Source organism: Castor canadensis, chromosome 3 (assembly GCF_047511655.1).
Source record: "Castor canadensis chromosome 3, mCasCan1.hap1v2, whole genome shotgun sequence".
Classification (NCBI taxonomy): domain Eukaryota; kingdom Metazoa; phylum Chordata; class Mammalia; order Rodentia; family Castoridae; genus Castor; species Castor canadensis.
In genome coordinates this window covers 32,510,757-33,045,663 of record NC_133388.1, presented here as the reverse complement: position 1 = coordinate 33,045,663, position 534,907 = coordinate 32,510,757, and the positions used below count along the sequence as shown (strand labels likewise).

The 534,907-nt window shown below is 42.2% G+C and overlaps 15 protein-coding genes, 3 long non-coding RNA genes, 5 other non-coding genes and 2 pseudogenes across 60 annotated transcripts; 11 read left to right on the top strand and 14 right to left on the bottom strand.

Annotated features, from left to right (window-relative positions):
* The first annotated feature begins 11,473 nt into the window (after positions 1–11,473).
* Positions 11,474–11,600, top strand: LOC141422275 (small nucleolar RNA SNORA51). The gene has a single exon (XR_012446869.1). It is a non-coding gene; the product is annotated as a small nucleolar RNA SNORA51 (small nucleolar RNA).
* A 36,060-nt stretch (positions 11,601–47,660) lies between these two features.
* On the bottom strand, positions 47,661–47,873 carry LOC109688409 (large ribosomal subunit protein eL38 pseudogene; annotated as a pseudogene).
* Positions 47,874–57,271: 9,398 nt separating this feature from the next.
* Ptgr2 (prostaglandin reductase 2) lies at positions 57,272–80,150 on the top strand. Of its 7 annotated transcripts, XM_074067573.1 has the most exons (11): positions 57,354–57,412; positions 65,357–65,435; positions 66,177–66,255; positions 67,145–67,263; positions 68,571–68,762; positions 72,080–72,250; positions 73,473–73,682; positions 74,452–74,573; positions 75,137–75,224; positions 76,186–76,225; positions 76,324–76,787. In XM_074067573.1, the coding sequence occupies exons 4-11, from the start codon at positions 67,180–67,182 to the stop codon at positions 76,566–76,568; spliced, it is 1,152 nt and encodes a 383-aa protein (XP_073923674.1). In that variant the 5' UTR covers positions 57,354–57,412; positions 65,357–65,435; positions 66,177–66,255; positions 67,145–67,179; the 3' UTR covers positions 76,569–76,787. The 7 variants fall into 7 exon arrangements, with proteins under 7 accessions (XP_073923676.1, XP_073923677.1, XP_073923673.1 ...); XM_074067575.1 differs by lacking the exons at positions 66,177–66,255; positions 76,324–76,787 and adding an exon at positions 79,979–80,150 and having other exon boundaries at positions 57,272–57,412; XM_074067576.1 differs by lacking the exons at positions 66,177–66,255; positions 76,324–76,787 and adding an exon at positions 77,689–79,260 and having other exon boundaries at positions 57,272–57,412.
* Positions 78,770–81,036, bottom strand: LOC141421530 (uncharacterized). The gene is made up of 2 exons (XR_012446103.1): positions 80,899–81,036; positions 78,770–80,169 (listed from the first exon to the last, which is right to left on the bottom strand). It is a non-coding gene; the product is annotated as an uncharacterized lncRNA (long non-coding RNA).
* Positions 80,263–107,100, top strand: Znf410 (zinc finger protein 410). Of its 6 annotated transcripts, XM_074067566.1 has the most exons (13): positions 80,263–80,439; positions 83,356–83,527; positions 84,223–84,292; positions 84,547–84,682; positions 87,135–87,353; positions 88,787–88,978; positions 93,682–93,832; positions 94,658–94,839; positions 97,623–97,712; positions 101,555–101,680; positions 103,156–103,296; positions 104,853–104,980; positions 106,349–107,100. In XM_074067566.1, the coding sequence occupies exons 4-13, from the start codon at positions 84,673–84,675 to the stop codon at positions 106,385–106,387; spliced, it is 1,278 nt and encodes a 425-aa protein (XP_073923667.1). In that variant the 5' UTR covers positions 80,263–80,439; positions 83,356–83,527; positions 84,223–84,292; positions 84,547–84,672; the 3' UTR covers positions 106,388–107,100. The 6 variants fall into 6 exon arrangements, with proteins under 6 accessions (XP_073923667.1, XP_020022334.1, XP_020022335.1 ...); XM_020166745.2 differs by lacking the exon at positions 84,223–84,292; XM_074067563.1 differs by lacking the exons at positions 80,263–80,439; positions 84,223–84,292 and adding an exon at positions 81,054–81,715.
* Positions 104,894–119,467, bottom strand: Fam161b (FAM161 centrosomal protein B). 2 transcript variants are annotated; one of them, XM_074067562.1, is made up of 10 exons: positions 119,331–119,467; positions 116,021–116,337; positions 114,775–115,325; positions 112,899–113,245; positions 112,088–112,215; positions 111,054–111,218; positions 110,723–110,822; positions 109,478–109,611; positions 108,497–108,674; positions 104,894–105,019 (listed from the first exon to the last, which is right to left on the bottom strand). In XM_074067562.1, exons 1-9 carry the CDS (start codon positions 119,382–119,384, stop codon positions 108,536–108,538), a joined length of 1,935 nt encoding a protein of 644 aa, XP_073923663.1. In that variant the 5' UTR covers positions 119,385–119,467; the 3' UTR covers positions 104,894–105,019; positions 108,497–108,535. The 2 variants fall into 2 exon arrangements, with proteins under 2 accessions (XP_073923663.1, XP_020022311.2); XM_020166722.2 differs by lacking the exon at positions 104,894–105,019 and having other exon boundaries at positions 106,915–108,674.
* A 148-nt stretch (positions 119,468–119,615) lies between these two features.
* On the top strand, positions 119,616–132,424 carry Coq6 (coenzyme Q6, monooxygenase). 2 transcript variants are annotated; one of them, XM_020166740.2, is made up of 12 exons: positions 119,616–119,844; positions 123,970–124,104; positions 125,087–125,145; positions 125,842–125,965; positions 126,544–126,674; positions 127,348–127,455; positions 127,537–127,599; positions 128,027–128,134; positions 129,794–129,996; positions 130,076–130,191; positions 130,321–130,487; positions 130,942–132,424. In XM_020166740.2, the coding sequence occupies exons 1-12, from the start codon at positions 119,679–119,681 to the stop codon at positions 130,969–130,971; spliced, it is 1,410 nt and encodes a 469-aa protein (XP_020022329.1). In that variant the 5' UTR covers positions 119,616–119,678; the 3' UTR covers positions 130,972–132,424. The 2 variants fall into 2 exon arrangements, with proteins under 2 accessions (XP_020022329.1, XP_073923668.1); XM_074067567.1 differs by having other exon boundaries at positions 119,805–119,943.
* On the bottom strand, positions 131,411–157,379 carry Entpd5 (ectonucleoside triphosphate diphosphohydrolase 5 (inactive)). Of its 2 annotated transcripts, XM_074067568.1 has the most exons (15): positions 157,182–157,374; positions 155,647–155,721; positions 152,723–153,007; positions 151,616–151,695; positions 149,774–149,917; positions 146,408–146,483; positions 146,102–146,137; positions 145,666–145,754; positions 145,294–145,373; positions 144,412–144,473; positions 142,816–142,917; positions 141,788–141,928; positions 139,808–139,864; positions 138,914–139,029; positions 131,411–135,810 (listed from the first exon to the last, which is right to left on the bottom strand). In XM_074067568.1, exons 3-15 carry the CDS (start codon positions 152,937–152,939, stop codon positions 135,724–135,726), a joined length of 1,287 nt encoding a protein of 428 aa, XP_073923669.1. In that variant the 5' UTR covers positions 152,940–153,007; positions 155,647–155,721; positions 157,182–157,374; the 3' UTR covers positions 131,411–135,723. The 2 variants fall into 2 exon arrangements, with proteins under 2 accessions (XP_073923669.1, XP_073923670.1); XM_074067569.1 differs by lacking the exon at positions 139,808–139,864 and having other exon boundaries at positions 157,182–157,379.
* On the bottom strand, positions 138,539–138,642 carry LOC141421986 (U6 spliceosomal RNA). The gene has a single exon (XR_012446655.1). It is a non-coding gene; the product is annotated as a U6 spliceosomal RNA (small nuclear RNA).
* A 1,931-nt stretch (positions 157,380–159,310) lies between the features above and the next one.
* On the bottom strand, positions 159,311–173,330 carry LOC141421529 (uncharacterized). The gene is made up of 4 exons (XR_012446102.1): positions 173,265–173,330; positions 171,328–171,434; positions 165,960–166,019; positions 159,311–162,992 (listed from the first exon to the last, which is right to left on the bottom strand). It is a non-coding gene; the product is annotated as an uncharacterized lncRNA (long non-coding RNA).
* Positions 173,331–173,352: 22 nt separating this feature from the next.
* Bbof1 (basal body orientation factor 1) lies at positions 173,353–210,153 on the top strand. 7 transcript variants are annotated; one of them, XM_020166738.2, is made up of 11 exons: positions 173,353–173,540; positions 176,272–176,500; positions 182,109–182,174; positions 185,102–185,245; positions 191,553–191,633; positions 195,546–195,616; positions 196,687–196,831; positions 197,887–198,380; positions 200,755–200,856; positions 205,070–205,144; positions 205,302–206,776. In XM_020166738.2, the coding sequence occupies exons 1-11, from the start codon at positions 173,485–173,487 to the stop codon at positions 205,423–205,425; spliced, it is 1,587 nt and encodes a 528-aa protein (XP_020022327.1). In that variant the 5' UTR covers positions 173,353–173,484; the 3' UTR covers positions 205,426–206,776. The 7 variants fall into 7 exon arrangements, 6 of the variants coding, with proteins under 6 accessions (XP_020022327.1, XP_073923658.1, XP_073923656.1 ...); XR_012446097.1 differs by lacking the exon at positions 205,070–205,144 and adding an exon at positions 209,984–210,011 and having other exon boundaries at positions 173,354–173,540; positions 197,887–197,967; positions 205,302–205,410; XM_074067555.1 differs by lacking the exon at positions 205,070–205,144 and adding an exon at positions 209,984–210,153 and having other exon boundaries at positions 173,354–173,540; positions 205,302–205,410.
* On the bottom strand, positions 177,689–178,124 carry LOC109688399 (large ribosomal subunit protein eL27-like; annotated as a pseudogene).
* Positions 179,416–179,523, top strand: LOC141422008 (U6 spliceosomal RNA). The gene has a single exon (XR_012446677.1). It is a non-coding gene; the product is annotated as a U6 spliceosomal RNA (small nuclear RNA).
* Positions 180,548–180,683, top strand: LOC141421794 (small nucleolar RNA SNORA51). Its single transcript, XR_012446495.1, has one exon. It is a non-coding gene; the product is annotated as a small nucleolar RNA SNORA51 (small nucleolar RNA).
* Positions 187,686–205,320, top strand: LOC109688402 (E3 ubiquitin-protein ligase RNF113A-like). Of its 4 annotated transcripts, none has more exons than XR_012446100.1 (3): positions 187,686–189,077; positions 191,553–191,633; positions 205,302–205,320. XR_012446100.1 is itself a non-coding variant. In XM_020166739.2 (1 exon), exon 1 carries the CDS (start codon positions 187,786–187,788, stop codon positions 188,800–188,802), a length of 1,017 nt encoding a protein of 338 aa, XP_020022328.2. In that variant the 5' UTR covers positions 187,686–187,785; the 3' UTR covers positions 188,803–189,081. The 4 variants fall into 4 exon arrangements, 1 of the variants encoding a protein (XP_020022328.2); XR_012446098.1 differs by lacking the exon at positions 205,302–205,320 and adding an exon at positions 200,755–200,789; XR_012446099.1 differs by lacking the exon at positions 205,302–205,320 and adding an exon at positions 196,687–196,718.
* Positions 194,433–194,565, bottom strand: LOC141422252 (small nucleolar RNA SNORA1). Its single transcript, XR_012446850.1, has one exon. It is a non-coding gene; the product is annotated as a small nucleolar RNA SNORA1 (small nucleolar RNA).
* Aldh6a1 (aldehyde dehydrogenase 6 family member A1) lies at positions 206,337–224,347 on the bottom strand. Of its 4 annotated transcripts, XM_074067551.1 has the most exons (13): positions 224,193–224,347; positions 218,665–218,724; positions 216,831–216,905; positions 216,494–216,655; positions 216,072–216,150; positions 215,242–215,544; positions 214,314–214,435; positions 212,392–212,581; positions 212,004–212,185; positions 210,547–210,726; positions 210,125–210,223; positions 208,641–208,703; positions 206,337–207,874 (listed from the first exon to the last, which is right to left on the bottom strand). In XM_074067551.1, exons 1-12 carry the CDS (start codon positions 224,238–224,240, stop codon positions 208,689–208,691), a joined length of 1,515 nt encoding a protein of 504 aa, XP_073923652.1. In that variant the 5' UTR covers positions 224,241–224,347; the 3' UTR covers positions 206,337–207,874; positions 208,641–208,688. The 4 variants fall into 4 exon arrangements, with proteins under 4 accessions (XP_073923652.1, XP_073923651.1, XP_073923654.1 ...); XM_074067550.1 differs by lacking the exon at positions 208,641–208,703; XM_074067553.1 differs by lacking the exon at positions 210,547–210,726.
* A 378-nt stretch (positions 224,348–224,725) lies between these two features.
* On the top strand, positions 224,726–320,339 carry Lin52 (lin-52 DREAM MuvB core complex component). Of its 4 annotated transcripts, XR_012446101.1 has the most exons (7): positions 224,732–224,845; positions 230,319–230,393; positions 231,989–232,026; positions 235,122–235,188; positions 237,631–237,714; positions 293,221–293,309; positions 318,489–320,339. XR_012446101.1 is itself a non-coding variant. In XM_020166721.2 (6 exons), exons 1-6 carry the CDS (start codon positions 224,815–224,817, stop codon positions 238,360–238,362), a joined length of 483 nt encoding a protein of 160 aa, XP_020022310.1. In that variant the 5' UTR covers positions 224,726–224,814; the 3' UTR covers positions 238,363–240,497. The 4 variants fall into 4 exon arrangements, 3 of the variants coding, with proteins under 3 accessions (XP_020022310.1, XP_073923661.1, XP_073923660.1); XM_020166721.2 differs by lacking the exons at positions 293,221–293,309; positions 318,489–320,339 and adding an exon at positions 238,175–240,497 and having other exon boundaries at positions 224,726–224,845; XM_074067560.1 differs by lacking the exon at positions 293,221–293,309 and having other exon boundaries at positions 224,731–224,845; positions 318,456–320,339.
* LOC109688397 (translation machinery-associated protein 7-like) lies at positions 304,690–305,065 on the bottom strand. The gene has a single exon (XM_074067561.1). The coding sequence runs from the start codon at positions 305,050–305,052 to the stop codon at positions 304,858–304,860; it is 195 nt and encodes a 64-aa protein (XP_073923662.1). The 5' UTR covers positions 305,053–305,065; the 3' UTR covers positions 304,690–304,857.
* A 37,919-nt stretch (positions 320,340–358,258) lies between the features above and the next one.
* On the top strand, positions 358,259–377,033 carry Vsx2 (visual system homeobox 2). 2 transcript variants are annotated; one of them, XM_020166732.2, is made up of 5 exons: positions 358,259–358,628; positions 359,884–359,968; positions 363,404–363,527; positions 374,240–374,420; positions 375,237–377,033. In XM_020166732.2, exons 1-5 carry the CDS (start codon positions 358,259–358,261, stop codon positions 375,560–375,562), a joined length of 1,086 nt encoding a protein of 361 aa, XP_020022321.1. In that variant the 3' UTR covers positions 375,563–377,033. The 2 variants fall into 2 exon arrangements, with proteins under 2 accessions (XP_020022321.1, XP_020022320.1); XM_020166731.2 differs by having other exon boundaries at positions 375,180–377,033.
* Positions 377,034–378,678: 1,645 nt separating this feature from the next.
* LOC141421274 (uncharacterized) lies at positions 378,679–389,612 on the bottom strand. Its single transcript, XR_012445883.1, has 3 exons — positions 389,329–389,612; positions 383,201–383,361; positions 378,679–378,881 (listed from the first exon to the last, which is right to left on the bottom strand). It is a non-coding gene; the product is annotated as an uncharacterized lncRNA (long non-coding RNA).
* An 11,502-nt stretch (positions 389,613–401,114) lies between these two features.
* On the bottom strand, positions 401,115–403,034 carry LOC141421528 (transmembrane protein 254-like). The gene has a single exon (XM_074067548.1). It carries the CDS (start codon positions 402,977–402,979, stop codon positions 402,605–402,607), a length of 375 nt encoding a protein of 124 aa, XP_073923649.1. The 5' UTR covers positions 402,980–403,034; the 3' UTR covers positions 401,115–402,604.
* A 2,545-nt stretch (positions 403,035–405,579) lies between these two features.
* Abcd4 (ATP binding cassette subfamily D member 4) lies at positions 405,580–419,513 on the bottom strand. 5 transcript variants are annotated; one of them, XM_020166751.2, is made up of 19 exons: positions 419,385–419,513; positions 417,800–417,918; positions 417,519–417,646; positions 416,262–416,401; positions 414,293–414,409; positions 413,854–413,979; positions 413,164–413,214; positions 411,429–411,523; positions 411,059–411,180; positions 410,887–410,978; positions 410,624–410,713; positions 408,824–409,032; positions 408,604–408,695; positions 408,087–408,123; positions 407,678–407,727; positions 407,290–407,342; positions 406,913–406,989; positions 406,236–406,351; positions 405,580–406,098 (listed from the first exon to the last, which is right to left on the bottom strand). In XM_020166751.2, exons 1-19 carry the CDS (start codon positions 419,420–419,422, stop codon positions 406,030–406,032), a joined length of 1,821 nt encoding a protein of 606 aa, XP_020022340.2. In that variant the 5' UTR covers positions 419,423–419,513; the 3' UTR covers positions 405,580–406,029. The 5 variants fall into 5 exon arrangements, 4 of the variants coding, with proteins under 4 accessions (XP_020022340.2, XP_073923646.1, XP_073923647.1 ...); XM_074067545.1 differs by lacking the exon at positions 414,293–414,409; XR_012446096.1 differs by lacking the exon at positions 405,580–406,098 and having other exon boundaries at positions 406,289–406,351; positions 407,641–407,727.
* Positions 419,514–459,180: 39,667 nt separating this feature from the next.
* Vrtn (vertebrae development associated) lies at positions 459,181–461,325 on the top strand. Its single transcript, XM_074066923.1, has one exon. The coding sequence runs from the start codon at positions 459,181–459,183 to the stop codon at positions 461,323–461,325; it is 2,145 nt and encodes a 714-aa protein (XP_073923024.1).
* A 22,322-nt stretch (positions 461,326–483,647) lies between these two features.
* Positions 483,648–505,648, bottom strand: Syndig1l (synapse differentiation inducing 1 like). Of its 4 annotated transcripts, none has more exons than XM_074067544.1 (4): positions 505,547–505,648; positions 487,909–488,385; positions 486,450–486,590; positions 483,648–483,715 (listed from the first exon to the last, which is right to left on the bottom strand). In XM_074067544.1, exons 2-4 carry the CDS (start codon positions 488,323–488,325, stop codon positions 483,671–483,673), a joined length of 603 nt encoding a protein of 200 aa, XP_073923645.1. In that variant the 5' UTR covers positions 488,326–488,385; positions 505,547–505,648; the 3' UTR covers positions 483,648–483,670. The 4 variants fall into 4 exon arrangements, with proteins under 4 accessions (XP_073923645.1, XP_073923642.1, XP_073923643.1 ...); XM_074067541.1 differs by lacking the exon at positions 483,648–483,715 and adding an exon at positions 484,810–486,337; XM_074067542.1 differs by lacking the exon at positions 483,648–483,715 and adding an exon at positions 484,810–485,779.
* Positions 505,649–534,907: the final 29,259 nt, after the last annotated feature.

Here is a 534,907-nt window from a genome sequence, read left to right as displayed (position 1 = left end):
CACCAGAGTCTTGGTGCTGCTGCATCTTTAGCAACTCTTTGATACTTGCTAACCTCCCTTTTTGGCAAAAAGAGAGTAGTCTCAAGATCAGATGCTGCAAGGCAGGCAGTGCTTAATAACATTGCCCAGCTCTTGCTGCTTTATTTTTATTTTGCCTTCCATTTATGGCAAATAATACAAGTTTTCCATTTATGGAAATAATACAAAATTTCCCTTAAAAGTAACTTGATTTTGAAAAAAAATTTTAATTGATTGTTCTAATGTTTGTACAACTCTGCAGATACTAAAAAATTGAATTGTATACTTTGTGTGGCTATATTGGATAGCATGTGAATTATATCTCAATTAAGGTGTTTTTTAAAAAGTGAATTAGGAGCTTGGGATGAGCTCAGTGATAGAGCACTTGCCTAGCATTCATGAGAACCTGGGTTCAAATCCCAGCATTGCCAAGTAAAAGTTAATTGACTTCTAGGCTTTCTTCTACCATCTAGTTGTCTGTTTAGATTTTGGCCTGTTGCCCAGCATTGGACAAGCATTGACCCTTGGCCCTCTGAGGCTTGGCAGAGTGTCTTGGTCCCCACCAATCTTCTGGTTTGATGGTGAGCCCCATCCTACAACAAAGTAATCACTCCTAGGCTGCTTGTCTTTCAGGCTCGTGCTAATCCCCACCTCATGCCACCACCTTCTATTGACTAGATGACTGTAATGGCCTCCAGTCTTGCTTGACTCCATTCCTTCTCCAAGTCTAGATAAAAGTATTTTCTGAAGTAAAACCTGATTGCAAAACTTTCCTGCTTATCTTTCAGGGCCTCCCCACTACTAGTGGATAAAGTTTGACCCCAGCCTGGATTTGAAATTCCTATGTGAGTGGTATCTTGTGAGCCCTACAGCCTCTTCTCTGTGCAATCTGATCTTTGTCCCCTCTGAGCCAGTCATGCAACACAATTTGCATTTTCTGAAAGCTTCTAGATGTCCTTGACACACAGTCAGTGCTCATAAAATAGTAGTTGATGCTCCTGCCATCATCATTGTTCTCTGTCTGAGATGTGCTTTCCTTCCTCTTTTTCGCCCAACAATTTCTGACTGGTCCTTTTAGACTCTGCTTACAAGTGACCTCCTCAAGGAAGACTTCCTTGCCCTTCCACGTTAGGTGCACCTTGATGTGCTCACATGGTATAGTGAACTTTCTTCTGTCATCATGAGGCAGAACTATAGCAGAAACGTAGAGCTTTGAGTCAAACTATCTGGATTTGCTATCTAGGTATGCTACTTGCCCTGCACAAGTTACTTAACCTCCTTGTGTCTCCATTTGTTATCTGTAAGATGCAGATAGGAAGAATACAGTGACATGGCATGAAACAATATATGGTCAATGTCTTGGTGCCAAGTCTGGCATATCATGAGCACTCAATAAATGTTAGCTATTGTTATTTTGGCACACATCATAATCTATTGTAAATACCAGTTCCCTGCTTTGTCTTCCTTGAGGGCAAGGAGTATGTCACATTTCCCCTTGAATCTCAGGAAACCTGACACATATGGTGCTGGATATAGATCTTTGAATGGATGAAAGAATGAATGAAGAATGTTTTGTTCCCTAATTTAGCTCAGCAGACTTGGCCCAGTCATGAAGTTCTTTCTGGATTCCTAACACTAATCTTCCTTGCTCTGGCCTGGACAGGTCACAATTCAAAAAAAAATTTTGGGGGGCAGTACTGGGACTCAGAGCCTACACCTCAAGCCACCCCACCAGCCCTTTTTTGAAATGGGTTTTTTCGAGATAGGGTCTTCTGAACTATTTGCCTGGGCTGGCTTCGAACAGTGATCCTCCTGATCTCTGCCTCCTGAGTAGTTAGGATTACAGGCGTGAGCCACTGGCGCCTGGCTTACAACTCAAATATTGTTGGTGGAATTCTGATTTCAGATCTAAATATTTGGTCTCAATATAAGACAGGAAATCCCCCAGGTAGTATGAAAGGAAAATATTTCACGCTATTTATTAGAAATGTCCTCTCAGCATCTCCTCCTCCCTTTGCTCTAATTAGTCATGATGAGGTGTGGGCAACACCCAAACACAGCAGGTCATTCACCCTTCAGCAAGGGGTTGTTGAGACGCTGAGGTGCTGGTGGGATACCAGAAAAGAGAGGGCATGAGTCCTGCTGCCAGGGAACTTCCTGCAGAATGGCTGGGTCAGTCTACATCTGGCTGGCCAGGTAAGGAGAAAGGCAGTTCCAGGGCTGGACGCATACAGCAGCTGTCAGAATCTGACCTGGAGCCAGGGCGGGCAGGCAGAACCAGGAGCAAGTCAAAGGTGAAGGCAGGAGGTGAGCAATATGCCAGGAGGCAGAGTGTGGCCTGCAAAGGTCAGAGTCCAGCAGGTGACATCGTCCAGCCCCAGCAGAGACAGCTTCTAAAAGAGTAGGCCCCGCATGGAGGATCTTGTCTGCCTTGCTCTTTTTTTTTTTTTTTTTTTTTTTCTAAACTCCTCTCTTTGGGTTAAAAGCTGAGAGGCAGAGAGAAAGCCACTCTGGACTCCTCAGCCCAGAAGACGAGAGTGAATAAAGAAGCAGCAGCCACAGGCCAGTAATGCAAAGCAGCCACGGTTCAGCCTCCTGTCAAGACCTGCCTCAGAAGGTGCGGCTGGTGGCTGGAGGCCAGGCCAGGTCTGTTCCTGGGCCAGCTGCTGACAACATGACAATGGCAAACACTGAGGACCAGGGCACAAAGCCCAGAATCTGTTACTGAACCAGCTGAGTGGCCTTGTACAAGTCACTTCACTTCTTGAGCCTCCATTTCTCCATCTAGAAAAGGGGTGTTGAGACAAATGCCATGTGTTTGCAACCATCTAATATGAAGACCTCTTTTTAAGAACAAAACATTTCAATGTGGGGTAAAGATCATTGATGGAGCACTTATCTAGCGTGTATGAGGCCCTGGGTTTGATCCTCCACACGGCAAAACAAAACAAAACCCAGCATTTCAAAGACTCCATATGATAATACTGGGAATTTAAGTATCTGTTGGTTTTTAAAATCCAAAAATAACAAAAGACGGTAACGTGTGTCTCTTAAAGGAATTTTCATTTTATTAAGCCATAAGCACATCTACTGTCATTTATACACGTATCCTTTAAAGCTCAGAGTCATGCAAAGCTCCTACCCACATCCAATGAGTAGATCTGTCTTCCTTAGAACTTATAGAAATCAGTTACCTATGCCTCTGATTTGAAAAAAACGAGGGACACTAGAGGACTGGGCCAGCATTTTTCAAACATGTACTTACTGTTACCTATAGATCAATAATGCTAATCTGCTGGAACAAAACTTGGAAGCAGGGATGATGGGTGATATTTGTCACTTTTTGGCTACCCAGACTTGGAATCCCTTCCCAGGTACATGGAAGAGTCCATTTTATGAGTCTTAGTGAAGTTAGAGCCCCCAGTTCAGCTCTCACCATAAAGGTTGAAAATGCCAGACACTCAGTTTGCCAGATCCTTTTGACATGTGATATGGGCCCAGCCAATCAGATGCACTGCCTGGACTCTGAATCAGTACCCCACAGCAACCACAGATCCCAGCAAAGAACCTTTTCTGGTGAGAGCAGCCAGAGCTGTAACAGCCTTGTCCAGATTCCAAGTGGACAGCAACAAGGCCCTAGCCATGGTTGTGGCACAAGTTGTCCAAGGTCTGAGAGTAAAGCAACTATCTCCGGAGAGCTCGTATGCTGCCATTTTAGCTTTGCTCCTGCCTGAAGCCCAGCATCCTTTGTTCTCATACATGCCCCAAGCCTGGCTCTTCAGAGTTCCTAGAGATTCTGTGATCTACCCAACAACCTTTCCATAAATTTTTCTTTGGCTTAAATCATCCAGTGCCAGTTATTGCTGCATTTTTAATTCAGAGCTCTGACCAATCCATCTTATGTCAACCTCAACATTAAACTTATTTTTGTATTTTACTCGGGTACACACAGTTCTGAGAAAATTCTGATCATACAGATGGATAGTTATAAATAATAATGGTAGAAACAATTACACAGCACTCACTATATGCAAGGCCCTGTTCTCATCACTTTGCACATACATATGAATGTATGAAGTCATTTAAGCGTTTTGAGGTGGGTCTGTCATTAACATTCCCTCCTCACTTTTTTTTTTTTGGCAGTACTGGGGTTTGAACTCAGGCCTCACACTTGCTAAGCAGGCGCTCTACCACTTGAGCCACTCCACCAGCCCTTTTTATGTGTTGGATATTTTCAAGTGAGGGTCTCTCAAACTATTTGCCCAGGGTTGGCTTCCAACTTCGATCATCTTGATCTCTGCCTCCCAACTCGCTAGGATTACAGGTGTGAGTCACTAGTGCCTGGTGAACATTCCTTTTTATAAATGAGAAAACAGAGGTACAAAGGAGTAATTTGCCCAAGGTCAAGGTTTTAAATCAAGGCAGTCCCATACCAAGGTTTGTGCTCTTAATTCCTGCTGATAGTTTTGTTTTTCCAGTCTCTCTTTCTGTCTTTCTCTCTCTTTCTCTCTCTCTCTCTTCCTTTTGTGATGCTAGGGATGGAATCCCCCCTCTTCTTTTTGTGATGCTAGGTTGGAACTCAGGCCCTCACACATGTTAAGCAAGCTCTCTACCACTGAGCTATATCCCCAGCCTCACAGTATCTCTTTTGAAGTTAAAATAGCAATCTAGAAGCTAGAAAGAAAAAGTAGTGGAAATTTTTGTTTCAAAGTTGAATGAATAACTATTAAAATAGCCAAAAACTTCTCCCACCCTCATCATAAGCATTAAAATTGGGCAATGAACAACTAATACAACAAGTGCCAAAGGAAGAAGAGGAATAAGACAATCGATCAGTTTATCTGCTGTTATCAGTCTCTGTTTTATGGAGCCTGAAAGCCCGACTGCAGGGAGAGCTCAGCTCCTCACTTCTCAGCCCTTCAGAAGCAGACATGCCCAGGCTGGTGCAGCATGGCAACATCCACACGACACACCCGCTCTCAGGGCCAGCCTGGGCTCATGAGTGCCAGGAGGAGCTTGTGTCAAGGTCTGTACAAAACATAGTTTACCAAAACAAAGTTTGGTATGTCAAAGGGGCACAGAAGACAAGTGGGAATCCTTTGAGCAAGAAAATTAATAGTATTATATTACAACCCAAGCTATTAAATAAACGCCTATAAATCCATACTTATATAAAATTTTTAAAAGAATGAAAACATCTGGGTGTGGTGGTACACACCTGTAATCTCAGAATTTGTGAGACTGAGGTAGAAATATTGTAGTTTTGAGGCTAACCTGGGCTACATAGCAAGTTCCAGGTTTACATAGTGAGATTCTGTCTCAAAAGAAGCAAACAAAAACCAACACCACAAAAATAAATAAATAAATAGAAAACAAATACTTCTTTAGCTAGGAGATGATCAAGACCAACACAACACTCATAAATCATGTTGATAGTATGTACCTTTGATATGATGCTGTGAAGATGACATTTTATTTCTGTGTTTTCCTTCCCAAATCCCACAAACCCAGCCTACTCATGAGAAGAATATCAGCTAAATCCCAGTAGAGAGCCATCCTGCAGAAAACTCCACTAGTACTCCTCAAAGTCACAAGGTTAACAGAACCAAGGAGACGTCTGGGAAACTGTTACCACCAAGAAGAACCTAAGGAGATATGATACCTAAATGGTGTCCACGGTGGAATTCTAAGACCAAAGAAAGGCCAGTGGGGGAAAACAAAGGAAAATGGAATAAATATGGGTCCATCAATTCTGACAAATGTGCCATATAAGGGGAAAGTGGGTGCCAGGGAAGGGAAAAGTAATAAGGGAACGCTGTATAAGCTGCTAATTTCTTTGAAAATTTTCTCAAAAAATAAAGCCTATTAATAAAAGTAATAATAAAATTGACAGCTCTTAGCTAAGTATGGTGGTATATGCCTATAATCCCAGCACTTAGGGGTCTGGGGCAGGAGGATCTTGAATTCAAAGCCAGCCTGGGCTATGTAGTGAGTTTCAGGCTAGCATGGGTTGACTGCTCTTCTAAAAAAAAATTTTTTTTCCTGGTGATGCAACAGAAGCCACTAAGATCTTGACACATTAAAATAAATAACTAATGAATTTATATTGTTGTGGACCAAATATGTTGCAGGAGAGTAGAGGAAATGGGGTCTTACTATATTGCCAAGGCTGGTCTCAGACTCCTGGGTTCAAAAGATCCTCCTCCCTCAGCCTCCCCAGTAGTTGGGAATGTAGGTATATACCACCTCCCCCAGCTTAGACGAAACACTTTTCAATAGCAGTTTTTGAAATAAATATATTTTCAATAAGATTGAACTCAGGGCCTCACACTTGGTAGACAGTTGCTGTACCACTTGAGCCACTCCACCAGCTTAATAAGATTCTAAACTTCCCATTGGCACTTCTGAATCACCAGTCACTGAGCATAGTTTGAAATCCACTGAGCAGTTCTGAAAAGAGAAATTAAAGACAATATTCTTATTTTCTGTCCCTAAAATGCTCTGAACCTCTAAACGGAGAGAAAACTCCATACCTCAAAGCAAAGCACTTAAAATCAACTCAGTAATCCCCCTCCCTGCCTCATTCCCCCACCCCTTGCCCCCACCCAAGACACTGTGGGAGCAACTGTTTGAAGCCAAGGCTGCAGTTGTCTTTGTCTTGCATTTGCCTGTCAAGCCCAGTGCTTCCCAGCAGTGGGAAGGGCAGAAGGCTGGAATTAAGTGGAGCAACAGATGGCTGGGACCTGTCCTCTTGATGCTCAGCTGCACCGTTCAGCCTGCCAAACTATGTACATTACAAACATTTGAGGTTCAACCAAAAGAGACAAGTAATGATTTAAGATCACTTGCTGAAACACATGGCTAATCCTTGGGTAGCCAGAGAAGGAAGAATGCTCTAAAATCCCCACTTAAATCCAGTGGGGGAAACAAAGAAACCCTGTGTGCCTTCTTGGCTTTGAACTCACATCAGGCCACCCTGGAGTAGTTGAGAATTTGTCCAGGATCCCAATGTCTGTCCTTCTTTCTATGCTTTTGGAAAGGGCCAGGTGTTCTGGTCTATGTGTTTATTTGGGGCGAGGATGAAGAGGGGAAAAGACTGTTTGACAGGTAGGTTTGGATCCTGTAAAATATGCATGCTAGCATTTGCCTCTTGGCTTGAAATTGGAAGAACCCTTGGTTGACATGCTTCACAAGTTCAATCATCTCTTTTTCTCTGTCTCAGGTCCTTCTTGGTTCTTACATGGGTCTGCCAGCCAACAGTTTTCTACAGTTGCTTCTTAATCCTCTGTCATTGGCCTCTCCTGCCTCACAAAGGCATATCCCATCTTGAAGATTCCCTATATCACTCCTACCCTCCTGGTTCCATTTCTCACTTTCACCACAAAACCTCCTGAAATAATACTCTGCTCTCCCTGGTTACATTCTTCACTTCCTATTCTCTCATCTGCCCCTACTGTTCCCCTGAAACATCTTGTATTAAGGTTACCAGTAACTTCCATGCTATAAAACCTAGTGGGTCTATCTTTTTGCTCAACAAGCTTGACCCCTCAGTAATATCTGACACAGTTTAGTACTTTTTCCTTCTTGATATACCCTTCTTTCTTGGTTTTAACGATCCTCTCTCCTACTTTTCTTTCCACCTCCTTAGCTTCCTCTTCTCAGCATCCTTTGTAGGTTCCTCCTTCTTCACCTGACCTGCACTTGTTGGGGTACCTCAGGGCTTGGTCCTGAAATAGCAGCTAGTCTCTGTTTAATGCTTCCAAGATGATCTCAGCCTTCCCAAATGAACACCTAAATAATGATGACTCCTATTTCACATCTCCATCCCTGAGCCACATTTTATCATCAAACTGCCTGCCTGCCTTACATCTTAGCTAACAGGCACCACAAATGTACATCCAAAATAGAGCCCTCTATTCTCTTTATCCTCCAAAATCTCCTCCACTTATCTCCCCATCCTCTCACCCCTTCAGCATCTTTATCCATTGTGAGGTATTAAATGGGTGGAGACTTAATCTGACTGTAGTGTTTACAGATGAGGCCTTCAGGGAGTGATTAGGATAGACAAAGTCATCAGGGTGGCACCTCCATGGTTGAATATTGGTGGCTTTCTAAGAAGAAAGAGAAAGACTAGGATACATGGACACATCACTCACATACATACAAATACATGCACACACACACGTGCACGCACACACATGCACTCTTAGTACCTCACAATAGAGATTAAATTTCAGCACAAAATTTTGTAGGACACACTGAAGCCACATCCAAACCTAGTGGGAGAGAGCAAAGCAGCGAGACAGAGAATGAATTTTGTTTGAACTCAAACTCTGTATAGCACCTACCAAAAAAAAAAAAATAGCCTGGCTTATGACGTCAGCAGTACTCTTGATCCTGGCTTCCTCTTGGTCTCTCTGCCTCCCGCCTTACACTCTACAGTGTAGCAACACCAAGTTGCATTGAACAGAGGCTCCCTGGAGGAAATCTTGAGAAACATCTGAGGTCTAGTCTTTTTTACTAAGCCTGATTGCAAGTAGAGGCACAATGCCATAGGAGAGGAAAGCTGAGATCCTGCTTTTGGATGGGATGAGAGGAGAGCAGAGCTGCAGCAACTTCGAAGTGAAAGGCACTTTAGGGAAGGAGCAGAGATGGTTTGAAAAGGGGGCGATTAGGGAATTCTGGTGATGATGTGCAGTACATACCCATCCCCCTACCTCTCCACCCCCAGTTGCCTGCTCAGGGTGACTTCAATGCTGGGATAATGTTCTAAGATAATAGTGTGGCTGAAGAAGTCATGGTTACCTTCAGGCTACATCCTACCAGATTTTGTGTATGTCTGTCACCCCACCATAAGCTCCTCAAGGAGAGAGATTGTGTTTCTAGCTTTAGGTTTCCCACTGTCTGTTAAACTGTCTGTCACTTAATACATATCTGGTGAGTGAATGAATGAATGGAGCCCCCTTCAACCTTTGCAGAGATGGTGGTCTTCTTGCGATAGATTAGAGGGACCCATCTCTCCCGGGGCACTGAAACAGGGTTAAGCATTGTTAGAGCACTGTTAAATGTTACTAAATAACTGTCAATGTTAATGATAAACCTTTTTTATAAGTACCTGTTTTAATGTGTATTTTTCCTTTAAATAAGCTAAGGTATTGGAGACCAGGAAGATTTGACTCCCTAACTGATAGCTGTTAGACCCTTCCCTGGTGACCCAGTTGCATTGAGGGAACACAGCCAAACAGCCAGACTGCCCTCACACCAGCCCTGCTGCTGTGAACATTCCACAGATGCCATGAGGAAGCTACACTGCAACCATAGCTGGTTGCTGCCAAAGCACAACTATGGCTCCAGAAGGCACTGTCCCAACCAGGACTTTTTCAAACAGATTATGCCAGACTTTTTGCCATCACAAGCCTCAATGAACTCTAGATTACCCTGTAGACTTTTTCATCCAAGCCAGAGAGGAAGGGCTTCTCCAGGTGGCCCAACAAAAGACCTGTGATTGGTGCAAATATTGTCCTTCATTTGCATGAGGGACTATGCTATGATTGGTACAAAAATAGGTCTTCATTTCCATGAAGGTCTGCTGTAATTGATGCTAACACCCTTGCCACACCCTCTTTCTGGCTATAATAAGCAGACTGTTCAGCTCACTTTTTGAGTCAGCTGGGAGACAACTTTCAGTGCTGCCTCCTAGTTGTGAGACACTAGGCCCAATAAAAGACTTCTCTCAAATAGTCTTCTCTTACCTACTTTTGATCTTTATCATTAGTTGAGTGGACTGTCTGGTAACATTAAGAGAAGAGAGCAAAAGTGGCAGAGGCAGCAATAGTGGCAGTAGTGAAGAGAGAGCAGCAGAAGAGTTTCAGAGAGTAGCCAGAGTAGAAAGGATGGAGGACGATGGTGACAAAGGAGACAACAAGGGCTGGAAAGAACTGAAGATGAGAAACTGCAGGCCCTGGTCTGTGGACAAGTCCTAGGGAGCTGCAACCCTTAAGCACAAAGGGTCTTAGACACCCTAGGCTCAAGAATTACCACGCTAGCTGCTGTCAAGGCCTGAGGATTCCAACACCCTAGGCTGAGAGCTGCAAAATTTGCTATAGGGCTGAGGGTTCTTTTTCAAGAGCTGTAACCATAGCAGGCACTGCCTGCTGCTGTTAGAAGCTGGGAATTACAATAACTGCCTAGTGCTGGTACAGCTGGTGGTTAAAGCCCAGAACCATAAGCCTCCAATCTGAGTACCTAGAGCTAGAAGTTTCTGGTTTCTAAAGCCTGGAGGAATAGGCCCCTAGCTCTCAGGGATTGGAGCTGTAAGCCCCTAGCTGTGTCAGTTCAGCCCCTAGACTTTGGGCACCCAAGGGCAGGGAATTGCCAGCACTGGAAGAGCTCTTCCTCACTTATTCATAATCTCTGTTGAGTTAGAGAAAAAGGATTCCAGCCAACTAACTGGTAACAACCCCATAAAGCAATAGTAAATATGTGATTGCCTTTTTAACTGTTGCCATTTTCACACACCGTGCAGGAATGCTTTAGTCTTAGAAACAAGCTCAGGTGGCAGAAGCACAGGAATCACTTTCTCAGGCATCTTGAGACACTCACTTCCCTCTGTGGAAGGAAAGCCCAAGCTGCTTCCTGTTTTCACTTGCAGCTCAGCTCTGCTAGCGTCTGCGGTATATGTGTCTTGTGATGTGTTACGGAAGTTGTGATGAGGCTCACATCCCAATTAGATGACAACCTTGGAAAGAGAACCCTGGACAAATCAGGAAAGAGAATGAGGACAATCAAGAGTCACTCTGGGGAGAACTGGCTGTTTGGAAAGGTCTGGACCTGTTTCACTCACCATCTATTCACTCAGACAAGAAAGGGGAGATGAGCAACACTGCTGCCTTCACCTTGCTCCTCTATTGAGAAGGCAGGAAACGCAAAGAGAGAAAGGCTACTGCATGAGAACCCTGAGCTTGAGCTAAAAGGCTCTCCTTATATGACCATGATATAATAAGTCATTTTTTATATCTGAATAACATTGTTCTTTCACATCATCATCTTATGAGCTATGAATATGTCCCACTGGAATTGTTATTAAAATATTTTAGGGTTTTTTTTTCTCTGAGGTTTTTAAGGGTAAAAGAAAGACTTAATCTTTTTTTCTTCCCCCTGGCCAACCATACATCGTATTCCCCAGTCATGGCTCTGAAAGACACTGAATGATCCAAAAACTCATCTCCTTCAAAGGTGGAGGCTTTCCCCAGTGGGGATGTTTTGTGAGACAGGGAGGCCTGTAAGGGCATAGAGAGACTATCAGCAAAGGTGGACAATTGTGGGGCTGTCTCAGACTGACCGCATCCAGCATTGACACACAGTGGATGGGCTGTACGGGTTGTTGAGAGAACGAGAAAGACTGTTACACATACACAGGTATAAGTTTTGCGATGTCTGTTGAAATATAGAAATGGGACTCCTGGTGCTTATACAGGCAGTGTTCTTACACTGTATAAAAAAAGGAGGGAAAGTAAACCTATCCCATATGCACCTCAGCCCAGACCCTGTGCCTGGTCTGTATTGTGAATGGGGAGACACATGTGGGAGAGAAAAAACTAGAAACAATCATTCCATTATATCAGTCTCACATAGGACCTGAAAATGGTGCTTCCAGGTCTTGCTCAAGGAAACTGAATCCATTTCACCAGGCTAAGAGCTCATACTCCACCAGGAAACTTCAGCACTCACAGGAACAGCATCAGAAACCCAGGGGATTTGGAGGTAGTTTTTATGGTGGAAACAAATGGGGAAATCCCACCCTTCAAATCAGAATACCAACTGTGTTTAGTGCAAGCTGGTTAAGCCTCGGCTTGGGAGACTGTATTGGTTTCCTTGGGCTGCTGCAACAAAGTCCCGCATACTGGATGGCTTAACAGAAACTTAGTGTTTCACAGTTCTAGAGGCTGGACATGCAAAGTCAAGGTGGGCAGGGCCATGCTTCCTTGCTAGATCCAGAGGAAACCCTTGCCTCTTCTGGGTTCTGGTGGTTTGCCTGGGCTTAAGGTTGCAATCTCTGCCCCTGCTGTCATCTGGTATTCTCCCTGTGTGTCTGTTTTCACAGGACCATCTTCTTGTGACCCCAGTTATGTTGGTGTAGGGGATCTGTCCTATTCCAATATGATCTCATCTTAATTACATTTGCAATGACCTATTTGTAAACAAGGTCAGGGTCTAAGATCATTGGGGTTAAGACTTCAAAATATCTTTTTTGTGGGAAGAGGTCAAAATTCAATTCATAACTAGGAGCATTTTGGGAACATGCTAAAGCATGACTGAGTGTCCCAAAAGATTCAGAGAACCAAATCATTACTGCTGTGTCACTACACTCTGCACGAATCTGATGGATCCTTCTCTGTTCTCTGATACCTTCCTTCATCCACGCACCTACCCTACTACAGTGCTGCTTCCTGCTTATCTTTCCCACCTGGCTCTGACGCTCCTTTTTAATACCTAGCACCAGCACAGAATAGCACACAAGCTAACTGAATAAACTGAACATCACAAACCACTTTGGAGACAGTAGATGACTACTTGCAGTCAGCTTTCTTGAAAACCACACAATTTTTCTCTCTTAACATCTCTCCCTCACTCCTGGTTTCAGACAGCCTAGAAAACTGGCATGTCCTTTAACACAGAGAATACCTTGGCTCCCACACCTTTCGCTTAATTCCGGTCACCTCAGTTGCCTTGGGTTGCCACCTCCAAGGATTTTCCCAGTAAGCAGTGATGTCTTGATGGCATTGGTTACACCTCAGCCTGTGGGTGCCTCCTCCTGATGGTTCCTCATTCCTCCCCTGGCAGCTGGTGGGTGGGCCAGGCCTGGTCACACTACCCAGGTCAACACTCAGCACTTTGCACTCCTGCTTATCTAAGAAAGAGAATCAGGCATTCTGTGAGCTCCCCTTATTTATTTATTTTGTTCCCTCCTGATTTATTTATTTAACAGCTTTATGGAGATATAGTCTACATCCCATAAAACACACCATTCTAAAATGAGCAATGTGGTGATTTTTGTGTATGTACAGAGTTGTATAACCATCATCATTAGCTAATTCTAGAACATTTTCATCACTCCCAGAAAGAAATCTCAGACCCAAAACAGCCAGTCTGCATTCCCACTTCCCCTCAGCCCCTGCCTGCCACAAATCTATATTTGGTTTCTGTAAATTTGTCTGTTCTAGAGATTTCATATAAATGGGATGATAGAGCTGAGTGTGATGTCACATGCCTTAACTCCAGCCCTCGGGAGGATGAGGCAGGAGAATAGCAAGTCTGAGGCCAGCCTGGACTGCATAACAAGATTCTGTCTCAAAATGAATGAAAAAGAGCCGGTGGAGTGATGAAAATGTTCAAACCCCAGTCCCATCAAAAAAAAGGAATGAATACTTCAATAAGTAAGTGGAATCATACAATATACATAGCTTTTTTGTGGTTCTGGAATTAAACCCAGGGTTGCACGCATGCTGGGCAAACCCTCTACAACTGAGGTACACATACTGCCCAAAACAGCATGATATTTTCAAGGCTTATCTGTATTGTATCCTGTTACCACTACTTTGTTCATTTTATAGCTGAATAATATTCCATTATAAGAACATACCACATTTTTAAAATTTATTTCATCAGCTGATAGACATTTGGGTTGTTTCCACTTTTTAGCCATAATGGACGATGTTCCTGTAAATGTTCATGCAAGAGTTTTTGTGGGAAGATGTATTTTCAGTTCTCTTTGGTATATCCCTAGGAGATGAATTGCTTAACTCATTGACCAGTACCCTCAGAAATGTTGCTTTTAAAAACAGTCCTAAGCTGGGTGCCGGTGGCTCACACCTGTAATCCTAGCTACTTAGGAGTCTCAGATCAGGAGGATCACAGTTCACAGCCAGCCCGGACAAGTAGTTCATGATACCCTATCTCAAAAATATCCAACACAAATCAGGGCTGGTGGAGTGGCTTAAGCAGTAGAGTACCTGCCTAGTAATTGTGAGACCCTGAGTTCAAACCCCAGTACCAAGAAAAGAAAAAAAAAAACCAAAAAACCCATTGCATTATTTAGTAACTATTGTACTTTTTGGCTTTTTTTGGGAGGAGTGGGGTACTGGGGTTTGAACTCAGGACTTCATGCTTGCTAAGCAGGCGCTCTATCACTTGAGCCATTCCACCAATCCTTTTTTGCAATAGGGTCTCCTGAACTATTTGCTCAGGCTGGCTTTGAACGTCGATCCTCCTGATCTCTGCCTCCTGCATAGTTAGGTATTTAGTAACTATTTTATGGGGATGTTAGTGAGGCAATACGCTAGAGAATGGGGTGGTGCCACCATGTGGAACCTCATTTGCTTTCTTTAACTTGCCGTGTGATTGTACACAACCCATTTAGACAATGTGATTGGATTTTGCTATCTTCAGAAAATAATCTATCTGATGCTTGGATCATCGAAGACTCAGTTTGGTGGTTTACAGCAGGACAACATCCCGTGACCTCAGTCCTGAGGAAGGTGTACGACTGAATGGCTCTCTGGAGGGGCCTGGTTGCTGGGCAAGCTGTCATCTCCCAGTAAGCCTGACCACCCAGGGCTCTTTTCCATCTGTGGCTCATTGTTCTGTGGTTTTGGTTATTCAGCTCAGCCATTGTTTGAGCCACTGTCTGCCAAGATATTTGGGTTTGGAAACTCTTCTTTATGCCTTTGAGCAAATGATGTCACCTTTTCTTTCTGAATCCTGCATTTATTGATCTTTGTGAGTTGGTGGCAAAATTTGTTTGAGTTTTCTTGGACATCAGTTCTCTATGGTTGTTGATATATTTGTTCTCATTATTTGTCAGCAAATCCTTCAACTTTCTATTTATTTTAATCCCTTCCAAAACAATAAACAAATTCACTTAAAAGAAAAAAAAAACCCTTAAAACTTTAGCCCTCCCCTCCTCACTCCTCATTTAGATTTAGCACACCTGGGAGAACAGGGCCTTGAAAGAAAGATAATTTAAATCTGACATCTTTTTGCATATGAAGCCCATTACTTTATTTTTTTCTTTTTAACCAAATCTAGGAAACAATGTAGTCAGGAAGGGCTACATTTGTAAATTTCTGCAATGAGACAATTATCTTCTCTAAGAAAGAAACACCTAAAATCTAGCACTCAAGCTCACACAATATGCATTTAATTTTTCTTCTTCTTTTTGATTTAAACTCAGGGCTCACAGTTGCTAAGCAGGCACCTCCAGTCCAGTCATTCTTCTAAGAGAGAATTTTTTGTAAAGCCAATCTGACAATTTTCTGTTATCCAATAAATGGAAATAATATCCATAATTCAGTTGTGAGGACACCTACAAAAGACCACAGAGCACATAAACTCTTGGCACTGAAAACTCCTGGGGGGGCTGGGGGAGGAGGGCAGAAATAGTGATACATACCTGCAATCCCAGCTATTCTGGAGGCAGAGGTAGGAGGATCATGGTTTGAGGTCAGCCTGGGCAAAGTTAGTGTGACACTCTATCTGCAAAACAAACTAAAAGCAAAAGGATGAGGGCATGACTCAAGTCACAGAGCACTTGCCTTGCAGTTTGAAGGCCCTGAGTTCAGTACTGCAAGAAAAAAATCCTCACAGGCGTTTAGAGGTGTGGATCCAGGGAAGGACGTGTTCTCTTCCACTGTTAACTTACTCGTGGCAATGCCAGGCCCTCCTCGTCAACTTGGTGAAACCCACTTGGTGGCCTCGAGCCTTATCCCATCTCACTGAATGTCTGGATGCTTTAATGGGAACATCAACATGTACATATATTAAATTTCATTTAATACTGAGCCCCTAAAAAAATAACCATGAGATTTTATTGACCTGAAATGAAGCAACTATAAGATAGTTTGTATGATGACCCTTTTGATAAAGCATTTGTGTATGAAAAGCAACACATTATTTTTTTGTTTGTTTGTTTGGGAGTTTTGGGTTTTTTTTTTGGTGGAGGGGTTTGAGACAGGGTCTCACTATGTAACCCAGATTGGCCTGGAACCTTCATCCTACTTCCTCAGTCTCCCGAGTGCTAGGATTACAGATGTGTGCCACCACACTTGACACATTAATATTTTCTGCACGTAATAAAATTATAATCTTTTCATTTTATACTTTTAAAAATTTTTTGTACTGAGTGCATTTTACTTTAATAATAATACTAATAGCAATAATAATAGAAATGCAGGCTAAGACTTTACCTTAAGTCTTTACTCCGAATTCAAAGGTATGTTCAGAATTTTAAAAACATGCAACCAAAAGCACATATTTGAATCTGTTGTTCTGCAGGGAAACTGAAAAAATAAGCAGCCTTTAACCGTGGAGAAGCAGGTCAAAAGTCTGCTGCTGTAGCAGGCAGGGCCCAGTGGTAAATTCCAGGTCACAGGGCAGTTTGCCAGATCAGCCCCCTCATGGTTCTTCTGCCCCCTGCTGGACAGAGTGAGAAAGTGCAGGCTCTGGGTCAAGGCGTTTCTCCAGATAGGACCCTAGAGAGATGATATTTAAGAACCCAACGACATTTGGAAAAATTGGCCTCATTGCTCAAAACTGTTCTGGAAGTGCTTTCCATGGAACAGCTAATCATAGATCAACTTTTTCATGCTCCCTACCCATTTTTTAGCACATATTTTTTTTTAATTTATCAGAATTTATTCTAAGTCTTTACATATGTGTAGAACAGAAAAAGCACAAATTTATTTTTGTGCCCTTCCTCTATTATAGTGTGTAAGTTGTATTGTATCATACTTACTGTCATTTGACCAGCTTCTTTCACCCAGCAATGTGTCCTGGCAGAGTGACCTATTGATATGGCAGGGCTAGGGCGAGGCGAGCAAGACCATGCTCAACTGAGAATGGCTTCCTTGCACTATAGCCTTTTGTCCATATATATAGGTCTGCCTTTTTCTTTTTCTTTTTTTCACGTATGTATAAATAAGTCACCATTAACCATTTTTCCCTCAATGAACTTTTAGTTTGTTTCCACTTTTTAGCTAGTACTAAAATGCTGTGTTGTTTTGTTCGTTTCTTTTTTTGTTTTTGTAGTACTGGGGTTTAAACTCAGGACTTCATCAGGCACTCTACCACTTGAGCCACTCCACCAGCCCTAAAATGCTGTGTTGACATTTTTATACATTTCTCTCTCTTTTCCCCCCTCATTTTTCTCATTTGCACTCTGAGCCTGCCAGGACCACCAACAGCATCAATGAGCCCTACTCAGATCACTGGCTTACCTGGTAGATTAGTCAGCTTGCCATCGTTATGACAAAATACCTGACATAATTAACTTACAAAGAGAAAGGTTTGTTTTGGTTTATGGTTTTGGATGCTTCAGTCCATGATTGGCTGGGCCTATTGCTCTTAGGCCTCTGGTAAGCTGGATGGCAATGGTGGGAGTGTGTGTCACAACAAACTGCTCAGCCCATGGCCAGGATCAAAAGAGGAGGAAGATGAAAGGACTGAGGTCCCACACAATCCCTTTCAAGGCCACACCCCCAATGACCTAAAAACTTCCCACTAAGTCCCACCTCTTAAAGCCTCTACCACCTCCCAACAGCACCATCCTAAGGTCCAAGCTTTTAACATTCAGCCTTTAGGGGACATTCAGCATTCAACCCAGAGCATTGGACTCACAGCTAAAACTAATAAAAATAAGCACTTACTGAATGGCAAGTGTGGCGTGGAATGTTATTCAATCATTACCTTATTTTATTTTCCCAACAACCTGATGAGGCAACTACTCTCATCATGTTGACTTTACACAAGAGCAGCTGAGGTTGACAGAAGGGGACTTATGTGGCTGATGCAGCTGGGACACAAGTGTAGATGCCTGGCCATAAGGGTCTCTTTTTTACTACTCCAGCACCAGGTGGGTTAGGCGTAGACTGATGGACTGCTGCTGCTGACAGTTCCTTTTTTTTTTTTCTTTTTAAGTGATACTGGGGCTTGAACTCAAGACCTCACACTTGCTAGGTGGCACTGTACCACTTGAGCCTCTCCACCAGCCCTTTTTTCATGTTGGGTATTTTGGAGATAGGGTCTCACAAACTATTTGCCTGGGCTGGCTTCAAACTGTGATCCTCCTGATCTTTGCCTCCTGAGAAGCTATGAGTACAGGCTTGAGTCACCGGCACCCAGCCTGACTGACTCTTGGAGGAGAGATTTCACTTCTTATGCCTGGCTTTTGACCTTTCAAATAAAATATAACACCTTGGCTGGTTTGTGGTTGTCTATTTGTTTTTCTTGGTTCATGGTATTATCAGTATATGATGCTTTTTTGTCTCAGGGCCATATTTAAAGGATTTGATCCCTACCAGCCTCCTGATACTTAAAATTCTACAATTAGAAATTAACTCATCTGATCTCTCCTCATAGTTATGTGGAAAGGGCACATATTAATCCTTCTTGACCATTTATGCCTTAGCATGAGTGAATTTATGATCCTTTCCTGAGAGCTAGTTTTGAAACAGGAGACAGGAAAAAGGCATGAGTGCGCTAAGCCTGGATTAAAGAGAAGCCACACTAAGTCATCACCTTCGAAAAGAGCAAGAGCACATGTACAAGGATTTATATGCAAGAATGTTCCTGGCAGAATGGTTTATAATGGACTCGAACTAGAAACAACACTAGGCATCAGTAATAAAATAGAAAAACTGCATTGTAGTGTGTTTATACAATGGAATACAATATAGCAATGAAAATGACCTATAGCTACACCCAGCAAGTTGTTTGAATCTCACAAACAACATTAAGGGTAAGAGTCATGATACAGAATAATTAGTGGGAATATATGTATATGGACATAAATACACATATACATATATATAATTCAAATATTGGTGGTAATTTATAAAGAATAAGAAGGAGATAATATCACCAAAATTAGGATAATATCAATTAATTCTGACAAGGGGGAGGAGGCTGTGATTACTGAGGGGATGTTCAGGAAACTCCTTAATGTTGATAATTACCAATTCTTGATCTGAGTGTTGTTGACAGAATGCTACTTTGTAATTATTTGCTAAAATGTCCAAATATGTTCTTTGCAGTTTTGATATGCATATTTTATCTTGAAAAACAAAAAAAAAGTAAGGAGAAGGAAGGGAAAGAAAGAAGGAAGAAAGAAAGGAAGGGAAGGAGGAAGGGAGAGAGGGAGAGACAGGAAAGCCAATTCCTCAAACTAGACCTCACTTCTCTGTGTAGATAATCAACGTTAGGTTCTAGGAGACCTGGAGAAGTGGTCAGGTTTGGGACGAGTGCCATGTAGCATTTATAAATGGTCAGCTGGGCCAGATTCTGCCAAAGCATTTTCTAAAGTGACAGAACTGATTTGTTCTCATCAGCCATGCATGAGTTCCTATCATTACACATCCTATGATCTCATATTATCATTTTAAAAATTTTGCTTCTTTTTTGTATGTGAGATCTTTTGTGCTGTGACAGTATTTGACATAACAACTTAAGGGAAAGAATTACTTACTTTGCACATGGTTTCGGAGGTTTTAGTCGATCATTGGAGGGCATGGCAGAGCACAGCTGCTCCACTCACTGCTGACAGCAGAGATAGGAAGGGCCAGGGCAAGATTTGCCCTTCAAAGACACTCCCAGTGGTTCTATCACCTCCCAATAGTCTATTCAAATTCTAAGTCCATCAATGGAGGTCAGAGCCCTCACGATCTAATGGTCCCTGGAAACGCCCTCACAGACACACAGAGGTGCTTTACTAATCTCCTAGGTTTCTCTCAATCCAGAATCCAGTCAAGTTGACAATCAAGTTTTTGTGGGACTTTTTTTTTTTTTTTCATTATGGGGTTTGAACTCAGAGCCTCACACTTGCTACGTGGGCACTCTACCACTTAAGTTGTACTCCAGCCCTGACAATGAAGTTTAACCCTCAGGGGCTGGTGGAGTGGTTCAAGTGGTAGACCACCTGCCTAGCAAGTGTGAGGCCCTGAGTTCAAGCCACAGTACCGCCCAGAAAAATAAAAAAAAGAGATTAACCATCACATTTTGTAAAGTTATCTTATTGTTGATTTAAGTTGCATTATCTTGGTAATTAATGAAGCCAAGCTTCATTTTTTATTTATTTTTTACCTTTTGTGAAGTACCTATTCAAGTCTTGCTTTTAAAAATTTTTTTGGTGGCACTGAGGTTTGAACTCAAGGCTTTACACTTGCTAGATAGGCCTCTTACCACTGGAGCCACTCCACCAGTCCTTTTTTTGTGATGGATTTTTCACTGTTTGCCTGGGGCTGGCTTCCAACACTCCTCCTGCTCTGTCTCCTGAGTAACTAGGATTATAAGTGTGGCCCAATAGTGTCTGACTTGTTTTGTTTTATTATTAGGTTGTTCATCTTTTTTTAATTATTATTGATTTATTAGAGCATTCCAGATTTGGGGTGCCAGGGCTTTGTTGGCTGAAAATATCTTTTTGATAGCTTGTTTCCTGTATTTTTCTAGGTGGAAGGAGTGAGGCAGCAGGGCCCTTGGACCTCTAAATTCCCTTGCTCCCATGTAGGGGACCTCTGAGAATTTGCACAGCTGTCATTAGCAACATCTGTCCTTTCTAACACAATTAGGTTCTCTGCCCTTCTCAAGAGACAAACTGCCCAGGAATCAAGTGCAGGGGTGAGAAGAACTTCCCCTCTGCCCTTTGAAGGTTTGATAATTGAGTCTGATGAAATAAACTGACAATAGATTATCAAGAGGAAAGGCATACATATTTACTACGTGCACAGGGTCATCACAAGAATGAAAAGTGAGTACCCAACAACCCACTGAAATTTAGAAGCTAATATATCCTCTTCACAGGGGAAAGGGAAGCCAGGAATGTGGGCGATTTTAGAAGAGTAAATGACTTGTATGGGAAATAAATGGGCCCAAAGTCAGACAATAGACTAAGAGAAAATTTCTCTGGGCTGGGTTCTCCCAGACAATTTTAGGCATCTTTGCTGAGAGTTAATCTTCCCTGTTTGATGAGATTAATAGGGAGGGGGCTCAGGACAATTACATTCCTCTGGAGGAAAGTCCCTTAGCCAGATGGAAGAATGAAGAGAAAGCCCTTCCCAGTGCTGCAGGAGAAAGAGGGGTAAGAGACAGGGGGCCAGAGAAAATCAGAGAGACCTAGGTTTTGAGATCACATTTTTAGTTCAAAGCACTCAGAATGTCCAAGCATCTCACTTTGGAATATCATTTTCTGAACCCCAACACAAGCAACCGTACTATGAGAATGACAATGTGTGTGCTCTACCTACGGAACCAGATTTTTCTTCCTTTCTCCTCTCCTCCATTAGCAGAAAAAATGGAGTTTTGGCACCTTATCTACCACATGAACTTTTCCTCTGTATACATCAGTGCCAGAAAGAATAAAATGAAAAAGAAGTTAGAGGTCAGCCAACTTCTAAGCCCTTTTTACAACCTAGATTTTAAGTCTAGACACCAATAATAGACGCTACCTAAGAACTTGAGCATGACCATGCCAGGGCAGATAGAGAAGTCCACATTTTGCCAGAGGGCCAGTCACATTGCCTGTCTGCATGGGAAGCCCATATAAAGAATATTACTAGTGCTTGAGGAGTGGCTCAAGCAGTAGAGGGCCTGCCTAGCAAGCTCCAGATTGAGTTCAAACCCCAGTACTGCCCCTCCGTCCCAAAAAAAGAATATTACTAATGGGTCAGGTATGGTGGTACAAACCTGTAATAATACCAGTTACTTGAGAGGCAGAGACAGGAGGACTGACGTTGAAGGCTAGCCTGGGAAAACGTTAGCAAGGCTCTATCTCAAAAACAAACTGGGTATGGTGTCCACCATGGTGGTGCATGCCTGTGGTCCCAGCAACTTGAGAGGCAGAGGTAGGAGGATAGTTGTCCTAGGCCAGCCTGGGCAAAAGCAAAGACCCTATCTAAAAACAAAGTAAAAGCAAAAGAGAAATAAAAAGACTGGAGGCATGGTTCAAGTGGTAGAGACTAAATTCAATCCCCAGTGCTGAAAAAAATAATTTTACTGTGGCTCAAGTGGTAGAGTGCCCACCTAGCAAGCGTGAGACCCTGAGTTCAAATTTCAATACTGATGGGCAGCAACTAAACAAAAGCAGTTGCCATAAGAGGTTACAGGGAAATTATATTTTTTTAAATAAATATTTAAAGGGCCAGACTCTGACATTGGAACAAAAGAGTAGTTAGCTCCCTCCATCTTTTAGATGCTAAAGTTACCTCTTTGGCAGGTATTTTTTTTTTGTGGGACTAGGGTTTGAACTCAGGGCTCTGAGCTTGCAAAGCGGGTACTCTACTGCTTGAGCCACACCTCCAGCCTGCTTTCCTCTTTGAGTTGTTAACAAACTACCAGGATCCTTGGATGGGCAGAGGGTAATGCAAGGGAAGTTTTAAGCACACCTGTTGTCTCTGTGATTTGGGTGGGATGTGGGTGTGATTGGGTATGATTTGGGAGGGTGACCCCTCCCTCTTTTGTCAGACATCTCAGCCATTCATATCCATTATCTTTGACCATGTGTATTTTCCTCAGCTCTCCAGTATAAAACTAAGAATTGAGGACCACATTTTGAGTCTTTGCTGCCATTTCCTACATGGGGAACAGGAAACACTTCTCTTTTTTTCTGCCCCCTAACCCCCTCATTCCTCCCCTAATAAACTTTACTGTTACTTTATTAAATCTTTGTGTCTTACTTGAACTCTTCTTGTAAGAGGCACTCAAGTTGCATTTGCTGAAAAGCACTGACTCCTTACTTGAGCCCACAAATTAGCTAAAAACAGGAAAAGCTTGGCATCTTTGTCTTCATTTTGTATCTGTCTTTGCTCTAAGCCATTCTCTTTACAGTCACTTTACAATCACCTTGGATTGCAAAAAGGGCAATAATATAATATATTATAATGATAATATCTTTACGACAATGAACTGGAGCCACCTGGAGCTGCTGTCCTCCCAGTGAGGACAATTATCCCAAGAATCCTCTTAAACAGGGACCAGATTACCCCCTCCAGGTAATAACTTCCCAGAACTGAACCAGACCACCTGCCTGACCAAGATTACTGGCCCCACCAGTCATGAGACCAACCAGACCACACCTGTGACTGAACTGCTTAGCTATGCATACCTTTTGTCCCCTGCCCCCAGTTTTGTCTACTTAAACCTGTAACTCATGTCTGTGCTCTGAAGATGGCTGAGGATGAGCTGAGTGCTTACTCTGCCTCTTTCCATGGCATGTCCCAACCGTGTAATAAGCCTCCTTTCTCTGCCTTCCCCATGCCTCTTTATTTGGCACCCAGGGGCGGGTGGCCAGACCTGGCATATGGAATCTCGGGAGTTTGGGCCTTGGATCCAAAACTGTGGTTTCATTCTCTTGCTGAACATAAGAACTGAAATAATTTTCAGGATCATTTTTTTCCGGTAACATAACATACTTGGTGCCGAGACTCAGACACCAGATCTCACGTCTGTTTCGTTGAGAGGTAAAAACCGTCCTCCCCGCCTCTCTCCAGGTTGAGGGCATGGCTGTTCTCACCCTGCTGCCTCTGCCTTCCTTCCTGGTCACTAAGTTCCAGCTGCTTCCTTTTCCTGCTGGGTGATCACTCAGAGCTTCAGGCCTTATTTTCCCTTCTCCTCTCTGGGACTGGGCTTCGTCCTTTTAGACCACCGCCTGAGAGAGAAGCTTATTCCAAATATGGTTTTCTACCATTATGAAGGCATTTCCTTGTTGTTAGGCTACTCCCCAATCCTTCGTGCTATCCAGAATGGCACAGGCCATAAGAAATAGGTAAAGCAGGACAGTTCCTTGGGACAGATCAAGAGCCCAGTGGAGCTGAGAAAACTACAGGCCACACGCAGGTGCCTTCACCTGCAGGACACAGCCAGATTTGAGCATATTCCCAGAATCTACGTATTTGGAGGCCAGGTGGCAGGAAAATGGCACTTAATCTTTTCCTTGTCTTTGCTCCCATTTCCTGCGTGGGGAACAGGAAATGTTTCTCTTTTTTCTCCCCTGTTCCTCTCCTAATAAACTTTATAGTCACTTTATAGTCACTTTTACTAAATCTTTGCATCTTACTTGAATTCTTCTCCTGCTGGACACGAGAACCAAAGTAATTTTCAGGATCTTTTTTTTTTTTTTTTCCGGTAACAGTACCAACAAAAAGCAGATCACTAATGATGGGCTGGTCACTAGTGGCACTTCCTAAAATACCTATCTGAACGTGGGACTGGTTGCTGGCAGAAGTGAAGGGTAACTGAGATGGAGAGTTACAATTATTCTATGCTGCTCCTCTCTAAGAGAAGGCCTGACTCTAGTGTGGTCTATTTACAGAGTATTTTTTCACATGTGACAGGGACAATTTTGAAGTACAGTTAGTCTCTCTGTTCCTCAGTCCTATTCATCTCTTCCTCAACTCTCACCTCTTGAGGAAACTCTTGTTTTGTGAGACATGGAGACTCCACTGTGTGGGGCTAGGGGGGTCTGGGGGATAGTAATGGAAAGAGAGCCCCCTGGAGCCTGGTACCTTTGGAGAACTGAAGAAAGCTTTAAGCAATTGCCAGGCACTGGTGGCTCACGCCTGTAATCCTAGCTACTCAGGAGGTAAAGATTAGGAAGACTGCGGTTTGAAGCCAGCCCTGGGCAAGTAGTTCTCCAGACTCAAGACCACAAAAAAAAAAAAAAAAAAATCACACAAAAAAAGGGCTGGTAGAGTAGCTCAAGGTGCTCAGTACAGCACCTGCCTAGCAAACATGAGGCCCTGAGTTCAAACCCTGGTACCACAAAAAAAAAAATGATTTAAACAATTGCCTTGCAGATGGAACTTTGGGGCTAGAGAACTTGCTGTCTGTGGGATAACGCAACTCCTTTCCCAGTTGACTTTGAGATATACTTAAGGAAGGCTGTTACTTGCAAGACTGTGTGGAGTGACATTCGTGTTTCTTTTGACTGTGGTGCATGCTGTAGCTCTTAAGGAAACGGGAGCTCAGATGTATTTGGGTCATCCTCGTGTGTTTGTATCTTCATCAGCAGCATCTTAAAAACAAACCTTCTACTGGGGATGACTGGAAGGGATGAAATGTTACTGAATAGCTGTGGGGGGTGTCACTCAGTAGTAGTGTGCTTGCCTGGCATATGTGAGGCCATGTGCAATCTGCAACAAAACAAAAAACCCAAAATGGGTATCCTTGGAATCTCTCCTGGACTCTCCAACAGACAGATACCTGCTCCAGCTCTAAAATCTGCTCTTGTGGGAGAATCTCCCCCGTATAGGAGAAGATGTTTTATGTTAAGTTTTCTCAGACCCCAACGCTGAGATAAGCATTTGCGCGCAGGAGTCCACTTGAGAAGCACCCTAGGAAGTCTGAGGGAAACAGAGGAAGAGAGGGTTGTGGGCCCAGCTGTTGCCCACACCAACAAGCAAACCAGTAGGGCAGTGACTGTGTCTTCCAAATATCACGCAATGTTTCTACTGTTACCAAGCCTAAATCACATGCTCTAGGAGAGGGAATTCTGGGAAATATAGTTCCAGTGGAGCAAGATGGACACCCTTACTCTCCTGATAAATTACAGGGAATGAGATTCTCAGTCCTCATAGCCAGATCTGCAAAGCAGCATAGTCATTGTTTTCCATGTCGACTGAGAGGGCCGCCTCAGAGTCCCACTCTGACAGGCTGGCAAAACACTTAACTTCTGTCATCCCTTGCCACTTTGGAATCAGGCAGAGTTTCCACAATCTTATCCAATTCCAAGTTGGAGGTCCCCCTCTGTCACTGAATGTTACCACTGAGACACTGTCCCTTTCCCAGTAGCCCTTCAGATCTGGTGACACCACTGTTTCTATGTCCTGCTTGGTTGCCACATCCCTGGGGCCCTGCCAGGAAACCAAGACTGAAGGGAATTTATTCTCAACTATCTTAAAAGATAGTTCACTGTAAACCTCTTGAGCCTTTTCCCTTTCTCTTCTTTCTGCTTCTACCACAATTTTTCTACATTGTCCTCAGGACTTGTTAAACAAGAATCAAAATGACTCGCTGCCTCTGCCCTTTCTTATGCTTTCTCTGGGGCAAGAAAAGCATAAACCTCCCAATTCAATGGGAAAGAGAAAATACAGAGGACAAAGCATAAATTAATCTTTAAAATTCTATCCAGGTCCTTTCCTATGGTGTCTAGACAAGGACCCCAAGTCATAATGGCAGCTGGAGCTAGAAGCTAGCATCCACCTTGGTTGCCACCACTCTCTCCGCTTGGGATGCTTCTCCCAGCTGTGCTGAGGCAATGGGCTGGTGAGGGCTGGCAGCAGTAAGAGGCCCCTGGTTGCTAGGAGACCCTTTGAGGAAACAATGTCTCTTGTTGCAGCAGCAGTATTCCAGGTATCTGTGGCCTGACGAGCTTTCCTATCTCTGCAACCACACCAACAAAGAAAATGCAGTCCCTGGTCAGCCACAAACTCAGGATTGACAGAGACAAGCCCTGCTCAATGAATCATCAAGGCCTATTACAAGAGATGGAAATGATGGGGTGCAAGACACACTGCCCTGAAATATGGCACCTCAGAAACTGAGAAAACAGCAGAAGCAGAAAGGCCACTACTACTTTTCCTCACCCTTCATCTCTGGAGCAGGCCATAAGACCTAAGACGGGCACACTCAAGTCATCTTCCTCCCTCTCTCCTAAGACTTTCATGTGACAAGTGCCCATTCTATACCTGCAGGAACGATGTCCTTATCTCCGAAGACACAGAAACACCAGGAAGAATCTGAACAAACAGTGCTTGCTAAATCGCTCCCCCCCTTTCATTACTGTAGAAAATTCCCCAGTTTTTCCTCTAATCACTCTTCTGCACAACTACTGATGAAAATAGTTTTTTCTGTTTCTTTTTGTCTTAATTTCTGAAGGTTCCAAGGTTTGGGGGGGGTTGTTTGGTTTTTGGTGGTATTGGGACATGAGCTCAGAGCCTTACACTTGTTAGGCAAGTACTCTACCTTTGAGCTATATCCCCAGTCACTTTTACTTTAGGATGTCTTTCAGATAGGGTCTCTTGTTTTTGCCAGGCCATTCTGGACTGCCACCCATCCACCTACAGCTTCCCATGTGTCTGGTACCATAGACATGCACCACCATGCCTGGTTTGTTGGTTAAGATGGAGTCTCACCAACTTTTTTCCTGAACTGGTGTTGGGCCACAATCCTCCTGCTATCCACCTCTCAAGTGACTGGGATTATAGGCATGAGCCACTTTGACCCACAAAGAGCTTTTATTAAATAAATCAATATGTTTTTCTCTTAATCTATCTTTTGTTATGGGGTCCTTGTCCATGAACCTAGTAGTGGATAAGGAAAGATAATTACTTTTCTCCCCCTATAGAAGTATAGAGAAAGCTGGACACAGGTGGCTCATGCCTGTAATCCTAGCTACTCTAGAGGCAGAGATCAGGATGCTGAAGGTTCAAGGCCAACCTGAGCAAATAGTTCATGAGACCCTATCTCAAAAATACACAACACAAAAAGGGCTGATGGAGTGGCTTAAGTGGTAGAGCAACTGTCTAGCAAGCATGAAGCATAAAGAAAAAGAATGAATTAAAAAACAATCTTCACAGATCTTACAGGCATGACCATCTGGATACCTGACCCACACAGATCAACCCCTGTGAACCAGCAAAGCAGCTGGATCTACAACAAATCTAGGCCAATGTGAGGGCCTAAACTAAAGCTGCAGAACTAAAATTAGCCCAGAGAGACTGATTTCAGGGAAAACCAGCAAGCTTTCAGGTGTTCTCATGCAGCGAGTTGGACTCCCTGCTGTTTGCTCACAGTAAGAAGTGAGGCACTGTCTGTTCATGCATACATACCTACATATGGGAGCATGATCATGTAAGACAGGGACCTCAGCAACTGAAGCATCACAGGCAACATAGAAGATAGACAATAATATTGGATGACTCCATTAAAACCTGTCACCTTAAGTAGCTACTTACAAAGCTACTTAAAAGGGTTCCTTCTTTTAAGTATTTTTATTTATTTTGTGGTACCGAAGTTTGAACTCAGGGCCTTCACCTGAAGCCACTTCACTAGCCCTATTTTGTGATGGGTTTTTTCTAAATAGGGTCTCACGAACTATTTGCCCAAGCTGGCTTTGAACCATGATCCTCTTGATCTCTGCCTCCTAAGTAGCTAGGATTACAGGCGTGAGCCACTGGTGCCCAGCCTTGCTAAGCTTTAAAACAAAAATATTTTTTCTTGAGAGAGAGTCTTACTGTGTGGCTCAGGACAGCCTGGAGCATGCAATCCTCCTGCCTTAGCCTCCCAAGTGCTGGGATTGCAGGTGCACACCACTGCATCCATCTAAAAGAGCCTTTTATTTATTTATTTTTTTCAGTACTAGGGTTTGCCTGCTTGCTAGGCAGGTACTCTATCACTTAAGCCACACCACCAGCCCCAGGTAAAAAATTCTTGTGTTTTTTTTTTTTTTTTTGGCAGTACTGGGGTTTGAACTCAGGGCCTCACACTTACTAGGCAGGCGCTCTACCACTTGAGCCACTCCACCACCCCTAAAAAATTCTTAATAATCTACTCAGAACAATGTAACTCCCAGTTCCATCCTTATTCATGAGTTTATGTACTCTCTTTACTACATATCTGTCATTTGGGCATTCCTTAAGATGACGCCCAACTAATTTCCAACTAGTTTCTGAAAATAGGGGCTTGACTGAATGTTCTCCCTGAGAGTGATTTCATACCACCGTCAAGGATGTGTTTTAGGCTAATTGCACTTGACGCCACTTTCAGTTTTTTTTTCCCTTCTTGACTTTATTCTATAGACCCCTTTACCTGTGCTTCCCTAGGTACATCCTCCACCTCCCACACACCTTGGCACATCTAGTCAGTGGCACTGCGCTATCCATCAGAAGATACTATTATATTGCTGGTTTACCGGATTTTGAGTTCACATTGATGGAATAGTGAAATCAAGTAAAAGATGTATGTTCACTTTTTGTGAATGATAGAAAAATGGAGAGTGGCTGGGGTTATGGATGAGTAGTGGGTGAAAATCTGAGTTTGTTGTCATGTGACTCATGTGTGTTCCTGGGCACACTAGTGGCTATGGGATTAGAAATTCTTCCCTCTTCTCTTCTAGGTTCTTTGGCTGGTCTATGGATTAAATTGACAGACGACAGAACAGTGGGAGAAAAACAAGTTTATATAAGTAAGCCCAGGAGTCTCGAAAATGTGACTCGAGGAAGAGGTCAGACATTTGAGACTTATGCAGTCATCCTCGCTACTGAGAGGACCAGGGGTTTGGAGGTTCTGGGGAAAATGGTAATAAAGGTCACCTTTCCATGCCAGAAAAAGTCTCTCGGGTGATCAATTTTGTCTCAAAGTAGCTCTCTTCTAAGTAACAGATACCTTCACTAATGAGAATTCCCTTCATAAATTTCAATTTCCTTTACAAAAAGGGAATTTTATACTTTGTTTTAGGCAGTTGAGTGGGAGATAAAAAGCTTTTCCAGAATTGGCTGGTTCTCATTTTCTTTCAACTCAAAGTAATCAATATTCCAAGGAGGTATGCATGAACCCCTCTGATCATTTCCTGATTTCATTTAGTTTTCTCCTTGGGAACAACTGTGCACCATCCTAAAGAGAAAACACCTAACCCAGCACTGATGGCTCATGCCTGTCATCCTAGCTACTCAGGAGGCACATATCAGGAGGATCACAGTTTGAAGACAGCCAGGGCAAATGGTTCACGAGACCCTATCTCAAAAAAAGGGCTGTGGAGTGCCTCAAGTGGTAGAGTGCCTGTCTAGCAAGCATGTAGGTCTTGAGTTCAAGCTCCAGCACCATCAAGAAGAAAAGAGAGAAAACACCAAAGTGATAATTTGAATACAATCTTCAACTGATTTAAAATCTATATAATTTCTACATTTTAATGAAATTTCTTGTCATGATAAGCACTGAAACTGTAGGAAACTATATGAAACAATTGTTCATATATATGTAAAATAATATTTGGAGAAAACTGGCCCTTTTCCCAAGTGTATGATTGTTCTTTGAAAGGTAAGTTGTAAATTTTGCGCTCTAATTCTGTTCCTCATAAAACATATGCCATTACACATTATTTGTTATAGTCAAGTATCTATTAATTATTATACATTCTGTATCATATGGTTAGTCAGAAAGTAACCTGCTAATTAAGTTTATTTTGCTTTTCCTTTTTTTTTTTGTTGTGGTGCTGGGGTTTGAACCCAGGCCCTTATACTTACTCAGCAGGTGCTCTACCGCTTGAGCCACTCCACCAGCCCTTTTTTATTTTGATATTTTTGAGATAGGGTCTCAGGAACTATTTGCCTGGGCTGGCTTCAAACCACGATCCTCTTGATTTCTGCTCCCTGAGTAGCTAGGGTTACAGCTGTGAGCCTCTGGCATTTGGCTCTTTTACTTTTTCTTCAAAAAATAATTGTTTTGTGTTGTGCTGGGGATTGAATCTAAGGGCTTGCTCGTGCTGGGCAAGTGCTGTACCTCTGAGCTGCATCCCAGACCTCTGAACATATTTCTTAAGGGATTTTTACCATGTTAACAACTACAGAGCTAAAGTACCTAACTTTTTCATTTTCTGAAAGATATTGTTATCTTTGTAGTTTTCCACTGAATATTCTATTTTTGTTTTTATTTTGAAATGGTGTCTTGCTATATTACCCAGGCTAATCTTGAACTCCTGGGCTCAAGTGATCCTCCTGCCTCAGCCTTCCAAGTATCTGGGACTACAAGTGTTTGCTACTGTACCTGGCTTTACAGGATATTTAGGAAAAAAAATACTGGCCCAAAGTATTAGAAGGAAAATCAGTGGTAATTGGTTAGCTTTTAATATTTAAGAATATTTTTATATCAATATTTTGCTTTAACTAAATTAAAACACTTTATATTTTAGTTCTACTTGAACTAAAGAACTAATTGTATAAATTAATATGCACAGTTGCCGTAAAACAGGTATAGAAGAGTTCAGAAGAAAAATACAGCCTAGGTAAAGAAGATCCATCACTATGAGAATAATATGATACAAAGAAGGGAAAAGGAAACCTTTCTTTATCCTGTTTCAGTGCAAACTTTAGTGTTGAAATTCACTTCTGGTGATGGCCACCCAGCGTAAACACCCAAGTTAAGGACTCAGTCCTCCTCAAGACTGCTCTCATTTTAAGTGGCAGTCACATCTTCAAGGGGTCTCCAGGCCACTTGTATTTCTGGCTAAAGATTGGGGGGTTCTCAGATCGCCTTAGGTTTGCTGATTTATCAGAACAACACAGAACTCAGGAAAGTACTTTACAATTTCAGTTTTATAAAGTGTACAAAGCAGAAACAGCCAAATGAAGACACATTAGGCAAGGGCTAGAAGGATCCAAATATGGAGCTTCAGGGCTCTCTCCCTGTTAGGGTTTGACTATGTATGAAATGTGCCCACTGGCTCATGGCTGAAGTCTTGGTGGCCAGCTGGTGGTGCTGTTTTGGAAGGTTCTGGAAACCTTAAGCCCCTGGAGCCTAGTTGTAGGAAGTAGGTCACTGGGAACATGTCCTTGGAGGTTGTATTTTGTCCTGGCCCTTTCCTTTCTTCCCTCTTGGCTTCCTGGCTGCCACAAGTTAACAGCTTGTCATGCCTTTCCTTTGGATGTTTCTGCCTTGCCATGGGCCTAAAAGAGATAGAGCCAGCCCATCATAGACTGAAATGGCGAGCGAAAGTAAATCTTTCCTCCTTTAAATTGTTTCTCTCAGGTATTTGTCATAGTGATAGAAAGTACGACTAACGTACTTCCTTTTGATTCAGGACGTGTGAACCTCCTGGCATATCGGTGAAGGGAGAGCTTCACTGTCCAGAGTTTTATTGGGTTTCATTAGCTAGGCATGATTAGTAAGTCAGTCTCCAACCCCCTCCCATTCCTGGAAATCCTGCTGGTTCAAAGCTCCAACCTTCTAGTCACATGGTTGGTTATTCTGATGATCAGTCCCACCATTCTGAGTCTTCTCATCTCCTTTGCAAAAACTCAGGTGTGAGCCACGGGATTCATGAGAACAATACCTAGACTCTCAGCACTTGGGAGGCTGGGAAAGGAAGATTGAGAGTTTAAGGCCAGCTTGGGCTACATAGCAAGACCCTGCTCAAAAACAAAGCTGTTTTCATTCTTGGACATAACAAGTTTAGACTCTGCTGTATTATCTTGCTTTATTGTAGCTAAACTATTTGCTTGTATGCAGTATTCAAATCTTCCATGTGCTTTTCCCATATCTTTCAAAGTAGATAAACCTGTGCTTTCACATATAATGTATTTAATTTGAGGAAAATATAATATTCTAGTAAATCAATCTGTAAATTATTACTATAGACTGTGCATGGTGGCTTGTGCCTGTGATCTCAGCACTCAGGAGGCTGAGGCAGGAGTATTGCTAGTTTGATGCCAGCCTGTGCTACATAGCAAGTTTCAATCCAGCCTGGGCTACGTAGGGAGACTTTGTCTCAAAAAAAATTATTGTTATAAATCACACTAATTTGATTCTTTAAATTTTCATAATTTCTTTTTCCAACAGGTAGTCATGGGTATACTAATTACCAATGAACTGATGTCAGCATGCTTTTTTTTCTGCTGTGAAAAGTCTGAATGGAACTTGAACAGTTCCTAGACACATCATGGACAGTCATGTGTAGGGATCAAGTTCCTGAATTCTGGCCACAGTAGGAGGAATATGGTAGAGTTCCAATGGGAGATGGACTCTGAGAAGCTTTTGCACACCCTAAGAATCATTACAATTGAGTGTTGTATTAGTCAGTTTGTTATTACTGTGACAGATACCTGACAGAAACAATTTAGAAGGAGGAAGATTTATTTTGGCTCCTAGGTTCAGAGATTTCAATCAATGGTCGCTTGGCTCCATTGCTTCTGGACCTGTGCGTCATGAAGCTCTGGAGGCTGAGCATCAATGCCAGGGAACAAAGTAGCTCCCCTAATGACAGACAGAGAGGGGGGTCGGAGAGAAAGACGGAGAGAAAGAAAAAGACCCAGAAAGTGTGGAAGTGTCCAGGGACAAGATATCTTTCAAAGGCACAACCCAGTGACCTACTTTTTCCAAGGAGGCCCTACCTCCCAAAGTTTACAGAACCTTCCAAAATAGTGCCACTAGCTGAGAACCAAGCCTTCAACACATAAGCTTATGAGGGATATTTCATATTGAAACTGTAACAGCTATGGACTGGCAACTCACTGAAACCACAAGCTCTTGCCTACTGCTTCTTCAGTGGCCAAAAAAGTAGAACTGGCCAGAGCCAGTTGGAAGTCCTTTCTGGAGTATCAAAGGGACCATGAGAGGTGCCTCATAGGTCTGGCAGGGCAGCAAGGGGAGAAAAAAACTATTTAAAAGAAGTGTCTGTGTCCATATGAAGCTGGGCCTCATCTCCTGGATGCTCACAAATTGAGTGTGAAGGAGGGAGAGAGGAGAAAGAAGAAAGGTGGAGGGGATGAATTCAACTATGATACATTTGATATAGTGTAAGAACTTTTGTAAATGCCACAATGTATCCCCACCCAGCACAACAATAAAAAAAATAGATTATAAATTGAACGTGGAAATAGAAAAGGAAAATGTAAATACAGCACATGTCTTCTCCAAAGATCTCTGCTATAAGCAATAATTCAGCCCAATTCCTGTTTTAAGATTCTTGTGTAATGACAAGATCACAAGTGAGGGAGGGTGTTATTACTGCAATAATGTATGCTTCATTTTTTCCGTTACTGAAGGAGAAAACGCTTTGGGGAGTGAAATTTAACACTCAATTTAACAATAGTGCTGCATACTAATTCACAATGAAATATAAAACCAATCCAGTTAAGAAAACATACAGATAAAACGAAATGGACCATGATAATGGTATGGTCTTTCAATTATGGATCTCATGTTACAAGGATTACAAATTCTTTTCTAAATGTTAGTTAAGATTCTCGATACTTCTGGTGGTTCTGGATGTAGAGGTACACACCCATAATCCCAGTATTCAGGAAGTTGAGGCAGGAGGTTTGTGAGTTTGAGGCCAGCCTGGATTACATAGCAAGATTCTGCCAAAAAAAAACAAGCCAGGCTGAGATTGGGAGGATTGTGGTTGGAGGCTAGTCCAGGCAAATAGTTTGTGAGACCCCAATCTATAAAAATAACCAGAGAAAATTGGACTAGAGGTGTGTCTCAAGAACACCTGCTTTGCAAGCACAAAGCCCTGAGTTCAAACCCTAGTCCCATTTAAAGAAAGAAAGAAAGAAAGAAAATCACCTCTGGTGGTAAATAATAAAGAAAGTCACTTCAAAGATGAGAAAATCAAGCCAGGAGAGTCTCTGGGACTGGCCCAGAGATGAACGAGAAGTTGCAGAGAGGATACAGAAACAAAATTCCTGGTTTCAGCTCCTATTCTCAACTGTGTATGTAATGCTTTTTAAATTCTGACCATGGAGCTTACAGATCTGTGTGAAATGCTGCAGAGAACTTGATATTTCTCTTAGACATTCTATCCAAAAGGGGGTAACAAATGCCCCTTTTTTTTTTGATAACCCACCAAGTAATGTGAAAAAATAGCATCATTTTATGTCACTATTGCATTCAACATTTACCCTGTCACATGTTCTCACCAAGGCCTCCAGCAATTTCCTTGTGGCTCATTTCTCATCTTCCTTGGTCTTTCTGCAGTCTTGGACACTTTACTCTCTGCTTTGGTGGTTGTTTTGTGGTGCTGAGGATCCAACCCAGCCAGGGTGTTGGGCCCACCACTGAGCTATACACTTAACCCCTGCCCTCTTTGTTTTGTTTTTTATTATTCCCTGCCCTTTCTGAATCAATCTTTTCCCTTGATCTTCCTGATCAAGATCCTCCTATCTTGGTTTTCTTTCTGATCATTCTCTCTCTGTTTCTTTTTCTTTTTTTTTTTTTTTTGGTGGTTCTAGAGTTTGAATTCAGGATCTTGCACTTGCCAGGCAGGTGCTCTCTACAACTTGCTGTCTCTGCTTTTGTACTGACTTTTCTCTACCATTTGTCCAATTGTTGAGCTCTTCGGGGGTTCTTTCTGAGGCTCTCTTCCTGCATTTCTCTCTCTTCTTTTTGCCTGAGTGAGTTCATCTTGTTCCATGGATCCTGACCTGTGCATCTGTATCTCTAGTCCAGTTGTATTAGATGCCATATAACCATTCATGCTCTGTGGTGCTCTCCACTTCAGTCTATCTATTACCAAGTCTTATTGGTTCTAACTTATAAATATCCCGTGATCTGTGCTTTTCATTCCCTCTATCATTGGGTTTATTCGGGTCCCTATTATATTTTGCTTAGATTTCCTACCTTCAGCCAAGCCCATTTAAAATCAGGTCTTCTTATTCCAGCCAGAGTGACCCCTTTAAAAGGAAAATATTATCAGGTCCAATTCTCTTAAAAAGAAAGGAAAACAACAAACTTTTAACAGTTCCTCCATTGTCCTTAGAATACAATTGAAAACAATCTTTTGTGTGTGGTGCTGAGGATTAAGTACAGTCTCTTGTGTGCTGGTAAGCACTCCTACCCCTCAAATTGAAATCTCTTAGCATAGCTAACAAGATTTCATATGCTCTGTTGTTGTTTTTTTTTTTCTCCTTTTTGGGTGGTACAGGGACTTGAATTCAGGGTCTTGCACTTGCTAGGCAGGCGCTCCATCACTTGAGCCACTCTGCTAGCCCTTTTTTGTGTTGGGTATTTTCGAGATAGGAGCTCTTGAACTATTTCCCATGCTGGCTTTGAACCATGAGCCTCCTGATCTCTGCCTCCTGAGTAGGAAGGATTATAGGTGTGAGCCACCTGTTCCCAGTCTTTTTTCCTTTCTCTTATTTTAACCCTTTCCATTCTTTCCTCTCAAACTCCTTGTTTCAGCCATGCCAAACTTCTTTGAGTTAACCAAACATATTTAGTTTTCTCTTATCATCAATATGTAATGTTCCAGCTGGGTGCTGGTAGCCTGTAATCCTAGCTACTTAGGAGGCAGAGATCAGGAGGATCGCAGTTCAAAGCCAGCGTGGGGAAATAGTTCAAGAGAAACTACCTTGAAAATACCCAACACAAAACGAACTGGTGGAGTGACTCAAGTGGTAGACTATCAAGAGTAAGGCCCTGAGTTCAAACCCTGGTACCACCAAATTTTTAAAAAATGTAATATTCTTACAATCTAGTCAATTCCCATCTATACCTCATTCTGTCCTCCATCCACACTGCTGGCCTAACTTGGCCTAATGTCTTTCAAATTTCATCTCAGTCATCATTTCTTCCAAGAAGTCTTCCCCTAACCCCAGTCAGAGTCAATTTTACTTCCTCTGAGTTCCCATAACATTCTGTACTTCCAACTAGTGTAGCCCCAGAAACACCGTATTGTGACTGCCTGATAACTTGTCCATGGTTCCTGCTAGACTAGACTTCAGAAATAGTGGCCTTGTCCTTGTAAACCTCAGTACTTGCATATAACAGACAATAATTATTTGCTAGATGAATTAATGATTTATTGCTAATCTTGCTTATTTTGGTACTTATCAAACTGTATATACTATCTTCCCAAATGGATTGTAAACACTCAAATTTCAAGGGTTTTAAGTTAACGTTTCTGTAATATACCACTTAGCACCTCTATGGTGGTGGTAAGAACACAATAGATATTGATTTATTTATTAATTTGTTAAATGTATATCATGCATTCACCATGTTAAAAACAAATGTGGAATTCAGGATGAAAGAAGCAGAGAAATGGGTCCAACTTAAACTCCCAGGTGCTTCAGTTTGCTATCATGTAGCAATTGTACATGTGTACATATTACCTTAATCACAGAGAAAATCTTATTATTATTATTATTTTTTTTTGCAGTACTGGGGTTTGAACTCAAGGCCTCATGCTAGGGCAGCCACTCTGCCAACTCAATATTACTTTCTTAGTAAAGTATAGTTGTTATATTTCCAGTTGCTAAAGATGGGAGGAACCAAGTTTAAAAACAGGATTTTTAAAAGTCTCCAACATGAAGGAGCAAAAGGACAGGAGAGGAGAAAAAATAGGATTAAGTAATCCCTATGGGCCACTGTATAAAGATAGGAAACAGCTGTCTCAATATTGTGCAATACATTTGCTTTGGCAGTGCAGGGATGGGAAGGAGGTAACCCCTTCCCTCCCCATCATAAGGGTCAGCTGACCCTTCTACAACAAAAGACAGGTCAACAAGGGAAAAGCATAACACACTTATTTAGTCATAGTTTTACATGACATGAAGCTTTCAAAAGGAAGACACAAAGATACAGGGGAAGATGGCTATTCCATGCTTATGTTGATGAGTAGGGACAGCTGTGTAGGAATATGATTGGACTAAAAGGGTATGATCTAACTGTAAAGGACTGAGTGGGGAAACCCAGCAAGCCCTGTATATTCAGATCCGGCTTGGCCTCTCAGTTGTAGCATTTCTTCCTTCAGGTAGGGGACAGGATTACTCTGGAATAAGGAGGGTCTTATGAGCTACTATTAGACAAGGAAGGTCAGAGAATTTCTTTATGGCCAGTGCCTAGGCAGAAAGGTGGAGGAAAGTTGTAATAGCCCTAGGTTTTATGACTTGCGTTGGGGAAAGGGAGTTTTAGTTTCTATGGCTTGCCTCAGGAAAAAGGAATTCTGGTTTCTATGACTTGTTTTGGGGAAAACGAGGGGCAAGAGACAGGAGTGCAGGAGAGTGCCAGAGGGACTTTGACTCTGAGGCTGCTTCTGAGGCATTCTCATGTCCTTTGTTTCAAAGTACTCAGCATGCCAAAGTACCACACTATTGGGTATTGTTTTGTGAGCCTCAGTGGCAAAGACAAGATGAAAGAGCACACTTTCCTCCTTTATAAGATAATTATTTAAAAAAAATAAAGTCAAGCCGTGCGCTGGTGGCTCATGCCTGTAATCCTTGTCTGGGCAAATAGTTCCACAAGACCCTATCTCGAAAAACCCTTCACAAAATTAGGGCTGGTGGAGAGGCTCAGGTGAAGGCCCCGAGTTCAAGCCCCAGCACCGCAAAAAAAAAAGTCAAGTCAGGGGTGGTGTAACCCCAGCACTGGGGAAGCTGAGGCAGGAGGATCGCAAGTTCAAGGTCAGCCTAGGCTACATAGAATGTTTTAGGCCAGTCTAGGCTACATAGTGAGGCTCTGTCTCAAGAAAACAAACCAAGGAGCTGGGAGCCAGTGGCTCCTGCCTGTCATCCTAGCTACTTGGGAGGCTGAGATCAGGAGGATCGAGGTTTGAAGCCAGCCTGGTTCAATGGTTTGTGAGAATCAATCTCCAAAATAATCAGAATAAAATAGATTGAAAGTGTGGGTCAAGCGCTGAATTAAAAAAAAAAAAAGGCTCTGAATTCAAACCCCAGGTCCCACCAAAAAAAGGAAAAAAATTTTGACTCTCTCATACAAATATGAATTTAATGATGGAGTTTATTTTGAGAAAATTTCAAAGGAAACAAAGCAGTTGGTGTGGATAAGAAACATTCAGCTTGGTAAGTTTTAAGTGCTTCCTAATATTGTTTTAAAAAATGATTGTATTAGCGAGGCATGGTGGTACACATCTGTAATCCCAGCACTAGGAAGACTCAGGAGTTTGTGGCTGTCCTGGGCTACACATGGAGACCCTGTTTCAAAAAAAAAAAAAAAAAGATTGTATTCTTATGTGTATAGATTTCTGTATACCTTTAAATAAATAAATCTTGCATAAAATCTGAAAAAAATATATAAATTTAACATGCAAAAGATTTTATTTAGCTAATTGATGAGGGAACCAGTAAGATATTACAATTGGTTATAGGATAATCCAAAAGGCAGGTACTTATATAGATAATTGGCAATGCTGAGCTGGTAGAATGGCTCAAGCAGTAGATAATTGGTAATGCTGAAATGAATTTGCTTAATGGATGCCACACTGGCTTCTTGCTTGAAGTAGAGAGAGATCGGTAGTACTCCAGGAACAATTACCATTTGCACTTCTTTTTTTGGGGGGGGGGGCAGCACTGGGGTTTAAACTCAGGTCCTTATGCTTGCTAGGCAGGTGAGCCACACACCTCCAGCTCTTGTCATTTTCATTTCTATGGACAAGAATATTTCAGTGCTGGCACCAATGGCTCATGCCTGTAATTCTAGCTACTTAGGAGGCAGATATCAGAAGTATTACAGGTTGAAGCCAGCCTGGGCAAATAGTTTGAAAGACCCTATCTAAAAAAATAACCAACATAACACAAGACTCGTGGAGTGGCTCAAATGGTAGGCTTGAGTGTAAAGCCCTGAATTTAAGCCCCAGTATCACATACAAAAAAGTTTCAATGTTTTGCAACTGTAAGAACTATAAAATTGCTAAAAGGCAATGAAAGATGGAAACAATCTACATGACATGGCACCTTTTATCATTTCAATCTTTTGCCCATATCCATCTTCTTTTGCCCAAAGTATCTACAAAGCCCATTTTAAAGACTTTCACAATTTTTCCTAACATTAACAGATCCTCAACCTGTTCTCTAACACAGAGCTTCCATGTGTGAGGTCTTAGTGCTTCCCTGAAAAGGTTTAGGAAATATGAAGGGAATATCACATTAGCCACACAAATGTAAGCCCTCTGGGCTCCTCAAATAATACCACTGAGTGAAATAAAATCTATTCAGGTAGCCTGTGTATTCTAAAAGTCAAACTGATCGTTATCATTCTCTTCATAATGTAACTCTTATGTCCTATTTACTCATTGGTATTGTGAGATAGAGACTTGGACAGGCATTTATGTGTTTTGTTTTGTTTTTTTCTTGGCAGTAATAGGTTTGAACTTACAGTTTCATGCTTGCAGGGCAAGCACTCTACTTTGAGTGACACCTCCAGTTCTTTTTGTTACTAGTTACTTTGGAGATAGGGTCTGGCTTTTTGCTTTGTTTTGTTTTGCCCAGGCCAGCCTAGACTGTGATCCTCCTATCTTAGGCTTCCCAACAGAGCTGGGGTGACAGGCAAGTGACACTATACTCAGGTACTCCCCTCCCCACACACAAACCTCAAACCACAATTCTCCTATTCTCAGCCTCCCAATACCTAGGATTACAGGTGAGCCACTGGTGCCTGGCTGGTTTTATAACCAGGAAGTTGGTATCTTGACCTCAGTGCCAATTCACAAATACTGACAGCAGGGTTTTGGGGAAAAGGAAATAAGGTTTATTATAGGTCAGATGGAGTTCAGGGAGAGTTAACCTCTCAAAGTTCTGTTGTCCTACTGCTGAAAGAAAATGTGTGCTTTTTAAAAAGGGGAGTTCAGAGGCTCAGCTTGAATACATGACAAAAAACATGTCCAGCAGGGCACCTGTGGTTCACACCTGCAATCATAGCTACTCAGGAGGCAGAAATCAGGAGGATTGCAGTTCAAAGCCAGCCTGAGCAAATAGTTTGAGAGACCCTATCTTGAAAATACTCAACACAAAACAGGGCTAGCAGAGTGGCTCATGTGGTAGAATGTCCTGCCTAGGAAGCGTAAGGCGCTGAGGCCAAACCCCATTACTGCAAAAAACAAAAAAAACCAAAAACCCCAAAACACATGTACAAAACCTTTGGCTCTCATATCCTGGTTTACTGGTGCCACGTCTTCAAAGCTGTATGTCTTGGCTGACAGATTTACTCCTTGGTGGTCATAGAGCGGTATGGAGGGGAAGATTGCCTGGTCTAGTTGGCGAGCAAAGAGTGTTAATCTTGGTTTCCCCAGCACAGGGGGGAAAAAGGGGAGAGAGAAAGAGAGAGAGAGAGAGAGAGAGAGAGAAACCAAGGGAAACCAAAGAATGTGAGTTTGAATAATCAGCAGAATAAACTGACCAGCACACAAGCTGGCTACACCAAAAGTTTTTCCCTTTTGTAGTCCCAGTTATTGAAATAATGTATGTGGTATTTAATTTTTTTGTTTTTGTGGTGCTAGGGAGCCTTGCACATGATAGGGAACCCTCTACCCTGAATTACAACCTCTGTCTTTTAAATTTTGTTGCTATCATATTTTATGAATACAAAAATTTATCCAAGAGCTCACCATTTGACTTAATAAATACAATATTACAGGCTGGAGGTTTGACTCAAGAGGTAGAGTACCTGCCTAGCAAACACGTTAAGTCTTGAGTTCAAGCCCGAGTACTGCCAAACAATAATAATCATAATTAGAAATACAATATTACAAATATAATTGTGTTTGTACCTCTTCTCTGACCTGATCTTATTTCCCTCTAAGAGGTAACCATTCTTCATATGGATGGGGGAGTTCACTATTCCTTTGCATGGTTTTATGCTTTTACAACATAAGTTGTATCCATAAGCAATATAGACTATTGTCTTGCATGTTTTTAAACTTTATATACTGTTACTTCTTTCTGTAATTTGCTTCCCCTCCCTCGTTCTGGGGATTAACCTGGAACTTCACACATGCTAAGCATGTACTTTTGTCACTGAGCTTTGTCCCCCAGCCCCAGTAATTTGCTTTTCTATTCAACATTATGTTTTTGAGATTTGGGGGTCTGGTATTTTTGTTAGAAAATAATGACAGTATGGGGGAAGGCTGGAGAGTATGCATAAGGACTGGGTTCATCTTCTGCACCACAGGGGGAAGAAAAAGATACTCAGAAATAAATGAATAAGCTCTTTCTTCCATCTTTCTCTGCTGCCATAAGGTGTGCATGAATGTCTGACTGATGCTCTCAAGAGGATGAACAATGCTGAAAGGAAAGGCAAATGCTTGGTCCTTGTTGGGCTGTGCTTCAAAACCATCATCAGATTTCTAACTGTGATGATGAAGCATGGTTACCCTGGTGAATTTGAAATCACTGGTGATCACAGAGCTGGGAAAATTGTTGTGACCCACATAGGCAGGTTAAACAAGTGTGGAGTGAGTAGCCTCAAATTTGATGTGCAGCTCAACGACCTAGAAAAATGGCAGTATATCTGCTTCCATCCATCAGTTTGGTTTCATTGTACTGACAATCTCAACTGGCATCATGGGTCACAAAGAAGCAAGATGAAAATACACAAAATAGAAAAATCTAGGAGTCATTTTCTAGTGATGTAAAATATACAAGCAAATAAAATGACTCAAAGGGGGAAGGAAGGGAGGAAGCAAGGAAGGAAGGAAGGAAGGAAGGACTGAACAAGTGCTTGGTTGACAACAAGAATAGGGACCAAGGTTGGTGGGGGGCGGTCACACCAAGGCTGTAATCCCAGCTAATTGGGAGGCAGAGACTGGAAGGATCATGGTTTGCTTCAAATTCAAGATCTTCCTGCCTCAGCCTCTGGGCTGAGATTGTAGATGTGTACTATCATACCTGGCCCTATCTCTTTTTATTTCCTTCTGCATAATGATGGACCTGAATTAGATCAGAGTTTCTTTTAAAATATATTTTTTAGCCATGCCTTCTTTAGTGTGGGGGAGGGCAGGTGGGGTGATGAAGGGGTACTGGGGTTTGAACTCAGGTCCTCATGATTGCTAGGTAGCCACACCCCAGTCCTAGCCCATGCCTCTTTTTTATGTACATGGAAATCTTGAATTCTTTGAAATTATTTGAGATTTAAAAAACTAAACTAACCAGACTTCCAGTTATGGCCAAATGAAGAGATTGGCAAATCCAACTCCTCAAAAAACCTAAACCATAAAACTAAACAAAGTGAACATAAACAATCATCTGTGCTTTGGAAATTGACCAAAGGCACTCAGCAATCTGAGAAGCATTTATGTTTGAAGAACTACTAAACTTCAGATAAGAATCTGAGGAATCTGAGGTGTTCTGGCCTGGAGCCACTTTCATTCCCCACAGAGATGCAATGGGTGGAGGCTCTGCCAGGGTTGGGCAGGCCAGAAGGACTGGCAGCTTCTCTGATGTGGATGAAGGGAGACACACTTTAGAAGTACAGGCAATGCCTGTTGCAGAGGCATGGTCAATGGAAGTGCCCACCTGCCTCCTCTTGGATTTACTTGCCCTAGGAGGCAGTTGTGGGGCAAGCATACTCCCAACTAAGGCTGAATACATATATAGCACATCAAAGAAGGCACAAGCCTGGCTGAACCTTGGGGCCACACATACATACACAGGAGACTCAAAAAGGCACTGTATATGATGGAGGGGGTGAATTCAAGTATGATATATTTGATATATTATAAGAACTTTTGTAAATGCTATGATGTACCCCCAGCATAACAATAATTTTTTAAAAATAATTAAATAAACAAAATCATCTGGTGTAGGGGCCAGGCACCAGTGGCTCAAACCAGTAATCCTGGCTACTTGGGAGGCTAAGATCAGGAGGATTTCAGTTCAAGACCAGCTCAGGCAAATAATTTGCAATTCTCCATCTCCAAAATAACCAGAGCAAAATGGGCTGGAGGTGTGGCTCAAGTAGTAGAATGCCTGCTTTGCAAACTCAAAGTCCTGAGTTCAAACCCCAGTACCACCTCCACCACCCCTATCCCCGCCAAAAAAAGGCACTGTAATTGGTGGGGATGTAAGTTAGTGGTGGGGCACTAGCATGTATAACACCCAGCACAACAACACAACACCAAAAGGCCCTGTGGAAAGTAAAACCTGGAGCACACCTGAAGTCAGTTTGAACCTCATTTGTTCTACCCTAAACTTTCACAGATCCATCAGCAAAGAAGGAAAGACTTATGGTTCGAGGTGTTTGGACATCCTTCTATTCAATCACTGAGTAACACAGCCAGGCTTAAAAAGCAAAACAAACTGGGTGCCGGTGGCTCACACCTAGAATTCTACCTACTCAGGAGGCAGAGATCAATAGGATCATGGTTCAAAGCTAGCCCAGGTTCACAGCCCCTATCTCAAAAAACCCTTCCCAAAAAAAGGTTGGTGGAGTGGCTCAAGGTGAAGGCCCTGAGTTCAAACCCAGTAGTGCAAAAAAGAAAACAAAGTCAAAACAAGACTATTAAGTAAACAGAACACTAACAACAACAAATGAGCAACGATATCAGTGGCCTCAGACTGATTTTACAAATTTAGCTTAGGCAAAAGCAAGAAAGAAGAGAGAAAGAAAGAAAGAAGAGACAGAAAAGGAAGGAATGAAGAAAAGAAGGAGGAAGCTAGGCACCTGTGGTTCACGCCTGTAATTCTAGCTACTCAGGAGGCAGAGACCAGGAGGATGGTGGTTCAAAGCCAGCCAGAGCAAATAGTTCATGAAACCCTATCTCGAAAAAACTCATCACAAAAAAAGAGCAGATGGAGTGTAGGCCCTAAGTTCAAACCCCAGGGGACAAAATTTCAGAATTCATGCTTATTACATGTTTTTTACATAAATTACATATTTGTGTTTATTGCAATGTAAAGTTTTCAACAAAAAAATCATGAGGCAAGAAAAGAAACACAAAAATATAACTTATGCTCAGGGAAGAAAGAAAAAAAAAAAGCAGTCAATAGAAATAGCCTCTGTCCCAGAGGTTCAATTTAGCAAAGACTTTAAAGCAGCAATTACAAAAATATTCAAAAGCCGGGCACTGGTGGCTCACACCTGTAACCCTAGCTACAGGAGGCAGAGATCGGGAGGATCGTGATTCAAAGTGAGCCTGGCCAAATAGTTCTTGAGACCCTATCTCAAAAAAAAAAAAATCACAAAAAAAGGCTGGTGGAGTGGCTCAAGTGGTAGAGCACCTGCATAGCAAGCAATGAGGCCCCGAGTTCAAACCCCAATACTACAAAAAAAGTACGTAAATAAACAAATAAATAAAAATATTCAAAGAAAAATCCAGATGTGGTGCGGGCGTGCCTATAATCCCTGCACTTGAGAGGTGGAGTCAGGAGGATCACCAGTTCAAGGTCAGCCTGGCCTACATAGCAAGACTTTTTCTCAAAAAAAACCCCAAACCAAACCAAACATAAAACACACACACACACACACACACACACACACACGCAAACTTTTTAAACAATTAAAAGACGGTATAACAACAATGTATGCTCTACAAATACAGGTTCTCAATAAAATATATTTTAGGAATAAGGCCAAGTGTGAAATGAATGGAATAATGAAAAAATACATTAGCAGGGCTTACAGCAGATTTGAAGTGATAGTAGAATCTAAACGGAAGATAAATAGCTAGAAATACTGCCATCTGCACTCAGAAAGCTAAAGACATTGAAGAAAAATGAACAAAGGTTCAGAGACCTATGGAACATTAAGTATATTAAATACATGTAATTAGAGGTCCCAGAAGAGGAAGAAAGAGAAAAATATTTAAAGAAATAATGGGGCTGACAAAATGACTCAAGTGATAGAGCACCTGCCTAGCAAGCATGAGACCGAATTTGAACACTAGTACCACAAAAAAAAAAAAAATCAGCGAAAACTTCTTAATTTTTGATAAGACACATTAATTTACATATCCAGGAAGTACACTAGAAGAATGTTATGAACAATTTTTTGACAACATTGTCTTTCCGACATATGATAGCAGCAGGTACTGACAGAAAGATGGTTCTTTATCAAATAAAAGCCCTTTGTACTATTATTTGAATTCAGTTGAAGAAATTCAAACATTTCTTCTTAAACAGAGAAGATGTTAGGTTATACACTGACAGCATGGAACATAAATGGAATACACTGATTTCTTTTTTTGGGGGGGGTGTTGGAGACTGGTACTCTCCTTTATAGATGCTAGACAAATGCTCTAACACTAAGCTACATTTCCAACCCCCTCACTTGTCATCTTTCTGTAATTATTTATGTTGATGTTTTCTTTTTTTTTTTTGCTTCCTCTGAAAGAGCTTTCTTTTTTTTTTAATTTTTATTTTTTTATTATTCATATGTGCATACAATGCTTGGGTCATTTCGCCCCCCAGCCCCCACCCCCTCCCTAACCCCCCACCCCACCCTCTCCCTCTCTCCCCCCACCCCCTTGATACCCAGCAGAAACTATTTTGCCCTTATCTCTAATTTTGTTGTAGAGAGAGTATAAGCAATAATAGGAAGGAACATGGGTTTTTGCTGGTTGAGATAAGGATAGCTATACAGGGAGTTGACTCACATTAATTTCCTGTGCATGTGTGTTACCTTCTAGGTTAATTCTTTTTGATCTAACCTTTTCTCTAGTTCCTGGTCCCCTTCTCCTATTGGCCTCAGTTGTTTTTAAGGTATCTGCTTTAGTTTCTCTGTGTTGAGGGCAACAAATGCTAGCTAATTTTTTAGGTGTCTTACCTATCCTCACCCCTCCCTTGTGTGCTCTCGCTTTTATCATGTGCTCATAGTCCAATCCCCTTGTTGTGTTTGCCCTTGATCTAATGTCCACATATGAGGGAGAACATACGATTTTTGGTCTTTTGGGCCAGGCTAACCTCACTCAGAATGATGTTCTCCAATTCCATCCATTTACCAGCAAATGATAACATTTCGTTCTTCTTCATGGCTGCATAGAATTCCATTGTGTATAGATACCACATTTTCTTAATCCATTCGTCAGTAGTGGGGCATCTTGGCTGTTTCCATAACTTGGCTATTGTGAATATTGCCACAATAAATATGGGTGTGCAGGCGCCTCTGGAGTCACCTGCGTCCCAGTCTTTTGGGTGTATTCTTTAAAAAGAGGACTTTGGACTAGGATTGTAGCTCAGAGGTAGAGTGCTTGCCTAGCACTCATGAGGCCCAGGCTTCTATCTCCAGCATTGAAAAAAATTTTTTTGACAGTACTGGGGTTTGAACTCAGGGCCTTGAACTTGCTAGGAAGGCATTCTAGCACTCCATCCATACTGCCAGCCTTAAAATAAGTAAAGTTTTAAAAGAGGATTTAGGCTGGGTGTGGTGGCTCACACCTGTAATACCAGCTACTTGGGAGGCGGAGAGCAGGAGAATCATGGTTTGAGGTCAGCCTGGGCAAAGTTGGCTGGACACCCCACCTGAAAAACAAACTTAGAGCAAAAGATCTGGGGATGTGGCTCAAGTGATAGAGCACAAGCCCTGAGTTCAATCTCCAGTACTAAAAACAAAACAAAACAAAAACAAAAAACAAAAAGCTCCCAAACATAGCATACTATATATGATCTTTTGTACCTTTTTTTAAACTTAGTAATGCTTCCTGGAAATCATGAATATTACTTCATACTGATATTCCTTGTTCTTTATTACAGCCACAAAATACTCCACTGTATTTATTACCATAATTTATTCAATCAATCTCAGAGGCTTTGACATTTATGTAGTTTCCAAAATTTTGCTCTTATAAATAATGCTGTAATGAACATATTAAGATCAATTTATCTACCTAGCTATCTATCTACATAAGTTCAAGGTAAATTTCTAAAAGTAGAATTGCTGAGTTGAAGGATATATAGATGAAATTGCCAATTTCCCCTCATAGAGATTACTCTGTTTTTCTTTCCAAAGCAATAATAAATGCGAGTGCTGTTTTGCCCATAAGGTTGCCACAAATACATACTGTATTGTTAAGTATTTGAATTCTAGCTAGTCTTGTGGATAAGAAAGGGTAAGTTTTAATTTGATGTCTCTCGTTAATGAAGTCGAATATTTTCACATATTTCAGGATGATTTTTCTTGACATTTCAAGATTTTATTAACAGTTCTGTGCATCTGGTTCATGTCAGCTCCCTCACTGCCAAACCTGGGCAGGGAATGCATCAGTTTCTCTGCCTTCTCCTTGCACGTGATGACCAAGGTGTAAAGGTATCTACTGCAGCAGAACTTTAAACTTCACTTTTTCATTGTTTTTCTTGATCTTGACAGACTTTGGCATCCTTTCTCCTGGTGGTGAGCAGAAAATCCTTGATTTCTTCAATCTTTCGAGGCATGGCAATGCAGCACAGAGAGGGGCAGACTTGCATAGCAAGCAAGGAGAACCGGAGAGAATGGAAAAAGCAGGACAATTTTTATATCCCTTTTTGTGAGCTGTCTTTTGTTCATTTTTCTTTTAGATTTTTTGGTCCCTCTGTTCAATTGTAAAATGCTCTTTTATACCTTAAGAGTATTAGCCATCTCTGAATGACATAAATTGCAAACGTTGTAGGGTTTCATGGTCTCTCTTTTTAGCTTTTATTTTTGGCAGCATGGGATTGGAAATCAGGGCCTCATGCTTGCTTGCTAGGCAGGCGCTCTACCCCTTGAGCAACTCCACTAGCCCTTGCGTGGTCCCTGATCAGAAGATTTCCAAATCCTTGTGTCCTGCATGGAGGAATCCAGGAAGAACATATGGATGTATTAAAGGAGGAAGTGGAATTTATTAACGGTTAAGGAAAGGCATTACAAAAGGCTATGTATGGTGAGCCAGGTGGAAGGTAGACAGCTCCCAATCGTAAGACGTTTAAAAATTGCACTAACCTGTGGAAGGGGGAAAACCTGGGCAGTTTCTGAGCACCAATAATCAGGAGTGGGGAGGAATTTGGGCAATCACCACGAGTGGGATTAGGGTGATTGACAGTTACTAAGCTAGCTCTTAGGTATTTTAATCACTACATGGGGTGTGATCAATATTTATATTTTTATCAGAGAGATAATGAAGGGGGGAATTATCCCAAGGCTTCTTATCTTACAATTTACAACAGCAAAGGATAGCATTGGGTTTAGATAAGGAGTTAGCATGAGATGTGCTGAGAATAAATTACACATGGTTTGAGGAGTCCCATGGCACTTTTTTTTTTTTTTCTATTTTCTAGCTTACCTCACAAGTTAATCATTTGCCTTTCACTTAGTTTATGGTGTTCTTCCATATAAAAGTTGGTTATTTTTACATGGAAATGGAACTTTTTTTTTTTTTTCAGTACTGGGGTTTGAACTTAGGGCCTCATGCTTGCTAGGCAGACAGTCTACTCTGCCAGTCCTTTTTTGTGATGAGTGTTCTCATCAGGTCTTGAAAACCATTTGCCCAGGTTGGCTTTGAACCTTGATCTTCCTGATCTCTGCCTCCTGAGTAGCTTCAGATTACAGGTGTGAGCCACCAGAGCCTGGCAAAATTGAACAATTTTTATTGTGATATTTTAACTTAGCAAAGGGAATTCTTTATTTGTTCAGGAAAAATGTCGAATAATGAAAGAAATCAAAAGGTAACATCAGCACTTTAATTGAACCATCTTCCTAATTAAGAACATTACATAGCTCCCCAGGATCTGTAAGGAAAAGTAAAAACTCTAAATCAATTGTGTGTGTGTGTGTGCGTGTGTGTGTGTACTGGGATCAAAACCCAAAATGCTAGTCAAGCACTCTTACCACTTGAGCCACAGCCCTGTTTTTTGTTTGTTTGTTTTGTATTTTGTTTTTGAGATCCAGTCTCAAAAACTTTGCCCCAGCTGGACTACAACTCAAGATTCTCTTGCCTCTGCTTCCCAAATATCGGGGCTCATAGATGTAAACCACCATATCTGGCTAAAAGTGTAGCCCAACGCCTCCCACTCTCAATGCCTCTGCCTCATCCTCTTCAGGTGTGCATCACCACAGTGGCTCCCAATCAACTCTTCAAGAAGCCCCACAAGTAGATCCTATACTAGATTTCCCCAGTGAGAACTGACACTTTGTGATTTTACACTCGATTCTTGACCATACTCATTTTCTAGACCCTTCTTCCCATGTAGAAGAAATGCTTATCAAGGGTCAGAATGAGTGCAATCCATTCATGCAGTCCTGAGTTGAATTAGAGAGGTCTACATAACTGATTGTAGCCCTTAGAACTCTCATTTGTGCCTAGAGTTTGATTTATCAGCTCTTTCTTACTCTGAAGTATCCTTTGAAATTTGAAAAAATTTTTGTAAAAAGACAAAACAAAACTCATGCTAGGTGCTCAAAATCAAAAGAATCATGAGGCAGGCCAGCAAACAGGGAAAATAACTTACCAAGGACTCTTGTCACAACTTTTGTTTGTTTTTGGCAGTTCTGATGTTTGAACTCAGGGCCTACATGCTTACTAGGCAGGTGCTCTACCACATGGGCCACTCCACCAGGCCAAACTCTCTTCTCTTAAACACAGACATCCTATTCCCCCAGCACAGCCCTAAGCCAATAAGTCCCCTCTAAATTGTAAATACCCTGGCAGTCCTAATATCTTTACAAGATAGTGTCCAAAGAGGCAGCTATGGGTTTAACTTGCTTGGTAAAGGAGACCTGTCCCCAGTTTGACCTCCCAAGCAAAGTCCTCTAGTTAGGACCTTATGAATATTGGTCACATCTCATACGTACAATTAAAGACTTAAAATTAGCATAAACACATGCGCAGAATACTCCAGGGTATATGATAAAGATGTGTTAAGTAAACCTGCCAGTCACCCTAGCCCCTATTTTTCTGGCTTTACAACTTATAAATGGACTTAAAGAAGTCAATACTTCCATGCCATCTGGCTGGGGCGCATGCTTCTTTGGTGGTGTTTTTTGTTGTTGTTGTTCAGGTTTTTTTTTTTTCGGTACTGGGGTTTGATTTTTTTTTTTTTTAATTGACAGTACTGGGGTTTGAACTAAGGGCCACATGCTTGGTAGGCAGATGCTCTACCACTTGAGCCACTCTACCAGCCCAGTACTGACTGGGCTTTGAACTCAGGGCTTCACTGTTGCTAGACTGGCACTCTATCACTTGAGCCACTCCTCCAGCCCTTTTTTGTGTTGGGTATTTTCCAGATAGGGTCTGGTGAACTGTTTGCCCATGCTGGCTTTGAAACTAGGTCCTCCTGATCTCTGCCTCCTGGATAGCAAGGATTACCTGTGTGAGCCACTGGCACCCATATCAAAGTCTTTTAGTTGGGGTCCAGTTTAAGAAAGTAAGTGGGAAAAATAGAAAAGCAAAAATCATAAAATTCCTTTAATATTAGGAAGAAAGCCTGGGGGTGTAGTCCGGTGGTAGAGTGCATGGATGTGTTCTCTCTCCAGCTCTCTTTTGGACTTTTTTTTGGCGGCACTGGGGTTTGGATGCATGGCCCAGCGCTTGCTAAGCAGGCGCCTTATCACTTGAGCCAGCCCTTGGACTTCTTGCTTTGGGGAAGCAACAGCCATTTAGCACATGCATGTTCATCTTTATTTGCTGAGAGAGGCCTCCAGCCAAGAACCAAGTAGGAACTAAGGCCCTCAATTAATCCAGCAGCTCATGAGGAATAGAGAGTCATGTAAGACTCCTGGAAGTAAATCCTTCCACGGCTGAGGCTTCTTGCAAGACTACAGCCCAGCTTGGCACTCAGCTGCAGAGACCTTTAGTGGCAGTAACCAGCTAAACTGTGCTAAGATTCCTGACCCATACAAACAAACTCTGAAGTACTATATGTTTCTGTTTTAAGTCACTAAGTTTGGAGTGATTTGTATGCAGTGATAAGTAATAATACAACAATGTTTGAAGGCTTCTTTCTCTTTTGCTTTTTGTGGTGCTGGGGATCAAACCCAGTACCTCACAAAGGCTAGGCAAGTGCTGTATCACTCAGCTGCATTTCCAGCCCCTAAAGATTTCTCTACTTTGATGCTGGGCACCCATAGCTCACACTTGTAATTCTGGCTACTCTGGAGGCAGAGATCAGGAAGATCATGGTTTGAAGCCAGCCAGGGTAAATAGTTTGCGTGACTCTATCTCAAAAATACTCAACACACACAAAAAAAGGCTGGTAGAGTGGCTCAAGTGATAGAGCACCTGCCTAGCAAGTGTGAGGTCCTGAACTCAAATTCCAGTGCCCAAAACAAAACAAAACAAAAAACAACATTGAGATTCCATCTCCTGTGAGAATGGCAGTCATCAAGAAAATGAAAAACCAACAAATGTTGGCAAGGATGTAGGGGAAACACAACCTTTACACAGTATTGGTGGGAATGTAAACTAGTGCAGCTGCCACTATGGAAATCAGTATGGAGATTCCTCAAAACCAAAAATAGAATATGATCCTGCTATACTTCTTAAAGGCATATATCTAAGGAATGTAAATCTGCATACAACAGAGATCCCTGCAGCACAATTCACAACAGCCAAACTATGGAATCAGCCTAGGTGTCTACCACCTGATGAATGGATAAAGAAAATGTGAAGGCTGAGAGCTGGTGGCTCACGTCTGCAATACTAGGTACTCAGGAGGCGGAGATCAGGAGGATTGTGGTTTGAAGCCAGCCTGGACAAATAGTTCATGAGACCCTATCTCAAAAAACCTACCACAAAAAAGGGCTAGGGGAGTGGCTCAAGGTGAAAGCTCTGAGTTCAAACCCCATTACCACAAAAGAAAAAAAAGAAAATGTGATATATATATAAATATATATATATACACACATACATATATATACATATATTCACACACAAACATACACACAATGGAGCATTATTCAGCCTTGAAGAATGAAATTATGTCATTTGCAGGAAATGGATGGAACTGGGAATCATCATGTTAAGTGAAAGAAGCCAGACTGAGAAAGACAAATATTGTATGTTCTCTCTCATATATAGAATCTAGACCTTAAAAAAAAAAAAGATAAATGAAATGAATGCAAGGTAGGAGGATGTTCAGGATGGAAATCAATAGGAAGGTAAAAGGAAAGGGTGAAGAGGAGGTGAATATGATTGAAATCCTTCCTGTGCATTTATGAAAATAGAATAATGAAAACTATTAGAAATTGTTTTAGAAAGGGGGGAAGGCTTACTCATAAGGATGAGTAACAGAGGGGGTAAATTTGATCAAAATATATTTTATGCATATATGAAAATAGCACAATGAAACCACTTTGTAAAATTAATATTTGCTAAGAAGAAAGAAAAAAATTAAAAAGGATTTGTCTTTGAAGGCTATTTCCATATGACCTAGAATTTCTGAACTTCTAAAAGTTTTGAAGGTTTTTTCATATTGTACTTCCAAGGGTGGATTTATGTTAATGAAGAGTAGAGGAAGTTGATCACATTTATAAATATCTACACAAATTGGTAATTTTATGAATGTTCTTAATACCGAATACATCTTTTTTAATTTATTTTATTCATATGTGCATATAATGTCCATATACATCTTAAAGACTGATTGTCTGAAGTGGCTTTATAGCACAGAAAAATATTATTAGCTTCAGAGGAAAGGAGAAATCTGATTTATGTCTGAGAGTTGTTTTGCTCATTTTGAAAACTATTTAGACAAGGTATGTATGTAGACAAACTACGTAGCCCAGGATGGCCTCAAATTGGCCATCCTTCTATCTTCCCCTCTGGAGTGCTGGGATTACAGGCATGTACCACCATGCCTGGCTCAAGACATTGAATTTTTAAGGTCAGATTCTGGATTTCATTAGTCAGTATCATAAGCAAAAAAAGTAGGTTAGTGGAACTAAATTTTACTGGTAGAAATGGAAGAAGAAATTAATAAAGGAGCTTATAGCATTAACATATCTAAAAAGATTGGTCATGCCAACAGGAGGTATAGGAAAGAAAATTATGCTATGCAATTATGAGATGGATTACTAGAGTAACTTTAAACGCAGTAGGAGAAACTTCAGATCCAAAACAGGACAAGTATGGCCATTTTAGTTCCAAGCTTCCTATGGAGTTGGCTTCCTGTGGCATTTAACTGCTTCCTTTGCCCAACCCTGCTTTCTTCTCCTTTCTTCCTTGGTGTGGATCCCAAAGACATTCCCTAATAAGTACCCTGCAGGCTAAACCTCTCCTCAGAGTTTACTTCAGAAAACTCTGAAAAGATACTTTGTAACAGGCAGAAGTATTATCTTTCCTAAATGTTCAATTCCCCCACCCCCCAAAAATGCATTTAAGCCTGAATTCAGGGTTCTGTTACAGTGTTCTTCAACAGGGGAACTAAATTCATAAGATAACAAAAATTGGCTCTAACATATTACATGGTTCCATTTATATAAAATGTTCAGAAAAGGCAAATTCATGAAGATGGGTGTAGAATAGAGATCACAGGGGCTGGAGGAGGATGGGTAAGGATGACTGCTATGGGTGTGGGGTGATAAAGATAGTATACAACTAGATAATGTTGCTGGCAAGCCATCCTTGTGAATATACTAAAAATTACTGAATTTTACAAGTATACAATTTTGATATGTGAATATAAGTATACAATTTTGATATGTGAATTATATTTCCATAAAAAACTCAAAGCACTAGTTCTAGCATTTATTTTATTTTATTAAGATAGGTTCTTACTATGTAGCCCAGCATGGCCTCAAACCCTATGTAATCCAGGCTGGCCAAGACCTTGTGATCCTCCTGCCTCAGCCTGTGTCTCTAGCGTGTTTTTTGACAGTTTCTGTAAAATTTAGACAAATCTATAGCATGAAAGTTCTTTTCATCCATTCACCATTTATTTATGAAGCACCTTCTTCTAGGCCAGATATAATAAAAGGTGCTGGGAGGTTGAGAAAAACAGTCAGTAGATACATGGACCTTGAGAATCTTACAGACTAATGGGGAGACAGGTGTTTTTTTCTTCTACCCTGTGCTGTTTCTCTAGAATGTATGTTTAGGTTTGCATTGTGTCATTACGAACAATGATCACTTCCATGGAAAGATATTTTTTTAGCATCAAATTCTCTCTGATGGTGTACTGAATGCTATACACTATGCAGGTTGGCATCCTTGAATTCTTTCTCCTGTGTAATTTGCAACCTGAGAGAGAGGACTACACAGGAAGTCATATGAGGTCATTTTAATTTAAAACTCATTTAGTAAATGAATATACAAACCTATCAGATTAAATGCTTATATTTATTATGCTTGAGTGAAACAATATATATTATAGCATTTTTGGGTAGGTAGAGATGAAAAAAATTGACACCTCCCTCTAGTTAAGTCTGGAAAAGTATTATTTCAGGAATTTGCTTGAATGATGAAAGAGAGGTAGCAAAAAGGTCTGGAGAGGGGAAAATGAAGGGAATTCTATATTTATGATAAATATAGCAAACAGGTTAGATACTTGGACTCAGGTAGAACTTGGTCTTTACTTAGTAGTTAGCTAACCTAACTTAGTACTTAACTGACTTAACAGTTTCCTCATTTGTAAAATGAAAATGATAATAATAGGGTTGTTTTGAAAATTAAATCATGTAGAGAAAAATGATATTTAGCATTATCTAACTTAAACTGAGCATTACACAAATGATAATTGTCTTTAGTGTTAGAGAAAACTTAGAAGAGAAACGAGATGAAAATACACCTGTAAATCCTCCTCATTCCTTGAATTTTGGGGACCAGAAATTAATTCTAGGGAGAAAAATCGCAGACCCTTGAATCAAGAGAACTAAAACTAATATTGCAGGGTTTCTTTTCCACTTTGAGAGTTGGTTGCCTGCCTAGCAAGCATGAAGCCCTGAGTTCAAACCCCAGTACCACCCCCCAAAAAAAATCCACTTTGAAAGATTTTCTAAAATAACGTTGTAGAGCACCTTTACTTTATACTATTACTTTTATACTATTTTCGTTCTCATTGGTTCAAGTTATCACAAGGACAGGCTAGTGAACGTCTATAGGTACCTGACAGATAAAGAGATTAGCTCCTGCCGGGTACCAGTGTCTCACGCCTGTAATCCTAGCTACTCGGGAGGCACAGATCGGGAGGGTGGAGGTTTGAAGCCAGCCTGGGCAATAGTTCGTGAGACCCTATCTTGAAAAAATGCATCACAAAACAGGGCTAGTGGAGTGGCTCAGGCAGTAAGAGCGCCTGCCTTGCAAGCATGAGGTGAAAATGTTCAGAGGGTAACTCTACCAGGAGTTCCAACCTGTGTAATTCCTGCCCCCTGGCTCACCAGGATAGACATCTTTCAGCTACTCTTTAAGAGGATTTGGGTTGCTCTATTAACTCCTACCAAAATGCAATGTAAACAGTAATCCTATACCTGCCTAATTCAGGATGATTACTCAGGGTTTGAAGTCCCTGGGGTCCCAAAGCAGTCCTGGGAATAAGCCTTGCTCAACACAGTCCAGTATAAAAGGCGGTGCTTAATAATTAAAGAAACTGAGAAATCAGCCCATATTAGGTAATTCATTTTTCAGGAATCTGGAATTCTTCGCGAATGAAAACGCAGAGCTACAAAAGACCAAAAATCGTATGTTCTCCCTCATATGTGGACATTAGATCAAGGGCAAACACAACAAGGGGATTGGACTATGAGCACATGATAAAAGCGAGAGCACACAAGGGAGGGGTGAGGATAGGTAAGACACTTAAAAACTAGCTAGCATTTGTTGCCCTTAATGCAGAGAAACTAAAGCAGATACCTTAAAGCAACTGAGGCCAATAGGAAAAGGGGACCAGGAACTAGAGAAAAGGTTAGATCAAAAAGAATTAACCTAGAAGGCACCACACACGCACAGGAAATCAATGTGAGTCAATGCCCTGTATAGCTATCCTTATCTCAACCAGCAAAACCCCTAGTTCCTTCCTATTATTGCTTATACTCTCTCTACAACAAAATTAGAGATAAGGGCAAAATAGTTTCTGCTGGGTATTGAGGGGGGGGAGCGGGAGGGGGCGGAGCGGGTGGTAAGGGAGGGGGTTGGGGCAGGGGGGAGAAATGAACCAAGCCTTGTATACACATATGAATAATAAAAGAAAAATGAAAAAAAAAAAAAAAAAAAAACGCAGAGCTAAAGAGCCCTGGGCCAAGAAAAAAAAAAAAAAAAAAAAAAAAAAGGAGGGGGGCTGGCGGAGTGGCTCAAGTGGTAGCGCACCTGCATGGCAAGTATGAGGCCATGAGTTCAAACCCCAGTACACCAAACAAACAACAACAACAAAAAGCCCAGAGTCAGCAACCTGGAGAGAGTTTTTAACCCCAGTATGGCCCCTAGCTCACTGAAAGGCGGGTGGTCCAACCACATCAGTAGTTTGGGCTTCAGGTTCCCCACATACAAAAACAGGGGTAGGCTTGATATCCCTCTCACGGTAACTTCCCAATACGAGATCCAGCAAGCCCATAACACGAATAAAATTCCTTCAAGAGGCTGTGAATGTAGCTCAATACTTGCAGGAGCTGCATGAGGCTCCAAGTTCAATCCCCGGTACTGATGTGAGCGCACTGGTCAAGGTTGAACCATTTGCTCTTTGGGTTCTGGCAACTGTTAATTTATTAATACACTTTGCCCATACTAGGGCTTATCCTTGAAGGTCAGCATTTCCTGCCTCCCACACTACTTCTCTAAACTTCGGAATCCTCCCCTAGGGTGCGCAAAGAGGGCGGAGAAGGACTAGAGCTTGCGCCTGCGTAGTGTGACCGAATAGCCAAGGTCGCGCGGCCAGGCAGTTCCTGGTTTCTCATAAAATCTCGCGAGATCTCCACGCTCCGTGATGGTGAGCAACGTGGCAGGGACCGGAAGCTGACCGGAGCTGAGGGAGGAAGCTCCAGGCGTGAGTGACTTGCAGGCGTGTTCCTGGAGCTACTGGCGACGCTAGCGGTATTGCCTAGACACTAGCATAGGGAATGCCGGAAAAGCAGGGTTTTTTTTTTTTTTTTGTTTATACGAATTGCGAGGGGAGGCCGGGTGCCGGTGGCTCGCGTGTAATCGTAGCTACTCAGGAGGCAGAGATCAGGAGGATCACAGTTCGAAGCCAGCCTGGGCAGATCGTTTATGAGACTCTATCTCGAAAAACCCTATCACAAAAAATTGGGCTGTGGAGTGGCTCAAGGTGAAGGGCCTGAGTTCAAACCCCAGTACCGAAGGAAAAACAAAAAAGTTGCGAGGGGTCAGCAGCCTCAAGTTAGGACTTGATTGTGTTTGAGGTGTCTGTGGGATTTTAACCCCTTCCCTGGGTCAGGCACCGGGGGCGGACGTAAATCTTTGAGCAAAGCTTCATTCTCTTCCCGCTCACCATCCGGATAGTCGGTTTGAAGTTCTAGGCTAGAGACGCAGACTATTAGTAATTTCCATGGTAGCTGTGTTACTGATGGCTGGTGTTTGTAAAGTTTCCCTTTAAATTAGGGTTTTGTCCCAGGACCTTGACTTCTATCGCAGAATAAAATTTTTGGACAAGGCACAATAGTAAGAAAGTTTGGCAGAGCGTTAGTGAGCAAGCAAGCAGATAACAAAGGCACACTCTTATTAGCTGGGTGCTCTGAGGGAGACATCCGTGCAATTTTGACACCAGGGGTATTTATGGAAAGAAAAGTGGATTATGAGTTTTGGCTCTAATTCACCATAGGATAGGTGTTCTCCTTTTTTCTGACACCTGGCATATAATTAACTGTTTTTGCTGTTATTCTGTCTTTATCAATTAGGTCCAAAGATTACAAGGTTGGCTCATTAAATTTGGATCACTATGACATAGTTGTTTGAACATCCCTTTAAACAAAGGATGGGTCTTCCAGATGCTGCCTTCAAGACAGGTGTCTATTCTTGCAGTAACTTTTTCCTTTTTTTAATTATAAATTTTTTATGAGGATATGTTCATTATACAGGGGGGAGATTCCTAGTAACAATTCTGATTAGACTTACATTGTACATTATTTACATTGCCCTCATTGTATCTCCCCCTCAGCCCCCACTCCATATTTTTCTTTGTAGACACTTTTTGTGCCCAGATGATTCATTTTCCCAAGAGTTTTTTCCCCCGGACAAGTGTCTTTCTTTAAGATAGCCTTCATCAGTTATCAGAGTGCAGTAATTATTTTTGCTCAAATAGGCAAGGTCAAAGAAAGAGACCTCCCCGCCCCCCCCTTTTCCTTTTTACTAAATATTGCAGCTGTTGAAGGAGCATAAGACTTAAAGCAAAGAAAGCAGTATCTGTTTGTGTTTAATCAAGCTATTCATTAGTACAATACTTATTTGTAAATAAGTATTATTTCCCCATGCCTCAGTTTCCCTGATGTATCCTGCCTCAGTAGGAGCTGCAGAGGAAGGTTAGGTCACTTAGAAAGGGAACAGCCATGCAGGAATGCTCACATGTAAGACTTGGGCAGAGAGTCAGGACAAGGCAAGGGCCAACAGAGTCGTTTGTGGCAGAGTAATTGAACAAGACAAGGATAGAGAAATGTTTTATGAAAAGATGTTAGGTGCTGGGGTGGAGCTCAGTGGTAGAGCACTTGTCTAGCATATGTGCAGCCTTCAGCTCAGTTCCTCAGAACCATACATTATTAGCAAGCTCATGTTATGAAAATAGTGTGTGAGTGTGGGTTCCAGTGTGTTATATAACAAGTTATATGACCTTGGACAAATTCTTCAACCTCTTTTTACTCTATAAAATGAAGATGAGGGCTAGCAGAGTGGCTCTAGTGGTAGACCATCTAGCAAGCTTGAGCCCTAAGTTCAAATCCCCATACTGCCAAAAAAGAAAAAAGAAAATGATATTATCAACCTTGTGGTGTTTGGGGCTGGAGTTGTATTTAAACAAGATAAAGAATCAAATTCTTTAACTCAGTTCTTTGGCACTTAACATTCAGAAAACAAGCTGAGAGAAAGGACTTTTCCAAGATCCCACTTGGCTAAAAGTAGTACATGTTTTCTACTCTTCCTTAGGGTAGTGATCTTTCCCTTATACTAAGCTGCAACATAGGCACAAAAGGCACTCTTTATGTTTGGCAGCAAAGCAAAATTTTTCAGTTACTCATCATTATTTTGGTGACTTTTTTTTTTTTTTTTGGCTGTACTGGGGTTTGAATTCAGGGCCAGGCAGGTGGTCTATCACTGGAGCTTCCAATCTATTATTTTGGAATAGTGCTTAGCACCAGTTGGAACCCTACTTGATTTCATACCAGACAAATAGGATTTGCTGATTTCCCCTGCCACACACACACTTGGAATCATTCTAACACTGCCATCACTCCTCCTTTTAAGTCTTGAATTTGGTGTATCTCATTTTGCATGCTAATTTTGTGATTAGGTCAAGTTTTTTTATATTTTTACTATTATGCTATTGAGGGATATTGCAAAATTATCCTGCATTAATTAATTATATCTGGCACTTGAAAAAAATTCTTCTTGTTGGTACCAGGGATTGAACTCAGGACCTTCTGCTTGGTAGGTAAGCACTGTACCACCTGAGGCACACTCTCAGTCTAGCAATTGAAACATTTAACACAGAATGAGACTATAATGCAGAGCAGTACTTTCATAGTGTAGCTTTCATGCTGATGAAGTAGTGTTTAGATAAATATACAGTATACAAATTGTATTTGTTTATTTTTGAGATAAAAACCCAGGGCCTTGTATATGCTGCACAAGTATTCCACAGCTGAGCTACATTCCTACGTCTTGGTATTTTGAGACAGGGTTTCACTTTGTAGAGCAGGCTAGCCTCAAACTGGTGATCCTCCTGCCTCAGCCTCCTGAGTGATGAGATTACAAGTGAGTGTTGGGATTCTGGGCTTGTCACCACACCCAACCACAGTGTGCATATTTTAAAGAAATAGAGCATATTGTTGAAAGTAGAGACGAGGGCTCATATCTTTCATTTGGAAAGATTCTTATCAAAAAATTTTGCCATCACAGTGCAAATAATAACCACCTAAGGAAAGTTTGGAACCACTTTATTTGGATAAACTGCTTTATAGTCTTTACCTAATTTACCCACATGTTGCTCATTAGAAAATTTCTTTATGGTTGGGTGTGGTGGGATGCTACTGTAGTCCAGCTACTTGGGAGACTGAGGCAGGAGAATCTCTTGAGCCCAGGAGTTCAAAACCAGCATGGGCAATATAGTAGCTCTCATCTCAAAAACAAAACAAAAAAAAAAAATTTCTAAGGACTTAATAAAATGATGAAATAGGGTACATGCAGAACTGCCTTTAAAAATTCAAGGATAGGGTTGGTGGAGCACCTGCCTAGCAGTTATGAGGCCCTGAGTTCAAAACCCCTGTACCACCAAAAACAAACAAACAAATAAAAAGTTGAAAATTCAAGGCTAAATCAACCCACCAATCTTAAGTAAGAGAAGGAGATAGAAGAACAAGGCAAATGAGAGGGCCTCACGCTTCCTAGAGGACAATCAGAAACAAAGCAATGGCATTAAATAGGAAGAGATGGGGCTTAAAATGTACTATGTGATCCTTGAATCCTGATTCTGATGGACCAACTGTAAAAAGACATCTTCGAGACAATCAGAAAATCCAACTCTGCACTAGTAGTTAGATGAATCACCTTTGCTATTAATTCTGCTAGGTATAATGGCATAGTGTTTATTTTGAAAGTGGTCTTTTTACCAGAGATGTCTAACTAAGGGATTTTTTGGGTGAAATGGAATGATTCTGGGATTTGCTTTAAAGGAAAGCTGGAAAATGTAGTTTTATCTGGGCAACATTGTGTCCAGAAAAGAGACTAGAATTGAGGACAACTAGCCATTTCTGCCACAATCAGTGAGATTATAAATATGTGCATTGTGCCAGGCGTCCGTGGCTCACACCTGTAATCCTAGCTACTCAGGAGCAGAGATCAGGAGGACCATGGTTTGAAGTCAGCCTGGGCAAATACTTCATGAGACCCTATCTCGAAAAAAACCATCACAAAAAAAGGGCTGGTGGAGTGGCTCAAGGTGTAGGCCTGAGTTCAAACTCCAGTACTGCAAAAAAAAAAAAAAAAAGTGCATTGTAAGAAATAAGGAGGCAGTAAGATATATTTCCATGTTCTTCATTGTCTTACTAAATGTTACAGGCATCAGACATTTAGTTCTTTTTCTTTTTGAAGTATAGGGGATTGAACCCAGGGCCCTCCTGTATACGAGAGAATTGCTGTACCACTAAACTATATAGACACTTAGGTTTTTTCCCCCTTATTTATTTATTTATTTATTTATTTATTTATTGGCAGTACTTGGGTTTAAACTCAAGGCCTCACACTTGCTAAAGCAGGCATGTACCACTTGTGCCACTGCCAGCCCTTTTTTGTGTTGGGTATTTCTGAGTTTGTTGTTGTTGTTGTTGTTTTTGCAGTACTGGGGTTTGAACTCAGGGCCTCACGCTTGCTAGGCAGGTGCTCTACCGCTTGAGCCTGACATTTAGTTCTTACAAGCAGAATTCTTCTCTAAGAATGGATACATGTAGGAGAGTTTGAAGTCACTATATTGCCATGTATATGAAAGTTCTGTTTGGAGGTGATTGTAGGAAATAGTGGAAATTTGAGATCTGGGATGGAAAGATTTGTGTCAGACTCAACTCCTCTACTTATCAGATCTTGAGCACAAACCATACCTTAATTTCCTCTGTAAAATGAGGGCACTATTACATAGACATCCCTCTGGAACCACTGGAGATTGATTTCAGGACCCTACCTTCTGTGGCTATCAATTCTACAGATGTTTAAGTCCCTTATATAAAATGGCATAGTATTTGCACAAAACCTGCACACTTCTTCCTGTGTACACTAAATCATCTCTAGATTACTTATAATACCTAATATACTATAAATGCTATGTAAATAGTTTTTATATGGTATTGTTCAGGTAATACTGATAAAAAATGTGCACACAAAGTATGTACATTTTCAGTACAGACAATATTTTTTCGAATACTTTCCCGGTTGAATGTGTGGATGCAGAACTCAAGGATCTGGGGCACTGACTGTATTTTCATACATTATTTGCATATAATACATTATTTACATATAATTTTGTCATAAGGAATAAGTAATGGAATCTGTGTATACATTCTCTGTAAATTAAGTATCTCCATATAAATATTGTGTTAAGCGAGATTTGAAAAAATACCCATATGGACATGGTGGCGAGAGTCCTGTAATCTCACTTACTTAGGAGGCTGAGACAGGAGAATCACTTAAGCTCATGAATTTTTGAGCAACATAGTGGCATCTCATCTCAACAACACCACAGAGAAGGAAAATACGATTTTTTTTTCTTTGTAGTGCTGAGGTTGAACCTAAGGTCTTACACATGCTAGGCAAGTTCTCTGCCACTTGAGCTACATGCCCAAATTTCATTTTGTAGGGTCTTACTGCTACCTTTGCCAGGGATGGCATCAAACTTGCAGTCCTTCTGTCTCTGCTTCCTAAGTAGCTGGGATTACAGGCATGCACCACCATGCCTGGCTCTATGATGATTATTTAACATTTGGAGGAGATATATATATGAATTTCAGGTCTGCAAATGATAGCCCAGCACTTTATGGGATATAAAGAAGTATGAAGAAATAAAAGGACCTTGCAAATTTAAAAATTAGTTGAGTGGAGTCATGTGTAAATGAAAATACCTAATGATACAAGACAAGGGATTATTGAGTATCAAATGGGTTTAGAGATGGTTGTTAAGTATAGAAATGTGCTGCTGTATAGAATCTTTACATTTAGAGATGATATTTAGGGCTATATACATTACAATGTTGTAAAGATAAGCAACTGATAAAATGGTTTTCTTTGGGCTTAATATTATTAGGGGCTTTCTGGCAGAGTGGCTCAAGTGGTGAAGTGTCTGCCTAGCAAAGGTGAAGCCCTGAGTTAAAACCCCAATACTGCCAAAAAAAATTGTATATATATGTATGTTTGGCCTAGCAAGCCTGAGGCCCTGAGTTCAAACCCCATGCTGCCAAAAAATAAATAAATAAATGTTATTAGGTACTAAAGATGATAATGTGTCTAATGAGAAAAGACAGAAGTGGTAAAAATACATTAACTTTAAAAAAAGAATATTATTTGCTTAATATCTTAAAGGTGAAAGGGGTTGGGGAAGAGGGTAATGGGGAGTAAATATTGTCAAAGTGTGTCATAATGAAACCCCTTTATACATTAATATAATAAAAAATCAACTTAAACATGTAGTATGGAAATATTTATGTAGTAGTAAGAAGTTGGTTATGGAATGTCAGTTAGCTTGGGTTTGGTTTTATCTTTCCTTTTTTTTGGGGGGGAGGAGTTGAGGTTTGAACTTGCTAGGCAGTTGCTCAATGGCTCAAGCCAAGCCTGCAGCCCATAGCTTGGGTTTGAATCTCAACTCTTCCACTTCAGGTTAAGTGCTTTAAGATGCAGTGTCTTTAAAATGGAGCTATTAATAGCACTGCTAGGTGAATGATGCGAGACCATTTACGTATACAGCATCTACAACAATGCTTGGCACATAGTAACGCTGGGGTTTAATTTCCTCATTTTTACTATGCAACAAAGGAATGGTCCATATGTTTGATAGTGCCAGTACTGGAACTTCATTTTGCTTCTTTTGTTAGCTTAAAGAATAATAATTGTTGTTGTTATTATTATAATTGATGGTTCTGGGGATTGAAATCAGGGCCTCGCACTTGCTAGGCAAGCACTCTTAACACTTGGGCTATGTCCCCTAGTCCTTGTTATCTCAAATTATATACCCAGAACAATATAATCCTTTATTTTTGGCCATTCTATGCAAGATCTCCTATAAGATGAAAATTTTAAAATGCTTTGATGTAGTGGGCATGGTGGTGCTCATCTGTAATCCCAACTACTTGAATGGCTGAGATAGGAGGATCACAAGTTCAAGGCCAACCTGGGCAGCTTAGCAAGACCCTGACTCAAAAGCTTAAAAAATGGGTTGTAACTAAGTGATAGATCTCTTGCCTAGCATAAGCGAAACTCTGGGTTCAACTACCATACTGCAAAATAAAATGAAATGAAATAAAATATTTAAAAAATGCTTTGATGTATTACTTTTATAGTCAGCAATACTATTAAATTATTTCCATTTTGATGGAACCTTTGAAAATTTAGTTATATCTCAGTTAAGCATGTTTTTTCCTCCCTTTAGTACTTGAACTCAGGGCCTTCACCTTGAGCCACTCCACCAGCCCTATTTTTGTGAAGGGTTTTCTGAGATAGGGTCTCTCAAACTATTTGCCCAGGCTGGCTTTGAACCTCAGTCCTCCTGATTTCTGCCTCCTGAGTAGTTAGGATTACAGGTGGGAGCCTGGCTTAAATTTTGATTCCTTTTTTTCAGTTGTACTGGGGTTTGAACTCAGGGCATCACAGTTGCTAGACAGGTGCTCTACTACTTGAACCACTCCCCCAGTCCTGTGAAGGGTTGTTTTGATGTAGAATCTGATGAACTATTTGTCTGGGCTGGCTTGGAACCGAGATCTTCCTGATCTCTGCCTTCTGAGTAGGTAGCTAGAATTACAGGCCTGAGTCACCACCTGGCTGAGTCAATCAATCTTCAATGAACTTGATTCTAATAGGTAGAGATTCTAACTGGACTTAGTCTTTATATATTTTGCTTTAGGATACAAACTCTGACAAGACAATTTGTCTTTTCAGATCTGAACTATTTTTCCTTTGTTCATTCAGAAGTACAAATGCACTTCTTTTGGGGGGCAGGGCAGAGAGGTACTGGTTTTAAATGCTCTTGAGCCATGTCCTATATCCCCCCCACCCCACCTTTTTTAAATTGTTGAATACTTTAGATCTTTCTTTTGATTTAATTTTTTTCTTTTACAGGAGCTATTTTATCCCAAAATTGTGAGGCCACTGCACAGTGTGATGATTGTACAAAGAGTGGTATTAAATTCCCGACCTGGTATGTATTCTTCTGTGGTGAATAAACTCTTTGATAATTGTTCATGCAAATGGAGGAATTAAAACTAATACAGTGTCAATATGGTAAGTTAAGGTAGTAAGATAATAAGACAAATATATTAAAAGAAACTCTACGAAGTGTAATGTTCAGATTTTCAAATAACTGATCAAGGCAATTTGTTGATAAGGTATTGTGGCATCATAACATCTGGAAGGTTATATTGCAAGTATGTATGGATTTTGTTTTTTTCTTTATAGTAGGTATCATTTATTCTTAAAATTTGCTTTTCTGTCTCGTGAAACATACGGATTTATGTCAGTGCTGACATCTGCCTGAATCATAGAAACTTAGGTGTAGAAGTAACCTGGGAGGTTTGAGCCCACTGTTGCTTTGACTTTGCTGTTCACCTACTGAGGAAGTCAGCCAACTTTTCTGATCTTAGTTTTAGTAAAATGAGCAGTTAGATTAAGGATTTTTTTGTTTTGTTTTTATTTTTGGTACTGGGGTTTGAACTTAGGGGGCACTTCACCATTTAACCCATCTTCTGGCCCTCTTTGCTTCATTATTCATTTATTTATTTATTTTCAGTACTGGGCTTGAACTCCGGGCCCTACACCTTGAGCCACTCCACCAGCCCTTTATGTGATAAGTTTTTTCGTGATGGGTGGTGCCAAAATATATGCAGTGCTAGGATTATAAGCGTGAGCTACTGGTGCCTGTCTTGCTTCATTTATTTTTCAGATAGGCCTGGACCTCAGTCCTCCTACTTATGCCTCCTGAGTGGCTGGGATTAGAGTGTGAACCACCACGCCCAGCCTAAGTTAAGATCATTTCCCGCCTTAGAAATTTGATGATTCTTAGATAAGAAGTTGGATTATGTTAAACATAAAGATAAGTATATTTTTAGTGATGATATTTTCTGCTTATACATTTTCCTCATACCTCAAGATTTCCAATTTTATAATTTCCAAGACTTTAAAAAAAATTTCATGTAAGTGTCTGTTTGCTTCATAAAATGAGGAGGGAAAGTTTAGGTAACTTCATTTTGGCTGATGTATCTCTACTATTTTATAAATTTTAATTGTGTATTTAAAAGAAGCTGGGTGTGATTTTTTTTTTTTAACTTTTCAAAATCTTCCTATAATTTATTTATTTATTTATGTATGTATTTTGCAGTATTGGGGCTTGAACTCAGGGCCTAATACTACCTCTAACTACTCCACCACCCCTTTTTTGTGATGGGTTTTTTCAAGATAGGGTCTTGTGATCTCTGCCTCCTGAGTAGCTAGGGTTACAGGCTTGAGCCACTGGCGCCAACTATATTTTGTTTTTGAGATAGGGTTTTCCTAACCTTGCCCAAGCTATTTGACTTTGCCTGCCAGAATAGCTGGGATTACAGCTATGTACCACCACTCTTGCCCCTTCTATAATTTTGAAAATGTGAAGTGATTTACCTATAATTAAAAAAAAATAATTTTAGAAGTTGGCAACAATATTCAAAAGAACATCTTGGAGAAAACCAAGAGTGATGGAAACTGAGAATTTACCCTGAGTTATTTCTATAGTTCTAGAGAACTTGTAAGACAATATAGATTTACTCATGCCTGTATTAAAAGAAAGTACTCCAGATTCCAAGGTGACCTTTTAAAATAATAATAATTGCATAGGAAAGCAACTCTGTGACCTCATGTTTTTGTCTGATATTTTAGGGAAAAATGGTAATCCAGTGGCAGAGAATTTCCGAATGGAAGAAGTCAGTTTACCAGATGATATAAATGAAGGACAGGTACAAGTTAGAACTCTTTATCTGTCTGTGGACCCTTACATGGTAAGAGTCAAAATGTTGTGATTTGGCGAAAACTCATTTCCATGTTGTTTCATCAGAATTTTATTGTATAATCTTTATGGCTGATAAATATTCAAACAGTTATATTTTGATCCTGCCTGTAAATTACAGATTACCTTTATTTTTATTTACCGGTATTACTAAAGAATATTGCAGAAGGAATGTATTCATAATAGTACATGTGGTTAGTCAGGTTCTTCCAGATATCCAGAATACTTCCCAGTAGTAAGTAAAGCTTGAAGATAGTAAATTGAGTTGAAAATTCTCTCAGATGGATCTGGTTTACTGTGCAGACACTCCACCAGCCCTAGATCTAGTTTACAAAGTAGGCTGTGTATGAGACCTTTATTCTACTTGATCTCCCCCTTCTTCCTTCCTTCCTCCCTTCCTCCCTTCCTCCTTTTCTCCCTCCTTCCCTCCCTCCCTCAGTACTGGGGTTTGAACTCAGGGTCTACCCCTCGAGCCACTCCATCAGTCCTTTTTTGTAAAGTGTTTTCAAGATACGGTCTCACAAACTATTTACCTGGGCTGGCTTCAAACCTCAGTCCTCCTGACCTCTGCCTTCTCAGTAGCAAGGATTACAGGCATGAGCTACCAGCACCCAGATACCTTTCTCTTTTGTTACTTAAACTTTTGGTCTCATATCTGAGAATTCTTTTCATCACCCATTGGTATGAAGTTTAGCCCTAAGTTTTCTTCTAAGAGTTTTATAGTTTAAGCTCTAACATTAGGACTTTGCCACCTCCTTTTTTTTTTCCAGCAGTACTGGGATTTGAATTTAGAGGTTCATGCTTACTAGGCAGGTGCTCTACCACTTGAGCCATTCTGCCATTGGTGCCCAGCTACTTTGGACCATTTTGAGTTAATGTTTATGTATGGTATGAGGAAGGGATCTGTATTCTTTTGCATGTGGACATTGTTTTCCAGCATGATTTACCTAAGGGATTGTCTTTCCCTGTTGTGTGTTCTTAGCCTATTGTTCAAAGTCAATTGTGTATATTTTTTTCTGGGCTCTCTATTTTGTTCCATTGGTCTGTGTGTCTCTTTTTATGCCAGTACCAACCTTTTGATTATCACAATAATTTTAGAACATAATTAAATTCCTTTTTAATCATACTTCTTTACTGGTTTGCCTAAGGTATGTTTTTTCCAGAATAAAAAATAAAAGGAAGAGAGAAATTAAGGTAAATTTTGTTTCTATTAACTTAACTAGCACTTATATGCTTTTCTTTTAGTTGCTTGGTAAATTAGTACACTGTGGTTATCTTAATTAGTGTTCTCTTTTTCAGCGTTGTAGGATGAATGAAGATACTGGCAGTGATTATTTAGTACCTTGGCAGCTGTCTCAGGTGGTTGATGGCGGAGGCATTGGAATTATAGAAGACAGCAAGCACACAAGTTTGACTAAAGGCGATGTTGTGACTTCTTTCTTTTGGCCCTGGCAAACTAAAGCTGTTCTAGATGGGAGCATCCTTGAAAAGGTGATGCGTAATGTAAAAGTATCTGATATTTTCCTCCTTATAATTCACCTTTATAATTTTGTATTTTTATTATTTTGTTTGTTGTGGGTGTGGTAAATAAAAGCATACATTGTCTTTTAGCTACCTGCCAAAATGTCAAAGGCCTTTATTCCTTTTTTTTTTTTTTTTTTTTGGTGGTACTGGAATTTGAACTCAGGCTTGGGCTTGCTGGGCAGGCACCCTTACCATTTGACTCTTTCTGCCACCCCCTTTTTGAGATGGATTTTTTCAAGATAGGGTCTCTCAAGCTATTTGCCCAGTGTTGGCTTTGAACCATGATCCTCCTTATTTCTGCCTCCTGAGTAGCTAAGAGCCACTGGCACCTGCCCCTTTATTTCTTTTTTACTGTAGACTGTAACTTTATGTGAGAATTCATAGATTACCAAAGAATGGTCTCATTTATATTTTGTTTCTCAAATTGTATGAATGATATAAAACCTGAGCTATATGCATCAGGACTAGAAATCTCCCAATAATTATATAGGCTAAAGATTCTTGAGAAGTATCCACCGAAGAAATTCATTTACTTTATGATAGAAATTCCATCTCATGTAAGAAATCCTGAGTTCAGTTCAGCTCCTAAGTTGAACTATGTGAAATGAACAGTATTCATTTTGACCCTCAAAAATGGCAGCTTCATGTAATTCAACCTAATTGATAGGTCATTAAGAAAGTTACTTTGTGTCTCTATAGCTGTTTCCTCATGTGCAAAATAAAAAATAGTATCTCTCACAAGTGAGTGAAAATTCAGTGCTATGTTGTGACTAAAGATTTGCAAAAAGCTTTATAAAATTTTAGAATGTTTTATTATTGCACATCTTAGCCACTTTGTAACAGTTGCTAATACCAAAATAGAATCACTTATTTCAAACTCAGCAAAACAGAGCTGGGAGGATATGAAGGAGGGGCCTTCACAAACTTATGCATATGATAAGTACCATTGCAAGGACTCTGAAAACTACCAACTTGCACAAAGGCCACCACAACTTTGCATGAAAGATTGCTTGTAGGGAAGATGCCTACCCATCCACTTCCTATTCCACTACTGGACTAATACCACCTTTGTTATTATTCCTTATAATTGAGAACACGTGTCTTAAAACAGCTATTATAATTGTCCTCATTTTTCCTTTCAACACTCTTGTCTTGGGGATGGGGGTGTAGCTCAGTGCTAAAGTGCTTGCCTAGTTAAAAGTGAGGCCCTTGTTTTGATCCCCACTACTGAAAAAAAAAAAAAATCAAACACAATAACAACAGTAACAAAAACCCTTGCCTCCCTGGAAAGGCCAAGGTCTGTCATGGCATGCATATCATAGATTACAATCCCTTGCTATTCCCGAATAAACTCCATTTTTTGGAGAGCCATTCTCTCTGTCACTCATTTTAGATTAAGTTAAAGGAGGCTAAGAGACAAATGCTCTGCGGAGGATGTTACACAATTATTTGTCAACATAATGGATTTAATGAAATAGATTGAAACAGAAGCATAGTAGGAAATGAAAAAGGAATATTCACCAGTTTATAGTTCTGCATGTTTTACATAACAGAAAGACTTCATACCATAAAGGTTTTTATAATCATTTTTAAGGAGTTGAATAATTTTGGTAAAAATTTAGCATACCACCAAAAGTAATCAAGATCTACCACCTTAGGTTTTTTTGTTTGTTTTTTCAGTGTTGTGGTTTGAACTCGGGCCTATATTTTGAGCCACTCCATCAGCCCTATTTTTGTGATGGGTTTTTTTTGAGATAGGGTCTCTTGAACTATTTGCCTGGGGCTAGCTATGAACCATGCTCCTCCTGATCTCTGCATCCTGAGAGAGGATTATAGGTGTGAGCTACTGGCACCCAGATACTGCCTTAGTTTATTTGTAGTTCATTTGCCATAAAATAAAATGGCAGTTTATATTCATTAGCATATTTAGGGTTTTTTTTGTTTGCTTGTTTTGGTTTTTGAGACAGGATCTCACTACATAGCTCATACTGGCTTGGTACTCACTATGTAGCCCAGGCTGACCTTGAACAGGAGATCCTCCTGTCTTAGCCTCCTAAGTGTTGGGGTTACAGGAGTACACCACCACACCTGACCTGTATTCAGTAGTTTTAAATGGCTATCAGTTAAATCTAGTTCGTGGATAAAAGTAACATATTGAGTTCTACAATACACAGAAAAGTTGATAGAACTTAGAAATATTTCATGTATGTAATAGTATCTACTAGTAAAGCCAGTATAATTGAGATCTTCCTTCCTCAGCCCCCCTGAATTACAGGCCGGTGCCACAATGTCCAGACTTTTTTTTTTTTTTGATGGGACTGGGGTTTGACCAAGAGCAGGTTCTCTACCACTTGAGCTACACCTCTAGTCCATTTTGCTCTGGTTATTTTGGAGATGGAGGTCTCATGATTTATTTGCTCAGGGTGGCCTCAAACTTTAATCCTCCCAGTCTCAGTAGCTAGGATTATACGCCTAAGCCACCTGCACCCAGCTCCAGACATTTTTATGTTACTTTTTAACCATCAGTAACAAAAACTGTTGGTGTTTGTATTGATTTTTTTTGGAGATGTAGTTCTGTGTTGCCCAGGCTAGTTTTGAACTCTTGGGCTCAAGTGATCCTCTTGCCTTAGCCTCCTGAGTAAGGTGGCACTATGGATGCATACCATGCCTGGCCCTGAATTGATTTTTTTTTTTTTCCTTACTGGGGCTTGAACTCAGGGTCCACACCTTGAGCCACTCTACCAGCCCTTTTTTGTGAATGGTTTTTTTCAAGATAGGTGCTCTAGAATATTTGTCTGGTCTGGCTTCGAATTGCGATCCTCCTGAGTAGCTAGGATTACAGGCATGAGCCACTAGCCTGAATTGATGTTTGTAGGTAAATGTTTACTTTGGCATTGCTCAGAAATTTTTAAAATTTCTAACTTTGCCTAGAGTTTTCCTATTAAGCATTTCCTCTCTCTTGATATACATGGGACATTAATAAGAAAGAATATTTAGATTCCTTTATATGAAATTCCTTTTTAAAGTTTTTTATTAATATAAGATTATTCATTTTTTTTTACCCTTTAAAAAAGACATAGATTTTTTTTCCCAGTACTGGAAAAAATGGCTTTGTGCTTGCTAGGCAAGTGCTCTACTACTTGAGCTATGTCCACTACCCCTCTCTCTGCCAGATTATAGAATTTTAACAAGACTGAAGAATGGTTTACTATTCAGTTATTAGTCTGCTTGAACTGTCATAACAAAATGCCACTATATATGTATAAATATGTGTTTTATTTTAGGTAGACCCACAACTTGTGGGTGGACACCTTTCATATTTTCTTGGAGCTATAGGTATGCCTGGTTTGACTTCCTTGATTGGAATACAGGAAAAAGGTCATATAACTGCTGGATCTAATCAGACAATGGTTGTCAGTGGAGCAGCAGGTGCCTGTGGATCCTTGGGTGGGCAGGTAAATTCTAAAAAGAAGAGAAAATGTCATAAATGAACCTCTGAATACATGTATATAATTTAAAATACAAAACTGAAAAATATTATGTTGTTATTTCATACATTTCTTGAAGAAATGGTGTTATTACCTACTTAGAGTCTGTTAATAACAATATGAAAAATGTGAATTTTTATGTCTTACTCTCTACTAACCAACACAGATGTGGTAAACGCTGAAGCATTGCTGTCATCCGTATAGGGATAAGAATCATAGAGATGCCTGGAATTCCATGAATTAAAAGACAAAAAAGAGGTTGGGAATTCAATTCAGTGATAGAACTTTACAATGTGCACTTTGCCTTGGATTCAGTTGCCAAAACAAAACAAAAAAACCTAAAACATAAAAAAGAAAACCAGGGCTGGCGGAGTAGCTCAACTGGTAATGTACTTGCCTAGCAGTTGTGAGGCTCTGAGTTCAAACCTCAGTACTGCCAAAGAAACAAAACAAAGCAAAAAAAAAGCCCAAATAAAACAACAACAACATAAACTGATATTTTAAAGAAACATCTTCAAGAAAGCATTATTGAATATTAGTATTTTGGTAGACCTATACAAAGTTCATTGTATAAAAATGAACTATAATAAACATAAATAATAAGTAATAAATATAATGAATATAATAAACAATAGCCTTTATAGTGTGGGAATCATTGAAACAATTTTTCTTTTTTTTTTTGTTGGGACTCGGGTTTGAACTCAGGACTTTGTGCTTGCAAAGCAGGTGCTTTATTGCTTGAGCCACACCTCCAGTCCATTTTGCTCTGGTTTCTTTGGAGATGGGGGTCTCATGAACTATTTGTCTGGGCTGGCCTTGGACCACGATATAGGTAGGATTACTGACAAGAGCCACTGGCACCTGGTAAAACAAAATATTTTAACTCTTCACAGGCTTGAAGAATATTCAATTATAGGATAGTGATGTTTTGGGTTTGTTTATTCCTTTTATAAAATCAGATTTAAGTTGTGAGTTTTTAAGTTTAATTTTATTCAGTTTTAATTTTTTTAAGGATGACATTGTCTGCCCTTAGTCCTTTTGGTTTCAAATTTCTTTTAGCTAAATGCAGTGCATTCTAGTCTAAATTGTAGTGAATGTTCTCATAGTTGTAATATCTTATGTACTTTCATAATTTTACATTTTATTGTGCTAATATAAAGCCATTTGGTTTTCAAAAATTTCCCCTTAGATTGGCCGTTTGCTGGGCTGTTCCAGAGTGGTGGGAATTTGTGGAACACATGAGAAATGCCTCCTTTTGACCTCAGAACTGGGCTTTGATGCTGCGATCAATTACAAAAAAGGGAATGTGGCAGAACAACTCCAAGAATCATGCCCAGCTGGAGTGGATGTTTACTTTGACAATGTTGGTGGTGACATAAGTGATACAGTGATAAGTCAGGTTGTTTGCTGGTTTATTTCGGCTACAAATTTGAATGCTGCATTTTATTTGTTGTGATTTCTTTTTAGATGATAGGGGGGAAAACCCTATAAAAATGTAGGGTTTGTTGTGACAAATAATGTGATCATTGTTGTATTTGCAGATTTGTAGTATGAACCTCAGTGTCAGTTTTTGCAAGCAATATTATAGTTTAACCTTCAATTTATTTTTGTGAAAAGTAACAGTTGTATTTTTGAAATGGTGAAGGTCTGACCCCTAACTCACCATTGACCAACTCACAGTCAAGGTCCCTGAGTTTGAGTAGGGAAATGATCTTCATAGGTTGTATGTATTTATGTATTTTTATTGACAATGATATAAAATATCAATATGGGTTATTAACAGTGCATAGATCTTTGCTGTATGTAAAATTAACCTGCAGTGTTGTTGTCAAATTATTTTATTAGTAATGCTACTAATTAAGTAGCAACAACAGTAATTCTTTTACTGATTACCATACTTTTATTTGCCTCTATATTCCTTTGGAGTAGACTTGTTTCTGGCTAATTAAAACTTTTTATTTTATTTTATTATTCATATGTGCATACAAGGCTTGGGTCATTTCTCCCCCCTGCCCCCACCCCCTTAATTAAAACTTTAAATACATAAAGTAGGTAAAATTTTAAAACAAACTCAAATAATTGGCAATAAAGGATTAAATACAGCCATAAAATCAGTAAATAGGAAAGGCATCTGTCTTAGTGTGTAATCACAATTTTTGTCTGTACAGATGAATCAGAACAGCCACATCATCCTGTGTGGTCAAATTTCTCAGTACAATAAAGATGTGCCTTATCCTCCCCCACTGCCCTCAGCTGTAGAGGCAATCCAGAAGGAAAGAAACATCACAAGGTGTGCTCTTCCCCTTTGCACTTATTCCACATTCAGTGAAGTTTAAAATATCTTAGATATTTAAATGTCTTAGATGAAATGTATTGTTCTTCACTTACAGTTTTTCCTTATTAAATAAACTTAAAAGCTGGTTCAATATTTAAACTTTGGTTAGTGAGCTCCCAGAAAACTGATACTGGCTTTGATTGGCCCGGGTTAGGTCATGTGAGGGTGTTAGCTACAAAGGAAAATTCACAATACTATTGCTAAATGGGTTGTAGATGCTAGGCAGACATAAACAGTAGAAGTTTACTATTCTTTTTTTTTTTTTATAATTAAAATTTTATTAATAATAAAAACAATAAATTTTTATTAATAATTGTTTTGGTGGTACTGGGGTTTGAACTCAAGGCCTTCAGCTTACTATACTATTCTTGACAGTTGCAATTATACCTAAAACTTCACTGACCAGACTCAGTGTGGTTACATCAGGATTAACAGATTATTAGAGTATGGAATAATTGATCTTGGACTCTAACTCCTGTTGTATTCTCTGATCATTATCTTTTTCTTCCTCACTACAGGGAGAGATTTTTGGTGTTAAATTACAAGGATAAATTTGAGCCTGGCATTCTGCAGCTGAGTCAATGGTTTAAAGAAGGAAAGCTAAAGGTAAAACTTTTATTTTTTGTTTTGCTGGGGGTTTGAACTTAGAGCCTTTAAATTGTTAGGCAATGGCTCTACCACAGTTCTTCCTGCTACTTGGTATACTTTTATGGTATTTGAATTTACTATAGCAAACATTTGTTTCGTTATAAAAAGTTCCTACAAAAGAAATGAGTACTGAATAAAACTACCTCTCAGATGACTGTAACCTCTTGAGAAAACGTCTTACCGTTATCTAAAATTTTTTTGCACATTGCTTTCCACTGATTATAAAACCAATAGGTTTTCCCCAAAATATTAAACTGTAATATTAATTAGTTTAAAAAGTATTTATGCACACAGTTTCTATTTATGTTAGAAATTATGCTTGCTTGGGCTGGTAGAGTAGCTCAAGGGGAAGAGTACCTGCTTAGCAAGTATGAGGCCCTGAGTTCAAACCTCAGTGCCACCAAACAAAAGAAACCATGCTTTCTCAAAAATTATATAAGCATATCCCAGTACCCTCAACCTGCCCTCTCTAGATAATAGAATTATCTATTATCTAGAATAATAGAATTATTAATCTAGAGGGCTGATGGAGTGGCTCCCTAGCAAGCTTAAGGCGCTGAGTTCAACCCCAATACCAAAAAAAAAAAAAAAAAAAAGAAAAAAGAGTCATTAATCTGGGATATGGAGAGCCTGATAAGGACCTTGTGCTTGATAGGCAGGCACTCTTCCACTTGAAGAGTGGAAGACATGTTTTTTTTTGAAAGAGGGTTATATAGCTTGGGATCTGTTACTAGTTGAAGATTAGATAACAGAATATAAGATTTTATTGAAAAAAAATCAACTGATAGGAAACTTTTCTGGGTTACTTATGTCAAAGGACTATGTTTAGATGGAAAGTTGTAAATAGTATCATTGCCTTTTGCAAAAATAGAAACATTGGAGTTCAAAGAATACTAAATTTAACTGTTTTGATTTATAGATCAAGGAGACTGTGATAAATGGATTGGAAAACATGGGAGGTAAGATGAATATAGATTTACTTATTATATGCATGTGCTCAACACAAATATTGTGTTTTCTTTCTCAAGTGTTTTTTTTCCTTCTTTTTTGGTCCTAGGGATTGAATCCATGACCTCTTGTATACTAAGCATGTGCTCTACCACTGAGCTACACCCAAGCCTGTTTTTCACTCTTTTTTCTTTTTTTTTGATCAGTTTCATGGCCATGCACATGCTAGACAAGCACTCTACCTTTGAACTACATGCCCGGCCCATGCTGTTTTCCTTTATCATTATTTACTTCTGTAAAATTGTTTTAGGGGTTTCTTTAAATATTGTAATCAAATTCCAGAGTTCATCTTAGTGGTGTTTAGAGATTGTTTTCATATTTCAAATTATAAATAACTTAATAATGTTGGTTTCTCAAATAGCTTATAAGAATGTAATGAGTGTGAAAGTTATTTAAGCTTTAGGTAACTTTTTCAGATTAAATGCTTCTGAGGCATAAGAGTATATTAAGCAAATTTTCAAAAAAACTTTTTTTGCCTGATACAGGTTTACATTTTTGTTCATTTCAAATGTAAAGGATTAAGTGATTTTTTTCCCCTTTTTCCAGAAGAAATTAATGTATTTTCTTGATATTTAATCAAATATTTATATTTAAACATGCATTTTACTCATTTGGCAAAAAAATATATACTGCATTTATTTACTTAATAAACTTTTGGGATTAGATGTCGAAAATGTTGAAAGCTATTTAAAAAATTGTTTTTGCTGACAATTTTACAGGGAAACAATAAACAAAAAGATAAAAATGTGTGCTGGGGGTGTAGCTCAGTGGTAGTGTGTGTGCTTACTACTGCAAGAGGCCATATTTATTTGCCTCTAGTCTTTATTTATTTATTTATTTATTTTGTGGTTCTGGGGCTTAAGCTCAGGGCCTACACCGTGAGCCATTCCACCAGCCCTTTTTTTGTGATGGGAGTTTTCAAGAGAGGGTCTCTCAGATACTTGCCTGGGCCTCAAACCAAGATCCTCCTGATCTCTGTCACCTGAGTAGCTAGGATTACAGGTGTAAACCACCAGCACCCAGCTTTGCCTCTAGTTTTTAGAGGCACTGAACACTAGTCATCAGTAAGACATACTGAGTTAAGGTAACAATAGTTTTAAAAACGTTAATTGGGTTAATAGTCTGTGTTTTAATTGACAATTTTGTCAATTGCCTCTTTTTTTTGAGGGAGGGGTTTTGAGATAGAGTCTCACTATATACTCCAGGCTGGCCTCAGACTCACAGTCCTCCTGCCTCAGCCTCCAATGTGCTGGGATTATGGATGTGTATCACACCTGAATAATGACATTTTCTATGCATACTGTTGAAATCATTGAAGAATCATATTCAAACTAACTTTGTGTCTGACTTCGATAAACAAAGATGACAATGACATTTTATCTTTTCATATAACCTAATATTTTCTTCTTCCCAGCTGCCTTCCAGTCCATGATGACAGGAGGTAACATCGGAAAACAGATAGTCTGCATTTCAGAAGATACTTCTTTATAATCTGTCTTCATCAACAAAATCACACATATTTCTTTTGTTTTGCATATGACATTAAAAAAAAAAAGCCCTTAGGGCCCAGTGCCAGTGACTCATGCCTGCAATCCTAGCTACTTGAGAGGCTGAGAATAGGAGGATCGAGGTTCAAGGCCAGCCAGGACAAATAGTTCAGGTCTTTGAGACCCTATCTTGAAAATACCCAACACAAAAAACGGCTGGTAGAATGGCTCAAGTGGTAGAGTGCCTGCCTAGCAAGTGTGAGGCCCTGAGTTTAAATGCCAGTACTGCCAAAAAACAAAACAAAAAATCCTCCCAAATCTTAAGTACTCAAAGTAGCTTTTGATTTAAATGTGATCATAGGTGATAGTTTTAGTCTCATAACTTCTTTACTATTACATATCATATTGCATGTTCTAACATGGTTACTTACAATAATACATTGAAGGCAACGTGATTTTCTTTTTAGTTTGTTTTTGATATAGGCTCTTGCCATTTGAGGCTAGCCTGAAACTCGTGATCATCCTGTCACAGCAGGAGTGCAGGGATTAATCCCCAGTGCTGGGATTAGAGGCTGTACAGGATTGTTACTTTTCTTGTCAAAACTAATAAATATGATATCTGTAACAGATATTCTGAAACTACTGGAGATTTAACACCACAGCTAATGGATCATACACAGTAATTTTTTTTTCCAGTTTTTTTTTTTAATTTTTTTATTATTCATATGTGCATACAATGCTTGGTCATTTCTACAGTAATTTTTAAATTAATAACTTGTATTAATTTAACACTGACTATATGTTCTATTAATTATAGTGTACACGAGAAGTACTTAATAAACATTTATTGAGCTGGAAAAAAAATCAGTGTTCTTAAAACTGAAACGTGTTATTAGAATTGGGATGACCTTTCCATATCGGAAAAGGGACTTAATGGTATGATATATACATAAAGACTGGGGGCAGGACTGGCAGGACACAGAACTTGTGGAACTTTTTTGAGGATAGGAGAGCAGAGGCTTTGGGTTCAGATTGTATGAGAAGATAAATACCTGAGATCATTTGAGTTGATGGGGAGACCAAGAGATCAGATTTATATCCAGAAGATGATGTATTTTACCAAATAATTAAATGTATAGTAGCCTGACAACTCAGTATATATTGATAAAAGCATATGCTTAAGTTTAGCAGGCAGACACTGTCAAATAGCGGTAAAGACTGGAGGCAAGTAGACATAAACATCATTTGGAATTTCATTGTAGTTGAGGGTGTAGCTCAGTGGCAGAACACTGCTCAACATATGAGTGGCTTTGTGTTCAATACCCAGGACCTAAAGCAAAAATCACAAAACAAAGATAGCTTCCGGAAATGACAGTACTGGGCTAATTTACCAATGGTTGTAAACATGAGTGTTGAAGACATACTGATGTACCTCTAATTATGTTTATTTTATTGTAATCAACCCTTTAGAGAAGTAAAACTGACGATGTTTTTCTGTGTGGTTTATAGTCATCTATTTACACAATGTACTTTTCTATGCGATACTTGTAGAAAGTAGATTCCAGGTGTGTTGGTAATAATTCACACTAATTTACTTCAGTGATCGCTTCCTTTATATTCTGAACGTGGACCATTTCCTTTTCTGAGGAATCTTCATCTCTTCCCTGTATGTTGATAACTCCCAAATCTACTTCTCTGTTTGACATTTTTTCTTTTTTTTGGCGGTACTGGGGTTTGAACTCAGTGCTTCACCTTTGTTAGGCAGGCGCTTTTCCGCTGGAGTCACTCTGCTCTACTTGAGTTCTTACTGAGCTCTGTACATTTATCTCCAAGTAAACATGTCCTTGCGTTCAAACTGCTTACCTAACGAGGCATCATCTTCCGGGGACAGCTGTGCATCCTCTCACCCATTGCAAATACACCGGACTTACCTTTAATCTTGAAAATGCATTTTCTTTTTCAGAGAACTTTTAATTCTCACTGCTTCTTAGTAGAGTTCCCTGTTCTTCCGCATCACAGCAACTATTCTAAACACTAGTAATTTCAAAAGAAGTCAAACTGGCCAAGTTCTAACAAGTGTTGTTACCATCCTGGAACGCAAATGTTCCGGCCCCCAGGGTGAGGACATCCGCCAACATTTGGAACCCACCCTGTAGAAAATTCATTACCGCCTCCCCAAGCTTCCACACACGACTTAATTCATACTCTATCCCGTAGGCAAGGCAGAACTTGGCTGCCCAAGTTTCTTCGGCGGTGGAGATTCGAGGTGCTCTCCCGCTGCGTGCTGCCAGTGTTAAGTGGCGTTCTCCTCCGAGGACGGGAAAGCTGCCCCATCGCCGCTGCAGGGAGGCGCTGACGTCACACTAAATGCCCTGACCTGGTTTTCGGGCTTCGCCGACCAAGGAGCCCTGGGGGCCAGAGAGAAGGGGTGGAGGGCGGGGGCCGCGGTTCTGGGCCCGGGGTCCGACCTTTGGCAGCGAGCCGGACAAGGCCGGCCAGCCTCCCTCGGGTCCGGAGTCTACTCGGACGGCTCGGGGAGGCAGCGAGTGGGTGTGTGCGTGGGGGTCGGCCAAACTTCCTGTCCCGCGCTCGAGCTGCTTCCGGCGGGAGCCGGAAGACGCTGTGTGTGGACGGAATTCGGGACGAGTGACGGACCGACGGCTGCCCTGGACAGGAAGGTGAGCTCTAGGGTGAGGCCGGCCTCACCCGCTCAGCTAGGTGGTCCCCAAGAGAGAGGGCGCCACTACTGGCTCCTTGGGGACTGGGGCCGAGCTCGCCGCTGGAGAGGACAGGGAAACCGCCCCCTTTGGGCACCCTTCCCGAATCTGGCCGGCCGGGAGCGGTCGGTCTGGAGCCCCGGAGCTTCTGCCCCTCCCCTCGCGGGATTCGAGGGCGACGTTCTGGCTCCTTTGCTTGGTTTGGGGGGCTTGGGCATGGAAACAACAGTGTCCGAGAAAGCTGGAGTCAGCGAGTCCCTAGGGCGGGGGCCTTCGGACCGCACCTGCAACTGGGCCTGCCCGCGGACCTTGGGGCCTTACACCGCGAGGCCTTTGTGATGGGGGAAGGGGATGCCAAGGGGGCCCGTTCTCGGATGTTTCGGGGGCTGCGGTCTCCTTTCCTTTCTTACGTCCACTTACTTTCTGGATCTGGAATAGGGACAGCTGCCGGCTCGGAGGGGCTGGGTCGCCAGTTTCTCCTTCGCCTGTCAGTTCAGGCTGGCATGTGGGCTGTTTATAGCTTGTAAGCATTTTTCAGTTAGAACTCATCCTGTGAAGCTTCTCAAGAGAATAAAATCTAATTAGCTTGTTAAAGTTTATCCCACTTGTTCAGAAGCTCTGAAATGCAGTTAAGCTCCATTTAGGAGTTAAGTATTAACGTGGGCATTAAGATGCCTACTCCCAGCTGGGTGTCCATGGCTCACGCCTGTAATACTAGGTACTTGGGAGGCTGAGATCTGTAGGATCGTGGTTTAGGCTAGCCGGGGCACATAGTTCACAAGACCCCTTCTCCAAAATAACCAGAGCAAAATGGACTGGAGGTGTGGCTCAAGTAGTAGAGTACCTGTCTCCCAAGTGTGAAGCCCTGAGTTCCAACCCAGTCCCACCCAAAAAAAGAAATCCATGCTTACACGTTACGTTGGCACAAGGGTCAAGAACGCACCATATCTGAAAAGAGAAAAACGTAAAATAATGATAAAAGTTGGGGCATTTTGTTGTTAGGAAGCAAGAAATTCCACTTTATGTTATCTTAGTGTGGGATAGAATACAGGTCAGCTAAACTAGCATTCAGAAGATTTGAGTTCTGTTTAACCTTTGCATCTAAGTAGATGTCAGGTTTTTGATAATTACATACTTTCTACCTGATGAGGGGGGTGTTACTCTGTAAGTGAGGAGGTTTCTCTTTAGGGGTTTGACCATTATTCTGAGGCACTGGACTTTGAGTGTGGGGAGTCAGGTAAGCATTTCTGTGTTTTGGAATGATAATTTTAGTGGCTGGGTGAAAGATAGGTTAGAAAGGGGGAATTTTAAAGGCAAGGTGACCAGTTATAAGCCTAGTTTAGTAGTGTAGTTGAAAGATACTGAGAGACTTAAGTAGGGCATTGCAGTAGGATTAAATTTGGGAGACTCAGAATCAGTGGGATTCTTTAAATATGGAGAACAAGAGAGATTGGTAGGTTTAGAATTTGCAGCTGAGTGGGAAGAAGATTGGGCAATAACTGAAAGGAATAACAGGTTTGGTGGGGGAGATGATAATCTCTGCTTTGGACATTGTTGGTTTGTGATGCTGTTGGATATATATGTGGAGATATCCAGCAAGGAATTAGTAATGAATATTGGAGTTCAGAAAAACTAGGATTAGAGACAAAAATTTGGGTATCATTTGTATTGTTCATTCACTGTGAAAACTTGCTTAGTACCTAGTATGTGCTTACAGGGAATCTTGTATGGAATCCATTCAAATTCTTAGTAGAGACAACTTTAGAAGTGTGTGTTGGGGCTGGGGGGGCAGCTGTTGAAGAGGCTCAAGTGGTAGAGTGCCTGCCTAGCAAGTGTGAGGCCCTGAGTTCAAACCCCAGTACTGTCAAAACAACAACAAAAAGAGTTCCTTTTGAACTGGCCCACAGTTCAAACCCCAATGCTGAATTTTAAAAAAGAGGGGAAGGCCCTAGAATCTGGCTGTGGTAGCACACACCCAAATCCCAGGTTTTGGGAGGCTTTGGCAGGATTGTGCATTTGAGACCAACCTGGACTACATAGCAAGACCCTGTTTCAAAAAACAACAAAACAAAAAAGGGCTGTTGTTTTAGCATAGTGGTAGAGGGCTTGCCTGGCATGTGTGAAGCTCTGGATTTTTTTTTCAGGATTGAAAAAAAGAAAAAGGAAAGATAAACATTCAAATAAAACCTCTAAAAGTGAAAAATATATCTGAAGTGAAAAAAAGCTTTGCCGAATAGGATTAATAGCAAATTATTCACTGCAAAAGCAATAGTAAACATGAAGAGATAGCAATAGAAACTCCAGATTTTTCTGAATAAAAGAAAAGATGTGGTGGGGAAGAGAAGTCAGAGGCTGAAGGCGAGGAGGAAAGAAAGGAAGTTAATGGACTCTTTAAAATGGGTGAATTGGGGTACCTGCTTTGCACATGTGAAGCCCTGAGTCAAATCTCAGTTCACACACAAAAAAAATTTTTAAGTGAATTGTGTGTTATGTGAATTCTGTCTAAATGAAACTAATTTTTAAAAAGATCTGCACTTCAGTTTTGAAATCTGTTAAATGGGTAATGGAAATGGGGATAGGAATAAATTTAATTGTGTATTTGCATTACACTACTGGCTAATGTACTTAGCAAGTTTTGGGTTAAAGATGAGGTGTACCACCCAATATACTTTCTTTAGAATAGATCTTAGTAGAAATTCTGCATCAAAGCGTAGCATTTTTATATGTTTTGATACCTATTAGATTGTTCTATTTTTTAAAAAAAAAAGTGCTTTGGGCCGAATTCTTAGTGGATATATAAAGAACTTCTTTTGTTTATTTAGGTACATTTTCCTGCTGCTCTTAATTTGTCTTTCTTTTTTTTAATCCCCATTTTAGGTTTAAATTGATTACCACCCAGTTCAGCATCTTACAGTAAGAGCATAGTATATCCTATAGGAATATGAGCATCACAGGAACTCTGAATTAAATTTGAAACTGTCCCCTGAACAGCTACAGGATTTTGGAAGCTGAATCAATGTTATCAGATGAGTTAGAATCCAAACCAGAGGTGAGCCCACTCAGCTTGTTTCCTTTTCTTTTGTTGAGCTACATTTCATTTTCTTCAGTGGCTTGACAGTAAATATTTTAGGCTTTGTAAGCCAAATTGTTTTCATATAACTACAGTTTATTATAATTTTTCTATTACTGAGTATTTTCTCAAAAATTTAAAAATTCGTTTTTATTATCTTTAGTGGGTTTTTGTATTTTTTTAAGAAAAATTTTAATTAAAGTTAAACATTTAGGTAATTATATAATGACAAAATATTTTATATATATAATATATATCATATGTGTATATGCATATATAAATATTTGCTACCACAAACCATTCTTTTATTTTGTATATAATTGAAAAATGATTGGGGAATTTAAACACTTTTTATTTTCATTCATTTTTCTCACTTTAATTTTAGGAAATCTGGTAACATAGTAGAAAGTTACTGAATTTGAAATCAGATTACTTAAATTTAAAGCTGGCACTTCTAACTAGTTTTGTGATCTTAGACAAGTCATTTAATGTCTTCACTTGATTCCTTAATTCCTAATTTATAAAACACATGTTCAATCTTGCTGATTTAATATGAGAATTAAATGAACAAATACCCAGAAAAATGCTTTTATAAGATGTAATCAGTAAAGTACAATTGATTTTAACATAATTTTTTTTTTTTTTTTTTTTATGGTACTGGGTCTTAAACTCAGGACCTCATGCTTGCTAGGCAGAGGCACTCTACCACTTGAGCCACTCCACCAGCCCACATCTTTTTAAAATGTAATTACTTTTTATTATTTTTGGTTGATGGAAGATAACAGGGGTTAGCTTAATTATGTAAATCAGCCTTTCTCTAGGACAGAGACTTGATAAAGTAACTTTAAATATTATGGTTAATATAGGTTTTCTTTGAATATGGCTAAAACTAGTGAATGATCAAAATCAATTAGATCATCACCTTTTTGTAATTTTAGTGGTTTAAATCCATTCCCAACAATTTCTGTTTCTCAATGTTGTCTTTTTTCCCCCCTCAGCTCCTGGTTCAGTTTGTTCAGAATACTTCCATCCCATTGGGACAGGGGCTAGTAGAATCAGAAGCTAAAGACATTACTTGCTTATCCCTCCTTCCAGTGACTGAAGCCTCAGAATGCAGTCGGCTAATGTTACCAGGTAAAAATAAAGTTCACTACGGTGGGATAAAGAAGTTCTAAGAGGTTAGCCTATTTTGTGGTACTTGTGGAATGAATAACTGGCAACTAACCGGTGGGAACTGTAAATATTAGGAGTCATGGAGAAAAAGTAGCCATGGAAGCCATAAGTGCATAAGTAGTTTAAGCCATAGGAGTGGATATGATCACCCACATAGTTTGAGAGGAAAAGGCCAAGTCAGAATTCTGTGAAATTCCTTATTGAAGGTACAGGATAAGGTAGGAGAGCCTAAAAAGGAAGGAAGATAAAGTAGGTTAGGGAAGTTGGATGAGTACCACCAAGAGAAGTCAATGTATCAGATATCCCTGAGAGGCCCAATAAGAGAGGACTAAAAAGAGGGAATCACTAAACTTGACAGTCCACAGAAAGAAGAAGGTGGAAAGCCAGGCTACAGTGGGTTGAGGTAGCAATTGAAAGTCCACTGTATAGTTGAAGATGTAACTATATAGCATTGTCTGAACCTGCTATAAAGAGGAAAAGAAAAAAGAGGTGAGGTAGAGGGAAGTTGAGGTTTTTTTCTTATTTCATTTTGTTTTTAGATCTGAGGTTTTGGGGATTGTATTATGCTAAAAGGGAAAAGCCAATTAAAGATGCTGAAGACAGAAACAGCTGATAATTGGTAAGGAGGCTCTAGGGAAGTAGGAGAAGTAGAATTCTGAGTACAGGTTTCCAGATTAGCTTTGAAGGAAAGAGGGGCTCACACTTGACTGTTAGCAAGGAGAACATTACTTTTGGATGTAATGAATTCTTTATATTCTTACTCTTACTTTAAAATTTGGAATGTTAATGCTTAATCAGGGGAGGGTCAATTCTAACCTATGGATGACAACTTATTTGTATTTATTTGTTAAAAAGTCTTTTGGTTACTTTCCCTTAGTGGTGTTCTCTTATTTTTGAAGTGACTTTAAAACCTCTTTTAATTTCTTAATGTTTAAGAAGGGCAGATATAGTCAACAAACATTATTAATTTAAAAGTTTCCCTATGTAGATCCAAGCTCTTCTATATCTTCTGTCTCTCAATTCCCAATTCCTGTTTTTCTGCTGATATGTAGAAAGTTGTGTTATCCAAATCCCCTATGGATTTTCAACTTGTAGGGGAAAAAAAAAATTTTTTTTTTTTTTGGTGGTACTGGGGTTTGAACTTGGGGCATCATGCTTGCAAAGCAGGTGCTCTACTGCTTGGGCCACACCTCCAGTCCACTTTGCTCTGGTTATTTTGGAGATGGGTCTCATGATGTATTTGGCCCGGCCGGCCTTGAACTTCAGTCGTCCCTCTCTTAACCTCCCAAGTAGCTGGGATTATAGGCATGAGCCGCTAGTGCCCAACTATATTTTTTATCTTTTGTGTGTGATAAAGTATATGTAAAATAAAATTGCTATTTTAATGATTTTTTTCAATGTTTAGTTCTCTGATAGGTATATTCAGATTTTTGTGCAACTTCACTAGGTCAAAGTCTGATGAAAATGCTAGTGCTGTCCACTTTTAGTCCTATAATTGTATTTGTTAATCATCTTACAAGAGGAAAAAGTTAACTGCCTTTTGTAAAGATGAATGAAAACATTGGATACCTGGGCACAGTGTAATTCTTCATATTGCAACCAAAGCTTTTGGAAATTCTTCACCCCTTAGGACAAAATTCTTGAGATCAAGTCTTCAAAATTATTTCTTTACATTCAGTATATATCCAAAACTACATTGAAACATACTGATGATTCTGTAAATTGTGTTTCTCAGATTGTGTTTTTCTCCTGATTATTCACAAGAACTGTTATATACATGTTACAAAAGTTAAGGAGAGGGCTGTGATGTAGTTAAGTTGGTAGAGTGCTTTCCTAGTTTGCATGAGTCCCTATGTTTGAACCCAAGTGCTGAAGGGGGAAAAAAAAGTTAAGGAGTAGGGTCTATCTGCAAGAAAAATGATTTAAAATTTAGATCCTATTCTTGAGTTGGTATTCATTATATAGCTATATTTTTAAAGGAAAAAAAGTACTGATCTGGTTTCAAAAAGGACCAAGTTCTGTAATGTCCAAATGTGGATGGTTGGTTCTTAGTATGTAAAGTGTCAGAAAAGTCACATTTTGGCTGACTACCTTTAGAACTTTGAACATGGCTAGTGTGACTTGAGAAATTGAATATTTATTTATTTATTGGCATCAAGGTTTGAACTCAGGGCCATGTGCTTGCTAGGCAAGTACTCCACCATTTGAGCCATGCTTCTGGTCTTTCCTTTAGAACTTAAAGCTATGTTTGTTCTTTTTTTTTTTTTCTGGTTTATTTATATGTGCATACGTTGTTTGGGCCATTTTTTCCCCCCTACCCCCTGCCCTACTAAGGGATGATACATAGGTATTAGGTACTATGTATCAAAATGGTAAGCTCCTGCATAAAGTTGTGGTATTTTTCTTTTACTAGATGACACCCCAAATCATACTAACTCCTCCAAGGAGGTCCCTTCCTCAGCTGTATTGAGAAGCCTTCAGGTGAATGTGGGCCCAGACGGAGAGGAGACAAGGGCTCAGACTGTACAGAAGTCCCCAGAGTTTTTGTCCACTCCAGAATCTCCTAGCTTATTGCAAGATCTACAGCCAAATGATAGTACTTCTTTTATTCTTCTTAACCTAACAAGAGCAGGTATTTTTTTATTCTTTTCTCAGTTGTGCACATGCTTAAGAGAAAAGTTGGGGATACTTAACTCGGTCATACTTAAAATGAAAAGAAGCTTTATTATTTTGCAGAAGTGATATGGTCTGATGAACAATTGAATGTGTAAAGTTTAGAATGATTCAAACTTTTTTTTTATTTTTCTTGGTTTTGAAACAAAATCTCACTTTGTACCTCAGGCTGGCCTTATACTCAATATTCCTGCCACAGCCTCCTGAATGCTGAGGTTTTAGGCATGTACCATCACAGCTGGCAGCTGAAACATTTATTGTTTGGAAAATTAGGTGGTACCATTTATTGAGATAGCACAGGAAGAACAAGGCTTGGGGGTGGATGATTAATTCCACTTTGTGTCTGTTGATGTTGAGGTTTTGGAGGAACATTCAGGAGGAAGTGTCCTTTAGAGGGTTAGAAATAGGAATCTGGAGCTCTAGGAGAGGTCTGATATGACATAGTTTGGGTTTTGGTCCCCTTTCAGGTGATAAACATGATAAACATGAGCATGGATTCTTTCATTCAAGAGAAGTTTGAAGCATAAACAGAATAAAGGCAGTCTGGAATCCTAAAAGAGGAAAACAAATAACAAAACAGTTTAAGAGAGCAATAGAAGAACAAGGAACAGTAGGAAGAGAACTGGGAAAGAATGGTGGATGGGAAGCCAAGGGAAGAAAAAGCTTTAAGGAAGAAAAGATACTAAATCATTCCAAATACTACAGGATGAGCTACAGAGATGACATACATGTTTGGTGACCTTAAGAACAACAATTGTTACAGGGGTAGTAGAGCTAGTAGATGGAAGGTGAGAAAGTGTATACACAAGTTGAGGTTACACTTGTTCAAGAAACTCAACTTTGTAAGAGCAGGCAAGAGAGCAGGAAGCTGGAGGTTCAAGGCCAGCCCCAGCAAATAATTCAAGAGACCGTGTCTTGAAAATACTCAACAAAGAAAAGGGCTTTGAAGTGGTTCAAGCAATAGTGTGCCTTCTTAGCAAGTGTGAGGCCCTGAGTTCAAGCCCTCAGACTGCCAAAAGAAATAAAAAATAACAAAGGGAGAGACTTGAACTAGGATACATTTAAAGGCTGTAAGGAAAAGCTGGCCAATCGAGAGGAATAGGTTGTAGATGAGAAAGGGCTGAAGGATACAGGGGAGGAACATTGAAGAATATGACTGGAATACAAGAGGTAGGGGTTAGCCTAGTTGCCAGGAAGGACAGGTTTGTCTCTGAAACAAGAGGAGGCAAGGTGTGGGCTAAGAGTAGAAAAGTGACATCCTAATCTATGAGAATAGAAGCTTGAGGTGAGAAGCAAAGATCTAGAACAGGTGATTCAGAAACAGAGTTTCTGGGCCTGAGCAAATAAGATTACTTGTGAGCTAACTTTCATGTGTCCTTCCATTTCTTCCAGGTCTGGGCTCTTCAGCTGAGCACTTAGTGTTTGTACAGGATGAGACAGAGGACTCAGGGAATGATTTCCTCTCCAGTGAGAACACAGACAGTAGCATTCCATGGTTCCTCCGGGTTCAGGAGTTGGCCCATGACAGTTTGATTGCTGCTACTCGTGCACAATTGGCAAAGAATGCAAAAACCAACAGCAATGGTGAGTTTCCTACAATGTTTTCCTCTCCAGTATTCTGTGCAGAGCTTTTGGTAATGTGATGACTGTATTGAGTTGTATATAATCGAAATTATTTTATTGGTGAGGATGGAAGGCTAGAAATGTGTGAATTGTTTTATTTTTTGTAAAATAGCTTGACCATGCTGGATTTATAAACAAAATCAGCAAAACTAGTATTTTTGAATTCTCAATTTTAAATAATGAGCATCTTTTAAAGAAAAAAAAATTAAACTCCTGAGGTAATCTTGAATCTCTTTTTTGGTGGGACTGGCATTTGAACTCAGGGATTCATGCTTGCAAAGCAGGGGCTCTGCCGTTTAGCCACACCTCCAGTCCATTTTGCCCTGGTTATTTTGGAGATGGGAGGGACTTGTGAACTATTTGTACAGGCTAGCCTCCAACTACAATCCTCCTGATCTCAGCTTCCCAAGTACCTAGGATTATAGGCGTAAGCTACCCACACCTGGTTAAGCACTAAAAATCATGTCATTACACAGCTGTTTGGAGTTTATGCAGATATCCTATTTTTTTTTATTTTGGTTTTTTTTTTTTTTTTTTCTGTTTGTGGCTCAAGGTACTTGAGCCACTCCTCCAGCCTTGATTTTTTTTTTTTTTTTTTTTTTTCATTACCAGGGATTGAATTCTGGGCCTCACGCATGCTAAGCAAGTGCCCTACCATTTATTTGAGCTGACATTCCCCAGCTCGTGATTTTTTTTTTTTTTCACATTCCTCAAAAAATAGTTTATCTTTTTTTTTTTTTTTTTTCATTTTTCTTTTATTATTCATATGTGCATACAAGGCTTCATTTCTCCCCCCTGCCCCCACCTCCTCCCTTACCACCCACTCCGCCCCCTCCCTCTCCCCTCCCTCAATACCCAGCAGAAACTATTTTGCCCTTATTTCTAATTTTGTTGTAGAGAGAGTATAAGCAATAATAGGAAGGAACAAGGGTTTTTGCTGGTTGAGATAAGGATAGCTATACAGGGCATTGACTCACATTGATTTCCTGTGCGTGGGTGTTACCTTCTAGGTTTATTATTTTTGATCTAACCTTTTCTCTAGTACCTGTTCCCCTTTTCCTATTGGCCTCAGTTGCTTTAGGTATCTGCTTTAGTTTCTCTGCGTTAAGGGCAACAAACGCTAGCTAGTTTTTTAGGTGTCTTACCTATCCTCACCCCTTCCTTGTGTGCTCTCGCTTTTATCATGTGCTCATAGTCCAATCCCCTTGTTGTGTTTGCCCTTGATCTAATGTCCACATATGAGGGAGAACATACGATTTTTGGTCTTTTGGGCCAGGCTAACATGATTATTTTTAAATTATTATTCAAATGAAAATAGAAAGCTATCACACCTGTAATCCTAGCTATTTGGGAGGCTAAGATTGGGAGTATCGAGGTTAGCCTAGAAAAATAGTTTTTGAGATCTGTTCTCCAAAAACAGCCAGAGTAGGTTTGGTGGAGTGGCCTGGGTGGCAGAGCACTTGCTTAGCAACCGTGAGCTTCTGAGTTCAAATCCCAGTAGCAACCCTCCCTGACCCCCCCAAAAAAATACAAAAAACACAGAGCAAAAAAAAAAATGGATTGGCAGTGTGGCTCAAGTGATAGGAGTCCCTGCCTTATTAGCATGAAGCCCTGAGTTCAAACACCAGTCCCACCAGAAAAAAGAACTGGAGGAGGTATATGTGACTGAGTCACATTATTCAACACTTTAGATACTCTTTTTATTATTTTTTTTCTTTTCCCACTATCCTTTTTTATTTTTACAAATAGTTCTTTTGTAATGTGGTGTTCAAAATGGAATTGAATACTTGCACTCCATCTCTTTAAAACACCTGGTAATTTGGATTCTAGTGCTCATTATTCATTATCGTTTGTTTTCATTATGCTTATGTTTGTTGATCAAACCTCAGTGAACTTCATATTGCCCTCTCCTTTTAAACAATTACATGTGTTTACAGAGAGGCCACTTTTGTCAATACTGTGCTTTTTTGGGTTTGTGATAAATAAGATCGACCAATGCTAGTGCTCATAATAACTTTCCAGTGGCTCTGAGGTTTTAGTATGTGGTTGCTTCACTCCTGGACTATGACTTTCAGTGGGTGATGGAAGTTTTTCATAGAACTGAACTGTGGTAAATTGAACTTTCCTTACCTTAAAAGTTACTTTTAAAGTCTGAAGGTCTGGACCAAAAGAAGAGGAATCAGGTTTAGAGTCAAGATGGCAGACATGATGAGAGTAATGACTAACTGCAAGGATGGCTTCACCGAAGAGAAAGCATTTTAATATATATATAAATAAAAGTCTGATCTGAAGAGACCAGAAAAGGTCTAATTTTTATTAACAGTTAATAAAGTTATTCGTGAAGAAGTATATACAGTAGAACAATTTTCCTTTTGGTTTTATTTGTACTATTTGGTCTGGGACAATTTGGTTTTATTTGTACTATTTGGTCTGGGACATTGTAGCAGCTTCATTAAAATAATATTTACAAAACACACACACATTGTAGCAGCTTCATTAAAATAATATTTACAAAACACACACACACACATTGTAGCAGCTTCATTAAAATAATATTTACAAAACTCACACACACACACACGTACGTAGAGGCATGGCTCAAATGGTAGAGCAACCTGCCTAGCAAGTGCAAGGCCCAGAGTTCAACCCCTAATACTGCCAAAAGACAAAAGAAAACCTACCTGCATAGAGAATTGCCAACTTCTATTTGTTTCCAAAATAATTAGTTGTTTGTAACTATCATAGTGCTTTTTAGAATAAATGATTCATCTTACCAATTGGAAAGAATTCTTCCTAAGATGCTTTTGCAAATAATTTGGATCCTGAAACCTTCACCATTTCCACTTGCATTGACAAAGTAGTGCTGTATTTGCCAGTGAGAAATAGTATAGGGAGGGAGCTTGGAATTTAGAATCTGGAGCCTAGGATCCCAGACCTGGCTGGCACTTGGCCTTGGGCAGTTTAACCTTCCTTAGCTTCAGTTTTCTCATGTTCAGAACATAGAGTTCAGGTAGTTTACTTGATTTGGTTCTCATTGAGATTAAATACTCTCAAAATATGACACCTTCCTACCTTGACAGTTACTTTGTGTTCCTGAATATAAAGTGAACCCAGATATAAGACAAAAATACAATTCTATTTTCCTGATGAGATTTTTTTTTTCCTAGCTTAGATATATATAAACCTTTAGACATGGATAAAATTAACATTATAAATTGCTACTTTTGGTTATATATACACATTTTAAGTAATGTGAAATATATTGACATATTGACCTACTATTGCTTTCACCCACTAACATATAGTGAAATGATTTTGTTCAATATTTTAATGCATTTTAGCAAAAATACTCTTTTTTTCCCCAGTACTGGGGATTGAATGGAGGGTCTCCCTCGTACCAGGCAAACATTCTATCATTGAGCTAACATCCCCAGCCCGTGATTATTTTTTAATTACCATTCAAATGAAAATAAAAAGCTAGGTGGTGCCAGTGGCTCATCCTATCTACTTGGGAGGCAGATATAGGAGGATCTAGTTTTGAGGCCACCCAGTGCAAAACGTTCAAGAGAACTTTTTTACTTTATTTTGAGACAGGATCTTTTCAAGTTGCCTACATAGATCTTGAACTTGTGATCTTCCTGCCTTAGTCTTTCAAGTAGCTGAGACTAGACATAAGTTACCCATGCCTGGCATCTTTTTTTCTTTTTCGTATGAAAATTCTGCCTTATATTTGTGAATATATTGATAGTCTTCAGTGTTGAAATGGTGAGGAGGAGAGAGTCCAATGACTTGATTTCTTAGCTTTGCTTTACTTGTATGTATTAATCTTATGATTATTTTGATTTTTTTTTCTTTGAGGCAAGGTCTCTCTCCTAATCTTCATACCTCAGCCTCCTGAGTAGTGACCTCTAACTATATTTTGAAGAAAGTTAAAGAAAAGGATCACCACCTGTTAACCTGGAATTTATATAAATTTTTAATTAATTGATTTCATTTAAATTTAATGGAGGCACTGTTTATTCCTTCACCTCTCTTTATTCTGAACACACCACCAGCAGATAGTCTTTTGAATGTGGTTAGCAATTTTAAAATTAGTAGAGTTTTTACATTTTTAAATGTTTTATAACTACAAAGGAAATCAGAAGGTGGTTCTTATTCTCTAGAATGATCGGAAATGACCAAATTGAGTTCAAAAATTAGAAATCTAAGAATGACCATCTGTGATAGAAATCTGCTGTAAGCCCATACTATGCCAGAATGACCATCTCTCCTTAAAATAGGTTTTTATTACTCAGAACTTTAAGTCATCTCTGTAGCATCCTATTCTGGGTGATCTGCCTGCTCTCTCACCAACCTGTGTAATGCATAATTGGTTTAATTCTATATTCTGAGATTTCTGATAGGAAACCATTTTCAACATTTCCTACATTTGCCCAAGAGCCTTAGTCTTGTGAAACAAAACATGATAGGTGTTGGTTGTTCTCTGGAATAAGGGAATGGGGGACAAAAAGCATTTTTATTTCTATTGTTAAACAATACAAAGAGTGCTGGCGAAGATGAAGATGAAAGTAATTCATGATCACTAGGAGTGAAATACAGGAGCTTTATTGTTTGGACCTAAGCAGGGTCCTTCCCTGGATTTTAAATATGTGACTCTGTTACAGGAGAAAATGTCCATCTTGGTTCTGGTGATGGGCAACCCAAAGATTCTGGGCCCCTTCCTCAAGTGGAAAAGAAGCTCAAGTGTACAGTTGAAGGCTGTGACCGGACATTTGTGTGGCCAGCTCACTTCAAGTACCACCTTAAAACTCATCGGTAAGCAATCTGAGAACTCATATTTGGAGCTTAAGAACATTGAGACTTACAGAGACACTTGTCCCCCAAATCAACAAATTAAAGGAAAGCAGGGACTCTAGCTAATTTCTGGTTAAGCTGTCCTTTTTTTTTTTTTTGGAGATGGAGGTCTTGTTACATCCTGTTTTCTTTTTTTCTGGTGGTACTGGGAGGTTGAACTCAGGGTCTTGTACTTGCTAGACAGGCTCTCTACTACTTGAGCCACCCCCAGCCCTCTGCTTTTATTTTTGAAACAGGAACTCATGGTTTTTGCTTGGGCTAGTCTGGACCATAATCCTCCTATTTATGCTTCCTGCAGAGTTGAGATGATGGGTGTACATAACCACATCATGTTATTTGTTGAGATAAGGTTTCACTAATTTTTTGCCTGGGCTGGTCTTGAACTCCAGTCTTCCCAATCTCAAGTCTCCACAGTAGCTTTGATTACAGGCATCAGCCACTGTGCCTGGACCTTGTTTTTTAATAGAAATATTAGCATTGTCTCATTTACCTCATTCTTAGCAAATATTTAAGACATTTGGCACTCTTAAAAGCAAGAATCCTCAAATTTCATTATATAACATAGTTTCTTTGAGAACCTAAAAAATAATACATAAGGGCCCCTAACTTTGAACCTATGAAGTTAGTATTGGGGATTGGACATCTGTAATTTTAACAAACTCTTCACTTTATTCTGATAGATCCAGGCTTGGAATTTACTGTCTATCTTGAGAGTCAATAGGAGTTTTGACTTGGCATCTCTGGCAAAAAGTATTTTCAGGTATTGTTATATGATTACTTTTACAGAAATGACCGCTCCTTCATCTGCCCTGCAGAAGGCTGTGGGAAAAGTTTCTATGTATTACAGAGGCTGAAGGTGCATATGAGGACACACAATGGAGAGAAGCCCTTTATGTGCCCTGAGTCCAGCTGTGGTAAGAAGTTCACTACAGCTGGAAATCTGAAGAACCACTGGCGTATCCACACAGGTGTGTGCAACCCAGTATTCTCTTGGGGCAGTCTCCTTGGCTCTGTGCTTTCTTGCCTGTACTTAGGAAAGACTCAAATGGGTACAGAAGATTTGTTGTTATAACTCTGAAGATGTGATTTCTTTATTTCAGTGCCTCATGGTGCTTGCAGTTTATTACAGTAACATTTATCAAACTTAGCCCTTGTGAATGGATAGTGTTGATTTCTTCCTCCAGGAGCCTAACTTGTAGGAATAGATATAAGACCTCCGGTAACAATGAGATGAGACGATACAGACAAAATCAGTCTGCTTTCCAATCTCTCTGAGCATTGCACGTTTGTATTTTACATCGTAACATTTACTCAGTTACACAAACCATACAGAGTACAAAATGGAGGAAGGCAGGGGGGAAAAGATAAGATGTAATCCCTGATGTTGAGAAACTTGGTTTTTTTCTTTTTTTTTTTGGCAGTAGTGGTGTTTGAAGTCCCGTGCTTACTAGGTAGGCCATGTGCCCCCTGCTCAAAGTTTGCTTTCTTTTTAGAGCCAAAGCTTTGCTTTTTTAATATTTTAGCATCTATTATTATTTTTTATCTTTCACCTTTAAGAAATAATTTAAATGGATTTCATTATTCTATTTCCTTATACCTATTCCCAGCTTTCTTGCCACTTAGTCTTTTTGTTCATTCTTGCATTGCTAAAATGATAACAGGTACACTTAAAAGGCATTTAGAAAATGAAGCCCAAGCAAAAGTCACCATTGTTCTAGGCATGAACCCTGATTACCTCTAGACTGAAATAATGTCTAGATATGTTTGGGGCGAGAGAGTTCTCTTTTCATCTCATTCTTGAGAGACTAAACTATATTTGCTCCCAAAAAGCAACTTGAGTAAAAGAATAAGAAGGCTTTCTAGCTGAATGCTAAGGAAAGAAGCAGTTCACTATGCCCTTTTGTTATATTCTATATATAACATGATCATGCTGACCATCATCTTTGTAGCATTTGATAACATAGAACATCTTTTAAAACACTCTTTTTTTACCTAAAAGTATGACCCTTATTTTGTTTTGTTTTTTGGAGGCATTGGTTTTTGAACTCAGGGCCTCATGCTCACTAGGCAGGCACTCTACCACTTGAACCACTCCACCAGCTCTTTTTTATACTGAGTATTTTTGAGATATGGTCTTGCAAACTATATGCCCCACCCAGCTGGCTTCGAACTGCAAGCCTCCTGACTCTACTTCCTGAATAACTAGGATTATAGGCGTGAGCCACCAGCCCCTAGCCTCTTTTGTTGTTTTACTTTTTATTTCCCTGTTCATTCTTACCCTTGGAAGCTCTCCTCTCTGTTAATCTTTTGATTGCTCACCAATCTCAGAATTTTGAGTTCCTTCTGTTTCACTAAGAACCTTTCTCATTTTAGTCTCTGCCTTCAATTGAATCATTTCTCACAGATCTAAATTTCTCACAGATATATCTTAATAATAATTAATATATTGAAGGTTAGCATTTATTGAGGCATTTTAATATATACCAACTACATACACATTATCTCTTTTAATCTTCAAGTTAACATTAAATATTGTATATATTGATGAAGAAAAAATTTGGAGAGTTAAGTAAATTGCCCAACATTATATAAATAGAATGTGAATTATGATCTAGCTGTAAAGCTCTTCCAAGGATGTTATTTTCAAATGCTGACAACTCAGCATTTGAGTGAAATTTATTGCAAATGTGAAATTTGACCTCAGATCTTTATTGTACTACAGTAGAGCCTTCATGTCTCGATCACGTAGAACTGACTGAGAACATATCTGTATCCACTGAGTTGTGTAATGTGCAAGTGGGAATTAAAAATTTTTGTTTTTAAATTTTCTTTTCAATCTCTTTTTTTTTTTGGTGGCACTGGGGTTTGAACTTGGGGGTTGGACTGATTTGAGACCGTCTCATGTAGCCCAGGCTGGCCTCAAACGCTTGATTCTCCTACCTCAGTCTCCCAAGTGCAGAGAATTGTAGGCATGCCTTTTGGGGTTTTTTTTTTGTTCTGTTTTTTTATTTTTGGTGGTACTGGGGTTTGCTAGGCAGGTGCTCTACCACGTAAGCCACGCCTCACATCTCTAGCCCTCACTTGCCATTTGATTTATTTTTGTTTCTTCAGTAACTTGCCATTTTTAAAATTAGACATCTGAAATTCAAGGCACTACTCACACTCTTCCTTACAACTAAAATTCCTTTCCACCTTTTTTCCTCTTTTAAGACCAGCTAAGGCACGTACCTATAATCCTAGCTACTTGGGAGGCAGAGATCAGGAAGATCTTGATTTGAAGCCAGCCCCCAACAAATAGTTCAAGAGACCCTGTCTCGAAAATACCTGACACAAAACAGAACTGGCAGAGTGGTTCATGTGATAGAGTGCTTGCCTAGTGAGCATGAGGCTCTGAGTTCAAACCCCCATCCCGCCAAACAAAAAATAAATAAATTGACATAAAAATCCTGACAGCATATACATTATTAAACCTTTTTTTTTTTTTTTGTAGTGGTAGGAATTAAACCCAAGTCTTGCTCATGCTAGGCAAGTATTCTGCTGAGGGAAAGGGCAGGCTGTCTGGTGGGCATATTGTAGATCATTGAGAGGCAATACTTCCTAGATAGCCCAATTGAAATCATATAATGTGAATTAGAGAAATCAGAATGAGTAAATCATTAAAAACTGTAAAATTGCTGGGAAAAGAGAGTAACAGTCAGTTATTCAGAAGACTGCGTCTTTGTCTCAGTTTCTTTTTTTTTTTTATTTCTAGGAGAGAAACCTTTTCTTTGTGAAGCCCAAGGATGTGGCCGTTCCTTTGCTGAGTATTCTAGCCTCCGAAAACATCTGGTGGTTCACTCAGGTATAAAAACTGTGCCATTTGTAGATTTCAGGCAAAGTAGAGAGACAGAGGTGTGGTAGAAAGTAAAGAAATCTAAAAAGAAACAAACTGTTCACCATAAAAATATTGTAAAGTTTCTCATCATGACCGAATCAGGAATCAAGGTTCTTAATAACTGCATTGAAAGGGAGGGAAATCATTTGATTACAATTGAGTCTCTAGGTGCTTTCTAATCCAGAACTTTTTCTGAGGAGATTTGCTAATTTGTTTAGCATTGTGCTGGGTGATTTATAAGTTATATCAAACATGGATCTGGTTCTGTAGGAACTGACATGTTCATTTGTCTGGGGGAGGATTTCAAATGAAGAACAAAGTAGGAAGGTTGATGTCAATGGCAGCAGCACCAGGAACATTACTGCCCTGTGAGGAGGTGTTGGTGATCTTGCTTCAGTCACCATTTTGGCAGAAACTGTGCCTTTGGTAATTAGAACATTATGGTCACCATTAATGTTGAAGAAGAGAGAGTGATGTAATGACCTGTTTTCTGTTTTGGATTTTTTTTTTCTTTGCAGTACTGGAGCTTGAACTCAGGGCCTTCACCTTGAGCCACTCCACCAGCCCTTTTTTTTGTGATGGTTTTTTCGAGATAAGGTCTCTCAAATTATTTGCCTGGGGCTGGCTTCAAACTGCGATCCTCCTGATCTCTGCCTCCTGAGAAGCTAGGTTTATAGACATGAGCCACCAGCACCTGTCCAAACCCCAGTTCTGCCCAAAAAGAATCAGCTTTTCTTTTCATTGACTTTTTGTTTGTTTTGAAACAGGGTCTTGCTGTGTAGGCCATGAGAGGGCTCTAACTTGGAATCCTCTTGCCTCAGCCTCCCTGAGGTGACTTGTGCTACCATGCATCCCCCTTAGTTGTTATTTTTGGTGTTCCTATTATCTTTGGGCAAAAGGAACCTCTTGTGCTGGTTTGTGTGCTTTTGACATCACGCTTTAATCTTTGGTAACTCTCTGTTTTCTGGCACTAGATGTCCTAGGCTCACCTAAGCTTAGAATCAACTGTTCCTTGAGGGGTACTTGTTCATTTTAGTGGGAATCACAGTCTGTGCCATGTGTGGTCATTGTTGTTAGGTTGTAACTTTTTTGTGGACAGAGCTAGAGAAGACATATTTTTGAAGACAAAAAAATTGGTTCATACTGATATTTTTAATTTAAATTTAGCATTATAAAATTTTTAGTTTCATTTTTGTACTTTGTATCTTTTCTCTTATCCTGAAAAATCTTGGTTCTTAAACATTCATATGATTCTTTAATATTATTTCAAAATAGTGATACTAATATCAATAATTAGTCTATAGAATAAGTTTAAGGCTTTTTAGTAGCTGTGTTTTTCTTATATTCTATTAAGGGTATAGAGTCAAAATTCTGTGTCTAAATAGCCTTTAAAAATTGTCGTCTTACATCACTAGCCTGATACAAGATTTTAGATTCTTTTTTTATTTTTATTTAATTTTATGCTTTCTAATATGTAAAGTCAAATCTAATTATATTCCAAAAAGTCTTGATTAAAGTTCTGTCCCTTTACTCTGTTCCTTCCTCTTCTTAAGGATTTTTAATTTCTTTTGGTTTACTTTTCTAGTGTTTCCTTTTATAAACATAAGCAAATGCAGATTTTTTTTTTTATTTCCCTCCCTTTTCACCCAGTTTCATTAAATTTTTTTGACATAGGTTCTTGCCCAGGTTGATCTCGAACTTGTGATCCCTCCTGCCCTGCCTTCCAAATGCTAGGATTATAGTTGTGTGCCACTGCACCAAGCTCAGTTTTTCTGAATTGAGATATAATAAAATTCATTCTTTTAAAAGAAAGTGTGCAGTTTGGCAATTTTTAGTTCATAGTTTTACAAATGTCACCTCTATCCAATTCTAGAAAATTTCATCATCCTAAAGAGTCCCCATAGCTGTTGTTTTGGTGGTTTTTCTTTTTTGGTGGTACTGAGATTTGATCTCAGGGCCTGCCTGGCACGTGCTAAGCAGGCCCCCTACCACTTGAGCCACAACCCTAGTCCTTCACATAGTTTTTAAGGTTCATTCATATTGTAGCATGTAAGTGCTTCCTTTTTTTTTTTTTTTTAATTTATTTTAAGACAGAGTCTTGCTGTGTAGCTAGGCTGGCCTTGAACTCTCCATTCTTCTTCCTTAGTCTCCCAAGTGCTGGAATTACAGACATCTGCCACCACACCTAGCAGCACTTCCATTTTTTAATGACTGCATACTATTTCTTGTATGGGTATGCCAAATTTTGGCTGCTATGAACAGCCAAATGAGGCTGCTGTGAACATTACTGTGTACATTTTTACATGTTTATATGTTTTTATTTCTTTTGAGTATATACCTAGGATTGAATTGCTGGGTCATGTGGGAAGTCTTTAAGGTCTTGAGGAACTAAAGTAGCTGCACCATTTTACATTACCTCCAGCAGTGTATGAGGGCTCTGTTTTACCCACATTCTTACCAACATTTCTTTCTGTCTTTGACTATAACCGTTCTGGAGAATGTGACTTCCTTTCTTCCTCACACAAAGGTAGCATATTATAAATGTAGTTTTGTGGTTATAACAGTTCTGTTGTAACCTAACAATATTTTTTGGAGTCACTCCGTAGCAGTATATAGAAAGTTTCTTCATTCCTTCTATTGATTTGTAGTATTCCACCGCGCTTATATTCTATAACTTTATTCAGTCATTCTCTGTGATGAATATTTGAGTTATGTTCAGTCTGTATCATCTAATATAATGCTATAGTAAATAACCTTGTGGTAGATTGTATCACATTTTGCCAGTGTAGCCTTGGAACAGATTTCTAGAAGGCAGACTTTCAGATCAAAGGGCAAATGCATCTGTAATTTTCCTAAATAATGTCAGATTCTCCACCAGAGAGGTTGTAGTCTTTTGTTTTCTCATTAACAATGAAGATTTCTGTGTGTTTTTTGTAAAATTTAAGTTTGTTCCCTGTATTTATAGGTTGGGAGATTTTATTTAAAAATCCTCAATTCTAGCTTTTCTTTAAAAAAAAAAAAATAGGCTGACAGATTGGCTCAAGCAGTAAGAGCACCTGTGTAGCAAGTGCGAGGCCCTGATTTCAAATCCCAATGCTGCCTAAAAAAAAAAAAAGAAAAGAAAAGAAAAGAAAGAAAGAAACCAGAAAATCTAGGCCTCAGTCCACACATGGAAACCATTGGTTAGAACCGAGTAACAGCTTCCCCTTTTACAGGGAAGGTACTCTGCAGGTTACTGTGGCCCCCATTTGGCCACCTCCTTTTGCTACCTACCCTTGAGCATCAAGGTAGGTACCTACCTCTGCTCTGAGTGTAGTTACATGAATAGATGGAATGGAGACTGGGAGTTTTGGCTGTAACATCATAGAGGGTAGTCCAGATCATTATGTTAGGAGAACCACCAGTGTGAATGATGAAGACCTTGCATGGTGACAAGGAATGGGACCAGATATTATGAACCCAGGATTGGAATCCTCTATGTCCACAGAAGACTATCTGGAAAGGGAAATACTTTGTATGGCTGCTGTGATCACACACCCAATAGCTGTTTTGGTAGGCCACAGCATAGTGGGTCTGGAAAGTACTGGGGCTGTGAGCAGTACATGTCGCTGAGCCCTCCTGGTCTGCAGTTCCTGTTCTCCTCATGTATGGAAGGTTGGGAGGCTGAAAGGTGGGGAACAGGAAAAGGAGCAGCCTCTTATACTTAGTTTAATATTCTCTGGCCTTCTCCATCTAGATTTTCAGTTCACTTGCTTGCTATCAGAAATGTACTGTCTTTTTAGCTGCCCCTAACTTTGTCCCTGTTTCAGGAGAGAAGCCTCACCAGTGTCAAGTCTGTGGGAAGACCTTCTCTCAGAGTGGGAGCAGGAATGTGCACATGAGAAAGCATCACTTGCAGCTGGGAGCATCTGGCAGTCAAGAGCAGGAGCAAACTGGTGAGGAATGTGGACAAGTAGAGGGCTATGTTCAAAGAGCCAAGTCACCTGCCTGCCTGGCTATCTGTAGATTTGCTGGTTCTGTTTTACCTGGTCTTATTTGATGGACTGATAGTTTCCAAACTTAGGTGTACAGTACAATTATCTACCAGCATTTAAAATACATATTTTTTGTTGCTTGTCCTGTCCTTGCCTTTATGAAACAAAAGAACTTCATAAATGAGATCAGTTATAATTATGATCTCAGAATATGTAGTTTTAAAAGTTCCCCTAGGGGTTGTGGAGCATGTAGCTCAATAGATGATCATTTGACTTGCATGCGAGAGGTCCTAGATTTGAGCCCCAGCACCATCAAAAAAAATTGTACACATGAATATGAATATATATATGCACATATGTACATGTATGTATGTGTGTGTATGTATGTGTGTGTATATATATACATATATACACTTATATATGTGCATATATAAAGTTTCCCTAGTGGCACATACCTATTCTCCCAGCACTTGGAAGGCTGTGGCAGGAAGATCAATTGAGTCTATGAGTTCAAGATCAGTTTGGGCAATGTAGTGGGACCACCTGTCTTAAGAAGCAAACAGAGGAGGACACCCGTGGCTCATGTCTGTAATCTTAGCTACTCAGGAGGCGGACAGGAGGGTTGAGATTCAAAGCCATCCTGGGCAAATAGTTTGTAAGACCCTGTATCTTGAAAATGCCCAACACAAAAAAGAGTTGGTAGAAGGGCTTAAGTGATAGGGCACCTGCCTAGCAAGTGTGAAACCCTGAGTTTAAACCCCAGTACCACAAAAAAAAAAAAGTCCCCAAAACAGAAATGAATGTGGTGATACCCATTTGTTATCCCATTACTTGGGAGGCTGAGATAGGAGGATTACAAGTTTGAGGACAGCCTGGGCTATATAGTGAGACCCTGTCTCCAAACTCTCCCACCCCCCCCAACCAAAAAAAAAAAAAGTTCCCCTAGTAAATTTGATGGTAACTGGTACTGGTCCAGGAACCAGCATGTGAGTAGTACTGTGGTAAAAGATTTCCATGTGTTAGAGTTTAAGCACTTTTTTACTTAGCAGTTGTGACTACCTTTTGCCCAACGTAAAACTTGTTAACTCCTCTTTATTCTTACTGCTTTTCCGTGTCTTTACTTAGTCAATTATTTCATTCCAAATACTCCTTTTTAAGAATTTATCCATCCCATGTTATATACTCATTCTTCAGATGTTGATCACAAGCAAGGACAATTATCCTTAAGGTTCAACCCTTCTAGGTTTATTCTTGTTTCTTGAAAGTGAAAAAGAAAAAAAAAAAAAAACAAAGAAAGTAGGTGAAATAGGAGTGGTAGCGAAAATACAGATTAACTTGTAGTTCTGAAAGAGAAGGCCAGCTTCCCTGTGAAGGGAAATGAGGACCAGGCACAGCCTTGACTGCTGTATGTCTCTCACATCCTATTCTCTGTGCAGCTGAGCCACTAATGGGCAGTAGTTTGCTTGAAGAGGCTTCAGTACCCAGTAAAAATTTGGTGTCTATGAATTCTCAGCCCAGCCTTGGTGGAGAGTCCTTGAACCTACCAAATGCCAATTCTATCCTGGGAGTTGATGATGGTAAGACTAACTCTCCTTTATTTGGGGGAAATGATCTGCAAGTAAGGGTTAAGGAATGGAGTGTTTCCAATATAGATGTTTTAATCTTACTTCTTGAGTAGTTTTAGTATGACTGAGTGAGGAGTGTTTGTGTTTTTGTTCTCTGGGGTGGATAAGTGAATTTTTTTTTTAATTCATTGAAGATGATATAATACAAGAATAAAGAGAAAAAAAATTTTAAAGAGAAAATTATCTGTAATCCTAGCATCCTAGCCCAACTATTTCTGTCTTTCCTATTGCAGTTGTGGAAGAACTTAACTTTTAAAACACTTAAGCAGAACATAACCAGGTTTTACAGAGGAGATATAAAGCAATTTCTCCATACCTTCAAAAGCCATATCTTCTGGAGAAAAGAAAGGGCTCTCTAGGAAACAGTTGCTTCTCTTTGGTATAGAAAGTTCACCCAAGTTACACAGGCCAGGCCCTCTTCTCTGAAAAACTTAACAGGTGAGGTCAGCATGCATTTATTCAGTGCCTACTGTGTGTCTGGCACCATGGGAAAGACAAAAGTAGGAGATTTGAGAAGTCAAAACTTATGTATATGTATGAAACAACATTGAGTAAATTCAAGATGTAATATTAGTAAACATTAAATTATGCACTGTAGTCTGGAAGGGCAGTACGAGCCACAAAGACCCTGGAAAAAAAACTTCTAATTTGTTTGAAGACTAAGTGGTTTATCTATAAACTATTTCCAGAAGATTTTCATGGTGAACCCACTGATGAACATTTAGTAAGTGTGAGATCCTGCTTTAGTTACTCCTATTGGCCAGGTGTGGTAGCAAACATTTGTAATCCCAGCACTTGGGAGGCAGAGGCAGGAGGATCCTGAGTTTGAGGCCAGCTGCATTGCATGGTGAGACCCTGTCTCAAAAAAAAAAAAGAAAGTCTAGTTACTTATTTCCGACTCAGTCAGCTTTGGATGTAAGTGACCATGTTTGTGAACTTCTGTGTGGAGCCTATAAGGCCCAGAGCATGCTACCACAGTATACCTCCTCTGATTTATGAATAGTACTGGTAGAAACCAAAGCAGAAGGCATGGAAATTGCATGGAGCTGCTTTGCCAGCCTTGAAAAAGTGAGTCCAAGGGAGGAAGGGACTCTGAGTAGGAACTTGAAAGCCAGGATTAGCTTTAGTACTTGATCAGTGCATATTGATACATAGGTATTGGTGACTGCTTCACGGGCTGGCTCTGGCTCCGTGATCTGCATGCCTGAGCAGCTTTTGCTGTTTCATCCACAGTTTTAATTCAGGTAGCAGTGAGGAAGCTATTTTACTCTAAATTGGTATATTGAAAAAATGGTCAAGTCCTATAGCAAAATTTCCTGCCTTTATTTCCCATCCTCGTTTAGTAACACTTTGCATTTGATGATATTATCAGGCAGGAATTAACTTGAAAAGAATACAGGAACATTGGATTTCAGTTTCTTTTTTGAACAGTTCTTTGAGGCTTGATAAAGGGATTTAGGTATATATGGATTCATTTTTCATTGAAGATTAATTTTTCTGTTTCACAGAGGTGCTTACTGAAGGATCCCCACGTCCCCTGTCTTCAGTGCCTGATGTTACACATCACTTGGTGACCATGCAGTCAGGGAGGCAGTCATATGAGGTTTCTGTCTTAACTGCAGTAAATCCACAGGAGGTAAAGCTGTCTCTTGCCTTTATTTTGTTTCTGTGATGCCTTACATGGAGAAAAATTTGGGAATTTAGAGATTCTGAAAAATTCTCCAATTTTCATTTCCTAGGAACTTTGACTACAATCTTCCTTTTTTTTTGGTTATTTATTTATTTATTTATTTAGGCAGCACCTGAGGTTTGAACTCAGGGCTTCACATGCTTACTAGGTAGGTGCTCTTACCACTTGAGCCACTTCTTCAGCTACAATATCTTCCTTTAAGCTAAGTATGAGTTCAGCTTGAAAGGAACCTCAGTGTTAGGCTCTTATCTGTCACAGTTGGGACTCTTGCCTTTTAGATTTCCTTTATATACATTCCTTAAGGAATGGTATTTGTTCCCACTGTCCTCTGCCTCACTATAATATGAAGATACTGCTCTCATTTTTATAAAGAAAGTAACATCCTGAAACAAAATGGTCCCTGAGCAAAAATTAAAAAATTAAGTTAGAGACAAAAGCATTTTAAAATATTTATTAAATTGGGCATTGTGCCTGGTGCCTATAATCCCAGCTACTTGGGAGGCTGAGATCAGAAGGATTGAAGAGACCCCCCTCATCTCAACAAAATAGGCCAGGTATGGTGGCATGCCTTCATTCGAGCTATTCAGTAGGCATTAGGTAGGAGGATCAAGGTCCAAAGTTGGCCTTGGCAAAAGAGAGACCTTATCTGAAAAATAAAAAGCAGAAGGGGCTGAGGGCATGGCTCCAGTGATAAAGAGTATTTGCTTAGCAAACACCAGGCTATGAGTTCAAAACTCCATATTGCCAAAAACATAAAAAATAACACTTGCTGACTTGGAGGCTGAGGAGGATCAAGAGCTGGAGGCTATCCTAGGCTACATAGTAAGTTTGAGACCAGCCTAGGACTACTAGAGAGACCCTGCCTTTAAAAAAAAAAAAAAAAAAAAAAATGAAAAAAATGTTATCCTTCATTCTATTAGGAACATATATCGGGAGATAACAGGTTTTTAAAATTTATTTATTTTTGTGGGACTGGGGTTTGAACTCAGGGCTTTGTGTTTGCAAAGCAGTTGCTGTACGCTTGAGCCACACCTTTAGTCCATTTTGCTCTGGTTATTTTGGAGATGGAATCTTGTGAACTAAATTTACCTGGGCTAGCCTCACACCACGATCCTCCCGATCTCAGTTTCCCAAGTAGTTGAGATTACGGGTATGAGCCATCAGTGCTCAGCTCCAAGGCTGAACCAGTTAAGCATAAAGGAATGAGTTTACTTGATTAACCCACCTCTCAGTATATTACCCTTCACTCTTAAGCTTTTTACTTAGTGTGGAGTATTTTTTCTGTAATTCAGATTTGCTTTCAATCTTTTGCAGTTATTGAACCAAGGAGATCTAACTGAAAGACAGACATGAATGTTGGCACTGACTCCGGGAGGAGCAAGTCTGTCTGATTCCAGAATGCGTGGTGGGAACAGGATCCAAAGGCCCACTACTTGCCAGAACCAAAATAAATCTGTGAAGGACAAGACCCCACTTTTGCCTCTGTTCATGTTCCCTAGCAGAAAAGATGAATGTGGGAGCCTCTCATCAACTACCATCTGATCTAGTCAAGGACAAAAGCAGTGACTGTGGACTGGGTAACTTCCTGCCTCTCTTCTCACTGCAAAAGTTTGTGATAGACTCCTTTCAGAAGTGAATTTGATTATGTGTTGGCTGAAGTTTCTCATTAAGAGTTTTGAGGGGAGGCTTTCCTTTGAAGAGTTTTCATCCCAGACCCAGCTAGCTAACTTTTCACATGGATGGACTACGCCTAGCCACCAACCACAGAACTTCACCAGGAAGTTGTTTTCAAGATGCCTTGTTGCTTTGAAGAAGGGAGTGATGTCCATTCTGTTGTGGCATTCTCCTTTTAGCAACCTGAGTAAGAGACTCTCAGCCACTGGGCTGCAAAAAATAAATTACTTGAATTTCCCTTTGCCCTATACACCTCTACTCAGTCACTTTGCTCTCTTTGTTTATGGAACATACAGTAGCATGTTAAGGTTTTGGTTTTTGTTTTTTAAAGTTAAAAATCACATGATCCAGAGCTTCACTTTTCTCCTTAAATAAACAAAACATCCCAGTTAGTTCTTTGACTCTTGTTTCAGACACAATTTGTTTTCTTAGAAGGTTGAGAAAATAATTCAGTCTTTTTCTTTAAGATAGTGCACTGGTTAACCTCTAGATACCACGCTAAAACTGAACTGAGGAGTCTTAGGAAACATGACACAAATTCTTTTCTTTTTTGATGGTACTAGTGATTGAACTCAGCCTTATGCTTGGTAGGCAAGTGCTGTACCACTTGAGCCACTCCTCCAGCCCCAATGTCCTCATTTCTAACTGGGAAACCTAAATGGCTGTTAATAAGAGTATCATTCTGCCACCGTCAGAAAAGACCACATTTGAGCCTGGTAAACTGGTAATAATAACAGGTAATTTTGAATTTTTCCAGAAAGATAGTTAAAACATGCGAAATGTGTTCCTTTAGAGCAGGTACTCTTACTATCTTCCTGACTACAACTATAGACAAAAAATATCCAGTAATTATTGGGAAGAAGAACATCTCAAAGATCATCTACTAGAAGGAAATCATGACTGTCAGAGAAGTTTTAAATTTATTTAAAACTCCATGCTGACACATACATATGCATACAGTGGCACATTCTAAACAACAGGAAAGAATAAACTCCTGTTTTAAATTATTACAGTTCTTTATTAATGACATGCATGGCCATTCTGTGCTGTGTAGACTTGAACTCATGGCAATTACCTGTATTCTAAATGCTTTTTGCAGCCTTATTTTGATAATAGAGCAGTGATTCTTAACCTGGGACATTTCTTCCCTCCTTGGGTACATTTGGCCTTATCTGGAGACATTTTTGGTTGTCACACTTGGGAGACAGGTACTGTAGGTATCCAGTGCATAGAGGCCTGGAATGCTGCAAAACATCCTACAATGTACAGGACAGGTCTCTCTCCTAACCACCACAAAAATTATCTGCCCCAACATATCAAGTGCTGAGGATAAGAAAGCATATACTAAAAGTTGCAAGTTTGTCATCCCCCATGAGCTAATTGTGATAACTTGTTTTACCTATACAATATTTCTAAATAATTCTTAATTAGTTGCCAACGTGTATTTTTGGCTTCTGATGAAAATGTGGTTGGCCTGGCAGTTCTGGGCCTGTATTGCTGCGGGGTTTATTCTCCAGTCTTTACCACTATCATCTTACACCTACCTCTTTGACTGCTTTATGTTTCCTAACTAACCCAGTTAGACATTTGGGCTTGTGATATACCTTTTTCTCTACCTACTCTTAAGTGTCAAGAACCCTTAACTCTGGGCTGTCATCCCTCTATCCTGAGCTTTTCCACTTTGATTTTCTTGAACTATCTTTGCCATCTTTTAGTTTTTCCCATTCTTTGATAGTAGCCTGGACTCAAAATCCAAGTTTTGCCTGTCTTGACTCAACCCTTAGTTACCTGCTTCATGTTTTTCAAACGCAGTAATAAGTGTACTGATTAAGGAATTGATTTGAGATTGTCTGGTGATTCATAATACAGGTCCTCTAATTCTTTCTTGGGGCTTGTAGGATGTTCTAGAGATTCTTCTAAATCCTGCTGTGGATCTCTGATGCCAAGTTTTGTAGTTTCATGGATGCTACAAAATAAAGCATTACTAAGTAGAATATTTTAAATTAAAGGAAGCATTGTGTAAAGTTTAAGAATGGTCTCAGCATTTTCATTATTTTATACAGGCTATAAAGAGACATTTTTAAGGGGAAAACAGGAATTAGGGGAGGGGCTACTTGTATTTTAAGAGAGAAAAACATTGAGAATAACGGAGATACTATGCTTTTCTCCCTTTGTCTTAGACAATATCAAAATGGGTTCTGAAGGAGGTGGTGCTAATGAATTACTTTGAGAGCTTATTTGGAAGTTCTAGCAGGGGAGCGCAGCTACTCATATACCCTTGACCGAAGAACGGTCCTCCTGTATTGGGGATGGTCGTCCTCTTAAACGTGCAGCTTCGGGAGGAACACACATGGAGCAGTAAAAGAGGAAGGGAATACCCGCCTAGCCAGCCAGATCAGCCGAATCAACCCTGGAGATCAATGGGGTGACAAATGTCGCAGCTAGATCGCCCTCCCATCCAATGAGTTACTTTGAAAGGAGTGCCAAGAAATAGTTTCATTTTATAAGAAGTCAAAATATGCATAATTTTTCCTTAAAAGTACAGTGGAAATACTTAGGGGATTAGAACTGGAATTGGAAAGTGATCTGTTTCAAATTGAAGGAATCTAAACCTAATATACAATGATTAGATTTTATTCACAATTGCACTATAAATTCAAATATGTTGCTTGGAGACCAGGATTGTGATCTCAAAACATAAGTGGCTATTCTCAAATTTCTGGGGATGGCAATTCAGAGCTGCAGAATGACAGCAGCCTCTCACATTACCTAGGAGTATCCTTGGCTTTGGTTTCTTTCTGTTGTCGGGATCCTTGACTCTTGTTTCTCACAAAGTCTTCTTCTAGACCAGCCTGCTTCAGGGTGTCTCGATACCGTTGTTCTGCTTCTTTCCTGGCAAGGTTCTGTGGAACAGAAATTTAATCTGCTCTAGCTGTCTCATGAGTTAACAGATGACTCTAAAGTACTTGCTTACTCGGTGTCCTTATAATAGTGCCCTTACCACCACCTCCAATCTGTGCTGGGCACATTGGCATGAAAATCACTTGGAGCATTGTTTCCCAGCCTTGGTGTGCAAGTGAGTCCCCTGAGAACTCTCATTTGATAGGTCTTAAGTGGGATCTGCAATTCTGTATTTCTAACACTTCCAGGAGATGCCAGCTGTTAATTTGGGAGTCACAGCTTTGGAAAGGAAGGATTTAGATTTGTGGGAGATCAAGTAAGACACAGATGAAAAAGATGAACTAAAAACATTTTAAGATTTAAAAGCAATCAAATCAGGAACACGAAGCTGCACTAAGAATGCTCAGTGCTAGGCAACTATTTTTGAACTTTAAATTAAATTGCATAATTTAAAAACACTTAATAGAAGGATGATGGACCAGAAAGAGCTTATTTTAAGTATCTGAGAGCCAAATAAAAGTACTTTGTATTTTGTTGAGATCTGAAGGGCAAGCTTGCTTGACAAAGAGGAAAGGCCAACATTTTATGCAATCCCTGCATGGTGGGGAAGAGGAATTATAGGTGTGAAGAGGAGTGGACACACAAATGCTTAGATGATACACTAGCTGTAGGATGGAGCAAAGGCCCAGCAATTGGTAACAGTCACTTAGGAACTCAACCTTTATCTCAAACTGGAGAGGAAAGCGATCCACAGAGCTTGATGCAGCCCCAAACTGACAACAATGGTGGCCTTTCTGGGCTGTTCAAGTAGCTCAGAGCTTTCTTAGGGAGATCTCAACTGAGTTTGCATTCCCTTAAAGTCTAGCGAATATCTTCAAATTATTTTTTTCAACATGAAAGCTGCTTAATCTGGAGCGAGCTTTGTGGGGTGTTTATAAGTATCCTAACCCTTAAAGACCTATATGTTGGGGGGAAAATGGTAGTAATAAACTGAGTCCAATTTATAATCTCTGAGTTCTAAGGAAATGTCTAGTGCCCACCTATTAAAATTGTTTCATAATTTCTAAGAGCCCTTTCATCCAAGGAAAAAAGAAAATGACAGTTTGATTTTACCTTGGTAACTTGTTCAAAGAGATAGGGCCTTGACTGTATTCTCTTCCTCATTTCTTCCAGTTCCTTCTTATACTCTTTTGCTCTTTTGCGATCATTGTTCCTAGAATTAACAAGATTTCTAGAACAAATGTCATCTTTTCTGACCCAGAATACCTTTCATCCAGTTAAACAGAGTTAACTCCCATGTGCATTGTAAATTCCCCACTGCCTGGCAAAATCCTTGACTAATGATTACAGAAGCTTGCCCTACTGACTCCATTTTGCCATTTTCAAGGCCAATGATCTGTTGGATGCTAAGACAGGTACCCTTTGGTACATGGAGGATACTGACTGGTTCTCTCTCAGCTTTGCTTTGAATACTTCCTCCAGGCTTTTATGGGGATCCATGGCTTTTGCACGCAAGGTCACTGATTTAGACATGGCTTGACACTTCTTTTTGTGCATCTCCAACCACTGAATACTGTCATCTGCTTTGTCCTTTTTTTCAAGTGAAGTTCTAAAGGAAGGGAACAAAAATAAAGAGCAGAGATGAAGAACATGGTTATATTCAAAAGCAATTTTAGTAATCTCTCTAGAAAGTAAGTGTTGTCTATGAATGAGTTAGGTAATTTAGCACAGCTGGCATTTTCAGAAAGAATAAGATTCTGGGATTAAGTGCACTGGCAAATGAAGCCTTTTGAGCACTATGGATCAGTGATTTCCTACCTCAGGAGTTTATTCATTGAATAGAAGACCTTGTGAGTTAAAATATCCTTAAAGAGCCAAATACTCAGTAGATGTGCTTAACTTCTCAGCTATCTAGCAGCAATACTGACTGCTACCATTCACAGAGCTACTTACTATGAACCAAGTACCACTATATTTAATGTAGTCCTTATAAGTGACGTATAAGATAAAGATTATAAACAGGGATGGGGGGTACATTGAAGGTCAGAGATGGTAAGCCACTTGTTCAAAGCTACCCAGCAAGCCACTGGAAAAGCCAGGAATAGAACCAGAATCTTGCTCCTGACTCTCTGCCCTTGACTACTGTGGTGAAAATAGTGGACTGGAAGTTTGTTGGTTCATGGTCCTTTGGGAATACAAATCTGCATTTCCAAAAAGAACTGGAAATAAGCCCCCTTCACTGTCTTCACTTTCTGTCTTCAGTGCAGTTTGGTGTCAACTTGCACACTTAGTTTGTATAAAGAAAAAGAGAACCAAGACTCTTGGTTTGAATGACGGCATATATTCCTGCCCTGATCAGAGAATAGCCCTACAGCCCCTTGAAGTGTCTCTGACAAGAGCAGAGGTCCAGCAGCATGGTGGGTTCCAGCATTTGGGTCAAGATCAGCATTATGAGTATTGTGCAGCCTGACCACTCACTTAACTGCAGATTCCCTCTTCCTGGTGGCATCCGTGATGTGCACAGGAAGGGTGTTGGTAGAGAGGGAAGCAAGGCCACTCAGAGAACGACTCCTTGGCAGAGGTGTGGCTGGTGGCTGTAGGGAATCCTATAAGAAAAGAAGGCTGGCATTGGTGGGATAGCATGTGTGATTAGTTTCTATCTTAACAAGGATTCAATCTCATTGAGCTAAAAACGAGAACATTTTCCCCTCCCAGTAATAAGGATAATGTGATCACAAGTTTAGTAACCAGGCCACAACTTGGGATATCAAGCCTAAAGTTTTTAATCAACTGAGAAGAGTTCTTGGAATTGGCAAAGGGATGACAAGCAATTCCCTGCCTCCTAGACCTGCTTGGACTTATTTCTGCAAAATCCCCTTAGAGAGACGGATTAAAGGGAGTGTGCCTGTGGTCTTAAATTTGCAGGAATATGGATCTGCTTCCAACTGAGATGGTGTTTTTAAAAATATTAAGATAGAAAAATGGCCAGGCACTGGTGATTCGCACCTGTAATCCTAGCTTCTTGGGAGGCTGAGATTGGGAGGATCAAGTTTCGAGGTCATCCTGGATAAATAGTTTGTGGGACTCTAATCTCCACAATAACCAGAGCAAAATGGACTGGAGGTGTGGCCTAAGCAGTATAACACTTGCTTTGCAAATTCGAAGTCTTGAATTCAAACCCCAGTCCCACAAAAAAAAAAGAAAGAAAAATGTCATGAAAAGAACTCTCCTGTAAGGCCTGGGTTCATCCTGTATATCAGTTCTCAGGCCCACCTGCCTAGGCTCTCACCCTCCTCTCTTCGATGGTGGCAGTATCACAGGGCCTTGGAGTGTGACACAGGTTGGCTGTCCTCAGCAAGAAGGGCTTGTTGCGAGTCGCCTCTCGGGTTTCCCTGCTCTTGGCAGCTCTTCTCTGGAAGGCTTTGTATAGGCTGTCATAGTCAGGGACAACAGGGTTCACCCTTGGCTGGAACTCAAAGTCAGTTTGTAGAAAGCTGAGTTTTTCATCCCGGGTTCGGGTGGCTGTGCGGGACTGCAGGTTAGCCCGGCTACTAGAGGAGGTGAAAGGGGAGGAGGCCATCTGGAGCATGTCGAAGGCCCTCATCTGGATGCGAATTTTCCTGAAGAGCTCAGCTTCTGTGGAGAAAGAGAGTAGTGATGGGTGAAGAGGCACCAAGCATCACATCAAAAAGGTCTAGAGAACTTCCTCCTTCCTTCCTCCCTTCCTTTCCCTCCCCCTCTCCTTCTCCTCTTCACCTCCTTCCCTCCCTCCCTCTTTTCCCCCCTTCCTCTCTCGCTCCTCCTCTGGAAATTGCCTCAGTTTCCCCACTCTTAGGTAGCTGGGATTACTAGACTTGGTTCAAACTTTCTCTTTAAGCACTAGCAGATTATAATGTGCCAAAGCCAACCATTTCAGGAATGCGGGAACCTTGCCATCAGCCATGGTAGGAGTATTTATATCACAGAAAATGGCAAACATTACAAACCAGTTTGCTTTTTTTCTTTCTTTTTCTTTTCTGGAATGATTGTTAATACACACTGACCACGGCTTGTGCCAGTCAGGCTGCAGAAGTAGCTACCAGTTGCTCTCACTGAGCACTTTCTATAATTCCTTCTTCAGAGGCAGAGCAGGATGAAGCCTTCTTGTACCCTCATTATCTGCACAGCAATCAGAGTGATCTTTTTGGACTTCCTATCTGATCAGTGGCTCCCCAGTGCCCTTGGGATGAAATCCACATGCTCTAACATGGTCGACAAGGCTCCTCCCCCCTCATTCTTCCTATTCTCTGACTCCCTCAGCTTCCTCTTACCTCCAGGCCACATCTCCCTCTGCCCCTTCCCTTTTCACCAAATTAACTATGCTACTCCTTCAGGGTCAACCCCAGTTCTCACCTTCTCTGGGTCCTTCCTGAACTGCTACCACCCCTCACCAGAAGTTAGGTCCTTCTGTAGTATGCCCCAAGCTTCCCTTTCATCCTTGCAAATAATTCATCCCATTTGTAATTTAATGTCTATAAACTTCATGTCTGTGTATTCACTACAGAACGGTTATCTGGTGAGTAGCACATGTGATTGAAGAATTAATAAAACTTCAGGTCCTTATTCAGAGCGATACGTGTGTGTGTGTGTGTGTGTGTGTGTGTGTGTGTGTGTTGGTATATGTGCTAGGGATCCAACCCAGAACCTTGCAATGTGCTAAGCAAGTACTCCACCACAGAAAGCTACAATTCCAGTGAGAGCTATACTTTTTGAAATGTGTAAATATCATCCTGAGTGATTTCAGTGATTGGCACTACCTCACCAGGATGAGAAGGGGTTAGGTGCTTTCCTAGGGACAGCTGGCTGGAAATGGCACTGTCCTATACTGGTCCTTGGGTGTCTCATGGTCTCTGCTCCTGTACCTGGGTTGGCATAGAGGCCTTCACACATACTCACTGAAAGAGGTTGTCAGGATGAGCCTTGAGATCACCGTAGGACCTTACAGGGCTCCCTGCTGTATAGACACACCTAACCCTTCCCTCCTGGCTTGCACTGAGCATGCGGCCTCTCATAGGTGCACCTCAACAGCTCATCTCCAAGTCGATGACACTTGAGCCCAGACTAAACCCCTATAGTACATCTGGGAAACCCAGATGGAGGCCACAAGGTAGCAAAGGTATTTTTACCCTGGAGTTTGTCCCCAAGGGCTGGCTCCAGAATGGACTTGGGGATCTTTTTGGTGGCCTTCTTTTGGGGGACTTTGGCCTTAGCTATAGCAGCCAAATCTCTCTGTCGAGCAGCCTCCTTTCGCTGCTCCTCCTTTTCTAGGAAGCTGAAGGGCTTCAAGGATGAGAGTAGTAATTCCTTCCTCTTTTGGATCCCTGCCCGCCGCCTAGCCTCACTGTGTTCCATAATCTCCTGGTAGAGAGGCAGATAGACGTGTGCAGGCACAGGTTGTGCCCGGAACTGCCGGTGGCACTCAGCCTCCTCCTGGCCTTGCCGCTGGGCCTGCTGCCTCTCCTGTTCAAACGAGGCAGGTGAGGCCAGCCTCTGGGCTTTTTTCTGGGCCTCTCGTAGTGTCATGTGGAATGGCTGAGGGACAGTGATGGAGGATGCCCAGGAGCTGATACTTCTGTGCTGGGAGGGTGGTCCAGAGCCTGAGGGTGGCTGGGCCTGAGCCCTGGGAACATCAGATGGAAGGCTACTCAGGGAGCTGCAGCGTCTTGTGGCAACACACCTGGGGGAGAGAGAGGATCTTTGTGTGGACATGGAATTTGGGAGCCTGAATCGTCTCTGATCTTCTTCCAAGGTCTCCCTGCTTGGCAGATCACAAGTGGCTTCTCCAGCCTGACGTCACAGCCCCAAAAGACCTCCAAGCCCACAACCTTAAAATGAGGCCTCCCTCCTTCCTACAGACAATCCTAGCAGCCTAATGGGAACTCTCCTCTCAGACTTCATTCAAGAATTGCCACTTTGCACTCTGATAGTTGCATGAGAGAGAACAGTGCAATGGGCGGCACAGGGAATTAAGATTGAGTCAGATGGATCCAAATTCAAATTTTGAATTTGCTCATCTGTAAAATAGCAAAATAATATCCACTTGCAAGGTTATTTGGAAGAAAGTAAAAATTCAATGAGAAGAAATACACATACATATTAACACACTTGGCCAAGGTCATTCTTGGAGGAAAAGATGTTTGGGAAAGGTATCCCTTTAATCAGTTTCAGTGCTTCATTGCCAAATGTGATTTAGGATTGCTGGGTAGGCATGGGAACACTTGGATGGACCCGAGTGGATTCTAAACTGGTCCTGGGTAAGTGGTAATTTGCAGAAGTGGTTCTTGCCTTATTGAGGAAGAAGGCAAGGCCCTGAGACATGGCATGACTTGCCTAGAGTGTAGAGTGGGGCGGCCATTGACTGCAGGGCCTTACCTCAGAGATGGAGGATGCTGGACCTGTGGCTTCCCTCTGCCCTTGTTTTGGAAGAAACTTTCCAGGACTTTATCATCTTCACAGTCATTCTCTTCACTCTCTGGGTCAGACTGAAAGAGGGACTCCAATAGACCCCATCTACCTTTCCTCTTTAGAATCTGTAGGGTCTCATAAAAGCTCCCAGTTGAGTCAGAAGTAGAATCTGTTTCCTCTGGGCTGAGGAACTCATGGAGTTTGCCAGCCCTGGGCAAAGCCAGCCCTTCCCCAGACAGCTCATCTTCTGGATCAGTGCCTGAGGAGGATTTGGGGGGAAATATCTAAAATGGAATAGAAATTAAACGATGGGTTAAACTGCAATTTCAAGAGTTTTCTAAATATAACTTAATTTCACTTTGAATAAACCTCAGAATATTATGAACTAGGGAGGAACAAAGAAAATCAAGATGAATTCTTTGCTTTAAAGACATTTCACAATGAAAGGTAAATGAAGAGCTAAGGCTGATTGCCTACTCAATTCAGTGCAGTAAGCATTGACAAAGAACCTAATCTGAACTATGCGTTCTGTCCCCTGCACTGTATGCTCTGCTTTACTGGGATTCACATACTTGCTATCCATCTTCCTTCTTTTGTTTCCTGTCTATACCCCTATTTTCCTCATACTCCATCACTAGGAATGAATAATTAACAGGAAATACAATGTAGCCTAGCTGAAAGAATAAGATCCTAAAAAACAGGACACCAAACTAGCTTTTAAATACTTAATTTAGGGGCTGGGAGTGGAGCTTAGTGGTAGAGCACTTGCCTAACATACTCAAGGGTTGGGTTTGATCCCCAGTATTGCAAAACAACAATAAAATTGCATTAGATTCATTCATTCAGAAAATATGAATGGGTGCCTAATATGCATTGGGCTGAGGACAAGACAAACAAGGTCTCTACTTTCATGAAGCTTATATTCTAGTGGGAAGAGACAGGAAGCATGAGATTAAGATATTCAAAGAAAACTAAACACTAGAAGATTATGGAGAGATGGAGTGTCTGCAGAAAATTTTCTGTTGATAAAGTCCATCAAAAGTCACTACAAATGCGCCTAAATCAGAATTAGGTTTATTAATTTGTTGCAGTTCATCAGAAAATCACAGCGAAGCCAGGAGCCAGTGGCTCATGCCACTCTGGAGGCAGAGATCAGGAGGACTGCAGTTTGAATCCAGCGTAGGCAAATTGTTGGCATGACTCTATCTCAAAAAAATCCATCACAAAAAAGGGCTGGTTGTGTGGCTCAAGGTGTAGGCCCTGAGTTCAAACCCCAGTACTGAAAAAAGAAAACCACAGCGAACTTTGGCCAGAGGTGTGTGGGGGAGGTGGCAAATATTTTACGGTCAGCTTGTCCTGATTGTGAAGAGGGTTAGGGGAAGATGGATCAACTCTAGGTGGTTGTTGTCATGAAGGGAGAACAGTAAGTGACTAATTGAGCAATTTTTATTGAAGAATTGAGAAGAACAAAGCAAAGCAATAATTGATAAGCACTATCACTTAGAAGGGGTGTTAGTAATTTTGCAGCTATGTTATGACCCCAACAGATGCACTGATGGCCTTAGTTGTGTCTATTACAATCTGAGTTATACAGATGTTCCTTGATTTAGATGGGGTTATATGCAGATAAACTCACTGTAAACTGAAAGTATTCTAAGTCAAAAATGTATTTAATATACCTAACCTGCTGAACATCCTAGCTTAGCAACACACTATAGAGTATAGGAGTATCAGTCATTCACTTTTGTGATTGTGTGGCTGACTGGGATCGGGAGCTTGCTGTCACTGCCCAGTACAGAGAGTATCATATTACTATTGAAGGAAAAAATCAAATTTGAAATGTATTTCCTATTGAATGCATATAATTTTCCCACCATTGTAAAGCTGAAAAATCTTAAATTGAACCATTTGTAAGTTGGGGGTGTACTTCCCCAGTCTGGGGCTAATTTTTATTTTCTCACTTTGGAGGGATTTTGGATTAACATCTGATTGATGAGAAAAAGAGACAAACTTGCTAAGTTCTGGAGTTAGAGCATTCTGGGTCCAAGGAACAGCAAATATACAAGCCTTGAAGTAGGGTCCTGGCTGGGCAGGAAGAAACTTGAATCTTGTAGCAGCAGGGAGCAGCCAGTGTGGCTGAAGGACAGTGGCATGAGAGGTCCTTAGAGAGGCAAGTATGGGGCCAGAATGGAACTGTAAAGGATAAGTGGTTGCAGACCAGGAAACCAGTTGAGGGCAGGCCACCGCAGTCCTTCTGGTAACATTTGGGGATGGACTTACTGGGTTCCCTAAGGTCCAGGTGTAATACTGTAAATAACACTAGGTTCTTTTTTTCTTTCTTTTTGATACAGTGTCTTGCTATGTAGCTTGGGCTTGTTAGACTAGAACTCACTATAATAGCCCAGGCTTGCCTCAAATTATCTACCGTCCTACCTCAGCCTCCTGAGTGCTGGAATTACAGGCAGGCACCACCACACTTGGGCAAGAACACTAGATTCTGAGTTAAAGTATGTATATGCTGTAGTCCCTGGCTCTGCTGCTGAACAGCATGTGAAATTGAGCAAATTTCTTTTCTTTCTTTTTTGCAGTATTGGAGATTGAACCCTGGGCCTCGAGCTTGGCACTCTACCACTTGAGTCACGCCCCCAGCTCTTTTGTTTTAATTTTGTTTTTGAGATAGAGTCTACTATCTTTGCCTACCTGGCCGGCTGTTAACTCATGATCTTCCTGCCTCTACCTCCCAAGTAGCTGGGATTACAGTTGTGTACCACAATGCCCTGCTCTTTTTCTCTTTAAAGTGGACTATTCAGTGGCTTTTAGTATAGTAAGGATTTTGCAACGATTACATTAAATTTTAGAACATTTTCATCGCCCCCATACCTATTAACAGTCATTCCCTATTTTCCTAACCCTCCCACACGGTCCCCTCATCGGCTAGCCATAAACTACCACCAGTCTTCTTTTTGTCTCCGGATTTGGGGGCAAATTTCTTAATCTTTCAGTTGTCTCTTCTACAAAATAGGAACAATTGTACTGTTAGGCATAGGGTAGTTGACAGGATAAGCAAAAACTGGGTGTCACTGCTATGGTCCTGTGAGGATGCTGGTACAAGACAAAGGGTTTATTTCTCCCTGGAGTCCTCCTCCCAGTGCCTACACTTCACGCCCCTCTTGACACACCCCTGCCGTATGTCTCCAAGGCAACGCCCAAACACTTTCCTCTTTTGGGGATTCCTTTCCGGAGCGCAGTCCTGCTTGCTCCCTTTTTCTCTCCTCACCTGACGGCTCCACTCGGCGCACTCGGGAGATCCCGCAGGCTTCCCTACGGTCATCTTCTCAATCAGGCAGAAGCAGAGGCGACGGTGACAGCCGCAGTGACAGCGGTGCTAGCTGCGGTGGTCACGCTAGCCACGCCCCTTTCCAGATTTGGCCTCTGATTGGCTCTCAGGGCATCCTTCCACGTCATCCCGCCCAAGGAAGCAAGGATCGTTTACTGATTGGTTTGTTTCCATTGCGAGTTTTAGTTCCGGTTCTGAGCATGCGGCGTGAGATTGGCGGACTCTGCTCCGGAAGCACTACTCCAGGCAGGTCTTGGCCGGGGTCCCAGTAAGGGGCAGGTCTGCACCATGGCGGCCTGGCTAGGTATGAGGCGGTGGGGTGCTGCGCCGGTGGCAGCCCGCAGAAGTCCGCTGGTCGCCTCCCGGAGGTGGTCCGGCGCCTTGGCAGACATCGTGTACGATGTGGTGGTGTCGGGCGGAGGCCTGGTGGGCGCTGCCATGGCCTGTGCCTTGGGTAAGGGCATCTCCAGACCGATTTTGGCGGGGAACTGGGCTGCGGTGCCGCTGTGCGACGCTGTTTGTTCAAAGACGGAGCGTCCTTGATCCCGGCTGGGTGCGTTTGCTGCTTCGGGCTCCTTAGGGTCAAAAGCGGGAGGGGCTTATGAGTCAATTCCACCCCTGCGGAAACACCTGCCCGGGATTATTTAGTCTGTGACCATCGTTGGAGGGCACCAGGCGTTGTAGCATTGAGCTAGATGGTTTTTTTTTTTTTTCTTAACAGCTTTTTTAAGACATAAACCACATACCATAAACTCTACCTATTTAAGGCATACAGTTTAATTTTTTTTTTAGTGTATTCGTAGAGGTAGCTAGGATTATGTTGCCATGTTGCCTTTTTCTTTTTTTTTTTTTCCGGGGGGTGGGACTGGGATTTGAACTCAGAACCTTGTGATTGTTAAGAGGGCACTCTACCACTTGAGCCATGCCCCTAGTCCCTGAATCTGTTGCTTTTAGCAACTCTACAGTTGCTTTCAGAGATTGGTTTTGAAACCGGAAATGGTAGTGTACAGCTGTAATCCCAGCATTTGGGAGATTAAGGCAGGATTGTGATTTCTGGAGGTCCGCCTGGGTTACACAGTGATTCCTATTTTTGCTTTAGATTTTTTTTTTTTTTTGGCAGTACTGGGGTTTAATTCAGGACTTCATTCTTGCTAGGCAGATGCTCTTAATGCTTGAGCCACTCCACTGGCCAGGAGTGACTTAAAAATCACAGTACACATGCAAGAATTCCGGGGTTTGATCTCCAGCATGGCAAAACGAATAAATAAATAAAATTGCATTTAAAAATAAATAAATAAAATAGCGGGGACTGGAGGCATGATTTGAGATAGAGCCCCTGCCTAGCAAGTGTGAGGCCCTGAGTTTAACCCCAATAGGGGGAAAAAAATAATAATAAAAAATAGCAGTCTTGGGGTTGTGACTCAAATGGTAGAGCACTGGTATTCTTTTATATGAATAATTCTTTTTTTTGGTGAAACTGGGGCTGCTAGAGGCTCTGAGTTCAGTCCCCAGTATCACTAAAATAAACAAGTGAGTAAGTAAAAGTAAGTAAGGAAGCATAATTCTAGCTACTCAGGAGGCAAAGATCAGGAGAATCGAGGTTTGAAGCTAGTCAGTGCAAATAGTTCTCGAAATCCTATCTTGAAGAATTTCATCATATAAAAAGGGCTGGTGGAGTGGGCTCAAGGTGTAAGCCCTGAGTTCAAACCGCAGCACCACAAAAAAAAGTAAAGTAAAATGGAAGTTCCAGCAGATTTAGAACTCTTTCATCACTATATTCAGTGAGCGTGCCTCTACTTTTTTCCTGACAAACAGTTGGAACTGAACAGCATGTGATGGAGACAATTTGTCTTCAGGTGGGTCCTCTCATCCTGTGCTCTTAGGCTGGTACGGTGCATGAATCAACTTCCTGCCTCGGTTGGTGGTACACCTCGTCTTGTCCGTAGAGCGTGTATCCCACAGAATGTTGTTTGTCAGTAGTTAAAGGCTGGTCAACCATGCTTATTATTTTAATATCCACTTATTTTAGTTGTTTTTAAAAGTAAAATAATCCTGGTATTCTTTTATATGAATAATTCTTTTTTTTGGTGAGACTGGGGCTGGAATTCAGGTATTCATGCTTGGAAAGCAGGTGCTCTACCACTTGAGCTGCAACTCCAGCTTTCAGGCATTCTTTTAATATTTCTCCATAAGTCCACTGGGTCTTTCTTGATTCTTCTTCAACACTTACTAGTTTATGTTTTGGGCTTGAAACATCTATATTTCCCTCTCACATTATTTATAGTTCTATATGGTTTGGATGACATTTTTTTAATCCTTTTTGTACTGAGTCTTTTTTTTTTTTTTTTTGAGATAAGGTCTCATTATGTTGCCTAGGGAGGCCTCCAACTCTTGAGTTCAAGCAGTCCTCCTGCCTCAGAGGCCTCCCAAATAGCTGAGACACAGTCACGTGGCACTCTGCCAGGCCCGCTCATATTATTTGTAAATGTTCTGTAGGTTTTGTGTGTGTGTGTGTGTGTGTGGTACAGGGGTTTGAACTCAGGGCCTCACACTTGCTAAACAGTCACTCTACCACTTGAGCCACTCTTCCAGCTCTTTCTTATGCTTGGTATTTTAACACAGGGTCTCACTGTCTTGCTGGGCTGGCTTGGAACTGTGACCCTCCTGATCTCTGCCTCCTGAGTAATTAGGATAGGCATAAGCCACCAGCACCTGCTTCTCTAGTATTTAAAAAAAATTTTTTTTCTAACATGTTACATTAAATAGCTAAAAAAATAAATCAGGGAACCTGACTGTATTTTATAATGTATTTAGGAATCGAAAATCCTTTTCCTGTTAGTTTCACCATCTCACCTGACATACAGTATCTGAATTTATGGCATTTGCAGCTAGAAATAATAGCCATAAGGAAAGAACTGGTTTCTGCCCTCAAGGAATTTGGAATCTAGCAAAGAAGAAAGATTTGTAGACAACTAAAGGAAGGAAGAATGAAATGAAAGCCCCTCCCAGAGGAACAATCAGCTGTTTTGTGCTGAAGGAATAGGTGCCTGGGCCTACTATGAGGAATAGGCCTCAAAGATGAAGCTTGAGTGGATTGATTCATAAGGTGCAGCACTGCCCTTAGGCAGAGGCAGGGGGACACAGGGCTGAGGGACTAGAGGCAGTCTCTTCTGTGTGGGCATGTCAGCACCCCCTACTTGCTGTAGAGTTGCTGCCCAGCCAGAGGGGCCTCACTGCTCTGGGAGGTTCACATACTGCCTGTTCCTTTGGAGTGACTTTGATTGTCACAGATCCTGCAGTGTGTGTTGGAATGGTGCCACTCTCATTTAGATTCTAAACCATTTTTTTTAAAGGGGTGTAAAGATTTGTGGGTTTTCCTTTATCATTACTTAGTAAAACCCCTAGTGTTTCTTCTCTCTCTTATTATCATAACACATTTCTCCTTTTTTGGCAGCAACTCACATGCTCTTTCCTTATCTAGTCTCTATAGCTGTCTCAGACACTGAGGAGGATAATCTGTGCTGCAGTCAGTCGACCAGTAACAAAGTACCCAAGTCACAAACCCCATTTTTTTTTTCACTATAGATGTTCTACAATCACATTTGTAGGCACTTAAAAAATTTTTTTTATGGTGCTGAGGATCAACTCAGGGCCTTGCATATGCTAGGCAAGCACTCTACCACTAAGCTGCATCCCCAGAGCTGTCATTTTCAGAGACTTCATACTCTGAAGACTGGAAATATGTTGTGTCTAAATACTATAACTTTGGGGGTTTTTTGGCAGTACTGGGGTTTAAACTCAGGGCCTCACGCTTGCTAAGCAGGTACTCTACCACTTGAGCCACTCTGCCAGACCCTAAATACTATAGTCTTTTAAAATTAATTCTTCCTTTCCGGTGCATTCTATTTGCTAGTTATGAATTTTGCCATTATTTGTTTCTTTGTATGTGCTATGTAGTGACTTTTGTCTGGAGAAGCTTTAATGTGGATGGGGCAGTTCTCCCAGCTGAAACGGAATATGTTGTTTCTTGGAATGCTGCATGAATTATGTTTATGTGTCCTCTAAGAAGTTTGTGTTCTAGGACTGGAGGTGTGGCTCAAGTGGTAGAGCACCTGCTTTGCAAGCGTGAAGCCCTGAATTCAAACTGCAGTCCACCAAAAAACAAAACAAAGAAGAAATTTGTATTCTACAATTCAAGGAATTGAATATCAATTTTTAAAAAAAAATGTATTTTTAGCTAAAACATAAAAACACAAAAATTGTAGATATTAATGATGTACCTTGTAATGTTTTGATACACCTTTACATTTCATAATGTTTAAATATTCTTAAACATTTCTTTAAGCAGTTATTCTCTCTTAATGGTAAAAACTTTCAAAGTTGGGCTAGGGATATGGCTGAAGTGGCAGAGTACAAGCATGAGGCCCTGAGTTCAAATTCTAGTACTGCAAACAAAAACTTTCAAAATCCTTTCTTCTAGCTTTTTGAAATGTACAGTACATTAATACCTATAGACACCCTGCTGAGCAATTCTTGGCTTTCCTAAAGTAATATAACATGTTGCTTTTTTCTTTTTTAGGATATGATATCCACTTTCATGATAAGAAAATCCTCTTGCTAGAAGCAGGTCCAAAGAAAGTACTGGAGAAATTGTCAGAAACTTACAGCAACAGAGTCAGCTCCATTTCCTCTGGTTCTGCAACCCTTCTCAGTAGTAAGTAGATGACCCTCTCTCACAGATCCAACCTCTCCTTGTCTTTCCATTGTGTCCCAAAGCACAGTCACCAGAGCATTTGAAAAAAGCTGTCTGTGTAGGTGGGGAGTGGGAGGTGGGCTTGCTAGTCTTGGGCATCATTGAAGATGAAGAATCCTCAAATTGTTTGTCAACCCACGTCTGGGGAAGACATCCTTGAGACATGAGTTTATCATGTAGACTTCATTTGTGATTAGGTCAGTATGGCTAGGTCAACTGAATCTATATGAACTAGTTGTGCACATTCACTCAACATTCCAAATCAGCCCTCAGGCAAGCCAGGGAGCCTGCATGTGAAATGCTTTTTGGGTGTCAATGAAATTATGCATATGGAACCAGTTAGCAAATTTGTCTTTGCTGTTTGTAACCACCCTATCTAAAAATAAACTCTTTCACTACTCCCTAACTATACTGCTTTATTTTTCTTCATAACACTTCCTACCACCTGACATTACATTATATATTTGGTTTCTGTTGTCTGTCTGTCCAACTAGAATGTTAGCTGCAGACAGCAGGGACTTTGGTATCCCATGTTCAGCTCAGTACTGAAAATTGTAACTGGCACATGGTTGATGCTCAGTAAATATCTCCTCAGAGAATGAATCTATTCAGTGCCATTAACAGAATAAAAGCTAATCTTTAGAGTGTTTATAACTAATGAGATGATGAGGAAAAAGGACAACGTGGGTTTAGTTTTCCTTTTTTATTTCCCCCACTTTAACGTGATTTGGCCTTGGGGACCTTTACCATGCTGTATGGTGTGGAACTGGGGAGGAGAGTAGCTTATTGTCTAGCACCAAACAGGATAGAACTGGAGGTCTTTTCTGTTATTGGAGAACACTGTAAACAACCTCTTACTTAACAGAATGGAGAGACAGAAGTAAACCCCGATGCCCAGGTCCCTGTGAGGTTCCTCTGGTTTTTAGATCCTTTTTTTTGGTAGGTTTTGGTGCCTGGGACCATGTGTGCAACATGAGATACAGACCCTTCCGGCGAATGCAGGTACCTTCTTTTCCTTTTTCACTTTTGGTGATGAGTCTTAGTCTGTCTTATGATAAGATATTAGAATCTGAGGCCGAGCATAGTAGCTCACAGCTGTAATCTTATCTACTTAGGAGGCAGAGATTGGAAGGATTACAGATTGAGGCCAGTCTGAGCAAAAAAGTTTGCAAGACCCCTATCTCAGCCAATAAAAAGCTGGGCACAGGGCTGGCAGAGTGATTCAAGTGGTAGAGCTCCTGCCTAGCAAGCATGAAGCCCTGAAAAAAAAAAAAAAAGAAAGGTTGAGCACAGTGGCGTTTGCCCGTTGTCTTTGCTATGCAGAAAGTATAGATAGGAGGATCATGGTCCAGGCCTACCTGAGCATAAAATTGAGACTTTATTCAAAAAATAAAAATAACTAAAGCAAAAAAGGGCTGGGGGTGTGGCTCAAGTGATAGAACACCTGCCTAGCAAGTGGAAGATCCTGTACCCTCCCCCCCCGACACACACGTGTTCTGTAGGTTTTCTGTGAATTGGGAGGAATCAGCCAGGAGGGGAAGCATTCTCAAGGATCTTCTTCTGACATTATATCTTCAGCCAAAGAAGCTGTCAATTTGTGGTTTTCTGTTCCTGTCACTTGGAAAAGCAATACTCTTTCTGATTGGAATCATTTCCTTTTCCTTGGTTTTAATGCAGACTTTCTTTTTGTGTTTCTAGGTGTGGGATGCCTGCTCAGAGGCCTTGATAATGTTCGATAAGGATAATTTAGATGACATGGGCTATATAGTGGAGAATGATATCATCATGCAGGCTCTCACTAAGCAGCTGCAGGCCGTGTCTGGTGAGCACCATCTTCCATTTACTCTCTAGGAAGTGAACTGCTTAGGACTTACTAGAAGAAGAGATCCATTTTACAGATACTGAATGTCCAGTTACTTTTTTTTTTTTTTAAGTTACTATTTATTTGGCAGTACTGGAGCTTGAACTCAGGGCTTTATGCTTGCTTAGTAGACACTCTACCATACCGCCAGCCCCCTAGCTACTTTTTAAATCTTGCTTTTTTTTTTTTTTGGCGGTATTAGGGTTTGAACTCAGGGCCTAATGCTTGTTTCGTCAGGTGCTCTACCACTTGAGCTACTCCACCAGCCATTCTGTGTTGGGTATTTTTGAGATAGAGTCTTGTGAACTATTTGTCCACACTAGCTTCAAACTGCGATCCTCCTGATCTCTGCCTCCTGAGTAGCTAAGATTACAGGCATGAGCCACTGGCACCTGGCTAAATCTTGCTTTTCTTATGTGACAGTAAATGAGAAGATATTGCTGTCTTGGGACCTTTGTTTATCTTTACTTTTAGATATTTCTTGAGTCTTTTGGCCTACTTTTCTAATGTTTTGTTTCTTTCTCTTTTGACCTCCCCAGACAGAGTGACAGTTCTCTATAGGAGCAAAGCTGTTGGCTATGCCTGGCCTGGTCCATTTTCCATGGCAGACTCCAGCCCTTGGGTCCATATTACCCTAGGTGATGGAAGCACCCTCCAGACCAAATTATTGGTAGTTAACAATTCTTATTTTGCCAGGGGTCTTGCATGAGTATACCTTACCCTTCATCTGGGGCCTTTAGTTTTAGATTTAAGCCATAGATTAACTTTAGGCAAACGTTTTGGTTAAGTAACGACTAATACCCATTCAAGGCAGCCCAAGTTCAGATGGTCTTATAAATCCTGTGCAAGAAGCAATCTCATGGGCCATCTTAGCTTATGAAATGAAGGATAGAAGAATATCCAGGCCACACAGGGCCAGGAACCAGAATGAGACTGTTCTTTGCTTCTCATTCTTCTCCTGTAGTCACAGTGTCATTCTTCTCCTATAGCTTTTATCTATTGTCTCTTGTTCACTAGTTTTCCTTTTCACATGGCAGCCATTCCTAAATTTATATCAGCACCATTCAGCTCCACTACCTGCATTGTTCTGAAACTGTCCTGTATTTCAAATATGAAGAGAATCTGGTTGAATTTGACCTATGGCCTGTATCTCCATATGTCAGCCATATTGTAGGGCTATCCCTGTAGGGATTATGAGTAGGACAGGCCTGATTAAAAGTTTCTTGCCACAGTGGGCTTGCTAGCAGTTGGACTCGAGAAAATTTTAGGAGAAAGAGATAAATTATGGAGCAGTATGATTTGTAAAGAGGTTGTAAGACTTGAAGGCTCTTGTCTCCATGCAGATTGGTGCTGATGGTCACAACTCAGCAGTACGGCAGGCTGCTGGAATCCAGAATGTTAACTGGAACTATGACCAATCCGCTGTTGTGGCTACTCTGCATTTATCTGAGGTAAGATCTGGGGCCACGATCTGGGGACCCTACTGCTAGGCACTTGATACTACTCACAAGAATCTTTCCTCTCTATTGTAGGCCACAGAAAACAATGTAGCCTGGCAGAGATTTCTTCCTTCTGGGCCTATTGCTCTGCTCCCGGTAAGAGTCCTCTGCCAGTGTGCTCAAAGGCATCCAGCATTCCTCTTTAGGAAGTCCTTTTTCTTTTTTGGCAGTGCTGGGGTTTGAACTCAGGGCCTCACACTTGCTAGGCAGGCACTCTTACCACTTGAGCCACTCTGCCAACCCTTTTTTGTGATGGGTTTTTTCCAGATAGGGTCTCTCAAACTGTTTACCTGGGGCTGGCTTCAAACCTCGATCCTCCTGCTCTCTGCCTCCTGAATAGCTAGGATTACAGGCATGAGCCACTGGTGCCTGGCACGAAGTCCTTTCTCTCAGCCCTTTTTCTGGTTTCAAGGGAGTATGCCCTGGCTAGTGTTGTTTCCCCTTCTTGCCTTCCTTTATGTTTGAGAGCCCCCAAGTTCAGAGGAGGTTTAGCCTTGGTACTAATGTTCTTCTTTTGACACAGCTCTCAGACACCTTGAGCTCCTTGGTTTGGTCCACATCCCATGATCATGCAGCAGAGCTGGTCAGCATGGATGAGGAGGAATTTGTGGATGCCATTAACTCTGCCTTTGTGAGTATCAACTTGTCCAACTGATGGTGTGTAGTAAGAGTGTATACAGAAAGGTTGTTCTGAGTAACGACTAACCAACAGCTGCCCCTTTGCAAGTATAATCCTTGCTGTGTATTCTGTGGAGGAGGACCACCTACAGGGAAATGCAAAAAGGAATAATGCCCTTCTGAGGGTGTGGGCTGCTGATATGGCTACAGAAACAGATGCCTGGGTGGTAGTCATTATTGCCTTTTTTGAAGCTATTATACTTTGATCATTTTGAACAATTTTACTGGGTCCCAAGTACTTGAACCTTCGAAACTTGATTCATTATGTGTGTTTCTAGAGAGGAGCCGAGCACATTGCAGCAAAGAGATGAGGAATAAACTTTGTAGATGGATATGGGTTCAATACTGGTTCTATCTGTTAACCTGAAAAATAGATATAGCATCACCACCTCTCAGGACTGAACAGACATTAAAAATGAGAAAATTGGGCTGGGGGTATAACTCAGTTTTAGAACTTTTGCCTAGCATGCCACGAGGCTCAGTTCTCAACACCACAAAATATATATATATATATATACGTATGCATATATATATACATACATATATATATATTTATTATAAACATATGTATTATATATAAATATATCATAGAAATAACTAAAAACCATTTATGTAGAATGCTTGAGACACAGCTATATAAATTATAGGTACTCAAATGGTAATAATTATTCTGGCGTAGACATATCCTATAGATAATACAGGCACTACATTTATCTATAGTAGTAATAATTGAGAGTATTGCTTCCTTTGTGCAGGAGCAGGTTAGAGTTTTACATATATTTATTTAACTCAGTAAACATTTGAGCTAGGTACTAGAGACTTGAACTTGCCTAAGGTCACAGAACTAGTGGCAAAGCTGGATTCATCAAGCTGTCCCTTAGAGCTTGTGTTTTTAACCAAGTTCCACTACCTCATTAAGAACTTCACACTGAAGAATTTGAACTCCACTGCTGTGTGGTAGCAATAAGAATAAAAGGAACTGAACATACTGAAGTGGATTCCAAAATAAATGGTGAATGCCATTAGACCTGGCATAGGCCCTGCACCTTTGTAGTATATTCATTCAACAATAATTGTGAGTGTCTTCTATGTAGCAGGCTCTGGAGACAAAGACAAATGAGACAGTCCCTGACTTTAGGAAGCTTGTAATTAACACAGAATGATTATTTGTAAACTGATAGAAGTATGCATAGGATGCTGGGGGAACACAGAAGGGGAAGCACAGAAGAGGGTTTCGAGGACATCTGGATGCTCTGAGGTATTATCCATGAAACAGGAGGGAGGGCATTCTAAGCAGAGGGGATCCTGAGCAAGATGAAGAGCTGCATCATAACTGGTATGTGGCTACTGACAGTAGAGATTAGTGAAAAGGCCGGCAGGGGCCATCTCAGGAGTAGTTCAGCCTGACCTAAAACCTTGAGGGGAGTGCTGGGAAATTCGATTTTGCATTTGTTTATGGGACTTGTCACTCATGGTCAAAATCAGTTCAGGCATGCCAGGTAGCATTACCCTTAGCTTTGATTATAAAAAGTGTTTTCTTGTTGAATTTTTAATTTCCTGCTAGTCACTGACCAAATTTCACCTTTTTTGTTTTGTGACTGCTGCTACTCAGTGGAGTGATGCTAACCACACAGACTTCATAGACTCAGCTGGTACCATATTGCAATATGCTGTCACCCTTCTGAAGCCCACTAAGGTCTCAGCTCGCCAGCTTCCCCCAAGTATAGCCAGAGTAGATGCCAAAAGCAGAGTACTCTTTCCTCTGGGCTTGGGACATGCTGCTGAGTACGTCCGGCCTCGGGTGGCACTCATTGGGTAAGACAAAACTGGAGCAGGGCTTCTCCCTTCTCACTGTGTTGCTGGAGGCCATGCCTGAATGCTGCTTTATTCTTAGTGATGCAGCCCATAGAGTCCACCCTCTTGCAGGACAAGGTGTCAACATGGGCTTTGGAGATGTCTCCAGCTTGGTCCGTCATCTCAGTACTGCAGCCTTCAATGGCAAAGACTTAGGTAAGACCAGAGCCCCCAAATGGCCCTCGGCACAAGATGGGATAGACCTAACATGTATCTGGTTTGCTAGGAGAGGGAAACTTCCTTTATTATTGGATTAGCGATTTAACCTTTTCTCTTTTCCTCCAGGCTCCATGAGCCACCTCACAGGTTATGAGACAGAAAGACAGCGTCACAACACTGCTCTTCTGGCAGCTACAGACTTACTAAAAAGGCTCTATTCTACCAGTGCCACTCCATTGGTGCTGCTCAGGACATGGGGTTTGCAGGCCACTAATGCAGTGACTCCCCTCAAAGTAAGAGGTCACTCATGACTCCCCAAGATTCTTGCTGAGGAAGTACTTACAAACAACTCTAAATTTCTCTGAATTAATTTTCTTGACTGTAACATTTTTATTAATGTTTTATTAATGTCTTCCTTTCCACTGGTTAAGAACATGGGCTTCTTGGTGTTATGACCCACAATTAAGCAACAACTTGATATAAAGAAAGGGCTTAAGAATAGTGACCAGGACTTGTAAAGATAAAGGTGCTGAAACTCCTTTTGTTATTTTGCAGCTTCTTCTCTGAAACACTTCCATTTAAAGATACTGGATTTTTTTTTTTTTTTTTTTTTTTTTTAGCTGAAATAAAATGGACTTTTGGGAGGATTCTCTCTATGGGACTCTTGCTAAGTTTTTATCCAGGGGGATATTTCACCTGCCCTTCTACCTTACAGTGTAAGAGTATCACTGTTTCATTTTACTCCAGGAACAGATTATGGCCTTTGCCAGCAAATGAGTGCTCCTCTTCTGAAGATTATGCTAATGAAAGAAGGACATCTGGCCTGTTACCGGCACACATTTCCAAGATTTTATTTAATAAATTTATACTAGAATTCTCATTTCCTCCTCTTCTTTTTTTTGGGGGGTGGGGAGGAAGGGAGGTAGGAATGGGGTTTGAACTCAGGGTTCCAGGCTTGCAAAGCAGGTACTCTACTGCTTGAATCACACCTTCAGTCCATTTTGCTTGGTTATTTTGGAGATGGGGGTCTTGTGAACTGTTGCCAGGGATGGCCTCAAACTGTGATCCTCCCGATCTCAGCCTCCCAAGTAGCTAGGATTTATAGGCATGAGCCACCAGCACCCAGCTTTATGGAGCCCAAAAAATGAGTGATAATTTGCTGTGAGGAGGGGATATTAGCCAAGCCTAGAAAGAAAAAAATCCCAAAGGAAGACTATTTGATTGAAGTGTTTTATTACTAAAATAAAAAATCACTGAGATACTGTCTCACTCATTTTTACTTGCTAACAATTCTTTATAAAGAAATTAAAAAAAAACTGATCATAAATTTGTACAATTATCTTTTGATAAAGGTAAGAATTAGAAATACTTAAAGTTGATATATTTTTGTTAGAACTGCTGTTTTTAAATTAACATTAGAATGCAAATTAAATATAAATTTCTTTAACAATACCAAATCTTAATGCTAGTTATTACTTCCTCATTACAATACCAGTTTCAATTTTATTTATGGTTCCTCTCTGGGACACCATTATTCAGTAACAAAACAGTAAATATCATTGCACAGGTTTGAAAACAGGTCAAAAGGACACCATTAACAGCATAATTTGTGTGTGGGGGCCAACATCTGCCCAACAGAGGGAGCAGTGTGTGGCTGTGGGTTTTGAAGCGCTCACCGCAGTACCAGAGATGCCTCAAGAAGAGATCTTCAGGTATGTTAGATTTGTATACTGTAAAAAAAAAAAAACAAAAACATTCCACCCAAAAGTCTGTTTTGAACTAACCTGAGCTATTCTTGCAAATAATTTTTGGATGCATGAGAAATTTGTTGTTATAGGGGAGGTTTTTAGGCAAATGTGGGAATTTTTTTTTTTTTTCTGGTATTGGGGTTTGAACTCGGCCTACATCTTGAGTCACTCCACCATCCTTTTTGTGATGGGTTTTTTTGAGATAGGGTCTCAAGAATTATTTGCCCAGGCAAACTTTGTACCACGTTTCTCCTGAGTAGCTAGGATTACAGGTGTGAGCCACTGGTACCCAGCAGAAAATTTTAAGACAGTAGAAAAGTGACAATGTCACAAACCTTCCTAAAATCCCAAGAAATATACCCCCCAAAAAAGATGGAAGCTGTTATGAAAAGGTGTGTGATGACTAGCAGAAACTATCGAGTCATCCTTCAAAAAAAAACAGCTAGTGGAGTGGCTCAAGTGGTAGAACAACTGCCTAGCAAGTGTGAGCCCAAGTTCAAACCCTAGTATCACCAAAAAGAAAAAGGTAGCCCAGATAAGGAGAGCATTGACTTTCCAAAGCAAGCATGTAACAACAGAAAAGGCAAGACAGGAAGGTTTTAAGGCACACTTTGCAAGGACCTCCATGGTTCACAGAAGTTCTTCATTATAATGGTAACATACAACACCCACCATGCGCCACCCACATACTAGGTATTTTAAACATTAACACTTTCACAGAGATGAAACTAACCAGTAAAACAGAATTCTCCTTAGTATAAAAAATAAAAATTTTCATTCCAAATTACACTTGAACTGGTTAAATCTCCAGATGTTCTGACCAAGATTAGCAAGAGATACGCAATAAATTTCTGAAGTAATGTATCTATCTGAGTTCTGAAGGTATCCAAGTAACCAAAGGCATCTGCAGAAAACACATGTACTTAATAGGATCCCTGTTTATGAAACATTTCAGAGAGGACTTGTAGTAAAAACAGTAACTTACCTTCCTGGAACTGTCTTTAATGAGCACACCTTACCTCTTACTATTACTAGAGGCTATAGTCTCTCAACTGTGGAACAACATTTAGTGGATGATGACTGATCTAGCCCCCTACTGGATTTGTTGACAAAGATGTTAAGGAGTCTAAAAGTCATGCCACATGTTAAACCATAAAGAATTTAGAATCAGTCTTCAAAGATTGTGAGATGGGAGATAAGATCACTGAGAAGGTAGATTTCAGCTCAACCCAAGGAACAATTTGTAAACAGTGCAGTCCCAAAGGAAATGAGCTGTTTGAAAATGCCTAAACAAACCAAATGAAAAGACAAAAAACTAAATACACACACACACCCCCCAAAAAGAAAAATACCACCACCAAAAAAACCCTCAACAATAACCTGTTAGAAATGTTGAAAGATTTCTGCATTGGGTAGAAAATGAGATTGTATCTTTGGGCTGTTTCTGAGCCTAAAGATTGGTGTATTTGCATTTTTGAGGAAGTCAACAGATAACAAAAGTAACCCTAGTAAAAGTCGGTTTCAGCTTAGCACAGTGGTACATGCCTATAATCCCAGCTACTCAAGAGGCTGAGGTGGGAGGATCACTTGAGCCCAGGAATTGAGCAACATAGAGAGAGCCCCATCTCAAAAACAAAAACATCAGTGTGAAAAGTCTGAAGAAATTCCACATTCAATTCTTTTTTGGTACTGGATGTCTGAACTCAGGACCTCACGCTTGCTAGGCAGGTGCTCTATCACTTGATCCACTCTGCCAGCCCACATTCAATTTATTAAAAAATAATTACAATTCAGGGGATTTGCTTACTTCCTTGCACACAGCAGATGTTAAATGCCAGGCATATATAACATCCTTTGTGAGAGTGAGACAAATGTGAAGGCTCCAAGTTTGAGCAGATGCAAACTCTCCTGGAAAGAAAGGAGGAGGTAAGCTATGGTAAAGGACCCAAATTACAGATCTTTCAAACCCAAGAGCAATAGAGTAGGGAGACAAGTAGATAATGGTCACTTGGGAATGTGTCAATGAAATCTAAAAATGTATTCTGGGTCATATTTGGGTTTGAATTCAGGGCCTCATGCTTGCTAGGCAGGTGATCTACCACTTGAGCCACATACCTGCCCTTACTTTTTTCAGGTGGGGTTTCGCATTTGACTGGGGCCAGATTGTATGTACATCCTCCTACATAATTGGTATCACAGATGTATACCACAACTCCTGGTTTATTGGCTGAGATGAGGTCTTCCTAACTTTTTACCTGAGCTGGCTTCAAACAACAATCCTCCAGCTCTTCACCTCCAGAGTAACTGTGACTGTAAGAGCCACCACACCCAGCTTAAATTTTTTTTTAAGACAATGACTTATGGAGGGAAGTAACTCACAAATTAAGAACTCTAGACACTCAGACTCAAATAGAAAACCTGAGGGCTTGGAGTGTGGCTAAGTGGTAGAGTGCTTGCCTAGCATACACATACCCTAGGCTTGATCCCCAGCACCACTAAAAAAAAAAAACCCACAAGAGAAATGCTGGCCCACTATTCCGATAGCAACCAAAAGAGCTAACCAAATCAACATCGGGTATTACCAGAAAGGGGAGCAGAAATCCTGGAACTAGATAAATAATTCAGAGGATGTTAGCTAAAATGGGCAGGAGCCAGGGTAGGAAAGCACTACTATAAATAGAATAAAAGGGCAAAGCCGGGGCTGAGGGAATCACTCACAGGTAGTACCTGTGCTTAGCATGGAGGAGGTCCTAGGTTCAGTCCCCAGAAGGGTAAACTGAAAGAGACTGGACCAAAATCTGTATTCCCAAATAGCAAACACCTCTAATCAGAGACCAAAAGCTAGGGTATAGCTGTATTTCACAGAAGTACAAAGAAATGAAGATTAGGGTCATGGGTAATACTATAAACATATTAATCTGGGAGGTGGTACTGGCACTGAATACGCACATACCTACAAGGTTGGATATGTTAATACCAGAGTTGACTGACTTACCGGGAGTTGACTAAAGAGGATAAGCTCTTAGAAGCAGCCATACCCTCTCAAAGCATGTGCTGGGAGACTTATGGCCTTCTTTCTTAAGGCTGCAATCTATCTGCAGTTACTCTTCTCCATCCTGTTAAGATTTAGGATGAAGTGGGCATGGTGGTGTATGCCTATTATCCAGACCAGCTCAAAGAAAAAAAAAAAAAAAAAGATTTAGGATAGCTCTCAGCTGGCCGATTGCAGCAAGTATACAACAGGACCACAGAAATTCTAATTAGTGCCTTTTTCCTTTTTTAAAATTACACACAGAAAGCAAAACTAGGTAAACATATTAGTACTAATAGGTCATGGGATTTCAATAAGTCAGCTTAATTTAGTATGGAAGAGGAAAATTAAAATGTTTGAAGGAACGAGGCACTCCAAGAGTTGAAATGAGATTTTTCTTTGGTTTGCAGAGAAGCCAGCCCTGAGTTCTCCAAGGTTAAGTTCCAAAGCTATTCTTTTTGGCTCACAGATTCTCTATGACAGGAAGAATCTCAAAGATTTACTCTAGTGTCAGCTGTGTACCCTCAAGTGGTCAGGTAACACTTCACATTAGATGTGTAAAATTAATTAAACCCAAATCTAGGCTCCAAGTCAAGATTCATCTACAAAAGCCCCTTCTTCCTGATAAAACCAATTGCTGGGCTTCAGTTCAGGCTGTCCAAGACTAGCTCAGAAAATGACTGAGTCCTCTCCCCTTTTCCACTTAAAAAGGTTGTTGGTGAATGCAGGCCTCAGAGGAAGTGGTTGGCTTCAGTGGGAGATGCCCAGAGACTGCAACAGGTGAAAGGTGGCCCCCAAGGCCCAGCCTGTCTCTATGTTGTTAACTTTCTTTGTGAGCTGTTGAGAAGAAAAAAAAAAAGTCTTTAAATTTTCATCCAATTTTCCAACTCTAGCTAGCATGGCACTTGGTTAGTTAACATCTGCAATGAACACCCACCTGGCCAACCAAAGCAAAAATGGGAGCAGCCAATAGGTCTATTGCTCCTACACCCAGATTCTGATCCCTAAATACTTCCAACACAGGAAATGGTCCCACTCAAGCCTTCTAGAGAGATTTTGTAATCAGGTTCTGAACTCTTTCTTAACCCTGAAATTAAGCATAGTGTCTATGCTTTATTTTCTGAACCACAATTTCTGATAAGACAACTTACCATGAAATGTTAGTGGATGTGGTAGAAGGGGCATTATGAGGAGTTGGGAATATATTTAGGAGTGGGAAAGAACACACCAAGCTTCTGGATTCGTACCATGTAAGCAACTGCCTCTTAGCACTAATAATAGTCAATCAGGGCCTTTAAGGCATTCTGGACTAGGCTGTGCTTAGTGACCTTGGACAAAACTTTAGGTCTGATTTCTTCAGTCACAGAAAAAGGGAATAGATTATAGTATTTATCAGATCATTTTCTTCAGAATCTCAGGGGATACTTAGAAGTGTTTTGAAGGAGAAAGGGAGGTCAAATAGTAAGGGAGTTCTAGGCCCCAACCACTGTTTCAACCACAACAACTCCCCTTCTATCAGTTTATATTACTGACATTCTGCCATAAGCCTTTTGTTGAAGATGCTGTTGCCACCACCAAAACAAAAGTGTAAAAAATCATTCCTTGTTCTGTGCTGACCTGATGAAGTTGATTCATCAAGTCATCACTGTGCCCCAAACTGGGAAGAGTGGCATCTAAGTCATTATCTTGAAGTTTTATCTGGGACACCTAAATTAAATTGACAGTGCCCCACACTGAAAGGCTCTTGCTCTGTCCTTAGCACTAGGCTGGCAGCCTAGGGACACAGATCAAGATGAAGCAATCTCTAGGACAGAGAACTGATTGCCCTTGATTTAAATTCTCCCACTGAAATCACAGAGATTAAAAGGATGCCAGCACTGAGAATAGCAGGAAAACTGTCCTTAAATGACTTTGGCTATTGCTGATGCTTAAGTAGAGGTTGTTGCCTTTGCAATGACAGGCTTAGGGACTATTTCTTTTATCTACAAAATCATCCTGCATTACAGTGAGACAGATCTGTGAGAATTAATACCAGTATTACTAACAACTTGTTACATGCCAGCCACTGTGCTCTACCTGCATTGTCTCGATTTTCCTAAAGGCTCTGTGAAATATTATAAAGATCCTATGTTTCGAATGAGGCACCTTAAAGTTAGGGGAAGTAGATCACCTAAGGTCACAGTAAGTTTAGGGAGACAGAACTTCAGTGCAGATCTGATGAACAACAGAGTCCGTGCTTTAAACACTAAACTCCACTGACTCTTCTTGCAAATAACTCTTCTGCATTAAAGCACTTTAAAGGCTTTAAATTCTTGACAGATATAACATCATATTAAATCCAAATACCTTAGTAGAAATGACTGTATGATATCTGACTTTATGAGATGGGGCAATATAAACTCATCTGGAACTGGGGAAACAGAAAACGACACAAGGGAAGGTGGGAGGAGGGAGGGCTTAGAGGACAAACCATTTACTTTTTGACCTCAGAGCTCACAAAGTTAACTTGCACCATAGCTATAATTTTGTCAAATCTCTTCTAATAGAATGTATACTACTTGAGGACAAAGATAACATCTTAATTGTCTTTGTAATGTGTAATTTTTCAAATGTGATACAGGAGGTAGGAAAATAAATGGGATGGATGAAACTCCTAAGATGTACTTTAAATAACTTACTTTATACAGATAAAGTAGAGCCTGCATGTGCTGAAATTGAAGACAGCTTGGAGGACAAATTATCTGAGGCACATATAAAATATATAGAACACACTATATATGCTTGAGGCATTTACTTCATGGGGCCTTAAGTAAGCCACTCAGTTGTGACATGCTTCTGGTCCCCCATGTCTTCCACTAAATTAAATCTATCTAATGGGCTAATGGTGAGCTAAATTGTTGGCCAGGTATATCTGCCTCTCTGAATGGAATAAGTTTGTGTGATAGCCCAGGGCACGTTCTGTCTTATGCTCTCTTGATCAGACTTCAGCTAATGTTCTTTTAAGCAGAGAGAGCTAGGGCATACAAACCCAGAATAAGCAGCCCCATTCAGGAAGCATGACTTTTCCTACCTTCTTGCATCCCATGCTTTCTATTCATTTTTCCCATCTCTTTCCCCTTGTTTCTCATTCAATTCTAAATTGTGACTTAGGCATCTTCATTGAGCTCCAAGTCTTTCTATTCTGTGACTTCTGGGATAGCATGCCTGGTACTATATTCATGATCTTTTACTGTTGGATATAATTCCTCTACTTTGTCTTCTGTTCCTGATACTCTAGTTTTCAACTTGCTCTACTCTGTTCACCAAGCTTTCAATTGAGATTTTTATTTGGGATATTAAGCTGCTTATTTCAGATTGATTATTTTTCAGGGTTTCCATATCTTTATTGATTTCCTCTTTCATATCCTGCATAGTCTTCTTAATTTCATTCATCTGTTTGTTTGTATTCTCTTTGAGCTCATTCAATTGTTTTATCTTCTTTGAGATCAGACACCAGCTTGTGTGTCTCTCTTTTTTGAGCTTGTTAATCATTCTTACTATTATCGTTTGGAATTCAATATTTGAGAAAAATATGGAATGCTTCACAGATTTATGTGTCATCCATGCATAGGGGCCATGCTAATCTTCTCTGTATCATTCCAATTTTAGTATATGTGCTGAAGTGAGCACCTGGTGCTATAATTCAGAGGATACCACTGCATGAAGGTAACCTCCTACATTCATGGTTCCTACTGCCTTGGCCACAGCCTGAACAAAAATAGCCCCTACACTGATTACTAAATAGGTTTTTTTTTTCCATGCTAATGATTGAACCCAGGATCTATGCTAGGCAAGTGCTATACCATTGAGCTACATCCCCAGCCCATAAACAAGTTCACTACTCCTTTCCAACATCCATAAAAAAAAAAAAGACTGTTATAGGATTCCTATGTCCTCTTACCTGTAAGAGTGTGCTGTCTGCAAAGCCAAAGCCATCTTTTAATAAGGCTGTGATGTAGCTGAGATCCATGCATAGGAAAGGACTGCCTGAGGTAAAGTTCTCCAAGTTATCACACACTAAAAGTGAAAGAATGAACAGTGGAGTTCAAGTTTGCAGCTTACTGAGAAATGTTGAGTTTCCTCTAAATATAGTCAGAGGTAGAAGCAGCAAAACAGAAGTCTCTATCTGGTTGGTGCCTGGGTCTCCTGGAGACTGGACTGTACACTGATCACCTCTGCAAGACCACAGCTTCTTAAGAACTTGCACATTTCTGGTATGAAATCTTATCTCCATATACTTGCATGGGTCTTAGATTATCTGCAAATTTTTCGGGGGTCCTGGTGATCAAACCCAGTACCTTGTACATGCTAAGTAAGTATTCTACCACTGAGCTATACTTCTATCCCTCCATTTGCCAAATTTCTATGACCTGGCTTAGTACCACGCCCCTTATCTATTATTAATACTGAGGCCTTGAAGACAAGGAAATACCATTTAGCCCTGTACTGGGGCTATTGGGTAGGAGCATTTATATTCTAGACTGATGAATCCCAAGGAAGCACCTGTGGCTATTTCCCATATATTTTGTTTTTATGTTTCTTAACACTGAAAACACTATTTCAATTAAAAAAAAAGAAAGGAAAAAATGTAGAAAGAAGGTTTTCAACAATTCTCTCATATTCTTGGCAGAATTTTATGCCATCTAAAGCTGTTCTCCAGCACAGATTAGAAAGCCCAGGAGGAAGCCAGTCCCCTGTGACAGGCTTTTTAAACTAAACAGGTGCTTTGCTTTTAGTGACTTTTGGTCACTGGAGTTGGCAGGAATACCCCATGGCTTGCCTTCCTGACACTTACCTTCCCTGGCTTTTCTTTCAAAATCTTCAACTTTTAAAATACCCCCCTTTTCATAATCTGAAATGAGACAGAACAGTTGCTGGTATCAAAAAGCCTTCAAGGAAATAAGGAAATTTATACTAGCTATATTTCTAATAAAAAAGTGAAAATTAAATCTCCAATCTTAAGCCAGATATGGTGTACATGCCTACAATTCCAGCACTAGGGAGGCTGAGGCACGAGGATTGTGAATTCAAGGCCAGCTTGAGCTACATAGTAAGTTTAAGGCCACCCTGGGCTCAAACAATCCAAAACAAGGGCTGGCAGAGTGGCTCAAGTGATAAGAGCACCTGCCTAGCAAGAATAAGGCCCTGAGTTCAAACCCCAGTGCTGCCAAAAAAAAAAAATGTGAAAAGAGTAGTTGACATTTTTGCCAGGCGCCAGTGACTCATGCCTGTAATCCTAGCTACTCAGGAGGCAGAAATCACAAGGATCAAGGTTCGATGCTGGCGCAGGCACATAGTTTGCAAGACCCTATTTAAAACAAACCCATCACAAAGGGCTGGTGGAGTAGCTCATGATGTAGGTCCTGAGTTCAAGTCCCAGTGCCTCCCCCTCCCCAAAAAATTCCATTATTAGATATTAGGATTCACAAACATAATATAGCCATACAACACAAAGCCATGGTGCTTCTTTTATCTATAATTAATGTGTGTTAGAAATCTTATGGTATATGTACACACATATATACATATATTTTTGGGTTTTGTTTTGTTTTTGATGGTACTAGGGTTTCAATTCAGGGCCTTGCACTTGCTAGGCAGTCACTCTAGGATTATGCCACCAAACCCAGTTTTTTTTGTTTTTTGAGACAACAGTCTTGCTATATAGCCTAGGCGGGCCTCAAACTCATGGTCTTTCTGCCTCTTCCTCCCAAGTACTGGGATTATAGGCCTGTACCACCTGGCCTGGCTTATGTTACATATTTAATCAGTATGGCTCATGGACAGGAGGAGTGACTCAAGTGGTAGAGCAACTGCCTACTAAGCATGAGGTTTTAAGTTCAACCCCCAATATGGCCAAAACTAAAAAAAATAGGCTCCTAAAAAAACACAATAAATAGGAAATTAACTCATATCTCTCAGGTTACAACAGGTCATATATATATATATATACTCTCACAGCTAAACAAAAGCATAACTTTTGTGATAAGAAAAAAAGTGATCCTAATGGAGCAGGAGAAAACTGGGGCAATGGATATTTTGTTCATTATCTTGACTGGTGATCATTTCCCAGGTATATACATATGACACAATTTAGCAAATTGTATGCTCTAAACGTGTGCATTTATTGGATGTCAACTTGCTATGGTTTGGATATGAAATGCCCACACACACTCATGTATTATTGAAGGCTTGGTCCACAGGTGATAGATCGAATTATGGAGGTGACTAAACCATGTAGTAGGATCTTCCATAGGTGGGGCCTAGTTAGAATTAGGTCACTGGGGTCATGTTCTTGGGAGCTATCTCTTGTCCAAGGCCCCCTTCTTCTGTCTTGCTCTACTTCTTAACCACCAAGAAGCTATTCCTTGTCCTTCTGCCATGATTTCCTGCTTCACCATGGCCCAGAAAAACAGAGCTAGCTGACCACAGAGTGAAACCTCTGAAAACATGAGCCACAATAAATCCTTCCTCCTTCCTTTAAATTGTTTCTTTCAGGTATTTGGTCACAGTGATAAAAAAGTTAACTAGCATACAATTATACCTTAATGGCAATATAAACTGAAAGACTTCATGTGCAGTTGTTTACAACATCTTCTAGCTTCCAAAGACCCTGAGTTATATTTACCTTCTCATTCTAGAGGCTGGTGCAACACCTGTGCTGGAGAAGAGCTGGGAAATCACTCCAGCATAGCCTTGAAAAAGTTCTTCTTCTTGACTTTCCCTACTATAGCCCCATTCACTTTCTTTCCTGGCTTGATACCAGAGGTGAACTCACCAATCATGTGTGTGTCAGCGGCTCTATCATAATAGTAAGAGAAAGCATAGAAGGAACTTCCCCGGATTTCCTCTGGCTGGTGAAGTTTTCCTTGCACTACTCTCAGCACTTCAGCATAGCAGGGCTCAAAGCCCATCTCCCCTGTCAGGCAAAGATACACAAGGGTCAGGCAAAGATACACAAGGGTCAGGCAAAGATACACAAGGGTGACGTGAGAAAAATGATAGAGCAAAAGATCATTCTCTGAGGCAAGTTGCTGGGAACAACAGGAGGATCAAGGAGAAGCCCCAAGCTCACAACAAAAGATTAGTACAAAGGTGAACACATTTCTACAATCTCGTTGCTGTTTCTCCACCGTTAGCAATCCTTGCTAACCCATGTTCAGTAAACAGCCACAGAGCCACAGCTGCAGCCAAAGCTATATGGTAGCCTGCCATTGTGCCTTATGGTCTCTGTAAGCAAATATCCACAGGGCCCACCTGTTTCCTTCATTGAAAAAACAAGTTTTTTCCTTGATTTTAAGATCTTTGCTTTTTACAATATCTGAGATGAATCATTCTTCCTATCTCAATCTGAAGTTTTGCTTTGATTTAAATAGCTAAACATTAACTGAACCTGAAACAGGGTTTCATACTGCTGCACTAGATCCAGGATACAAACATGTTTCTAACGTATCCACAATACTCAGTCAAGGAAAGAGCAAAACGCTGAGTGAGAGCTACCTTGTTTGCTGTCTCTTCACATTAGTCCTAGAGGTATACCAAGATTTTTGGAATGAGTGCTTGCAACATGATAAGCTTCTCTTGAGCTCTGGAAAGTTTCCCACGGGACTTTGCTATAACTTCTACTGTAAAGGTAATTTTTGTTTTTTGTTTGTTTTTGTTTTTGTTTTGAGACAAGGTCTTGCTATATAGACCAGGCTGGCCTTGAACTTGTGATCCTCCTGCCTCACACTCCTGATTACAGGTGAAAGCCACTGCTCCAGCTCTTGTAAAGGTAATTTCAATCAGTAAGAAAATATTACTCACCTTCTTGGTTGCCACCATAGTGGTATTTCACACCCCCAAAGATCCACTCTGCTTCCAACCATCTTGGCAGACAAGCACTTCGGAATGTGCGTCCATCAGTCCCTGAAAGAAAGGCACAAAGAGGCAAGTATGTGTGAGAGGGGGAGGAAGACAAGAAAGAAGTCCTTAAGGCTGAAAGGAATAACCAAGGAGGCTGGACCTTAAAATCTTAAGAAATTAGTTCCTTGACTACCTCCTGTGGCAGGTTTTTTTGTTTTGTTTTGTTTTTGTAGTGCTAAGGATCAATCCCAGGACTTTGCACATACTAGGCAAATACTCTACCACTGAGCTATATCCCTAGTAATAGGTTTTTTGAGACTTTTTGAATCTCAGACTGGCCTTGATCTTTTGATCTTCCTGCCTCCACTTCCCAAGTGCTGGGATTACAGGCTTGCACCACATGCCCAGACAGGAATTCTTTCTTGTTCTGGCAATACTAGGTTTTGAACTCAGGGCCTCACGTTTTCAAGGCAGGTACTCTACCACTTGAGTCACTCTTGCCAGCCCTGTTTTTGTGTTGGGTATTTTTGAGATAGGGTCTTTCAAACTATTATGGGTGTGATCGACCAATGCCTGGCTCAGGCAGGAATTCTTAACTCAGGGTTCACAGACAAGCTTCGTGGCATTGGTGAACCCCCTGAAACTAAAGGTGGATTTTCGTGTTCATGAAAATCATGGGTCCATAGCTTTTATCACATCTCAAAGAAATCCAAAATCTACAGTAAAGTAAGTTCCTGGGGACTGGTGAAGTGGCTCAAGTGGTAGAGCGCCTGTCTAGGAAACATGAAGCCCTAAGTTTAAACCCTAGCACCAAAAAAAAAAAAAAAAAAAAAAAAGTAAGCTCCTTTCTTTCTACAATGGGAAAAAAATACAGTGCTACTTCCTTCACCGGAGCCAAGAGGCTTAAGTGAAATATACTTCAAGATATTTAGTAAATTCTGAAATTCTATATAATCTTTATCCTGATACTAGCTCACTGTGAGATAGGTACCATACAAAGTGCATTAAATGCAAAAATCACATTTAAGATGAGGAATAGGGCACAGCAATGCCAACTAACTTGTCCCAAATCACAAAACTAGGACCCTACCCAGTTCTACCTGTCCTCAGTTGGAAAGAGCTGAGTGGAGTTCTAAATTATTCTTTTTTTTTCCTCCCCTTGGCAATACTGGGATTTGAACTCAAAGAGTCCCACACTCTCTAGGCAGGTGCTCTACCAACTGAGCCACACCACCAGTCCTGTTACTCACTTAGTCCATCTTGCAATTAGAACAGACCCTGCTTTCTGCATCTTCCATGGAAAGCTAAGGGCTTTTGAAAGCTCCTGTCAAATACTGCAGAGGCTTCAGCCTTCTAGCCATAGCCTCTCACCCCTATATGAGTCGACCTCAAATACACACCAAAACATCTGAACATTACTATTATTATACAACAAGTGTTTCCTAATTCAACATAAACTTTTCTTCCACAGAATCACTGTCAAGAAAGGAAAGAGGCGAGCTGAGTACTGATGTCGCCTCTCACCATCCTCCACCCAGCCCAGGCACTCGAACAAACCTTCTGTCTCCAGAGCTCCCAGGGTTGCTAGTCTTGCAGCTTTCAATCCAAGTCCCAAGTAACTGTAAAATACAGGATTGACAAATTTCATACTGGTCCTAAAGTTCTCCAGCCCAAAGCTACCTCTTTCAAAAGTAACATAGTTTCTCTGACTCCCTTTGGAGAGATGAAAACCTTATTCTGTTTCTGTGATTAATTTATTTAATGTGATCAACAAGTGTTTCCTAATTTCTACACAATTTGTATCAAAGCTATACAATAAGAATTGCCTATGGGTATGATTCAAAGGCCTGTGACAATGATAATTCTTAGTGTCCCACCCTGGGAATCATTCCCAGAAAAGCCCTCATTATTTTAGCTCTTATCCTTACTAGAATCAAATTCCAGGCTGGATTCTGAAGGCCAGATCAAAGGAGTTGGTTGGAGCTTTGCCTGAATACTGAGGCTTCTTCACGTGTCCTCTCTTTAAACTCATATCACATACTTCCTTTTTTTTTTTTTTAGTGGGACTAAGGTTTGAACTCACAGCTTCGCACCTGTAAAGCAGGCACTCTAGAGTCCATTTTACTCTGGTTATTTTGGAGATAGAGGTCTCATGAATTATTTGCCCAGGCTGGCCTTGAACCATGATCCTCCCAATCTCAGCCTACCATGTAGCTAGGTGCCACTGGCACCTGGCTCATCATGTACTTTTGAGGCAAGAATGGAGAAGCTTCTTAAGTCCCTTGAGTTTTGGTAAGTGACTTGGGTTTCAGTTCATAGGGCTTAGGGAACTGGCAAAGACATTATAATACTGATCAGATATAACAGATGTGAAAACGCTTTCAAAAGTTAGGAAAAACATAAAATGTGAAATATTATTCCCCCTGATCCAAACCTCACCTATGTGTATAGAGTTTATAAGTGCTGTTAAACATCTCAAAGGAAGTGAGGTAGCCCCTAGGGGTTTGTTCCAGGGTTTCCTGCAAATCAGAAGAAACAAAATGACTATTCAGAATTTGCAATTACCCGAAGATCTTATTACACCACTCCTGTCCCTCCCTTCAAAAACCAGACATGAGACAGGCTTCTAATCTCCCATGGCTTGAGGAATCAAAGGGACTCTGAACAATGAGAGGGCAAGAAGAAATTCACTCAGTCACAAATTGACTCTACTCAGCCTGTTCCTGGTGGAGCTGCTGTCTGAAAATGCGGTGTTACTTTCTTGGCACCATGATTTACATTGCCAAACTGACTTTCATGTAGATGACTCACCTCAAACTGGGGTAGAAATGTGATTTGGGTGGAGGCACCCCCCAGGTCCAGGGTTCCCACAGTCTCCTGGCCATAACCATGCAACTGACCTGTCAATGAAAGCCAGCTCTGAGTATCCTTCATATCCGGGACAGTCCAACACTCAATCTGTTTGCAGGCTCTCCTGCTCTTGTTGTACACCAAAGGTATTCCATAAATGCTCCACTGCTTCCTAGCCCCAAAGACTGCAGGTAAATGTCAACTCAGAAGGATTCTTGCTGCAGCTGAGGTCTTGAAGGCAGGTTTTAAACATTAACTTCTTGTTTATCCTTCCCTTCCCAACCCCAACTGCTTTTGAAAAATAATAATACAGGAAGCGAAAAAGGATTTTTACTCTTCTGATCATTCCTATGAAAGTCAGTTAGTCTTAAGATAAACTCGAGGGTGTATTTATTACCTGTTAGAAAATTCACAGTAACCCATGCTAATATGCCTAAAAGAGAAAAAGGTGAGAATTATATTCCAGAGCATTTTTTTTCCTTTTCTGGCTCCACTTTTGTTCTTTTTCTCTCTAAATTAATGTCCAGAGCATCCATTTCCCTATTCTCCCTTCCTTCCATTACCTGCTATCACATTCCTCCTTGCTTGTTTCTCCCTCCTTAGTTCCTTCTTATTCAGTGCCTGCTCCCTGCTCTCAGTTCTTTTTTAGATATTTCATTGGCCTGGCCCTTTCCCCTGGAATATATTTCACCAGCTCACTCACCTTCATAGGATCCATCCATGATGCTGACACTGTCATCTGGGACCAGGAAAGGTGACTTCTTGAAGATCTGCTCTACCTATGGAAAAAGGGAAAACATCTAGATTCTCTTAGACAATAAAACAGAGTCCCACATTTTGGCTGTGTTCTATAAGGCTTAGGAAACTACTCTCATTACTTTTTCTAGATAAAATTTTAGCAGAAGTCAGTCCTTTTTCCCTGAGAAACCAAAGGAACCAGTTTCTTACAAAAACACAAACACAGGAATTCTTTTGATTTCAACCAAAACATAAATTTATATATCAGCTAGATCTTGAGAAGGGCATATATTTGACCTTATCAACTAAAACCAAGCTCCTCATTTTTGGTCATATACCTGAAGGAATGTAAGTCAACACACAATAGAGATAGATATCTGCACACATTAGCCAAGTTATGGAATCAGCCTGGGTTCCCATCAACAGATGAATAGAGAACTCATCTCTTTATTCAGCCACAATGGAGTATTATTCAGCCATAAAGAAGAATGAAATTATGTCATTTGTAGGAAAAATGGCTATAATTGGAGATCATCATGTTAAGCAAAATATGCCAGATTCAGAAAGACAAACACCACATGTTTTCTCTCATATGGGATGCTAGATATAAAGAAAAAAATGAAATGCACATAAATGGGAGACTTCTGAGGAGGAACCAGGGGGAGGTGGTGTAAGGGAAGCATGACAGAGGTGACTGCATTATTTGGATGAGGGAGGCAATTTAGAAGCAGACACGTAAAGCAGCATGGGAAACAACAGGCTTTTCAAAGAAATAAAACAGCTTCTCAGAGAAGTAACAAGTACCTTACCAAGGTAACAGAATATAACTACAAAATATGGGTGGTGGACCCCAAAGGCCAGAACAAGCTGATCAGACCTTCCCAGAATGTTCTGTTCAATAAGGATGGGGACGAAGAGATGGCCGGGTTAAGCAAGGAGTTGACTTGGCACCAATCAATCACAAATATAGTTTCAAGATAGAATATTCCAGAGAGAGACCTATATCACTCCCAGACTTCAGCTATACTACAGCTTCGCTTTCCTAAGCCCCTCCCACTCTGGGAATTTTTGCTGTCTTTCAATAAACCTTGTACTTTCTTCACTTTTAACTCCTGGTCCAATGTTTTCAATAATCGACTTTGTCAGGACACAGAACTAGGGATCAATGATCCAGTATCAGTGGGAGGGGAAAAAGAGAGGGGAATATGATCAAAGCACATTGTATGCATGTATGAAAAGATCGTAACTACAAGAAAGATTAAAAAAAGGGGCAAGAGTCATAGAGGGGGTGAATATGATTAAAGTACATTATATCTATGTACAGAAATATCACAACAAAACTCCATGTTGTACAATTAATATATGCTAATAAAAATGTGGGGGAAATCCTGTAATTTTGATCTGTAGCCTGGATTAATTCTACCTGGGGGAGCCTTTCCACATCCATTCCTTAGATGAGCAGATGAATGTGCCATGGTTAAGGAGCTGAGGCACTCTGCCTATTGGATTCTGGCACATGGCTGGGGTCACTAGAGTCTTAGGGAGACCCCAGACCTAGACTTATGGAGTCCTATTTTAGGAGATGGGAATGAAAATCTTGCACAATCTTGATTCTCCATCAATTTAGGCAAATGATATATGTGTTGTATCTTATTTTTATATGATTATCATGGCAGAAAAAGATCCTCCAAATATGAAGAACTCTTGTCAGTTTGCTGTTCACCTATCTCACCGGAGGAAATACATTGTAAGTATGACCTTTGGACCCTGTTTTAACTAGCAGAAGCCAGTTAAGTGATCTGTAAACAAGCTTTTAGGGCAAAGACAGATAAGTAAGCAGGAACACAGGGCGTTTTGCTCTTGCCTTCTCCATTCCTCTCTTCTGTCCCAAGTTTGTTTTCTTACTGCCTTTTACACAGATTATCAGATCATCTCTCCTTAGTGCAAAATCTTCTGGTGGTTTCCTTCTTAAAGAAACAGCCAAAGTCTCTTTGTACTAGGCCTTGAGAACCTATATGACAAACTCCCCACTACCTTTCTGATCTCCTTCCTACTTTCCCTCTCAGCCATGTTGACCTCATGGATGCTGTTCCTGCCTTCAGCCTTTGAACCTATTGTTTTGTTAGCTGTTTAAATAAAATGTTTTCACAAATTGTTGTATAACTGCTTCTCCATTCCCTTACATCTCTGATCAATTTTATGAAAGAAGTCTTCACTTCTTAAAATAGCACTCCCCACCAGCATTCCCTACCTGCCTTACCCTGCTTTATTTTTCTCCATAGAATCTACAGTGCCTGACATACTTCATATTGATTTGCTTAGCTGTTTATTTTCTGTTACCCTGAAACTAGAAGGTAAGTCTCATGGGAGCAGGGTCTGTTTGTCTTTTTTGTTCCTTGCTGTCTATATCCCCAATAACCTTACCAGTGCCCAGAACATAGTAAGCACTCATATTGAAGGAATGAATGAATGAGGAACGGGCATTCAGAGTTGCAGACATGTTAGGCTGCTTGCCCTTTGCAAAGGACTTAAGCCTCAATGCTGATAGTCAAAGAAAAAGGATTTAAAGGGCTATACTAGCACAGCTATAATACGGAATCCTTTTTTCTTTGATTTTTATTATAAATGAGCTTCTGCCTATAAATATTCTTTACAAGGTGAAATTAAACCTTATTATGTGTTTATTATATAATAATGAAATGCAAAACTGAGTTTAGCAAAACTCTACACTTAAATTTTTTTTTATTTCAGTAAGAAGAATGGTGACTTTCAAACTTTAAAATTTCATGATTCTTCTCAAAAACTTTTTTTTTTAAACTTTATGTTGACAGGGAAAAAAGTCAGACATGCAAAAAAGAATATAAAGTCTATGATTCCATTTATAGGAAATGTGAGAATGAGCAAATCTTATCTATAGTAACAGAAAGTAGATCTGTGGTTGCCTGATTTCAGAGGTAAGAGAAACTCTAAAGGGGGCTCAAGGAAACTTCTGTATTTGTCAAAATGCATTTACCTTAATACTTTAAATAGACATTTTATTGTATATAAATTTATCTCAATAAAGTTCATTAGAAACATTTTATGATTCTGATTTTAAATATCTTGGGCAGGAAGTACTTTAAACTTCTTAGGAAAAGCGCTATGAAGTTGAGTGTTACAGATAAAAATGTAAAAGTAAAAAGTAAGTACCTACAAGAGCCCAGCGTTACCACAGTGATTTAGCAATGGTGGGATACTGAAAGCAGCAGTCATACTGCAAAGGGCGAAACACCCATAAAGAATGAATAGAGGAGAAAACAGAATTATCCAAGCTGCAGATTTCAAAAATTACCTCAAAGAGCAGAGCCTGGGCTTTCTTCTCCGGCAGTAAACGCAGTCCTGCTGTTGCCTTCAGAACTACTGGGGTCCTTTTCCAGTGACTTTGGGGAATTGAATCTTTGGCCACCTCTAAGAGTCCTTGAACAGTCTCAGCACCCTTCAAAAGAGACAACCTATTCATCCAATGAGCAGTCCATTTAGTAGCACTGGGATTTCCTTCAGTGTGCTTTCAGGGAACAGGAGTGATATAGAAGAAGGCATCAACCTTCTCTGTTCTACAGATGCAGAAACCTAGAGACGTGGAGCACTGTGAAGAAGGAGACTATCATTTTGATAGTCACAATAAAAATTATTCCTTAACAGTGTGGTCATTTTAGTTGTTATTTTATGTCTCAGTTAATTAGGTTTAGGCCAGAAAGTTCAGCATAGTACAGAGAACTCAGGGGGACATGGTCACTCAGCCTTCCTGGGATTTAGTTCCCTTAGGTGTGAAATGGGAGATATACCTCATATCACCACTAAACTGTTGTGTTTTCTAGATGAGGCAAGTGAATGTGGTTGCCACATAAATGCTAGCTGTAGTTGTTATCATGTGATCTCAAGAACAGAACATGTCAGTCTCATTTTTGTATCACCAGCACACAGCAGATCAATTTACAATAAATGAAAACCGTAATTTACAATGCAGTGTTTCCCTGAGAAAACATTTATTCTGATAACACACTCCTTTTACTTATTATTAGCAACCATAACCCAATCACCTTTTCTAAATGTCAAATCAGTTTCTGATGATGTAGTTGCTTTCAATAGCTCCTAATTTCCTAGCACATCTATCAAATCATGTGCTGTTGAACTAAAATGTACATCTTCTTCAAGCTCAAACGTTTTTTTTTTCAAATTTGAGATTATCATGCTTTAGCCTCCTGAGTGCTGGGATTATAAGTGTGTGCTGCCATGCCTAACTTTCAAACTATTTTGTTTTAGTTTTTGTTTTGAGACAAGTCTCACTATTTAGCCTAGGCTGGTCTGGAGCTCACTGGATAGCCTGGGTTGGCCTTGAAGTCACAGTTCTCCTGCCTCAGACTACTGAATACTGGGATTACAGGTATGCACAATCATAACTGGCTTAACACCATGTTTTCCCTTGATTAACAATTATTCTGTGACCCTGAACAACCCCTTTACATCTACTACCAAAGTTCAATGTTCTGCCTTATTTTTTATTTCAGCATGGCCTCAGAAATGCCAGCATAGTATATTGTAGATGCTCAGATGTGAAATACAGCCATCAGTCACCACAAACCCTCATTCTTCATGTCAACATATGGTGGTGCCAGGTTTCTCAGGTACAGGTATGGTTCCACCCTATATCAGGCCACTCTAAAGTGGAATTCATTAGATTTCCATCCCTCAATTTCCATGTTTATGCCTCAAATCCTATAGAACTTCATGCATAGGTTCTGTATTTACATTAGCTGATGCAGCTGATGGCTTCCTTTTTTTTTTGTGGCATTGAGGTTTGAACTCAGGGCCTCATGTTTGCTAGACAGGTGCTAATCAACTTAATTAATTCAAAATCTTAAACCAGCAAATACAAAGAAAGCAATTGCTTAAAAGCTGGTATCATTTCCTCCATGAGAGCACAATGTATTTGCTACCCTCCTTTCACCCAGCCCTTGTAAGCCTGTATACCATTACTGTTATCCAGAAGACTCACTGAAGAAAGCTGATTTCACACATAGTCTCAATATCACCAATGAACAGCATGAGGTATTTAACAGTAATGGTGTCATAGTTATCTAGGCACTGAAAAGTTGATCAAATTGATCTTTTGATGAGCTCAAAAGAATCTCACCTGCTTAGGTTGGTCTACAAAAGCAGAAAGTCCTGGCTTCACAGATTCAAAAATTTCCCCTTCCAGATATGGAAGCTGTCCTATTTTGTCAGGGAACAAAATAGAAATAGTTGATTACCAAAAGTTAGGCTTAGATTAATCTACTTTTTTTCCAAACTATTCCAAATTATCCCAGTTGTTAGGAAACTCTGGCAGAGTATTGGGAAGGGAGAATAGGGACAACAGACAATCCTTGAGGTCCCTCCTCTATTTCTCTGGGGGATGCCTAGCTCCTACTCTTTTCCCCAGACCCTTTATTTTTTATTTAATTTAATCAATTTGGTGGTACTGGGGTTTGAACTCAGGGCCTCATTCACTTTATTTGGTGATACTGAGGTTTGAACTCAGGACCTCATGCACTTGATTTATTATTTATTTGTTTGGTAGTACTGGGGCTTGAACTTGGGGTGTCATGCACATGATCCATACCCCCAGTCTTTTTTTGCTTTGTTTTTTTTTTTTTTTTTCCAGATAGGGCTTCAAACCACAATCCTTCTACTTCTGCCTCCTGTGTAGCTGGGATTATAGGCATGACACCATACCCAGCCTATTTTATTTTTTAATTTCTGAGACAGGGTTTTGCCATATAGCCCAGGCTGTCCTTGAACTTGCTATCAGGCTGGCTTCAAACTCATGATTTTCTTGCTACCCAGGCTCTTTAGGTAACCTGAGGAAAGAAAACTAAATTCAGAAAAAGTTAATCTTCAGAGTCCCCTCAGCCCCTTCTCCAAGGATGGCAGTAAAACTCTCATGTGATCCTTTCCCCAAGATCACTACCAATATTCTCAATATTCTGGACCCCCTAGAGTATTAACCACTTTTAGGGAAGAGGAAGGTTAAGTAACAGCTATACTTCTTAAACATACGGGTTTCAGACTGCAGGCAGCCCAGATCTCTCAATTTCATATTGAATTAAATTATATGTTCAATTACAAACCAATGTGTTTTCTAAGAAATACATTCACCACCAGTATTCTGTAATTCACATCAGATACTCAGCTCAGCACATTTGTTGTGCTGAGGAGATGCTAAAGCATAGGTTCTAGCAAGGCTCCCGGTTGCACTTACCTGGTATTTTCTGCACAAAGGTGTAAACGTGAATTCGAGTTCCAGTACTCCCTGCATCAAACATAATTCCATACAAGGTGCTGGCACTGACATTTATGGGGCACATAGAAGACAAGAAGACACCCTCAAACCAAGTTTGCTGGTCTCTGTGAAAGACGGTGCTGCAAACACAGGGTATCACCAGCATGAAAAAGACTGCACCCCAGGAAGCCGCCATACTATTCCCAAGGTGTGGTGACTCAGTGCTTTCTTGCAGAAGCAGTGCTGCTCACACTCCTGTAGTAGCTTATGGAACAAAGATGCATAGTTAGTCCAGCTGGCTTTTTGGTTAACCTGTAAAAGAAGAAACACCCATATGGAAATTCTACCCCTGTCCCCAGAGAGTTCCTTCTCTATTTCTAATAACCAGTACAACAAGCTAAAGCAGTGTAATACAAGACTTTAGTACCTTTTCTGAAGGGTATCTGGTTCCAAAAGGAAACTGGAATTTAAAATATATTTTCCCATGCTTTGCTTTTAATGGTAGGGTGATTCTCACATACTCAAAGAGTCTCTCTGCCACCTTGATCTTATGGTTAAGTTTAACGTTCTTCTTTCCATTTTGACAATTTTCCCAATACATAATAAACTAATACCCCTGTCTGCCTTCCTCCCGTCTGTCTCTTTCCTTCCCTTCCTTCTTTTTGATCGACAGACAGGAAGCTTCAACCTCTAGATGAAAGTTATAAAGAAGTCCCTATCTTTGGAATGTTCACAGCCTCCAAAAATCAGGTCACTGGAGCTGGCAGAGTGGCTCAAGTGGTAGAATGCCTGCCTTGCAAGTGTAAGGCCCTGAGTTCAAACCACCCCCCGCCAAAAAAAAAAATCAGGCCACTGAACTATCACCTGTGATCAATAATAATGACAGTGGCCTACATATTCAACATTGTAAGGAAATACATCAATTTACTTTAAAAAACTTAAATAGACCATAATGTGTTTTAAGCTAGCTTTCATAGGTCACATTATTGCATAAATTTAGGCAAAGATGTTCTATGACTTGCTGGAAGTCATAAAGCAAGTAGGTGGTGAAGTCCAGATCAAAAATCAGTTTTCAGCCTTATCTACCTTTATTTTTCCTGATTCCAAAAGCCTGCCTTATGGGAAGTTATTGCTTATATTTTTAATGTCCCTAGCAGAGAAAAAACAGTGTGCTTGGAATTATTTGTTTAGAATTTGCATATTGTGGAGGTTGGATATAAATCTAGGGTAAGGCCTGGAACACAGTGGAGAGAGCACAAAGTGTCAAGTCAGAACACCTGGGTTTCAGTTCTACCATTTGTGTCTATTGGGAAGCTGCATGATCTTGAGCAAGTCCCTTAGCATCAATGAAACTCCATGTCCTCATCTGTAAAGTGAGAACAGAACATCTGTTCTATCTTCCTCCCATGGGTATTAGGAAAATCAAATGAGAAATCACACACATGCACACACAGACACACACACTCACACACACTCGGTTTAGTTATTTAATTACAGTGCATTGTTCACAGATTATGTAACATCTTCTAGTGTTTTTCCAGGACTGATATTGTGAAAAATGAAGAGAGAATGAATTTTTTTATTATTACTGGGGAATAATTTTCAAAATGTACAGGAGGCTTATTTTTCCTCATTCTACACCAAAGCCATTATAGAAAGTGTTGAATGTTCTTGAAGCCTGTGATAAATACACAATAGTGTTCAGTGGAATAAAGGACCCATTCTACCCAGCTGTTTTAATTAAGCTTTCTTTTCTTCTTTTCTCCTAGAGGGAGATTAAATGAGAAACAAACAACAACAAAAAGTTAGGTGCTTTCTCATTTGGTGATTTGTAGCTGTTCTGTTGGGATGCTCAGGTTGTGTCTTATGATTTTTGTCTGAAAACAAGAAATGGAATTCCTCAGGGTTAAGGTTTTTTAGCTGTTGTACTAGCGCCATTTGGGCTGGATACTTCTTTGTGATGGGAGCTGTTCTGTGTATGGTAGGCTGTTTAGCAGCATCTCTGGCCTCTATTCAGAATGGCAAACAGTCCACCCTTCCCAACAACAAAAAGTATCTCCAAACAATGCCAGGTATCTCCTGGTTAGGCTATATTTTCCCTGCTTTAGGGTGTCTATTCTGTTATTAATGAAAAATGTAATTAGTTATCCTATAACCATTAAGACCTGCTTTGCTGGCCATTATATATTTGCTCAAAATAGATGTGGGTCTTTTGATTCAGCTTTCATGCCTGGATTTCTTGTTCAAGTCATAGTTACTGGCCAAGTGACAAGATCTGAGCTCAAGGCTCTGATTTCTCAGTTCCCTATCTCTAACAGAATACTTGGTACATTTGGAATGCAGATTAAGGATTCACAAGCATTCTCCAGTTTGTTGACCATCTAGGGTTTATTTAACACCTTCCTCCCCAGAGATGACATAATACATAAAATAAAGCAAATGAAAATTTATTGGACTTGGAATTAAAAAAATTTTTTTGGTGGGACTAGGAGTTGAACCCAGGGCTTCATCCTTGCAAAGCAGGCACACTGCTGCTTGAGCCACACCTCTAGTCCATTTTGCTCTGGTTATTTTAGAGATGCAGACTTGTGAACTATTTGCCCCAGGTAGCCTTCAACTGTGATCTTCCTTATCTCAGCCTCCCAAGTGGCTAGGATTACATGTATGAGTCACCAGCACCCAGCTGAATTTAAAAATATTTAAAATAAAAATATTTAAATATTACAAAGACAGAGCTGTAATCATTCCACTGAACACTATTCAAGGTTGAACTTCTATTCTGTGGCTAAGAATGAAAGCTACAATGAAGAGTGCTCAACTTTCAGAATCTCAAACAAAAGAAACTTCATCCTAGGAAATCAACCACTGAAACAGGGCAACTGCCTGGCCAGTTTCATACTCACATCTTACTTAAAGCACTCCCTGTGGCTGATTCTTCTTTTATAGCATGGGATGGTTGTGTAGATCAATCTAAATAACTGAAAACAGAAATACCTTTTTAGATTTTCTGAGTATTAACAATGGACCCGTGCTTTGTTCAGCAGTTGGTCTCTCTTCCCTCAGGGCATTAGAAATGCTCCAGGCACCAGCTTTCCTTCATCTATGTGACTGCAGCTTCTTCAGGGGTCACTCAGATTTTCTGTATTATAGTGGTTCCTGAAAAACCTCTTCAGCTTCTATTTTCACTAAGCAAATGTTCATTTTTCTTCTAGAAGAGACTTAAAGGGGAAAGAAATGTATCTAGGTAGCCATTGACATGGAGTGAAAAACTGCAGAGTCATACCAGGTGTTCAGAGTAAAACTTAAACAATAGATTTTAGAGAAAGCATGCTCAGCACCTACCTTCTAACACCACTTCCCAACCTCACTTTTGTTTAAAGTTAGCTGTTACCTTTTAAAAAGGTATTAGAAAGGCTTACATTTATAAAAGGCTTGCCATTTATAGAATGGCATTATATCTTACATAACCTGTGTTCACAGCTTGCTCATTTGCTTTTTAAAAATATTTGCTCAATGTCACTTTCTCAGCGAGACCTTTCCTGTCCTCCCTTTTTAAAACTGCAATTCAGCTGGCCACAAGCACATTCTCTATTGCACTTTTCCAACACACTGTATAATTCACTACTTTTATTTTCATATTCCCTGCTTTATCCCAGTCCCACCCCCCCATGTGAGCTATATGTCTGCAGGGATTTTTGTGTTTCATTTCTGATGTATTACTGCTGCCAGAAAAGTGCTAATACATAGTAGGTGTTGAATAAATACTTTGAAGGAAGAAATACTGATCCAATAACTCAGGAACTAGATCTCACCCATCTACCAAGAATACAATAACTGACTTCTTTCCAAAAGATTAATTACCCATCCACTGGATGATCATGATTCCACCCTGCTAAGGAAAAACTGTTTTCCCCAAATGTGTCAATTACATACAGGTGTCATTTCATTCAAATGTGTCAAGTTTTATATGCTACTCAAAATAACGCAGATAGTCAACTTTCTTTATAGACTGAGGATGAATATACATCAGTATATTTAAACCACTCTTTTCAGGATCGAGAACTGTGCATCTTCTCAGTATCTCTTACTCACTCTCTTGTATTTCCTTCAACAAATGCCCCTCTTCCATTATTTTCTGGAAACTCTGGAACCAGTCAGTGTTGGTCACTCACTACGTTTATCTCTTTCTAAGGTCTTTTCAGTGTTGTTTGATTTTGTCTCTTTGTTTTGAGACAGTCTCACTATGTAGCCCAGGCTGGCCTTAAGCTCACCATTCTCCTACCTCAGCCTCACAAGTTTTTCTTTATACCTGTAAGAAACACTAATCCTCCCAACTCAGCTTACTCAGAGCTTTCCATTCTCCTTTCCCTTCTTCCATATCCTCTAAAGCCTGAGAGATTATAATGCCAGAGAACCCAGGCCCCATTCAGGTGCTCACCTGCTCATGTCTGATGTCTGCTGTGAATCCTTGCTTTCACTATTGGTTGCCTTTTGCTCTTTGCTCCTAGTCAAACTCTTCTGAATCAAGCTAGCTAACAAACCAAAGTCACCTTTGTGCTCGTATGCAACTGTGTGAAATTTTGCTAACTCATTCCCTTCTTTATCTCTCACTCCTCCCTTCTCTACCTTTTGTCTGGATACATGATTGTCTGGTTCATCCACTTTTATGACAGTTAATGCCACCTAGTAGAATTATTGCTCATAGGGCAAAAGTTGCTTGAGAACTGAATTCCGGATTGTTTTTACATAAGCCAAATAGTGGAAAAGTTAAAACCACTTCTCAATAGTTTCCAACCCTGAGACTGAATTTAGACAGCAAGGCACTGGTTATCTAGTTAATAATCATCTAGGGCTGGTAGAGGGCCTCAGGTGGTAGAGTGCTTACAAGCGTGAAGCCCTGAGTTCAAACCCCAGTACCACCACCAAAAAAAAGAAAAAGCATCTCATATATACCAGACATTGTGCTAGGTTCCAGATATAAGAAGGGAAATTGGATAGGCTTAGGAAACCTTTAGCTTACTAGGAAAAAACAGACAAGTAAACCAATATTTATAAAACTGAAATAAGTCCTCAGACAGACACATGCACAGAGTGCTAAGGAAGGCATATAAAGGACAAGTAGCAGCACAGAAGGAAAGGATGGATGTAGGAAAGGAATGGGAGGCTTCTTAAAGGATAAGAGGTGGAAGTAGATCCTGAATCACAAGTAGAAATTACCCTGGGGAAGTGACATATGTAGAATTCTGAGACTCTCACTATAGCTGAAAAATAGAACAAAGAGGGCAAGTATAAGGAAGGATAGTTCTGGAGGCACTAAACTAGATTTCTAAAGGAGTAGACTTGTTTTCCTTGCACAGTTCCATGGTGACACCTAATTATTAATTAAGTCTTTCTATTCCCTCTGTAAGCAAATATTGATATTGATTGACTTGGATAAAATGACACAGTTATTTCCCAACAGTGGAAAATAATGGAAGGGGATAAGAGACTAGAAAGGTCTGAAAATTGAAATGTAAAAGCTTCCACTGATAACTCATCTACAGCAAAGCTCACTTTAACAAAATTAAAAATTAAACACCAGGAAAGTTTAAAATGTAACTAGAATAAAATTTTTAAACAGTAAGCTAAGCTATGGGAATAGACATAGCCAAACTATCCATTTTTTTGGCCACATCAAATAAAACTAAGTTGGGTCCAATAAGGTAAGTCTAGGACAGAGTTCAGCACAGTGTGTGAGGCGTCACTGAAGGACATAACTTCTGACTTACATAACCAATGCAAAGGGCAGAGCCTTCAAGACCTTGCCACCTAAAGGGTCTCTAAGGTGGGACTTCACCATAGCTTTTGTATTCTCAAAGCCAAGTACTGGGCCTAGAACATTAGTGAATGCATCCCAAATGGGCTTGGTATAATTGAGCTAACAGACAGGAACAGTGGAGAAAGGAATAGCCCTATTCCCAATGTCTCACTAAAATCTATATATCATACTCCAACTCCCTATTCCCCTTCAAATCAGCCCACAGATAAAGAGTACTACTTCAGGAAGCATATTTATTCATATCTTAACTCACTTTTTTTTTGTGGTACTGGGGTTTGAATTCAGGGCCTACATCGTGAGCCACTCCACCAGCCCTTTTCTGTGAAGGGTTTTTCAAGATAGGGTCTCAAGAACTATTTTCCTGGGCTGGCTTCGAACTGTGATCCTCCTGAACTCCTCCTCAAGTAGCTAGGATTACAGATATGAGCCACTGGTGCCTGGCTTAATTCACTCGTTTATCCATTCCAAAAATTATCAGTTGGTTACTAGTACTTACAAGTATAGCACAAAGACAAATCATTGTATACCTGCTCTTTAAGGAATTACAATAAGCAGGAAAAAAATGCATGTCTATAAATTACCTCACTAAAGGGCAAATATGACAAATAGCATTTACCATGCTCTGAGACTTCAAAGCTGGGAGAAATAGCATCCACTTGGAACTTTGTGGGACTGGGCATGTAGCTCAGTGGTAGAGTGCTTGCCTCGTATGTGCAAAGTCCTGACTTCGATCCCCAGCACTGAAGAAAAAAAAAATAGGGGGCTCTGAGAATAGTAAGCGGTGGATCAGTTTGACTAGCTGAAGTAAGAAATAAAGTTGAAACTGAGGTCAGATAGCTAAGTGCACTAAAGGGTTTGGACTACTCTGTAGGAAATAGAAGGCCGCTGGAGATTTTCAGCAAGAGAGTGTCACAAATAGAATCTGGCAATAATATATAAAAAGGACTGGAGTGGTCAGCTTTGTTAAGACCTCTCAATTATATAACTCTAAACATATTTACTGATGCCTGCTAAGAGCTAGGTGCCAGATAATGAAAGGTGAATAAAGCAGATCTTTTTATTTACGATGCTCAGAGTTTGGGAATATATTTTTCAGTGGAAGAGCACTTGCCTAGCATGTGCAAGGCCCTGGGTTCAATTCCCAGCACCAGGAAGAAAATAAGGTAAAGCTAGAAGTAACTACATAAATAACAGACATGGGAACCAGAGGGATTAAAAAAGTTGAAAACAGATAGTAGGAAAATTATGGATAGTTTGGCTTCATTTTAAAATTTCATTTTAAAAATTTTTGTAGGGAGAAGGAGGGGGTGGTAGGCAGGGGAGAGCAATGACCCAAACAATGTATGCACATGTGAATAAACAAATATAAATTTTAAAAAAAGAATTTTTGTCATATGAATTTAAGAAGCAAAATAACACAAAATGCAAAGTAAGGTACAGAAGAGAAGGGTTAGCATTTAATGCAGAGGGAAGACCGTGGCCAAAAAGAATACAATCCAAGTTAAGTCACTAATATTTATTGATACCTTATACATGCCACGTTCTATGTTATTTTTGTGGATTATCTCAATCTCATAACACCACTCTGAGTTAGATGATGCTATTAACATCCTTTCTATGAGAAAACTGAAGCTTAGAGAAACTTAAAGACCACACAGTAACTGAAGAAGAGCCAGAAATCAAACTCAGATGGTTCAATTTCAGATACCAATCTTATTGAGTAGGCCACCCTGAACACCTAGAAAGTGGCTCTAGGCAAAGATGGGTTTTGGTGGGGAAGGGAAGTGCATAGCACAGAATGGTCAGAGATGAGGCTGTAAAGTTAGACTTGCATCAGGATGTGAAAGTCTTACTGCACTCTGGTCTTTCTATATACAATCAAGAGCTTTTGAGCTCATTTTCCTGCTGGTTGAATACAGAATCCAACCATTTGTGACCATTTCCATTTACTAATATGGTCTAAACTGAGCCCTTCTTCTCCCACCTGGCCACTTTTTTGGGGTTGGGGATTGAACCTGGGGCTTCTTACATGCTATCCACTTGCTCTACCACTGAGCAACATCCCCAGCCCAAATGCTGCTTTTCTTATTGAGGCCTATCTTATAAACCTCCCACCCTCTAGTACCCCCTACCTTCTTTCTCAGTCTCCTTTTCTCTGATTCATTCTTTCATTTTCCACACCGTTTACCATATTTTAACATACTAGAGAGCTTACTTATTATGCTTACTGTCTGTGTTCCTCTGACAGACTATAAGCTCAAGAGCAGAAAACCTTTTGTTTACTGATACTGTCAGAGTACCTAAAAGAGTGCCCAAGGAGGTATCCAATAGAAATAAACTGAAAATGACATAAAAAGGGAAATATTATACTTTTATAAGTAAACATTTTATTTTTGGTTGTACTAGGGTTTGAACTCAGGGCTTCACATTTGTTAGGGAGGCGATCTATAGTCTGATCCATGCTTTCAGCCTCCCCCACCACCCTCAGCCCGTTTTTTCTTTTTGTACTGATTAATTGAGAGATAAGGTCTCACTTTTTGCCTATACTAGCCTAGACCACAACCCTCCTATTTTATGCTTCCCATTGTCACAGGGTGTGCACCACCACACCCAGGAGTCTCACCAACTTTTTTGCCTGGGCTGGCATGAAACTACTAACCTCCCAATCTCAGACTCCTGCATATCTGGGACACCACACTCAGCTACTGATTGAGATGGTGTCTTTCAAACTTTTTGCCCAGGCTGGCCTCAAACCATAATCCTTCCCCATCTCAGCCTCCCCAGTAGCATGGATTACAGATGTGAACCACTGGTGCCCAGCTATAAGCTGAATTTTTAAAATCAAAACACCTTCAAATTGTTAAAATTGTAATAGACTTACTTTCAAAATAAACCCTAAAAGATATTAAACATCATTTCCATTGTCCAAATTCTCTTCTAAAAATATTTTAGTATGCTGTGCATTGGTTATCTATTGCTGCAAACAACCCCGAAACTTAGTAGCTTAAAACAGAAACATTTATCATCTCACAGTTTCTGTGGTTTGGGAATTGGGGAGACATTTAATTGGGTGTTCTGGTTCAGAGTCTCTCATGAGGTTGTAGTCAAGATGTGGGATGGATCTGCAGTTGTCTGAAGGCTTGATTGGGTATGAAAAACCCACCTCCAAGATGGCTCACTCAGTGGGTGGCAAGTTGGCAGTGACTGTTTGCAGGAAGCCTCAGTTGCTCCCCACATGGATTATCTATTAGGCTATTTGAAAGTCTTCATAACATAGTTGGTGGCTTGTTCTAGAGTGGGCAATTCAAGAAGAACAAGGCAAAAGCAGCAAACAATGTCTTACATGACTTAGCCCTATGAGTCCTGTACTATCACCTCTAATGGGCATATAGACCAACCCTGATGAAATGTGTGAGGGTACTACACAAATGCATGAATATTAGGAGGTGAGGATCATTGGGAGCCATCTTCAAGGCTGGCCAATTGCAAGTTAAAACCAGTGTTTGCATGCTGGGCATGGTGGCATGTGCTTGTAGTCCCAGCTACTTGCATTGTAGTCCTAAGCAGGAGGATCGCTTGAACCCAAGTGTTTGAGGCCAGCCTGAGCAACAAAGTAAGACCCTGTCTTGACAAAGAAAAACAAACAAACAAGCCAGTATTTGCATAATATTTTGGATTAATTTTATTTCATTACAGTCTATTATGCATTACTTGATGAAGGGGACACATGAAAAACGTGTCATTAGGCAAGTTCATCATTGTGCAAGCATCGGAGTGTAATTACACAAACCTAGATGGCATAGCCTACTACATAATGGAACATACTATTGCATATGTGGTCTATTGTTGACTGAAATGCTATGTAGTGCATGGCTTTGTGTATCTATATTTACACAGATATAGACACATTCATGTTTCTATTAACAGCTTGCATCTTGTTTTAGGAGCTAGATGTTATTCCAATGACATAAACTTCATTGATTTTTTAAGACAGGGTCTTGCTATGCTGCCTAGGCTGTCCTTCAACTCCCAGGCTCAAATGGTCCTCCTGTCTTGAGTAGCTGGGACAACAGAGATGCATGCCACTGTGCCAGACACTAGTAACTTTTTTTTTTTCCCCAGTGCTGGTGATTGAACCCACAGCCTCATTCATGCCAAGCAAGCATTTTACCCCTGAATTATTCCCCCAACCGGATACTATCTTTTTTTGTGCTGCTACACAGGTGCTCTTCTACTTGAACCATACCTCTAGATGTTTTTATTTTAGCTATTATTTGAGTAGGATCTTGTGTTCATGCCTGCGCAGCCTGGACTGAGATCGTCCTACTTACAATGCCCGCATAGCTGGAATAACAGGCACATGGTGGAGATGGGGTCCTCCACTGTTTGCCCAGGCTGGCCTTGAACTTCCATCTTCCTGATCCCCACCGCCTAGGTAGTTAGAATTACAGGTGTGAGCCACTGTGCCCAGCCCAACATAAACTTTTAAAAATTAGAAACATGGGGCTGGTGGACTGGCTTAAGTGGTAGAGTGCTTGCCTAACAAGCGTGAGGCCCTGAGTTCAAGCCCCAGTGCCACAAAATAAACAAAGAAATGTGCTGTGAAAAAAATTAAAAATACTTGTGAGGGCCTGAGTTTAATCCACCAAGGGGGAAAAAAAGGAATAAAAAAAATTATACCCCATCGCTTAATGCTTTCTATTTGCTATTATAATCCTAATATATTACTTAACAAAAAAGAATTAAAAGTCTGAAGAACTACAACTCACATAATGTCCTCCTTATTTCTACAAATGAAACTGAATTTAAATGTGTCAAATAAAAGCTAGATATATTTAGGAAAAGGTAGGAAGAAAAATATTAGAGTCACTGTATTTCCTTTGAAGATAGGTATTAGTTAATTAAATAATTCTAACTGAAAGTAAATACTAATCAAGGGAAATACAGAGTGAAAATATTTATATCAATAGAATATGAACTTATCTTATGCTATACACAGAAAAAAATTTCTTCTCTAGCTTTAGTACTTAGGTAGTGAGATGTATTTGGTAGAAAGGGACAAGACTAACAACTGGCACAGATTTGAAAATTACTGAAAGATTTTATCACAAATACTTTTTGAAAAGTCAATACAACTAATAAAAAAGTTTATTTAAAAATCGACTTTTATTAGGTTGTTCCAAAGGGTTGAAAGATTGAGTAGGAAGAGTTTGCCAATAACGTGAGCTGTATCACACAGGTGGGGAGGAAGCCCCTTGCCTCAGGGATCAGCCCAAATCAGACACTCTCCAGAGTGAATTCACAGATCAGAAGGGTAGTTAAATGATATATCCATTAAGTCCCTCCAACCTTCAGATCACATACCATAACTTCCAATAAAGGAATGAGAATTGATACACTGGCAATTAACAACATGTAAAATTCTTTCTTATACATCGATTGCTTCTTTCTATATTTTACTTCATCATTAGACAAGTATCCAAAAAGCCCATTCTGTATAATGAAACCATTTGGGTATTATACCAAAATGAGTCAAGCAATGCATGACTTCATTCTTCATTGTTCTAGTTTTAACTTAGCTACAATAATCACTTCACAGAAAAAACTGTTACTATTGCTGCCTCTTTTTTCACAAATCACAAAGTCTTTTCTTATCCATTCATTAAAAATCAAAATCTTTGCAATTTCATGGGTGCATAAAAAACATCAAAGTCCTTTAGATAAGAAGATACTGTTAATCTGGAAGGGGTTCATACTACCCAATGAACAAATAAATGAAACTCTGATGTGATAGCTATCTCTACCTCCAAACCCATATCCTCCGTGGGAGCACTTATAGTATCACCCTTTATCCATGTTTTTGCTTTCCAAAGTTTTAATTGCCACTGTCAATTGTGGTTAGAAAATATTAAATGGAAAATTCTAAAAAATAAACAATTTGTAAGTTTCAAATACTTTAGCACAGCATACTGTTAAAATTGTTCTATTTTATTAGTTACTGCTGTTAATCTCTTACTGTGCCTAATTTGTAAATTAAAATTTATTATAAGAAGGATATATATATATATATGGCTGGGTACTTTCTGCAGTTTCAGGCATCCATACAGGTTTTGGGAAGCACTCCTCATGGGTTAAGTAGGATAACTATTGAATTTGCAAAAGAGTAATTGCCAAGGATCAGTGCCACTATGTACTGCTTATACTAGGGTTTGGCTGTGGTAAAAGACGTAAAAATATATTTTCTATTTTTTGTTATTAACTGAAAAACAGCTATTGCTTCTAACATATTAAATCAAAATGAAAAATATGACAAAGATTGAACTGTTAGATTGAATTATTATAATACTTCATGTACAAAGCAAGAAATAAGGGTTCCACCAATTATATTTTTCCAAATATATCTTAAAATGTTTTCCCTCTAAACTGTAACATTTTAATTTTAACAGTATTTGGTAAAAATATTTTTTAAATGAATTATATAATTTCCTACAGGGAATATAGCCTTTTATGTATGGGACAGTGTCATGATTATGATAATCAGTTATATGTCCTGTAACTTGGGATGCCACCAGGAGCAGAAGGTCTTATGGGACTGTTTGCTCTTCTACTACTAAATGGTCCCAGATCTCTAATCTTTTTTAGGTTATTTTTCCTTGACATCATGTTCTCTATCATCACTGATCAGTGCTGTTTATGTGCTCAGCCCCTTGAATAAACCACCAATGAAGAGGAAGATAGCCTTGAAACAGGGTTGTAAAACATGGTAAACTGTCAATTAAAAGCTGTAACCTTGGACAGAGCTGTGAGGAATTGCCCATTAGAGCCATGCAAAAGTTTGGGACCAAGATGAAAGGCATCATGCAGAGATAAGCACCCATTCCTGCCTTCCTTTGTCTTCACTTGTAAATAAACTTTCCAAAGCAGGACTCCCCTGCTGTTCTTATCTAAACCTTAGGTCTCTAACCCACTACTAGCCCTACTTTATGGGAGAGCACATTCCTTGTAACTTGATACCCTGCACTGCCTTTTAAATATCCTGAAAATCCTTTGTTGGGGCTCAGACACAGGTATACGTCTGGGCCTGCTAGCGTAAAATTAAAATCTGAGCTCTCCACTCCTCCGACTGTTGCTTGGTTTCTCCTCTGACTATATTGCCACAACACCATCACCTATTATCTTTCTAAATTTGTTACATGAATCAGTGAACTATAATTATTACAATTTTGTCAAAATAAGCAAATGAGGGCCTTTCCAACATCAGGGTCATGAACTTTGTGACAGTTCTTTAAGTGCCTTATAGACCCTTTCCATTTATTGTGAGCTCAGCTAGGAAAGACAAGAATTTGCAGAACTCTGACCTATGGAAAAGTGGGCTATTGCTTTACATAAGTTACTTACCAGTTTTTTATTTTGGGCTTTCAACTTTGTTTTCTCAATTTAAGGTGTCACTTTTTCAACCTACAGAAGGTAAACATGGAAAATCAAAAGAGCAAAGTTCTCTTTTCTCCATTGTCAGTATGCCTATTTCTTGAGGGGAGGGAGGCAGGTTAAGACAGGGTCTTCCTACATAGCTCAGGCTGGCCTCAAACTTATGATCCTCCTGCGTCAACCTCAAGTGCTGGAATTATAGGTATGCACCACCATGCCTGGACAGTATGCCTATTTTTGATTTAGTTATGTCTTTCTGCATTTCTGTTTCCAATCTGTTTATGCTTTGGAAACAAGATCGACAAGGTCATTTCCTCAATTATGTCTAATATTCTTCAGCTCTTTCTCTTCTTCCACACTTTCTTCTCAAACTACAACCTGAGCCACGTTTGCTACTCAGCTCATTTATAAAGGCATTGACAGCAACAGGAGAAGTCATGTTCCCTGTAAAAGCTAGTGTGTGCATGTGTAAATATATGTGTGTTTATTCATTTTGTGAGGTCTTTTTTGGGCTGTTAAGAACAAAAAGTTGCTGTTCCACAGTGTGATCAATGAGTGGCCATTACTATTATATGTATGGGTATGAGGTTCAAAGGGACCAAACAATCCCAGTCCTAGGTACATAGTCACGAGCTGAAAACAGACTCAGATAATTGTATGCCAATGTTCACTGTGGCATTACTCAAAATAGCCAGAGATGGAAGCAACCCAGTGTCTTTCTGTTGATAGACACTTTTTTTTTCTGTTGATAGACACTTGAACAGATAAACAAAATATGCACATCCATATAACAGAATATTATTTTTTTTTTGAGACAGGGTCTATGTAGCCTTGAACTTGGGATCCTCCTGCTTTAGCTCCCTTGTTCTGGTATTATAGGCATGTGCCACCACACCTAAATAATATCTACTATTATTTAGCCAAAAAAGGGCTTAAGTTCTGATACACAATACATGGATGAACCTTGAAAAGATTGTGCTAAGGAAAGAAACCAGACACAAAAAATCACACATTGGGTGATTCCCATATATCAAATATCTAGAATAGATGAGAATTCATAGAGACAAAAGCAAATTAGAGATGGGGGAAGGGAAGAATGGGGAGTTATTGCTTTAATGGGTAGTTTCTGTTTGGGTTTGATGAAATGTTTTGAAATAGCAGTGACAGTTGTACAAAAATGAGAAGTAATTAATGCCACTGAATTGTTTAAGTGCTTAAACTGTTTAAAATGGCAAGCTTTATTTTATATATTGTATATATATTATATAATTATATATTATATATATAACATGTATTATTGTGTGTAATACACAATGTAAGATCGTGTACACACACAGAATAAAAAGATCATTTTTGCAGTACTGAGGCTTGAACTCAGGGCCTTCAGCTTGAGCCACTCCACCAGCCCTATCTTTGTGAAGGGTTTTTCGAGATAGGGTCTCATGAACTATTTGCATGGGCTGGCTTCAAACTGCGATCCTCCTGATCTCTGCCCCCTGAGTAGCTAAGATTACTGGCGTGAGCCACTGGCACCCAGCTTACAATAAAAAAAATTCTAAGAAAAAAGTTGTGTGTGTTGGAGGGGTGGTGATGAGTGATCAAGCACTGAAAACATGAAACCCTAAAATGAAAAATTTGGGGCTGGTAGAATAGCTTAAGCACTAAGAGCACCTGCCTAGCAAGCATGAGGCCCTAGGTTCAAACCCAGTGCTGCCAAAAAAAAAAAAAAGAAAAAGAAAAATTTGGCTATTTCAAAACTGTAATGGTTATGACATTTCATAGCTGAGCAACCTTACAAGCACACAGCCAATTTTAATTTAAATTCTAAGGTAGTACTAATACTCAGAAAATGTCTTTGAGTACTTGAGTTTATATAATATTTTTCATTTCCTTGGAGAAAGTTAAACTTACCTATGCAACATAAATCCGAAGATTATATATTCAAGAAAGGATTTGAATTATGCATATGATACATGCAACCAAAGCTATTAGTTCTAATTACATTTTCACAAAAGATTTTCTTATAATTTGTTGCCTACAAGTTAAATGTTTCTCTGGAGTTCCTTAGAATTCTAGGAAGGGATGAGTGCTATCTAGCTCTAAGCATGCAATCTTGACATTTCTATTAAGTTTTCCTTTTAAAAACTCTTAATTTGTGTGTACCCTAAACTATTTCAAAGTAAGAGATACTTCAAATTGGTACCTCTAAATATCACCCTCCCTCTGTCCCTACACACATATACACAGAGAGGTTAAATATATTTTCTTAGTAATCTTCTTTTTTGCGGTACTGGGGCTTGAACTCAGGGCATTCACCTTGAGCCACTCCACCAGTCCTATCTTTGTGAAGGGTTTTTCGAGATAGGGTCTCATGAACTATTTGTCCAGGCTGGCTTCAAACCGTGATCCTCCTGATCTCTGCTGCCTGAGTATGTATTTTGATACATAATGATCTTAAATTTCCTTAGTGGCACCATGACTTTCCTAATATGCAACTCAAAATCTTCATTATCTTTGAATTTTTCTCTTTCATGTTTGCTATATTCCACCCTTTTATCATGGACTGATGATTCTTCTTTTGCAGTATCTTTCCAGTCCCTTTCTCCTTTCTTTCCTCCTAGTCCCCCTACTAATATCTAAATTCTAGCCCTATTACTTCAGACTGCAACTGTTATGGTCCCTAAACTGGTCTACTGGTCATGAATGTCTCTATTTTCAAATCTATACACCATCTTCCTAAAATGCTGTTTTCATCATTTTCTCACTAGTGTTAAGTCACATCATGGCAGGGATTCATTTGCCTTTGAACACTATTTACTGTGCATAGTACAACCTGCCATTGGTTAATTAACCAATGTTTGTTGAATGACTACATGAATAATGCTATTCTCTTCAAAACTTTCATTAATTTCCTAGTAATCACAGCAGAAGTTGCAAACTGAAAAACATAGGGGCTGGGCAGGAAATGAAAATGAGTAAAAGCACATGTAAAAACAAGAGGAAGTGGTGGGGACTGCAGTGAATTGGAGGACAATGTCTCATCTAAAGGTACAGTTCTTGCTGTTCCCACCAGTTGCTGCCATAATGGAATATAAGCCCCATATTTCGAGGTCTTCTGATTTTTCAACATAAGATGAAGATTTCTATACAAAATTTGCTGGGTTTTACATGGCATCGAGTAATTCCACTTAAACCTAAAACCTCCCCAAAATTTACCATGCAAACCCAACCAAATATCTCTCCAGGCCAAATCCAGCCCTCAAGTTAATGACTGGCCTGCAAGACAAAAGATAAACTCTTCCAGATATTCTAAGTCCTCTACTACGCATTCTCCAGCCTACCTTTCCAGAGAGCTTTTTCCACTACAAGCACCCTCAACACCCTGTCTCAAAAAGTGTAAGAAAAAAAAAAAAAGAGAAAAAAGAGGCTGTGAGCTCCACCACTGAGCTACGTCTGCAACCCTTGGAGGGTTTGTTAAAACAGAATGCTGGGACACATTGCCAGCATTTCTGATTCAGTAGGTCTCAGATGGAGCCTGTGAAACTGTCTTTTTCTTTTCTTTTGTAAAACTATGTCTGTAATAGGTCCAGGTGATGCTGATGCTATGGTCTATGCACCACACTTTAGGAAACACTGCTCTAGTTAAACTATTTGTCTTAAACATATTCTTAAATTTGTGTATATTGTTCTGCCTTCCCTCTTCCTTTCAATTCATCTCCTTCTATAAACTTTCCCTATGACAGTCTTCAATGGCTCTATATTCTTGTGGCAATTAGGTTCTATGCCATCTCCCCTTTATCAATCACTGCTTAGTATTGCTTACTGTTATGTCTTTGTGCACAGGTGCCAATGAGATTGTGTTTTCTTGAAGATTAATGGCCAGGTCACAGCCTTAAGCAAGTTGAGGGTAGGGGCCCTCTTTATGTGGCCTCCCCGTATCTCTCAAGTTAACAGAGAACCTGGTACTCACTAAACACTTCTTTAAAAAAATTAATCTAAAGTGTACAAAGGGGCTTTGTTGTTATATTTACATATATGCATATAATCATATAATTTAGCTTGATCAAATTTACCCTACTACTCTTTCTTAACACCCTTCCCTACTAAACACTTTTTTTGTGTGTGTGGTGGTCCTGGGTTTGAATTCAGATCTTCATACTTGTGAGACAGGTGCTTTATGAAACCCTTGAGCCACCCCTACAGCTCCACAAACAATTCTTTTTAAAATTTTTTTCCCATAAACACTTCTTAATGGATGAACATTTGATAGATCCTTGATACAAAAGTGCAAAGAAGTGGCCCTGAAATTTGGGTGATTTTTCTTATGGAACTGACTCTCAGTCCAGGCTAAGGGCTTTGTTGGGATGGACAACTAATAAAAATATGGTATTTGTTGGGCGATGGTGGCTCATGCCTATAATCCTAACTACTCAAGAGGCAAAGATCAGAAGGATCAAGGTTTGAAGCCAGCCAGGGCAAATAATTTTCTGAGATCCTATCTCAAAAAAATCCATCTCAAAAAAGGGCTGGTGGAGTGACTCAAGGTGTAGGCTCTGAGTTCAAATCCCAGTACTGCAAAAAAAAAGTGGTATTCTGCGAATAAAGTGCCAATAGTAATAATTATCTGTGGCAATACATATTACATAAAACAGTGAATGTTGATAATTGATCTAAAATTGGTAAGATTAAATTCTTGACCTACAGGATTCCTTATAATGCCCCTGCAGGGACTGTAAAATAATGTTTATTTTATTTGGAACATATACAGTAAAAGAGTAGGATGAAAGTAACTAACTCCCATGAGCTCCGAAACCCATCGGCCCCTTCAGATGCAGTTTGTATAGTAACAGATTTACTCAAGGATCTAAAGGCCTCATGGAAATAAAGTCAAAAGCTGTTTATCAGGACTGAGGCTGTGGCTCAAGTGGTAGAGCACCTGCCTAGCAAGCTCAAGGCCCTGAATCCAAACCTCAGTACTGTAAAAAAAAAAAAAAAAAAAATCTGTTTATCCGGTCTTGTCTACTTAAGAGTATCATCTGCTATCAAGTGATTTCAAGGAGAACTTTCATCTCCAAAGTAAACTACAGTAAATCCAGTTTAGGAACTACCAGAAGAAAAAAATAAGAAATACTATCAATTTTGATACATAATGGTCCTAAATTTCACATATAGCCAGTTGAACAACTCCACAGTTGATGGTACCATAATCACTGAGAAAGAGAAAAATTAACATCATTTGGCAAGACAGTCCAATTCAGAAACAAATAAAACAAAAAACAAAACATCACCTGGGAGCATATAAAGTATGTTTACAGCTTTAAGCTGGTGGGGATGTTACCTGATGTCCAGACACCTGCTGTACCTATCAGAACCATGGTGATCTTGTCTACATGAAGATTCAGTCAAGATACTCCACATTACTGTGCTGACCGGGAACTATGAGACCTGAGCATAAAAAGAATTACAAATCTAAATTAACAAAACAGTAAGTGGCTTACTTCAAGTTTTAGAAGCATTCTAAACAATGAAACAGAACAAATTTATGAAGCAAAATAACCCCTGAAACTTCCTGGTAAAGCTACCTACTAGCAATTAAGGAAGGAAATGTTGACAGATAACTTAGTAAGTAGCAACTTCCTATACTACTATCTGTGCTATGGATTGTTTCTCACCAATAGATGACTAAATAATAACATCAGTTCTTTGATAGAAATGAGATTTAGAAGAATGAATTGTAGAATCACTTCTACAGGAGTAAAAACTCTTGGCATTTCTCTCAGCCATATTTATGTCAAACAGTTTTATCTACAAAAATGAAACTTAATCTATAGCTGGGCACTGATGGCTCGCACCTGTAATCCTAGCTACTCAGGAAGCAGAGATCAGGAGGAATGAGGTTCAAAGCCAGCCCAGGTAAATAGTTCTTGAAAAACCCTTCACAAAAATAGGGCTGGTGGAGTGGCTCAAGGCAAAGGCCCTGAGTTCAAGCCCCAGTACCACACACACAAAAAAAACATGCCTTATTACTTTTTTTGTTGATGTTTTTGGGGTTTTTTTGTTGGCGGTACTGGGGTTTGAATGTAGGACCGTGAGTTACTGAGCCACGCCCCCAGCCCCTTACTCTCTCTTCTTCAAGTTATCAATAAAATGCTTTGACAGAATTCGAGACACGCAAAATAAATCATAACTTTATAGAGTGCATATTAGGAGTAACCCCTTCAATGTATATTAATTCCATTCATGGGCATGCGACATATAAAGGGGAGGGGAGATGGCACCAGAAACACAGTCAGAATAAACCATGTTCATGCTAGCTGATGGCATTGCTAAAAAGGTTTTCAGGACTCCTTACCAAATGATACCTGAAATCACAAAATTCAGAAACTATTTAAGTGGAAAAAGATGAGGCGGGGAGGGATTGGAGATCAAAGACCTCACAAAGGGGTGTAGGGATTAAGTTCTCCCCAGAGAAAGAAGAAGGATCTACTATGAGGTTTTAAAGAAAAAGTAAATGCTATTTGAAATAGAAGTGTTCGCTGTGCACAACTTGAACCACAGTCTCCTGTCTTCCTTAATGACTCACCGCCTCTATGAATGAAGGCAGAATCACGCAGTTCCTCCCCAAAAATGAGATCACTTTTGAGTACACTGCTTGTCAGAAGTGTAATAGGGATTTGGGGGTGGCCAGTGCAGAGGGCAAGTGCTTCCAATTTGACGCAACTTGCAGAAAAAGGGACTGCGGGGGCCTGTCCTGGCGGGAGGCACGGGGCACATGGGACAGAGGGACCCGAGGACCCTCCTCCCAATCCCACGCCGGGCGGGGAGTCCTGGGGTCACCCTCGGAAAAGTCCTCAACTGCCTCTCAGAAAACGCGTGGTCGGGACATCCCTTGGTGCGCCATCCCTTACAGAACCAGCAAGTTACAAGTCCGGAAAGGGAAAAGGAAAGCGTAAGTCCGGCAGCCGCGGATGCCATAGAGGCGGAGCAGGGGCGAGGACCAGGCAGCCGTGGTCGCCGTGCCCGCGGTGTGGAGGGACCAGCGGGCCGACGCCAAACGCTGCAAGAGCAGTACCCACGGCCCCGCGACCCCGCGGAGAACCCAGCCTCCTGAAGAGAGGGCACCTCGACCGCCGCGACGCCCGAGACACCCAGCCTGCAGGACGCCGCGACACCGCCCAGGGCTGCTAGGCTCTCGTCGCCGGTCCCGTCGGGTCGCCTGGCTCAGCCCTGACCCCCAGCAGACGCGGTCGCCGCCGCTCGCGCACGCACACTCACCGTGCGCGCCGCCCTGGCGCGGCCACCCGCCGCCCTCGGAGCGCTCTCCGCCCCGCCCCCCTCGCGGCGGCGGCGCGGTCACGTCATGACGCGTGCGCCCTGCGCGCTCCCGCAACGGCAGCGGGGACGTTACCTTCTCGGCGGCGCGCGCTGGTTTCCTTAGAGACCACATCCGCCAGGCTGTAGCTGCCGGGCGACCAAGACTCCTAGGGAAGTCAAGATGCCGTCGAAGAGAAAGGACAAAAGGAAAGCCAAACCCAAAGGCAAAGACGACAAGTAAGGAACAGCTACCCCGGGGTCCCCTGCCGCTGGCCTGTCCTTGAGGAATCTTGAATCTGGAGACTGGTTAACTAGCTGCCGCTCCCCCGCCCACCCGACCTCCTCTGGCTCGCCATGCTTTTAAGGAGAGCTCCTGTGGTTCATTTTTGGCCCTAGCCTGAGGGATCTCTACTGGGCGACTGAGGTATCTTGAACCTCTACAAGACGTTCTAGTCTGAATGGTTGAAGTTGTTCCGTAGGCTGTTTCAGGACTGTCTTGTGGTTCAAACAGGGAACCTAAAAGATCTGACCACATTGGATAATTGTTTAGGTTTCTCCAAATGTATCAGCGCCCCTGTCTATGTAGAGGAATGGTATAGAACCAGCCCTATGAAGGCTTGGAGTTGCTTCTAGAATGCCACCAGATCTACTGGGTGACCCCAATGGTTTGAGACCACAATGGAACCTTCAAACTTGTGTTTAATAAAGGAAATTTGTGGAGCCTGGCATGGTGGTGTAAGCCTGTAATCCTAGCAGTTGGAAGGGAGGCTGACGCAGAAGGATCAGGAGTTCGAGGCTAAACTCTGTGATACATAGTGAGACCTTCTCCACACACACACACACACACACACATACACAGACCCGCGCGCAAAATAAAATAAAAAAAGTCTTTAGGCTCAGTGGCAGTGTCTTTGCTTACCTAACATGTGCAAGACCCTGAATTCGATCCCCAGCAAAAGTAACTTCTTTAATAGAGTAATTCATGCTTAATACAGAAAGTCTGGAAAACATGAGAAAGTTTTCTCTTTCTACCAAAGGAGAAAACAAAAATCATCTGTAATTAAATCCATAGTTAACCAACTACTATTCATTTCGTGATGTTCTTTTTCTTCAAAAAATTATAGGGAGGACTGAAGGAGTGGTTCAAGCGGTAAGAGTACCTGCATAGCAAGCGTTAGGCCCTGAGTTCAAACTCCAGTACCGTCAAAAAAAAAAGATAGCCAAATTATTTGTAACTTCTTTCTTTCTTCCTTCCTTTTTCTTTCTTTCTCTCAGTCTCTTTTTCTTTCTTTCTCGTTTTCTTTCTTTTCTCTTTTTTTCTAGTGCTAGGGATCAAACCCAAGGCTTCCACCTTACTAAGTAAATGCTCTTCCACTGAGCCCCAAACTTTGTGTTAACATAAGTAGTGTTCTACAGTGTAACTTTTTTTTAAAAAAACAGGACTGCACAGTTAATCTGGCATTTTATTTTTATTTATTTAATTTTGTGACTTAGTGGTATGGGTTTTGAACTCAGGGCCTGGAGCTTTCTAGACAGGAGCTCTACCACTTACTCCCTTATCAATATCGCACCTTTTTTTTTTTTTTGTAGTGGTACTGGGTTTTGAACTCAGGGCTTTGCTCTTGCAAAGCAGGCGCTCTATAGCTGGAGCTATACCGCCAGTCCTCTTAGAATTTTTCTTCCTGCTTCATCTACGATGTTTTGTTGTTTTTAGGCAGCACTGGGGTTTGAATTCAGGGCTTCAATCTTGCTAGGTGGGTGCTCTACCACTTGAAATGTTTCACTAAACCAGTGTCTAATTTCTTGCTCAAGTACTCTGATACCTTCAGGGAGCAATTGAATGGTCGTAGCAAATAGTCTCTTACTATTATCTAAATTATATTGGATAGGGAAACTGACAGGTATAGCAGGCTGAGAGTGGCCTTAATTGAAGAAAACAAAAGATAGGAGTGGAAAGGGACTGAGATTCAGGAGTTGAGGAGTGGATATGGAGGGTGTCAGTATAACTATAGAAAGATCCACTCATACATATGTATGAGAATATTTAGAATTCAAATATATGTGTAACTCTTTTGTAATCTATATATACCTACTGCCTATCATACATAATAGATGGTGTTTTGTTAATATTCATGCAATATTTTTTTTTAATCAGTAAAGGGCCTCACACTTGCTAGGCAGGTATTTTACCACTTGAGCCACTCCTCCAGCGCAGTATTTTGAAAGCTCCTTTTATCACTTTAATCTTTGAATCTATCCTTTTAGTATTTATTTATTTATTACTGTTTTGTGGTTCTGGGGATTGAACCCAGGACCTCATGCATCCTAAGAATATGCTCTATCACTGAGCTACACCACCAGCCCTTGTTTTCATTTTTCTAAAACTTTCTCTCTATCACTGTATAAATGATTAAGGTTTGTTTCTCAGAAATCCTTAAAGCTTGGTGCACTGTGGTGCACTGGAAAAGTATTTAACATACTTGCTGAAGCAATTTGATCTTTTGTCCAAGCCTAACCAAAAAAACAAAAACAAAACTGTGGTGGTGGTGGGATGGGTGGGAAGATAACAAGTACACAACAGAAATGTGTCCTTATGCAGGAGTGTAACAAGTAGGGTTTGCAGTAGAGAGAACCAAGGTTTGCAGCTGAGTTGCAATATAGAACAGTTCAAATACAAGAGGATCAAGTAAATGAGAAGCTATGAAAGTTTTAAATGAATTTGACATATCTGTTGTTTTCCCAGCCCTTTAGAGTCATGCTACAAAGCTTTCCTCTTCCAGGAAGAGATACCTACTTAACTCACTTATGTGAATACAAATAAATGTATATTCTTACTGACTCATTCATTCAACAGTATTTGCTTACATGTGCCAGGCAATGCCAAGCAAAACAAATTGAAAGAGAGAGAGATAATACTCACAAATGTAAAGAAACAGTTACATACTGTCCATATCCTCTTCCCATGCAGGAAGGTGATAAAAACAGATGACTCTGTGGTGGACCGAGCCAAGGCCAATGCGTCCCTTTGGGAGGCCAGGTTGGAAGTCACAGAACTCTCTAGGATTGAGTATCGTGATACTTCTCGAAAACTGGCAAAATATAATGAGGAATTAAAGAAGCAACAGTATAAAATGGAGAAAGACACAATGTCTGTGTTAAGTTACCTGAAGAAGCAAGATCAGGAGAAAGATAATATGGTAGGTAGGTAGAAAGCCTTATTAGCTTCATTAACTATCCAGTTATTACGGTGTGGTTACACTTCTCAAAGATTTTTATTCTTTCAAATTTTGTTACATACTTAAGACATTACATTTAACTCAACAATTCCTTGAAGCAAGCTGCTATTTTAGAATGGTTTCACTGTCATTTTCTTTATTCTCAGTTTTGTCCCATGTTTTCTTATCTAAAACAAATAGATTGATGACCATAAGAGAACATTACAAACTATTCTATTTTGAGGATAAGAGCATGGTCTTTATCTTTGTTGATATAGAGCATGTGATCTATGTATCTTTGGTACTGATAAATATTTAGCTTTCACGATTTGTAAAGCAATTCACTAATAAGCCACACATTATGAACCCAACAATTGATCTCTCTCTCCTTTTTTTTTTTTTGCCAGTTGAATCTTGTATCTTATTGCACATTATTCACATGTTGAGAGTAAAACTATCATCTTACAGCTGGAAGAAAAAGGCATGAATGCCTGTAACCCCAACACTCAGAGGGTAAAGGCGGAGAGATGCAGAGTTTGAGGCCACCTTCAGTTACATAGTGAGGTCAAGTGCAGCTTGAGTTACGTAGGGAAATACTGTTTCACAAAAAAAAAAAAAAAAAAGTAAGCAACAAAAAAGTGGAATTTAGGTGTAACTCCAAATTCTTCTGCTTCCAAATTTTTCCTTGTGCTTATATAAGCTTCTGGGAAAGTCCAGCAGATTTCCACCATGTTGAGAACCGATGCTTCCTTCCACAAATGTTTGTATGTCTTTTTAAAGAATTATTTATGTATTTAAAAAAAAAGGGGAAAAGCCCATATGTCTCCATAAAGAAGGCATTCTGTAGTTTTGTTTGAAAAAGTACTTAGAGCATCACACTGTATAAAAGTTTTACAAGTTTTTTTGAATTGGGGCCTCACAACATTGCCCACTTTGGTTTCAAATCAAACTCCTGGCTCCGACCTCCACGCAGCTCGGACTACATTCTTGCAACTCCACACTGGCTCATCCACTTGCTTTTAAACTTACTATTACTTTTTATGATATAGTCACAAAAGTCACATTAATTTTCTTAAAATTTATAGCGAGTATATTTTATTTTTTCACTCTTTTTTTGGGGGGGTGTTACTGGGGCTTGAACTCAGGGCCTTGAACTTGCTAGTAGGTGCTTTACCACTTGAGTCTCATGAACAAAAAAACACCTAAAAACTCGAAGAACCACTTATTCTTGCCCATCTTGCATCTCTACTTGAATTTAACCTGGGCCTCCCATCTGACTTTGCATTTAAGAGCCGGGTTTCTGAAGACATCCTTGTTGACAATAGTTTTGTCCAAGGGGATATCTAGAGAGTACCTTGTGAGCATAAGATGATTGTAGTTATAAATTTTCACAAAAAGACTTCATCTTTGACATCTTGGCGATTTTCTTCTTGTCCATAGCAGCTGTCACTTTGTGGGGATAGGGGTCAATTCCAGCCACCAGAGCATGACTATAGGGGTGGTATGAGGTGCCATCATCAGTGTCCTTCATGATGATGGGTTTGCATCCAGAGTAGTGCCCAGATAGGACCAGTACCACTTTCCCAGGTTTTGTGAACTTGCCCATTTTCGACAGCAAGTAGCAGGCCCACAGCAGAAAGGAAGTTTTCATTGATTTTTAACTGTTTAATATTTCATTAAATAAATAAACCAACATTTATTTATCTGCCTGTTCGTCAGTTAGACTCCAATTTTCCATTGTTACAAACGGACCTTCAGTGAAGATTCTTGTGTTGTTTGCCTGTGCCCATGTATAGGAGATTTTCTAAACTAGACACCTGGAAGGGAGATTTTACATTATGGAGTAAGAACAGCTTCAGCTTCACAAGGATTTAAATTGAGCTTTAAAGGGGTTACAACAATTTATACTGTTATAAATGATGTATTAAGGTAGTACTCACACATAGGTCAGCACTTGATATTATATGTAATAATTTTTGCCAATCTTACGGGTATAAATTATTTTATCACTGTTGTCCTAACTGGTATTTTTCTGATTGCTAGTCATTTGAACATTTTTATGTTTCTTTACCCTTTTTATGTCTGTGTGTATGTGTGCTGGGGATGGAACCCAGGGCCTTACACATGCTGAGGAAGCACTCTACCACTGAGCTACACCCCAGCCCCTTCTCCCATTTTGTGGTGGTTGTATATTGGAGTGACGTAGAACATGGCTCCTACATGAGGATGGCATGCAAATTCACAAATCATTCCATGAAATCCAGTCTCATCACCCTGTTTAAATATTAAAACCACATCCATTTCAACACTTTCATATTTGTTTATTGTCCCTTTTACCAATTAGAATGAAACCAATAAAACTGAATAATCTGGGACCTTTTATTTTCAGTGCTATATGCCCAGTACCTACTACAGGGCCTAGACATAGAATTTTACCTTTTTTGAGCATGCGTTGAAAATACTTATACTTTGAGTGCTTGTTAATGTACTGGTGCTTTGAAAGAGTTAATAGCAACAAAATCTTAAGTTTGAGCTGGGCATGGTGGTATATGGCTATGCTCCCAGCTAGTCTCAAAACATGTGTGTTCACACAAATTATTTTAATAATTAGAAAAGAAGAAATAGTAACTTTTAAGTAGAGATACCTGGCAAACATAATTTTAACCAATTTATTAATATTAATCAACTTATGATGTATTAAAAGGGAGACATCATGACTTAAGTAGAACATGCCTGCCAAAAATGTATAACCTGGATGAACTCATGAGGAAACATGAGTATTTTTCAAAAATGTTGATTTGACAGACAGATAGGTGAGCTGGGAGTGTAGCTTAGTGGTACAGTGCATGGTTACCATGCACAGACCCTAGCACTGCGAGAACAAAATGAATAAAATAGTGCTTGCTTCAGCAACACATATACTAAAATTGGAATGATACAGAGAAAATTAGCATGGCCCCCTGCTCAAGGATGACGTGAAAATTCATAAGGTGCTCCGTATTTTTGTTTTTTAAAAAGAACAAAGTACAGAGATGGCTAGTGTATAGCTGAATGGTAGAGCCAAGGCCCACAGTTCAGTCCCCAGTACAATAAAAAAAGGAGAAGAAACAACAACTAAGAAAGTATTCCAGATTAGAGACCACGGCAAATAGATGCATTGTAGATACATAAAATATGGGATCAAAGATGGTATTGGGGAGTGAAAAAAAGCTGCAATAAAGGACATTATTGAGACAATTGGTTGCAAAATTTTAATGGGGTATAGATTAAGTAACAGTTTTATACTTAGGTTGAATTTCTACTTTGGATCATTGTTCTGTGCTTAACAATGACCTTTTTCTTGGGAAACTGAAATATTTACTACTAAGGGACATGATATCTGAAGCTTACATGATTTATTAAAAATATGTATACTGTAGCTGGATGCTGATGGTTCACCACCTGTAATCCTAGCTCTTGAGAGGCTGAGATTGGGAGGATGGAGGTTTGAGGCTAAACAGTTCTTAAGTCCTCATCCCTAAAATAATGACAGCAAGCCAGGTTCTGGTGGCTCATGCCTGGAAGCAGAGATCAGGAGGGATAACGGTTTGAAGCCAGTCCAGGCAAAGAGTGCACAAGACCCTATCTCAATGATACCCAACCCAAAAAAGGGCTGGCAGAGTGGCTCAAGTGGTAGAGCGCCTATTTTGCAAGCATGAAGTCCTGAATTCAAACCCCAATTCTCACCAAAAAAAAAAAAGTATATGTATGTATGTATGTATCTGAAAAAGCAAATGTGGCAAAATTGATGTTTTGGTGATGGATAGGTGGGAACTCTTTATAGTCTGCCTGAAACTTTTTTTCAGTAAGTTGTCCATGGTAGGCACTTGCCTGTAGTCCTGGCTACTTTGGAAGCTGAGGTGGGAGGTCTACTTGAGCCCATGAATTCCAGACCAGTATGGGTAAACATAGTGAGTCCCTGTTTCAAAAATTAAAAAAACAACAAAACAGTTATCCAGATGAGAGAAATATAAATCAAAACTGCAGTGAGGGCTCCTGGTGCTTAGCATAGGCTGTGTTCTTACACTAACTGTATGCAAAGTAAACCTAGCCCATATACACTTCAGCCTCAGTCTGTGTTCAGTGCCTGGTCTGCCTGGTCTGTATTGTGAATAGGGACACATGGGAAAGAGAGAGGGAGGGAAAGGGAGAGGAAGAGTGAGATGGAGAGGAGAGGGAAAGAAACAACTGCATGAGCCATCACCTCAAACCCATTAGGATACTATCAGAAAGGAAAATACCAAGTGTTGGTGAGGATGTATAGAAATTGAAACCCTTGTATACTGTTGGTGGGAATGTAACATTCTATAGCTTTATGGGAACAGCATGAAGTTTCCTCAAAATATTAAAAATATACAATTACCAATCTCACTTCTGGGTATATAGGCAAAAGAATGCGAAGCAGGATCTCAGATATTTGCATGCCCAAGTTCACTGCAGCATTATTCACAACAGCCAAGAGGTGGAAGCACCTTAAAAACCTACTGACAAACATCTAAACAAAATTGGTGTATACGTACAATGGAATATTATGCAACCTTAAAACGTTTGTCACATGCTATAACATGGTAAACCTTAAAGACATGATAGTAAATGGAATAAGCTAGTCACAAGAAGTCAAGTGATGCATCATCTACTTATTTGAAATATATAAAGTAGAAGAAGGCGGTTGCGTAGAACTAAAGGGAATTAAGTGTTTAACTGGTATCGAGTTTTGGGTTTTTTTTTTTGCAGTACTGGGGCTTGAATTCAGGGCTTCATGCTTACTAAGCAGGTGCCTTACCACTTGAGCCACTCTGCGAACCCTTTTTTGTGATGGGTTTATTTGAAATAGGGTCTCTGGAACTATTTGCCCAGGGCAAGCTTCAAACCGCAATCCTAGCTGGGTGCTGGTGGCTCATGCCTGTAATTTTAGATACTTAGGAGGCAGAGATCAGGAAGATCACGGTTCAAAGCCAGCCTGGACAAATAGTTTGTGAGCTCCTATCTCAAAAAAAACAAAAAAAATCACAAATAAAAGGGCTGGTGGAGTGGCTCAAGATGTAGGCTCTGAGTTCAAACCCCAATACTACAAAAAAAAAAAAAAAAAACCAAAAATCACAATCCTCCTGAACTCTGCCTCCTGTGTAGCTCAGATTACAGTAGCCACTGGCTAGTTTCCACTTTGCAAGACGTAATGTTTTAAAGATTTTTTGCATAACAATGTAAATATACTTAACACTACTGAAGTGTATCCTTAAAATGGTTAAGATGATAAATTTAATGTTGTGTTTTTTACCACAATAAAAAAAGTTACCCAGGTAATTCTTTCCCACCTCCTCTTCCTTCCTCACTGTCTCTTCTATCCTACTCAGTTTTGTTTTATTTGGTGGTTGTACTGGGGTTTGAACTCAGGACCTTGCACTTGCTAGGCAGGCATTCTACCAGTTGAGCACAGCTCCAGACAATCCTATTGGTTTTAGTATTATGTAAAATACTAAAGCATATGAATAAAAGTAGGACAAACAGCAATTTCTTCACCTTCCTGACTCTGAATTTTCATGTTCTACAGATCGAAAAGCTGAAACAGCAGTTGGCTGAAACAAAGGAAAAAGCCCAAGAGGAGAAGGAAAGATTGGTGAATATCTATGTGTACTAATACTTTACTTATTAGGTGGTCAAGTTTCTCATGAGCTCAGTTATTTAAGACCCAATAAGAAGTGAAAGGGGTCTGGGAGTTTAGTCCAGTGGTAAAGCACTTGCCTAGCATTCTCAAGGACCTGGGTTTGATCCCCAGCACCTTAAAAAAAAAACCAGTAAGTGAAAATATTCTCTAAGCAGCTTAATACCCAAAAGCCCCCGCCACCACACTTGATTGTACAGAAGCTTATAAAGAACATATTGGGCCAGGCATGGTGATGCACACCTGTAATATCAGCTATTCAGGATGTGGAAAACAGGAGTGTTAGAAATAATGGCAATCACAAATCAGACGTGCTCAAAAGCTGATGGGCAAGATAAAATTTACTTCTGCAGAATGGTATACCTCCAGCCAGAGTCAGGCAGGCAAGCACACTGTGCAGGGAGTCCTGATCAGTTTTTAGCTGTCATGCAAATCTGCCCCTCATACTGATGGATAGGTTTGCGTTCACAGTCTTTGAGATGGGCTATTTAGAAAAGGGGGCACGAGGGATAAGGAGACCTTGAAGCAGAGAGAACAAGAAAATTCTTTTGGGCAATATTTATCTTTAAGCAAGCAGTTTGAGATTAGGACACTTGGCAATAAATAGCTCTTTGACCACAAGAACCTTGCAGAGCCAAGCAACTTCACAAAACATGAAGGCAGCAATTTGGGGAGGTTGGTAGCATCTATACAATGGTAGTTATACAATAACTCCTTTTACAGACCCTCATTGAGGAAAAACTGTGAGTGCTTAGGTGCCGTACAGTTAAATGCTGTACTGCAAGGACTTGATTCATTTTCCCATAACACTGACCGACTTCCACTGGACATGCCGCATTTTCACAAATACAAAGTTTTCACTTTATCACTTCACTTAAGCGCATTAACTTTTGCCTTGCTTTTTGGGTACCATTTGCTTTTTGGGAGGCAGATTTTTACAAAGTTAAGGGCAGGAAAACACTCAACAGATTAAACAAAGATTTAAGCACAACTGACCGTAACGTGACTGACTGAGAGCTTCTTCACATCAACTGAGCAGTGTAATGGTACACATTACACAGGAATTTAAGGTTTTTGTTTGTGCAGTTTCTTTTGATTTTATTTATTTATGTTTTATTTTTGGTAGGATTAGGCTTTGAATGCAGGGCTTGAATGCAGGGCTTCACTCTTGCAAAGCAGGTGCTATACCGCTTGAGCCACACCTCCAGCCCATTTTGCTATGGTTATTTTGGAGATAGAATCCCAGGAACTATTTGCCAAGGCTAGCCTCGAACTTCAGTCTTCCTCATTTCAGACTCCCAAAGTAGCTGGGATTACAGATGTGAGCCACCAGCACCTGGCTTATTTATTTGTTTTTTTTGGACCACACTTGGTCAAAACTTTGTATAATCTGTGAATGGGCTTGAGGCATAACTCAAGTAGTAGAGCTGTTGCCTAGCAAGTACGAAGCCCTGATATCAAACCCCAGTACCACAAAACAAAACAAAACTGTGAATAAGCTGGACTTACTATATCTATTATGCTGGGCATAGTGGTCCATACCTGTAGTCCAAGCTACTTGGGAGGCTGAAGCTGGAGGATTATTTGATGACAGTTTTTTTTTTTTTTGGGTGGTACTGGGGTTTGAACTCAGGGCCTCACGCTTGCTAGGCAGGCACTCTACCACTTGAGCCACTCCACCAGCCGCAGGAGGATTATTTGAGCGTAAAACAACAACAAGAAAAACCACGAAAGGCATGACAGCTCAAGCCGTAATCTTAGCTACTTAGGAGCTAGAGATCAGGAGAATTGAGGTTCAAGGCCAGCCCTGGCAAAAAAAGTTCTCAAGACTAAATTTCAACCAATAAAAGCTAGGCATGGCGATGTATACCCGACATTCAAGCTGTCTGGGAAACTTAAATAGGACCATAGTCTAGGCCTGCCCAGGCATAAAACTCAAGACCCCATTCAAATAATGACTAAAGCAAAAAGGGGCGTGACTCAAGTGGTAGAGCACCTGCCTCACAAGTTCAAGGCCCTGAGTTCAAACCCCAGAATCACCAAAAAAACTCAACAGTTTGAAATTGTAGAAAACTTAGAAAATTATCTGGTGTTAGGGGCACTTATTGATCCTGAGTTTATTGTTTCTAAGGCTTTTCAGCAGACATAACTAGGAAATGCTATTTTTTAATGAACTAGATCATGAGGGTTGGGGAAACAGCTTAGTGGTAGACAGCCTGCCTAGCATGCATGAGGCCCTGAGTCTGAGCTGCAGTACTGAAAAAAAAAAAAATCATGGGTTCATACTAATACTTTCAATTCAGGTTCAGGAATATAGCTTTTTGGGAGTTTTGTTTTGGCTCTAGGGAATGAACCCAGATCTTGAGCATGCCAGGCAGGTACCTTGTCACTGGCTGATACATCCAACCTCAAAATATAGGATATTTGTTTAACCTTATCCACCTGTAACTCCTTTCTCCCTTGTCAAAAGTCTTGGTTCTTCATGATATCAATAATAATCATCTCACAAGAGTAATACCACCAACAGTGAATGAAACAGCTTAAGATTTTAGGGGCATTTTTCCCTAAATTATCTATACCAATAAAGGTCTATGATCAAAACCAAAAGTTAAAAGCCATGTGAAATTCTTTTCTGTGAAGGTTATTACCATCTCAAAGCACGCTTTAATTTTGAGTTTTAGAGAGTTTTTAAATTTGTTTTCTTTTTATATTTAAGTGTTGGGGACCGAACCCAGAGCCTACTCTACCACTGTATTACACGCATACAAATTTTACAGAAATTAATCTGTATGCAAAATTAAACCTTTATGCAAAATTAAAATGGGCATTTCTTTAAAGAAGATATACAAATGTCTCTAGGCTTGCCTTTTTTTTGAATACAGGAACAAAAGTATACTATACAAATAAATGAGCTGGAGGGACGGTTCCATCAAAAATCCAAAGAAATTGGCATGATTCAAACAGAGCTGAAGACAATAAAACAATTTCAGAAGAGAAAAATCCAAGTGGAGAGAGAATTAGATGATGTAAGTTACCTTGTTTTAAAGTTTAGAATTAACTATTTATGCCTGTAAAAAATCTTTTATTCCTGTGAGATAGCCAAGAGCTCTCTTTGTTATTTCAGAGATTATTTGAAAGAAAAAGAGGAAGCTGAAGGTCTTGACCCTTAGACTGTTCTTTTTCTAAGCATTAATTTCTTTGTGAACTTACCAAATGTCAGCCAACACACCTTCCACATTTCTCAGCAGTTAAATCTTTGGATTGACTTCAGTAAGAAGCAAACTACCAGTTATTAGAAAATATCAGGGCAAAAATAGCAAAATTGTAAAGGAAAATGTGTTTAGCCTGATGAATGATAATTTTAGAAAAAAATTAGAAGGCTGTGTGGGTAGTGGTAAGTGTAGTGAGGAAGACCATGTACTTTCAGAAAGTTTCTCTGACCTTTTTATGAAGGCTCTTTCTCCTAATTTCCATTCCTTCAGCTTAGAATGTAGTTTTATTGCATTAGTCATAATGCAGTAAGTGTTATAGGAAACTGAAATCAGCTTTGTGACTGTAGGCAAGCTATTTAACCTTCCTGTAACTTGGTTTCCTCATTTCTAAAATGGGGATACAAGTTAACTGTCTCAGGGTGGTTAAATGAAATAGCACATGTAAAGTACTTAAAATAGTACATGTCACATAATGAGAATGTATATAAACAGTGATGTGCTACTTTCTGCAAAAATACACACCCCATACCCCAAATTTAAAGCATTTGCTGGTTTCATCTGAATGTTTGATTGGAGATTGAAAATTTGCTTCCAAGATGGTACACTCCACATGGCTATCCAGTTGGTGTTGGTGATTATAGGAGGCCAAAGCCTCTTCCCATCAGGGACTCTAATCTGCTTGAGTGAGTGTCCTTGTGACTTGGTAGATGACTTCATCTAGGGCAAATAATCTAAAAGAAAGCCAGGCAGAAGCTATCTTTTTTTTTTTTTTTTAATGGTCCTGGGTATGGAATCAAGGCCTTGTGCATGCTAGGCAAGTGCTTTACCACTGACCACTTTTTTTATGATAGCCTTGCAAGACACATAACATTGCTTCTGCCATAATCTGTTAAAAGTGAGTCCCTGATCTTTAAAACATCGGTTCTGCTGATGTTCTGGTCACCTCCCTCAAGAATCTTTAGGATTTCTCCACTGTAAACAGAATGTTATTTAGACTCCTTAGTGTGAAAGTTAAGATTCTACACCTACCTATGGATATTATAATTTTCTGTAATGGATTGGGGTTTGAACTTGCATAGCAGGCATTCTACCTCTTGAGCCACTCCATACCTCTAGTCCATTTTGGTCTTGTTTTTGGAGATGGGAGTCTCCTGAACTATTTCCCTGGGGCTGGCAATCCTCCCAATCTCAGCCTCCCTAATAGCTAGGATTACAGGTGTAAGTTACCACCTGTAGCTGACAACACATTGTAATCTTTTCCTACAGTATCCTTGCTCTCTTCTCATACACACACTCCCTTTAATCCACTCAAACTTGGTTTCCACTTAGCTCTGAAGTTTTGTTTTGTTTTTCCTGTGGTAGGGATTGAACCCAGGGTCTTGGTCATGCTAGGCAAGCACACTACATGAGCTACTTTCTTACTTTGTTCACACTGTCTTTTGTCTGGAATATATTCCTGATCTCTGTCCATTAAATTTTTACCCATCTCTCAAAGGCCCAGCTCCAGTGGGTGTTCTCTATGAGGCCTTCCCCCAGAGGCCAAGACTCTTGGCCTAGTGGAATGGCTCACATGGTAGAGTACATGCTTAGCAAGCATGAGGTCCTGAGTTGAAACCTCAGTACCACAACCACCACCACCACCAACAAAATACTCTTAAGCTGGTCACCGGGGGCTCACGATTATAATCCTAACTAGTCAGGAGGTAAGAATCAGGAGGATTGAGATTTGAGGCCAGGCCAGGCAAATAGCTCGTGATATCCTACCTCGAAAATACCCAACACAAAACAGAGCTGGCAGAGCAGTTCAAGTGGTAGAGCTTGCCTAGCAAGCGTGAAGCCCAGAGTTCAAACTCCAGTACTCCAGTTCAAACCCCAAAACCCTTTTTGCCCTGTGTGTTGGTACACACATCTGTAATCCCAGAATCCCAGTACTCGGGAAGCAAGGCAGGAGGATCGCAAACTCCAGGTCAGCCTGGACTATATAGCGAGCTCCAGGACAGCCCAGATTACATAGTGAGACCTATCTCAAAAAAAAAAAAGAAGAAAAAGGTTTCTGTACCTTTCCGTGGTGTTTGGTTTTATTTTATACTAGTTTACCCAGCCTATCTTGACATTATATTTATTTGTTTTATCTCCCCTATTAGATTGTAAATTCTTTGGGTCACGAATTTGTATTCACTTAAATACTAGATACACAGCTGGGATTCAGAAACCCTTTTCATTAAACGCCGACGGGCGGCTGGCGCCTGCGCACTCGCGCTCTCGGCTCTGGGCGGACGCGGGACTGCCGTGACGCAGTGTGCCGCACCGCCCAGCTCGCGCGGGTTGGCCGTTTCGCTGCTGGGGGCGCCAAGATGGCAGAGCAGCCTTCTCCACGGAGGCCGGCGAAGCAGGTGTGCCCTTTCCTCTTCAAAAAGCCCGGGCGGAAAGGGACTGCAGGCCGCAGGAAGCGCCCGGTGTGCGACCCGGAGCCGGGAGAAAGCGGCAGCAGCAGTGACGAAGGCAGCAGTGTGGTCCGACCGGAGAAGAAGCGGGCGACCCGCAACCCGATGATCCAGAAGACCCGCGGCAGCGGTAAACCGAAGGCGGCCCACGGCGACCCCAGCAGCGAGGAGGAGGAGCAAGAGGAGAGTGAGGGGCTGGGGGTGGCCTACAAGTCCACGCGCTCGGCCAAACCCGCGGGCCCGGAGGATATGGGGGCTACTGCCGTCTACGAGCTGGATACAGAGAAGGAGCGAGACGCACAAGCCATCTTCGAGCGCAGCCAGAAGATCCAGGAGGAGCTGAAGGGCAAGGAGGATGACAAGATCTATCGGGGAATCAACAATTACCAGAAGTACATGAAGCCCAAGGATACATCCATGGGCAATGCGTCCTCCGGCATGGTGAGAAAAGGCCCCATCCGAGCGCCTGAGCATCTCCGTGCCACCGTGCGCTGGGATTACCAGCCCGACATCTGTAAGGACTACAAAGAGACTGGCTTCTGCGGCTTTGGAGACAGCTGCAAATTCCTCCATGACCGATCAGATTACAAACACGGGTGGCAGATCGAACGAGAGCTTGATGAGGGTCGCTACGGTGTCTGTGAAGACGAAAACTACGAAGTAGGGAGTGATGATGACGAAATGCCATTCAAGTGTTTCATCTGTCGCCAAGCCTTTCAAAACCCAGTTGTCACCAAATGCAAGCATTATTTCTGTGAGAGCTGTGCACTGCAGCATTTTCGCACCACCCCGCGCTGTTATGTCTGTGACCAGCAGACCAATGGCGTCTTCAATCCTGCAAAAGAGTTGATTGGTAAACTGGAGAAGCATCGAGCTGCCGCAGTGTGTGGTGCTTCTAATAGCCCAGAGGATGCCGATGGGGTCTAACTCCCATTACTTAGGTTTTCCATAACTGTCAAATTCAAAATATTTTATTTTTCTTTTGGTCATCTCAACAAAACTCACCAACCATCTATAACTGAAGGAATGTCAAGGTTTCTAGAAGAAATATCAAGGTTTTTTTTTTTATATGAAAATGTTGCAGATTGAATATATTTAACTTTTAAGGAACTCTCAAAATAGTCATCCTATATATATCTATAGATATATAGATATATAGATATATATGTATCAAAAGGAATTAGGAACTAGCTCAAATTCTGGTGAGCCATAGTATGATTTTTTTTTTTTCTTTCTAAAAACCAATGTTGCCGCCTGGTGGAGAAACAGATTTCACACCTTTGTAAGAGAACTGTTGAGGAACACTTAAAATTCGAAGGCAAAAGTATTGGCTTATGGGGAAAAAACAAGGTGGTTCTGTGGAATCTCAAATATAGAGAAAATAAGGCAGTTGGGTGGGGGATCATGTAGCTAAAATTGGAAGGCATACATTAAGAAAGAAAATTTTACTTTTTATCTAGAATTTATTGGACAACTTGAAAAGAGACTGGTTATATTAGATTACATTTTAAGGAAAAAAGTAGAAGCTGATGTTGTGATACACAGCTGTAATGCCAGCTACTCAGGAGGCTGAGGCAGGAAAATCACATAGGCCAGCATAGGAAGACACCATCTCCCACCAAAAAAGAAAAAAAAAATATATATATATATGATTAACAGCAGAAACATAGAGGGTTGCAGGTTTTTTTGTTTTTTGGGGTTTTTTTTAGTAGTTTTAGTCTTTTGGCAAAGTGATAATGCTCATTTCAGCAAATTTAGCTTAGTGGATAAAAAAAGAAAACAACCCAAATTCCCACAATTACACTACCTAGAGATAATCATTTTTAACATTTTGTTGTATAGTGTTTGCTTTTTTCCTTCTGCTATGTAGAATACGCATAAAATATCTATATGCTATTTTCACAAAAGTAAGTTCATGATGTACAAATTGTTAACCTGATTTTTCACTTTCTATATTGTGAACATTTTTCAGTACCACTAAATATTTTTCTATAAATATTTGAATAAATATGGAATTCCATTGAGTAGATATAATTTATTGATTGTTCCTTTGGACTTACTATCAAATAGTGAACAGGAATGAAAAGTTTTCTGTATCTTTAATTAGCTTTTAGGGTAACTTCTTAGAAGTGAAATTTATGGGTTTAAGAACCTGAATTATTAGGCAAGTTAGTATGTGCCTATGGTACCAACAGAGGCAGGAGGATGGCTTGAGGCCAGGAGTTTGGGGCTGTGATGTACTGTGCTGATTGGGTGTGTGCACTGAGTTCATCAATATGGTGACCTAGGAGCAGGGACACTAGGTTGCAAGTATTGGTCAGCAGTGGGATCATGCCTTTAAATAGTCTCTGCACTCCAGCCTGGGTAACATAGCAAGACCCCATCTATCTCTTAGAAAACAAAACAAAACACGAGCTTTAAGGTTTTTAATGTATGTTGCCTAATCATCTTTTGAAAGATTAATTTATAGAATTTGGGGGGAGTCTAATGGCATATGCGAGGTCCATTTCCATAGATACCAGGATAGAAGATGTTTTTATAAATGTGTATGCTGTATTAATTTTGAAAGTCTTTGATAATACAAGAAGCCGTTTAAAAATTATCTTAAGACATTGAGGAAGAACGAACATCTGAAAGAGATCATATAAAGTGGAGATTGAATACATTAGAATACAGTAGAGAAAATGATTAAGTATAGGGGAATACAATATTAAACATATTAGGTAAGCTTTATATTAAATGGTTACTATGTTAAATACTTTACTTGTATTATAATCCTACCATACTCCTATGAGATAAATACTATTACTATCCTCTTTTTATACCTGGCAACCTGAGGCTTAGAAAAATTAAGTGACTGCCCAGAATCAAACAGCTGGTGAGAGAAGCAGCATTTGACTTACCCTCTGATGGAAAGCTCTGTACTACTGCCTTTTTTGTTACATAAATATTAGATTAAGTATGCCCATTTCAATATTACTCATCTTTGCCACTAAATATAGACCACAGCCTCATTGCTTTAAACTAGTTGAAATTCTTTACCTAAAAGAATTTTATGTCCTTTTTATTCAATATAGTTTAGAGAACATAAGTATGATGCATATGAATCATGAGGAGGTGTTTTTTAGATTGATACTGGGAAGAATTTTTTTTTTAATGAGAACTATTATTAAAGAGCAGCCTGGTTTATAATGAGATTTGAATTAGTGATATTTCTGTCTTACAACATTTTTCTCAGAAGGGATTCCTATACTGGGTGAGAGAATTGCATAATGTAGCTCCTAATGTTCCTTTCATTTTAAAAATTTTATGATTCTGTGATTCCACATTTGAAATAAGATATTTGGAAAATATGATTATGAGAACAAATTTTCTGAATGCTTTGAGAACTATTATTGATAAAAGATTTTTTAAAACCTCAATACTTGCCTCACATGTATGAGGCTCTTGAGTTCAATCACCTGTACCACAAAAAAAAAAAACCTCAAAACTAATCTTGTAAATCTATAGAAGATTGAGGGAAATACAGTACTCAGAAGCAAGGACACTGAATTTTTCTGTGCATTTAGGATTAGGAGGTAATGTACAACAGAATGATTCTTTATTGAGAATTTTCTATGAACATGCTCCAGTCAACCCCATTTCCTTTTGACCATTCTTTGTTTTTCAAATTTTAGGTGAAAGAAAATTTAAGGAACACAGAGAAGAAACATCAGGAGACTCTTAGAAGACTGGAAGGCAAATTTTTTGAAGAAAAGGTACAGAATACTAGGGTTAATTAAGAAATGTTTTGTAAACCAGGTCTGGTGGCTCACACCTATATTCCTAGTTACTTGGGATGTGGAGATTGGGAGGAGCATTTTTAGAAGGTCAACCCAGGCAAAAAAGTTCCTGAGATCACCATCTCAACCAATAAAAGCTGGGTGTGGTTGCAGGTACCTGTCATCCCAGCTACAAGAGAAGCTTAAATAGGAAGATTTCAATCTAGGCAGGCCTTGCCATAAATGCAAGACCATATTGAAAAATAACTAAAGCAGAAAAGGCTGGACACAGCTTAAGTGGTAGAGCACCTGCTTAGCAAGCACAAGGCCCTGATGCAAAAAAAAAAAAAGTTTTGTTTACTAGAACAAAGGTGTATTTATATGCATTCTGAGACATCCTAACATTCCATTTGGTATCTTATTAGATACCAGAAGATGGGTATAGTGGTAGACACACCTCTAATTCTATCTCTTGAGAGACTGAGGCAGGAGATTGTGAGTTCAAGACCAGCCTGGGTATATAGTGAGGTCCTGTTTTAAAATAACAACAAGGGCTGGCAGAGTGGCTCAAGTGGTAGAGTGCCTACCTAGCAAGCATGAGGCCCTGAGTTCAAACCCCAGTACCGCCAAAAAAAAAAAAAACCCTTTAAAACAATAGCTACAACAAAAAGTCATAGCAGAATAAAAACCAGGGAAAACAAAACCTTCCACTGTAGAGACCTCAGTGTCCATTCCTTTTTTTCTCCCTTTCATTTAGAGATTCATTCTTTTTTAAAATTACCCATAATGGGTTACTATGTAATGTTTTGATACATGAATACATTCTGCAATCCTTAAATCAGATTAAACATATCTGCTCACACGTTTATCAATTCTTTATAATGAAAACTTTCAAGATCCTTCTAGATTTGAAAGGCGCAGTACATTATTGTTACCTATAATCACACTACTATGCAATAGCACATCAGAACTTCTTGCTGGTATCTCACTGTAATTTAGCTCCATTGATCAATCTTTCCCCATCCCATTTCTTTCACACTCTCCTCCCCTCTGTTAACTACCATTCTACTTCTGAACTTCTGTGAGACCAACTTGCTCATTTTGTTGTACTACTAATAGAACCCAGGCCTTGCACCTGCTAAACAAGTACTTTACCACTGAGCTATACCTCCAGCCTTAGACAAACCTGTTTAAATTCTACAATATCTCCTATTCTTTCTGTGCCTGGCTTATTTCACAATTAGCATAACAAAGTCTAGTTCCATTCATTTACTGCACATGATTGGATTTCATTGTTCTTGATGGGCACTTAGGTTGTTTCCATTCAGAGACACTTGAAATATTCTCAAAAGGGATTGTCATCTGTCCCAAGGCTTCAGGCCTCAGCTTGGTGTTCTTTCTCTTAGTGAGGTGAAAGCTACATGTATCCTGTATAAAATGGGATTGGAGAAGTCATTCTAGTGTGTGTATAAGGGTGTTCCCTTTGTCAAGTGGAGCTAAGGGTGTTAAAAAAAAGGCAGGGGGGGTGCTCAACGTTGGGCAGTTATGGCTCACACCTGTAATCCTAGCTACTCAGGAAGCAGAGATCAGGAAGATCGTAGTTTGAAGCCACCCCAGGCAAATAGTTTCACAGGACCCATCTCGAAAAAACCCTTCATAAAAAAGAGCTGGTGAAGTGGCTCAAAGTGTAGGCCCTGAGTTCAAGCCCCAGTACTGCAAAAAAAAAAAAAGAAAAAAATGTTCCTTAGTCTATTATAAACTTCCTGGTTTCTTGTGTCGCTGAAGTTAATTCACCAAATTAGGGAAAATTCATTGGAACACTTTTCTTCCACAAAATATTTTCAGAGGTTCATGGCTTTAATTCCTTTGTTTCTTTTTCATTCTTAGGAAAGAGAACAGATCCTTTCAGATACTGGAAGGATTGTAGGGAGTTGAGGGCAAGAAAAATAAAAACTCATGAGGTTTAGGTAAAAAGAAATGCTTTAAAAAGTAGTTCTAGGAGGAGGATGAGAAAGAGTGTCAGAGGGGTAAATGTGCTTACCCCCATACAATGTACATTTTACACATGTATGAAATACCATAATGAGGGCTGATGGGGTGAATCAAGTGGTAGAGCGCTTACCTAGCAAGTGTGAGGCCCTGAGTTCAAACCCCAGAGTCACCAAAAAAAAGAAAGAAATATCACAGTGACACTCCTTTGTACAGCTAATATATGTTAATAAAAAGAATTTTTTTTTAAAGAGTAGTTCTAAGGCCTGGGGCAGCTCAGTGGCAAAATATGTGTTTAGCCTTCCTGAGACCTTGGGTTCAATCACCACTACCAGCATGCACACATACAAAAATACAGTGGTGGCTCTAGGTTTCTAGTTTGCATATGAAATTACCTGCAGGAAGTGAGGCAGGCACAGCACCTGTTGCTTCCTTTCTGAGTCCCTTCCTGGTACTGTCAGGAACAGCAGCCCTCAAGGATGAACTGTTCTTAGTTTCCTCTCCTTTCTACTCCACCCTAATTTTGGTCTCTTTTTTTTTTTAATGTCAGTAAATTATTTAATAATTTTACATGTTTTGGTTGGTTTTACTGCACATCAAGGTCACCTTTAAAGTTGATTTTTCTTCCAGGATAGCCCTCTTTAAAAGATGCTTAATCCAGTTGTCCTGAGGACCTGTGGGATTTAATTTCCTGAAGGAATTTATTGTTCAGTCCTAGGAGATTAATTATAGAAAGCACTTTATAAATACCAAGTTTTTCTAGGAAACATTTTTCTCATTGCATCTTTTCATCCATGAGCTTAAGCAAAATGTTACAGATCTCATTGTCACCACTGCAGTGCATTTACTGTGATGGAAGCATGACCTGTGTCTCAATTTAGCCACATTGACCAATCTAGGACACCAATCAGCAGTGCCCCCTCTCATCTGGAATGAGGCAAATTTTGGTCTCTTTAGAAGAACTTGGTCAGTTTACAGAATACCTGAGTAATAGTACTTATATAAATAGGATTTTTATGTCTGAGAACAGGTGGCTCCTGAACTTTGCTTCATGGTTGCAAGATGGCTACTAGCTCTAAGTGTTGTGTCTAAGGCAAGAAAGAAGGAAGGAAGGCTGTAGATATATCTGCCCCTTTTTATCTGAGGTCATTAAAACTTTCCCAGAAGATGCTGGCAGATTTCTTTTTACATCTACTTGGCCATGTTACAAAGGATACTGTGAAAATGGCTGTTTTGTTTTTCTGGCCACTAGTGGAAGCTGGGATGGAAAGGGGGGAAGGCGCAGGAATAAGTGTTGGTTGACCAGCGCAGCAGAATCTGCCTTACTATGTTGGTACAGACTTCATGGGTATTCTCCCATTCTGGTTTGGGCCCCAGAACTGCTGCTTGATGGCAGTGGGCTTTGCAGTAATATATGTAAAGCTCTTAAAACTATGCCTGATACATAGTAAATTTTCAGTATGTTGTCATTATTATGATTTAGCTCCTTCCCTATGATAGGAAATCCATGAGATCAAGGACCTTATCTTTTTTGTTTACCATAGAATCTCTGATAACTAAAACAATTCAGTACAGCAATAGCGTCCAATAGGCATTCATTGAATGAATAAATGTGTAACTCTCACCACATTAGATTTAGGAGAAACTTCTTTCAGCTCTGCTTTTTATAATGTGGATTTTGCTTCCTTCTCCTCTCCCCTTACCCATGTATATGTCATGTTCCGTGGGGAAATTGGTAGGTTTCCTAAGGTTCTTATCATACTATCCTTTTTGATGGCTCCTTCATCAATACTTGGAGTTCTTCACTTCACGTCAAGTGGACAGGAGTATTTTATTTGACATTCTGAAGTAATAACTTCTGATGTATAAAATTTGTTCTTAAAATGTAATTCTGTATTTAAACGTTTTTTTCTTTCCAAGCAACGTCTAGAAAAAGAGGCTGAAAAGAAGATAGTAATGCTGGCAGAGAGAGCCCACAATGAAGCTGTGGTGTAAGAGACTGTTGCCTCCTTTCTCAGATAGCCTCCATATCTCTATGCTGATCTGTTTTCTTATCCTCTCCCTTTTCTCCTGGCTAGCTTTCTTCAGATGTTCTGTCTACTCTTATTCACTGTTTCTTTCTCTTTGTGTTCCCTACCCCTTGCCTCTACCTCCTCTGTAGCAGCATGATGTGATAGAAAGAACCTGACTTGGGGTTCAAACCTAGACTTTGGTTCTCAACATGTATACTAATTGGTCATTGAAGGAATTACTAACTTTCTTGAAATTAAATTTCTTCATCTGAAAATGGGACCACTGGGTGTAGCAGTACATGCCTATAATCCTAGCTCTTGGGAAGCTGAGGGAGGAGGATCATGAATTCTAGTACATCCTGGGTTACATAGAGACCCTGTCTCAGAACACCCTCCCAAATAGGGTCATAATAGCAACTTTGCAGGATTGTAATGAGGTTTATTAGTGGAAGTAATATGAAAGTGCATTATATTGATAAATGACTTCCAGGTCTCAATGATTTATCTCTTCCCCATGTAATAATCCCACATGGGGCTGGCAGCTTTCTTCCAGTGGTGATTCAGGAACTTGGGCTGCTTCCATCTTTTATCTCTGCCTCTTTGGAGTTCTTCAGGTCTAGTCACGTGGGTAGGAGAGAGCATAGGAAACTTATACCTGGAAGTAACATGTTCCTTTTTTTTTTTTCTTCTAATTTGAGACAGGGTCTCACTGTGTAGCCCAGGCTGGTCTCAAACTCAAAATTCTCCTGCCTGAGTCACCCATGTTTATAGGGATTCATCACTATGCCCTAACACATCACTTTTCACTTTTCTATTGGTTAAGAACTTAGTTACCTTACTTATTGAGTACATGAGTAGTAGTCACGTGTGTGTATGTGTGTGTTGCTAGGGATCAAACCCATGGCCTGACACATGCTAGGCAAGTGCCACTGAGCTGCATATCTAGTCCAGTGGTGACCATTAATAATGTTGGAGATTGATAATAATTAATAATGTTTGACAATACCCAAAACTTAGGCCTATGTTTTGGATTCTTATATCTATTTCAGACAATTGAATACTGCTGGAAGAAATGTCTTTAAAGAGAATATTTATCTCCAACGAGCTCTTACATACCACATGAAGGAAGCTGATACCCTACAAAAAAGCTCCCAAAAGTTGCAAGAGAGTCGTACTCTCCTTTTACATCAAAAGGTTCTCCCTCTCATTTGTTTCCATCTTATTTTTTTTTAAAGGATTGGGTTGGTAAATACCAAGGATTGACTATAATAACAATTAGACAACAGCACCATTTTTTTCTATCTGTATCATGCACTTTTCTTACAGACAGATTAAATATTGAATGATTTATAAGGAGCATTAGGCATGACTTTATAAAGAATATTTCATCAAACATGATTCTTATTCTCTGCTACCTTAGAATGTTCATTTTGCTTTACTTCTAATTGGTCCCTAAATCACTTAGGAATTGGCTTGGCTATAAGTAACAGACCTGACACCATTGGGTGTCACCACATAAAGGTTTTATTCCTTCTACGAAAGGAAGTCTGGAGGTAAGCAATCCAGAACAGGAATGGTAGTGCCACAAAGTCAAGAGACACTTGGCTTCCTTAACTCAGTTCTGCAATATGTGACTTATATCCTCAAAGTTGCCTCATGGCCAAGGTGGCTAATAGAGCTTAACCATTACTCCAAAGAGCAGAAAGGAAGGATATGAAGAAAAAAAAAAAAACAGTGTGCCCCTCCCTTTAGAGATTTCCTGGGTGTCCTACACATAATTCTACTATGTGTCACTGGCCAGAACTTGACTATGCTGAATTGCAATGGAGGCTGGGTATTCTCAGCTAGGTCTACTACCTTCCTGAATAAATTGGGGTTTTAGTTACTAAGGAGGAAAGGGAAAGGGAAAATGGACATTGGGATAGGCAATTAAGAGACTACCACAGTAGTAGTAGTTAATGTTTTACTGTGTAGTTTTATTGACTTACAATATTTAACCTTTCAGAATTCTAGAGGAAGTTTGAGTTTCATAATTAGCAAAATCAGTGGATTGCCGTCATAAGTCCAGACAAGGACCGAAGGATGTTTCTTAGTTTCTATACATACAAATACCAAAACAATCACCTTCTCATCCTGGCATCAAACTCAGGTTTCATGAAGTAATGGAAATTATTGAGGAACTTTTATGTTCTGGAATGCTTTAAAAAAAGAACAAACATTTATACCTCTTTCATGTTTTCTGTTTTTAGGAAATCAATGAGCTGTTGATTAAGGAAAAGATTATGCAACTTACCCAGCAGAAATCACAAATCCAAACTCTTCAGAAGAAGGTAGTAAGCTTGGAGAATGCTCTGAGTTATATGACCAAAGAGTTTGAGGCTGAAGTTTCTAAACTGCAGCAACAGGCAATGATAGAGAACCAAGCAGGTCAGGTAGAAATTGACAAGCTACAGCAGCTTCTTCAAATGAAGGACAGGGAAATGAATCGAGTGAAGAAACTGGCCAAGAACATACTGGATGAGAGAACAGAAATGGAAAGTTTCTTTCTAGATGCTCTACATCAAGTGAAGCAACAGATCATAGTCAGCAGGAGACATTATAAACAGATAGCACAAGCTGCTTTCAATTTAAAAATGAGAACAGCATGTGCAGGAAGAACAGAGTATCCCAAAATCAGAACATTTGATGGCAGAGAACACAGCACCAATAGCATGAATCAGGATCTCATAGAGGCTGAAAAATGGTACTAAGGCCACTTTAATGTATTTTCTTTTTGTACTATTTTTGTGTCCTTCAAAGAAATAATGTAGAACAACTTCAGTTAGTTGCCTCCTTTTTTCTCATGACAGAAATTTGTTATAAAGAGACTAGATTATTTGTGGTATAGGATGTTGCTGTAATTTTTTTTACCTTGTTCCTTTATCTTATTTCCTATAAATTGGGAATTGGTTATGAATTAGATTCAGCTTAAACATTTTTTGGTAAGCATACTATTTGGAATATTTTATGATGTGCTCATAAATTTTATCCTGAGATGAAATTCATAGATAAGTAATATCTAACTATATAATTTTCAAAACTTCAATTTAATATTTATAGCAATTCTTTTTTTTTTTTTTTTTTGTGGTACTGGGCTTGAACTCAGGGCCTACACCTTGAGCCACTCCACCAGCTTTTTTTTGTGTGTGTGAAGTATTTTTGAGATAGGGTCTCACGAACTATTTGCACAGGCTGGCTTTGAACCACAGTCTACCTGATCTCTGCCTCCTTAATAGCTAGGATTACAGGCGTGAGCTGCTAGTGCCTGGCTGTAGCAGTTCTTTCTTGTGTAGAAGTACTCTGTGGATACTCAGTAGTGGCCTCCCACATAATTGTATTAACTAAAATTCTCTCCCAAATTTTAAAATACACTGTAGAGCTCTCCTGCCACTATGATAAAGGTAGTAAAATGTTTCAAACAGTTGCAGACTATATACTATAATAATGCTTCATTTTGGCATTTTGTCTCTTAGTACAGTCTTCTGCTTACAAATCATTCCTTATAGTGCATTTTGAAATTGCAGTATAATTGGATTCTTCAAAGGACTTAACTGAAACTAGGTGCTGGTGGCTCACACCTGTAATCTTAGCTACTTGAGAGGCTGAGATAGGGAGGATAGTGGTTTGAGGATAGTCCAGGCAAATAGTTTGCAAGACCCCATCTCTAAAATAACCAGAGCAAAGTGGATTGCAGCTGTGACTCAAGTGGTAGAGTGCCTGCTTTGCAAGTGCAAACTGAACTCAAATTGCAGTCCTACCAAAAAACAAAAACAAAGAAACATAAAAGGACTATATTCTACTATGAGCTTACATCTTACTAAACAGTGCTTCCAGGTCCAGGGGTGTGGCTCAAGTAAGTGTCTGCCTCATAAATGCAAGGCCCTGGGTTCAAACACCAGTACTTTTTTTTTTTTAAAGAGTGCTTTCAAATGTGGTTTTTGCTTTATATTAATACTATTACTATTTAGTAGGGGGAAGCAGTGATGGGGATTGAACAGAGGACTTGTGCATGTTGGCTGCAAGTGCTATAGCACTGAGCTTCATTCTCAATTACTAAATAATAATAATTATTATAGTAATTATTACTATTATTCTTGGGGGGCACAGTACTGGCAGTTGAACTCAGGGCCTCTTGCTTACTAGCCATGTTGGTGCTTTACTACTTGAGTTACTCTGCCAGCCCCCACCCCCTTTTTTTGGCAGTATTGGGGTTTGAATTCAGGGCCTCATGCTTGCTAGGCAGGCGCTCTTTCCACTTTCCACTTGAGCCACTCTGCACCAGTCCATTTTGTGTATGTATATATGTATGTATGTGTTTATGTGTGTGTGTCTGTGTACACACACACGTGTATTATGGGGTTTATTTGAGATTGGGTCTCCTGAACTATTTGCCCAGGGCTGGCTTCGAACCTCAATCCTCCTGATCTCTACCTCCCTGAGTAGCTAGGATTTACAGTACCTGGCTTACATGTTGTTTTCTAAATTTACTTTTTTATCACTCTGTTTTCATAGTAAAATGTTTACTTCAAAGAGAAATGTTAAAAACAACTCTCAGTAATCTCTCCAATGTTTTTTTTAACTTGTTCCCTTTATCCTTGCATATACCTAGATACAGTGTTACATTACAGTATTCTTTTTGCGGGTGTGGGGGGCGTGTGGGAGGTGCTGGGGTTTGAACTCAAGGCCTTGCTCTACCACTTGAACCATGCCTCTAGCCTATATTACAGTATTCTATTTTGCCTTTTTGCTTAATGTTTAAGTACAAGTATGTTTTGTGTTAAAAGTTTTTGTCATTTTCATCTTAATGATGACTACATCACATTTCAGGTTTATGATTTTGTAATGGATATAATTTGCTTTGTAGTGATTACATAATCAGTTATGTTTATTTACATATTTTACATTTTTTAAAAAGAAGAAAAACACTGGTGTAGTGGCTTAAGTGATAGGGTGCCTGCCTAGCAAGTATGAGGCACTGAGTTTAAACCCCAGTGCTGCCAAAAAAAAAAAAAAGAAGAGGAAAAGCTGACTTTGACTACATTTTTCCTTTTCACTTTTTTTTCTTTGAACTTCTTTAGGACAAGTACTCAAAGAAATGTGGATATTGGAGATTTGACCTGGGAACAGAAGGAGAAAGTCTTGAGATTGCTTTTTGCAAAAATGAATGGTTTTGCTTCTAGGTAATTTCCTATTTTTACAGTGAAATGCAAAGTTGTTACGAAACCTAGAAACCACATTGGAACAATGAATTTACTCAGAACTGAAGGAAATATATTAAAGGATGAGGAAATATAAAAAGGTTTTATTGGCTTAGCTACTACAACTCCCAGAGACAAAAAATGGAAGATGAATGAATAAGCATGAAAAAAAAGAGAGAGATGTCTAAAGTGATGTTACTGTAATGTTTACTAAGAAGTTACATTGGTGGGCTGAATGTGCAGCACCTATAGAGAAGCGTAACAACTGTTAAGGTTTTTATTGGTTTGAAAAGATAAGTAAATGAATTTTAAGTTGATTATTAATAATGGGAATCTCTTAATATAAGAAAGAGACATAGAAAGCAAATCAGAAATCCACAGATATTCCAAGAAATTCCTTTTAATGATTAATTTCACTCCATTATGATTCATCAATGATTTTTACCCTTCCTTAAATAGTATGTGGTCAAAATAAATCAAGCAGTTTCTTCATGCCTGGCACTTTTAGGTGCTATCAGGGATTGAAAAGTATGAAGAGAGAAATTGTCTTTGAACTCATAGAGTGCTTACAATCTAGTTAATCAATCTAAACCAAATATAACAAGGAAAAACTTAGGTGGCACAGCAAAATATACTTGAAGTTCAGACAGTATGTCAATGGAGGGAGTAGATGACTCTGTGAGATTTCTTAGAGGATAGTGGGACACTAGAGAGAGCACATCAGGCAGGGAGCCTAGTAGATAGTATAAGGAAAAACCCAGGGTTAGAAATGGGTATGAGGTGTTTAGGGAACATTGAGGTAAAACTGCCTTGCTTTAGGAAATCTGGTGTTGCTAGAAAGCAATTAGGTTTTTTTTTGTTTGTTTTGTTTTGGTGAGACTGGGGTTTGAACTCAGGGATTTGCACTTGCAAAGCAGACACTCTATCACTTGAACCATACTTCCAGTCCTAGAAAGCAATTAGAAGTAGGATTTAAGCCCGGCACCCAGTAGCTCATGCCTATAATCCTAGCTATTCAGGAGGCAGGGATAGGAGGATCAAGGCTTGAAGCCAGTTCAGGCAAATAGTTTGTGAGACCCTATCTCAGAAAACCCATCACAATAAAGGGCTGGTGGAGTGACTCAAGCCAGGGCCCTGGATTTTTTTTTTTGGGGGGGGGTGGGACTGGAATTTGAACTCAGGGCTTCATGCTTGCAAAGCAGGCACTGTACTGCTTGAACCATACCTCCAGTTCATTTATTGGTTATTTTGGAAATGAGATCTTCAGAACTGTTTGCCCATCTCAGCTTCCCACGTAACTAGGATTATAGGTAAGAGCCACTGGTGTCCTGCTATAGATTAAATTTTGATGAGCCTTACAGACATTTCAGGAACCTGAATAAGAGTACTGTGTACCCTACTTTTCCATCTTGAAGGAATACAAAAAGGACTAAGCCACACTGTAATGGTCTTTCCCTGGAAGGGTTCATAGGTAAAGGTCATTGTTCTCAGAACCCACATTAACCAAACATAGTGGCATGAATGATGATTGAAAGAACAAAAATAAGAATTAGGGAACAGCAGAGACTGTGCACTACTCTATCCACATGCAATGGTGAGGGGTTTAAACAAGAGTGCAAGTATCAAAAAAGGAGAGAAACAGGACTTGGCCGTAAAGGACAAAAGGAAAAAAGTCAAGAAAGAGTAAAAAGTTTAAGCTTCTTATCTTAGGAAATAGGAGAATGGTGTGTAAACCATTTTAAGGGAAATGCCTAAACTCTACTACTCTACTTAATCCATCCATTAATTCACTTAACATATGTGTTGATTATCTACTATTTATTTAACAAGAGCTGTTTTTTTTTTTTTTCAGGCACTGGGGTTTGAACTCAGGGTGTCACGCTTGCTAGGCAGGTGCTCTTACACTTGAGCCACTCCACCTGTTAAATTTATATAAGCAAGAGCTTTTTTTGTTTTGTTTTGTTTTCCTGCCAACTATTTATTTAGGATACAGGGCTAAGCAAATAAAGACATGTCTAATCTCAAAGGAGTTTATGGCCTACATGGTAGAAAAGCATTATTCAAATCATCACACAAACATAAAAATGCAACTAAGACATAGACTTAGAGGAATTAGGTAGTGGTATGAGAGCCTAATTAGAATCTTACCTTACTGGGGAGGAAAATTTCTGAGGAAGTGAAAGCATGAGCTGATTTCTAAAAGGTGAATAGGAACAAAAGAGGGGTGGGGAACATTCCAGACAAGAAGAAGTAGTGGTATTTTCAGTGTTGAGCTGGAGATGATATTGTAGAAATACTGTCAGATGAGAAACCAAGACACTCAGAGAAATGGAGAACTCAAATTTAACATCGGAGGTCCCAGATGAGCTCACACTCAAAATTCTGGGCCCCCAACAATGAATTCTTAAAGGGCAGTACAGGACTTCAGGTTACAAGGAATGTGTTAGTTGTTAATAGGTGAGCCAGTGCTGGGTTAGAGACCCAGGGTTGTTTAAATAGGAGCAGCAAGGGAGGTCTGCTTTAGAAGATTTGTTTATAAGAGGAGACAAAGGAAGGCAGGAATGGGCAGTTATCTCTACATGGGGCCTTTCTGTCTTGGCCCTGGACTCATTTTATGGCTTAACTAGCAATTTCTCTTGTCCTACAGCCTGCTTGAGACAATCTTCCTGTTCAATGATAGCAATGTATTGAAGTAAAAAATAGTGTTAACACATTTGTAAATAGTGATGGGTTCAGGGAGAGAGATGTGAGCATATTTAGTGAAATTTGGAAGTTGAGTCTAGGAGAGTAGATGAAGGTAGAAGACTAGAGAGCTGAGGCAAGAACCTTGATGAAATTTAAAATAAACCAACCTGGAAATAAAAAAGAACCATAACAACAAATAACTACAACTAGAGAACTAGAGAACAAAGAATATAATACAAAGATAGATTTGAAAGAATTGCAGATTAAGTGAAATGTGAAGAACTTTGAAATGGTTTGTCTTCCAGAGTTGTTTTTTTTTTTTAATTCTCTCTTTTGTTGTTGTTTTGCTGTTCTGAGTTCTATTGAACCCCAGGCCTTACACATGCTAGATAAGTGCTTTCTCACTGAGGTATATATATATATCCCCCCCCCCCACCCTTCCAGTGAGGCAGAAGTAGACTTTAGACTGCAGGTTCCAAATGTCTCATTTCAAGTTGACTTTTCTATACCCAAAGAAATATAGCCAGAGTTCTGGGCCTATATTTTTGTTTTCAACAATGGAGAAACAAAGGAATTTGAATGTGATCATTCACACCAAAGCAATGAAATTAAACCTGACTCACTGTGGAACCATGTTTAAGCCTGTTGAAATCTGTGCCACAATTGGAGAAAGGAAAAATAAGATATGAATAGATGGAGAAATGTTGAAATATTTCCATGATGAGGTTAAATGAGAAAGCTCAAACCAGAAGGGTGAGGAGTTACATGAGAGAAGGACAAGTAGATTGTGTATATATTGTATATAATTGTGACTCCAATGTAGTTTTCTTTGTGATTGGTCTAAGAGGGGCATAACCAATAAATAGCTAAAATAAATGATTTAGCAGACACTTAGGCACTGTTAGTGTCTAAAGTACTTTTTTTTTTCATGCGTCACTATTAGGCTATTTAACATAGTCAGACTTTGAATAGGTTTATTCTGCTTTCATAGGCACCTATTGAGCACAGCTTTTAGGAGTGTGGTTATATGCCTTTATTTGTTGGGAAATCAACCTGTGATACTTTATCTGTTAAGCTCACTTGAAATTAGAATATTGAATTAGTAATATGTTTATTTCTTGTTCTTAAACCCAGAATTTCTAAAGTACACTGGGCCTATCTCCACTGGGTAACCTTTCTGTATTCTGAAGTTATTTTTTTGGGAAGGGTGCTTTTCTGGATGTTTTGGTTATTACTCTTTCAACCTTGGTCCTTCATTATTAAATACTATTCTGTGAGTACTTTCATTATGGTCAGCTCCATAAATATTTCTTGAGTTCAACATGTCTCAAGTTTAAACACTTTATTAACTTGCTAATCTAGTATATCTGTGTGTGTAAAAGCTCACTTTGAAAATAAGAAGGCCATGCAACCACAGCATTCCTGTTAACACTTTTAAGGGGTGTAGTTGAAATATGAAGGCATGAGGAGACACTGCTTCATTATCTTCATTGACTTTTACCCACCACAGGAATTACAGCCAGAGTTCTAGACTTCCAGTTCCAGACTATATTGTTTCTGACAGTGGAGAAACAAAGAAATTTGGGTATAAGTTCTCTCCTGCCAGGTCATCGATGAGATCCTGATAACAGAGGTTCTTGTGGGCATCTGACATGTACTAGAGTTGAAAATATGAATATGTTGTTCTGAACTGACCTCCACATACAGTTTTTAACAGCAGTATTATTTTGTCATTATTGCAGGGATGAAAGTACGCTTCAAAATCAAACCTTCATCACCCAGCAAGTTCCCGTATCAGACTCTGGTGAAATGGTGCTACCTAGTATTCCACAAGGACAAGACTCTGACATAGTAAGGAGTCTGTAATCTAATCAAACAGTAGGCACAACTGTAATCCTTTATGCATCTTGGCTAATACAAAGGTCTTTTCTCTACTAGCCAGTGAGGAGCTCTCAGGGATCAATGGAATGTCCACACTAAAGGCATGTTACTCATAATGCAAATGGGCATCTGAGCCTCTTTTAGTGTTGAAAACCTTTTGAAATAACAGCTAGCCAGAATGTGTACTAGATGAACCTAGGGCCTCATACATGCTGTATAAACCTAAGCTAACCCCAGCCCTCTTATCTTCTGCATAAACATAAACATAGTGACCTTTTAACTCTTGGCTTTGGATGTAGGTGGGGACTATAAGTCCCTATAGGGTAGAGGACAAAGGAAGTAAGGAAAGTATGTAAGAAAACATGGTACTTTTTTTTTTTTTTTTTTTTAAAGCCAGATCTTTTCTCTTTAAGGGCATTTTATTTGTAATTTATTATTCATGATCAGTAAGCACAATGTAGAATCTGAGAAAGTTCAGATGAGACCATATCGAGTCATTAAAGAGAATAAACTGAATTTTTTTTTGGCTGCTACCTGCATGAGTATAACTGTAGTTTTTTATTTTTTAATCTAAGAAACAAGAAAATCTGAGCAGCAAGTAGCTGGCTAAGTGAGTTCATGCCAATTAGAGTAACACAATTCTGATCAGTCATTTTTTAAAAAATGACTCACATGTAAGGAAAATTTTAGGACTCTTTGTGATATTTAATTCTACTTGGAATTCAGACAATAATAACCTTTTATGCACAGCCTAAAGTTGTTGGATTGGATTAAATACCTAAATAACAACTATAGTTTTTTTAAGATAAAACAAGGGGCATTGTATTCTCAAACTATAAATTTCTACTGCCTCACCTTTAGGAAGACCCAAAAAAAAGACAAGACAAAACTCCCAGTAGTGTTGTTGTAAGTATATTTTTTGTTAAAGTTTTAGCCACCCCTAAGTGATGAAAGGTTCTGACATTTTATTTAGCAGGTAGTAGTAATAAGCTTAAAGTCCAGTCCATTAAGTATACATTTTCAAGATTTTTTACCACCCTTCACTCACTGAATAATCCCATAGAGTAAGGTAGCACTATCCAAGTGACTAATGAGGAAGCAGAAAATAAATGACTGTTGTCATTTGGCTAAGCAACAGAGATTACAGTATGACAGTCCGCAGCCTTCTCCTAGTTCAGAAAGCTGGGATTCAGATGGGATGGTGCAACAAAAAGACAAAAATCCATTCTGTTCAGCACATCAGTTTCTTTTCTGACTTAAAGTTCACGTTTATCAAAAAAAAAAAAAAAAAAGAAAAAACCCAACAAAGTTAAAAGGCAGTTTGATGGCAGAAGACCATCAAAGCTTCTTTACTATTTCATGTAATGGAAAGCTTTGAAATTTCTTAGGCTCCAGTCAGTTACTCTCCATGAAGAACTCTTTCATTAACAAGTATTACTAATGAGAAATGGCAGGCAAAAAGAAAGAATCTATAAAATTTGACAAATTACAGATGGTTAGACTTGCTTAAGGCAAGAATCCTTATCCACTTTCATGGTTGGAACACTCCTTGATTTCTGGATTTAAGATAATTTTTGAAATAACTTTCTAAGAAAAGTGTTTGCATCTGACTTAATGGTTAAAGCACTGATTGATGACTGTTGAAGCAAACCTTGAAACTTAACATTTGGCACATATGACAAAAAGCTGATTTATCCATTGCATACTGAGGTATCCTTGAGAAGTACTGTAAAAGCAGGAACAAGTACATTGATAAAAATAAACAGTGGTCATGAATCACAAGGACAACAAAGTGACATTCAGTTGTAAAGAAGCAATGGTGGGATAAATAGAAATGGATTCCTCCTGTATGGTGTGGGATGAGTGAAAAGCTCTGGAAAACTTGGCAGAGGGTTATTGCCCACTGGCATTGATGGAAGGCTACGTTTGAAGCTCAGCCAGAGGGTGATCTGTTTTTACAGTATTTCTGATACAAGGGTTCTTCCAGTTACTGGAAGATCTTCTGTATATACATTGACATCCCTTTCCTTCAAGTCATCAGAAAAGGGGAGAATTTTTAGAAAACAGGACTAAGCTCTTGTTCCAGATAAACATTCAGTTAAAACTGTTACCTCAAAAACAAGTATGAAGAGCAAGTGAAAAATCTGGTGTCACTGTTATAGTAGGAGTCTCCCTGCTGCAACTTTGAAGGGCAGAGAGTCCTGAGAAAGATTTTAGCTACAACATATCCAATCCCAGGGATCTGGTGTGAGCAAAGTAGGCAAGTGAAGTTAGTCAAGAGTAGAGGGAGATTACTCAGGATTGACTTGAGTCTTGAAGAAACTTGTTTCTAACGGCCCATGGTAGGCATGACCACAGCAGGTGAGGAAAGAGTAGCATCCTCTTCTTTCCACTGAGATGTGATGGTCTTTAGCTGAGTGTAGAATTGGATGCCCTAAAGAGCAAAATGAAAAGAGAGTTAGCATGTATTGCTGGGAGGTTCACCACTCTTTCAATTAGCTTTTGAAGGCAGTGGTGTACTACTCATGTTTGTATTTGAGCAGTAGGCACAACCAAAATCCAATATGGTATTCATGAGATAGTCTTATATAACATTTAACATATACCTGACACACAGTAAATAGTCAAACCTTAGCCATCATTAGAATTTCTGAATGCTGAAATTAGAATTTCTAAGCCAAGAGCATCTAAATGGAAAAAGTAAACAATGTAATCTGTTAAACTTTCAGGTCATTGTATTCTGTACCCTGGAGCTAACAGATTTAGCTCAAATCCTCCTTCTACCCTTATTGATTGAAGTTTATTGTGTGACAGAACACTGACCTCTTAGCAGTGTTGTGAGGAGAAAGTGAAATGACATATGAAAATACCCTGATAAAGTAACTGCTGTTCAACAATTATTAGTTTTTCTCTCCTTCCCGTGAAAAAAAAAGGCATGAAATATGTATTAGGCCATTTCTGATAGTAAGTGATAATGAGCTCTGTATTGAAGTGGTAAACCCCAAATATTTTACAAATCTTAAGTAAAATGCCTGGCATTATGCAAATTCACTTCTAAATTGTCTATACTGCATGAGCCAAAAAATTCACATTTACACCTTTATAAATACATGTAATATAGAGGCCCTGGATTCACTCCTTAGCACTGGCACTACAAACACACACACACACACACACACCCCTGGTGTGGTGGTACATGCCTGTAATCACAGCACCCAGGAGGTGTAGGATCATGAGTTTCACATGGGCTACACAGCAAGATCCTGTAAAAAGGAGTGATGCAAGTATGATAATGATAATGCCTGCCTAGCAGTTGTGAGGCCCTGAGTTCAAACTCCAGTACTCCCAAAGAGAAAAAAAGATACAACTTGTATCTTGAGGGGGGGTGGTTTAAGACAGGATCTCACTCTGTTGCCTATTCTGATCTCCTGGGCTCAAGTGATCCTCCTACCTCAGCCTCCCAGACAGTTGGTTCTATAGGCATAGCACCACACTTGGCTTTAACTTTTACAATTTTATTATGTAAGAATGATACTTGTGGACTGGAGCGATGGCTGAAGCTGTAGAGCACTTACCTGAATTCAAATCCTAGTACTTCCAAAAAAAAAAAAACAAACAGAAAAGATACTTCCATATCTTTTTTCTAGAATGCAAAGTAGCAATTTAATAACATAAGGATTTTAAGACTTCAAACTGTATTAGCTGAATCCTTTTCTTCCAAGAAGGCTCACTTACCAGGGTAATTTATAGTGATTAAACAAAGATGGGGGTGGATGGGAAGAGAGTAACTGTTTTAAACAATAGTTTTGCTGTTTCTCTTAAAATGCTTGTTACTGGTATCAAACTGCAGATGATCCACAATTTCCTGTTTTTCCTTTCTTTGAGATATATATGTAGCCTCATATGTTTTCATGTCCCTCCTCACTCACTCTATGCTGCAGCCCATTTCTATTTAACATGCCCTGCTTCTTCCTGTCTTAGGACACATGCATCTGCTGCTAGATGTGGTGATAGTGATACCTCAACCTTAAAAACTTTATGAAATGTATTCTGCTTTTACAGATGAAGAAATGGGGCATAAAAGAGGGTGTTCCTTATTATATTGCCTAGAATAGTGGTTTTTGTATGAAGGTGCTCAATTTAAAAAAAATTTTTTTTTGTGGTGTTAAGGATTTTTAACCCAGGGCTTTGTGCATAGTAGACAAACACTCTACCATTAAGCTACAACCTTAGACCGTAATAAAATTTTGTGTCAACAACTACCAAAGGAGAAATATTTGCAGTGGGAATACATGGAGCATACCACCGAGCAAACGAGGAAGAGTGGTGGTGGTCAGAAGTGATTTTTCTGGAGGGAACATGACAGATGATGAGGAGTTACTCAGGTGGAAGGGAAAAGACAAGAGAGAGGGTCATAATCAGAGGAAATGACATATGCAAAGTCTTGGGCTTCCTCATGCTCTTTCCCCCAAACTTTATTGCTTTGAGTTATTCAGAAAGAGACCGCTTGGCAAGATTTTGCTAATTTTTAAATCTTTTCTAGGGGACTTTCTGATAAATGCTGTGTGACAACATATGACCCCATAGAAGCTGACAGCAGGCCCTTCTTTGCAGAATCCTTGCTTCTGAGTATGTTCAAGAAAGTTTCTCAAAGGAAAAAAAAAAAATTTAACACAAAAGTTACCTGTTTGCCATAGAAATTGGTGTCTCCCCTGAAGGAAGATCGAGAGCCAGTGAATGAGAACATTGGCAAAGGCACTGGAATAGGGACATTTACTCCCACCTAAAGCAGAACAGATCACATCAAATACTAAGCAAAGGACTCAAACTACAAATTGTCCATTTTGAATCACAAAGACAGCAGAGGCCAATATTCTTTTTTCTTTGTTTTTTTTAAATCTGTTTTGCTTGTTTGGGAAGACCAATTTACTAGCTACCTTGCACTGTGTCCTCCACCCCATGTACTTTGTTCCTGAGAAAGAAATGCAGCATTGTGGGAGATTAAAGGGGCAAGCTTTAAACAAACTGCAGTGGCTCATCACTGTTTACTGTCTGTCTGGTCTTAGGAAACAGCTATAAGAATCTCTAAAAGTTCTATTCACAAACCTGTCCCACATCTACTAGGTGGGAATATTTCCGAGCAGTGGCTCCATTGGTGGTGAAGATGGCAGTTCCATTTCCATATGGGTTGTCATTTACAATCTTGATGGCTTCATCCAGTGTTTCTGTCTCCAGAACTACAAGAACTGGACCAAAAATCTCCTCTTTGTAACAGGTCATATTTGGCTGCCAGGAGTGATGTGTCCAGAAAAAAAGTCAGCTTTTTGAGTTGAGCATGCTTATTTGGTACTTTTACTTACTACCCATTGTTTACATCAACAGCTTTCATGTTAGCAATCTCTTTTCATCTTAGATCATCCTTGAAAAAAAAGTCCTCTCTCACTGTTCTATCTTCTGTGCTAACACCATAAAAACAACTTGAAATTCTTACTATAACTATACTCCTTTCCTTTAAGGACTGTATTTTAAATTTCCATGGCCCATCTATCTACTTGCTTTCTTTTTAATACCTGAACAATTTTTTCATACAATTGTTATGTTACCAAAAAGTTACATGAAAATTTGGCTTTTTATAAATCAATTACCAAGTATACTATGAGAATTTTTCTGTAACATAAAACAGTTTCCCTCCCAAATAAGTCTGTAAGTTTATATTTTGATATTGGATCACATTTAAGCATTCAAAACATCCTTCACCACTGTACTTAGTCAGCTGTATTTATTGCTGATAAGTGGATTTTTTCTCTTTTCTGTGGCAAGAGTTTCAAAACTTCTACCACACTTGATTATTCAGGATTATAGTGAAGATACATGAATTACAAAAAAAATCCTCCTAACTCCAATTTAGTCTTAAATATTAGCTGAAAGACTTTCAGAGTTATAATAAACAAAAACAGATTGCCTCTTTTTGTTGTTGTTCCTTTCTGGTGAATATGCAGCTAAATTTTGGGCACAGGGTAGGTATGCAGTAAATACTGGGTAGTTGATAATGAGACACTGCAGTAGCTATGAGCAAGGTAGCAAAAGGGAAAGAGAAAATTACATTAAACAATCATTATAGTAAAGAAGGGCTGACAAACTAGTCGGGGCTAAATGTGGCTGCCTGTTTTCATACAGCCCACAAGCTAAGAATGGTTTCTGCATTTTTAAAGGTTGGGAAAGAAAAAACATTTTGTGACATCTAAAATTCAATGAAATTCAAATGTGTGTCCATAATACAGTGTTACTGGAACATAGCCACACTACATTCCAGAGTTGAGTAGTGTGACACAGATTATATCTCTGCAAAGCTGAAAATACCTAGCCTTTCATGGAAAAATTGCTGTATAATGGAACGAGCTCTGCTTGGGAATCAGTAGAGGAGACTCACTCAGATTCCAGGTACTGAGCAATCCTGGCAAGAGCTGAGGTCTTAATCATTAAATGTGTTCATTTATAAATTAAGAGGGATTCCCTAGGGTGACTTCAGCCCTCATATTTGTGAAATAATTGAGTTGTTTTACCTTGACATTTGAGATGATGGTTGGTCCAACAAAATTACCATTTTCATAGCCTTTGACTTTAATTTTTCGCCCATCTAGAATGATGGAAGCTCCCTCTTTTGTACCACTATCAATTAGGTTACAGACTCGCTCTTTGGCTTGTGGGGTTATCAGAGGGCCAAGATCAGCGCCAGGCTGGTCTCCTATAAAACAACATACAAGTTTCTAGGGTGTTTATGAGCATAAATTATAACGGCTAATAAGATGAATCAGAATGAAAAGTATAGTTAAACAGAGGCAACAGTAAGAATATACCTGATTGCTCCCACTGGCCAAGGCCAATGCTAAACTCAAGAGCTTAGAGCCACAGATACAAAAATCTAAAGTTGCTAGGCAGATGATAGATTACCTGCATTGACCCTCAGTTTTTTGGCTCGGTCCACTAGCTCTGGCAACCACTTCTTGGCTTCTCCCACGAGGATTGCTGTTGAAAGAGCCATGCAGCGCTGACCAGCAGCTCCAAATGCTGCCCCGACTAGCTGGTTCAGAGTATTTTCCTTATTGGCATCTGGCATGACTACCCCATGGTTTTTAGCTCCCTAAAGATACACAGAAAGTGTATGGGCTTTCTTTAGCCAAATACAATTAAGCTAAGAAATGAAGCAAAGAACCTGAGATTTCAAATGAGAATTTAAGGAAAGGAGTAGAGAATTCATCCTTTGTTGTTTTGAGGACAAAAATTATTTTTAACTCTGCTGGAGTCTGGGCAGCATTGAACAGGTCTTCATTTTTTACTTGGTAAGCTGATAATGGTTAGGTCAAAACTATTAACAAGGAGGACCAGTCATATTCAAACCCACAGGTTAAGCACTACGTCCAGGAACCAAGGAAAACTCCCTTCTTTTTCCTAAGTTAGACCAAAAGAATTTGTTGTCTGCTGGGGTTTCCATTTAAATTAAGAGCAATATATACAAAGGGCTGCCAGTAATGAGGCCAATAACCACATGATAGAAAATAGGAGGCAAATATCCTGATACATAACTTGTAGAAAGAAGTTCCCCAAATTGGTTTGCTTCTAGAAATATAACTATATACACCTTTTCAGTGTGGGATGACATGATCATTTCCACAGTTATGTTTCCAGATTTGACTATAGTTGACTGCATTAACAGATTCCATGTTTCTATTTAATCTTACTATGAACTATGTTGAACACTGAATACACTCAGTATGTAGTGAACTCAGAGGGGCTTAAATCAAATTCAACAAGACACATTCAGCCATGAAAAGCTGGCAAACCATGAAGAGTTTCTAAGCCTGTGCATGGGCTGGGATGTAGCTCGGTGGTACAGCGCTTGCCTAGCATGCGTGAGGCCCTGGGTTCGATCCCAGCACCAAAAAAGAAAAGACAAAAAAAAAAAAAAAAAACCTCTCCTCTAAGCCTGTGCATATGTTTTCTGTAACAGCTAAAGGAAGATGGGTGAGAAAGATGCAGTAGTATCAGAGTTGCTAAGCATTTTGAAAGGAACTAGTAAGAGAACAGCAAAAGTAAATCACATAGATCATATGTAATATTTGGCTCTTCACAGTTCTTTTAAAACTGATTTAAAAAAAGTTCTTTTGGTGGTATTGGAGGTTGAACTCAAGACTTCATGGTTACTAGGCAGGCTTGCTAGATTCTACCACTTGAGCCACACCTCCAACCCTTACACTGGTGTCTTAAGGATGACCTCATCATTTTATATTAGTAGTTAGGGTACACCTTAAAAAGAGGAAGGATTGGCTGAGCGCTGGTGGCTCATGCATGTATGTAAGCCTCGCTACTCAGGAGGCAGCAATCAGAAGGATCACAATTTGAAGCCAGCCCAGGCAAATAGTTTGTCAGACCCTATCTCGAAAAATCCAACACAAAAAAGGGCTGGTGGAGTGGCTCAAGTGGTAAGAGTGACTGCCTAGCAAGCGTAAAGCCCTGAGTTCAAAACCTAGTACCACCACCAAAACAAAAGAATTAAGAGCTAGAGGCATGGTATAAAGGAAGAAATAGGGCCAGAACCAAAATTTGGCTGTTAATAGCTGAAAGTTATCCAACGAATTTGAATAACTTTGTTAAGGAGGAATGTGTCACCAAGATGAGTTGTATATGATAAAATGTGATCAACATGATAGAATAAAACTCATGAGCTTCAGGGCTAAGCAACGGCATTCAGGATGAAATTGTAATTAAAGAAACACTAGTCTCAGTAAGATGAGTGGCCCATCAACTGAAGGGCTGTTCCTAGATAATTTAAATATACACTACAAACTGGGTGGGAAAAAGGAATAAGAAATCACCATATTTGCTTGAACCCTCTTGCCATGTCTTGACCCTCTCTCGAAGATGTACTCTCCTGCCTGGTTGGATCCCACAAAGCTGATTGCCTTGATGTCCGGATGATCACAAATGAAATTTACAGCTTTAAGAAGAGAATAAATGATCACCACAAAGAACAACTGACCACAGCCTTCTCAACATGGCAAATCTCCCTGTTCTCAAATGCTAAGAATTAGAATTTTCATATATCTCTTTTCTTAAAATGAATTCCCATTGTGAAGTTCTCATTTATTTCTCTTAAATTCTTTAAATCACAAATTCTACTTTGCCTCTTTAATTCCAGAATTTTCATTTCTAGTTTAACATTAAATGCTGTAATTCTATCTTTTTCCCTCTAAAATAATAATCTTTCAAAACTTAGCCCTTCTATTTTGTCCATTAAGAATATGATAGGTCCTTCACCATCACTAGATACTGAGACTCTCAGATACTCCTGTATCCTCATATGAGAGTTGATGTGGCATACTATTTAAAAGCAAGAACCAGGGTCAGCCTCTCAGGAAAAATACATATATCTGCTGATTTTCATATTTTCTAGTAGTATGTCTTAGGGAAAAGTTACTTAATCTCACTGCCACTATTTTCTCACCTGTAAGACAGAAAAATAGTACCTGCCTCAAAAGGGTTATAAAGATTAATTGAGATAATAAACTTTCTCTTTAATTTTATTTCTGCCTGGTTCTAACCCATAGTTCTGGCATCCTACTGTATGGTGTAGGGCAACAAACGCTGCTTCTGCCCACTGCTACTGATGGCAAAAATCAGCAAACATTACCTTCAAACATGGAATACTATTAGGAAATCCCTTCCCTAAACTGCATAGTCACCGTTCAACATCTTGACTTTTGGGGAGCCAGATTAAGTAGCCATCTGCAGAAGGGAAATTACCTTCATGTTGTCCATGGATGATGTTCAGTGTTCCATCAGGGGCACCAGAGTCCTGAAGTAACTTAGCAAGAAGCATAGTTGCTCCAGGGACTCGCTCTGAGGGCTTCATTAGGAAAGTATTTCCACAAACCATGGCCATGGGAAACATCCAAAGAGGGATCATGGCAGGAAAATTAAATGGAGCAATGCCTGCACACACCCCCAGAGGCAGACGGTAGGAATAAAGGTCCATGTCTTTAGTGATGGAAGGCATGGTCTCTCCCATCATGAGAGATGTCACACTACAGGCATGCTCAACCACCTCTGGAACAAAGAAGAAGAAGTCAGGCCACCAGCTCTCCACACAGCACTACTTAGCTTCATCATGCTCTGTTCAGTCTTGAGAGCAGCAAGTAGCTCAGGCCAATGATAGAAGGCCATGAGAAGAAGTTATACAAAATGAGATTCTCTGAATAGGAAAAAAGACAGTGAAATGCATATATGTACTAGAAGATCATTTGAATAAAGTAAACAGTGAAATAAATCAGTCTTACAGATACCTGGTGACCATTGCCATTTTTTACAAGTATTAAAAGTGGTATTTCTGGGCATCATGGTACATACTTATAAATTCCAGCATTTGTGAGTTCAAGGCCAGCCTGGGCTGCATAGTAAATTCCAGGCCAGCCTGAAATATATAGTGAGACCCTGTCTCAAATGAAGAGAGGAAAAAAAAGATATGGGATAGCAAATCTACATAATAAAACAAGCAAACTCTCCATTCTGGGACCTTTGCCTCCCATCTTCCCTTATTTTTTTCCCAAAAGTTCCATGAGGGGCTCCCAGCTTACGAAGGCCTCGAAATACATCTCCTTCAGCATCAGCTAGGGTCTTCCCTTGTTCCAATGTAATTAACCTGGCAATTTCTTTCTAGAGAGAAAATACACAAATATAAATTAATGCAAGGATGTTCCTCTTTTTATTTATTTTTGGGGCACTGGGGATTGATCCATGGTCGTGCATGCTAAGCATACATCCTACCAGTGAATCCTACCCTCCATCCCCTATGTCTCTTCTTTTAATTCTCAAGTAGCCACCTAGTTTCTCCTTTTAATTCTCAAGTAGGCACTGAGGAACTAAACTGAAGAAGAACCAGAGAGAGCCATGAACTCCATATTGTAGAGTTAGGGAGAAGAGTTGAAAAGGTCTCTGGGAAAGTGACAAGCACACCCTAGACAATAGGGTAGAAAATTATACTATTCGGATTTCTTACCAAGTTTTCTTTAATAAGTTGTTGGTAGCGGAGAAGGACCTGCTGACGGCTTAATATGGATGTGTCTGCCCAGGTAGGAAAAGCACGTTTGCAGGCAGCAACAGCTGCATCCATTTCAGCCTTGGTGGACTGAGGGACTCGACCAATGACCTCATTCGTGGCCTGATGGGAAAAAAAAGCCATCACACTTGGCCAGTGCCCCACTTTTCTCCATGTTTCACCTAACCTCAGTGGCAAGATTGTGCACTTCACAATAGAGACCCAGGTCCCCATCTTCCCACCTTGTTCCCAGAATTCTGGGGTAGTCATTTTAAGTCCCAAAGCAAGTTTTACTTACTGGATTATGGATGTCAATCCATTTGTCACTTTTGGATTCAACAAATTTCCCATCAATGAAGAGCTTTACAGTTGGCTGAAAAAAAATGAAACTTTGCATTAATTGCTTCTTCTTTCCCTTCCCAGAAAGGAAGGAATTCCAGTTTGATAACTGAAGCTTCTGATCTCTACAAATGCAACCACTAAAAAAGATACACAATGTACTTGTCTGAAGTAAATATAAGATGTGCCTTCTAATACTATGATTTCTGTAAGAATGGGAAATTCCTTGGTATTCATCCAGTGAACTTCATGCATGAACACATGTCACTGTGAAGTTTATACTAAAAAAGCAGCCACTCTGAGGCCAGGCACCAGTGGTTCAAACGTGTAATCCTAGATAGTTTGAAGGCTGAACCAAGATCAAGAGGATTATGGTTTGAGGTCAGCCCAGGCAAAGAGTTCACAAGACCCCACCTACAAAATAACCAGGGCAAAATGAACTAGAGATGTGGCCCAAGCAGTACAGTGCCTGCTTTGCAAGGTGAAGCCCTGAGTTCAAAACCCAGTTTTACCAAAAAAACAAAAAAAGCAGCCACTCTGTGTTAAAGACTAGCTATTATGACTCGTTGGCCTACTGAGTTTCTGTCACATTGCCACACACAACTTATCTTTACGATCAAAGTATTTTAGAAAATATTTCTATCTGTGTATTTTTTTCTGAGCGGAAGCTCGGTTTCACTGAATTTTCAGTGAAGTCTGTTTCTGTTGCTTTCTGTTGTTAGAATACCTGGCAGTGAGTAATTTATAAAGAAATAATTTCAGAGATCTGGAGACTAGAAGTCCAAGACCAGGAAACAACTTCTGGGGCAAGGGCCTTATGTATCCTAATGCAGCAGAAAAGCAGAAGGGCAAGTAGATGAGAAAGTTGTTAATCCCTCTGAACTGTCTGCCTGTTAGCCCCTAAAGGCATCACCTTTCAATATTGCCACAATGACATCAAATTTCAACATGAGGGACAAACCATAGCAGGGGCTGTGAACCAAAGGAAAAAAAAAAAAAAGCAAAGGATTACTGTGTTACAGTACATGCATAGAAAGAATTTTGAGGAGTCCTTATTAGATTTTAGGTATTATAAATGACTGATAAGACATATGGCCTAGATGGATGCTGGTGGCTCGTGGCTGTAATCCTAGCTACTCAGGAGGCAGAGATCAGGAGAATCAAGTTTTGAAACCGCTGGAGCAAATAGTTTGCGAAACCCTATCTCAAAGACATATGGCCTATAACAATTCTAAAGGTTGATATTTGGCAGGTTCAACAAAACCTCTAAGAAGAATCTGGACATTATGGTCTCAGCAACTTGGGAGGCTTGAACCTAGAATTTCAAGACAAGCCTGGACAAGACAGTGAGACCCCATTTCCAAAATAAAAAAAGTCTAAACTTCTAGAAGCCATGGAAATATCTGTATCTTTTAACACAGCACATAAAATTCAGAGTGCAAATAATTCAAAAGAAGGAAAAAAACTGTACAAAAATGCTTGTTTTGTAATTTTAAAAAGCTAAAACAATCTAAATGTTATATGGAGAAATTCTCAGTTAATTCAGGCTACATATACTCTATAGAATATCATATAATCATTAAAAATCATAACTATAAAGACCACCTGGCAATACTGAAACTGCTTACAACATGTCAGGCATAATGTTAGATAAGAAAAGCAAGATAAGAAATTTCACATACACTCTGACCACAATTTAAAGACAAAATGAAATATCCTAAAAACTATCCTGGATTGTTTTGATTGTTTTGGATTGACTAAAGAAGTCAATCTTTAGTGCCAAATACACTTACCATTGAAGATGAAGAGAAGGAGGATGCTGGATACCAGACAGGGTTTACTTTGAAAGCAACCTGTGAAGTAAAATAATGATTTGATAAATGAGAGTAGAAAAGTAACATTGAGCAAATGACTGCTACAATGTTCAACACTATAATAGTTACTGTATATATGTCAAAGGACTTGGTGTTTGCTCTCAAGAGCCATAGTCTTTTTAAAAAGACACGAAACTATGAGGTAACAATAAGTTGTAATGATCATGTCCTGGACAATACTGTCCTGGAGATAACTGGGACAACATGAAATCTAACAATATGAAAATATTTAGTATGGTGTCTAACACGATAGGTGTAGAAGACATACAAATCATAGACTATGAACAGTATATGGTCAATGTAAGTATAGATGAAATAGTACATAATCAAATATAAGTATAATATGCTTTTATAAATACCTGAATACAAATGTTCATAGCAGCTTTACTTACAGATGACTAAGGAAACTAATGTGCATACACTGGAATACCACTCAGCAATAAAAAAGAATGAAATAGCCAGGTGTGCTGGTGCATGCCCCAAATACCAGTACTCATGAGGCTGATACAAGAGGATCACAAGGTCAAGTACAGTCTGGTCTATAAAGAGTGACCCTGTCTCAAAAAAAAAAAAAAGGGTAGTTATAACTATGGCAAGTGAATCAGCCATAAAACAGTACAAACTGGATAATTTCATTTATAATATAAAACTAGAATATGTAAACTAGTCTGTGGTATCAGATCAGTAGTTAACCGGGGGGTGATGAGGAAGGTGGCAAGGAGGGCTAAGAAATTAACTCTTTTGGGTGATGAATATATGTCATTATCTTGTGATAGTATTTTCACAGGTATACACAAATGTTAAATCTTATCAAGCTGTATACCTTAAATATGTACAGATTATTTACATTGGTTTTTATCTCAATAAAAATTTTTTAAATGTCATAAGTACCTTATAGAAAATAATGTGTTGTATAGGTATATCTGATAGAGTGGGTTAGTTAAGATAATGCAACTCTCAAACTGTATCTCCAAAGACAAGTTGGTTTAAGTCTAACCAAAGTTAACAAACTGAAACTCAGATTAGGTAGGAAAGAAAGCTGGAATTTAAAAATCTATTATCATACCTGAAGAGAGACAAATGTTAACCAAAAGATTTAGGGCTACATGAAGTGTTAAGAACTTGTGCATCTGCCTGTAGTACTCTCTAGTGTAAAAGTGCTGGTCCTTTGGGTGGGCAGACAATCCTTCCAAATGCCTGCTCTGCTTCCTCTCCCATTCCTCCAAAAGCTAGTCATTCAAACATTTTCCTGGAGCCCACCTTGTCATGTTTATAGTTGTGTTCCCAGTACCAACATAGTACCTGACACACAGCAGGAGCTCAATAGATAACGCTGGAAAAGGGAAGGCCCACTGTTGTCCTGCTTCGCACCCCATCCTAGATCAGGAGTCCCTTTTTTGTAGTATGATAGCAGCTGACACTTTCCCATCGGGCTTATGTGTTATAATTGCCTGGGTACTTTTCTGTTACCCACAAAAATTGTAAGTTCCACAAGGGCAGGCACTGCATGTGTCTTTTTTCTTTTTTCTTCATTATTTTTTTTGATGGGACTGGGGGTGAACTCAGGGTTTCACACTTGCAAAGTAGGTGCTCTACTGCTTGAGCCATACCTCCAGCCATGCCTTTAGTTATTTTTCCAGATGGGGTCTCATGAACTATTTACCCCAGCTGGCCTGGAACAGTGATCCTCTCCATCTCAGTCTCTCAAGTAGCTAGGATTATGGGCTTGAGCCACGGGTGCCTGCCTGCATGTGTCTTATTCACCTGCCTTGTGGTTATTGTGATCAAGATTGTACAGGTATGGAAGGTGGCTAACATACAGTGCTCACTAAATGTTATTACATTATTATAAGTACTTATTATTTGCTTTCACTCTTTGCTATTTCAGAAACTTAACAATTCCCTTAAGATTTCCAGCTGTAGCGAGGCATGGTGGTATATGCCTGTAATCCCAGCACTTGGAAAGCAGAAGGATCTCGAATTCAAGGCCATCTTAGGCTACATTTAAAAAAAACAATACCAACTCTGCTACTTCTCTCACTTTTAGTAGCTGGCCTTTTTTCCTTCTTCAGAGAAAACAAAAACCATGAGTGGAAAACTTTCTCAGCTTCTACTAGCAAACCTACAAAAAACGACCTGCACCTGATAGAGGGGGCCAGCAAGCTCCGAGGGCAAAATAACTGCACAATTGGTGTTTGTGGTCTGCATGAAGAGGCATCTGTCCTTCAATCAAAGGCTAATCTCTGCACCTGTGCTCTGAAGTCAACTTTTCCTGCTGTCTCACACTTCAATCAACTGTCCTCCTTTCCCGTACCCTAAACCATCCAACTGCTTTGTTAGCATACATATTCTAAATCCTGCCTCTTCCTCAAACCCAAATCTTCTCTTTCTCTATCTCAGTGATACTGGGGTTTGAACTCAGGACTTTGAGCTTACTAGGCAGGCATTCTACCACTTGAGCCATGCCCCCAGCTCCCAAGTCCTCTTCTCTTAACCATTCTCTCTTTAGCAGCCAAACTTTTCAAAAGAGTTTCTTGGATTAATTGTCTTTATTTCCTCATCTCCCACTAACTCTTTAATCTACTCCAACCTCCATAATTAAACACCAGTGATTTGTTATATCTCATGGACTCTTCCCAGTCCTCCTTGGGCTTAATCTTTCAGCAGAGATGACATGGCTAAATTACCCTCCTTTCCTGAATCCCTTTTCACCTGTCTTCTGTGACACCCTAGTATCTCTTCTATTTATTTTGCCATTTTTCTCTCTTTTTCTGTCTCATCCTTCCTACCTGGGCATTAACTCTTTGGGTTTCCCAAGGCTAGATCCTAGGCCTTCTGTTTTTCTAATTCTGCATACTCTCCTTGGGCTTAATTAACTAGATCCCGTTGATGCTCAAATCTGCACTCTTTAGCCAGAGTCTTCCTCTTCAATTAATACCCACATACCTATCTTCACCACATCTCTACTTATGTACACTTTGAAAAAGCTGAGTTACCCACTGTCCTCCCACCAATCTCTGCTTCCAATAGTCCACATATGACGCAAATGGTACCACTGTTTACCTAGTGACCAGGAGAATCCTGAATGTTATCTGTCTTCTCCCTCACTCTCCTTAGTGAATCAGAGTTCTGCCAATGTCTTCCTAGAAGTCTTTGGAACACACCATCCCCTTCTCTGTAGCCCCTGTCATTATTCCAGTCTATCCTATCTTTGTCTCTCACCTGGACTTCAATAATGACTTCCTAACATAACAAGTCTCCTAGCCTCCAATCTTAAAACTTTCTGAATCTAGTTTCTATTCCATAACAGAGGGTCTTTCTAAAATACAACTGTGGTCAGATCACCCCCTTATTCAAAACCCTTTTATAGGCCTGGGATATAGTTCAGTGGTTGAGTATTTGCCTAGCATGTGCAAGGCCCTAGTTTCATCCCCAGCAACATAAAACAAAACAAACAAAAAAGTCCACTGGCAAGTTACTGAGTTTCTTTAGGAAGTATGGTTCAAGTGGTAAAATGCCTGCCCAGAAAACACAAGGCCCTTAGTTCAAACTCCTGAAGTGCCAACTGATTTTCTTATCAGAATGGGAATGATAACATCATGAGGAGCAGAGATTCTAGGTTAGTGCTTTACAAGCCTCTTAACAAAGAAGATAAGTTGAATACTTAAAATAACTGAAAACAGGAACTCAAGCCATTATAGATCTTTTGATAATCCTCCAATATTCATGGCTGCTAGACTCTGAGAAAGAAAAAGAGACAAAAGAGACTGGGACAGAGATAGAAACACATACACACACACACACACACACACAGAGAGAGAGAGAGAGAGAGAGAGAGAGAGGAGAGAATACCTAGGTATGTTACACTGGTCTTGAACTCCTGGTCTCAAAAGCAATTTTCCTGAGTCAGCTTCCCCAGTAGCTGGGACTACAGGTACATGCCACCATGTTTACCTAGACTATATCAAAATTTCATGTTGCAGCAACTGCTAATTGGCTAAGAATTATTATTTGTTTTTTTCCAGGTCAGTTCAAAAGTTTATTCAAAGAAGTTAAAAAAAAAAGTTATCTGTTTCCAAAATAAAGTACATGGGAAGAGAGAGTCTCTTCCTTGATGCAAAGAACCTAATACCTCCCCAAAATTCTTTACATTATGGGAGTAGAAGTGAAGGGAAAAAAAGCCAACATCAGTAAAATATTTCAAGAAATTAATATAAAATATAGGGTGAAAACTCTGTTTCCCTACTACTAAAAAAGATACAACAGAACTAGGATGGCAGCAGGAAATAAGAATGAAACCAGGTCAACCCCTCTCACCCTTCCAGTCCATTATCCACACTGTTGCATTAAATAGCATATGCAAACATGAGCCTTTGCGACTCTGCCAAGAATCTTCCAAGTGCATGCTTCTGCAGCAGAACTCACTGAAACCTGATAAAGACTGATATTACATAAAAATGCAACAATATAGAGGAAGTTCCCAGGATGGATGTAATGAGAAGGCAATGTTGTTTCTTGCAGATCTGAGAATCTTGCCTGAAGTAAATCTTGCCTCATTTTGCAAGTCCTTGCTAAACTATGAATTGGAAAAGGCTATGACATACTGAGCTGAGGATCACAGTCCTCAGGTAACCAGCTTCTGTAGCTCTGCCACCTCTCCTTAGGCAGCTTTTGAGAGTTGTGTTGAAGTGTGCTGGTACTTGGAGTTGACTGGAGGCAGGAACTTGGAACTTCTCGTGTTCTCGCTTTTTCTACCACCTGTTTTGGAGATGTTTAGTCCTTTGAGTGAACATGGAACGTTCGGGGAATCATAACGATGTGTCCTTATTTACCTCCAACAAGAGCACTGTTTAACTTCAATGAAAGTTTAACCGAAAGTCTTAGTGTGAAAGCCCAGACCATGCGGAAAATACAGAGCCATAACAGCTGGGGAAAACAGGTTAGCAAATGCCTGCCTTTGGTGAAAACCTAGTGTACACGTCTAGGAGATTCAAAGTTCATTCGCTGACTCTCGTTCCTCGCCCCTCGCGTACCCTCTCTCCCCTTACCTCGGATTATGAACGGAAAAGTTGGGGGAGGGGAAGGGAGCAACTGGACGCTCCTTACTGGGTTAAGTGGCCAGAAAGGGAAGTTTTAGGGTACAGAGAGGTGGCTGGTGCAGGGGTGAAAGGAAAAGACGGTGGGAGGGTAGAGAAAGTGTGGGCAAGCTAGTCATAGCAGGGACGCAGTCGGACTGGAGGAGAATGGGTCAGAGCCAGGAAAAAAAGAGGCTCAAGGAGTAAAAAAGGGATCCAGAACGAGGGAGAGTACGGAGTCAAGGGGGTGGGAACACGATCTGTCAAGAAGGAGCTGGGCCACAAACTCGGGTCCGACCAAGCATGGCTCAGCGAGTGGGCGGAAAGGATCCATGCCTAGCTTCGTGCTCCCTCGGCGCCACCCTCACTCGCCTGCAGGATTCGGGTCCGCACTGCCGCCGCCGCTACCACCGCCGCCATGGTTCTCCACTGCCTCTGTTCCGCTCCCCACACCTCCGCTGCCGGTGCCCCTTCTACAGCACCGATGCCAGGACTTGCCCTCTATCCTCCCGGACGTCCTTATTGGGGGAACGACCATTTCCTGTAGCCAATCACTCGCCCGAACGCCTGACTCCACCCCCTCAGTACCAGCACTGATTAGATACCTGATTGGTCGGAAGCAAAAGTGTTCTCGCCCTCTCCCACCTCAGCCAATTTTGTTGGAGGAGATAAGTAGACGCCTCTGACTTGGGTACTGTATGTTGAAAACACAGGGAAGACGCCCCCTAACCGGGAACCCTGATTGGCTACAGGAACGACCGAGGCCCCACCCCCTCTTCGAAGAACGTAAATAAGACCCTCCCGGAATTTTTGTAGTCACACCTCCTAACAACTGCGCGACAAGCGTGACTGGCGTTGGGGGCGGGGCTATGCAAATATTTCCCTATGGGGAGGAGGAACGAGACTCAGCTGCGAGTTGGGGATAGGATGCCTCTTTGGGGGCGTGGCTTATGGAGCCTCACTTTCCCGCCGACGGTTGGCCACGTCACGTGACATGGGTTGGAAGATGGCGTCTCCCACAGACGGTAAGAGCCGGCTTTAGAGATCATTCCTGCAATCTCCTTCGTTGCTTCTCTACGGACTTGCACTCTCCATCTGCCTCTTGCACTTATACTTCTTTCTCGGGCTTCTCTCCTTTCCCTTCCACCTCTTCTCCTTGGGATGTGCCTCCATCTTCAGCTCACAGTTCTTCACAGCATTCACTGTGTTATCCGGCGGGTGGCGGAAGGTACCGGCAAGGGACCCATTGAGGCAAAAGGACGGAGTTCGCCCTTGCCCCATTTGGGTGCAGGTGAGGGTTGGATAGGGAGGGGATGCTGCTAGGGCAAAGGAGGTGCGTTACTGCAGCTTTCCACTGGTGGCTCATGGAGGTGTCGGCTCTGTTCTCATGGGCAGGACTGGAAGGATTCTCGCAAGCCCTACCTGGGGTTGGTGGCTGCCCTCAGGAGAACCGTGCTTCTCTCTTGTCTCTTAGTTTGGGACCGTTTCCCTAGCAATAAGAGTCCGAGGGAGATGAGAGTGGAGCTTTTTAGTGTAGCCTTGCACAGGACTCCACCTGTCTCGCGTCTGCTTTGTGTGGTGGTTCCCTAGGCTGAGTGAACGATCCATTTCTGCTTAGATGTTACCTAAGATGCAAGTCATCTCAGGTGGCAATTAAGTGACTTGGGTTACCCACATGCTTTAGTGAGTCTTGCGGTCATTTAGCGTTTGATTCTACCGCTCCTATCCGACGCCTATTTCATTGATAGGTAGTTTTCCCTTCTTTGTGTCCTCATTTTGTGTATTGAGGAAACTGAAGCCAAGGAAAGCTGTTTTGGGTTCCTGTATAAGAAAAGCTAATGCTGTGTGCGTGCTTTGGAGATGAGGGTAGCTCAAACATGTAAAATGCTTTTTCGGTTTAAGGTCCTATTTCAGATGTCGCCTCCCAGAAAACAGCATTTGGAGTTGACCTCTCCACCATTATTCAGTATCTCAGTGTCTTCATCATCAGCTTAGTTACTCTGTTAACTTTGCTCCTGTCACATCCAGTTATAAATTCCGAGTTTGTCTCGTTCATAGTTGGATTACCAGGGTTTAGCATCGTGTCTGGCAAGCAGTTTGCTTTTAATTAATATTTATTAAAAGAATTATTAGGTTATTTACAGAAATATTTGATTTGATTTGATTTTTTTAGACTCGGCCTCTATGTAGCTCAGGCCGGCCTTGATCTCACCCTTCCTGTGCTCCCTAGTGTTGGTATTATAGCAGTGCACCACTATACCTGGCCTGTTACTTGATTTTAAGTTTTAGGTTCAACTGAGTCTTACATTTTTGAGTACAGGTACATATTGTATAAGAAATTACAAATGCACAAGTCAAAAGAGACACTTTGCTGGATACTCTCTGGCTAAAGTGTTCTTTTCTTGCCAGGAGAAAAATGTCAGCCAGGTGATAGATGTAAAAGTAATTGTTGGTGAACTTTTTAGTTTATTTAGTTGTTATATTTGTAAGTTTTGCAGGTTTGGGAGCTGTGTTCCTTTTGTTTGACTTTTCCTTGTCTTCTCTCAATTTCTTTTCCGGTTTTCCCCCCTTTGGTCATGTAGGCATCTCCATAGTCACTTTGCTTGTAGTCTTGGTTTTTAAAGTTTTCATTTTTCTCAATTACAGAGTTCACTCTTTCACATCCAATTTTTTCTTTTTTAAATCTGAAAACATCAAGTTGAGCACTCTGAACTTAAATTCAGGTATGGTGGTACACTCCTATAATCCTAACACTGGGGAGACTGTGGCCGGAGGATTGTGAGTTTGAGGCCAGCCTGAGGTACATAGTGAGACACTGTCTCAAAAATTTTGAAGTATCCTACTGCCTGACTCTCTCACTGCTATTTTCAGTGTTCCACCTGCTTCTGTCTTTCAAATTTAAATGATGTTGATTTTCAAGTAAGTTTAGGTCATTTACTCTTTTATCTTTTTTATGTTAAAGTTACTGGAACGTTTTTGGAAAAGAAAAAAATTAAAATGCAAATAAAGCCAACTTCATTTATGAGAGTAAGAATAACAGCAAAATCTTAGTTATGTCCCAGATATAGTACAAGATTGCCCATGTGGCTAATTGGATTCTACCCCTCAGCAAATTTATTATTGTTATGGTTGAGATTCTCATCGTAATATTCCTTGGGAATTTGAAAATTGACATTTTGTGTAGCACGTAGGTTTTTTTTTTTTTTTCATACCAGGTTTTGAACTCAAGGCCTCATGCTAGCTAGGCAAGTGATTTACCACTTGAGAAATGTCTATTTTTCTATAGGGTTTCACAATTTTGCTGGAGGCCTGGCCTGAACCTTAATCGTCCCAATCTTTACCTCCTAAGTAGCTGGAATTACAGGCATGTGCCACCACAATGGGCTATAAATAGCTTTTACTTGTGACTAAGTTTGGATTTGTTAGTTAAGCCAATGTATTAGACTTGAGATTTTTGCCATTTACAAAACCATTCGAAATTCCCTTGGAAATTTTGTGAACCAAAATTTAGAGAAAAGCACATGTTGAAAAATTTTATACATATAATACACTTTTGAGGAGTGAGTACATATCTTTTTTTCAGATTTCTAAAGATATTGCTTACCCAGAAAATGTAAAGAGCCACTGTTTATAGCATTAAATGAAATAAGTTATGCAACTAGTTAGCATGCTAAACACACAGAAAATATGCAACAATTGTTAATACTGAGTATCTTCTGTGTGCCAGGGGAAGAGTAGAGGGTAAGTGATGTCAAAGAATTGGGCTAGAACATGTAACTCATAGAACATGGTAGATGAACATTCAGGTTTAAGTGGGAAGATGTTCTTAAGCTGGAGAATGGCATGAATTAATTAACTTTTTAAATTTATTTTTGGCAGTTCTGGGGTTTGAACTCAGGGCCTAGTGCTTGCTAAGCAAGTGCTCCACCACTTGAACAACATACAGACTCTTTTTTTTTTTTTTTTCTTAGTGGGTTGGGGTTTGAACTTAGGCCTTCATGCTTGCAAAGCAGGCCTTCTACCACTTTTGCCCAAGCTGGCCTTAAACCTCAATCCTTCCCATCTCAGCCTCCCAAACAGGTAGGGTTAAGAGTGAGAGTCACAGCACCTGTCTACATACTAGCTCTGGATTGCTATTTTAAAAATGTTTCTCACCACTTTGTGGAGAATGGATTTGGGAGATGGGGAGGAAGGGGGATAAGAACATGAGCAGGAAAGTCTAGTAAGAGGCTTTTGAAGTAGGCCAGGAATGAAGTGATGGTTTCTTGGATTAATTTGATTTGATGGTGTATTTGACAATAGTAACTACTAGATTTACTAATGGGTTGGTTGTAGAAGGGTGCAGGAAAAGGAGGAAAGAAGGATGACTTTGGGGTTTTTGGTGTGAGAATTAGGGTTCATAGTATTCCAGTTTCTTGAGTTGGAGAGGATTGGGAAAGTACAGTTTTGTTAGATTTAAGGAGTTTTTCACACGTGTAAGTGGAGAGAGATGTCAAGTTGCCACATGGACTTAACATTCTGAAGTTTAAGAGAAAGGGTGGGACTGGAAATATAAATATGGTTTCATCAGTATACAGGTTATGGTGAAGGTTGTGATAAAGAGTGGAGCCAGCCTAGAATGTGGCCTGAGTGGAGGAGGAGACTGAAGAAGGAGGAGGCATTGACTAGGGGAAGAGCATGGAGGTTTTATAGAAGCAGAGAAACAAAGCAGTGTGTGGATGCTTCAGAGGTCACAAAAGGCAGAAAAAATAAATGACCCTGGATTTAGTGACACAGGCCATAGGTGACTTTGACAACAGCAGTTTCCACGTAAGTAGGGACAGACCAGGAAGAGTTGAGGTGAGGAAGTGAGGACAACAGGATAGACAACTCAAGAACTTTTGCAATGAAGGGTGTGAAGGACATCAAGGAGTCAAGGGAGAGTTTTATTGGTGGTGGTTTTTCTAGAGCAGTCTTACTTATTGTTGAGTATGAGCCTAGAGCAAGTAAGAAACTGATGGTGCAAGATTATTCATGGTGATGCCCTGGACAAAGCAAGAGAAGATGACATTCTGAGTCTTAGCAGAGGAGTTTATTTTTCCTAAGAGCAGGGACTCTCAACTGATTGTAACTGGAGGGTATGATTGTAATTCCAGAATATGCATGAAGGGGGTGGGTGTTGATACTCATTTTTCTTTTTTCTTTTCTTTTCTCTTCTCTTTTTGTTCATTCCTTCCTTTCTTTTTTATTTTGTTTTTCTTTGGCAGCACTGGGGTTGAACTCAAGGCCTCATGCTTGCTAGGCAGGTGCTCTTACCATTTGAGCTACTCCACCAACCCTTTTTTTTGTGATGGGTTTTTTCAAGGTAGGGTCTCACCAACTATTTCCCTGAGGCTGGCTTCTAACCACGATTCTCCTGATTCTGACTCCTGAGTAGCTAGTATTACAGGTGTTAGCTACTGGCACCTGGCTTGTTTTGTTTTGGTTTTGAGGCAAGGTCTTGCTATGTATCCCAGTCTGGCCTGGAAGTCTTGATTCCTCTACCTTAGGCCTTCCCACCCACCATCTCCAGTGCCAGAATTACAGGTGTGTGCAGTCATGCCAGGCTGGTACTCATTTTTCTCAACACTCCTCTAAAATGTTACTTTTGTTTTATAGATTGAAAGAGTGAAATTTGGTGAGGTAAAATGGTTTGTTTGTATTACATCATGTAGCATTAGTAGGTATAGAACCAAAACACTGGACTTCCAGCTGAATGTTTCGGTTTATGTTTTTTTTTGTTTTCTGTGGTTCTGGGGGTTTGAGCTGAGGATCTCCTGCTTGCTAGTCAGGTGCTCTACCACTTCAGCCACTCTGCCCACCAGCCCTTTTTTGTGTTAAGTTTTTTTTTTTCTTTTTTTGCAATATTGGGGTTTAAACTTGGCCTACATCTTGAGTCACTGCTCCAGTCCTTTTTTGTGAAGGGTTTTTTTCAAGATAAGTCTCGTTAACTATTTGCCCAGGCTGGCTTTGAACCATAATCCTCCTGATCTCTGCCTCCTGAGTAGCTAGGATTACAGTCATGAGCTACTGGAGCATGAGTGTGTTGAGTATTTTCAAGATAGAGTCTCAGGAATTATTTGCCTGGGCTGATTTTGAACCTCGTTCCTCCTGATTTCTGAGTAGCTAGGATTACAAGTGTGAGCCACCAGCACCTGGCTCATTTATGTTCTTTAAGATTAAGGTGACAGCATATGGTAGATAGACTTTATATATCTATATGAAACAGAACTAAGAAACCTCTTACAGTTGCTTTAAGTGGGGTGGGGAGGGGTTGAGGGGGAGAGACGATGGGGACAATTAAGTAATGTACAATGTAAGTCTAATCGAAATTGTCACTATGCATCCCCCCATATAATAAATATATCCTAATTAAAAAAAAATAAAAGTTCATTTTCAAATACCAAAAAAAAAAAAAAAGAAATATAGCAAAATATAAATTGTGTTTTATATCTTCTTGTCTTACCTTGGTGTTTCTAGGGACAGATTTGGAAGCATCTTTGCTAAGTTTTGAAAAACTTGACCGTGCCTCACCAGATCTTTGGCCAGAACAATGTAAGTTTTTGCTTTTTGATATTAGAATTGATGCAGGAGAGCCGGTGCTCTCCTGGGTGACTTTTGAAGAGTCGTCATGTAATTGTGATGATTCAGGTTTTTATTGTAATTCAGACATAAGAGATTGATGCCCAATGTTAAGAATAGTTGTTTAGTAGTTTTAATTTTTGGGGTATTTTCCAGGAAATGATAAAGAGACCTTAAATAATAATTATTAAAAAAAATTACGTTCTTTATAAATTCAGATGATATTGAGATGCATAAAGCATTTCCTCACCCCCTTTAATTACTCTTATTAACTATTGTTAATAATTTTATACAAATTGGCTTGAACTTTTTTTTTTGGTGGCATTGGGGTTTGAACTCAAGGCCTACATCTTGAGCCACTCTACCAGCCTTTTTTTGTGAAGGGTTTTTTTTGAGATTGGGTCTCACAGAACTATTTGCCTGGGCTGCCTTTGAACCGCAATCCTCCTGATCTCTGCTTCCTGAGTAGCTAGGATTACAGGCGTGAACCACCAGTGTCTGGCTTGCCTTGAACTTTTTTTATGCTTGTACAAATAAGCAGATATCTTTTTTAAGTACATAGAAGGTTTTTTATAATGATGGAATCATATGTATGTGGTCTTCAACTTTACTTATTAAACCTAATAATTTTAGTGGCTCTTTCCATGTTGGTATGTGTAGGTTTATTCCATTTTAAACATATTTCAATGAATAGATACATCATTATAGTTTGTATATTCATACCATATTTGGAAACCTAAGTTATATCTAATTTTTTATTTTCTAGTTTATCAATGAATATCTTTGCACATATATATCTATATGTTTATCTATAGATATAAATATTTATTTTTGGCAGTACTGAGGTTTCATTTTCTTCTGTGCTTGGGATTGCACCCAACACCTTGCACATGGCTAGGCAGGCACTGTACCACTGTACCACTGGTTTAAGATTTTTGATAAGAGATACTGTATCTCAGGCTTGGGGCATGGATCAATCACTCTGTAGACCTCTTGCCTAGCATGTGTAAGATCCTGGGTTCAGTTCTCTGTACTGCTAAACAAAACAAAAGATATTGTATCTCACCACAAAAGCTTAGTTGAGTCCCTATTTTCTCAGAGAAGCTTTCTTTCCCCCTCAGTCTGATTTAGATTTCCAATTTTTTTCTGTTCTCCCATAGCACTGACATATTTCTTTCTTTCTTTTTTTTTTGTATTTTCTGGCAGTACTGGGGTTTGAACTAGACCTAGACAGTCATTCTACCACTTGAGCCACTCCTCCAGTCCTGTTTTTGTGTTGGGTATTTTCCAGATAGGGTCTTGCGAACTATTTGCCTGGGCTGGCTTCATACTGTGATCCTCTGACCTCTGTTTCTCGAGTAATTCTCAGGATTACAGGCGTGAGCGACTGGCGCCTGGTCCCTGACATCTTTCTAAGAGTGCTTAAACAATATTAGAGTTACTGATTTACTCTTTGACCTCTTCCAGACTGCAGAAGGCAAGGCTGTTTTCTTATTATTTTAATCCTCTGTGCCTGAGCACACAAATGTTTCTTGAATGAATAATAGCTTTTTCCCCCCTTGTTTTAGTACCAGGTGTTGCTGAATTTGCAGCTTCCTTCAAAAGTGTAAGTACTATCTCACTTACCTAATGCAGTTTATCCAAAGTTTTGCTCTTGAGTAAAAGCTCAAATCTTTATTTTCATGACTAATGCTACAGTCTTCTAAAGATTTTTTAACTACAATCCTAAATCTGTTTATATTATCAGCATGTTAATTGTAGATAATGCCTTCCTCTGTTCAAATGTTTTATTTTGACATTCTGACCTTGTCTATTGACCTTTTTTCTCAGCTTGAAAGCTTTCAAGGTAAGGCATTTGATGTATTTAATGTAACATTAGTATTCTTTTTGCCCAAACTATATTTTTGAAGCTTTTCTCTTGTTTATGTGATGCATTATGGCCTTAACTTATACCTCCTTAAAGGATTTTGGATCAGAAACCTAAAGAATGATATCCATAAGAGCCAGACTTTTCTCCTTCTAGGGAAGTAGGCATTGTGCTTGAAACTCTAAATGTGTTCTCTTATATAGTCCCACAACCAAGAAAATATGATACTAATGTTAGCTAACATTTACGTAGTGCTCATCATGTGCCAGGCACTCTTCTAAGAACTTCACATATGTTATTTAATCTTCACAAAACCAAATGGTATATAGCTACTATATTTATCATCCCCAGACAAGGAAATAGGCAGACCTGGTTATATTAAGTAGGCTACTTATAGACTTATAAGTGGCAGAATCAGGCTTTGAACCCAGTAATCTAACAGTTAGCCTCTATGCTCTTTTTTTTTTTTTTTTTTGGCGGTACTGGTGTTTGAACTCAGGGTTTCAAGCTTGGAAAGCAGACTCTCTAATACTTGAGCTACACCTCCAACCCCCTGCATCTTAACCATACTTAACAGGATTTAAGCCCAATGTTAGAAGTACTAAGTGGCAGTGAAACTTGAAAAACTAAGTTACTTGCCTAAGTCCTAATGTCACTGTATGTTTTTAGGAGTTTGGGGAGGTCCCCATGAGAGTGGAGGCCTCAACTGGGCAGGTCCTTATCTTTGATTGCAGAATAAAAATTTCAGACCAAGACACAAAATAAAGTAAGGAGCCAACAGAATTTATTAATAAAGCAAAGGACCTATAGTACATACCCATTCATGGTATAGGTGCATGAGAAGAGGCATACCAAGTGTATTTATTGCGAAAAGGTGGTTTGGGGGGTTTGGTTTAAGCCCGCCTTAGGATAAGTGCTTCTTTCTGTTCTGGACTCCTGGTACATTGTTTTGACATTATCAGTTGGGCACAGAAAATCCTAACAAAGAATGGGTTTTATCAGATGTACTTTTCAAGACAGGTATCTTTTTTTTTTTTTTTTTTTGGTGGTACCAGGGGTTGAACTCAAGTCCTTATGCTTGCTAGGCAGGTGCTTTACCACTTGAGCCACACCTTCAGCATATGCATATATATTTTGAGTTTTTTTTTTTTTTTAGGGGCTCAGGGACATCATTCCAGGACTCCAGGTTAACATCCCCTGGTAGAATATTTATTGGGTACTAGAGCTAAAAATGGTGAGTTTGACTTAGAGCCTTTTAGGGAAAGCAGCATAGAGGCCTCATAATGGTTTCCGGACTCAGATTACCTCAGTTTTAAATCCTGACTTCTGAGCTGTGTAGCCTAAGTTAAGTGATTCATAATCCCTGTTTGTTTTTAATTTGTAAAATGGAAATCATAATACGTACTTCATAGCATCATTTTGGGAGTAAATGACATGATGTAATGTGTTTTGCTTATTATATAACTAGTACTAATTAATTTTAAGTTTTAAAAAAGGAGGATTAAAAGCTGAAGTAATGTTTCATAACCCCACACCCTATTTGCATGATACAGCTACCAGTATGTAGCTGTGGAGCTTTTGAAAAACATTTATGGACTCCCTGCCTCCAGTTTTTACACTGGGCCCTCCCAATTACTCCTGATAGTCTAAATCAGTACATCTGGAATGTAGCCAAGGCATTTATATTTTTATTTTGTTTTCTTTTACTTTTTGGTTCAGGGCCTCACTATATAACCCAGACTGGCCTCAAACTCAAACTTGCTCTGTATCCCAGGCTAGCCTTGAACTCATGATCCTCCTACATGCTGGGATTATAGGCATGTACTACTACACCCAGTGGCATTTACATTTTTTTAAGGTTACCAGGTGTTTCTCATGTACAACTAGGATTGAAAATTGTTGACCTGAAGGTATTCTAAGAGTGAGCTTTCTTTCATAGTTTTCAGTTTCACTTTGAGAAATGAGAAGATAACTTAAATTTTTTAAATTTTCTAAAACTTCTGTAATCAAATTATGAAACTTTACCAGGCACCAGTGGCTCATGCCTGTAATCCTAGCTACTCAGGAGGCAAAAATCAGGAGGATTGCAGCTTGAAGCAAGCCCAGCCAAATAGTTTCAGAGACCCTATCTTGAAAATATCCAGCACAAAACAGGACTGTTGGAGTCACTCAAGTGGTAGAACACCTGCTTAGCAAGCATGAGGCCCTGATTTCATACCCCAGTACTGCCAAAATAACATTATGAAATTTCACTTGAGTTGAGAATTTCCCCATTTTTGATTCTTTCTTTCTGTTACTGATTACTATTTCAAATAGTTCAGTTAGAGGCTTTCACCAAATTGGAATTTCAAGTAGTTTTATTGCTTTATTAGTTTCTTGTGTGTGAAATAGTACTAGTAGTCAACCAAGTTCTTCTAAGATCATCTCTCTGGGGTAAGTTTTAAAGATGAGCAATATTATTTTGTAAGATGACTATTTGTAGTTCATATCTGAACCTGAAGAAATCTTTTTTTTTTTTTGATGGAACTGGGTTTGAACTCAGGGCTTCATGCTTGCAAAGCAAGTGGTCTACGCCTTGAGCCACAGCTCCAGCCCATTTTGCTCTGGTACTTTGAAGATGGGATGTTGTGAACTATTTGCCTGTGCTTGCCTCAAAAGCCTGATCCTCTTAATCTCAGCCTCCCAAGTAGCTAGGATTGAAATCTGGGTCTTTGAAATGGTAATTTGCCAGTATCTTCAAAACCTGAAGGCTGTGTGACAAGTTACATTTCTTATAAGAAAGAGTGTTCCTACTTTTTATGTATCTGAATGGGTATATTCTTATTTTCTGACAGCCTATTACTAGCTCTCCGCCTAAATGGATGGCTGAAATAGAACGTGATGACATTGACATGTTGAAAGGTAAGTGATGCTGGTGTCCTTTTTTTTTTCTTCCTTTCTTTTCTCTCTTTTCTTACTTTCTCTCTCTCTCTCTCTCTCTCTCTCTCTCTCTCTCTCTCTCTCTCTCTCTCTCTCTCTCCCTCCCTCCCTCCCTCCCTCTCTCTCTTTTGTTTCTTCTTTCTTCTCTCACTATGTTGCCTGGGTTGGTCTCATGAAGTCAGGTGACTCTCCTTCCTCAGCTTCCCTAGTAGCCGGGATTACAGGTGCACCACCATGCCTCGCTTGTCCTCACTTTTATCCTGATGTGAGTGTTCCTCCACAAACTACCTTTCCAGTTTTTCCCTCCCTTATAAATATTTTTGGCGTCAAACTGCCTACTTAACCCCCCTTCATAGTTCTTTGTGTCTGGAATGCCTTCTAATACTTTTTCCAAGTGTAGAAATCCTGCAAATTCAAGAGTAAGTCACAGTAAAGTGTTTTTTATTTCTTTTTCTTTTTTTTTTTTTTGTGGGAATGGGTTTTTAACTCAAGGCTTCATGCTTGCAAAGCAGATGCTCTACCATTTGAGCCACACCTCCAGTCCATTTTGTTGTGGTTAATTTGGAGATGGGGTATTGCAAACTTTTTGTCTGGGCTGTCTTCAAAACACGATAACCCGGATCTCAGGCTCCCAAGTAGCTAGGATTATGGATGTGAACCACGGAGCTCTTTCTTTCTGTGGCACTGGGGAAGATTTGGAATTCAATCACAGAGTGGAAATTTAAATTTAAAAACATTACTTTTTATGATTTTACTCTATTTTTTAATTCCGTCTGATTAAATTCTTGATGGTTGTGAAGTAATAGATTGAAATTAAAGTAAAAATATGGGATTCTTGAGGTCTTTTTTTTTTCCACTTATGGTTCCTATTTATTGATTTGTGTTTTGTTTTTTTAAATTGTTGTACTGGGGGTACACTATGACATTTACAAAAGTTCTTACAATGGCTGGTGGAGTGGCTCAAGTGGTAGAGTGCCTGCCTAGTTAAGTGTGAGGCCCTCAGTTCAAACCCCAGTACCACCAAAAAAAAAAAAAAATTTTTGCACGATATCATAGTTGAATTCACTCCCTCTATCATTCTCCTTTATCGCCCTTCCCTCTTGAGATCTTAGCAGTTGAATAGGTCAAGAAAGTCTACTTATGCCAGATACAGATGATTGCAGCATGATAAATGGGAGAAAAAAACCACCTTTATTTGGTTTTAGAAGTAATTCATTGTTCTTCATGTTTAAATGCAGATTCCCTCCTCCAACTGTGAAAAAGTTATGCCTTGTGGGCATCTTGGGTTCATTGGTCTGATGTACAAGCACATTTATGTAATAGAGTATCAGCCTGTATTTCTTAATGAGACTAAATTTTCAGTGAGAGATCGTGTCATTATGTTCCATGCAAAATTGACCTGTGTTTTAAACCTAATGGAATATTGGGTGCTATTTAAATGAAAATCTGGGAAAGTAAGTTTTCTTGTAGTATATTATCTTTTTACTTGGTAAACTTTAAAAAATTTCATAGAAGTTTGATTTTGAAGGGGAAGTTTGGGTTTATATATAGGAGTTTTTTTGTTTTTGTTTTTATGGTTGTATTGGGGTTCAAACGAGGACCTCACACTCATAGCACTTGAGCCACCCTTATGCCCCTTTGTTTTATTTTTTAGGTAGGGTGTCAAGTCTTTGTCTAGGTCAGGCCTCTGACTGTGATCCTTCTACTTATGGTCCTCCTAGTAGGTGGGTCTACAGGTGTGTACCCACCCAGCTTTTTGATTGAGATTGGCTTCTCTAGCTTTTTGCCCAGGCTGGCTTTAAATGTCAGTCCTCTTGTTGTCTACCTCATGAGTAGCTAGAATTTACAGGTGTGAGCCACTGCACCTGGCTATATTTCATCTTTCTTTTTTACATTTAGGTAAATGGAGAACAGTGTTTTGTTGCTATTATTGTTGAAATCATAGGACTTACAAACAGAAAATGTCATTTTGCAAGATCAAGATCTGTCTGCAAGACTTTCTTAATGCTTCATCGCATCATAAAGTTTTGCACTTTAATGATGTATTCATTTTATATGATTGACAAAATGAATGTTATAAAAAGATCCTTAGGATAAAATACTTAATTTGTTACTGCATTTATGCTAACTCTTTTCTCAGTAAGTGGGAAAGCTCATCTGAGGCACTTTTCAGAACTAAAAAAATTCACTGAGAGTGTGTGTGCGCGCGTGTTTGTGTTTGTATCCATTTGCTATTTATTCAGTAGAAATAAAGCTTGCTTTTTTGTGATACTGGGGATCAAATCAAGGACTTTGTGCATACTCTACCATTCAGCTGTACTCCAGCCCAGGTTGAAAACTTATAGCCAGGATTCCCAACCCAAATGAATTGTTACTGGAGAACAGTGGGAAGAAATAGTGTTGAAATAAATTATTCTGTTTCAGAACTGGGGAGCCTCACCACAGCTAATTTGATGGAGAAGGTACGAGGTCTACAGAACCTGGCCTATCAGCTGGGGCTGGATGAGTGTGAGTACCCAGATCACATTTTTTCAGGGTTACATGTTGTAAGTTCCATGATGAGTTCTAGGAAAGTACAATTTTCCTTTAATTAGAGAAAAGATAAGTGATCTGAAGGTAAGAAGTCAATGCAACCTAAAATGTGCCTTTTATAATAAAGTGTGGTGGAATAATTACTGGATTTACTAGGCAACAAATTACATTTCTCTGTACAGTAAAAGTTGGTTGGGACCCTTTCACAAGTTTAAGGGGATCAACTCAAAGTAGCTTAAGTCAGAGAGACTTTATTAGTTCACATTAATTTATTAAAAGTCCAGGAGTTTAAACAAAAAAAAGTCCAGGTATAGAAATAACTTTGCGGATATATATAGATCCATGATCCTTGGGATGAACTCTTGTTCTTGCTTGTGTTTTGCATATCAAAGTTCTGCTTCATCATGCATTAGTCTTGTATTCTTTGTTGAAACAGATAGCTTTTTCTCAGCACTGGGAAAGATGGCCAAAAGGAGATCCAGTTTATATATTTTTGAATCTCATCCCAAAAGAAGAATGTTTCAAAAGAAAGTTGCTGGGGAAGACTTTGACTGTTCTGTGTTGATTCTCATACCCATCCTTGAGCCAGTCCTTTTTCCAGTTGTCCAGAAGCACTGTGATTGATGGACCAGGACTGGGTCCATTCAGACACAGAATAGAGAGGTTGGTCTGACCCAAATTTTGTGGAATGGGAGGTAAGAATTGGTTCCCCGAAGGAAGGGATATATGACAGACCAAGAACATATCTGCTTCCATGAGTAATGCCTTAAAATTTCTTGTTTTATGCCTGTCTGCTCTCCATTCTCTTAATATACATTTTTTATTCATTACATCTCTTCTCATATTGTATTCATTACAAAAGTGGAAAAGGAATTGTAGAAAGTTCTCACTTTGTAATTGAAAGAAGAAATACTCAACATAAATGCAGTGGTTAGAACCTATTCTCAGGGACTACTTCAGACCATCATTAAATCTATAATCTTGAGAGTCCTATTAGGTTGTATAGATTTCTTCAAAAATGCAAGTTTCATACTAATTGGTGCAATTCTAAAAATAGTCTTGTTACTTGTTTTTCTTGTTTCTTTAGAGCATAGTGTTTGTTCACAGCATTGATTTAAGTTACCGCCAAATTTAACATTTTGCTTTAAAATTTGAGATTTCTAATTTTATCCTTTCTTTATTTCTGTTACTGTATGTAAAGTTAGCTTGTTTTGTTTTTTGTTTTGGGTTTGCTGGGGATCAAACCCAGGGCCTTGTGCATGCTAGACAAGCATTCCACCACTGTGACACATCTTCAGCCCACAGTTGGATTTTTTTTTTTACCAAAAAAATTTTTTTAATCACTTCATGAATCAAGAAATAGAGGATAATAAAGTGCTTAGAGATATAGTTGTTAGGTAGTCATTTTTTGGTATTTAACTCTCCTTTATATCTTATTGATTTCTTTCTTCTGATTAAAGTTTATGCTTTGGTGAAGCTCCTAATTACCAAGTATAAGGCACATCTGTGATATTTAAATTCATGAATGTGAAATTTATATAGAATTCCTTGATTTTGTTTCTACCTTTGAATAATAAATGCTATAATCAAATCAAGGATCAGTGCCTTGTCGGTATCAGTTTTTAATGAAGCAAACTTTATGCTTGTTACATGAAGAGGATGCTTGTGAGCTATCTCATCTCTGGTTAGCTGTGGCTGAAATTGCTACGTTCCATCTCATTAGTTTCTCTTTCTCTTCTAAAAAAAGTAATGAAGTGTATTTTCCCACTTTCTATTACAGAAAAATTTATTCTAAAGTATAAACAGATGATGACTTTATGTACCCCAGCTTAAATAATCAACATATGAACAATCTTGTTTCATTTATAATAACCTTCCATAGTAATTTTAAAGCAAGACTTAGGTACCATATTACCTTTTTTTAAGCCTAGCTTTCTATATTTTCCAACAAACAAGGGCACACTTCTATTATGCCTAATTTTTCTTTTCTTTCTTTCTTTTTTTTTTTTAATTTCAGCAGAGCTGGTATGAATGCCTAATTTAAAAAATTTTTTCTTTAAGAAATGGAATCTCACTGTGTTGCCCGGGCTAGTCTCAAAGTCATGGGCTTAAGTGGTCCTTCTGCTTCAACCTCCCAAGTAGCTCGATGGTAGGCATGCACCACTACACTGGGCTTATGCCTAAACAGTTTCAACAAGTTTGTGTAATACCATGAGCTAGCCAGTCACAGTTCAGATTTGTTTGATTCATAATTGACTTTATACAGTTGGCTTGTTTGAGCCAGGATCTAAAGAAGGGTCATATACTAATTTCGATTGATAGGTTTTTAAGTCTACTGTAGTTCCACCTTCCTTACTTTCCCTTGTCTCTTATTAAACCTAGTCATTAATTCAGTTTCCCACATTCTGGATTTTGTTGCAGTTGTGCTTACCATGTTCATCTATCCCTTTTCATTTCCAGGTAATTAGCTCTAGAAACTTGGATAGTTACAGGCTTGATTTATTTTTATGTTGGCAAGAATGTTTCACAGGTGGTAGTGTTACATCTGTCAGAGAGTATAGTAAGTCTTGAGTATAGCTTGACTCTCTGTGTTTGATATTAATATTAATAGTTGATAAAGGTATTGTCAGCCTGCTTATTCATTGTAAAATTCTCCACTAACCTTTCACCCATAGTAACAGCCTTTGATTATTGTCTAGGTACACTATTTTATTAAAGGTTGCTAGGTACAAAATTAGAGATAAGGGCAAAATAGTTTCTGCTGGGTATTGAGGGGGGGGAGCGGGAGGGGGTGGAGTGGGTGGTAAGGGAGGGGGTGGGGGCAGGGGGGAGAAATGAACCAAGCCTTGTATGCACATATGAATAATAAAAGAAAAATGAAAAAAAAAAAAGGTTGCTAGGTGATGATATTCTTATTCTGTCATTCCTTCTTGTCTAGTCCTATAAAGGACTTTATCTTACCAACTATTTGATTGCTTTGAGAGATGTTCCTACTAAAATGACAGGATAAATGATTCTTTTTTCTTACTAGTTTTTGATTCTCAGTTCCCTAAGCGTAAAAAAGTTTTTAATGACTTCTCACAGATTAAGAACGTTGGTGTGTTTTTTTGCTTTTGCTTTTGTTTTGCTTAATCCACAATTAAAGCCATACAAATATTTATTTGTATTTGTAAGGATTTAAGCCATTGGGGGTTGGGGGGGAGGAGTTGAAGTAACTAACTCAGCCACCTTAAGCACTGAACCTAAACTGCATAACAAATGCTTGTTTTTGCCAGATGAGTACCATAAACATAACTGAGATTCTCAAAATTATCTTCCAGTTCACAATTCAGCCTTCTATAGCAGTACTTTGCAACTGTTTGCCGTTTTCCTTGACTGTAGTAAATGTAGCTGATGTAAAGAAATACTTTTTAAAGTTAGAAGTAGAAATAACTACATTGATAAATACTGGATTTCTTGAAGACAGTCTCTGTATTATTGTTTCTAGTGTATTTGCATAAAAATAAGATTTTTTTTTTTTTTTGCACTTACAGATTATTTATCTACTCTAGGGGTTGGGTTTCACTTGACACCTTAATCTGGTAATGTCTCAATCCTCTTTCCTACACTAATTGAGAGGATGACATGGTTGAAAAGTAAGCAGTAGGAACTGATGAATCCCCAAGGACCACTGATACTGTTTTCATGCAAATATCTGCCGTGATAAAGATGATGAAAAGAAAAAAAATTTGTCTCAAACCATGATTGTCATTTCCCAGAAGCATTGTTAAATGTTAGTATACAAATGATGTGAAGGTTGGCAGTGTGGCTCAAGTGGTAGAGCGTCTGCTTGGCAAGCGTGAGGCCCTAAGTTCAAACCCTAGCACCGTGGGGGGGAAAAACAAAGATGTGAACCTTCTAGGGCTGATAGTAACTGGGGTGTGTCTTTTGGAAGATGAGCCCTACCCTTTGATTTGGTACTGATTATGCCTCAGATAATGCTTTTGGTGTGCAAATTTGGTAATGCAGTAACTTTTGTTACAGGCATTTAAAAGCCTCTCAGATGATTGGGGACATTAGTTTGATTTGGGCACTTAATTCATATGAAATTTCCCTTAAAATGCTTAGAAATACAAGAAATGCTAAAATTCTGGCTAGTATATAAAGAATTCTATGTTACTTTCAGCTAAGTTCAGTGCCTTTTACTGGGATTATTGCACTGACCTTCTAACTTGCCTCCTAGCCTCATTCTAGTCAGTCTTGTTTACTACTGCCAGATTAATTTTCTAAAGTTACATTTTCTCCTTGTCCTTTGCTCATGAGTCATATGGGTACATCATTACCCATATAATAAAATTCAGACTGTGTAACATGGCATTCAAAATCCTCTACACTCTGACTCTAGCTGAATCTCTAGCCTTTATACTTATTTTCTCCTGCTAAACACCTTATACTATACCTATCTGAAATACTTTTTCTGGAACTTCCCCATCTCGTTAGTTTGTTCATGTTGCTTACCTCATTCATGAGCCTTTTCCTTTCATCCCTACCTAATCTGGGAAGTGAACTTTTTCCTGGTCTCTCATTGCTCTTAGAGCAGTTTGTTTCATTTGTAAGCCACTTTTGTTATTCTTCTTGGAGATTTGTGGTATTTGTCTTATCCCTTGGATTGAGTGTAATTTTTTAAGGTAAGAGTCTTATTTGGGGGTCGCCTTTGTAGTCCATAAAGGAACTGACTTACAGCAAGTATGCAGTGTATATTTGCTGATTGAATGTTCAACTGTTGATGCTTTCAGATGAAATAACAGAATTTTTCTAATGAAGTCCATTGGTTAAAACTGAAAAGATGGAAGCTTCTAGAAATTATTCTTTTTCTGGACAGTTGATGTTATTTGTTTTGGGGTTTTTTTTTGGCAGTACTAGGATTTGCACTCAGGGCCTCATGCTTGCTAGGCAAGCATTCTACCACTTGAGTGTGCAGTTGGTGTTTTAGTGATGAGAAGCAGCATTTGAAGTTCTTGTGATATCGGGAATTTATTTTCTTATAACATTTGATAATTACAGAGTACATATCGTGTGAAGTGTGTTGATAATGATTTCTTTTTGTCTTGTACTTTAACCCTACTCCACCACTTTTATGACCTGGGCATGGTCCTGATTTAGTCTGTAAGTTACTATAATAGGTTGCTTCCTTTATTCCTAAGACCCGCTGAATTACTGTGAATCCTATTGAGTTGTGATTCTCGGTAATTCTTACCCTTTTCTAATTTTCTTTCCCTGTCTCTGAAAGAGACAAATCTTTACTAGTCATGTAGATGATCTAACTTGAAAATATTTTAAAATATAATATGAAAATTGGGAAAGCAGAGGTCAAACATTGGGGCTCTGATGTATTTATTCTTTTTTGTAACAGCTTTATAGAGATGTTTTCCCATGCCCTGTAACTCCTCTTTATGATGTGTGATGCAGTGGTTCTTATTATATTCATGGAGTTATACAGTCATCATCACAGTCAAATATATTTTCATTGCCCATCGCCAGTAGCTCATGCCTGTAATCCTAGCAGAGGCAGAGATCGGGAAGATCATGGTTTGAAGCCAACCTGGGCAAATAGTTTGTGAGACCCTATCTTAAAGAAAAATCCTTCACAAAAAAGGGCTGGTGGAGTGGCTCAAGGTGTAGGCCCTGAGTTAAAGCCCCAGTACTGCAAAAAAAAAAAATTTACTTTCATCACCTTAAAAAGAAACCCTATACTTATTTGCAGTCACTCTTCCATGACTCTCCAGTCTCTCCTGGCATCAGCCACCGCCAGCCTACTTTATGCCTATGTGGATTTGGAGTCTGTATAGTCTGGAATTGTATAGTATGTGGTCTTTGTGGCTGGATTCTTTGTTTTTTCTTTTGTTTTTCCAAACCCACAGCCTTGCACATGCTGTTACTGAGCTATACCCCCAGCCTTGGATTCTTTAACTAACGTAATACTGTGTTCAACTACATTGTAGCGTGTATCTGTGCTTCGTTCTCTTTTATGACTGAATGATACTCCATTGTGTAAATGTACTACACTATATCAGTTTTGAAAGTCATTTGGGTTGTTTCTGCTATTTGGCTAATATGAATAATGCTGCTCTGAATACCCACGTATAAGTTTTCTATGGACATATTTTTCATTCTCTTGCATTTATAACTAGGAGTGAACCTCTAGGTCATATGTTAACACTGTATCTGACCTTTGGAGGAACTGTTAGACTGTTTTCCAAACTGGCTGAACCACTGTACATTCCCACTAGCAGTGTGTATAAGCGTTCTTTTGCTACACCCTGGCCAATACTTGTTATTGTGCTCATAAAAAAATCATTATATTATCATATCTGTCTTAGAGGGTATAAAGTGGTGTCTCATTCTGGTTTGGATTTGCATTTGCCTAATAATGATGATATGTAGTATGCTTTCATGTGCTTATTCATTAGTTAAATATTTTCTTCAGAGGATGTCTTTGGTGGTACTCAGACTTGAACTCAAGGCCTTATGCTTGCTAGGCAGGCACTCTACCACTTGAACAACTCTGCAAGTCCCGTTCTGTGTTGGGTATTTCCCATATAGGGTCTTGCAAACTATTTGCCTGGGCTGGACTTGAATCTTGATCCTCCTGATATCTACCTCCCGAGTAGCTGGGATTACAGGCATGCACCATTGGTGCCCAGTAATTGCTTACAATTTTTTTTATGTGCATTATCTTTGTTTGCAAAGAGATGATTTTACTTTTTAATTTCTAATCTAGATATTTTTTATGCCATTTTCTTACCCTGGCTAGAAATTGTAGTGTTGAACAGAAGTGGTAAGAGTGGACATCCTTGTGTTCTTCCTGATCTTAGGGAGAAAGCATTAAGTATGGTTCAGTTTGTGGTTTATTTGCTTATTTTTATTATTCATTCATGGTTTTGGTGGTACTGGGGCTTGAATTCAGGGCCTCACAGTTCCTGTGCAGGCACTCTACCACTTGAGTCACTCCATCAGCCCTCAATTTGTGGCGTGTGTGTGTGTGTAGAGACTTTTTATTGTAAATAAGATCTCTGAGTATATTAGCCTTTATAAAAACTTTATAGAATTTAGCTTATTTATAGTCTAATCCTATAGCTTTGTTCACTTAGCAGTTTCAGTGGAACTGTTATTTGGCTAAATTTCTATAGATCCAACCTCCCTCCCCAGTACTATGGATTGATCTCAGGGCCTCACAGATCTCTATAGTTTTTAAAAGCAATATTTTAGTGTAAAAAATTTGAGATTTCCCCATTTAAATTTGATACTTTATTCCATTATCTACATTGATTAAGTTGTCTTTACCAGAAATTATTTGGTACAACTTGCCTTGGTGATGATACTAAATTAAAAATTTTGCTTTCGAGCTTACCTGTTAGTATACTTTTCTAAACTCTGAGCATGTGTTTTTGAAAAGGTGACTATTTATATTTAGAAATTGTTCCACATCTAAATAAAATTCCAGAGGACAGTTAGCTCTTTTGAGTTTCAATTTTAATTAATGAAGAAGAGAGAGAGAGAATAACTGACTCATTCACCCTGGATATTCTTTTGTGTGGCCTAAAGTCAAAGTTATTTGTCTGGCTTCCATTATATATAAGGCCTGTTTGGTTCTACCTCTCTGTCTTTAATAGTTGAAAATAAATTAGCAGTCCTTTACTGATGGAAGAGAAAAATCATCTAGGTTTTAGCCTCTAGATGGCAGCATGAGTCTTACTATACTTCTAGCTTTTCTTGAAGTGGATTTCCAATTTAGGTTAAAAAAAATTCTTGTGGTTTTACCATACTATTTGCCTCACTTTATTGATCCCTTGCATGAATTTTTAGCTTTTTGTTTCCCTATTCATCACTGCATCTTACTTTTTAAACCATTTCTTTTCTGAAACAATATATATTTATGTTTGGAGTCTATTATTTTCTTTATTGTCTGAAATAGCTTTTTGTATTTGATTAAGAAGATTGGTTCAAAAACTTAGAAAAATGTGATTGTTTAACTCGATGGCTTCCATAGTTGGGTATATGTCCCTCAAAATGGGTTCAGTTCTCGTATCCTTGGACTTTGTTATCATGTGATATCAGACAATACAATATTAAATTAAAACAATTTTAGCTAAAATTGATGGAATAAACTTGGACTAATTAGTCCTTTAAGAAAATTTTCATTATTTTTTGACAAAGCTTTCAAATATTTAGTCATTTTGAGTGATGAGGTAATAACAGAAGAATGAAGTATCCTGTTCATGAGCTGGTTGAATGACTATTTAACACAAGGCTCTGTAGGGGATATGAAGTTGAATTAGACATTGTTACTGTACTAGGCAAACTAATATCTATGAGGAAAGGGAGATAAGGCCATTAAGTAAATAATTCTTAATAGAAGGTAGAGGAGATAAGCTCTATGAGAGTACAAAAACCTATATGGGTAGGAGAAAAAAGGGCATATTGCATCTGATTGCTACAGGAATGGCAAATAAGTTGCATTTTTTTTATATCCACGGATTGATAAGTAGCATTGCCTAGGACCACTGAGGATTTAGAGAAGGATTCTGGATTCAGAGAAGTCAGTGAATGATGTCTCCCATGGACAAAACAAAAGAGCATAGAAGTATTTCCTGTTCGTGGAACATTGAAAATAGTCCTTGTAGAACACATGGGATCTTGATGAGTGGAAATGGGAAGGGAACATGCTTCAAGTGGAGTGAACATTAGGAGCAAAATAACATTTGGATCAGTGTTCCGGTTTTTTTTTTGGTGGTACTAGAGTTTGATCTCTGGACCTTGCACTACCACTTGATCCACTCCACCAGCCCTAAGTTTGAGAACAACAGCTGTGCCCAAGGAATAGTATGAGTAATCAGATCTGGTCCCTGAGGACCCCAGTTATATTAAGGATCAAAGAATTAAGACTAGAAAGAGTTTGGGGCCAGATTGAGGAGGATCTTGAATTGCAGGGCATAAGGATTTAAGCTCATTGGTAATGGGATACGTGAATGTTCTTTAAAAAGTGTCTTAATGATTGTGATGTTAACTATGTGTCATTATATGTGGTGGTGGAAACACTTGACTAAAAGAAACTTTATTACAAATTTGTTCATTGTAAAAATAGGGAAGAAAGTTTAGGCCCTGGGCCAGTGGCTCATAATGTAAATCCTAGCCACTTAGGAGGCAGAGATCGGGAGGATCATGATTAGAAGCTAGTGTGGGCAAATAGTTCATAAGACCCTATCTTGAGAAAACCCATCACAAAATAGGACTGGTGGAGAGAATCAAGTGGTAGAGCACCTACCTAGCAAGCATGAGGCCCTGAGTTCAAACCCCAATACTGCCAAAAATAAAAAAGAAAGTTCAGAAAAGTGGTAAATAACCTTACCACAAAGAGATAATTTAATATTTGATTTGTTTCCTGGCCTCCTTTTATTCCCTTTACATGTGGATGTATGTGTTTACATTTATACTTATACTTATACAAACACACAGACATGCTTTTCTAACATAACTGAGACTGTAGTGTATGCATAGCCTGTTGTTCGTAGTGGTTTTTTTTAAATTTGTTTCTTTGTTATTGTGGTGCTGGGGATTAAACCCAGGGCCTTGTGCATACTGATCAAACTGATCAAGCATTCTACTACTGAGCTACATTTCTGTGCTTTTTTTTCCCCATTTACTCTTTCATAAGCAGTTCCATCTGTTATTAAAAATTCTACCATTGAAGAGTTTTGAGTAGGACTGTCACATACCTATAGGAGTTGTCAGTGCATAGGGGGGAATGGAATGGTAGAGGCAGGAAGTTATTGTGGGAGTCCAGGGTGAAGGACTGAAGACTTAAATGGATGGTGGCAGTGAGAATAGGAAGAGTGCACTGACAATGGATCTTTGTAATTTTCAGGACTGGGTAAATGTCTGGATGGATGTTGGGAAGAGGCTGAAATTAGGAGTTTTGCCATGCTCTTTGTAGCTTGGTTGATGACAGGGAGTCAGAAGGAGGCAAGATACTTGGTTAACAACCAGAAAACCCACATAGTACTTTTACATGTCTCTTCATAAGGGAGTGAATTTGTAACACTTCAGAAATGGGTTCATGAAGTACCTGTATTATTTGGCAAGTCCTAAGCCTCTAAGTGGAATGCCTTAATTTTGAGTAATTTTCTTCCATGTTACTGCTTTTTTATTTGGGTAGCTATGTAGAGCTACTTAGGAATTTTTTAGGAACTTTGTATGTATACTGGACTTTCAATTCTTTGCTCACTGGAATAAGTTTCAGAAGTTTAAATTTGAAGTAGTAGTAATGTACCCCAAATATTTGCTACCCTGTATCTGTTAATTAATAGATCTATTTGGATTATATGTGCATCAGGTAACTCATCTTAGGAATGAATGCTGCATTTTACTCATAGTTAGAGATTTGTGGGACCTGTGACTGAGAAAGAAATATATGACTGAGTTGTCCAGAAATGCACTTTCCACCCTGTCCTTGCTAACGCCAAGCATTACAATATGTTTCATTAAATAACTTCAACCCCAGGATACTCTACCAAGCAAAACTATCATTCAAAATAGATGGAGCAATAAAAGTCTTCCATGATAAGCAGAAACTAAAACAATATGTCACCACAAAGCCACCACTACAAAGGATTCTTCAAGAGATTCTGTACTCAGAAAGTGACACTCAACTTAACCATGAAAGGACAGGCAGCACCAAACTACAGGAAAAGAAAAAGCAGGAAAGTAGAGAGTAACTCAACTTAGGTACACACAATCAAACCTTCAAACAACTAAGACAACTAAATGACAGGAATCACCACATACTTATCAGTACTAACACTTAATGTTAAGGGACTTAATTCACCCATCAAAAGGCACCGTTTGATGAAATGGATTAAAAAGGAAGATCCAACAATTTGATGCTTACAGGAGACCCATCTCACCGGCAGAAATAAGCATAGGCTTAGGATGAAAGGCTGGAAGAAGATTTACCAAACCAATGGCCCCCGAAAACAGGCAGGAGTAGCAATACTTATCTCTGACAAAGTAGACTTCAACCTACATTGATCAAACGAGATAAAGAAGGACATTCCATACTAATAAAAGGGGAAATAGACCAAAAGGAAATAATTATCAACCTATATGCACCCAATGTCAGCGCACCCAATTTCATCAAACATACCCTGAAAGATCTAAAAGCATATATTAACTCCAACACAGTGGTTGTGGGAGACTTTAACACCCTGTTATCAATAGATAGCTCATTCAAACAAAAAATCAATAAAGAAATCCAAGATCTAAAATATACAATAGATCAAATGGACCTACTTGATGTCTACAGAACATTTCATCCAACCTCTACACAATATACATTCTTCTCAGCAGCCCACGGAACCTTCTCCAAAATAGGTCATATCCTAGGGCACAAAGCAAGCCTCAGCAAATATAAGAACATAGAAATTATACCGTGCATACTATCTGATCACAATGCAGTAAAAGTAGAACTCAACAACAAAAGTAAAGACAAAAAACATGCAAACAGCTGGAAACTGAATAACTCATTGCTTAATGAACAGTGGGTCATTGATGAAATAAAAAAGGAAATTAAAAAGTTCTTGGAAGTCAATGAAAATGAAAACACAATCTACTGGAACCTGTGGGACACAGCAAAGGCAGTCCTGAGAGGAAAGTTTATAGCCATGAGTGCATATATTAAAAAGATTGAAAGATCCCAAATCAGTGACCTAATGATACATCTCAAACTCCTAGAAAAACAAAAACAAGCAAATCCCAAAACAAATAGAAGGAGAGAAATAATAAAAATAAGAGCTGAAATCAATGAAATAGAACCCAAAAAAATCATACAAAGAATTAATGAGACAAAAAGTTGGTTCTTTGAAAAACTAAACAAGATTGACAGACCCCTGGCAAACCTGACTAAAATGAGGAGAGAAAAACCCCAAATTAGTAGAATCAGGAATGCAAAAGGAGAGATAACAACAAACACCATGGAAGTCCAGGAAATCATCAGAGACTACTTTGAGAACCTATATTCAAATAAATTTGAAAATCTTAAAGAAATGGACAGATTTCTAGATACATTTGATCATCCAAAACTGAATCAAGAGGAACTTGATCACCTGAATAGATCTATAACACAAAATGAAATTGAAGCATCAATCAAGAGTCTCCCCAAAAAGAAAAGTCCAGGACCTGATGGATTCTCTGCTGAATTCTATCAGACCTTTAAAGAAGAACTGATACCAACCCTCCTTAAACTGTTCCACGAAATAGAAAGGGAAGGAAAACTGCCTAACACATTTTATGAAGCCAGTATTACACTTATCCCAAAACCAGGCAAAGACACCTCCACAAAGGAGAACTATAGGCCAATCTCCTTAATGAACATTGATGCAAAAATTCTCAACAAAATAATGGCAAACCAAATTCAACAACACATCAAAAAGATTATTCACCACAACCAAGTAGGCTTTATCCCAGGAATGCAGGGGTAGTTCAACATACAAAAATCAATAAACATAATAAACCACATTAACAGAAGCAAAGACAAAAAACACTTGATCATCTCAATAGATGCAGAAAAAGCCTTCGATAAGATCCAACACCATTTCATGATAAAAGCTCTAAGAAAACTAGGAATAGAAGGAAAGTACCTCAACATTATAAAAGCTGTGTATGACAAACCCACAGCCAGCATTATACTTAATGGAAAAAAAACAAACCATTCCCTCTAAAATCAGGAACTAGACAAGGATGCCCACTCTCTCCACTCCTATTCAACATAGTACTGGAATTCCTAGCCAGAGCAATTAGGCAAGAAGAAGGAATAAAAGGAATACAAATAGATAAAGAAACTGTCAAAATATCCCTATAGCAGACAAGATGATCCTATACCTTAAAGACCCAAAAAACTACTCAGAAGCTCCTAGACACCATCAATAGCTACAGCAAGGTAGCAGGATATAAAATCAACATAGAAAAATCATTAACATTTCTATACACTAACAATGAACAAACTGAAAAAGAATATGTGAAAACAATTCCATTTACAATAGCCTCAAAAAAAATCAAATACCTAGGTGTAAACCTAACAAAAGATGTGAATGACCTCTACAAGGAAAACTATAAACTTCTGAAGAAAGAGATTGAGGAAGACTATAGAAAGTGGAGAGATCTCCCATGCTCATGGATTGGTAGAATCAACATAGTAAAATTGTCTATACTCCCAAAAGTAATCTACATGTTTAATGCAGTTCCCATCAAAATTCCAATGACATTCATTAAAGAGATTAAAAAAATCTACCGTTAAATTTATATGGAAACACAAGAGGCCACGAATAGCCAAGGCAATACTCAGTCAAAAGAACAATGCTGGAGGTATCACGATACCTGACTTCAAACTATATTACAAAGCAATAACAATAAAAACAGCATGGTACTGGCACAAAAACAGACATGAAGACCAGTGGAACAGAATAGAGGATCTAGATATGAAGCCACACAACTATAACCAACTTGTTTTTGACAAAGGAGCTAAAAATATACGATGGAGAAAAAGCAGCCTCTTCAACAAAAACTGCTGGGAAAACTGGTTAGCAGTCTGCAAAAACTGAAACTAGATCCATGTATATCACCCTATACCAACATTAAATCAAAACTAATCAAGGATCTTAATATCAGACCCCAAACTCTAAAGTTGATACAGGAAAGAGTAGGAAATACTCTGGAGTTAGTAGGTATAGGTAAGAACTTTCTCAACGGAATCCCAGCAGCACAGCAACTAAGAGATAGCATAGATAAATGGGACTTCATAAAACTAAAAAGCTTCTGTTCATCAAAAGAAATGGTCTCTAAACTGAAGAGAACACCCACAGAGTGGGAGAAAATATTTGCCAGCTACACATCAAACAAAGGACTGATAACCAGAATATATAGGGAACTTAAAAAACTAAATTCTCCCAAAACTAATGAACCAATAAAGAAATGGGCAAGTGAACTAAACAGAACTTTCTCAAAAGAAGAAATTCAAATGGCCAAAAACACATGAAAAAATGCTCACAATCTCTAGCAATAAAGGAAATGCAAATTAAAACCACATTAAGATTCCACCTCACCCCTGTTAGAATAGCCATCATTAGCAACACCATCACCAACAGATGTTGTCGAGGATGGGGGGGAAAAAGGAACCCTCTTACAGTGTTGGTGGGAATGTAAACTAGTACAACCACTCTGGAAAAAAATTAGGAGGCTACTTAAAAAGCTAAGCATTGATCTACCATTTGATCCAGCAGTACCACTCCTGGGGATATACCCAAAAGACTCTGACACAGGTTACTCCAGAGGCACCTGCACACCCATGTTTATTGCAGCACTATTCACAATAGCCAAGTTATGGAAACAGCCAAGATGCCCCACTACCGATGAATGGATCAAGAAAATGTGGTATCTGTACGCAATGGAATTTTATGCAGCCATGAAGAAGAATGAAATGTTATCATTCGCTGGTAAATGGATGGAATTGGAGAACATCATTCTGAGTGAGGTTAGCCTGGCCCAAAAGACCAAAAATCGTATGTTCTCCCTCATATGTGGACATTAGATCAAGGGCAAACACAACAAGGGGATTGGACTTTGAGCACGTGATAAAAGCGAGAGCACACAAGGGAGGGGTGAGGATAGGTAAGACACCTAAAAAATTAGCTATCATTTGTTGCCCTCAATGCAGAGAAACTAAAGCAGATACCTTAAAAGCAATTGAGAAAAGGTTAGTTCGAGAGGAATTAACCTAGAAGATAACACACATGCACAGGAAATTAATGTGAGTCAATGCCCTGTATAGCTATCCTTATCTCAACCAGCAAAAACCCTTGTTCCTTCCTATTATTGCTTATACTCTCTCTTCAACAAAATTAGAGATAAGGGCAAAATAGTTTCTGCCGGGTATCGAGGGGGTAGGAGGGAGAGGGAGGGGGCGGGGTGGGTGGTAAGGGAGGGGATGGGGGCAGGGGGGAGAAATGACCCAAGCATTGTATGCACATATGAATAATAAAAGAATAAGAATTAAAGAAAAATAAAAAATAAACCAAAAATAATGTGTTTCATTACTAACTTAATAGGCAGAATAGTTCTATCTTATTTTAATGTTCATTTCTTCAGTTGTGAAGGCTAACATCTTTTTTGTGTTTCTTGATATCTGTAGGTAATGTGAAAATTAAGAAGGTATAAATTTAAATTATTTTAACCCAAAAAAATAAAGCTGGGGAACTTGATTCAAAAGTACCCTAAAGATTGTTGAAATTTACATTTCTCAAGTATATTTGAAACGTATCCTTACTTTGTTTTGTGTATTACCAGTACCATCTTGTCATAGTCATTACTGTTGACATCCTGTATAGGTAGTGTTACAGTATAAAATTTGAAATCCCACTTTGATGTGATCAAGGTTATTTCTCGTAATTAGAAATTGTCAGTTTAGCCTTAAGTATTTTGTTTAAAAAAATGTATTATGAAAATGAGAAATAAAACATGCCATTATTTCTCCTTTTTCCCTTGGTTAAGAAATTAGGGTACACAAATACTTAAATTACCTTTAAGGCTTATAAGCATTCATGTCTTTTGTCCATTAGTCAAGTTATTTTATAAACCCAACCTTGCTTCTGAAATGGTTTTATACACAAAGAGGATTTCGTTATAAAATGCTTGTGTTTTATTCATTCCTGGTTTGGGGAGCGAGGAAGGATAGAGGCGAACATGTAGGGAATAAATTAATTTGAATGGGGTTGGTTTCAAAGAATCATTCTGTATAATTTTACAAGATTTATGATAGATAAGATGTATGCTGTGAAACAAAGGTTAACATCTAGAGGAATAACCAAATGGACTATTATATATCCATACAGTAAAATACAGTGTAGCCTTAAAAATCATGCTCTAAAGCATTACAGAGCATTTAATGACTAGCATGCTCATTATATGTAAGGAGTAAAAAGGCAGAACATAAAATTGGCAGCTTTTTGTTTTTCTTACTTCCTCCTATTTCTTTATTATGAGTGGGAGCATAGATAAATGATTATCACAAGTGATTTTTTTTCTTAAAAAAAAAATGATGGAGGCACATGCCTGTCATTCCAACACTCAAGAACTGAGGCAGGATTGTGAGTTTGAGTCCAGCCTGGCTATATTCTAAGACCCCCTCTCAACTCAAAAATTTTTTTCTGGATTTTTCAAATTATCAACAGTGAATAGCTTCTATTGGTACTATTTTAGAAACAAAATAAGAGTTATTTGAAAAATCTATTTCTAATTTCCTGGGCAGTTAAAATTTTGAAGTCTTCATAAACTGTTTCTAAGTAAAATCTACTCTCTTTATTAACAATAATTGATCAGTTCACACAGTGAATACCATCATGAAAGTTAATGATACCTCATTTCCCATCTTCAGTTTGTCCTTATAGAAGTAGAAATTTAGGAGCAAAAGCATTGATAATATATATTAGGTCAAGAGCAAGAGATGATTTAGTTGGCCAAAGAAGCAGTTTTCTTACTGGGCACAGTGGTGCAGGCCTGTAATTCCAGCACTTGAGAAGCTGAAGTAGGAAAAATCTCAAATTCAAGGCCAGCCTAAGCTACATAGTGATATCCTGTCTTAACAACAAAACAAAACCTCACAAACCAAAAACAAAGAAGCATTTTTTGTTGGGTCGTGGGACTGGGGTTTGAACTCAGGGCTTTGCTCCTGCAAATCAGGTGCTCTACCCCTTGAGCCACACCTCTAGTCCATTTTGTTTTGGTTACTTTGGAGATGGGGCTCTTGAAGTATTTGCCTAGGCTGGTCTTAAACTGTGATTCTTCTAATCTCAGCCTCCCACATAGTTAGGATTACAAGCATGAACTGCCAGCGCTTGACTCAAAGCATTTTTTCTTAGGCACATATTGACCAGTTTCATCAAGCTTTATGTTTTCAGCCTTTCTTCCTTATAGTTGCAGAACTGAATGCTTAGCATTAAGTACTCAGTAGAATCACCAGCCATTAAGAATGTCTGTTACTATTAAATAGTTCTGCAGTTGTTTGGTTGAGAGGTGAAACAAACCAGATAAATTTTTACTATAATTATAACTATTCATAGGCTCTGGGTTTAGGAATGACTCTTTCTGTCCATGAAAGACATTATTGATACTCTAGAGGTTTCAACAAAACAGGATTTCTTTGTTGCTGTTGCTCCAAATGTAATTTTTTTTTTTTTTTGACGGTACTGGGGCTTGTACTCAGAACTTCACACTTGCTAGGCAGGCGCTCTACCACATGAGCCACTCCACCAGCCAAATGTAATTTTTTAAGTCTTGTTTTTATCCCCACCTGGTTTGTGTTGAAAATATTATCTGGGAGGACAGTGATATTGCATGGGAATTTGAAAATGATGGCAAAGTACTTGGCTGTAGGAACTTACAGAAATAATGAAGAAAAGTATCTATAACTATTAAGTCTAAATTAAAGGTTTGTTAAGGATACTGGCACTTGGTATAATTGGGGAAAGATCTAAGAAATAGAGAAAGTATTTGTTTTTGTAGAAATAGTTAGATTTGGTTGACTTTTGTAGGCCAATAAATCTAAGACTGAACGGTTGAATAGTAGAGGAGCTGTCCTTTGAGAGGCTGATCTGGCAGGTTGAAGTTTTGGTTATGGAATGAAAGGAGAGAGCATGTCCTACCATTTTTTTATTCTTTAATAAAGTTTTAAAAATTGAAATATATATAAATAAAAATACACAAATTATAACATATACCTCAATGAATTTTTTTTTAATGGGACTGAGGTTTGAGCTCAGGACTTTGTGTTTGCAAAGCAGCTGCTCTACCCCTTGAGCCACACCTCCAGTCCATTTTGCTCTGGTTGTTTTGGAGATGGGGGTCTCATGAACTGTTTGTCTGGGTTGGCCTTGAATCACGATCTTCCTGATCTCAGCCTCCCAAGTAGCTAGGATTATAGGTGTGAGCCACTGGCACCTGGTCTCAATGAATTTTCATAATGTGGATAATCCCATGTAACCAACTGCCCAGACAGATCAAGACAGAGGACCTTCTCGGTATACAAAGCCTCCTTCATGCCTCTCCCAGTCCCTACTTACCCCTTTTCCAAAGCCCAACACTGCTGTGACTTACACTATCATAGAAGAATCTTGCTTTTTTTTGAAAAACAAAAGAACTTTATGATGGAATGACAAATGATGTACTTTTGTGTCTGACTCTTTTTGTTCAGCATTTTGATTATGACATTCAACCATGTATTGTCTGTAGCCATTCTCTGTTTTTCATTGATGTATAGATCTCATTGTAAGAATTTATCACCGTTTATCTTTTCATTCTACTAGTGATGGACATTTAGACTGTTTCCAACTTTTGACTGTTTCAAATAAATGCTATGAAGATACTTCTAATTTTTTGTGCCTGCATTTTGGTGTTGGTTTTGAATTAGGGTCTTGCTATTAACCCAAGCTTGCCTGAAACTTTATGATCCTCCTGCCTCAGCCTCCAAGTGCCACTTTTCTTGATTTGATATGCAAGTTTTCTAACCATCTTGTTGAGTGTTATATTTTTAAATGTATCACCTTTGTCATTTGAAAATTCTTGGAAAACCATTTTCCTTGAAAAACAAAAGCATATTTTAACTGTTGAGTAAGTTGGGTACTATATAATTTTTAAAAATAGCTTGGATAATGAGCAAACAACCCAGTTGCTCAAATAAATGTAGAATTGGAAGCCATGAATAAGGAAGATTTTAATCTCACATTAATAATTAAAACTTACACCACTTAATTATCATGTCAACAGAAGACATCTTATGTGTATGAGAACAGTTATGGCTACTGTGTAAGAAATTCAGAGTGAAGTGAGAAGCTAGAGTGGCAACAATAGATCTAAGTTGTTTAGGTGGGTCTGGTTTAACCTCCCGGACTTATACAGGAGCCATTGATTTCAGTTGGTAAATGCTTTGCTTATAGACTCTCACGGCCTGCCTGAGCTCGTCCTAGGAACCTAACTGGGAGTGATGGGAGATTGAGAAAAGACAGAAGACAAACATGAAAAAAGCTGGGATCAGGTGGGCTGGATGCTCTGATGGAGACACACAACAGCCTCCACCACCTCCAGCGAGTTTATTATATACAGCACAGCGGCAAACCAGGAAGTAGAGCAACAGTTGGAGGAGGGTGGGAACCTGCACGTGAACATCTTACAAAAAGCAGCTGTGCTGCATTTTGCCCTCGCCCCCTTCTGCAGCTGGTGGCTGTGTCAATCCTAGCCTGCAGACATGGCTATGCTTATGTCAAGTTCTCATAGGCTTCTCATACTCCACTCTCTACAGTAGACCTTACAGTTTGTCCCTAAGTGGGAAATCCACTCTGGGCAGTTTGTTTTACAAACATTTGAGCCTGCTAGATAAGTTTCTTTCAGAGAGTAGTTTTAAACATTACAAAGAAAAAAGTAACTGTGGAGATTGGTGCTACATCTTGTAAAATGAGTGCATTCAATTCTGAAGCAGCATGAAGAATGCAGTGAATGGTTGTGCAGATTCTTGTTTGGGCATCACTGTGGAAAGGATTAGGCAATTACTGTGGCACTGTTCAAGATCTTTAGTGGCTTACTGTTCTGCAGTTTCTCTTTTTCAGCTCCTAGACCTTCTGTAGAAATGAAGGCCTTGTAACTACAGACCTCAACCCTCCTACCACCCCTTCCCATGTGCCTGGGATTACGGGTGTGCACCACCATGCCACACTTGATTTTGGAGATAAGATCTTGCTAATTTTTTAGCCTGGGCTGGCCCTTAAACCAAGATCTTCCTATCTCCATCTTGCAAGAAGAGATTCTTGAGGTCAGATCCAAGGTATTATCTATAATTGGAAGGGTAAAAAGCTTGTCCAGGTTAAAGAAAACTTTGGGAGGCTGTACCATCTTATTTTAGTAAGCACCTTGGAGGAATTTCTTCTTTGAAATACTGTTTAAGACATGCCTTTGTTTGAGGAAACTAAGGTTAGTACAGAGAAGTAATGACCTGAATATGATGTAAGGGAAAGAACAATAACCTGCATATACAGCAGATGATAAATTGCTACCAGTTAAGGACAATAGAGTGATTAAGAGCTCAGGCTCTGGCATATTAACCACTTTATTACTAATTCCAGTTTATCGCTTACTGCTGTCTGAGGCAAATCACTTAATTTTCCAGGAGAATAGAAAAATTCTTCCATGTTTCTTTATTTACAATGGAGATAACCTTAGACCAGTTCTTAAACTTTTTGATGTCAGGACTTCTTTACACTGTTAAAAATTAAAGACTACCTTGGGCTTGATAGCTCATGCCTATAATCACAGATATGCAGGAGGCAGAGATGGAAGGATCTCAGTCCAGGACTAGCCTGAGCAAAAACAGGAGACCCAATCTGAAAAATAACTAAAGTGAAAAAGGTTGGGGGCATGACTTAAGTGGTCGAGCACCTGCTTGGCAAGTTTGAGTCCCTAAATACTGATGAAACTCATTATCTCAAAGAGCTTTTGGTTATGTTTGTTGTATTTATCTGTACTTAATGTTTTCAGAATTACAACAGAGAATTTAAAAATACATATTAATTTAAAAATTCATAGGTATGGTGATGTACATCCAGCACTCAGGAGACTGAGGCAGGAGGATTGCAAGTTCAAGGCCAGTCTGGGCTGCACACGTTTAAGCTCCTTATGGTATTAAAATTCTATTATTTTAAGATATAGTCTTTAATTCATACAGCAGATTGTGTATCCTTAGGGTACGTGCTAGGTTCAAAGACTTAAAAGTAAGACAGCCGTGGTTCCTGCTGTCATAGAGCTAACATTCTAGTAGATTAGCCATTGTACAAACAATAATTTGCTATAAATTGTTCTGAATACAATGTGGGAAGGGGTTGAGAGGGAGAGGGATGGATCTCCTAAGAGAGAGGTGAAGTAAGTATGAAGTAGGAATTAGTGGGAAGAAAGAAGGAAGATGAGTTTTCAAGAGGGAACAATAGTCTGCTAGCGGGAAGAAACAGTGCCTTTGAAGAAATGAAAGAAATATGAGTGGAACTCAGATAGGACTACTGAGATAGACAAAGGTTAGACCATATGAGACTTCTCAGTTGTTTTCAGGATTTGAACATTATCCTGAGAGCTCTGGGACATCACTGAAGGGCTTTAAAGCAGCAGTAATCAGTTTTTGGCTGTGTAGAAAATGGAGTAAGGCAGGAGAGGAATTAGGGTGATGTAAGAAGCCATTGCTGTGGCCAAGACAATGATGCCTAGAACAGGGTGCTTGGTAGTGGACGTGGAGGAAAGTAGTTCATTTGAGAATGTTTTAAGATAAAGAATAAATCCCAACAAAGTAAGGGGTTTTTTTTGTTTGTTTTATCCCTTTTGGAACAGGGTCTTGCTATGTAGTCCAGGCTGACCCTGCATTCAGCAATCTTCCTGCCTCAGTCTCCTGAGTGCTGGGATTATGATTTAAAAAAAATTTTTTTTGCTAGTACTAGGAATGAACCCAGGGTTTTGTGCTTGCTAGGCAAGCACTCAACCACTGGAGTTATGCTTCCAACCCTTTTGCTTTTATTTTGATTTTGATATAGGGTTTCTCTTACTTTGTCTGACTAGTTTTGGACTCTAAATCCTCCAGTCTCAGCCTCCCAAGTGTTGGTATTACTTGTAGGCAGTGCTACCACACCTGGCCTCAACAAACCTTTTTATGAAAAGTAGTCATTCAATCCCCAGTACCACAAAAAAGTAAGGAAGGGAGGGAAGGAGGAAGGGAAGGAAAGAAGAAAGGAAAAAAGGGAGGGAGGGAGGGAAAAGAAAAAGGAAGGAAGGAACTGTGGAGGGCTAGTGGTGTGGTCCAGTAATAGATCACTTGCCTAGCATGCACAAGACCCTGGTTCAAGCCCAAGCACTGCACCCTTCCAAAAAAAGAAAGAGAAAAAATTTGGAGGAGGAACAGATTTGTAAGGACAAATTATGAGTCTGGTTTTGGGGATTTGGCCTTGGATATTAATTGGAGACATTTGTTTTAGTGAGGTGGTAGAGTAAGGAATGAGTGGAAGTATAGGTAAATCTTTCAGAGTTTGGCTCCTAAGAGGAAGGGAGGTTGGCTACCAACCTCCCTTTGACTTTGGAGTCAAAGTATATTGTTTACTTTGGGATAGTAGACTTTTAATTCTGTTTAAATTCTGATGACAAAGACAAAAGACAGAAAATACATGAGATCAAGTACAGATTTCCTAAGAGAGTTTGCAGGGTTGGGGCTTAGAGCTCAGGTGCATTGCCTTAGATTACAAGAGAGAGAGAGAGAGACAGAGACAGAGACAGAGAACGAACTGCTCTTCTTTCTTTGTCATAACAAGGGAAATGAGAATAGATGAAGATCCAGATTGTGAGTTGGTGAGAAGATGAGGAAGTGCTTAAATGTTGGATCACAGACCTTCCCTTTCTGTACCTTTCTAAATTCAATGAGCATATATTAGGAAATGAAGAAATTTATGTGGAATTAATATAGAATGGCAACCAAAAATTTCAACATAATTTAGAAATTAAATTTTTTAAGTACTCTTAATTTCTTATTTGCCTATCCAGGCTGTCCTGTAACAAATAGCCCATCACCATCATCATTGTGCTTTGTCATCACCACACTTGTGCTTTTCCTGGGTTTTAGCAGTCTTGAGTAAACCCCTTGTCAGTTTAGAATTCCTAAATGCTGTGGTGTTTATAATTGAGATTTGAGGGATAACTGAGAATGAATGAATGAATGAGAGCTCCCTGGCCTTAAAGTTGTGAGCTTTGTGTCAAAGACAGTAAGAACAAGAGATATTGTTTATCTAACTGAAAAGAACCAGTAGAATCATAGAATCCTTTTTTGCTGTACTTTTTTTTGTTGTTGTTGTTGTTCTTCAGTACTGGGGTTTGAACCCAGGGGCTTATACTTGGTAGGTAGGTGCTTTACCACTTGAGCCATGCCACACCCCCAAGCCCTATAGTACATATTTTTAAAAGTTGAATATAAGCCCTTTTTCTTATAAAATAATATATATTACAGAAAACATAAAGAAAGTAAAAACCACCTAAAATTATATCATCCTAAAACAGTCACTTAACATTTTCATGAACACCCCTCCAAACCTTCTAAACATATCCTTTTTTTTGGTGGTGGTATGAGGGTTTGAACTTAGGGCTTTGCAATTGCTAGGTAGGCACTCTACTACTTGAACCACACCCTCCACCCTTTTTTTCTCTAGTTATTTTTGAGATAGGGTTTCTCAGTCCTGAATCACAATCTTACTATTTTTAAAGTCTCCCATCATAACTGGGATGACAGGCATGCACAGCCGTGCACAGCCATTGGTTAAGATGGGGTTCTTCAAACTGCAGTCCCCCAGTCTCTGCCTCCCAGTAGGTAGGGGATTATAGACATGAGCCACTGGTGCCCAGCTAAACATATCTTTTAAGAAATATTATATATACCTATGTATACACACATATACATGTGTATATACACGAGTTTATATGTAATTTTTATATATGCTATCACTCTATTCCTGTTCTAAACCTGTTTTCTTGACTTAATGTGTTAACATTTACAGAATAACATTGAATATATTTGTAACTTATTTCATTAATTCTCTCTAATGGACATTTAGTTTGTTCCTAGCATTTCACTAAAGTAAATCACACTGCAGCAAGCATCCTTTCCTAGATCAAAGTAAATATACATTTGAAATTTGTGTGCATGTTGCCAAAGTGACCTCTAGAAAGACTGATGCAAGTTATATTTCAAACAATAGCAAATGAAAGAACTTGTAGAACTTATCTTTAAAACTTATCTTAGCCAACTTTAGATATTTTTAACTTTTTAATATGTGCTTATTTTATAGGTGAAAATTATATTTGTTATCTGCATCCTTTGGTTGCTAATAAAATAATGTTTACTGGTCATTTGTTTTTCCTCCTTTAATGAATTTTTTGTTATAGTCCTTGTCTATTTTTCTGTTGGTTCACTCTCCAGTATTTAAAGATGAGGAAACAGGTCTGTAGAATTGAAGTGACTTTCCCAAGTAATTTAGTGATAGAACTAGTAATCACCAGTAATCATGTTAGAACTGGAATGGAATCTTGAAGATCATCAAGTCCCACCCCTCTGACATTACAGATTCAGAAACTGAGGCCTAAAGATCTTAGGGAGTTTGCCTAAGGAAAGCTCCCAAGCTCATTAATGACTGAACCAGAAATCTGAATCATATATCATGGTCATGAAGAGGGAAAGGCAAGTAACATCGATGAGTCTGGTATGTTTCTTGCATGTGTTCTCTCATTTAATTCTGCTATTCTTCATTATTCCCATTTGGACATATGAAGTAACTAGGTTCAGAGAGCTTCATTGATTTTTCCAGAGTCACATACTTCGTTATTTGTAAAACTAGGACTGGGATTCAGATCTTTTGATTCTTTAGGGTTTTTTGTTGTTGTTGTTTCTTGCTTGTTGGTTGTGGTTTTTTTCAGTCCCTCTTCTTTTAACATTTAGTTTTTAGAGCCTGGTAGTTGAATATTTAGCAGACCAGAAACTCTCTGAAACAAGGGCCATGACTATCAAAGTTTTATTTTCTGACACAGGGGCATCATTGTATAGATTAATAGTTAACAAAGATTTCCATTCAAAGGATCTATTAAACATACAACTTTTTCATTTAATTTTATTACAAGAAGTACATATACCAAAATGTTCAGTTTAATTTATTTTTGTGAACTAACCCTACTCATGCAACTACCTCCTATAATATAAAATACAATGCACCCAGAACCTCAGAAGCCCTCTTAATGATCCCTTAGGAGAACCCAGTTATAACAGATTACATCTGATAGTTGTAGATTTTCCATAGGAAGAGTGAGAATATGTTTTTGTAGATCCCTACTGTCTCCTTCCATCAGTCTTCCTCACAACCTCTAACCCTACCCTTCCCCCAAATTGGGAACCACTGCAAGAGGGTGTTTTGTTGTTGGGGGGTATGAGTGAATACGTTGAAACATAAACCTACAACACCTTCAGTGGAAAAAGTATGTTAGTACCAAACTGTCAAAAAGGAGCTAGTGGTATGGTGATTTCATCTCATAATCCCAGAACTCAGAGGTTGAAGCAGGAGGACTACAAGTTTGAGCCTGGGCTACATAGTGAGACTGTCTCAATGAAAAAGAAAAACAACAGCAACAACAAAACCCAGTACCTCTTCATTTTAAAAATCCAGGGGTTGAGGGTAGAGCACTGCCTACCATGCATGAGGGTCCTGGGACAGATCCCCAGCACTGCTGAATAAATTAATAAAGAAATATGTACATGCTGCTCTACCAATGCTATTTTAACATAGGTGCACTTTCTGGGCTCATCTCCTAATATTCAACATGGCACATATATGTCTTTTCAGGTCTTCTGACTCTTAATCTAGGGGTAGCAGGATTGGAACAGGGCTTCACTCAAATGCCCATTTCTCAGCTTCAAGTACTCATTTGGTAAATACGATGCACCTCTTGGAGCTTATAAGTAAAACTGCTCCTGTTCAGCAGTTTCTGTTGGTTCTAGACACCAGTTTATGCTTATGACACTTATTAGCTTAAGGAACTTTTTAATATAAGCAATCGGAGATCAGAGACCTTGTCTTATGCTTATTGAGTCAGTAGAATTGAGAACTACGCACTAGATGTGACTTAAATTTTTGTGATAATAATTATCTCTTAACATTTCCTTCGAGAATAAAAAATGCTTTTATTCCATAGAGAACATAATTTTAATGTTGAAAATGAAAATGACAGTTGGAGTCTCTGAAGTGTAAAATGGACCTCAAATCATCAAGGAGTCAAATAGGAACAAAATCGAAGCCTTGTCAACTGTATCCTCCATATCTCTAAAAAAAGGCTTTATTTCTTAACACAGCTCAAAATTTCAAAATCATAGCCAATTTGTTTAAAGCTTCAACCTACAGCTATGCCCAATGATTAGTATTGACTTGTGTGTAACTGTTAACATTCTTAGTTTGGTTCAGTTATGTAGAAGTTAGTTGGTAATATCTGAGTTCTGGATTTCTGTTTTCCAGGGAGAGCTTGTAAGTGATTTGGGTTGATATTTTTTAAATCTCCTAGTTGCATCTAAATAAGTTGGGGAAGATAAAAAGAACACATGTGATAGAATCTTCCTTTTTTTCCCTTCACGTAGGAATTTATTAAAAGCATTATAGTAGGACCAAAAATTAACTCTTCTAATCTCCAAAAGTGGGAATCTCTTAAGCCTTATTATTTAATAAATAGATATTAATTCTTATCTTTGGGATTTTTCTGTTTTACTCTATCGTAACAAGAGTTGCACATTAATTAGCACATTCGTCAGCACATATAGAGATGGTTGCATAATAGTGTGAACCATTAACTCAATCCACTATAGAAAAGCAAGTGTCAACCAGAAGTTAATTCTTATTCTAGTATCAAACATAACAGTCCTTTAAAATCTCCTTTGGAATGTTGAAAAGAGATCAGATGAAACCCTCAGAATGGTTATTTATTAGGGAACAAGAAACCTCCAATTTCATTCACCTATTGTAGCGCTACTTTCTCATTTTAATGCTCAGTCCACAGTGGGAATGGTAAAAGATGTCCTGCACCTATGGAGATGGCAGTAGGAGAGGAGACATCACCTTTCCATTTATTGCTTGTTGCAGTTTGGCCTGTTTACAGACAGAATTGCTCTGTACGTGCTTCTAGTGGAGAAAGGAGGAAATCAAGATAGCAGCAAGAAATCAGCATTTATACATGACCCATGAATTGGCTAATTTTTAACATGCAGTTAGTTATGAAATGATTACAGCTTAAGGAGTCATGACCTGAACTTTTCATCAGCTCCATTGGATTGTGCCTCAGTTTGGAAATGAAGAGGTATAAGGGAAGTTTTAATTGTACCTGTGTGATTTATCCCTAGTCAGCTCTTTAATTTCTTCTGGCTGTCTGAGGTTTCCGACATGCTGTAAATTTCCCCAACTTTTTCATTATCTGCAATTTCTTTATGACTCATGAATCGGAGTGGAGAGAGAGTGTGGATTTACAGCAGAGATAAACATGTCCATAAAGTCTGTATCTGTGTCAGTAATTGTACTGCTGTCAGTGACTGTCCTGTTTTACAGACCTCTCTTGGGAAAGGTACAGGCCTTACTATCAGCAGTACCAAAGTGCTTGCTTTGATTTGCATTAGCTTGCTGGGGGATTAGGTAGGGATGATAGGTTAGGAATTGATACTGGACCTTGGCCTCTTTTATTTGTGTGTTTGTTTGTGATCACATGACCTCCTAAGATAAACTCTGTGCAGAAAATGGAACTTGGACATTTCCTAAATGGAAATGTTATTTATACTATAAGATAACTTTATTTTATGCTTTTAAGATAACTTTCTTAGCACTATTGGTAACTAAACTTGAATCTTTTAAAAAAAATATTTAGATTATTTTCCTTTTTTTAGAATTAAGACATGGGACTTTTCTTTCAGAACTTTTATTCCTCCTCAATGGTGAGGTCAGGACTGAACACTGGTGGTTCACACCTGTAATCCTAGCTACTCAGGAGGCAGAGATTAGGAGGATCAGGGTTAGAATGGAAGCCAGCCTGGACAAATAGTTCACAAGCCCTTATCTTGAGTAAAAGGGGCTATTGGAATGGCTCAAGGTGTAGGCCCTGAGTTCAAACCACAAAAAAAAAAAAAAAAAAAAAAGAGTGCGGTCAGCTAGAGTTAAGATAAAGACTACATCTCCACATTTTTTGGGGGGGTGGTGGTAAGATTGGGGTTTGAACTCAGGGCATTGAGCTTACAATGCAGGTGCTCACAAAGTAGGTGCTGTTCCACTTGAGCCATACCTCCAGTCCATTTTCCTATGATTATTTTGGAGGTGGGGCCTCATGAACTATTTACCCAGGGTGGCTTTGAATTTTGATCCTCCTGATCTCAGCCTCCCAAGTAGCTGGGATTACAGGTGTTTGCCGATGGTTGCTGGGCTTATCTGCCGTGTCTTAATTCTCAACTGTTAGTGGCTTTTTCCTGATGGCTTAAAGTGGTTTGTGGCAACCATCAGCCATGAAAAAGGCAGTCTTACAGAGAAATTCTTAATATACCTGTCTTTAAAAGGCCCTGTAGGACCTTGTTAGTGTTTTCCTTCCTAAGAGCAATTTTGAAAATAATATTAAGAGTTCCTTTTAAACAGGTAAAACAACAAAACACATCAATACACTTGATATTTACACAGATCCTTCAATAATCAAAACTGATCTTGCCTACCTTCTGTGAGGTAGTTTTAAAAGGCAGTAGGTGGTAGAGCAAAGAAAGAATAAGATACACCATAAATCTCAACTTTTAGTCAGCCTACAAGTCCACATAATGTGGAGTTACCTAGTTGATTTCTCTGTACCTGTAATTTTTTTTCTTTTTTTTCTTTTTTTGGTGGTACTGGGGTTTGAACTCAGGTCCTACACCTTGAGCCACTCCACCAGCCCTTTTTTATGGTGGGTTTTTTTCAAGATAGAATCTCAAAGTATTTGCTAGGGCTGCCTTCAAACCACGATCTTCCTGATCTCTGCCTCCTGAATAGCTCGGATTATAGGTGTGAGCCACTGGCACCCAGCTGCATTCCTTTTTTGATAACATGACTTTCTACCAGTAGATGGGAGTGGGAAGAGTAAAGGAGATATAAAACTGTTGGCTTCTTTCCAGAAGCTGTGGTGAAAAATGTGTTTAGAAAAAATATGGCCAAAATTATATTTGAAATAGCTTTTATCTTTCCTTCTGCCTTTCTTACTCACCATGGGGTGAAATACCTTGTTTTAGCAAGAGGAATAATCTACTCAGGCCCCTTTAGAATAAGGATTCCTAGTTTTAAAAACAAACCAACAAATAAGCTAACATTGTTTTTTATGATGTAAGGTTGTGAAATTGAACTGTTACCTAATTGTAGTGTTGGAAGTCTTCTGCTGTATGAACTCACTGTGTCCCATGTAACAAATATACACAACTACCTAAAATGGAGGGAAAAAAATCTCAAGTTATCTTTTTAATTTGGTGCTATTAACTCCTGGTTTTGTTTTTATGAACTTAAAAAATCGTTCTCCTTAGTGAATGTCTAAGTGCTTGATATCTATTTTGATGCAGACCTTTCTGCTTTCTTTTATGAGTGTTAAGCAATCTGACTATAAGGACAGAAAGTTTGGACCAAGTTAAGAAGTTTCACCAATATGTCTACTCTTGTAGAAGAAGGGTGAGATTTCTAGTTGGGTCTGATTATGGAAATAAGCTTTCTAATTGTTCAGGTTGAAAAGCTTGTTAATACTAAGAATGTCTCCCACCAGTAAAGTTTGATACGGGAAAACGTATAGTATTCTAACTTCACAGGGAACCATTTTCTTGGTTAGAGGGAAAATAATTGATGGCTGTCTGCTTCTGTGTCTACTGTCAGCTGTCAAGGTCAAGTTTAGTAAAAACAAGGGTTTAATTAGCATGCTCTCAATGTTGGAGGAAAACATCATTAAAAAAGTACAACGCATTAAAAAATTGAACACTTCTTTATGTACCCGCAGTTCTTTGAACTGGCTCAACAGCAGAGTTGATAACTTTGTAGTAAAGGTTTAACAAATACCGGTGCTGGAGATGAATTCAGTCATGTATTTGTAGATGAAGGAGGATGGGCAGCCTTTTCCTGCCCTTCTCAATCAGGCAGAGAATGGGAACTAAGAGTAGCCAGGTTTGAAGCTAAGGTGAGGGCTGCAGTATTGATCTTGTGGAAGTGATGAGTCTTGAGTGAAAATCCTCATGCAGTGTTTTTCTTTTTAAGACTCTAGACAAGTTGGAGCTATAGATTTTTAAAAAGTGATTTCAAATTATCAAGTAAATGATATCAATACCACAAATAAAATAGGTCAGAAGAAAAGTTCCTCTTCACTAATTTAAGAAATGGCCAATAAGACTTTTTCCTCCAACAACTTACTATGAAAAATTTTAAGCACCCAGTGAACCTTCTCTTTCTGCTGTGTGCAGGCATGCCAGCATATTCCCTCCTTCTCCAACCTTTCAGACGCCATGGTGCTTTACCCTTAAATATTTTCTACTAGGAAAAAGGACAGTTTTCTGTGATAATATTATCATAGCCAAGAAAATCAACAGTATTTTAAAAAATAAATCTAATATCCTTCCACATGAAGACTTCCTCAATTGTTCCTAAAATTATTGTGTAGCTTTTTTGTTAGAGCCAATGTCTATCCAAACAAGGTTCAGGTGTTATGAATGTCCTTACATTCTTGATAGGAGAGCATTAGTATACAAGCAACTCTTGCAGTCTTTCAGTTATTATTTACCACTTTTTTTTCTCCCACAATGAACATTCATTTACTCCCTAGAATATTGAACTTCAGCTTCTTTCTGCACAACAAGCCTGCTTTATCATAGCTTCTGTATTTCTGGTATTCTCCTTCTTTCAACTGAATTAACAGTAGAATTGATCTTTCCTCCAGTATCTACTTTTATAGTCAGAGTAATAATTCTGAAACAAATTGATGCATGACCTTATTCCTTTCTCCTCAAAAATCCATCAATGGCTTCCATTGTCCTTAGGATAAAACCAAAACCTTTAACTTGACCTTTTAGCTCTGTCTGATATGGCCTTTCTCACAACATGGTCATCTCATCCTATGCTCCCTTTCTGAGCATGTGTTTTGCAAATTCCTAAGGAGGGAAAAGTGAGGTAAAAAATTCAGGAAACACCTCTTGGAAGAGATGAAACTTGAAGTAGGAATTGATGACTAGTATTTGCACATGGGAGGAATGAATACACTTCAACTGTAAAGCATTTTTTGAGTATGGATCAGTTAAAATACTAAAAAATGTGATTAGAAAAGTGAGGAGAAGCTCGATTTCAGGAGACCATGAAAGACCAGCCTGAGGAATCATTTCTTAAACCTTGATAGCATCTCCTGGAGAAAATTGAAGGGTGTGGTGATGGGTACCAAGGCTGACAAGGAAGCTGTTGAAATCCAAAATTGGGTACCAAGGCTGACAAGGAAGCTGTTGAAATCCAAAATTCAAAGACTGCTCGTACTGGGCAGGACCATGTGAATGAAAAGGAGAAAGAGATTGAAAGAGGCTTTTTGGGGAAAAACAGATAAGAAGTTGTAACAGACTAGAGAGACAAAAGAGTCAAAATCATGTCCACATTTTAAGCCCCTATAAGTAGGAGAGTATAGTTTAGGATAGAACTGGGGTATGTGGTATAAAACTTCAGTTTTGTTTGCTAAGTTGTTGTTCAGGTATCTTTGAAATGAATAAACTGTGATTGAGTTTATAGGCGAGATTATGATGTCAGATCCATTACTTGGAATAAAGGACAATCTCAAATAGTAGGAAACCCAAAATACTTGAGGTTTACCTGGGTAGAGATGAAATTACCCAGGTAGTTTCCCCAAGAAGAAGGAAAGCAGAGATAGACAGGCTGAGGTGGTTCGGGCAGCCCCACAGTGTTATCAAGGACTAAGCCTTTTATCTTTCACTTCACTTTCTTAATGCATTTCTTTCATCCTAAAGGGCACCTTATAGATGCTGGAATTCCAGCAATCACATTTGAGATGTAGGCCAAAAGAATGTGGGAATGGAAGAGGACAAAAAAAGGGATCCTACACTGCTGGCTCTTTTTCCTTTAATGGAGCTTTCCTGGAACACCCACAGAATACACCTGACCTGACCTAGTAATAAAAGAATATAATAGTTTGTTCTGGACCATAATTTTGCAGACTAAAAACTGGGGATTGTGGACCAGAGGCATGTCTCCAGTCATAGAGTGCTTGCCTAGCAAATGTAAAGCCCTGAGTTCAAACACCAAGTCAGTAAATAACTAAATAATTTTAAATTGCGAGATTATGTTAATAAGGAGGAAGGGGAGAATAGGTGTTGAGAAATGCAGCCAACATTCTCTGCCACAGCAAGAGAAAAGACACCCGTGCAAGAGCAGTGATCAGTAGAAGTAGGAGGATGTGAGGCAGTGGTTATGTTAAGAAAGCTCAGAATGAGTCATTTTAAAGATGCATATGTGGACTTAATGTCTGTGACTTGGACTTTATATAATTTGTTGATTTTCTTGTTTTCTTTATCATACTAGGTGTGTTCGGTACTCTATAAATGAGTGAGTGCCTGCCCAATATGTTTTGTTTTTCTGTGCTGCCTTGCTAGGCAAGCACTCTATAACTGAGGTAAATCCTACTCAATATGTCCTTTTTAAGGAATCTTGCAGGTTTCTCGGGGGAGGGGGCTTGTTTGTTTGTTTTTTATTTGTGGGGAGGTTGGCACTGGCGTTTGAACTCAGGACCTTTTGCTTAGTAGGCAGACACTGTACCACTTGAGCCACTCTACCAGCCCTAAGATTTTTTTTTTTTTTTTTTGGCTACTTTTCAAGGAAGTAAGTATGAGAAAGTCTCAGCTCTTTTTAATCTTGAGGGAACAAAGTGACTCCAGAAATATTCAACTTTTAAAACTGAGAAGTACGACCCGCCATATATAGTTCTAGAATGGAGAAAAGAAAGACCTGATTTTCCGATTCCTGTATATTTGCTATAAAGATTCTAAGACACATTAAAAAAAGAGGAGTTTAATATTTTCCTTTACACAGCTAGCATGGATTAGTGAATCCAAGAGTTTTTTTTTTTTTTACTGTGTTTCACATAGCCTTGACTATAATAGGCTATTAGTATTGGTGAGCAAATGATTGAATTATTAGGCTTAGGTGAAATTTAGAAGTTAGGGGCAATCTTTACCATTTAACATAATAAAATGTGCTTTGTAACTGGCTTAAAAAACTATAATTGTTTTTATAACATAATATACTTAATATTTAACATGATTATATACCTGTTAATTAATAAGCTATTTTTTTCTTTATTCATATAGTCATTTGTGCATACATTGTTTGGATTATTTCTCCCCCATGCCCCTGCCCCCTCCCTCCCCCCCACATTGCCCCAATAAGCTATTTTATAATAGACTTTTTATTGGCAATAAGACTAACTCCCAAGAACACTTTTCAACAAAATACATGAAAATAAGTAGCTTCATGTAGAAGCACTTTTTTAAAACTTAGCTCTAGATCCTAAAAAAACTGTCAAATGTATACTGTTTAAAATGGTAAAAATGAGCATTTTACTTTTAGTCTTTAAAGGCAACTACATACCTTCTTTGTAGAATGTGCATGATTTTGCCCTACTTATGGTGACTGGATTCTCATCCTCCCTATAGGATCAATATTAAGCCAGTCTTCTTTACCTCCTCGATCCATATTAAACCTGTCTTGGAAAGAGGCCATTTATTGGATAATATAGCTACACCGGGGCTCCGTAACAATATCTTTTGCTGCCTCATTAACTCGAGCTTTAGAACAAGATAAAAATGCCCTAAAGCCTCTTATCTGATGTTTGGTATAACCTGCTGAAAGCAGGAGTGCCATTAGTTTATGTTAGAAATCAAATGGCTCTCTGTGGAGCAGGATGCACTGATTAAACCTGAAGTGTCCCTGGAGGACTCTACAGCTGTCAGAGGGGTGGTGGCTGTCCCTCTTGGAAAAGGAAATCTGAGCCAGAGGTCCCAGTGGGGCGGCGCTTTAAGAACGTGCACGTGGCTGCCCCAGCTGCTCTGCTTTGCCTAATGAATTGTTTTACAAGAAAAAGCTGGGTATTATCATCACAAGCTGCCTTCCTGGGGGACTGGAGCAGGCCAAATAATAAGTAATGTTAGTGATGGTAATTGAAATGTGATGGCTCTCTTGAGGTCTTCCCAGCCTAGAGCTGTTTGGCACTTGTGGATTGTCTTGTCCTACCAAGGCCCTATTTAAAGTGTGCCCTTTTTTCCCCTTCCAGTTTCATAATGCTGTTGTGTGAATTTTCTCTTTCCTGCCCACTATGGAAATTCATTAACAAAAGCAGTCTTGCAATGTTATTATGGCTTTTAAGTACAAAAGGAATCGCTCTAACTTGTTCATTTAATATGGACAGTGCATCAGCAAAGAAAGGCCACATCTTCTTTGTCTTTTTTTTTTTTTTTTTTTTGCAGTCCTGGGGCTTGAACTCAGGGCCTGCACCTTGGGCCACTCCACCAGCCCTTTTTTGTGTTGTTTTTTGTTTTTTTTTTTTTTCCGAGATGGGGCAACTATTTGCCCAGGCTGGCTTCAAACTACTATCTTCCTGATCTCTGCCTCCTGAGTAGCTAGGATTACAGGTGTGAGCCACTGGTGCCTGGCTCTTCTTTGTCTTTTAAGGGGGACCACTGAGCAGATCTTTTTGCACTTTTAAAAGAAAATTTTAAACCTGTACAAGTAATATCAGCTCTTTGCATAAAATTTTTGGAGGGCTGGAGGTGTGGGTCAAGCAGTAGAGTGCCTGCCTCAAAAGCATGAAGCCAGTTCAAACCATAGTGCTGCCAAGAAAAAAAAATTATAAATAACATGAACAATATGAAGTGAATAGTGAATTTACTAGAGGTCACCACCACCACCAGTTTCTCCATGACACTGCCAGGTATTTTCTGTACATAGTCAAGTTTATATTTGTTACCATACACAGATAAGATCATAATATGCATTCTGTTTTGTTACTTTTTCAACCCACAGTATTTCTTTGGTATATTTTCACAAGGTATAGGCCTACTTCATTGTTTCCTAGTCACTGCATAGAACTTCATCGAATGGATATACCCATTTAAGACATTTGCAATATAATTTGACTTGGACTTTATAAGTGAATGCTTAACGTCCCAACTGGTTGCATTAAATAATTTGTGTTCCATGGTTCAACCTCTGACCTTGCACTAAGCAGTATTCTTTTCTTGAGGAATGTTGACTTTTAGTCTAAGATTGTTTTAAAATAGGAAATGCTGAAAGTGAAACTTTTGGGGAGGTTAGTATGAATCTTATCATATATTATCAGCTGGACACTTGCATATTGATATGTACCCTGCTTCATATTTTAAATTCTTTACCTGTAACATGAGAAGTATTCTATCCAAAATAGGTAGGAAAAAACAGCCTTTGATGAATGAAGACCCAAGAATTGACTTGAGACTGCCTTTAGAATTGAATTGAGTGTTTTCTTCCATAAGTTTCTACTTCAAAAGTTCCAGGAGTTAAGTTCTGGATGCATTGATGGACTTAGAAAATTATTTGCAAGAACCAGTTAATGAGGAGTCAGGTTTTTTGTGAAACAGCTTGGCTAACAAAACAACGTTGTGTCTCATGAACTTTAAGGGCCTTGTTCAGAGTGGCAATGTTTTCCAGGAGTATTTTAGGTCATTCATGGGAGAAATCACTTGTCTCTCAGGCAAACAATACATCTATCTTTAATAAGAGAATCTGTTTGCAAATTGAATGGTAGAAGTTTTCACTTCTGTCAAAAATCGGGACATCCTATCTCTTTAAATTCAAAATCCATAAGAGCAATTCTCTAGCACCTCAAAGTTCTGGTTTGCCTGAACATTATTGAAGAAATGTCATACTGATAGATTGTGAAATACCAACTAACTGTATTTGGGTTGTCCTTGTTATTAGTCATTTGAATTGGTGCATAATCCTTCATTTAGTAATTGGAGAGTATTATTAATAACAGTTAGTACTTACACCTAATTTACTTCTTGTCTAAGCCTTTAGTCAATTCATGAGAGAAAGGTATGCAGAGATTTCTGGGGATTTTCTAGGTATTAGAGATCTTCTAAACCTGTACTGTTCAAAACAGTAGACACTAACCACATGTATCTATTTAAGTTAAATTAATTATAATTAAATAAAATTTAAAAGTTAATTCCTCGGTTGAATTAGCAGATATCTAATAGCACTAATGGAGGGTCAGAAAATTATGACCCACAGCCTGTTTTTGTTTTCCATGTGAGCTAAAAATGGCTTTTACATTTTTATAGGGGTGTAAAAATAAAACAGAAAGAGAAAACAGAGGATTATGAACAGAGACTAAATGTGGCCCATATACTTAATATATTTACTGTCTGACCCTTTACAGAAAAAGTTGTTGACCCCTGGACCTGTGCCAATTTTTCTTGATGATTTCAGCTTTCCAATCTAGTTTAAGTTCCCTAAGCCATCAGGACATTGTGAATCTATTAAGGAAATCACAGGCAAATTTCAGAGCAAAGTTTCTTACTATGGACAGATTAAAGCATACACACATCTGTTCCCTGGAACTAGCATGAGTGGGAGGTAAAATGCTTTGTAATACAAATTATCAACTTGGTATAAGCTTTGTGAATAATACCTGAACTTAAGAGAGCATCATTGTGATTTTGACACCACTTCATGTCTTCTAAGTACTATAGTCTTCTAAATTACTCTGAAAGAAGAATAGTGAATGCATCTCAGAAGATGTACTTGACCTTTTAGCAAAGAATTTACCATGAAGTTTTTTTCTGGTTTTTTTTTTTTTTGGAGGACGAGGTTTCTAGGCTTTTTTAAAATTATCATATTATTGCTGTACTGGGGGTACATTGTGATATTTACAAAAATGCTTACAATATATCTTAGTTAAATTCAGCCCTTCCATCATTCTCCTTTACCCACCCTTCCCCCCAACTTTTTTTTTCTTTTTGGCAGTACTGGAGTTTGAACTCAGGACCTTGTGCTTCCTAGGTAGGCACTCTGCCACTTGAGCCATGCCCCTAGCCCTGGTTTTTGGTAGGGGAGGGGAGAAGTGGGTTTTGGTTTTTTCCAGTTCTGGGGGCAAACCCAGGGACTTGTCATGCTAGGCAAGCATTTACCACCAAGCTACATCCCAGATCCTAATTTTTTTTTTTAACTCTTCCAATTATATTTAACTGTTAAATTATTTATTCAGTCTCCTAGGAAAAATGAAGTAAAAAAGATTCTGAGAGTTAATCTTCCCTTGCCAAATTTTACTCAAATTTCTAACAATTTCTCCTTAAATGTAAAACTTAAAACAAAATCTGCCTTTAAAATGAGTGTCTGGAACTTCTGAGGTAAATTAGGCAGTTAAATTATTGCTTTCAAGATAGGACCTTGACTTTGATGAGGTAACTTTATGAATTTCTAAGTTTATGAAAACCCTGAGCACATAGTCTTTCCTCTAAAATGCAGGAAAGTGTTGAAATACGTTAAGTCACCCATTTGGGCTTTTGATGAAAATTATTCCATAATTAAAGGTAGCTGAAGTAATTCTCCCACTAAAATAAATATTACAGTATAACATGTTGAATTAATAGTAGAGACTTTAACTTGAACTTATGTGAGTTATTTAGCATCACTTTAAATAAACTGAAGATAGTGATGCCAGACAGTTACGTGTTATTGTGGGTCATAAAGTGAACTCGACCACAGAACAAGTCACATTTCAGCATTAGCTTTAGAGAAAAGAGGCAAATGGTAGAGGAAATAAGGGAGATGATTGTGAAACAGTATTCTAAGAGGGCATTTTCAAGAAGTAACAACTTTTTCTCTTTTTCTAAAGAACTCTATGAATGGTAGCAGTGTTTTGATTTGATTCCTTAGTGCAAAACCAGTGCAGATTTTAGTACTTAAAACTCTTATTTATTGATCATAATTGATTATGGTGTCATTTAACAGCTTTTCAGGTTAAAACTTTTAAGTTTTTGAAAGCCCCTTAAAGTTCTAATTCTCTAGTGTCATCATTTTTGCCATTTTTTGCCAACGTATCTCTCAGTCTTTTCTTTCAGTTCATCCATATCTCTTTTGTGTGGGTGCTCTCAACCTTTGCCACCCTCTTGCCTTGTCGGTATTAACTGTGTACTCCTCTTCATTGTCTGTGCAAATAATCTCCTGAAAGTCATATACCATCCCCTTCCATAAGGCATGACAGAAAGCATCTATTCTTTTAGATCACCTGACTTCCAGCAAGAGATTAAAGAGTATTTCCTATATGATCAAAGATGTTACCAAATTTGACATCTGTGCTCATGGCATTTTATGATGCTAGTTATAGTATGGCAAAGTCACATACATTAAGCTTGTGTTTTATACACCAGTTGAAAAGTCAGTATTAAGGGGAAAGGACATCACTTCAGGATTTAAAGTTATGAACTATAGCCATTAAGGATGGTTTTCCATAGTGTACATGACTGCAGGACCCTGAAATTCAACATTTTGAGAAATTAGAGATTTTTCTCTTTCTGGTACAAAGGGTTTATAAAACTACCCCAAAGAAAACCTTGCCATGGCTGGGTGTGGTGGCACATGCTTATAATTAATCCTACCACTTGGTAGGCTGAGGCAGGAGGATCTTAATTTCAAGGCCAACTTTGGCTATGTAGTGAGTCCATTAAAAACAAAAAAACAAAAAATCTTGCCCTGTGTTGGGTGTGATGTCTCACACCTGTAATTCCAGCTACCTGGGAGGCAGCAATTAGAAGAATTGTGGTTCGAGGCCAGCCTGGGCAAAAAGTTAACAAAACTTCATCTCAATCAATAAGCCAGGTGTGGATTCACATGCTGCAGTCTCAACTATAAGGAAGGCTATAGGTAGGAGGATCTTCATCTGAGCCAGCCCTGGGCAAAAATGTGAGACCTTATTTTAAAAATAACCTAAAAGTAAAAAAGGCTGGAGATGTAGCTCAAGTGGCAGATGCTTGCTTAGCAAGCATAAGGCTCTGAGTTCAAGCCCTAGTATTGCTACAAACAAACAAAAAAACTTGCCTTGTATCTGAGGGTTGTCTTTTGTTTTTTTGTTTTAAATTGGCCTACCACTGTTTAGAAAGGCACTCCTTTTATGTCCTGAGGTTCTCAGATTAGTAGGGAATACCTAATTTTTTCATAAAGGCTGCATATTTGTGTGAAAACCAACTTAAGGAGAAAAGTTTTTGGCTAATAGTTTCAGAGGTTTCAGTCTATGGTCACTTGACTCAATTGTTCTGGGCCTGTGGTGAAGCAGAGCATCATGATGGAAGGTCATGGCTAAAAGCTGCTCCATGAGGTCATGGAAGCCAGGAAACAGAGGGGAGGACCTGGGGTCAAGACATATCTTCAAAGGCACACCTTCAGTGACCTCCTTCTTCCAGCTAGCGCCCACCTGCTCATAGCCAGTTCAACTATGAACTCATCATTGGATTAATCCATTGATGAAGTTAGCACCTTCATAATCCAGTCACCTCTGAATAGCTCTACCAGCTAGGGATCAAGCCTTCAACCCACAAGCTTTTTGAGGGGACACTTAGTATCCAAATCATAACATTACTGCAGTGTGGAAGTGTGACCTTAAATTCCATAAGCTCTAAGCTAGGCACCAGTGGCTCACACCTGCAGTCCTTGCTACTCAGGAAGCAGAAATCAGGAGGATCGCTGTTCAAAGCCAGCCTGGACAAATAATTCGTGAGACCCTATCTCAAAAAATCCTTCACAAAAAAAGGGCTGCTGGAGTGGCTCAAGGTGCAGGCCCTGAATTCAAACCCCAGTACTGCAAAAAAAACCCAAAAAACCAAAACCTAAACAACAACAACAAAAAAACTCTTATAAGCTCTAAGAATAGCCATGCATCCAGGGTTTTTACCACTGAATTCCCAATACTTACCATAATTAGTAGAGAATTCAGGACCTGGACACAAACCCTCACTTTGGACTAGAGGTGAGGCACAAATGTGAAGCCCCAATTTCAAATCCCAGTCTCACAAAAAAAAAAAAAAAAAACCAAAACCTCACATTTACAGTCAATTGTTTTGTGTTTTTTTGTTTTCTTTTGAGGGGACTTGGGTGTGCTTGCAAAAGCAGACACTGTACCACTTGAGTCACACCTATAGCCCATTTTGCTCTGGTTATTTTAGAGATGGGAACTTACAAACTGTTTGTCCTGGCTGGCCTGGAACCTTGATCCTCCAAATCTCAGCCTCCCAGGTAGCTAGGATTACAGGCATGAGCCAAGCTCAGTCAATTGGTTTTAACTTTTTTTTTTGGTAGGGGGAAGGCATTAGAGTTTGAACTCAGAATCTCTTGCTTTCGATTCAGGTGCTTTACTGCTTAAGCCATGCCCCCAACCAATCAGTCGGTTTTTGAAGAGGGTTCACAACTACCCAGTGCGGGGGAAATAGTCTCTTCAATGAATGGTGCTGTGAAAATTGAGAATCCATATGCAAAAAAATTAAAATTATACCCTTTATCTTACACCATATACAAAAACTAAGTGAAAAAAGATTATTGAGCTAAATATGAGCTGAATCTTTAAAATTCTTACAAGGAAACAGGCCATCTTCATGACCTTCAATTAGGCAGTGATTTCTCAGATATGACATCAAAAGCATTAGTCAGTAAAGGCAAAATGTTTCCTGAAAGTTAAAAACTTTTGTGCTTCGCAGACCCCATTATGAAAGTGAAAAACAACTCTTATGTCATCTGATAAGGCACTTGTATCCAGAATATATAAAGAACTCCTGTAATCCAAAGCCAAACAACCCCATTTTAAAGATGGGGATTGAATAGACACTTCGAAGAAGATATATAAATGTGCCAGTAAGCACATAAAAATATGTTCAACATTATTATTCATTACAGAAATGCAAATCAAAACCGTAATGAGCTACCACTTCACGCTCACTAGGATGGTTAAAATAAAAAAGATGTATCACAGATGTTGCTGAGGATGTGAAGTCATTGTAACCCTCATGTGCTGTTGTTAGATGTGTAAAATGATACAATTCTCATGGAAAACAGTATTACAGTTCCTCAAAAATATTAAAAATAGTATTACCATATGAGCTAGTAATTACACTTTTGAGTGAGTATATATATATATATATATATATATATATATGTATATATATATATATATATATATGTATATATATATATATACATATACAGAGATTAGGAGGATCTCAGTTTGAAGCCAGCCCGGGCAAATATTTATGTGAGCCCCTATCTCGTTAAAAACCATCATAAAAAAGGTCTGGTAGAGTGGCTCAAGGTGAAGGTCCTGAGTTTGAACCCCAGTACCACACGCATGCGCACACACACAACACACACAAAGTTTAAGGTGGTAAATTTTATGTGTAGTTCTCCATAGTTTTAAAAAGGGAGGTGCTGGCTTTATGGTATATAAGTTGTATCTCAATTTTTAAAAAATGTATGAGAAAAAGAAGAGGAAGGGGAAAAAAAGAAAAACTTGTCCAGGAAGCCCAAAAGAATTTGAAGAAGTTCCTTATAGGCCTGGGTCTGCTTTTAACTGAAGGTTTCTCTCTCTCTCTTTTTAATTGTATAAAAAAGATTTTATATCCTCACTCCTTCTTCTCGTGTTTCTCAAAATAGATTTAAAATTACTCTTGATCATCCCTAGTATTTATTTTAACATCTGGGACCCCACCAAGGGTTCACATTATTTATTTGGATATTATAATAAATAAAACATTTATTACAAGTTATTATGAAAAGCAATGTGCTGGGCCTTGGTTGTCAAATACACAAGCATCTCTTAGAAGGCATTTACAGTCTGGTTCCAGGAACAAGGCAAGTGTGTAAAGAGATGTTCTCAGTGCAAGAGAGCACATACTAAGGGCCACTTCAGTAGTACAGAAGTTCTCAGACTTGAAAGATCAGAGTAAGCTAACAATGGATGGAGGGAGTCTTTTAAATAGTGGTTTTTAATTTGGAATGAAGAAATAAATCATCAATGGCTAATTATTTCCCTCTTCACTGTAAGATTTTGTGTAAAATGTAACATTCTGTGTAGCAGTTGCAATTGGATTAATCTGCACAAGTCCTTTTTCTCATGTCCATTTCCCTTGCTGGCAGCTCAGTTTGATAGTACAGTTTGTCTTTTCCTCCACATATGGACCAGTAATTAAACAGTTAGAGAACCAAATCTTATGTCATGATTTGACCACCGAGCCATGAAGAGGCCTCTGTAGGTTTACCCTGTTAAATCTGTAAATGGCAACAAAGAGATAAGTAGCTCTGACCACCATGTCTGGCATACAGTGAGTTTCACTTGTACCTTGACAATGATTTTGGTTATTTCTGCTTTCTATGCTGAATGGATTTACTACCTATCAGAGTTTCAGAGACCCTTCATTTAAAGTATATGATTTTTCTTTTCTTTTTTCTTTCTTTTAAGTCTTCTTCCATATTAAATGTCAGCCTCCTTATGACATGCAGTGATGATTTTTGAATCTTCATTAGGCACAACTCATTGTTGAAGCCCTGATGCAGTTGGCTACTGTTACAGTTAATTTTTACTTAAGTAAGGGTTCTTTTAAAAGATTAGCAAGAACAATTTTTTAAAATAAGCTCTGATATATATCAGTTATGGCTTGGCAGACTTTGACCCAGGACTGTGCAGTGTTTTATTACCCTTAGCCATATAAGGACACATACTTACAGAACCCCCTTTGTAGCAGATATTTTTATAAGTCTACAAAATGATTAGTCTGATGTAGAGCAATTCTCTAAATTCATAGGTATTAAATATTCTGGCAGCTGTCTCCTTTTTCCTTTTACCAGCGTTGAGATATGATGAGATAAGACTGCACCAGGCCTGATCGGTACGTGAATGAGGTTAGGCATCATATTGACACACTATTGACAAGGGCCTTTGTCACTATAAATAGGAGAAATCCTATTATAGTAATTCCAATTCAATTCCCATGATATTCTTGTTTTTCAGAAACCTCTACTTCTGAACACATTCTGTTCAGTCAGATAAGAAGGAAGTTATGGCATAAAAATGTCTTTGAATTCTACCTAAAATGACTTAGCTTGTACTCAGAAACATATAACCTCAGCCAGACATAGTGTTGTATACCTGTGATCCCATCACTCAGGAGGCAAAAGTAAGAGGATTATGAGTTGGAGACCCATCTGGGCTACATAGCAAGACACTGTCCCAGAAAACTAAGAGTTGGGGATGTAGCTCAGTGGTAGAACACTTGTCTACCATGTGCAAGGCCTTGGGTTCTATCTTCAGCACTGCAAAAACAAACAAAGCTATATAATCTATTTTTATGTAGGAGCTAGAGTTATTGATTAGAGTAAGAATATTAAGGAGAACCTGGATGGAAGAAACTTGCTGGTAAATTGGGTACAGTGACATAGGATACTGGCTTTTCTATTCTGAAAATAGGATTCTAGCAATTCTTGAATTTAATAAGATTATAGTCCTTAAGAGGGAGGATAGAGACCCAGAATCTGGAAAGGTGTCCTGATCTCAGCAACTATCTGACTTCACTTTCCCTAAGTACTTCCTGCCTGTTGCATTGTGTGTCAAATCCTTTTTTGTTGTATTGGGGTCTGAACTCAGGGCTTTGTGCTTGCTGGGCAGATGCTCTTCTGCTTAAGCCATGCTTCCAGTGCTTTTACTGTGGTTATTTTGGAGACAGGGTCTTGCTTTTTGCCCAGGCTGACCTGGACCATGATCGTCTTTTTTTAGCTTATTAAGTGTGTGCCATCATACCCAGCTTTTTTCCATTGAGATGAGGGTTTGAGTTCCACACTGGCCTGAAACTACAGTCCTCTTGATCTCAGCCTCCCGTGGAGCTGGGATGACAGGCATGCCCAAGTATTGATTAAGATGGGATCTATGAAGTTTTTTCCCAGGCTGACCTCAAGCCACAATCTTCCTGATCTAGCCTCCCAAGTAGCTATGATTAGAGGTGAGCCACAGGTGGCCAGCTGAAAGTGGCTCAGTTGGGAGACAGAGATCAAAAGGATCCCTGTTGGAAGCCAGCTGGGGCAAATAGTTAGTGAGACCCTATCTTGGGTGTGGGGGGAGACAAAACAGTGCTGGCAGGGTGGCTCAAGCTGTAGAACTCCTGCCTAGCAAGCCTAGCAAGCATGAGGCCCCAAGTTCAACTCCAGTACTGCCAAAAAAAAGAAAGAGAGAGAGAGAAAGTGGCTCAAATTATTTTAACTGGAAATAATTTACAGTTAAACTATTGTCCCTGAATTAGTATGTTCTCCGTTGCTATAACAGAATACCTAGGACTGGGTAATTTAAAGAAAAGAAGTGTAGGGCTGTCAAAGTAGCACAAGCAGTTAAGAGTGCTGCCTAGCAAGCATGAGGCCCTGAGTGCAAACCCTAGTGACACAAAAAGAAAAAAAAGAAAGAAAAAAGAAAAGTTTATTTAGCTCACAGTTCTGGAGACTGGAAGTCCAAAATAGGGCAGCTGTGTTTATTGTGACCCTCCTGCTATGTTGTAATGTGGTAGAAAAGTAGAAGGACAAGTAGGCTCATGAGAAGGAAGCAAAATGAGAGTTGCCCTCGTTTTATAGCAACCCACTTTTGCAAGAAGAACCCCTGCCCACAAGAAAAGTATTAATCACTTTTAACCTATCACCTCTCAGTGCCAATTATTTTACAAAGATACAATTCTTATAGCCATGAAAATAAACTGTTGCTCTGTGCAACAACACAAATGAGTCTCAGGAACATAACATTGAGTGAATAAAGCCAGACACCAGAGAGCACATACAGTTTCATTTATATAAAGTTCAAAAACAAGCAAAGCCAGTCTATGGTGACATAAATCAAAATAATGGTTACCTTGGTATTATGGTGATGGCTGGGAGGGCACTTGAGGGATGTTCCTCAGGTGCTGGTAGTGGTATTTGATTTTGAGAAATTTCTCGTGTATACTTATGATTTGTACATTTTTCTGTATAGGTGCTATACTTTAAAAATTAATTTACAAATTTAAAGAGAAACAGTGGCTGAGGTAAAAATAGGGGAAAAATTCAGTCTCAAGTTTAATAGCCAGTCTGCCCTTAAATTGAAATATAGCTCCTATAGCCTTTCTGTGAAGCTCATGAATGAAGGATACCAAGTGTCACTAGTTTTCCAACTAGTTAGGAAAAGAGAGTTTTGAAGATGAAGGAAACCCACCCCCCAGGCTTCAAAATAGTTCTTAAGCAGGTCTTATGTAATGGGGTAAGAATAATAGAAATTATTTTCTGGGTTTTTTTTTTTAATCATTGGCAGCTATTAATGTTTACAACTTTTTGTGCCTTAAAGATTTGTTTGTTTTTATTTGTTTTGATTTTGGTGGTACTGGCATTTGAACTCAATGAACTTTTGAGGCACGCACTCTGCCCTTGAGCCACACCTCCAGCTCTGAAGGTTTGTTTTGAACATAAACGTCCTTAGTACTAAATTTTTCTCTCAGAGTGTCATTAAATGACAGTGATGTATCATTGAAATACAGAAAGGATAGTGATGAGTGTGATTCAGTAGATGGCAGTATTCTCTTTCAAGTTTTTAGTGAAAATGTGGGTACGGGGCGGGGTGGGGGGGTAACTCTTAACTTTTTTTAGTAGGAGTCAAAAAAGGTCACATACTGGGACAAGAAAGCCAGAAACTTTTTTTGTTGTTGTTATTTGTTGTTTCACATATTATGATTTTGAATGAATCAACAAGATTTAAAGTCTACAAATCTAAAGGACATATTTTTCCACGTAAAAGCCCGTAAGGAGTTTGTTTAATATTGTATTACTTTAGGAGGGTGTTAGTGGATGGAATATTCACAAAGGATTTAGGCTGTGTCCTTTCATTTTTTTCCTATCTTGTATTTAGGAATATGTATATGTCAGGATTATGATCATGACTAACTGTTTGAACAAAGATGTCAGTGAAATTTATTGATGAGATTATGATGCAGTTGAGCAGAAATTAAAAGAAAAAGTTGACTGGTCTTGTTTTTGGTGTTTAATATAAATGAAATGTTATTTGAATAGTCTTTTTTAATAGTTAAATATTCTTAAAATGATAGTGCTGGAGGAAAGCGTTATGATTTAAGATATCTGGAATGTAGGGATTTTAGTTGTAAGAAATTTGACATGAGTAATTAGCCAGTCAGAAGATAAAAAGCATGCCTGTTACATAGGATATGACCAATTACTAACTAATTTGTTGAGTCAGGAGAACTCCACTTGAGTCTTGACTTGGCTCTTTATGAGCTAGTGACTTTGGGCAAATCATTTAACCTACATAAGTTTTCTTTTTTCCTATCCATGAGATATAGGTGGTAAATAATAACTACTGTGCCTTCTTTGTAGGTGGCTGAGTATACAAAATGGGTACCTTGTCTTTAGGGTACTCTGTTAATGATGACAGATGGACTCTACATTGTTTTTATACTGCTCAATTAACTTGTTTCCTTAAGTTTTCTGCTTATAGTCATCGGTTACTTGCTGTAAAACATTGATAATGATAGCTTCAACAGACATCGTTATATGAGTCCCTACTAACAGGCACTGTGCAAAGTGTTTTAGATATGTAGTTTAAAGCCTCACAACAGCCCTGTAAGTTTGACCATAAACCCCATTTTAAGATTGGCAAATGTCTGCACTAGTCCAATAGCTGTGAATCAAATCTAAGCCATCTGACTCCACCACTGTTGCTTTTAGTATACAATACTCTGCCTTCCATGGTGTGCTTGAGTTTTGCCTTTTCCATATCTAGTATTTCATAAGCCAGGGCCATATGTAGTATTTTTATGTATTGGATACTTAAAATGAGGACATTAGGCCTTAAAGGAAAAAAATTATTATATTTCACCCTGGAATTATTAACAATCCTAACACATGCAGTTACTAATTTTAGAGTGGAAGGAGTTGATGCTTCTGACTTGAGTCTGTATTTTGTCTTTAGCTAGAGCACAAGCAAATCATTTCTTGACAATTCATCTCAAAGAAAGGAGTAGAATAAGATGCAATCTAAATGAGTGTTAGTCTCTGGTTTGAAAATATATTACAATTTATTCACAGATGTCCCTCCCATCACACTTTAATATTAAGACTGGTTTGCCTTTTTCTTTGTGCATATTGTGTGCACCTGTGTTTTAGTGTTTTCCCATTGGAATTGTAATAGCCATTGACATTTTTCATGGCAATAGTATCTTTTGGAGAATACATTTGAAACCAATAACTAAATATAGAAATATCTAAATGTATTTTTGCTATTCCTGTTAATGAAAAATAAATAAATATATATGAAATTTTTCATTTATAAATGTGTTATCATTCAGTTTTCAAAAAATACTGTTTTTAGGGCTGATGGAGTGGCTCAAGTGGAAGAGCACCTGCCTAGAAAGCATGAGGCCCTGAGTTCAAACCTCAGTACCACAAGAAAGAAAAGAAAAAAAATTCTGTTTTTAATGGAAAGTGATTTTTCAAAAATATATCATCTTTGTAAACCCATAAAAATTACTTAATTGTGTTTTGGTTGCTTTCTGATTTTGTGAGTAAATTGTCACTAATTGCTTTTTAAAGAACCTTATTTTACAATAGTTTTAGATATACAGAAAATTGTGAAGGGGACTTCCTATCTCATATACATACACTTTTTGTATTATTATTAACTTAGAATTCCTTATTTTTTCCTTGCTATCCTTTTTCTGTTCCAGGTCTCATTCGAGACCTGGACCTGGATATGACTGTTAGTCATATCTCCTTAGGCTCCTCTCGGCGGTGGCAGTTTCTCAGTTTCCTTGGTTTGGAAGACTTTGACAGTTTTGAGGAGTCCTGGTCAAGCGTGTTGTAGAATGTTCCTTGATTGGGAATTGTCTGATGTTTTCTTATGATTATGGTTTGCCTTCACTGCATACACTAGGCTATGAGGGAAGGTTGCTCTTAATCATAGTGAGCTCTGTGAGGAAGGCAGATTAGGATTTGAAAATACTAATGGTGGATAACCAAAGGATAAACATCAACACCAGTTTTTTGGCATTGAAACATTGACTATGTTCTTCACATTTTATTGTATTTTGTCATTTTTTTGTAAGAAGCCAGTTCTAATTCTGGTTGGAAGCAAGAGTCTAGGTGATGTGTTCTCATGTACCTAAAACAGCTTCTTTTCTAATTGTACCATTTGGGCAATTAGGATGGGTTTTAATGTTACTCCTAATAGCTTTATTTAATCTGTATTGGTCTTTTAATTAGTAACAGGCAATTTGGAGTGAATTGTTAATTGATTTAGAATTGTGAAAATTATACACAAAGTTGTTTTGTCATGGTAGCCTAGAGCAGTATAAGAGTAAAACAGTCTGGTTTAGTGACCATTTTAAGATGAATATTTGAAAAGTATTATTTTAATGGTTTGGTTTATATTCCAGCCTGGTGTTGGTTTTACCTCTGCTAAGAATTATTATCTTTTAAATCACTGAGGTCCTCGGTTCTACTCCATTAAGGGTCACTTTTTTGCCAGTCAAAAAGCAACATCCCTGAGATTGATTTGTGTTACAGTGGGTAGTAATGGCTGCCTAGTGACAACATTTCTAACTCTTTTATGTAAACAGAAAGCAATCAAATAAGTACTAATCCAAGGATTATGAGGACCCAAATCCAGTGGCTAGAAGAATCTCTGCGGTGTGTGTCCCTGGCTCTTTGCCTTCTACTGCCAAGCAGTGTCTCTTCTTCCTAGAAAGCTTTCTTGCTGCTTGTGCTGCCTGTTAGATTTCTGTATGCTAAACCAAAACACTCCTGCAGCTCCTGAATGGAATTCAAAAAGACACTTACATTTCCATAAATAAATTAGGAATTCAGTAGTTTCTTTGGGCTAATCAGGACAGGCTGATAAACCTTGCTAGCTGTTTAATAAATGAATTGTGACTGATTACCTATTAATATGGACGCCTCAGGAATTCACCCTGGGGGAAGCAGAGCAGTGAAATAGAGAGGGGCATGGCCCCTTGGGAAATCAGGGCTTCATGTTTGCAGCTTAAATATCTCTGTGAAGTATCAATAAGGAGGTAATTGAATTTTGAACACAAACATGAGCACTGGATGGATGAAGGGGGGGAGGGGAGATCAGATCATCTCTTCTCTGCCCCTTCATTCTCCCCTCCCCTTTTCCTTAGAGACCACTCTAGTAAAGATAGATGCTAAATCTATTAAATAAAGATTAGAGTCTGTCGTAGTAGAAAATGGCAGCTTAGCTGGCTCCCTGGGCAAATTGAGGCCTTTTGCAATACAGAAAATTAAAATATACATTTTTAACAAGTGTGCTATCTTACTAGTAATAATCCAGGCTAGAGCTTGTGGGGTTTGCTCCTCCTTTGGATTGGCTTTTGTTTGGACAGATCACTTTCTCTTGAATTAATGCCAATATTTTCTGTACTCCTGAAGCAGAAGGGGCTGGGTTTATTTATTTATTTTTAAAGCTGCTGTTGAGGCCTTTTCTCTAGATCCTGCTTGCTCATAATCAGAGGAGTGGGAAGGAGATTGGTGTCCCATGAACTGATGGCAGATAAATGTTCCCTCTCCTTAACTGGTGGATCCAGGAAAGCCCCATCACTTGTATTTCAGGGATGATTGGAGACTGTACAGCCAAGTGAGAACAGGGCTAAGGACTGAAATAAACATTGATGTTTGGGGTACAATCTTACTTGGCTTTATTTCCTCTACACAAGGTTATTGGTTTGTTTTGTTCTATTTTAAGCCAGATAAGTCATATTAATATAAGTAAAGAATTGGCATCATTTAGTTATAGCTCGTACTTAGCCCCTGGTTAGCAATAATAAACAAAAATCAAGCCTTGAATACTTTGGACTAACCCTTGTTTATATGTCAATCTATAGTTCTTAGTAACCCTTTTCTAAAGCTTTAGTTGGCCAGTCAATTAATGAGTATTAATTGAGCATCTGTTAGGTGACATGGATAATGGTGAAAAAAGTCTAACTTCTACCACAGATACTTTAACAAACAAAGCTAAATAATCATATCATATTCCTGCTGTTCTTTGACTCCTTGGGTCCTATAAGATAAAATTTAGATTCCTCAAGCTTTCACAGAAGGGGCCTTATAACATCAACCCACTCTCCAGTTTCTTCCAGAAAACTTCTACTTTTAGCCTTCAGACAATTTTAAATAAATTTGAAATTGTTTCAAATTTCAGTTTGAGCTCTACACTTGATTCTTGAGAATTTATCGTGGAAGGGAAAGTGTATAACTTCTTGGTCTCTGTAATCAGGGACTTTGTGCATCATTTGCCAGATGGTATTGAAATGTTCCCAAATCTTTGTTTCTGCAGAAACATCTTGATGATCAAATTTTCCGTGATTTGTCTTTACAGCATTCTCTTTAATTTAACTGTGGTGGAGGAAATCTTGTTAAGACAAGGAGAAAAGTGTGTTTGTTCTTCCTATCTCTAGTATGATCTTATTTCTCTTAATAAAGAAGAAATCTTATTTAACTTGGTTGCTACAGTTCATGAATGGCCCTTAATAATTTTAAATGCTATTTTTCAGAACCAAATAGCACAAAATTTCAGAATTTTCTAGTCCTTGTCATGTTGCAAAATTACATTGATATTGCATCCAGATGGTTATACTTTTCCTTCTAGGTCTCTCTTCTCTCTGCTTCCAGCCATTTTGAAGGGCCTTGGTGCTCCTTCCAGCCTTATCAACAACATAGATTTGCTGCAGCCTAGGAAGCAACCAATTAAAAGTCTCTGTGTTCCTAGTGGTTGGATCTCAATTATTATAAGTTACATGTTTTAAAGCCTTATTTAACATTAATGGATTATACAAGTGAAATGTGTTATCTTACTTTTATTAGTAAAATTCAGTGTCGATTGTATCTTTTCATTTAATTATAAGATTGAGTGAGGTTAAAAATCTCACCCAAATTATCTCTAAATTTTTTTAATAAAATAAAGAATATCATTGACTCTGTCTCTTTAAGAGAAGGTTCTCTTGATAACTCCCCTTTTCTGAAGCTTTCTGGCAATCTTAGTATAGCTTTTATTCAGTAAGATATCTCTTGCCTGCCTTTGTATACACATAACACAGTATCGTTAGAATTACCTACAGTAGGGGCTGGCGGAGTGGCTCAAGTGGCAGAGTGCCTGCCTAGCAAGCATTAGGCCCTAAGTTCAAACTCCAGTACTGCAAAATAAATAAATAAATAAATAAATAAATAAATAAATAATAACCATCTACAGTATAATGTTGCTACTTAGATAATTACTGATGTAAAGTATGTGTGCAGATAATGCTCATGTATCTATCTTGTTTGGGCAGATTTCATTAACCTGGAGTTCATGAGTCTCCTGAAATTATTAACAAAATTTTATGTGTATATATGCATGTGTTTAGTATTTTTCTGCAGATTATCCATAGCTAAATTGTTGGTTTAATCTTCTATCCCAGAGCATCCATCTAGCTGCCTGCAACAAAGACACCACTTTAAGCCACATTTCTACATGGAAATAGGGTCTTTATATAGGTAATCAAATTAGAAAAAGGTCCTTAGTGTTGGCCCTAATCCAATGTGACTGTATCTTTACGTAAAGGGAAAATGTGGACACACAGGCAGGCATGCCTAGAGAAAGGACAATGTAAAGAAATACAGGGCTCTCTACATGACAAGGAGGGAAGCCTAGAACATATCCTTCCCTCAGAGCCCTCAGAAAGAACCATTCCCAATACCTTGCTCATGGACTTTTAGCCTTCAGAACTCTGAGAAAATAGAAATTCTCTTATTTCAGCTACTCAGTGTGTTATGGTTTGTTGTGGTAGCCCTGGCAAACTAATATAGCCTCCTATCAGTTGAGATGCTTTTGTCTGTATATTACAGAAAGCTTAACTAATAGGGCATAAAGTAATAAGTAGTCCAGAGGTGCTTCATTTTAGTACTAGTTAATTCAGTGACTCAGCATATCATCAGAGACCACAGTTCCCATTCAATTCTTTCTCAGGTTAACTTCCATCATAGTTCCAAATGGCTGCTATAGTTTTCACGTCACAGTATTTCAGAATACTGCTACTAGAGAATTGAAATAGAAAATTGTTTCCCCTCTCCGTGCATCCTTATCAGGGAGAAAGCTCAGATGCTCTGAGCCAAATCTCTCTCACATTGAACCATGTTGGTCACATTTCTGTGCCTAAATTAGTCTATGTCAAGAGGAGTGATGCTACAATGATTGGCTTAGGTAGACCAGTAAAGGTTTATTTTTTGTGGTTGGAAGAACCCCAGCCTCCACTAGGTGCATAATCAACCTGTGCCTGAATAAGGTTAGGGTTTTGTTAATAAAAAAAAATAGGTTAGGGAGGACTTGCCTAGTATGAGAAAGGTCCTGGGTTCAATCCCAACACCACAAATTATCTATGTATGTATGATATGTGTGTCTATCTCCCTCTATTGTATATACATATATATGTGTGTATATATATATATATATGTATATAAGTTCTAAGTCATTAACCAACCATGTCTGCCAGTTTATAACCCCCAAAAGATTAAAGACCACTGTTTTTTAAGAATTTTTAATACAGGTAGTATTTCTAAAGTGAGATACATAATCAAAACTAAACCTTGTTAAGGTATCAAGGTAGTAACTCAAATTTAAGGATTTTCTAGGGTTTTGTGTTTTTTAACTTAATCATTCAGGTAACATGTACTGAATATCTACTATGTAGATGTAGTATGCAGAGAACTGGGTTACAGGGAAAAGGAACATTCTCAAAGTTCTACAGTGTTAACACAAGTCCATGTGAAAAGTAAATGCTGGCTGGGCATGGGGGTACATGCCTCTAATCCCATCACTCAAGAGGCAGAGGCAGCAGGATTGTGGGTTAAAGGCCACCCTGAGACTCTGTCTCAGAAAGAAAGAAAGAGAGAGAGAGAGAGAGAGAAAGAAGGAAAGAGAGAGAGAAAGAGAGACTGGCATTAACTCAAGATGCTGTGTGATATAGTCGTGTGTGGGAGGACTGAAGCATCCATCTCTCTTATGAGTTTATAATTCTATAGACTGAAAGGAATTAGGTCCTTCAAAGTGGCTACTGTTCTTAATTAACTTAGATTTTTTTAAAAAAATAACTTTAATTCTTCCCTGTCAATTTATGTAGTACCATGTACATATAGAGAGGTTTTGAGATCTCAAAGTGAAAATTATTTTTATATATCATTTGTAGTAAAGGGAAAGAGGTTAGCTTTTGGAAAGATTTTTTTTGTACATCTTTTTCACTTTTCTAAATCTTTTATACTTTAGGCAATACTAGTTTTTGCAAGTCCCTTCTAGTTAACATCAACTCAATATTAATTAACTTACTCTTTACTTTCCCAAGTGCTAATGGAAATACTGGATTATAACCAATTCTACCAGACACTTTGCTCAGTGTGATTTAAGGTAGTTTATAATCACTCCTTGCAGTCTTGAGGCCAGTTCTCAATTCATGAGACTCATATATCCTGGCTAGTTTTAATTAATTTTGCAAGGAAGATGCCAGCAGAAACAGTATTAAATGCTTTCTTATAATCAGGTTATTTCATCTATTGGGTTCTTGTCAGCCACTAATCTTATAATTCTATCACAACAAAATACAAAAGTTTTTCTGACATAGTCTTGTTCTTCAGTGTTTAGGACTCATGGTTTGGGTAATCCTTATGTTTACTGTTGTCTTATTCAGAATTCATGTTAGGGAATTTCTCTAGATTTATAATAGTTGCTAGAAATAATTTTTTTAGCATTAGAATTTGGAGATAGGCTTTAATTAGTATCACACTGTGTTCTATTTATTTGGTCTTTTGAGATGATTATATCAACTGGGATCTATTAAGGAGTAATTTGAACAGGAAAAACTTAAAGAATTGTTAACTAGGTAAAAGGTTAACCTCTCAAGGGGTAAAAGAAGAGGTAGCAGCTACAGAAAGCCACCAAACCCTAGCTAGGGCTAAAAGAAAGCAAACAGGGAAGGAACTTAGAAACTTGAAGGAAGTGCCCACAAGAGGTTCAAGCGTGCTGCTGTGGGAACATGCTGCCCGCTGCCAGAAGGGCAGTATATTGCCCTTCTGAGTGTATTATTGGTAAAGAATCTTTGCTGGAGGGAGCCCTGCCTCTGAGCCGTGAGGGTACCACTGCCAAGATGAGCATGGCGAGGACCCCTATGTGCCAACCTGCTCTTCATTGCACAGAAAAACCACACACTGCTTCAGCCTTACAATATCCCTCCAGAGCCCTTGATTGGCAAAACTTAACATGGAGCCAGCTGGCAGAAGAGAAATGTAGCCTGCTGCCCAGTCCAGCTCCAGTATCACAAAGCAGGGCAAAGAAGGGTGAATTGGGAGCCAAAAGATAGCAAATGAATAGCTGGCCTAGTGAGTAAAAGCTTTGTGTAAATTTTAATCTTAAAAAATGAATAAGTTCATTTTGCAAGATGAATAATTTTTGTTTTTAAGTAGATGTTTGATTTCTTCTTTTTAGTTTGACACTACTGGGCTTTGAACTCATGGCCTTGAACTTGCTAGGCAGGAGTACTACCATTTGACCCACATCCCTAGCCATTTTTTGCCTTAGTTATTTTTTGGATAGGTTCTCATGTTTTTGTCCAGGCCCAACTTTGGACTATAGTCCTCCTGCCTATGCCTCCCACATAGCTGGGCTTGTTGGTTGAGATGAGGTCTCACTAACTTTTTGCTGGAGCTGGTTTTGAACGGTCATCCTCTTGAATGTTTATTTCTCTTAAAGCAACTTTTGCACTTGCCTGGTTGGCTCTCTGATTGTCTTAGATGTAAGTGTTCCCTAAAATTCTTTTGACTACTTTTCACAAGGAGTTCTAATAAATATTATTCAATAAATAGGTTTTAACAAAATTTCAAAATTAAAAAGAATGTGATAGTAATTAGAAGACAAAGAATGAATGGGTATAAAGTGTGGTTCTCCCAGTCTCTTAGCCACATTGAATTTTCCTAATTTCCTTTGTGGATCTGTCTTCTGTTTCATATTTCTAGAACAGTTACTCTCTCCCAACTTTTTTAGCTACCCTTGAACTCTCCTGTTCCTGTCTTGCTTTAGCACCTTTTTTCTGGCCATTTAATTATTTTTCAGAGTTTTCTTCTCCTTTTTCATTAGCATATATTAATTGTGTAGAAGGGTTTGTTGTGATATTTCCATACATGCATATAATGTACTTTGATCAAATTCACCCCATCTATTAATCTCTCCTGTTTCCTCCCTACCCCCCGCCACCCCAAGTTCTTCATTTGTTAGGAATGCTTGCCTTCCCATCTAAATAGTAAGGACTTGAAATCAGGAACCGGGCTTCTGTTACCTGTGTATATTATAGAGCAGTATGGTGCAAATATCTGGATGAAATTGTTTTATATTCACAGGACATGAAAAAGAAACAGGCCCCAAGGCAATCAGAGAACATTTAGGGTCCTCACTGATTCTTTTCTCATTGCTCCTTTTTCAAAAGCTCTCTGAAAATTGTCTCTAGAAGGAGTATAACTAACATGGAATGTAAAGACCAAAAACAGGTAGAGGGGGAAAATGACAAAACTTTCATAATAATGGAGAAAGCTGAAAGTATCTAAAGTGAAAAATAAATGTGGGGAGAGCATGCATCCAGGTTAATGATGGCTTTAATGCATATTTGCTTTCCTTCCTTCCCAAACCTTATTAAAAAATATTTTTTTTTTAAAAAAGAGCCAGGCATGGCGATGCACATCTGTAATCCCAGCTGCTCAGGAGGTGAAAACAGGAGGATCATGACTTTGAAGCCAGCTCAGGCAAAGGTACCATGTCTCAAAATCAAAACAAAAGGACTGGAGGTATAACCCAAGTGACAGAGCACTTGCCCAAGATGTACAAGTCCCTGGGTTCAATTCCCAGCACCAGAAATTAAAAAAAAAAAGCTTTCAACGAGACAACAGGAAACTAGCAAAATTTTCAAAGCTGGAAAGCTTATAAACTTAACAGACCTACAAAAGACAATCTGAAAGTGAGGAAAGTCAAGATCCAAGCCAGTTAACAGTACTACAAAACACTAAAGATTGGTGTACCAAGTGGAGGGATGGGAGATGGTTCAAATAAGGAGAAATTAAGTCTGTTTTAAAAAGAGAGAAAACAAAGTGTTCCCACAATGGATAGATACTAGACTAGCTCAGGATTGGGGGGAGTGTTGAATTATATGCACACTGCATGTTGAGACCTCCCGTCTTCCCCCAGCCAGGCCTTCGCCCACCAGTTAGGAGATTAGAAGAGACTTCTCTGGGGAATCTAACCAGTCTAAGAAGAATAAAGGCACTTTCAACTACAACCTGGTCATACTGCAGTGAAGCTGAGTCAACAAGCTCAACTCTTGCTCTCAAAGGGTGCTCCCAGCTTCTTAATCTCCTGTCCTTACATAGAAAGAAAAAGCCAGTTAAAAGTTACCAGTGTTTGAGAAAAGCCCCTAACATGAAAAATAAGAACAAAGGCAACAAATGGAAAAACCAACTTAACTGTGCCTATGAAATTGGTAAACTGCATGATATATCTCATTATCAAGATTTAAACAGCAGGTAGATTCTTTGGTTGAAGTAGAGATAAACACTACAAAGAAAATCAGGGCTGGAGGAGTGGCTCAAGAGGTAGAGTGCCTGACTAGCAAGCGGGAAACCCTGAGTTCAAACTCCAGTACCACCCAAAAAAAAAAAAAAAACTGAATACATTTATATATAACACATTCCTTTTCCTGCCTAGCAAGTATGGAGCCCTGAGTTCAAACCCCAGTGATACCAGAAAAAAAAAAATTAAGGAAAACAAAACAAAAATACCAGAAAGGAAAAGTAATCATAGTTTATTTTACAACATGGTGCATCTATAAGTAGCATTTATAAAACCATAATATGGAAGCTAATTATTGATCTAAGAAAAGCTACCGTGTACAGCTGTATGCCACAAAATGATCTTTTTTGGTTAACAACAGACCATGTACACAGCAGTGGTTGCAACTCATTGTACTGGAGCTGAAAAATTCCTATTGCCTGGTAACATTGTAGCCCTCAGTGCTGCTATAAACAAACCTACTGCGTTGCCAGTCCTGTAAAAATAATGCACATATTAGTAAATACAGAACATAATACTTGATAATCTTAGTGATTATTACTAAACTTTTAAGCATTATTTATTATGTAGTCTACTTATAAAAAAGTTTATTGTATAGCATGTTGCAGCAGCAGTGCCCCTTACATCTTGTGTTGACTGTATCTGTTGATTGCATTGTGCTTTGTTTAATCTCATGTTATTTTGTTTTTGATGATCCTGGAACCAATAGGCTAAGCCATATAGCCCACATGTGTAGTAGGCTGTACCATCGAGGTTTGTGTAACTACACTGTGGTTCATTTGGTTAGGTTTTTTTGTTTGTTTGTTTGCACTCTGGTGTTTGAACTCATCAATTCTCACTTGCTAGGCAAGTGCTCCCATTTGAACCGTGCCTCCAACCCATGTGTAACTACACTATGATGTTTATACAAAGACAAAAAATATCTAATGAAGCATTTCTCAGAATGTGTTTCTGTTGTTAAAGTGACACTGTTTGTTGAACTCTAGAGGATAGGCGATGGGGTGCTTGCCATGTGTGTTGTGAGGAATTAAGGTGAGGGAGTAAGTTGGGGAAAGAACTAAACCATTACTTTTTGAATTGTGTCATTACTGTTTATATTGATTGAAAAATCAGGAAGTAATACAAGCAGAGTATTTAGTTATTAAGAGACATAGAGATGGGCTGGGGGATGTAGCTTAGTGGTTGAGTGCATGCCTAACCATGTGTGGGCCTTGAGTTTGATCCCCAACACCGTAAGAGAATAGGGAGAGAAAGAGAGGAGGTCATATAAAATAATCTGCTGAACAGGGTGAAAGTGTTGCCATTAGGAAGGAGTTAATGGGAACTGCGGTTTTTCTTAACAAACCTTATAGAATTGTTTGATTTTTGCAATACGTGTGCATATAACTTAATTATTAATAAATAGATGAAATAAATAATAAGGATGGCAGCGACTAGATGTTGTAACATTAGACAAACATACTAAATAACATTGACTAGCAAAATAAATGGAAATCAAAATAGGCAAAAATGTATATAAATTAGCCAAAAACAAAAGATGTCTACCTCTCCTTTGTTTATGTAAAAGGAAGCTAATTATTTTGCATTAAAATATGATTACTTATGTTTCAGTTTCTGTGTTATAAAATCTGTGTGAGAGGCTTCATTATGATCCAAAATAAATAATTCACAGTTTCTGGATGAGAAGCAACTGTATTTCTAGCCAATGATAGTAAAGAGTCCAAATTCAAGCTATTAGCAATATGTTGTAACAGACTTGATTAAGGAATTTCTACTCCTTATCAGCTTTCCTGCCTTAATATAAGTGATACTTTTCTAGTATTTAATTGGATTATAATTCATTGTGAAAAAGTAAAATTCTATGGTAATTTTCATTATTAGGGTCTTTTGTAAAAACTGACCTCTGATAACTTGTAGGTTTTGGTGGGTGGGATTTTACTTTTTTTTTTTACTGTGGCATTGAATTGTACATTTCATATTAGGTCTGGGTGATCTCTCTGGGGAGAGTGGAATTGATGCATCCTTTTTCTGCTAGTCCCAGGTGGCCTTTCAGGAGAGCAGGTGTTTCTGGGATGGTGCATGCATTCAGTAGTCATAGTGCAAATCTGATCAAGGCATGTATTCCCAAAACCACTCAGGCTCGTGTCTCTCCTGGGGAACAGGCCAACATTGTCCTCCTCAGCTTTTTCTTTTTTTAAAAGAAAAGAAAAAGAGAGAAAAAACTAATTATCAATCTATAGTGAGTGTCATTCAACTCAAATCTCTAAAGGATAAAGGCATAGGTGAAAGGTTCCAGGAGAGAGGGTTGAGTTGACACTTACCTTTTTAGTGGATCATCCATGTTTGGATATAGAATCACATGCTGTTTCTACTCATTGTGTGTTTCTTCTATGAATTTTACAATTTTTATAAACCCTTTGGATTTGAACAGAATCCCAACAGGTTGGTTTCATTGCTTTCAAAGTATTCGGGGAATGGCTGTCTGCTGACTTAGTTGTCCCTAATAATTCATCTAGTTTTCCTTACTTTTGATTAGGTTTATTATATTTCATTTTGTTTGCCTTGGCTAATGGGGCATTAATCTATGTTCTGTTAAGAGGGCAGAATTTTGGAACATTGGAGAGAAGTTAGAGAGAAGTTGAGTATTTACTTACTTGCCACAATATTAAAGAAGAACTTCCAAGTGTCCAGAAATTAAATGGACTCTCAAAAAGTGCCAGATTCCTCATCAGTGGAATGTGCTGTGACTGTAGGATTAAGTGGGAGCACAGATGAACTGGTTTTAAATACCATTTTATTTATAAGAATTAAGGTATCTATTCTTTTTGCTTTCAATAAAAGAACTTCTAAATAAACAGCTAGTCTATGTGTTGACTCATTCCATTTTTATAATACTTCTGTTTATTCCTAATCTTATAGTCTTTGTTATAACAGTTATTTGTTAATGGGGTAGCAATGCTATTAGTTCTTGCCTTGAATTAGTGTTCTGGTAGGAAAATTAGTGAGGTTTTTTTAAGTTTTTATTCAGTTTGAGTAAAAGGAAATAAACTTAGTCTGAATGAACTGGATAATAGAAACATTTCTGGATAGAGAAATAAGTTACAGTTTGGGTGGAACTGTGAAAATGCTGGCTTTACAGGTCTTTGAAAGTAAAACCTGTTTTTAAAGAGCGAGGCTCTCACTCTGTTTCCCAGGTCTGCCTTGAATTCCCAGGCTCAAGCAATTCTCTTGCCTCTGCCTCCAGAGTAACTAGGACTGTAGGTTTCATTGCTGTAATCCCAGCACTCAAGAGGCTGAGACAGGAGGCTTGAGAATTCCAGGTCAGCCTGGACTATATACTGAGACCCTATCTCAAAATATAACAAACTTGAAAGAAAAAGCCCCAATATTCAACCTAGAATCTCACATCCTATATGAATATTCTTCCAAACTAAAGATGTTTTCCAGACAAAAACCAAAATAACTTGTTTCCGGCCTACTACCTGAAACATTTAAAGATGTTAAGGCATGGCTAATAACCAGTGATGGAAATGTGATGAATACTAAAAGTACTTTGTTGATCCAGAAAAAGGCAGAATGAAAGGAACAAATACCATATGGGACAAATAGAATAATTAGTACTATGATAGATATTAAGCCATATCAATAATTAAATATGAATTATCTAAACACCAGTTAAAAAAACAAGCTTATCAGATAGGATAAAAAAAGTAAGATTTAACTATGTATTGTTGATAAGCTTTAAGTATGAAGTCATGAGGGGGTGAATTCAAACATGATACATTTGATATGTTGTAAGAACTTTTGTAAATGCCACAATGTACCCCCAGCATATTAAAAAATGAAAATTTATTGATAAAAATTAAATATAAAGACATGGATAAATTAATACTAAAAGGATAGGAAAAAACCCATGCAAACATTAATTAAAAGGAAGCTAGAGTGACTATATTAATATCAAAGTAGACTTTAAAACCAGTGATACTACCAGGGAGGAAGAAAGGCATTCCATAGCTATAAGGGTCAGTACATCAAAAGATAATGAAATCAGGCTGGGGTGATTGAGTGCTTGCCTAACTTGCCTACCATGCAGAGGCCCTGCGTTCAATCCCAGTCCTACCAAAAACAGGAAAAATAATAGAAACCAATGATTCCGAAAGCTCATTCTTTGAACTGATAAAGTAAATGGACAGTTGCTCTAGCTTAACTGATCAAGTAAAGGAAGTAGAGAAGGCCCAGTTTATCAATATCAGCAATGAAAATGGGGACCTTACAGATCGTACAGACTGGAAGGAAAATGTGAAAGCTTTATTAAATTTGATAACTTAGAAGAAATGAACAAACTCCTTGAAAGATACAAATTTTCAAAATTGACTTGGGATGGTAAAACCTCCATAGCCTTACATCTAATTTTAAATATTGAATTTGTAATTTAAAAATCTTACAAGCCAAATTTCAGGTTAAGGTGGCTTCAGTTGACAAATTCTACTAAACATTTAATAAAGAATTAGTACTATCTCTCACACTCTCAGAAAATAAAGGAAGGAGTTTTTCTTAACTCTATACGTGCCACATGCATACACACACACATCTTTGGGGAGGAGGTGCTTAGGAACGAACCCAGAGCCTTACACATATATGTTAGGCAAACATTCTACCAGTGAAGTATATCCCCAGCCCTCTCAGCTCATATTTTGAGGCCAGCATTACACTAATTAACAAAACAGACAAAGACAAGAAAATAAAACTACAGTCTAATGTCCCTCTGCAAAAATCTTTAATGAACTATTAGCAGTTTGACTCTTGCAATATGTAAAATAATAATATATGATGATCAAAGGGGTTACTTCAGGAATGCAAAGTTTTTAGTATTTAAAAGTCAAAATAATTTACAATATCAACAGACAAAACAAAAAAAATTTTTCATTTCAATATCTGTAGAAAAATCATTTGGAAAATTCAATATCTATTTGTGGTTTTATTTATTTTTTTCATAGTTTCAAAAAAAAGTTTTCCCCCAGTAAACTAGAAGTAGGATGGATCTTTCTCAAACTGATAAAAGTTGTCTAAAAAATAAAAAATAAAAAAGCTTACTATTATAATCATACTTAATCTTGAAAGACGGAATGCTTTGTGTCTGAGATTGAAAGAAGCAAGAGTATCTGCTTTTACCACTATGGTAAAACTGAGGACACAAACAGTGAAATAAGGAAAGAGAGAGAAATTAAAGGACTACCAAATGAAAAGAAAGAAAGTTGTCTTCTTATGTAGATGTGATTGTTTATATAGAAATGTAAGGAATCTACAAAAACACTATTAAAACTAATCAGTGAAATTTAGCAAGGAAGAAAAGATATGTCAAAATGCAAAAATCATTTATATTTGTATATACCAGCAACAAACAATTGGTAAAGGGATTTAAGGCAGCCTAATTTATAATAACATTAAAAAATCCTAAGACATGTACACTGAAACCTCAGAGAAATTAAAGATCTAAGTAACTACAGATATATGCCAAGTTTATGGATGATGGCCAAATACTGTCATCTATTCTTTCTAGACTGATCTATATATTCAGTGTAATTCCAATCAAAATCCTTGCAGACTTTCTCGAGAAATTGAAAACTGAATGAGCCTAAAGTTTGTGTGGAAATGCTGAGTACCTAATAACTAGAACAATATGTGAAAAGAACAAGAATGTTGGAGGATTTATATGATCTGATTTCAAGACTTACTGTAAAAGTCACACTTACTGAGACAGTGTGATTTTGACATAAAGAGAGGCTTACAGATGAATGAAACAAAATAAGGAGTCGAGAAATAAACCCAGTAAATTGCTTTTTTTGAAAAAATGATAAAAATAATTCAAGGATACTCTGTTCTTTTCAGTGGATAATGCTGGAACAAATGAATATCTGGGGGAAGAAAGGAAACTGATCCTTATATAGCAACATAAAAAATTAACTCAAACTAAGTAATGGCTGTAAATGTAAAAGCTGAAAGTTTTATAAGACTTCTAATAGAAAACTTAGTATCCTTGGGATAGCCACAAACTTCTTGGGTAATTCAGATAGCACAAAGCATAAAAGAAAAACATAATAAATTGAACTTTATCAAAAATTAAAACTTCTCTTCAGAAGACACTGTTAAGAAAATGAAAATACAAATCACAGCCTGGATAAAATATCTGCAATACATATATAGTTCATCCTTACTGATGGATTCTATATTTGCAAATTCACTTACTTGATAAAATCTACTTATTATCCCCAAACCAATATTCACAGTACTTTTTCATGGTTATTGATGGACATGAACAAAGATGGTAAAATAAATAAATAAATTTGATAGTACTGGGGTTTGAACTCAGAGCTTTGAGTTTGTTGGGCCGGAGCTCTACCACTTGAACCACAGCCCCAGCTCTGAATATTTTAATTTCTTTAAACTGTAAATTCATCTGGTAGTGATGGCTCAAGCCTGTAATCCCAGCACTGGGAGGCGGAGGCAGTAGGCTTGCAAGTTGGAGGCCAGCTAGGGCTACATAGAGACCCTGTCTCAAAACAAGAACAAAAACCCTTGAATGCAAAAAGATTTAGATTCCTAATCCTAAATTAAGTTATGTTCAATAAATACACATTTGAGGGCTGAAGGTATATAGTTCAAGTCTGGTAGGCTTGAGGCCTTGGGTTCAATTCTCAAGGACTTTTATTTATGGATAAATAAATACACATTAAGTGAACCAATTTTTAAAAAGCTGTCAATATTATTTCTCTTAGTATCTTTAAAGTGTGGCACAATAATGAATATGTAGAACATCCACAACTAAATACTTTTTGTATAAATGAACTCATCTATACTGTTTTTAATGAGTTAGGGTTGCTGGTTCTGTTATTACATTTAACCAATTATTTGCTGTAGTAAGGATTACTTAAATTTCATAGCAACCGTAATCTTTCATTTCATGGATTTTTGATATGTTTGAACATACAGCATTTTAAAAATGTTTTTATATTTAGTGCATTTGCATTAATCTAATCTACTTACATTAAATCTAATTGCATCCTGACTTCCTAGGATGAATATCTAGTCCTAAGTACAGTGCCTTTGTTTTCTAAAATAGTGCATTATAAGTACAAATTAAGATGTTAGTTGAATTTAAACAGAAGTGAATTTATCAAATATATTCTTTAGAGTATATGGCAGAAATGTCCCAATTACCCAAGGCTTTTGTTGTTGTTGTTTTTCTTTTTTTCATCAAGGACAGTGATTGGTTAGATTTTCAATTATTTAGTGAAAAGAAAAGAGTGAATTTCCTTTGTGCTTTAGGATGGAGGGAAGAACTGGGTGGCTGTGTTTTCAGGGGAGAGATACGGCTTTTTTCACCATGGATCTTTCCTACGTGAATGAAGTCTCTTTATCAAGGTTTTGACTTGAACCCTGCATTTAATTTTTGCTGAACTCTACACACTACCCTTTTTTGGAGGGAAGGGGGAGACACTGGGGTTTGAACTCAGGGCCTCATGCTTGCTAAGCAAACGCTCTACCAATTAAGCCAACCTTCCAGCCTCACCCTTTTTTCTTTTAAATAATTTTATTGAGATTATTTTTCACTTACCATAAAAATCAGCCACTTTAAAGTGTACATGTCAGTGGTTTTTTAGTATATTTACAGAATTGTGCATCTGTCACCACAGTCTAGTTTTAGAACATTTCCATTATCCCAAAAGAAATCCCATACCCATTCACAGTTACTCCCTGTTCTCCAGATTCCCCCTTATGCCCTGCCATCCATAAGTAACTACTAACCTCCTTTCTGTCTCTGAATTACATTCCTTTTTATTGCCAAATAATATTGCATTGCATGAATATGCCCCATTTTGTTTTATTCTTTCAGTTGATTGTTTCCATTTTTTGGGCTATTATGAAGAATGCAGCTATGGACATTCATGTGCAAGTTTTTGTGTCATCATTTTTTACTTTATTTTGGTGTTCATATTATGCCATAACATTTGCATTAGATCATCCCAGGTAGAGTTTTTAATGTGAGTTCAAAATATGTCACCCAACAATCTGGTTACATCTGACTAAACTGATATTTCACTTGACTATTGATTAGTCTCTTCTTTGTCTTTTTGAGTCATAGACTGGGTAAGCAAAAACACAAAGAGTTTTATTTTCATCAACCATCAGTATTGGGTTCCATTTCAAGGGACACTGTCGTTTAATGTTCTCTATCTTGAGCTAGAATGGAGAAGAATGGCTTACCGTGAATCCATTTACAGTTGATTGGCTATCTTGGAGCATAAAATGACAAGAATGGGTCATCCTCAGTTTTATTGTTGTTTTTAAAATCCCAGTCATATTCTTGGTTTGCTTTTGCTTGGAATGAAACTTTGCAATAAAGAATCTATACAGTTTAAATGCTGAACAGCTTCTTGCATAGAGAAATTAATTTCTCTATTGACATTAACCTCAAAGACACATCATTGGTTGTACAGATAAAGCAAATGTACCTGTAGCTCAGGCTGAACTTGAGCAGTCATTAAGAAAGTGGTTCAAACAATGTGATTAATGAGAGGAATCTTTAAGTGTGTTGTTCACATTATCTTCTGGCTATTAAGTCAACTCAGGTTTTTGTTTATTTGTTAGAAATAAGACCTCTTAGTCAAATGAGAACTAGATTTGTGGGGACTTAGCAAGTAGTCTTCCTTAAAATAAACCTTTTAGCAAACTATGAATACTAGCTTTTGTAGTTTTTTTCTCTACCTTCCAAAAAAAATAAAAGGTTAGTAGAGCTAAGTATAGCTCAGTGGTAGAGTGCTTGCCTAGCAACCAGGAAGCCCTGAGTTTGATCCTCAGCGCTGGGAGATTGGGGTGGTGGGGAGGAGTTTAGTCATGTTTGGTTACAGTAATGCTAGTTTAGTGGAACCAACATGAATATAGAGGAAAAACTGATTGCAAAATTTGGTTATTTCATTGAATTTGATCAGATTGATTTTAGAAGCACAATAAATTTTAACTCATTGTAATATCTTCCTTCCAGCCTAGACTTTATAAATAATTTATTTCTTTTTAAATTAAACAAAAGAAGGAAAGAGAAATTTAAATACCCTTCTTTTTTTGGTATCACTGGGGTTTGAACTCAGGGCCTCATACTTGCTAGGCTGGCACTCTTACCACTCAAGCCACTCCGCCAGCTAAATACCTCTTTTTAATGAAAGTCTGGTAGATGTCTCCAGTTTTTGTAAACCTTGTGAAAATTTCAGTCTTGAGAGGAAACTAGACTTAGGAACAAGTTGACTTAATTGTGGTTTAGTCTTTGTCTAACAAAATATGAAGAATGGTTATAATTGGCTTAGTTTCACCTAAATTTTGGATCATCCAAATTTTTTATTAGTGGTTTAATTTCTTAAAAGCAGGGCCATCTCTTATACTATTGGTATCCACAAGAAAGCCCATGCAGTGCTGGGAATTAAGTGTGTATTTGAGGCTTATTTTGTGAATCCATTTCATAATGTTCACTTGCATTTTACACCACTGGTCTAGTGGGAATCTTTTAAAAAGGAGTGGTCTGGGGCTTGCTGGGTATTCCCAGACACTGCTTCCTAAAGGTTCAGTTCAGTCACCCCGTTTCTAAAGTTTTTCCAGTCTGTCCAACCCAGTTCTTCTGCAGAATTAATAATCTTCATTTCTGTCCTTGTAATGTGTTCTGTACTCCTCTCGTAGTTTACGTGACATTGTTTGATAATTATTTTTCAGGCTGTCTTGTGCCAAGAGTCTCATGGTTAAGGTTTGTATTATAGCCTCATTGCTGAGCACAATACATAGCAATAGAGATAGGGCTAAAGTTTTGATAAAAATTCTAATTTTGGGCTGGAGGTGTAGCTTAGTGGTAGAGTGCTTACTAAGCCTGTGCAAGGCTCTGGGTTTGATCCCCAGCACTAACCTCCCTCCGAAAGAAATACCCTTTTTTTTGTCTTTTGGCTGAATGATTTAATTTTCCCCTTTATGATAGTACCTGGCCCTTCTCTCCTGACCTTGGGTTTTGTTTTTGTTTTTGTTTTTTTGCTTTATTGTCATAACTGTGATAAAATAAAAGCCTGCCTCCTCTGTTACTAAAGAATTAGAGCTGCAGTGATCATGGGTGATATGACTTAATGGTTCTCAACCATGAATGTACATTAGAATCTCCTGGGGCTTGTTTAAGTATGGACTCATATTTCTCATTTAGGATCTCAAGTCCGGCCTGAGAGTTTGTATATCTTTCTTTTTTTGTTGTTGTTGGCAGGATTCTAGGCTGGGTTTATTTTAAATTCACAGCTGAGGTACAAATTCTGACACACTAGACACAATGAGCCACTGAATTACGATTTTTTTTAATAAGGTTTTTTTTTTTTTTTTTTTTTGCGGTACTGGGGTTTGAACTCAGGACCTACACCTTGAGCCACTCCACCAGCCCTTTTTTGTGTTAGGGTTTTTCGAGATAAGGTCTCACAGAATTAATTGCCTGGGCCTGGCTTCGAACCGCAATCCTCTTCTGCCTCCTGAGTAGCTAGGATTACAGGCGTGAGCCACCATCGCCCAGCTAAAAGTTGTTTATTCTTAAATGTACAACAGACTCTTAATGCAACACTTCATTCTGGCTATAGGTGGCAAAAGATGTTATGCAGGGAATCCAGATGTTTAAATAGGAATGGAATAAGGGTCACCATCATCTCAGGCACAAGGAACAACTTACTTCTTGCCAGATTTCTTAATTCCACCTGTGGCCAGGGGGCCCTTCTCCGTGGCCTTCGTTTTTAGCTCCTCAAGTTTCTTCTGCTCCTCTTTTTGTTTCTGCTTGAAAGCCTTATCTTCCTCATCTATCTCTTTGGCCTGCTTCTTGGGCTGTTTCAGGGGCTTCTTCTTGCCACTTCCGTGGCCAGACATAGTGCCTGCCACCCCTTCCCCAAGACCCTGATCCTCAAGAATTTGTATATCTTAATGAGTTCCCAGCTAAGGTTGATGTAGTTGGTCCAGGGGCTACACTTTGAAAGCCACTTATATATCTTATCAATTTTAGCAGGCTTACCTGAAAGACCTCCAGTATATTAAAACTATCCCTGATATCCCCATCTGGCACCCTCCTTTTAAGGTCTTTGGAAAAAAGTATTCCACATTTGCAAAGCTCTCTAAGGTATCATGTTTATACAGAGCACTAACTCTTGATAAGAAAATAAGTACTTAAAGAAGTGGGAAGGAATTTTCTAAGGAAGAATGTAGACATCTTTGGGTGTGTCCTCATCTGCAATTATAAAGCATATAATGAACATGAAGTGAGGACTTGTACTAATTTAGAATTCTAACTTTTTGATTTTTGAGGCCAGTGGCCTAGCATCTGTAAAATTCTTCTTTTTACTTTCACTTCTTCATTGGCTTAAACGTAAGTAAGGTTAATAAAATGATAAAGATTTAAACTTAATTATTAAGAATTATAATAAATGCTTATAGAATATAACTAGCCATATTCTATTCTATTTTGACTGGCCACAAATTATTTTTAAGATCCTAAATTATGATCAGTATTATTGGAAGAATATTATTCTCCTCACTATACATTTATTGTATGTTGCCTAGGAAGAGAGTTTCAGAGATACAGATTTATATACATGGCATAATATCATTTTCTAGCTAAGGGCATTTTTGTGTTCTAATTATTTTAAACTAGAAACTCATGAATGTTGTAAATGTGATTACTCAGAAACATCAAAATTAGATATTCTGAAAGAAATAGGTTAAGTAGCTGTTATTTCTAATCACAGGGAAAATAACCACTTCATATGACTTTGTAAGTATACATATGTAATCAAGCTTTTACCTGACTACAGTGTGGTTTAAAAGAAACTCACAAGCTAGTGAAGACAGAAATTGTGCCTTTGTACTACTATATAAATTGTTGTGCTGCATAATTTCTAGGGGAAATAGCTTTAAATTAAGGCCTCCTGGATGGCTACACTTTAATGTGCATTTTTTATCTAAGTCCATTAAGGAAATGAATTTTCCAAATCTCTTCCATCTAGGACTGGGGATGTAGCTCAGTGGTAGAGCACTTGGCTAGAATGCACAAGGCCTTGGGTTCCGTCTCCACTACTGCAAGAAAACAAAATTTCTTCCATCAATTAGCAAATAATTAAAAATCAAATTATCAGTTGCATAGTGGCACCTATCTGTAATCCCAGGTATTAGGAGGCAGAGGTTGGTAGGCTCAAGGCCAGCCCAGGCAGAAAGCTAATGAGGCCCATCACAACAAGCAAAGTGGGCAGGGTGGTAGATAGCTGTAATCCCAGATATTCAGGAGATGTAGGGAAGAGGATCGTGGTACAAGGCCAGCTCAGGCAAAAATGCATGATCCTATCTGGAAAATAGCTTAAGCAAAAAAGGGCTGGGGATGTAGCTTCAAGTAGTAGAGCACATGACTAGCAAGTGTGCAACCCTGAATTCAAACTCCAGTACCACAAAAATAAAATAAATTTTTAAAAAATTGTCATCTAGAATAAGTAATCTGTTTTAAATTGAATAAATCAGCATCTATGAAATAAAAGAAATGGTCAAAGTAGGTTTAGTAAGGTCATATCTGTAGTTGTTGAGAGTGTGACAACAAACTTGTTAAAGTTTAGTTTGGCTACTGAAAGTTTAGTTAAACTATTCCTTTTTGTATCAACCTGGCCCAGACCTTAAAGTTAGCCCTGTTACTCACTTCAGAAGCTTCTCGTGGGAAGATTCAATAAATACGTAACCAAGGATTCATTCTTTGCACCTCCCAAGAGTCTTGTTTCCCAAGAAACAACATGTTGAGCCAGTAAGCTTCTCTCATAGCTGTTTTGTGGACGAAGTAAAAAAAAAAAAAAAGTGTTCTTAGATTTGTTATTATGATTTCTTAAATAATTCAGAGAGAGAGAGAAGTTGGAAGGTAGAAGGTTTTTATTACTAGACTTAACCTGAGTTCAATTTGATAGGTTTAAAAAAATTGCAATCTGCTTTTCATTGTTGATCATGTATAAATTGTTTCTCATCCAAAAAATTTAACAGTAGACATAAACATTTAAGACATGAAAAGTGACCCTCTTTCTGAAGCTTTTCCTGTCCAACCATTTCCAAGCCTTCTGCAGAATTAATTATCCACATCTCTGTTCCCAGCCTACTCTTCTCTGAGTACTCATTCATGTAGCTTCTAGAATTATATTGTGATATGTAGTGATGAGAAAAGGCTATATTTCCAGAGAAGTGTTTGATGAGGTTTTCTTTTTATTGTGGAAATTTTCAAGCATAAACAAGGTAGAATAAATAATGAACCCCAGGCATCCATTCCCAAGTTCAATAATGGTCAGTTTTTTGCTGTTCTTATTTTTCTGTACCCCCTTATATCACATGTATGTTGTTCACTTAAATATTTTAAAGCAAATCCTAGATGTCATGCCATTTCATCTGTAGATTTCAGAATGTATTTCTAAGAAAGTCCCCTTTAGGGACTAGCAAGCATGAGGTCCTGAGTTCAAACTCCAGTAATGACAAAAAGCAAACAAACAAACTGTCTTTTGCCAGGAGCCTGTGGCTCAAGTCTATAGTCCTAGCTACTTGGGTGGCAGAGATCAGGAGAATGTCAGTTCAAAGCCACCCCAGACAAATAGTTGTTGAGACACCCTATCTTGAAAATACTCAACACAGCATCTGTTTGGCTTCCTTGAAATGCAGTCCAAAGAGGAATGAGAGGGAAAATGGTAGATTGCCCTCCCTTTTATTTATCAGTTTTCGGCATAAGTTAAAATGACATTTAATAACAGATGTTTGTTTTGGATATGTTTTAATCTGTTAACAGTCATTTCCTAAATACTTCAAAACTGTCCCATTTTTAGTGGATACCCCCTTCAAGTTGGCTGCTATGTCTTTTGATAAAACCATAGTAAGTTTTGGTAACTTGCTTGCTTTCAGGTGTATTTGCATACCCCTTGTTCATTTACTTCTCCAGACTTCAGATCTCATCCATTTCTCCAAGGAAACCTCATTCCTTTTAGTAAAAATGTGGGTACTAATAGTATTCATTGTCATTGTATAACCATTGTAGGCTTTCTCTATGAGTAGGGGTGGTGCATATATATATATATATATATATATATATATATGGTTTTTTGTGGGGTGGAGTGGGGTTTGGTTTTGTTTTTTGACAATGCTAAGGTTTGAACTAAGGGCTTTGCACTTGCTAGGTAAGTGCTCTACCACTTAAGCCACACCATCCCTTTAACTTTAGTTATTTTTTTCACACAGGGTCTTGCTTTTACTATCTGATCAACCCAGACCACAATCCTCCCATTTATGCCTCCCAGGCTCACACCACTACACCCATATTTTCTTGGTTGAGATGGGATCTTGTCGACTTTTTTTGCCTGGGCTGGCCTTGAACCATAATCCTCCTGATCATTACCTTCCAAGTAGCTAGGATTATAGATATGAGCCTCAGTGCCTGACTGGTTTGGTTTTTTGAGACAAGATCTCACTGTTATAACTCAGGCTGGCCTCCACCTACGACACTCTTGCCTCTGCCTCCTGAGTGCTGGAATTACAGTTGTGCACCACCACAACCACAACCAACATAAAATTTTTTCTTCCCAGCAAGTTTTGTTGTGTTGTTGTTTTTGGTGGGATTGGTATTTGAACTCAGAGCTTCACACTTGTAAAGCAAGCTCTCCTAGAGCAGGCATCTCCTGCTTGAGCCACCCTCAGTTCATTTTGCTCTGATTAGTTTGGAGATGGAGCCTCGTGAATTAATATTGCCTGCCCATGCTGGGCCTCAAACGGCCATCCTCCCAGTCTCAAGCCTACAGACACTAACCAGCAGCACCTGGTTACCAGCATGTAATTTTTTTGAAAAGAGAAAAAGAAATTAAATATTCCTACCAATCACATATCCAATTCAAATAAAAAATGTTAAAGGGTTTTTATTTAATGCACTTGGTTTTACAAAGATCTGTTTTCTCTATATTCAAAGTCTTACTAGTTCCTAATAACTAACATAATTATTTGCTTTAACCTGAGTAAAAGTAGCTTCAAAAGAACTGACATACCCAAACATTGTATGCACATATGAATTTAAAAAAAAAAAGAACTGACATATAACAAGAAGACTGCTGGGTGCAGCTTAAGGTTTCTCTATGTTTCTTTTAAATCCTTAGGAGATACATATCAGAAATGTGAATGATAATACATACAATTTTTTTTTTTGACGGTACTGGGGCTTCATTCTTGCTAGGCAGGTGCTCTTAGCGCTTGAGTACTAGCCCTATACATTTAATTTTAGTATGTCTTTTATGTTTTACTCTGAACTATGCCAAACTTTATAAATTTAGGTTGTTCCAATTTTAGAGATTGCTTCTTCTATTTAATGGATTTTGTTTTTTAATATATAAAATATTGATATAATATCCCAAAATAAAAACTAAACTTTAAGGCATATTCAAATCCACTTCCTATTTCTATCCCTTCCCCAGATAACCATCTTTATTCATAAAAACTAGTGTGAAATTTTATCCTTACATTGTATCCTTTTGGAGTTACAAGTAAATATAAAGATTTTATGTATTTTTGCCTCTCCTGAATGTCTACATAAGGTAATTTACCATATATACTCTTCTGTACTTTGTTCTAGAGATTTTTCTGTAGTAATATATGGATATGTTCCTCATTCCTTTGTACTGCTAAATGATATTCCACAATATGGAATATAGTTTATTCAACCAGTCCATTCTTTGTTGAAGGATATTTGAATTGTTTCTCAGTTTCAGTTGTTACAAGTAGTACTGAAATGGAAAGGCATGTGAACACCTGAAAGTGGAATTGCTGGTTTGAAGGGTAAAATATATATGTGGTTTTACTTAACAAGAATTTCTTATACCTGGGCGGCACCAGAGGACAGCGGTTTGAAGCCAGGCAGGGCAAATAGTTTGCAAGACCCTATCTCGAAAAAAAAATTACAAAAAAGGACTGGTGGAGTGGCTCAAGATATAGGCCCTGAGTTCAAGCCCCAGTACTGCAAAAAAAAATAGGAAAGAATTTCTTATACATAGTGTTTAATTAAAAATTGAAAAGGATTAGGCACCTATAGCTCATGCCTGTAATCCTAGCTACTTGTAAGTCTGGATCACAGTTCAAGGCCAACCTGAGTTATATAGTGAGTTCCAGGTCCACCTCAGCTACATAGTGAGACTCCATTTCTAAATTATTTTTTGATTTAATGAGAGAGATATCTTTAAAATACCCTAGCAGAAATTAATGTATGCAAATAAAAAAGTTTAATAAAAATATCACCCTAGCCTTTTCAAAAAATGTACCTTCTATGTATTCTATTTGCTGATTTCACAAATATTTGTTGAATTCTGTATGCAAAGTACTTTACAATATCTGCTGAATTAACTTTACTAAATGGAATAACCAAAACATTGTACAGAGGGTTCTGTATGTACTCATTAAATTAATCTTTCTTTTGTTTTTCTTGTACCAGCATTTATTGAGCACTTAAAGGTATTATTTTCCTTAAGTCTCACAATAACCCAGTGAGGTAAATATTGATCTCCAATTTACAGAGAAAGGAACTGAGGCACAGAGAGGCTATATAATTCACCTGAGATCACCATCTAAAAAACTATTGTTTTAGACCTAAGGTTAAATCCTATGCAAGTATGATAATCCCATAAGTATTAAAAAATTCACATCAAATAAAAAATAGTTCCTCTATTTTTCTTTGCTAGTGCTTTATATTAAATTCATAACATTGTCCATTGAACTATATGTAGAGATTCATAGACATTTTCTTTGGTGACTTAAACTAGACCTAACTGCAGTTAAAATTCAGGTTCTAATTTTAGAGACAAGGCCACCTCTAACAATATTAAAATGAAGTGATATTATTTCCTAGCTTTCAGAAAAATTCTCCCAATAATTATGGGAATGCTTGTGGTGTGAAGACAGCATCTTAAATCTCTATGCGAGTCATACACAAAGGGTTATTGCATGAAAAAATAGTGGCGTGAATAGTACCTGCGCACAGCCAAGACACTTGATGTATCTTGGGCCTTGGTGTTTGTTGGATTTTGCAATTTCATGAGCAAGATTTGTATTTTTTTTAAAGTTCTATATTTCTGTGCATTCCACTTGATGTCAGATCTGTATTCTTAGGCTGTAGGATTCCATTAAAAAAATAATAATCTCAGCCCCTCCTTCCTCCACCCTCCTCCCCCCACACACACTCATTTTGTATAATATGGTAATGATATCACCGTCGCAGTAATTACGGGTCATCTTCATTTCTTTCATCTCTGCCTGTTCTGATGGCTTCATTCCTTTGACGGAAAAGATTTGGCTGTGGGTGCTATGATTATTTTGTTAAGCGTTATTCGAATAGACAGGAGTGAGAGAAATTAATCAATCCAAATGCAATTAGCATCATGTTTAACCCAGTGATGGACGTCTCAAGGTGAAACAGCCAGGGGAGTTTCAGACATTATTATTCAATCCAGTGGTTCTTATCTAAATTATAATCAAGAGAGGTTTTATTGGCTTCTCAATGTGAAGATGTAACTCTTTCCCTGCTCTGGGGGTCAAGAAAACTGGTTCTTCATTCTCCCTGGACTTAAGCTGCTACCAGCATCTCAAAAAGGGATGGACCAAGAAGGAAAGTTGTCTGACTAACCAAATCATCTGGAATGATCTGTACTGTGATCTCAGTCTCATTTTTCTGAGTGTAGAATCCAGCCTATGAGTAAGTTACTCTGTCTAGCTTGGGACACAATATTTTGTGACTAGTTGTTCTATCTTAACCTTACATAATAGATTATTGTTGCTGTTCTCACTTTATGGATGAAGATATTAAAACTGTGTGAAGTTACTAGCCTTTGGTCATAATAAGTGTTTCACCAGGATGTATTACTACATAAAGGCCCTGAAGCATGAATGTTCCTCACAAATTTATGAGTATTTAACAAAAAGTTCCAGCCCCCAGAGTATTAATCCATTGCTTTGATCTCATTGCCTTTCACTCAGCTGAGTTTTACCCTTGAAAAGGGAACCAAATGAACTTCATGAAGGTCTTCAAAAAGGAAACAAAATATGTAATGAGAGTAGTTAGCTCTCATTTGTCAGACACAAATCTTTGAAGTTTCTTGTTGTTTGGGTTTGGTTTTAGTAGGAAAATGAAAGATTGCATAGTTGAAATCTAGTCTTGTTTGCTGTTGAAAGAGAGCAGAAGGAGAGTTCAAGGAGGAAACATAGGCTTTCTTTCTCCTAAATACAACATTTTTCAAATGCCTGACAGTTAAGATTCTTCCACTTCTGCCTTCAATCTTCAGGCATCATGGCTGACACTTCCCATATTTTATGTTCCTGCTTGATGTTTTATATTCCGAAAATAAATCTGTTGGCTAGATGTTTCTGTCCTTTTTTTTCCTTCTGCTATAAAAAGCTATTAAAATTATTTTCCATATTGGAACTGTCCAAATTTGTTTACCTGCACATTGAGTCCTGGCTTTTCTTTCTCATGTTACTTCTTGGGTAAAACATTCTCTGGAAATAGACCTTACTGTGAGTTGCAGGGGGGAAAAAAGGTTGCTAAAAAAATTATATTTCTCTAAAGAAACTGGAGGGAAAAATGTTCTTAGTCACTTTACCTCTTTGGAAGAAAAACTCATTGGCAAGCCAAGACACACAATATAAAGAGAATCTGGAAAGTATGCTCCCAAAAAGAATTTCTTGAGAATTTTGAAGGTGAAAATTTTGATAAGTGTGATAGTTTTGTCACAGATGGAGCTCCCAGGCCATTCTTTTCTAAGATGTATAATATTTCAGTCACCTTTTTGAGATGCTTATGCCCAGAGAACTTTAGGCAAAAGCCTCAAAGCTGTTCTGCTGACCTTGAAAGTGCTGCTTTTAGAGAAAAGTGAGATTTCTACCCAAAACTCATTTGTTGATACTTGCCCATAAGAGATGATTGAGAGTGGTCAGCAGACCTGCTAAAGGCCACTAAGTGTCCCAATGCAGTGAGGTTCCAAGAGACCCCCTCCTCATCCACTGACTTTGTATTCAGTTCCCAGCTCCTTCTGCTCTTGACAGTGGCACCAGCAGCTGTTACATTGGAGGCATTAAGAAGTGCTTGATCCTTGACTTGGATTATCTGTCATAGTGGTTCTTCCTTTGGGAGATATAACTGAACTGGAACTTGGTGAACAATCTCAGTCTTATTGGCTGCCTTGGAGCTGCTCTGCTGCATGGCAGCTCTGTGGCATTGCATCAGGAAAACGTCTGCATTCCTAGGAGACCGATATTAGCATTATAAATCACATTAGTTTCTTTTTGTTCTCCTCTTATTCCATCAAAGAATTTTGAAGATTTTCATTTTTCATTATAAAATCAAGAACAATTTTATAATTTTTTGTATGTAGCTTTTACACTAGGGCAGTATGTCTTTAAGAATAAATTATTCTAAAAGAAGTGAGTCCTAGATGGTTTTCCCATCAAGCATCTTGTTGCTTTAAGAAACTTCTTGTTTGAAGCAAAAGACAGACATGGTGACAGTAGCTAGCACATATGAATGTCTATGTGACCTTTGTACTTATTCCCACCTTGAACACTTGAGGAAATTGAAGCTCCCAAAGCTAGCCTGGGGACTTGGCCACAGTGGTCCAGGTCAGGGTGGGGGATACAGTTCAAATCCAAGCCTGTCCAATGCTGAGAGCGCTACCCTGTCATAATATTATGTCCTTTGTTTTCTGCCACTCATAGCATAGTCTCATAAAGCAGCCTGTTGTTGCTCTTCTGGATGAGGAAAACAGGGGAAAGTAACTCTTCTCCACCTTGGTTTTTAATTAGATTAATCACAGAAATATTTTAAGTAGTTTGAAATAAAAAACCAGACATTGTATGAGTTTCTTCCATTTTATTAAAAAGTTATTTAATCTTTACATTGTTCCCCACATAAAAGTCATGCAGAATTTTATCAGGCAATTGCCTCAAAGTTATAATCTGGAAAATCTTTCTGTAATGAAACCCATATGTCATGGGTGAAAGGTACAAAGCCCTGGCAGAGAGGGCTGGTCTCCAGAGAGATTCTGCACCCAATCTCGTTAACCAGGGGCCTCTGGTAATCCCTCATCCCCTCGACGGTGAGAAATCAATCTGTACTACTGAATCTTTTCACCCAACCACCAGAAAATTTACTGCAGAGAAGGCAGTTTGGGGCAAGTCATTGTGGAGAGGGAGCCAAAGCAAGGCTAAGCAGAGGATGGAGGAACTAGAGTCTGAAGAAGAGATTATATTAAACCCTGTGCCACCTTCAGAGCAAGCAGAATGGAGTCCTCCTTTCAGCCCTGACCTCCCTAGTATACCTAGGTATTTACAGCTGCTATGAACCTGACAGTTCTACAGAAACTATGAAGGGGTAATAGAAGCAGCATAAACCTGGAAGTTGATTGTAGTTCAGCTATTTGCTGTCTTTCAGCATGTACAAGTAAACCCTCTCCACGTTTTATGCAACAGTTCACATCTTAACCCTATGGTGACAGTCTCTATTGTGGTTTTCTTAGTTTGTGGTCTGGGTACTACATAGGACAGCCTGTAAATCATGACTTGACTTGGGTGTGATGTTTCTCATCTGCACAGCATGCACCATGGTGGCTGATGACCAGTGGGTCTCTCTTGGCATAGTTATTAGAATGGTAGCAGTGTTGCCTTCCTGTTCACCCTGAAAAACCTGGACATTAAACCCAGAAGCAAAAATAGTTAGCAAATTTAACTGATTGCTTGCTTGCTTGCTCACCTTTTGTGCTGGGCATCAGAGCCAAGTCCTACTAGGTAAAGTGCTTTATCACTGAGCTACATCTACAGCCCCTAGGAATGTTTTTATATGACACATTGTGGGGAGGGAGGGAAGAACCAGGAATGAATGGAGGAACTGGAAGTGCCAAGCTTCAGAGCATGTGATTTTACTATGGTCATTTATGCCAGGATAAACTAAACTGTAACTTCTGGGAAAAAAAGGACAGAACTGAGCAGCAGCAAACAGGAATCTCTTCCTCTCCTCTGAGAGTAAGCAGTACCCATTGCTAAAGGTTTTCCCCAGGGAGATTTGAAATCCTTGGTGGGAGTGTTTTTAGTAAAATACATTTACATTTAAAACCCCTACTAGGTGTGTGTGTGTGTGTGTGTGTGTGTGTGTGTGTGTGTGCATACCTACAAGGAATACAGAACAGTAGGAGAAGGCTGTCTCCCTACTCTTGATGGGATTTTGTAGCAGCATGTGTGAGTTTGTTTCAGAAGTCAAAAATGAACAGATGTTGGTATAAATTACCTCTGTGTCTGATGTCTTGCAAATTAAAAGCGCGGTTGGCATCACTAAACAATTTCACTAGGTTGGGGGGGGTGTGGTTAGCGGGTGGTGATTACTGTAGCAGGTTGGTAAGAATCTTCACACTGCTGGAGAGCAGGAGAATAAGGATAAAGAAATGAGGAATAAAATAAGGGCTATATGAATTAATCAGAAATGTTAACATCCCTGATGACAAGTGAACAGGAGGGCACGTGCTCTGGAGCAGCCCCTGACCCACAGCAATTTCTCTGTGCACAAAAAGGGGTTGGTGCTTAGGATCTGATTTATAGGGCACAGCCCTCTTTTAGGGAGAGGCTATGTCACACATTCGTATATCTACTATATGGGACTGGCAAGAAGGGAAACTTTCTCCCCTCCCATGTAGGAGATGATGTCTTTTGAATTACTTCTCCTTTTATGATGGTTTTCTGCAGCTCTGTATACTTGGATTAGGTTGAAGGGGGAGGAATGATTGAGTGGAAAGGGGTTGTTAAAAAAGATTGGTTAAATTTAAGGAGAGCTTACCACTGAGAGACTTCAGAATCTCCATTTACTTTTCCTTTCAAATTCTTTTGAACCCTCAAATAGTTGAATCTTTTTAAATTTGAAGTTTTAAAATATTATAAGTCACTCTCCTATTTGGGGATTAAAAAAAGTGAGGAATTGGGAGGATTGAAGGGCAGGAGGCAAAAGAAATCACCAGTGAGGAATGTTGCATGTTTAAAGTCCTTAATAAGCACCTGAAAGTAGGCAGCTAATCCATCTAGCAGAAATACATGATGAGACCCACACTGTCCAAAAGTATAAGTAAATTCCCACCAGGTATGGTGGCTCATGCCTGTATTCCTAGAAATGGGGAGGTGAAGGCAGGAGGATCATGAGTTCAAGGCTAATCGGGGCTACATAGTAAGACCCTGTCTCAAAACAAAAGTATAAGTAAATTCTTACAAACTAAGATTCTAAGGAATGAAGTTTTTGAGATTGCTAGCCTATTATCACCATTCATTCACTCAGTAAATAGTGAGTGTAAAAGAACTGCTCACTTACACACCTCTAAAGACAATTGTATTGATAAGTACCACTATAACAAGTATGTTGATTGCTAATATCCAAGAGAAAAGTATGCAGGTGACATTAACATGGTACCCATTTCGCAGATGAAGAAGGTAAGGCTCAGAGATTATTGTCCAGCCCAAAATGTCACCCAGCTACTAAGTGCTACAGTTGGGACTTAAAACTGAGTTCGTGTCCTGTTTTCTGGAGGAAGTCCATTCTGCCTCCCTGTGGGCAAGAAACTACTTGATTGGATTTCCTCTAGAATAGTTAGCCCTTGACCCCTGATATTCCCATAATTTTCTATTACTTCCATCAAGGGAAATGATTTTTCTTGCCAAATAAGCAGGTGCATTCAAAAAGACCACCATAGTGTAGAGACTAGAGCACTGAGAGACACTAAGTAGTCATCTTATTTGTCTGTGTAAAGGAAGGAAATCAACATTTTGTGTGTTCCTTCTTGGTTCTAATTCTTTTGTGTATTAACATTCATCCAACCAGCATTTATTCAGTAAATAAAAGGTCTAGCACTAAATCAATCTTTCCCTCAGTTCTTACATTTTGGTGGAGGAAGACTAATTGTGTGCAAGCCTTATGAGAGCTTTGAATATACAAAGTTTGGTATATATCCACCAAGGAAGGAATGGTCAGTTTGATTTGGTCTGAGGTGGGGTTGTGAGCACTGAGGTAACCCAGCACTAGGACTTCCATTCCTAGCAGATGGAATTTTCTTGCCCTTTGTTAGAACTCAGGAACTAGTGAAAACTGGGGAGTGTATAGGGTGAAGTTAGCAAAAAACAAAACTTCCATGTGATGTTATAAAAGTTTATATTGCCTTATTCTTCGTTGTACAGTAAGCAAGGAACTGTTAGGCTGGGGAGGAGGAGAGGAGAGCCCATTTGCCTAGCACCATTTGCTCTGCACTTGAGAAAGACAACAAGAAAGCCAGGGAAAAGGTACCTCCCTAACTACCTCCCATCTTTAGCCAGGATGGAGATATGCTCTTGGGAGGCCATAGGACACAGCCTTATCTGTGCCTGCTGCGTGGTTCCAGAAGACTTCTGGCCTCCCATATCAGAAGTCTGTTTAAGAGATTGAAAAGATGACCTTGTGGGATGAGAATGAGGGGAGTGTTAGAGTGCAAATGCTGTTGAGCGTTTGCTTGACAGAGCAAATGGGGGACTTCTAGAGTGGCCCTTATAATTGAGAAATGTTTTATTTTCATTTTGGAGCCTCATATATAGGAAAGTAGCTGTGTAAACTCACTGGTAACCACAGCATTCAAAGATTGATGGTGCTGAAATTCAGAGAAAGACACATAAACCTTGCCTGGCTACATTAAATACCTAAGGACTGACAATGCCAAGAGACAGAAGACCAAAGCTCTATAAACTCTACTTTATTACACCATCCACAGATGAACTGCACTGAGGGAATATAAACCCGGATATATTACAGCATGCAGAGGCTACCACTGCTGAGAGAGAGGACACATGAACCCTCTCTCTCACTTTTGATTTGCACTTATAAATGTACAGAGACCAACAACCCAGAAAACACTAATGTTGATTAGATTTTAACCTCCAAGAGTAAACCCTGTGAGATAGTGACCATGGATATTAGGTTAGCTTCTTCAGAGAGAGAGAGAGGGGTATTTGAGTGGAATAACCTGGTGATTTTTGTAAGGATGGAAGATAAAATCTTCTCCAGTTGTCTGTACCTTTTAGCAGTTGCCAACTTCAGAATCGCTTTGTCTAGTTTTAATTATCAATAATGGGGGGAACCCTTTTAGGAGGTTAGCCTGAATCTTATGGTAGCAATTTAACAGACAATTTAAATTAATCTGCATTTTTAAATTAAATCTTTCTGTGATTCTTTCTTTTTCCCATTTTAGGTCTTCATTGATCTGTTTGCTTTGTGATTTCAGCCAGAGAGATGACACGGGGGAAATTCCTCAACATTCTAGAGAAGCCCAAGAAGTAGCAGCTGCTTGTGGACAGGTGTCCTGAGGACTGTGACCAAGCTCACTTCCCATGCAGCTCTGATGATGCACACCTCATGCTTCCTTGGGAGAAGCTGGAGGCTGAACCTCCAGGACCAACCCTCTCCCTGCTCCTGGCACTCTGTCCTTCTGAGGACATTAAGTGGCAAGAGAAGAATCTGCTCTACCCAAGGATCATTGGCGTTGCTCAGCTTTGTAGACTCGGATATTAGTAACATCAGAGGTCCTGTCATTCTTAAAGGTCAAAGTTGTGCTTTATCCTTTCCAGACGTGATGCAGGAGCTCCAGGATCTTACAGTTGCTTTGATTGCTTGATGTCTAAGCCAGTTGTGACATGTTGATTGGATGGGTTCCTTTTAGTTGTACTTCATCTCTTAAAAAGTATTTATGACGTGAGGAGATCAGAGACCAACTAGATTCTAGACCAGGCTGTGCATCCTGACTATGAACTGTCCAGTATGTAATAGTTTCTAAGACTTCCCCAATGGGAGAAATCAGGATCTTCTCAATGTTTATCTGCTTTTTAAATACTACGCCTGTCATGATAGTCCTACCCTCATCTATTCCCACCTCCCAGAGCCACCTTTCTGGGCTTGACTTCAGGCAAGGGTTTCCAACTGGATTAGTTTAAGAGTGAAAGGCCCATGCTAGGCCCTTTCAGATTTAAGGAAACAGTAAGTGTAGCCTGATAGGTGAGAGAAGGGCATGGTTTGGGAGGATACCCTTGAAAACTAGAAGGCCTATTTGACCTAAAGTGTGCCCATGTTTATCCCCCTTTCCTTCTCACAGCACCTAATAGATACTTCACCTGTATGACAGAAACACACACACACAAAGAGAAATAGAATTTCCTGACTTAAATACAACTCTTAGGGAATTTTTCACAAATTAAATGTGTCCATATTAAAGTCTGAAAATCTCGCTCATGGGGAAAATCAATTATACATGTTCTGTCATGTTTTGAGAAGTGCATAAAGTTTCCTAAACTTTATGGAAAGAATGTCCATGTAGCAGTAATCCAGTGGGGTCTTGAGTCTCTGCTAGGGCACGGTACTCTTCAGTTTAACCACTGGTCCTTTTAACTATTGTCTGACATTTGGGCCCATGCTAAACTTCATAATTGGGTTTTCCCCTCAGTTAAGCCATTTGACTACCCATACGATTTTACTTTTTAAAAGGAAAAAAATCGATTGATCAACATAAAGAATGAATATGAGAAAGGGAACATTCAAATGACCCTAGAGGGGTCAGTCATAGAGTGTTTGGTTTTAAGTTAAGCTTAAAACCAAGTTAAGCTCTTGACCTCACTGAATGTGGTTGAAGTGTGTGTGCGTGTAGTCAGAAAATAGTGCCATTATGTCAGACTTTTAATTCACTCTGTTTTTGAGAGTTGATGACATCAGGCACTTTAAGTGTTTGGGGAAATTGAGAAATATATGGAGAATACTGGGATACCTCCCCCAAACCAACTCTAGTCTGTAACCGGAAGCCAGGTAGTTAGTTCTCAAATCTGCTTTGGCCTCCTTCTTTTACTGGTCATCTTATTCACCAGCACTTAATGTAAGTACATGTTTTAGGATTGTGATATTTATTGGTTTTGTATTTGTCATCCTTAGAAATGTTAATGATGTATTTTTATATTGATAATATAAATTTATGTTGTGTGTCTGTGTGTCTGTGTGTGTGTCTTTGTGTATTTCAGGATGTTAGAGGATTACACTCTGTATGTGATGTTTTCTGTGTCCTCATAATAAAAATGTCCCTTGTATAGGAGAATGAGTTTTTCCTTCAAGAGCCAAGCTGCATATTTAAAGCATAGACCTCACAAGAAAGTACAACTCAAGTAACATGTAGCCCACTATCCTCCCTCCCACCCCCCTATATCTTAGTGGATGGTTTGGGGCTGTATAGTCATCTACTTGGTCTCACAGCTTCCAGTCTATCCTACCAGCCACCCTACTTATTAATGCTCAACTCTATCTATATAGGAGTATTTAGTGACCTTTGGTACTTCCCAGTGTCTATTGATAAAGTCTGAATTTCCTCTATATGTAAATCCTAATTGACCTTCCAGTTGGCTTCTTCTCCTACATATGAAGTCTCCGTTATTTGAACAGTTCCCCCATTCCTACTTGAGTGCCTTTGCACAGGCATTTAGTCCCCAGCAGGAAGTCTTGCTTCCCTTTTGCACTTATCAAACCTGTTCTTCCTGTAAAGCCCTGGTGACCCAGTTGGAAATGATCCTCCCCACCCCTCACATTCCTACAACATTTAGGTGTACCATCTCTATGACTTACTAAACTCTACCTCATATTTAAGTGATGATCTGAGTCCAAATCTTACTGTCCTACCCAAGCATAAGCTTCTCGAGGTTACATTTGTCTCCTACACACCTAGACCTTCAGTGGCTTCTTTGAACTAGGGGTTCAAAAGAGACATCTGTTTGCCGACTTCCAATTAAACATGATGGATTGAAAACAAATATTTCTCTGCGCCTGCTTAAATCCTTAATGTGACTTCCTTGTCAACTGTGTTTCCAGACCTAGAGAAGAGGAAGTACTCTTTAGTGTCACTGCTGCTACCCATTGATAGTTGACCTACTCTAGACCAGAGCATGCTTTTCTACAGAAAGCATTCCATTTTTAAGGGAAGCAAATTGCTAGTTAGCCCACTAAAAGTTCATAAGATATTACTTGTGTGAATATCAAAACACCATCACTAATTTTTCTTAGTCTTTTTATTACCATAAAAATACTTATCATAATTTTTATCATAGTTTTTACTTGCTAACTGCTTCTTGGTGTTGGTTCTCAAGCATCTGTTTATTGTAACTCTCTGGATTTCCTCAAATCTGGACAGTGCAGGTGGAACTGGTGAAAAACATTACATTGTCCTGTGACTTCAGAAGTATGTTGGGACCTCCATAGGAGTGTTGTAATGAAGGCAAGAAATTTCATTTCTAGTGGGATGCTTCAATCCTTTCTTATTCCCCTGGGATTAAGGCCTCATAGGAAGGCGTCATAGAGCAGAACATGAGGAAATGGACAGATGGGCCAAGGTTGATGGTCCCATGGTTTCTTACCAGCTCTCAGCTTTGCCTAACTCCATCTCCAAGCATTTGGTTATGTTCTCCATTTTCTGTTTTCTCCATCCTTTGAGATCACCATGGCTACCAGATCCCTGCATGGGCTTCATTTCTCCAGAGAGCCTTATAACTCCTACCCCAGAGAGGGGCGAGTAGTGGCTTCTCCATGTTCAGTTTGTAAGTTCTGGCTGGCCCTATCTGGCATTTCCTATCTGTGTAGGATTTTGGGCACTTCGAGGGTGTGTTCTAATGCCTAAAGAGGCCACTGGCCTTCCCACCCTTTGTGTATCACTTTTTCTTCTAGACCAAGGGCCAGTTGGGGGCTTCAGGTGGCACTAGGTACAACTGTGAGACCTTGGTTGGCGTGAGTGCTGGCAGAGTCTGTTAATTAGCACAGGAACGCCCCCATGCTCCATTAGCCAGGCTAGGGATTCAGAACTTTCCCCTCCTGGGGGCCTCTTCCTTCTAATGAGAACTGGGAGAAGGGCCCTCACAAAACAGTGCCTCAGAATAATATTCTGCTTTGTCCCCACCAGTAACCAGGGCTGACAGGATCACTCTGTCCACTTCTCTTCTAATTAGCACAATTCCAGCATGGCCTGAGCCAGCAAATGCAAAAAAGCGATCAAAAGCGATCAGACAACCGTACCGAATCACAAACACGAAGAGGGTCATTCCCTGTAATTAGGTGAGACAGTTCCTCAGTCTTTTCTCAGCTGGAGTTTGCCGCTAAGACGCTTGCTGTTTGGGTCCCAGCAACACAAGTTACAGGTCTCCCTGGGACACTAATAAGCCCCAAATTGTCTTCCGCTTCACACAGCTCTAACCAGAGGACAGATGGGGGGAACGGGTACAGGTTTTCTAAACAAGCCATTTCTCCAACTTCAAGAAGCAGACGTGGGCTCTGGGCAGAGAGGAAGGAAAGTTGGCTCCGAAGAACTGCACTGTACATGGCCTGGGCCCCATTCCTCAGGCTGGAGTCTGAAGCGCTTGGAATCCTGACCTGGGAAGCCACCTCTGCATGTCCTGTTCATTTGCCTCCTGTCTGTTGTCCTTTTTTGGTCTCCTCACCTGTCCACACTGGTGCACTGAAGTTCTGTACAAGTGTATTACCATGTCCAGCGAGCTGATGCACAATGCACACGTGAGGATTCTGCCCTCTAAGAGCTCATGGTGGCAAGAGCCACCACTCTATCACGTTGGCCTTCACGTCTAGCCCCCATCGCCTTTGTGATGGTTCTTTTCCAACACCTGCCTACTGTCCCCAATCTCTCTTCTGGAAGATTCCTAATTTTTTGGTTTTTGGGTTTTGTTTTGTTTTTTTCCAATACTGGAGTTTGAACTCAGGACTTCATGCTTGCTAGGCAGGTGCTCTGCTGCTTTAGCCATGCCTCCAGCCCTTTTTGCTGTACTTATTTTGGAGATAGGGTCTTGCTTTTTGCTCAGGCCAGCCTGGACCTTGATTCTCCTATTTTATTCTTCCCGTCCTCACTGGAATGATAGGCATGTGCCGTCTTACCAGCTTTTTTTCCATTGAGATTCCGGTCTTGCAAACATTTTTGCCTGAGCTGGCCTTGAACACCAATCCTCTTGATCTCGGCTTCCCAAATAGCTAGGATTACAGGCATGAATCACCAGCACCCAGAGTGATCCTTGTTTTTTACAACAGAAAAGTGGCCCATAAGTTGGCAGTGCAAGAAGCACTGGCAGCACTCCATGTGGCCACTTGATGGAAACAGCCCCCAGGACTGCAGCCCATCACAGGGATCACTTGGGTGATACAGTAATGATGGTAAACTTAGTCATAGCCAGCGACAAAGGAATACAGGGGAGAACGGAAGTAGAAATCTCAAGATCAAGCTCAGAGCAGAACCGGCTCACGCAGGTTTTCATCTGTATCTTGTCCTCTGCTTTCTGGGTTTTTTTTATTTTTGTTTTTTGTTTGTTTCTTTGCTGTACTGGGGCTTGAACTCAGGGCTTACACCTTGAGCCACTCCACCAGCCCTTTTTTGTGAAGGGTTGTTTTGAGATAGGGTCTCTCAAACTATTTGCCTGACTGGCTTCGAACTGTGATCCTCCTAATAACTGCCTCCTGAGTAGCTAAGCTGACAAGTGTGAGCCACCGGTGCCCACCTGCTTTCTGTCTTGATCTTTACTCAATACTTTTGAAAGTGACCTTCAATAACCAGGAAATACTCCATGATGTGGGATCTAAGGAGTGAAAAAATCTTAATCAGAATTACTTTGTTGTTTTTCTAAGTAAGACAGGACTTAACTTTTTAAACAGCTTTTGGGAGATGCTAAAAGAATCGGTCCAAATCTGTTCAGTCTCCTACAGTTTCTTTGGTAGGCAGAATTCAGTATAGTAACTGACACATAATAGGTGCTTAATAAGAATTTGTTGTAAGAATGATGTGCTGTAATATTCAGTGTTCATAGCCTATTGAATTTAAGAAAGAGCTTGAATTCAAACATGGTGGTACATGTCTGTAATCCCAGCATTCAGGAAGCTGGGAAAGGAGAGTCATGAGTTTGAGGCCAGCCTGATCTGCATACCAAGACCTTGTCTTTAGAGGGGGGGAAAAACAAAAAACAAAACTTGGATTCTGAGAGAGAGCACAGGGTTGGATTGTCCAAGTCACTTCTGTTAGCCTCAGATTCTTCAGGACCTTTTCTACTTTAAAGAGGCAACCCAGGCTGCCAGAGTCCAAATCCTGTTTCTGCCATCACCTATGTGACTTTGGGTAAATTGCTTAACCTTTCTGTGCTTTGGTCTGCACATTTATGAAATGGGCCCAGTAATAACCCCTAACACCTGGAGTCATAGAAATTAAATGGGATCCTTGAAAAGCGTGAAAACAGTACATGACGTATCTTGCCCATTACATAACTGATTGATAGACCTATATCAAGTTGGACTTGATGTAGTCTTTAATTTTTTTTTTTTTTTTTTGGTGGTGGTGGTACTGGGGTTTGAACTAAGGGCCTCTCATTTCATGGGCAGGCCCTCTACCACTAGAGCCACATCCCCAGCCCTTTTTGTTTAGTTATTTTTCACTCAGGGTCTTGAGCTTTTGCCAAGAGTCTGACCTCAGACTGTGATTCTCCTACCTATTCCTCTCTCATAGCTAGGTTTACAGTTGCACACCACTGTGCCTGGTTTATTGAGATGGGGTCTCATTTTTTGCCAAGTCTGGCCTTGAACTGTGATCCTCATGAAATCCGCCTCCCTCGTAGTTACAGGTGTGTACCACCACGCGTAATCTCAGTCTTTAAATGGTTTTATTATGCTCACATTTGTTAAAAATAAGTAACCTCTAGGACTTTTTGGAGGGGAACTAATGGGGAGAGGGAAGGGGAACAGAAAGGGTGATGGGGGAGAATATGACAAAAGTTACATTATATATGAATGAAAATAACATAATAAAACCCACTAAATGCCAGGTGTCCATGGCTCAGCCTATAATCCTAGCTACTCAGGAGGCAGAGATCAGGAGCATCTTGGTTCGAAGCCAGCCCAGGCAAATAGTTTGAGAGACCCTATCTCGAAAAAACCCAACACAAAAAAGGGCTGGTGGAGTGGCTCACCCTGAGCTCAAGCCCCAGTACTAAAAAAAAAAAAAAAAAAAAAAAAGGAAAAGGAGCTAGGAAAGAAAGAGTAATATAGATGGGGTGAATTTTATTTAAGTATACTATGTGCATGTATGTAAATATCACAATGAAACCCCTTGGGACAATTAGCTTATGCTAATAAAAATTTTGAAAAAATCAATAAGCCCTATATGGAAAATATGATAACTGTTGGTTATCTGGAATAATCATTTAAGGCAAAACAGCATCTCTTCCCCTTTGAGATGCTACTCCTTCCCCCATCTTGCCACCATGAGGCAACCTGCACCAGCTTGTGCACTCAATAAATACTGTGCAGGCAGTGACACTAAAGACCATTTGCTGTTGATAAGTAACAGGGGGAAAAATTTGCTTGTGACATTGGCAGGTTCTTAAACTTCAAATCATGGTACTTCATGGTTTTTGTGGTCCTAATATTCTCTAAGTGTGTGCTATGCCAGTCACAGCACAGGAACACATTTCCCTGCATTATTCTATCATATCCCACCAGCCCTCTGCCAAGTCCCTCCACCCTTCCTCTAAATGCTTTGCCATGGTACAGAGTTGATCAGGTTCTCATTCCCTTTCCAGGGCTAAGCAAGGCCTCAGCTCTTCCCGCCAGCCTTCAAGAGGCTTTGCCCACTCTGGAAGAGAGATCAGCCTGGCCTAACTGTGCAGTCTGAGACCTCAGGGTCAAACGAGGTTGAAGGTCATATCCTGGGGCCTTCCTGGATGCAGCCAAGCTGGCCTGAGCTAGTAGCTCCACACAAAGAACAGCCGAGAAGAGTCAAGTTGGAAAAGTCAGTGACTTGAGGCCCAGTGGAAATGAGAAGTGCTGACTGCATCAGCCCCTGGAGTCTTGGGCAGGGCCATGAGGTACACACAGAGTTCAGAACAAGAAAGTCTGTGTGGAATGGGGTGGCTTAGAGGAAGCCATCTCCCCGGAGTGGCTTTACCTTGGCCTTCTGTTCCCCAACTTTTGTCTCTGCTGTGCTGCCTCCACCTTCTTATGGTTTGAACTTCACTCCCTTTTGCCCTCACAGCCATACTATCCAAAGCCAAATGGTCCAAAAGCTCTTCAGACATGCAATGGTTGAGGAAATTACAGAATATTCACATAGTAGACTATTAAATAGCCATTTAGTATGTTTGCAGAGATGATATGAAATCATGGAAGAAATGCTTTTGTCATAAGGGTAAGTAAAAATGGCAAGATGTAAAAATTGTAAACATAGCATGATCTCCAATGTACAGGGAAAACAATGGAAGTAGACCAAGGTCATAAAAGTGCCTAGTTCCTTGTCAGAGGATTATGGTTAATTTTCACTTTCCTCTACCTTTTCTAAACTCCCTACAGGAGCCTGGGTTGCTTTTATAATATAGAGAGAAGAAAGCCTCTGGAACTTGAGTATTCCTGACTGAAAAATGCCCTGTCCATCAGCCCAGCCTATGGTGTGCTCATATTTCACCAGTGGCCTTTGTACAGGACGATGACATTTGTTCTTGTGTATGCAAATGTCTATCAATCTGAAAACCATGAAGTATTTACTGAGCACCCACTAAGCATCCAGACCTGCCCTCAACTCTCTCCATCACATGTAATGTGGGGAAAAAAACCCAAAACACTTGTTCCCTAATCATGCCAGTGCCACCCTTCCTCACCCTCCTCACACAGAACCTTTGCCTTGAACACAAAAATATTTAGTCAGTGTTGCAAAATTATTTTCTTCCTCCTCAGTTCATCTCTACACTGAGAAAAGTATTGTTCACCAAATTTTGCTGTAGAATCTTAAGGCTGAATTTCCCCAGATCTTTGGCACACAAAATGTCACTTCGATGTGTTTGTTTGTGAGAGTTTCCCTCTCTGCTTTCTTCTGCCTACCCTCCCCTCCCAGTGGGAGAGAAGGAGATGAGTTATACTTTGGGAGAGTCTGGAATTATAGCTTCATCACAGCCCACCAGGGGGAGGCGCTACCCATCAGAAAAGGGAGTGCAGTGCATTTCATCCTAGCTAGCTCCAAAGGAAACAGGTATGCAGGAGGTGGCTTCACTTTCATTGGAAAATAATTGTGTATGTAAAGATTTCCCTGCAGGATGAGACATATGGTCACAGAATTGAGAAAGAAGACAGAAAAGCACCAGGGCGAGACGACATAAGAAAATAACAGAAGAATGGACTTTGTCCTGAGAAGTGACTGGACCACACTAGCCCCAGTGCCTGGAGCATCAGGCTTGGGCCTCTGCCTCAGCTTTGGAGGATCTTAAGGAGCTTCACCCTCATTTTCTTCAGAGGAAATAGATGAGTAGGAAAAATTCCATGTCAGCCACACGGGCTCCCTTCACCAATATACTCACTGGTTTGTCTTTTTTCCCAAAGAGGCAATTCCTTCTGCCTAGCTCAGGGTAGCAAACCAGAGAAGGGAACATGTAAGCCATTTGCTGCCCTGAGTCCTGCCTGACCACTCTGGTAGCTCTGGGGCTCTCTACCAGATAAACTGAGGCAACCAAATCTGATCTGCCCTCTAGAGGGGAGAGGAGCGCTCTAGAAGGACAGCTGAGGTAATTGTAACCACGGGAGGATTGTGGCACAAGTGACACTAAGCAACATCACCAAAGATTGATGCAAATTGGTTTGGTTCTGACCCTGTCACACCAGGAAGGATAATGATTCCAACAGGCTGGGCAAGGGGGTGGGGGGTACATGGTGGGGGCTGTGTGGATTGGTGTCTACTTCACAGCTTCATTAATGAGTTGAAAGATGGGTAAACAGCATGCTAATGAAACCTGCAGATGATTGGTGTTACAAGCCCCAGAGAGGACAGAGAAATAGCACAGAGGGACCCAGAGAGCTTAGAAATATGGGCAGGAGATTGTCAAATGAGATTCGGCCTGGGAAAATGAAAACCAACACATCAGGGAGGAATGATGAAGGTGCCTCTGGGTGGGGGCCTACAAACCTGGAAAGCAGACATGGGTGGCAGGGTCAGGAGGTTGAGTGAGGGGATATTTGGGATGGGATGAGGGGAGACAGAAGAGCTGGCCTTGAGAATCCAGGAACAAATACCCTGTGCATTTCTGACTGTGGGGCCAACTATTTGTGCGATTAGGGAGCCAAGCAGGTTGGGCTGGCCTATCAGCCTGTATCTGCTCCTGGACTCCTCCAGGAGGCTGGGCCTCTGACTTCCCAGCTATGAGTTGTGCCTGTTTGGACTGAAGTCATTGAGTCATTTGCCGAAATTAAAAAGGCAAAATGTGGTTTTTTTTTATTTCACCCTAAATATTGGGGTTAGAATATTCAAAAGCAGCAGAAGAAAACAATTTCTGCACCTTCAATGGTTTCCCATCAGGTACAATTCTTTTTCCTTTTTTTTTCTTGAGGTGCTGGGGTTTGAACTCAGGGCCTTCACCTTGAGCCACTCCACCAGCCCTTTTCTGTGATGGGGTTTTCAACATAGGGTCTCGAGAACTATTATTTGTTTGGGCTGGTTTCTAACTGTGGTCCTCCTGATCTCTGCCTCCTAAGTAGCTATGAGCCACCAGCACCCTACTCTATAGGTACAATTATTTACATTAAGCGCATAAATATTTTGTGTGTGGAGTTGGGGGAGGTGCTGGGGATTGAATTTAGGGCTTCATGCTTGCAAAGCAAAGCAGATTTTTTTGGGGGGACGGGGCCAGTACTGGGGTTTGAACTCAGGGCCTCACATTTCCTAGGCAGGCACTCTACCACTTCAGCCACTTCACCAGCCCAAAAACACAAATCTTAAGTGAAGAACTCTGTGATTTTTTTCCCCTTGATCAAATCACTTCACCTGCTAGGCATGGTGGTGTGCCCCTGTCATCTGAGCACTAAAGAGACGGAGACCGGAGGAACAAGAGTTTGAGGCCTGCCTAGGCTGCAAAGCAAAACCTCTCAAAAAACAAACAAAAAGTGACAACCTCAGGCTGGCAGAGCAACTCAAGTGGTAGAGCACCTGCCTAGCAAGTGTGAAGCCCTGAGTTCAAACCACACACACGCACACACACACACACACACACAAATGACTACCTCCCATAGCCTTGGTTTCTCATCTGAATGAATGTAACAGCAGAGCAGTCGAAATAGCTGTGTTGCAAGGAATGGTGAGATGGGAGAAGAAAGCCCCTAGGACAGAGTCAGCACTCAATGTTGGTTATTAGAATTTCTGCTTATTCCCTCTAATTTTATTTCCTAAGCTTTACTCTTCTCTCCCAAGTAAATTACTACCTTCTTGAACCTTCCTTAAGAAGTACATGGATGCTGAGTAAATCCTGTGTGATGAATTAATGTGCTGAATCCCTCCTCCCTTTTTTTTTTTTTTTTTCTTGACACAGGGTCTTGCTATGTAGCCCAGGCTGGACTTGAACCTTGGAATCTCCTACCCAGTCTTCCCAGGGCTGGGATTATAGGATTGAGCTACCACACCCAATTTAGCACCCACCCACCCCCTTTTTAAGACAGTTTTTTGCTGTGTAACCCAGACTGGCCTTGAACTCTGGACCCTCCTGCCTCAGCCTCCAAGTGCTGATATTACATGTGTATATGAGGTTAGAGGTGTCTGCCACCAGACCCGGCACTAATTTTGTTCTTAACCAACTCAGATCTCTTTCCAACGAAATCACTTCAAAATGAAAGAAAAACAAGTAAGTTGGGGTTTTTTTTTGTTTTTGTTTTTGTTTTTTGCAATAATATATCCACATGAGACTATGCTAACTATACATGCACTGTCTAATGAAAGCTTAGGCCAGAAGAAAGCCCAGCCTAAAGAGTAAGAACCCAATTTTTAAGTCTAATCAGGTTTGAATTAGGGTGACTAACTGTCCGGCTTACTGGGAACCCAGGATAAGGAACTGTCCTGCTAATGGCCACTTGGTCACTCTACTTTGAAGCCCTGTCCTGCTGCTTAATAGGTTTGAGGGGTGGCTTCATTGAACTTGGTTTCCTCTTCAGAAGAGGGAAGAAATAACCCCTTCTCAGGTTTTGAAAGTATAGACTGAGATGCTGTTTGGTAGTATGTAGCAATGTGTTTGACTCACAGTAAATTCTCAGCAAATGTTGACATAATCTGTAAGATCCATATGAGTAAGTTTAAAACCAGACTCCTTACCCTTGCCCAGGGACTGGCTCTGACCTAAGCTGGAAATGTTCCCATCAGGAAATACTCAACTTTTAGAAAAAATACTTTTAGAAGCAGTACATCATGTTTGGATAACTGGAAGCATTTCTCTTAACCCCGCAGATTATGTAAATAAAGGCAGAGGAGAAAATTAATTTATTTTGGGGGGTTGATTAATATAAATAAGTCTGTTAGGACCTTCAGTTGTTCTTGCCCGTACTGTGTGCTTGCTCCACCCTACAGAACAAAAGCTTCTGTTTCCCTGGTGCTCACTGTCCTCCCAGCCTCTTCATACAAGCACACTTCTGCAGTCGTTGTCATCATGGCCTTAAATCAAGACTTATCTTGTGGCTCTTTACGTGGCTCTGTCCCCACCTCTTTCTTTTCTGAGATGAGCTACTCTCCCTTTATGATCAGTGGGGCACATAATGTCCTAAGAGGACTTTCCAAGCAATCTACTCCAATCCTACTCCTTCCTCAGAGCTCCACTGCTGTGAATGCAGAGCTAAGTCTTTGTGATCTTCATGAATACAGTCTTTGCTGGGCCCCAGTGGCTCATGCCTGTAATCCTAGCTACTCAGGAGGCAGAGATCTGGAGGATCGTGGTTCAAACCCAGCCTGGGCAAATAGTTCTCAAGACCCTATCTCGAAAACACCCTTCACAAAAAAGGGGTGGAGGAATGGCTCAAGGCCCTGAGTTCAAACCCTAGTACTGAAAAAAAATACAGTCTTACCCAGGTGTGGTGGGGTACACCTGTAATCCCAGCACTCTTGAGGCTGAGGCAGGAAGATCTCAAGTTCAAGACCAGCCAGGCTACATAATAAGACCCTGTCTCAAAAGAAAGAAGTGGGGAGGGAAGGAGAGAGCAGAGAAAGACAAGGAAGGAAGGAAGAAGGACTGGGGAAGGAGGGAGGGAGAGAGAGAAAAGCAAAAGGATTGTTCATTTCACTTTTAGGTATATAGTCAACAGAAACTTCATTTATACAAGTCAAGAACTGTCCCCCAAAATAATAAATCTAAATTATATATTCATGCAGTGGGATGCCAGTGGGCAATATGAGAATAAACTAAGCCTGGTGTGGTTGCTCATGTCTGTAATACCAGCACTCAGGAGGCTGAGGCAAGAGGACAAGTTGGAGAACAGCCAACCTGAATTATGTAGCAAATCCCTGTCTTAAAAAACCACCAAAAGCGGGCTGGGGACATGGCTCAAGTGGTAGATTGCCTGCCTAGCAAGCCGAAGCTCAAACCCCAGTACCATCAAAACCCTACTGTATGCAGTAACACAGAGGAACCTCACAAACACACACAAGGAGAGGATTATGGCAGACCCACAAGAGTGCATCCTCTATGATTCCACTTATATGAAATCCTATAACAGAACTAATCCAGGGTGAGAAGGCAGAACAGTGGCACTGTCTGGAAGGAGCAAATAGAGCTTTCTGGGGCCAGGCGCTGATGGCTCATGCCTTATAATCCTAGCTACTCAGGAGACAGAGATCAGGAGGACCACAGTTCAGGGCCAGCCTGGGCAAATAGTTCAAGAGAACCTATCTTAAAAAAAACCTTCACAGAAAAGGGCTGCTGGAGTGACTCAGGGTGAAGGCCCTGAGTTCACATCCCAGTACCACAAAAAACAAAAACAAAACAACTCTGGGGTTTTGGAAATGCTCTATCTTGGTCGGCGTGCTGATTATATAATCTGGGCATTTAGTCTTTGTGCATTTTACTGCATGTAAACTGAGCCTCTAAACAAGTGTTTAAAATCCTCTGAGCTTCCAGAGGGAAACATTCATGAAAGCTGATGGGTTTTGTTTCAAACCACATCCCCCTGGGAGCTATTTGAGGTAGTAACGCCAGGGTTCTAGAAGAGCTCAGGCTGGCTGTGGGCTCAGAACTATGGAATCAGAAGGAAGGATGGTTCTCATTGTCCTTCAGCAGCTGCTTGTCCCGCACCACCAGTGATAAGCACAGGGTCAGGGGGCCTTTCCTGTGACTTTCATATGGGGAAGTGCTCTCAGCCAGACTCCAGGGATCCCGGACACTCCATTTTGCTTGGTCTGTCTTGTGAGGAAGCACCGTTGTGTGTCCACCTCTTACTGAGAACTCAGAGCAAGGATCGGATCTGAGCTGCTGTGTTTCTCCAGAGTCTGCCACATGGTGAGGTCTCAGTACAAACTGCCAAAAGGATGCCTGAATCCATGGTCCCCAGCCACTTAAGATGGAGCTGACCACTACCCCAAAGCCAAAGATGCACTTCTTCACTCCTTGCTCATCCAGGTGCTCCTTTCAAGTGCTCAATAGCCACATATGGCTACTGGCTACCATGGGACAGTAACAGACTCTAGGTGATCCTCAAACCCTCTTAGACCCTTTAGGAGATGAGAAAAAGAACTAAATGGGTTAGGACTAGGCCATCACCCCAGCTCACCAGAGCTCTACCTATAAACTCAGATTGCAAATTACAATTCATTTAGGGAAGAAAGATTCTATTGCTTTTTTAATTTCAAATACTTTTGAAAAGGCAATAAATAAAAGCCATAATTTAAAGTGAACAGATTGTGGAAAAAATGCTTCTACTTCCTATCCCATAGTCTTCAGGACACTAGTGACCAGCTTGTGGGCTCTACACACTGTTTTATACTTGAATTTTTTCCTATTTAATGTATTTCACATCTTGTTTATATTGGTACATGTAGATTTAGCAGCTATCTACTATTTCACTGTATGGATATACCATAATTTATTTAGCCAGTCCTTGTGATGGACATTTAGGTTGGTCCCAGTCTTCTTCCACTACAGATTTGTATTTAAATCTTTGTGCATATGCAAACATATTCATAGACTATATTACTGATGGGGTATTGCTGGGTCAGAAGCTATGTGCATTTATATTTTAATATATATTGCTAAATTGTCCCTTAAAGAGGTTGTAACAAAGAGCTCTTTTCCCGGTGCCCTCAGCCATGCTGGCTTCCTGCAGGGTAACAGTGGTTCTCCTTGGAGGGGCCTCCATAGCCTCCCACAACCCCCTGGCCCATTCTGCCCACTTTGCCTCTCTTTTTTCACTTCTTCCTGCTTCCAAGGATAGTTAACATCTAATTGAGCACTCACCAGTCCCCCAGGAATTGATCTGACTCTTGCTTCAGTGTCTCATGGATTCTTCATAACAACTCTATGAGCTCAGTGTTATCAGGTGTGTTATTTTTCCCACTTTACTGTTAAGAAGCCTAGGGTTTAGAGATTAAATTGTTCATCTGGATCATCTAAGTTTAGTTGCCAAGCTGGCATTCAACCCAAAGCCTATGCCTCTTACCCCACACCTGATTCCCCTTGCCCCTCCTCCATGGACACCCCTCCCTTGGTAGGATCCTGCTTTTTTGGGTGCCTTTGCCCCAGTGTAATGAGCCCTCCTTTCCTGCTCATTCTCCTTCCTACAGCCAGGACAGACACCTGCATCTGGGACCCTTCCCCTTTCACTGCCTTGGTTTCCTCTGGTCTTGGCCTTGGGACTGCCCCACCCGAACCCCTGGCTGATACCCACCCTGCTGAGCGGGACAGCCAGGGACTGAGAAGCAACCGCTACCATCACCTGACCCTGCTCAGCCAATTCAGGGAGACAAGATGTCAAGTTAATGAGCCTGTGAGCTTCTAATTAGCTGTCAATTACCTCAAATTAATCAACTCCTTGCCTAATTAAGCATTATCGGCAGGTGGGCACAAAGCAGGCCATTGTGTGGGAGCCATGAGAAAAGCCAGGCTGGCAAACTTGGTTAGGATCAGCACTGTGCACTGCGCCCGCCTCCCCATGGTGCTCAGCTATGGACCCAGCTGAGAGGCACTAGGGCCCTCTGCCCACCATCGTCCCCAACACCTGGGTCCCTGGGGACCTCCTGGGAAGCTGAGTGGATTATGCGCAGCTTTGGGAAGAGGGACAGTGGAAACTGAAGGCCAGACAGATGAGCTTCCAGTCCCCGTGACAAAGAACTGCTGGGCTCAGAGTGGGCAAGGAAGACGCCCTGCGACTTCAAGCTGGCTTCTAATCCCAACCTAGGCACGTGTGAGCTCTGTGACCCAGGAAGTGACTTAACTTCTTTGAGCCACATTTTCCATCTTAAAAAATAAGAATAGTTTGTAAGACTTTCCTGGGTCTTGGTTAGGACTGAGTCGTGCATGTGAAGTGTTCATCACATGGTGAGTGTTCAGTGTGTTTAATAGTGGTGACAGTGGATCTGTGAGGGTCCAGTTCAGGGATGCCTCACCTAAGAACTACCCAAAGTATAGTGTAGCCCCAAATTCTGACTCCCCGGCCTTCAGGCAGCCTCAAGTTTTCAGTGCCCCCCTGAAAAACATGAGTGGGATGCAGAGGACATGCTGGGGCTCGGGTGTCTTGGCTACCTCCTCTCACCCCACCCATCTCCCACCACCTTGGAGTGCCCAGGGCTTGTTTCTTCCTCTCTACTCACAAGGAGCCCTGAGTGCCAGCTCTGACTCAACAGATGAGGTGCCCAATCTCTAACCAAAGACCAGGAAAAGGAGAGCCAATGAGGGTCCTTCCTCCCGTGAATCTTGGGCTGCAGGACCTCAGGTGAGGTGGTCTCCAGGCAGCCCTTGGGCACTGACTTCACCCCCCTGACCATGGTCCTGGCAGCTGAACAGGAATTCCCATTCTTGGCACAGGGCAGGGTGAGGCTGGGAGCCAGCTAGGCAGCTCTGTGTCCCCAGTAGTGGTCAAATGCCACCACACCCATGCCAATTCTGTCCCTCACCCCACCCCAACTACTCCTTGTAATTAGTATCCCCTACTTCAACCCTGGCACAGGACAGTTTCCTGCCTCCAGGGGCAATGGAGGCCCTTCAGCCTCACCCCTGTGAAAGCTTAGAAATATCTTCCTCTGCCCTAATGTAAACCACTCAGTCATTTAGCAAACAATTATTGTGTCTACTGATTAAAGTTTATAGTATAAAACCACTAATGCATGTTCTGGAGAGGGAAGGAACAGAAGAGAGCTAACCTTTATTAAGTGCCTACTGTGCGCTGACAGGAGCGGCAAATAAGAGATTCAATGACTATATTACTCCTGAACGTACTGTTATGTTTAAGTTTATCTGGCAAGGTAGACAATACATCACACCGGAAAATGTGAGCTTTCCTCACACCTGTTAGCCAGCCATCTTATTTCTTTCCCAACCCAGTTTTCCATATATCTTTCCGGAGATGAAAAATACTTATATGCATTTTTTTATTTTTCATGAATAAAGGAAGTTAAGCAGACTATCTGCATCTTTTTATTTTTATTAAATATATATATATTTTTTCAGTTCTGGGGTTTGAACTCAGGGCTTTCACCTTGAGCCTCTCCCCCAGCCCTTTTTTGTGACAGGTCTTTTGAGATAGAATCTTGTGAACTATTTGCCTGGGCTGGCTTTGAATCACGATCCTCCTGATCTCTGCCTCCTGAGTAGCTAGGATTACAAACTTGAGCCACCAGCACGATTATAAATTTTTTATTAGGAGATATTTATTATACAGGGGGAATCGAAGTGAGAATTCTGATCAGATTTATATTGTACATTTTTACATTTCCCCCATCATCTCTCCTGTATCTTTTTAAAATTAATATTTGTGGGCTGGTAGAGTGGTTCAAGTGGTAGAATGCCTGCCTAGCAAGCATGAGGCCCTGAGTTCAAACCCCAGTACTGCCAAAAAAAAACCCCGAGAAACCCTAATGTAGTCTTTTTTTTTTTTTTTGGTCTCACTGGAATTTGAACTCAGGGCCTCATGCTTGCTAGGCAGGTGCTCTACCACTTGAGTCACTCCTCCAGCTCTCCTAATTAGTCTTGGAGATCAAAATATGTGATACAAAACAGCAACCCAGACTTCCATTCCATGGATGTGTACTTTTTTTTTCCCCATTAAAATTGTGGCTCAAGCAGCAGAGCACCTATCTAGCAAGTGCAAGGCCCTCAGTTCACACCCCAGTACTACCGAAAAATGAATAATATAAAGTCGTCATAGCCAAGAGAAATCTAAGGAGGAACAATGAGTAAATGTGAGGTGGTAACCTGGGTGAGAGCCTGGGCCAGAAAAAAGGACATTAAGTAAAAATTAAAGCAATTTGAATAAAACATGAATTTAGTAATAATGAATCAATTTTGCGTCACTAATAAATATAAACACATCTTAATCCCAGCTCTTGGGAGGCTGAGGCAGGGAGATCAAAAGTTCAATGCCAGTCTGGGCTACAGAATGAGAACCTATCTCAAAACAAAACAAAAAAATGAAAACCCAATTACAACAAATGTGTAAAATACTAAAGTCAAATAATAATAAGGGTGTGAGGTATATGGAAACACTACTGTTTTCATAATTTTTCCATATTTAAAGCTGTTCTACTAAAAATGATATTTAGTTTCGAATAATTTTAAAAGAGAAAGTATCACTTCCTATAAAAGCACTAGCAATTTGAGGGTCTTTACTAAGGCTCTTGAGTTAAATATAGGGGGTGAAAAATTCTGCAGTGGGAATCTGAGAATTTGTTTACATTTGAGAATGTTCTTCTGATTGAAAAGGCGGAACCACAAACCCCGTCCGTCCCACCTGGTCCTTGGGGAAGAAACTGAGACTGGCTGACAAGGGGAGCTGACTCGTGCATGGTCCCACACTCCCACCTGGTCTTCCAGGTGCCTCAAGCACGGAGCTGCTGGGTGCTAGCTGTCCACACTGGGCAAGGACTCCTGCCGACCCCCCTGGTCTGGGCTGGGTCCCCATAGGTAATATATCCCAGATGTATTGTCCCTCTTGGGACATATTTTCATTTTAAAATTTAGCTGGCATATGGACTAAGGGAAAGATGTTCTTATGACAGTGTCAGTCATTGGCTAAGACGAGAAATCTTTTAGGAGAGACTGACATCCCTCCCCTCTGATGGACTCAGATTCTCGGACCTGCGCCCCTGGCCGGTCTCTTAGGTCTGAGGTCTCAGTGAGGAGGTGGCCGCGCCGGTGCTATCCGCGCCATCACCGCTAGAGGGAGCCAGGAGCGGCCCGAGGCTTGGGCTGCGTGGTCCAGCGGGCTCTGCGCTCCACCGGCCTCGCAGACCGGCCACACTGGTGGGTCCTGCGCTTACACCCAGGCCCGCTGTCCTCTGTGGCCCGACCTCGGGAGGTGTCCAGCTCTGAAGACCCGACGCTGCGCCCCCCTGTTCAGTCCTCCTCTGCAAAAATCCGTCCTGCCCCATTTTGCCAATTAGGACACAGAATAGCCAACAGACTGTCCAGGGACACACAGCTAATGCATGGCAGAGTCTGAAACCTAGGGGACCTGGCTGTGGACCATCATTCCTCAGATGTTCTCCCTCATAGGAGTTCAAGCCTGCTCACTGTAGCCTTCTACCCAGAGGGAAACCAAGGCACAGGCTAGTGCTAGAGCACAGTGTGTGGGTGGCGCCATCTGTCAAGGGCCTGCAGAAGGCTAAGTCTAGGAGGCCAGCCTCTGACAGATGACCACAACAGGAAAGCCTGTGGGGGGCAGAGGGTGCCAGCCTGCTCCAAAGGGGAGGGGGAGCTGTTGGTGACTCTTCCAGTGTTGGGTGACAGCTGCAGCCTTGGGTGGGAGGGCAGAGGCCCCACACGATAATAACTTTCACTCACTGTGGGAGGGCTAATCCCATTACTCTGTATGGACCCTCGGGGACCACCCTCCCTAGCCTGCCTTAATCCCCTGCCTCCCTCTGGGAATGGTCCAAGATCCTCCTCACCAGCCCTGCCAGCCCCTGCCAGCCTCAGTCACATTCAGGCCTTGCCCCTCAGTCTCTGTCAAACCACCTGCCTTCCATTCCTGGGACCCCAAAGGGACAGCCAGGAGAGCTGGCTTCCCATAGAAGGTTCCACCCAGCTCCTTTCCATGCCTTCCCTGCTGGCATGGAAGGAGAAACTGCCTGCCAGTCTCCAAGCCACCAAAGGAGGCTCCATCCAGGCTTCAGGTTTCATAAGCTTCCTGTTCCTTTCTAAGCGTCTTCCGGGCTTCGGTTTTCATTTGGATTGCAGGAATTGTGGCGAGAGCCTTGGTCCACAGTATATTCATCTGTAAAGCAGAGGCAATGGCACCCACTTCACTCGCACAGCCATATACCAAGTGCTTCATCCAGTATCAGGTGTGGATGTGATTTTTATCAGTGGCACTGTTGTCCGTCTTCACGTATGCCAAGGAAGCACCATGGCCTGAGGGCAGCGTGAGAGGCCGATCTAGACTCAGATTCATGGTTTTCATAAGAGTGATGGGAGCTGTGTGCTTGGGCTTTTCTGCACCAGGGTCTTGCACTTCTTCCCTTATGAGTGAGGCGCTATAGTTACCCCCATTTTGCAGATGTGAAAACAAAGGTTAAAAGACAGCTACACAGCAGTACAGCAGGAATCAAATTCTCTGGGGGCATTCTACTGCCTCTTAGGATCCACTTCTAAAAAGGAGGGCTGGTCCTCCTCAAAACTAGTGAGCTCCCTATTTGCCCGAAGTGTTCAAGGTGATACTAAGGTCCCATAGCGGGCCCCAAAGCCCCAGCATACCCAGCCTGGGGCATAGCTACTGTCCCCTCCCCACCCTGGGCACAGGAGAGGCCCCTTTGGTCCAGGACCTCCCTCTCCCCCACCTTCTGCTGCTCCTCATTTACATAAATTATCTCTTCCCCAATTATCCATCCAGCTGTCTCAACGGTGATCTGTGAATGAATTAAAAACGGAATATAATTTAATAATGGCTGATTAGAAGGAGATTAGTTGTTATATAAAAAGGAAAAGCCAAGAGCCAGCTAGTTGCCCTTAATCTGAGCCAATACCATCGTTATTCAGGAAAAGCTACCCTGGCCACCATCAGGCAAGGCAGACGTGGGGGACAAGGGAGGGGAAGAGCCCAGGTGGGTCCAGACCACCCCAGTGAGGAGATGAGTTTACTGGGAGTCTGGACTTTGAGTCTGTCTCAACTGTGGGGCCTGGTGGCTCCAGTGACTTCCTTTTAAGAGGGTTTAAGTGGTTTCTGCAGTCCCTTCCTATTCTAAATTCTAGGAACCCTCCAACCAAATCACTGAGCTCTCCCCAGGCAGCCACTGTGCTGACAAAAGGCCCTGCTCAGCATAGGATATAGGAACTCAGGTGTCTGGTCCTCCCAGAACACACAGGAGCTGGGGACACAGACCTCCCCCCAGGAGGATCTGCATGTGTGGGGTGGGTGATCAGAGAAGTGATAGGGGTTGGTTGGCCCAGGAAGGCTCCATGGAGAAAAGACGGCAGAGACAAAGTCCTATGTTCAGTCATTCTTTCTGCCTCAACTTAGGACTGGGCCAGTGGGCAGACATGTGTCTGGGAGATTTCTACTCACCTTTTCTGTCTCAGCACCAGTACACTTCCTCCAGGAAGCCTGCTCTGATCTCCCCAGCTTTAGGGTTTGCTTTGGGGTTTCCCTCAATACCCTGAGCTTTCTTCGTCAGTGCACCCAGCACATCTGCTTAGGAAGCATTCAGGACTCCATGTTGTGGGTTCATTGAGGGTGAGTTCCAGTGAGCATTTCCTTGAACAAATAACAATGTTGCCTTTAAAATGCCTTCTGCAATTGCCCTTGTGGAGGTTAAATTTTTCTGTGTTCCCAAAACACTGTGATGACATCTTCAAGAATAAGGCCAGTCACTGTTATGCAGTCTGTCTATCTGTCTAGAGAAAGTTTCAGGTGAGATGGAGAGAATGGAGATAGAGCAGGAGGTTAAGAGGACAGACAGGCTGGAGTCATACGGCCTGGATGTGAGCCCCAAACCATGCTGTCTCCTTTGTGACCTGGGGCACGTTGCTGATCACTCTGTGCCTGAGTTTGCTCATCTATAAAATGGATGTGTGTAATAGTAATCATCCCTCAGAGGGGGACTAAGGAAAAGCACTCAGAACAGTGCAGGCCTCATAAGCACTGTGCTTTCTCAGTGCTCATCGCACTGTTTGCTGCTCAACCTCTGCCTGGTCCCTTTCCTCCCCACTCTGCGTGCTGAGGACAGGCATTGGCTTCTTCCCGTGTGGATGGTGTCGGATGGATGGACGGCCTGCACAGAGTGCTCGCCACAGCTCTAACTTCACACCAAAGAGCCCAAAGCAGCAGGACCAGCATGGGTTATTTAACGGTCCTCCCTGAAAAGACTCTCACCTCAGGGTTGTGACATGGTCCTGAGGTGTCTGAGGCCAAGCCCTCAGGGCAGGGCAGGGCAGTGTGCCCTGTGTGGTTGGCATGAGAGGATGCCATGCAGGCCTGAGCGTGCACAGAGGACGGAAGGACAGGTTGTGGGAGGAAGGGGAAGCCTGAAGAGTCCTCTGCTGCAGCTGACTCAGGTGTTGGGACCGCCACGGATCAGACGGCAAAGGAAATGGTCAGGGGAGGCTGAGTTCTTCCGAATATAGAGGAGGTACAAAGAGTATGCACGTTGTTTGATGCCTGGCTAACTGAGCTATTTTTTCCAAACTTTCCTAGTCATGAAAACCTTGATTTCTGCTGGGCATGGTAGTACACATCTACAACCCCAGCCCTTGGAAAGGATAGGCAAGAGGATTGAGAATTTGAGGCCAGTCTAGGCTCCATAGCAAGACTCTGTCTCAAAAAAAAAAAGTCTTAATTTCTTATGTTTAGGGGAGCATTGAGAATCTACATACAGTTGTCCCTTGGTGTTCTTGGGGTGATTGGTTCCAGGATACCCCTGCATACCAAACTGTGTGTGCTCAAGTCTCTTAGATGAAACAGCATAGTGTTTGCTTCTAACCTATACGTGCGTCCTCCTGTGCACTTTAAGTCACCTGTACATTATTTATAGTAACGCGTGCAGTGTAAATGGCATGGACATGCCTTCTTCTACTGTATGGTTTAGGGAATGAAGACAGGAGAAAGATCTGTACATGTTCAGTACAGATGCGATACTTTTCTGAATATTTTCTATCCATGGTTGGTCAAATTCATGAATGTGGAACCCATGCGTAGAGAGAGAGGGCTGATGTATTTGACAAGAGGCCTAGGTAAGTCTTAAGAACAGGATGTTCCACCCTTACCCCATCCCCCCCTCAGGCCTGGGAGCTGCAGTGTCCCCTGGGAACAGGGGCTAGTTGATGACCTGTACCTTCTCCAACACCTTCCGACCCCATCCCCATCCTCCCATCCAACCCAATCTCAGGACAGGTGCCTGGAGGAGCCCAGAGCACATGCGTCCATATTGTAGCGGGGTGGTGGGGAGGCCTCTCAGGATGGCCCAGGCTGGCCCAGGCTGCGGGATAATTTGATATTCAAATCCTGGCAAAGACCTGCTTCAAATTGCTACAAATTAAGCTGATTTTGCCCCTCTGGATGAGGGATTTGCTCCCTGGATCAGCCTTCCCAGGACTTGATGAGGTCAGGATTAGAGAGTGAGGGATGGGAGAAAGACTGAGAGGCCAAAAGCTGGGGGGCTGGGAAGCAGGAGGGGGGCAGCGTAGACCTTGGAGTGAGGAAAGGTTCCCAGGACCTCAAAAATCAGATCTAGTCAGGCATGGCAGGGCCTCTGGGCCCCAAATGGGTTAGCTCTATCCTCCAGACTCCTAGGAGAGCCCTGCCTTGTATGGTTCACAAGACAGCATGTGGACCTATGAGTCAGGGCCAAAAATGATCACCCGGTTCACTGATGAATGGTTCTGAAAGATGAGTTGGGGCTCCAGTGGCCAAAAACAATCTGGACCCAACCACCGGCCCTGATTTTCTGTGTGACCTTGAGCCAGGAGCCTCTCTGGGCCTCCTTGTAAGAATTAGGGGCAAGCACTCCATGAACTGGCCAATATTCTAGGCAGAGCCTAAATCTGGAGATTAGAACCTGGGACTCTCTGGGCCTCGCTCACTTGCTTGGGGAGCATTGGTCTCCTGCCTTTTCTTGACTCTGCCTCCTCCACAGGATGCCCCCTCTGATGGAGCCTCATTTCCATCTGTTTGATCAGGGCCTGCACTGTATATTGCAGCAATTTCAAATTGCACCATTAAAGATTTTATGCTGGAGACGTTAAAATTAAAAAGATCTATGTGCAAAGAGTCACAACGAATTTAATCAACTTGATTTAATAGAAAACAGCAAATGGAATTTATGATGCTCCAAAAGACAAGGGAATTTTTTTTTCAACGAAAAATAATAAAAAGCACTTTGTGGAAAACAGAAAGTAGAGTGTGGGGGTAGGGGAGTGCCCCATCTGAGAGTTTATCAGAGCCTAATCCTCAGTGAACAACCCCAGTTGGGGCTGTTGACCCACTAATCCCAGCTGCCATTAAAATATTAAAGATAAATCTAATCGTCTCTTTATCCAAAATAAGCGACTTTTGTGTGGGGAGAAAACATCTAACCCTTTGGGATGAGAATTAGTCCTAATGCATCAAATGGAATTCGGTCCAGGCTGGGGTGAAATAGGGTTTAGAAACAAATGAGACGGTAATAGAAATAAAACCCAGAATAACAAATTAAAAACCCTCATTTACACGAATTAAAATGGCTCACAAAAGGGTTGGAGGCCCAACCCTGGCCTCCTTGGCCCCCAGGCCTGCTCACCCCTCCCGTGGTCATTGTCACCCACCCATAGGTCCCTGGGAGAAGCCAAGGCATGACCTCATCCTGTCCGCCAAGCCTTCCCCTGGATGCTTCCAGGGGGAAGTGTGCGACGTGCCTCTCCCAGTCCCCTTCCAAGCTGCCTTTCTGGAGGCTCTGGCCGAGGCTTCCGGTTCCCTCTCCACAGCCCTATGTAGGTTTTGGGGTCAGAGCTCAGCTCCCTTCCAGCATGGCTGCTATCCCACTCAGGTGAGGTTTCTTAAACTACTGGAACCCCTGTCGTTTGGAAAAATGTGACAATAATAGCTCCTCCTCACATCACCAGCAGCCCAGCCTTGACCTCCAGGGTGGCTCCTGGGTGATATATGGAAAGCCCCAGCACAGAGTTTGTCTATGGTGACCCCTCTACAGCAAGCTCTCGTTCATGGCTCCCCTCACGGCTTCCCAGACAGCTCAGACACTAGGGGACTCTGAGGAAGCCAGGCCTCTGTCCCTAGGAGGAAGGAAAATTTAGCAGTAGGCTAGCCTGGGAGGCAGAGGGAACAGCCAGCAGCCACTTTGAGTACTAGGTGGGGTCACCACTGGGATGTCTCTCACAGGGGCTGAGACTGCCCTAGACGGTCCAGCTTCTCCCATGGTGGCCTCAGGGCCGGGCTGGGGCCCTCCTTTCATACTCTGCCCATACCTGGGGACAACTCCACCTCTGGTCTGACTCTTCTCATGTTAAAACCATAGTCTCTGCCTTCGTGTCTGGATGGCTTTCACAGGAGACACATGTACCCCCAGAAGGGTGGTGGCCCCTCCATGGACCACCACGGGTTCACACAGCCTTGGTACAGACAAGGTGACAAAACTCTTCCTAAGAGCCTACATGGACTATAGAGGGTGACTTTACAGCTGTGAGCCACCAGTGCCTGACTTTTTTGGTTTTTAAGATAGGGTCTTAGCTACTCGGGAGGCAGAGATCAAGAGGATCATGGTTCAAAGCCAGCCCTGGGCAAATAATTTGTGAGACCTTATCTTGAAAATACCCAACACAAAAAGGGCTGGCAGAGTGGCTCGCATGGTAGAGCGCCTGCCTAGCAAGCGTGAGACCCTGAGTTCAAACCCTAGTATGCCGAAAAAAAAAAAAGAAAAAGATAGGGTCTCACTATGTAACCCAGATGAGCCTCATGCTCTCAATCCTCCCACCTCAGCCTCCTGAGTGCTGGGATTACAAATGTGCACCACCATCCCAGCTCCCTGGCTGAGTTTCTGTGTTCAGTTAGCCTTCCCTCAGCACTTACCTTAGTCTCTCTTCCATCCAGGGAGTGCTGGGGAGGGGGCTTCAATATTTTCCCCAGAATGACCCCAGCCCTAAATTGTGAGAAGTAATGATTCCAAGGCCAAGAGAAAACTGGGACGTGGTGGAGGATATCCCTGGCCCTGAGGGAGTGGACGACCTTCCACCCAGGATGACTGAGAGGAAGCATGAGAAGGTATGGAGTAGGATGGGATTTTTTCAGAGTGATACCCTAAAGCCTGATGTTTGATGGAAAAGCATGGAGAGGAGAATATCACAAGTAGAGAACTTTCGGGGCCATTGCTTCAGGTTGAACAGTGGGGAGCCCTGAGGAGCATCTAGCTTCATAGCTCAGCCCCACTGCTTCCTCCTTCAGGAAGTCTTACCTGCATGCCCCATATAAAAGGGGGGCCAGGTGTAGTGGTGCACACCTGTAATTGCAGATACTTCAGGGGCTGATGTGGGGAATTGCAAGTTCAAGGTCAGCCTGGGCAACTTAGCGAGGCCTCATTTCAAGAAAAATAAAGAGCTGGGCGCTGGTGGCTCCGGCCTGTAATTCTAGCTACTCAGGAGGCAGAGATCAGAAGGATCATGGTTTGAGGTCAGCTGGACAAATAAGACAAATAGTTCTTGAGCCCCTATCTCAAAAACACCCTCACAGAAAAGGGCTGGTGGAGTGGCTCAAGGTGAAGGCCCTGAGTTCAAGCCCCAGTACCGCAAAAAAAAGAAGAAAAAGAAAGGGAGAGGGAAAATGGGCTCAGAGAAGCCAAGTTGCTGGGTCACACAGCTAGCAAGTGGCAGGTAAGAAATTGAGCCCAGGAATATCTGATTTGAAAGCCAGTGTCCTCAACCACTAGGTCACACTGGTTCAATGCCGACTACGGCCTGAGGGGTTGGAGCAGGAAGGACAGCCACTGAGCCAGCGTCTGAGTGTACCAGAGCCTGTCTGTGTGCTTTATCTCCAGGATGTCCCTGAGTGCCCACTGGCCTCAGTGCCCTGTCTCTGGTCAGCCTCTGAGCTCTGCGAGGCAGGGGCCCTGGCATGAGCTTCCTCCTAACGCAATCCAGTGAGGGAGGATTGGGAGTTCGAGGCCAGCCTGGGCTACACAGTGAGACCCTGTCTCAAAACACAATGAAACAAATCAATACAAGTACGTACACACTTAGAAAGTAGCCCAATATGTTAAGGGATGATTTTAATGTTTTTCTCTTTGCTTTTCAGTATTTTCTTGCTTTTCGCCATTAAGCTGTTCTATTTCTTTAGCAGTAGTAGTAAGAAGAAGCTAGGTTTGGTGTGAGATTTCCTGACAAGATACCTTTCAGATTCTTGGTGGCCTCCTAAGTCTTGTTTGTCCTCAGTCAGCTACTGACAGTGAACCTGGGTATCCCAGGGGCATCTGGAAGTCATCAAGGCTGTGCCTTTTCTGAATCCCAGCAAGCTGGGGTCTGGACGAAGGTAAGCCTTTCCAGGGAGTGAGGTCAGTAGAGGGCTCTCAAAGGCTCTGGGCTGTTCGGAGCCCCTGGAAGTGCAGGAAGCAGCCCTGGGGCTAAAGGGGGTGAGGAGGAGAGGGGGCTCAGTAGTGGAGCAGCAAAGGCAGAAGGAAAGGACAGAAACCTGGGGGACAAACCATGCATTGTTACTGTGTGGGAGAGGACAAGTTCAAAGTCAATGAGCCCACAGGCAAGAAGCAAGTGGGTTTAGCATCCCAAATTAAGACACTGGAAAAGAAAGGAGTTAGGACAGACATCCAGAAACCCAGGGCCCTGCCAGGGCTGAGAACAAATGGACTCTGAAGAGAAGGGGTTGGGAGCAATTGAGGCAGGGCTCCACCACAGAGGCTGGAGAAGCAGATGTGCACAGAGCTGGCATGTGCTCAGTGCTGGAGTGCTGGCTTCATGTGCACAAAGCCCTGGGTTCTATCTGCAGCACTGCAAACAAAAGAGAGAAGGAGGGACAAATAAAGGGAAGGAGGGAAGAAGGGAAGGAGAGAGAAAGAGAGGCAGCCAGGCATAAATATCCACCATCTTTTCTGTGTTCACTTGGTCTGCTTTTCTACGACATCTTCATAACTAGCCTGAGAACAAAGTGAGGTTGGCTGAAAACACTGAGCTACTCACTTCTCTGTGGCAGTAGACAGCCTTGTACTCTCTCTGACCCTTTTCTAAAATAGGAATTGTGACAGATAACACACAAAGTGTCTTAGTTACTCTTTAGCTGCAGGTGACAGAAATCCAACTTGAACTGATGAAGAATGGGTACATTCTCTAATTCAATCCTCAACAACCCTACAGTGTGCCTTTTTTTTCTTTGAGACCAGGCTGGTCTCCAACTCAAGATCCTCCTGCCTCAGCCTCCCAAGTGCTCGATTACAAGTGTTTGCCACCACATCTAGCTTGGACTCTTTAATTACCCCCATTTCACAAAAGAGGAAACTAGCCAGGCAGCAGTGGCTCACGCCTATAATCCTAGATACTCAGAAGGCAGAGATCAGCAAGGTCGGGATTCGAAGCCAGCCTGGGCAAATAGTTCAAAGACCCTATCTTGAAAACACCCATTACAAAAAAAGGACTGGTGGAGTGGCTCAAGGTATAGGCCCTGAGTTCAAAGCCCAGTACTGCAAAAAAAAAAAAAAAGAGGAAACTGAGGCTTGCAGAGATCCCATGGCTTATAAGTGTTGGAGTTGGGATCTAAGCCCCAGCCACCTGATTCCAGTCGCTGAGTCCTAATACCTAAGACCAGGTGCTGTACCTGCCTTTGGGATGCAATGGCCAAAGGTGTGGTCTCCCCAGCCAGATAGTGTCACCAGTCTTTCTTCACTCTCCACCCTCTTAGTGGCTACCCAATTGCTTTGGGGCTCGGACACGTGACTAACTTCTGCCAATAGGGCGTGAACAGACCTGACCCAATCCCAGGCTTTAAACGGGGTTGTGTGGTTTGGCTCAGCCATCAGTCATCTTGACTTCTGCCATGAGAAGAGCTTGTCACCTGTCCCAGAATAAGCCATGGGAGATAGACCTGGACCCAACTGACAATTCAGAGTCAGCATCTGGGCTGACCCAGGGACCCTGATTTGGAGGTCATCTGCTCCACAGTATTGTAGAAGCCATGGAGTTGCATTGTTTGGATGTCCCTTGCAGTTCATATGCAAGAGGATAGTTAGCTGACAGCCTCCATCCAACTATGGCCTCTTTGCCACCCACTGCAGTGTGTGAGCCACCAAGCATGGTGTGGGTACTAGGACCTGGCCCTTTATGGAACTAAAATTCTTCTCCTGGGCAGTCTTTGCTCTGCAGCTCTCTGCTCAGACCAACTGAGATTTTGTCAGATCTGCATTGCAGTCCCAAGCTCTTCTGCCCAATCCTGCCTCCTCCTGTTCACCTGTCACAGGTGCCACCTGCCCCATAATCTACTTGCACTACTAACTCCATCTCAGCATCTGCTTCCTTTCAGTACCCAAACTGACACAGTCTTATTGCCACCAAGCCTAATTTATTGGGTACAAATACTGATGACATAATTCACAAGCTGCCTGATTGTGGCCACCCTGTGATTCAGTTTCCTCACCTGTAAAGGGAAAATAATGAGAGCCCTGCCTCTCAGGCTTTCTGTGAGCGTTAAGTATGCCTGGCACATAGTAAGCACTCAATAAATATTAACTGGGATTGCCAGAGATGGTTGTAAATCTCAATGGATACATGCAAGCTCTATGTAAACGCTAGATAGCAAAACACCGCATCAACAGGAATAAGTCTCAGGTGGATCGTACAAGGCTGGGGAGTGAGAGAGGTGGGCCAATGTTAGCTGCAATTGTGGAGAGAAGAATTAAAGTTGCCAAATGAGATGGTTGATACATTCTGAGTCATTGTGTGCAATCTAGAAGTGGATGACCAGACTTCTATATGATCCTTCACCATCTCCTGAGCACCTGTCTCCCAGAGTCCTCTAAGAATGCAAGAGCAGGTGTCACCATCCCTATTTTACAGATAAGTGAGGCAACTGAGGCACAGAGGAGTTAAAAGACTCACCCCACAGGACACCACAAGTAAGTACTGGAGGAATGCTCAGAACCACATCCAAAGCCAGGTGTGGTGGTACATGCCTATAATCTGAGTATTTGGGAAACTGAAGCAGGATCACCAGATCTGGCCCAGCCTGGGCTACATAGCAGGACTTGGTTTCAAAAATAAAAACAAAACAACAACAAAAATGAACCATGCCCATTGCTCTGTCTGGGAGGAGAATGCTGGGGTATCATGGAAGAAGGGTTCCCTGCAGCAAAGCTAAGGTCCTAATCCTTAGCTACTCTAATGGACCACCATTCGAGGCATGGGGAAGCCCACCTGGGTAGCAGGGAAGAAAGAAGGATCAGGCTGTATGAGGCTGAGGAGGAAAGACGGCCCACCAGAGACTTCAGGTCTCTGCTAAGACAACAGCTCTTCCCTTCTCTCCCACATCAAAATACTGGATCCAAATGCTTCTCCTTGGTATCAGCGAGGAATTCTTGTGGCCTCTCATAGCAGAAACAAAGACCAGTGGCTTAAACTCTGAGCTCATTGGGGGCAATTCCAGGGCTGATAGGATGGCTCATGGGTTTTTAGGCATCCAGACTTTGTCCTCTCTACTCTCGAAATGTTGACCTCCATTCCCAAGGGCACCTCATATTCCAAAACAGCTGCTGAAGCTCTAGTCATCATCTCTGTGTTCCAGTCAGGAAAGCTGGAAAGACGGAGATGTCTTAGATCCCTCTAGCTGTGCGAGAGGATGGGAAACATAGTCCTTTATTACTAGGATTCAGTCTGGAGAAAATAGGAGAATGGAAGTTGGGTTAATAACCATTAGTCCCAGACATGTCTATAGGCCCAGAATTTGCAAAGAGATTTTTCTGCAAAGCTCTTCTCTTTGGGACTGGAGGAGTGGCTCAAACCATAGAGTGCCTGCTTTGCAAGCATGTAGCCCTGAGTTCAAACCCCAGTCCCGCCAAAAAAAAAATAAATAAAAAAGTTGCCCACACTCTTCTCTTTGTAACCTCATGCTGATTGTAGCTCAAATTTGGCCCAAATTAGATAATTTAGGTAAATCAAGGTTCCTAGCTTGGATTTTAGTTTGGGGTAGAGATAGGTACTACATTCACATTTTTTTTTTTCTTTTTGCAGTACTGGGATTTGAACTTAGGGCCTAGACCTTAAATCACTCCACTAGCCCTTTTTTGTGGTATTCTTTTTTTTGAGATAGGGTCTCAGGAACTATCCTGGCTGGCTTTGAACTGTGATCCTTCTGATCTCTGCCTTCTGAGTAGCTAGGATTACAGGTGTGAGCCACCAGCACCCGGCTCATTCACATCTTATTATGATAGTTAGGATGTGGGGGTTATAAACAACTCTGTCTGACTGGATCAAAAAAGGCATTTACTAGAAAGATAGTGGGTACTTCTTAGCTTCTCCAGAAGTTTGGAGAACACAATCAGTGCCCAAAAATCTCACCGCAGGACTGACCTGGTGAAGAAGTCACCGTGGCTACTGTCCACTGGACCCTCCCATGAAATTCTTTTTATTTCCTTTTCTTTTGAGTCAGGTGCTTGCTATGTGGAACAGGCTGGTGCAGAGCTCGCTATGTAGTCCAGACTGGCCTCCAACTTGAGATCCTCCTGCCTCCTCCAGAGTGCCAGGATTCTAGGTATGCATTACCTCACCCGGCACAACTTGATCATTCTGCAGCCACCATTGCTGTCAGAGAGGACTCGGTGTAGGTCTTGCTTCTTTGTATCACTGGTTCCCAATTTGAAGTCCAGGTTCGTTGGGTCTCATTAGTGGAGCCCAGGTCACATAGCCATATCCTAGCTGCAAGGGAAGCTGGGAAAGCAAAGGTCTGGAATTTCCAGGTTCACTGTAGAACAGGAGCTATGTCTTCCACTGGAGCCTGTGAGCTGGGTGATTCCCCAACTAATTCCCCAAATAAGAATTAGGTTCAGATGTGGACAGCCCATTAGATAATAAATGTCTGTTCTAAAATTTTACGACATTATTTCATGTAACCTTCATAATAACCTTCTGTAGGAGGCCTTGTCTTTCCCAATTTCTACATGAAAAAAATGGAAGTTCGAAGACTGAAGTCACTTGCCAAAGTCATGCAACAAGTAAGGCCAACTTGCCCTTACTAAGTAGGAATCTAGAAATTTCTCCTTGGGATCAGATCCTGGTGGTGCCTCAGCAGCTGGTCCCCTTTCCTTGCTTGGCTGTGCCATGGCCATGGTTCTTTGGCCCCCACCTGCTTCTAGCTGCCTGTGAAGCTGCCCTCAAGGTCACGTGCCCTCTTCCTTCCTCACACCCTCCTGCCTTTCCTCCCATTTGCAAAGGCTTAATGTCAGTGTCTCCTGCAGCTGTTCTCTGTTGCTCTGGTGATCCTGCGTGGGTCCTAGCCTTCCATCGATTTCCACAAAGAGACAGAGGCTGAACTTCTGGTTCAGGCAGCGAGGGTACAGCGGCTGATGTGGGGGCTGCTGGGACTGGACGGGGAGGAGACAGGGTGGCTTGCAGGAAGACTTTTGGCTCCAAGACCTCTGAGCTGCAGGTGGTAAGAATCACACTCCACATTGAGAGAGCACTTGGAAATTCCAAATTGCTTTTGTATAAACCGGGAATCCATCATCTCTCCATCCTCACTGCCAGCCTCTACCCCTAAATCAACCACTACCTTCTCTCCTAACTGGCCTCCCCATTTCACAGCTGACTGCAGCTCTCTAGGGATAATTTCCAAAGTCCTTTCCCTGGCCCTCGATAGCTCTATGAGCTGTTTTCAGATCACCTGCTCTTCAGCCCTGCTGTCTAGCCTCCTTGCCTCCTCCCCGGTCATAAGAAACACCTACCTACCTGGTTTCTCCCCCACAGGCACACTTGCAGATCCCCTGCGATGGCTTGGATATGGTTTGAGTGTGTTCCCAAGGGTTCATGTGTTGCCAGCTTGTCCCTAGTATGGCAATGTTAGATGTAGTAGAACCTTTGAGGGATGGGGCCCAATGGAAGGTAACCACGTCACTGGGGACACTGCCCTCAGAAGGCTGGTTTCATGGAGTGAGTGAAGATGAGTTGATGTAAAAATGTGAGGCAGGACCTTCCCCATCTCTGGCTTTCTGTCTTGCTATGTGATCTCTATTGAATATGCACCATGAAGGCCTCGCTGGAAGCCAAATAAACAGAGCCACCTAATCTTGGACTGTCAGCCTCCAAAACTGTGAGCTAAATAAATGTTTTTTCTTTATACACTACCCAGCTCCTGGTATTGTATTATAGCAATGGGAAGTGAACAACTGCCCTTGCCCCTGACATGACTGGCTCCTTCTTACCACCAGGTCTCTGTTCAATGTTGAGCCCAGAAAGGCCTTCTTGTTCCCCATCCCCTCTATTGCCCCTCACCCTGATTTGTTTTCTCAACACGCTTCACCTGCTTTTTGTTTCTTTGTTTGTTTGAAGCAGAGTCTTGTCATATAGCGCAGGCTATCTTCAAATCAGCCTCCTGGGTCCTGGATTACAGGCATACCCCACCTTACCCTGCTTACTTTTGGACTTCTTAAATGATCTTGCTTGAGCTGGAGATATAGCTGAGTGGTAAAGTGTGTACCAGATATGCACAAGGCCCTGGATTCAACCCCAGCACCACACACACACACACACACACACTTTCTTTCTTCTGGTGGTAGTACTGGGGTTTGAGCTCAGGGCCTCGTGCCTGCTAGGCAAGCACTCTACTGCTTGAGCTACACCTTTAGCCCTTTTTACGTTTTAGTTATTTTTCAGATCGGGTCTCCCACATTTTGCCCTGGCCAGCCTCAGTCTGTGATCCTCCTCTTTATGCCTCCCACATAGCTGTGATTACAGGTGTGCACCACCATGCCCAGCCCCTGCTTATTTCATTACTTGCCTGATTTCTGACTGTCTCCCACAACCAGGACATAAATTCCATAAGAACAATGGTGTGTTTGGTGCTATTGGAAGGTGGTAGAAACTTTAAGACATGGGGCCTAGTAGAAATTCTTAGGTCACTAGGGGTCAGTGCCATCAAAAGGGATTGTAGGACACTGGTCTCTGCCCTCTCTTTCACTTTCTGACCCCCATGAAGTAAGCATCTTCTTCTGCCATGTTCTCCCACCATGATGTACTGCCTTGCCACAGGCTCAAAAGCAATGGGACAATCAGTCATGGACTGAAACTTCCAAAAGTGCCATCCAAAATAAACCTTTCAAGAATGATGGAGGGGATGAATTGAGCTATGATATATTGTAAGGATTTTTGTCACAATATACCCCCAGTACAACGATAATATGATAATAAAAAATGTAAAAAAAAAATAAGCCTTTCATCTTTTTTTTTTTTTTTTGGTGATGGTACTGAGGTTTGAACTCAGGACTTCACACTTGCTAGGCAGTCACTCTACCACTTGAGCCCCATCTTTCATCTTTTTAAGATGATTATCCAGGTATTTTGTTACAGTAATGGAAAGCTGATTAACACAAGGAGCTTTGCTTTCTTTTACGCTAATCTTTTTTTTTTTTTTTGACATGGCATCTCACCATGTAGCCTGGACTGGTCTGGAACTTGCTATTTTGTCCAGTTGTCCTTGAACTCACAGTTCTCCTGCCTCAGTTTCCCAAATGCTAGAATTATAGATTTGTACCACCTCACCCAGCTAAACCACAGTATTCTTGCAACAATAATAGCATCTGGCACTAAGCTCAAAGAATATTTGTAGCAAGAATAAATACTTTAAGACTAAGTTGTCTTTCAAAAGTCCTGCTAAGAAAAAATAGGACAAACACCATCTTAGGATATCAGGAATATGGTCACTTCTACCAGGTGGATCTGAAGGTAAACTGAGGCATGGCCCAGAGGCAGGCAGCAGGCTGGTCATGGATCAAGTCCTCTGTTGTTTGCTTCTTTCTGTTGTTCTACCTGCCCATAGGCAAACGCTACTGAAAAGACAAGGACTACATGTACAGCATTTCTCTTTTCCTTTGAGAGGCTAAAGACAGGTTAATGCTGGGGGAGGAAGGGTGCAAGAGTGTGGGGCAAAACCTAGCAGGTGGTATTTTGCTGGAGCAAGACCCTCAGGTCAGCCACAGGTGGCACCTGGAAGGTGACTGGTAGGGGACAAGGCCTTCTTAAGGCTGTCTGGAGGCATTACCAAGAGCTTATTCCTTCTGTCCCCCTCCGTAGGGCCCTCTAAGAAAACTCTAAAGCATACAGATTACTTCTCAGGCCCTTGGAAAACTAGGAGGAGCTCCTAGGTGTAGGTGTTAGAGGTAAGATGTTCTTAGCACCCCTGAATTCTGGGGATTCACCCCAACCTTGACCTCAGTAGCCCTTCCCAATTGCCCTGGGTACCACTTCTTTTCTTCTCTCCCATCCTGGTGGGGAAGGATGGTAGCTTACACCTGTAAACCCAGCTATGTGGGAGATGTAGGTAGGAGAATCGAGGTCTGGAGGAAAAAAGAAAACAAGGATGCAGTAGACTTGGACTCCAGGTGGTCCTTAGCAGATGTGAGTTCTTGGGGAGGTCACCAAGCTTCTCTGAGTTACCTCATCATTGAAAAGTGGTAAGTATTTTTCAAGGTAGTTGGGAAGATTCACTGAGACAATATCAAGAAGTTCAAAAACTTAGGCTGAGTGTGTTGGCACTCACCTGTAATCCTGCTACTAGAGAGGTAGAGATTGGGAAGATTGTGGTTTGAGGCCAGCCCAGGCAAAAAGTTAGCGAGACGCCATCTTAACAAATAAGCTAGTTGTGGTGGTTCACATCAGCTGTCCCAATACAAGGGAAGCATAAACAGGAAAATTACAGTCCAGGTGAGCATGAGCAAAACTGTAAGACCATGTTCCAAAAGTAACTAAAAGCAAAAAGGGCTGCAGGGTGTGGCTCAAGCTTTAGCACTGGCCCTGAGCTCAACCTCCCAGTACCACCAAAAAAACTTCAGAACTTCATAAGTGTTCCATGTGTGTAAGTTAAATGTGAATCAAAATCCTTCTTGTAAGGAGACGGGCGTGTCGGCCAGTGGTAGAGGACTTGCCTAACAGGTGCAAAGGTCCTGGGTTCAATCTCAGCACAGGAAAAAAATTCTCCTAGTATCAGCCTTTTTACTGAACAAAGAGAACAGAGTATCTGGTCCAATGCCTGAGGACAGGAGGAGGAGAGGGCAGGACTTGGGGCTGTCTCATCCTGAGACTGTCTAGGCACAACTGTCCAGCACAATGAAAGATAAAATTTACCCCCCAGAGTTAAATCCAACACACACAACAGCATTTAAAAAAGTGAAACATAGTCACGGGTGACAGATTCATAATAAGATTATTGATTCAAACACAGATCCTTTCTCCTCCCTGCATTTTCCAGCCCCTCTCAAAAGTCTGTTGTGGATGGTGGGTGGTGACTCTGGGAGGCAGCAGCTGGGGAGAATGGTTTGGTTACAGCTAAAGATGACCAGCATGGAGACAAAGAAGAGAGCATCTTCCTCTATCCCGGTCTCCCTCCCTAAGCTTCAGAGTCTTACTCGTAAGAAGCAGGACAGAACTCCTGACCTCTCAGAGAAGTTGAGCAGATTAATTGTGATGGGTGCCTGACAGCCATTAAGAATAGTAGTAAAGGGGCTAGGTGCGGTGTCTTACACCTGTAATCCCGAGATACTTAGGAGGTGGAGATTGTGGTCTAAGGTCAGCCTAGGCAAAAATTTAGTGAGACTCTTATCTCAATAAACAAGCCAGGAGTGGTGACTATAATCCCAGCTACTTGGGTAGGAAGATCTCAGTCCAAGGCTGGCCCAGCACAAGCATGAGACCTTAGCTGAAAAACAACTTTAAAAAAATGTACTAAAGGTCATGATGTCTGAGGTGCCCCGTCCCCAACCTCCTAGGGCAGAGTGGTGATTGTCTCTTTGGCCTTGAGAACTGGCAGCTTCAGACATGGGGACTGGTCAAGAGATTTCTTATCTTCATCTCCTGGCAGGAGCCGACTTCATCACTTACACAGTTTTCCATCACTCACGTCCTTGCCCACCGGCTGGCATCTGGCTCATTGTGGCTGTCTCCTGATAAATCAGAGACATGACAGATGCCTTTAACATCCCATCCCATCCATCCTCCCAGGGTAGGCTGGCCTGGAGAGGAGGCCGGCCAAGAGAGTGATGGAGTCAAAGAGAACAGCTCTGACATCAGACATTTGAGGTTGAGTCTGGCCTCTGCTGCTATCTTGTACTTCTCAGGAAGCCTAAGCTTCTATATCCACAACAAGGAGGTAGAAATTCCTCTCTGGCAGGTAGGACATTGCACAACTCCAGGGGCACCATTTATGCTGTTGTCTATGTGAGTGGTGCCACTTGGAACCCAGCTCCATGGAACACAAGATGAAGGGTGCCAGGAGACTGCAGATTCCTGCACATGCGCCTTGCAAGAGAAAATTGCAAAGTCAATTTTTGGGCTGGGATGGAGCTCAGTGGTACAGCGCTTGCCTAGCACGCATGAGGCCCTGGGTTTGATCCCAGCACCAAAAAAAAAAAAAAAAAGACAAAGTCAGTTTTCATATGTGGAACCAAGGTACGAATAGGGCTGTTGTGAGAACCAGAGATTATCGTAAGCGAGGAGCTGGGACAGTGTAAGTGCACAGAGGCACGATATTATAATGGGCTATTATAGGATGCTGCCAGTGAACGGCACACCTCTCCCGCACACCTCTTGCACTGTGAGATGTCCCTCCTAAGTGGGCACGGGAACCCACCTCACAGCAGCCCTGTTAGCAAGTCCTAGTTCCCACACCCTCTAGAGTCTCTCTTACATCTCAGCCTGGCCCCATGGCAGCCACACGGGATACCAGACACTTTGGCAATACACTGGGGATGGAGAGGTTCCCACTACATGGTGGTTCGCAGCTGACTGGCCAAGAAATCCTGGATGGAATTTTTTCAACCTGGCTTTCCTATTTCTGTCCATAGCAACTGAGACTGTCTTCATCTCCCTCATAGAATCCTTGACTTAAAAAAAAACTTTTTTTTTTTCGATACTCAGGATCTATACCTTGAGCCACTCCACCAGCCCTATTTTAGTGATGGTTTTTGGTGTTTTGTTTTGTTTTGTTTTGTTTTTTGAGATAATCTCTAGAACTATTTGCCAAGGCCAGCTTCAAACTGTGATCCTCCTGAGTAGCTAGAATTACAGGCGTGAGCCACTGGAGCCTGGCTAAAAAAAATCATTTCTTACATATGCTAGGCACAGTGGAGAGGGGATTCCCAAGATAGATGAGACAGTTCCCAGCTCCAAGAAGGTCACAGAAGAGCTAGCTGAGGTGGGGGAGTCCAGGAGCTCAGGGTGCATGCATGTTCGCCTTTGCTAATGACACTTGAATATGCTCTTCTTAGAGCCCCCAAACAAGAGCACCGTGGGAAACCTGTAGCTCCACTGCCACCTTAGGAATTCAGGCACTTCTCTGCTCTCCAGGTGAAGGTCTCACTCTACCTGAAGCAGTGTCTTGCTGCTTTTCTGGTACTGCTAGCTGCCTTTCCACAGCTTCTGGAGCAGGAGGTGGCCAAAGGGTCTCCAAGAGTTGGGGAAGCAGCTCCCCTTTTAATTGCCTCTCATCCCTCCCTCTCCTCCACACCCACAATCCCAGCCTCTTTCTGTTTGCCAATGAACTCTGAAGTCTAGCAGGTCTCCTGCCTTCTGGTCTGCTGAGGAACCCCTAGCTCAGATCTAGTAGGTGGTCAATACATATTACTCAGGTGATTGGGTAAACAAAGTCCTTTGGTGGAAGTTGGGCACACTTAATGCTTACTCTAGGAAGATGTTCAGAAGTCCATTGTTAGCCAGGCATGGTTCTGTAATCCCAGAACTCAGAATGCTGAGAAAGGATGATGGTGAGTTTGAGGCCAGCCTGGGCTACATAGTGGGACTCTGTCTCAATAAAAATAAATAAATAAATAAATAGCTAGGCACCAGTGGCTCACACCTGGAATCCTAGCTACTCAGGAGATCATGAGGACCGTGGTTTGAGGCATATAGTTAGCAAGACCCTATCTCGAAAAAAAAACCAACACAAAAAAAGGGCAGGCAGAGTGGCTCAAATGGTAGAGCACCTGCCTAGCAAGAATGAGACCCTGAGTTCAAGTCCTAGTACAGCCAAAAAGAAAAAGAAGGAAAGGAGGAGAAGAGATAGTCATCCATGGTTGTTCTCCAAAAGAAGTCATGATAGCTCCTCTTTCTCCCTGGGGACTTCTATTCCTGACTCCTTTATCCTGCATTTGTTCACTAGGCCAGTATTTACTAAGCTGGTCTTCTGAACTGGGCACTGTGTCCAGTGCTGAATGGACAAACCTTGATAAATTCAAACCCTCATATCTCCCTCTCCACACCTTGGTCCCTTCTTGTATTGCCCAGTGCCACCACAAACACTGTCCAGGGCCCTCCATGTTCCCTTGGTTCCACCTTTTATACAGGTCCCATATTTGGCCCTCTTTGAGGCTGCTGACCTGCATAAGAATTAAGGGAGGGGAGAGATCTCCCACTCTCTAGCCTCTGTCTTTAGCTCATCCTCCCACCTCACCCCCAGGGAGCTGTCTGGGCCAACCAAGGGACAGGTCCCAACCAGGCTGTGCTGAGAGCCGCTATCCACTCAGCCTCCTGGAACAAGCCCTGAACTTTGGTGTTTCGCCTCCGCCCTGGGATCCCTGTCCAAGGGCGACCTAAAGAGCCCGCCGGCACTGGTCCCGCAGGCCCTGGCCCCTCCGAGCTGCTGAGGCGGGAGCTGCCAGCTTTTTGGAATTCCTAATCGCTCCTAGCCCCGGTGATTGGCTGTTCAGCTCTGACCCCACTTGGGCTGCCGCCTGGTTGGATAAAAAGGGAATCTCCTTGGGGCTCCAGAGCGTTAGACACCGGAGGGGGCACCTGGGACCAACTTCGCGAAGCGGGGAGCCCGGCGGGGGTTGGGGGGAGCAAAAGATCTGCGGCCTCAGCCCCTCCAAAGAACCGGGAGATGACGGGTAAAGCCGGGGAAGCGCTGAGCAAGCCCAAATCCGAGACAGTGGCCAAGAGTACCTCGGGGGGCGCCCCGGCCAGGTGCACAGGGTTCGGCATCCAGGAGATCCTGGGCTTGAACAAGGAGCCTCCTAGCTCCCACCCGCGGGCCGCCCTCGACGGCCTGGCCCCTGGGCACCTGCTGGCGGCGCGCTCGGTGCTCAGCCCCGCAGGAGTGGGCGGCATGGGGCTGCTCGGACCCGGGGGGCTGCCGGGCTTCTACGCGCAGCCCACCTTCCTGGAAGTGCTGTCTGACCCGCAGAGCGTCCACTTGCAGCCACTGGGCAGAGCGTCGGGGCCGCTGGACACCAGTCAGACGGCCAGCTCGGGTAGGTGAGGGCGAGGCTGTGCGGATGCCTGATTGCGGGCGAGACCAGGAGCCCCGCGCCGTCGGCTGTCGCCGGGGAGACAAGGCCTCCTTCGGGTGGAAAAGTTCGTGCGGGCCGAGGGGCGCAATCAGGGCCTGGACCCAGCCGGCCGGGGATCGGGACCCGGAACCCGCCGGGTTTCGGCCTCGGCATTTCTGACTGCTGCTCGGCTCTCCGTTCCCGCGTCTGGCCTGGCTTTGCCGCAGCGCTTTGTTGGGGTCCCACTGCACACTGGGTTCGGGGTGTCAGAACCCATGGCTCAGGGTCTCGGGCAGGCTGGAGGCCCCAGCTCCGAGGCTCCCCTGCAGCCCCCGCGCTCTGGAGCCGGATGCTGGTCCGTGCACTGGAGGCCCAGAAAGCGGGTGCCGGCTCTGGCCCCAGCCGGTGTCCAAAGTTGTCCTTTGCCTCCTCGTTTCTCCATTCCAGCCCTCTGAATTGCTCAGCTGGGGTTTATTTTTCACTCCACGAACTCGGAAAACCAGGCCACCATGGCAGGCAAAGCGGCCGCCATCCTATCCTACGTTAAGCGCCACGGTGTATCGGATCAGGTTCTTCTCCCGCTCGGGGACCCTGGACGACCTCGCCGCTCCCTGCTGGGGGCCACTTTGCTGGCGGTGTGTTCTGGCCCGCTCGGCCCACTGGCGATTGTGCGCTCTCGGCAATTCCCCCTGATTTTTCGTTTCCATTATTTTTATTTTTATTTGGAAGGGCAACGAAAAGTGTCACGTCACAGGTTCTCCGACCTCAAGAGGGGGCGCATTGTGTGTGCACCGCCAAAGCGGACAGTGACCCGGCAGCTCCCAGCCCTTCCCAGAGCCCGGCTCCCCGCGACACGGCTCCACTCCTTGAGGCCAACTTTCCTACCTGGGACGTCAGGGCTGCTGGCGCAGGGCAGGGCTCCGAGCCAAGAGCGCCGCTTCGGGTCCCTGTGACCCCCTGAGCCTCGCGCTCCCACCATCCCTGCCCCCGGGCGCGCTGGGGCCTTTGCCTCTTTTGCAACGAAATCTGTTCAAAACCTGCAAATTCAGGCGCTGACGTGGGTGGGGCCAGCTTGGGCTTGGGGATGGGGACAGAGGCCAGGGACTCTGGAGGGCTTCCGGGGAGACATCAAGCCCGCATGGCTCTCGGAGGGGGCTCCGGGTGGGGCCTTCGCGGGTTTCGGGCACCGTGGAGCGTTCTCCCCATTCTGCCGCATGTTCCTTCGCCTGCTTTTCAGATTCTGAAGATGTGTCCTCCAGTGACCGAAAAATGTCCAAATCCGCTTTAAACCAGACCAAGAAACGGAAGAAGCGGCGACACAGGTAAGGCTATCCATCCTCCTCTGTAACCCCCCCCCCTAATTCGGTCTTGGGTCATTCAGACCCTATTTTCGTGGATCCCAGATGTGAGGTCCCGGGCTGTGCCATGGCGGAGAGACCTGCGTTGTTTGCGGGAACCTGCCCGGGGCCCTGGCGTCCAGCCACACCGGATGAGGACGATGAGCTGCCGCTGAAGCAGCGGCCCCATTTGGGCTTTTTCTCCTCATTCTGCGGGAGAAAGGAGAGGCCCCAGTCTGGGCCAAACCGGCGCCCGAGAGGGCTTGGCGGTCCCTCCCAAGCACAATCTGAGAACCACGCAGACCTGGCGGCTGGCCTATCTGGGTTCCCACCTCCGCCCAAGCCGGTTCCTTCCCCCTGCCCCGCGCCCATTCCTCTCCCGCGGTCCCTGTCCTCTCTGCCAACTTCCCGGCTCTCTACTGGGGAGATGTACAGGGATGTCTGTACATCCCTGGAAACATTGGAACATTGGAAATGATGGAACATTTTCTTTCGACTTCTGCTCTTTTGTGCTTCTGAGTGTGTCGCTATCCTTCCATGAGCCTCAGTTTCCTCGTCTGTAAATGGGGCGTGTGTGGACTAGCTGGTCTCACCAGTCATAGCTGGAGGGGGGTGGGCTGCATTGGAGTCGAGATTAAAGAGTTGTTTTAAATGCCTTTACATAGACATTGCTTGCACAAAGTCAAAATTCAATAGGCTCTGAGAGGTATGGACTGAAAAGTAATTCGCCCTCCCCCTGCCCGCGCCCCCAGATCCTCGCTCCCTTCCCCTCAGCACCACTGCTACGGGTTCCTGGTGGAAATTCATGAGGTTTTGGATGAAAGAAAGGAGCGAGAAGCTGCAAAAATCTGCCAGTGTTTCTGCGAGTGCTGCTCAGGTGCTGCCTCTGCGTTCCTCCGCAGGCCGTTCCCCATCTCTTTCTTTCTCTCTCTTTCTTCTCCCAACCCCCGACCCAGGTGGGGCAGCCACAAGGTCACACTCCTTCTCCGGACATTTTCCCACTGGGGCGCTCCCCGGCTCCCAGTCCCGCCGCATTCTTTTCTCTGTCTCCTGAATTGTTATCAGCATGTTTGAACCCTCTCTCTCAGTGCTTTTCTGAGCCTGGCTCTTCCTTGGTCCTCTGAAACTCTATTGACCCCCGTCTTTTAAAACGGTGCTTCCTGACCTTTCAGGCCCTGCTTGAAAGAAAATGAATTTTGACTTGGTTTGCGGGACCTGGCTTCATTCCCCTCAGGCAGCTGTTTGTTTTGGCTTAGTTTATTTTATTTTAAACAGGAAACTTTTTTGTTAGTACAGTTCCCGATCCTTTTCCACATTCATTCATTCAACAAATACTCATTAAAATATCTCTATGCACCCATCTGGTCCTCAGGACAGTGATGTGGAGGGAGGACTCTGATCCTGCCATTCTAGTGGAATAGGTAGGGGAGTCCTGGAAAAAGACATTAAGAGCCCTGGAAAAAAAGCATCCCCCAAAACCCAGGGCGCTGGAAGGGCATCTGGACAGCTCACTGTGTGGTACTAAGAGATGGCTGACCCTCAACCCAAAGTCCATGCCTAAGGTCCCTGAGGCTCTGTCCTTAATCCCTCACCCTTTCTATCAGGGAACCTTTGGGGGCTTTGATGTGGGGGAGGGGTGAAAAACGACTCACCCACACTAAAGAATTAACCGCCTTGGGTTTGTCTCTTCTGGTGCGTGAAGGGAATAAATTATTGGAAAAGAAGATAACTATGACCGCTGGTGCGGTTTTTTAATTAGTAAAAAATGTTTTCCTGAGCTTCTCTCATTTGAGGATTTTGAGTAAGAGTCCCTGGAATCTGGTGATGAGAGATGGGCTTGTGTTTACCTCCTGGAAACAAACCAGGTTCAGCCCGACCTGGGGGTGGAGTGGAGATGGAAGAGCGGTGGTGACGGTCTTTGGGATTTTGCGCTTTAGTGAAAACTCGGCTCAAACCAGCGGAGCCAGAGGGGTCTGGGCTTCTGCCTCACCCAGGAGCAGAGTTTGGGTCCTGCGGTGGGGAGAGGGGACTCCCTGGAGTGCATGTCACCAACTGCATGCGACTGGCTCTGAGGTGGGACTGGGGGATTCGGGGGGACTTGAGTTTCGTTTTCGGTTTTTTCTTGAATGGGGACTCTTCCAAGTAGAAGCGAACACTTGAATGGCTCTAAGTGACCTTCAATGAGCTCTCCTCTTTGGCTTTGAACAGGCCACACTTCCTGTGTGCCTCAGTTTCCCTGGTTTTGAAAAAGACTCGAGTATTTTGATTGTTTATTTTGACGGTCTGTTCATGGGCCTTTCAGCAAGTGGCAAGAGAGAAAAAGAAAGTAATACAGGTTCGAAATTCTGGAGAATTCACCTTCTGTGTACATAAGAATTCCACATATCCTCCTCAAGAGAATAGACAAAACGATTTAGGATCAAACCAGTCGTTTTCTATGAAGAACGCGATCGCTCTTCCTCACACCCTCTCAGCGTTATCCCCGAGATACTAAATCCAGACTAGCAGGAGCAATGGTGTTGGGGAAGGAGAGGCGCCACAGTGACCTTCTGAGCCGCTGCGCTGGTCCCAGGGTCCAAGTCTTAGGGGGCGCAGCAAGGGATGAGCCAGGGCTGCAAGTTCAGCTGGTGGAAAGCGGACTATATTGCCTGTTGGCTTTTTGACAATGGTGCCGGATAAAGGCCACCTAAAACCTGATGAAATTAAAATCTCAAAAGAGGAGAGTTCATGTCTGTGAGTGGGTGCTCAGTGTGGATATTCAAAAAAGAGGTTCTGCAAACTCCCTAATATTAGAGGCAAAATTTTATGTGTTGGAAAACATTTATGTGCTTTTTTTGGGGGGGGGGAAGTACTGGGGCTTGAACTCAGGGCTTACACGTTGAACCACTCCATTGGCCCTTTTTTTTTGTGAAAGGTTTTTTTGAGATAGGGACTGGAGACCAATTTGAAGGGTGAAGCTGCATTTGACCTGGTGAATATTCAAACTTTATGGGGGGAGGGCAGGAAGCAGCATCTGGTGTGGCCTCCTCTTTCCATTTCGGGGGAGAAACAGGGGCTTTCTGTGGTCTTCGAAAACTTCCTCTTAACACCTTTTTCTGCAGAGCATTTCCAGAGAGATTCTCAGTGTGAAATGTCACTGCAGGTTGAAATGATGCCCTCACCCCAGAAGGACAGTATGAGCTGTGTCATCGTGTGTGTGTGTGTGTGTGTGTGTGTGTGTGTGTGTGTGTGTGAAAGAGAGAGAAGAGACAGAGAGAGAGAGAGAGAGAAGAAAAAAGATTGGGAGAGATTGTGTTGATTGTCTTGAACCACTCTGGGACTGGGCTCTATCCCCAAGGATAGGAGAGAGCCATTCTGTCCTCTCCAAGACAGGCATGTTTGGTTTCTGGGAACCTGAGTGTCCCATCTTGCTCCCCTCAGGACAATCTTTACTTCCTACCAGCTAGAGGAGCTGGAGAAGGCATTCAATGAGGCCCACTACCCAGACGTCTATGCCCGTGAGATGCTGGCCATGAAAACAGAGCTGCCGGAAGACAGGATACAGGTAACAGCCTCGAGCCCCTCAGGACTGTCGCCCTCTGCGGGGTCCCAGATACACATGATCCTGTCTCCTACCCCAACTAGGGGCATGAATTTGTCCATGGCCATGTCCTCAGGAAGAATGGTCTATTTAAGCAGACAGGTATTGGGTGAACACCTAACCATTTAAGGTGGGCACTGGGTGAGAGACAAGAGGCTCACAGATGTGCCTGGCTTGCTCTTCCAGATGTAGGCTGCCGAGGAGTACATCCTACATAGCCTGAGGGGGCCTGGTGATGACAGGTGGAGTTCTGGGTGGGTGCTGGCTCCTGAGCAGGGTCTCTGTCATGGTGGACATCTGTTCTAAGGCCAGAGGTGGATTCAGGCTACGTTGAACGGCTGTGAAGAAGATGGCTTTAGTCACTGACCAGTTCCACTTCCCCTTCCTCCCCTCCACTTCCTTCCCCATGAGGAAGACTTTGCCTCTCTCTTCTTACTCTCCATCTCCACCCCCAGCTGCAGCTCTTCACTCCCCTCACAACCAGGACCCTGCTGGTCCTGCCCTAATCTGCTTCATTACTTTTCCTGCTCTGTGCCAGGATGTAGTATGGAACATGTGCCTGTGAGTGGGTTTGTTGGTTGTTGTAGGGAGCCTCTGGCCTGGACCACCGTGTTCTTTGCTGTGATGGGAGTGGGGTCTCCCCGCAGCAGCGGGAGACCTTCTCCAGCCCCCAGGTGGAAGTGGGCTGCCAAATCATTTCTCTGAGAGAGGATGAAACCTAATAGCTTCAAAGGCAGTGCCTCTGTGACTGAAGAAGTGAAAACATTTCCAGAATTGCTGAGTTACCTCCTGGCTCTCAACCTTAAATGAAGGCTGCTCCTAGAGGTGGTCCAAAGGTGAATCCCTGCTGGTGCAGGGCTTCCTTTTTCTATACATATAACATATATACTTAGGGGTTTTTTTCTGGCAGTACTGGAATTTGAACTCAGGACCTCACGTTTGTTAGGCAGGTGCTCTACCACTTGAGCTATTCTGCCAGCCTCCTAAAGGGTGGGACTTCCTGAAACACTTCTGCTTTGCATTTCCTTCCCCTCCCCAATTGAGGTCCTTTGTGTTTCCAGGTGTGACTGTGCCAGGGTAGTGGTGATGTTGCGGGGGAGGGGCGGCTGGCTAGAGAAGGAACCAAAGAAGTTGTGTAAGTTATTCCAGAGTCTGGGAAACAAGGCAGTGAACTGCTTTTCTAAAAGAGCCTTCTTCTCCCTGGAAATCTATTAGGAATTTCAGCCCAAGGCTTTAGACATTGACACTACCAATAAGCGCAATTATTCATAAGCAGATTATGTTGGTGCATTACCCACAGTGGCCTGGAACTGTCCTCCCTCACCCAATTGGGTTCTAATGGTACTAGCCAAGTGTTGATTCTGAATCTTATAGGTACACGCACCTGTCTGCATGGGGTGGGCGACGTGTGTGTTGCAAGCCAAGTACTGGTCCATCTAGATGTGTGCAGTAACCCTTGCCTGGCCATTTCAAGTGGCTGTGGGGTCGCTGTTGACAGGCCCCACATTTGCACTCCCTACTGTAAGAAGGAACTGCTTGTCTCTTGCAGTGGGTTGTCTAAAATCTGTTTGGCTATGGTGGGGTGGGGGGTGGTTGAAACCTGCTGAACTTGGACTTGGGGGAAGGCTGCCCCTCCACAGCATTGCTATCCATGCCCCAGCAGGCTTCATTAAGTTGTCTGGAGAGTGTCTGTAGGGAGGTGTCGGAAGCCACTGGCACCAGCACAGCTGGGGGTGTGGAGTAAGGAGCCTCATTGCCCTGGGACTGTGCAGGTGGGCTATGGATTTGAGGGTACAGGAGAAATGGGGCAAGAGACCCTCAGACTCTTTGGGTGCCACATGGCTAAATGCTGTCCCCTTGAATATCTTCGTGATGATCATGTGATCCTGCCCCAAAGCAATTAATCAGGTGGCCTGGGAAAGGTCTTGGTGAGTATCAATAACAATTCCAGAGCAGTTTTCATGTGCCTGGTGATGTTCTAAATACATGATGTTCGCAGGAGAGCCAGGGTAGTGTAGTGGTTGGGGACACTCACTGCAGAGGCAGATTGCCCTGGTTCTCAGCGGGGTATCCCTTCCCAGAGGCTCCTAGCCCTTGTGTGTACAATGGCATGACAGTGGCACTCCCTAGAGGCAATGAACCACATGTGTACAGCGGTCAGAGCAGTGCTGGACATCTGCCCTGCTCTCTCAGATTCCTGTCTGGTTTCCTTAAATTCTGGTGACAACTAGTAAGGTAGAGACAAGTAGCCTTTAGAATCAAAAAAGTGGAGACACAGCAGCTTGTTGTACAGGATTTGAGGTTGGAATCAGGTGTGAATTTAAAGTCCATCCTTCCTCCTCCTGGCGTTGGGTTTGAAGACTTGCTTTGACTTGAAACTGGAGGAAGAGGAGGTTTGAAGTCAGGAGGGAGCTGTAGCACATCTTCATCACAATCATCAATGGTTCTTTAAATAGCAGGCACTGTTCTAAAAAGCAAAACAAAACAAAAGCCCCAAATTTACTCCTAGCAAAAAAAATTTGTAGTTTTTTTTGTTTTTAAGTGGCTGGTCTTTATTAGCTTCATAATTCACCTCTCCAGCCCAACAAAACTAGTTTTCGAATGGGCAAATTCATGTGCATGAGTTCAAAAGGGTGAAAAATAAATCTTCCCTCGCCAGCAGCCCTCCAGTGGTAAGCAGTGTCTTCTGTGTCCTCAGAATGCCCCAGTAGCTAGGGACTATTGTTCCCATTACCTTGGGAGGAGGCAGTTGAGGCACAGAGGCCACACTCCTTTCAGACTCTGCACCTCTTTCTTCATCATTTCCCCTCAGCATGCAGAGGGACCAATGCCTCTGAAGGTGGATGAACAGCTACCACTCCAGTACTTACTCCAGGGCCAGTCCCCTCCCCGTCCCAGGCTTGGGTCAGAGGTATGTGTGTGGTGTGTGTGTGTGGTGTGTGAGTGGAGGAAGAGGGGAGTTACTAGTGGTTCCAAGTCTGGAGCTAGAAATTCTCCAGATAGAATGAAATGGTAATTGGCTTGGTTTGGTTTGCAGTAGTGGGGATTGAACCCAGGTCCTTGCATATGCAAGGTGAGCACACTACCACTGAGCTACACTGGAATGGTGATTGAATGGTTGTCAAGGACCCACCTGTTACTTCTGGCCTGAGACCCATCAGTTATGGCAGAGGTCCAGCTACTTCCTATGTCTGGGTCTCAGCTTCTTATCTGAGAAAGAAAGAGGTGGACTGGCTTCATCAGGGCTACCTCACCAGACCCTGGGGCTGCCATTGATGGGATGGGGTGCAGGTCAGATGGCATTTAACAGTCCCAGGTGACCACTGGGGAGCATAACTGTGCTGTTCCAAGCCATGTAACCCACTAGGTATATCTGAGGAGAACTCAGGGCCTTCACCTTGAGCCACTCCACAGCCCTTTTTGTGATGGGTTTTTCAAGATAGGGTCTTGCAAACTATTTGCCCAGGTTGGCTTCGTACCACGATCCTTCTGATCTCTGCCTACTGAGAAGCTAGAATTACAAGCGTGAGCCACCAGTGCCCAGCTCAAATGACTCCTTTGTAAAATAATAATAACACTTTTCTAACCATTGGCTTCATACAGTAGTGTGATTTGGGGAATTTATTAATTTCTCACCACTTCCCAGATATTAAGTGACTTCTATGCCTTGTGGCCTTTCATCTTCACAACACCAGATTAGTCAGGGGTTACTTTCACCCATTTTCTGGATGAGGATACTGAGGTGCTGAGAGGTGAAGTCAATAAAATATCAGGGTTCAAACCCAGTACTTGATTGCTACCACATGAGATGCAATACATTTAAATGTGAATGCCTATCTATAGCCATTGATCACTGTATTGATCAGTGCAAATGGCAGGCCAGGCCTCACCTTGCAGCTCTCTGGGATGTGGTACACTGCTGGGGGAAAAAGTCTGAGAGTCCCCACACAGCTTTTTTTTTTTTTATTTTTGGTGAGGCTGGAGTTTGAACTCAGGGCTTTGTGCTTGCAAAGTAGATACTCCAGCTTCTGCTGGAGCTCACCGGCACCCGGCTGCTCTGGTTATTATTGAGATGGAGTCTCCCTAACTTTTTTGTCTGGGTAGACCTCAAACCAAGATCCTCCAGATCTCTGCCTCCTGAGTGGCTGTGATTGCAGGCATAAGCTACCATGCTCAGTTAGTTTTCCTCTTTTAAAGTGCTCCCCACCCAAGGGGAAGGACCAGTGTTAGGAAGTTATATTACAGAAGTTAAAAGACATTTGTCTGGATGGGAAACAGTTTGCAGTATCTTAGACCAGGATTCTTATTAGCATCTCCAGGGCAGCATTTAAGAATACCCACATGGGGACCCTATACTCAGTTAACTGGTTCTGAGTAGAGCTGTAGCATCTGTGTTTTAAATCTCTTCAGCTGATTCTGTATGCAGTCAGTGTAAAAAGCACTGGTCAGAGGCTCAGGGTTTTAAGTGAGTTAATATGAGTGGAAGAAACTGGAGTTTGGGGTAACAGGAGTGGAATAAGGAAGGAAACGAGGGTCAGGATGCCAGGAAGGATGTTGCTGGAGCTACCTGGAAATGTGGGTAGAGCTGCCCCCTAGTGGAGATCAGAAGCTGCAGCAAGGCCGGGCTTCTCTGAGCCTCTGGCCAGGCTGGAAGGAGCAGGTTGAAATATGGGGTCAGAAGTGCCTAGTGGCTGTGAAGTGCTACATCATGCCAGCAGTGAGCCCAGACTCATCAGCTTCCAGCCAGAGGAGAGGAAGGAGGCTGGGTGAATGTGATCGATGCTTCCACATGGCGGAGAAAGCCAGGCCTGATGGCTTGTGACAAGACTGGAAGGAAGGAAGGAAGGAAACTGGACATGTGATGCAAGCTTGAGATCCCAGGGTGTGGGAGGTGGAGGCAGAAGAATTGTGAGTTTGGGGCCCAAGTGGAGCTACACAGCAAACCCTGTCTCAAAAAAAAAAAAAAGATTGAAGACAAGCTTGGTGACCAGAGTTTGAAAATGGTACCTATCATGCAAGGAGTGATTCTAGAAAGACCACAGAAGGTCCCCTAGGAGACTGCTGTCTTCCCTTGAGGGCAGGAGAGCACGGGGCATGTTGTCTTGCAGGGATGCCAGGACAGGAGCCAGCAAAGTGAGAACTATGTAATGACACCAGGACAAGGAGAGCCTTGAGGTATGGCCACAGCCTCCCGCATTGGTCCCCACACAGTGAGAGGAGGAGCTGGCAGAGTGGCCTGGCCTGCTAGCTGTGTATCCTGTAGCAGAAGAGCATGCAGTACAGGAAGTCTTTCCCGGGGCCATCCACCAGGGAGGCACAGGTACCCTCAGCCACTGCAGAGGCCCTGCCACACACTGCTAATAGATAGTGAGGGGCCCTCCCGCTAGGGCTTCCTGAGCACTGCCGGGAACCCCCTCTGGTGGGCAAATGTACCAGGAAACCTATGCTCCTTCCTGAGTCATATGAACCTCCCTTATTGCCTTTGCCTGGGACTCCAAACTTGGTGAGCCTTGGTGTCACCTTGGCACCTCTCTCAGCCACTCAGTGCCCTGACATGTAAAGCATGGCTCTGGTGCTCACTGCGACCAGATTCCATGAGAGAGGAACTGTCTTCTAGAAAGTGGGCCATCAGGAAAATGAGAGGACTCTGAGAAATCTTATGGGCTTCTCAGAACCAAAAGCCCAAATAGAAAAGGGTCCTAGCTGGGCGCCAGCAGCTCACACCCATACTCCTAGCTACTTGGGAGGCTGAGATCAGGAGGATTGGAGTTTGAAGCCAATCAGCCAACTAGTTTGTCTCCAAAATAGCTAGAGAAAAGTGGGCTGGAGGTATGGCTCAAGTGGTAGAGTGCCTGCTTTGGAAGGTTGAAGTCCTAGGTTCAAACCCCAGTCCTACCGGGGTGGGGGGGAGAAAGCCGGAGTGGGGGGCATGCTGGAAGGCATAGCCTCATTCCACAGTGCCTTTGTCCAGAGTTCATCAGATCTCAGGTGGGCGTGTTCTAACTTATTCCATGCCAGTCATTTTCCACCCACCATTTTATTTAATTTTCTCAGCACACCTGCCAGGAGGTGCTGTCGCAGGGCAGTGAGGAGCCAAAAGCTCAGGGAAGCTATGGAATGAATGTGCCCCTGGCTGCCAGAGCCTCTGAACCAGAGCTGGTCACAGGGACAGGCTCTGTGGGGTTCACCGGTGTTTGGGCTTTGAAGGCCTGGACTATATTAGAATGTAGGGAGAGTTTGTGGGGGGCATTTGTTTGGCTTCCCAGATGCCTAGAGGGGACACTAGAAGCTGTCTGTATTAAAGTATTAAGCCCAAGAGCTGGAGTATGGCTCAGTGACAGAGCGATTGCCTGTGTGCAAGACCCCAGGTTCAGTCCCCAGCACTGGAAAAAAAATTGAATCCTGGAAGTTAACTCTGCCCTTTCCCCCTCCTACTGGACTCGCTGTCATTATTTACTTATTTATTTATTTATTGGTGATACTGGGGTTTCAACTCAGGGCCTCATATTTGCTAGGCAGCCACTCTTGCCACTCTGTCAGCCCTTTTTTTGTGTTGAGTATTTTTGAGATAGGGTCTCATGAACTATTTGCCCAAACTGGCTTTGAACCATAATCCTCTTGATCTCTGCCTCCTGAATAGCTAGGATTACAGGCATGAGCCACCAGCGCCAGCCTTGCTGTCATTACTATTATTTATCAGAGGGGCAGGTAATGCCATTGATAAACTTGCCCTCTGGGCAGGCTCCCGTTGATTTTCTGTGCCTCTGGTGAACCCTAATAGCATTTATTGAGCACCTTCTGTATCAAGCACTGATTTTAGACCCTTTCACTAATTTCATTTAATCTTGAAAACAACCCTGAAATGTAGATACAGTTACCTTAGGGCTTTGGTTCCAGCCTTCCCCTCAGGGATGCTCAAGTCCTTTATATAAAATGGCAGAGAACTGGTGATGTAACTCAGTGGCACAGCACTTGACTAGTGTGTGAGGCCCTGGGTTTGAGTCTTAGCACAGTAAAAAAAAAAATAGTACTTGTACATAGTCTATGTATACTTTAAATAATCTCCAGGTTCCTTATATACCTCGTACAATGTAACTAGGTGTTATAATGCACTATTTAGGGAATAATGACACACAAAAGAGTCTGTACATGTTCAGTACAGGTGCAATTTTTTTCAAATACTTTGAGTCCGAGGTTGAACCTGTGTACTCTTGTTTTTGGTTTGAAGAGTGTAAAGACTGCAAGAAGTTGAGAAATGTGTCACACAGAAGTTTTCCAGAGCAGGGAATTCCAGGTTGGTATTAGCTAAACTCAATGCTCCTTGTAACCTTGTAAGCTCTGCACACCTGCTGGTTGCTTCCAGGAAGGGGAGAGAAAGCTATTAGGGTTCATTCTAATCCCTGTCTACTCCCTCTGAGGCAATCACAGTTTCCCTGCCAACTGTCCTAAAACAAAATGGTTCTGGCTGTCCAGGTTTCCTCCATAAATTGGAGCAGCATCTGGTCTTTGCAGAGAGCCAGGCATTCCGGGAGCCCATAACGGGGGTCAGGATGCTTCTTGGTTTGCGTAACCAGCTGGCACCAGCCCCCCTAGGAGAGTGTCTGTGGGCAAAGGCTGCCCATATTAGGAGATCCAGAAAAATGGCTCTGTTTATAAGCCTCAGAACAGATCCCGGAAATGGTTCCCCTTCTTTAACTTCTTGAAATGCTGTTTCCATCTGACAGCCCTGTCCCATCTCCAGTACCAAGGAATGCAGCTTCCCAAGCATTCAGAGCGGGGTGGGTTGGGGTGTTTCTGTAATTGCACAGCCCACAGCGCCTTCCCTAGAAGCCTTAAATCCAAACCACTGAAAACAGAAAGTTCTTCCCTAAGTTAGGCATGGAAACCCATTTGGTGGCCACAATTGGACCAGTGTACAGCTTATTTATCCCTCTTAGTGTGCTTGTGTACGTTTTGCTACAGAAATCAAAACTGATGGGAGGATTTTTATCGGGTGCTGCTGGTGCAGGGTATATGCATTACATATAAAATTCTAACACATCTTCCAGGCTGGCCCAGGTGTTCCTGCTGAGGGGTTGTGGTCTTGTGGCCTTGTAATGTCCCATACTCAAACAGGAGAGGTCATCTCCTGGCCAGGGAGCAGATAGCTTTGCTTCTACTCATATTCTTGGTGCCTGGAATTCTGTCATCAGGAGTCCATTTCTTTATTGTCTTCCCTGCGGGTGAAGAAACCAGAAATCATTTACACTTGCATGTGGATTAGTCCTTTTAGATTTTGCCTCTGGGAGAAGGCAGCTTGAAGCAAGTGGTTGGGAGGGAGATGGGACAGGAGGTCCCAGACAAGCTGCAGGCCCTGGGTGGGGTGAACAGTGGGCACACATCCTGCAGAACAAGGAGGAGATCTAAATGCAGCAGCGTGGGCCGGGCCAGGACCAAAGCTGAGTAGGCGGCATTCATGGCTTACAGCTCTCCGCTCTGTAGTGCGTGGAGGACAGCCATCTGGTGGCCTTCAAATTATATAAATCCTTTCCTTGACAGGGGTCACCCAGAGCAGGGACTACAAGGAGGCCTTGCTTCCCAGTCCTAAGCAGGAACTGCAGGTGCCAAACGGTGGTGGCAGAGGTGCTGCCCTTGGAGCCATCTTCACCTGAGGTGGGACAGGTGATGGCTTTGTAACATCGCTGGCCATGGTGCAGGTGGAGAGACCCAGGGAATGTGAAGACTCCCATTTTTATTTGCGAAGGGAAACATGTCAAAACAGGGCTGCACGCATTTGTGTTAACTTAAAGATGCGCATGGACGTGGCGGTGTTTCCGAGCCCGGGTACAGCGTCCCAGTGGCCGCGGGACTGTTCGGGGGCCAACCCGGTGCGCCCCCTACCGGCTGTGGCCCGCCTTGCGCCATGGCAGATTCCGGCTGCCGCGTGGCGCCCGGTACTCCCTGCGCCACCTGGCGGCGGCAGCGGGAACCTCGTGATGGCGAGGAGTCGTAGCCCCGCGGGCCCCAGTCTCCGGCTCCCCGCGGCCCCGGCTGCAAAGGGTTAAGCTGTCAGTGGCGCGATGTTAAACAGGTGTCAAAGGCGCCCCATATATCTGCAGATTGAAATCAAATTCTTTGCCGTATAAAAAGATAAATTACCCAGGCGCTGCCGCGCGTCCCACTCATCACGCCAGCGCCAGACGGCAAGCAATTTTTTTTTTTAATGTGCTAACGACCTAATCAAGCAATCAAGTCGGAGAAGATTGCAGAGTGACCGGGGCAGCCATCTGCCGGCGAGCCCCGCATTCATTCCCGCGCCCCTCGCGGGGCGGGGGGCTGGGGAGGGAGCCGCTGGGGTGGGGGTGGGGAGGAAGAGGAGGGGGGAAATCCTAAACAAATTAACACCCAATTTTCCCCGTCTAATTAGTTAAATGAGAAGTGTTTGGGGTCCCTCGGGGAGGGGGAGAGGCTCGCGGCAAGGCGAGCGCTGCCTCCCCAGCATTAATTAGTGCGGGTCAATGCTTCGGCTCCCGGGAGAGCAGCCGCTTTAATTTCCCGTGATATTTCAGTGCCTGAGGCCCATCGATTCAAACTGAAATTAACTTATTTTTCAATCAGCCCAGAGCTGCCCCTGGGGGTGACTCTTCTTTTGCCGCCTCCTGAATAGAGCCGGAGCAATTTTTCATCAAAAGCTGATACCTTGGCCGCCCGGGAGGGGGAAGGGCCCTGTGGGAAGGGCGGGGGCGCCCGAGGCGAGGGAGTGGAAATCACCCAGGAAATGGATGGAAAAGGATGGATTTTCCGCAGCCCGCCTCTATCTACCTCCCACCCCCCACCCCACCCGCCCACTCCCCTGGGGCGCTCTCCCCTAGGATCGGTGCTGCCCCAAGGACAAAAAGAGACAAGAAGCGCCTGCACCGGTTTTCAGTGGGCCTGGTCCCTGAGGGATACTGTCAGCTGCTGAAGTCTCAGGAAAGCTTCTTTTTGGGAAACCAACAAATCCTCCCAGAACAGGGCTGGAATCTCCCACCAGGAAGTTACACACACTCCCAGCTCTCCTCTCACACCTTGTAGAAGTTTGACTTGTTCTCTGACTCAGGGGTGCTACTCAGTTCCCCCAAAATTCCATTCAGAGTTAGGCCAGAATGGCAGGGAGAGTATATGGAGGGCCAAAGCAGCATGGCAGGACTCAGTGGGACAGAGCTGGCTTCCTGACACCAGCCTCCAAGAGCACTTAACTGCCTGGGGCTTCAACCTCCCTCCAGATCTCTGGTAGAGGGGCCGTGAACAAGTCCATCAACTCTGGGCGTTTGTCCTTTTGCAGAATATATCCCTTGCACCACCTTCTGTTTATGCATGGCAGGTGTGAACACCCGTGAGACAGCTACAAGAGCCAGGCCACACTGGATGCCACTCACCTTCAAGGCCCTATCCCAGAGGCATCCCTAGTCTATCTCCCTAGAACTGCTTTGACTGTAACAGAAAAGGGACCCATTTTGCACATCATATTCTCACAGGATTTGGTTTCCTCCTTCTGAACGCCCCTGAGTTTGAGGAACACTGGGGACACCAGGGGTGGAGGAGCTGGGGTAAGAACATCCTGCTGAGGAAATCTTGGCTCCAGGAAGACAGGGGTAAGGACCTCGGGGCAAGAACTTCTCAACGCATGGCCCTCACCCGCTCTTCTGCACTGGCAGGTCTGGTTCCAGAACCGCAGAGCCAAGTGGAGGAAGAGAGAGAAGTGCTGGGGCCGGAGCAGTGTGATGGCGGAGTATGGGCTCTATGGGGCCATGGTGCGGCACTCCATCCCCCTGCCAGAGTCCATCCTTAAGTCAGCCAAGGATGGCATCATGGACTCCTGTGCCCCATGGCTACTGGGTAAGAGCCCGCACTCTCCTTGGGGCCCTGCCCCTGTGGTGAGGAGAGCGGGCTCCCTCTGTTAGCGAGAGAGGACAGACACTGGGGTAGGGAGACCAGCAGTCTAATGGGAGAGGGACCCTCCAAAGCAGGCCTCCCAGTCTACACCGGGGACTCAGGCAGGGAGGGTCTGGGCCTGGTGTCTACCCTTATACCTATTTACTGGAGGCCAAGGGCTCTCATCCTGCACAAGTCCCTGACTGTAGTTCTTTCCTCCTGTGAGGAGGGTGTGGCTATTGTGTCCTTACCTCCCTTCCCTTGGTGGCATATGGTGAATGTAACAGCCCCTTCTTGAGGGCTGAGGGGACCCCTAGGTCCCTTTGGTCATCACTCTAGCTTTGCCCAAAGAATTCCTTTCTTCCAAATACCTTTACCTGCCATTTTCCCCTGCCCGCCACCCGGGCCTTTGTCTGATAACAGCATCAGCTTATCTTGGGGTTCTAAAGTCTGGAATTCCAGGACAGAGGGATGGAGGAATATGTGCTTTGTCCTGAAGGGACAGACAGGCTGTGCCCAAGGGGGCAAGTGCCAAAGGGTTTGGTGTGGAGAAGTCCTCTGTAGGCCTGGTTCCCAGCTGTTAGCCTGCAACCCCACTCCGTCAGCCACCCTGCCCATGCCCTAACCCTCGTCCAGCCCTGGGATTCGTGTGTCTGTGGTGTGTGAAGTAAGGCTTTCTGCTCGTCCTTAATTCTGGCCTCTCTCTATCTTTGCTGTTTTCAGTTCAAGATGGCTTTCCCAGGCGCTTTTCTAAACCCGAATACCAACAATTCTTTTTAGGGATGCACAAAAAGTCGCTGGAGGCAGCCGCTGAGTCGGGGAGGAAGCCCGAGGTGGAACGCCAGGCCCTACCCAAGCTCGACAAGATGGAGCAGGAGGAGCGGGGCCCGGATGCCCAGGCAGCCATCTCCCAGGAGGAACTGAGGGAGAACAGCATCGCGGCCCTCCGAGCCAAAGCTCAGATGCATAGCACCAAGGTGCTGGGGACTGTGTCTGGACCAGACAGCCTGGCCCGGAACGCCGAGAAGCCAGAAGAGGAGGAAGCCATGGATGAAGACAGGCCAGCTGAGAAGCTCAGTCCACCACAGCTTGAGGACATGGCTTAGGTCAAGGGGTGGTGGCCCTGGAGCCCCAAGACTCTAGTCCTCTTGGGGCCTGTGGTGCTGGGAGGTTCTCTCTGAGGCAGGGCCAGGCCTGATTTCTGCCACCCTCCCCTGCTCCACAGGCCCTCCGTTACCCCCGTCACCTCCAGGCACAGGTCAGTTCTGGTCTTGGCTTTGGACCATGCTGAGATAACCTGGACCTAGTTTTGACTCTCCAGCATCCTCCTCCTCATACCAACATCCCTGCCTCAGAAGCCTTCTTGCTGCCCCAACCATCTCCTCGAGCCCGGGTCACTCAATCCCTTAGCCACTCTTGCTGTCCACAGCCGCCTCTTATTCTCTGTGCTCTGACTGTAGAGAGCCCTCCTTCCCGGCTCAGTGCCCCTCCTGAATTCCGCTAGGCCCATGGCTACGGTCTGTTGCTACAAACATATGGCCTGCCACAGCTGTGACATGAGGACCTGCACTTCAGATCCAATGTCCTGAGCACCCCAGTCCTCAGCAAGTCTTCTCCCTGCCTCAGCCTACCCATTCAGCAGGGATGGGCCTGCTGCGTAAATATCCTGCTCTGTAGGCCCAGAAGCAACTTCCACATCTTTTCCGCCCCCACCAGTGGTGTCCAGATTCCGGACTAAACATAGGCCCCTCTGCCACTCTGTCTCATGTTTTGCTGTGGTCACCCTCAGGAACCTGTACTCTCTCCACCCAGCCTACCCCATGGGCTCCTCCCCAGCACAGGTGCCAACACCACGTGTAGCAGGTCCAGTCCCTGTGCCCTGCAGGGAGGGGGCACTTCTTTTCACTACTATGGCTCACTGCACCGCTGGGCAGCCCAAAGCCTTTATCCAGAGCCCTTGGGAACCTGGGCCTGTGTTCTGAGGCATTCTGGACTCTTCCCCATATGCTGCTTGTGGCCTTGACTTGCTGTGCAAGGCACCCTTCCCCAGAGCTTCTTGCCAGCTGTTGGTTCAATGCGCCTGCCTTGGAGAAACCCAGTACAGCTAGGAATCACAGACCTGGCCTCAGCTTGACCCAGGCATCCTTAAGAAGCCAAGTCTGGAGTGCGCCAGGGCTATAAATCTTCATCAAAGAGGATCACAAGGAGGGATGGGAAAAGGCTCAAAAGAAAGCAAGGCAGAGACCAGTGTGAGCCCAGACTAAGCTTCAGGCACTCATTCCTTCATGCCAGGTGTATGCTGGGAAGCACTTCCCCTACAATAAGGCAGGAGCCATGTTGGACTAAGGGACTGGAGCTTTTTCTGTTCGCTTTGGAGTGGGCCCTTCCATAACAATGGGCTCTCTGCAGCTGCCCCCTGCACTTAACCTTTTGCATTAGGAATGGGTACACATAGCTTTATAGAACCTGCTGTACCCATATTCCCAGGCCTGGCATGAGACCCCCCAACCCCTACCCCATGACATTTCCTTCTATCATTGCACCCACCTTTGCAGGGAAAACTTTGCAAGAGAAAGGCCTGAGACAGTGAGTTGCAATTTTAATTCTATATTGAAAATTGATTTCTTCTTCGTTCCAATCATGGACTCTCCCCTCCCCACCAAGTTCTTGTCTTTGTCCTCTGTTGGTTTGAAATGTTAGACTGTAGCCCTTGTGTGTAAATAATGTACATAGGGTGAGAAGAAAGAAACTTGATCTTGAGGTGTTTGAAGTAAGGAACTGTAATAACTTCTAGGTACTCTAAATCTGTGATTTCTGTGCCATTTTCTGTAAAGATCCAAGAAAGAATAAAATCAATGTAAAAACAGCTGGGGAGGGATGCAGGAGTCCTCCATGGGTAGGGATGCTGTGTGTCTGTGTATATAGGTGACATAAAAAATAAATCTGGGGTATGATGTGATGGTGCATACCTGTAATCCCAGCACATAGGAGGCTGAGATAGGAGGATCACCAGGCTGGCCTGGGCTACATAGTGAGATCCTATCTCAAAAAAACAAAAAAGTAAATAGGCAAAATATTTTTAGGTCTAAACTAGGTCCCTCTTTCAAAACTACTCCAAATGTTGAGGAACAAGTGGCCTGCCTCTCTCAGCTAAACTGAGATTACCCTTCAACAAGACATTTGTCACTGTTATGGGATCCTCCTCCACAGCAGGCCGAACTTAAACCTGCCAACCACAGAGCCCCTGAGTTATTATCCTAGTCTCCACACAGTTGATCACATTAACCTTTCTTTCTGGTACTTACTTATAAGCCACCCCATTCCCTCTGCTCACAGACCACCTGGGCCCCCGGGAACATGGACTTCCTTCCTTCGGTGTACACCTGTGCACTTGCACATCCTACCTTCCACCTGAACAAATGTGAAAGTAGGACTGTCTGCAATGGACAATGAGATTATGCTAAATCCCTGTGGAAGAGGAGGGGACTGAACGAGAAGCAGGGGAAGGAAGGCCGTGTGAAATTGCCTGCAGAGAGCTGTGACTTGCCACTTGATGATGTCTTGAATGGAATTACAAGATGAGGGAGTGCAGTAAGCAGACTGGATAGGTTGTATTTGAGCTTCTGGCTCAAGAATCTCAGAAGATTCTCTCAAATTGGTTCAGCTGTGAACTCCCTCGACGTGGAAGTTTCTGGCAGCCCATCAAATAAATGACAGGAGGCGGTAGCACCTGTACCCTGGATGTGACCTCTACGACTTGGCGCCAGAGGGACACATGTGGAAACTCTTTGGCTCCTATGTGGTGAAGGGACAAGACTTCAAGTCCTGCCTGCAGCAGACTGCTCCAAGGCCTTCCCCAAGTGTGTCAGGCAAACCCCTTGGTCCAGGGACCCCCCACCTCACTGCCCACCCCCAGCCCTCCACGAAATAAACTGCCACTCCTTCTTCAGTCCTGACTCTGCAGGAAGGGTTTATAGCCTCTGTTGTCTCACAGCACATGGGCATGGCTCCATTCTGGTATTTTCCATCTTCTTCCCCACAAAACTGATTACTTTAAGGGTGAGCGCTCTATCTTATTTATCTTTTAGCCCCAGGACCCATCAAAGGACTCAACCCATTGTAGAATGAATGAATTCATGTTCTGTCTATGACTTAGTCAATTACTCAATTTAACAAGATTTATTGAGCATGTAATGCACATGAGAGCTAATACATATCCACATCTAATGCGTGTCAGTGGAGCGAGGCACCAGGCACAGCAACCCCAATTCCCACACAAATAAAATAGAAACTTACAATGGTCCTCAGGTCTTGGAGACACAATATAAGGTAACCATGAGAGCATATCACAGGGTGACTTGACCATCCACAGGACTTGGGTCAAGGTGCTTCTCCTCTGAGCCTCTCTTCTGCTCTTGTAGCACTCTAAGAAAAAAGGACACTTGGACAGTTATCACAAGGCACAGAGGAAGATGGCCATGCCAAGACAGGCTGCTCAGGTCTGGGGCACCTTTGGCAGCTGCCCCACCCCCAGGTGGGTCTGAGGGACAGCTGGGACCCTCTGAGTTGGGAGATGCTAGAAATCCCAGGGGGTTTACTTGAGAATAGGTGGGCAGCTGTCTGCAGAGGGAAATGCAAACCGGTTACAGGTAATCAAGGCTGGGAAGCCATGGCTACGGGAAGAGACTGGTCAGGAAGGGAGGGTCTGGACACTGACCCAGCCCCTGGAAAGACACCTGCCTTCCAGGCTGCAGGCCCACCAGCCGATAATGGCGGTCTGCACCAGGAAGTACAAGAGAGATAAAAGAGCTGGAGGGGCTGCTTGATGAGAGATGAGCTGCTGCACAAGCCCGGGCAGGGATGGGGGATGAGTTAACTTGATGGGGAGGGAGAGTGGTATGTGGGGGTGGTGAGGAAGGGGAGGCTCCTAAGGCCCAGGCCTGTGGTTTAAAGAAGGTGGCCCTGGCAGGAAAGAGGGACCTGGTCCCTGCTCCCTTTGGCCTCTCCAGCACCCTATGTGGCCTGCACCCCCAGCTTACTGTAGCCTTAGAGTCTTTTTCTTGCTCCCAGGGGAGCTGCCACAGCACTCTCTCAACTCCCCCAGGGCACAGGCCTGGCACCATGGCCCATCAATTGTCACAAAGGAACCATACTACACATGTTAGATGTCTGTGATGTCATACCCATACATGTCAGATGTCCATAACTGGGAAAATGGGGTGTGTGGCGGGGACGAGGGGTTATAGGAACTCTATCTTCACAATTTTTCTGTAAATCTAAAATTGTAAAAATAAATTTATTTTTAAAAAGTTAGCTAATTGAAACCAGGTGTGATAGTGCATGCCTGTCATCACAGCACTTGGGAGGTGAGGCAGGAGAATCACGAGTTCCAGGCCAGCCTGGGTTACAGTGAGTTCTAGGCTATGAGAACATGTCTCAACAAAAGGGAGACACTGGGGGAGTGGCTCAAGTGGTGGAGCCCTTGCCTAGCAAGTGTAAGGCCCTGAGTTTCAAACCCCAGTATTGCTGAAAGAGAGAGGGAGGAAGGAAGAAGGAAGGAAGGAAGGAAGGAAGGAAGGAAGGAAGGAAGGAAGGAAGGAAGGAAAGAAGGAAGGAAGGGAGGGAGGGAAAGGAAAGGAAGGAAGGGAAGGAAGGAAAGAAAGGAAGGGAAGAAAAAAGGAAAGAAAGAAAGAAGGAAGGAAGGAAGGAAAGAAAGAAAGAAAGAAAGAAAGAAAGAAAGAAAGAAAGAAAGAAAGAAAGAAAGAAAGAAAGAAAGAAAGAAAGAAAGAAAGAAAGAAAAAAAGCAAGCAAGCTAGTTGGTTTTCTAGAGGGAAAACAAGTAAATTTTTTGCTTTAGAACAAGTGTCATTGGTGCCTCTTCCCTGTTCTCTGACCTGAGGGTCTCTGCTTACCAAATTGGTCACTCAAGTGCCCGTTAGGGAACTGAGCCTGGGTCAAGAGTCAGTGACCACCCCCTGGTTCTGTTTCCTGGGCTTCCTGCCTCCTCTTTTGTCTTTACATGCCCCTCTTGTTCCCTCCCCCAGCCTGGCTGCTTCTCATCTCAGACAGCAATGGGTGACATCTCTGCTTAGCCACAGCTGAGCAGGCCCAGCAGTGTTTCACTGCACTGGTTTTTCACTACAGAACGATCCCTCCCAAAGCCAATTATTCTCATTAATTGCAGGCCTCACTCCTTCCCCACGCCTTGCCTCTGAGCCAGAAACCCCTCTGATTTATCTCCATGGCTCTGTTCCCAATGTGGCTAAGTCAGGTTGTATGTCAACTTCACTGAGCTCTGGTGAAGATCCAAGGAGATGAGATGGTTTGCACTAAATTCCATTTCTTCCCAAGTCCGTTCTATTAAGTTTTTACTGCTATTTTAAAAAAATCCTGCCAGGCATGGTGGTACATGTCTATAATCCCAGCATTCAGGAGGCTGAGGCAGGAGGATCCTGAGTTCAAAGCCAGCCTGGGCTACATAGTAAGACCTTGTCTGAAATAGAAATCCCACTGTCTACCTTTTTTTTTTTTTAAGGGAGGGAGCTTTTACTAATATCTTTTTTTTTCTTTTAACTGAATTTAAGACTGATAAGTTTCTTTTCTTTCTTTCTTTTTTTTTTTTTTTGGCAGTACTAGGATTTGAACTCGGTCTCACACTTGCAAGGCAGGTGCTCTTACTGCTTGAGTCACTCTGCCAGCCTGCTAATATCTTGAGTTGAACACTTACATTATTCCTTTTAAAAATCTTTCTTTTTTTACTAGCATAGACATTTAAAATTATACATTTAAAGTTTTATTGTATCTCAATCTAAGAGTTATAGTGTAGAGTTTTAATTTATTTACAGTTTCACATATTTACTAACTCCCATTAAAAAACAATTCTGGATGTTTTAAGTGTCTTAAATTTTCTAAACACATGGGATTTTTATGAGGGAAGGCATTACTCCTGTTGCTAACCTCTAATTTTATTATATTATAATCAGATCATTTGCATCCTCTTGATCCTTTGGTATATTTTAAAAGATTGGTTTGGATTTATGCATGGTTGATTTTTGTAAATATTCCATTTATTATTAAACACAGTATATTTTCTCTAATTCCAGGTGCAATATAGCTATCAGTTGAGTTATTCAAATATTTAGTATTGCTACTTTTTTGTTTTGATTGAGGCTTGTATCCTCAATTTATTCACAAATGATTTGGGAAGAAAAAAAATTCTATAAACTTCTGAGATATTTTATTTAAGAATTCAAAAAGACATAAAATGGGTGAAGGAAAACTTCAATAGACAACTCCTATCTGTATGTCTGGACCACCTAACCTCACAGTGATGCCATTGACCTTCAGTCTGTGATCTGAACTTGCATTCTGTCCCTCACAAAGGACGCACCAATAACCACATTCACCTAGCTGTTTCCTTCTGTATTAATCCACTCTTATGCTTAGGCTTCTAACTACTTTTTCAACTTCTTGACATAAATTATCCCTTAAGGAATAATATAGTATTGTTACTTTTATCTGTTTTTTTTGACAGTACTGGGGTTTGAACTCAGGATTTTGCCATGACTAGCCCCTTTTGCTTTAGGTTATTTTTCAGTTTGAGTCTCAAACTGGCCTAGGACCAAGATTCTCCTACCTGTTGGCAATAATGGCACTGATAGGTTTCCGTTCTTACTGCACCCTTAAGTTTCCGTTTTCCAGGGTCACAGTCCTGCTTCAAGTCTAGCTTGAATCCTCCTTCTGCCCCAACCTCTAATCAGCATGAACCATAAGATCCTAACCAATCAGATCATGCTGAGTCCCACTGAGGGGTATTTAAGCCCCTGCCTCTCTCTCTCTCTCTCTCTCTCTCTCTCTCTCTCTCTCTCTCTCAGCTCTCTCTGCTCTCTCCCTCTCCCACCCAGCAATAAAGAATCTCTTGGCCAGATCACTCCTCTCCATGTGGTCATTTTGGGGCCTACATTTCCTTACACTACCTATGGCTTCCACCTAGTTGGGATTACAGGTATGAGTCACCATGCCTGTATTTTTTTTTTTTTGGCAGTACTGGGATTTGAACTCAGGGTTTCACGCTTGCTAGGCAGGTGCTCTATCACTTGAACTACTCCGCCAGCCTGGCTTGTTTGTTGAAATGGGATCTCAGTCATTTTTTTTCCCCAGGCTGGCCAAGAACCATGATCTTCCCAATCTCTCCCAACTAGCTCAGATTACAGGAGTGAATCTGTGTGCCTAGCCTATTTTTTTTCTGTTTTATTTACTGAAAGACATAAGTTAAAAAAAGACAAAAGAAACATGGGTTGGGCGTGTGGCTCAGAGCTCAAGTGGTAAAGCAAGCTCAATGCCCTGAGTTCAAACCCCAATATTGCAAAACAAAACAAAACCAAAAAAAGAAGAAAAGAAAGAAATAGAGGAACAACAAAGAACTAAAATAGGGGTAAGATGGTGTATTAGAAGCCTCCTCTGTGCAACTCTGGGGATGAGAAGAGTCAGGGTAACAATGAGAGTCTGCATTCTGAGGAAAGACAGAAGAGCATCAGGAATCAAGGAAGAGATGACAGGACAGCTAAAAATTGTGGAGAAGGAGGAAAGCGATGCAGAGAACAGGAGGAAACAGTTTGCAGCTCCAGCCCGGGCTTCCAGGAGTGGGAGAGGGGAAGTCAAAATTGCAACTACAAGGTAAACCTGGTGGCCCTGGTGACAACATACTGGCAGTCCTAGCCGCAAGAGAAACCTACAGTTCTTACAAGACTTAAATTCAGTGCAGAGATTTGGTGTGACAGTGACTCCTGGGTGGCAGGCCAGCATCGGTGAAGAAGTCCATTGCACTTCTCCCCAGATCTCAGAGTGCTACAGCCAGGTGCCATCTTGAGAAGACTGTTGTTTGAGACTGAGCTATGCTGGGGACCTGAAAACAAAGAACAAGCGCATGTCAGAGAGGGCTGGGGATGCCCCAACCCAGTGGCTGGGCTGGAGATGCCACAAGAGGCAGCTGTGGAGAGGAAGAGGGTTGGACAGGAACCTGCTGGAAAGTTCAGGCAGCAGGGAGCTGGGGTTTAGGAGGGCGTGGTGGTCAGCGGCCCTGCCCCCCATAGTGATCAGTGAGCCCTGTTGCTGTGGGTGGCTGCAGACAAGGAGCTCTGAGTCCATGGCCAGCGGATTGCCTGGCCTTCAGAGTGGCCTCACTGCCAGCAAGCATGTGGTTTGCTGCTAGGTGGGACTGAGAGCTCTGAGCCCAGGTACAGCAGACTGCTCAGTTTCCCCAGCAGGCCAAGTGCCAGGCCCCTCTCCAGTGCAGACCTCAGAGATCTGTTTGCTCCCGAGTCTCTGATGCACTCAAGTGACCCATGCCCCTGGGAACTGCTTTAGACTGTAGATGAGACCCACTACCCCCCCACCTGGTGGGTTCCAGTATTGCAGGTCCTGAAAGGAAGCATCTCCTATTCTTTGCCTTAAAAAAAAAACCAACTATTTTTTTGGTTTTCTATTTTTGTACTCCTGTTACTGTTGTTTAATTTTATTTGTGTTTTTTCTTTTTGTAATCAGATAATTTTATCTCTTTTATCTTCCTCTTCCTCACATTCTTTTCCTTTTTTAATTTTTTTTTTTTTTGCAGTACTGGGGCTTGAACTCAGGGCCTACATCTTGAGCCACTCCACCAGCCCTTTTGTGTGATGGGGTTTTTGAGATAAGGTCTTGCAAACTATTTGCCTGGGTTGACTTTGAACCATGATCCTCCTGATCTCTGCCTCCTGAGTATCTAGGATTGTAGGTGTGAGACACTAGCACCCAGCTCTACTTTTTTTTAAAAAACATTTTCTTTTCTGTGGTTATTGGTAGTGTAGTAGTTGTAGTTAATTGATTTTTATTGTATTCCTATATCTGGGCTGTTTTAGCGTTGTAGCTGTTATGGTAGTTAGTTTTCTCCCATATGAGAAATACTGGGTATTGCTCAGTAAGAAGACCCCTATATAAAACTGGAAGAGAGGGGAGAGGGGGAAGAAAGAGGTGGCCCAAACAGTGTATATACATGTAAGTAAATGTAAAAACGATAAAATAAAGGAGAAAAGAAAAAAAAAAAACCTGGAAGAGATACCCTCTCAAAGATGCACAAACCACAACAAAGAAACACAGAAGTATGGAAAAGCCAGGCAACATGACTCTGGAAAAGTTCAAGCCATGTGCTGGTGGCTCACACCTATAATCCTAGCTTCTTGGGAGGCTGAGATTGGGAGGATCATGGTTCCAGGCTAATGTGGGCAAAATGTTTGCCAGATCCCAGCTCAATGGAAAAAAAACTGGGCATGGTGGCATGTGCCTGTCCTCCCAGCTACTGCAGGAAACGTAAGTAGGAGGATTGCAGTCTAGGCCAGACTGGGCAAAAAGCAAGACTGGCTCTTCAAAATAACCAGAGCAAAAAGGACTGGATGTGTGGCTCAAGTAGCAGAGAGTGTGAAGCCCTGAGTTCAAATCCAGTACCACACACAAAAAAGAAAGAAAACAACAGCAAATGCTGATGAGAATGTGGATGGAAAAAAGAAACCCTCATACACTGCTGGTGGGAATGTAAACTAGTGCAGCCACTGTAGAAATCAGTATGGAGTTTCCTCAAAATTAAAATAGGGCCGGGCACTGGTGGCTGATGCCTGTAATCCTAGCTACTCATGAAGCAGAGATCAGGAGGATCGTGGTTCAAAGCCAGCCCTGGGCAAACAGTTGGGGAGACCCTATCTCAAAAATACCCAACACAAATAGCTGGCAGAGAGACTCAAGTGGTAGACTGCCTGCCTAGCAAGTGTGAGGGCCTGAGTTCAAACCCCCAGTACCATCAAAAATAAACTAATTAAAAATAGAATTATTATATGATTCTGCTATATCGCTCTTGGGTATATACTCAAAGGAATCAAAGTTAGTATATAACAGTGATACCTGCACTCCATGTTCATTGCAACACTATTCACAATTGCTAAGTTATGGAATCAGTCTAGGTGCCTAGCAACAGATGAATAAAGAAATTGTGTAATATATACACAATGGAGTTTTATTCAGCCACAAAGAAGCATGAAATCATGCCATTTGCAAAAAAATAAATGGAACTGGAGATCATCATGTTAAGTGAAAAAAGCCAGACTCAGAAATACTGTATATTTTCTCTCATATGTGGAATCTAGATTTAAAAAATATATATATGAGAGGGGGAGATAAAGGAGAATGATGGAGGAGGTGAATTCAAATATGATGAATTTGATATATTGTAAGAACCTTTTTAAATGCCACAATGTACCCCCACCCAGCACAACACTAAAAAAAAAATGGACATGAAAGTAGAAGGGGGACTATTTGCAAAGAGAAAGGGACCAGTGGGTGGGGGAGGAGGAAGGACAAGAGAGGATAATGGGGGGTGAATATGATCAAAGTACAGTATATTCATACATGAAAATGTCATAACTTAATCCATTACTTTGTACAATTAATATATGCTAATAAAAATATAATAAAATTTGTTTTTAAAAAACTAAAATGAAACCTAAAGGAAAAAAGAAAAGAAACAGCTCCTACTTGCTGTGGAGACTGCTTCCATATGCTGAAATGGCATGTCCCTAACATGAAAAATTTCCCAGACTCCTTTTCTCAGACTGGAGAGGTCCAGTGTACTATGCAGATGTCTACAAGTCACATGTAGCTAATTCCTCACTCAGACCCCTGGAAGAAGACTTCGAAATAGTAAAGGTTTAAACTTTCTCTGGTTTCAAGTTTAGATTAACCCCCTCTATTACTTACTCTTTCTCTATAGCTCTGCTCCCCTAATATTCAACAGTCCATTTCATTATACTATCTTCGTGCTCAGATAGCATTTCAATATAATTCACCATCATTCGTTTTTCCTCTCCCATTCTCCATAGTCCCCTCAGATAGATCCACTGTTACAATCATGTTCTCTCTCTTGTTTTTGGTTTTTTTTTTTTTTTTTTTTTTTGCAGCACTGGGGTTTGAACTCAGGGCCTCACATTTGCTATGCAGGCATTCTTACTGGTTGAGCCACTCCACCAGCCCTTTCTTCGTGATGTTTTTTTCAAGGTAGGGTCTTGTGAACTATTGGCCAGGGGTTGACTTTGAACTGCAATCCTCCTGAATACTTATGATTACAGGTGTGAGCTACCAGCACCTGGCTCTGTGTATTAATGTATACATTCATCATTTAGATCTAGTTTCCACACATGAGGGAAACATGTGATCTTTATCCTGAGCCTGGCTTACTTTGCCTAACAGTTCTTTTCCTTTTGCAGATTCTTTAGAATCTTCTATATATTAAGATCATGTGATCTACAATAGAAATAGTTTTACTACTTCCTTTCTAATTCGGATTCCTTTATTTCTTTTTCTTATCTAATTGCTCTGGCCAGAACTTCTAGTACAATATTGAGCTTAAAAAATGGTAAAAGCAGGCATTCTTGTCTTATTCCTAGCCTTAGTGGGAAAGCTTGTAGTCTTTCACCATTGAGTATAATGTCAGGAATGGGTTTTTCATAAATACTCTTCATCATGTTGAAGAAATTCCCTTCCAAGTTTACAAGAGCTTCTATCATGAAAGGGTGTTGGATTTTGTCAAATATTTTTCTCCATCAGTTGAGATGATCATGTGTTTGTTTTCTGCTTCCTTCTATTAAGGTGGTACATTACATTGATTAATTTTCATATGTTAAACTATTCTTGTATTCTTGGGATAAATCCCACTTGGTCATGATGTATAATTTCTTTAACATACTTTTGGATTTCTGCTTGTGAAGGATTTTCATATCTATGTATCCATAAGGGATATTTGTCTATAGTTTTCTTGTAGTGTCTTTGGTACCAGGGCAGAACTCATTTCACAGAATGTGTTAGGAAGTGTTCACTCCGTTATTTTTTGGAAGAGTTTGAGAAGGATTGCTGTGAAATATTCTTTAAATGTTCGTAGTATTTACTAGTGAAATCACCTCATCCTATAATTGTTGGCTGAGAGTTTGGTGTTTCTTTTCTTTTTTTTTTTTTTTGGTGGTGGTACTGGGTTTGAATTCAGGCTTCACACTTGCTAGGTAGGCACTGTGCCCCTCAAGCTATCCCTTCAGCCCTGGCTGAGAGGTTTTTGATTTTTGATTATAGATTCAGTATTTATTATAAGTCTATTCACATTTTCTATTTCTTCTTGGGTCAGTCTTGGTAGTTTGTGTCCTTCTAGGAATTAGTCCATTTCAATGGACTACAATATGGAAAAGAAATGGCAGAATAAGATCACTAAGAAAGGAAATGCAGGCAGATCAATGACTTAAATGCAGGCAGATTTATTTATTACAGGATCTTTTCATGTAACTCAGGCTGGCCTGGAACTTGCTATCCTCCTGCCTCTGCCTCCCATGTTCTGGAATTGCAGTCATGTGCCATCACTCCCACTTATTTTTATTTTGCAGTGTTGGGTATTGAACCCAGGCCTTGTGATTGTCAGGCATGTGCTCATATGCCACTGAGCTACACCCCAGTCCAGAGCTTTGTTTGTATCTGTGAACCCCACTGGTCCCTCCTAGTGGAAGACAGTAGGAGACATGAAGCCCAGTATCCCTGGGCCTCAGTTTCCATCAGTAAGCTTCAGGGTGACCAAAAAGAGCCCAGCTGGCCCCCTGGGTGCTGCTGCCTGCCCTCCCTACATCAGGCTGAGATATCTTCAGGACTCCAGAATCTTCTCTCTCCTCTCTGAGCACTACCTCAAAATGACTATTTAGAGGGGTGGATGAGGGGAAGAGTCAGATGTCTTATCAGCGCTGGCTTGGGTCTCAGACCTGGGTTTGCTCTCAAGGACCTTGAACACGTGACTCCCCTTCTCAGGATTTGTTTCCCATTAAACAGCTAAAGTGGGTAAGAAAAAGGAAGCATGGGGGCATAGCTCTGAGGCAGGACCAACTTGGTTTAATCTAGAAGGCAGAAGAGCAACTGGCCCAGGGAGAGGGATGGAGATGAGACTAGGTGAAGCCTTGTAGCATTTTGAACTTCAGTGCGGTGAGACTGTTAATATTAGGCCCCTCCTGCTGCTTAAGTGGAAGATGTGGGGGCTGGGAGAAGTAGCAGGGAGGTCAGGGAGGAGGCCACTGCAGCCGTCCTGGCTAATTTGGTGATGGTGGGCTTGGGTACTTGGGTACCCAAGTATGGGTGGGCTTCAGATGTATTTTGGAGACAGGACCTAGGGATGGGTCAGAGGTATGTTGGGGCTCCTGAGAGTCCTTGGTGTCTGGTCTAAGCTCAAGGAGGACATGGGAAGCACTGTTTCCTGAGGTAGGCAAGATGAATCCAGCAGGTGGGAGCGAGCCGGCATCTCAGGAACTCTGCCTTAAAGACATTCACCTTAAGACTCCTATGCAAATCATTTCGGCTCCTCAACTGGGGTATCAAGGAGAGGAAATGTCTTCCTCCCAGGGTCTGGGAGAATGTGGCAGGACCTGGGCTTCTCTCAGGCTCTTCCCTAGGCGGGGACTCTGGGTTTACCTTTGTTTTCTCTTAAATACTCTGTGGTCTGGCAGCTCTAGGCTGGGAACAGGGACCAATCTAATTTTAGGGAAGGTTTCTGCTCTGTCTTGAATTTTCCAAAGGAAACCTTCCTGAGGCTTCCGACCCTCAAAACTCTTACTTAGCCGGGGGCTGGTGGCTCACACCTGTAATCCTAGCTACTCAAGAGGCAGAGAGCAGGAGGATCACAGTTTGAAGCCAGTCCAGGCAAATAGTTCCATGAGATGCTATCTGGAAAAAAACCTTCACAAAAAAAAGGCTGGCCGAGTGGTTCAAGGTGTAGCACCTGACTTTAAACCCTAGTATCACAAAAACAACAAAAAAAAAACCTCTTACTTACCTACAGATGGGCAAATCCACTCACCCTCCCTGCTGGAAAGCTCAAAATCAGTGTTTCCTGGCACATGTCCCCTGCCTAATGCCCAGCAGCAGGGTCATCCAAGCCCCATTTCACCCCCAGGAGGGCAATCTGTGCAGCCTCCCACAAGGGTCGTGCGCCTTCTCTACTGAGTTCTGTCCTCGAGGGGTGGGCTCTCTGGGAACTGCACGAACCTCTTGAGGATCCCTCTTCTGCAGGGTTTAGCTCAGATCCACTTGGTATCCATCCAATGTCCAGATACAGCATCAGCTGGGAGCAAATGACGCTGGCAGGACGGTGTTTCTAAAAAAAACAGTCTCCACAGAGACAATTGCTATTGTTCTCTTCAGCTTCCTGGGACAAAGTCCTGCTTTGTCCTGGATGCAGAGTACAGCTTCCTGTGGTCTGTGGTGGGAACACAGCTTGTTGTTACTTTCCAGTCGCTGCCACCTTCAAAACGCTACAGTGTCTAATCCAAGCCTCCCTGCAGTTCTTTATCCTCTGCCCACAGCCTCTCCCATTTTACTTCCTTCCTCACTGGTCAGGTCCCTAGCTCACTTTCCTCAGTCCCCATCCTTCTTCTACTCCTGCAGAACTCCCTGGCTTGGTCCAGGGGCATTTGTTATATAAAAATTCAAAGACCCTCTTCTAGCAGGGTAGGCCTGCACCCCCTCAGTTACAGCCTATGCTCTGCAGTCTTCCTCTCTGTAGGTCTGTGGTGAGGATTAAATGAGAAAATGTCTGGAAAATGCTAGATTTCTGAAGGAATTCAACCGTAAATGAGAACCTCTGTGTCTGGAGTGCCTGCTCTGTAGATGTTATATTCATGGAATTTGGATCACAAGCTAAGATCATTTTCAGTCACCCTGGTCTTTCCTGATGCAGTTTAGCTTGGAATCCAAGTTGTCTCCTCCAATGCCCAGTCCCCTGGGAGGGGAAGGAAAGAAGTACCTCAAGGGGTTTAGAGGATGGAAGGGAGACATGGCACAGGGAGAGCAGACACAGGCAGGAGTGAAGCAGTGGGCAGAAAAAGTAGATAACAGGGATTTTGAAGATGTTCCGTTTTGCACCCCACCACGTAATGAACCCTCAACAAAATTCTGTTACTAGTCTTCCATGGTTTTGTATGTGAGTTGCACTTTGTGGAATGCCAGAATGGCTGAATTCTGAAGGCAGCTGGAGATCCCCTATAGTAATACAGCAGATGTACAATCTTGTAAATGTCTTCCACATCTTCCTGAAGCATCTTCCTGCTGATAGGAACTGCCCCTTGCCACCATTCTGCAGCCTGAGCCGCAGCTGGTCTCATCCCTTGCAAAACAAAGCCCCACTGTCCCTTATCTCCTGCCACCTCTCTTTGCCCATCCCCAGTCCTTGCTTTCTCTCAGATGCTACTTAAGGCCAGACCCACCAAGAGAGGCTGCTGCACCATTTTTTCTTCTTGGCCAACCAGCCTGCTTATTAAACTTTGGACATTAGATACCTCTCATGAGCCTCCTTTGTGTGCCGTGTGCGGCGTTTTCCTAACATTTTGGTGCATTGGCTGGGAACAGGTGAGTTTCCGGCATTGATCTTGCTCTCCCAGTTAGTAAATTCAGGCCCTCCCAATATACACTGTGCTCCCAAGCCTACTTTGGCCACAAAGCAGACATCCCCTATATAGGGGGGGCCTCTCTGGGGGATTATACCGGCCTGCCAAAGCCACACAGGTGAGAGCTGCCTTCCTTAAACCTGCATAAACTTACTGGGATTTGAGCTGCTTTGCCGGGACCCCTGACCCAGACTAGTGCCACCATCTCCACTCTCACTCACAGGGAACCTCTTCAAGGCCAGTGTGCTCCCATTACTCGCCCACCACCGGTCAATTTCCTTGGTCCTCCCTTGGTGAGTTCCCTCGCACTGCTGCGCCATGAGTTGTTCTCTCTCTCTCAAAATCCTAGTACTAGGTGCTGGCTCACTCAGGTTCCTGGGGTGTAGACAATCCTCTCGGTGAAGATGTTCCCTTGAGGTCTTCCACTCCTCTGTTTCGTCCAGGAAAGCAATATCTCGGGGACACCCGCCATATTCTTCCTCGGACTGGGTCTCACCATGGGGACTGGACCTTCCAAAATTCCCTCAGACACTCCTCTGGGCTGCCTACTGGCCAACCTCGAGCCCTTACGCCTCTCACCTGATCTTAAAGCCCAAAAACTCATTTTTCTTTCCAATCAGGCTTGGCCACAATACCAATTGGACAATGACTTAAAATGGCCACTTGGTGGCACACTCGACCCTAACATTCTCAGGGATCTCTATAACCTGTGAATGCACTGGAAAGTGGAAGGAGATTCCCTATGTCCAGACCTTCTTTTATCTCCACCCTAAACCTTCTCTCTGTACCTCTTGCTCCCCTGCCCAGGTCCTTCTGGCTGCAAAATCCCCAACTACCCTCACTGACTCTGACGCTTTCCCTTCTTTCGATCCTGCTAATGAACCTCCACCTTATCAGACACAAGCCTCCATTGTTCAGCAGCCGGCCCCCCAATGCTTCCCCCATCACTCCTTCTGCCTCTCCTCCTGCCGCTCCTTTTGCTGCTTCCCCTGCCTCTCCTTCCACCCCTTCCTCCACTCCTCCTTCCGCTCCCTCTTCCACTTGCCCTCCCACCAATCTGAAACCACAGGATCCCCTGAGTCCCCCACACACTCACTCTCACGGACCCCCAGCCAGCTGGTTTCCCTCCACCCTCTCCGGGAGGTGGCTGGCGCCAAGGGTATCGTGCGAGTTCATGTTCCCTTTTCTCTCACAGACCTGTCTCAAATTGAAAAATTCCTCAGTTCCTTCACCACTAACCCTGACTCTTATATTAAAGAATTTCAATATTTGGCCCAATCTTATAGCCTCACTTGGCATTTATACCATTCTCTCCTCAACCCTCCTCCCGGAGGAGAGACGAAGGGTCTGGGTCATGGCTAAGACACATGCAGATGAGATTCACTGCACCACCCTGCCCACCCTGTGGGAACATTGGTGGTTCCAGAGACAGAACCCCACTGGGACTATCAAACTAATGACACAACTCCCAGAGACCAGATGGTCACCTGCCTAGTGGCAGGGTTAAAAAGGGCTGCCCAAAAGGTTGTTAATTTTGATAAACTCAGGGAAATTCAACAAGAGGAAAAAGAAAATCCAGCCAGTTTCTTGTCCCAACTTACAGAGGCGTTACAATGCCACACAAAAGTTGACCCTGAAACTAAGGACGGAACAATTATTCTTATGACCCACTTTATCTCCCAGTCAGCCCCAGATATAAGAAAAAAACTTAAAAGGCTGGAAAATGGCCCTCAAACTCCACAGGCTGAAATTTTAAATGTGGCTTTTAAGGTTTATAATTACTGTGAGGAACAGCAAAGGGCTGATAAGGAGAGGAGAGATAAGCCCAAATTCCAGATGTTGGCCCAAGCCCTTCGACAAAACCCCTCAGCATCCAACTCACAAGGCCAGGGAAAACCCCAAACACCTCCCAGACCATGTTTTCAGTGTGGCCTTGAGGGACACTGGGCCCGTGCCTGTCCTGGGATATGCCACCCACCAGGACCATGTCCTAAATGCAAACAGGAGGGCCACTGGGCGAGGGACTGCCCCTCCACCTCTCAAGGTGGGGGTCTAGACTCCCTCAACATTCCTCCTCCCTAACTGATCTTTTAGGACTGACAACTGCAGCAGAAGACTGACGGAACCCAGGACTCCCAGGCCTGATGACCATAAGTTCATGGGAGCCCAGGGTAATGGCCATGATTGATGGTAGGCCTATCTCTGTCCTCATGGACACCAGTGCCACTTTTTCTGTCTTGCCAGAGTTGTGGGGACCTACCACGCCTTCTTCAACCTCCATAGTCAGGGTGGAGGAACCTCCTACCCAGCCCTTAATGACCTTTCCCTTAACTTGCATACTGGGAGATACCCTCTTTACCCATTCCTTCCTAGTGCTACCTAATTGTCCCACCCCACTCTTAGGTAGAGACATTTTAACAAAGTTTCAGGCCACCCTCCCCTTACATCCATCCCCACAAAAGCCGAGACCCATCAACCCCTCGTCTCCATTCTCACAGTCCCCCCTCACCGTCATAGGTGCCTTGCTTCCACAAGCTTCTCCCAACTCCTTGCCCTTACTGGCAACATTAGTGGACCCCATTGTATGGGATCTCAAATACCCCTCTGCTGCCTCACGTCATGAGCCAGTTGTCATCACTCTCAAAGATCCTTCTACTTTCCCAAATCAGTCTAAATATCACATCTCTCTAACTCACCTACAGGGGCTAAAGCCTATCATCTCAGAGCTTCTCGCTAAGGGCCTGCTTCGCCCAACCCACTCCCCCTATAACACTCCTATTCTGCCTGTAAAAAAGCCCAATGGGTCTTACCGGCTGGTACAGGACCTCCACTTAATCAATGTGGCAGTGACTCCTATACACCTAGTGGTACCCAACCCCTATACTCTCCTGTCTCTCATCCCTGGTACCAACGCCCATTTCACAGTTCTGGACCTAAAAGAAGCTTTCTTCACTATCCCTGTCCACCCACGGTCTCAAAACCTCTTTGCCTTCACCTGGACTGATCCAGATTCTCATACTTCCCAACAATTAACCTAGACTGTTTTGCCCATGGGTTCCGGGACAGTCCCCACCTCTTTGGCCAGGCTCTGGCTAGGAACCTCCTTACTCTCCATCTCTCCCTGAGTAAACTCCTCCAGTATGTAGATGATCTCCTGCTCTGCAGCCCCTTGCTCAAGGACAGCCAACAACACAATGCCCTCCTGCTTAATTTTCTGGGAAAAAAGGGATACCATGTGTCCCCTAATAAGGCTCAACTGTCTCTCACCCAGGTGACTTACCTGGGCCTATCTATCTCCCCTACTCATAAGGCTATCACCGTAGATCCTAAGGCCTTATTAGCCTCTCTCCCTGCCCTCACCACCAAGGCTGAAATTCTCTCCTTTCTTGGCCTAGCAGGCTACCTCAGGGCCTGGGTACCTAACTTCAATCTAATGGCTAAACACCTATGTGAGGCATCCAAGGGTCCCATCCAAGAGGCCCTGGATTCCTTTCGGCCTGTGTCAGGCCATTTCAAGTCTCTCTTACAAGCCCTGGCACAGGCCCCGGTGCTTTGCCTGCTGGACCTCACTCGTCCTTTTTTCCTTTACGTCTCTGAGAGGCAGGGCTTTGCCCTAGGAGTTCTGGGACACAACATAGAGCCCTCCTTTGCTCCAGTAGCATACCTCTCCAAACAGACCCCACAACCAGGGGGTGGGCCCCATGCCTCAGGACCCTGGCAGCTGTTTCTCTCCTAATTTAAGAAAGTAAAAAGCTCACCTTTGGGTCCCCCCTTACTGTTTACTCCTCTCATAGCCTCTCAGAGCTCCTTATGTATAAGGGACTTCACTCCATGCCCCCCTCTCGTATCCTGTCCCTCCAGGTGGCTTTGGTTGAGGACTCCACACAAACTTTCATCTTGTGTCCCCCACTCAATCCAGCCACTCTTCTTCCTCTCTCTTCAACACCCCTAGTTCACTCCTGCCCCAAGATCCTTGAGGAGCTGCTCCCCTGCCCAGACCACATTCAGAAGGGCACCCTTTCTCAGGCTGACTACACTTGGTTCATTGATGGCAGCTCCTTTATTCACAATGGACAACGAAGAGCAGGGTACACTATTGTCTCTAATTCCACTGTCATTGAGGCATGCTCCCTCCCTTTAGGTACGAATCCCAAAAGGCTGAACTAATTGCCCTAGCCAGAGCTCTACCCTGGCAAAAAACAAAACTATTAATATTTATACCAACTCTAAATATGCCTTTCACACTTTGTTGTCCCACTCTGCTATCTGGAAAGAAAGGGGACTTCTAACTACAAAAGGAACCCCCATCATTAATGCTGCCTTAATAACCCAAGTCCTAGATGCCTCGCACCTCTCTTCCCAAATAGGCATCACCCATTGTAAAGCTCATCAGACTGATTCCTCCATTGTTACCAAAGGAAACAACTGAGCAGATACAGAGGCAAAACAAGCAGCCCTCCAATCTGCACCCCAGACCATGTACCGCCTTACCCCGGCCTCCCTTCCCCCTCTCACTAAGCTTTCAATCCCCTCTTCTGAGGTCAAAACTCTTCTCTCTTATTTACATACACTTTTTCATCCTAATCTTCATGCTCTCTGCACCTTTCTCTGCCAATCTGTTTCCCTATCAACAGAAGACATACAATACCTTAAACAGATCCCCCAGTCTTGCTCCATCTGTCAGCGTACAAACCCTAACTCCAATGTTAGGCCCCTCCCTTTCCCATGCACCAAGCCAGGGGATGCCTCCTTGCCATGGACTGGCAGGTGGATTTTACCCACATGCCCCGAGTAAAGAAAATCAAATACCTCTTGGTACTGGTCAACACCTTCACAGGATGGGTGGAAGCCTTCCCCACAACTAATAAAAAGGCTTCCACAATAATAACAATCCTGGTCACAGATATCATACCACGGTTTGGCCTCCTGGCCTCCATCCAGTCAGACAGTGGGCCCAAGTTTGTTTCCTCTATTTCTCAAAAACTGGCATAAGCCTTAAACATCCACTGGAGATTTCACATCCCCTATCACCCCTAATCCTCAGGCAAGGTTGAGCATGCCAATCGCACACTCAAAAATGCTTTTATCAAACTCTCTCTCAAACTCCATCTAGACTGGACAAAGCTCTTGCCCTTAGCCCTTCTCCGACTCCGGGCTCTCCCAAAGAGACCACTATGCTCAGCCCCTTCGAGCTCCTCTATGGCCGTCCGCTTCTCCCTATCATGGTTCAGCCAAAGCCCCCCAACATTCCCCCCTCTCTCCTCAATCCTCTCCTTACCTTTCTTCACTCTCTCCTTTGGTCTTATACTCGTGACCAACTACCACAACCTTCTGACGCTACTAAAGTGCCTCCAGTTCTCCAGGTGGGAGATCTTGTCTATCTAAAAAACACAGCCATCCCCAGCCATCTAACACAAAAATGGAAAGGTCCATTTAGGGTCATCCTTACCACACCTATGGCTGCAAAGCTAGCAGGATTCCCCTCCTGGGTACATGTTCAAAATCTAAAACTGGCAGCCCCACAAAAGACCTATCAATCTCTTCTTATAGGACCAAAAAAAATAAAGATTTCCTGCCTTCCCAGGATCCCAAAAGACAGAGACACACCCACGGAGACTCCCAGGGCATAGTCAGGAGCCCTATGCCTGGGGACCTGGCATCTTGCCTACTCACTCTTTATACTTCCCCTTCCCATTCTTTCCTGTCAGTGCCTGCCCACGCTTTTACTCTTTCATATATACACTCCACTCTAAGGTCCTAGACTTCCTGCTTCCCAACATGATCAACCTCCCTCCTTTCTACACCTTTTACCCTTGCTTTATAGATTGGGTATCTGATCTCCATCTCCAGGGTACACTCTCAGACTTTACTCCTGAGGAGATCTACTCGTTCTCTGACATTCTCTTTGCCCTGTTATAAGCCATACTGCTTATGCTTTCACTCCACCCTTTCCTATGGGTGATTATTGTCCTTGTTCCCCTTGTTTTAAGCATAGGACTATGGACAACTTCTCCACCCGAGTGGAGCTGGCTCAACTGCATGGTGCTCTGCCTCAGGTATCTCGCCCTCTGTGGCCTATTTCTTGTACTTTCCTTATTCTTATAACCTGAATCTTTTTACCCTCCCAGTCAGTTCCCTATCTCCATCATATCTCTGGAAGTTCAAGATCCAGGAAACCTATAAACCAGACTCAGCTGACATCACACATCACGTGGGCTCTGGGGACTGCCCCCCTACAGGGTGTAGTCAGGCTCTCACCATCCTGTTTACACCTAAGTCCATTGTACCACATCCTGTGGGGATGTACATCAACCTCCCTTATATCTGCTTCCTCTTTGATCAAACCCAACCATATTGTAAAAAGAGTGCTAAATGGTCAGAGGAGTATGTGGGCTGCCCATATTGAAGCTGCAGAAAACACTGGATCTCAGAAAAGCATCCAACAGGTAGTACGGTAGGTGCCCATTATAATGACTCAGGTTTCTTCCTCTACATCCTCAATCCCTGGCACCAGCATTGGCAGGACGGGGTCAAAGGCTCCATGTACTACTCAGGTGCTAGTTCACGACCCTCAGGAACCCTCTTTATATCTAGAGAATGGGTTATGGCTCCCCAATCACAGACAGAACTCTCTTCAGACATCTTAAAAGCTGAGCAGACACTCCAGGACCAACTCCCCAAAGGTCCTACACACACAACCCCATCATCCTGGATCCAAACCTCTATAGTTTCTTAACTCCACCAGTTCCATAAACATTACCCACTGTTTCTTGTGCGCTTCCCTCCAGCGCCCCCTGCTGGCGGTAGTACCCGTCAACCTCTCTATCCCTGCCCCCACCTCTATGTCCCAAAGCTCTAAGTGCCCCCCCCTTTGACCTCTATACCTCTGTGGGAACCTGACCCAGACCAATACTCACTTCCCTCCTACACCTATTACACCTCTGTCCACTCCTCTTCCGGAGCTAGTTCAAGTTCTGTCCCTCTAATGTCTCTATAACTACTCAAACCCTCCCACCCTCTGGACTACACCTCTGGTGCAAGGGCTCCCTACACACCTGTATAAATGCCTCTACTCCAGGCCCGGGCCTTTCAGTAATAACAGTTCCCCAACTTACTCTCTATGGAAAGGCTGAATTCTTCTGGTTATACTCGCCCCGACAACCACGAGCCTCCTTCCTACTCATTATGGTCGGGATTAGCCTGGCCTCCTCCATCGCTGCCACTGGGTTTGCATGTGGAGCTCTGGGCCATAGTGTCATCTCTGCAAAAGATTTTGAGGAGCACCTACAGGTCACTCTTGACTCAACCTCAGTTTCTCTAGCCTCCCTTCAGCGACAACTCACCTCATTAGCTCAGGTTGCCTTACAAAACCTCAGGGCCCTAGAGCTCTTAACCGCTGAGAAAGGAGGCACCTGCCTTTTCCTCCAAGAGGAATGTTGTTACATTAATGAGTCAGGCCTAGTAGAACGGAATATTGATACCCTGTCTTGCTTAAGCGAAGAAATCCAACTTTGCAAGACAAAAAACTCCTCTGTCCTAGACTGGACTCAATCTCCTCTGCTCTTTTGGGTCCTGCCTTTCCTAGCACCCCTTATTGTTGTCTTTACCCTCCTGAGCTTTCTCCCCTGCACTATAAAAACTTTACAAAATTTTTTACTAGATCACGTATCTACAGCCACCAACCAAAGATTCAATGAACTCCTCCTCCAAGGATATCAGTCTCTCTGGGGCCACCAGGGGGACCCCCACGATAACCCCTAAAGGACCCCACCTGAGAACATGTGCCGCCCTCCGCCAGCTGGAAGCAGCCAGAGGATCAAACTGTGCCCCAATACCCAACGCTTTTCCTCTCCCTCTCTAATAAACAAAAAATGGGGGAATGATAGGAACTGCCCCTTGCCACCATTCTGCAGCCTGAGCTGCAGCTGGTTTCATCCCTTGCAGAATAAAGCCCACTGTTCCTTATCTCCCACCACCTTCCTTTGCCCACCCCTGGACCTTGCTTCAGCAGCTGGTCTCATCCCTTGCAGAACAAAGCCCCATTTCCCTTATCTCCTACCACGTCTCTTTGCCCATCCCTAGCCCTTGCTTTCTCCCAGATGCTATTTAAGGCCAGACCCACAGAGGAGGCTGCTGTGGCATTTTTTCTTCTCAGCCAGCCAGCCTGCTTATTAAACTTTGGACATGAGATACCTCTCGTGAGCCTCCTTTTGTGTGCGGTGTGCGGTGTTTTCCTAACACCTGCTGCTTTACAGACTTCAGATCCACCAAGTACCACACAAAGCGTGTAAGCTCCAGAAGGGGAGGCTCCAGGCCCATCTTGATCCCCACTGTAGCCTTGGGATTTAAGATGGCACTTCGCATATGGTATTTGATAAAAAAAAAAAAAAGAACTGCCCTCATTTTCATTAACTGTATTATGATCTGTAGAATGGCCACACCCAGTCGCTAACTCGCCACAGATGGCAGGTGTAGGTTGCCCCTTGACAATTTTCTTCAGTCTCTTCCCGTTTCCCTTCTGGGCTTCCAGGAGGTGGAGGCAGGTGACTCGATGGAAAGACCTGTTGATGGGGTCAAATCACAGTACTTGGTAGTGGTTTGGAACAGAGGCAGAGGTGGTATAAAGTCGACTGGAGTTCTGATTTAGGTGGCTGAGGTGGACAGTGGTGCCACTTACCTTCACAGGAGACCCTAGAGAAAAGCTTTGGGGAAAGACCATCAGTTCAGTTTTGGACACGTTGGGTGTCTTAGTAGGTTTTTGGCTACTATAACAGAGTACCACAGACTGGAAAAATTATAAACAATAGAGGATTATTTGGTTCACGATCTAGAGTCTGGAAAGTCCAAGATCAAAAGGCTTCATCTGGTGAGGGACTTCTTGCTGGGTCCTAACACAGCAGAAGCATCACATCCCAAGACAAGAGAGCACAAGGGAGAGAAAGATCAAGAATAAAAAGACAGAGGGGAAAAGCAGACCAACCTCCCACCACATGGCTCGCCTTTCTGTCTTACCCACCCGGGTCTAAGTGACAGAATGGGGCATAAGATTGGGCAAGTGTTTGCCTGGCTGATGCAGGGTGTGTAGAAAAGCAAACATTTGTGTCCTGTCACAAGACCCAGCTTGTCTTCAGGTGGGTTTATATAGACGATCTAAAGCTCAGTGCCTCCTCTCTGAGATGTGTGGAGGACAAAGGTACCAAATGTGCCCCTTGGAACGCTTCCTCTGGCAGTGTCAGTGAGGGAGAAGGCGTAGTGTAGACAGAAACAGCAGTGGGAACCTGTTCATGGCAGAGAAGGCTGCAAATGCAAAACCCCTGAGTTAGGAACAAATTTGTCTCTGTGTGAGAAAGCAGTCTTGTCTATCAAAGTGTGTGTCGCCATTTTAATTACCTGCATTGTCTGTAGTTCTGGTTCATCTTCTGACTTCTTGCTAAGCCCCTTTGTCCTCCATGCTGTGTATCTTAACCCCTCCTCTGTTAGTACAGAATTTCAGCCAATCAAACTCTTGATCTGTACCAATCCAGGTCAAGAGGTAGGATCAAATCTTATCAGAGATATAAGGAGGGACAGACTGCCTTTCCCTTTTGTGCTTGCCCTGCCTGTGTGCATACGCGCACCCTTCTGGTCAGAAGTAAAGTTTTGTATTGCTGAGACAATGCAATGTTACCGTGTCTTCAATTGGAACTTTCATTTCTAACATCTACAGTAAAATCCACCAGCAGTGGCACTTGTGAAATGGTGTAGGAAGTTGAAGCCAAGAAAGACAAACAGGCAATGCTGCCACCTGAGGGCCAGGGGGGAGCCTCGGCAGCAGGGATAACAGTGTTACCACAAAGTTTAGCGCTGGTGTATGTTAGAGGCATGGAAGAGGTACAGAGATGGCTCAAACACCAGCACAGGGCTTACTGTTTGTGAAGGAGCCCTGGGGAGGTGGGTATCCAGCCAAAGCCAGAAGGTCACTTCTGGAGTGAGAACAACTGTTATCAGCACTTGGAGCTGGAATTATTTATTGAGGAGTATATATACAGACCTATATATACATAGGTCTGTATGGCCTCCAGGGTGGGCTGCTGGGCCTGGGTCTTTGTCTTGTTAAGTTAAAGAATTAATTGTGTGAAATTCCCAGCCCCAGCCCTAGCTGATGTTCAGAGTGTAGCTTACTCTTTTTTTTTTTTCATGTTTTATTTTTATTTATTAATGCTTTAAAGTTAATTTCTATTTTCGATAATCTGCCTTTCAAGAGGGCCATTTTTTGAAAAATCTGGAATTTCCATGGTCAAAAATCTTTTTTGGTTATCAAAAGGCAGCCCTTTAATCACAAAAGAAAGAGGAAAGACTGAGATGCATTTTACACTTCATCTCCACTAAAACCAATTCAAAACCTACCCTCTTCCAGGGCAGTGCTTTCACTTGGGGCGAGTTGTTTCTCATAAAAACTTGCTAATACAAACAACTGGTCCCGCTGTATCACAGAAGGGAAGTGAGGAATTTTCCCCAGGGAACAAGCAGGTGTTCCCTACTGGCTCCTAGGGCTGACGTCTTTCTGCTATGGTTATGGGCAGAAGGGTGGCCTCCTCCTCACCAGTCGGTAGCAATAAGGCAAGTGACTAGTGGTCAGCCCATGCACTGGAGTCTCCATAACGGTAATGCTGGATGCCTCAGGAAGCCAGAGCTGGATGGACAGAGACTGAGAGCAGACAGTGGGGAAAAGGTCCAGGGTTCTCATAGCGCATCCACAGAGAAGTGGCAATACCAGGACGAGGCAATCTATTGCTTTTCTGTTGAGATGAGTGTGCACTGACTGGGTTCAGCTGCTTTCATGACAAAACTGGAATGACATGGAAAAAGCGAAAGAGATCAGGCTCCCTGCTCTGATCAATAACAGAGGGGCACCACTGATAGCAGGAGCTGAGGACAGGGCCGGTGGGAAAGGAAAGTGATCGAAGCAGTGGCCTGATGGAAGGAGCAACACAGCAGTGACCATCAGGCCCCAGCTTGCTCAGAGCACCGTGTCCAGGAGCCACATGTAGGTGGGTTCACCGCTGGCTGGCATCACTGGGGGGACATCCCCACCCTTGCTGCCAGATCTCAGCAGGACCTTTGGGCCTCTGTGTGATCACTCAGCTGGCCCTGGGCCAGACACTTGCATGACTTCCTTGTTTATCTCTTCCTTATGTTTCAGTGTAGTTTGAGAAGATAAGATCCTGCCTCTAGGTTGCCTAATAAATGGGTGTGGAACTGATGTATTGTGGAAGTGTTATTTTAACTTGGTCCCAAAGGGTGGGGAAAAAACTGGGGAAGGAGAATTAAGAAGGTGGTGTGAAGGTGGGAGGTGTTAATCAGGCAGGAGCAGACAAACCAACAAGCAGATTTAGGATGAGCCTTAGCCAGATGGCCACCCAATACCAACACAACCAAGACTTCAGGAAGGTGGCCCAAAACCTTCTGCCAAACAGGGGCGTCTGCAGAGGTAGAAAGCCAGAATCTTTTCTCATTTCTGTCTTCAGTAACAACTGGTCTATTCAAGTTCAACCAGAGCACAGGAAAGAAAGATGAGTAACCACAAGAATTCAACAGCTTTGTAGGATAGGTACTGCCTGGAAAATGGAAGCACCTCCTAGAAAAGGACAGATTGAATGGAAAAGTAGAGTGCTTTTGCTGTCTCCTTTAGGTATGTTTTTGGTGCTGTGGTCTGTAAGCAATCAAGATGGAGAGAGATGCTATTCCAAAGAAGAATGTCTGCAGGAACCAGAGGAGCTGAGCCTGGCTGTCTGTGATTCCTTTATACTTGCACAATACCATGGCATATAAGGACTCTCCCACATGAACCATCCAGGCAAGCCAAAACCCATTGTGGAGGAGGGTGTGATGGTGATTCAACAAGTACTGTGTGAAGGAGCCCAGGGGCCCAAGGCTCTTAAAAGGAATGTTCTCAGGCCACAGGACAACCCACGTGTAATAGCCAATGGACACGGTGATGACTGCGAACCAGAACAGACTGCCCCTTTTGAAATAGGCTGCGTCGCCTGCAACCGGCGCCATTGCTGCAGCTTCTCCCAGGAGTGCGGCTGGACACCCTGTAGCTTACTCTTGAGTAAAGAAAGGATTAAGCTTTAGGGGAGTGGCTGACTTCAAAGTACCCTGGGATATCCCCTGGCACAGTGGGCTACTCTGGTCACCTGTGGAGTTGAGAAGTTTAATTAGTGATTTTTTTTTCCTCTTGTCATCGTTTATGTCTGTTACCTATCAACAGCACACAAGTTAAACCAGGAGCCCTCCCAGGGCCAGACATTAAAATACAAAGCGTGTGCCCAAAGGGTGGCCTGTGGCAGCCAGGTTTCCCCTTAACCTAAGGACAAACTTTCCTCACAAGAGCTGTTTGAGGGCAGGTGGGTCCCCAGTGCTAGAGGTTCAAGATCCCCTAGAGGTTGAGGTATTCACTGGTAGAACCTGTTGGTAGCATATGTTAGGCCCTGGGTTCAACTCCCAGCACCAAATCAAAACAAAATGACCACTTGGGAGGTTCAAGTAAGCAGCCCAAGTTTCCTTTCAATTTTGGGACTTGCTGAAGGGCTGCCATGGGCCGTTCCAGTGCTACAATCTTGTAATTCCTTAGCATGGAATAAACACACCATCAGATAGCCAGGTGCTTAGGAGAGCATTCAGATTGACTGCTGGTCACACAGCCTTAGAAGGAGGGAAGAGCTCAGGAAGAACGGGCCCCAGGCCACATGCCAGGCAGCCAGGTGGGTTGACACTTCAGTAATCCAGGGCTACATTTCCCCAAGAATGGGACCCTACCCTAACATCTGGGATCATTTTAATTGGTGCCAATAAGGCAATAAATGACCTCAAAACTTAGTGGTAAAGTTATTTTCCTTGAAATTCTCATTCCACTTTTCTAATTTTATTAAGGGAAAAAATCTCATTGGTACTAATATGCCAAACTCCTCTCTACCACCCTTTAAGGTCCCCCCACCTTTTTTTAGTAGGACTAGGATTTGAACTCAGGGCTTTGAGCCTAAAAAGGCACTCTACTGCTTGAGCCACAACTCCAATCCATCTTGCTCTGGTTATTTTGGAGATGGGCTCTTGTGAACTGTTTGCCTAGGCTGGCCTGGAATGGTGATTCTCTTAGATCAGCTGCCCACGTAGCTACAATTACAGGTATTAGCCACCGGCGCCCGGCTTGGGCCCTTTTTTATTTTTTTTATTTTTTGGTGGTACTAGGGTTTGAACTGAGGCTTCATGCTTACTAAGCAGATGCTCTAACATGTAAGCCACTCCACTAGCTCTTTTTTTTGTTACGTATTTTCAAGATAGGGTCTGACAAACTATTTTTCCAGGCTGGCTTCGAGCCATGATTTTCCTGATCTCTGCCTCTGAAGTATCTGGGATTACAGGTGTGAGCCATAGACACCTGGGTCATTTTTTTCTTACAGTGAGCAAGAGAGCAAGCCTTGACAAGCCTGACTGAGACAACAGTATATAGCTGAATGAAAACACAATGGTTTATGTCAAGCATGAAGTTTCTTTTAAAAAATCCATTTACGCCAGGTATGGTGGCTCATATCTATAATCCCAGCACTTGGGAGGCAGAGCAGGGGGATCAAGGGTTTGAGATCAGCCTGGACTACACAGTAAGACCCTGCCTCAAAAAACCAAGGGCCGGGGATGTAGCTCAGTGGTAAGAGTGCTTGCCAGCATGCAGGAGACCCTGGGTTCAGTCCCCAGCATTGGACAAAAAAAATTCCACTCAAATTAAAAATGTGAGTTTTTGCTTTGTGGCCCATCCTGAACTTGAACTCGTGGGTGCAATAAGTTCCTTTTGCCTTGGCCTCCCGAGTAGCTGGGACTACAAGAGCACACTACTGTGTCTGGCTCTGAGTTAGTTTTTAAAAATATAAGATATAATAAGTACAGAAATCTAGGTCTGGAGGCATGGCTCAGGTGGCAGAGCACTTGCTTAGCAAGCAGAAGCCTGGAGTTCAGACCCCAGCACTACCAAAGGAAAAAAAACCACGGACATATGACAAAAATGAAGGTGATACATAACCAACACAAGTTTGGGAACAACTAACAAGTTGGGAGCTCACTAACTTTCCTCTTCATGCTTTTCTTCTTCCTGAATTTTGCCTATTTTTTCTTTTTAAGACAAATAAATACAGGGTCTCGCCACATAGTTCAGCTTGGGACTCAAAATGCTGGGATTACAGGTGTGCACCAGCATCTCCAGAATCTTTGTTGTTCCCTAATAGAACTTTTAAAAAAGTTCCAACCTTGTTTTAGCTGGTAAGGAGAAAGGGATTATTTTCTTCTGGGTTAAGATAATAAAGACAGAAGGGACCCTAGAGGTTAGTGGCTCTAGGACTGAGCTAAGTGACTCATAGAAAGAGGAAGAATGTGAAGTAAAAAACTCTGTGGCGGGTGCAGGTAGAGGACAGTACCTACCCCCCACCCCGCAAGTCTCAAGGCAAGTCTGGAGATTCAGTAAAGAAAGATGACTCTAAACTGGGTGTGGTGTCTCATGCCTGTAATCTCAGCACTGGGGAGACTGAGGCAGGAGGATCAGTGTTTGAGGCCAGGCGGGGATGGAATAGGGGTGTTGGGTTCTTACAGTAGAAAAGATAACAAGCACAAGCTGCAAAAACATTCTTTTAATGTTTAACTTTTCTGTTTAAAAATTTATAAAATTTAAATGGTTAGTTAATTAAAGTTAAAACTCTATTGCTGCATAACTGGCTTCCTTGACTCCAAATCCAATATCCTTTCCATCTTGACCCTTCCTTCATTTCTTATAACTCACACACTTTTGGATTTTTCTTCAAACATGATCTGAAGTAATCTGTAAGCAATTGGCATTTCCAGTATACAAAGGCTCAGGCTGAGGCTGTAGGAATAGTCCTGGAGAGACCTCAATGTCCCCTAGTAGGGCCACCCCTGAGTTGAGCTGCCCACTGCAAGGGCTCCTGCACAGGTCTGTGAGGCAATCCTGGGGCTCATTCTTGCCCCATCAGTGCACCTGGTCTCCCCTGGGGGCTGCTAGCCTGCCTGGAACTTGGCTGTCCTGATGGTCTTCTACATCCTTGGCTTCATTCCTCTTTGATTCTAGTCAGTTCCCATCTTCCTCCTCCACAGAGTTTCAGAATCCAGGAGTGAAACTACGAGAGACCACCACCATGAAAAGATCAGGAGGCCATCCTGTTCCCTCTGCTACTCACTTCTCATGTTGAGGGGCCTCTGGCTCTGACCAGGCCCAGCCTTTGGGTTCTTCCTCCTCCTCAGACCATCCTTGTACCTTCTGGAGGTTGGGCCGATGTCCCACGCTGATGAATGTCATCCCCAGCTGTTGGCCGATCCGATACAGCTCACTCTCCACCTCCTCTGTCAGGGCACTGGTGGCTTCATCAAGTACTGTGGGCAGCACATGTGGGAAGGGATCACAGTCCTGCCCTTGCCACTCTGTGCTGCTCCTCAACCTACACTCACTCTCAGTTGGGCCCCAGGGAAGGCAGACAGCTGCTCTGGCTTACAGGAAGCCCTGCCTCAGGGAAAAGATGGGCTAAGGGAGCCCATCTGGGAATGTACTTGTGAGTGCCAGCTCAAAGCCCTCATCTTCCTACTGATAAGCACCACTGGTCCCTGGGACTCCTGGTTCCCCCAAGGATGCATCTTTGGAAAAGTCTATACCTACCACCCCTCACACAGGCACAGCTCGGGGATGCCCACTCATTTGATGGCAGAGCCCAAGGGGCTACAGTCACAATGTCTCTCAACTGAGACTGGCAACTTGCTCCAGCTGCTGCCATAGCAGGAAGTTTATGAATGGGTATGACATCCCCAGGGCTACCCTGAGATGCCAAGTGCTGCTCCTCACAGGCAGTGGACAGGTGTGGCTAGGTATCCATGAACACATGCTGCTACACCTATGAGCACATGCAATGCCTGGCATGGCATCTGCAGGACAAAACTCACCTGCATACTTGGGCTGCAGGTAGAAGAGCCGAGCGAAGGAGAGCCTTTGCATCTCCCCTGGGGACAGGACATCATACCTAGGAAAGCAAGTGAGGTGAGCACTGAAAAGTAACAGCTTGGCTTCTGCCAAGGCTGGGCCTCAGCAGGAAAAGGTTTTCTGCAGTGGTCAGCCCCAGGACAGAGGCACCTCCCTCTTACCCACAGCCCTGCTGTCCACACCCAATTCTGTCCCTGGTGGGCACAGAACTTGCATCTGATAGATCAGCCATACATCTGGCATTTGGGGATGGGAGCCATTCTATACTTCCCCAGGGCCCCTGGAACCCACTATCTCCATGGAGGGAGCTGGCTGGAGAACTCTCAACTCCATTTCTTACCAGTTCCAATCCACCTGCTGGTCCAGCCCCTCTGTCCTTGCCACCAAGCTGGACTGTAACAGAGCCAGAGGGCACAAAGTACATGAAAGGGCTGGTCTTTGCCTCTTGCCATTCTCAGTTCCCACCACATAAACATTTCTGAGACTGACACTCCAATGGTGTACCAAAGTGGGAACTATCAATTACACTGTTTAGACTTACTGGAGCTCGGTGACACAAAAAGGCTGACTGACTGTTTTAAAATTCTCTAGAGAGAACACACCCCCTTACTGCCTGTGTCTGGCCACCAGATCCCACTCTTTGCTCCAGTCCTGGATCCACAGATAGTAGGCCTGGCTTTGCCGCACCTACCCATGGGCTGGGTCCTCAGGACTCCTGCCTCCCTTACCAGGCCTGCCAACTCCAAGAACCTCATGATCCTCTCATCATCAGTAGAACCTGCAAAACAGAAAAGGCTTCTTGAACATGTTAGCTCTTCCAACTGGCCAGAATAGTGATGCACATCATAGCAGGCGTGGGTACCCAGAATGCTGAGCCGAGGCTCAGGTGACTGGTTAGCATCACCTGATAAGGAAAGAACCAAGTAAAAGAAATAATCACTTCCTTCCTCCAAGTGTCTCTCCTCAGGGAGGGAAGTCACGAGATGGAAGTTGTAGTATGGATCCCAAAACAGTAAAGAGATTAAACCTGAAAACAGCAGCCTGGCTGGAGCCTCTTCCAGTGGGCATAGGTGAGGACACAGTCAGGTAGAACAGGGACAAGAGAGATGAGAAGACATGCAAGGAGGCCTAGCTCACCTGAGTCGGGATAGATTTCCTTTAGGGGATATATAACCTGAAAACAAAAAAAACCACACTGACCTACTGACGTAGAAGGCCAAGACAGAGCAGCATACAGCCATCATCCCCCTCAGAAACTGCCCAGAGTAGCCAGGTTTCCTCTCTACCTGAGAATGAACACCCTGGTTCAAGCATTCATTGGGAGAGACTCAGGGTGCAGCTAGTGGGCCAGGGTAACTACTACCTTCAGAAATATATTTGCGGGAGAGAGTATGTGACCCTTCTGAGGGCAGGAGCTCAGAATCCAACCCTGGTACCAATGAACATGTGCAACAGCTGGCCAGCAGCCCTCAGTTACCTGTCCTCCTGAGTCCAATCTATGATGCTGGATAGAATGGTCTTAAGAGCATGGGAGTCCCTTGGCATGGTCACTTTAACCCCTCCTTCTCCTCCTAACTCCCTGGAGCCTGAGGCCTGTCACACTGCTTGAAATCCCAGCTGTGAGGAGGGAGCTGTGAGCCCTGACATAGCTGACCTGCTCCCGAAGAGTCCCGTCTGTGAAGAATGGCTTCTGTGGCAGGAACAGCACCCCATGGGGCCCAAAGTCAGTCAGCATCTGCACAGAACCTGCAGAGAAGCCTCCGTTCTGAGACCTCACAGACAAAGTAAATGCCTCTTCTCCCTTCCTTACTCTCTTTCCCCAGCCAAGACGGCTAGAATCCACTGCACTACCCTCTCAGGACCAAGGCTCTCACCCCGTGTGCTCGCCCACAGGCCGCCCAGAACCCGCATCAAGGAGGTCTTGCCGGTGCCCGTGTTGCCCATGATGAGCAGGCTCTGCCCGTCACAGATCTTCAGGCTCAGGTCCTTGATCAGAGGCTTGTCAGAGGAGGGGGCTGAGATGGAGACCCGCTCAAGGAGAAAAGCTGTGTCTGCTGGCTCTGCTGCTGGCCACCTGGGAGCCCTGAGAGAAAAAGGGAGGGCGGGAAGACAGGCAGTGGAGCACTGCATGCAGAGGTGGTTGGCTTGGAGAAATCACCTCTCTGCACCAGGGGTTCCAGGGCTAAACTGTATCCCCCAAATTTATGTTGCCATCCCAACCCTGGATATCTCAGAGAATAACTGTATGTGGTGATGGGGTCTTCAAAGGGGTGATGTTAAAATAAGGATGTCCCTACCCTAAGAACAGGGCATGCACACAGAAGAAGCCATGTGAAGTCAAGCAAGAAGGTGATCAAATGCAAGCCAAGGAAAGTGGCTTCTAGAGAAATCAACCCTGACAACATCTTGACCTTGAATTTCTAGGCTCCAGACCATGGAAAATTAATTTCTGTTAATTAAGCCACTTAGTCTGTGGTATTTTGTCATGGCAGCCTGAACTCATTAACACAAGGGTGGAGGTGGGGGGCACCTACTCTGGGACCCACAAGGGGCAGCCCCATCTGTGACTGATCTTCATCAGTTTCAATGCCCATGAATGGTAGACATCTGTTCCACATGGCAGATAGGGAAACCCAGTCAGGTGCCCAAGTAACTTTATCAAGGATTGAGAGCTCACTTTTTCCACAGAACAGCAACTCTGTTTCTTATAGTCCCAGCAGCATCCCCCCCAGCCTCTGGGCCCACTGTGGGCAGTGAAGCTTTAATTTGGAACAGGGCGATTTTTATGTTGAGTTTAGGCCCTGGAATTCAGACTGTTTCCATTTTTGAAAGCTTACTACATGGTCACTGTCTGAGCACATTTCAAGGACTGAGATCCAATTCTCATAACCACCCAGTAGGAAGGTTCCATTAGTATCTCTTTTTTTTTTTTTTTGGTGGCACTGGGGTTTGAATTCAGGGCCTCATGTTCCTTAGGTAGGCACTGCCAGCACTTCTTACATGTTCGGTTTTTTTGATAGGGTCTGGTGAACTATTTGCCCAGGGCTGGCTCCAAACCTCAGTCCTCCTGATCTCTGCCTCTAGAGTAGCTAGGATTTTAGGCGTGAGCCACCAGTGCCTGGCTAATATCTCCTTTTTATAGATGAAGAAACGGAGACAAGAACACTTAAGTATTTTCCCAAGAAAAATGAAGATGTGGAACAAATCCTGAATGGACAGGAAGGTCAGAAACATTCCTGGTTCCCAAAGATACACAAAGACATCTCTGGGCCTGGGAGGCAGGAAACAAAGAACATGCCCAGAGAAAAGGGGCAACTTGGCAGGAGGAAGAGGAGGTTTTTTTTTTTTTTTTCCGGATGGGGGTGGAGGAGGAGGGTCTCTTGATCCTCCTGCCTCAGTCTCCAGTGCCCTGGGATTACAAGTGTACCCCACCTCACCTGGTTTAGATTTTTGTTTTGTTATGAGGCCCAGGCAGGTGTTTGTACTTTGTTTCCATCAGCTGGGGGAAGATGCAAATCAACATAATGGGTGCCAGAACACAGCCTCTACCTGGCACAAGATGGAAATTGCTTCTACTCACTCCTCACAAGTCTTCTACCCAGCTGGGAGGGTGGGGCTCATGGAGAGATTCCTTCATTCTCAGCTCCTGCACTGTTCTGCATTCCCATACTCACTTGTCCAAACCCCACTCGCTTTCATCCAGGATCTCGAAGTCGCGTGACTTCTGTGACATGTCCAGCAGGGCCTCCTGAAGCTCCCCAATCCTGGCAAGAAGTGAGAACCTGAGGCAGGGTCTGAGGCACCAGGTAAAGGCGACACTCCTTCCTGTTTCCCACCCACTAAAATGTGGTGAGTTTCTCTGTTCCTTTTTCCATTCACCTTCTTCTTAAAGCAGCCCATGCTGCTCAGGAACCAGAGAGGCATGATGCAGCCTCACCTGTGTGTGTAGCCAGCCACATCTGAGAGCGTGGTGGAGAGGTCGATAAGCCGGGTGAAACAGCTGATGAGGTAGATGCACACAAAGGCATTCTGGACAGAATGGAGGGCAGTCAGTCTAGGCCTCAGCTCCAAGGCCTTGGGCCATTGGGGTCACCAGGAGGGATTCTCACCTTGCTGACCAGGGTGCTAAGCTCTGTGGGGCTCAGGTCTCCATAGACACCACTGAAAATGGGGATTGCGATGACAACGTAACTCAGGATGCTTCCCAGATAGTCAAAGGTGTTGATGCCAACTGTAGGAGACAGATTGCATGAGGCCCAGGAGCCGCACATGTGCTCTACCGGGGACACAAACTTCAAGCTGGGCGACAGGAAGCCAAGCAAGACTGCACTTCCCCTAGGATACCCATGGCAAAGGCAGTGGTACTCCCTGATTAATTCTCAGCAGAGCAAATTTCTCATGGCAGGCGAAAGGAGGTGTGGAAAGGAAGTAGACCATCCCAATCCCAGAATTCCCACCTCCGGAGGCCCTTCTGCCTACTGTATAGCCAGAGCTCCTTGAACATCAGTTCCTTCTGGGTCTGAAGGAGTCTCTGCAGCCTGCGATCTGTCCTCATGTGTTCCACATGTCCAGCTCTGATAGGAAAGGCTAGGATGTCTACAGAGCCCACAGGAGCTCAGCCAAACTGGGGTACCTCCACCCCTATCAGTCTCCTTTTGGCACCAAGCCCATCCAAATTATCTCAGCCTCAGACCCTTTCTACCACTAGCACCCATTCACTGCTTGTTATTCCTCATGATGTCTGTGGAAAGAGTACAAGCTCTAGACTTGGCCGTACCTGGTTCAAATAGTGGCTCTGGCCAGTTTCTAGTAGATGACACTACCAGGTTAAGTCTCTAATGGCTTACTTTTTCTTATTTTTATTTATTTTTTATTTTTTTATTATTCATATGTGCACTTTTTCTCATTTTTAATCGAGCAAGTAACACCTATAGTTAAAATGAGAATTAAGAGTTTCTGACTATAAGGGAGGGGGTGGGGGCAGGGGGGAGAAATGACCCAAGCCTTGTATGCACATATGAATAATAAAAGAAAAAAAAAAGTTTCCAACTATAAAGTACCTGACACATGAGGGACCTTCAAAAAATAAGAGCTGCTGTTATTGGCCAAATAAAACAGAGCTGTCACTATGTGCCAGGCTCTGTGCTACACAGCTAGTGCAATGAAGAGGTGGATAAACAGCCCTTGTCCTTGAGGAACAACCAGTTCAGAGGGCAGGCAGCCATAATGCACACTTAGCCCAGAATTTGGGCTGTCAATGTGTTCTCCCAGCTAAGGCAACAAACAGACTTGGGCACCAAGGAAGTTTGGGGAAGTTCCCCAGGTAAGGTGACTTCTGGCTTCAAGGATAGGCAGGAAAGGTGGAGGGAGAAGAGCGGGCATTTCAGAATTTGCACAAAAGAGTTGCAGAAGAACCCATTTGGAACTAACCTGCCTTCCTTGGAGCTTCATGAGCAGAAGATGCAGAATCCAAAAGTGAACTCACCACCCACCCCACCATCTCACTAGGCTCAGATTCCTAGTATTCCTGGTGCCCTCAAGTGGTGGTGGCTGCAAACCGCAGCAGAGACTGAGAGAAGAGTAAAGAATCCAGGGCTATCCAATCCATTCTAAGAACAGGTGATCCAAGGAATAGTCCAGCTTCTTACACACAGACCTATGGGGCCTGCATTATCAACTCACTGATGCCAGAGGTCTCACAAAACACAGAACACAGGGACCTGTCCTGGCCCTGGAGGGAAGGGAAGGGAAAAGACTTCACAGCACTGTCATCAAGACCAGGCACTTGACTGCACCTGAACAGTGTTTGTGAGAAGAGGTTTGATCTTCAAAGATCATCCCCACCCATGCTACAAAGGATTAGCCTTGGATGTCAGGTGCTGGCAAGAAAGTTATTTCACAGACAGGAAGACACAGCAGAGGCAATGCCTTACAGTCATCAAGAGGAAGAAGCATCTACTCATTTTATTCTTTGGCCATTTCAGGCTCCATGTTAGGCCTCTAAGACTAAAGTTGGTCATAGTAAGAAGCCACCAGCTTCAGAAGCAATTCCTGGACCTAAAGATGAAGCAGATGAGGACAGGGAGAGGGTCACAATCAAGTGTGACAAGGCTCAGCCTAAGCTCCATGGTGGCAAGAGGGCTGCAGACTTCATCATTCCTTCTTCACCACAAACCCTGCAAGGCAGAAGGGGAATTACCTCTGCCAGACTCACCTGTAGAAAGCAGCAGGCTCAGCGTTCACCCGAATCTGCATGTGTTTGAACCTGGGCAGACCGAAGAGGAATGTGTGCTGACAAAGGAGGATGTGTGCTGACCAAAAGGAACCTCCCACACATACACACTGACAATGTGGAACCCAGATCACCTCAGCACTATGGCTATCTCAGCTGATCTTTCCCTGGACTGTCAGAAGGATGGAAATCCAGGGCCTGGGTGGGGCAGCATGAGTTGTGCCCCAGGTTTCTGCTGACAGGACAGGTACATTCTTGCCTACAGCACCTCCTCCACCAAGCCCAGCATGAAGGAGAATGACAAGTATAAAACTGAATGATCAGCTGCCAGGCCCAACAGACCCAACCCAAGACAGGGTGGTTAGACCAGAAGCATGTGAGAAAGCCTCTTTAGAGATAAGAACACTGAAACTTAGGCAAAAGACCTTGCTTAAGATCACACAGCTAGTAATTCTCACAGCTGGGATTTGAACTTAGGCCGTCCTACCCCAGACCCTATCCCTTAACCCCAAGCAAGGAAAACATACCTAAAATCCCCCTCCAACTTCTCTTGCTGCTTAGGCAAAAGACCTTGCTTAAGATCACACAGCTAGTAATTCTCACAGCTGGGATTTGAACTTAGGCCGTCCTACCCCAGACCCTATCCCTTAACCCCAAGCAAGGAAAACATACCTAAAATCCCCCTCCAACTTCTCTTGCTGCACCAGCTTCGCCACGATCGGCCCCATCAAAGTTTTGTTCACCATGGTTCCCAGGATGAAATAACCAAAGATGCTCATAGGTCCAAGCCAGCCTGTGCTGAAAGACAGAGTGAGAGACGGCATGGAATGGGCTTAGCTCAGCCCCGTTCAACCTTAGCCACCCTGGGGACCCTCTGCACCTAAATGGGGGACATTTGCTACCTGATAAGAGCTGTCAGAGCAGCAAGATCCAGTGCTGCTCTGTGACAATGAAACACCACAGGCCAAAAAGTCTTCTAGCACATGAGCTAGAAGACTCCGTGGGGTAAGAACGGGGGTGGGTAGGGAAGACCAGCCCCTCTTGTGTGAGCGATTGAGGGGGAACAGCAGGCCAGGAAGGAGGAAGAACCCTGGGAGGGCAGAGGCTGCACCTTTGGAAGCACTGGTAAGTGTAGTAGACAAGGGTGAAGGGGGAGATGATCAGCTTGCTGGCCATGCTGCTGAGCTGCCGGCAGAATCGCTCCACGTCCTGGCTGATGCGCTGATCCCTGCAGCCAACACAGAGTAGCTGGGCTCTGGGGTGGAGTGAGCTAGGGAACTTTCACCTCTTCTGACCCTGCCTTTCAGTGCCTTCAGCGGCAACCCCAGGGGAAGTAACCCTTAGGACCTCTATATTGTTTTTTGGAGGTAATGGGGTTTGAACTCAGGGTCTCATGCATGACAGACAGGTGCTCTACCACTTGAACCACTCTGCCAGGCTTTTAGGGCCTCTAAACAGGATTCTAGAAGGCTGCTTTCTATGTTGCCTCAGTTTACTACCCAATAAAAGAACTGAATTTATGTAGCAATAGTTTGAAATTTTAAAAGTGGCAAATGGAAAATAATCTAAGTAATATATATTAACCTAAAGCATGAATGAAACTTTTATTGTCTTCTATTTTAAAAATCCAAAACTTTTTCCATTTTATTCCTTAATCTTTATTTAGAGGTATTTGTAGAATAGCATTTCTATAAAGTGTTTTATCAATTAAAATACTGGACTTTACAGTTATGTAATTATTATGTTATCATGATGATTCTGAAAATATAAATTGTTTCTTTGCTCATTATTCTTCAAATTTAAAATTAAACAAAAAAACTTTCAAAAAAAAAAAAAAGATCCAGCACTCAGGGGCCTGAGCCAGCTCTGCAGAGACTCAAAGGAAAACTTGAGGATGAATATGGTCTCCTTATCTCAATCCTCCCCAGGCTCTTTATAGGCCTGAACTTGCCCTTGTTCAGCTATCTGGCTGTGAAAGTCTCACACAGGCCAAGCCACTGGGAAGAGGCCAAGGTGAACAGCAACAGCAGCCACTTCCCAAGCACCTCTGCTGTGAAGCTTGGCCCCAGCTGAGGAAAGACTGCCCAGGTAGCAAAGGGCTTGCTGGGGGAGTGGGAGGAATAGCAGGGTTGGGGGAGCAAGGTAAGTGTGAAGGAGAAACCACATAGGTCCCATCTCACCACCAGGGCCACAGTGAGTCCTATTTCCAAAGAGACATGACCTCAGACAGGTCACTTGAAATCCCTAGGCCTGTTTCCTCACCTGTAAAGTCACAGCTTACATTGGAACTTTTGATATTTCAGATACTATATATATACATTACACAAATCATATCATTTCATCCTCACTATATCCACTGAAATTCAATTTACAGAAAGGGAATGTGGGTTTGGTGAATGTAAGAGCTAGAAGTTGGGAGGTCATAGACTGGTGATCCTATACTGAGTCCCAGACAACAGTAATTTTCTTTCCTTTTTTTTTTTTTTTTGTAGTACTGAGGCTTGACCTCAGGGCCTATACCTTAAGCCACTCCACCAGCCCTTTTTTTGTGATGGGTTTTTTTGAGATAGGGTCTCATAAACCATTTGTCTGGGCTGACTATGAACCTCGATCCTCCTGATTTCTGCCTCCTGAGTAGCTAGGATTACAGGCGTGAGCCACTGATGGCTGACCTTTTTTTTTTTTTTTTGCTGCTGAAAATCCAACAGCTGGTTTTCTAGGAAGAATACTTTATTCACTTGCCTTATTTAGAAGCCCAGGATATGAAAGGGTTCCTGGCTTTTCTGTTTTTGTGGGTTTTTTTGAGACAGAGTCTCACCATGGAGCTCAGGCTGGTCTCAAACTCATGATGCCCCTGTCTTGGCCTCCTGAGTGCTGGGACTACCAGTGTGCACAACCACACCTGGCTCCTGGCCTCCTCTTTCAGCTCCTTTTTCTCAGCCCCACAGCCTCTCTGTACAGCACCCTCCCCCATGGCTCTGACAGCAGCACTGGAGTACTTAAGATCTGTGGCCAGGACTCCCCAGGACCAAGCTAGGTGGATGAGGCATGCGGGGGCAGTGAGGACTGAGAGTGCCTACGGGTTATCGATGTCGTCCCGCAGCACGTTGAGGGTGTAATATACGCGGGTCCGGAAGTAGAGGTGGTGCAGGTGCTCGGTGAGGTCCTTCCTCCAGCTCACGTACAGTAGATTGCAGGTGAACTGGTCAAAGCTCTTCAGCTGTGCAGCAGAGGAGGCAAGCAGAAGGGAGGAGAGAGAGATGCTTCTTGCAAGTCTTGGTTCAAAGCTCAGGCCTGGCAGAAGATTCTGCTCCCTAGGCCTGGACCACTCTGATCACTCAGCAGTTTTCTCTTCAAACCATGGGACTTCCCTTCCCCCGCTTCGCTCCTGTGTTTATTCCTTCACTAAATCCTGAAGGGCTTACCAAAGGTGAGCTCTTCAGGCCCCTTTATGTTTGTATGTCTTACATTGAGAGCAGAGAAGCACCTGGAGACTGGGAACTGCATCATCTGTTTCATTTATGATTTTACTCCTCTGTCCCCAAGCATGGAAGAGGGTTCCAAATACCTAGGTCTCACTGACTGAAGGCCCACCAAAATGGCCACAGTATGATAAGAAGCTGCTTCCCTAGAAAACAGCCAGTCCAGCCTGACAGAGAACAATAGGCTGGGTCTTAGCAGAGCCCTGACTCATCTGCCTCTCTGCTAAGCGCTAGGGAGATAGCAACTCATAGTCTAGCCAAGGTGCAGACAATGACAAGAGTATGAGAAGGGTGACAGCAGAGGTCAAATCCAGCACAGGGCTGAGTTTAGTGGAGGAAACATGAAGGAGAAAATAGAGGAGAACCCGAGAGAGGTGATGAAGAGATTACCTTGAAAAACTGAGTACACTTTAGCTAAATGAACAAAGTGTGGGGAAAGGCAGCCATTTGGCAAGAAAGCAGCAGGTGGGAAGGCTAGAGGTGTGACACAGTTCCAGGCAGAGTCACAGCCTCAGCTGCCAGAGAGGCAGCAGCTCTTATCCTTGTTTTAAGGTGCTCTAGGCTCCCTGATGCAAGAGTTCTGGGAAAAGGAGGGACAGAGACCATTTCTGCTAAATGCTGAATTAAGCAGAACTTTGCAGCCTAGCTTTGGGAGTTTGAAACATCTGAGAATCTATCTCAAATGAGTCAATAACAAGATCAATGCCCTAAGGCAACCATCCCTCTAGTTCCCAGAAAAAGGAGGAAACACAACCCTGCAGCTTAGTTCCAACTTCCTAAAGACTAAGTCCTACAGGGCACTCCACTCACACTAGACTGGGCAGGGAGAGACACAGGCAAAAGGAAAGCCCTTACTGTGGAATTGAGAACGATGAGCACAACTGCCAGGAACGTCAGCGGCTTAAACCCATCCAAGTCTTTATTTCCCAAGACCCCATAGAACTGACTGGGGATCAAGCCAACCTGGTAGATCACCAATTGTTCTGTGGGGAAGGACAGGAGTCACAAATCAGTGATGAGGGAATAGAAGAAGGGAGGCTTCTTTCTAAGTCCCTGCCTCACCAACCCAGAGAGAAGGAAAGGGACCCCAAACCAGGGCTCTACTCCACCCCCTGAAGCCCTACTTATTCACTCACCCAGTAGGGCCACACACAAGAGTGTCAGGTACATCAAGACATTCTGTGATGACCAAGAAGGAAACAAAACCTTGTGTATTCTCAGGAACCGCTGAAGAAATTGCAGATCTAACCTAGGCCTGAAGAAAAGTCAGGAAACAGAGAGAAGCCCCAGAGGGCAGTTAAGCCTTAGAGAGGTTACTGGACTTACCCACATAGCTCTTGAGAGGGTCCATGCCTTTAAGGAAGAATGGCTTACAAATGCTGAAGATGATAGACTATGGTTTGGTCTGAGTGCAAAAAGCGACACTACTTAGTTAATAGAAGGAAATGTAGAAAAGTATCTATTTTTTTTTGTTGTTGGTAGTACTGGGGCTTGAACTCAGGGCCTCACACTTGTGCTCTACCACTTGAGCCACATCTCCAGCTAGGAAAGTATCTTAATGAAGACACCTTAATGATGCTGAAGTAGGAAGGCAATTCTCAAATCAGACCCCAAACCCACAAGCTATAAAGGAGAAAACTGATGGGTTTAATTTAATTAGAATAAAAGATTCTTTGTTCAACGCATTACCATAAATTTTAGTTAAAAACAGATGCAGAAAGCATTTGCAGAGGACAACCAACAAGGAATTAAAATCTAGAACATGCAAGAAATTCCTGCAAATCAAGAATTCAGGAAATCAGCAGAAAAGAGGAGAAAGGCTACAAACAAGCAATCCAAAGCATGGGGAACCCACACACCTGATAAATGAACACAATGGGATACCATCTTACACCCATCAGGTTGACAGACATTAAAAGAACTAAACAATAAGGTGCCTGTGGCTGGTGCCTGTAATCCTAGCTACTTAGGAGGCAGATATTAGGAGGGTGGCAGTTTGAGGCCAGCCCAAGCAAAAAAAGTGAGACCCTATCTCAAAAATTCATTGAAACAAAACAAAACGGGTTGGTGGAGTGGTTCATGTGGCAGAGCATCTACCCAGCAAGTGTGAGGTCCTGAGTTCAAACCCCAGTACTGCAAAAAAAAAAAAAAAAAGGTAATCTATCTGCCCATCTCTAGGGAAATGAATAAGTAAAATGGTCTGTGCAGCCAGAGTAGCTCCATGCAGCACTCACAAGTGAAAACTCTTGGCATGGATGACCTCAAAACTTTTTTTCAGTTAAAAAAAAAAAAAGTTTTTTAAGAGGCAAAGAATTCGGGCTAAATAGAGCCCCTCCCTGGCAAGCACGAGGCTCTGAGTTCAAACCCCAGAACCGCCAAGAAAGAAAGAAAAAAGTCACAGCATTTTACATGAATTCAAAACTGCTATATATTTTTAAGCATATCTTTATTTTTAAAGATAGCTTTATAAAAACACACAGCGTGGTTGTCCAAAAGGAATGAAATGAAACTGAGAATAGCAACGATGAGAAAAAGATAGTAAAAGAGGGACCCACGCGGTGCCAAGAACTGAGAAGATAACTCAATTCTGAGCCCCTGAGGTTCCAAAGCATGCAAGCAGAGGCCGGGTGGAAAGAAGGGACTCCACCCCGAGGGGCAGGGGCCGGCTGAGGTCCCTGAGGGCGGCCGTTCCCGCTCACCCGGCTCCCCCATTGCTCTCACCTGGCGCCGGCTCCGGGCACGGTCCCCGGAGCCGCCATGACCCGGGATCCCCCCGACTGTGGAGCCCGGCCGCCCTGCAGTCGGCTCGGGGCAGAGTCCGCGACTCTCGTGGTCCGCCAAGGGAGGGCGGGGAGGGGAGGGGCAGGGTCCCGGCGAGGGGCGGGGCCCCGGCGGCCACTGAGACGGCGGCGGATAGAGAGGAAGGCGGGCCTCTCCGGAAGTACCAACGAGTGCCGACCCTGCGGCTAGAACGTCCCCTCTGGCTCCGGGAGGGTCTCCCTTTGGAGGCCGGGAATGTAACTATTTTATGACAAGTATTTTAGATACTGAATATCGTGGCTGTTTTAGATATTCTCCTAGAGATGTCAGCGTGGTCTTTTAAATCAGGCAGGTGGTGGAGCTCAGTGGTAGAGAGCTGGCCTAGCATGTGCAAAGCCCTGGGTTGGATCCCCAGCTCTGCAAAAATATAAAAAACCATAAATCAGGCTTTTGTTTCTGCCACAGGGTCTTGGCAGTTGCAGCGGTTACTGCTGGATCTCTTTCTGGCTTTTCTGGTTGAAATGTCACCCTACATAGAATGTGCCATCTGGCCTTATCATTCCCTGTTACGTTACTTCTTTATATTCTTTATCATACTTATCACTGTCTTTATCATGCTTATCACTGTCTTTATCATACTTATCACTGTCTGAGATCGTCTTGTTTCCTTACTTATTGTTTGTCTTCCTCATGAGAATAAACATTGGAAGAGGGACTCTGCCTTACTCAATTGCTGTTATCCTAGTACCTAGAACACTGCTAGTGTACACTTAGTGCTTAATAAAATATGGCTGGTTACAGCGTCCAAAGGGGGATAGGAAATGGTTTAAGAAAACAACAGCATGATCGAATCACAGAGCCTGTGATTTGAATCTGTATATATCTACCTTCCTTCAATCTTTATTGATAACTGTATTCCAGTGAAGGTTTTTTGTTTTGTTTTGGTGGTACTGGGGCTTAAACTCAAGGCTTTACACTTGCTAGGCAGGTGATTTATCACTTGAATCACTGCCGCCAGCCACCAACTATATTCCAAACACTCAACAAGATAGTGTATCACCTGTCTTCACTGGAGCTTGAGGTCTAGCTGGGAAAGCCAGCCAGGTGACTATCACAGTTGTCTTTGTGAAGTTCTTTGACAAAGGTATCATACAGCAGGCTTTCTCAGCTTCAGCACCAAGGACCTGATAATGTTCTGTTGGGTGGGCCTTCCTAGGCATTGAGCAATATCCCAGGCCTCTGCCTACTAAATGCCAGTAGCACTCCCCCGACCCAGACAGCTAACCAAAAATGTATCCAGACATTGCCAAATGTTCTTTGGGAGAGAAATTCCTACCCCCAGTATTGAGAACCATTGTTGCAGAGCCACAGGGAGGTACATTCAGTTCTGGATGGGGGAAATACGTAGTCCAGAAAGATTGCAGAAGAAGAGATAACTCAGTGATTCTTAGAAGTGGCAAGAGCTGCCGGGTATGAAGCACATGCATATAATCCCAGCTATTCAGGAGGATGGCAGTTAAAGGCTAATCCATGCAAAAAGTTAGCAAAACCCCATCTCAACCAACCAGCAGGGCACGATGTAATCCCAACTACATAGGAGGCCAAGGTAGGAAGGCAGAGGTCTAGGCTGGCCCAGGCAAAAACGTGGAACCCTATTTGAAAAATAGCTGAGGCAACAAAGGGCTGAGGATGTGGCTTAAGTGGTAGAGCACCTGCCTAGCAAATGTAAGGCCTTGAGTTCAAACCCCAGTATAAAAAAAAAAAAAGTCTGCTGGGTATTGAGGGGGGGAGAGGGAGGGGGCAGAGTGGGTGGTAAGGGAGGGGGTGGGGGCAGGGGGGAGAAATGAACCAAGCCTTGTATGCACATATGAATAATAAAAGAAAAATGAAAATAAGTAAATAAATAAATAAAGGTAACAATATACATATTTCAAAATAAAAAAAAAAAGAAGAAGAATGGCAAAAGCTTAACTTACCCTCAAGCATGATTATCTTTACTTTAAAAACCAAACAAACATGTCAAGATGCAAGTTTTGGAAAATTAATAAAACAACCAAAGTATTAAAGACAAGCAACCTTACTTCTTGAGGGCAATCCAGGCTACAGTGCCAATTGTCTTTCTCCCTCAAAAACATCCTGGTTTTGGTCTGGGAGGTGCAGCTCAGTGATAGAGCACATGCTTAAAAAAACCTGGGTTGGGTTGGAGGTATGGCTCAAGTGGTAGAGCAAGCGTGAGGCCCTGAGTTCAAGCCCGTTTACATAAGTACATACATACATATCTAGGTTTGATCCTCAGCACTGCAAGAAAAAAAAAATTCCTGGTTTGGTATTTAGTGACATTACTATCCCAAGATCCCTTGATACTGTATATTTAAACTTTTAGAAACATGAAACCCCAAAGAATGGCACTTTGGCTTGCAGAGTGCTTTCAACCAAAGATCTCAAAAGCAAGGGGGTGGGAGAAGGGGGAAGAAATGACCTAAACATTGTATGCACATATGAATAAAATAAAAATTAAAATTAAATAAAATAAATAAAGATCTCAAAAGCAGGTTCTTCTGATCCTCTGTTCTCCTGTCATCTTTCATCTTTGCATCAAGTCAAAGAAATCAGAATTCCTCTTCCCTAAGGCAGGTCATAGACACTGGAACCCCCTCCCCTACAAAGCCAGTCATTACAACTAGAAATAGTACTCTAACCCACCCTCTTCGCTTCCTGTGTATGCTGGCCACAAAGAATTCTCTGACTTCTGAGAGTAGCTCGTAAGACCTTCATTCCTGACAGGTCCTGCCCAGTAACTTGGAGGAAGAAATGCTGCCCAGAGAGGCCAGAAAGGAAATGGAGAGGGCCATCCCTAACCTTGAAAAATACACTGCTTTCAGGGTGTGATGGTGCAGACCTATCTAGCACTCAGGAAGCAGAGGCAAGAAGATCCTGAGTTCAAGGCCAGCTGGGGCTAGATAGCAGGACCTGGCCTCAAAACAAAAACCAAAACAACAAAAAGTACATTGTTTATACTGTTTTCTACTAAGATGAAACTTCCCCTTTTCCAGCTACTAGGCTGGTATGGTACTTCCTCACTGTCATACATAAAAGGAAGACAGATGGGAAAAAAAAAAAAAAAAAGGAAAGAGATTTTGTAATTACTGTCAATTTTTTTTTTCTTTTTTGGTGGCACTTCACATTTGCTAGGCAGGCACTCTACCACTTCAGCCATTTCACCAGCCCTGTTTTAGTGTTGGGTATTTTCAAGATAAGGTCTCATGAACTATTTGCCTGGGCTGGCTTCAAACATGATCCTTCTGATCTCTGCCTCCCAAGTAGCTAGGATTACAAGCATGAGGCACCCACACGTGGTCTGTCAAATTTTCAGATGATGCATTAATTTCACTTCCAGTGAAACTAGCCATATTTGCTTAAGAGCACAAAGGGTCAGGTTGGCAGAGTGGCTCAAGTGGTAAAGCACCTACTTAGCAAGCATGACACCCTGAGTTCAAGCCCCAGTACCACCAAAAAAAAACAAAAAAAGAAAAGCAGCACAAAGGGTTAATCACAAGGGTATTTCTGCAGCATGGTAGGTAAAAGCAAAACCCTAGAAACTTGAGCTGATAGAGTGGTTCAAGTGGCAGAGCACCTGCCTAGCAAATGTGAGGCCCTTCCAGTACCACAAAAAAACAAAAGGAAACAAAAACCCTAAAAGCAACTAGAATGCTTATCAAAATAATGGTTAAACAAACTATGACACACTCATTTTATAGAGGACAGTTCATAGCCAAGAACAAGAGCAAGAGAGGTGGTATCACCATAGTGGTTCAGAGCGTGGACCTGAGAACCACCCGCATTGCTTCAAATCCCCACTCTGAGACCTCATAGCTAGGTGACCTTGGTCAAGTTGCTTCTGTTTTCTTATCTGTGAGATGGAAGTAATAATCATGTCTACCTTACTGGGTTGTTGTGACAAATAAGTTAATCAGGGAGAAGATGGTCTTCTGCCAGCCAAGGAGAGAGGTCCTCTGAAGAAACCAAGCTTGCCAATGCCTTGATCTTGGACTTCTAAACTCCAAAATCATGAGGAAAAAAAATTTCTGGTGTTTAAGCCAAAAAAAAATCAGTATGGAGTACTTAAATATTACCTGGCAATAATAAGAGCTAAATGTTATGTCATATACTACACAGAAAAAATGCCCATTGTTTTGTTTTTTAATTAACTAATTTTTGTTTGTTTTGGTGGAACTGAGGTTTGAACTCACACTCTAACCCTTGAGCCACACCTCCAGTCTATTTTGCATTGCTTATTTTGTTTGTTTGTTTTGGTGGGACTGGGGTCTGAACTCAGGGCTTCACACTTACAGAGCAGGCACTCTGCTGCTTGAGCCACACCTCCAGTGCTTGCTCTGGTTATTTTGAAAATTGGTTCTAGTGAACTATTTGCCAGCACTGACCTGGAACCGCAATCCTCCTGATCTTAGCATCCCAAGTAGCTAGGGTTATAGGCATGAGTCACTGGCGCCCAGTTTCACTCAGTAGTTTTTGAATTGAAAACTTTAGACACACGTGGCAAAAAAAAAAAAAAAAAAAAAAAAAATCACACAGGATGGTGGGGCATACAGTGAAAAATGTCTGTCTCTCACCCTTGCCTCTGAGGCAACTGCTATTTACAATTTCTTAGGAATCTTACCAGAAATGTTTTAAGTATATGCAAGTTATATGTGTAACTCTATTTCACACACACACACACTCTTTTCCCTCTTAAACGCTCTGTCTTGCAGTTCCTTTTTACACTTTACAGTGTACTTCCACACCAGCATACACAGACCTAGGTTACTACTTTTTTCCCACTGTAGAGAGGAACTGTGGATTCACTTTCCTATTTATGGACATTTTAACAGGTTATAGTCGCTTGCAATTTCCTAGAATGCTGCAGCTAACATCCTTGGAGAGATCAAAAGGATAGCTAAGTTTAAAAGAAGGCATGCTCCATATTTTGTTTTTGCAGAAGCATGTGTGGCCAGGCATGCTGTTAAAGGCCTGTAGTCCCAGCACTCAGAGGCAAAAGCAGGAGAACCTCAAGTTCTAGGCCATCCTGGACTCCGTGGTGAGACCTTGTCTCAAAAAAACCCAAAAAAGCATGCTTGTGTGCACATGAGTGTGCAACCACTAAAAATGATTGGCACATTTTCAAATAAAAGAGAGCACAAAAGAGAGTTTGAACAAAAAGAGCCTGTGTGTTTATGTTTGGCTTTTAAAAAATGTTACCTACACAATGAAACCTTCCTAGAGGTGGTCCCCTGTTACAGAAGCAATCATTCTGTCTCCTGGCCCTCCCAGCTCTTAGTTTTCTTCTCGCTTATAGAGTGGTACCTGCCTGTCTCTCCAGCTACCCCAGAGCATGCCCAGCTATCCTCATATCCTCCAATACCTAGCCCACTGTTTGAAACACAGGTGTGTTCATTAAACACCTTGGGAATGAACAAAGCTACTCCTCTGACCCCAGTTCTCTATATAGAAAATTAAAATGATAAAGCAACCCACAGCTCATGGCCATTGTAAGAAATTATTGAGGCTAGGCGCTGGTGGCTCTCACCTGTAATCTTAGCTACTCAGGAGGCAGACATCAGTAGGATCATGGTTCGAAACCAGCCCAGGCAAATAGTTCTCGAGACCCCATTTTGAAAAAACCCATCACAAAAAAGGGCTGGCAGACTGGCTCAAGGTGTAGGCCCTGAGTTCAAACCTCAGTACCGAAAAAAAAAATTTATTGAGCAATGTGAATGTTCTTGAAAAAGATGAAACAGTGGGCAAAAAAATACTGAAGAATAACTGCTTAATTCAAAATTTATCCTATGGGCAATCCAGGTCAAAACACCTGCAGTATACCTGATTCAAAGACCAGTGGCAGCTTCCCAGTGTGAGACCAGCCTATTGAATTTGTCTCCAGACAAAAGGATGACAGAACAGGAGGGATAAACTGTCAGCTGAGGTGAGCCCTGCTACTGCTGCTGTATCTTCTAGATCTAAAACCACTTGGGCCTTTTCCACCCCAGAAGTAAATCATTTTGGAAAGATCGTGCTCTCTCAGCTACAAATCTGTTAAAAGGTTGGAGCCTTCATATTAGAAATCACCCAAGGGGCTGGGTGTGGTGGCTCACACCTGTAATCCCTGCTATTTGGGAAGCTGAGATAGGAGGATTGAAGTTTGAGGCTGGCCTTGGCAAAAAAATTATGCAGATCCTATCTCAAAAACAAGCAGGGTGTGATGGCCCGTCTGTAATCCCAGCTACATAGGAGGAGTATATAAGAGGATTGAGGTGTGAAACTGGCCCTGGCAGAAACTTGAGATTATATATGAAAAATAACAAAAGCAAAAAGGGCCGAGTCACAAGGTCCTGAGTTCAAAACCTAGTATGCAAAAAAAGAAAAAAAAATCAACCAGGTGCCAGTGGCTCACACTTGTAATCCTAGTTACCCAGGAGGCAGAGTTCAGGAGGATTGAGGTTTGAGGCCAGCCGGGGCAAATAGTTCCCAAGATCCTATCTGCTTACTTTGCAAGGGTAAAGCCCTGAGTCAAATTCCAGTCCAAAAAAAAAAAGAGAGAGATAGAGAAAGAAAGAAAAAATCACCCAACAACTTTGTGACCTAGAGTAGTCTTAGACTAGTAATGCACAGAGGCACTGAAGATGACAATGACATTTCATTCAACATTCAATAAGCATTTACTGAGCAACTACTCTGTGTGTGCCAGGCCTTATTCTAGGTATTGGAGATAAAGCAGTTTCAAAAAAATGTCTCCATTACAACCAAATTTGGCCTTAAGCAAATGTATAATAAGTGAATGAAATAATATTAAATATAGGTCAGATAACGCTAAGAAAACGATAGGTGTCTTACAGGTTGAGTCTACCAGAAGTCACACCCTAGGACATTTCCATATACCACATTTTCTTGATCCATTGTCAGTGCTGGGGCATCTTGGCTGTTTCCATAACTTGGCTATTGTGAATAATGCTGCAATAAACATGGGTGTGCAGGTGCCTCTGGAGTAACCTGTGTCACAGTTTTTTGGGTATATCCCCAAGAGTAGTATTGCTGGATCAATGTTTAGCTTTTTAAGTAGCCTCAAATTTTTTTCCAGAGTGGTTGTACTAGTTTACATTCCCACCAACAGTGTAAGAGGGTTCCTTTTTCCCTCCATATCCTCGCCAACACCTGTTGTTAGTGGTGTTGCTGATGATGGCTATTCTAACAGGGGTGAAGTGGAATCTTAGTGTGGTTTTAATTTGCATTTCCTTTATTGCTAGAGATGGTGAGCATTTTTTCATGTGTTTTTTGGCCATTTGAATTTCTTCTTTTGAGAAAGTTTTGTTTAGTTCACTTGCCCATTTCTTTATTGGGTCATTAGTTTTGGGAGAATTTAGTTTTTTAAGTTCCCTATATATTCTGGTTATCAGTCCTTTGTCTGATGTGTAGCTGGCAAATATTTTCTCCCACTCTGTGGGTGTTCTCTTCAGTTTAGAGACCATTTCTTTTGTTGAGCAGAAGCTTTTTAGCTTTATGAAGTCCCATTTATCTATGCTATCTCTTAGTTGCTGTGCTGCTGGAGTTCCATTGAGAAAGTTCTTACCTATACCTACTAACTCCAGAGTATTTCCTACTCTTTCCTGTATCAACTTTAGAGTTTGGGGTCTGATATTAAGATCCTTGATCCATTTTGAGTTAATCTTGGTATAGGGTGATATGCATGGATCTAGTTTCAGTTTTTGCAGACTGCTAACCAGTTTTCCCAGCAGTTTTTGTTGAAGAGGCTGCTATTTCTCCATCATATATTTTTAGCACCTTTGTCAAAGACAAGTTGGTTACAGTTGTGTGGCTTCATATCTGGGTCCTCTATTCTGTTCCACTGGTCTTCATGTCTGTTTTTGTGCCAATACCATGCTGTTTTTATTGTTATTGCTTTGTAATATAGTTTGAAGTCAGGTATCGTGATACCTTCAGCATTGTTCTTTTGACTGAGTATTGCCTTGGCTATTCGTGGCCTCTTGTGTTTCCATATAAATTTAACAGTAGATTTTTTAATCTCTTTAATGAATGTCATTGGAATTTTGATGGGAATTGCATTAAACATGTAGATTACTTTTGAGAGTATAGACATTTTTACTATGTTGATTCTACCAATCCATGAGCATGGGAGATCTCTCCACTTTCTATAGTCTTCCTCAATCTCTTTCTTCAGAAGTTTATAGTTTTCCTTGTAGAGGTCATGCACATCCTTTGTTAGGTTTACACCTAGGTATTTGATATTTTTTTGAGGCTATTATAAATGGAATTGTTTTCATACATTCTTTTTCAGTTTGCTCATTATTAGTATATAGAAATGCTAATGATTTTTCTATGTTGATTTTATATCCTGCTACCTTGCTATAGCTATTGATGGTGTCTAGGAGCTTTTGAGTAGAGTTTTTTGGGTTTTTAAGGTATAGGATCATGTCATCTGCAAATAGGGATATTTTGACAGTTTCTTTACCTATTCATATTCCTTTTATTCCTTCTTTTTGCCTAATTGCTCTAGCTAGGAATTCCAGTACTATGTTGAATAGGAGTGGAGATAGTGGGCATCCTTGTCTGGTTCCTGATTTTAGAGAGAATGGTTTCAGTTTTTCTCCGTGAAGTATAATGCTGGCTGTAGGTTTGTCATATATAGCTTTTATAATGTTGAGGTACTTTCCTTCTATTCCTAGTTTTCTTAGAGCTTTTATCATGAAATGGTGTTGGATCTTATCAAAGGCTTTTTCTGCATCTATTGAGATGATCAAGTGGTTTTTGTCTTTGCTTCTGTTAATGTGGTTTATTACGTTTATTGATTTTCATATGTTGAACCACCCCTGCATTCCTGGGATGAAGCCTACTTGGTCGTGGTGAATAATATTTTTGATGTGTTGTTGAATTCGGTTTGCCATTATTTTATTGAGGATTTTTGCATCAATGTTCATTAAGGAGATTGGCCTATAGTTCCTCTTTTTGGAGGTGTCTTTGCCTGGTTTTGGAATAAGTGTAATACTGGCTTCATAAAATGTGTTAGGCAGTTTTCCTTCCCTTTCTATTTCATGGAACAGTTTAAGGAGGGTTGGTTTCAGTTCTTCTTTAAAGGTCTGATAGAATTCAGCAGAGAATCCATCAGGTCCTGGACTTTTCTTTTTAGGGAGACTCTGGATTGCTGCTTCAATTTCATTTTGTGTTATAGATCTATTCAGGTGATTAATGTCCTCTTGGTTCAGTTTTGGATGATCATATGTATCTAGAAATCTGTCCATTTCTTTAAGATTTTTAAATTTATTTGAATATAGGTTCTCGATGTAGTCTCTGATGATTTCCTGGACTTCCATGGTGTTTGTTGTTATCTCCCCTTTTGCATTCCTGATTCTACTAATTTGGGGTTTTTCTCTCCTCATTTTAGTCAGGTTTGCCAGGGGTCTGTTGGTCTTATTTTTTCAAAGAAAGAACTTTTTGTTTCATTAATTCTTTGTATGGTTTTTTTGGTTTCTATTTCATTGATTTCAGCTCTTATTTTTATTATTTCTCTCCTTCTATTTGTTTTGGGATTTGCTTGTTCTTGTTTTTCTCAGAGTTTGAGATGTATCATTAGGTCATTGATTTGGGATCTTTCAGTCTTTTTAATATATGCACTCATGGCTATAAACTTTTCTCTCCCGACTGCCTTTGCTGTGTCCCATAGGTTCCGGTAGGTTGTGTTTTCATTTTCATTGACTTCCAGGAACTTTTTAATTTCCTCTTTTATTTCATCAATGACCCATTGTTCATTAAGCAATGAGTCATTCATTTTCCAGCTGTTTGCATGTTTTTTGTCTTTACTTTTGTTGTTGAGTTCTACTTTCACTGCATTGTGATCAGATAGTATGCACGGTATAATTTCTATATTCTTATATTTGCTGAGGCTTGCTTTGTGCCCTAGGATATGACCTATTTTGGAGAAGGTTCCATGGGCTGCTGAGAAGAATGTATATTGTGTAGAAGTTGGATGAAATGATCTGTAGACATCAAGTAGGCCCATTTGATCTATTGTATATTTTAGATCTTGGATTTCTTTATTGATTTTTTGTTTGGATGACCTATCTATTGATGATAATGGGGTGTTAAAGCCTCCCACAACCACTGTGTTGGAGTTAATATATGCTTTTAGGTCCTTCTGGGTATGTTTGATGAAATTGGGTGCGTTGACACTGGGTGCATACAGGTTGATTATTATTTCCTTTTGGTCTATTTCCCCTTTTGTTAGTATGGAATGTCTTTCTTTACCTTGTTTGATCAATGTAGGTTTGAAGCCTACTTTGTCAGAGATAAGTATTGTTCCTCCTGGCTGTTTTCAGGGGTCATTGGCTTGGTAAATCTTCTTCCAGCCTTTCATCCTAAGCCTATGCTTATTTCTACCAGTGAGATGGATCTCCTGTAAGCAACAGATTGTTGGATCTTCCTTTTTAATCCATTTCGTCAAGCGGTGCCTTTTGATGGGGGAATTAAGTCCGTTAACATTAAGCGTTAGTACTGATGGGTATGTGGTGATTCCTGTCATTTAGTTGTCTTAGTTGTTTGAAGGTTTGATTGTGTGTACCTAAGTTGAGGTTACTCTCTACTGTCTTGCTTTTTCTTTTCCTGTGGTTTGGTGCTGCCTGCCCTTTCATGGTTATGTTGGGTTTCACTTTCTGTGTGCAGAATCCCTTGAAGAATCCTTTGTAGTGGTGGCTTTGTGGTCACATATTGTTTTAGTTTCTGCTTATCATGGAAGACTTTTATTGCTCCATCTATTTTGAATGATAGTTTTGCTGGGTAGAGTATCCTGTGGTTGAAGTTATTTTCATTCAGTGCCCGGAAGATCTCACCCCACGCTCTTCTTGCTTTTAATGTTTCTGTTGAGAAGTCTGCTGTGATTTTGATGGGTTTACCTTTTATGTTATTTGTTTTTTCTCTCTTAAAGCCTTCAATATTATTTCTCTAGTTTCTGTACTTGTTGTTTTAATGATGATATGCCCTGGGGTAGTTCTATTTTGATCTGGTCTGTTTGGTGTTCTGGATGCCTCTTGCATCTGTATGGGAATAGATTTCTCTAGATTTGGGAAATTTTCTGTTATTATTTTGTTAAATATTTTACACAATCCCTTTGCTTGCACCTCTTCTCCTTCTTTAATTGGGGCATTTCTTAGCATGCATGTGATTTGCATCAGCACTCTTGGGATCACATCTGTGGAAGGAAGCTGGGTTCAGCAGAGGAGAAATCCAGGTGAGAGGAGGGGCCATGACAGCCTCATCTGCCCCCATAGGAAGCTCCTGAATTGTGCTCTGATGGGTTTCTCATCCCACCCAATCATCTTTGGAGTGGTCATGCCCTTGGGCAAGTCTGCTCTGTAACTGAAGCAGTACTTGAAGGGGCAGACAGCACTCCCAGAGCTGGACAGCCCCTCCTGCTTCAAGGGAGACCTGGGCTGTGCAGGTCCACACCCATTGCACAGAGTATGGGGAGGGGGAATGTTCCTTAGGACAGGGCGGTAAGGAAAGGCCCCTCTGCCGAGCTGGAAACTGTAGCCTGAATGAAGTGAGGGAAGGAGCCATGAGGATTCTGAGGGAAAGTATTCTCAGGAAGGGCCCCAGGAGGGAAGGTTCAGAAACAGCAGAGGAGTCAGCACAGAGAGAGCACAGAAGAGAGCAAGGACCAGGGCTGCGGTGTCTTCTGCACCACCATAGAGAATGTGGATGTCATCAGAGTGTTGATAACAGGGGAGCGACAAGATTTGGTTTGTGGTGCAAAAAGATCACTGTTCAAGAGGTAGAGCACCTGCTTAGAAAGCGTGAAGCCCAGAGTTCGAAGCCCAGTGTGGGGAGTGGATTATGAGAAACCTATGAGAATTTGACATAAGCACAGCTGTGACCAAAAATTGGCAGGCTAAGTTTGGCATGGCCCCAGCCACAGAAGAGTGCAAAATGCAGCACAGCTGCTTTTCCTAAGTTGCTTACTTTCAGAGAAGTAGGAATGCTGGTTTCTCTTGTTACAATGTCACACCCCTCCCAGAGAACTATTGCCCCACCTCCTTGTTTATCACTATATATAAAAGACTCACTGAAGGAGGACTCCAGGGTTCTTCCTCTTTGATGAGGTTTTTTGATGGGGATTTTTGATTGGCTGCCACTGCCGCTGGCTGTGTGTCTCCACCAGAGCAGCTTTCTGCACCAAGAACTTTATACCTAGGCTTTAGAAAAGCTAAGCTAAAGAAAACATGGGACAGTGCAAGTCTAAGGAAAGAGACTTTAAAGAATAGAAAAGAAGACTTTAGAAGCAAGGTTTTAAAGAAAGACTTTGGAAGTAAGGCCTTAAAGAACAGAGAAGAAAAGAAGCTAAGTGAAAGAAGAGAATAATAGAGAAAAGAAGCAACGAGGCTATTGTGTGTCTCCATCTGAGCACCTAGCACACCTGGCCCCAATTTTCTGCATGTTTGTCTATCATTTGTCCTTTCTGCATCCCCAGTTGCCCCCGCTTAGGTTCAGTAGTAACGGAGTGAGAGAAAGCTCGATCCAGCCCCATACTAGAACGGAGGTAGGAAAACCACACTACAGTGGTTTTGTTCTTCCCAGTATGCTGGGCAACTGTGTGGGAATGCAGACCAGGGTTCCTTGTGAGTAGTCATGGTGGCATGATTCAGATGCTCAAGCTGACCCTGCACTCTCCACTGCCCTCTCCCCTCCACCCAGGGATTTGTCAGTATCTGGAGACATTATTAGTTGTCACAACAATGAGAAAGGATGCTCCTGGTACCAAGTGGGTAGAGGCAAGAATGCTACTCAGCATTCTACAATAACGCACAGGATAGCAGTTCCCCACAATAAGGAACTAACAGCTCCAAATGTCAATCATGGCCAGGTGCTGGTAAATTGTAATGCTAGCTACTCAGGAGGCAGAGGTCAGGAGGATTTCGGTTTGAAGCCAGCCCGGGCAAATAGTTCGAGAGACCCTATCTCAAAAAAATAAACCATCACAAAAAAGGGCTGGTAGAGTGACTCAAGGTGTAGACTCTAAGTTCAAACCTCACTACCACAAAAAAAAAAAAAAAAAAGAGAGAGCAGGCTTGAAGTGTAAGTCAGTGTAGCTTGCCTAGCTGTGTGGGGCCCTGGGTTTGATCTCCAGTATTGCACAAAACATAAGATTTTTTAAAAAATGAAATACAAAAGGATTTGGATGTGGGGAGTGAGAAAGTGGAATCAGGTATGATCCTAAGGCTTTTGGCCTGAGTATCTGAATGAGAGGTGAACTTAAATGGAGAACTCTAGAGAAAGATCAGATTCTGGGTGGTGGACAGGTAGTAAAATTAGGGTTTGTTTATGGAAAGGTTCAATTTGAAATTTAACCTTTGGACCACAATGGTGATGTTACATAGGCAACTGGTTGTCTGAGTCTGAAGGTCAGGGAAGATGTCTGAGCAGGAGCTGTAAGTGTGGGAAAAGTCAGAGAAATGGTAGGATTTTAAATCAGTAGATTTAAAAAGATCACTTAAGCAGTGACTGTAGATAGAGAGGAAAAGAGGTCTGATGGCTAAGTCCTGTGGCAGTCCAACATCTCATGGCAGGAAGAGGAGGAGGAGCAGCCAGCAAAGGAAACAGAGAAGGAGCAGCTGGAGAAGCAGGAGGACCAGGCAAGGGTTATCCTGATAGCTAAGGAAGTAGGGCTGGGGGTGGGGTTGGGGCTGGGGCAATCTGGTGGTAGAGCAGTTGCTGGGCACATGTGAAGCCCTGGCTTCCATGCCTATCACTGCAGAAGAAAAAATAAATAAATAAAATAAAAGCAAGGTTGTATCAATTGTGTCCAATCCTGCTGAAAGATTGCAGATGAGGACGGAGAATTGCCCATTAGAATTGCATCATGGAGCCTATCAGTGACCTTCAAAAGAGCAGGTTCCATAGAGGAAGCTGAGGAGAGGAGGAGGCTTTTAATGGGGATTATGGATAATTCCTCAGAGTTGTGCCATGGAAGGGGAACAAGGTAATGTGTCAGCAGTTAGAGGAGGATGTGAGGTCAAAGATGGAAAAATACTGTAACACATTTGTAAGCCACAGGGAAGACCTCAGAGAGGAAAATTGTTGATGTTACCCTCTGCTGCTGTGTTAGGCATTTCATACAGGTCATTTCCTTTAACCTGCACACCCAACCCACAAGGTCATATTGTTTTCCCCATTTCACAGAAGACAAAAGTGAGGTGTGGAAAGGATCAGTGACACGACTATGGTCACATGGCTAGTAGGTAAGAGAACTTGATGTACCCAGATGTCTGGCTTCAGAGTCCATGGTCTTAACTTTCTTCTTCACTGGAACTTATCTCTGCTTCCTCTATCATCGTGTTGCCCCTTGGTAGGAAAACAAAACCCCTGGCCTTTAAGACTCAGCTGAAACTAATCTCTAGTAGTACCTGACTGCTCCTACCCTTGCCCCCTCTGCTTTGGGAGCAAACCTCTATCACAGCTCCTATCATACAGCCCAACTCACCGCCTTATTGTGTCTGTTTATCTGTCAGTTTCCGGACAGTGGAGCAGGCATTCCTTGAGGGTTGGGGTTGCATCTAATTCATCCTCTATCCCTGTTGCCAGGACAGGCCCTTAAACAATAAATATTTGTCAAGGAGTTGAATGTATGGATAATTCAGTGGATGGATGATTGACCCTCCTCTGTATTTTCGGGTTCTGCATCCAAAGGTTCAACCAACTATAGCTCAAAAATATTCAGAAAAAATTTGCTTCTGTATCAAACATGCACAGACGTTTTTCCTTGTCATTATTCCCTAAATAATACAGTGTGAGAACTATCTATACAGCACTTACATTGTATTAGGTGTCATAAGTGATCTAGAGATGATTTAAAATATGTGGGGGAGTATGTGTAGGCTATATGTAAATACTACATCATTTTAGATTTTTTTTTTTTTTTTTTTTTTGGTCATGCTGGAGTTTAAACTCAGGGTCTAGCACTTGCTAGGCAGGCATTCTAGCCACTGAGCCACAACCCCAGCTATACCATTTTATAAAGGGAATTGAACACCCGTAAATTTAGGTATCCTTTAGAGGGAAGGGTCCTGGACCTGATTTCTGGTGGATACTAAGGGGCAAAGACTGCCCTAAGAACACTGGAAGCCGTAAGACAGCTGAACATGGCAACTACACTTGCACATTGGATATAAACAAAAGTGCTCTCAAAATCAGAGTGCAAAGGAAGTAGGGGCTGGAGGATGAAGACGCTTGCTAAGAGTATAGATTTTCAGAAGGCTGGGTCTGCAGCTCAGAGGCAGAGCTTAGCATTCGTGAGGCCCTGGGTTTGATTCCCAGCACCCCTGCCACACACACACACAGTTCAAATCACTGGGTTTGACCCAAAGAAATTCTTTTTAGTATATCTGAGGTGGAGTCTTAGACTCAGTACAAGTGGTAGTTTTGCCTTGCAAAGAATTCCATGCAAGCATTCCATAGCTCTATCCCTGGGAGGCCTATCACTCACCATCTGGGTAGGGCTGCCAGATAAAACGTTGCAATATTTGGAACATGCTCTATTAAAAAAGTATTGATTTTTTATGTGGAATTCAAATTTAATAGGTGTTCTAAATGTTTAATTTACTCAATCTAGCAACCTTCCAGCTGGATGACCTCAGCCAGGCTGCCTAATTCCTTTGAACTTCAGTCTTCTTATCTAATAAAATGGAGAGATTGGAGCTTTCCTTATTGTAGTGAGGGCAAAGTAAGATCTTCATGTAAAGTGCTATGGCACATGGTAAATGTCCAATAAATGAGCTATTAGAATTCATAAATTTTAATTTCAACATCTCCTAGAGCATTAAAATATAATCTATCAAATTAGATTTACAACAGTTTCTCAGAAATATGTCAGCTAACAGTTAATGTGAGTCTGGACTGTCTGTCAGCTGGATGGGATTGTGAGGTTGGGAGAGTTTGAGGAGATTAGTGACACTGATTTCTCAATCAGATCTTGGAGTTTCCTCCCTGAAAGGGGCAAACCAGAAAAAAAAAGTATATATATATATATATATATATATATATATATATATATATATATATATATATATATATATATATATGGTGTGTTTCTCCCAGACACCAGTAGGGGGAGAGTGTGCATTTTGGGACAGAACTGTGACAATACAGGATTCAGCAAAACAGCTCCACTTGCAGGTTTTTCACATTTTGAGAACAAAGGACATAACAGAGCCCTGGGGAGTTCACAGTGAAGAGTCTGTGCAGAGCTCCAAACGCCAGAAAGTTGGCTTATACAGTACCAGTCCCTAGGGTCTTCAATGGGAGGATGGTGTGAGAAAGGAGAAAACCAGTGCAGATTTGGGTTCACACTGTGTAAAGGAAGAGAATTGGTGCCTTGAAAGACACCAAAAAGCCAAAAGCAAGTAACAGACCAAGAGAAAAAAAGATTGTAAATCGTATTACAAATTCCAGAATTTTATACATCCTTCCAATTATTAAACCACCAAAAAAAAAAAATCAACAAAAAATGATGACAAAGGGCTGGGGATTACCCCTGTCATAGAGTACTTGCTCAGTATCAAGAGGGCCTGGGTTTGAATCCCATCATTACAAGAGGAGGAAAAACCAAGAAAAAAAAAAAAAAAAGGAGAGGGAGGAGAAGAAGAAGGCTGGCATAATAGGGTACATGCCTGCAACCCCAGCACAAGGGAAGGTAAGCCAGGAAAATCCTGAGTTTGAGGACAACCCGAGCAACATAGAGAGATCCTATCTTAAAAAACAAACTAACAAAAATACACCAAAAATCCAACCAAGGCTGGGGTTGTAGCCAATGATAGAGTGCTTGCCTAGCATGTATGAGGTCCAGAGTTTGATTTCCAGTATTGTAAATGAAATAATTATTATCATTAAAACACTAAAAACTAAAATAGATGGCAGGTGTGAGGAGACAATTCACATTAGAACTGCAAATGAAAATAAGCATATTTAAAAAGATTACTCTCTCTAGCCACAAGAAAATACAAATTAGCTGGGTGCTGGTGGCTCACATCTGTAATCCCAGCTACTCTGGAGGCAGAGATCAAGAGGATCATTGTTCGAAGCCAGCCCAGGTAAATAGTTTGAGAGATCCTCTCTCAAAAAAACCCTCCACAAAAAAGGGCTCAGCTCAAGTCCCAGTACCTCCCCCCCAAAAAAAGAAAATACAACTTAAACAACATTACAGCGAGTTTCTGCCTTATTTTCCTAACAACCTAATATTTATCAAGCACCTATACTGTGCAAGGCATTCTGCTGAGAACTTTCTAAACATTAACTCGGCATTCAATCCGTACAAAACCTCTGAGAAGTAGGAATATCCACATTTTACCTATAGAAAACTGTGACTCCAAAAGGTAACTGACTTGCCTGGGGTTTGCCCAGATGGAAGAGTAAGTGGGTTTGAATGCAGGCCCAACTACTTTCTCTCCCTACACTGGTTTTTCTGGAACCTCAATGGTTAAGTTCAAACAGCATTTAAGCTTGAATAAAGTGCCTTGGAAAAGCACCCTCCTCCCCACCAATGCCTTAAATCTCAAGCAACCACAGAGGCACAGAAAAGTGAAAATCAACCCAAAACCTCAGACAATCCAGCTGCCTTGGGGAAGCAGGGTGTTTTAGTCAAGCTAGAAAAATGGGGATTTGAGAACAGGGCCCGATGGGGGCTTGGAATGACAATTGAGGGGTGGAGGAACCAGTTTGTGGCCACACTCGAAGCAGGATGGAGTCTGGCTGGCCTGGAGGTTCACATGCTGAAGGCTGTGGAGTCTGTTTGTCCGGTCCACTGCCTGCTGAGTTGTCATTCTCATTTCTAAACCTTCCAGGCCTGAGTCCGCAACTCCCTCCCCCATTGTCGCACCTGCTGGCCACGGGGACTCCAATGAATGGACAAGTTCCAAGAATTCTTGCCCCTTCCCCCACCTTTTACATAGCCAAGCCCTAGGACAAAAGGCGCCCTGGGTCTGGAGCTTCTTCCTTTGGCTCCTGCCAGCTCTAGGGAGTGCTAGACAGCTGGAGCCTCGCTCCTCACCCTGCCATTTACATTTTCCACAGCCTCCCACCTTGCTCCCCACCCCTTTCTCCCACCCATGGCCATGGCCACATGCCCACTAGACCCCAGCACCCTCCTCACAGTCACCAGGACAGGACGTTGAGGGTGAAATAGGTCAGGGCGTGTGGGTTCCCATCCTACACTCCAGGGCTGAGGGGCAGATCCTTTGTCCAGAACAACACACACTGCTCCACTCCTTCTAGCAACCAGAAACTGTTTGCCTGTCACTTTGTGCCGATTCCTGACCTCACACGGTGGCCGCCCTGGAAGATGTTGGTCCCTGTCTTTCTTGGATGGTTGCTTTATCCACTGAGCAATACCACCTATTTATTGAGCACCTCCTGTGTGCCAGGCACCGTGGCAAGTGCTTCATGTTTCCTCCTTCAGTTTAATGCTTAAAACAGCTCAAGCTGAAACAAGCATGGACCCAATTTCCAGATGAGAAAAGTGGCTCATCTGAGGTTGAGAAGTCAAGGCCAGGTTGTCAGCAGGAGCACCTGGATGTAAATTCAGGTCTTTCCCACTTTGAGTGAAGTCTGAGAATAGATGGGGCGCCTCCTTCCTCAACCTCTCTTTCCCAAAGGGGCCTACAGGCCTGTCCCTTCCTGATCCGCAGGGCTGGTCCCACCTTGGCTTCCCTTGCCCTCTGAGGCAGTTTCATGAATTCCACATTTTGTTCCAATACTAGTTTTGTAGAGCAGGACAGGAAAGGGGATAGTGACACCTCACTAAAGGGAGAAAAGCCCCATCAGGATTCTGGCCTGGCTTAGATTTGCTGCCCCACTCCACCTCCTTCTCTTACAGGACCTGCCCAGTAGACTGAGCCCATCTTCAGACCAAATGAGGGCTTGCGATTCTGAATAGCATGTTTCACCTCTCAGGACAGCCTCCAACTTCCAAGGCCAGCACGTCAAAGGGCACCCTGCAGGGACGGGAGGAGAGACTCTGTACCCAAGGTCTTAGGGCAACAGTTTTCAGTTTTGCACATTAGAATACCTTGGAATTTAAGAAAAATCCAGAGGCCAAGGCCACAATTCAATCAGACCATTTTTATCAACATTTCTTAGGGAGCTGAGCATAGCAATACAAGCCTGTATTCCCAGCTACTTGAGCCCAGGAGTTTGAGTACAGTCTAGGTAACATGGACCTCATTTCAAAAGAAAAACAAAAACAAACCTCAAGATTTTAGGGGATGCTTCTTTTTTTTTTTTTTTTTGAGCTAGGAGCTTGCTATGTAACCCAGGCTGGCCTTGAACTCATGAACCTTCTGCTTTCCTGCTGTCTCATGAGTGACGGGATTACGAGCATGCTTCACCATGCCTGGCTGGGAGGGCAGCAGTTTTAAAACCTCCTCAGGTGATTCCAATAAGCAACCAGGCTGAAAAAACACCCTAAGGAAACAGAAGGAAAGGTTGATTCAGAAAGGAAACTAAGACAACTTGCTAATTTAATTCTACATGAAATTTTTTTTTTTTTTTTTTTTTGCGGTACTGGGATTTGAACGCTTGCTAGCCAAGCACTCTGCAACTTGAGCTGCTCCGCCAGCCCTTTTTTGTGATGAGTATTTTCAAGCTAGTGTCTCCTTAACTATTTATGGGGCGGGAGGGTACTGATCTCTGCCTCCTGAGTAGCTAGGATTATAGGCGTGAGTCACTGGTGCCTGGCTTCTACTTGAAATCTTAACAGATATTCCCTATCTTGCTTTTTTGGAAAGAGAAAGAACCTGGTCTAGGTTTTAGCTAGACTTAGGCAAGTATGGAGGCCCTCAGTGATATCAAACTTTAGCCACACCTGAGGCATGCCAGAAGAAGCTTGACTTTAAGATGAAGTCATTCAGGGCCGAGAGGAGGAAAGTTGACTATGATGCGCCTCATTTCGAAGGATAGGGACCTCTTCCTTGGTTGTAAAAGAACATAAGGCAAGTCCTCTGGACTGTGGCTGACATGGAGTAGGGCTCAGTAAACAGGAGTTTTTTCCTCTTCAGGAATGGAGGGAGATTAGAGGTGAGCATAATGCCTGCTGGGGGACAAGCACAGGCCCTGCACATTAGGCTGTGTGTGCCTCACAACAGTCCTCTGGGGCAGATGCATTGTCTTCCCCATTTAATAGATGAGGAATCTGGGTTAGTATCCAAAAGCTAGAATTAAAAGCCAATTCTTAGCCCAGTATGGTGTTACACTCCTGTAATCCTAGCACTTGGGAGGCTGAGCCTGGAGGACTGGGAATTTGAGGCAAGCCGGGGCTATACAGTGAGACCCTGTCTTGGGCTGGTGGTGTGGCTCAGGTGGTAAGAGCACCTGCCTAGCAAGCATGAGACCTTGAGTTCAAACCCCAGTGCTGCCAAAACAGACAAACAAAAAAACCAGATCCTGTCTCAACCCTTCCTCTGCTCCCCCAAAAGCCAAGTCTGTCCAACTCCAAACTCAGTACCACACTGTCACTTCTTAGGGCCATTTAGGTGGGGAGTTAATCGCATGCAGGTTCCTCACTTTCAGGGTAACTTTTCATATGCCTCCAAAGGAAGGGAGCAGAGCATGTGACTGAAGTTATGGATTAAAGAAAGATATATACCATATAGGTAAACATAAAAAGTTTCTACAGGAGAGCTGGGGGCATGGCTCAAGTATTGGAGCACCTCCCTAGAAAGTGGGAGACCCAGAGTTCAAACCCCACTACTGCCAAAAAACCAAAAGTCTCTACAGGAGAAAAACCACCATATGCAAAGCCAAATAATAAGCCACAAACTCAGAAAATATTTCAGATTTTTATCACAGACTAAGGGCTACCTGTCTTAATATAGACCAAGTCTTTACAAATCAATAAGAAAAGGCAGTCGGGCACCAGTGGCTCATACCTGTAATCATAGCTGCTCAGGAAGCAGAGATCAGGAGGATTGTGGTTAAAGCCCAGGCAAATAGTTCATGAGAACCTATGCTGAAAAAATCCATCACAAAAAGGGCTGGCAGAATGGCAAGAGCACCTACCTAGCAAGAGTGAGGCCCTGAGTTCAAAACCCAGTGTTTGCGGCCAAAAAGAAAAAGGTCATGCAGGGCACAGTGGTACACACCTGTAATCCCAGTACTCAAGAGGCTGAGAGAGGAGGATATGGAGTTTGAGATTGGCTTGGGTTAAGTAGTGAGATCCTATCTCAAAACAAAACAAAATCAAACAAACAAAAAAAGCAAAGGAAAGAAAAAAAGCCTATAACCCAATAGCAAAGGCTATTCCCAGGGAACATGGCTGGTCCATCTAAAACATGTTCTCGTTTTCTTTTCCTCATAATAAAAAACATAAATTAAAACTGTAATGATGGACTAATTTTTCACCTGTTATATTAGCAAAAGATTCAAAAAAGAATTTGTCAGGCACGGTGGTGTACACCCATAATCCTAGCACCCTAGAGACTGAAGCAAAAGGATTGAAAGTCTGAGGTCAACCTGGGTTATGTAGCAAAACCCTGTCATTAAAAAACAAAGGTTTTTTTTGTTTTTGTTTTTGTTTTTTGATAACATACTATTCAGAACAAGATAGGGAAACTGCACTTTCTTTTTCTTCTTTGCGAGGGGAAGGTAGGGAGGTTATAGTATATGGCCCAGGCTGGTCTCAAATTTAAGATTCTCCTGCTTCAGCCTCCCAAATGCTGGGATTATAGGCCTGCACCACTATATCCAGCTGAAACTGCATTTTCATACTTTACTTTTAGAAAAATAAACTGGTATAGCTTCTGAGGAGGGAAATTTGCAAAGCCTGTATTATACAAATCATAACCACATATTTAGTTTGAAGTTATAGCTATATGTATATGTGTGCAGATTCTGTACCTATGAGGTTATGCACTGTAATGAAGTTTAATTAGCCAAAGAAGGAACTGAACTTGATGTTCATCAACAGAGACCTTAACTGATTAATTATATCCAGACATAAACTGGAGTTTGTGCTACGTGTAGATCTGTGTCAATACAGAAGCCACCAGTTTCTACGGAGAAGGGGTGGGGTTGTGGAGCCTTTGAAACATGGCTAGTCTTGAGATGTCTTCTCTTCTCTGCCCTCCCCTCCCTTCCTTTTCTTTTCCTTCCCTTCCTTACACTTCCAGTTTCTTTTCCTGTGCTGCTGGGGACTGTTCTCAGTCCTCGTGCATTGAGATGTTCTGTCCTTTTTTTTGGTGGGACTGGGGTTTGAACTCAGGGCTTCACACTTGCAAAGCAGGTGCTCTACCACTTGAGTCACACCTCCAACCCATTTTGCTCTGGTTGTTTTGGAGATGGGGTGTTGTGAACTATTTTTCCTAGCTGGCATGGAACTGCCAGATCTCAGCTTCCCAAGTAATTAGCATTACAGGCATGAGATGTACTTTAAAGCACACATCAGGCTGGGGACATTACGCAAGTGATAGAGCTCCTGCCTAGCAAGTGAGGCCCTGAGTTCAACCCCCAATACTGCCAAATAAATAAATAAATACCCACACCCACACACCAGCTGTGCATGGTGGCTCAAGCCTGTAATCCCAGCACTCAGGAGGCACAGACAGGATGACAGTGCCTTAGAGGATGACCTGGGCTACATAGTGAGAGTTTGTTTCAAAAACAAAACAAAACAAAACAAAGAACACACATACACACAAAACCATACCACAAACCAGAGTTTGAAGACTTGGTACAAAAAAAGGAATGTAGGCTGGCTGAATGGCTCAAGTGGTAACAGCACCTGCCTTGCAAGTGTAAGGCCCTGAGTTCAAACCCCAGTAATGCAAAAAAAAAAAAAAAATGCATATTCATATCCAAATGTACATGTTGAACAAACAGCAAATAGATAGGAAAAAAAGTGTAAAATATCTCAATTTTTGTAGGCTCGGTGTGTTGGTAAACATCTATAATCCCAGCTTCCCACCTACAATTCCAGCATTTGAGAAGCAGAGACAGGAGGATCTCAAGTTTGAGGCCAGCCTGGGCTACATATCAGACCTTGCCTCTCCCTGTAAAAAAGTTTTTATATTGATGTTTCTGTCAAAAATGATTATATTTCAGCTATCATGCTTGAATAAATATACTGTTAAAATTACTTTCACCTGTTATTGGCTGCTGTAAGAGGGCGAATCTGTAGCCAGGGAGCAGTGCTAACCTTTGTGTTCTAAATCCTTTTGTAATTTTTTTTTTCCTTTCTCCTTTTATTTTAAAAAGTTTTTACATTTACATGTGTATACATTGTTTGTGCCACCTCCCCCTCTCCCCGCCCTTTTGTAAATTTTTGAGGCAAACTTTATAAGCATTTTGAATATTATTGTATTTATACATCGGGTATGTGATATGTATTATTTATATGTATTACGCATGTCATTCAACCAACAATAGTTTTTAAGTGTTTAACATGAAATAAAAATACCCATGGAGAAATTATGGAACTATTCATGTGTATATGCACCTAAAAAGATGAACCCGCTCAGAAAAGCAACAGGCACATAGGGACAGTGAGGGGACCATGTTGGGAACAGAAAGAGAATTGGCTTTAGTTTGTTCTCTGTACTATTTAACTCTTTTGGAAAGAGAATGCTTAACTTGTGTAACACTAAGAAAAAAAAGAAAACCAACTAGATTGGAACAACAAATACCAAGATGTTATAATAGCTGTCTTTAGACAATGAGATTGTAGGTTAAGTTTTTCTTCTTTCTACTTTTGCTTAGGTTTTTGTTTTTTGGTAGTGCTGGGGTTTGAACTCGGCCTCACGCTTACTAGGCAGGTGTTCTACCACTTGAGCCACTCTGCCAGCCCTCTTCTACTTTTCTTTCAAAAAATTTCCCAATTATTCTATAAATAACCTGTAATGGAAGAGCCGAAAAAACCTATTTTCCCACTGTAGTTTCTTAAAAAAAAAATAACACTTTAAAAGATTCCATTAGTTCTCTAAAGACGTTTCAATTGTGTTGCTTTTTTTTTTTTTTAATGATAGCAAGTAATTCAAGCTCCTTATAAAATGTCAAACAACACAGAAAGAGAGGTGGGAAGAAAAAAGTCTCCTGTAATTCTACCTCCTTCCAGGAGATAAGCACGACTCTCTGAAACTTTAAAAATCCCGCATACTTACTTTTAGAACTTAAAAATAATTTCAAATGACGAGAGACGCTGAGAATCGAATACATGTCCTTTGTGCTCACGGACTCTAAAGCATTTTAAGTCAATCAGCAAGTCCACTGTACCCAGCGACTTGTCATGATCGCAAAGTCCTGCTCCAAGGGCTAACAATTTGTCTGCGCCATTCTCTAGCAATGGGCAGGGGTGGCATTCAAATCCAAGTCCGAGAGGACCGCTAAACCTTGACTGCCTCAGGCCACTGCCACCAGGGCGGGTGGGGCCGGTGTGCTTATGAGGCAAGGACTGGACCTGAATGTCTGTCATCCAGTGCTCCTGGGAAGAGTGCTGCTTTTTTGTTTTTGTTTTTTTTTTTTGGTGGTACTGGGGATTAAACTCAGGGCCTCGTGTTCGCTAGGCAAACGCCCTACCGCCCTACCGCTTGAGCCACTCCGCCCCAGCCTGAGAAGGATTTTTGAGTTTGGTGTTAAGTGTAGAGCTCATGCCTGGGAGAAGAGAAAAGGATAATAGAATGACAATAGTGGATCCTGGGTATAGTGGAGCCTGGGAGATATTTACAGTGGTCACTGGGGGCAAGGCAATACAAAGAGGAAGGTGGAACTGGAAGCCCAGGGGAGAAGCAGCTGGTAGTGGCACTCCAAAGGGTTAAAAGCCAGGCAGGAAAGCCCCGGGAGGGAAGCTACTTCCAAAGCCTGCCCTTCACCTCCCCCATTGCCCAGGACCAGACAGGCAGATGGGATGGGTTCATTTTGGGATTATTTGAAGCCCCTAGGCCCTAGGTGAGCTTCAGGGAGAGACTGAAGCCCAGGTGCAGCGCACCCCTCCTTTCTCGGGGCTCAGAGTTAGGTGCCTGGGGATCGACCCCCTGGCCCCTGACAAATGGAGCTCTGGCCTACAGGAGTTTTGGAAACTAGAAGTGTTGAGCTCCAAGCCTGGGGGATGCTCAAAGAATGGCGAAGCCATAGCTTTGGAGAAAGTGGAGACTTTCTGGAAGCAAAGCAGGCTTGCACCAACATGGGGGCAGAGAGCTGGTCTCTAACCTGCCTGGCTCTTCTTGTCTTGCAAGGTGAGGGTTAAGGGAATTGACTCAGAGATGCATCTTTAGGGGTTCTGAGAGCCCCCAAATCTTCCCCTAACCAATCATCCATGACTAATTTCTGGGCTCCAGCTTTGCCCACATTCTTGCCTCCCCCACCTCCTCAAGCTGGCCCACAGACTTCTCTCTTAGGTCTTTCTATATACAACCTTCTCCCCTCCCCCCAAACTCTTGGAAATCTTTTGGCTTTCTTTCAAGTTTTCCCTGGGCAGTTTGGAATCTGTTTCAGAGCTGGGTCAGGCACTTTAACACCCCCAGCTGGGGAGAATGGATAAGACAATAGCTGCTATCACTTTACCATTGGAAGTGACCCCCCGAATTTGCACTTCTTTCATCTTGGGACCAGAGCCCTGGAGGGTGGGCGATTTCCTGGGGGGAGTGGCTTAAGCCGCTTCCTTACAGGCCAGTTGGCTGTAGACGGTGGTCCATGCTCCATGGTCCACTACAGATATGGGACTGGTGCTGGAGTGAGAGTGAAACTTAGCCCGGGATACTACCCAGGAAGGCCTTTCCCTGCAGGGTGACTTAAATGTCCCAGGCTAGACGGTGGAGAGAGAAGTGGATGCGCCCCAGGGCTCTGGGCCACCCTCGAGGTCAGTAAACTAGAATGTTTTCTTGAAATTGGGAGGGGTAGGTGCCTTCTTCAGCTTGGAGACCCCAAGGGAATGGGGGTGGCCTGCCGACACCAAGGGGTCTGTGGTCGGAGTGTTCCCGTGAAGATGCTTGCAGGGAGGCAAGGCATTGTTTCAAGTTCTCCCCACCCCCCACCGGCCTGCCTATCTTTTCTCCCCACCCAACACAATGGTCTGGCTTCAGCCCCTCCCCAGACTGCCGGAGCTTCCCTAGTTAGGTCTAGATTCCTTGTCTGTACAGCCCCTGGTCAGACAGCTCTGTACCCTGCTTACCCTTTCCTCCTGGCACTCCCAGAGGCGACTGGTGGCTGATGCAGCTTCCCCTGGTGGCCTGCCCTCTCTCTTCTCCCTCCCTTCCAGACACGTGGTCCAGTAGAGCTACTGAACTTGGGAACTCCTAAGTCTTGGTTGACTTGGTGGCCTCAGATCTACCCAGGTGAACCATTGGTGGAAGTTTCCTTGGGAAATCGCATTCAACAGACTGTGCCAGTCAGCTCTGATGGCTGTCGTGCCCTGCTGGGTCTCTAGACCACAGGGAAGGGAACCAAGATGGCTGGCAATCCCTTGGTCCCTGGTAGAGTGCAGCCTGGGCCGCCAGGCCATTGTGATTCCTGCAGTGGAGAGAGGATGGATGAGAAGTCATCTGTCCAGGGGAGAGTCAATCCCCCAAGATTTACTAGAGACCTTCATGCCTATGGGCTTGGTTGACTACAGAAATTGCCGGCCTGCACTGGAAGGGACAGGGAGAAAAGGGAGGGCTGGGTGAAGTACCCAGAGATGAGGATGCGGCGATGGAGGAGTTTGTTCTACAGGCCATCTCTCGGCCCCTCCTTCCCTTATCTTACCCAAAGCCTTGGTTGGTTTACCCTCCTAAAGGGCAGGGGATGGACTTCCAAGACTTCCACCCTCTTGCAGTAAAGGCCGACTGGGAGACAGGGAAGCTGGCCTAGGCGACCGGGAGGCTTTGAGTATGTGGCCCATTTGTCCCTGTCCATTCCTTCCTTCCTGGGCTTCAGAGCCCTTTGGTGCTAACTTGCCTGGATGCAGTGGGGAAGCCACAGGGTGTGTGTGTGGGGTGAGGGGGGACAGACAGGTGTGCAAAGTCCATAGATTAGTTTTTACCTCATTCCCTCAATGCACCTGGCCACTGTCATGTCTGCTTTGCATTGCACTTCTAGGAAGAGAGCCATTGCCAAAGAGACCGTTGCACCTGAATCCCATCACCAGCTCTCTACTTAAGGATGATGGACTACCTCGTGCAGCCCCAGCCCTTTCTCCCAGCCCGGATCTCTGGCAGCTTAGCCCCGTTTTGCATAACTGGAGGTGGGGCGGGTAACAGCAGTTGTTGAATCTCATCAGAGCTTTTCTTTTTCTTTCTTTCTCTTGCTCTTTTTTTTTTTTTTTTTTTTTTGTATTTTGAGACAGTCTCCCTGTACAGTCCAGGCTGGCCCTAGGCTTGTGGTCCTTCTGCCTCCGCCTCTTAGTGCTGGGATTACAGATGTGCACCATCACGCTCAGTTCTTAGCAAGATTTGAGGGAGCCAGAAGTGGGGGTATTACCTTCTTACGCCTCCTCTACCTTTTGGGGAAGAGGAAGGAATTAGACAGGGTGGAACCTGCTGTGACTAGACCAGGGAAGGGGAGGTAGGGTGGGACAAGGTAGGGTGGAGAGGGGTGGAGTTTGTGCAAGAGGAAGTGTGGTGGATCTGGACACTGCTTCGTGAATTCAGGCAAGTCAACTTTACCTTTCTGGACTTAAATTTCCTTATCTATAAAATGACTAGATTTGTCTCAAAGTTTCATGAATTTTCTGGATCCTTTAGAGATTTTGGAGGGATGGAATTACCGTGGATCGGAGGACTGTTGTGGAGTCAGGCTGCTAAGGTTTTGTAGCCTTTAGTAGCTGCATGCATGTTTTGGGGAAAACTTACATAATTTAGCCCTCACCCCAGCCTCCTTTTTCCAGGTGTGAATTAACAAGCTTGGGATGGGGCAGGTGTGATCGTTGTAGTTCACATGGAGGGAGGGTGAGACCCACGAATAAGCAAAATTACCTCTAAAGAGCCTGAAATCCAAATGTTCACCCCCACAAAAGCCCACGGAAATCACCTGAGGGAACACGTGAGCTTCACTCAGGGAAGAATCACCTACACAGTTTAACTGTTCTTCCTTATTCTTGAGATTTTGGTGGAATTACGGAAGTTAAATGCTTCTACAGTCAGTAAATGGTGGCTATTTTCCTAATTTTGTTTGCAAAGTACTCATTTATGTGCAGCTGTATAAAAGCGTTTAACAAATGACGTCACGTAAGAGAAACAGAAAACCACCATCCTATTGGGATGATTGTCTGCCAGAATGAAAAAGCTCTTCTGTGTGTTCCGTTTGCTTTTTAGGTTCAGTTTTTTTTATTGCCTATGTAAAGTGTTCTCAGTACTAAGTAAGGACTGGTATGAAGTTTCTCTCCTGAGTCTGAACAAAGGTAATATATTTTTAAAATAAGTATAAAATGCATAAAAAATGAACAGATTAAAAGCCCAAATCCAGTGGGTGTCACGGTGCAGGGTTGTAATCCCAGCTAGTACTCTGCTAGTAATCCCAGATCGAAAATTCAAGGCCAGACTGGGCCACGTAGTAAGACCCTATGTTCAAAAAAGAAAAAGCCCAAATTTAGGTTAAATGATACTGTACAAGAACACATTTGGTGAGAGGTTATACTAGATAGGAAATAAAATACACATTTTGGAGAAGTCTCTGGCCTAGAAATTTATCTAAAGGTATCATCAAACTCAAAAAGTACTTGCTGGGCAGGTGCTTTACCACTTGAGCCACTCAGTCAATCTTTTTATTTATTTATTTTTGAGATAGGGTCTCACTTTATGCCCTGGCAGGCCTGGACCACAGTCCTCCTTTTTTTGCTTCCCAGTGTAGATTGGGATAACAGGTGGGTGCCACCTCATACAGCCATTGGTTGAGATGGGGTTCTCAAACTTGATGTGATCCTCCTGATTATCTCTGCTTTCTGAAATAAGTAGAATTACAGGTCTGTACCACCCTGCCTAGAAAAGCTAGGGCTCATCTAAAGCAAAGTATTGAATTCTAAAACCAGGATCTGAGAAACCAGGAAGGCTAATGGCCTCCTTTCTCACTTAAAAGCTGTCCACAAGACAGGCTGAGTGGCTCAAGTAGTAGAGAACTCAGGTAGTAGAGCGCCTGCCTGATTTCAACTACTGGCTGCCTCCAACCACCTCAGCTCCCCACCTATGAAACGAGGATAATCTGGTACCAATTTAAAGTCCTGATCTCAGGTTTAGACAGTGCATCAGTTCACTGTAAATAGTACATATATTCTTTTGGTGGTACTGGGGTTTGAACTTAGTCCCCAGTCCCAGCTGTGGTCTGCACTTGCTATTGTTTTGAAAAGACTGTCTTTGTTCTCAAAAAGTTTTGGTCTCGGGACCCCAGTATGCTTTTAAAAGGCAAAGACCTTGAAAAAGTTGTTCATATACCGTCTTCACAATTAAAATTTAAGGGCTAGGGGTGTTACTGGTAAAGCACTTGCAAAGTCTGGGTTTGATCCTTCAAAAAAAAAAAAAAAAAAGCAGTCACACCTCTAATCCTAGGTACTTGGAAGGCAGAGATCAGGAGGATTGCTGATCAGGCCTGGGCAGATAGTTCTGAGACCCTATCTTGAAAATGCCCATCACAAAAAAGGGCTGGTAGAGTGGCTCAAGTGGTAGAGTGCCTGCCTAGCAAGTGTGAGGCTCTGAGTGCAAACCCCAGTACCATCAAAAGTAAATAGTAGCAAATAATTATTGTTATGAAAAATGACTTTTCCAGAATGACTAAAAAAAGAATTTATCTTATTTTTTTTTCAAATTATCTAATATCTGGTTTAATAGAACATAGGTAGATTCTCATTTGTCTCTGTGTTCAATGTGTTTTGAGTGTTTTCCTTTTTTTTGCAGTACTGGCATTTGAACTCAGGTTCTCATGCTTGCTAGGCAGGCACTTTTACCGCTTGAGCCACTCCACCAGCTGTTTAATGTGTTTTGATGCATTGTTTTGGTAAATGAAGAAAATCTTATCTTCATCCAGATTTGTAGATGGCAAAGGAAGGGCATTTCGTGGCTTTTTCAGTGAATTCTTTGATATTATTCTAAAACTCAGCAAGTAATAGATTTGTCAAAGCTTTTATAATACAGGACTTGAAACCATCAGCATTCATAGGTCTATGGCGACATTACCCTGAATGTATGCCTGAGGCTGGAAGCTAAGCAGGATTGGGCCTGGTTAATACTTTGATGGGAGACCATTTTCAGCTCTGAAGAGGCTAAGGTGGGAGAATTGATACTTTGAAGCTAGTCTGGGCTACATAGGAAACCTTATCTGAACTTGTGCCTTGCTGTATTAAAATCTATTGGTTTCTGTTATAACTTTTTTTTCTTTTTGTTTTTGAGACATTGTCTCACTATGTAGCCCAGGCAGGCCTCCAACTCTTGATCCTCCTGCCTCTGCCTCCCCAGCTCTGGTCTTATAGGCATGTACCATCATGCCAAGCTTGTTTCTTTTTTTTTTTTTCATTTTTCTTTTATTATTCATATGTGCATACAAGGATTGGTTCATTTCTCCCCACTGCCCCCACGCCCTCCCTTACCACCCACTCCACCCCCTCCCTCTCCCCCCCCTCAATACCCAGCAGAAACTATTTTGCCCTTATTTCTAATTTTGTTGTAGAGAGAGTATAAGCAATAATAGGAAGGAACAAGGGTTTTTGCTGGTTGAGATAAGGATAGCTATACAGGGCATTGACTCACATTGATTTCCTGTGCGTGGGTGTTACCTTCTAGGTTAATTCTTTTTGATCTAACCTTTTCTCTAGTACCTGTTCCCCTTTTCCTATTGACCTCAGTTGCTTTAAGGTATCTGCTTTAGTTTCTCTGCGTTAAGGGCAACAAATGCTAGCTAGTTTTTTAGGTGTCTTACCTATCCTCACCCCTCCCTTGTGTGCTCTCGCTTTTATCATGTGCTCATAGTCCAATCCACTTGTTGTGTTTGCCCTTGATCTAATGTCCACATATGAGGGAGAACATACGATTTTTGGTCTTTTGAGCCAGGCTAACCTCACTCAGAATGATGTTCTCCAATTCCATCCATTTACCAGCGAATGATAACATTTCATTCTTCTTCATGGCTGCATAAAATTCCATTGTGTATAGATACCACATTTTCTTAATCCATTCATCAGTGGTGGGACATCTTGGCTGTTTCCATAACTTGGCTATTGTGAATAGTGCCGCAATAAACATGGATGTGCAGGTGCCTCTGGAGTAACAGTCTTTTGGGTATATCCCCAAGAGTGGTATTGCTGGATCAAATGGTAGATCGATGTCCAGCTTTTTAAGTAGCCTCCAGATTTTTTTCCAGAGTGGTTGTACTAGTCTACATTCCCACCAACAGTGTAAGAGGGTTCCTTTTTCCCAACATCCTCGCCAACACCTGTTGTTGGTGGTGTTGCTGATGATGGCTATTCTAACAGGGGTGAGGTGGAATCTTAGCGTGGTTTTAATTTGCGTTTCCTTTATTGCTAGAGATGGTGAGCATTTTTTCATGTGTTTTCTGGCCATTTGAATTTCTCTTTTGAGAAAGTTCTATTTAGTTCACATGCCCATTTCTTTATTGGTTCATTAGTTTTGGGAGAATTTAGTTTTTTAAGTTCCCTGTATATTCTGGTTATCAGTCCTTTGTCTGATGTATAATTGGCAAATATTTTCTCCCACTCTGTGGGTGTTCTCTTCAGTTTAGAGACCATTTCTTTTGATAAACAGAAGCTTTTTAGTTTTATGAGGTCCCATTTATCTATGCTATCTCTTAGTTGCTGTGCTGCTGGGGTTTCATTGAGAAAGTTCTTACCTATACCTACTAACTCCAGAGTATTTCCTACTCTTTCTTGTATCAACTTAAGAGTTTGTGGTCTGATATTAAGATCCTTGATCCATTTTGAGTTAATCTTGGTATAGGGTGATATACATGGATCTAGGTTCAGTTTTTTGCAGACTGCTAACCAGTTTTCCCAGCAGTTTTTGTTGAAGAGGCTGCTATTTCTCCATCGTATATTTTTAGCTCCTTTGTCAAAGATAAGTTGCTTATAGTTGTGTGGCTTCATATCTGGATCTTCTATTCTGTTCCACTGGTCTTCATGTCTGTTTTTGTGCCAGTACCACGCTGTTTTTATTGTTATTGCTTTGTAATATAATTTGAAGTCAGGTATTGTGATACCTCCTGCATTGTTCTTTTGACTGAGTATTGCCTTGGCTATTCGTGGCCTCTTGTGTTTCCATATAAATTTCACAGTAGATTTTTCAATCTCTTTAATGAATGTCATTGGAATTTTGATGGGAATTGCATTAAACATGTAGATTACTTTGGGGAGTATTGACATTTTTACTATGTTGATTCTACCAATCCATGAGCATGGGAGATCTCTCCACTTTCTATAGTCTTCCTCAATCTCTTTCTTCAGAAGTGTATAGTTTTCCTTGTAGAGGTCTTTCACATCTTTTGTTAGGTTTACACCTAGGTATTTGATTTTTTTTGAGGCTATTGTAAATGGAATTGTTTTCATATATTCTTTTTCAGTTTGTTCATTATTAGTGTATAGAAATGCTAATGATTTTTCTATGTTGATTTTATATCCTGCTACCTTGCTATAGCTATTGATGATGTCTAGAAGCTTCTGAGTAGAGTTTTTTGGGTCTTGAAGGTATAGGATCATGTCGTCTGCAAATAGGGATATTTTGACAGTTTCTTTACCTATTTGTATTCCTTTTATTCCTTCTTCTTGCCTAATTGCTCTGGCTAGGAATTCCAGTACTATGTTGAATAGGAGTGGAGATAGTGGGCATCCTTGTCTGGTTCCTGATTTTAGAGGGAATGGTTTTAATTTTTCTCCATTAAGTATAATGCTGGCTGTAGGTTTGTCATATATAGCTTTTATAATGTTGAGGTACTTTCCTTCTATTCCTAGTTTTCTTAGAGCTTTTATCATGAAATGATGTTGGATCTTATCAAAGGCTTTTTCTGCATCTATTGAGATGATCAAGTGGTTTTTGTCTTTGCTTCTGTTAATGTGGTTTATTACGTTTATTGATTTTCGTATGTTGAACCACCCCTGCATCCCTGGGATGAAGCCTACTTGGTCGTGGTGAATAATCTTTTTGATGTGTTGCTGAATTCGGTTTGCCATTATTTTATTGAGGATTTTTGCATCACTGTTCATTAAGGAGATTGGCCTATAGTTCTCCTTTTTGGAGGTGTCTTTGCCTGGTTTTGGGATAAGTGTAATACTGGCTTCATAAAATGTGTTTGGCAGTTTTCCTTCCCTTTCTATTTCATGGAACAGTTTAAGGAGGGTTGGTATCAGTTCTTCTTTAAAGGTCTGATAGAATTCAGCAGAGAATCCATCAGGTCCTGGACTTTTCTTTTTGGGGAGACTCTTGATTGCTGCTTCAATTTCATTTTGTGTTATAGGTCTATTCAGGTGATTAATGTCCTCTTGGTTCAGTTTTGGATGATCATATGTATCTAGAAATCTGTCCATTTCTTTAAGATTTTCAAATTTATTTGAATATAGGTTCTCAAAGTAGTCTCTGATTTCCTGGACTTCCATGGTGTTTGTTGTTATCTCCCCTTTTGCATTCCTAATTCTACTAATTTGGGTTTTTTCTCTCCTCATTTTAGTCAGGTTTGCCAGGGGTCTATCGATCTTGTTTATTTTTTCAAAGAACCAACTTTTTGTTTCATTAATTCTTTGTATGGTTTTTTTGGTTTCTATTTCGTTGATTTCAACTCTTATTTTTATTATTTCTCTCCTTCTATTTGTTTTGGGATTTGCTTGTTCTTGTTTTTCTAGGAGTTTGAGATATATCATTAGGTCATTGATTTGGGATCTTTCAATCTTTTTAATATATGCACTCATGGCTATAAACTTTCCTCTCAAGACTGCCTTAGCTGTGTCCCATAGGTTCCGGTAGGTTGTGTTTTCATTTTCATTGACTTCCAGGAACTTTTTAATTTCCTCTTTTATTGCATCGATGATCCACTCTTCATTAAGTAATGAGTTATTTAGTTTCCAGCTGTTTGCATGTCTTTTGTCTTTACTTTTGTTGTTGAGTTCTACTTTTACTGCATTGTGGTCAGATAGTATGCACGGTGTTATTTCTATTTTCTTATATTTGCTGAGGCTTGTTTTGTGCCCTAGGATATGATCTATTTTGGAGAAGGTTCCATGGGCTGCTGAGAAGAATGTATATTGTGTAGAGGTTGGATGAAATGTTCTGTAGACATCTACTAGGTTCACTTGATCTATTGCATATTTTAGATCTTGGATTTCTTTATTGAGTTTTTGTTTGGATGACCTATCTATTGATGATAATGGGGTGTTAAAGTCTCCCACAACCACTGTGTTGGCGTTTATATATGCTTTTAGGTCTTTCAGGGTATGTTTGATGAAATTGGGTGCATTGACATTGGGTGCATACAGATTGATGATTATTATTTCCTTTTGGTCTATTTCCCCTTTTATTAGTATGGAATGTCCTTTATCTCGTTTGATCAATGTAGGTTTGAAGTCTACTTTGTCAGAGATAAGTATTGCTACTCCTGCTTGTTTTCGGGGGCCATTGGCTTGGTAAATCTTCTTCCAGCCTTTCATCCTAAGCATATGCTTATTTCTGTCGGTGAGATGAGTCTCCTGTAAGCAACAAATTGTTGGATCTTCTTTTTTAATCCATTTTGTCAAATGGTGTCTTTTGATGGGTGAATTAAGTCCATTAACATTAAGTGTTAGTACTGATAGGTATGTGGTGATTCCTGCCATTTAGTTGTCTTAGTTATTTGAAGGTTTGATTGTGTGTACCTAACTTGATGTTACTCTCTACTGTCTTGCTTTTTCTTATCCTGTGGTTTGGTGCTGCCTGCCTTTTCATGGTTAAGTTGGGTGTCACTTTCTGTGTGCAGGATCCCTTGCAGAATCTTTTGTAATAGTGGCTTTGTGGTCACATATTGTTTTAGTTTCTGCTTATCATGGAAGACTTTTATTGCTCCATCTATTTTGAATGATAGCTTTGCTGGGTAGAGTATCCTGGGGTTGAAGTTATTTTCATTCAGTGCCCGGAAGATCTCACCCCACGCTCTTCTTGCTTTTAATGTTTCTGTTCCAAGCTTGTTTCTGTTATTCTTTGAGTGAGTCTTTTACAAAGTACATAGTAATTTGGTAACATTACCCCTTGGTTATTTGGGAAATACCATTCATTGAGTGATGCAGTGCTTTAATGGAAATGTTGACAATTTCATTATACAACATAAAAATCACACTTATTAATGTCACCACTGATCTCATTAGAAGTCTTTAGGTGTTAGGAAGCTGTCCAGTTTACTGTAATAGATATAAGTTTTGTAAAAGTTTATTATTTATTAATTTGGAATTGGGTCTCACTCTGTTTCCCAGGCTAGCTCTCAACTCCTGAGCTAAAGCCATACTCCTACCTCAGCCTCCTGAGTAGCTGGGACTACAGGTGCCTGCCATTGTACCTGGCTTTATAATTCAAATTTTCCTTTTTTCTTTTTTTTTGGAGGGACTGGAGTTTGAACTCAGGGCTTCATGCTTGCAAAATAGGTGCTTTACAACTTGAGCCACACCTCCAGCCCATTTTGCTCTGGTTATTTTGGAGATGGAGTCTCTGGAACTATTTGCCCAGCTGGCCTCAAACCTCCATCTTCCCAATCTCAGCCTCCCAAGAAGTGACTGGCTCACCTCATTTATTTTTGAGAAAATGTCTGCCAAGTATACCCGAGTCTAAATGACCAATGTCCGTCTGTCTTTCTTTAAAAGTGATACAATGGCACACCTAAGACATTCATCATGGTCAGGATGCAGGAGACGGGTGCTGAGTGCTGGGCATATGGTCACTCCAAACGTTGAAAAGAGGTGCTTTTAATGGTCATGATCTAGTAAAATGAATACTTTTGATTGTGTCATCAAGGACATTCTTAAGGGAAACTGGCCTTTTTAAATTTTGAGTGGAGTGGGTTTGCACTCTGGGCCTTAACACTTGCTAGGCTGGCATGCTACCTCTTGAGCCACTCTGCCAATCCTTTTTTATGGTGGGTATTTTCGAGATAGGGTCTTTGAACCAGGATCTTCTTGATCTGCTGCCTCCTGAGTAGCTAGGATATAGACTGGAGCCACTGGCACTTCAAGTACCCAGTGGTGCAGGATATAATTACTTCTAATGCTGTTAGAAGCCATTGCCTTGACTCACGGTAGACAAATAATACCTCAGTATTACATTATCTTAGTATATCTTATTAAACTATTTTCGTAATAATACTAACTTGCAGAACCTCTGAAAAAGTCTCAGAAATCTGAGGGTCCCAAAGCCAAACTTTTAGAATCACTGTTCGAGGGAAAGGTAGACCAATTTTGGCCATATGTGACTGTAAGGCTTTTTTTTTTGGATGGGACTGTGGTTTAAACTCAGGCCTTCACACTCATAAAGCAAGTGGCTCTACCACTTGAACCACACTTCCAGTCCATTTTGCTCTGGTTATTTTGGAGATGGGGTTTTGCAAACTGTTTGCCCAGGATGGCTTTAAACCTTGATCCTCTGATCTCAGTCTCCTATGTAGATAGGATTACAGGCATGAGTCACTGGTGCCTGGCTGTAGACATTAATAAGTACAGAGATTCAGCTTTTATATTCTTTATCATATGTATCATACTTTTTTTTTTTTTTTTTTTTTCATTTTTCTTTTATTATTCATATGTGCATACAAGGCTTGGTTTATTTCTCCCCCCTGCCCCCACCCCTTCCCTTACCACCCACTCCACCCCCTCCCGCTCCCCCCCTCAATACCCAGCAGAAACTATTTTGCCCTTATCTCTAATTTTGTTGTAGAGAGAGTATAAGCAATAATAGGAAGGAACAAGGGGTTTTGCTGGTTGAGATAAGGATAGCTATACAGGGCATTGACTCACATTGATTTCCTGTGCGTGGGTGTTACCTTCTAGGTTAATTCTTTTTGATCTAACCTTTTCTCTAGTACCTGGTCCCCTTTTCCTATTGGCCTCAGTTGCTTTAAGGTATCTGCTTTAGTTTCTCTGCATTAAGGGCAACAAATGCTAGCTAGTTTTTTAGGTGTCTTACCTATCCTCACCCCTCCCTTGTGTGCTCTCGCTTTTATCATGTGCTCATAGTCCAATCCCCTTGTTGTGTTTGCCCTTGATCTAATGTCCACATATGAGGGAGAACATACGATTTTTGGTTTTTTGAGCCAGGCTAACCTCACTCAGAATGATGTTCTCCAATTCCATCCATTTACCAGCGAATGATAACATTTCGTTCTTCTTCATGGTTGCATAAAATTCCATTGTGTATAGATACCACATTTTCTTAATCCATTTGTCAGTGGTGGGGCATCTTGGCTGTTTCCATAACTTGGCTATTGTGAATAGTGCCGCAATAAACATGGATGTGCAGGTGCCTCTGGAGTAACAGTCTTTTGGGTATATCCCCAAGAGTGGTATTGCTGGATCAAATGGTAGATCGATGTCCAGCTTTTTAAGTAGCCTCCAGATTTTTTTCCAGAGTGGTTGTACTAGTCTACATTCCCACCAACAGTGTAAGAGGGTTCCTTTTTCCCCGCATCCTCGCCAACACCTGTTGTTGGTGGTGTTGCTGATGATGGCTATTCTAACAGGGGTGAGGTGGAATCTTAGTGTGGTTTTAATTTGCATTTCCTTTATTGCTAGAGATGGTGAGCATTTTTTCATGTGTTTTCTGGCCATTTGAATTTCTTCTTTTGAGAAAGTTCTGTTTAGTTCACATGCCCATTTCTTTATTGGTTCATTAGTTTTGGGAGAATTTAGTTTTTTGAGTTCCCTGTATATTCTGGTTATCAGTCCTTTGTCTGATGTATAATTGGCAAATATTTTCTCCCACTCTGTGGGTGTTCTCTTCAGTTTAGAGACCATTTCTTTTGATGAACAGAAGCTTTTTAGTTTTATGAGGTCCCATTTATCTATGCTATCTCTTAGTTGCTGTGCTGCTGGGGTTTCATTGAGAAAGTTCTTGCCTATACCTACTAACTCCAGAGTATTTCCTACTCTTTCTTGTATCAACTTAAGAGTTTGTGGTCTGATATTAAGATCCTTGATCCATTTTGAGTTAATCTTGGTATAGGGTGATATACATGGATCTAGTTTCAGTTTTTTGCAGACTGCTAACCAGTTTTCCCAGCAGTTTTTGTTGAAGAGGCTGCTATTTCTCCATCGTATATTTTTAGCTCCTTTGTCAAAGATAAGTTGCTCATAGTTGTGTGGCTTCATATCTGGATCCTCTATTCTGTTCCACTGGTCTTCATGTCTGTTTTTGTGCCAGTACCATGCTGTTTTTATTGTTATTGCTTTGTAATATAGTTTGAAGTCAGGTATTGTAATACCTCCTGCATTGTTCTTTTGACTGAGTATTGCCTTGGCTATTCGTGGCCTCTTGTTTTTCCATATAAATTTAACAGTAGATTTTTCAATCTCTTTGAATGTCATTGGAATTTTGATGGGAATTGCATTAAACATGTAGATTACTTTTGGGAGTATAGACATTTTTACTATGTTGATTCTACCAATCCATGAGCATGGGAGATCTCTCCACTTTCTATAGTCTTCCTCAATCTCTTTCTTCAGAAGTGTATAGTTTTCCTTGTAGAGGTCTTTCACATCTTTTGTTAGGTTTACACCTAGGTATTTGATTTTTTTTGAGGCTATTGTAAATGGAATTGTTTTCATATATTCTTTTTCCGTTTGCTCATTGTTAGTGTATAGAAATGCTAATGATTTTTCTATGTTGATTTTATATCCTGCTACTTTGCTATAGCTATTGATGATGTCTAGAAGCTTCTGAGTAGAGTTTTTTGGGTCTTTAAGGTATAGGATCATGTCGTCTGCAAATAGGGATATTTTGACAGTTTCTTTACCTATTTGTATTCCTTTTATTCCTTCTTCTTGCCTAATTGCTCTGGCTAGGAATTCCAGTACTATGTTGAATAGGAGTGGAGATAGTGGGCATCCTTGTCTGGTTCCTGATTTTAGAGGGAATGGTTTTAATTTTTCTCCGTTAAGTATAATGCTGGCTGTAGGTTTGTCATATATAGCTTTTATAATGTTGAGGAACTTTCCTTCTATTCCTAGTTTTCTTAGAGCTTTTATCATGAAATGATGTTGGATCTTATCAAAGGCTTTTTCTGCATCTATTGAGATGATCAAGTGGTTTTTGTCTTTGCTTCTGTTAATGTGGTTTATTACGTTTATTGATTTTCGTGTATCATACTTCTTAATGTATAACTAACACTCTACTATTTCACTGCATGCTGAGCACTGTCCTAAGGATGCTTATATGTCTGTCTACATCAGCATCCATTACTTTCATTATCTTAGTTATGTTCATAATGACTCTATAAGGCAGATTACTTATCATCCTTATTTTACAGAAAAGGAAGCAGATGCAGAAAAGGTTAAGTTACTTGCCTAAGATGGCCAAACTAACATCAGAGCCAAGATTCAAAGCCAAGTTCCTGAGACCGTGCTCTTCCCCAGAACCACTGAACAATCCAACAAACTTACAGAGGCAGTTAGCTGTTTTCTTCTATGGGGAAACGAGAGCAGATGGACCTTTTCCTCCAGGGAGAGATGCAGGAGTAGCCAGGGACCCATTGCTGGGTGTCATGTCACAACTTGTACTGACCTCTGCCTTCTGTCCTTTGCCCTGTCAGGATGACTTCTCGGGACCAGCTGGTGCAGCAAGTGCTGCAGGAACTGCAGGAGGCAGTGGAGTCCGAGGGCCTGGAGGGGCTCGTTAATGCTGCTCTGGAGGCCAAGCAGGTTCTGTCTTCCTTCCCTCTTCCCACCTGCAGGAAGGGTGGCCCAGGGCTTCAAGTGCTAGAGGTGGATTCTGTGGCCCTGAGCCTGTACCCAGAGGATGCTCCCCAGAACATGCTGCCCCTGGTGTGCAAGGGTGAGGGCAGCCTGCTGTTTGAGGCTGCCAGCATGCTGCTCTGGGGAGACATGGGCCTCAGCCTGGAGCTGCGAGCCCGCACGGTGGTGGAGATGCTGCTGCACAGACACTATTACCTCCAGGGCATGATCGACTCCAAGGTGATGCTGCAGGCCGTGCGCTACTCCCTGTGCTCGGAGGAGTCCCCAGAGATGACCAGCCTGCCTTCGGCCACTCTGGAGGCCATCTTTGATGCAGATGTCAAGGCCACCTGCTTCCCTAGCAGCTTCTCCAACGTGTGGCACTTGTATGCCCTCGCCTCGGTCCTTCAGCGCAACATCTACTCCATCTACCCGATGCGCAACCTCAAGATCCGGCCCTACTTTAACCGTGTCATCCGACCCCGTCGGTGCAACCACATGCCCTCCACCCTGCACATCATGTGGGCTGGCCAGCCGCTCACCAGCCACCTCTTCCGGCACCAGTACTTTGCTCCTGTGGTGGGGCTGGAGGAGGTGGAGGCTGATGGTGCTCACAGCCTGGCCCCAGCTTCTCCAGCCCTGGTTCCTGCTCCTCCAGCCCTGGCTCCGCTGCCACCACCAGCCAAGACCCTGGAGCTGCTCAACCGTGAACCTGGCCTCAGCTACTCCCACCTCTGTGAGCCTTACAGCGTTACCAAGAGCACCTTCTACCGCTGGCGGCGGCAGTCCCAGGAGCACCGGCAGAAGGTGGCCACCCGCTTCTCGGCTAAGCACTTCCTGCAGGACAGCTTCCATCGTGGGGGCCTCGTGCCGCTGCATCAGTTCCTCCAGAGGTTCCCCGAGATCTCCCGCTCCACCTACTACGCCTGGAAGCATGAGCTGCTGGGCTCTGGCTCCTGCTCCACCCCGGCCTCTGCCCTCAGGGAGTCGGTGGCTATGGAGGAGCTGGAGAAGCTGCCAGGGGAGAAGGCTGCCGAGGGGCTGGGGGGCTCCCCACAGGCCGTGTCAAGCCCTGGAGTGATCTTAATGCAGCGGGCCAAGTCGTACCTGGAGCATTGCATCTCCCTGAACACACTGGTGCCGTATCGCTGCTTCAAATGCAGGTTCCCTGGCATCTCGAGGTCTACCTACTATAACTGGCGACGAAAAGCCCTCCGGAGGAACCCCAGCTTCAAGCCAGCTCCACCTGTCGTAGCTGCCGAGGCTCCTCAGCCAGCGTCTGTTGAGGAAGGGACCCTGCTCCCTTGCAAGGGTGAGGTGGAAAAGGAGGCAGGAAAAGCAACAGATGGGGATCCCCCCACCTCGCAACAGCTCTTGTCCCCATGGATACCCCTGTCCCGTTGGCAAAGGCGCCTGCGCAGAGCTGCCCGCAAGCAGGTGCTAAATGGGCATTTGCCCTTCTGTCGCTTCCGCCTTCGCTACCCTCGCCTGTCACCCTCTACCTTTTGGGTCTGGAAGAGTCTTGCCCAGAGATGGCCCAGCGGCCTGTCCAAACTCCAGACGCAGGCTCCATCTTTAGGCAGTGGGGAACAGGAGGCTGAGGAGAAGCAGAAGAATGAAGCTGTTAAGAATGTGACAGCTGTGATGGCCCCACCTGTGAGACCCCTGCCAGTGGGGGCTTCTTCAGAAAAGGATCTAGAGGTGGTCCAGGGAGGGCCTTCCAGAGAGGGGGCCATGACCCAGGGCCAGCACTACAGCAGGTCTCTGTCCAGCCAGCCTGCAGTGGCAGCATCAGGTGGCAGGGGTGGCCAGGTGCTGGTGATGGACATGCTTACCACCACAAAGTTCAAGGCCCAGGCCAAGCTGTTCTTGCAGAAGCGCTTCCAGTCCAAGAGCTTCCCCTCCTACAAGGAGTTCAGTTCCCTCTTCCCCTTCACTGCCCGCTCCACCTACTACATGTGGAAGCGGGCGCTCTATGAAGGCCTCACCCTGGTAGATGGCTGACAGGTGGTGCTTGAGGGGTTGGGAGAAAGGGGTACCATTTGGAGAGGGTCAGGGAACTGACTTGTTCCCTGGCTTGGCCAGGATGCTCTTTGCTCTGCCACAGTGACTCCAAGGGCATATTTGTGTTATTTCCTGGTTCCAGGGCAGAGAGAGCCAGAAATCAGCCATGTGGTTTCTTGATGAAGACTTACAGGAGTGCTGGTGTTCTCTTTGGTTGTTGTCTGGTCATATTTTTATTGTTGTGTTTTAGTTTTTTGTTTTGATTCCAGTGGATTGGATTGGTTGGGCCCCCTTACTGGTGTTGGAAGCTGCATGTGTTGGGTGGGAGGGTTACAGAGAGGATGCGTAGCTAAGGCAGCTTTCAGCTTTTCCTGGGAACAAAAGGAGTATTATAGCACGATCATCTTTCCCATGGGGCAGAATATGTCTAAAGTTTCTTTAACGGGGGAGGTGGCACCCTCTTACTCAAAGATGTTTTCCAAAAGAACATTAGAATTGATTGTGGACAGGTCTGTGTCCTCTGCTTCATGTCACCAACAGAGAAGTTTCCAGGCTCAGCATGAGCAGCAGCAGGGTTCATAGGAAGAACTGGAAATGGCCTTGAAGGGAGGGCCCCGAGGCACCTGCGATCAGAGGTGCCAGCCTGCTCCCTGCAAGGAGTGTGGAAAGGGGTGGGAGGGAGGAAGGCCTGATCTATCTGCTGGGGACTCCAGCCTGGCTGGCTGCTGGGGGACCCGCTTTTCTGCAAGCCTCCTCTCAGAGCCTGAGCCACCACAAGGTGGTCAGGCAGATGGGAGATGGAATTTGCATCGTTAAAAGAGTGAGACTGGAAATCCCAAAGAAATAAAGTGACACACTGTCCACAGCCCTTGGTGTCTGGTATTTCTTTTGTTAGACTAATGACTGCCCATTCATGTTCCTCTTTGGTATACGGGGATTGAGAGTGACCTGCACGTGATCAGGACTAGGGCTTGGGAGACAGAGGGGCTTACTTTGGGGGCTGTGCCTTAACTTGGATCTGGAAGTGACAGTTGGGTGCTCCTTCAGCTGGGGGAGGGGCTCCAGCTGCATATGAAAACTCTTCCCTCTATGAGAGAGGCCAGGCAAGGGTGGAGTCTGCCAGGAATTCTCTTTGGTCCTTGCTAGGTGCTCAGGCAGACCAGGTCCAGTCATAGATAAGGAAACCAAACCTCAGAGTGCTTAATTTGCATGCTCCCTCTGTCTGGAGCCAGGCCTTCTACCTGTGGGAATGAGGCCCCAGTGGGGAAGAACTTAACTTGGGCCCTTTGTACTCCTGTCTAGGTTTCCTGCAGTGGCTATCATCCTTGTGTTCCAGGGAAGTCATTCTGGGTAGCCCCACCTCTAATCAATCAACAAGTCCTATTGACTCTGTATCCAGAGTCCTCTCCCGACTGCTGGCCCACACAACAGCGCCTTACCCATCTCTCTCCTCACTTGCCCCTGTACCATCCATTCTTCAGAAAGCAGCGAGACAGGCAGGCTATGAAACCTGACTGTCACTTCCCTGTCTAAAATATGCCAGTGACTTCCTGTACTCTTAGAATTCCTTGCACTCCCTGATAATGTGACCCCTCACACCTCTGTCCCACTCTGTCCTTGCCACAGTGTGGCTCAGGCCACACTGGCTGCCTCTGAACTTGAATGGGCTGCACTTAACTCCAGCTACAAGGGCCTTTGCGCTTGCTCTTTTGGTCTGGAATGCTTTTCTCTGTCTTACATGGCAGACCTCTTATCTCTGAGAGTCACTATTACATCATTCTTTTTAATTCTCTAGATGGTTCTTATTCCCCTTTGATGTTTTTCTTTGCTTATTGTCCACCTCTACGCTCCCCTCCTCCATTAGAATACATAAACTCCAGGAAGAGCGGAGCTGTTTCCTGACTTGGTTCCAACACTGCATTCCCAAGCAGGTAGATTAATTCCTGGCACATAATAGGAGCTAAAATTTGTTGAAAGGAGAAGTGAATGAAATGTGGCCTCTTTCCCTTTCCTGCTGTTGTCCTTTGGGACTTGGTTTTATCAAACCTACTTTCTAAATATTTCTCATAGACCATTTTTTTCTCCATTCTCACAGCCACCCTTGTAATCTATGCCAGCACCTGCTCTCATCTTTGATACTGGAATAATTTTCAAATTGACTATGTCTCCACTCAAACTCTCCTATTGCTTCCTCCTGACAAGGGCCAGAATGATCTTACACCTGCATCTAACTCGCTGCTGGATTTTCCATTGCCCTTAGCACAAAAATCCAAACTATAATTATGTGCACCTGAGTCCACTACCTGTCTTTTTCCCCTTCTTTCTGCCCTCATTCAGACTGACCTTTCCCCTATCTTCCCCTTCCATAAAGCTAAACACAAGGCATTACTGATGCTTGTGTGTCTCACTCTGGACTGAGTTCAGCCCCATCACCCTTGTTAACTTCAAGATTTGGTGAAGGGTTGGACCAGGGGATGTTCCTATCTGTAGCCAGCAGGTGGCAATCTGATGCAGCAAGAGACAAAGTCTTTGGGTTCCCAATGCACACAGCCCAACTGGTTTCCAATTCCTTATTTGCCCTTCAGAGGGTAGCCCCAATCCTCCCTCCTGAGAATACCCTGATTGAGGCTCTGCACTCTCCTGTTTGCTCTCTTCCCCGCACTCTGCACCAGAGCAGGTCTTCTGATGCCTGGAGCAGAGTCTCTCAATGACGTCTAAAAACCATCTGGGGGCTGTCAACGCAGCTCAGTGCAGAGCACTTGCCTAGCATGTGGGAGGTCCTGGGTTCAACCCCTGGCCCTGCAAAACAAAGCATCTGGATCTCCTGAGGGAAGAAGCGTGTTGGAGTATGGGTTCCAGAGTCCCACCAGATCCGCTGATTCCCACCTTAGCCATTGCTGTGCCTCACTTTTTTTACCTGAAGATGGGGTTGCAGTTATGCCCATCATGAGGTAGGAACTATATGAGTGCTACCTACGGTCTGCTTTCTAGGGGGAGACTAGTGCCCAAGGAAACACTGACTCAGGGTTACCTTCCAGCCAAAGACACTCCTGTCCCAAGATGAAAAGTTCCTCTTGTCAGAGGTCAGCATTGGGCTCTCAACCTATGGCAGAAATTTTAGCTTCTGTTGGGGAAAAAAAAATACAAGTGGTAATGTCAATATTTATTGGTCTGGAAAAGATTCCATGAGTAGGGCTGAATTTTTTTGTACAAAAAAGCTGTTTCCATCATAATCTGTTTAGAGAAAGGCAGGGATATTTGCTAAGAATGCTTCATACTGATTTTGAAATAAATTATTGGTTTTTTTTGGTCCCACTTTCTGTCCTAGGTGCCTGTGTGGAAAGAGAGTCCAGGGAAATAAAGTGTGAATAAAGGAGAAGGGCAGAATTGTCAAGTTAGTTTCCTATCTGCTTAACATTCAGTACACTTGTGAGGTAACTAGTTTTATGAATTTTAAATATAAAGGTTTCATCCAAAAAAAAATTGAGTGAACCATGAATAATTAAATTTTTTCGCGTTACCCCTTGGTGAATGCATCCTATATTTTGGTGGCACTCATTTGTCTACCATGACACGAGAGGTTGCGCCTCAAATATTTCTCTGGAGCCCAACACTCAAGTGCGGGGCCTTTGCTGGTTGTTCTTGGGCCTCACCGTTCACCTCGTATCCCAGTTGCCCTTTCTGGATGTCTCATGGTACCTCAGTCTCTCCAACTGCCACTCTGGTCTCACTCACCCATTTCCCACTAGCCCACTCTTCTCTGGCCAGAAAGCTGAGAGTTATTCTAGAATGTTCTCCCCCACATCTCCATCCCAGCAGGACTGTAGGAACATTGCAGGCTTCACCAGATTGTGCTGGGTGATCGCAGGAAGAGAATTTGTCCAGTCCATCCCTACACTTTCCCTGAATACAGCTCATTTGCCAGAGAATACCTGTGTCCACAGGCCAGCCCAAGCTGAGGTGCTGGTCAGTCTTGCTCACAGAGGGACCTGGCAGGTATAGTAGGCTCCTATCCAACCGTCTCAGCTGGGTCTGCTATAAGCTAAGGAGAGTTATTTGGCTTCAACTTGTGTTTTCTAACACATTAGTTTACAGGTAGCAGAGGTGTGACATGACAGAGGCTTCCATCTGAAATGCACAAAGTGCATCACAAGGAAGCACAAGCTGGCTTGGCCTGGGATCTCGTAGCTCATCCTGGCCACCCTCCCAACCTGTAGCTGCTTAGGGCCAACTCTTTTCTGAAAAATGTAGACTGCCTGGGAGTCCATGGAACATGCTTCCAGTTACTCTTCAGGTGTCCTTGGATGGTGGCTATAAAAGACTCAGTGATAGAGTGTAGCATGTGTGAAGCCCTGGGTTTGATCCCCAGTCTCATAAAAACAAAACTAAAGAATTATCTCAGTTTGGTGGCTATCTTAAGAGACTGGGAAGCTGGGGGATAGAAGCCAGCCCTGACACCAGGTAGTTGTTAGAAGGGCTGGGAAGTCTGGGAAGCCAAGCTTGTGCACCCCTGCATGGTGTCTGCCTCACTGCTCACAGGAACCTTCTGTGATTTCTCCTCCCCAGCTAGTGACACCAGGTTTATCTGAAGTGTTCGCATTGCTGGTTTATGTCATGGAGGAGGAGGGGAGCTTTTAGGGAAATGAGAAGCAGGAGAAAGTAGGTTTAATGGTATAAAAATTTTCCATGAAAAATGACTTTGAAAATAGCATGAAATCTGCTTAGCTCTAGCAAGGCGGAGAGAGCTGGGAGGCATTGGAAAGCCCAGTGGCTTTGGGTTCCCTTCCCCTCTCTTGTCTTCCTTCCCCTTTAGCCCAGCCCACCTGGCTCTAAGCAGTCCTTCTGCTGGTCTGTAGCTTTTGGGTGTTGACAGTTTCTAATATCCCTGACTATAGGTAATCTGTTGTCACTTAGGTCAGAATTGGATCCAAGATTTGGAGGCAGAGCCAGGTTGCATGACAGCACCCAGGTACAGGTGCTGAAGGCTGTAGGGTGAACTGATCTCAGAGCTCACCTTTGTGGGGACAGGATGGAAACTGGCGTCTTTGGGATATTGGATACTTCATTCATTCATTCCATCTACATTTGCTGTGGCCTGGGGGTGAGGGAGAGGAAGGTTACAAAGCTGAATAAGACCCAGCCCCCTAGAATTGTTTATAAACATTGACTGTACAACTGTCTCTCAATCCTAGGTCCAAGGACTCTCAGGGGTCCAATAAATGCAGCTTGTAACTTTGTCTTCATTTGGAATTTTAGAAAATAATCACAATTCATTTTATTAGACAGATTAAGACAGCACCCCTTAAAATAATGCTTTGCTCTTGCAAGACGTCTCTATGCAATAACACTTTGGTTTTTAAAGTCAGTTCACCCCAAGCCAGGGCCTGTGATATGAGTTGCAACAGAGGGAGGGAGTGGTGCTGTGGGATGCAAAAGAACAAACCTGACTTGAAGGGTTGATGAGAGCCAGTCATGGAAATGGCAATGGCTGCTGTGCAAGGCCAAGCCTGCCTCTGTTGAGGACTGGGACAGGTTTCTTAAAAAACTCAGTGCAGGGCTGGTAGAGTGCCCGCCTAGCAAACCTAGCAAGCATAAAGCCTTGAATTCAAACCACAGTACCACCACAAAACAAAACAAAACTCAGTGCAGCAAGTGGGGAGGTTGGGGGAGGAAGAGCTGAGGATGCACGGCTTGGAGCTGGAAGAAATACCATGGGAATGATTTTAATACAGCCTTTGGCCCCAGCACTTTGAGGCCCCAAAACACTCCAAATGTCAGCTCCCTAAAAGTAACCATGCCACGTTGGGAGGGTGGAATTGGCCACGATGCAGTATTTACACCACAGAAATTGGCAAATCCTACAAATCAGCCATTTGTGCTGGAGCTCTATCAGATGGAAGACTTCCTGCCATCTTTATATGGCTGGCTCTTGTCAGTCCCTCTATCAAAGAAGCCTGAGTCTATCTTATGATGCCTGATTGTCACGTTCCTCACTGCTCTGGACCATCTGAAGCAGTTGTTATCTGGGTAACTGTATGTCTTGGAATGCAAGCCCCAGAGAGTAGGAACGTGTTAGACTTGTTTGTTGCCTTATTCTTGGCATACAGTAAGGGTTCAAAAATCTCTTTTCTAATTTAATATTAAGAAATGATGCTGGGTGCCTGTGGCTCATGCCTGTAATCCTAGCTACTCAGGAGGCAGAGATCAGGAGGATCATAGTTCAAGGCCAGCTTGGGCAAAAAGCTGGAGAGACCCTATCTTGAAAAAACCCACCAAAAAAAGGGATAGTAGAATAGCTCAAGGTGCAGGCCCTGAGTTCAAACCTCTGTACTGCAAAAAAAAAAAAAAAAAAAAAGAAGCAAGAGGCTTTGGAGTGGAAGCTGAGTGTTTCTTCCTGGGCCCGGTGCTAGGGGCTCTGTGTGAGTTGTCCTAGAGAGGCAGTGAGTAGGACAAGAAGGTGCACAGTGCTGGGTACTGACCTGCTGTTGCCCATACAAGCCGAGGATGAGAAAGAAGGAAGACAGGAAGGGGAGAAAGAGGTGGAAAGTCCCTATTGGTCTAGAACCAGCTGAACTGGATGGGAATGGACCAAATACACTGGGCCCTTGTCTTGGGGACAGAGGTGCTGGATTTAGCAAATGAAAACAGGCATTCCCAATTACATTTCAGTTTTAGATAAACACTAATCCCTTTTTTTTAATTTTTATTTTATTCATATGTGCATACAATGTTTGGGTCATTTCTCCCCTCTTCCCCCCGCCCCTCCCGTACCTCCCCTTCCCCCTCGCTACCCGGCAGAAACTATTTTGCCCTTATCTCTAATTTTGTTGTAGAGAGAGTATAAGCAATAATAGGAAGGAACAAGGGTTTTTGCTGGTTGAGATAAGGATAGCTATACAGGGAGTTGACTCACATTAATTTCCTGTGCGTGTGTGTTACCTTCTAGGTTAATTCTTCTTCATATAACCTTTTCTCTAGTTCCTGGTCCCCTTCTCCTATTGGTCTCAGTTGCTTTAAGGTATCTGCTTTAGTTTCTCTGAGTTGAGGGCAACAAATGCTAGCTAGTTTTTTAGGTGTCTTACCTATCCTCACCCCTCCCTTGTGTGCTCTCGCTTTTATCGTGTGCTCAAAGTCCAATCCACTTGTTGTGTTTGCCCTTGATCTAATGTCCACATATGAGGGAGAACATACGATTTTTGGTTTTTTGGGCCAGGCTAACCTCACTTAGAATGATGGTCTCCAATTACTTCCATTTACCAGCAAATGATAACATTTCGTTCTTCTTCATGGCTGCATAAAATTCCATTGTGTATAAATACCACATTTTCTTAACCCATTCATCAGTAGTGGGGCATCTTGGCTGTTTCCATAACTTGGCTATTGTGAATAAGTGCTGCAATAAACATGGGTGTGCAGGTGCCTCTGAAGTAACCTGTGTCACATTCTTTTGGGTATATCCCCAAGGGTGGTATTGCTGGGTCATATGGTAGATCAATGTTTAGCTTTTTAAGTAGCCTCCAAATTTTTTTCCAGAGTGGTTGTACTAGTTTACATTCCCACCAGCAGTGTAAGAGGGTTCCTTTTTCCATGCATCCTTGCCAACACCTGTTGTTGGTGGTGTTGCTGATGATGGCTATTCTAACAGGGGTGAAGTGGAATCTTAGTGTGGTTTTAATTTGCATTTCCTTTATTGCTAGAGATGGTGAGCATTTTTTCATGTGTTTTTTGGCCATTTGAATTTCTTCTTTTGAGAAAGTTTTGTTTAGTTCACTTGCCCATTTCTTTATTGGTTCATTAGTTTTGGGAGAATTTAGTTTTTTAAGTTCCCTATATATTCTGGTTATCAGTCCTTTGTCTTATGTGTAGCTGGCAAATATTTTCTCCCACTCTGTGGGTGTTCTCTTCAGTTTAGAGACCATTTCTTTTGATGAACAGAAGCTTTTTAGCTTTATGAGGTCCCATTTATCTATGCTATCTCTTAGTTGCTGTGCTGCTGGGGTTTCGTTGAGAAAGTTCTTGCCTATACCTACTAACTCCAGAGTATTTCCTACTCTTTCCTGTATCAACTTTAGAGTTTGTGGTCTGATATTAAGATCCTTGATCCATTTTGAGTTAATCTTGGTATAGGGTGATATACATGGATCTAGTTTCAGTTTTTTGCAGACTGCTAACCAGTTTTCCCAGCAGTTTTTGTTGAAGAGGCTGCTATTTCTCCATCGTATATTTTTAGCTCCTTTGTCAAAGATAAGTTGCTTATAGTTGTGTGGCTTCATATCTGGATCTTCTATTCTGTTCCACTGGTCTTCATGTCTGTTTTTGTGCCAGTACCATGCTGTTTTTATTGTTATTGCTTTGTAATATAATTTGAAGTCAGGTATTGTGATACCTCCTGCATTGTTCTTTTGACTGAGTATTGCCTTGGCTATTCGTGGCCTCTTGTGTTTCCATATAAATTTAACGGTAGATTTTTCAATCTCTTTAATGAATGTCATTGGAATTTTGATGGGAATTGCATTAAACATGTAGATTACTTTGGGGAGTATTGACATTTTTACTATGTTGATTCTACCAATCCATGAGCATGGGAGATCTCTCCACTTTCTATAGTCTTCCTCAATCTCTTTCTTCAGAAGTGTATAGTTTTCCTTATAGAGGTCTTTCACATCTTTTGTTAGGTATTTGATTTTTTTTTTTTGAGGCTATTGTAAATGGAATTGTTTTCATATATTCTTTCTCAGTTTGTTCACTATTAATACTAATCCTTTAGTATAAGTACACTCCATGCAGTATTTGAGACATACTTATACTAAATAATTATTCATTGTTTACATAATTATTTACATAATTATTCATTATTTGCTAGCAATTATGTAACATAGTTCTAGTTTCCCTTTGGGGGGGGGTCAGTGGTGTACTGGAGAGCACTCCCTGAGTCTCCTGGTATTCTTAACTTGTTCCCTCTTCCCAGTCAGGAGCTGTGGTCTGGTGTCTCTGGGCTGTGAGAGGATGGCAGGGGACCCCTTCTCCCACAACTCCATCTTCATCCCTAGGTGTCCCTGATAGGTGCTGGGCACCTTGAGCTTGACCACTTTCAATAGCTCTCCTGAGGCCTGCGTGAAGCAAGCCTTGGGCTGCCCTGGGCCCTACCCACAGACAAACATTATAATCACCTGGGTGCTTTTAAAAGTAGCTTTGTCCAGGCCAACTACAGACCAGTTTAAATCAGTATCTCTGCATGGTCACAGTCGCCTGTCCTAAATATGGAATCTGGCCCCTACACTTCCATCCTCACATATTATGCTGTGATGTACTAATCTTCCCCACATACACTGTAGCCCTTCTTTAAAAAAAAAAATAGTGGACTGGGGATGGAACCCAGAGCCAAGTGCATGGTAGGCAAGTGTCTACCACTGAGCTACTCCCACAGCCCTCTAGCCTCTTCTAATTATTTTATTTATTTTTTGAGACAAGGTCTTGCTGTATAGCCCAGGCTGTCTCAAACTCAAGATCCTCCTGCCACTACCTCCTGAGTGCTAGGATTATAGATGTGCACGACAACACCCAGCTTCAGGTTAATTTTTTTGCCGTTTTGGGGATTGAACTCAGGTCCTTGCCATTGCTAGGTAAGTGCTCTACTACTTGAGCTACACCCCTAGCCCTAGGTAATTTATTCTTTATTCTGAAACCAAGAGGACAATTTTGAAGTCCAAATCTAAACAAGTCATTTCCCTTACTTAAAAGCCTTCAAGGTTATCCCTCTTAGGGAAAAGATCAGAACAATCATCAAGTGTGGTGGTGCATACCTATAACCCCAGCACTCACACGCTGAGCCAGGAGGATTTTGAGTTCCAGGCCTGCTTGGGTTACATAGTGAGACCTCGTCTCAAGAAAACGAAGGTCAAACAAACAAAAAAGTGAATGAAGTACTGATACATGCTACAACTTGGATAAATCTCAAACCATTAAGCTTAGAAACAGAAGCCTAACACAAACAGTTAGGTACTGTATGATTTTTTTATTAAACTGCCATAATTGCTAGATATATAGAAAGACAGAAAGCAGGTTGATGGTTGCCAGGGAGAAAAGGAGAGGGAAGAGGGCGCTGATTTCTTCGTGGGTGCACATGTTCTTCTGAGGTAACAAAGTTTTGAAACTAATAGAGGTGGTGGCCGCACAGCATTGTGAATACACCAAATGCCACTAAATTGTACACTTTTTAAAAAAACAGGCCATTGAGGGCTGGAGGTGTGGCTCAGCGGTATAGCATTTGCCTAACAAGTGCTAGGCCATGAGTTCAAACCCCATACCACCAATAAATAAATAAATAAATAAAAATTGGGGCTGGAGCATGGTGTAAGTGGTAGAGTGCTTGCCTAGCAAACTCAAGACCCTGAGTTCAAAACCTCAGTCCTGCTAAAAAAAAAAGTCAATTGTATGTTACATGAATTTCACCTGAACTAAAAAATATATCTGGTGGAGTTGGAGGTGTAGCTAAGTGGTTGAACACTTGCTTGGCATATGTAAGGCCTTGGGGTTGATTCCCAGCACTGCAAAAAAAGAATTAAAAACTATATATGAAAAATATATATGTATTTTTGGCAACTGTATGATAGGACCCCTCCCCAGTCCAAACAAGGCTTAGCATCTAATCACAGCCCCTAAAAACTCTTCTCAGTGGCTCCTGAGAAACAGAACCTCCTGGGGTCTCTTCCCCAGTTGGGTAATATTTGGGTTCATTTATTTATTAGGTACCTACTATGGAGCAGTTGAGGTCATGACACTCAGGTGACATAGTCTCTGGGTAGGGGAGAAGATGGGGGCGATTCAGATACACAAGCTGTAATGATGTGCAACATTTTCCTTGAAAGTCTGTACTAAGTGGAAGACTTAATTCAATTTAAATTTAATTAAATTTAATAGAATTAAATGTGCCGGGGGAAGAGAGGCAGCTTCTAGATGGTGAGGAGGAGGAAGAATTGCTAAGAGGGAAAGGGTACCATAGGTTTAAAAACACGAGGACAGAGGGTTGGAGATTCTTGGCTGATGGAAACACAGGTGGGGAGTGCAGAGAAGGTGACCAGGACAGGTGAGGAATTGGGACACATCTGCAGGCCACAGTGGTGGACTGTAGTTACAGCAGGTTTTGAACCCAGGGTAGCCCACAAGGGCTGTGGGCATGCCTGGAAGTTGTGCATAAAAGTATGTGGGGGGCTAGAAGTTTGACTCAGCAAATAAATACATTAATAAATAAAATTAAATAAAATTTTGTGTGTTATTGTACATTTTTCTGGGAAGGGTCCTCAGCTGTCACTGAAGTTTCAAAGAGGTCTGTGTCCCAAAAGAAGTTAAGAAGTTAGTGTTACTAACTAGCTACTAGTTAGTAATTAGCTACTAATTAGCTACTAGTAGCTAGTGTTACTAACTCGTACTCAAGAGGCAGAGATCAGGAGGAACAAGGTTCGAAGCCAGCCAGGGCAAATAGTTTGTGAGACCCTATCTCAAAAAAGCCAATACAAAAAAGGGCTGGTGGAGTGGCTCAAGGTGTAGGCACTTGGGAGGTAGAGGCAGAGGCAGGAAGATTGGAAGTTCCAGGCCAGCCTGGGCTACATAGAGCAGTGAGACCTTGTTAGGGAAGCTAGCTATTACTGGTGTCTCCCCCAACTGCGTGGGTCCCAGCCAGACCCTCCTCCCCCACTTCCCCACACAGTGCTGGCTCTAGGTACTGATCTCTCTCCACCTGTCTCTACTACACAGTAGAGCTGTCCCCAGTACCTCTCACCACATCGCCTTGAGTGATGTTCTCTGAATTATTTGGAGTCTGTGGGTCTTCTTGTCCCAGAGTTACACCCGTCACCACTCCCCAGACAGCTACATCTTTTTCCATCCTTTCCCTCTCCTGAAGCAGCTCTCAAATATCACCCATGAGTGATGAGCAATGTACAGGTGCTAAATCTGAAGTCACCTCAGGCTCAGGACACCTGCTCTTCCTTCTCCTCCTCTTCTGCCAGTTCCCCCTCTGACCCCCTCAAAAATAGGAGCTGGGATCTCCTATTTCTAACACCAATGCTTTTCTGTTTTCCTTTCTGATGATTTTCCTGATCCTTTAAATGGTGAGTTTTAAAAAATAGGTAATGCATGTATATGGGGAAAAAGTCAAACAGAACAAAAGATCATAGAGTGACAATTGCTTCACCTCCCCTGATTATCAATTCCCCCAAATCTCTTCCCAGGGGCATTTGTACTCACCATCCTTTGGAGACCTTCCAGAACTGTCCTGGCCAGCATGGTGGCCAGGACTATTGAGCACTTGAGGTGTGGCTAGCTTGATTTGAGATGTGTTATAAGTATAAATTACATACCAGATTTTAGAGATTTAGTACAGGTATGTATATGTATATACACACACGTGTGTGTGTGACTTCATTAATCATTTGAAATATTGATTAAATGTTAATATTTTGACTATAGTCAGATAAATAAAATATACTAACATTGGGTCTGAGGCATGGCTTCAAGTGGTAGAGTGCCTGCCCAGCAAGCATGAGGCCTTCAGTTCAAACCCTAGTATTGCCAAGAAAAAAAGCACAACACACATATAACCCAGGACACAGGTTTCTATAATTTTTTGGACTTGGGGCTTTGTGCTAGTTAGGCAGGCACTCTACCACTTGAGCCACACCTCCAACCCAGACTTCTATAAATTTCTTTTTGCACTAAACTATCTCTATCATATTAGTAAATCTAAACCAGCCTCATTTTTTTAATGTCTGCATAGTATTCCATCTCATTACCATAAAAGCATTTGTGTAGCCAGCCAGGGGCATTCAGGCTGTTTCCAAACTTTTAGTGCCACCATAACACAACACTTCAGAAAATGCCCTTGAACTTACATCTTTGGGAAAAGTTGTCAGAATTCAGGGTGAGGCCGTCTTCGTTTATTTGTTTATTTCACAAACACTTACTGAACTGTTCTGTGCTGGCTGTTAGGCCCAGGGGTCTCTGCTTTTAAGGAGGTCACAGGAGAATAAGGAGACAGGCACACAAATGACTAAAATCAGTAGGTGCTTTAGTGGGCGTGTTTGTGGAATGTTTTATAGATAAGGAAACTAAAGTCCACAGGCCAGAGGGACTACTTGTGTGGATTTCTCTCCTCACTTCAGAGTATAAACTTTTTTTTGGACAGTACTGGGATTTGAACCCAGGGCCTCTCATTTGCTCTGAGCTTCTCCCCCCACCCCAGAGTATAAACTTCTTGAAAGTCAGGTTCTATCTTATTTGTTCTACATCTTTCATGAGTGTGAGCTGTCAATGCAGAGTAGTGGCTGTGATATAGTAGGTGAGGGATATGTATTTGCAAACCCAATTTCATTTAAATACCCCAGTGAGGTAAGTTGTTACCACCTGAATCAGCTTATCTCGCTTCCCTTCTGCCAACCACTGAGCTCTACTGCTGTGTCCCAGAGCCCTTGTCTGCCCCCCTCATCTGGCCCCGGTCAGCAGCACTGCTTAGTGACATGTGACCAAGAAGCCCGCCCTATGGGTAGGCAGCATTCTGGGTGGTTTTTTGGCTCTAGAATCCAGGACTATTAACTGTGTGACTACAGAGTGGTCACAATGACAGCTCGTACCTCAGAGAGCTGAAGAGTGAGGAGGGAGATGATGCAGTGTGTTCAATGCTTAGCATGGCGACTGACCCATTGTGAGCAGACCAGAGGTGGGGGTTGTGATCTTGGGGCCAGCTATATCACCTCCAGTACAGTCATAGAGCCAGGTCCAGACTTCCAAGCACTTCTTTTGGTATATTGTCCAAATTTTTTAAGCTCTTGTCTACCAAACGCATCTCAAACAAAATTGCTTTCTTTCTTTTCCTTCTTTCTTTCCTTCCTTCCTTCATTCTTTCCTTCCTTCCATTTCTTCTCCTCCTCCTCCTTCTCTTCCTCTTCCTCCTCCTCCTCCTCTTTTTTTGAGATAGGGTCCTACTATGTAGCCCAGGTTGACTTCAAACTTGTGATATTCTTACCTCAGCCTCTGAAGTGCTGGAATAGTAAGTGTGCACCACCCACACCCAGATTTTATAGTAGATTAATAGGAGGGGGCTCTTGGGTGTCAAAGAACTGGTCCAAGCTGGAATAGACTCAGAATCCAGGCCTTGTTTACAGAACAGATCTTTACTGAGAACCTACCATGTGCCATCCCTGTTCTAAGCACTGAAGATTGAGCCATGCTTAAGACTCAGGAGTTTTTTCTCATGGAGTTTGCATTCCAAAGGGGGAGGGCTGACCAGCACAGAGCAAGAAGGCACAGAGCAAGAAAGATTAAGCAGGTGGGTGGTAGGGATGAAGCAGCTGTTTAAGACAGGCCTATGGATCAATGTACTTAGTATACTTGTATAAAAATAGAACAATGAGACTTGTTGAAATTGTTGTAAGAAGAGGGAGAGGGACTTGGGAGAATGACGGAGGGGTTGAATCTAACCGAGGTACTTTTTAAGCATATATGGAAATGTCACAATGAACCCTCCCTCCATGCAACTAAAATATACTAATTAATATGTTTAAAAAAAAAAAAAAAAGCCAGGCACTGGTGGCGCATACCTGCAATCCTAGCTACTCAGGAGGCAGCAATCAGGAGGATTGCAGCTCGAAGCCAGCCCAAGCAAATAATTGGGGATATTCTATCTCAAAAAATGCCCAACCCAAGGAAGGGCTGGAGGAGTGACTCAAGTGGTAGAGTGCCTGCCTAGTAAGTGTGAAGCTCTGAGTTCAAACCCCAGAACCACCAAAAAAAAAAAAGGCCTATCAGGCAGGGCCTCTGAGAGGTGAGGGTTGAGCAAACAACACATACACTGAAGATGCCATGGAAGAGTGTTTCTGTTGGCAGGACCAGGCCCTGAAAGTGCAAAGGTGGAGGCAGGAAAGTAGTGTGCTTTGTGTGTTCAAGAACCATCAAGGAGGCCATTTCTATCTGCCTCACTTTTTTTTTTTTTTGGCAGTACTGGGGTTTGAACTCAGGGTCTCACACCACCTGCAGCCTTGGAGGATTAAAGAGGGGTGCTGGAACTGGCAGGGGGCTGGAGGGGGAGTCTGAGTTAAGGGACGGGGGAGTGCTGGGCAGAGAGCTGCAAGGTCTGAGATGTTCCCCTGCTCAAATAAGCACATGCAGCAGCTGGTCAGATTTAGGTGAAGAAGAACTTGAAAGATTATTTCAGACAAGAGTGGAAGCTGGTCTGTGCTTTTTATTTCTCTCTTCAACTCCTCCTTTCTGGCAGATGGGGTCAGAGGTACAGAGGGTTAAAATGGAGGCAGAAGTCCTGATGATAAAGGTCAGGGATCACCACTCACCCAGCTAGTTGGATAATTTAGCTTAACTCTCTGAGCCCCAGTTTTACAGTCTATAACATATGCGGTAGTATGGAAAAGAATGGGGCTGGTGGCTGGTATACGTGGCACTTCTCCATCCAGGTTTAAAACCCTGGCATTGCTTTTCATCTCCTGCCCAGGGGTGAGAAGATGCCTGCTTCATCCCATCTGGGCAAGCTGCTCTCTCTCCAGGGGGCAGACTTTGACTCAGTACCATCCCTGCCAGCTCCCTATGCAAGTGACCTGTATAGGCAGGGTGGCAGGTGACCCATCTCCTGGGCCTGGGGGATGCATGGCGGGAAGGGTGTAGCAGCAACAACCTGGCCTCATGCTGCTGAAGCATGCCTCCTGCCATTCTAGTTGGATTCCAGCTGTGACACCTGCCCTGTGGCTGACCCTCTGGACCCTGACAGTCCTGGTATCTAAGACTCCTGCTCCCTCTCTACAAGTCTCTGGCTGTGCGCTCCTCTGACACTGTCTTCCTTGGGCACTCAGGAGAAGCTCAAAGGCTGTTCCTGGTCTTCGCCATTCACCAGCTGCCTTCACAGGTGCCAGGCAGGTTTGCTGGACTGCAGGGAACATCTTTGGGGATAAAACCACACAGTCCTTTCTCTATGACCCTCACCCCTGCCAGTAACCCTTCAGGGAAGGGAGAAGGAAAGAAACAATGGGGGAAGTGAGGAGGGCAGAGACACATCTGTGATCCTGGTGGCATGGGGCTGGAGGGGCCGAATGGAGTAAGGGCCAGGTGTGTGGACAGTGGAGCCAGATGGCCTGGGTTCAAGTTCCCTTTGTCAGCTGGGTTTAAATTCCAGTTTTTCAGTTGTGTGACCAAAAGCAAGTCACTTTACCCCTCCACACTTCAGTTCTCCTAAAACAGGGCTATGAAGAGAGCCATCTCCCTAAAGAGATTTTAAATGTAATTGATTAGTATTGGGAAAGTACTTAGAGCAAGGTTGGAACAGAGTAAGTACTCTGTACCCTTTCATTATGATGCTTCAGTGTATGTAGTTGATCTCCTGTATCTTGAACAGTGGTTTCATTTCTGTTTGCTAAAGCTGACGTCTATGTGGGCACTGAATTCTGTAAGAAGAGACAGACATTAATCCAATATTCAGAAAAATAAATGTGCAGTTGCAGCTGGGATCTTGGCTTTAAAGAACACAGAGCTCAGAGACCACATGATCAAGGGAATAGACGTGGACAGCTGGTGAGGGGAGAGAAGATGAGAGCAGGAGGGCTTCCGGAGGAAGTGCCTTTATTTATTTATTTATTTATCTATTTATGTATGTATGTATGTATTTATTTTTTTCAGTGTGGAGATTGAACTTATGCTAGGCAAGAGTTCTACCACTGAGCTTCTGAGTATAATTTGGTGTGGACAGGGGCTTATAAATAGGTAGAAGAGTCTTTGGGGTTTTTTTTACACATAATAATTGTACATATTTATGGGGTACAATGTGATATTTCAATACCCAGCATAATGTGTAATGATCAGATTAAGTTAATTGGCATGTCCATCACTTCCAAGGTTTATCATTTCTTTGTGATGAGAACATTCAAAATCCCCCCTACTAGCTATTTTGAAATACACGATTAAATATTGCCAACCATTGGAACCCTATTGTGCAATAAAACATTACAAGTTATTCTTCCTAGCCAACTGCACCCCATACCCATTGACGCATCCTCTCTCCATCCCTCCCCTCCACTTCCCAGCCCCTGGTAACCCCGTTCTACTTTATTGCTGTGAGATCAGCTTTTACAGCTTCCACAAACAACAGAACATGAAGCATTTGTCTGTCTGACTTATTCCACTTGAAATAATGTCCTCCAATTTCATCCATAAGGCCACAAATGATGGGTTTTCATTCATTTTATATCTGAATATTTCGCTGTGCATATATATATATTATATTTTCTTGATCTCTGCATCCATCCGTGAGCCTAGTTTGATTTCACATCATAGCTGTCATAAATAACACTGCAATACATGTGGGAGTGTAATGTGTCTTCAACGTACTGATTTCCTGTCCTCTGGAATACACTCCATAGTGAGATGGCAGGATTCTAAGTGAGCTCTAGTTCTAGTTTCTTTGTTTGTTTGTTCGTTTGAGATAAGGTCATGCTCTCTAGGCCAGACTGGCCTCAAACTTGCACTCATCCTGCCTCAGCCTCCCTGAGTATCGGAATTACCATTGTGCACAGCCATGCCTGTCTTAACCCTAAGTACCTAGGAACCTCACATAGGTAAACATGCGCAAACCCATCCAGTGTGTGTCCTTGTGTGATTGGCTTAGCTCCCTTAGCGAGATCTTGGCGTTCCTCCGCATCGTACAGCACATTTAGAAGGCTTTGGTGGGAGTCTTCGTCTTCGATGAACTAGTGGGGGCTTGGCAATAGACATGGCAAGAATCACGGGGCTGGGGGGTCAAGTCCCAGGACTGGGTGCAGGTTGGGAAGGTGTTGAGGTTGGGGGAGGCAAGCTCCTTTCTTAGATTTGGGCTTCGGAGGGGGATGTGGAGAGGCCAGTAGCATCCACACCTGAGGACTCCTTTAGAGGATGGGGACCAGGAGGGACCCAGGGCTGAATCGGGAGCAGAAGAAACTGAAAGACTCTCTTCTGTTCTCAGCACAGAGCCTCCAGGAGACCAGGGAAGTGAAGCAAGCAGCCACTCCAGCTCCTTTGTCTCCCTGTTTGTGTCCTCCTGCAGGGTGCAGACCTCATAGCACCAGAGGGAGTTCTTTGTGCCATCCTAGGTGAGAGGAAGAAGGAAGTGAGTAAGGTTTTGTGCAGGTTGCACCCGTCCAGGCACCCAGGGGCTCTCTCCAGACTCTTTCATCCTCCTAGGAATTATAAAGATTTTTCCATCTAGATGTCCCCTCCCTGTTCTTATCTCCCCCAAGAAGTGGATGAGTCTCCCACAACAGAAATCATTGTAGGAAGAACCCTGACCCTGACAGCCACGTGGCAAGTGGCTTCTTTCCCAGTGATATTCACAGTGAGCATGAGTTGAGTGTCTACCGAAGCAGGCCAGCACCAGATACAATGATGCCAAGCCAAGAAATGAGCCTATCCTCAGAGGAGCAGTCATGTCATGTCAACTCGAGCAGGTGTGGTGGTGGCTTGTGAAAGGTGTAGTTAGTTCTAGTTGGTATGAGATGGGAGTGAGTTGTCAGAAAACACTGCACAGAAGAAATTGTTTTGAACCATATCTTGGAAGATTTCTTTTTATCCATTTGGAGAAAAAGAAGGTCAGTGAGTGGAGGCAGATACAGGCATTCCAGGCAGGGAGAAGAATGTTAGTAAAGGGCTGCCCGGGGATTGTCAGGGGCCCAGAAAGCCAGGGCTTTGCTTTGGCGCCTCTGGCTTTGGAAGGGATGGGGTCGGGGTGGTGAGAGAGGCCATTTAGGGCAATAGTCAGTTGGAGATAATTTTTAAGAAATTCCATTCAGCACTTACTGTACCCTTGATGCTGTTATGGGAGCCCTATAAGTATTAATTTATGCAGTGTTCACAGTCACAGTAATAGTAGCCACCACCAGGACCCCCATTTCCCAGGTGGGAAAATATCAAGGGAAGACTTGCCCAAGGTTGAATGGAAGAGAGGATACGACCTGGACTCACAGTCTCCACAGAGGCTGTGCTCTCAGTCAGTTCTGTGTGCCCCTGTCTGCTCTGAGTGCAGTGTTAGAGATAAGGCTGGAGAGGGGTCAGGTCAGAGGGGACTGTGGCTGAGAGCTGGCCTCAGACAGGATGTAGGCAATGGGTAAGCATGGAGCCACAGCAGCATTCCAGAGTCTGTGCTACCAGTTATTGAGCTGTGGACCCTTGCTGGTCTTAGTCTCCCTGTCTAGAAAATGGGGACAGGAGCAGCTGCCTCCATGGTATCACTACCATGTGAAGGTCCTTTGTGCATTCACGGTGCTCTGTCAAGGTACCAGCCCCTGCCTCACTTTGTCCTCCCTCCCCCATTGGTGCAAACATGTCCACTGATCCATTTGTCTCCTTCCTGGCTGCCCCTAAGGAGATCCTGCTCTCTGGGAGTGGCTATCATTTCCTCGAAGAGCTAGAACTGGCTTTGAAGCTTGCCTGCTCTTCAGAGGGAAAAAGGTAAAGGCAGTTCAAGGGATGTTGACTGGGAGTGTTGAAAATGCAGACAAGCCACACGAGCACCTTTTAATTTTGTTCAGAACATTTGAGTCTCTTTGTGGGGACTTCCCTGCCCAGAGTAGCACCTCCTCCTGTGGCAAAGAAGATGTGAGAGCCCCTGGGGCAGGGGGCTTGGAGCAGGCTGAAGCAAGGCTGTCACCTTCTCACCCACTGGGGCCATGCCACCAAAAATAGAAGGGCCAGGATATCAGCCCCAGGGAGGGGCCAGCTGGGAAAGCCTTTGCAGCAGGACATGGCTGGGAGGGAAAGGAGGAGAAGCAAGTCTGTTAATATGCACCGGATAGTGGCGGCAATTGTCCCTGGGTTTTCTGTGTCTCCAAGACAGGCAGACATCACACCAGCCAGGCTCAGCAACTCCAAGGGCAGGGCTTGGCTCATAAACCATGGTGCTATACTAGGCAATTCGCCTCCTTCCCTCTGGGCATCAGTTTCTTCTTTATAACATGGGAGTCTGTGATTTGATTCCCTCCTGGGTTCCTTGTGGCTTCAAACATCCCAGGATTTATGCCCTGGAGGACTTGGCCATGCCCATTGTCCCCGCTGTCCCTCATTCTACCCTGTGCTGAGACCCTGGCCAGAAAGCAGTGGGCACCTTGGAGAGTGGTGGGTTTGCCCAGAGCTGCCTCCTTGGGGAGCTGGCTTAGGAAAGGAGAGGCTTTGAGCACAAGAATAGACAGATAATATCTTTGTGGACCAGGACAGGCAGGGTGACATTCAAGATATTTAACCATCAGGGTAGCCCAGGCATGGTCCAATGCATTTGGGGGAGGAGGCTGGTGTGCCAGCTGCTAACCCTTTAGTTCTGGGGTTTGGGGGAGGCCTGTGGTTCTGGGAGAAGGGCCAGGGAAACAGAAAGGGCAATATTTGCGGGATTTGGGGCTGGGCAGGGCCTGTGTTTTAACTGGCATGGAAGTATGTCACCATTTTGACAACCTGTGTGACTGTAAGGCCACCTGCTGTCTGTCAGCCTGTTTATGGGGATGGAATGTCAGAGAAGGCTGCTGGGGCCCTGTGAACCAGTTTCTAGTTATCAGAAAAATTCCTTTCCTCAGAGTGGGGCAGGTCAGTCTTCTCACTCGGCCCAGCACTCCTTTCCCCTAGACCCTGGCCTTCTATTCCTAGGCTATCCCTAGACTTCCTTCCCCCACTCCTTCCCACATGGCGCCATTGACCCTACAGCACACTCAGGGCAGGCGTTTGCCTAGTAGCTGGCCACTGAAGCCTCAGTGTTCCTGGTTTCGTGTGGCCACCTCGCTCAGTCCTCACCCTTCCCCAGCACAGGGTACTGTTTGACATCTCTGCCCCGCTCTGCCAGGTTCCCCATCCTTTCGAGGAGGACTTTTCCATCTTGTTCCTGCCTGGCCTGTGGAGGAGAACTCTGGGTAGGTTTAAAAATAGGGGAGCAGGAGAAAGTGCAATTTAAGGGCAGCCAGTTGGGGGAGACCCTGGATCCTTGGTGCAGGGCCCCTGCTCTGCTGGCTGCCCCAACTTCCCTGTGCAGCAATTTTGGTTTCTATTTTAAACAGTTTGGGTTGGTTGCTTCCCTGCCTTCCTGCTGGGTGTTTATAGTGGGGAAAATAATTGGTAATATTTGCACAGATGTGCTGGCACTGCAGCTCATCACGGGCACCTTTACCCAGGGGGCCCTCCCTGCCCCCAACCTCTGTCTGCCAGCCTGAGGAGCCAGTCTGAAGGGGAGGATCTAAAGCCCCCAGGCCTCCCAGCAGCCTCAGGCAGAAAGGGCAGGCAGTGCTGGCAAGGAGGAGGCTTACAGTGCCTTGGGCATGCCAGAGGCAGGTCTCATCCAGAAGGGGTGTGTGTGTCCCTGCCTATGTTCAAAGGACTGATAGGACAAGCTCAGGTTCTGTAGGATGGGCCCTTCCTAGGGAGTGGCAGTGGGGGGTCCTGAAAGCTCCCATTTTCTCTTATAGAAAAGGGTAGAGACAGAGGTGAAAGGGTGGGGAAGTCACATTTGAAAATAGTAAATCAAGTCAGGGAGGCAGTGCGTGCCTGTACGCCCAGGTACTCGGGAGGCTGAGACGGGAGGATCATTTGAGTCCGGGAATTTGAGGTCAGCCTGGTCAACATAGCAAGACCTCATCTCAGGAGAAGAAAGAGAGAAAGAGAAGAGAGAGAAGGAAAGAAGGAAGAAAGGAAGAAGAAGGGGAGGGAAGAGAAAAAAAGAAAAGAAAAAGCTGTGAGGCAGCCTGGCTAGCACAAACGGAGCCTAGGCTGGGTGTTTCCTGGTCCCCATTCTCGGGCCTGGAACCAGCATAGCGGTGGAGTGAGGCCTCAGAGGCTGCAAGGCTGTGTGAGACTCCTCAGCCACCATGCCTCCTTCTCTACCCTTTGCATGTGCTGCAAGTGTGCACATGTAGTCTTTGTGCATGTGTGGGCGGTGCCTGTGCACAAAGATGTGCACATTGTGTGGCTAGGCCTGTGCATATACACACGTACAGAAGTGTGTGCAGGTATGGTACATATACATGCACATGTGAACATGCATGTGTGTGTCTGGGTTTGTGCTCCCCCAAAAGCCAACCCTGAGACAAAGACTCAATTGCAGGGAGTTTATTGGAACTGAGGCCAGGCACACTATCAGACAGTGGGGAGAAGACAGAGGAAGACAGCCAGTGAGGAGCACTGTAGTACACAGAGTGCTGCTCTGGACAGCTGAAGCCTAATCCCACTGGGGATCCCTGGGAATCAGTGTGGAACATGGTCTTTTCCCACCCAAGGGGCAAGACATTGGGGCCACTCACCCATTCTCATTGGCTGAAGGCTGCATCACCTCTTGAGCACTTTTACCTTGTCAAGCCTGCTGGTCACTGTCACAGAGTCCCCAGGAAGCAGCCTTCTGTGTGTAGAAGGGAGGGCAGAGGGAACCTAGGTATACGTCCAGCAAACCTGCTCAGGGTGGTAGATGTGGAGGAAGTGGTGACATGGTGCCCAGGGCCCTTTAGGAAGGACAGACAGCAGCAAACAGCCTTCAGGGCGAGCTCCCTTAGGGGCTGGCCTCAGCTGAAGAGAGCCGCCCCACCCAAGGTCACACACCTTTCCAGTGATTGACCATGAGAGGGTAGAAAGGTCTGTCCCTTTATCCCACCTTGGGTCAATCCCAAAGGGCTTCCTGGCTCCACTGGGGGTTGGCCCAGACTGTCATTCCAAACTGTATCACAGCCTGATCTCTCCTTCTGCCCATACCTACCTCCTTCTCCTCCCTTCTACAAATGTATTCTGCATGCTGATCTCTGTCCCGGGGCCCCCAGTCCATACAATGAGAAAGAGAGAGAGAGAGAGAGAGAGAGAGAGAGAGAGTGTGTGTGTGTGTGTGTGTGTGTGTGTGCGCCTTGTAGGAAGGTGCCTATTGGGTATGGGGTATGCATAACCCCATACCTTCCACACACAGTGACCAGGCCAGCCCGTCTGCAGGCCCAGAGAAGCTCCTGGGGGCCCAACACAGAGAAAATATTGGGGATTTGCTGCTGAGGCTGAAGCCCGAGGCAGGCAGAGATGACTTCCTCTCCACACTGCCCAGGAGCATCTCTGAGGATAGAAGATATGGGGGCCCAAGATGGCTAGGAGAGGAGAGAGGCTCATTGACCTGCCACATTGGTCATCTCTATGGAGCCTCAGTCATCCTGGCTCCCATCTCTTCCTCCCTGACCTCCAAGGCTCTTCTACCTAAGAGAGATTTTTCTCCATGCTCAATGCTGCCATGCCTTGCATGAAATCAGAGGCAAGCTATCTGCCTACATTCAGGCTACAGAAAGCAGAGGAGTCCTAAAGAAGTGTTGGCCTCTGGCCACCCCTCCTCTTGAGGCCTATAATTAGGCTTGTCCTTTCCAGAAACTGCTGGGGCTCTGGAGCAGAAGACAGCTATTAGAGAAGAATAGGACACAGACAAAAGTGGGAGCAGGCAAGGACAGTAAGAGGCCAGAGGGTACCAGGTGGTACAGAAAAATTTATTACCAGAATAAATAACTACATAAGGGTATGTTGAAACTGCCAGTAATGCAGGGAGTGGAGGGCTGGGCAATGCTTGATGTAGGGGAGGGTGTGGGCACTCGTGGAGCACAGGAATGACAGGGTCCCCCAGTTGTGCACAGCACGATCCTGTAGCATGCTGACTCCCTGACCGCCTGATGTTCCTGTTGGCTGAATGGGTGGGAAAGAGTTGAGATGAGCCATGGGTAGAGGTGTCCATGAAGGTGTTCCAAGGCTGGCCAGGGATCAATCATTGAATGCCTCAGATGGGCTCCATCTTCCTCCTCATGTTGGCTGTGCACTCAGAAATGGCTGCAATTTGGCTCCAGCTTGGTTGTTCCAGACAGAATCCAAATCCCTTAGATGAATTCCACTTGTCCTTCTAGTCCTCGCTCAGCGGACACCTCCTTTAGGAAGCCCTTCTGAGCATTGGCTCAGCAGCCCATGTCTGCCTGTGTCCTTCCCTCACCTCTGCTGACTACTCCCCAAGCTCTCCTTCTGCCTTTTCCACAGGGCTCGATCTGGGGTCCAGCACTCAGTGGATGGGAGTGACAGTTCTCTCTTCCAGTCTCCCTGGAACCTCCTAGGCAGAGCCCAGAAAGGATGATGGGGTGAGGAGCAAGGACAGAGCGGGAAGGGCCTGAGGTCCAGTAGAATTTCAGGCCCCTAGGACCCTCCAGTGTCTTTGTCATTGCTGCCTTTCACCCCATAAGGTGAGTTCCAGGAACATCCCTTCTGTGTAGAGTTTACAAACTAAGACTCCTCAGGCCAGGATCCACAGTGTCTTATACGCCCATGGGGGAGATATGCAGCCCCCAGAAAGATTAAGGGTGCCTGGCTCTCCATGTATCTCCTTCCCAATGGGTGGGTCTGGGCATCACTGGGCCAGAGAAGGGGGTGGGGAGTTGCTCAGGCTGTCCCCAGGTGAAGGCCCCTGTGGGATGGAAGCACTGGGTCAGGTCCTCTGTCCCCTCCTGGAGCCTCCAGCTGTTTCTCTGTGTGGAGGTTGACAAGTGTGTAGCAGGCTGCCTGTGAGGTGGGAGACCCTTTAGGGCATGGGCAGAGCACACTGGATGAGGCTCTAGCTGCTGGGCAGCCCTGCCTCTCCTGTTTCCCATTCCCACCTGGGTTAGAGAGTGGTGCCCCTGACCTGCTCTGGGGCTGGGAGCAGCAGGCCAGAAGTGAAGGTTGGCTGCAGACTGGGAGGCTATCCCTCACTAAGCTGCCCCCAATAAATTCTGTCCAGGGCTAGGGCTTCCAGAGTCCACAGCCCCAGGCCCCCTCTGCTTCTTCAGCTGGGCCAGGAGAGTCAGGATACGGGTCTTATTGGCTACTAGCCATGGCCATTCTGGGACATGTAAGCTGCCAGAGCCACCACTACAGCCACATAGAGACCGGCGCCCACAACGATGGAGAGTGTGGCCAGGAAGAGGGCCCGGCGGGAGGTGGTGCTAGCCAGGTGAAAGTCTCCCTTGGAGATGGCCTTGCTGGTCTAGGGAGAGAGATGACTGATGAAAGGCAGCAGCCCGGCCCACCAGACCCCTGACCCCATCCTGCAGCCCAGGGAGGTGACCAAAGCATCCCTGGGCCCCAGGTGTACTTACCCCCTGGGAGAAGTAGAAGGCAGCAATGCCCAGTGGCCAGAAGCAGCAAAGCATGGAGAAGAGAGTGAGACCCAGGTGGTCCCTCGGAGGCAGCGTGAGAAAATTGTCTTCACTTTCACTCTCTGTTGAGGTTGCATCACTCTGCAACACAGAGGAGTTTAGTGGTCAGGCCCAGGGTTGCCCCAGACCTGTCAGACTGTTGTTTAGGCCCTGAGTTCAAGCCCCAGCACCACAAAAAAAATCAAAACCAAAACAAATACAAAACAAACAAACAACCCCCCCCAAAAAAGTAACCAGGCCTGGCAGTATATGTCTGCCAGCACTCAAGAAGTGGAGGCAAGAGGATTTCAAGTTGCAGACCAGCTTGGACTTGTCTCAAAAAACCAAAAACAAAAACACACAAACAAGGTAACACCAATGGGCAATTGTGCAGGGCGATAGTTTCCTCTGCTGTTGGTGGGAGTGTAGATTGGTTTTGTCACTCTATTAAAAACCTCACAATTACTGAATGATTCTACTTTTAGGAATTTATCACCAGAAAAGAATACAAGTCTCTAAACTGGGCACCATTGGCTCACATCTGTAATCCTCGCTACTCAGGAGGCAGAGATCAGGAAGATTGAGGTTTGAAGCCAGCCCTGGGTAAATAGTTTGTGAGACCCTATCTCAAAAAAACCCATCACAAAAAAAGGGCTGGTGAAGTGGCTCAAGGTATAGGTCTTGAGTTCAAATTTGAGAACCACAAAAAACAAAACAACAACAAAAAGTATGTACAGCAAGAGCTCTTTGGAGAAGAGAGGAAGAGGAAAAAAAAAAAACCAAATCTGTGAATAAGAAGAGACTTAGGTGATCACCCAACAAAACAATAACGCTCATTGAGTGGCCAATAGTTGCTATTTATCATTTGGGTTAATAAATATATAACCCAAGCTAGTGTTTCTCTTTTCTTTTTTTCTTTCAAGACATGGTCTTTCTATGTAGCACCACCTGGCCTGGAACTCGCTAAGTGGCCTGGCTAGCCTCAGTCTCCAAATTACCTGCCTCAGCCTCCAGAGTGCTGGGATCTCCAGCATGAGCCATTGCGCCCAGCTTCAAGCTAGTGTTTCTCTAACTGTTAGCTGTATCTGGATCAGAACCTTTCCTTTGGTGGCAAACAATTCCTGAGCTCTAATCCAGTCCTGTCAAATCTCAGCGTCTGGCTGGGCGCTAGTGGCTCATGCCTGTAATCCTAGCTACTCAGGAGGCAGAGATCAGGAGGATCGTGATTTGAAGCCAGCCTGGGCAAAAAGCTTGAGAGACCCTATCTTGAAAACACCCATCACAAAAAGGACTGGTGGAGTGGCTCAAGGTGTAGGTCCTGAGGTCAAACCTCAGAACTGCAAAAAACCAACCAAACAAAAAAACCAACTCAGTGTCTGGTAGGAGCCTGGGACTCTGCATTTAAAACAGATGTGCTCACCTCTTCCTCCTCCTGGCTGTCCTCCTGGACCTGCAGCTCTTCTTGAACCCCGTATGACACAGTCTGGATGGTAACATCTTCTTCAGCTTGGCCAGCTTCAGTGCACTGTTCTGTAAGCCCTGCCTGGGGTTCTCTGGCTTCTGTGAAGCTGGTCTCGCAGCTGCCTGCCCTGGACTCCTTGACTTTGTCCCTCCCCAGGAGGCAGCTGGGCCGATACCAGGCCTCCACTGCCAGCTGCAGGGACCCTGGGTCCAGGAGCTGGTGGGTGTGAGCAGGGCCAGGGCCACCCAGGAGGTAGGAGTAGAGCTTCTCCTGGCAGGACCAGCTGGGCGGGGCCTCTGGGAAGGGATAGGGGCCATGGAGGTGGGTGGGGCTGCTAGGCAGCAGTGGGTTCTGCAGTTCACTCAGGCTCTCCATGGTTCTGCAGGCAGCCTCTGGGGAGGGGAGCCTGGGCCAGTTGAGCAGCCTTCGCAGAGCCTATCGAGAAAGCAGGGCAGACACTGAAACATAGATTCATGACTGGAAGTGGTTAAGAAAGCAGATTCCACAATCTGACTTGGCTCTAAACGCTGCTTTGCCATTTGTCAGCTGTGGGATCCTGAGCTGGCTACTTCTTAGAGCCTCAGTTTCTTTGTCTGTGAAGTGGGGATAGCACTAGTGCTCACCTCAGAGAGTTGGCTCACCCATTTATCCTCTCGACACATGTTTACTGATCACGAGCTATATGCCAGGCAGTGTACCAGATGCTGGGAACGCAGCAATAAGAAAGGGAAGAAGCAGGGGAAAGGGAAAATGCCATTTTGTCTTCATAGAACTTAAACTTGTGTGCCAAAGACAGTTGTAAAATAATGTCATGGTCCTGAAGGAGAAGTCTAGCAGGTGCATGCTTGTAATGGTCAGAACTGACACAAATGCATGAAAAGCCCAGTGCCAGTGGCTCACACCTGTAATCCTAGTACTTGGAAGGCTGAGATCAGGAGGATCGAGGTCGGAGGTCAGCTTGGGAAAATAGTTTTCAAGACCCCCATCTCCAAATAACCAGAGCAAAATGGGTTGGAGGTGTAGCACAAGTGGTAGTGTCTGCTTTGCAAGCATGAAGCCCTGAGTTCAAACCCCAGACCCACACACAAAAAAAAAAAAAAAAAAAAAGAAGAAAGAATACAGAAAGGCAGGAAGGGCTTTGGAACTGAGATGTGAAGGGGCGACACAGACTAACAAGGTATAGGGGATGGTGTTATGGCTTAGATCTGGAATATCCCCCAAAGGCCTGGTCCTCAGGTTAGTGTATTGGAAAGTAGTGAAGACCTTTAAGAAATAGGGCCTAGTGGGAGGTTTTAGGACTTTGGGGGCATGCCCTTGAAGGGGATTGTGGGATATGACCTCTTTCTCATATTTACTTCCTGTTCACCGTAATATGAGAAGCTTGCTCCACCATGTGCTCCACACCATGATGTGCTGCCTTGTGACAGGTACAAAGCAACAGGGCCAATAGATAATGGACTGAAACCTCTGAAATAATGAGCCAAAATTAACCTTTCTTCTTTTTGAATTGATTATCTCGGTTATTTTGTTACAGTAACAGAAAACCGACTAATATAAATGGAGAACGCATTTTATGCAGAGGGAAGAATGTATGCAAAAGCCCTCTGGGTGGACAAAGGATGGTAGGGACAAGCGCCTGGGAGAACGCTAGTGTGGCTGCGTACAGAGAGATGCATGAGGTGGAGTTTGGGGGCCAGAGCAGGCAGCCCTGTTGATGTGTAAGGGGGCTGCAAGCATCTCAGCAGGAGTGAGTGAGAGGTTGGGATCTTTGCCATGGCTGTGAGCAGAATGGATTGGACAGGGCTGGGCTGACTGTGATAACATATGGAGGTTTTTGCTGTGGGTTACGTAAGCTGAGAATAACTAGAACTCAATGGTAGATAGAGAGAAGGAGTGGGCCTTGGGAGATACTCACAGGACTTGACCTGTGGGTTTTGGGGTTGAGAGAGGATTTGTTCTGGGGTAGAACAGAGCTGTGCTTAGCTTGGCACATGGTCCATGCTCATAGCTGCCAGCTCTTACCAGGGAGGACTCCTCCCCAAAGCATGGTCTTAGGAAGGTGCATGGTAGGCTAGTCTCTCTAAGGTAAATCATGACCTTGGGAAGTTCCTGCAGGATCCAAGGGCAGGGGCTTCCTAGGTGCTGGGACCAAACATCCCAGCTTCACTCCACAGATGCACCCCAAGGTCGAGTTATATAGAGACACACTCCAGGGCTGTCTTCCCCACTTCAGCCAACTGGGGCACCTTCGGGGCCTCTGAGAAGGCAGGCTGAAGGAGGCAGAGTGGCCCTCCAGTGTCTGGTCAACCACAGACCCACACACTTTGGGGTGTGGTAGGAGGAAGTGGGTGTGGAGAGAGGAGAGAGGCAAGCCAGATGGCCCTTAGGGAACTCTCCCTTTCCCCTTCCCAGGACCCTCATGCAGTGGTAGGATGACTTAAGGCAGCCCTAGAATTCTTTGTTTTCTTTTTTTGGCAGTACTATGGTTTGAACTCAAGGTTCCATGCTTGCTAGGCAGGTGCCCCACCTCTTGAGCCATGGCTCCAGTCCCAGCACCCCTGGATTTCTGTCTGAAGACTGGAATTCAGTCCTGGCCTGGATGCTATGAGTGACTTCATGCAACCCTCTGCATCTCCTCTTCTGCAAAGAGTAGATGACAACCCCTGCCCACCCACAAGTTGTTTTGAGGATCCAAAGAGATGGCTGAGGTGACAGTATGCTGTAGATAAGTGGGAGAGGCTGCTGTTTTTATTTCTGGGCTTCAGAACTTGTCTTCACCCACTAAGGCCGTACTGACCTCTCAGTAGGCACTCTGCTGATGATAAATGGGTAAGAGCGGGGAGAGCTTTCTGCTCCCAGGGCTGAGTTTATCTGGTCCCATACCCAGTCCCACTTCCTATCAAGAATCCACAGCCAAGCTGGGAGCTGGTGGCTCATACCTATAATCCTAGCTATTCAGGAGGCAGACATCAGGAGGACTGCAATTCGAAGCCAGCCCGGGGCAAATAGTTCGCGAGACCCTACCTCGAAAAAACCCTTCACAAAAAAGGTGCTGGTAGAGTGACTCAAGGTGAAGACCCTGAGTTCAACCCCAGTACCGCAAAAAAAAAAAAAAAAAGAATTCACGGCCAAGCCCAGATTCCTCAGGTAGGGATGAGAGTGGCTCACACCTGTAATCCAAGCTACTCAGGAAGCTAAGATCCAGTACAGGGCAGTACAGGGGTTTGAACTCAGGGCCTTATGCTTGTTGGGGAGGAGCTCTACCACTTGAGCCAAACCACCAGCCCTTTTTGTTTTGGGTAATTTTGAGATGGAGTCTTGCTTCTTTTTTTTTTTCCCCAGGCTGGCTTTAAGCTTTGAGCAAAAAGTTCGAAAGATTCCATTTGCACAGAAAAAAGGTAGGCATGGTGGCTCACGCCTGTCATACCAGCTACTGTGGAAACACAAATAGGATCATGGTCCAGGGTCCGGTCCAGATCCTCGGCAAAAAAGTGAGACCCTCTTAAATAACCAGAGCAAAAAGCACTAGAACTGTGGCTCAGGAAATAGGGTGCCTACCCAGCACGTGTGAAGTCCTGAGTTCAATCCCCAGTACCACAGACACACACACACACAAATCCACAGACCACACCTGGGAAAAGGCCATTTTCACTTCTGCCCCAAGAGACATGGCTGGATTCTAGAAGGTGGATCTTGAGAAACCTGAAGACAGAATGTGGCTCCAGGAATAATGAAGAGGGAGTGAGGGGAGGAGAGGGGCCTTGCAAGACTGGAGGCATGCATGGCAGGGCACTAAGGGTCTGTCCAGAGGGCACCAGGTTCCCCTGGCTGAAGCACCATGGGGGAAAGGGTGGGCTGTTGCCTGCTGGGGACAATGGAGTAGAAGAGGCTGCCATGACTCTAATTCTGAATAGAGTGAGAGGGGCTGCCTCTGAGCTGGGCTCCAAGAATGTCTAATATAGAGGGACACTGAGAAGAGGATGTGGCCTGAGGGCTCAACTCCTTATGTAGAGGACAAAGACAGTACTGGAGATGCCTAGATGGTGCCTAAGGGCCCTGTTGGTGTGTTAACCTGCTGCAAGTTCCAGATGGCTGTCCCCCAGCAGTTGCAGAAGTCTCCCCATGTGTGGTGATGGGACAGGGGGTAGCTGAGCTGGTCATGCAGGTTCAGGTCACTGTTGGTGGAACTCAAGTGCAGGGCTGCTCCTCCCTCTTCCCTTCTTTCTTACGGGTTGGGAGTCGGAAGCACTGAGGTTCCATTCCTGGTGCACCCCCTATTAACCTTTGATTTGCCCCTCAGTTCCCCATCTCTTCCATGAGGAAGGCATGAGGAGGAAATGGTCTCCGAGGGTGACTGCAGCATTAACACTGCATGTGGTCAAATAGCCCCACAGAGCCCCACAGAGAGCAGCTCCCTTCCCCAGCCTCCTTTCAGGAGTCAGGGATAGACGGCACATTCAGAGCCCAGTGGAGTCATTGTTCCCTGCCACTGCCCCTTGGACAGGTTGAGGAAAGCAAGGGAAAGGCACAACATCTGTTCTAGCTCTCCCCATGCAACCTCAGTCCCAGCCCTGTCCTGCCCCCTGCCCATTCGCCCACCCTCTGGGCGCCTAGGACATGGCTCCCAGTGGTCCCTCAGCCTCTTTTTTCTTTCTTTCTTGTTTTTTTGTTTAGACTAGAGGTGTAGCTCAAGCAGTAGAGTGCTGCTTTGCAAGCATAAAAGTCCTGAGTTCAAACCCCAGTTCCACCAAAACAAAAAACCAAAAACAAACAAAAAGATGTCCTATGCACAGCACTGTTTGATGCAATGCAATAAATTTCAGTTTCTTTGAAGAAGGATCAAAGTGGCTGTACAAGACATACAACTGCTGTCCTTCAACCTCTTCTTCAGCTGGTCTTAGTGTATGACCCCTGGGCTTGGGGCCTCCAGAGTCCTCCAGCCAAAACGCTGCACTGTCACTGTGTACATGAGCTGAAGTGTGCAGGAGCAAGGTGGGTGGGCAGCCAAACTCAACCCTGCCCTATACTCTGCCTCACCAGGAGGCTAGGAGGCTGTGGCTAGTCCCTGCCATCTGTTTTATTCCCCCTTAAAGGGATGAAAAGATACCTGGAGACTGTAGGGCCATTTGTAGGGCATCCAGAGCAGGCAGGGACAGCTGGATCCCAGCTCAAACCCTGCTCCTGTTAGACTCTATTAGTCAAAGTGCACCAGGAGTCCTGGCCATACACACCCTTTCCTGGATTACTGGCCCCTTGGGCTCTCCCGGGGCCCCAAAGCAGGGCTTCTCAGATGCAGAGTCCTGTCTTCACCCAATGGAAAAATGGGAAGCCGCTTGAATGCCCAACAACTGGACACAAGTTCAATAAATTATGGCACATAATTTATAATCCAATGGTCCAAGGCCTTTGAACAGGCTTATGAAGCGCAGTGATGTGAGAAAATGCTCACCGCAGATTCAGTGAGGAGGAAGAAAAGAAAACGGTGTGTGCATGTAATCGCCACTCCACCAAAATATCAACAGTGAATAGCTCCTGGGGGGGGAGCAGTGCTTTTCATTTTCTTTTTTATACCCTCTTCTTTCTGTTTTCCACATTTATTTTTTTTTTTACAATGAGCATATACTACTTTTAAACCAGAAAAAAATTAAGTGCATAGATTTCTCTTGAGTCAAATTATCTAAAATCAGTTTAAAGCCTTCCCAGGCTGGAGATTCCTTCTGGGTTTGGTGGCTGAGTACAATATTAAAGCCTGCTCCCGCCCACACTCACACTACTGCCTCACACCCACACCTCCACTTCCACAAAGTAACCCCAGTTTACTGGCTGCAGCATCCTGATCTGGTCCAGCCATGACAAAATCACGGTTCTCTATACAGCTCTTCCCCCTCCCCCCCCAGCCCTCCCCCCTGCCCCTGCCCCAAGTCTAGAAGTCATACAGGAGTTCATGGCCTGATCCCAGGAACCCAGTCCTAAGTCCTGGCTAGTAGGAGGGGGCAGTAAGTCTTCAGACCAGATCTTCTTTGCCCTTGGCTTGGCCAGCCCTTCCAGTGTGCTCCTTGGGTCTGCCTGTCCTTGTTCTTTGGAGTGGGGGACCCACATTCAAGGCAGAGCAAATCTCATGACCACCTCTGCTGCACGGAGCCACGTGGGCTGCATGTGCCTTCCAGACCGGTGTGGCTGTAGTGTACATGCAGGTGAGTGAGTGTACACATGCACACGTGTGTACACTCTTCTCCAGAGGACAGTCACGAGAGGGTCTGAGATTCTGAAGATTGCTCCAAGTTATGCAGTTGGGGCTGTGGATGAGCCCCACAAAAGAAGAGGGGCAGAAGGTGGCTCCGGGAAGCCCCAGCCCCTGGGTTGTCTTCAACTAAGCTGAGAATTTAGCTGGACCCTAAGGTTTAAGGTTTTCTACTCCCATACCTGGGGCAGGCAACCATACAGGGATCCATCCCCTGGAGTCCAATTACAGCCTCCCGCTGAGTCAAGTGCAATTTCACTGGAGTCCAATCACACAGAGCAACATTGGTTTCCTTATCTAGAAAATGTATGGGAGAGCTAGGAGCAGCCAGTTGTTAACAACTCAGCTCAATAGTACCCTAGAACTTATACTTATTGAGCTTTTTCCTACGTGCCAGGAACTGAACAGTTCTAAGTGCTCGTTTGACTCTGTAATTCTAGTGGGAGGGGAACAATAGGATAGGGGATTTCTCTTCCAGCTGTGGCAGACTAACTTGTGTCACACCAAATTGCCAACAATTGCTAGGAAAGCTGGGGGAAAATATGAAGGCATCAGAGAATCAAAGGGAGCACAAAGTAGAGGGGTCAAAATGCCTAAGAAAAGAGAGACCCAGACAGGACAGCCTGACCCTTGACCCCTTGACGGTGTGCTTACCTTCGGGGCCTTTTCTGATACACAAGGGGCACCCCAGCAGCACCAGGGGCTGGGGGGAGAAAAACTGGAGTTCAGGGTCTGATAAGAAGGCGGGCCCGTGGGGCTGATGGCAGTGGCTCAAGTGATAGAGCATCTGCCTAGCAAGCGTGAGGCCCCAAGTTCAAAAAGAAAAAAAAAATCCAACTAAATGCTGCATAGAAGAAATGTACCTGAGATATAAAAATACATAAAAGGTGGGAGGGAGAGGTGGCCCAAATAATGTATATAATGTAAGTAAATGTAAAAACAATAAAATAACATTTTTTAAAAGTCCAAAACAAAACACAAAAAGGTTGATAGTCAAAGAATGGAATGATAACAACAGCCTGCACTTAGTAAATTCTCGCATTCTAAATGCTACATATTACCTCGTCTAACCCTTATGCTATCTCTGAGAAGTCTAAGCCGTCACCACCTCATTTTGCAGATAAGGACACTGAACGTAAGAAAGTTGTGTGTCCCCGGCACACAGCTGGAGTGGGAGAGCCACACATGAGCCCCAGAAGTCAGACTTCAGTCACCACGCCTCAGTCCCACCACCATGTGTCAGCTACCATTTCCCAAGTGCTCGCTTTGTTCTGAACACCTTGCCGAGGGCTTGGAATACATCGTCTCACCTAACCATCCTCTGTCACGTGTGGGAAAACCGGGGCTCAGTCTTCCAAGATCCTGTGGCGGAAGAGTGGCAGAGCCCCACTCAACCCAAGTCTGCCTGACCAGACTGCATGAGTGCATTTAACCACTAAACGGTGATGCCATGCTGGCAGATCCTGGAGTCCTGGACAATGATGCACATGGACCCACAGGCTGGCTGGGACAGCATCGAGCTGTCCAGGATATGCTGCAAGGTGGAGGCCTGCAGGAGGCTTGTTTTGTGCCCAACTGCATGGTGGCCTGTCAAGTGCTTGGGAGGAGAGGCCACAGGGAGAGTGTGAGGTATGGCCCAAAGATGGGTCAAACCCTCAGGTGACAGTTACAATAGGCTGCATCCTCATCTGAGTCAGGTGTTTCATGTACTTTATTTAATTTCTGTATTTATTTATTTATTTGGAGGTCCTGGGTATTGAACTCAGGCCCTTGAAAATTCTATGCAAAGACTCTACCATGTAGGCCATGCCCCTAGTCCACTTTGATTTTTAAGTTTGTTTATCAAATAGGGTTTCATGCTAACTTTGCTGGGGCTGGCTTGTTACCACAGTCCTCCTACCTCTGCCTTCTGAGTAGCTAGGATTACAGGTGTGTACCACCACACCCAGCCTTGCTATGTATCTCATGCTGCCCCAAACTCCTGATCTTCCTGCCTCTGCCTCCTAAATGCTGGGACTACAGGCATGCCCAACTCTATATATTTTATCTTAAAACCTTACAACAGAGCCAAGGTCTCACTCATGTAGCTCAGGCTGCCCTCAAACTCACGATCTTCCTGTCTCAGCCTCCTGAGTGCTGAGACGTCACGCCCAGCTAGGAACTGGTTTTGAATGGGTTAAAACCAGTGTCCTCAGTGAAGAGAATAAGAAGTGGGAGCTTTAAGAGGAGATTAAGAGATTTGGGTTGATTTAGTAGCCTAGGGATGACTGTCCAGAAAACCTTTGAAGACCTAGAGTCAAGTAAATACAGATCCATAGTGATGACCCTGTCAGATAGTCAGCCACTATCTCCCAGTGCAACAGGAGAGATTGCTTTTAAACTGAAAGATAAAAGCCAGAGCTTTCTACAAGATTAAATAGAAATGATTAAAGTCCAGGGGAAAAGTGAGATCTTTGAGAATATGTGCTAGACCATCTTCTAGTCAGATAACACATAAACTGTTCTGCAAACTGTGAAGTGCAGTGACTTTGGTAGTTTTTTGTAGAAGGCTTAGGGCTGGATTGATGATATCTAGCCTGTAAGCAAGAGAGCCACCAACCCAGCTTGAAGTTGTTATCTGCAGCATCTGCCAGCAAAAAGAGAAGCAGGGGTGGAACGGAGCGAGGTGGCAGAGCCAAGGAAAATGGGTTGCTCTTTCTTTGTTTCAGCTTACCTCAGCAAACCAAGCACACTGATTATCCTTTCTCTCTCCTCTGTGTCCTTCCCTAACCCCTCATCCTTCCTAACAGCTCTTGAACATACTACTGTCTCCCTCATTTAAAACATGGAATACAGCTGGGCGCTGGCAGCTTACGCACGTAATCCTAGCTTCTCAGGAGGCAGAGACCAGGAGGATCTGGGTTTGAGGCCAGCCCAGGCAAATAGTTTTCGAGACCTTATCTTGAAAAAATCCAACACAAAACAGGGCTGGTAGAGTGGCTCAAGTGGTAGAACTCTGCCTAGCAAATGTGAGGCCTTGAGTTAAAACCCCAGTACCACCAAAAAACCACGAAGCAAACAAACAAAAAACATGAAATCTTTGCAGCGATTGGGAAACGCGGCTGCAAGGACTTTGACACACTCCAGTAGACAGGTGGCGTCCATGCCCCTCCTTTCTCACATGGGAGGGTTGTGACTGTCTCACCCATAGAGCGCAGCAAAATGATGGTATGTGACTTCTGAGGCCAGATTATAAAAAGCCATGGTCTGTCACCTTGTTTGCTGGCATACTCTCTTGGAACCTTGGGCTGTCCTGTGGATAGCTGGACTACTCTAAGGCCACCATGTTGGAGAGGCCGTGTATGTGTAAAGGCTCTGGTTGATGGAACCCACTGAGCCCAACCATCTAGTTATCTTCAAGATGCCAGATGTAGGAGTGCAGCAATCTGGGGCTGTCCAAATGAGCCTGTCTGTCTCCAGGTGAGTTCTGTTGATGCCACATGGAGTGGATGGTCACACAGCCAACCCGGCCTGCATTTCTGACCTCTCAAAGTCAATGCAGTGTCTGCTGTTTAAGCTACTAAGTTTTGGGGGTGGTTAGGCAGCAAGGGATAACTGGGACATTTTCCTCAGTGCCTTTGCCCCCTTCAGCCCCTGTCCCTCCCTCCTTCACTTCACAGCCGTGTTTCTCACAAGCTCCACTCACATCAACACACTTTAGCCCTCAGCAAAAGGGCCACTTCCTCAGGGAGGCTGTCCCTACACAGTCTAGATTTCAGTTTCCGTTCCTTGGTTATCTGCACTCTTCCTCTCACAGTGCTTGCCACAGTCTCTATTTATATATGTGTGATTGTTGATTAGTGTCTTTCTCCCTCACGAGATTGTGAACTCCAGAGGGATGGGGAATGCGTTTCTTGCCCATTCCTGCACGCCCTTGGCCTGGTATATATTAGGCACTCAGTAGACAGCTAATTTCATGAATGAATGAGTGATTAGTGAGTGAGTGAGCTAGGTGGACTGTACTGGGGCTCCCTTGTAAGAAAGCACTTTCTAGAAGCTGGATGTGGTAGTGCACACCTGTAATTCCAGCACTGAAGAGGCTAAGACAGGAGGATCCTGAGTTCTAGACTATCCTGGGCTAGTGAGATCCTATCTCAAAACAAAAACAAAAACAAACCCCTAGGGAAAATAAAAGAAAAAGAAAAAGAAAAAAGAAAGCACTTTCCAGGATCTGGGATGGATGGAGCACACCTGCAGGAGGCACATTTAATTCTGTACAACAAGCATTTCTCGGGCAGTTACTTCAGGCCATTTCTTGGGATGCAAAAATAGACAAGAGGTAGCACCTGCTGTGAGGCGCAGTGGGAAATATAGACGGGCAAAGACAAGTTTCTATAGAATGGAGAAAGTTGTGCAGGCACCACATAGAGTGCCAGGGATCCCTTGCTGGGACAGCGGTGGACGGCGGAATCGCAGAAGAGGCTCCTCAGAGAAGGTGACATCTGAAAAGACTCTTGAAGGTTGAACAAGTAGGAGTCATTTAGATGAGACAGTGAGAGTGGGACATTTTCAGCAAGAGCAACACCATGAACAAAGGCATAGCAGAGTGGTAGTTAGGGGAAGCCAGGTCTGTGGGCAGTGGGGAGCCAGTGATGGGTGGTAGTGGGGAAGGACATGGCCCTGCATGTGTTTCAGACAGAGCACTTTGGCTGGCAGCAGTGGATAGAAAGGATTCGGTGACAATGAGAATGAGGACCATGAGTCCTTTAAGAAATTGTTGTATCTTTGTCTCTATTCACAATAGCTAAGATAGGGAATCACCTAGGTGCCCATCAACAGTGAATAGATAGAGAAAAAGTATATATATATATATATATATATATATATATATATATATATATATATAAAATGGAATATTATTCAGTCATAAAGAGGAGTGAAGTCCTATCATTTGCAGCAAAATGGATGGACCTAGAAGGCATCATGTTAGGTGAAATAAGCCAGACACAGACAGACAAGTACTGGATGCTCTCTCTTATATGTGGAAGCTAAAAAAGAAGTTGACTGAATGGCTGGGTAAGGTTCCTCCCACCTGTCTACATGAGAGTTGGAGAGCAGGCAAAAAGTGAGTGATTTGGCAGAGTAGCTCAAGTGGTTAGAGTGCCTGCCTAGCAAACATGAAAAAAAGTTAGTGAGATCCCACCAATAAGCTGGGCATGGTGGTACCTGCTTCTTATCCTTGCTCTCTGAGAGGCATCAAAAGGAGAATTGTAGCCCAAGCCAGCCTGGGCAAAAACTCAAAACCCTACTTGAAAAAAAGGCTGGGGGTGGTGATTCAAGTGGTAAAATATTTGCCTAGCAAACTCGAGGCCCTAAGTTCAAACTCCAGTACTGCCCAAAAGAGAAGTTGACCTGAATGTAGAGTAGTGATTACTAGAGACTGGGAAGAGCTGGAGGGAAGGGTGGATAAAAGAGTCTGGATATAATGGGTACCGAACACAGTCAGAGAAAAGGAATAAGGTCTGGGGTTCAAAAACAGAGTAAGGGGACTCATTTCACAATAACCTATTATGTATTTTATGACAGTCTAGAAGGGAGACACTCAAAAGCTCCAGACATGAAATGATAAGGAGAGGGAAATGCTAATTACCCTGATTTGATCAGTGTTTGTATGAAATACACCGAACCACTGTGGAAGTGCAGGAGAGGATGAGGCCCTAAATTGCACTGAGGCAGAATGGAGAGAGTGAAGTCATGTGAGGAAGAGCTAGGAGGCTGAATGAGCGTGAGTTCATGGTTAAGCAGAAGAGAGAGGACAGAGTCAAGAATTACTGTTCCTGGCTTTGTCAACAGAGTAGAAAGTGATTGACCAACTGAAATGGACAAACAAGGTGGAGGCTGCTGGCTCAAGATGCCAACCTGAGCACAAAGACCTCCTTTTTGTTTGTTTGGTTTTTGTTTTATTTTTTTGAGACAGGGCTTCACTTTATAGCCCAGATTGGCTCTTGATTTTGATCCTCCTGCTTTGGCCTCCCAAGTGCTGGAATTATAGACATTCACCACCACACTGGTTCTCTTTTCCTTTGTAAGCTTCTATTAAAATGACAGTATATTTAAAGAATGAAATCATAACAAAACTGGAATAAAGAATGACATCAATGGGTCAGAAACATTGAGGACATCCTGAGAGATAAAGAACAGATAAGAGTCCTTGATCAAGAACCCAGTGCAGACAGACATGCAGTCTCACACACCAGAGAGGTAAGGACAACTTCTACTCAGGCCTGTGGAGAAAAGAATCTTACCCAACCAAAGGAGATCCATGCCAGCTACCTAGTCTAGTCGACACCTTCCTGCATTCATAAGTACCAATGGACAAAAGAAGATAATGAAAAACAGCTACATGAAAATAAAAAGGAAGAATGTAATACACAAAGTGAAAATTCAATAAGATTCCAAAACCAATCAAGAGTCAGAAAGGATCCTTACATTTCTATTTTGAATTCATATACGCAGCGATATGAGGACATTGGATCTCTAGCACAAGAAGAGCCTGCTATGGAAAAGGAACAATCCACAAACATAAAAGTTTTCAAAATTGAAAATAATTGTCTAAATTTTAAAAATTCAATGGAGAGATTGGATAGTAGAATGGACTCAGATAAAAACTAACCTTTCAATTTAAAAGAAAAGGTTAATGAAAGTCCCCAAGAGAGAACCAGATGACAAAGACATGCACATAAGAAAGTTAAGGTCTGGAGGAGTGGTTCAAGTGGTAGAATGCCTGCCTAACAAATGTGAGATCCTGAGTTCAAGGCTCAGTGCTGCCAAAGGAAATACCACGCAAAGCCAGCAAATAATTTGTGAGACCCTATCTCAAAACAAACCATCACAAAAAAGGATTGGTGGAGTGGCTCAAACTGTAACACCACCTGCCTAGCAAGAGTGAGGCCTTGAGTTCAAACCCCAGTGCTGCCAAAAAAAAAAAGAGAGAGAGAGACATGGAGAAGAGTTCCAGGAGGTCCATATCCATCTAATAGGATTTTGAGAGAGACAGAACAGAAAGACTAGAAGAGAAAAATAATAATTAAAGAAGCATCACATTGTACCCCATAAATATATACAATTATTATTTGTCTACTAGAAATTAAATTAAAAATAATTAAAGAAGCAGAAGCACAAAGTATTTCCCAAGCTTACAAAAATAGGAAAATTTAGAATGAGAAGGCCCATAAAATACCAAGCTGGAGAAATGAGCACGTACAGAGGAATGGGATGGGAAGAAAAGTGGGTGAGTTTAGTTTGAAAGTGCCTGTGGGATCCTGGGGCAGAAATTCTGCCTGGTAGTTGAAAATATGAATATAGTGGGTATACTGGTAGTTGAATTCACTGGGTAGTGGTATGGGCAAGTCTGGTGAGAGATTTGAGATTTGGAGAAGGAAAAGAAGAGGAGAAAAGAGGAGGGGACAAAAAAAGAAAGGGCTGAAAAGGGGACCCAGGAAGGACAGATAGAACAGCTGGAGCCCTTTTTGATTTTGACGGGACATGTCTTAGTTGCTGTCACCTATCCTCTTGCCTATCCCTGCCACCCTGGGCCACCCTGGGCCACACTGGCCTCTGCCTCAAAGCATAATCCTCCTTCCTGGCAGACAGGTTTTAAATGAGAAGGGTGAAAATTGCTGGGAAGATTGGGATGGTGACTCTATTCTTCAAATTAGTCCATTTTCAGGTGGAAATCAAATCTTTATTCTAGCTGAAACAACTTGTCTCTCCACTGAAGCAGCTCATTCTGAACCACTTAGAAGCAAACAGCACATCTAATGGTGGAAGAGAACACACCTAATGGGAGGCAGAGGATTGGGCCCTTGCTCCCTGCTTAGTTTTTGGGCTGGCGATGGGAGAGTGAGGGTGGCAGCTTCGGGAGAAGGGAAAAAAGAGAATAAGAGAAAGGGAAGAGAACATAGATCTTGATACAAAGAGCAGGGATGAGGCCCAGTTTTGTTTGTTTGTTTGACACAGGGTCCAACCATGTAGCCCAAGATGGCCTTGAACTCAGGATCCTTCTGCCTCAGCCTCCTCAGTGCTGAGATTATGGGCATGTAACACCAAGCTCAGCTTAGAAGCCCAGTCTTTATTGTCCTCTAACTTGCAACAGAGGGGAACTTGCCCCCAAAAGAATGCCAACTGAGTTTTCTGAGAGGGGAAGAAGATTGGAAAATGCAGGTTTTGAAAACTGGGATGGTACTTTTTCCCTAAGTGAAGGCTGTTCCTTCTGTGTCTTTCTCCTTGAGGTGGTATACTTTGGGCTGGACGTCCCTTTAGAACTTACAGATGAATTGGACTTTTGCATATGAAGGTAATTAATAATGTACCCATGTCTCCAAATATTTTCTGCATCTGCCATTTTTGTGTGTGCCATGCAGGGGAAGGCACCTGCAGTTACGTGTTCCGATGTTTTAGCCTCTCTCTTACATGCACACAATACATACACTCACACACACACACATGCACACGCTTCTTAATGACCATGTTTCATTTCTTCTTACCCCTTCCCCTGTTCCAAATAACTAACATCATCCAAAACCATAGCATGGTTGACTCCCTTCTTCCCCGTAAGGTCTTACAGAGGGGCTGAGTAGGAACCTTAGCAAGGAGGGGCAGGAGGGGACACAGGAAGTAGTCAATGAATAGTTTTCCCTGGTTGGGAGAGGAGCCTGATGTTATCTGCCTGGGTGACCACAGATGTCCTGAACCCCGACAGCTCTGAGGGTGTGTGGACACTGAGACAGCTGCACATGGAGGGGTAGTGTATGGTCCCCAGCCTAGTAGCAGGCCAGCTCCCCCACAGACCAGTCCTACAGAAAATGAAACCTCTCTCTCTGCCTGCTGTTGCTGCCACTGTCACTTTGTTATGAGGGTTAGTGACTGTCCATTAACTCCAGACAGCTGATTCTTGCCAGTACTGCACCAACAGCTGGGAGCCAGAAAGCGCTGGCGAGGGGAAGGGGGGCTGGTCTCCCACCATGGCTGGGCACTCACAGAGTAAGTCAGGGAGGTCACTGGCATGGCTTACTCAGCTCTACCCAAGTGCCAATTAGCTGAGGTTTTTCTGAGCATTGGCTGGGCCTGCCACAATTGAGGGAAATTATTGTCAGAGAAGCTCATTTTGGTTTTTTAAAAAAGAAACCTCTCCATCAGGATGGATCTTTACTGAATGGCCCCTCTTCCAATCTTCCTAGGAGGGAGATCCCAGCTAGCCAAGGTCCCTGAAAGAGATGGCCAAGGGTCAAGTCCTTGGCCTGTGGCTGCTCACAAGGGTTCTTGGTGGTGGTGGTGGTGTGTGTGTGTGTGGGGGGGGGGATGGTTCCTGGCCTGTTGGCTTGGAGGCAGGGGTCCTACAGCTCAGCTGCTCTGTATACAATCATGGCTTCCTGGGGAAATAAGGAAGAGAGGGTTCTTTAGAAAAGACCAGTTTCATAAATGGCCTCTTCTGGTTCTTATTGCTCCCTTCCACTCCATTCATAAAATTCAATTTGTCATTGAAAAGCCACTAACCAGGTTCTTCAAACCAGGTTAATGAAGGTGATATCTTGTATTCCAGAACTGAGGAGTTTGTGGGCTTAGGACAGCCTCAGAGAGCCCCACAGGACATCTGGGCTGGAAATCTTAGAACTCATCTTGTCCAAGTCTCTTCTTTTACAGATGAGAAAACCAAGGCCCACGGAAAGGAAGGGACCTGCCTGAGACAGTAAGTGGCAGATCTGGGACCAGAACCCTGGGATCCTGAGTCCCTATCACATGCTTTTATTCTGATACATTTTCACATTTCATTCCCTTATTTTATACCAAATTACTGAGTCCTTACTATCTTCCAGGTGCTGTGGTGGAAGGGGTGTGGAGGGAAGCAAAGAGATGAAAACAACACAATCCTTGCCTTCTAGGAGCTGTTTTCCCTAGATCTGTGATTCTTGAGGGAGAAAAAAAAAATAAAAACTGTGAGTCAGATTCTTACCCTATATTATCTTAAATAGATGATGAAGGAGAAGGGGGAGGAATTCTTTTATCTTCTCAAGATTTGTAAGCTGGACTTCATTAAATTGGGGACTCTGGGAGTCATGGCTGGTATGGGAGAAGAAGGGACAGGTGACACTGACAGCAGTTCTGGCTAGGGTTGGGGACAGTGACAGTAGCTCATGCTGGTATGGAGATGTATGGTTGACAAGTTCCATTCAGGTACTTTGTTTCAGGGTCCCCTAGGTTATCAGGGCTGGGAATCTTAGAACTCATCTGGTCCAAGTCTCTTTTACAGATGAGAAAACTGAGGCCCATGGAAAGGAAAGGAACTCTGAGCAGAAACTCAGCGTTCTTACCCCGCCTTAGGGGTGAGAAACTGAGGTTCAGATAGCTCAGGTCACTGACCAAAGCCAGTAAATGGCAGGAGCCAGCCAGGGACTCCTAATCTAGGGCCCTTTCTCCCACTGGGGGTGGGGAGGTTGTGCTGGCTTGGAGGGTGGGGATGAAGCTGTATGAAGCAGTGGTCAGCCACCGCGATAAGCCAAGTCTTCCTCTACGCAGTTTTATTTGGTTCGCTACATTCTGCCACTCAGAACTCTGCTCTGAAGAACTGGAAGCACTTTGCAGGCCTGAATGAGCTCATTCGACACTCTTGCCAGAAAGAGAGAGAACTCCAAATGGAGGCTCTGCCTAGGGTCATCAGCACGCAGGCACAGAACAGAAAACAGGACCCAGGCGCCCCACTTTGTCCTCTTGCACCAATCAGTATGATGCAAAACTGGTCTCCTTCCATGGCAGTCAAGAGGACCACAGGATAAAATTGAGTTGTTTTCTGGTACCTCCGTCCTTCCTTGGAGAAATAAATGTGTTAATCAGTCCTGAGAAGATGGGCCCATTTGTTGGCCCACCGGCCATTTCTAGGGCAAAGAAATCTCAGAGACAAGGGAATAACAGCCACTCCAGTCACCAGGGTGACCAGGCTTGGATAGGAGAGGGGAACTTAGTGAAGCCACTTATATTTTGTTAATGTCGCAGAACCTTGGTGGGGACTGGGGTGCTAGGGAGCCTGGGAGACTCTAGTGTTTCTGCAACCGGTGGGCAGTGTGTCCCAGAGCTGCCTGAGGTCAGGGGGCAAGCCTGATGGGGTGGAGTCCGGGTGCCCAGGCGCCTGCCATGGTCCCATTCCCTCAGGTTCCTCGTAGTGTCCCTTGACTGCAGGATGAGGGGTGAGATAGACATGGCATGAGCTCTGGAGCGCAAGGTGCGGCCAGCAGGGAGTCAGAGCTCCATCCCCGAGAGAGCTCCCACTGCCCTCCCCTGCCCAGCTCTGCGCTCCCGCTGCGCCCCGAGACGGCCCCTTACCTGTCCCGCCGCGGACGGTCCCGCCGCCTCCGCGGGGCTCGGGGGCCCGGCATGGGCCAGCTAGCGACGGCGTCCCCGCTTCGCGGCCGCGGTGGAGCTCCCGGCCCCGCGTCCCTGCCACCGCCGCCGCCGCCGCCGCCGCCACCACCGCTGCTTCAGCACCGCGGACAGCGCCCGCCCGCCGCCCGCCGCCGCCGCCGCCGCCCGCCCCGCCCGGCGCGGTCCCGGGAGCCCCGCATCCTGGCCCGGCCCCGCCGCCGCCGCCGCCGCGCAGCCCTCAGCCCGGCCCAAGGCTGCTCCGCGCAGACTTGGAGGTGCAGCGACGAGGATCCCTCTTCTCCCCGCCTCCTCCCGCCGCCGCCTCCTTCTCGCCTCCCTGCTCCGTGCTCCCTTCCACGCTCCAGGATCAGCCCACCAGGCACCCCGGCCCCGGCTCCCGGAGGGGGGGCGCCGGGCGGGGCGGGGCGAGAAGTCTGGGAGCCCGGGGGAGGCGGCGGAACTAGGGGCGCGCAGCTGGAGTCGGCTGTTCCTAGCCCTTTTCCCTTCTCCCCTGCCCTCCTCCCGCCCGTCACCAGAGCGATGCGAGGCTCTTGGGTTTCTTGAAGCATTTTGGAGCTTCTAGGCTCCCAGGCTCTGAGTTTTAATACTGAGCTGCCCTAAAAAGAGAAACAGAAAGCATTTACTGAGTGCCTACTATATACCAGACACCACGCCAAGCTATCGTTTTAACCAACTTAATCTCATTTAATTTTCTTAACAACTCTGTTAGGCATATTCCCTGCCACCACCACCTCCCCAGCCCCCAGGACGCTGAGCTCACAAGGATTAAATCTCTCGATTTGGAGATAACGTGCATAGGTTTTAAAGCCCATAAGCTTAAATTCTGGTGACTCTTAGCAAGTTATTTAACCTAGCTTGGTGCTGGTGTCTCACTCCTGTAATCCTAGCTACAGGAGGATCTCGGTTCAAGGCCAGCCTGGGCAAGTACTTCTGGAGACCCACATCTCCAAAATAACCAGAGTGAAAATGGACTGGTGGCTCAAGCAGTAGACCACTTGCTTTGCAAATAGGAGGCCCTGAGTTCAAAGCCCAATCCTACAAAAAAAAAAAAAATCAGATGTCTCAAGGTCAAAATGGGGAGCTGTACCCACCCATGAGGGGTCATATGAGGACATATGTGACATATCGGGACCCAACAGGGCCGGAGTGAATGAGAGATCTCAGTTCTTCCAATAAGAGATCTGAAATCCAACCACAGGGCTTCTGGCTATTTTCTCTCCCTCACTTTGCTGCTTCTCATCTGCCCACTTTTGTCTCTTTTTATCTAGCATGGATATACCCCAACCTGAGCGTTACAGTGAATGAAGCTGTTCTTCAGCCTCCTCCTCTTCCCCCCTCCACAAGGTCTTGAGTCTCACCATGGTACCATGTGGTCAGGATGTGCATAGGGACCTGCAAAGTAAACCCCAAGGTAGGCTGAAGCTGAGGTTGGGGCAGAAAGGCATTGGGAGCCCAGCTCTGGCTGTGATTCCTCTCACCCCCATCCAAGGATGCCACAGCACACTAACTGGTGGGCTCCACAGGACATGGAGCATCTGGAGAAGCTCCCTTTAGCTCCCAGCATACAGAGGAGGGGTGAGGAGCTGGCTTCCACCATTAAGGAGGGATCTCCCTCCCATCAAGTTGGGCAGAGAACTCCTTTAGCCAGTGGTCTGTCTCAGAGCTGTTATCAGTGTTTAACTTGTAGGTTAAAATATCCTTGCTCTTCTTGACTTTGTTCCACTAGAGTATAAACCCCTTGAGACTAGGAAGGCTCTTGGACCACTCATCTGAGGCCCATACAGCATCTGCACAGACCTCCTACACCCCATCATGACACTGTCTCATGTCCCTTTGCTTTCTTCCGGCCTCCCTCTCAATGAAACTTATGGCCCCTTACTTGGCCTTGGCCTCCCTCTGCTTCTCCCCTTCCTACCCTGGCTTTGTTCCATGCCTGGGCTGCTTACTGAATTACTAATTGAAAGGATAATAATAAAAAAAAAAAAGCCAGTGAAGCAAAAGCTGCATATAAATTCCAAATACTAATGTTGATAATTATATGCTGTTGTCTGGAGGGAAAGCTCAAAGAGAGGCTATTGATGTTGTGTCAAGGACCCTGGCCTGGGCACCAGGAAACAAACCTAGGTGCTAGTCTTGCTTTGTCACTAACTGGGAGCTGTCACCTCAGCTTCCTGGGCTTTTGCTTCCTTAGAATTCTAAGCCCCTCAGCTGCTTTGAAGAAACTGTAGGAACAATCAGCACTGTATGACATTTGTAATGAACAGAAGGCTAATATAGCAATAAGAATTTCTTTTTGGAAAACTACCTTTTACCACTCACAAGGTGTAGCTGGTAGCTCCCTGAGAATCTGTAATTATGCAAGTTTCTGTCAGGGCATGGCTCCAGTGGTAGAGCACCTGCCTAGCAAGCTTCCATTCTGTCCTCTGTTCCCTTTCTTTATCCTTCTTTTTCTTTCTCCATCACTCTCCATAGTATTCCCTACTATATGATGAAGGTCAACCTCTCTGCTACATACAATCAAAGTATAAGCCCCAGCCCAGGTCTTTGAAGGATCTGCACTGAAAGGCTTTGGGTAGATAGACATACTGTCCAGCAATTCTGACACATGGAGATAAAAGCTATCATGGAATAAGTGGAAAGTGCTCTGCCCAGGGAAGTCCCAGGAGGCTTCCCCATTTGGGCTGAGTTTTATTAAAGAATTAGACATTCGCTTGGCTCCCGTGGCTCACGCCTGAAATCCTAGCTACTCAGGAGGCAGAGATCAGGAAGATCGAGGTTTGAAGTCAGCCCATGCAAGTTGTTCTGCAAGATCCTATCTAGAAAAACCCTTCACAAAAATAGGGCTGGTGGAGTGGCTCCACGTGAAGGCCCTGAGTTCAAGCCCTGGTATTGAAAAAAAAAAAAAAGAATGAGACATTCTTGAAGAAGGCTAGGGAAGAGGGAGTTCTTTCTGGCTAGGGAGACTGAAATGAAGATGGGAGGCTGGAGGGTAGGAGAGGAAACTACAGCACAGCCCATGAAAGAGACGGTGAGAATTTGAACAAGACTAAGTCAGAAGGAGGGGGAGCAGGGGATGCGTTTAAGACATTTCTGGGCAAGAACAGAGAGGAGAGATCGACTGTGGGGAAGGGCACAGGTGTCGAGGAGTAACTTGGGCCTTCTGGCTCCTGGGAAACTGACGCTTCCTGCCAGAGGGCATTGGAAGGGGAGGAAACTGTGTACCCTGGGTGATGCTGTTGGATGTCATACAGTCCAAATTTTTCAGGCTTTTATGCTCTCTTTTTCAATGTCATTCTCCCTTGAGTTTCTAGGAAAGTTTTTAAGACCTCAAACCACAGCCCCCATCTTATCTTGATTGTCTTAATAGAAAGATCCAAGCATAGGACAGGATAGCTGAGTGAGGCAGAGCAGCCATAGAAGCCCACCTGGATGAGGTAGCAGGTGTCCATGGGGAAGGGACAGATTAGGCTTCTGGGAGAACTTCTGGGAGGAGATGCCCCGGTGTCCTGTTTTCCTCCCACTTCTCTGACAGTCCCTAAGCAAAATGCAACACTGGTGGGTTCTGTTTTTATTGGAGTCAGTTCTGGCTGCTAATCTTTCTACCTGGGGACTTCCTTTCATAAGCTTTTTCATGCATAAACTCTTAGTTCTTTTTACAAGGGGTTGATTTCTTCACAGTGTCCCCCAGGGAGTGTAAATCAGCACCAAGTGTAAGGAGATATGCCACTTTTCTGCTTCAGTAGGCTGCACATTGAAAGAGATGTTCCCCATAAGGAGAAAGGTGAGCCCCTCCCCAGCCCAGTGAGCCCAGTACATCCCAGTCAAGCTCATAGTCAAGGCCACATGGCTTTGTTAAAAAAAAGTCATGGATCATGGGAGAGGCAGGCTGGCAGAGGGCAGGGACTGGTGGGCCTTTGGGCTGCCTATCAGCCAAATCCTATACCATGGACATGGCTCCAAAACAACACAGCTGCCAGGAAGAGTGCATTTGTGGGTGTAAGCAGGTAGTGGGCACCAATTCTTGACTCTGGACCCAAGAACAGAGACCTGGAAACACTCACTGCTTGTGAATCAGGCCCTCTGGCTGGAGGCAGACATGCCAGCAGTAGTGTCCCTAGTTTGTCTCTTAAACTTCTCCCTTGGGGGGCTTTGGAAATACATTACCAGCTGCTCACTTCCTGTCTCCATGGGAGCTTGCAAAGCTGAAGTTGAAGCCATTCTTTAGAAACACACTGATTTCATTCCAGGGAAGGAAGACAGGGGAGTTCTCAGCACCAGTTCTGCCCAACTCCCCACCCTCCTGCCAGGCACATGCTCACTCAAGCCTGGGGAGGAGAGTGGGTGAATTACTGCAACTTTGAAAGACAGAACCAGAGCATAAGGTGGAGGAACAGAGCAACCCCTGACTGCTGGAACTCCAGCATTAACTCTGGCATCCGCAGGCTGCCTCAGGGGCATGTGAGCATTTGTTCACTGGCAGAGAAACCTGCACTCTTGGCACTCTCACTTTTGCAGAGCAGAGATGTGCAAGTGTGCATGTGTGAGGGTGCGGGGTGCTGGGGCGGGGACAATCAGCAGTGCCAAGCAGACCAAAGGCTTCTTTCACTTGATGCAGGGTGGGGAATGAAAATGGTGGAGGAGCTGCTGTTTTTTACTTTTATTTTTTTGTGGTACTGGGGCTTGAACTTAGGGCCTTCACCTTGAGCCGCTCCACCTGCCCTTTTTTGTGATGGGTATTTTTTGAGATAGGGTCTCTCGTACTATTTGCCTGGGCTGGCTTTGAACCTCAATCCTCCTGATCTCTGTCTCCTGAGTAGCTAGGATTACAGGTGTGAGCCACCACCGCCCGGTGCAAAAATGCTTTTTATTTGCCTCACCCTCTGCAGCTTGGAAGCATTTGCTCAGCACTACCTCATTTGATTCTCATCTGCATGTATCATTCCCAGTTTATAGGTGAAGCAAACAAGCTTTTGAGAAGTTACTCCCAACTTAGGAAAAAAAGATAGAGCTCAATACCAAGCCAAAGGTAAAAAGATGACATGCAGGCATGGTCCTGCCTTCTTCCTGCCCCTGAAGCCAGAGACAGTCAAGTGGCATCTGCACCCAGGACTTTTTCTCTCTCTCTATCCCTCTCTGTGGGAGGTGGGAGTAGGGTGTGTTTGCCCCAAAAGTGACTTTCTGAGCTACAAAACACTTTCTTCCTCTGTGGGTAGGAAAGCACTTTTCTTTGTGCCTCCCTGCTGTATGTGTCTGTGTGTCTGATGTGCAGATGAGAGAAATGGTTCTTCTCTCCTTTTCAGATCCTGCTCTGGAGAGAACAGGCTTCTAGAAGGCAGAGAGTGATTGGTACTAAGAAATCCTCCCTAGAGAATCTGGAACTTCTTATACACTGCCTTCTAGGACAAGAAGAGAACCCTTCCCGAGTTCCCACTCTAGCAAACACTTTTATCTTTTAATCCTCAAAACAATTCAGTTAGTTGTTGTTAATCATGGCTCATGGAGATCAACGTGCCAGATTCATACATTCAGCTAATGACAGGCAAGGTCTGAAGACTGTCTGATGCCAGATATTTTTCCCTCCACTCTTCTCTCCAGCACCCTTACTCACCTTCATTGTTGTCCAAGGGACTGTGACATTTCATGAGGGAGCAGGAGAATAAACAAGAGGAAACAACCTCAAAGTGAAGAGAGAGGCTCTCCACACACACCCCCACCAGTGGAATTGGAATGGTGCACGAGTGAAAGGGTGAGGGAGGGAGGAGCAGTGGGAATTACCACTAGAGTCTACCCAAGAATCGAGGGCAATACTAACAGGTAACATTTATTGAGTAGCTAATGTATGCCAGGCACTCTTTTAACTTCTTTAGATGAACGACCTTACTTAATTCCAACAACCCTCTGAGGCAGATCCTCTTGTCATCCTTATTATCCAGATGTAAAATGGAGACACAATTTATACAAGGTTAAATACTTTGAAAGGGCAGAAACCAGATCCCAACTTGGGCAACCTATCTCCATGGCCTCATTCTTCAACGCTACACTATACTGTGTGAATAAACCTTGCATGTAAAACTGGCCATCAGCTGGGTGCTGGTGGCTCACGTCTGTAATTCTGGCTACTCCAGAGGCTGAGATTGGGAAGATAGAGGTTCGAGGCCAGCCTGGGCAAATAGTTCGAGAGACGCCCCCCCCCCCCCATCTCCAAAATAACCAGAGCAAAATGGACTGGAGATGTGGTTCAAGAAGTGGAATGCCTGCTCAGTAGAAGACCTGAGTTTAAATCTCAGTCTCACCAAATAACAAAACAATAACAACAAAAACAAAACAAAACAAAATAAAAACAACCAAATAACTGGCCATCAGAGTATTTATTATTGTTACAAAAAGCTCAGAATGTAAGTAAGGGTCAGACAAACAGGACAATAGGTAAAAAAGTTAAAATAATGTTTTTTTAATAGTTTACAATACCACAGAGGAATTGCTTATGTTATATTATGAAGTGGGGAAAAAAAGCAGGTTACAACATTGTACATATATTGTAACTAAAATATACACAAGTAAACTCAGGAAAAAAAATCACTCTCCCTACTGGGGTTAAACTCAGGACTTCATGCTTGTAAAGCAGGTGCTCTATCACTTAAGCCATACCTCAAAGTCCATTATTGCTCTGGTTATTTGGGAGATGGGGTCTGGCAAACTATTTGCCCAGACTGGCTGCAAATTGTGATCTTCCAGATCTCAGCCTTCCAAGAAGTAGCTAGGATTACAGGCTTGAGCCACCAGTGCCTAGCCTTTTTGTTCAGTTCAGGGGATGGAATCCAAGGCCTCGTGCATGCCATGTTAGCTCTCTACCATTGGGTTGTATCTGTAGTCCAAGGTTTGTCTCTGAACAGGGTTCATTTAAACATTCCTCTTTACTGGTTTTTTTTTTTTTTTTTGCATTTTCTATATTCTAAATTCCCTGAAATATACATGCATTACTTTAAAATTATTTTGAAGCTTATATAAAAATGAATGTTCACTGAGTAATTGGTGGTACACTGGGTGCCCTCTGAAGACTCATCTCTTCTCCTGATATCTTTACTTCCAGCAGGAACAATGATGGGGACCCAGAGTGACCTCTACCTCTGGCCTGTCTCAGCGGAAGAATTGTAGTAAATGAGGTCGTATTTCTAGGGGATTATGTTCTCCTTACAGATCTAGTGATCCTCACAGAAAAAAGGGAAGGCAAAGAAGAAAGTAGTGAGGAGGAAGCAAGAGAGCGGGAAACATAATAGTAGGAAGGAGGGGGAGGCAGAGGGGATGGTTAGGAGGAAAGAGGAAGAAATAAACTGCAAGTTCAGAAGGGTCAGGGAGTTGACAGAAGAGAAAGTGAGGGAGTGATGAGGCAACATAAAGAGAGGTCAGAAAAGAGGGAGAGAGGAAGGGAGGAAGAGGAGAGAGGGAGAGGGAGGGAGGGATGGAGAGAGGAAGAGAGAGAGAGAGAACATCACCACATAGTAAACTGGTAAGAGATGTAATTCTTTTCATTCACCAAGATTTCTGTTAAGCTGCAATAGGTTGCCCCAATATTTTATTATAGAAATTATTTTCTGCAGTTAAATGCTGCTTACATCTAAGGGAAGCCTTTCCCCTGGCTTGCAACTTGAGTCTCTTTCCCAGCTGCCTAGCCACCTCCCCAGTCCTCACAGCTCCAGCCAAGAAAAAGCTCTCTGGACTGTAGCTACTGCAATTTGCTAGGGATGACTAGAACCTATCCCTGCTGCAGTTCAACCAGCCCATACTGGGAGCTTTGGCACCAATGGACATGAGTCAAGGCACAAACACTGGGATTAATGCCCAGCTATTCCAGAGCACCGTGCACAAAGGCTGCCTAAAGCTTCCAAGTTATAAATGAAAGCATTTAAAAAAAAATCATGGAATCATGTGAGACCTTTGATTCTGTAGACTCCAACCAACCATAGGGAGAGAAACAAGACTTAGAGGCAAGAGAAAACTTGGCCAGGGCCAATAGCTGGTTGGAGGGAGGACTGGCTTTCTGATTTCTTACCCAATACAATGATCTTATAAGTACTTATGAATACTGTTTTATGTTTTTAAGAGGCTTGCTATAAATACAGCTATCCCACTTTTACCATAACAACATCCATTGTAGTAGGTGATCCAAGAATAAGCTCTATTTTTGTAGGTAGAAGAACAGCAGCTCAGACAAACCCCATGGGGCTGACAACTGCTGGTTATGGGGCCCAAACTAAATCTCCTCAAGAACATGTACATGGAACTTTTTTGCTTAGCCCCACAGTTTGTGGAGAAACTTCCAGATGTGGGAACACAGGAGCAATTTCAGCTTCTGCAATTTGATGGAGCTCTCTTTCTTGGGGAAGCGTGGCAAGGATTAGAGGCATAGAGTGAGCATATCCAAATTTCTGCTCTAATGTGCTAGCTTCTACTGTAAAGTTGTCTGCATGGCTACAGTTCTGTTGTGTGAGGCTTTCAAACCATTATCATGGATAACCATTGATTGAGCACCCTGTATATGTATACAGGGGACAGGATAGGTTCAAGGGATACAAGGAAATATAAGATATGGCCCTATTCTTCAGAAAAAGGATTATTTTAGCTGTAGAATAAGGCCAAAAACATACCAAGTGATGACAGGCCTGGATTTCTTCACAGGCCTTTGAGTGCAATGTTCTCTTCTCTTGAAATTCCTTGCCCCACCCATCTTCATGTCCTTAGGAGTTTCTTCCTCAGTTTCTTTTACTCGGTTCCTTAGCCTGGGTTGGATGCCCCTTCCAGCTTCCTGGCTAACCCCCCAGTTCTCACGGCTCTGGACAAGAAGGACTTCTGGACTATAGCTACTGCAATTTGCCAGGGACAACTAAAAACTATCCCTGCTGCAGTTCACCCAGCCCATACTGGGAGCTTTGGCACCAATGGACATGAGTCAGGGCACAAACACTGAGATTAATGCTCAGCTGTCCAGAGCACCGTGCACGAAGGCTGCCAGTAGCAGCCTGCATTTCCTCCACTATAGCGCTCAGCACACTGTGGTTTACATCTGACTTGTTTCTCTCCCTCACCGGACTCTGGGTTTCTGGGAGAAGGATGGAGCTGTATTTTATATGTGATAGATAGCCTATGCCTGGCAGAAGCAGACTCTTAGTAGGTGTTTGTTGAATGAAGAAAAGCAACTGTTCTGCTTCCATTGCCTCTAGCATATGCTCTATGCCCCTTGTAGCTCCAGTGCACTGGGACTTCATAATTACAATTTGAGGCACTTATTTCAGTGACAGAGGGCTCACTCTTATTGGTTTAATTCAACCCACTCATTCCTTTCCTCCAACCTCCAGCTAAGAAAGTTTGATCAACCATAGAAAGTTTTGCAGGTCAGCTTGACCCAAGGTGAGACTGGAACCACTGTGAGTCCACAATGGAACTGTCTCCCTGTGTCTCTCTTTTCCTCCTCAGGGATCTTTTTTTTTTTTTCTTTATTCATTTATTCATATGTGCATACATTGTTTGGGCCATTTCTTCCCCCTGGCCCCCCACTTCCTTCCTCTCCTTCCCCACCCCCTCACTTCCAGGCTTCCTCAGGGATCTAATAATAACTAAAACACCTATCTTTTGTTAAAATGACCAGAGCTGGCAGGAGTCCAGTGGGAACTTCCTGTCCATTCCAAACAAGTCTTACCCATTTACCTGGTTGCTGGGCAGGTAAGGCTGAAAAAAATCTGTGGCTAAGCAACACACAACACTCAGGAAAGGAAATTAGCCAGAAGTATTTGCAGATTAAAATGGCAAGGCAACTTGATGGAAACAAACATTCAAAGTACCTGCCAGGCTTTTAATAATGTCAGAGAGAAGAGCTTGGAACCAGCTGGAGGAAAAAGATAAGAAACACATTTATTTCCTCTACTCAGACCATATCCACGGTTCCCCACCCCCATCACATACCTTGTGTTTTACTACCAGAAAACAATTAGTTGCATTTCTCAGATAAACTTCATTGTGTCAGCCTCTCCACAGGTAGGGAAAAGGGTCCAATAATTAGCAAGTTTTCTTGGGGACCTCACAGAGGGTGTGCTGCTGTCCGTGGTGCTGACATCCTGATAGGGCCCCAAGGTCTCTGAGCTTTAGCCAGGTTCGTCTGCCCCACACATGATTCTTTGATGAATGGTAGACAAAAACTGGTCTGTGGACAAGGAAGGCCTGAAATCCTGTCTGGAAATACAAATCTAAAGACTGTTATTGGAAACCCTTGGAGTCAGATATTTTTCAGAATTCAGAAGTTTTCAGATGTTACCAAGGCAATACTGTGCATTGTGGCATTTTGTATAAAGCCCTTAATGAGGCCTGGGCCAGCACCACACAATCAAGCCAGGTTGGTATTTCCCCAGTAAAGTGAATAACCAGTCATCTCAAGTGTGCTCAGTAAAGATATTAAATAACCTCACTGCAGCTCAGGTCAGGATCTTCCTCTACTCCTCCAAATGAATTCACCTTAGATTTACAAACAAAAGCTTTCAGTATTTTGAATTACTTTAACTTATTTTTTTGTGCTGGGATCAAACTCAGGGCCTTATGAATACTAGGTTAAGTGCTCTACCACTGATCTAGATCCCTAGTCCAGGATTTCAGAATTTTAGTGAAGGATTGTGGGCTCAATGTTGGTTCTGGTCTAACCTTGGGTCAAACAGACATGCAAAACTTCCTATGGTTGATCAAACTTTCTAAGCTTGTAAATATCCTGGTTGGGGTTTGGAAATAGGGAATGGGTGGGTTGAATTAAACCAAGGAAAAGCAGATTGACCTATCTATTCCTCGCACTACCCCTGCCACACACACACACACACACACACACACACACACACACACACACACACGACAAATAACAAGTATAGCTGGAGATCCCGCAAGCCTCCTGGGTGACACACAAATGGAAAAAAATAAGAGGCATTAGCCCTTTCTTCTACCCATAGATCTACTGCCCCCTGACGACTCTGGGCAAACTCATACTTCCTATCACACAAGCCTGAGCACAGCTGGAATTCCTATGGTGGGAGACAAATGTCTTGTGCATAATAATAATACTGACTGTTCAGTACCTGTCAAACTTATAAGCACTTCACTTGCATTATCTTTCTTATCCTTATCACTTCTCTGTGAGGTTCATAGAGGGAATAAAGCTAGTAAGTGGTGGAAACAGGGAATTGCACCCCAATCTGATAGGCTGACCTCAGTGTCTGCATTGCTTCAACATTCTCTTACGTTGCTTTCATCCTCACAGTGCTGACAAGAATGTGAGTGGGGGGATTAAATTGCTGCTACTCTTGAATCAGCTTATCTTTTGGTAGATTTTGAGTTAGCCATACTGTGAAATGATGTATGTTTTTCAACTTTGGTAAAATTATACAATTATATACAACAATGATATATAAAATAGAAAAATGAAGAATAAAAGGCTGCTCCTGTTTTGGCCTTCCCAAGCCCACTCTTGAACCAATTAATTGTATATCCTCCCAGAAGTAGATATGTACTTTTTAGTACAAGATTACACATAGTCTTCTATGGCTTTCTTAGTTTTTGGCCTAATTGATATATCTCTCCATATCTGAACATATAAAATATTTCATGTTTGTTTTTATTATGTTAGGTGTTTGTTTGTTGTGTTGTTGAGAATTGAACCCAGGAACTCAAGAATGCTAGGTAAGCACTCTACATCTGAGCTACATCCCAGCCCCTCTAGTTCTTTTAATGAAATGTAGAAGGCAAACAGGAGAGAAAGGCATGCTTCCAATTACTAGACTTTAAAACATGCACAGCTGTTTATTTGTTTTGGAGAAAGCACAGCGTAGTGGTTAAGAACTCAGAGCCAGAGTGCCAGATATGGTGGTGCATGTCTATAAACCCAGAACTCAGGAGGCTAAGTAGGACGATTATGAGTTTGAGGCCAGCTTGGGCTACACTGTTTCAAAATAAAACAAAACAAACACCTGTTTCAAACCAAATCAAACCAAAAAGAACTTAAAGTTAGAGCATTTGGAGTCAACTCTCAATTCTGTCACTCTGTTCCTCATAAACTGTAAGTCTGGATAAATTACTCACTCAGTCTTTCTTATATGGTGATTTTTTGTTTGTTTTTTGATGCTAGGGATTGAACCCATCATGCCAGGAAAGGCATCTACATCCCCAGTTCTCTTTTTGTAAACTTTTGTTTTATTTTTTGAGATAGGGTCTCACTATGTAGCCCAGATCCTTCTGTCTCAGCTTTCTGAGTGCTGGGATCATAGGCATGTGCCACCAAAACCCTCTCTTATCTGTAAAGTGGGCATAATCATGGTAGCTTCCTTGTGGAGTTACATAAACTAGAAGAGCTAATGCGATTAGGTTTAATACAGTGCTCTGGGCAGAGCAAGATATGGTTGTTCAAATCTGAAGTAGCTTTATTCTCACTGCAAAAACATAGGATCCCCTGAGTTTTGCTTGTAATATAGCCCTTAATGGATAACAGTGAGTTCTTTTATCCTGGAAAGTGAGAATAGGTGGATCCAGGGATCTCTGATCTCCTCCTGTCCCACCCCTTCACATCCTTACCTACACTACCCATGTCCTCCCACCTCCCCTCCTTCACCCAGTCCTCCTCCTTCACCAATCACAGTTTGACCCCAGTCAAAAAGATCCTGAAGTCAGAGTTCTCAGCAGATTGAAGCTTGGACCTTGGACACTATAAGCTCCCACCCTGGGACAGGAAGCCATGTGGGTATATAGATATAACACACCGAGTTTCAGACTAGCAGTTCTAGCCCTAAGTCTGTTGTCACTGTTCTGTGTGGCTTGTTCAGATCATGTCTCATCACTGGATTTCCAAATTCAGCTCCAGTATTCAAAGATTCTATTCTGATTCCCAGGATTCTGCTTTTTGATTTCCAGGACTATGCAGATGAGGCTGCAGGGAACTACTGTGCTTAGAAATCCAGTAAGTTTGGTTTAGGTGTCTGATCCTTTTGAGAAACCAGGTGGGGTCTGGAATCAGAAAGGAAAGCTTAGATTTTGACTCAGCCACTTTTTAACTGAGCATATTACTTAACTCCCGAGGCTCAATTTCTTCATTACATAACATGGAGTTAAGAATAGTACCTATCAGGGCTGGAGGTGTAGCTCAGTGCTAGAGCACTTACCTAGCAAGGCCCTAGGTCTGATCCTTATAGCACTGAAAAAAATACTGTGCCTATCCTAACCATTGTACATATTCTTTGGAATCCATTCATTTACAAATATTTGTTGAGAGCTCACTGAGAGCCATGTGGACATGTGAGGCAAGGCACTGTGATATGATTATGAAGGAAATCAGGTTACAGTCTAAAGTAACCTGCAATCATTGTAACAGGCAATCATTGAATAGTCATACTTACAAGTAAAAGTGTAACTGTGATGAGTGCTCCTAACAATGATAATAAGGTTGTTATCAGAACCTAAAATAGAGGGACCTGATGTGGTAAGAGATTTCAGGGAAGGTTTTCTTGGCAAGATCACACTGAAGATAGTGTGCTGGACATCTGTAATCCTAGTATTTGGGTGGCTGAGGCAGGAGGATTTCGAGTTCAAGGCTAACCTGGATTAAACAGCAAGTTCCAGGCCAGTCTGAGCTACATAGTGAGACCCTGCTTCAAAAAACAAACAAAAGCAAAACAAAACAAGAATGAAGACAGCTAACCAGATCAAAGAGGAACAAGATGAGAAAAGTCCTGTGGTAGAAAAAAGAAGGCCAGCAAGCAGATGAGAGAAAAGGGAACCGACCAGGAGGCAAGTGAGGGTAGAGAGATAGCAGGAGCTGAGCTGTGTTTATTTTAATCCTAAAATCATCAGGAGCCTATTTAAGTCAGAGCAGATATGAGCAGAATCACTGTTTTCTTTTTTTCTTCTTTTTTTTCTTTGGTGCAACTGGGGTTTGAACTCAGGACTTGTGCTTGTTAGGCAGGTGCTCTACCACTTGAGCCATGTCCACAGCCTATTTTGCTTTGTTTTTCAAATAGAGTCTCCTGTTTATGCCTGGGATAGCCTGGACTTCAACCACCATCCTCATATTTATGCCTCCCCACATAGCTGAGATGACAGGTGTACAGTACCATGGCCAGTTTTTATTGATTGAGATGGGGTCTTGTGAACTTTTTGTACTGTCTGCACTTGAATCGCAATTCTCCTGATCTCTACCTCCTGAGTAGTTAGGATTACAGGCGTGACTACTGCACCTGGCATTTTTGTTGTTGTTGTTTGTTTTGAGACAGGCTGGCCTTGAATTTGCTTGAATCCTGCCTTACTGTCCTGAGTGCTGTGATTACAAGCATGCACTATCATACCTAACTTTCAAATTTACTTTTGGAAGAGACCTCTAGCTAAAAATAGACTTGAGGGAAGGTAATTAAATGCATTTCAGCTCACCAGCTAGGAGGCCACATCTGTGGTCCAGGTGAAATAACATGGTAGGAGGCTAGAATGGGGTAGGAAGGGAAGAAGTTAGAAGCGAACAATTAGAATGCTACTTAGGAAATGATATGACAGCAGTCAGTAGTGGGTTACATGGGGTGGGGTAGGGCATAGCAAAGAGGCATTTGTTGCAAATAATGCTCTCACCTCTGATTTCAGTAACTCAATGGCTGATGGTGCCTTTTGAGAGGAAAGAGAGTCCCAAAAGAGCAATAGATGTTGGGGAGTGAGGCTGAGTGACTTGGACCTGTTGGCCTGTGGTGCCCTTGAGACATTCAGTGTTTGTAGAATAAGCAGCTGGATACACGGGCCTGAACTGGAAATACAAATTTGGGGAGATTAGCAGAGACAGTAATCAAAGCTGTGTCAATGAATGAGATGTCCCAGGAATCAGGTATAGTGTAAAGAGAGGTGAGAATCCCCACCTAAGGAAATCCTATATGTAATTACATGTTAGGGGAGAAGAATGAACCTGAATAGGAACAGGGTGGTGGTGGGGAAAGGGGGTAGAAGTGTGTGTGGGGGAGAGGTAAAACAAGCCAAGAAATCATGAGACCCAGAAATGAGGCAAAAGTGATCCATGAAAGAGGGACTGCTCAGCTATGTGGAAAGAGGATGAAAGGTCAAGCAGGAGGACTGAAAGGTTCTCATTGCACCTAACAACACAGAAATTCCCAAGACCTTAGGGGGAGCTGTGAATGTAAGTGATGGGGTAGAAGCCAGGGCTGAAGACAGAGTGAGGAAATACAGTCAACACAGAATGGTTTCTTACAAGTAAGAAGCAGAGGCAGAGACTGGGCAGTTATCAGAGCGTCCTGGGCAGTGTGTGTTTATATTTACATATGAATATAATGTTTAGGCCAAGACCTTGGACGTGGCTCAGTGGTAGAGAGCTTGCCTTGCATGCACAAGGCCCTGAGTTCTATCCCTAGTACTGCAAAAGAAAAAAAAAGTGCCCAGGACAGTGTCTCTCCGAGGATAAGCTGGAACTGAGGATGTGTGCTGTTAGAGAAGATGGTAAGAGTTACAGATGTCATGTGTTTCTAGAAAATGTGAGTCTTACATTTTAGCACTATAAAATGGACAAATCTCCCCCTTTCCCCAAATACTGAGGATTGAACCTCAGTATTGTGAAGGGCTTCACAATGGCTAGGCAAGTATTCTACCATTTGAGCTACTTTTTAAAAATTATTATTATGTTCTTTGAGATAGGGTCTCTCTAACTTTGCCTGGGCTGGCCTTGAACTCAAGATTTTCTGCCTCTGCCTCTGAAATAGCTGGGATTACGGGGTATACTACTATACCTGGTGGTGTTGCAGGAAACAGCGAGGGAAATAAAGTCACCAACACCATTTTCACAGGAAGCAGGGAACTTATTACGCTAGCAGACTCAGGGGAGATAATTTCTCAAAGCGCGGAGCCCCGATCTGTGTCAGGAGCTGAGTTAAATACTTACTGAGTTTGGCCCCTTACCCCCTGCAGAATGCGGTCACAGTTACAGTAAACATTGCAGAGCTAGCTGGAGGCTTGCAACTTTGCAGCGCTAACAGAAAGCTGCTAATAGTCTCAGAGTGGGGAAACTAAGGTGAATACCAGACACAGTGAATCCCAGGAAAGTAGCCAAGCTGGCCCCAACAGCAGTACAAATTCTCTTGAAAGGAGGCCTGGAGGACAGCTGGCAAGGGAAGAAGGTGAAGTTACCTTCTTCAGGAATCACAAGGACCAGGGGGATGGGGGACACTGTGTCTGTAACTGAGTTTTGGAGTGAGAGGTGGGCAGGGGTGGGCAGGGATGGCTTCCCCAAGAAAGTACAAACCTCCTGAGCGTCTCTCTTGAGCATTTCTCAGTTGCAATCCACAAAGCATTCATCAGTTCCTTCAGTTCACTGCCAACCCTCAACTCCTTATAGCACTTAGAGCCCTATGTGATTAGCAATTGTTCATTTGAGAAAAATGGAGCAATAAAATGAAATTTATTTTACAATATTTATTTACTGTAAGATCAGTAAGTAAAAAAGTAAGGCTGTTTTGATGGTACTAAAAAAAAAAAAAAATCCAAAAAGCATGTTTCGAGGCATGGCTCAAGTGGTAGAGCACCTGCTGAGCAAGTCTAGGTCCTGAGTTCAAACCCAATACGCACACAAAAAAAAAAAAAAAAAAAAGGAAGAAAGGAAAAAAAAAATCAGCTCTATTGGCATCAGAAACCAACTTGTTGCTTTATTTTACTTTGATTATAAAAGAACTTCCCCCCCCAAAAAAAACCCCTTATTTACTCATATCAGTAGTTGCAAATAATAATAGGCTTTTCTTTCAATTTTAGAATATTCTTGTGTGTGTGTGTGTGTGTGTGTGTGTGTGTGTGTGTGTGGTACTGGGGTTTGAACTCAGGGCCTACACTTTTAGTCACTTCACCAGCCCTTTTTTGTGACTTTTTTTTTTTTTTTTTTGTGCAGGCTGGCTTCAAACTGCAGTCTTCCTGACCTTTGCCTCTGGCTACTGGCACCTGGCTAGAATATTCTTTAGTTAACCAGAAATGGGAGGACATTGATTCAAAGGTCTGCAGAAAATGAATGAGTCCAGAGAATAAACTGGCTTTCCATGTGCTAAAATATGACACATATTTGAGTATGTATGTTTGTTTGTAAAGAGACATTTGTATACAAACGTTGACATGTTTAAATTTGACTTGGGACTGATGAGTGGCTCAAGTTGTAGAGCACCTGCCTAGCAAGCATGAGGCCTGGAGTTCAAACCCCAATACCACAAAAATAAATAAAATAAATTTGACCTAAATTGTTTTAAACTATTGTATAATGTATATTCTTTATATTTTTCATGATATAGTTATCATTATCTCTTTTTAATGAAAAAGAAAATTGAGGCTCAGAGAGATTAGGTAGATCTATATTTCTGGAAACATGAACATAGTGTCAAAGTTGTTGTCCTAAGGAAAAGTAAATAAATAAAGCTAAGAGGTCAAGAAGGGAGGGCACACATACCTTGCCTATGATAAGAACAATTACAAAGTTTCTCTGAAGGGCTCTTACTCACATATGCCTATAACAAGACCTTTCAACAAAGACTTTCCAAATTGTAGCTTGCTACATGAGTCACAAGGATGGCTTTCCAGATGCACAAGAACACTTGCTTGACACAATGTCTCCACTAACAAACTCACATCAACTCCTGAGATAAGACCTTGTGACCAGTTTCTCCTTGTTTTGAAACTTCTCCCTTTTGCCTCTTTTCTTTTTTCCCTTCCCTTCCCTTCTCTATCTCTCTCTTTTTCTCTCTTTCTCTCTCTCTCCTCTCCCTCCCTCCCTTCTTTCTTGCTTGCTTTTTTTTTTTTTTTTTTGTGGTACTAGGGGATTGAACTTAGGACCTTGTGCTTGGGAGGCAGGCACTCCACCACTTGAACCATGTCCTTAGTCCTTTTGGTTTTAGTTTGTTTTTCAGAAAGGGTCTTGCACTAACTTTGCCCAGGGTGGCCTCCAACTTCAATCCTCCTACCTCTGTTTTTGTTTGTTTGTTTTAGTTGGGGTATCACCATATAGCGCAGGCTGGTCTCAAACTCATGATCTTTCTGCCTCAACTTTCCAAGTGCTGGGATTTTAGGCATACGCCACCATGCCCAGTTTGTTAAGGTTCTTATAGTACATGTGAAGTGGTATGACATCACTTGGAGGTAGAGTGATATGTTAAAAATGTATATGATAAACCCTAAAGCAAGCACTAAAGTGACAAGACAATGATAGTTGATGAGACAACAAAAGAAAAAACAGAATCATAAAAATATTTAACTGACCCAAAAGTAGGCAGAAAAGAAGAAAAAGGTAATATAAATAAGATGGGACAAATAGAAAATAAATACTAAAATGATAGTTTAAACCTAACTATATTAATAATTTTATTAAATGTAAAAAAATTTTTTTTTGTGGTACTGGGGCTTGAACTCAAGGCCTAGACCTCAAGCCACTCCACCAGCCCTTTTTTGTGAAGGGTTTTTCGAGATAGGGTCTCCAGAAGTATTTTCCTGGGGTGGCTTCGAACCGTGATGCTCCTTACCTCTGCCTCCTGAGTAGTTAGAATTACAGGCATGAGCCACCCTTGCTCAGGTTTAAATGTACTAAACATGCTTATTAAAAGGTAGAGACTGTCAGATTAGATTTCCCATATATACACTGCTTTCAAGAAACATACTTGAGCCCAGTGCCAGTGGCTCATGCCTGTAATCCTAGCTACTCAGGAGGCAGAGATCAGGAGGATCGAGGTTTCAAGCCAGCCTGGACAAATAGTTTGTGAGACCATATCTCGAAAAAAATCCATCACAAAAAAGGGCTGGTGGAGTGGTTTGAGGTGTAGGGCCTGAGTTCAAGCCTTAGTACTGCCAAAAAAAGGATATAATGGAGAGTAATTAAAGAACACATAAATAAATAAATGGTAACTCATTTTTAAATGTCAATTCCCCACAAATAGATTTTTTTTTTTTGCAGTACTGAGGTTTTGAACTCAAGGCCTTGTGCTTGCTAGGCAGGCAATCTTGAGCCACACCTCCAGCCCCAAATAGATCCATAAATGTACTGCCTTCCATTGGAAACTACACCCATCTTTTTTTTTTTTTTTTGTAGAAATTGACAATCTCCTGAAATTCATTTGAAATACAATAGTCAAAACAACTTTGAAAAAGAACAATGTGAGAAGGTTTAATACTACCTGATTTCAAGATTTGTAAAGCTATGATAATCTAGACAGTGTGATGTTGGCATCAAGATAGAAAAATACAGCAATGAAATAGAATATAGCATGTAGAAATATATCCACACATATATGGCTAACCGATCTTTGACAAATTGTCAGTGTAATTAAGAGGAGAGAGAATATTCTTTTCAACTATTGGTGCTGGAACAATTGTATATCCATTTGTAAAATAAATACATAAAAATTTTGACCCATAACAAAATTTACTTCAAATACAAAAATTACTTTTTTTTTTTTTTTGTGGTACTAGGTTTTAAACTCAGGGCCTTCACCTTGAGCCACTCCACCAGCCCTTTTTTGTGATGGGTTTTTCAAGATAGGGTCATGTGAACTATTTGCCTGGGCTGGCTTCGAACCATGATCCTCCTGATCTCTGCCTCCTGAATAGCTGGGATTATAGACGTGAGCCACCAGCGCTGGCTACTTTAAAGTGGACCAGGATCTTTGTAAAATGTCAAACTATAAAGCTTCTAGAAGAAAACATAAGAATAGATTATAATTTGCATTTGGCAAATATTTCTCAGATATAATACCAAAACATAATCCATGTAAGAAAAAAAATGATAAATTTACTAATGGTAATTAAAATTTTTGCTCTTTGAAAGAGAGTGTAAAGAAAATAACAAGATAAGCCACAGACTTGGAGAAAATATTTTCAAATTATATATCTGATGAAATACTTGTATATATGGACTATCAAGAACTCCTGTAATTCAATAATAAGAAAATAATTCATTTCATTTTTTTGGTTTCTTTGTTCTTTTTTTTTTTTTTTTTTTTGGCAGCACTGTGGTTTGAACTCAGGGCCTCATGCTTGCTAGGCAGGCCCTCTATCACTTGAACCACTCTGCCAGCCCTCATTTTTTTCAAATGGGCAAAAATACCTTAAGACACTTTACCAAAAAAGATATGGGAAGAACAAGTAAGGACAGATCGTCAAACATCATTAGTCATTTGGGAAATACAAATTAAAGCCACAGTGAGATCTGCCATACTCCCACAAGAATGGGTAAAATTTAAAAAGATACCACAAAATGTCAAAGGGGCCAAGGAGGTTCCCAGAGGAGGGGACTCTCAACTTGGGGTCTTGAGTTCATGACATTGTCACAGAAAAGAATAACAGGTCACATTGAGGTAGAGAGATCAGGAAAGTTTGTTAGCAAAGCAAAGAAAAAGAGAAAAAGTTGCAACCTAGCGTGCGGCGGGGCGTACCTGAGGAGAGGACGTTGAGCACTCCAGCTTCGGCCGTTTATACTGGAAAGTACGGTAGGGAATTGCCTCAGGTGTCTCCTTTGGGAGGTGTTTCCTTTCAGATTTGCTCACTTGGTTTCATCACCTGGGCAAGGTTAAGGAAGGGAGTTGTTTTCTATGTCAAATTACAGTTCAGTGACGCTGAAGAAAAGAACGCTTATGTACTCACAACCTAATTACACACTGCTATTTGTTACAGGAGGAAAGCATAATGGAAAATAGCAAATTAATTTGCTCTTAAGATTAAGATCTAACATTAATAGCAAGTATGCTTTGCTGTCAAGATTACATCTTAATGAGGTAGTAAACATGTGTGTTCCTTGATTCCTGGCAGAGATATTTCTTGTCACCTTTTCCTGCTTCAATACCAACTGCTACTGAGGATGTGGGCGAACTGGGAGTTCATACACTCTTGGTGGGAGCTTAAAGTGACACAAGCACTTTTGAAAGAGCTTGGCCATTTCTCAAAAGTTAAATATGTGCCTGTCACATCATCCAGCCATTCCACTCCATGAGAAAAGAAAGCATAAGTCTACACAAAGACCAGTTCCAACTAGAAACAACCCAAATATCAACAATAAAGGGGTGAATAAGACCAGGCCCATCCACAAGAGGACCACCGCCCAGCAATGGAAAGCAGCTATGCTCACTCTACTACCAGTGCCCAAACAACAGAATGAAACGAACCATTATCACGCAACATGCATGAATGTCAAAATAATTATGCTGAAAGAGCAGACAGAAAAGAGTACATCCACTAAAACTAAAGAAATGCAAACTGATCTAGTGACAGGATGGAAATCAGGAGAGGAGGAGGGAGGAGAGTGCAGGAAGAACAGGAACGAAATTAACAGAAGAACATGAGGATACTTTGGGAATGGGCGTGTTCATTATCATGGTGACAGTTTCATGGGTGTTTAGATACACAGGTTAACATTTCATCATATACCTTAAATACCTAAACCTCATGGTACAGATATTATGCCTCAATGAAGTTGGGGTTTTTTTGCCTGTTTTTTTTTTATTTTTTTTTATTCATATGTGCATACAAGGCTTGGGTCATTTCTCCCCCCTGCCCCCACCCCCTCCCTTACCACCCACTCCGCCCCCTCCCTCTCCCCTCCCCCCCTCAATACCCAGCAGAAACTATTTTGCCCTTATCTCTAATTTTGTTGAAGAGAGTATAAGCAATAATAGGAAGAAACAAGTGTTTTTGCTGGTTGAGATAAGGATAGCTATACAGGGAGTTGACTCACATTAATTTCCTGTGCGTGGGTGTTACCTTCTAGGTTAATTCCTTTTGATCTAACCTTTTCTCTAGTTCCTGGTCCCCTTTTCCTATTGGCCTCAGTTGCTTTTAAGGTATCTGCTTTAGTTTCTCTGCATTGAGGGCAACAAATGCTAGCTAATTTTTTAGGTGTCTTACCTATCCTCACCCCTCCCTTGTGTGCTCTCGCTTTTATCATGTGCTCAAAGTCCAATCCCCTTGTTGTGTTTGCCCTTGATCTAATGTCCACATATGAGGGAGAACATACGATTTTTGGTCTTTTGGACCAGGCTAACCTCACTCAGAATGATGTTCTCCAATTCCATCCATTTACCAGCGAATGATAACATTTCGAATGAAGTTGTTTTTGAGAAAAGTTAGGAAAAAGTCAGGAGTGGTGGCTCCCAGCTACTCCAGAGACAGCTGCAGGAGGATCATGAATTCTAGGCCAGCCCCAGGAAAGTTAGCAAGACCCTATCTCAAAAACAAAATACAGCCAGGTGCTGGCTCATGCTTGCAATCCTAGCTACTCAGGAGGCAGAGATCAGGAGGATCTCAGTTCAAAGCCAGTCCAGGCAAATAGTTCATGAGACCCTATCTCAAGAAAACCCATCACAAACAAGGGCTGGTGGAGTGGCTCAAGGTATAGGTCCTGAGTTCAAGCCCCAGTACCACAAGAAAACAAAACAAAACAAAACCCCCCCAAAACCAAAATACAAATAAAAGGGGTGGGAGTGTGGCTCAAGTGACAGATGCTTGCCTAGTATGTTTAATCCCTAGAAAAAGGCCCACTGAGTGAAAAAAAAAAGAAAGAACAAAGATAAGAGCAGCAGAAGTTAATGAAATAATCAAGGAGATTATCCAAGTTTACATGGTTAGAGAATGGCAGAACTGGTCCAAACCTGTGGTGTTTTTCAGGATGTGGTGTGGGAAATCCAGTCCAGCCCACAGCCTTGAACATGACGCTAAGCAAGCACTCTATACTTGAGGCCACCTGCCCCCCCAGTTCTTTTGTTGTGTATTTTGCTTTTGACAGAAGGTCTAGATAACTTTTCTGGGACTGGCCACAAACTTACATCTTCCTGCCTCCACTTCCTAAATAGTTAGGGTAATTAATACTTAATATATTTAATATATTAATAATATATTATCATTATTTTGTGATCTCTGCCTGGAAGGGGCTGAAAAGATCAGGGAGGGTAACTAATTAACTTGGAGGGGTTGCAACAAGAAAGAGAAGCAGTGCAGTCCTCAGCATGTAGCTAGCTCACTCCTAGGATCATAGACCAAAAATAATTTAAATCATCTCGTCTATCCTCTCTTTATTTATGTATTTAGTTTTTGGTGGTACTAAGGTTTGAACTCAGGGTCTCACGCTTGACAGGCAGGCACTCTACCACTTAAACCACTCTGCTAGCCCTGCTTTGTGCTGGGTGTTGTGAACTATTTGCCTCAGGCTGGCTTTAAACTGTGATCCTTCTGATCTCTGCCTCCTGCATAGGTAGGATTACAGGCGTGAGCAACTGGTATCCAGCTACCCTCTCTTTAAATGAACCCTGAGCATGAAACCACTCACCCAAGCTCCCACAGTTAAGGGAGGCAAAGCCGTGGATTCCTGGTCTCACTTTCTAGTTAGGAATCCTGGAGCTACCCAAGGTGACATGTCCTATACTGTGGTGATTCCTAGAGATGGCCACATACAGGATTTCTGAGGGCGGAGATGGAGTATCAGTATTATTTTGAGAGTCTTCCCAGATGACTGTCATACACGGCTGAGCACCACTGGACTAGACAGAGCCAGAGTGGCCCAGTGGCTGCTTTTCACATCTCAGGCACTTCCCCCATCCCCAACCCTACCTGGGCTATTATTCTCATTATTCTTTGTACTGTGCCTAGAAGAGGCTGAAAGGACCAGGGAGGAGGGCAGGTTGGCCTAGAATGCTTCTTGGTCACCATGCTGCCTAGGAACGTTGGCACTTCACCCTGCACGATGACATCATCCCATTCATCCCAGGAGCTGCTGCCTGGCTGAAGCAGAAAATACCAGACCTGGCCTCTGTGACTTCCTGCTGTCCCTTCAGCTTCTCCTACAGTCCCCACCTCCCTTCCTCAGCCCTTCAGTGGAAGTTCTGAGCTCCCTCCCTCCCCGGATCCCTGCCCTCCAGCTGTGTTGTTCTCCCTCCTAGGTCAGTGGTTGAATGAAGTCTCTCCATGGTATGCTTGTTAAGGGAGAGCAATGTGACCATGAGTCTCCTTCCAGCAGATTCCCTGGCTGCCCCCTATTGCATGCCTGCAGGGAACAGCACCCCACATGTGCATCTCCCGTGAAGAACTGGGCTCTGTTCATCACTACAGTTGTCATGGACTTCAGACTACAGGAAGGGAGTGGGGAGGGGGACAGCCTGCTACCCTACAATACAGATCGTGTTCCCTCTTCTCTTCCCACTGGACTGCAAGAAAATCCCTAATGAGCAAAAGGTGGCAACAGCCACAGGGACAAAGGACTGACTGCTTTGTGAAGTTTTCCCAGTATTCCAGAATCTTCTAGCGAGATCCTACTACACATCAGGCACTGCGATTACAAAGATGAATAAGATACACTCTCTTCCCTTGAAGAATTTAAAATCAAATAAAAATAAGAGAGAAAGGAAGGCAAGAGTGGGGTGAGGAAAACCTCTAATATTGTTAGTACATGTTATGTGATGGGCAAGATGCCATCCCCACAAATGACTGCAAAACCCATATAGAAGGTACATTTTTCCCATTATGCAAATGAGGAAACCCAGGCAAACAAGGTTAAATCACTTGCTAAAAGTTACACAGCCATTAAGTGACAAAGTTGGGATTTGAGACTCCAATTCCAGTGCTCTTTCTAGGAGTCTGACAGTCACACCATATCTGACCCTGCACTCTTCAGAATGAGCAGTGGGAAGAGTGGAACCTCTGGAGTTGAGGGCTTGGTTTCTTATCCTGGTTCTGTTGCCAGTTAGCTGTGTGGCATCAGTTTTGTTCCCTGCCTGGCCCTTGCTTGCTTTTCCTACATATAGAGTGAGGGAGGTAGGGTAGGTCATTTTAAAGTTCCTTTTCAACTCTATGATTTTTAAAAATTCCATTTCCTTTTCCCAGTCAGTTAAAATTCATTTTGTTCCCAAAAATCTTATAAGAAGGGACAGTGCAGCTCAGAGGTGGGTTCACCTAGCCAATTTCCTGCCGAGCAGGAGCTAGAACCCACAGATCAAGAATCTGGTACATTGTGGTGTCTATTGATTAGGGCTGGGTGGACAAATGCAATAGGACTTCCCCGAGGGCCACTGTAGGTTCCAGCAGCAGGGTGCCAGGAGGCAGGGTCTTGCCCTTGCTTGAGTCTAGAGAATCAGGCCAGACTAGAGGAGGGGACAGTAACTGTGAAGCCTCCCCCTGTCGTTCACTGTTTTGAAAATGGCCCTGAGAGAGATGCTATCAGGAGGCATATTTAATGGGTTTTAGAAATTGGCTAATTTTGTTGCAACTGTCTGAGTGTTGTCCAATGCATGCTAAACATCTATGGCCAGCATAGTCTTGTGAGTCAGTTTAGAGTTCCCAGGGTCTTCAGGGAGACGTGACACTGGGAGGTTTCTAGAGATGGAGAGACTCAAGGTGACCTCAAACAACCAGGCCAGGTGCTGGGTCAAGTGTCCTGTGCTGTTACACAAAGAATTACCCCCACTTACCTCCCCACAGTCTCCTTTAGCATTGGTCCTTCCTCACCTCTGTATGGCTCCTCTGACCATCCTCACCTAGTACCCCCACCTCCCTCACTCCCACCCAGCCCTAAGCTGACCTCCCTTACAATCCCCCTCCTGTGTCTTGGGTCAATAAGCCATTAATATCCTACCCTGAAAAGCAACTGCAGCTCCTTGCATGCCTGACTCCCCAAGAACTGCTCTCCGCCCCTCCCTGGGCTGCTTGCTCGCTCTCTCCATCCTCTAGGCCCGGCTTCTCCTCCTCCAGAGATGTTGCCATCTATCAGCTCTCTGCCTCACTGGTCACATTTACTTTCTCTGGCTGTCTTTGGCTTGGTTGGTTATTTTCTTCCTCTCTCTGCTGTCTGCTCCCTCTCTCTCCACTTGTTTCCAGAACTTGGGTTCTCCACAGGCTGTTTACCAGGTCGACCTGCAGAAGGGGGCAGAAAAGAAACCCAGAGCCACATATTTCACCCTCCTCCCCCGACAGGTGACTTCCCTCTCTCCAAAGTTTAGTGTCATGTAGGCAAGGGAATATGCTTTCCCTTGGAGGCAGGTGAGGTCATTTCAGAGGCCCAATAGGCCTCTAGGAAGCTGGGTGCTGGTGGCTCACACCTGTAATCCTAGCTACTCAGGAGGAACACAGTTCAAAGCCAGCTCAGGCAAATAGTTCGCAAGACCCTCTCTCAAAAAAACCCAACACAATAAAAAGGGGCTGGTGGAGTGACTCAAGGTGTAAGCCCTGAGTTCAAACCCCAGTACTGCAAAAACAAAACCAGTAGGCAATGGAGCTGTATAAGAAAAGGCATGTGACATGACTGACTTCTGAACAGGGGGCTCTGAGCTAAAGGGTCTAGCAAGAACCTATTATTCCTGTCTGCTAACCTCAAAGCAAATAAATCACCCCCCTGCCCCAAAAGCACACTTCATACCCCTTACCTCAAGACCCAGAGCCACAGTGATCCAGGAGCTTGCAAGGCATCCTGCGATCCCTTCCAGGAGCCAGTGTGATATTCAGCCCTCAGCTAACTCTTCACCTTGTCCCTTCCACTCCTCACAACCCACACCTGCATTCTCCAAGCCAACCCCATGGCTCCTGCCTCTTCCCACTGTGATCAGCTCAGATCAGCTCTCGAGGCTACCTTTGTCCAGTCTTGCATTCCTCCACTAAGGGAGAAGGGGAGAGGCCCTATGAGGAAGGAAGGCTAAGATCATGAATTAGTGAAGGAAGTAAATGAGATCTTCAGCCTCAGAGCAAGAAGCTTGAGGAGTGCTTTGATTATGGACTTCAAGTCTAAGGAAGCTCCTCGTTTTGAGAACCATGACCAACAGCCTTGTCTCCTTCAAAGATCAACCAGAAGAAGGTTAATGACAGAAATGATAGATTCGGGTTAGAGACAGAGAAATATTAAATGCCAGGAATTAGTTACAGCAATGTGGAATCTGATCAGCAGATTTTAAAAGTAGACTAGGTTTTTGCACATCTGAGAATATTCCCTTAAAGCAGTGCATGGGGATAGATCGAGTAACTCACCACACCCCGGAATCTACATGGTTCATTAATTCATTAGAGCAAGTCCAAGACAGCTGGGCTTGTCCATTGCTAGTAGTGGAGTCTGATTGTGGTAATCCCTGGGTTTCTGGAATAGTTAATTTTGGCCTGCAGGGGCAGAACAGCCTGGCTACTGTTGCTTGGTTGTGCTAGTCCTGAAAGAAGCTAGAGGGAGAGAGGAGGGAGCAAGGAAGGGCATAGGATGGTTTAGAAGAGATGTGCAGGCAGGGAGAATAACCTTGCCAAAGGAGTTGGCGACTGTACCCTCTCCTTCAGGAAGCCCTCTCTGGTACCCCCAGGCTGGCTTAAAGGTTTTGTGCCTCCACAACACCTTGGTCCTTAAGTGAATTCAGTGATAGTGAAATGATTTAGAGTTTTTCCTCTCTCTTCACCAAACTGTGCATTCCTTAATGGTAAGAACTATGTTTTGGCCAGGTGCAGTACCATGCATCTGTAGTCCCAGTTATTTGGGACTGAGGCAGGAGGATGACTTTGAGTCCAGGAGTTTGAGAACAGCCTGGGCAATATAGCAAAATCAGTCTCTTTTAAAAAAAAAAAAAAAAGGTGGGGGACTGCCTCAAGTGAGCACTTGCCCTAGCAAGCCCAAGGCCCTGAGTTCAAACCCTGGTACCTGTGAGGGACGGGAATAAAAAGTTCTATGCTCTGTTCTGTTAATGACTGTCCTGGCACATGGATCATGGGAAGTCTTGGACAAATGGTCTTGACTAATTTGACCTAGGAAACAAATGTACCACTTTGGGGGACTTTGTGCTTACATCACCTTCAATGGTAACTTCAAAAGAGCCTGGCAGAGAGCCCTGGCTTTCTGGAACTACATTTCAACAAGACAACTGGAGAGATAACTCAAGAAAATCTGAGTCCAGGCTCTGATCAGCCACAGACTAGCAGCATGACATGATTAGTTCCTAATGACCCCATCCCTGTGCCTCAGTTTCCTCATCTACCAAATAGGGGTGACACTCACACAGCTCACAGGGTTGCCTTGAAAATCAATTGTGCTCTTGGGTGCTCAGGCAGTGAAAACATCTTGAGAAAGGTCTTTAAGACTTATACAGAGGTAAGAAGTTATTAATAGCCTCATTATTATTCTTACCCAGAATGCCCAGGGAAAAGCAGCATGTAGCAGCCCCAGCCCCCGCACCCCACCCTTCCATACTATTTCTGTACCTGGAAAGCAGGTTCTTGGAGTGTTAGTCCTTGTTTTGCCACAGTGTGGGGAAGAAGAGGAATCTTGGGAAGATGGGCCTCCCTGACTCTGTGGCCTGCCCCTCCTTTATGGCTTTCACCAAACCCTTTGATTAGAAAGCATTACTGACAGGGGCACATGAGCCATCTGCAGGATTGTAGGTGGTACCTTCTCTCTGTCACCTCAGTTGATACTGTAGTGGTGCTGGCAAGGTGCTGGGGTGACCTCTCCCAGGGAGGTCTGGACAGGTCTCACTTTTGGATTAAATCTGGGGACAACCTGTCTCTCTGGGTATCTGTGATCCATCTTCTTTAGATCCACTGGATTCAGTCTTTGATCAGGCCCAGGAACACAAGCAAGCAGCTTTTAGTCCTCTTCTTTCTAGGGAAGAGTGAGCAGCTCAAGGTGACTCATCCTACTTCTCGTCCCACTGTTCTTTCCACAGTTCCACACTACCTGAAGCTCCCTATGCCTGGGGATGGAAAACTATAGACAGTTTTTCTCCTCTCCCACACCATCACTTCCCTGTCAGGCAAGTGTGTTGCTGACAAGTATCAGCTAGCCTATTCCAGTGAGCAGCAAAGAGAAGCAGGTGGCCCAGAGATGGGAGGAGGAATCCAGATGGGTAAGGTCTGACCCCATGTTCCATAAAGTCCTGCAGGCAACATATGGTCTGTCAGCCAACAGAGTCCCCAGAGTTTAAGTACTGTGGGCTCCCAGCAGAGGCCTGACTGCCTCAACCCTAGGCCTCATCTTTCAGCTTTCCCTGGTTCTAAACTAACCTGTGACCATCAGCCTGAGAGCACAATGGAGCTGAAGATGTGGGATCTTCACTGGCCATGGGAATAAACAAAGCCCCAGATAAACAAAGCCACATATAGAGGAAAGAAAGCCAGGACAATATATCTGGGGTCCAGGGAAGGCTAGACTCTGGACCAAGGTTTTAGCCTGAGGCTCTACTAGCCCTGTCCAGGTTTCTATCCATTGGAGAAAAGTAGCAGCAGCCATTGACAGTCTTGTGGGAATGGTCCATTAGCAGAGAGAAATGCAGACTGACT

Coding starts and splice junctions, on each gene's coding strand:
- Ptgr2 (XM_074067571.1), top strand. CDS start 65,399: ATGATTGTACAAAGAGTGGTATTAAATTCCCGACCTG. Junction 73,683..74,451: donor GTGATACAGTGATAAGTCAG/GTTGTTTGCTGG, acceptor TTGTCTGTACAG/ATGAATCAGAACAGCCACAT. Junction 74,574..75,136: donor AAGGAAAGAAACATCACAAG/GTGTGCTCTTCC, acceptor TCCTCACTACAG/GGAGAGATTTTTGGTGTTAA.
- Znf410 (XM_020166745.2), top strand. CDS start 83,495: ATGTTATCAGATGAGTTAGAATCCAAACCAGAG. Junction 84,683..87,134: donor CAGTCGGCTAATGTTACCAG/GTAAAAATAAAG, acceptor TTCTTTTACTAG/ATGACACCCCAAATCATACT. Junction 101,681..103,155: donor TCAAGAGCAGGAGCAAACTG/GTGAGGAATGTG, acceptor TTCTCTGTGCAG/CTGAGCCACTAATGGGCAGT.
- Fam161b (XM_074067562.1), bottom strand. CDS start 119,384: ATGACCGTAGGGAAGCCTGCGGGATCTCCCGAGTGCGCCGAGTGGAGC. Junction 115,326..116,020: donor CAGCATCCTCCATCTCTGAG/GTAAGGCCCTGC, acceptor TCTCTCCCCCAG/GTGTGTTGCCACAAGACGCT. Junction 110,823..111,053: donor GCAAAGCTGAGAGAGAACCA/GTCAGTATCCTC, acceptor TGTTAATTCTAG/GAACAATGATCGCAAAAGAG.
- Coq6 (XM_020166740.2), top strand. CDS start 119,679: ATGGCGGCCTGGCTAGGTATGAGGCGGTGGGGTGCTGCGCCGGTGGCA. Junction 127,456..127,536: donor CTACTCTGCATTTATCTGAG/GTAAGATCTGGG, acceptor TCTCTATTGTAG/GCCACAGAAAACAATGTAGC. Junction 130,488..130,941: donor ATGCAGTGACTCCCCTCAAA/GTAAGAGGTCAC, acceptor ATTTTACTCCAG/GAACAGATTATGGCCTTTGC.
- Entpd5 (XM_074067568.1), bottom strand. CDS start 152,939: ATGGCGGCTTCCTGGGGTGCAGTCTTTTTCATGCTGGTGATACCCTGT. Junction 145,755..146,101: donor TACTGTGAATTTTCTAACAG/GTAATAAATACA, acceptor TTTCATTGACAG/GTCAGTTGCATGGTTATGGC. Junction 141,929..142,815: donor CTATGGTGGCAACCAAGAAG/GTGAGTAATATT, acceptor TTTGCCTGACAG/GGGAGATGGGCTTTGAGCCC.
- Bbof1 (XM_020166738.2), top strand. CDS start 173,485: ATGCCGTCGAAGAGAAAGGACAAAAGGAAAGCCAAACCCAAAGGCAAA. Junction 176,501..182,108: donor ATCAGGAGAAAGATAATATG/GTAGGTAGGTAG, acceptor CATGTTCTACAG/ATCGAAAAGCTGAAACAGCA. Junction 198,381..200,754: donor CTCATAGAGGCTGAAAAATG/GTACTAAGGCCA, acceptor GAACTTCTTTAG/GACAAGTACTCAAAGAAATG.
- LOC109688402 (XM_020166739.2), top strand. CDS start 187,786: ATGGCAGAGCAGCCTTCTCCACGGAGGCCGGCGAAGCAGGTGTGCCCT.
- Aldh6a1 (XM_074067550.1), bottom strand. CDS start 224,240: ATGGCGGCGGTGGTAGCGGCGGCGGCAGTGCGGACCCGAATCCTGCAG. Junction 215,545..216,071: donor AGATGTATTTCGAGGCCTTC/GTAAGCTGGGAG, acceptor TCTTTGTTCCAG/AGGTGGTTGAGCATGCCTGT. Junction 210,727..212,003: donor CCATCATCTCAAATGTCAAG/GTAAAACAACTC, acceptor CACTCCTGGCAG/CCAAATATGACCTGTTACAA.
- Lin52 (XM_020166721.2), top strand. CDS start 224,815: ATGGGTTGGAAGATGGCGTCTCCCACAGACG. Junction 230,394..231,988: donor AGATCTTTGGCCAGAACAAT/GTAAGTTTTTGC, acceptor CCCTTGTTTTAG/TACCAGGTGTTGCTGAATTT. Junction 237,715..238,174: donor TCAGCTGGGGCTGGATGAGT/GTGAGTACCCAG, acceptor TTGTTGAAACAG/ATAGCTTTTTCTCAGCACTG.
- LOC109688397 (XM_074067561.1), bottom strand. CDS start 305,052: ATGTCTGGCCACGGAAGTGGCAAGAAGAAGCCCCTGAAACAGCCCAAG.
- Vsx2 (XM_020166731.2), top strand. CDS start 358,259: ATGACGGGTAAAGCCGGGGAAGCGCTGAGCAAGCCCAAATCCGAGACA. Junction 359,969..363,403: donor CGGAAGAAGCGGCGACACAG/GTAAGGCTATCC, acceptor TGCTCCCCTCAG/GACAATCTTTACTTCCTACC. Junction 374,421..375,179: donor CTGTGCCCCATGGCTACTGG/GTAAGAGCCCGC, acceptor TGCTGTTTTCAG/TTCAAGATGGCTTTCCCAGG.
- LOC141421528 (XM_074067548.1), bottom strand. CDS start 402,979: ATGGCGCCGGTTGCAGGCGACGCAGCCTATTTCAAAAGGGGCAGTCTG.
- Abcd4 (XM_020166751.2), bottom strand. CDS start 419,422: ATGGCGGCTCCGGGGACCGTGCCCGGAGCCGGCGCCAG. Junction 414,410..416,261: donor CGGGACGACATCGATAACCC/GTAGGCACTCTC, acceptor TGTTGGCTGCAG/GGATCAGCGCATCAGCCAGG. Junction 413,215..413,853: donor AAGTTGGAGGGGGATTTTAG/GTATGTTTTCCT, acceptor CGGTCTGCCCAG/GTTCAAACACATGCAGATTC.
- Vrtn (XM_074066923.1), top strand. CDS start 459,181: ATGACTTCTCGGGACCAGCTGGTGCAGCAAGTGCTGCAGGAACTGCAG.
- Syndig1l (XM_074067541.1), bottom strand. CDS start 488,325: ATGGAGAGCCTGAGTGAACTGCAGAACCCACTGCTGCCTAGCAGCCCC. Junction 486,591..487,908: donor ACAGCCAGGAGGAGGAAGAG/GTGAGCACATCT, acceptor TCTGTGTTGCAG/AGTGATGCAACCTCAACAGA. Junction 486,338..486,449: donor CCTTCTACTTCTCCCAGGGG/GTAAGTACACCT, acceptor CTCTCTCCCTAG/ACCAGCAAGGCCATCTCCAA.